This window comes from Strigops habroptila, chromosome 10 (assembly GCF_004027225.2).
Source record: "Strigops habroptila isolate Jane chromosome 10, bStrHab1.2.pri, whole genome shotgun sequence".
Lineage (NCBI taxonomy): Eukaryota > Metazoa > Chordata > Aves > Psittaciformes > Psittacidae > Strigops > Strigops habroptila.
In genome coordinates this window covers 15582888-16086877 of record NC_046359.1, presented here as the reverse complement: position 1 = coordinate 16086877, position 503990 = coordinate 15582888, and the positions used below count along the sequence as shown (strand labels likewise).

The window sequence follows — 503990 nt, the reverse complement described above, 5'->3', positions numbered from 1 at the left end:
ATGCAAGGCTCTTCCTGTTGGAAGCCAGGGTTTGGGAGAGATTCAAGTGGAAGGGCCTGTCTATCTGATACCACTTGCAGGACTCTGGTAAACCCAGATCATTATGTTCTGATTGTGGAGAGATACATGGTGAGAAAGGGAAGGGGAGGCAGTAGCCAGATACTCACTCATGGTGGGTGGGAAGGGGAGAAGAGGGAGTCCCCCTTACTGAAAAAGGGAACCCTCATCTCTGGTTTAGAGATCCACTGTTTAGACAAATGCCTGACAATGAATAGGAGAAACAAGAAAATCAGTAGAGAACTGTTATCTGTGAACTGAATTAAACATGACCATTTTCTGCAGGACAAAATGGTTTCTAAAAACACTTTTCAGCATATTTACTCTGAAATATCAATTTTGAGGATCTTCTCTTTGGAGAAAGAGTTGAGAAACTTCCTTCATACTGAGCAAGAACCTCCCCCCATTCCAGGATTTTTTGATTCACTAAGATTGCAAGCTTCACTATGCATTTTGTGAAAAGAACTCTTGTAGAGAGCAGTGGGGAGCAGTATCACCTGGTTTGCTGCTAACAAACTTCAATACTTTTAAGTTTACTTTTTAGTTTTCTTCATGTCCCCCCCCCCTTTTTTTTTATATTTTTTTTATTCTTGCATATGCTGCTGCTCTAGCATTAAAAAAAAAGAAAAAACTACTTAAAATCTCTGCTTGCCTTGAAAAATATCCACTGGAACGTCAGTTAGGCTTCTAAAGGTACAGACAGTGCTGTTTTCTTTGCTACTAGTTGTAAGTTACAAGCTACTAACAAATGACCTCTGTGTAGAGATTTACTTGCCATTACTGCTCTGGAGTGGGGTCAAAGCCACTGATTTTGCATCTGGATTTCTGTAATAGGCTGTGTTTTTGGTATTCCACAATTTGGGTTGGGTCACTTTTGGAAGAGGATGAAGAGCTAGTGTTCCCGGGAACATAAGAGAGAATCTGGATTTTTAAGATGCAATTGAATAAAGCCCGTATAAGCTTATTGGGTGTAGTTCGTGTAGATTCAAGGAACCAAAATTCATGCTAGCTGTTACAGGTACTGCCTTCGGAGCCTATGGGCCAAATCCAGAAGGACACTACTGGCTGTGGTAGAACATACGAGTTTGCAGATTAAAAAGGAAACATGTTTATATAGTACATGATGAAAATATGTTTTAAAATGGCCCTTTCCACCCTTGTATTTTGTCTTAAAGAATAAAATTGTTAGAAATTAGTGGTGACAACTAATTACTTGAACCATCTAGTATGCACTTACATGTCTAATAACATGTAAATAATTTATCTGGTAAATAGAACCTTTGTAGAATGAGGATGTAATTAAATGTGAATGAAACAGTAGCAGTTTTTGACCAGTTTCTGGAAGTCTAGTTAGGGTAAAGTTATGAAGTCACCTATTTATATTCAGTCACACCTTTGTCCTGCTCCCAAAGGAGCACCCTTTTGGCTCACTCTTTGAAGAGGCTGCCCATGCTCCAATGCACCTTTAAAGAGCAGGGCTCTTCCCTCTTATCTTTTGTATAGAAAAGAAATGTCACTTGGAAATGCTTCTGCTCTATTAAGACAAAGTGTGAAAAAGTGCTGATAGCAGGATGATAAATGTACGCCTTTCCCGAGGGAACAGACACCTTATTGGGGAACAAAACAGATGAGCTTGTGGTGGTACTCCTGCCAATGTGTTAACTATTGGGGCAGACAGTTCTTTCAGTTAAAAACGTTAATTGGCACATTAACTGCTGCTGCCCTTTATGGTTGGCTTTCAAATTTGTAATGGAGAAGTATATAAAAAATAACTATAAAGCTGAATCACTTTATTCTGTCATATTCGCCTTGACAAGGTAAGTCAGAGTGGTCTCTTTTCCACAGTGGTTCTTTTTTTCAGTGGGCTTTTGAGTTTTTTTACTTCATCCTTGCATTGGTCAGTGTGAGGAAGGGACAGGCACTACGGGCTCTTACTCCAACCCACGTTGTACAGGGTTCGACACTGCAGGAATAGGTGCATAACCGATCCCTAGTGAGCTCCTGGATGGACGGAGGAAAGCAGGTTCCGCTGCCCGGGCGCGGGGTGCGGAGCGGGGCCGCGCCTCAACTTCACCTCAGCGCCGGGGCCCGCTTCCCGCCCTGCGCTGCCAACGGCCGCGCCCGCCGCGCGGGGCGGGGCCCACAACAGCGGTGGCAGCCGTTGGTCGCGCCCGCCCCGCCCGTCAACGCGGGCCGCGCCATGTGCCGCCGCGCCGGGCAGCCCGCAGCCGCTGTCGCTGCCTGCTGCCGCCTGCGAACCGTGAGTGCCCCGCGACACCCGGCCGCTGCGCGGGAGGCGGGAGAAGGGCGGTTGAACGGGCGGCGGGGGCGCGCAGGGCGGGTCGGGGCGGCCTCGGCGGGCGGGTAGCGGCGCTTCCGCGAGGGGGTTTCTTCGTCGCTGCGACGGCTGTGGCGTGCTGGGAAACCCGCGGCTGCCTCCGCCCGGCCGGCCGGTCCCGTCGGCTGCCGGTAAACAACGCCGCTCCGGCCCGCCCGCGAGATCAGCTCCGGGCTTTGGGTTTCGTTGTTGTCGTCTTCGGGGTTGAGAGAGATTGTCCTTGCCCAGGCAGCCCGCTTCGACCCCCGGTACCGCTCCCCGCGGGCGCTGAGTAAGCGGGGTCTCTGCCTGGCGGGCTCGCTCCCCTCCCTCCGGCTGTCTGGTGCCACGGCGCCGGCAAGCGGCTGTTTTGCTGCTGGCGGCTTCGCACGCCGGGGGAATAAACCCCGTTCGTGTGCGGGGTGCCAGCGGCTGCACGGCGAGACGAGTGACAGGAAACTCGGAATAGCAGCTCGAAAAGCGGTTCTGTCCTGCAGGTAATAGAGCGCCAAGCTTCTCAGGGGCGCTTTCTCTGCTTTGCGTGTCACAATTCACTTCAAATACATTTTAAACAGGATTTAAGTGGAATAATCAAACTTTCCCGCATATTTCTTTACAAGATCATAGCTATCTTTTGAAGTTAGTCGAAGAGGTAAAATAGCAGGTAGGAATCACTTCTCTGTATCTCTGATGGTTTGCTGGACTGTACATGGCACATAACCTGTATGCTGGTAAGTATATTGCATAAAAAGAATCGTCCTTGTGAAATGTCATATTGGTTCAGCCATTGTTTCCTTAGATTTTTAAATGTTGAGAAATGAGGTGATATTTTTCGATAAAAGATTTGGGCATGGTGGCAAGAGTGTTTGAACTTGACAGTTGGACTGGGTATAGTACCTGTGTTAGGTGAAAATTGAGCTGCTGAAGTTGGGCTGTTTGCAGTTATGTGACCAGTTATTTTTGAAGTCACCATATTTATGGAACAAAAATTATATTCTTTCCTTGTGGTGAACAATAGACAAATAGTCTTGCCTTTAATCTCATCATTTCTGCTTGTACTTCTAAGCTTGTCCTTAGTGGATGGAGCATAAAACTGTAGTAATTCTCTATTACTCTTCATGCAGCCATGGGACAGAGAAAGTAAAAGGGTTCCTTAGGCTCTCTCTCTGTTTACAGAGCTACATCAGGTGCAGTAAATCTTGAAGTAAGAACTGAGATAGCAGGGGCAGTTCTTCCTGTCCCCTTCATGCCCTGCAGATGACAGGGAAATGACCTGTGTCATGTGGACAGTGATGCTAGCACAGGTAGCTACTGATCTTAATGCAGGGGTATTTATTAAGTTTCTCGTATCGAAATAGCAAATGTAGAACTCTTTCCTCATCTCCCCTGGTCTTTTTTCCCCTCTTTTTCTTTTTTCTCCCTTCTCCTGCCTTTCTTCCTCCTCTCTTCCCACCTTTTTTTCCCCCTCTTTTTTTATTTATCTCTTTTTTAATTTCTTTTTTTTATTTTTTTTTTTAAATTTCTCTCTTTTTTTATTTTTTTTCCCCTTTGATATGCCAGTTTGTCACAAAACATCTGTGATGTTCTACATTTTGCTGTTTATATTCCTGGTGTGTTTACAAGTGGATAATGAAATGTGGGGATCTTCCCTCAATTTAGAATGTGATTTGCAGGTCATTATTCAGGGATGGTTCCCACTAACGTCCTTGGGACTTAGTTGGGTGATTGTGTTAACTCTTCTATTGCGCTGCATGGTCCAAGAAGCACAGCGCTTGTGTGGAAGGTGTTCTTCAGCGTCGTGAACCCCAGGTTCTCTACTCTAGTAATTTCAGGTCTATCACTTTAGATTGCTGAAAGAAAATAAAATCAATTGGGATTAGGGTTTTTTTAGATTGAATTCTACAGGTCACTTTTTTGGTATGGTGTTTAGGGTTGTATTTGGAGGGGGGGAAATTGCAGTGCAGCTTTTCATCCCTGTTGCTTGTAGAAATCTGTATTGAAGGGCTTGAAAATGATATTTTGCTTATATGTTACTCAAATTTTCAGACTTTTTCTGCATTTTACTAACAAGTATTTATGAAGTTTGGTAAATGTAGGTTGCACTCCTTACCTCTATGCAAGATCAAGCTATACTTGCAAATACTATGCAACTTCCTGGGTTATAAGATAAATTGGCCTTTGAAGTGCTGTCTGGTACAATCTAACCTGCTCTAAAAACAAACAAAGAAAAGTTGCTTCTCATGAGCATTTTTATAAGCCCTGGAGATTAAGATCTTTGGCACAAATGAGTGAACTACACCCAGAAAAATTATGTGGTTCGTGTGAGTTAAAAAACCCCAAACCCCAGAAAATTCAGGTGGCTGGGAAGCTGTCACTGCGCAGCTTTCAGGAGTGATTCTTTAGGAAACAGCTGGCTAGCGTGGTGTGCCAGTCAGCAGAAACTACCTGGCTGAAAAAGGCCATGTAGCTGTTGGCACTGTGCTTTGTTAGTGTGATCAGCATTCCCCTTAAAGAGTCACAGAGACTAGATTAATGAGCTCAGTGCACTGCATAGAAATATACTGGATAAATGAGTTCCTCTACAATCTAGCTCCACTGGCATACATCAGTAACATGTAGACTGCACGTAGTCTGATCGCTAACGTAGTTACTGTAACTACGGTGATTATTGAGACCTGTGTATGTCTGTATTGATCTAACTTAATAGGGGGCTGCTGGAAAAACAGCCAGGAATGAATATTAGCAAACCCAGCTGAGTGATTTCTGGTTCAAGGCTTTTTAGGTAATTTAAAAGATGGGGAGAAGTTACTCCTTTTGAGCATCAAAAGGAGCATGACCAGCAGGTCAAGAGGGGTGATTCTCCCCTTGTACTCCAGTTTTGTGAGACCCCATCTGGAGTACTGTGTCCAGCTCTGGGGACATCAATGTAAGAAGGATGTGAACCTGTTGGAGTAGGTCCAGAGAAGGGCCACAAAGATGATCACAGGGCTGGAGCATCTCTCCTATGAGGAAAGGCTGGGAGAGTTGGACTTGTTCAGCCTGGAGAAGAGAAGGCTCCTTAAGAAACTTGCAGCAGCCTTCCAGCAGGACCAGCAGGTCCCCTTCCTAAAGGGGACCTACAGGAAATCGGGAGAGGAACTTTTACAAGGCTATGTAGTGACAGGACAAGGGGGAATGGCTTTAAATTGAAAGAGGGAAATTTAGATTAGCTGTTAGGAAGCACCTCTTCATTGTGAGGGTGGTGAGACACTGGCACAGGTTGCCCAGAGAAGCTGTGGCTGCCCCATCCCTGGCAGTGTTCAAGGCCAGGCTGGATGGGGCATGGAGCAACCCGGTCTATTTGAAGATGTCCCTGCTTATTGCAGGGCAGTGTGGAGTAGATGAGCTTGTAAGGTCTCTTCCAACCCCAACTTTTTTATGATTCTGTGATCTTGTAGGCTTCCACCCAGATACAGTACAAAGCTGCTTCTGCCTTCCCAAGGGTCTAAAGGCCTCGAGAACACTTGACTGTTTAAAAAGAGCTGTCTTAGGAGGGAGAGTCAGAGCCAATTGTCAGGCTGCAGCTTCAAAGAAACACACAGAGAGATCCTGTGAGAGGGTGTTTGGAGGAGGAGGCTTTCTCACATTCCAGGGGACGGTCGTTCAGGGAGAGTGTAATAGACTCTTGTTATTAAAATCCCTTTTCTTTCCAGAGCTTTATTTCTAAGTAGCAATATTATTTCACTAACGAATATTAGGCTTAAGGTTAATAAAGAATATCATAGGCCCTAAGGAGAGCAGAACCAAATCTCAGCCGAAGAGATTTCCTCTTTGTCTGGAAAGAGGACCGGTTCATCGCAGCGTGGTTTAAAAATGAGTACAATTCTCATTGTCAACATCACTTCCTATTTAATAGGGTCTTAAGTGATGCTGTGCAATACGTACTGTACTTTCAGAGAGTGAGAGAAGGCAGAGGTATGTGTAGCCTGGTAAGAGAAATGTGAAACAGGAGAAATCCATCTTATGAAGTTCTGGAACCAGAACTGTCAGTACAAAAAAAAGGGATTAGATATTTAAATGGATGCTAAGCACTTCCAGAAATACGGTAGTTAAATATTTAAGTGCATGTAAAGACCAGGGTAAGAGCAGGATTTGAAACAGAGCAAGTGTTTGTGCTTCAGAGGATAAACAAACCTCTTACTCGGGATAAGTGGAAATTTTCTCTAGCGGCTGAAACACCTAGTGCCAGACTTTAAGTTCTTTTTATGAAGCCTCTTATTCTGATTGTTTTCTGATACCATGAAATAGTTTACCAGACAAGCTATGTATTTTCTTTTTTAACTTTTTCCCCATTTGCCATTTCAGAATATAGGTAAGGACATATGTTTGTGGCATTGTTTTCGAAACATGGTTTGGATTTTTTTTAAGGAATTTTTGTGTCTAATAGTCTTTTCAAAATTGCATTATGGTCTTACCTCAATCTCTTATTCAGTAGGGGCTTAAAAACTAGCTGGAAGTACTAGAAACAGTGTTCTCACCAACTTCAGTGCAGCCAGCCACAGTTCAAATTGTCTGGCGCTAATGTTTACCACTTTCATGGTTTGAGTGAAGAAATTGCCAGAAAAGCTTGGGAGGTTGGAATTCTCTGGACTTGTCATGGAGTTTCAGTTGCTTAATTCAGTTTAATTTAAAAGTATTATTCAAAATTAAGTTTCTAAATCGCATCTGATCTTGGGCTGTGGCAAATGTAGAAATCTGTGACTTCATTTAGTTTTGCCTTTTTTGCTCTGTGGTCATTAGTAGTCTAGCCATGGAGATGGTAACAAAATTGAAATTATTCGTACTTGTGGGGGGATCATTTTGTAAATAAAGATAAAATGTGGTTTCCTTATTTTTATGGATAGATTGAGACTTAAATCTGGGGGTTGAGTCAAACAAGAAGTCCAGAGATGAGCTGGAATTCAGAACTTCCTGCTCTTGTGAATGTCTCATATCCTTTCTGCTTGTCCACTGCAAGTCAAAACACATCTGAAAATTGTTTGGAGGCTGTTAGTTGGTTGTGGGTATTTGTACCATACATGGCATGTTATGCAAAGCCAGTTCCTCCACATGTATTTAATCCTGTGCCTTGTGAGGAATATGGGTTAAAAGATTGTAAACAAAGACCAAGTAAAAAAATAAAGCCGCTGTGTTCTAACGTGATTTTAGTTTGTCACAGTGCACACAAAGGGGAAACTTGTGTTCCATTCAATGGTACATGTGTACAGCAAACCTCTTCTTTCTCTTTGCATGTATTAAAGCTCTTGTTTTATTTGGCACAATTAATATATTTTAAAGAAGCGTTTCCCCTGTCTAGACCTATACAAGTGCTGAAGAAGATTGTTTTACTTCTTCAAATTGAGCATGGCTCACTGTCATATTTGTATTCCACTATGCCATTTTACAACACAGGCTACCAATTTTAGAAACAACCATCTTTGCCTTGTCTTTGGACATCTGTGTTTTGCAAAATCAGAGCATTTAAAAAGCTATTTCTCCATTCTGTTTGTGCTCTGGATCGTGTACTTGTGTTGATTCTAACGTGCTTAACACATTGTATACACTCTTTTTTTTTTTTTTTTACCACAAGCATTTCCATTGTCCTTCTTAATTTCCTGTTTGTATCTTAAACCCAGTGACTGTACCAGGTAAGCTGTTGAGGTTCAGGAAGGGAAATTTGTGTAGCTCTTCTTCTTGTCCAGAAATAAGCTGAAAGTACTCATTTTGAAAGGCCCAAGCCTAATACTCTTTTGGCAGCAATACAAAATGCCTCCTTTTGTGTCCTTTCCCCTGCGTCCCATATTCTTCTCACACCCCATGCCCTTCGCATTGTCTCATTCTGTATTGGTTTCTAACACTCAGTGCCAGGCTAATCTTCCTGCAGGTGCCATTTGTGGCATACCATATATACAGGACCATAGGTGAGTGTTTGGGCTGATTGTAAGCTCAACATCTAGTCTTACTAGGTAGTACAACTGGTCCAGTACCTCTCTAGATCATTTGTATCCATCTTTTCTTTCCACGTGGGCTTAGCTCAACTTCCAATGACTTCAAAACAATAACAGTTATTTATGCTGGACTAGTCCTGCATAATGGTGTCAGCAGGAGGTCTCCTAACATGCAGATGACCTAGGGCATGTATGTTACAAGTTTATTGGAGGTTCAAATGTAGCCATCTTGATTAATCTGGTAGCAGTGAGGACTGCATGATAACAAGTTGATTTACCCTTAAGCCCTCAGGGAGTAGCAATGCAAGAAAACCAAACACTGACATACCTTAATTAGATGTCCCTCCCAACAGCTGCAGATCTCTTAAAAAAATAATGTATTCCTATACTGTAGAGTATAATGTACTGGGTTTCAGTCATCTTTAGACTGCACTGGGGATGTATAAGCAGAAAATTGGAAAACACCATTCTTCATCAGTTAATTCATTTCTATACTCCATAAGTCTACAGTCAGAATTTTGACTTGTTCTCTGTCTTAAAATTTCTCTCTGCTGCTCGGTGAGAGCAGCGTGACATTCATTTCCACTCTGCACATTTCTGAACTAGTTTTCAATGTTACTAGGTGTAACTGGGGTATGGAGCCAAACTGCGTAATGGCTGCAATGTCTGTTTGTGAACAGCTGTTCTGCGTTGGCAGTCTGAACCAGGGCAACCATTTCTCAACTGAAATAGTGGCCATGCACTCTGCATCTATATGTTGTTTGCAGTGTTCAGTTTGAATATTGGCGATGGAGGATGTAAATATATAAAGCAATAAGGTGTTATTGAACAAGAGAACAGAAATGAATGGTGTCTGGTTTGTATTTGTGACCTACAGCCTGGCAGTGTCAATGTAGTAGGCGAGGGTTTGTTAGATTTCAGGTAACTCTCCTCTCAATGATCGCTGTATTTGCTGCCTGTACTTTTAAATTGTTTCAACTTTGTTTCTTCTAGGAAAAGCAAAATGAAGGAACTAGTGTCAAACAGTACAACCAGTATATCTCAAGCCAGGAAAGCCGTGGAGCAATTAAAAATGGAGGCATACATGGATAGGATGAAGGTAAACTTAGACTTATTATTGATATTTTGCATTAACTCACTAGTTTGTGGTACAGCTTCTCTTTAATATCGCAGAAAGACTCATCAGCTGAAATTAAAAATCTGTGTTGAACTGTAAAACAAGTGTGAATTAGTTACATACTCCTGCTTGGTTCTCGTGAAGCAATTTCCGGGACCTAGCTTCCAGTCTGCCCCTGTTTGAGTGCTTTTTACATCTGTCAAAAGTGGTATTTCGTGAAATACTTAAAATAAACCAGCAGATGCACACGTGCTCGTCTTTGTCATCTGTAGCTGAATACAAGTGCAGCTCAGGTTTCTTGGTTCTTCTTTAAGAACTGGAATAATTATTTAAGCTATTGCAATAGTTTTGAACAATGATGAGACAAGCTGAATTGCTTTGGTTTGTTTGATTTAGCAAAGATGTCATTGCACAAAAATACGTATGATAGCAATGTTCAATTATGATTCTTCACACTGTTGTATGTGAAGATTTGATTTTATCATGCCTGTAAATGTACGTGGATTAAATATTGTGAGTAAAGGCGTATTAAACAGAGGTTCTCAACATTTTTAACTGGAAAAGCTTGTGGATTATTCTTGCCTGTCATTCTGCCTTCCACTAGGCTAAAATTTTGTGAATAAATCAAGCACCTAAAACCTAATAATGTCATGGAAAGTTTTAAGAAAGCAACACTCATCTCTTGGGCGCGCTCACGCTCTGACTCTGAAAATGGGGAATAAGTATTTGAATGAAAAGCCCTCACAAGTAAGAAGAGTTAGAGATGGAAAGACTATAGAAGAATGAGTGCATTTAAGTAACCAGATTTTCTGCAGATAACTGAGTTGTTAAAAACTGTAGCTGTTTTTAACTGAGGTTACAAATTGAGACAGTTTAGAAATGTTGGACATTAAATTCTTTATGTAGTCTTAACTCCTGTCGATCTGCCTGTGTGCTGAAATTCTGCATGCAGTCAGCATGAGGGCAATAGTACATAATTATTATTTTAAAATAGTATCAGATCATAAACTCACTCATTAGAAATATTGTATTTATAATTCAGAAATATTAGTGCAGTTCACACGAGTAGTCGTCTTGCTTCTATGAAAATAGACATTCTGGTTGCTCCATTTTGTTGCAGTTTTGGCAATGTCTTGTAAGTCCATTGAATTTGCAGATCTATAGTTTCTGTCTTGTATAGTGTCTCGACAAATTGATCATGTAATAGATGCCTGTCCACAGGGACAGGTATTTCTGTTTCCTTCAGTAAGGGAAGGTCTGCCTTATCAGTGTTCAGTGGGGTTAGTCCCTGATTCAGATCACGTTGCAGCTGCACAAACAACAGAACTGACAAGAAGGAACGGGGGTGCACGTGTGGCGGAGGAAAGGTTGGGAAAATATGGCCCAGTTTGTTCATTATACTTAGTAGATTGTCTTAAACTTGCTTTTATCTAATCATGAGTCACTTTCACATAACACATCGTTAGCTCAGTTATGCAGATAGCTTCATTAGTTAGATGTATACTGTTCTTAATTACACATGTAAGAAAGACATGGGTTATTCTTACAGTTAGTTTAATTCAAAGAACACGACTATTAGCAAGTGTGGCAGACCTAGAAAACAGATACCCTGAAAGTACAATTGGTTCACCTTTCGAACCAGCTTGGGTCCAAAAAGGCACCAAAGAAAATCCGATGAGTTTCAGTATTCTGAGGGTTCCTATACTGTCATAAACAAAGTACAATTTGCAAAATGTTTATGTCTTGATTCCTAGAATTTCTTTGAACAAGTATATGAGGGTTTGTAAGAAGGGGTTGGTTGGCTTTTTATTCCCTCAAGATCTGTTTTGCTTTTTGATCTTGAAACAGTTAAGTGTGTGTTTCAGTACAGCCAAATTTTACCAGGAGACTTTCCAGTAGTTTCAAAAGGAGATTTTGAGTTCTTGGATCATAACTGTAAAGGCAGAGAAATGAACATTAATTCCTTTTTTTCTGGTGTTTTGCATCTGCTTAAACTAGTTAGACATTTAACAAAAGATCAGTGTTTTCCAAATAATTTAATTAAACACTGGTTTGCAAGTAGCTGTAGCTGCGTGGCTATTCCCATAATAGACAAGACCACATTGTTAACATTAAAAAGGTGCCTGCATTATCAACTAGGGAAATCAGAAGTTCCAACTTATTTTTCTGCTACAGAGGCACTTTGTTTTCCATGCATGATAGCTGCTGTAACCAGCAAGAATTGGGTCTGCTCAATTAAAATCTTGTAGTTACAAGTATGTTGATAGTTGCCCATTCCCCGCTGTGTTCTGGAGTTTTCAACTGATTTAAAAATGAAGCCCTCTAATAAGTCAGGGCAGGAAGCAGTGCAGTGTTTTGAGGTTCCACAAAGACAGCTTGCTGTTGAGGTGTGAAAGAAACAGGACAATTTAAAAGGAGAAGGTGAAGTTATTGATGTGTTGATCAGTAGTTGGAAGGTGTATTACTGTGGTGAGTTTTTGTAAACCTTAGGAAACTCAGAAGGATCATAAATTGAACCTGCCTTACTTCACTGCAGGAGTGGCTAGGATTGTAATGGAGAGGTAAGTAGAAAGCAGGAGGTGCAGATTCTAAGCTAGGAAATATCAAATGAAATCAAACAGTGGGCTCATGACTAGTAGGATAATGTTAGCAGTGAAGTTGAGAAAGCAAAGATAATATTGGTGCTTTATCAGAGTTGTCCCCAGAGTAAAGCACTATTTGATCTTCTCTTTGCAAGCGGAAAAGCAAGAAAGAGTGCTCTGACATTTAAGAATCTTGGTGTATCAGTTATTATTCCATTTTCTTTTTTCTTAAGAAGGTAGAAAATATTCCTAACTGGTTCTGGATAGTGTTGGGAGATAAGCAGTAGGATTGCCAATAAATTGTGTGTGAATCTCTTTGTTTTAGATGTAAAGGATAAGCAGAGTGGGTGTTGTAGCAAGAATGGTAATTAGTCACAATCCATGACAAGACAGATGACATTGTAATTGCAGCATTTTGCCCTGTCGTGGAAGCTTATAATTATTAGTGCAGCTAACAGGATTATGTTCTAACTTCAGCTGTTTTTATCACCTCTGTTATTCTGAACTATAATGGTAAAATTCCACAGTCCTCCTGAGACTAATTCTTTGAAGCATCAGGCTTGAGTGTTTTATTGTGGGGTAGTTTTTTGTTTTTTTTTCTTTTGGCAATTTGACAACCAGATGTATTTTTCACTACACAGAACAAAAATAATTGTATAACATGTGAGGTCAGTGTGATACCGATATACTCCATCCCCTCCATGTCCTTTAAAAGATTAAAAAAACCCCAAAATGTTAACTTTCTGTTAGAATTCATCAATCAAACTGGAGTCTGACTTTTTCTCTTCAACCACTTCTGCTATATGTATAAATTACTTTGAATCTGCAGACCAAGCTGTATTGCATAGGAGGGCTGAAATGATAAATGTGCTAGCTTCATTGGAATATTCAAAATACATGTGTTTATTTTAATTCATAATAAAAGCTATTCTGAAACTGTGCAGCAGCATTCAGCTACAAATAACCCTAAAGGTGAGTAAAAGCTATGATAGAGTAGCCTTCATGTAACTTCCTCCATGACACAAATAGGATGATCAGCACATCATTTTGTACAGTAACAAGTCACCGTGTTGGCTGTGAGGCAACCTCTGCATGCTGACATATGCTAACGCAGCCGTCTCTGCTGTAGCCCTAATGCGATGCTCAATGCAGAGGTCTTCCGCCACTCTTGTTCTGAATAATAGCACTGAGCAGGAAACTTGCTGGAGGCAGCATTGTATTTTGCTTTTTTTTTTGGCCACAGTTCTGCCTTCGCCAAGTCTGCTCCCAGCCACCGAACCAGTGTTTTCATCGCTCCTGGAATGTGGTCAGCTAACTTAACTCCCCTTAGTGAGTGGTCATTATTCCGCTGTGCAAGCCTGAGCTACTCTGCTTTTAGTGAAGAAATGGCCATAATTTGCATTTATAACTGCTGTAATCTCAATGGGAGGATTTCTCCTCCCCAAACCCCTTATTTTTTCTTAAAGGATGAAAATACATGACCTAGTACAGGTTTAGTTTGTGGCAATGTGCTGAAATGTGATCATGTTCCTCAGTTCCCTGTTGCAGGTTTGTTTTCTACTAAATAATACTGTTTAGTAATACTATTTATCAAAGCAAACTAATTTGTGATTTAAACACTGTGATGTTGAAAAAGCTGCTTGCTCTGCTTCATGGCGTTCCTACCAGCATTAGAGGACAAGTTAGATACAAAAAAAAAATGCTAAGCTTTTGCTAGTGAAAATCCTTTTTATTGTTATATGGTGTCAAAGCACAGTAATCTGTAGAGAAATAGAAAATGATACTACTGGGTTTATCCCATCTAAGAAGGATGATTGAAATTGTACTTCTTTTCCATCGAACGAAAACCAATATGCTCAAGGCTGTTGTTGCTATTATGTACATGGGACAAAAAAGGTAGTTATGGGAAGGTCGGTCTGTTGAAGTCCAGTGTTGGTTCTCTGCTCCTATAGGGTCAGTCTACTTAAAAAGATTGTTGGTTTCGTGAATAAAATAACTATTTATTAGCTTGATAATTGAAGATGAAATGTGCTGGGCTTCTTAATGACCCCTGTCTCTGGACCCAGAGAATTAAACTAGCTTTCCATTAGGTTTTATGGCACTAGTGTTTCTTATGACATAGCACTGAAAATGTCACAGAGCTTTTTTGTGGGCGCCTGTGGCTCTGAGCTCGACTTGCTCTGTTTGAATGGAAGAGTTCAGGACCAGCTAATAAGTTAATTAGAGCATAGAACTACCTTCATTTGAGACATGCAGCTGAGCTTGCAGGACAATAGAAAAGTGAAGATATGTATGCTAAGGAAAATATGAATGTGCAATGGCAGTATGAGTTGGTTGCCGTTACTTGGAAATACTTCTGCAAAAGGTTGTGGTGGTACATTCCTCCTAACATTACTGGAAACATTGCTAACTTCCTCTTCAGTGGATGCATTCTATGCTAGTTTATACTTTGTTGAGGCACAGCAGAAATCATTAGCAAAGAAAAGTACATTTTCTGTCTTTTGATCTTTTGGGGGCTTGATAGGAATTTCATAGTGTACATTGTGCCTTTCTTTGGAGAATCTGCTTTTTTTTAATTCACAAGTAAATTTAAATGAAAATTGGGAATATGATAGGATTCATAAGTTTTCTATTTGTTCATTACAGTTGTACCTCTCTATTTTAGACAATGCCCTCACACCTTAAGCCTCATTCTTTTGTTGCTGCTTAGCAAGTAGCTTTCAGTAGTCTGAAAATAATTACAATCCTTTCTCTGTACTTTGAAGTCCATCATTTTCCACACACTTCTGTTTGACCTGCTTCTCTTCCGAGAAGCACTGGTCCTTCTGAATACCTCTTCTGATTTGCTCAGTCTTCTGCTTTGCATTGGCCCACCAATATGTTGTTCACGTGTAGCCTGAACTCTTTTTTCTTACAGGCCATTCAAAGGCAAACTAATTTTAAGTAACCCAACCACCCTTGCTTCCTCTGCTAGGAGGATAGTTTATACTGGGCTGCCAACCATAGGTATTTTATGGGTTTAAGCATTCTACAAATGTTTATTTGTGTCCATGTTATATTGTTATCCATGTTTCAGTGGATATTTAAAAAATAAAAAGTCAGTTATTTTGTTCCAGAAGTTAATTTAAATTTCATGCAAATCCTGACCCAGCACCCTTGACTTCATATGTCTAATCTTAAGCCTACTATAGGCTGGACTCATGCCAAAGCAAGCAGGGTGTGGGGAAGCCAAAGCTAACACACCTGCGAGAAAAATACCAGAAATCTGATTTGTTTTTCCTTTTCACTATAGTTGTGTGAACTTGCTGACCTTGGGAGAAGCTCTCATGGTGCTCAGAGGAAAGACATTTTTGTAAAGACTTCCCATCTCATTTTCTCAACTTTCATGATCTTGAAAACACAATAATTAAAGCAAAGAGATACAATAGTTGCAAATATTTTTCTGACTGAGCAGAGCAAAAATGTTTCATATATATATTCTAAATTCTTGAAAAATGAGTCACAGTGGCCTCATGTCACCAATATTCTTAGGCCACAAAGCTGCAAAGGTTACAAGGTTTCAGCTACAGCTGAAATGGTTTAATATTTCATTTTTCATTTCATGCAAATTATCTTGTATGCCAACACACTGTTACATTTCTGTGGGACTTTGCAGTAAGCATTAACCAACCTGCTGAATTTGGAGAAGTTAGAAATATAAAAAGATTAAGGTAATGCTCAAGTTTAAATTAATGCTATGATTAAAATAGTACTTATAATAACCTACTAAACAGAAGACATTAGTCTGACTGCATTGAAAAGAGCAATATTTAGCTTAAATGAGAGCTATGACACATGATGGTCAAGTTTTGCTTCTGATTTCTTCTTTCTTTTTAATCCCATGGTTGTGTGCCTAGAGAGCTTGTTTTGTATCCGGAGGAGCAAAGGGTAGAGAGGTTGTTTATGGAGAACCTTACAACCAGTGGCTAGGAATAAGAGCTGAGGTAGGCAACCTCTGCAGAAACACAGCTTGGAGGAGAATCCCTGTTGCTTATGGGCCATTAGCATGGTTTAACACGTTTCAATGAGTGCATGCTTCTGACCTTCCTTCTGAGGGAAAGGAACAGCTGAACACAAAGCATATAAACTGATACCGTCTCATGTCACTATGTTATATAAAATATATATATAAAGATTAGTAAGCCTAGTAAGAGCAAATTCAGAGTTGTGGTCTCTAGTAATTTAAAGGATAAACTGCTCTACTCCTGTTTCATGATATCCGCTGTTAGTGTATGTTATGTGAAGAATATTTATGCAATGCGGATTGGTTCAAAATTGTTACAGTAGTTCTCCCTTCTCTTCCATTAGGTATCCAAGGCTGCAGCAGATTTACTGGCATATTGTGATGCTCATATTGGAGAAGATCCCCTTATTATTCCAGTGCCTGCATCTGAAAATCCCTTTAGGGAGAAGAAACTCTTTTGTACTATCCTTTGAGTGGGTTTTCAATTAAAAATGTCTTCTGCTAAAATTTGGTATCAGTGTTGCATGCTTTTAGTTTTAGCATTTTTTCCTTCAGATGTCAATACTTAGACTATAATTACACTATTTTTAGAAGGTAGTGCATTTTCTGGTAAAAAAAATAAAATTAAAAAAAATCCTAAAAAATTCAATGTAATCCTTAGCTTTCAGACCAATGGGCAACTTTAATTTCAGTTCTTCATAAAGATTCTTTTGGTCTTAATGAAAGCATTGAGTACAGTATCAAATTGTAGATGTCTTTGCCAGTCATAGATTTTTCTGAGACCTAAATGAGTCATACCAGTTCTTGAAGCTATTTTTAACCTTCTTATTTTCTTTGGAAGGTGAATTTAATTCATTTGCCTTTACAAATTTCTATCTAAAAAGAGTAGCGTGACCTTTCCTCAAGTAGCACTATTTAGGAAAAAATCCCAGTGATTTATGATGTTTGGAATGGTCAGTCCTATACAGTAAGTGGTGTTTATAAGTGTTTTCTGAAGACTGTAATAAACTTGACTACAGAAACAATCTTAGTAAAGCAGCATTGTAACTACAAGCAAAATGAAGATGTATAGTTACACACCATCAATAAAACTGTAGAAAAACCTGGCTGCTTGTATTTTGAATTATATTGGTTTAAATTGTTTTAGAAAGTGAACTGAACTGTAATACATCAGCTGTTCCTGCAGGTCTCAGTGGAGGGGGTAAATTTGCCCTGACCAGTACAGGGAGAGAATTACATTTTCTAAGCACTTCTCCCCATGCTTTTGCCCACAAGAGCAAGACTTGGTGGGAATGGAGAGTAATGGTAAATTAATGTTGTTATAGAATGTGCAGCAAGACCACTGTGCCATTGACACATAAGTTTGTATATTTTGTAGCCACAGGTTAGTCATGAGATAAGTTATCAGCAAATAATTTGTGGAGGTTCTGAGAGGGTGTTTTTGGTTTGACTTTGTTTAAAGTGCAGTGAGAGGAAAAGAATGAGGTGTGGAATATGATCTGCCTTCTTCAGTGAGGAGAGTCAAGTCCAATCAAGGCATCTGATGGAAACAACTGTTACATTATAGAAATTTTTTTTTTTTTTTTTTTTTTTTTTTCTCCTTAAAAAAAGAGAAGTGAGAGCTCCTCTCTCGTCAGATCAGGAGAGTTCTGTCACTGCACTACTTCATATGTACAGTGTGTCAGTGTACTGGAAATGTCACTCCTTGGAAAAGCTGGTGAAGACAGCAGGAGACAATTCTGTTGGAGAAGTGCATTGGTCTGGCTGAGTCGAGGCTCTGAACAGCCACCCATAAGAGACTATGCTCCCCACATGCCTGTATTCCATGAGCAGCTTAGATCACCTGCAAGGCAAAGACTGCCTGAGGACTGAGGGCCTTGGAATATGCTTAAATGCTGAATTTAGATGCTAAAAAGGGCAGTTTGGTCTATGAAGCTGTTTGCATTTACCTCAAAGTACACATCCCTGCTCCAGCTTATGTTTAGCTGTTTCCATCAGTGTTGGCTGTACTGGTTTGTGCAGTGGAAATACAAGAAGTCTGCACAGTACTGGTTTTGTTTTCTTTGTCAATCAACATGAATAATGTGCTGCACCCAGCTGCCAGTCCAGTCACACAAGATGGGTGGCCTTGGACTCTTGTTCTGCAGCCGGACAGCTCATCCACCACATGTGCCTAACGTGGAACCTCCATGTTAGTTCTTGTAGTAGTATTGTGGAAAACATCACATTCCTTCTACCAGTAGGCTTGTGGGTTGTCTTTCATTTAAAAGTTTGGGTTTTAATTTGGCAGCTGAAGATATCAGTAGTCTACTAGGCACAGAATTGCTTCACAGTGTTCTGAAAAACATTCAAATGTCTTGGACAGGTCCTGACTTGGTTTAGCCTTAGTTCCTATTTCGAAGTTTTCAGCTTAAGATTCCCATTCCTGACTTCTAACGAGAATATTTCCTAATGTTCAGCTTTTTGCGGGGGCTGGAGAAATAGGCTTTAGCTAACTGAGTAGCTGGTTTATTGACAGTGAAATAAAAATGGCTTTCTGAAAATATTTGTTAAAAAGGAGCAACAAAATGCTTAATAAGATTCTTTAGGGAATCCTTCCTACACTGTGTGTGATTTGGTAAGGGCTCTGATCACCATGGCAACGTTTCCATTTGTCCTTCTGCATGTATGGTTTTAACTGGAACAGCATGGGAGGGGAATATAGGGCATACAGCTTTATTCTCAAAGGCTTTGTAACAACTTGCATTTGTGGCTCATCATTAACATTCCCATCTAAAATAACAAAATTGCCACAGCTTATTACAGTACTGCAAACAGCTTGCTTTCTGTTTCCAGTTAGTGTTAGCATCGAGCTCTTGAGATTGAAACATTTCACGGTAGTTCTGAGCAGTGCTAGCTACAAGAACTGCATTTACAAAATTCCTGTATTATCATTCACAAGAGGGGAATGTCATTGGTTTGGACTTCAGGTTTTCTCCAGAATTGTTCCTCAAGTAGTTGTGAATGTGTTGGACTTCTTATGTTTTCAATATCCAGTTCCCATGTTTGTGGTTTCTTTCATCAGTTCGTAGCTTTGATCAGGCAAAACACTTTGTATCTGTTAAGATGGTTTTGTGCTTCTAATTTTAGAAAAGGAAACACATGGAGTAACATGAATTGCGTATTTATTTTAGCAGATGTCTATAATGTACCTGAAGAGGTTAAGCTATGGAAGCTTAGCTCCTTAGTGGAAGACAGGACAGCTTGCTCTAGTATCACTGGGCCTTATCTACCAGTTCCTTGAATGAAGATCTACTGCTGACAAATTACTAATTTGAAGGCGGGGGGGCACACTTGGGAGATCAGCAGTTCAAAATAATTGTTACAGCTTTGTATCACATAGAACGTGTGGCTTTATTCAGTAACACCGTCAAAATACTGACTCTGAAGAGAATGGCATCATTTGGGGTTTTTTTATGCCAGCCTGATCCACAAAACAACATTTAAATGAATGTCTTTTCCTTCAATTCCCCCAAAGTATAAAATGTCTTTGTCATTATTATATTTTTTGCTGCTTTGACCTTTGAGGTGATTTAGATTAATCTGCTATTGATAGTTGAGTTTCGTGCTCAAACATCTTGCCTCAAACTCTACACAAAGATATCTGAGAATCCTTGGACATTTTTCTGAAGATAAATACATATTATATCATGAAGTATAGCATGATTTAAAAAAACCGTGCCCTCTGAAATGGCTTTGTCTGACAGTCAGGTTTGCTGTAGGCTGAAGCAGTGAGGTTTGATTTTCATCAAATGGTCTGATTTGATTCCCACTGTCTTCAATGAGAACAAGACCAGGCCTGTCACCATCCTGGCGTCATACTCCTTTCTCTCTGTTTTGTTTCATATGCCATTAGGTTTGTCGCTTTGTATTTCAGGCCTGGAAAATAACGCGTTTCCTATTAGCAGTGTGAGTTGGGGCTGTCATCTCCCAGAATGAGAACTTCGAAACAGAAGTTGGATTCCAAGAGTTTTTGGCATATTATTAGCAATACTTTCTTCATGTGCCCTTGCTTGCTGCTCTGATGAAATGAGACTTCCTAGTGATGGATTAATGGTAAATGCTAACGTGTCAGGAGCGCTTGTGGGGCTGGTTGTTTTGCATTCCTCAGATTAATCTCCCTGGTTTACCTTGAATGTAAAATGTCATCATTTCCATATTAAAAACTATTTCCCTCCTCTCTATTATGTACCAAATTCCTCTTCTTTGCTTCCTGAACCACATATTAAATTAGTAGCAGGGTGCTTGGCTGTTGGTGATTGATAGGCAAGGATTTAAAGCTAGTCTTTAAAAAATTATGGTCAAAGGAGGGGAAAAAATGGAGGGAAGTTTAAATTAAGCTATTCTAGGTCGCACTGTAGAGTAAAATAAATACAAACTTCGCTGTCTGTGGCACAAAGGTAAACACAGGAGCTGTCACCAACTGTTTGGGAAGGACATCATAACAAAGCATTTTTGCAGTGACTTACAATAGGATCAGCTCCCGCAGAAGGAAAGAACACTTCAAGAGCAATGGTCTGTAAAGGTGCATATTAAAGCCTGGAGCTTTGATATGGCACTTATTTTTCCAGTTGGACTTCTGGTACCAAAGGAGTAACAAAAGATGTACTTTGGGAGGTACATCTCCCTGTCTAGTTTTGCCTGTCTCATTGTCTTCATTGTATAGGGATAAAAATCTGTATACGTGATTCTCCTAGAAAATACTGTAGTTACAGCTCTCCTTTGGGTCTGCATCAGAATCTGGATTTGTTTCTTCAAGGAGACTGAAGAAAACTTGGGGGAGGAGTGGTTCCTAAGAAACAGACATTTCTTTTACTGAAAGCTAATAATATTTAAAGTCATTAGACTGACTTAAATAGTACTGTGACGTGTGAAAAGTAGTGGGCAAAATTACCAGCGTAAGTGCTATATAAAATGTTACAGGCACCTGCATATTTAATCTTTAGGAGAATATTTGGAATAAATATTGTACATTTGCATCTAATTGAATTCAGCTTTATAGCACTATCAAATTAAGTACAGCCATAAATACCAGAACTGGTATGGGAGCAACTTTTCTGTCTGTAGAGGAAGATGTACGTCTGAGTTTGTCAAGTGCGTTTACACCACTCACGCTTGTGAACAAACAAAACGAGCAGCTTTACCCTAAAATAGGATCTTTTCTTTCCCACATGTCTATTACAAGTAGAAATTGCACAGGATCATCTGTTACTGCCACCTACTGATAAAGTCATAAACAGAAAAAGTACCAACGTCAGCTAGAAACGACCTCAAAGGGGGATGCTCAGCTAATACACATACTCTCTGAAAGAGCGAGCCAGCGCTTCTGTTTCGATGTGTTGTGTAAGGTATCGCCTGTCGCTCTGGTACTGCTGGGATGTGGTTCAACCTCATGCTTCAGCTCCGGATGTCTCGGTTTTCAGGAAGATGAAAGTCAAATACATGATTTGGTTGAACAGGTCAGGTATCTAGCTAAAAAAACACTTTAAAAGTTGTGTAAAGCTTTGGGTGTATCAGTTGCGGTTGCTCTGTACTGCCTTCTTGAATTTCATTTTCCAGTTTGACGTGTAAGTTGGACGCCTGTTCCTCATAGCCAGCATTCTGCCAGTTGTGCCACCATTTACGCTTTTGCCCTTTGCTGCCCTGAGCCAGTGATGTGACTGCAAAGGACAGTAAAGCCTGGCTCTAGGGCCAAGTGGGTCCTCAGCGCAGTGAGCCCCTAATAATCTCTCCTGTTTGTCTTTCTCATTGCAGGACTGTGCAACAGCTTTCATGTGACTGACAGCTGAGTTATTCCTTCACACTCGAACTTTGCTCCTGGCTGCTGGGGGGGGGTTATTTTTTCCTCATATGCCTCAGCATAAGTGTACAGCCAGAACAGACCTTAGGCCTCTGCCTATGCTTAGAATAGCACTTAATGCACCAGGTGTGGCATAAGGACATGTTTCAAAAGACCACCCAATCCATAAAATCCATTTGTTGCATAGCCTCTCACTACTCACTGTACGGTGTCCTGTTGTGCCTTTGAACTTCAGGCTGCATACTTGAGCCCTTCATTCTTTCTACAGCATGCTCTAGAGATGCATTTTTTTTTTTCCGTGAAAGGAAGGGAAGAACCAAACTTTATAGGAAAGAACCACTGTGCCTTTTTCAAAACTTTTCAACTAGCAGTGACTTTAAAGATCTTTACAGTGAGCAGCCTCTCTGGCAAGCGAGGCTCACATGACTTTTGGCTCTAAAATTATCCCTAACTTTCTTGTTGCAAAGACTGTTCACTACCATGGTTCTTGCACTGATTCTTGTCTGAGAGGTTTTCCCCTGGAGGCCACACTGGCTTTTATCCTACCCATCAGAACACAACACACAGATTTCCAATATATATATCTGCAGTGCTGATATGAATACATTAGTCATATCCTTAAAAGATCAAGTGAAAAAACTTCAAATGCTAAGATTCACATGAAAAAAATACCTCAACAGAACCTTTGAGAATATAAAGAATGTTACAGATAATAGCCCCTTCTGAGGGCTTTTCTCCTTTCTCAGACAGCATGTGCATGTTTTGTTCTGAGAGTTTGCTTCAGACTCTGGAAAATAACTATAGAGAGCAAATATGAAATATCTATTCATGAGAAATTAGAAGGCCGAAAGACAGATTGTATTTCTTTACAGTTCTGCTCATACCAGCTAACCTAATACTTGCAACAAGGATGTGAACACATTTGAGGATATTTAAACAGAATCTGAATAAATGAAAAAATACATTAAAAAATCATTAAAGAAACCAAGTTAAGCATGCATTTAAGAAACGTCAGTTAAATTTGCTCATGCATCTTCCATTTGCCTCTCTCATTTGTATGCACTACTATCCCAGATTGCCATTGCAGGAATTCCCACAAGGCACAGTATAGGCAATGCTCAGTTAATGAGCAGTTACTCAATACTATTTTGGTGTCTTTATTCATCGTGTAGCCCCGGGCGTGATTTACTCACAAATTCTGCTTTCAATGTAGAACTATTCCCTGATGAGCTTCTCTGTGGTGCTCATCACAGATTGCTTCACAAAGTATCGCCACAGTATCCTGGAGGAATGCGAGGGTGGAACTATTCCCATCTTACAGTGGGAAGCTGAGGTAGAGCTTCAACAGGACGGGTGAGGTTGTCAGTACCTGCCTCTTCAGAGTAGTTAGCTCTTTCAGCATCTCAAACAATGTTCCCATTTGCTCTAGCTTTAGCTATGAATCCTCAGCTCTACAAACTGGAGTGAATTTTGCAAGTCAAATACTCAGAAACTACGGGAAAAACGCAATGTGAAATGTTTAGTTTCATGATTTTCCTGGTATCACACAGAGGCCATGACAAGGCGCAGTTCTCCCAAGCAGCAATGGCCCTTAGCCTTGTGACACTATTTCACAATCCCACCTCATTCACCTTGCAACAAATGAAGCAGCCATCCAGTGCGTTCTCCAGCGGAGCACATCTGTCCTAAAGCAGGGTAAGCACCACAAGGGGAAAATAGCACCGTCATCTACGTTTTTTTAACTGAGATATAGCCTGAATATTATTTATCAAGCGATTGATAATAGTGAAATGATAAATAATATGTGGCCAATCTGCTTTGAAATCCACCCAACAGCTTAACTCTTTACCAGGCATGTGATTAAAAAGTGTATTTGCTGTCACAGGTGTCAGCAGGACTTCCTATAAACCTTATTTTCTTCTCTACCCGCATCCTGAAATCTTCGTGACATTTGTTAAAAATAGCTGCATATGAGCTGCACAAGAAGAAGCTAACCCCAACAGCTGGCTGTTGCCTGATTATTTGATATTTAGTGTTGTTCCATACCTCTGCAAGACATTCACCTCTCTGTGCTCTGATATGTGCCTGTCAAGATTTAGCTGCTACCATACAGGTGGGTTTGAGCCCATTTCTATTTTTGATTGTCATGAACATGGCAAGAAGCCAGCTAAGACTGAAAGTTATTATTGCTGCATTGGTATGTTTGGATAACAATGGTGTCCTGCAAGCTGATTTTACATGGTGGTTATCAATTCCCATGCAGATTAGGCTGGGTCTGATTAAAAAAATAAAAATCCAGCTAGGAACACCTTCTTTGCAGAATATAGCAAGGATATTCTAATTTACCCCTGTCTAGAATAAGGGATGGTGACTTGGTCGTCCAGCAATATGCTTAAGTGACCACTTTGAGAGAAGACACGAAACTTGAAGCTCCACCTTTCCATAAAGGTGAGTTGAGGAAAGGTGGGTTGGCTTTGTCTGAATACAATGTCAGATCTGGTTTTGTTGCTAATTTCTTGCAATGCCAGTGAAAGGAAGTTGTCAGCCCTGAACTGGCCAGGCAGCTGGACAAGATGACCATTATATGTTCCTTCTAACTGAAATGATTCTGTTCTATCTTTTCAGAAATTATTAAATTATTTTAGCTGGAACTTCCCAAACGTTGCAGTGTGAAACAGGTCATTGTCAATACAGCCCTCAGCCCAGAGAACTAAACTGTGGAATAGCTTCAAGAGTCCATTCTTCAACTGGGAACCACTGGGCAGCCTTAACAACAACAAAAAACCAAAAACAAAACCAAAAAAACCAACCAACCAAAAAAATCAGTGCCACTTATGACACCCCACAGTTCTCTTGGTTCAGAGCTTCTTACAGATCCCAGCTACAGGCTATTTTAAGATCAACTGGTATGAAGGCATTGCAAGATTAAGTTCCATCGCAATCATGCCCTGAAGCACTTGACCACTATGATGGAAAGAGTCAAACCAATGTGGTTTCTGTAAAAGAAATACTGCCTTATTGACCTTTTTAGTTTCTTGAATCTCTTAATAAAGGAGAACATAGAGTAGAATTGGTAGTCGTACCATATCTGGACTTTTTTACAAGCGACTAGTGTCCCTTAAGAGACCATTAAGGAAGATAGCCATGGGCAAAATCTTGTTAGGTTCTTGCCTCCATTCAGCGTACAAATGAGCACAGGCCTCATGCTACACCAGCTGCATGCTGCCTGCTGCCCAAAGCTTTAAATAGGCGTCTCTCCTCATGCCTGTCCATCACAGTCCTTAGCACTGGCTGGTCACATACCATTGACTTCTTTTTGCTGCTGCTAATGATATGAGCTGGCAGGCCCGCCAGCAAAGCAGCCTGTCTTCCAGAGATCAGTTTTCACAGGATTCCTTTGTCTGTCCTCAGGAGACCCCAGCAACACTGACGGCATTAATAGCCCAAGCCGGGGAGTCTGGGAACTCCGCTGCATCTGCTCTTCATCAGATTGGAAAGAGAAACGGGAAGGCAGGGAGACATCTCTTCTGTTTGGGAAAATAAGCAAAAATCTATTTATTCTAAAGAGCCTAAGGAAGGTAGGGAAAGGAATGATATTTCCTCAACACAGACAGTGAACCTCTTTAGGTTATGACACTGGAGAAAAAAAAAAAAGACACACTCGTGGATGCACATTTACAAGCCTTTAATAAAATCCCTTGTACCATGATCTGTAATCTGTTTTAATATTTTTTTCTCTGAATAACTCAAGGCACAACGATTTTGCAAAAGGTAATATCTCAGTATTACTGCAAGGTGTGGAGAAAGTTAATCCCCAAGTCCCTAAAATGGAATCTATCACCAGTCCTTCCTCTGCTTTCAAATGGAGCACACAGAGATCAATAAAACACACAACTCCCTGGGGATGAACTCTGCTAAAACACACGCAGCTCTACCCTGCTTCTTGCTCTTCTCATCTGCTGCTGATGTCCTAAAAACATCCCCGTCACCCACTCGGGGCAATAGCTGAGCAAACAAACATTAAAAAACTGAATGCTGTGAACTGGCTGGCTGTGGTACCTAACTACAGCTTCAGTATCCACCATGTCCCCTCCGTGTCAGACAGGAGAGGCTTATCCAGAGACATTATGTAAATTTAACAGAAGCATCTTGAGTCTGCAAGCAGCCTGGGGACTAAAATTCCTGTCTCTTTTATCTCTGTCTCTTGTGCCCAACATGTTGTGTCTGTACTGTACTTTGTGTGCCAGAGGTACCACCTGAGTCTGTAAAGTCAGAAGAGTAAATCTGCTCAGAAATCTGGTGTACTTTTGAACAAATGTTACCTAGAATTGGCATAACCCAAATAATAATTTATTTTTTTTTCTTCCAGGAAAATAATTTAACATTATCTAGAATTTATATTCCAGATCCATTTGCCTTTATATAGCATATATATTCGTTATTCTTAAATCCCTGGAAAAATCTCAATTTCATATGGGCCAAGACTTTTCAAAAAGTGTGTCTGAAGCTCGGTGCCTCAAATCCATGTTTAGACACTCTGATATCAGTTTGGTTCCCCGAAACACTAGTCCTCATTAAAGTGCTCAAGAATGCAAACTGAAACTGCTCTGCTTTGCTAATGGGAACTTCTGAAAACTGGGTTAATGGTTGGGTCTGATCATCTACAATTTATGCACAGGTGTGTATAAATGACACTTCCAGTGTCATACACTAATGTCATACACTGCTTGCATCTTCTACACATGATGAAGCTGGGAGGCTTAGGTTAAATCTTTGGCTTTAAAAATCTTGCAGAGAATGGGATGGAAAATGGAGTAGGAAAGGCCAGTCTTCTGCAAGTAAACTGTTTTTTTGATCATTTCCTACATGACTAACAAAATGCATAAATATATATATATAATCCTTTTGACCAGGACACCCTGTTTCTGTACTGTGGAGAAACAGGTTTCTACTGTTTTGCACATTATATAGTCCTTTATCCTTGAGCATGGTAGGTAATACCATATAGAAAGCAACATATTAAGGAATTGGTTCCTCCATTGTCTGCAAGGAAGTAATCCCTGCCAGACATGTTTAGAAGATTGATCCCCATCTGTTCACCTGGCCTGTGGTAAGGCTTGGGAAGAGAACGTAACACACTGACTACAAGGAATATAGGCAAATATAGAGTAATATTAGCTGTTGGACCAGTTTTTATTTCTGCAGCTGAACCTGCTGACAGGCAAGAAAATGTAAATAGTGGTTCATAACAATAGCACTTCTTGTGTAAATGCTTTCCCTGGTACTATTATTTGCTAACAAGTACACGCCCAGTTGCATATTAAATATGTGTAAATGTGCAAACTGAAGTTGATGTATTTCAAACATTCTCCTTTTGCTGTTTAAACCCAATATATAAAGGTTAAAGTCATCAGTTGATGAAAAATTAATTAAGCTGTTTGAAAAGACTTTAAGCATTTTCCGAAGACTTTTTATGACTTGGGGATTTAAAAACCCAGATTTTAGTCTTCTTTTCATAAAACCTCAATCCTTTATTTCAATTATACTTCATACATATCAGGTTTGATTACTAAATTATGTGTTCCTGATAGAAGAGCATCAACAAGCATTCGTTTAAACCTTGTGGTTACATGTAAACTTCTAGTTTATGCATTAACTTCTGAGAAGCCTCTGCTTATTTATCCATAGAACTTGTTCAGGTAGATCCACCCTACAGGAGCACAAGGAAACATTTCTCTTTGTTATCTATGTTCAAAGGGACCAGAGACAAGTAACTTCCCAAGGTGCTAACCTTATGCTCTCCTCCACCCAATCCTATTTAAATCTCTTCAGTCAGTACAGTGTTCTGCAGGCTCTAGCTACCCAGCTTCTCAAAGTGGTGGCTGCAGGTATATGTGAAGCCAAGCTTGCATAGCATCTCATAATGTTCTCCTGCAACAACAAGAATGCTACTGTCGATTCTGGGCCGAGATCCAGCCACAGTTAAAGACACTTTGATTGTCTAACACCCCCACCCTCCACCCCCCCCCCGGAATTCCAGTCAAATAACATGTTCCTTGCTGGAGTGCAATACTCCAGAAACAGTTTGCAGTGCCGTTGTGGTTCTTCAACAAAGTGAAGCACCCTCTTCTCTTTATTGGATTAGTAAAGGATTGTTCTGGAAAGCTACTTTGTTACTATACGATGAGTCTTTTAGAAGGGGTATTGATCAGATAATTGTAGTGTTACAGAAACGAAGATTAACGGCGGGAGGGCTGCCCCCCGCTGGCGCTCCGTCCCTCGGCCCTCTGCCCCGGGCGGCAGAGCACCGGGAGCCGCGGGCACGGCCCGTCCGGCGGGAGACGAGGCCGGGGCCCGGGGACAGCCCCGTGGCTCCTCAGCGGGGAACCATCCGTCAGTGGAGCGCACCGCCGCCGTTCCCCGCCACTCTTCCCCTCCCACGACATCGACGCTTCCCCGCCATTGAAACGTGAGGTAAACCCTCGCTTCCCCGCGGGGCAACCAGGGCGCCCCCTCGGCTCCCCCCGCCGTGCGCGGCACACCCGGCCCCGCTCGCCTCGGCCTCCCGGGGCCGTGCCGCTCCGCCCCGCGGCATTGTGGGGGCTGTAGGCGGCCGCCGCCGCCGCCCGCGCAGCCGCTGCCCGCCGGGGCTAGAGCGGGACTGCAGCTCCCGGCGGCCGCGGGGCAGAGGGGCTCGGCCCGGGCGAGCGGCGGCGCGGGGAGGAGCCGCGGGCGGCCGAGTCGGCCCGTCGCCTCGGCGCCGCGGGGAGAGGCCGGCGCGGAGGGGAAGGGGCTGGCTGCGGCTGCGGCCAATGCGAAACTGGCTGGTGCTGTTGTGCCCCTGTGCGGTCGGGGTCGCGGTGCACCTCTGGCTGCTGCTCGGCTGCCCCGGCGGCCCCGGGAGACACCCGGCAGGTAGGGCAGGGGCACCCCGGGCGGGCAGGGCTCCCCCACCACCGAGAGCCTGGTGAGGAGAGGTCAGGGGCCGCGGCGCTGGGGAGCGGGGCGGCGCGGGCGGCGCGGGGCCGGGGCCGTTACCGGGGCCGGCGGCGACCCCGGAGGGTGGCCCGCGCGGGGAAAGGGGCTTGAGGGGCGGCTGCGGCCGTTAAACGGTCGTGGCCGGCCCCCTGCTGCGTAACGCCGCGGCGGTGCCGGCCGCTCCGGCCTGGCTGTGGCTGTGGGCAGCGCTTCTGCCGGCGGGTCTGGCTGCGGCCGCCGGGCGCTTGGGGGCAGCCCGCCGGGGAACGGCGCCCGGAGCGCCCGCATGGGTTCATCGTGAGGTACCGGGTCCTTCCGTCGGCCTGTGGGTGTCCGCGCTGACTCTGCGGCGCACCTCGCAGGCACCGGCCGCGGTGCGGGGTTGTTGAGGGTGCGCTGCAGCGTTGTGTGGGGCTGAGCCCCTTCTGAACGCCCCCTGTGCCATGGGTGCCCATCGATCCCACTTGTGCCGCGCTGTTCCCGGTGCTAGGAACAGCGCTGTGCGCCGTGCCGGGTCTGCCTTGGCGGTCTTCAACACCCCTGTGGTGCAGAAAGCGACTGGCGGGATCGGGTGTGATCCAGCACGGTGAAACCAGACCCCGAAGGGCTGTCGTTGTGCTCCTCATAAAATGAGTTGCAGTTTTGAGGCCGCAGGTGTGCATGCCTCAGAGAAACAGGCATCTGTTGGAACAGAAACTTTTGTCAGCTCCTCATCGGTGCTGCCTGAGAACATTAAGAAATACTCTATCTGGAAAAAATGACAAGGAATAAATGGTGGTTTTGTACTTGAGATCTGCTTAGAAGTCTGTCTGGGGACCCAGTAGTCTGTTCACTAACAAAGCCACACTTTGCTACGGGTGCCTGTTCCCTGTGCAGTGTACACAACCTTGAGGAAACAAGAGCCTGCTGATTGCCAGTGCAACTAATAATGCAGGCATGAAAGGTCGTGTATGTTTGCACAGTCTGAAGGCTGCGGAGCTGTACAGGTGTCTGTGCGTCTGTATTCTGGCCATCGCATGTCAAATGAGCAGTGCTCACACTTGAATTGTAAAAGAACAGGAGTTTTGCTTGTTAGCCAGAAGTGTGTTTGAATTGTGTGGTTGGTTTTGTTCCTCATCTTTCACTGTGCTGCTTTTGTAGCTTCACTGCGTTAATTTGGAGTTGGAAGTGGCGATGTGGAACCTCATTATAACCTTTCCTGCAGAAAGGTGTTTTCCACTAGCAAATATTTTTAAAGAAAATCCAGAAGTTTCTCAGTTGGGGAGGGAGGGAAGAAGCTTTGCTCTTCAGAGATTCACTGTTTCAAGCAGTTGTTGTTGGCATTTGCATTTGTTACTGTGAAACTACGTTGCACCGGGTGAAGTTAGGATAATTAGGATTAAAAAACACCCAGTGCTTTTTTTTTTAATACTGGAAGAGCAAGTGCACATTTTGTTTGTGAAAGGGTTATTTAGTTGTACCCTATTGTGAAATGTATTTACACAAGGAGAGAAACACTGACACCCCTTATAAAAAGGTATCACTTGTCCATCCATGGGAAAATGCTCAGTATGGTGGTCTATTTGTAGGTCTGGTTCTTGCATGATAATTTAAGGAAGAGTCTGCCTCTTAGTCTTCAAAGTACCACCAAATGTACAAGCTGTAGGTGCGGCTGCCTTGGCAGAGGAAAGAAGGATGAGTTAAGGGACTCTTTTGTTTCTGCTGGGATTTTGTATTATATTTTTTTTATTATTCAGAGTGGTTTAGGAACATTCATGCATTCATACACAAGAGTAAAAAATGTCCCTATTTATTAAAAGGCTTCTTGAATCTGAAACTGTTTAGGAGGATCAGGTACTGCCTGAGAAAGCCAGTGTTGTTTCATTTGATTGTTGAGGAATCTTTTTTGTTTACTGCTCCAGCTGATCATTATTACCTTCTAACTGGAATCACTGGTATGAATAAAAATTACATCTGATCATGGAACAGTGTTTTACAATACCTATGACATAAAAATGCACTATTTGTGTATTCTTTGATATTTCTGTGTAGTGTTTGTGTGTCTCGGTAGTTGTGCAGTGTTGAACATTTGCAAAATTAGCTACCAGTGGAGGTCAAAGGCAGGGTGAACAGCAGTTCTCTCTTCTGAGGAGTTTAATTCCCCTCTCAGTAGTCATCATGCACATGTACACAAATGGAAATTTGTTTAAAAGTTGATAACCTCTTTTAATGATTATTTACCTTGACATTGTTGGCTTTCGAACCCAAGACTGGAATAGACATATCTGGCCATCAATTCTGCTTACTACTTCTAATAAACAACTCTTGATCTCTCTCTTAAAATGGCAGCTGAGTAGCCTGTATTTGTTTAGTGAGGGGTTGAGGAAGAGGCTGTTCCAGGATCTTTTTGTCTTGATTAGAAATGTTTTCTCATTTCTGGCCTAAGCTTGCAACTGATTTGTGCCTTTCTGTTCTTAAGCTTTTCAGTTAAAAGGTCTTTCTCCTCCTTCAGGTACACCTCCATCATGTAACCATGGAGATCAAAGGTATCTGTTTTAAACCTTTGTTTTCTTAAGCTCAGCAGTTCATACCTTAGAGCTCACATAGTTCCAGCCCCCCTCTCCTGGACAGGAACACCCTCTACTAGACCAGGTTGCTCCAAGCCCCATCTAGTCTGGCCTTGAACACTGCCAGGGATGGGGCACCCACAGCTTCTCTGGGCACCCTGTGCCAGTGTCTCACCACCCTCACAGAGAAGATTTTTCCTAATATCTAATCTAAATTTACCTTATTCCAGTTTAAAGCAATTCAGGTACTTCTAACATCTACTGGCAAAATAGGCTTTTATTTCAGGAAAGCATTTAATTTTTGCTGTCTGTAGGTCATATGACTTTAAACAATGTTCCAGTCTTCACCCGTTCCATCTACTTCTCTTCATCTACTAAAGGTGATAGTTCCAATAAAACCTCCTTCTTAACTACTCCATGTGAAAGGCCTGTGGTCTGCCTACATGCCTTGGTCCTCAGTTGTGTCTCCCTGTGCAGTATTCTGACTTCCTCTGTGTTCACGATCACTTTCACCTTGGTGTCACAGAAGACACAGAACGCTTTTTGTAGGCAGTACTCTTTAATTGGAAATAAGTAAATAGGATCAGTTCCAAGACCAAAGGCACTGGCCTTTGCTTCAGTGTCCTGACTTTGGTGGCTCCTGCTTTCTTTTTGTTCATCAGTTAATGGGACTGTAATTCACACTTCCACATAAGACTTGTGCAAGAACGTGTTTTTAGGTTTAATTTAAGTCCTTGTCTAACTGGTTACAAACAAGTGCTATCCAAAGGAAGTTTGTGGGTAGGAAGCTTTAGTTAATTTTTCTAAAAATCTTAGATAAATGCTAATTATAAAATGACCTCAGAAACTTGAGAAGGAACAGAGAGACCTGCTTTTAGCACTCCAGGTGGATTCATTGCTAATTGTGTGCTTTAATTGATGGCACAAGTCTTATTGACTCGGAAATTACTCACTGTCGGGCTTCAGTTACAGTGCCTAATCAGAAAGCCCCACACATTCCGTGTAATATGCTGCTACTTTGCTGATGCTGATGCCCTTTAAGACGTTATTCCTGTTACATTTCTGGGGGTGTGTGGCAGCTAAGAATTGGCCCTTTTGGTTTCGTTACAGTCAATCTTTTACTAGTGAATAATTATGCAACGGATTAAACCCCACCATTTTCTAGAAGCTGCTTCTATGCCATCTGTTGTCCTGTGGTTCAGCACGTACTTCTTCAGGCGCTGGCCTAATGGAACCATGCACAGGGTTGGTTAGGCTGGCGTTCAGTGATCTGCCTTGCAGATATTAGGGCTGTCCCCCTCATGGACCAGCCTGTGTACGTGACAGGTGAGGGAGAGTTTAGCATGCTTCTGGCTTTTTAGTACTAAAATAACAAAATGTAGAAACCTACCTTGGAGGTGGTTTCTCTGAGGGTGATGTTGTGCTCTGTAAGGAGAAATTCTACCAAAATGTATACTTTCTTATGAAAAACAAGTTGTCTGAAGTCTGTTAAGCTTGTCTGTCAGGGAGTAATATGCTTGGTCACAAAGTTATTTCATGTTTTTTAGGCATGTAAAGACTAATAGGCTGGTGGTCTTGGAAGTTGAAACCTTCCATCAGTGGGTCAGGTTTGGCATTGGCAGTAGCTGTGCAGTTCTGCCTAAAATGCTGGTTGTTTCCCAGCCTTCATCTATGAGATCTTAATATAGCATTGTTTCCAGGGGTGGGCCATCCCCAACAAAAACAGTCACCTCACCTTTGATGGGCATGAGATAACTGACAATTTACAACAAAAGTGACAGTATTTTCCAACTGAGTTGGGATTTTTTTTAGAGTTTGCAGTTATTCTGTGGACTGATGCCTGACAGAGTGCAAACTACTAAGGAGCAGCACTGGAGCTGCATTTTTGTGTTTTGGCATTGAAGTAAGGGGCAAAGAGTACCAGTTCTGCTACGGTTGGAAAGCAAGGCTTCTGGCTCAAGGAAGGACTTCACCAGTTGTCTTTTAAATTGCCTGATGAGTAGAGCAGCCAGCAGGGAGCAGGTAGTGTTCCCTGGGAGCAGGCTTTTCCATGGGATCAGAGATTAGTAAGTACTTTTCGAAGAATAAAGGTGCTGTGCTCCTCCCCCCCAAAAAAAGGGGAGGGCATCAGTTTCAGTGTTGCAAAAAGGATTTGCTTTATTCCTTTTATGTCTATGCTTCTGATGCTTTGGCCATTGTTCTCAAATTTGTCTAGAAGTGTGCCAGTGCTGTATCACTAATGGTGTTTAGAGCACCATCATCCCACCAATATTACTATTACACTTCATAACTCAGAAGGACCCTGTTGTCCCATTTCTTTAAGGGACTGCTTTTGTAAAACGAAAAACCAAACTCTGCCTGCAGAGGTTTTCCTCTTTCAATCTGTAAAGCTTGTTCAAAAGCTTGTCTGAAGGCTTGTCTCTCTCAAGGAGTACTGTGCACCTGCAGAAACCAGGGGTGCGCATCTTAGTGATTTTTAGCTCTGGTATAAGGTAGGTACTGCAGAGGGGGTCCTGTAGCTCTGCTTGCAGAGAAACCTGTAATGCAGATGAGCTATACCAGATTACTTTAGGTGAAGAAGATTAGAGAGAGGGAAAGACCTGCTTTTGCTCATTGGTTTGTTCTTTTTCTGTGTCAGCATTCTGTGAATGCAGTTAGTTCTGTCCATCATGTTTGTTTAGATCTTTCACAAAGCAGCGCAGAAGAAAAAGGCATTAAAAAACAGGAATATGATTGCAAAGTCTCAATAATAGGCAGAGATAACAATCAGGAGTGTGTGTGTGGGTTTTTTTGGAGGGGTATTGTTCCTTTTTAGTCTTCTCTTATGAAATTGGTTAGTTGAGAATATCCTAAATAACTTTACGAGAAATTATGCTGGAGGAGGCATCAGGGAGAAAACAAAAGGCCCAGACTGTCTCAAGAGTTTTGCAGAGGGAGGAACAGTAGGACATTGTGTCTTGCCCACAAGGTTTGTGGTGTTTGATAGGAAAGAGAAGGCCAGCAAGGACATGTTCTCAGGGGGCAGTTTGTTCGTAAGACAGGCAGGCACATATTTAAAGAACAGAAGATGCTGTCAGTCAAAACCAAGGCTTATGTTCTTGCCTGCTTTGTGAGTCACAGTTTCTTAGCTTTGTCACTTAACTGCAGTGACTTGCTTAGTTCAGGGCAGTAAAGTTTTCCTAGATTGCTAGTGAAGGTTATGGCATGTTGAAAATGTTTCCCTGATTGCAATAGGAATTCTGCTGCTTCTTGTTAGTGTTCCAGGTTCCAGTTCTCTTGCTTTTGAGATGCATTTTAATTATTGCTTCCAACTCAGGCCTGGTAATATGTGCATGTAATAAATCTTTGTCACTTTATATTTCTAGGTCCACTGGCCTTCTTTCCTCAGTGGAAGCTGAAACATTATGATGTTATTGTAGGTGTTTTGTCAGCTCGACACAATCATGAACTGCGCAGTGTTATAAGGAACACTTGGTTCAAGCACCTGAAACAACATTCTGCACTGAGCCAACGGTAATCTCTAGTGTTTTGTAATTGGGGGGTGGGGGGGGAGAGACTATAATGTTTAAATATCTTGATTTAATTTTATATTTTTTTAAGTATTTCCTTTGTTGCTATATTTGTGAGCATCTTGTACTTTGATTTTTTTATTTTATCTTTTTTTAGTCTGCTTAGTATTATATAAGAATACTTCTGGTTCTGGGCTGTAACTTTTTTATGCAAGGAATAAAATGTAATTGTATGACTGTTCACTGTTTGTTTTGTACTTACTTGCCACTGTTCATTAGTGATGTATAAGACTTTCCCTCTTCTGTGTTGCAATGCACGCTTTGTGTGGAATGCAACTTGAAATGCTTAGTAATCCAGGATACTTGAAAGCAGGCAGGATTGCATTTGGTGGGAGAACCACAAAGAAATTACAACAGCCTCAACTGCGAAGTTCAGGTTTATTTCCCACTGAGGCAGGTGCTCCAAACTGCTGCAGTGTGAGTGACCAGCAGAACCCTTCCTGACTGCTTGCATAGACCTGACACTCTACAGACAGTTCTGTTCTTGCTGAGAAAGTTCTGCTGCAGTTCATTCCTGGAAACTGTCATCTTGATAGGCCTCACATCTTGGTACCTGCCTTGCACTGAAAACAATTTACCATTCTCAAATTTGGTGCCAGCACACAGTTTGGAGTGAAGCGTAGCTTCTTCAGTCATAGAAAAATGTCACCTTTCATAGCTTCTCTGGAGTTCTAGGAGGATGCTTAGGTGCTAGGTGAAAGGCTAGGCTAAGGTGGATCCTCTTCGTACTGCTTGTTGTCTCCTCCTGACTGTTACGCAATCATGATTTGGGCTGCAAAGAGCAACCTGTTGCTTTGCTACAACCCAAAATTGAGACATTTCACTGTGACAGATTGTCTGGAGCCCTTGTTCCTCCTTTGGTGCTGTGTCTTTTTTTTTTTTTTTTTTTTTTTTTTTTTTTCCCCCTATTGCTGTTTAAATGCAGAATATTTAAACACTCTTCAATTAAGTAACAAAGCCAGGCAGGGAAGGACAGGTCTTTGGCATCCCTCAGTGTTGCCTTAGGTCCTTTCCTATTTAGTTTGGTGGCTGTCTTGAGTCCCATTCCTAGCTGCCAATCTTCCTGCATTCTCATTATGAAATGTGAAATGCTAATGTGGGTTTGGAATTGAGCCCCTAAGAGGGGATTCGCGTGGTTGCTCTGCATACAGACTATCACCACTGACTTTTAAAGCATTCGAAATCTACATTCTGTGAAAGACAGGCTGTTGTGATGAAATAAGGTTATTGAAGATGGAGGGAGGAGGGAAGAGAACTGGTGTTAATAAAACCGAATTATTTTAGTGTCCTTGTGAAGTTTATAATAGGTGCACATGGTTGTGCTGTGCCAGTGGAGGACCGAGAAGACCCCTACTCCTGCAAACTTCTGAACATCAGTAACCCAGGTATAGCAGTTACCTTTTAAAAATTCTATAATCTGAACTAGAACTAATCATCTTTTCTGAGAGTAGTTTGGGTGCTTAACTGAGACAGCCAGGCTTGAAAATAAATGCCTAGAACTTGCTGTCTTAGCAGTTGCATAATCTTCTTGTAAGTACCATGCGCAGGTGTAAAAGAGAGAGACCTTTGGGGGTGTGAAGGGGGAGGCCATTGACTTCTAATGGATTTGTATTTTCCTTGCATTGGGGAACAGTCTCACCCATATAACATACATTTTTACTTGATCTCTGTGTAAAATGGAGTTGGAGAGAACCAGAATGACCTGGCCTATTGTCATATGTGAAGAAAGTAGCAAGGCACTAGAGTCTCAAGTGTCAGATGGACTTCTCTGGTGACAAAGTGAATTCTAAGCAAGCCTGGCTGATAGGTTTTTCAGATTCTGCTCTACAGAGAGAAAAATTAAGAAAGGTACCATGGGGAAAAATTAAATGCTGACTTACAAAAAATTCCTGATTAAAATTGTAAATTCTTCTTGTCATCTTTTAGTTTCTATTTAATTTTTGCTCTTTAATTGCAAGTTAACTGTTTGGTACTCTAAGCCATGATTCACCATAAAATGAAACTTCTGTTACTTTCTCTTTGAATGACAACATCCACTGCTTAACCAATCTCCTGAGAATAAATGGTACCTCAGGCCTTAGGGAGGAGATCATGCGAAAAAGCAGGCAGCAGAATTAAGTGAAGGTTTATGCCATTTTGATGAAGAATTATTTGAATATGCTAATATACAGATATTCATGCAGGCAGATAGCATTTTTGTCTTCACTGTGGATTTATTGTGTTTTTAATATTTTCTTTGTGGATATGCAGACATTGACTTGCAATTGCTGGTAGCCTGCAGATTGCCGCATCACTCCCAAGTTTCTCCTTGCTGCAGTCTGCAGCCAGTTGTATTTTCTTCTCCTCCAGCATTTGATTATCCTTGTGCATTTGCAAGCCATGCTCATTAACTGGAATGCTTTGCATGTATCCAGTGTGCTTTGTGTATATCCAGTTAAAGAACTATGAAGTCTTCTCACGTTACCTCTGTCCTTTCTCTTTCGTACAGTTTTGAATCAGGAAATTGAAGCATTCAGTCTCCCTGAGGATGTACCTTCTGAGCTATCTGAAGACAGAATTGTCAGTGTGAACTTTCGTGTACTTTACCCCATTGTCATTACCAGTCTTGGGGTATTTTATGAGGCTGATGGGGTGGGATTCCAGAGGAACATCACTGTAAAACTGTACCAGGCAGAACATGAGGTAGAGTATTGTAGTTTTCTTTTGAAAATGGACTAAAGCATGTTGTCACTTTATTGTGGGTTAAATTCTTACAGAAAGCGACATGCTGTAGTGGTGATTAGAAGAGAAGTACTTAACTGACAAGCATATGAATAACATTTTTCTTCTGTTGCATTGCAAATTCTTATTTCACACACACATCCCGGATGAGGAAAAGATGAAATGCTGTGAGTTAATTTAAATGCTCTTTTGAAAGAACACTTACATTTAATGCAAAGACACAGTTTTGATTGTGTTTGAGGTTCTAAAGTATTGATAGGTATTAAGGAATAAAAATTAATCTGTTTAATATATTTACAACACATATGCAGAAAGGCACATTTGGTGCCTTCAAGCAGAGAGATGCAGGACAGCTGTAGTTTTTTCTGGTCTGTCTTCTGACAAGACATTGCGAGGTTTCTAGAAACTGGTATTATTTACAGTTAATAATCAAACTTTGGTGATAATTCCCCCCACTCCCAAGCTGTTATGGGTTTGATAGAATAGCTTAGTGCCAACCTGGAGGAAAAAAAATCATCGAGTATGATTGTTGCTTGAGTATGATTTGGTATATTGCATTTATCTCTACCAGTAACTTAATAGGCCAATTTCAAGATTTCAGGCTATGCTACAGTAGAAAGAATTTTAAATTTAAGTATAGAGAATATACTGAAGTGTGGTTTTTATGATGAACTTCCAAAGAGTTGGGTTTATAATAGGAAAAAGAAGAAAGTATACTTTAATCAGGTTTGCATTTGCTAAATGGTAGAATTCTAAACCTTCAGAGCCTAATAACTTGATCTGTATTACCTTTTTAATTCCAGTGAAGGAAAAAAATTAGTATCATAGGAGTGCTTGGAGACTGTTTTCTGAAGATTGGGAATCTGGCAATGCAGCCCAGTTCAGAATCTTTTCAGCCATTTGGTGGCCTACATAATATAGTAGTAATTAAGTTTTAGGGGTCAGCTAATCCTCCACTGCAATTAATAGTAGTCAGCTGTTTAAACAGAAGGCAGGAAGTCTGTAAACAGAGATGAGTCTGAGTGTTCCAGGTGATGTGTTCTGTTGGTTGGATTCTAGCTGAGCTTGCACTTTTGTTCCATTGTTGATTGCTTCCATCATATCAACCCAACACTTGAATTCTGTGGAGTCTGAGACTGTTGTGAGAATAAAACTTTCACTAAGCTTTATACAATCAATAAGCCTCTTTCCATTGTAACTGAGATGATCAAGATTTGCACAATCTCACAGCACTTCTAATGTGTTTTGCATTTTTTTTCTTTTCTGTGGTTTACAGGAAGCTCTCTTCAGTGCTCGCTTTAGTCCACCAAGCTGTGGAGTGCAAGTGAACAGATTGTGGTACAAGCCAGTGGAGCAGTTCATTTTGCCAGAGGTATGTGCAGAACCGCCTGCAGTCCTTTTAAATCAGCTGGAGAGACTGACTGATGAAACTGGCCTTTGCATGAGGCAGAAAAGGGCAAGTGAAAACCTCTGGAATGTCAGCTGAGGGGATATGCTGAAAACCAGAATTTCTGTTTCACCATCTCATTATCACCAGTAGTTGCAAAGTAAAAGCCTGAAAAATACAAATTGTTTAAAAAATTACATTGACAAATAGTAGCAATTTCAGTAACTTTTTCATTTTCTGAGTAGAAATTGTACTTGCTTCAATTCTGTGGGAGCATTCACCAAAGAATGGGACACTTCTTTCCCCCTCCTGCTTTTTCATACATTAGTACACAAGATAGGGAGGGGAGGATGGCACAGGTTTTTAGAGAACAGCTGGAAAAGAGGTTACTGCTTCTGATAACAGCAAGATGATGTGTGTTATGTTTGGAATGATGGTATTAGTTGAACACTTGTAATTAAAAAGCTCTTACTGAGGGCTACTGAAATTTTGGTTGTTCCTCTTCTGGATGCACTAGCAAGGAATTTTTTATTCATTGAACCATGCAAAGAAACAAGAATTTAGAACTTCAAGATCTTTAGGAGAGTCCATCTGTAATGTACTAGAGGGAGTATGTGGTGCACAGGAGACTGACATTTAGAGTTTCAAAACCCATCAACATCGTATGGCAGAAGTGGGTGGGTTGGTTGGTTGTTTTTAATGGGGGGCCCCTCAGACATTTGGGAGAAAACTGCTTTTTGGTCAGTCATGAGTGTTAATATTCTTGTTCTGAGATACTGTTAGCTAAAGTAACAACGCAGGGTCTTTTTTTTTAAACCTCTTTGGGACTCCGGATGCAATCCAAGAGCAGAGTTTTGGTATAGGGATATAGAACCTACCTGTGCCTGCTTAGGAGGGAAAGTGATTAAACACTGAAGGAACAGAATATAGGTAGGAAAAAACCTGATATTGTTACAGTGAAGGTTTAATGAATACAAGTTGATTTAGAACGAAAATTCTAGTTCAGCAGACCCTCCCAGGTACAAGGATCCCAGTGTACCAGTGATCTCTCACTAGATACGTCAGCTGCCATTTTAGACTGTTTCTCTTCACTTAAATGTTCTCCCGTCTGACTGGATCCTTGCTGCTATTTCTGTAAGTTGTCTTTGGGTCTAGGTTGTTTTCTTATGCCAGAAATCAAGTGTTTTATGAAAGAATGGAGCACAAGAGGAGAGGACATTTGGGGCCAGTTTAATCCCTGCTTTATTTCCCTGGATTATTCTATAAGAATGAATGCATTTGGAAACCTGCTCTTTATAAGATGAATCTGCAGCTGATTAATTGGTTTATCATCTTAACCAGTTTTTCCTGAATACTGTGCATGTTTGTTATGCTGGCAGGGGACCTTTCTGGTGAGCAGACCTCTTGCAGTATTTTGTGCTATATGTTTGACAATCTAATTTTATATCAAAATGATTCAGGGTTTTTTACTTCTTTTAAAAAAGAGTATTGATTACCCAGTAGTTTGGTAGTATAACATGTAAGCCTTTTTCCTGTAAGACTTTGTTCTGATACACTAAAATTCTAGGCAGTTGTAATTTTGCTATAAATGATTGCCATTTTCCTGAGGCAGATGGGAAGTATTTCATTTAGAAAGGGGATATTAGTATTCATATATTTCTTTGTGTGGGCTTCCTTAATCTGATACGTGTCATGCACTGAATGCTTACAGAATAACATGATGTTTCTAATGTAGATTAATAGGGTTTATGCACAGCATGTAGTCTCCTGTGATACTTAGGATGCTGAACCATACAAGATGATTCAGAGGAGATAGAATGCCCACGTGTTCCTATCTACTTGAGAGCAGTAAATCTAGTGAACTGTTTAATTGTCGTAAGATGGTTTCTGAGACATCTATTCTCTGCCTTTCCACCTTCAAGAAATAATGGGTTGTACAGACTGCTGAAGACTGTCATTCATCTTCCAGCTGAAGTGCTGCTCTTTCTGTTGTCTTGGGGAAGGGAAATGCAGCATTAGAATAAGCATCTGGCAAGCCAGATTGTCAAAGACGGAATCGATCATTCAGTTTTGGAACGACTGAAAGCGCAGAAAAGCAGAACCACTAGCAGATAACTAAAACTCACACAGAGGCTCTTACAGCCAAGTCTTAGCAATGCACTTACTCTGTGAAAAAGCCATGGGGTGCTTGCATGAAAATGGGACTTTGTACTGCGCATGCTCTGTATTACTAATGGGGAGTAGTTGGAGAAGCCAAAAGCACAGCACCATTTGACATTAGGAAAGGAGTTTGGCAGGGCTGCATTATGTCAGTACACCTGTTCGGTATTCACTGTAAATGCCACTGCGCTCTGGCGGCAACAAGGCTGGAATTTAAATGGGGAAAACCAGATGATGTAGTCTCAGGTGCGCAACTAATTTTTTTGCTTTAAGCATGTTCAGGCCTCAGCTTTCAGTAAGCAGCTTAGAGTAAGAATAGCTGAAGGCTAAAGTCATTAGAAAATTTGCTTACAAGTCTCTCAACCTGGAAAATAACGATAGTTTGCAGCTTTAGGACGCCTTGCACTGAGGTTCGCTGGTAATAACTGGTTAAGACTCGTGGCACATGTTTGACGTCAATATCAGTAATAGTCAATGGTGAGAATTCTGCTTCTGGTTGTTGAGTGAAAGGACTCTCAGGCTCGCTAAACAACTTGCCAAAGGCTGTGACTGTAAACAGGGCAGGGAAGTGAGATTAGAGCCCAGTCCCTACAGCAAAAAACACTGGAATGGGAGATGACAGCCCCTGCAAATAGAGAAATTGAGCTTGTGGGTTTTACTGTGCAGGGTATTAAGGGATTCTGCAACTAAAAAAAGTCTTAGTAGTGGTCCATTTGTTTTGGTAACTCACAGGTAATTAAAGAAACAAGAGGAAGATACTGAGCATGTAAGTCAGGCTTGAATAAACACTGACCAGCTCTCTCTATTATGCGATTGTAAAGCTGGCATTATAAATAATAGATGGGAGACTTCTGAAATATGCAGCTGTCATTATACACCGAGACTGCTGCAAATGTTAAGACCTACTTCTAGAGGAAAGCAATGAATTGAGCTGAACTCTAAGCTAAACTTAATGGTGTGTCAGTAACTGGAGAGTTTCTGGAGAAGGTTTTTGGAGTACAAGGAAGCTGAAATGGAGAAGAGCTGAGAGGTTAGCACGAGTAAATAGACTTCCTACTGCAACAGAGATGCATCTACAAATAGTTGAAACCAGTTATTTCCCTGTTCCAAGGTCCACACTAGCTGCCAGTGTTTTTCCTATGAAACTAGAGAAACAAATCGGAATGTGTTCATCTAGCAGTCAGGAGTATAACCACCCTACAACTAGTCTGTGCTACCTTGTCATAAGGGTGAAATTGCTTTTAAAAAATTCAGAAATATGATGCCACCAGTACTCTTACCTGTACAACATCCCACTTGTCCCCTTGCATGTTCTCAGGGGTCTTCAGGAAAGTCTTACATAAAATTGGTAACAGCTGGAAACTGTTAGTTTCAAGTTGAGGTGAAATGTTTTAAGTACAAGAACTTATATATATATATACACAATCCATGGAGTGACATAACTTAAATAGATAGTTAAACCCAGAAAGTTTTAAAGATATTCACTTGTGTTTCTTCTTTCCCAAGATGTGAGGTCAGAGTTCTGTGACTCTCCTACTGTAGCTTGTGACAGCTTTGCCAGGATAAAGGTGGCTGTATTTTCCTTTGAGTTTTGCTGATGTCAGGATCGAGTCTCTGATCTCTGGTTTTGGCAGATAACTAAAAAGCAGCACTTATTTCCAAATCAGTTTTAACGTATTCTCTTTGTAATGCTGGATTTTGTAGTTGATTTTTAAGAATTCACTTCAGGTCATCTTTAAATGCCATCTTAGTGATGTTAAAAATCCAAAGGCTTTTACAGTAGGCTTCTGCTGAAAGTTTAATGTTCCCAATACAGAGATTCATGATTAGTCTTAAAGCGTGATTACATGTTACTGAGCTTCACAGATGTATTCCTTTCATGTGTAACTTGCTTTACTTACACTTCAATAAAAATATGTTGTGTGTTCAGGCTATAAGTTTCATGAAGCTGACTATTTTAAAATAAACCCCCCAAACTGTTTGATTTTCATCCTTTGAAGTCTTTGAATACCTGCATAACAGCGTTTCACTCTCTTACCAGAGTTTTGAAGGTACCATTGTGTGGGAAAGCCAGGATCTTCAGGGCCTTGTTTCAAGAAACCTTCATAAAGTGACGGTGAATGATGGAGGGGGTGTTTTCAGAGTCATTACTGTGAGTCACGTCACCTTCCCTTCCACCATGCTTCTATTTTACTTACAAGTCTTGGGTATTTAGCATTTCACTTTCCTGTATGACTGTCTAAATTGTTAATTGATTTGGGCTTCTCCTGTTGTCTTAGAGAGCAAGTTAGCTTTGCCTGGGAGAACGACAAGGGCATGCAAAAAATTAGGCTAGTAAGTGGCATTTGCTTTTAATTTGAAGGGGGTAAAGTTCATCTGTTGTTTTTGTCAGGCGTGAAGCGGTATAAGTGTATCAGAGATGGCAAAATATGGGTCAAAAATCCTGTGCTATAATACCTATCGATGGAATTAAGCCTGTTTTTTTTGCTTTTTGGCAGTGCATCTCTCTTCCTGTCAAAACATTGCTTGCTTAAACATGCTGCGCTGTTGTAACTTAGCATTAACTTTAAATAACTTTACATTTTGATCTCAGCTTCAAAACCAGCTTTCTGAAAGTGGTATCGCTAGTTTTAGGTGAAACTTCAAAAAGTGCCACAAAACTTTACAGTTATAAACGTTAGCCTTAGTCTTTCGTTATGCAGGTACCTAAACTGGAAGAGCTTTAAATTAATTTAATTCTCGGTTGCCAGAAATCTTCACACCTTCAAATTGCAGGGAAAAACAAATGAGTAATGAGAGATGAACTGATTTATTTCTTTCCATTTATCTGTCCCTAGCAGGCAGGGGAAGGGTCACTGCCACATGAGCTCACAGAAGGTGTGGAGGGAATAGCAGGGGGGTTTATCTACACTATTCAAGGTAAGTCTGCAAAATGTGGCATCGCATTTGATGCTAAGATAAAACAGGAACGTTAAATTACATTTCTGAGCTAAAATCTGTGCTATCTCTATGAACTTGATCACCTCAAGTTTTCTTTTAGGAGAAACAATGAATTTCTTTCCATTTCTGGGGGGAAGGGGTGGTGGTGGTGTGCCTAATGTCAGTGTCCTGGTGTGGTTTCTTTACTTCCCCTTTGTTGGCCACTCCAACTGACTTGCAACCCTTTGTCTTTTTGTTAATAGAAATACCACTTTTATCTAGACTCTCTTCTCTGTCCTTCTTTTTGTTACTCAAGCTCAAGTTAAAAAATGTTGTGCAATGAAATCTTTCCTTGATAACATTCACATTTCTTCCAGTCCTGCTACTGCTAGAAGTACTGTGTCATGGTGTTTGATGTTAACTACTGACAGACAGTGACTACCTAGCACAGCCTGCTTTTCCACCTCTGTTGTTGCTATTTTGCGTATTTTTCAGAAGAATGTTCAGAGACTCCATAGAAGCCCTTTCCAGTGCCTGAGATTTCGGCCACATAGCACTAGATTAGGTGTATTCTTATCAGTCCATCATAGCCAACAGAAGGAGTGACCTTCAGAGCGTTATTCCCATGGTTCTGTAGCTAGGCCTGGCAGATGTAACTGGGCAATCCTGTTGTCTTCTCATCTGTGTAGGAGCCTAAACTGAGGTGTGCTGGAGCCCTTCTTCATCCTCTTTGTCAAAAAGTTCTTCAGTTCCACAAACTATCTCCTTACCGAGAAGTTTAGTATTCCTACAATGGTTGGTTGGTTGGGGTTTTTTTCAGCCTTTGCCAGCAGTCAGTTCTGTGATGTGGTTCAGCAGGGGCCACCCATGCTATATCAAAGCAATGCCAATTTGATTATATTTAGCATCAGATTTTTGCTTGTTTACTTGGGAGTTTATTTTTTTACGCTAGATAGATATGCTTAGGAGCCACTGATGTAACAGCAGCCTTTTCACTCTGCCAGTAAGAGTTAATAGTGAAGTCCCAGACAGCTTTTGATATTAAAGACCCTTAAAAAGTTGAATCCTTTCATTACTGAAGAGAATACTTTTTAACTTTAAACTTTCTGTATCGGACCTTACACAAAAAATCTGCAACTTTTAACATTTCACAGAAATTTTTAATTATAGGATTTTCATAACCCTGTTGAGTTGAACACTTCTTCAGATTCATTTTGTCAGTATGTCGTGTATGATCAGAGAGAGACATCTGAAATAGTATGTAGAGATGCATCTATTTTTAATGATGGGTGCTCTTCCTTTCAGAAGGTGATGCTCTTTTGAAAAGCCTCCATACTCGCCCAGAAAGGTTTACGAGTCACATAAAAAATCTTGACAAAGAAGATGCTTTATTGAAGGAAGAAAGCAGCACCTATGATGATATTGTCTTTGTAGATGTTATTGACACTTACAGAAATGTTCCAGCCAAACTACTGAACTTCTACCGATGGTAAGTTGAAAAGAAAGTATTTCCTCTTGGGAATGCTGTTTGTAGGGCAAGGTGATTCAGCATGTTACTCATCTGACAGGTTCATGAAATACATAACTGTATCTCGCAATTTTGGGGGCATGTAGTGAGTTACATAACAGGATCTATATTTCTTGAATGCTGACCCTTGGTGCCTCAGATAAGCATGCGCTGGCAAGACAGGCTTCTGCTCTAGGAGTCCAGGTGGGAAAATATTCATGTTTCCTTGAAATTTCTTTTAATTTGTTTCTGACTGAAAACTAGCAGCTTTAGCCTTTTGAAGGATGGCTTTTGACCAGCTTGTCTGCTTAGTGTTTCAGTTTGTTTGATTCTTGCCCTGTCACTGGGCACCACTGAAAAGAGCCTGGCTCTGTCTCTTTACACCCTCCCTTGAGGTATTTATTGGTGAGCCTCCCTGAGCCTTCTCTTCTCCAGGCTCAACAGTCCCAGCACTCTCAGCAGCTCCTCCTAGGAGAGATGCTCCAGTCCCTTAATCATCTTGGTGGCCCTTTGCTGCACTCTCCATCAGTGTGTCCATGTCTCTTGTACGGGGGTGCCTAAGGCTGCACATTGTACTCCAGATGTGGCATCACTAGTGCTGAGTAGAGGGGAAGGACAGGAAGCTTGTGTACAGGTGGGCCAGAAGGCTGAGAGGAAGAAGTTTCACAGTGTATTACATTGTGTTGAATCTAGTAAGTTATTACCTCAAATTTGTAACTCTTTCCATTACTCTGAGACAACTGTTTCAATTAATTGTTGTTGCTGTGGAGCAAGAAACAGCTAACGGTTTTAGCTGCTTGCAAGATTATGCCCTTATTTAACAAATTAATGGTTGTGAATGTAGCTGAAAAACTAAACCATGCTTTCAGTTCTAAAAAGGGAGTTTAAATGACAAGACTTAGATCCTTGTGATCATTTCTTACAGGTTAGCAAATTTTTCAAGAGTTAGTAATAAAAGGCTTCAGGAAAATGCCTTTCTTAGTAAGAGTTACCCTTATAACCAATGTTTTTTAATCAACCCAGGAATAGTGCCTAGAATCTTAAGCTGCTTCAGTTATTTTACAAGTGGCAGATACTCAACTGTTTCAGACAGGTAAAGGTTACTTTTTTCATATTTGAAGGGTGCTTTACTGATGAAGAATAAGTACCAGGTTGTTTCCACAGATGTTTCTTACAACCTTCTGCAGTTGTATTGCCCTTGAACTGACTGTCTCATACTGAAGAGTAGGCTACTGACATGTAGCCACTGGCTTTTAACAGCTGTGCTGCCATCATCATCAGGGATTCATATCCTTCTGAGGTCAATACTGTTTAAGACAGATTAGTACACCCACCATCTGTCCTGGAGAACAAAACTTCCAAGTTTGTTTTCTTCTGCTCATACATAAATCCATGTTCTAAGATCCTCATAGGATGCAGCTGCATGTCCTTTCTGTAGGACAAGCAGTCAGCCTGAGTCAGTAGGGAAAACATTTAAAAGCCAAGGGTAGGAAAGACGTTCCTTTCCTCTTCCTTCTCCCTCTGCTTCCCTAAAAACCCTTGTGGTGTGTTCTGTTGTGTAACTGTAGTTTGTGGGCTGCAGCTCAGCATCTCATTGCTTTTCTTTTTGGCTACAGGACAGTTGAATCAACGAGCTTTGATTTGTTGCTGAAGACAGATGATGACTGTTACATTGACCTAGAGGCTGTTTTTAACAGGATAATGCAGAAAAAGTTGGACAGGCCAAACATTTGGTGGGGAAAGTGAGTTGTTTTTATTTTAACTTATACTTAAGAGCTACACGTCTTTAGTGAATGGTTTACTGTTTTAAGTCTGTTTTCATGTGGGTTTTCCTTTTCTGTCTATGGAAGCTAGTTATAAAAAGCAGGACTTTCGTATACGTAGAACTTTGAAACTCAGAATACAGAAATCAGTCCTTTACAATAGCTTTCCAGAGTGTGCCTTTACAATGAGATAACTTGCTGAATATCTTACCTAGTTTTAAAATGTGTTGCATGTGTCTTTGCTGTGGTACTTAAGTAAATAAAAGCATTCCAGGAGTGAAGTTAAAAGGCCAGTAGATAATAGACTTGTAAATGTTACTTTTTTTGAAGCCATTGTAATTTTTCTGGTGGGCTTGAGGAAATAGGATAAACAGGAGAAACAAAACTGCCTTTATAGTCTGCACTTTATGTGAAGTCTGTGAAAGACACTCATTGCTACCCATTTTGCTGCTGTCTGAAATGGTAGATCTGATGCATGAATTCGTGAGTGAAGTTCTGCAGCCTGTGTTACACTTGTGAATAACTAGGAGGATCAAAATAGCCTATCTATCTCTTCCTTTCCTTCCAACCATGGAATGCATTGCTACACTGCTCTAACATCCAAGAGAGCAGAAATGCTATGCTGCTACAGCATTCAGTTATAGCACAGTGGCTCAATGTGTTTTCGTGTTGCCATCTGCCTACTGAAGAAAAGCTGGCCTTTGCTGCTGGAGGTGTCTTGCTTCATAAATCTGGTACTGACTGTTGCTTACTCATAAGGTGATTTAATAAGGTGTGTGGAAGTGTGTGTGTGCATGCGGAATAGCTGGCTATCTTGTGATGATCTCGAAGATCTGAGTGGTGAGCACGCATTCTGTAGCCTGCAGAAAAACTGTGCATGCCTGGTGCCTGTTAAATTTTACAAGATAAGGCTGATAGTGAAGGTGAGGTAGGTTCATTCTAGCAATTTAAAAGGTCAGGATCTTGAGGACAAGGTGGAGACCAACTTGCAAAAGTTAAAATAGCACCACGTATAAGCTGTCCGGACTGCTGTCCAGCTGATGTAGGGAAAGCTTTTCTGGACTACGTTCTTGGCTGTTAGAGCTAAGGATGTGACACCAGAGAGATTGCCTCCCTCTCCCTGGTGTCCCTACCCATGCGGTGGTAGGTGTCCCTACCTTTGTGTTGCTGCCTGTTACGGGCATGCTTCTTGGCCAGAGTTTTCTGGTTATGTGTTCTGCTTTGTGTGTAAACACCAAGGGTACAGGAGTCTTCTGAGTGGTTCTTGGGACCCTTACAAGCTCTCCTACCTTTCAACTCAGTGACATGTTGTATATTTAGACTTGAGCATTGGGGAAAAGTGCAAATGAAATGCTTTTAGGTTTCCCCCAGAGCTGATTGATTGAGGTGTGTGGAGACCTTGACTTCCTGAGCAGAAGGTTAATATATCATATATATATATATAACCCTCCCCAGTCTGGAGGGGGTTGTACCCTTCCTGCTGTGATGTGCTAGAGTGAGAGATACTGAGTCTAAAGTGAATTCAGGGATCAGATCTGACTTTTACCTGCTTGGTGCTTTAACATATCAGCTTCAGCTGTGAATATGTAAGGTCTGGTAACAGATCTTCCACTCAGATGCAATTCCTCCCCTACGGGGCTGTTGTCTGAGGTGACAATTCTTAGAAGCTCACTGAAGCTTTTAGCTGCTTGTGCTCATGACTTGAAGCTGTTTGCAGAACGTGCTGCACTGGCATAGTTATGACACTTAGGTCTGAGAGCATAAAGTACTTGTGAGTGCAATGCCACCAGCCTGTTCCTAAACAAGAGAAGCGGAGCATTTCTCACTGCCTGGCACTAACAGAGTCTGTAGTGCTGTGTGGTGCAGCAGGGTGTTAAAGCTGTGCTGCACTGCCTGGGGATGGGAGTCAGTGTGAAGAGACTGTGCAGAGTGTGCATGGTAGGCTTGCTGCAGGCCTCCAGTCGCGAGTACAATCTGCCTTAGAGAAGATAACTGCCAGGAAGGTTTTTTGTAACTCTGGTGGCAGCCTTTGTTGAACACCCACTTTGCTGAGTTTCATCTGGAAAAAACAGCTTAGGGAAGGTATATATAAAACCCAATATTTAGCCTTGCTTCCTATTTCTTAAGCAGCCACTAGTTTTATCAGGAAAATGGGCCGCGTAACATGGTTCTAACTGCACGCCTGCTGGAGGCACCGACTTTGTGCTGTGTTGGTTAACCAAAGGGGGCTGCACGCAGATGTGCCATTACAGAAGACAGGTAAGGCTGCCTCTGCTTACCTGGATCAAAACCCAGCAGTGGATGCAGACATGCTGAAGACCTGACTGTCAGTGCTGTGTTTGTTTCTGTTCTGAGAACTTTCTATCCTTACCCAAGATTGAGACCAAACAATAGTTACGCTTAAAGCTGTTGTGTTTAATTGGATGGGTGCTCTGGAGAACTAAAGCTAGGAATTATAATAACTTTTTACTTCTTCCTGTTACTGTTGTTTATCATCAGTATTACTTTAGTTGTTAGCAGTGGTCATAGGTTTCACAGAGGGCTTTGTCTAAACATCTCACATCTAACATGGTCTTCAGTTTCAGACTGAATTGGGCAGTTGATCGTACTGGGAAATGGCAAGAGCTGGAGTACCCAAGCCCTGCGTATCCAGCCTTTGCTTGTGGGTCTGGCTACGTCATCTCCAAAGACATTGTTCAGTGGCTGGCAAGCAACTCTGAAAGATTAAAGACGTACCAGGTAGTGAAGCATTGGTTCTTATTCTATCATCTTAAACTGATCTGGGGAGCAGCACGTGTACTGTATGAGTTGGAAAGAACACTGCTTAAGTGTTCGTGTTGGGTTGTCCTAGTTGGCTTTTTGCAGTGCTTTTGATTGCTAGGCTTAGTGTCTGTTGTAGGTCAAAGCACAACTGTGTTGGACTGAGAATCTCTGGAGCTGTAATTTTAGGGTTTATACTGTCTTTTTTTAAGAGCAATGTATTTTCGGAGGAAAGCTGGGAGGATTAATTTAACACCTCTAAAATATGCAGACATAGGGTTTTGTGAATTAGAATAAATTGCATCATGTACCAGCAGCAAAAAAATGGTAACTACAAAGTAATGCTCCATGCTTTCCTGGTGCTAACATCTGTATGGTTTATTCTAATGTGTCATCTCAGGGTGAAGATGTGAGTATGGGCATCTGGATGGCAGCTGTAGGACCCAAGCGATATCAAGTAAGTCTGAAGAAATTCCCTGTGGTTTTGGAAAGAAAACATGCCTGTTGCTCCAGGTAGCATGAAATAGGGAAAATGTTGGGGTTTTTTTCCCTTATAAATAAATAAATAAATAAATAAATAAATTAAAAAAAAAAAAAAAAAAGGCAATTGGATTAAAATCCAGAAAATACTTCAGAGATATTTAAAAGGGAAAAAAAAAATAAAATCACAAACCCCTCATGTGCTCCAAATAGGTCCAGCAGATCAGAGAGGGACATATGCCTCTAGTTGGTGACCTCTGTGTGCAAAGTTTGTTGCTAGACACAATGAAAACCTGATTCTTGGAAGTAAAGACTTTTGAAGACTAAATTATTTGTAAGAAAAACAATTGATATGCTTCTCTCTCTAACAAACAGGATAGTCTCTGGTTGTGTGAGAAGACATGTGAGAGCGGCATGCTGTCTTCCCCCCAGTACTCTCCACAGGAACTGAGAGCGCTCTGGAGACTAAAGGAATTGTGTGGAGATCCTTGTAGATGTGAGGAAAGATGATGGACTTGCCTTGGAAAACAGGGTAGCATATAATGATCATGGAAAAGTGTACATTTGGATTCATTCTTGGAACAATAAGGAGTATTAAGGTATCTTTCAATGTTGGGTTTCAACTAAAATATTACAATATTTGCACATCCCTTTTGATAATTACAAGTGGACTGATACCATTAATTTTCTATTGTATAGGTGTTGATCTGACAAAAACCAAAATGTTTAGGAAAAAAAAATTCCTTTTTATATAAAGTCAAAGACCTACTTGTAATTAATAAATGCACATAAGAATGCCAACTAGCCTGTCTTTTATAAATTAAAGTACTACTGATTTAACCAGGCTCCAGTGGAGAGCTGTGCTCAGCACCAGGGCCTCGGGTGAGAATTGCTGCAGCCAGTTCTGTGCTGGCTGAGGGGCTGCCCTCGTCTCGTCTGCGCAGGGGCCGGGACAGCTAGGGGTTAGGATTTATGTTTAGTTGTTTATATTGTTGTCATTTTAGATAAAAACAGTATCAAAGTTTGCTTATACCAAATCTTGAAGTACTGCAAACTTGTCCTGATTAGGAGGGATTGCTGATAGCTCACTGTGGTGTTAGATGTTAATCTGAGGGTACACGAAGGGAAGTAAAGTAAGATTGAAGCACATGGAAGAATGGAAGGTAAACAGCAATGCCTTGCAGTATGCTGAGAACTTATTTATAGTGTGGTATGTTAACAGTGTAGTACTGATAAAGATCTGTCAGATTTTGACCTTAAATAGTCTAAGGCTGTGTAGATACTTCTACGATTATGCTATTTTACTTTTGGTTGCTTTAAGGTAGGTAAAAACAAAAAGAGCAAGTAGCCTCTTTCAGTGCAGCACTAATTTTGTCCTGTTATAAGCCGAGAGATCACAATGAACACGTACTTAGTTCAGAAAAGAAATTGTCACCGCTGCAGTGGGAAGGCACTGTTTGAAATTTTGGCAAAAAGGTTACCTTGAGTTTTATTTCATTGAAGAATTTTAAGCACTATTTGGTATCTCTCAAGTAAGACGATTCAGTCAAAAGCAAATGCTTTCATGGAGACTGACAATCACGTTCGTTTAGGAGGTGACAGTATTCTTGAGTAGCCCCTGGTGCCACGTGCCATGGTCACATTCTCGCATACGTGTGTTCAGGCACAGGCTGTCTGCGGGCAGCCTTTAACTCTTCTGCTGCTCCAGTGCTGGCTGTTCCCGCAGTCTACAACAAGAGTCCCTTCTTACCACCGTACTAGCACACAGTCTCCATTCTCTATTGAGTAGAACTGCAAAGGCTTTAAGTCATTGTCTAGTTCGACTTCCTTTCCTTCCAGCTAGAAATAAGAAAGGAAAAAAACCTGATCAGACTTACACTGAAACCCGCTCATGTAAACCAAATATAGATCAGGCAGTTGCAGTCAGCAAGGATCTGGCATATTACAGGAATGAAATTAGGTCCTAAATTACAGCATGAAGTCTGCCCTCCTTAAGTGCAATCAATGTCATTAGGTAGGATTTTAGAACGTGCTATTGCCCTCCAGCAGCATGCAGTGTTTTATTGTTGAATTACCCATTTTTAACTCACTTTAGAACTTTCATAGGACAGTTTCAGTTCTGAACCAGGAATTTTCAGTAGGCGATACAGCAATCCTTTGACCCTCTGAATAGTCATAGAATCTGCCAAGGCAGAAAGAAAGAAAGAAAAGTTACTAGAAAAATGCTGCTAGCACTGAGCTGTAGCAAAGTACTAGTGTTTCAACTATACTTGCTTATAGCAACAGTGAAAGGCTGTATTGCTGCTTCAGTTCTAACACTGCAATAATGTCTTTTGTACCTGAAATCATAATTGCTAATATAAAACTGCAAATGGTTTAATCTCTGGGGGATAGGACAGGATATGCTACTATGGTTCAAGCGCTCTGATCCCCTGTACCAAACTGAACTGTTACAGCTTCATAATTTACCTGTTTTCAGTTTGTATTTCCTACGTGCTAAACTAAGTGACCTTTGGGACATGCACCAGCCAGGTTCTGACCACTTGCGGCTGGTGACTGTTCCTTGAAGTTTTCATTACCAGGAATTGGCTCTCCCGGCACAAAAACCCAAACGTCCCTGTGGAACTAGCGCCATTCTTAGAAATGGCATTACAGTAAGTAGTCCCAAACCTATTGCCAGCAGAGTTTGTAGAGTGCTTTATATTATGAAGTCAGTTACGCAAAGGGATATTTTTTGTAATGGATCTGGAATGAGTAAATGTAGTTTGTTCCAGAGGTGATACCTGTGTTTGCAATAGATTAGATACACTCAAAATTTTGGTTGAACTTTCACTTCTTTTGAAGCTTTATCTAAAGGCACAGCAATAGTGAGTTATTCCTGTAATACCACACATTGTACTTAGACAAATATTTTTCTATCAAACATTTTTGTAAAAGCTGTATCTATCTGATTTTATGCAACTTGTGATAATAAATGTGATTTTTATTTTAGAATAAAGCTTGAGTAAGTCTTTTCTCTCAGACTCCATTCCACATCTTTCCAAAACACAGTCTGATTTAAAACAAAGTCTATTCTAGTCTCACTACAGGCACTAAAACTTCAAAAGACAAATGCGATACAGGTCAGAATTAGATTTCTAACTTAATGTTTTAGATACCTTAATACCTTGTTATTTTGTTAATACTGTTATGTGATTTCATAGTCGTTAATTAACCTTTGATTGCCTCAAACATATTAATCATGAAACCAGCAGCAGAAGTCATAAGACAAGCATCAACTTTCAATCTTCAAGCTGGACTGAAAGTAAGTATGAAGGTCAGGAAAACAGTGACTTCTTCAAACAATTTCTGCCTTTGGCATTTCTTTCTGTGACAGACTTGTCAGGGGAGAATCTTCAGGAGCCAACAAAGCCAGAGGCAGCTGCCATTCTTTAACACAGTTATTGGCAAAGGAGCTACAAATGACAAGCCAAGACTTCTTACCTGGTAGCTTTTTCTGTACTGGCTTCTGTTCAGGTTTCTCAGGACATTTAATTGTCAAAGCTTAGGGAAAAAAGGTGAGGCATTAGTGAATGAACGTTAAGTCCTGTTCTGTCAGGAGCAGAGTCTTTCTAGTCTGTTTTTATTACAAATTGTTTCTCCTAGCTCAGCCTGATCTGCTAGAAGATTAGGATGTAGCCTGCATCTGAGCAGCTAAGGTAGCATTCAGTCATTCTCTGAAAAATTAAAAGTAATTTTGTTAAAATAATCACATTTTTATTGATCTTTGGTGAAAAGATCAATAGGGAAATATTTTAGGGAAAATATTTTAAAACTGACTCCCTAATACTTGGTTTTTTGGTCCAAAGGAGCATTTACCTAAAAATGCTTAATTTCTAGTTAGCTTTTTAAAATAATCTGCAGTAGAATGGAAACCGCCTACTCAGTTTAAAGCAGGTTTTTGACCCTCAATATCTCCAAAGCACCATACAAGCACATTTTAAGGAAGTTATTAGCCTAATTCTTTTACTGACATTAAAAGACACGTCCTTAAAAAAGGTTTCTATTATGTCTAGCCAACTAGATTCCTTGTTCTATTTAGTCTTCCACCTAAATGCATTAGAATGTAATGCCTTAAAATACTATTTTGCCCATGGAGTAAAGAAAAGGTTCAGTTCTATCAACTGCCAAAGACAAAGCTAAGTGAATTTCTAATTTAAATGCTTAGACAGCCCTAAATACTAAAGCTACCCATAGTTTTCTAAGAAGCTATGAAAAACATTATCAGAAACCAGTGCAGCTATTGAGGTTAAAATCTCAAATGTCTTCTGTACAGAAGCCATTCACACTGTCAAAGCAGAGTATTGATTACCTCTGTTCTCCATTAAGTCTTAATTAAGAAAGTCATTTGGCTTGGGTTGAGGGGGAAATGAAATTCAGTACCCAGAGGCAGGTATCTGGTCAAGCTCCTTGATATACACAGTTCAGAGAAGCAAATTACAAGCTGGAACTCTGTGACGTCTGAAAGGCTTTTGAACCTTTTGTTCTCCACACACACCCAGCAACCACTAAGCTTGTAAAATACTTTAGTCGCAGAAGAAAAATTTTGACCATTTCTGGCCTCTTACTCAGAAGCTGATTTTTCAGAGTCAAGGGCTCTTGTGCCTTCAGTTCTCCTTCTTCAGGCGCACCATATTCTGTGTGAAGGAAAAGTGCCCATATTCATGAATATGAATAAGACTCAAAGACTCAAACTCAGCAGCAGACCTAAGAACACTGTGGTGTTGGATAAGGCACAAGCCTGTTGCCTCAGGTCCCTCAGCAGCTAGGATACCTCATATAGAAGGTGGTAGGCTCCTGCAAGGCGAGGTGCCGCAGGCATGAGCATGGACGGACTGCTGGAGCATTTCGGAGGGTGCACGGGCACGTGGATGGAGCGGAGCAGGTGGCAGGCACGGGGAAGTGCCCACTTTAAAAAAGCCCCATGTGGAGACAGCCGCTCCCTGCAGTGCCCGGCGTTACTGAGCAGCTGCTCACAGCTGTCATCCCTGAGGCAGTAGCGCCCAGACGTGTGCAGTGCTATGCAAAAGCCATGTGCATGCAGGCCTGCCAGCAGGGTGGGCTTTCCTAAGGCAGCACGTGAAAAAGGCAGCAAGGGGCAGGGCAATTGAAGACAGACCAAACCAGTGCTACCACAGTGCCAGAAGTGAGGAAGCGCTAATTTTACTGTACTTGTACTTACTAAGACAAAGTGATGGGTATCTGGGATGAGCAGCAAGAAATTCTTCACTTGGATTGTTTTTCTCTGGGTTCCAATTCCCACCAGCTGCTAACCAGTCATTTCCAAATATTTTGCGATAATCAAGCTCTGCTCCTTTTCTTTCAGCAGGAGGGATCTGTACTGACACAGGAATGGTGCAGAATTTAATTCTACAACTTTCCAGAGAAGAAAATCTAATTAATGACACTGACTCCTTGCTCTTACTTAGGTCATCGGTATGCTTTAGTGCTACCAAGAACCTTACAAACCCTATTGCCAAGTACTGACTGCTCTACATAGTCAGTACATTTTAAACCCAACCTCCATATACTGACTGATTCATAAATGAATGCTATGTAAAGATGTTGCTGTCCACGATGACAGAAGGATGTTTTTTGTAGCTATGGAACAGATGCTGCTTCTGCTCTCTTTTATGATACACATTTGCTGAAAGCTTGATTCAGTTTAGATAATGCTGTTGTCCTACTGCAGAAGGCAAATGCTTGTATCAGTGTCACTGAAGCAGACTCAACTATGCTGCTTTTTCTTTTTTTGCCAGATTATGTTTTTTGTTAAGTACTGCTACTTCAGCATGACTTAGGCACTTGGAAAAAAAACACCTTCCGTCTTGTCCTAGTCCCTGCTGAGTCAGCAGCATTCACAAATAGGGCTGGATCTTGAAGCCCTAAGGAGTGCTCCACTGACTAGGCAACAGAACAGCCAGCACTTTTCCTGCGCCCAAACAGTAACCTTAAAACTAACCGAAAACAAGTCCTGAGGCACTGATTTAATGCTTTTCCCCAGGCTCATGCAAATTGTTGAAATATCACGTACCTCAGACTTGTTCAAAACCTCCAATTGACTTATCTTGGCAATAATGAGCTGTCTCAGGGTCTCTGGGTTCTTCTCTGTGTCCATGAAAGGGTTATTGTGACACTGCAGTGACCGCAGACTTGGCAGTTTATCAAGCTCATTGATAGATGACCACTGAAATGGAAGGGAACAATCTTTTGAGGAAACATAAAACATTCTTCATTCCAGAACAATACACAGTAACACTGACCTTTCCTGTACAATGACCATGACTGAAACTAGTCTTTTGGTCAGCAGAACCAAGTACTTTCAACCTGTTCATTTAGCCAAGGAAAAAACTGCACTTCAATTAACTTAGTGGAAAAATAAGTAAACAAATGAGGAACTGGTCAACATTTTAGACCCTTAGACTTCCGCAAGAGGAATTATGAGACAGCAGAGAGATATGACCAGCTACCATAAATATGTTTTACTGAGACACTAAGAAATGTTTTTAAATTATGCCTCTGTGTGGATCAAAGTACTCCCTAGTTACCTCAGAATCTCATACATACAATCAAAGAAATTTTAAACAAGCAAATTGCAAGTTACTCTCAAAGACATACACATGGACAAACTACAGCAGTCTGACCTACCTGTGATATTTTATTGTCATTTATTGCAAGGTGCTTTAGTGAAGGAAACATTTTAGTCTTGCATCCTAGGAAAAAAAGTACATTTACAAGACAATAGTGAAAACTTTACATAAACTGAATTATAGAGCTGTAAATAAGTTACTTCTTCTACATACCAAATCCAGCATCGGGAAAGTCTATAGAAGCTATTCCGCTGTTCCTAAGTATTAGCTGTTCTAATCTGAAATTTAATAGATACAGTGATTACCGTACATGGCACAAATGAACAGCAGCTTCACAGGCAGTACCCAGACACCAGCGAGTGTCCAGAGAGTGACGTACAATAATTCCAAGCTTTTTGAATGGCTCCTGGATTTAAATAGCTTGTGGCTATTTAAAATCACAGCTGCTATTTTGGTGTGCAGTGCAAGATAATAATTCCACAAATTAGCAAAACTATTGTATAAGTCCCACAGCTTTCCAGTCGCTGTGACCAAAGTGCTTCAGGAATACACACCTCCTTTCCTTGGATACTAAGTCCAAAGCAAGGAATCACAGCTCAAGCTGCAACTACCACAAGGACGCTGCTATGGAGAGTACAGTAAACTGGGAGTATCTGTGTAAAGGCTGTTAGCACATTCTTCTGAGAAAGTGGAAACACATTTACCCAAGGCAGTATGGGGATTATACTGTTGGGTTTGGTTTGGGGTTTTTTTAAGTTTTGAAGCACCTCTCTTTCAAAGTCTTTAAGCTACCCCCAAGAAGCACTGAAACTTGCAAAAGTGAGTCAAGCCACCCACTTATAGCAGTAGGGTAACTTTTCCCATAGTTAATAATCAGGAGCAGGTAAAAACAACAGGGAAGAATTATCATCACACTCTTTTACCTCCATCCAACCCCTCTATGTTTTGCTTTCTTTACAGAGGACAAGTAAGCAGGGGCCACGGGGGTACAGTGCTCACGATGGCAATGCCCATCTTTAGCGTGTCAGCCTCAGGAGCGACACCTTCCAACAAACTGCCCATCCGCTTCTGGCAGGCTCAGTTGACCCAAGGTGGCTGTGCCACTACTGCTGAGCCTGCACTGTGCTGACACGGTCAGAAAACTGTTCTATGAAACGACTTCCATAGCTCCTTTGCTTTGCCACTCCACACAAACTGTACAGTCCTGTCATCTTGGATAAAACCCTGTGCATACTAATATATAAAGAACTTGGTAATGAGATAAATCACTTTAGTTTCATAAGTATATGATGAAAAGCTAGTGACACCACTTAAGAATGTGCTACTACACAACAAAAATAAGATTACATTAAAACAGCTGAATTAAATAATTCAGTTACTCTCCTCAAGAGGGCAAAATGCCTCTATTTCAACATTCCATAAATCTTCCATGCAACATTGATACTATCATGCTCAGTCAACAAAGGCTATGGAGATGAATATCCAGGACAAAAAATTTCCAGCAGATTTGTTTAATAACTACCTGGGGAGATGTGCTATTAGATGCAGCTGATTTCCATCCAGTAACTGGTTGTCTGAAAGGTCTAACAACTTCAGGGTCTGCAGGATGTTACCAGGCCTGCCACAGTTGTTGGGAAAAAAACCACAAACACAGAACATTTAATGCTATTTGTAAATGAAAACACTTGTTTTCTAAGGAACAGCATGCAAATAATTGTGTACATTTATAAATAGTCTGAAGTCTGCATCATTTATTTTACAATTATGGCACAGTAATGTAAACACCAGAGGAACGTATATCTGCTATTTAACTGCAGTACACCAGTCACAAATGACTGACATACATTACTCATCTTACCTTTCCAAAACCATAATATTATTAGAAGTAAGGTACAATTCTTCAAGTCTTGGCCATCCTGGAGCACAAAGAAGAACCTAAGAGCAAAACTTCATTTAATATAACAAAAGTTGGGAAAAATTATTCCAGAAATTATACTTTATGCAGATTTCCTCAGAACATGTTCAGAACCAGACACAGCTTCCAAAACCACAGAAACAAGTGTTACAGACTGCCTGGCCCTCCCTTTTGCCCAGCTGGCTCTTCCCTGTGTCTGGGTACGCCAGCACAGATGACACCAAAGGGGTTCTGCAGTCATAAGCACCTACAGTTCCACGCCTGGGGCCAGCAGCTGCCCTACCTCAGACTGTGTGACCTGGAAACCGAGTTTATTCAAAAGGGTTGGAGCAACCAGGTTTTACCTACGATGAGGAGAGGAAATAGCAGTATATGCTTGACTGCTAATGGTTCTGGAACATCTGCGCATCCCATCAGGTCTGACAGAGACTTTTTGAATGTCTTAATCAGAGCTTGAAGGCTTCTCTGTCATGAGACTGTGCCAGCACATGAAACCAGTAAAACCCAAGAACTGCATTAAGTCAGCACATATCCTGAAGTTTTCAAGTACTCTAAAGAAAACAAATTAGTTGAAAAAGGCCACAAATTGAACAAAGATGCACTTGTTTTAAATCTTCTGTCCTGAAGTTACACTAAACAAAAATATTATTTCATAAAATTTATTTTTTGCAAACATCTACAGCAGGTAACACAACGTTTAAAAATAAACACTTATTACAAAGCAATAGAAATTGCTGGCGTAAAGCCCAGTTTCATATGCAACTGTGACAGTGCCAAAAATGTTGCAGTTTTGGCAATGGAGTTCCATAAGCACTGGAACTGGCTGGTTTTCTACAGATTTGTCCCTGTGAATGGCAAATTAATTTTTTCACTGAGGTTTTTGTGTGTATTCTCCAGAGTCAAATTAAGTGTTAGCTCATCCTGTTACTCCTTCCTTGGTTAGAACTTATAAGGGTCTGTTCTCCTATTTTCTTGGAACTTGTAGGCAATAAATTATTGTTAAGCCCGCACTTCTTTTCACCATGTGTTTGTAATTAGCTAGCAGATTCAAAGGTTCTGAGATGGAAGAACACAGACATGCACAGGCGCAGCATAATCGCCTAAAGCTTGTTTTTACAGGAGGTTACAAAGGTTACAAAGCAGCACAGTTCAGAGATCTGGACAATCAAATTCGTTACCTATATAGCTAACCAATTCTCCTGTAAATGTCCCCTACCCTAGACACCAAAAAGCCTCCTTTTGTCATCTCTCCTTCACTCTTTTACAGCTGCATGAAGTTACGCAGCTGGATGTATGTGTAACTGTCTGATTATATATACAATACAAACTATTAACACTGGGATCTCTTCAAGTGGTGGCATATGATTTGGGGCTCAACTGCTTCACACCCAAAAATATGAAACATCATCCTGCTGCCATATCTGCAACATCTATACACTTAGAAACTCAGGTATAACAAGTTTTCCTGCTCCAGAGCAAGAGCAGGGAACATCAATATTTTCTCTCTCTGATTTGGACAGTGTTTCCCTATTTCAACAAGACAGACCAAAATAGTTTTATCTATTAGTGATGAGGAAGCATGAAGAGAAGCCTGCAGAGTCAAGAGAATTTAGGTGCATATTTGCTACAGAGAAGCTTTGGGGGATCCCCCCCGAAAGCCCTGAATTGTGATGAATGGAATAGAAAAACTGCACAAAACTGAAATGTCAGAAGACTTTGACAGACTGACCAAATGACTAGAAAAGTGCCAAAACCAAATGATTGTTACATCGCATTTCTAAGAAACTCAAAATGCATTAACTCAATTTCCAAGTCAATGGCGTGTAACTGTGAGGTATTTTACAGGACACCATTCCCCCTTGAAGGTCGTATATTATGTTTTGACCAATCAACTGACAATTATACAGTAATAAGCTCTTTTACTGATACGTTAATAGAAACCTCTGATGTATTTAGATATGTGCATAATGAAAGAACTTTTTGGAAAACCAATGCTCAAGGCATGTAAATGTGGAGTTATGCGTAATTGTGGAAGTTAAGCATGCCAATCTACTGCAAAAAATATTTCAAAACAGAGGAACAACTGAAAAAAGCCCACAGGTCTTCTTTTTTTAAACTATCCCCATGCCATATACTCTTACACATGGCAATAAGTTATTTTGAAATGTCATCATTTCACTGTTCACCATTACATTGTTTTCATTTTAATTCAAACATTTCTAGGATTTTCAGACTTTACTTATATTCCCATTGACAAGCACTGTACTTCTTTTTTGCCTGGATCATATTCATTATTATTTTCTGTTTAAAAGTTGACTTTTCAAAGTAACCCCCTATACAGCTTAAGCAGTAATGTTTTCAAGTGGCTTGTTCACAGAGTGTGTCAGGTAGGTCCCTTTATGTTTTCCCTTTTGTTCGACTGCCCGGCGACACCACTTTTAAACACAGGCTTATGTCTCTCCACTTACAAGGGAAAAAAAAGAAACAAATTTCAATTTTATGAGAAAGATTTCTGAACCAAAAATGTCTTTCCTGCATACGAACTGTCAGAGCACAGTTTCACAACCAACTGCAAGTGCTACGTAATTTTAAACTGCTCTGACTAACCCAGGGCTTCTTTCTGAAACGCAGTTACCCCTAGAGAACTCTGACGGGTCTGCAGCCAGGGCTCTGACCAGCCTTTCGGCCACCCTGGCATGGAGGAGAGCGGCTGGCAGCTGCCAATATTTTAAACACCACAATGAAGGCACAGATTTACCCTGATAAGCACTAAATGACATTTAAAGTGTTTGCAGCCACTTCATTCTTCCATTCACTTCACCATTCATATTGCTGCTGTTACAGAAGGATTATCAACTGCCCTAGCATAAGCCCCGCTGCCAATAAGTGCACAGAGAATGGATGCAAAACAAAGATATAGCAGCCCTGCTGCAAGTGAAAGAATGGAGTTTCTTTCTACCTAACTCAAGGCCAGTTTTGGGCAGTGCTCTATGACTGGATAGTGGCCAGCCGCAAAAATATGAAAATTCAGGTAACCTCACAATTCAGTGCACACAAAATCTGCCCCTGAGAAATCCAACTAATGGGCTGGACTTTACGAGCCATTGTAAGTAACATGGCACTACTGATGTGCTTCATAAGCCCCATCTCTGAAAACAGGCCCATTGCTAACATTTAAAAATAGGGCATCACTCTTAGTAAGACATCATATTAGGGGAGAGGAATTTACATGTTTCTCTGAAACAAGCCAGAGCTTTGTTTATTCTGTGCTATATCTGTGCTGCATATAACCAGGCATCTTGTATTTCAAGAATGGTCAGTAGGTGCAAAGATACTAAGCCAATCTCCTGCTCATGCAAAGTGATGCCAAAACAAGTACTTTGTGCCATAACGACATACATTCTTTCCATTGGCATTTGTGCTATTACATGCTTAAAAATACAGATAAACCTTTAATAACTACAAGGAAACAAAAAGTCTTCACACAAACCTTTGGGACATGAAGTCATATTACACTCCAACTGCTTTATCTTGACTAGGTAATTTACAAATGCAGGTGAAGTCAAACGTTTCTTAGTAGACTCCTGTGCCAATATAACTTCCTATGTTGTGTACCAACTATGTTAGTTACTACATAACTAATAGAGTTATGCCACAGCACCTTTTCTCAGGATTATTACATTTCAGGAGAGTAAGATAATGCAGAAATGTTTAGTGTGCTTTCCTTGCCTCAAAAGCCTAGCAACACAAACAAAACCAGGAAAGGTTATTACCTCTGCCCATGTTATTCCAGTTTGATTAAGTGCCAGAACCCTCAATTTTGAAAATACACTGGATACAGAAGTTGATGTAGATGGAAATTTCATTTTGTTTCCACTGTGTAAAAAGAACAATTATTAACATAATGAATAACTGCATTGAATCTATTTAAGTCACTGATATGGAATTATGCATTAAAGACAAAAACAATTTACACAAAATTAAAAAGTCACTGCCAAGGTGTCACATATTTTAAAATATTATAAAATATCCCTCTAGTTATATTGAAACTTTCCTAATTTACTTTCCTACTTCCATTTCTTCTTCTGCGGCCTCCTTTCCACCTTATCCTCCCCTAAGTTTTGAGTATGAAAAGAAGGATTTTCATTAAAATTAAACGAAGAAAGTCAGATTTTGGACTTAAACACCTTAGAGCCTACACGACCATCCAGACCCCAACAAAAGAACGGATGTAAAATCCACTCTCGATAGCAAAATATCTCTACAAAGTACTTAAAAGATTCTCAAATCTGCAATCCTCAAATTAGTTTTCATTACTTGCCCCCAAACAAAAGTTTTTCTTTCTTTCCTAAGGTCCAGTCTACCTGCATATGATGATAAAAACCTCCCAATACAGTTATACTTACATACTTATGGGTTAAATTTCCCCATTTCAACAAGCTCTTAGAAAGCTGGAGGATGGCTAATCACTCTTATTTTCTTCCAACATTGCTTGCACAAAATGCCACTAACAGACTTACCTACCAATGTCTTTCTTGTTTAAAGTAAACAAAGTCAGAATAATAAAAACCAAATTCAAACTATTTCATTTGTAGTAATAAGCATCACATTCCAGCGTCAGTCCCATTTTGCTTTTCAATTTTATCACAATTAACTTCCAAAAACCCTTCAATCTAGACCACACTTTTCAGCAATGAAAACCTGAAAAAATTGTTCTATGTTAATTAAAATAAATTCTCTATTCTCATGCATGCTAATAACAATAAACCAGGACAACATCTGCTCTAGGCAAAGTCAGATTTACAAATAGCACCCAGGTTGCAAACAGCTGTTCAGTGCTAAATGCAGAAGAAAATGGAACACTTACAACTATTTTAAAAATACATTTTTCTCACATTAACTATAAGAATACGAAAACTGGGGTCATTTTTTAATTAAACTTGGTATTTATTTCAGTTTAGCTTACATCACTTTCAACTGTTTCAGCTACATTGTGTGTATTGTACAAGGAAGACTTTGGAAGCTGCTAATCTCAACACCAGTCTCCAAGACCCCAAAAGTCCTATTTTGGGTTTATGCCTTCACTCCTATAGCCCTGCTGCTGTCTTCAATGACTAGTACAACCTCCAAAACAGCTGAACAATTCTGCTCGAAGAGTCAGCAGTCTAGATACTAACCTTGACAACAAAACAAACTTCCTGAAGCTGCAGCTATAACATTCTCAAAAATGAGTGGTTTAGGCTGCTGCCTGTTTACAGACTTCAATCCATCGTGTTAGTTAACAGCGGGAAATTATTCTAGCACATGTCCAATAGTGTGTGGGTTTGTACTAGAAACGTAGGCATCTGAAGAGTCTGACCTGCTGCACTCGCACACAGCAAGCGTGGCCATGTCTGCTGTGAAGCTGGGCTCCACAGTGCAAACCAGACTCGCTGCACGCATGCAACGTGGATGCATACACGTGTTAAGTCAGTTCTGCCCTGTGGCAAACTAAGCTTTTAAATCATGAGAATTAATTGTCTTAGATGTCACAGAAGCGTATAAAGGCATCTTATAAGGCTGTAAAACTAGGTAAAATTCTACAGCACCCTGTAAAAATCTATAATGCATCTTAAACCAGGCTCCCTACCCAACAAGCCACTTAACAGATTTCATAATTTTTATGTAATGTAGAACACATTGACAAATGTCTAAATTCTTGTGAATGTTTAATGGATGAAATCTGTGTTCTATTTTTCAGACAATCAGGATTTTTCTAATTTTACAAAACTCCAATCAACATCCATCTGTCCCAACCACTTTCCCTGAATTTAGTTTTATATAGATGCTAAAATCCTAGGGATCTAGTCTTGAAAAGGAATGTCTGAAAAATATAGCTTAGTTGCTTACGGACAAGATTTTAAAAAACAAGTATTTAAAAACTTATATCCCATTAAAATGAGTATTGAGGCATGTAGATACCTTTAGAAGGCTGACTCTGTGTCTAAAAGAGCTTCTTCTTTTTTGTCTCTACCCCAAAGCAAGAGAAACCCAAATATGAGTATTTATACCTGACATTAAGTGTTTCCAGATTTTGAACTTCAGAAGCAATAGCTGTTACTGTCTCCCAAGATGATATCAGATTTTTTGATAGATTTATATGCCTGATATCTGAAATTTCACATTAAGAAAAAGAAACATCTCAAATCTGAACTTTTCAGATTTTTCAGAAATTAGAATTAGGGTTTGGTTTTGAATCAAATAAACAGAAATAGATTACACTTGTTTGGGCTAAGAAATACTATTATATATTATAATATATATTGTTGCAACAAAGTATATTTTGATTTGCGGTATGGAAATGGCCTATAGATTTATAAAAGAGCTTAACTTTACAAATCCTAAAATGGATTATTTTCTGTATTGGCAGGAACTCCTACCAGTCCTTATAAATGAAGAAATAATACCTGCTTTGTATTTCTGTAACATTGCTACAACATACAGTATGCTGAATACATTATTTATTATATATTGGAAACCTCTGGTACCTAGAAGACATCTCAGTTATATTTCTATGGGGTTATCCATTCTAGAACCAAACTAAAAGAAAAAAAAAAAAAAAAAAAAAATCAAAGAAGACATTGCTGAAGCCTTTATGATATATTTCCATTTCTAGCCACAGTTCGCATTCCCTCTCAAAAATGGTAGGCATCTACTTTTTAACTCTGTAAACATTGCATCAAGCTTCTAAATATAAACTGCAGTTCTGAACATTTTTTTAATAAAAGGATATGGATATCATTCATTGAAGTGAACACTTGGAATGCTAAAAATATGTATTTTATTTGTGCTATCATGCAATGTAGCAAAAAAGGATACTAGCACAGGTTCTGCTGATTTCCTCTTTCTGACCAGCATGGCTCACTGCACACTCACACACTGAGATATCTACCAGTTGGTTCAGCTGGCTAAATGAGAAAGAACATTCTGTTAAGTAATCTTCAAACAGAAATAGGTACATTATATAAATACCTCGTCGTTACAACTAAATAATATCCTTTTCATACACACAGTCTCCTTTAGAATTAGCAATGTGCAGATGGCTACATTGCAATGTCTTTCTTACTTGAAAACACACACGTCTTCTCTATTTTTTGCCTTTACATTGCTACTGCAAAATAGGCCTGGCTGAACCACAACCCCCAACCCCCAAAAACCCAACCAACTCTCATCCAACTGAAAAAGAGAGACTGATAAATCAGACAAAATACAGCTACTCAAATTGGAATTTAATTAGATGCTCCAAGTTAAACAGATTTCTTGCAATACTTTTTGCAAGGCTTTAAGTGATTTGGGCATTCTTTGTATCACTTATCAAAAAAGACAGAAAAAGAGTATTTTCAACTGCTTAGTATGTTCTGGAAGACAAAGGGAGAACAGTTGTGGAGTATCAGCTCAGAATGAGACTGCCACCTACTGAACTGATACCTCTACTGCTAGAGGTCATTAAAACTGCAATCTATTACACTTCATTAAGTTACTTCCTTTCTTACCCTTCCAGATAAATGAACATGACATGAACCGACTGAAAGACTTCTTCATTAACAGTACAGTGACTTTCTGCCTTTCCTCTGTTACAAAGTCATTACTGATATGAGTAAACAAAGGTTAAATACTGTACAATATTAAGAAAATATAAAAATACATCTATTTAAAAAGGACCATGCATGTGTATAATTTATCTCATTCATTCCTCCCCAAATATCATCACCTCCGACTTCGTGAAATCAAAATGAGGATTGTGAGCACTCAAACATGACATAATCCCAGTTTCTCCTCTGTAAAACAGGTAAATTATGAAGCCACAATAGGAAGATTTCTTGTCTCTTCCGTCATAATGCACTTTGGCTTACTTTTAGAGATACGACCATATTATATGCAAGGCAGCCAGCTTCCTTTCCTTACAGCTGAACTACGACTTGACTAATCAAGCACTGTGTCTCTTAAATTTTCATATATTACACTTGCCTTTGTTGTTCTGCAATAGAATCCATGCCAACAAATTCGACAGTCTTCTTTCCAAATACTAATGTATTCTCTGTCCCGTGTTGAGCATCTCGCTCTTCATTCAACCCGTACCGATTCTTTATTGCAGTAAGAAAATCTACTCCAAAATTTGCCTTGTTTGGCCGGATAAACGATCCTCCTCTCGGATGCCTAGAACAGAGCAGCCAGGAAAAGGTGAAATATGAAAAGTTATCAAAAGAATGACTTGTCTCTAAAGTCCTAATTATTGTGGTTTTTTTAAACACTGGGGACCAAAGCAGTCTAAAGGCAATTCTACAGGCTAATTTTAGACATCACTGTCCCCAGTACTGAGACCAGGTAAGACTTGCAAAGTATCTTTGATCATATTTGACCCAACTAGTTCACATTGTGAGATGCCACAAGAACTGCAGCACCAGATCTCCACATGTACTTGCATATCAAAATTACAATGGCATTACCATTATTAGAAATAACTGCTCTGCCATTTCCAAACTCACTATAAAATAAGGTTTTCCAGAAAATTAAGTTTCTACTGATGGGTAGCACAAAGTTACCTAAATCATACAACAAATGCATCTGGAGTCTTAACACAGCCCAAGGCCCATAGGGATACTCAGAACAGTCGTTGCCTCATTATATTTGACTTGAATAATTCACTTGTAATTCTGAAAGAGCGCAGCCTTGTCCTTCCATCCACACAAATGACACAAGATGCAAATTGTACCACCTGGAACTCCTAAACAAACTCAATCTTCTAAAAATTCTGATACTAACTCAGTAACAATTTTGAAACTGAATATTGAACAGGATTATCCAGCTAATGTATGTTCTACGCAGTCCTATGAAGTTTCTTAGTTTTTCTTGAGCGCTGAATAAACTTTATTGCATGACAATTTCTTGCCATGCAATTGCTTCGACAATTTCTATCAAAGTTGGCAAGGAAACACAGTATCCAGGAAGAACTGGCAGAGACAAATTGTGGGAATGGTATCACAGAGCAGATGGAGGATCTGATAGGAGGATCCGCCAGAAAACAGCAGGAAGAAAATTGGTAGTTATGATTACCTGTCTGCCTTTCAGCTGAGAAGAGAACAGACTCTGGTTGGAAAGTACCCAAGAGAAAGAAATCACTTGCGTAAACAAAACTCCTCTTTCCAAAACAGCATGTAAACATCAAGTGCCTAATTAGCAAAACATAATATAAAACACCAATGCTACAGAGATGAAAATTATCTCAGAAAAACAGTAACTAGGGAGCCTGAATCCTACGGACGTATTACAAGCAGATGGAATAGCTTAGGCATCATATTTTAACATTTTTATTAAAAAATTAGTACTGGATATTTCCTGTGCCACTGTCATTCAACATTTCTAATGCCTATTTAAGTACTTTCATATTCTAAAGGATCTGGGTAGAAACCACATATTGTTAACTATAAAAATATTTTCAGTCTAATTTTGTAGTGACTAAGTTGAGAGTGCAACAATTACAAAACAAGCAGAAAGGCATACTCTTAGAGAATGTAAATCCAGTGTGCACTTTCATGTTCAATAAGCATTTTCAATTCCCAACATTTTTCATCCAGAATCTTAAGTTTTTTCTTCCAATCCTTTGAAGTTCTTCATAGCATGCAAACATTTGGCTAGTTTAAATGTTGAACTTCCTCAAATGTAAAAATTATGGGTCTCCTTCTGAGCACCACTTCTTAAAACAGTAAATGATATTTTCACCATCTTAACTACATCTCTTACCTGCAAGGTCTATCACTTTCGCATTTAATTAAGTCAAACAGCTTCATAAATGGCAGATAGTGCAGGATGCTACTTGGGGCTCTGGAAAGAAAACTTGTACTCTTGTCTATCTCTAATTCAGTATGTTTATTCTGACATTTCCTGTCCTTCTTCCTATCACCTGGATTCTCCCCATTTGTCATCGCCATCCCTCTGCACTCAATGGTTCCACTACTTTTCTTTCTCTGCTCTCCCAAAACCCCCCTCACCAGAGCTAACCTAAGACCCCCTTTCTGCCTTTCTCCTGTCTGGCCATTTATCCCTGACGTAGCCAAGCCCTTTGGGTCTCTCCATCACCATGCTCACCAAGCTCATTTCTGTCCTCCCAGGTCACCATTTCTATTGGCACTTCCTTCCTCATTGTCTTTGTGGTAAAAAAAGAAAAACTATCCCTAGGAAAAACTGCAAAGGCAACTAGCTACCTTGTCCCTTTGTCATTTGAAGCTGCAGGGAAAGTATGGTGCATTTGTCTCTGAAGACCTTTCTACTTTTTGTTTTGACCATACAAGGATCACAGGGTTTCTCTCTCTTGTTCCTAGCACTTCCAAGTACTATGCATGCTACCTTACCTAATATACACTGAAGCCCATTGCACAGCTTAAGTTTCTTTTTCAGCTCCATTCTATTACTTTGATCTACTTTTTCAAGAACTGTAACAGAGAAGGACAGAAAAGCAGACTCCAATAGGAATCTATGTCCAGGCAAAATGATTCTGTGCTCAACGAGAGAGGTCACTTACCTGTAACTTGTTTTCCCTAAAATACACTGCCTGTATTAACCTTTGCACTAGGGAATATGAACTGTACAAGCTATATGTATATATCAGACAACTAACATACTGCACCTGGACTAACGAAAAAGCACACTTTTTAGCAATCAGTCACCATAACTGGGGACTAAACAGATAAATCCAAATCCACAGAGTCATTCAGCATGCCTTTCATGAGATGGAAGAACCTGCAGACTACTGATCAACCTGACTTAAACTGAACATTCAGAAGTCTGAGAACAGGGATTTTGTTCCCATGTATGTAAAATGACCTGCAGCCAGGACAATACACTGTGCAGAAACGATGTGGTAGATGATGTGTGCCAAATTCCTTAAGCAGAAAATAGGGAATATACCCAAGTGGGGCTCTGACAACAGCTGGCTCTAGTGAATACTGACACTTCTTACTGACTTTTAAAATAGAGAGGTTGACCCCAATCTTAGAAGTCAGCTTGTAGGACACTTTCTATTCATAATTCAGTAGGCAGAGGTGACACAGCCCATCTGCTAGCATGCCTAGGGTCCTTAGAAGATACTCATTAAAATTTAGATTAGCTATCCACTTCCACTGGTTAACCATTTCCCTGAATAAGAGGAAATTTGGCATCATTCTTTGCTAATGTAAAACAAAATGGTGGCACTGCTCATCATTACAGGTATATGATGGCTCTTTATATGCTAGAGAAATGTCACACACATACACTTCTTGGTACCTGAAGAATAATGCAGTAGTACACAAACTGTGTTCTGCCAACAGTTACACACTTGAGTTGTGTGACTGCAGAAGCAAGCTTCTGAGCCGAGAGATCTCAGCTTTATCAGACTAGGCAGTAAAGGTGGATGGAAGGGCTTCTTTGCCCAGTACCAGCTGTTTGCAATGATTATCTCAAGGCAAACTAATCACAACTGGGGCACACACACTACAAAGTTCACAAGGCATCATAAAAAATAGCCAGTTGAATCCATGCATGTCTTTTCTAGATAGGCTCTTCCTTTTAGGGGAAGGTGCTCAACAGACCAGACTTCTTTTAGAAGAATCTACACACTGCATTAAAGAAAACCCTTCAAATTTTAGAACAGTCCAAGGTATCTGCAGCATCAAACACCACTTGTAAGTGACACTTAACACTAATCTGCTATGGTGTATCAAATTCCTGACTGCACAGCAGAAGCTTTGAAAACATCAGCAAGTACCTGAAGTTCTTTGCAAGTTTACCCTCATCAAATAAGCAAGGAAGCAGAGTCTGAGCTTTTACAAAACAAGGAAAGACAGACATCTGCAGTTCCAGATGCTATCTTAAGGTTCTGCTGGTGCACTGGACAACAGTTTTGTTTCAACACTGTTCAACTGACAGCAAAGAACAGAAGTCTCTGAGGGGTACAGTGACACACAGTGAAACAATCAAAACTTCCTAACCAAGAACTTTTGAGGCATCTTGGGAGCGCATTCTCCCTTTGCTGTATGGCAATCACGTCTTCACAGACACTATTGACATCTTCCTACATTTGAAGAGCTTGTTTGTGCTTTAAGTAGACAGATATTCCTGGAAGTGAATCTGTCATTCTTGAAGGACAGGTAGTCTAATTTAATATAAACAGACTTTCTTTCAGGCAGGAATGCAAATTTCATGCAAACAGTAACATGTGGTAAGTCAAAACTGCCATTTGTAAATTTAAAAACATGTGCATACGCAAATTATAAAACTCAGTGAAGAAGGAAAAACTAAACACAGGTAATACCTTTGCCAGGATAATTTGGCATTTCAGGACTACACAAATACAAAAATTCAAAGTTCCCACCAAAAGAAAATTTAATAACACATAGGGAGGGGAAAAAAAGGCTACAAAGATCTGAGAAGCAATTGCAATTCTGCCAGGCTGAAAATATCACAGAAACAAGCTTTACTGTACTTCCTTCCATTTCTCTGGCTTGCTGTGGAAGTCAAACCTGGGGAAACATATCAGAATTTAATATGGTCAATACTTTTAGTAACGGTATCTGCTGAAACATCAGGATTCCTCCAGAAAGAACAAAACATATTCTTGATTCGGTAGGAACATGTTCTTTTCAATTATGACTCAAAGTACTCTAAATATGTGATTCAGCAGGATGTTACTCCCATCTTGTGAGATAAGCAGAGAAGTATGTCATCTACTGCTGGGGAATCCACACATCTCCTCCAGCAAAATGGCAAGGACAAAAAAAGCTGCTAAAATAGCAATGACAGTGTAAACATTGTGCATGAATTGAATACTGACTGAGAGAAGGGCTAAGAAAGATGACCCTTATGCCAGACTAAATGGGGGAAAATGGACAGACTCTACTTGGTTGGATGCATAAAAGAAACGTGAACATCTGTAACTGTGAGGAGAAAGAAGAGGGTACCAGAGCAGCAGCAAAAACCTAGTTTGGTGCCGTCAAGTCACCCCACCAGCAGCACTGCTTTTCCTAGGCCAGGCAGAGCTGCCTCCTGGTCATCTGGCAAGAGGCCGAGGTGAGCCTGTGCCCAGCAAGGCCAGACACCCTTGGGAGCAACAGATATGTCCCCATCGCAGTGTGCACGTGTGGCCTTGGGGGTGGTTTCTATCAGCATTCATGTTAACAGCCTGCAGGAAGCAGCACAGAGACACAACAGCTGGCGCACCCACGTCTCCCTCCACAGGCTTAAGGCACTCGTATTCCCAGGGGAGGTACGTGCGCTTGTAACTCACATCTCCCACAGGAGCACATGCATATAACTGCGTGAATGGGTCCGTGGGACAAGAACTTATTTGAAAGCATACTCATGTTTCAAAACCTGTATTTAAATTTTAGCACTATTTTAAAGCTTGATTACTCCTCATTTCTCTTGAAGGACTGTAGAAGATAGCTTATTTTAATTATATGATACCCTACTGCAAGTGACAGCTGAAATAATAGCTTCCTCCGTTATTAGGAAACAAGAACTTATTATCGGGGGGGGGAAAATCACAAAAATGCCATTAGAGTATGCATTGCCATTTCTAGCTAACTCAGAGTTGATGAACATGCTCATCATGTCAGCATATTTTGAAGTACTGCTGTTTTGTTCTTTGGTTCTCATATTCTTAGGAAGTTTAATTGGCACCACATTATATGACCCAGATAAACCTACTGCCATGGAACATAAAAGTTTATGTCATATTTCCAAAAAGCTTACTGCAAAGGTCACATAAGTAAGCAGACCTACTGATTTACCCAAATAAGGATTAAGAAGATCCTCTGATAATGAGAATCTCAAATTCAGTTTTATTTTCCTCTTATGATCTCATTTTGAAATGTCACTCAGAAAGATTTATTTTTAAAGGCATTGTTTTCAAAATTACCTTAAAAAGAATCTTAAAATATCCTCTCATTGCATTTGTTTACAGTACAAGCTACTTCATCAGCTGCTTCTGCTTATCAGACTTCAGGGAGTGAGAAAAGTAGGCTTGTAAGTACAGGATACTAATGATAAGGTTTGAGGTGAAAAAAAAATTAAATTATTTTTACATATGTATATACATTATAAAAAGAAACATAATCCCCCTCAACAGTAGTAGTAAAGACATGACATTTTAGGTTGTGGGGTTTAGGTTTGGGTTTTTTTAAGTACCTTTTTGATAAAATAAAGTAACCATTTTTTACTTAAGTTTGCCTACATCTTCACAATCGGTACATGAACAAACTAGTCTGCACACAGGAAGTTATGTCTGTGAGTCATGGTTGACTGCTGGAACTATTATTTGTTCTCTTAGACTCCAGAAGGACTTTCTCTGATTGGAACAAAGCAGAGTACAAAGAACAGGTATTGTAAGAACAACATGTTTAAGGATCACATTTAAATGTTAAGGGTATATGCAGCTTCACTCAAAAAGTTGATTCTTACAACAAGAATTGACATCGCTGAGACCTCATCTCCTGTGAACACACTAATAGCTGCTAGAAAAGCAAGAGTCTCTACACACGTATATAAATACTATGCACACACAAACATAAAGCACTCAGGTTTCATAAAAACATCCACCACACATTCAATTGCTTCTTCTGTCCATAGAGATTTGGAATGGCCAGCCAGTTACTTTTATTATTTCTCCTACAGCAGAATACAACTAACTTCACCTTGAAAACTGCTTCAGTTAAATTCAAATCATTTAAGAAGCAACTTCTGCTAATACATTCATTCAAAAGACATGCTTGCTCTAAGAACACAATTTACCATTTTTCAGCTAAGAAAAATCCAGCAATGTTGAATTTTTCTTGCTTTAAGTGTACTTACTCTCCTTAAGCCTTACTTTATTATTACATATAAAGGAAAAAACATTCAGTCCTCATAGGTGGGTGTTTTTTTTTTTTTTCCTTTATTCTTCTAAAGAACAGATTTTGTTTTATCATTTTCTGATAATGAGATTTCTAGGGATTCCACCTTTCACAAATGCAGAACTTAACAAGATACAGACTAAGAATTCTGATTTGCACTAGTGAACATAATCTACCCTTTCCACGTTTATACCTGTTTGGGAACAGGGAAAAGATAGTATTCCCAGAAAGGATTTCAAAATAGCTCCTTTTAAATTAGTTAATAGATAAATTCTTCTGCTGGATCAGTCTGAGACCAATGGGCTCTACTTGCTGGCTTGAGAACAATTTTGATCTGAACTGATAATGAAGTATATTCTTTAACAAGCCATGCAGAAATAATTTTAATGTCTTTTTTTTCTTCTATGTGACATTTTACAGCAACAGTTCTAAGTCCCTTCCATATTATATTCCTATACTGAGATAGGGGAAAGTGACAAGACTCACCTACTCATAAAAGTGGAAATGATCACCATTTTCACAAGCTGAAAACACAGCTCAAAGATAAGCAAATGCATGTGCTGTGCCTACCTGCTCTTACTTATTATTTTGGAGAAAATTCTCATTAAAAAAAATTGTCCGTTGAATCACCCATTGAGAGCAAAACAAAGTACATGTACAAATACACCACCTCTGGCTCTGGAAAAAGAAATAAATCTTTGAACCATGACAGGCCAGAGCGAATGAGACTCTGGAAAACTGTCACTATATACTCTTCTTGTTCTTCCACACTTCTCCAGCAGTCTGCTATTAGCCAATATCAGAGGCAGGAAACTAATCAAGACATATGTTTGGACTGACCTCATCCAGCCATTCTTATGACTTTGTTTTACATGCAACTTGTGGGGTGAAAAAAAAAAAAAAGGATGATTTGCTCATCCTCTCATCGATGGCTTCAACTTTCTCAAGACAATTAACATGAGGAATTAATTTCAGAGAAAAGTCTTCTTACATTTTTCCAACAAACCAAAGTCAAAAGCAAGACCACACACCACTTTCAATTTATTTTCTGGTTTGTCACTTTCTTTCACATTTTCAAAAGCCTTCTATTGATTCTGAGTGCTCACTGTCACAGGATTTGATTTATATTAGATTTGTTTCACTTGAATGAGCACTTGAACAGTTAGGAACAAACTGTAATCAAACTGCCTTTTACAGTTATTACGAGCCTTGGAAAGTAGGAGGCAGAAAAAGACCTAAAAATCTCTCCATTTCATCTCATTAACTTAAGACTGGCTGTGGCAGTGGTCACAACAAACATCCATGTAACACCACATGCTTCCTCCAAAAGTTGTCAATAGAAAATGGTTGGGAAAAATATGACAACAGAACAAGTATTTTAATGATATAGCCACAGAATATTCTCTCATCCTTCACCAATTCGATGCTCAGGAACTTGCTGAACAAGAAGCCCTTAGTATTTTAGAGCCACTGATAACTTTTCTTCTGTGAATTCATCCACCTATGTTTTTAATGCACAAGCTTTTAGCTGCTGCAGTGTACTCTTTCATGGAAACCAACAGCTTGCTGCTGTTGGCATCAACCCTAGAGTCCTGTATTCCCCAGTTTCAAACACGTGAAGTCCTTGAGTCTTTACATTTAAATGTGATGTACGTATATACTTCAAAACCCCCACACAACTACACTGTGTTTTGCATGTATTAAATGCAAGTGAACTTGGTATTTTGCCTTAACAAGATCCATGCAAGTCATCTTAAGTCCAAACCTAAACTATATTTGAGACAATTAACATGGACTTAAGGAAGGGCATGTAGGACACGCTGATTTTCTTACTAAAGTAGAAGGTCTAAACCTACTAAAGGTAATATTAATAAAGTCCAAAAGTCACATTTTATGACATACCTCTGAAAACAAAACTTGCATTTGCTAAGTATTTACCATATTCTAATTCCTGTAATTGGATTAATAACAATGCAACAGCCTTTATGGCATAGCTAGTCACAGCATTCAGATTTATTATATTATCAGCCAACTGATAACAAAAGGGTTTGCCCTAAAAATTGCAGAAGAGCATCTTCCCATGACCATCTTCTTGTACCAGTACACATGACATACCAACAATCTGAACCAATTTACCTGCACTTGAAATACTGTGTTCCTTCATAGGTACCATCATGCTTTCCTCTCTGAGGATCATCCCATTCCACACCAAGCCAAATTCCTGAAAAATACAGTAGATATGTTTTCAGATTTATGGCATCATAGCCATAAAAATCACAGTTGAAAGGAACCTCTGAAGTTCATCTAGCTTAGCCTTCTCTCTCAAAGCAGGAGATTATCACCAGCACTAAAACAAACCAGCCAGGTAAGTCTTTACCTAGCCAGATCTTGAAAACCTCCAAGGAGAGAAAGATTCCAATCTACTTGGGCAGCCTATTCCACTGCTGCATTACTTCTGTAGAGAAAGAGATTTTCCTGGTGTCCAATTTGAACATTTCTAGCCACAATTTGTGGTGTTGTCCCTGATTACATAATCTAGTACTAGTAATAATAGTTTGGCTTTGTCATGTTTGTAACTGTCCGCCAAACAGCAGCAGGCAGCTATTAGATGCCACTTAATCTTCTTTTCACCACATCAACCAAGCCCAGATTCCTCAACCTCTCCAAAACACACATACGTGGTCTATGTCGTTGACTGCTTTGGCAGCTCTCCACTGGATCCTCTGGAGTTTATCCACATCCCTCTTCAAATGGGATGGTTCAAAACCAGTGCAACCTTACCAAGAATGCCTGCCCCAGAGGGGATAACAGGTCCCTCTGATTTGTTGGCCATATTCATAATTATAACATATACCATCTATATATACACACACACCATATATGGTGTGTGTATATATATAACAACTTACCTAGAAGTTGCCATATTTACACAGGAACAATGAGGAAAACAACCAATTTGTATATTCCCACATCCTATTTGTATATTCCCGCATTCTACTTTTTTCTTTTTTTCCCACCTTCTACTTGTTTTTATTTTAATTAAGAACAACATACTTAGAATTTTGAAAACAACCATTACATGTAAAGGTGATTGACTACTGTAATGCTTACCTGCTGTGGGAGGAACACTGCCAACATAGCGCACAGTTGCATACTCTGTGCCACACAAGACTCTTCGACCTAGTGCCTCAGAAGGCACCCAGTCAGTCATCCTGGGAAAAGGATGTCAGAGCTACTCACAGACCTGCAGAAACAGAATCATAGAATCACAAAATGGTTTGGCTTGGAAGTGACCTTAAAGCTCATCCAGTTCCAACCCCCCTGCCATGGGCAGGGATACCCTCTACTAGACCAGGTTGCTCCAAGCCCCTGTGTCCAACCCGGCCTTGAACACTGCCAGGGATTGGGGCAGCCACAGCTTCTCTGGGCAACCTGTGCCAGCGCCTCAGCACCCTCACAGTAAAGAACTTCTTCCTAATATCTCATCTAAATCTTCCCTCTTTCAGTTCAGGGCCATTCCCCTTTGTCCCATCACTACATGTCCTTGTAAAAAGCCCCTCTCCAGATTTCCTGTCGGCGCCCTTTAGGCGCTGGAAAGCCGCTGTGAGGTCTCCACGGCGCCGAACCATAAGCGATGCCCTTAATACACGGAAGTCGCTGCTTCTGTACCCGCCCTGCCGCGAGTTGCCTTTTCCCCGCCCGGCAGTACGCTGGGCTCCTGCAGGAGGACTCGCCTCCCGGCGCCGCTGCCTGCGGCTCACCCGTGCCCCAGCGCTGCCGCCGCCGCCGGGGTAACCGGTACCTGTAACAGGTACAGCCGTTACGGCAAGTCACCGCCTCCTGGCCAGGGGCGAAGCAGCCAGAAACGCACGGGGCGGGCGGAGCAGCCCTGGTTGGGCCCCACACCACCTCACCCTCTTCTTACCCGCGCCAGGGCACCAGCCGCCGACACCTCAGCTCCCGGCGCACCCGGCCCCTCTTCCGCCCTGCGCGGACCGGCAGCGGTTACCCCGCCCGGCCTATCGGCGCGCTGCCGTTTGCTCCGAGCTCCCAGTGCCGCCCTAGCTCGGCCGCCATTGGCCTACACCCATCTTCGACCCCGCTGAAGTCATCGCCTTCACGAGCACTCGACGTGGGGCGTCGCCGCCGTAGAGCTTCCTGGGTAGCGCAGTTCGTGGAGGCGGCCACGCTGCACGGAGTTGCTGGCCCTGGACTACACCTCCCAACATGCCGTGGGGCGAGGAGAGGGCGCGCTGATTGGGCGAGCGAGACCCGGGGCGGGGCGAGGCTGGAAGGGGCGGTTGTGCTGCCCGGGTACGCTGGGCTGGTCTCTGCGGCCAAACCTCTGGTGTTTGGGTTCTAGTAACCCCCATGAAATCAGAGCTGCTTAGCACATTGAGAAACAAGCGAGCAGTATGCGTTTTTCTGCCTACAAGCAAGCTGCGTGTTGAGCGAAGGCAGTAAGGCCACGTTTAAAGGCTGGGGCACTGACTGAGGAGGTGTCCAATGGGTGCTGATTAACAGTAAAAACTGAAAGACTTGACTGTATTCTTTAAGTAGCAAGTGCTGGGGAACAGATATTTACTAAAGCTCTTCAGTTTCATGGAGACAGGTACAACGAGAGCCCAGAGCTTTCACATAGTTCTGTGGCTGTGAAATCCTAGTTGACATTTTCCACATTTGTTCATTTCTGATGGGCTTCACTCTTCAAAATCTCCTAGCAATTAATTCAAACAATATCATTTGAACTTTTGGGCCACAACGACTAAGACAATCATGATAGTACAGAATCAAGAAGCTATTTCAGTGCTGCGCCTCTGCTTCTAGTACATGAAATAATTCTTTACACTCTTGTGGCAGCCAGTAGGTTAGTACTCTTTGCTCTGATTCTGTGATACTGACTACAGAAATCAAGTACAGCTGCTTTGTAACACTAGTGTATTCCAGTCAAAGTAATCTGGGTAATACGTACCTGTGGGACAGGATTTGGCTACTCTCAGCAGGACTCCCAGTGCTGTTCAGCTGATAGAAGGAGACGTGTTGGAGCATGTCGGTCGTAAACCATGGGAGGAATAAGATAAGGATAAAAGCTTGGCTGAAAAAGAATGGCCCAGTGTTTATTTATCAATCACGGGTTGGAAAGGTTGAGGGAGAAGGGAATAGCCGACCTTGATGGAGAGGAGCTAACTCTTTGTGTAAGAAAAGATGTTGCTGGAGGAAGGTAAATGCTTGATTAATAGTTTGTCTTATGCTAGTTAGCCAATCAGTGTGTGCCTTCTGTAAAAGATAGACCAATCAGTATGAGACACGCTAGGTAGGGACAAGTATAAATGTATATGGATAACTGTAATAAAACGACATCTTGCTTGCATCAAGCTGCGTCCCGTCTCTCAATCGCAGCACGTACCATCTTCAGCATGGTGATGGCTTGCTTGTTCAAGCAATAGGCTCTGAGGGCCAGTTGCTCCCGGCGGGGGGAGCATTCCAGGGAAGGGCTCTCTGCCTTTATCTTGATCTACCTTTGCCCAAGGTAGCGTGTTTTCTTAGGCCAACCAACGTTCTTGGGGAAAAGATAGATACCCTACTCTTTCTTCCACATCTTTGGTGCTGTTACTGCTCATCCCGCTTCCCAAGCCCATTCGTCTCCCACAGAGGGCACCCTTTGAACGATGCTGAAGCTTATCAAATAGTGGTATGACAGCAGAAACAATGGAGTAAGCTCTCTTGCTCTCCCTGACTCATCCACTGTTGCTGAATGAGAGCATGCTCCACATTGTTCGACTACATGTCAGGAAAGTTGTTGAAAACAAAAAAAATGCTTTTCACTATCTTTCTGACCCCAGCAGCATGTTTGACATGTAATTCAGCCATTCTCACACTCTACCTGCATGTTGTTGAATTTATGTATTTAGTACTTCTAAAATGATATTGAGAACAGCATAACTTACTGTTTATTCTGTTTCTTTGCATTTCTTTTTCTTCTGTTTTAGCACTATAATCAACAGCTACAGTTCACCCAATGTACTTGACAAGAAACAGGACCGTTCCAATGCCAATAAAATAAACTAGACCAACATTTACATCTTGTTGCTTAGAGCTGCAACTTCTGAATTTTATAAGCACTTTAGTAAGGATTTAATTTCAGAATTTATTGAACATTCATTTTGGTTGGCGTAAAATATGAGATTAGGTTTATAGTACAGTTTTTACATTTCTGGGAATGACAGTTCTGCCATAGGGTTTTTACTTTGACCTGTACACCTCATCCCACCCCCAAAAAAAAAGAGAATAGGTTCTTCTGTTAAAGCCACAGGAGAACTGTAGGAGCAAATTGTATCCTTCATGTATTAACTCTGCAATTACCTGAAATTCTATTTTTAAAGAACTTTGTGTTTTTTCCTTGCAACATACTTTTATTTTTCCCCTTTTAATTTATTCCTATGGCCTTGGTGTCAGCCCAATTTTAATAACTTAAATGGATGAAAAGTTGTTATGCCTCCCTCAGCTAACAGAAGTTCACTGCAGAACAACACAGTAAATGACAGCAAGAGAACAGGCCCGTTTACGTGTGTTTCAAAACCGCGTGATGAAAAATGTATTTGCCATTTCTCCTTTTTACAGGCTTCAATAATTACTTTACTGAATGATTAAGAAACTTACACCATATGCTTCAGAAATAGCAACCGAAACATCATGAACGGAGTGAAAATAATCAACAGTGATCAAGAAAAGACGCAACTGCTTACTGACAGCATACAATTCACACACCAACAGAGTAGCGAGTGTTTTCATGGAGTTCAACTGCAAAAAAAATTATCTATTATTTTCTGTCACATCAGAACTAGTCTTCCACACAAATTCATGTCAGGTTTTGCTGTGCTCTCCCTGGAAGTGTCACATTAGGCCTTCCTGGGGTATCCCCCATGGTTCTCTACACTACAGGAAAGAGAGATGCTCAGTAAATACCTTTTCAGTGGGTTAAGTGGGAACTTACTTGTTCTGTAGGGCACACAGGTGAGGAGTGCTATCAGGATTCGTGTGGTTTATCCTGCATCTTTACAAGGGTGCCATCTAAATTAATTTAAAAAAATGCTGCAGAAAAGGTGAACACTGGTGCTCAGCTATGATAAAAGTTATTCAGGAAGGATGTTACTGGGAGGTAACAAGTCAAGTAGGCACACAGCAGATTACATATCCCTGGCTTCAAGAATAGAAAAACTGCTAGAGAAATAAAAATACAGTAATGAAACAATGTACTTTGTTTTATCTGTACTTTTAATTGAAACTTTAAGATGATATATGCAAGTTATAAAAATATCAGAATAAATAATATTTCTCTTTAATACCTCCTACATTCTATTTGGAAAGCAAGAAGGGAAGCTCAGAAACTAACCACCCCTTTAACCTTTCCTAATGAAGTAAAGGAGATGCTGTAAAATGATGTGGAATTACATGAGACAGCCTCAGGAGCCTAAAATTGGTTTTCTCATTCTCTCAGATCCTTTCCCCGGCTCTGTTTTTGCCTCTGTCCACCTGCCAGCTCTGACATTCATCAGGCTCTTGCTGAGTGGGATAATTCATTAACCCAGACAAAAGTTAACTCACTAGCCCTGGGGGAGAGAAGTTAAGTTCTTTCACAAAAAAGCTTAATGAGCATTACCACCAAAGCAAAATAGGTGTTGAAAGCAAATGGGTAGGAGAAGGAAAGGAGCTCCAGCTATAGGAGACAAAAATAATTTAAGCAATAAAAAAAATATGTTACAGGCTTTAGCTTCTTGGAAAAAAGTTTCAGGCATTTCAGGACTGCAGAAAATCTTGGATTACCTTGTGAAGGCATATGATGAGCCAAGATTTAACATTTCAAAAGCAAACCCAGACTATTTTGTTTGTCCAGGATCAAAAATGAGGTTGATGGAATTGTGTGTGCTATGGTATTAGTAGCAGAATAGAAATATAGCTGAGAAGAATTACAATGAAAGTACTGAGCAAATAATACAAAGAACATAGTAAATATCAAACCTGAAATGTAAAATGATAAGATTAAGACAGAAAAAAAAGCAGCAACAGATACCTATATTGCTCTTGAACATAAATAAAAGCCTGGCCCAATTCAGTGTTAAAGATGTATCAGAGTTCAAACCAGTTTTAGATAAGAATGTGCAAAAACCAACCAACCAAAACAAAACACAACCAAAAAAACCCATCCAAAAACCCAAACCAAGCACAAATCCTGTCTTTATACACCATGTTGGCATTTTAACAATAACTGAGGAAAGAAGCTATTCATATAGGAAACTTCTGTAGCACATGGAGGCATTTAGATATTTAATAGCTAGCAAAATCCACCATAAAGTTGAAAGCAAAAAGAAATAACCAGCAGCAACTTTCCCACTGCCATTAACATTTTTAGGCGGTTGGTATCAACAGCTGGCTGATACATACAGTGTTGTCCTGAAGCCAGGACAGTGGTACCTGAACAGCCTGAGCTCAAAGGCAGAAGTGGAAGACAAGTTATCTCCCTCCTCAGTAAGGTTCTGAAATGATGCCATTTTCACTATAATTGATGGGGATAACATCAGCCTTTGAAGCAGCAGAGACCCATGTACCATCCAATGGCTGCCCCTCAGGTAACAGCATTCATTTATACACACCATTCCTTCACATCCGAGCAAGCACACAATCACAAAACAGACTGAGGGAAGGGGAAATGCTGGAGACCGATGAGCATTTGCATTTCTCTTTATATGCATTGCAAGAGCTAACCTCCCCAAGAAACGCACTGGTAACCCGATCAAAGTAAATCTTATTGGCAATCTCAGGAAGATAATAAGGGGAACAGTTCTGGCTCAAAGGGACTGACACTGAAACCAACAGCCCTTATTGTCTCCCCACGGCTGTTTCCACTTGCAACTCAGATTTCCATTCCAGAGCAATGCATTTCTTGTGAAGATCAGGAAAAAACCTTACTCTGTGTTATGGGAGGCATAGCAACAGAGAACTGCGCTTACATAACTAAACTAATTCTGCAGCCACAGAACTCTCATGCTGCTTTAAGGAAGTGATTTTTCCTACCATGGCTTAACATCAGGAGCTTGTACCAGAGAATACTGATGAGGATGTACAGTCTCATCTTATGGCACCAAATATAAAATCTACCTTGACTATGGAGCATCATCACTGCCGATGCTTAATGCTTAATGCTTAAAGATGCTCTGCCTGCTTAATAGAGGAAGGGGAAAGATCCCAGCCTTCTTCAACTCTTGAATACATAAAAACCAAACCAAAACCCACAAAACTCAGAGGCCTCAGTTCATCTTAACGAAAGGGAAGACCAACAATACTCTGCTTCTGGGCCCTTTAAGATACACCTTCAGGGTATGCTTTGAATACTGGTATCAAAAGCCTTGAAGGCAGAAGAGTAAGATGGATGGTTTCTTGTTGGTCCAGCTTTCTTTTCCTAGGGTACTTTTCCCTTCTTACTTACTTCTGGTTTAAAGGGCCGGCAGCTGGAAAACTTCCAACATACTTAATCCTAAATTAATGTAGGCATGTTCCACAAGATACGGTATTAGAATAAATACTAGGGTGAGCTGCCAGAATGAACCAAAGTGACCACATAGCAGAAGTCTCAGATGGTGGAGAAGTTTTATACAAAAATAAAAAAAGCTACCTCATTGGGAAAGTTTGATTACACAAAATTGTTTACATCCAGCAACTGAGCAGGCATGAAATGGCACTAAGCACACTTCGCACTGTCAGTTACAACATCCCAACAGGCACAAGGCTATCTTTTACAGTACGACTAGGAGATTCTCTGACAGCAATAGTATTTCCAGTTCTCTCCCCCATTCTCCCCCATTCAACAGTGCTTAGAAACTCCCAAGACATGGCACAACGTAAATGCTGTACTTTGCTGCAGATAGTATTTTCTCATAAAACAGATTTACGGACTCACTATGGAGCACTGCAAGTCATGAAAAAGGAATTACAATTCACTGGCATTAACATTAAAGACACCTTTCATCATCTTTCAGTCATTCAGGCCTGGCAACTAGGGCCATTGAGTGAAAAGGCTATTTATTATTTCGTGCTTAATCACAGAGCAAAGATTCCTCCTCAGCACACAGATAAAAGGGATAGGCTATCATCCATAACTACATAATGTCTCTGACTAAAAGCAGTCATCCTGAATTTTTTCATGCTTGATTACTTTCATAAGCATCTTAAGGCTGCCCAGAGAAGACATTACAGCAATATCCTTCAGTTAGTCTTCTCAGTGGGTTGAGACTTTAACTCTCCCTGCTTTCCCAGAACAGTAAATGAACAACTGTGTAAAACTATCCTTTAGCTGTCAGAAGCCAAGCACCTCTGGCCATTTCTTTTGAGAGTATGCTTGAGCCAACACCATGGCTGACAGCATCAGTCCTACCCTTGATCCAAACCATTACCTCCTGCCACCAAAGCAAAGCTTTATGCGGCTGTGAAGCCTAAGGGAACCGAACCTGATTAAAGCCAGCCCAGCCAAGAAGAAACAAACATCTCTGCTTACATTTTGTTCACCTTTATATGTATGTATTTATATATAATCAGAGGGTTTTATCACTTACCGGCCTTTCCCCCCGAATCTTGCCCTTAGTTCCAGTTCCATTTTGCTGTGTCTGTGTATAAAATTTTAAAGTACTATTTAAGCCATTAACAAAACTGAAGTGGTATTATAGCATGTAGAACAAGATGCTGTACTTTGTTTTAGCAAAAAATTACAGAACTTGTCTTTTTGGAGAGACCTATAACATGCCTCTAAATAGTAATTCAGGACGTGAATGAATTACCTCCTGGAGGATCCCTCCTCAATTATAAACAGAGATTAATGAGACCTATACCTATTACAGTGTTCTGAAGTGACCTGATGTGAATCCCATTCCATTTCTAGTAGCAGCTTATGACGTTGCTATTTACAGTTACGTATATGAGCTCTAATGCATAGATTTGAATTCCTAGCTACAAAATACTTGACAGTTTAGAAATCTAAAACCAGGCAATCAAAATTATTCACTGCAGAGCTGGAATCAGCAGCAAATTTATGCTTTGCTGATGTGATGGAATCTTTTCTTTAAGGTACTTAGAAAACTTTATAAAGCTACATTTTCAGACTAAACATTAGTCTTATTTGCATATAAAATACTATCTTTCATAATTCACACTCCCCTGAAAATATCCCCAGAAGCTAGATAGGCTATTCACTTCATAAGCTGATCCAACTGATCTTCACAAGTCTAACTTAAAAATATCACACAACAGTTTTATGTGCATTGTGGTTGAAAGTATCTTGTTATTTAACATCATATATTTTGTTTTACTAGAGCATTGTTTGAAAATGCACAATACACTCAGGAAAATCTGATTGAACACAATTTCAGACAGAAACCTACAGTAGCCTGGTTAAAGATATGAGAGTTTTAGGCCTGAAATAATGCCGATGATTGTGTAAAGATGATCACATTTAGAGTCAAAACTTGTTTCAGTTCTAGTACACCCTCTTTAAAAAAGCCATCTGCAAGCAGTTACGGTTAAGACCGTATAGATAATAGGGTAAATATTTCAATACTCAATGACAAATTGCTTTTAACAGTAATTTCTGTAATGTGGCTACACAAGGGTTTTAAACAAGACTGATTATCACACCTCTCAGTCTAGTTATTTTTCCTTTTTAAAAAGTTCTGATCCACCCCCAGAAGGATTTTAATTTTCAGATTCTTTGAACATTTTGCTCAGCTGTTCAACTAGCGCTACAAGCTCAGGGTTCCCCCCAAGTGATTCAATTTGTTTATAGGCTTCAGATTCAAGCTCTTTCAATGTATTCCGAGTGTACTCAAAGGAACCCACATTTTCAAGGTAATGCACACAGTATTTTTTTATATCTATGTTTTCTGTCCTCTGACGTAAAATGTTTTGCACCTGAGTACTTTCAGGTCTTGACCAAATGGCATGAATGGTTGGGAATGAGAACTTGCCCTCAGTTAAGTCTTCACAAAAACTCTTGTTTTCACTATATTCTTTGGAGTGCAAGTTGGCATAGTCATCTCTTATTTGGAAGAAGAGGCCAAGTGTGTTAAGAAGCGGCTTTAAGTCTTTTTTATAATTTGAGAACAGCTGCATGAGGCCTACAGCTAATCCAAAGAGACCACCTGTCTTTTGCAGTACCATAGCTTTATATTCCGCTTCCGTAGGACAGGTGTAAGTATCCCTCCAGTAAATATCCAAGCCTTGACCTTTATGGAGTTCCAGAAGTTGACGAGTAAAAACTTTAACAGCATCTGGATGATCAAGGGTTAAAACCTTCTCTAAGCCAAGGAAATACACATAATTAGCACAGTTGATTACAGATGGAATTCCATAGATACTGTGTGCCACCGGAAAGCCCCGTCGCAGCTTTGAGTTATCTTCAATATCATCCACAAGTAGGCTTGCATTGTGCAACATCTCTGTCACTTCAATGATAACCTGTTACAAGAAGAGAAAATTACTAAGTCTCTCACTGTAATTTAACCTGAAGTTTTGCAAAACCTTTTTTAAAATGGATAAGGTTTTAAAGAATGGTATTCTTTATCAGTGAAGTTCCTCTTTAGTTCACTTGCTTCTACTATTAATACAGATTTATGAGCCAGTTTGCTGTAAGTCCTGGATCTTGTGGTCTGTCTTTTGTGTAACATTTTCAGATTCAAAGTGAACTTACTGCCTGAAATGTTTCCACTTGCATGCTCCTCTTCATTGTTGCTACAGTTCTAAAATATGCCATTGTCTAGGAGTCATGCAGTAACTGTTACTGGAAACATGAATAGAGGAAAAGCAACACAATGTTGTGATAAGTTTAGATGCACTAACTTGGGATCTCCAAAGTCAGTTCTTACAAGTGTTGGGTATCATTCATATTTGTCTTGTAAACCTTGTTTTGATAAATGGAGAGAGTTCATCTTTCTTTCCCCCCACTTTGTGCAGTTATCTTCAGCACTGAGTTCTTAAAAGACAGACTATTCTCTCCGAAACATATCATTTGGAAAATTCTTGACAGAAAGACAACAGCTACAACTTTTTGGGAAGCTTCCTAAAGACCTACTGCTTGTTACTAGGTGGACCAATATCATGTATCACCTGAGGTACACAATAAACTGTTCAGAACATCAAGTTTGTAGCTGATTACATTTGACTAAAAGTGAACCTTAATTCCAAAAGAGGACAATTGAACAAGAAATTAAGAGTTTTAACTCTTAATTAACTATATACTGTTATTAACTGCTAATTATTTACTATATACGGTTTTTATTGCACAGCTGCTATGCAGATAACTATATTCAGCATCTGCTTACATGGAAATAAATCTAAGCACATAAAACTGCATGCTGTATAAACTCACTACAAAACACATTAAGATATGGTTTTAAAGCTAATGAACCAATTACACTTGCTAGCTACAAACATTGCCCTCGGTAAATATTAATTGAAAAAACCTGCTTCTAAAAAATACTAAGGCCACCATTAAATAGTGGCAAGTACTGAGTATGGTACTATTTGGTGGGTGCTGTAGGAAGAAGGACTTCACTGCAAGCATCTTGAGCAGCAAGCCACCTAGTATTCAGTGACCACTGTCCCAGAGACTAAAACCCAAACCCCAGCAATCCAATTGTTTGTCTAAGATATAAATCCAAGAACAACCTACTTAAGAAACACTAATGACTCATTTACCAGTTAGAAGTGAGCCCTACTTTGACCTGTGAAGTTATGTTGCTGTCCACTGACTTTAAATCAGAGGATAGAGTACTTACTGAAAGCAACTTTGCATACCTATTTTGTCTGAATATTCTTTTAGCCCATTATGTCATTCTCAGTAACATCAGGGAAGTCTCAAGTCTCCCCGTTTTCTGCAAGTTCCTCAGATAAGCCTATTTCACTAACCTATTTCACAACACTGTCAGTTTGATGAACTTTTGCAGCTTCTAGATATTTAAGGTTTAATTGAAACAGTGCTTCATGACTGAGTGCTCGAATTAAGTGATCTTGTGAACTTAAAAGACAATGTCAAAAATGCTTCAGAGTTGAAAGGATGGACCAAAAAAGTTCAGACAGCAGAAAGAAAAAAAAAAAAAAAAAATAGCTTATTTTAGAAGACATCAGGAAGTAGCCTGAGGAAATGAAAGGACTGCTCTTCATAATGAAAGCTGAAGAACAAGCACAGAGTGTTATGCCTTCTTATAACCTAAGCCTATCCAATCAGTAGCTGCTGCACTATCACTCCGACACACAAGATTTCTATCTTCCTCCTTGCAATAGCTTTTAAGTTTGCTTGGCCCTGTACTAGGCCATTTCAGTGCCTTTTTAGAAGAAAGTTCATCTGACAAACCCAGCGTTCTCTAATTCAGCAAGCTGAAGTGTCTCAGTGCAGCATCAGATGGGTACTAGAGATGCAGTAAATAGGGGAGTGAGGGGAAAGAGACCACCTGCCTGAGAAAAAAGTGAAATGGTGGCAGTCAATAGCAAAATCAACTACCAAGGAACAGTAGCCTCAACTGTATCATCTAAAACTACATGAAGACAAATGACCTAGGGTGTAAAAAAAAAAAAAAAAAAAAAAGAGTCCCATAATGAGTGCCAGAATTCAGATTTTTAATAAAAGAAGTACAAATAGCTGGAAGGGAATCAGGCTGCTAGACACCTGGGACATCTTAAGAAGATTACAAGAGATGTCAAAAAGATGACTAGAAGTGGTCCTTCAGACTTCAACAACCTTAAGTTATTAAAATTGGTACAAGTATGCACAAAAGCAATAATAATTGCAGACTGAAGATGACAGGGCCTTGGTTTTGTCCTCGAATGACCCAAAGAATAAAAATATCAAGTTCCCTCACAAACAGCTTATGTGGTAAAGGAAACATTAAAACATCAGTTATCTTCATAAAGATAACCAGAACAAGTGGTCTAAGTTTTCAGTAATGGTTATATGATTGTCAGTTTAAATGTGACAAGTAGAACTGGTAACTTCTGTTAATACAGAGGCACTGCTGCTTTAGTTTACTATAGCACATGAAAGAAGATGGATCCATAATGTCATGGGTGCTCAGCAAGAGGACAAGAGACAACAGCCAAACTGCAGCATAAGGAATCCCAGTTGGACAGAACGGAAGAGTTTGTTGTCATGGGAAGACAGGCCGTAAAGCTGCAGAATCTACATTCTCACATTTTCAAAACTCAGCAAGGCCCCCAGAAACCTTAAGTAGCTAGGGAGCAAGACCTGCTTTAAGCAAAGGGTTGTCCTAGATAGCTCCCAGAGGCTTCTTCCAGTTTGAATTCTGATCTGCCATAGTCTAAACCTATGCATACAATACATAGATTGCTATATAATATGTTTTATTTGGATATGTAGCTGAGCATAAAGCATAAGATATGTCTAGCTGGAAGCCAGAATAAATCTGTCTAAAAAGTTATAGAGACAGGTTGGAATATAGAAGAGTTACAAGATGATGAATGCAGCATCTTCCTTTGTTTATATCACTTAGAGCATTTTGCTATTTGAGGACTACTAAGTGTCACTCTTAAGCCACATGAAAGAAGACTCCTTCACAAACTCCAAAGGTACTTCTGCCAACAATTAATGAAAGTAACTAGGGACCAGCTTGATACGTGTCAAAACCCATAACTGGTTATTTTAATGCCTTACGTTGTCTTGGACACAATATTTTGCAATCTCTAGATGCAGTTTAGCAAAATTGTCTAACCAAGATAAGTTTTCATTTGACAAGCCACAGTGTGTAAATACACAGCCATACATCTTACATAGCTCTGTCCAACAGAAAAACAAAAGGGAAGAAGAATTCCTAGTTTAAAGCTTCTCATTAGAGTAAGGACTCTAGACTGAATAAGAAGTCCACAGTTTCAGGTCCAGAATAAATAATGCTTTATAAAGTTCATTTCTGTCTTTGATATTTTTGTATCAAAACCATAAGATTTTTTTTTTTAACCATTATATTTGTGTAGTTTACAAGGTAACTGTCTAGCTTCTTCCATAAGTCATTGAAAACTCAGTGTTAACAATTAAGTAGGTAACAATGGTAGCTGCTTATCTACAACTCAAAAGGTTGAGTACACTTGGAACTAAGTAACTATTCTACATCGGATAAGCCATGGAAGTAATGTTTTTAGTGTTACATCAGTCAAAGCTTTGCACTCAAGTTGTTTTCCCGAAAGCTTACTTTAATGTATTCAGAAATTAGTACATTTAAGACTGCTGATCATTTATGCTATGTAAGAGAATCATCTGTTATCAGTAGCCTTGGAAGAAAGATTAATAACCCTTTAAAGTAATTAGCCAGTACCTGTATTTTATCTTCTGGAACATTCAGCCAGTGATTAAAGGCCTGTGACAGTTTGGTTCTCACTTGCTTACCTACAATAAAAATATTACAGGCATTTATAAAAAGCACATAAAGTTCATTATTAGGGACAACAGTTTGTCTTAACAACTATAGCTGATCTGAGACCAGTAAACCGATTGGTGTGATCACCTGACAGCAAAAAACACATCGTAGTGTGTAGCTTGTTTCCTCATTGTATAAACATCAATTATATCAGTTTTAAACATTTCACAGTAATATGAGAAGCACACATTTACAGTTACTATATTTAGTTTTGGCAGTTTGGTTAGTAAGTGATCCTGACTATGTTGTTAACATGTACAGATCAACTTCCTACTTCTGAAAGTAAACGCTAGTTTGCTAGGCATGTTGGTTTTGTGTGTGTAACAGATTAAGAAGTTTCAGTTATGATTCATTATTAGTTGAAGATATGGATATTTGTTGAAAATTTATTCGTCTCCATTTTTAGGTCTTTCTCCTGTAGTACTCTTTACTTGCTACTGACAATTTGTGAAGCACAAAAGTGATATTTGATATACTTAGTAACTAAAAAAAATCTGAACAGAACACTCTGAACAGAACTTTCCAATAATTCATATATTTATCTTACACCCAAGAAGTCTACCTAAAAATAATAGGATTTGTTCTGCTTTGGCTAAACATTGTTTGGTGGAGCCAAGCAGTCACTCCATTCCATAGGAATGAAAGACAAGATCAAAAGTCTAAGTTCAGTGTTAAAATAAGCATTACTGTTCAATCCACATACATTTTACATGAGAGTTAATTTTAATAGAAGTTAACCCATTGATGCCAGCTTTCTTTAATAAATTGTTAGAAGTCATGTACTGATTGATGATCAATATGAAGTAAAGTCACTCCCTACCCACACTGAGACAATGCTGCTCTGAACTTTGGGAAGCTCAGCTATGCATAAGATCTTCAAATAGCTGCAAGACAAACAGCTCTGCATATGTAGTTCACATCAACAAGGCATCTGGAATAAAAGCTTTAAATTTCAAAGCAGTGCAACCTAGACAGTGGGTTCCATATTACTCGTCTCAAGATCTACTGACGCTACTTAAGGATTCTGCAATATTAGTCCTCATGTTGATGATGCCATCTTGCCCATAGCACTGAAGAAATTTCAACAGTTCAATCTCTCCCTAAGGCTTCTCTACAGCTGTGTGACCAGCACATACAGAACAGAATAATAAAAATGGGTAGAGATTCACTTGCAGTGATATACCATAGAGAAATTGGACTGAGGATATTTCCTTTTCTAATTAAGTCACCACCAGGTAAGCAATAGCTTTGTGGTTTGGGCTTTTATTCCCTTGCTCAGAGGGCTTCAATTTTTGTCTCAATTCTCAAACATTTCCACTGTTTCCTGTCACCGCCATCTTCTGGTTTCCGTTAGAAAAGAATAACAAAAAGGTGCTTCTTCTTTCATACAATGGTTTTGGTTTCTGGTCTCAAAAGCCTAAACGCAGAAGCCTCCACTCCTTGCCAGACCTTTCCTCTTCCCAGACTAGACAGGGCAACAATCCAAGGACACTAGGACAAAATTAAAAGGAGTAAAACTTAACGCTGGCAGAATTATCTCATTTCTTTGCTGTCATGTGTCACTGCTCTGTTAATTATTTTAGGCAGGTTATTGCGAAACTGAAGAATATAGAGGTCTAACTTCTAAAATTAGACGCTCTACCTACTGTATAGAACTCTATAATAAGAGACATAACTGCATCAAGCTTTTATTAAAGTTATGCTAAATGCATTTGGTTTAACCTGCTTAAGATCCTAATATTACCTAAATCAAACAGTAACTATAGAAAGCTTTTCTCATTAGAAATGCTGGGTGGAAAAGGTGAGAAAAAAAAAAAAAAATAATCAGAATGTAACTGATTCGCTCTGGTGAAATTCCTTCTACAGATAAGAACATAAAACCCTTATCTTTGAAATAAAAATCAAGTTAAAGATGTTGTACTGAGGATAATCCCTCCCACATCTTCAGATAGATGAGGTGCTTCTATAAAAACGAAAAATCAGCCTTACTCTCTATACACGCAATTGCTCTTGTGACAGGGTACAGATCCAAAACCCACAGACTTCCAGCTCTGGACATGCTTGCGATTAGTATTTCTTCACTCTTGCTGCTCTGAAGCGACCACAAATTATGCCCTCAGGGCAGCACCCCACTTGATAGTGAGGGTACATAAAAGGGCTAGAACAGCATGGGAAAGAGCAGAGGGACCATTAACCTATCCCTCATTAGAGCCTCACCAAGCTAATTCAACTTATTACACCAGCAGAAAACTCTTTTTTGCTAGGTTAGCTTTCTGCCAGCTTTAGGTACTGAGTCAGCTTATGAAGTGGATCTGCTAGACTTAGTACAGGGTAAGCAGCAGATGCTGAGACAGAGGAAGGGGGTACTGCCCTTCTAGAGGAAGCAAACTATTACCTCAGCTGTCTTGTACATTTTCACATTTACCTCTGTCCTCTGATGGATTAACACTAAATGGATAAATTCCCCAAGCAGACCTCCTCACACAGCTACGAAAACTCTACAGCCAGCACAAGTGAACTGCAGGAAGACAAGCAAAGAGAGCAAGCATATACATTTCTAAACCTGGGCAGCCACTTGTGACAGATTTAAGGTCACTGCAGAATTGTCTAGCTTAACTCCCCTATTCAAAAAAGGGTTAAATAGTCCAGGGTCGTGGTCCTGATTTTTTCCTTGTTCCTTCTCCTCAGGATCCTGAACGCCACCATCCCATGGTCACTGCAGCCAAGGTTGCCTCCAGACTCCAAGTCCTAACCAATTTTTTCCTCTTTCTAAGTGTGAGATAGAGCACAAAGCCTTCCTTCATCAGCTCCTTGATCACCTGTGTCAGCAGTGGTCATTGATGCATTCCAGAATCCTCCTGGATTGCCTGTGCCTTGCTGGTTGCTGCTTCTACAAGATACTGAGGCAGCTGAAGTCTCTCATGAGGACCTGCGCCTGTAAATATGAGGACTCTTCCAGTTGTCTGAAGGCCTCATCTACTTCTTCCTCCTCAGGTAATCTGTAGCAAAGACTCACTATAGTGTCACCCTACTGATCTGCCCTCTAATCTTAAACCACAAGCTGTCAACAGGCTTATCACCTGAAGGCAAAGCTCCATGCAGTTCAGTTGCCCTTTCACACAAAAAGCAATTCCCACCTCTGGTTACCCCAGATTGCTTTCCTAGGCAGTCCATATCCATTGCAGCACTCCAGCTCTGCAAGCTATCCCACATCAGATGCCCCAATAAAACTGCAGCCCTGTAACTGCATACAGACCTCTAATTCCTCCTGTTTATTCCCCATGCATTTGTGTATAGACACTTTAGAGAGGCACCCAATCCTGCACATTCCCTGGAAAAAAAGTGAGAGCTTCTCCCATCATGTTGTCCTGTTTATGCTTCCTTGTTTGCGTGCATACACCTAAGATGAGCTGCCTTCAGCTCTGCTCTGTTGATTACAAGGTGTCTCTTTTGTCCCCATCAGCCTACACCCTTTTGTTTGGAAGTTCACCATTTCCTGTGTGTAGTCATTCCCCTATACTGTAATTTTTAGTTTAAGTCCCTTCTTACCAGGTTGCTCAGCCTGTTTGCAGAGACTTTTGCCTCGACTTGGGTAGGTGGATGCTATCTCCTTCCAGTAGTCCTTGACCTACAGAGGGAGTCCCATGGTCATAAAACCCAGCTAACCACTTGTTGATATGCAGGATCTGTTTGTTCCTCTTGATGGTGAGGGAAACAGGGTTTGAGGGTCATGGAGAAAAGCCACCTGGCTCCCTGTGCCCTTGGCCCTCATTCCAAAAGCCACATGGTGATGCCTGATAAGCTCCAGGCATTCTCTTGCTATATCCATTAGTGCTCAAGTGAAAGAGCTGCAGCTAAGTAGTCTGAGGGTGAAACACACCTTGGCAGTTCCTTTATAGCATCCCTGATCAGAGCTATCCAGAAACAGCAAATCTCCCTAAGATAGAAGCTCTGTCCCGTGCAGGAGCCAGCCTCCCCACTACTACCACTTGCTGCTGCCCAGGTGCTGGTCTAATGCTTTGTTGCATATAAAGCTCCCAGCTTTGTGTCTTCTTTCAGTGCACTAAACCTATTTGCCAATTGCACATCTGCTTGAGGAACACGAATCTTCCTCCTGGTGCCAGAAGCCATCAGCTCTGAGTTTTCACCACTGTGGGAGTATCCATTTCTCAATGTGACATGCACAGACTGTTCCTGCCCCTCCTTCAATATACCTAGAATGTTTCAGGCTCTTGAACCTGCAGGGTCTCGCTCTTTTTGTTATTTCTGATGCTGTGCAGCCTGCTGACCCTCTTCCACTGCTCCCTTGCTTTGTGACACATTTTCCATCACTGCACACACCTTTTAGGGGCCGGGACATCACTTTCTTCTGGCCCAGTGGGTGCTCTCAGGCATCTCTGCAGCTCAGATACTGGAGACCTACAGCCTCCCTCAGGAAATTTGCCCAAGTTGAAGCCTCTGATGTGTCAAGTGTAGTTGTGCCAGTGGCAGAAATCATGCCTTCTGGTGCTCAACTCCTTCTCCAAGCTGGTCAAGTTCTACAGACCAGCAGAAAAAGCTAAAAACAAAAGCCAGTCTTTATTGTTTAGCTTACTGAACAAGCCTAGGAAAGACTGCAGCCAAGACCAGAGGGACATGAAAGGGAAGATGTACAGTTATGAATAGGATCAGAGCCTACCCCTTTCAATAGCAAGCTGTTGACCATATCAGTTTTACTGCAACTGAAATTTCATATACTCCTTAATGCTGCAAAAACAGCTACTTGTGTTAACTCAGCCTCTCTGAGATAAAAGATTTATCGCATGTGTGAATCAGGCCATCTTGAGACAAACCACACTGGAATTTGTGAAAATTAATCCTGTTTATTGCACTTTGTTTATGTAAACGACACAATACTAGATTAAGTAGAACACCGCTATAAACTAGTATGGCAATGCTCTACTACAATGACATTTTACAAGAGAAGTTACTGTTACAGAATGTGTGTTCTCCCAAGCAGTAATTTCTGCTAGTGAAGGGATAAACAATAATTACCATACTAGCAGTTAAAATAGCAACATAATAAAAAACAAAAAAACCCAAACAAACAAACACCCCACCACCTTAAGCTTCTCCATCCTAGTGCTGCTGAAGTCAAAGAAACAGAGAAGCTTAGCTTAAGTATCATCCCCAAACTTTTACCATCAGAAGTCCTATTTCATTAATCGTAGAGTAGTTTGGGTTGGAAGTGACCTTCAAAGATCACCTAGTCCAAACCCCCTGCAAGGAGGAGGGACATCTTAATCTAGATCAGGTTGCCCAGCACCACATCCAGCCTGGCCTTGAATGTCTCCAGGAAGAGATATTTAAGCAGAGTAATCAACTTCTTATATTAAGGCATTAATCCTTAACAGTTATTAAAATCTGTGTTCTTACACTACAGATGACATTAGTAGGCACCTTTCCACCCCCCCAACAACCTTAATATTGTTACACAATCCCTTTTGTGTAAACGAAGTTTGATATGCATCTAAATTCATTCAAGTTCTCATAGGTTACTAAATTGTTTGGAGAGTTTGGTTTTTAAACTAGAATTAAAAGATAAGCAACTGGACTACTGTAGGGTCATAAGCGTACATATCTGACACTCTGCAAAAGCCCCTCAGGGCTCAAGCTGATCCAACATAGAAACAGCTCCTTGTCCCCACCCTTGTGCCAGCTCACTAACAAGACAAGAAAAGATTAACCAGGCAAGTTTTTAACAGGTTAGGTGATTGATACTACCTGATCATTTGGTTAGCAAGCTGAGAACTGGCACAAGTTAAGAAGCAGGAGTATACTGCCAGAAGCATAAGGAAGATGGAATGAACTGCCTCTTTCAGCAAGAGCTTGTTAGATTAGCTCGGGCATCTCATTTGGGCTCCACCCTAATTATGAACAGCTAACATATGCCCAGTTTCTCCCCTTCACTAAGCATTGGTGCTCATACTGATTCCAAGGTCCACACAAGTAACTGGTTCCTACTGATCCATACTTGGCATAGCTGACTTTGGGCAAAGCCAGTGTTTCAAAAATAGTAAACATCCAGCTATATGACTGTGAACCCTCTCTGCTTCACCTGTCACTCAGTACAATCTTTCCACAGATATACAGATATTTGTGCATAGACAGAGGTGTATCTTACTCTCACTTTCTCCACAAGGTAAACTAAGAAGAGATCATGTTAAAGCAATCAAATTTATGATACTTTAGCAGGATAGAATATAAAATGCTTGCACTATCAGTAAGTATAACATTATATAAGCCATCAGTTTAAAGCAATCAAGGTTGAACTCGCTCAAAGTATGGGAGTTTAGGCACAGGAGTCAAGGTGGAAAGGTTAAGTGTATATCCTAGATGCATCATTTAAAGTGAAAGCTTACTGAAGAGCTATTGGTCAAGCACTTTTTCCTATGGAAGCTTTTTTTGGAGGGCACTTTTTGGTTGTTGTATATTTCCTACTAGGAAGCTAAGCTTTTTTTGCTGGTACCTATGAAAGCTTAGGAGAATGGTTAGCAACTAAAGATACAGAGGTGTTACAATATACATTGGTTATATGAGATAATCTAACCAAACAAAAAGTACACTTAAAGATGGTGTTGCAGGAAAACAAGTTTCTTTAGGACCAGCTCTTAGAAAGATCTCTAGAACGTTATAGGCTCATTCTCAAGGTATTCTCCAGCAAATTCTCTACCAAAACTAAGTTCAACATATCCAAATGGAATATACTGTGAAGATATGGGAAATGAGCTTTCTGGCATTAAAAAGACATGTTACTGCCAAATTCTTTCCTTTTCTTATTTTTCAACTCATGGAGTGCTAACTACCAAGTCAAATAAAATCACTAACGTAGACAAGACAATCCTGAGTATTTGCAGAGATCAATAATGAAATTATATACAGGTATAATGACTTGGGACGTGCCCTACTGCTATAGAGGTCTTGTTGCAGACGTGCAAAAACCACATAGTACCGTGCTTGTGATTCATTTTGCTACTTGTCCAGACGGAAGGTCTTCTACCGTGGTCAGATAGAATTTTGGTCAGAATTATTTTCCTTAATATTTACCATATTTTGGATCTTCTTTAACTCCACCAGTATGCAATAAAAGCTGGACAGCAGGCAATCATGCAATAGTCCTAATGACATAGTTCCACTGCTATTTTTATAAAGTTACATTGACAGCTTATGCGGTCTTCCTTACACTTTAGGTGCCCAATTAAAAGCCTCGACAAGCAATCTGACTGTTCAAAGAGGCTTCTGACAGGCATATCCACACAGTAGTTCTTTATCAAACTGCATCCTGAATTCTGCTAAAATATGCACCATTCAAGACTGAAAAAATAATCTAAATGTGTTTCTAGTGCCCTGATGCCACACAAGGACTGGTTGATCCTCTGGCAAGTGACACAATCCAGGGACAGTTGAAATTTGCTGAAAGAATACCTGGCTCTACACATGTCAGCAGAACAAACTACACAAAAGAAACACACACTTTAAACAAAAATAAATGCAACCCACTGAGTCCAGTACAGGAAGCTGATAAATTCAGGCTGATGATGTTTTGTTCTTTAAGACTGGGATCAAGTCTTCAGTATTTGCCCTTCCCAGTTGTAAAACGTAGCAAGTCAGCTACTCTGAAGAGAGAACAGAGTAACTGGAAAACTACTTACACTGCAACAGACTCAAGAGCTATTGTAGCAATCTCAAAATGTGTGGTTCTACAAGAGGAAGAAAAGAACAAATACTGAAAAGTGTTACTTTTAATTACTCTTCAATCCACAAATCAAGAATGGATAAACTTCTTGGCTTATACTTGCTATGAAAACACTTTTGACGTTTAAGAACAACACAGTACAAAGAAACTTGCCTGGCAGTTGAAGTAAGTACTGGTATGGCTCTAGGATTCTTTTAGATGTTTCATCCATCCCATCCATTTCTTTATTTCATAAGAGGTAGTTCACTGTTAAAGAAAGTGTTATTTAACACTGTTTAGACCAAGAATTAGAGAAGCAAAAAGTAGATGCATGCAATTAATAAAAAGTCAGCTGACTTCAAGGTTAGGTGCAAATACTCCAACTTGGCACATGACACCTTTAGTTAATAAAATTCATTTAGAAAAGAAACAAGCATATGTACTAAACACGTTTTCTTTATTCATGAATAGTTTAAACCAACTGCTAGACTTGGTGTGCTCTTTTACGTATTGGAGGGCTCGGATGGTATTTAAAACATCAGCATTTGCAGCAATGAAGCTCCACTTTAGAGGAGACAGCACATACAAAACCTCATGACTAACCTGATTAGACCTCCTTAAATACTTTCCCCATACAAAAGTAGAGATGCCTAAGAGCACAAAAAAACCTCACACCAAGGCAACCTAAATAAGTTGTACACTAGCTTCAGCCTTCTGATAGAATTCTTTGGTCCTGTTTTAGAAGTCAGAACAGGAATACAGCATTTTCTTATCCCTGCTTCAGCACACAGACATCTTTACACACTTTCCCATGTACTATATATATATATAACAGACTCTTATGAGCAATCTTTTAGGATCTAACCCCTACATAGCTCAACAATTGTCTATTGATTATGTTTCAGTTCACATAACTTTGGTCATCTATATCTGCATTTTTTCCAGACTGTTTTCTGTAACAGATTTTGTCCTTTCACCTCTAGCCTTCCTTGCTGCACTGCAGATGCGGCAGCTCAAAAACAATTTTTCTAATGTCATTTTAAGACAGGAACTGCAGCAGGAGCATAAAGTCTCATGCTACTTCAGCATAATTTCTCAGCTACTTAGATAGCATCCTGGAAATGATGTGCTTTTTGCCCCTGGAGCATCTGAACAGTTATATAAATTATCCATAAAAATAACTATTTTAAATTGATATTTATAAGCAGGGACTGATGCATTTTTAATGTAGTTACATTAAGGGGAGTGGTTAACATGAATCAGAAAAAACACATTCCACACTTGCTCAAAGTAATCCAGCACCACTCTCCCATCAAAAGCTCAGACGATCAGCATTAAGATCACTGCTTCCTCTTAAGCTACCTGGACAAACTGGAATTCTCCAGCATTCATGACTTCCCTTTTCAGTATAGCTCTATCAGTTCCTGTCTACTCCTATTCCCACCCTCTACACCCATAAGTATTTGCAGCAGTCCAAAGTTGGGGTCTGCACCGATAACCAAACTTAGGTTTGGATCAATTCCTTTATTTGCTTCACTGCCTATGTTAATCAAATATATCAGCACTTCAGGGGCAGGAAAGGCTATTTAAGCAAACACAGTTGCCAACAAAATGCTCACAAGACTGCACCTTTTGGGAAAGCTTTGCATAGTTTCTTAGCAGTAATGCCACAATAAGCAGTACAGCCTTTCCACCTTATCCCATGGTGTGCCAGCACAACTAGTGGTCAGGCCACACAGTAATCTAAATCAGATTTGGCACCCTTGACTCCCTTTTCTTATTGTCAGCTTGCTGGTATAGCTGAAGGGATAGGAATGGCTTTTAAGCCAGCAAGGAGAGTCAGCTGTCAAACTGTACCCTTACATACCAAAGATAAGTCTCAAAGGACTTCAGTGAGGAAGTGAAGTCAAAAAGATTATCACAGTCTAGCCCCAGATGTTAAGTATAAAGAAACTGGTAGAAATAGATATAAAGACACTATCAACTTAAACTCTCCTGTTTGTTTGTCAAAAATTATTTGTCAAAAAGCCACACGGTGGTTTAGAATTGGAAGTGCCTAGCTGGAAAGACATGTTAGGTTGGAACTGCTCCTCTATAAAGTTTCTGCTTAAAAGTAGATATTAGAAGTTCTTTCTCCCCCCTCAGCCCATAAGGAGGTTTCTTGCCTGTCTGTAGGACACTAAGACAATATTCAGATTTCCAAACTAACATGAAATTCTCTAGTCTTACACAGCATCAAACTAAACATTTGCATCTTTTGGCACAAAACTAATAGTGGTCTACCCAAAATGCTTCTTATCAGCAGAAAATTAGTCTGGCACTTCTCCAACAAGTGCCAAGATTTTTATTTTTTAAATAAAAGGGAGGAAAAAAAGCTCTAACAGACAAAGAGCGCACTGTAACTTAGTTTTAATCACTACAGTCAAACTTTTCTAGACTGCTAAGCTACCTTTAAGTGAAGTGATAGGTAACCTCTGCTAAGGAAAAGAGAAATGGTCTGATTATTCAGACAGCTACATGTCTAACATACCCACCAAAACAAGAACAGTGAGCAGAACCTCCCAGAACCTTACACAAAGAAAGGGACACTTGATAACTATGTAAATGAAGTTGCTCATAAAGGCCTGTAAGCATGACTACCATGATATGAACCTTGTAATATTAGTGCTCTTTGCATAAAGTTATCACATTTGACACACTTGGGACATGCTTGATATTAATGGTTTCCTGCCTAGGTGACTAACCAATTTACTATGGAAGTTACAGTGTTGCAGAAAGAAAGTCTTCTCAGTAAAGACATTTAGAGACAAGATCTCAGGCACACTGGGGGGGGGGGGAATAATAAAAATTGCCAGGAGTTAAACCATAAATGAATGGGAATGCAAAGCTTTTTGTTAGTGAAAGCACAAGAATTGATTACATGTGTGCTTACTCAAAGGATTAAAGCAGTTAAGGTCATTTTGCCTTTTAAACCAGTACGCAGACTTGCTGCATTTCAATTCATATGCATGACTAAGTTATTTTTCCAGTTATTTCTCAGTATCCCCGCATAAGCACAGAGAACAGCTGTTATGGGCACAGGCCACACAATCACAACAGAGAGCCCACAGAACTGTCTTTTGGACTGCAACAAACCTCCTCTCTTATGATCACCTTGAAAACACACAAGACACTAAAATAAGCTGGTGACATGGGCTTCCACAAGTTGGAACTACTCTAAAACCATACCTGAAGCTGTGTCCAGGAGTTTCCTAGAGAGGATGCAAGTAACATTAATTCTAGGTTATATCTCAAGAAAAATCTTCATTTCTCACCCCATCTCCTCCAATCCAATCCTGCAGAATATTCTCCTCCTCCCCAAAATTAGGGGAATGTGATCACTGAAATAGTCCAGGTTAAATAGACAGTGTTTTTAAAAAGCATCACCATCTCAGGGGCTCCAATCACAGTACAGTTACACATAAAAATAAAGAGAGCAGAGGCGTAGTTCAAAAGGAACCACCCAGAAAGTTCTTAAATCGGCTCCATCAGAGAATTTAGTGCACTGAGATACTGGCTTCATTGTAACTAGCGTGTGCGTGGAAGCCCCAAACAGGCGAGTGTAGAAGTGAGAAGGTCTGTTTCAGGAATACACGGAAACTGTTGTGAATGTGTATTCTTTCAAAGAGGCTACCAAGGCTCTTAATACAAATATAATTTGGACAGATTCTTGTCACCCTAGTCCACATTCTCATTCTAATTAGTAGAATCCTCTTCACAAGCCCTCCTAGGCTGACACCGAACAAAATCGTGTACTCAACTTAAAGGTAGGCAATTTCCCGTGGGTGGAAGGAGAGTCATTCACTTTGCCCGAAGATACAGCTGGGTAAACAAGCGGCTTTCCACAGCTACCATTTCAATACTAACGCTAGAACAGTAAGAACATACTGCTGCTGGAACTGTGATTCTATTTTAATAGGATTTCCAGATATAATTGAGCATGAACGCTATGGAAGCCGGACAATAACACCTGGGCTGTCCAAGCCCTCGCACTATGGTGTGACAGCACACAGGCGGGAAAGGGTTTTAAGCTGCAGGCTGACCCGAGGGTAGAAAACGAGTCGGCAGAAACCGGGACTACTTCTGAGTCGCTGCAATACGTGATGCAAATTCACATTTCACAACGAAGGCGAAGTTGTTAGCCTGCTCGCAGATGACTAACCCCGCCCAACACATTATAGTCAACACAAAGTGTATAGGGTTCATTTTTCGGAGTTCAACGTAGGATAGATATGTAACCGCGACGGAGGCGGCAGAGCCCCTCCAGCGACTCCCACAACGCCAAGGCAAGCAGTCCGGCCTCACCAGCGCCATTTTAGATAAAGCGAGACCGAGAGCCGCGGGCTCCTCGCTCCCCCTACCCACCGTCCACCCCCATTTTCTGATCTGCGCTGCCAGCAACCGGGCTCGGCCCCCAACAGGGAGGGAAGCGCCGCCCGCCCGGCGCAGCCCCGGCTCCCGCGCGCCCGGTCAGCCCGCCCCGGCGACAGCGCCGCCGCCCGCCGGCGCCGCCCAGCACTAACGGCGGCCGCCGGCCTCCCTTCCCTTCGGCCCCTTCCCGGGCAGCCCGCCAGCCCCTCCTGGGCGGAGCGGCCGCGGGACCCGCTTCCCTTCCCCCCCCACCGCAGCCGGGCTCGCCCTTGCCGCCCGTCCCCGCGGAAAGGAGGCGGGGAGAAAGACCGGCTCCTCTGGGAAGGGCCCCCGCGCCAGGCGGCGACAGCGCCTCCTTCCACCAACGGCCAGATCACGGGCAGGCACGGGTCCCCAGCCCGGGCAGCCGCTGCTCACCTCGCCTCCGCCGCCAGCCGGAGCCGCTCCCCCGAGCAGCCTCCGCTGCACGAGTGGCGGCGGGCGGAGCACCGCCCCCTTCCGCTCCGCCAGGCGCCACCTTCCCCTGTTGGGGGAAAATGCGCCACCAGCGCGGCACGGCGCAGGCGCCAGCCTGGCCCCCTCGGCTCATTAGCATTCGGCCGGGGCCCCGTCCCCTCGCGGCGGCCGCGCGCGGTGCACCCTGGGAGGCGTAGTCCGCCCGCTGAGCTGCGTCCCCCCTCGGTCCGGTGCGAGGCGCCGAGCGGAAACTGCGTCCCCCATGAGCCCCCGTGGCGCCGGGCCTCGGTTTCCATCGCGGTGGAGAAGAATGATGTCAGTATTTCCGACGCGGAGGCCAATGGGGATGAGGGAGGGGCGGGCTCTCCAGGCCGGGGCCCAATGGAGGAGGCGGGGAGAGGGGCGTGCCCCGCCCCGTCCGTCAGTCAGTCGGTGTGGGAGGGGGAGGGGGACCGAGAGGCTCCGAGCCGAGCAGTCACCGCCGCCACCGCCGGGTCCGCGCAGGACGGATCGGCCCCGCCGCGCGGAGCCGCCGCGAGCAGAGCCGTTGCCGGAGCGCTGAGCAGGGGCCGAGGGGGCCCGGAGCTGAGAGGAGGCTTCGCCCCGTCCCCTTCTCTCCCCCCCCCGCCCCGGGTCGGGGGAGTAGCGGGCGGGCGGGCGCCGCGGAACAAAGGTAACGGCGCGGAGCCGGAGAAGGAGCTCCCCCGGCCCCACCGGCGGCGGGCGGGGAGGCAGCGCGGGGCTCCGGGGCGGGGGGACGCGGGGCCAGGCGGCGGCGGCGGGGCGTGCGCGCGGGGGGGAGGGGGACGGTTGTTTTTCTCCTCGTAGCGAGACTGCGGCGGGACTCGCCGATCCTCCTTCTCCCCCCGCAAACACCCAGCGGCGGGGCGGGGGGGAGGGGGATCGGCTGCCGCCTGCGTGCGGGAGGGGCCGGCGGCTTCTCCCGTCCTCTCCGCCGGGAGAGGACGGAGCCCCCTCCTCCACACACACACGCAGACACACACGCTCCGTGTCCCCGCCGAGCAGGTCGGGCCCCTTTCTCCCCGCCCCTCTCCTTCCCCGTCCCCGCTTGCTTCTTTTCTTCCTTTTCTTCCCCTCCGCCGCCTCTCGCACGCCCTCCCCCCGCCCGGACCCGCTGCGCCGAGCCGGGGAGTTGCGGCTGTTGCTGCTGAAACTCCTGCCGCGGAGTCAGCGCTTTCCTTTATTTGGGGGGGGGGGGGAGGAGGAGCCGTCGCGATCCGGAGCCGCAGCCCCTACAAAAGCGTGTGTGTGTGTCGGGGGGGGAGGAGAGGGGGGTGTTACCGACACCCCGCTCCCCCGCCGCGCACCACACAGGCACTCTTCCTCGTACAATGGAGGAAGAGCCTCCCTTCCTTTCTCCGGCTCCCGCGGTAAAGTGGGGAGGGGGGGTCCCCAGGGTTCGGACCCCCGCGGGTCCCCTCCTGCCGCTGGGTGCCTGGGGAGGGGCCGCAGCGCCCCGGGGAGACAGCCGGGGACGCCTCTTGCCACCGCGCCCTCCCCCCGCGGCAGCCGGGGCGGCTGGGGGTGGGTTGTTGTTGTGGCAAGTTTCTCCTCCTCTGACAGAAATGGCGTCAATGGCAGCGAGTGTAGGGGAAGCCGCGGTGTGTGGGAGCTGGAGGGGAAGCAGCGGCCGAGGAACGAGGGGAGGGGGTTAACCGGAGAGAAAGGGGGGATCCGGGGAAGGAAAAGGGGAGTTTCGGGAGGAGCCCAGCGCCCCCACCCCGGTCCCTGCCTCCCCTCCCCCCGCCCGGTGCGAGCGGCTGGTGCGGTGCCTTAGCGCTTTGTTTTAAATTCCAGGTCCAGCCTCGGCCGCTCAGCCCCTGTCGAGGCTTTTACCGCAGCTTGAGCTCATCATGAAGGTAAAACACTCGCTTGTGTGGCTGGGAGGGGAAAGAAGAGAGGGTTGCACGGGCAAATGCTGTCCTATCTGTCAGTCCATCTGTCCCGACCCCGGTGCGAGGCTCGGCGCTGGTGCAGATCCAGACTGCGGGCTGCTTCGCCCCCACTGCTGCGGTTGGTGCCTTAGCTCGTTTGCTGCCGGTGGGGCAGGCTTTGCTTCGCCGCGTTATGCCGGGGGAAACTCTTTAAGTTCGCTGAGCGGGGGTTGTTCTCCTTCAGAAACATTGTTTGTAGGAGAATAAGGACATGGCTGCCGGGGCTGAGCTTGCTTCATGGAGGAGCAGGGGACAGTCACCCTGCTTGAGAAAGTAGCGTTGCGGGCGGGAGGGGGGGGGGGGAAATGCTGACTATACAACCGTGTTTACTTGAATAGAGGCTAAATGGTAGATTTACTTACTTTCTATTCGTTAGCAGGAGTTATGTTGAAAGAATAATCTTGATATGATCAGGGAGGGTGCATGTAAGAGATTCTCTTCAGTGGAATGATTGTGGTAAGGTGTAGAAAGATTTTCAAACAGGTTCCAGTTTTCTTCTTAGTGCTGTGTAGAATTCACAACTGGGTTTGTTAGGGTTTTTTATCATTTTGCTGACATGTCTTGCTTAAACTGCCATTTATGTTACCATGACCCCCATGTAATTCAGCTCCTGACCCTGCTGGCCAGCAGTAAATCTCATTTCAAAAAACTGTAAATCTTATAAAAAGAGAATCATTACAAACCTGTCATACATCATCTTGTTGGTATTTATTAATAAAAAGAGCAGTCTGTATGCAGGGTCTTGCACTATCAGAGTTGTGCCTAATGTCTGTGAATGAGTATTATGTAAAATGTGTACCTAGTATTACATTCAATGCTGGAAATGATACAGACTGTTTCAATTTCTAGATTGATCTGAGTTGCTGAGCAGCAAACTAAGTCTTTTTGTATAGCTGTTAAAGGTCTAGCATGTTTTTGTTTTTTACTCTGGTGACTTAATGACAGTATCTTAAATCAGGTTTTAAATTCCCTTCCCTGTGATCTTTCTTTAACAAGTGTTAAGATCTAAGATACTGCATGTCTTTCTCATTAGAAGTAAACTAGTTACGAATTTTCAACAACAGGTTGTTGAAGTAGTATGATAGAGCTTTCCAAATGTGGCTCATTGCCGGGTGGGGATGCAGGAGATGGAAGCAAAGAGAAATAGGAGGCAGCATAGGGAGCTTTTTTCCCCCAGAAGGAAAAACACTTATTTAAATGACAGCTAAATTTACATACGTTTCTAATATTCTTTTTCCATGTAAACAAATCTTGAAGTTACCATAGAGATTAGGTTCAGATACTGTAGTTATAGAGCCATATAAATATGTAGATAGACAGTTGGGAGGATGAGGATGTTGGATCACAAGTGGGATGCAAAGTGTTCTGTGAAATAGTGATAGAGACCCTCTTCAGGCTGAATCGAATGTATAACAAATGCTTAAATTTAAAGGAGCAAACACAGAAACCTGTTAAGAGAGCCATATTTAGGAAAAAGCTCCCAGCTTGCTTACTCTTTTGTAAGGTTTGTGCTACTGTTGCATTTTTATTTATTTTGGAAATCTGGACTAATTCTGCCAGGGCGTTCAAATGCTAAGTTGAAGTCTGCAATTTTTGCAGTTTGTGTGTGTGTGCGTAGTGTTAAACTTGCATATGCTTGAGATAACTCCCAGTACTTTTATTTGCTGTGCCCTTTAATGCTGAGTGAGGTTAATCTGTAAGTCATTACATCGAAGCTTTAGGTATTACAGTGAAACTTTTAAGAGAATTGTAGCTCAACAGAAATTTCTGAGATTCAATAGCCTAACCAAGACTGATTTTTAAGATTTTAGGAGTAATACTGTGCTCTGCCTGGCTTAAATTTCTAATTTATTTTCTAAGCTTTCAAGGATACAAGTTGGTTCAACAAGAAGTGGTAAGGGAGGGTGCTCAAAAGAATAGCCAGGTTTCTGTTTGTATCACTACAAGGTAACATTAAGTATACTAATCAAGATACTGCTTAACTAAGACCGTACGACTTATGTGCATTTATTTTGTAAGTTATTGAAGGAATATGCCTCAAGGACATTTCGGTGTGTAAAGGATTTAATGCTCTAAGGCCTAATCTTACTTTGAGTCTGCTGACTGCAGACTTGCTACTGGCTGCACGATTGAGGCGTCTATTTTGATTTATGCCTTGGTTGTTCTTTCAGGTGCAGAGGGTTGTGTATTCTGGTGCACAGAGCGCTGGATTCTTTGTCAATATGTTTGTCTCTTTGGGTAAACTTGAATAACTCATTTAGCTTTACTGACTCATTTTTCCCATCTCTGTAGTATGGATAGAATGTTTCTTATTCTCTGTAAAACAGAGTGAGGCATATTTAGGTATACTTGAGCACCAAGTCATATTGATAGAAGGCTGTAATGTAATGCTCTTGCATTTTGGAACCCTCTGAGACAAGAGAGGTGGGCTGCCTGCTAAGAGATTACTACCTCCAAAGCTGTTGGCGTAATTGTTCTCCCTGCAGTAACCCAACTTAATCCAAGTAAATAAAGTCCCTTGTATAAACTAGTAACTTTAGCCTATTAAGTAGTCTTCCCATGGACTGCAAAGACCACTTGAAGGCAGTCTTGAAATATGTCTCACAAGAAGTATTCAAGCCTTGACATAATTGTGCCTGTTATTGTTACGTTCTACTAAACCGCGCTTTTTCCTGTGTCGAATGACCTCTGATAATAGTTAATACAGTTGTATAGATAATGGGTAGGACAGTTTGTGTGTTGTAGTGAAGCTTTTTTTGTTGTTTTTTTAACTTGGGCACTTTCTGCATAAGATCTTTTTGCATTAAGTATGCTTCAGAAACAGGAAGAATCTGTTTCATTATTTAAAAACTAATTGCGTGCCATCAAATTACAACCTGCTAAGTAGGCAGCAATATATATAAAAACATTATTATAGTTTGTTTCTATTTTTTTGCCAAAGTCAGGAAATAAACTACAGGAAAGCAGAGTTGCTGCTTTTAGAGAAAGAAACAAACACAAGCTCAGTTTCACCAGTGATTTGAACTCAGAACTATTGTAAATGCTCCTGAGATTTTTAGTATGTATCGCGACATTTAAATATCACTTGATATTTAAATATGTGAATAAGGGTAATATATCCACTGTAGTTAAAAATTTCACTGCTGACTGGAGATAAAAACAGTGGATGTCCCAGAAGGTAGAGCAATGCACTGTGAAATAAGTGATCTGAAATGATTGTTTAAATGTTTTGATGCTACTTGTATGTTAACGTTCTTAGTCTGTAAAATACGAAATATTTAGTGGTCATAGATAACCTCTATGTGGTAGCCCTAGATGTTCCTGAGTGCTTGCTCAAAGCTGCCGCACTAACAAATGAAGGAAGGTGTGTATAAGGTTTATGATGGATTTTTGTTTTGTTTTTAATTCATCCTGAATTTTGGTTTTATTCGTCTTTCATAGTGACCTCTCTAGCTATCTGCAGAGATCACTGGTGCACATTGATGCTGTAACTGCTTACCCTTAAAGCCAGTCAGTCTGTTGCTCATATTCTCTGCCAGTATGGCAGAGGACAAGAGTGAAATATCTAGTAAACTTTTCAGTCATTAATTTCCAACTTTGAGCACAAGTCAGCTGAAAGTCCTGTTGCTCTTAGGCAGGCTGGAAACCAGTCATGGAATGTAGTGACCTTTCACTTTCTGGTTAACTATTTGAATTACAGCAGAAATGGAGATTTATAAAGGAAGAGTACCATTAGAGTAGTTTTTTGCTGGTAGGAGAACAGGTAAGTCTTAAGAGGTGGTTTTCCCCTGTCATTTGTTTTTGCATTGTGAAAAATTATTTTCTTGAATTCTGTCCTGATGTTCCAGTTTGAACAAGTGATCAGGGGCAGTTACTGACTTCCTCATGCTTGCATAATTATGTAGAAAGCAAACATCACTTGCACCAAGAGATTACAAGTCATGTTGGAATAATCTGTGTTATTTTGAAATTGGTTAGTTGCACTTCTTAAATGCCCATCTTAGTATATTTTACCAAGTGGCTAAGCAACGTGGAAGTCTTGAACTTAAAGCTGCATGTTTAGTAGGTGACTATTCAGTAGTTCAGTGTGTTGATACGGACTTAAAGTTAATTAGACCGTCTAGCGGAAAAAAGGCTGTGTTAGACTGAGAAGATGTAATAAACTGAGCATTAGAAAAGTTAAGTTGCCTGTATTGTTATCTTCAAAGTTGGTGAAGGATTTTTGGATGAACAGTCTCACCACAGCATGACTATTGTGTCAGGACACTGTCTAAGAAAAATGCTAGTAGACAGAATAATGAATATGCATATCTTCACTAGAACACTTTGAGATGGTTGTTCAGTTTGCTTTGTAACCTGAAACGAGTATTGTGTGCGTGTAGTGTAGAAGCATGCTGTGGTACACATTGTGTGCCTGCGTTTGCAAAGAAATTTTGCACTGTAGCTGGGAAGTCTTTCAAAACAAAATGCAATGGTTTTGAGGTATTAAACTTGTCAAATACTTTATCTGAATGCTTCACTGGTCATGTAAACTGGAAAAAAAAAGGGGCTAACTTTGAGAAAGGTAAAAATGATACTGTGAATGATTTGTTGTTACAACTTGGTTTCAAAATTTTGTTTAAATCTTAGAGATACACACATTTTCCTTACAAACTTTTATAATAGGCTGAAGGATAAAAATAAAGGGAATCTGAGATTTCCTCACTTGAAAAAGGTAACAAATTTTGTAGAAAAATCTAGAGCTTAAATATTCTTGGCACCCTAATGTGATACAGAGCCATCCAAATGCTAAATTATTTATCAGTTTGTACTTACTTGAAAGCAGTTAACCTGCCGTGAAATGCAGTAGTACGTTCTCGCAGTTCTGCTTACTCTAAAAGGCACTTCAGCTGTTTTTACAGAAATGTACAAATCTGAATAAACATGGTTCTTGAACAGTTTTTGCCTTAAATATGATTCAGGTCACAGTTGAGAAGTGTTAGTAAGTCAGGGCTTGTATGTATTGCTGCTTGCTTTTTAGCCGACATGCTCCAGTAGCAAATACTTCTTTTTTGCCTTTCTTATGTAGCACTTCCAGCATTGTCCAGTTGTTATGCTTACTACCACTCGATGGATATTTGCTTGTGTGTGCAAGGAATGGATTTTTAAAGAGTTCTGGAAGATTTCAAAAGGCCTCCAGGGAACTAAGGAAAATTGTGTAGCCCTATGCATAATCTAAATGCTAGTGATTTAATAAGTGTTAGAATGATTCTTTTGAAATGTTTTGATGAGAAGTCATAAATGTGGGTGGTTGGGGTTTTTGTCTGTTTTATGGGTTTTTTCTGGGTTTTTTCGTTAGCATGGGGTGAGCAGATGAGAGGATATTTCAGGGAATTCAAGTATGGAAAACACAGCAAGCCACTTTGATATTCTATACTTGACAAGACATCTATTCTCCTTCTGAAGAGTTGTTTGAACCAGGGAGGAAATTCAATAAAGCACTATTGTGCTTTTTTTTTTTGTTTGTTTGTTTGTTTTGGCTTGGAAGGCAGTGTATGAAGCAGTCATGACCTGTTTAGCAAGAAGTGTTTGTAAGCAAGCTCTGGAGCAGCAGCTGTGAGTGTCAGAGCAGGGCGGTGGAGGGTGTTGCTGAGTTACCTGTAGAAAACTAGGACTGAGGTGACCCGCCTGCCTTACGTTTGACCAATGTGTGACAGTGACTTCCTGAGTGATTGTACATTAATTAATTGAATGTGGAGTACTATTTTGGGTTTTGCTGAACCTGTGGGGAGCACTATGAAGAAGATTTTTCTTACGAGCTAAGCAGAACGTTGTAGTACCGAACTATGAGAAGGCATTTTCCTTACTGTGAGCAAAAGCAGTAGTCATCTTTAGTAGTTAACCTGGAGTTACTTGCTCCCCATTCCTGTTGTCTTCGAGCCCATATGTGCTCTGGAGTGAAGAGGGTAGTCAGTATGCCAAAAAAAACACCTTTAAGCATCCAGAATTCCTAAATTACGTAGTCTTCGATGGTGACTTCTGTAGACGCCCTTAAGGAGTATGCTATTTAGAGACAGCCTTCCTCAGCTGTCATTTAAGCTAAGTGTGAATGCAAACTTCTATAGGGCTGTATTGCAGAGCAGATCACCCAGGTTGGATTAACTGGTGAATAACACTGTTCCGGGGCAGAAGAGTGAGTTTTCTGTTCTTCTCATTGTTTAATCTGTTGCTTTGTCCCCCAACAACCTACAGCAAAGGATTTGGTTTCATAAGTAGTTTGTCAAATTAATCTTGTATGATCATGGAAGAATACAGCCTTGTCTTCTTCTTCCACTCATGGCTGTTTATTCTTGCTGTCTTTTGCCAGCAGTACATTTGTGTGGTCCCAGGGTGGACTGAATCAAACTGAAATTAACAACAGATACATATACTCTACAGTTGCACCCAGTCTCTGACCTGGCTGATCCCTGCCGCTGGGGCAGAGGAAGGAAGAAGAGGAAAGCACAAGTGCACAGAACTTATTTAGATTGGTTTAAACTGCTTGTGAACACATGTTCTTCCCCATCCCTCTGCCAAGTTAGTAGTTTGCAGTCATTAGGCTAAACATTCGGTAAGCTTTCTACACGTGAAATTGCCATAGAGGTTTTTCTAGGCTCACTTACTAGCTATAACACTGCACTTCTCTACAGGTTTGAAGTCCATGTTTTTTAGAAGGTGTTGAGTGAACATTAAACGGAATTGATGCAGTTCCTTGAAGGTGATGAATAAAATTTAATTTTTGATGTGATAAACATTGATTTAAAGTTCAAAAGATGGTGAGGTTTTAAATAAGAGATGGCATTGGACGCAAAACCCAAAGTGTTTTAAATGTTTTTTAAGGAGGCCAACATAAGCTTTGCTTCCCTGCCTCCTCCAAGTTCTTATTCAATATTTGGAAAGAATACCTTTAATAATGTCTCTTTCCCCCCAGATGAGAAAAAGTTAGTATTACAGTTTTCTGCAGAAAAAAATATTTATAAATACTAGATTTCTATCCTGTAAAGGTGACAATCTTTATGTAACTAGTGCTTAAATTAATACATTCTGACATCAGGTATTTTTACCAGTAGGTGGAAGAATTAAGCAATTGTGCTTTGTTTATTCCAAATTAAAACAGTTGGAAACAATACTGTTACTTTGATAAGGAATTGGAAGGGAATAGAAGTCAAGCTTTTGATTCTTTGTGTGTTAAGAAGGCCCATCTATTGATAGGTGGATTAGTGGAGACCTGGTGGCAGTCAGGAGTTAATGCCAGTTAAGGTAAATGCCAGTTAATGCCAGAAGGTAAAGTTAAGGTGTATATGACACTTTCTGCTTATTATCTTAATGCAGAAATCTGGATGATGTTTATCTTCCTTTCCAAGAACTGGGGTTCTCATTGAGCTTTTGTGTGGGATCCCTTCCCTCTAAGGTGCCCTTTTTTCTTACTGTTCTTCGTTGTTTACACCATCCTTTTAAAGTCAAGGAAATGGGATTTGACTTCAGCAAAATTCAGAACAAAGTGTTTCTTTTCAGCTGGTAACAAATAATGTAATAGGGAGTAATTTTTGTTTGTTTGTTCACATTGTCTTCTGATCTGGAAAAAAAAATGTTTCAGTTTGTGGCAGGGCAACCTGATCCACTGTGAGTTTTTTTTCCTTCAGATTTTCAGCTATCCTCTCAGCAGCAGGTTGCAAATGCTAAATCTCTTACCTGTACATTTAAGATAGTCCACTTCATGTTTTCTTAAAGATAGATGAGAATACATTCTTTTTAGATCTCAAAGAATGCTTTAAATTAATTTATAATGATGAAAGATAGACTTTCCAATATCCTGTGTGAGTGTTTAAGTGAAAGAGTTTTAGCTTAATCTTTTTGTTAATGCTGTGACACTTAGGTTAATGTAACTTCTTTTTCTGTGAGAAATAACATGGGGTTGAGACATTCTGGAAATGAGTACATGTTATTTATACCAGTATTTCAGAATTCAGGAATTTCTAATGGAATATGTATTTTCACTTTTTAACTTAATTTGCTGCCCTGCTTATTGAAAGATATATGTTGCTGTAATATTAAATGAATGTTACCTCAAATTACATCACTAAACTTAGAAATAAAATATATGTAATTCTTAATCTTTGTGCTTCCATAAATATAAAAGCATTTTTTAACACATAGTAATAACTTCATAAATTTTCACTTTAATTTCTTTAGCAAATTGTCATGCTAGATGTGCATCAAGGGAGATGGTGAAGTACTTTAGCATAATTAAGACTGCACTGTAGTTTAAAAATTAGAGTATGATATGTACCGATACCTTGCTGCCTGGAACAGAGATAAAAATGGAGACAATCATTCAACTTTGTCATTTCCATTTTGTGAATGCAGATTTATTCTGAGGTGCTCTTCCAGAACTTTACAGTGACAATCCACATACTTTACCCATAGAACACAATGTGGGTAACTGTGCAGTGTCTTTGTCGTCTTTGAGAACTTTTGTGCCTATTTTCCTGCATTGTTGGACAATGTAAAAGACATTAAAGCTTGGATTCATTCCTTTTCTTAGAGAGTACTAGTGCAGCTTTTACACTCCTAAAAATCAAGTAGTACAAAAGATGGTTTCATCTGATGATGGACAGTATTGGGTACAAGGGCTGGAACCTGCAAAGAGTCACACTTCAAATATGTTCTACCATTTTTTATCCATTTTGGAATTGGGCTGCTGAGGCTGCTATTTTAACTGTGTTCCCTGGAATAATGTAATATTGAGCTCCAGAAAGTATTAATATGCATATGAGATGTCTGTCTGCAGTAAATCAGTTTTTCTTTGTTGGTAACCTTCTTTGGCTATTAAGCTAATGTTCTGATTTCAGTTTACTTTGCCTGATGCTAGCCAAAATGTGTGGATTGATAAGTTAAACATATTTCACTGTATTAAAATAAATCTCTTACACATTGACTTTTCTTGGATAATACAGAGTATATATTTATATGTACACTTACTAATGTAGAGTGATTCAGGTTTTTAGAGGCAAATAAAGTGAATGAGTTGCTTTTGTTACGTTCTATATTGCAAGAAAAATTCTCTTTTGATGACAACGTAATAATAGTATGTCAGTGATAGAGACAGAGGTATGTCCCGCTGTGACAGACTTTTTCACTGGTAATGTACATGGCATCGGCAGCAGCTGGATAGCAACTCAAGTGCTAACAGGTCAGCTTTAAACAAGGGGAATGTTTTTATTTATATCTCTTCAGTAGCACTGATTTCAGTTCAGGAAAATTATACTTACTCTGTTGCATTAAAATAGAGAACAAACCTACATGTTTCTGACTGGAATAACTTGTTGTGCAACAGCACATAATTGAACATTTGAAATGGTGTAATAAAATCTTAATTATGGTCTGACAATAAATACCAAACATTGCATCTATTATGTGGAATAAAAATGATACTCGAGCTGGCCTGATCAAGTTTCTCTAGTTGTGTATGTTGTAGTTACTTAGTTGGAATCTTGAGGAAGCAAATCAGCTTTTACGATCTTCATGGAAATATATATTTTTAAAACAAAAAGAAAAAAAATGGTAAACTTCAGGTGCTTGATTCTAGACATACCCTGGTACAGTTCCAGAACTTTTCTATCTTATTGCTGTAGCTGTATACCCTTACTACACTTGCTTGGACTGCCCTGTGTTTACAAGAAAATTCCTTAGTCTGAAAGGAACGGCAGCATCTTTTCTTTTGTCTGGCAGTTTCTCTTAATACAGCTTTTGTGCCCACTGAAACAACATTCCAGCCAAGTACTCGAACAAGTACGTGGGCACACATGAATTGCTTAGAAGGGGCAGTGTGAACTCTTCAGCTGGGTATTCTGCTTCCAGCAGTGGTGGTGCACAATGTTTCTGTGAAAGTAAATATTATAATGAGCTGATTAGTCATGCAGTAGTACTGGAAGATTAAGCTGTGCATTTCAGAATTTCTCTTTTAGGCTTAGGGAAAAAAAAAAGTTGGTCATAAAAATATAATTAATTAGAATTTCATTGACATGTGTAGTTGATATTGTAACCTGCTGACTTGACAGAGTCACTGATATTGTATTGATAGGCATTGTCAGAATGCTGTGTTGTCTTGGGCATGGAAGACCTCTTGGGATGCCTCTTGTTGAACTTCTGAGAACAGAACGGGGTTTCAAATGGAAAGTAGCGGTAGAATTGTTGATGTACAGAAAACTACCATGTAAAACTTGGATAGACGTTTTCTCCTTCATTTTGGTAATCCTAAATGTTACTTTTTGAAGAGAGGCTAAAAAAAAGAGAAGGTTTTAGCCTAAGAGGCTTAAAGACTTTTAAGAAAAAAACTTGGGCTTTACAGAATAGCTTCAGCAAACTTGAAAATAGCGAATAGGGTCTTGTATGACATATGCAACTTCAAAAATTTTACTTTATATTCCTGAATATGTTGAAGAGTTTTGTAGAATCAGAGCAAGGATCTTTCCTTAAATAGCCCCTCCCTGGAAATGGCTGCCATTAGTCACAGGCTAAGCCAGCCGAAGATGTTTTGGAAACAGGTGCAGCTGTGAGTAGCCAAAGGAACCGAAGCATTCTGGGTAGTTAAACTGGATAAAAGGTATGAAACAAGCAGTTTAGGTCTTTTAACTTTTGAAAGGTAACCTACTTGAATACTAGCGGCTTTTATATTACTCATATTCTCGAGAGTACTATAGTAGCACTTTTACTTCCTGTGTAGCACACATCTAAAATATGTTAAAACTATTCATAGTTATGCGGCACTTGACAAATCTCCTCTTAAACTTGTCTTCAACAGCTAATTTCTCTTTTTTAAATATCTGTGTTACTTTTGATTCTTGCATTCTTGGTTTGCTGTGGGTATCTTCTGATGGCAAATTCTTGAAAAGGCTTTCAAATAGATCTTAGTTGAACAGGAGTAGCTTTGCGTCTCTGCTTTGGACTTTTGCCATATTGATTATATTTAGCTTTTCTCCCCCCAAACTTCCTTTCACAAACCTAAAGCTTAAATACTGAACTCTTAAGCTTAGCTAGAGAGGAACTCTGGAGGGTGAATGCTGTTGTGGCAAGGGATAAAAAAAAAAAGACATTTCTTGTTATACCCTTGGTACTGACCATGCAGGAATGTTTAGTCAATAGTATTCTCAGAAAATTTATTGAGATGGGAGAAGAGTTTGTATGTGTACTTGTATTTGTGAGATTTCCGCAAGTTAAGAAACTTGTAAAACTAGCTCATGGAATAATATTCTTAAAGGAACAGTGTAGTTTTTATGAGGGGAAAAAAAAGGCAAACATTAAAAATTATGGACTTAAAATTTCAGTCATAACTCCTCCCCCCTCCCCCTCTTGTAAAACTGTGCTGAATTAACTATGTCTTCCTTCAGACATAGTCCTGGCATTTCTTTCTATTAATCTGGGGAAAGGTGGGGTACGCAGATAAGTTGTTGACTTATCACAACTTAGGGAGAAGGGAGGGGGGAGGAGGTACAACTTAACAGTTTGAGGAACTGTTTGTGTAAAAGAGAAGTGCACTCTGAAAAATAATTGTCTATGTTTTTCTGGCAGAAATTATGTTAGTGAAAACAAAGTTTATCAGTAGAATATTCTGCTACAGCAAGGCTCTTTGAATTTGATTTCGCTCATAGTGGCTCAGCCAGGAGTTGATCTGAAGTATGGGTTGCCTTCTGCTATGATTTGGGAAAGCAGCATTGTGCTTTTTGTTGGGATAACTTCAGGTTCGCTTACTTGCTGCTTCTCTTGGGAAGTTTACAGTGCAATCTTGTGCAGAGATACCTGTGCCAGTATGGAAGTAGTCTGCTTGTCAGTATGAGTTATGATTTATGATAATTTTTTCAGATGAATTACTCGCTGTACTAATTTTTGTGCTGTCCTGGCTACCCAGTGTCCAGCTTAGTTAAGGCATCTATATTCTGCAAGGACGTAGATGTATGTCAACAGTGGCCCAGTAGGTGCTGGTAAGAAAACACCAGTAGATTTAGCAGAAAATAATGTCCTTTCTTTTCTAGGTTCAGATAATGGGTTATGTGGATTACATGGATGCAGTCTTAACTGATCTACTGTCTGCTCTTTTTGACTGGGAGCTTTCTGTAGTCTTAACCAACCATTTTATCGTAGTGGCAGATTAAACTTTACTCGAATCTGTTTCAGTACGTAGTGCAAGTATATGAACAGTTATGCTAATACTTCACTTCTTTTTAACCCTGCACATGTCTGACTCCAGAAATCTGTCTTCTGAGTGTCTAATGCAGTGCTGTTGGTTCTGTAGCTTGCTTCTAAGGAGATCTGAGGATATAATTAAGCCAAGCAAGCTTGGTTTTGGTAGGTCTGTTCATTATTCAGAGAACTACAGCTCCACTAGAATTTGGAGGAAAATCAGTACATTGAAAAGCTTCGTCTAATGAAACTGTCCTTTTGTAATTATATTTATTTGCATATATATATTCCCCACTTTCTTTGCACACATAATAGTAGTAGATACCTTAAATTCTTCCCAGCACCCCTTTTTTATTGGGACACGTATCTGAATAATTATTTGACTATGCTGAAAGATTTATTATCTTTTGATAAAGATATTATGCAGATGTATATTGTAGTAGGACTTGCAGTTCAAGGATGGTAAGACTACTTCAGATGTCATAAAAAGATAGCCTCTGCTAGACTAAGCCTAAGGTACTATTGATGTTTTGCATATGTATAGTTACTGTAAGCTATTTTTATCTTAACTAATGTAATATTAAATAAGTGTTAAAATAAGGAAGAAGAAGCCTCTTCATAGGAAGCTTGGAGAGAAAAATCAGTATTTAAGTGTAGAAGGAAAAAACACACAGGACACTGAAAAATATATCTAGAATGTATCATGCCAAATACATTGTAAACAGACCAGTATAGAATATACCTATAATGCATAATACTTCTAATCTCTACTTTACAAAATTTATGCTCCAAAAGTAATAGTGGTCAGGGTGACATTTATTTATATACAGCCCCCAACACATACGTATATATTTAAATATCTAGAAATTACCTACAGTTCTTTAAAAGGCTCAGTTTGTTGGCTAGCTTGCCTTTGAATTTCGTTCCAGTTTTATTCCATTAGCTGTTTCAAATGCATAATTGTGGCATAGGGAATTCCAGGAAAGCCAAATATAAGGGCTAACTATTTTTAAGCCAAGATATTGCAGTCTTAGTGTATTAGTTGTTTTATCCAAATGAGACGTGTTTTGTTAGCTCTTGTGTAATGTTTTCCCCTGGAGACTGAAGAATAGCAGGTTACTGACTAGGAATAAAAGGTTAGTTTAGACCAGGAATGAAGATATGCCAAAATGTTCCAAATAAGGATCTGCTTACACTAAAACCTAGGGAAAAGTCTAGGGATTAGTGTATCTCTAGTTAAATTCAAAGATAGTCCAGAACTCAAAACAAATGAAAAAAATGTTTGAGTTTGGCTGGTTTGCAAAATGTGAATCTTAAAAGTTATTTCTGGCACTGAGCTAGAAAGGAGGAAAGACTGTTGGTCTGTGTATGCTAAATCTGCTGAAGCCAACAGAGAAATTTGAGAACAGTTCTACAGAGCAAGTCCCTGGATAGCGAAGGAGAGCCTGGTTTGACTGTTCTGAAGTGCATCTTCAGGCTGTTACTTGTGTTTGGATCTTAGTGAACCTGACACTACACTTTACCTGAGATGAAAACAGCCTGTTTGGAAAAGCAAAAGGCAGATTGGTGGAGAGACTAGAACTATTTTTCTGTAGGTAGGATACCTTTGTGCTCTATGTTTCAACTTAATATAGTTGAAATGGGGACTTAGATGACTATCTCCACAAAGTCTGAATTTTGCTGAAGAAACTAGATGCTAGAGGTGTCATTGACTGAAATTATCTTTAGCAATATTAAGCCTTCCTTAAGTTGAACTTTTTTAGTAGCAATGTCAGGCTCTGGGAATGGGGAGGGAAGTCTGCATAGTCATATTCCTGTGACTGGAGTGTGTCTTTGAGTGCATGTGCTGTGTCAAATGGTACTAATGGACTCCCCTGATTAAATCCACACGAGAGTATGGGACTATTGAAATAACATGTTTTGTCATATTTTGATCTCTTTGCCATTATGGATGGAACATGAAACTCAGGTTTTCTGGATCCAGTGTGCTTTAGTCTGCCATTGCTGCTAAGCTTAATGGAGTTTATGTTTATCCTTCCCTGTACAAAGCAGTGACTTGTTCTGAGGAATCTTGCTTGTCCACCTGTATGGTCTGGAGAGTTTTCTTGTTCTACTGTAGATTTCTGTTCCTTGAAGGCCTTTTAAAGATTGTCTCAACACTGGGTCATCATCTTGGTACAAGTTCTCTGTAGGCCAGCCATTAAGTGTCACCTTTCTGGAAGGTTAAACCAAACATACTATTTTTGACAGGACTGATCCCATTTATAAATTGAATTAAACCAAGTTTCTCTTTTGTGGGAAATCTAGAAATTATTTAAATTAATTTTGAAATTAATTCTCAGTTTAAGATTGGACTTATTTTACAAAAACAGATGAACAAAAATATTTTTTTTGGTTCTGTTAGACAGTGGTAATGGTGCTTTGTTAGTTTCCTATAAATATCAAAATTCAGTCTGTTCCTGCAGAATGGTCAGCTGAATCACTATTTTTTTAATCTGGAAAAAAAGTGTTTCACTGGAAGAGCTAATACCTGCTTTGTTTGCAGATATTGTGCAGTGGATATAAAACTTAACATAAACTGCTTTTTTGAGTGCTATCCAAGTAGATTAGACTTTGAATACAAACTTGCATTTGACCTTGCATATACTCCAGTACTGAAGTGCTTTTAGCCAGTTTAAAGCCACTTCAGGGATTTAGTGGAGATGTTGCGCTGAAAGCTGTTTGTTCAAACGCCCAGATCTCTGACTCGTGTTCAGGGATGAAACCCAGTTTAAAGGATCATTTGAAGAGGAGATGGTTAGCTTGATTATCTAGTTAATAAAATAAATAAATAAACAGTAGTGTGGTGTAAATGTCATCTTCCTCATCCAGCTAGAGGCTTCGTACATTTAATTTTTAGTATTTGGAAAAAGAGAAGTTAGAAATCTAGTGCAATGAAAAGGTAAATACAGAAAATGCTATGCTGGGAAAGACGACTATTTTCTAGGTTTTGAAATGTCTCTATTTTTTGCAAGAACCTTACAAATTCTAAACAATGATTATGGAGTGCTACTTCATGTTGTAGTTTGAGGCAGACTGCGAGTTTACCAGTTGATTTCTCCTCTTCTACTTTAACTCTGGTGTTTGATCTTACAGTGAAATGATTCAGCTCACTGAAGTGGAGAAGACTATTTTAGCAAAAGTAACAAAACCAAATAGCTGTTTGTTAAATTGAAGAGTTGACTCGCTTTAGCCTTTAATTAGAGGCATACCAGAATTGTTGCAAAAGGGAGGATGGACAGGGAGAGGCATCATTCATGTAGATTAGAGTTTGAAGGGCCAAGGCCTTCCCCTTTTATACCTGAGACTTGTTAATTCAACTCACAAAAGAAACCTGAAAGAACATGCTATCAACTTAACTGTTGTTGGTAATACTGTAGCAGCACATACCTCCCCCTCCTACACACCACCCCCGGTTTCAGAAATTAAGAACTACTGCTGGCAATAGCTGGTGTCTGTCACCATCTTGGATTGTTTAAACCCATTTTATTTGATTTATTTTTGATGGCTGCATTTTTTTATTTTCTGCAGGTAGACAGATATCTTAGAATGTTTATCCTAGCATTCCTGGCTTTATTCATAAAGGGCTGAATGGATCCAACCCGTTTAAGTAGACTGGTTTTCTAGCTTTGCATAATGATCAAAACTGCATCCCGATGATCATTCAAAGTTACTGGGAGAAAACCCAAATGAATGCAACTTTTGTTCAGAACAGTTCTGTTGGATTAGATTTCTAGCATGAAGAAGCCATATAGTTTGTTTTTTTACCAGTTAGGTCTTAAAGCACTTAAGTTTTTAGCAGTTTCCTGTTGGTTCTGTAGCATTCAAGACTGTTGTGATGCTTTGCTTCTTGTTATTTATTTTGTCAACTCATACAGTTTATCAAGACTTTCATATTTTGGTTCTTAGACAGGTGCCTTTGTATTTTAGGTGGTGAATAAAGCAGAAGTTATGTATGTTAGTAATTTCTCACTTAAAATCAGATTTCTTTTTCTTTAAATAGCCCCCATTTTTCTTCTTCCCCTACCATATTTAAGTAAAGGGCCTATTCCATCTGTTCCTTTTAACAGATAAAGCATTATGAATATTGCATTTTCAGAAATCTAATAAGCAACTGTATTAACTACAAGCTATGTTACCAGGGTTTTTTTTGTAAGTACTAAGAAAAATGCATTATGAAATTCTAATTCATTATAATGGGATGCCTTTGAGGCTAAAAAACCCACAGCTGTAATAGCCACAAGATCGCAGGATTTCAGAGCAATGAATGAGGACAAGGCAGCCAGCTTTGGCCTAGATAATTTGTTGAGAGGAAGTGGGGACTGACTGCAACAGTTGAGCTTTTAAAACTAAAGAAGTGAACAGATTGTTGCTGAGTGGAGTTGTGTACAGTGTATTTTTCAAATTAGTATTATGATAAGTTGAGCTCTAACCAGAGATGAAACCATGTGCATACTTCCTGTCTGTCTGAGACATCACGCAAGTGCCTGGGGGTGGAAGAATTGAGTTTTGACACACATCAGCACATATCAGAAGTGGTAAAGCTGGTATTTCTTTTGCTGGAAAACGATGAAGTGGTTTTCTTGATCACTTCAATTGACTATTTCGTATACAGAGTAATTTATAGAATCTTGAAAAGCACGGGCAACTTTTCACAAGTATTTCCTGTTCTGTAGCTGCCTTTGTCACAAGATTATGTTTTAATTGTGGGAGTTCCTTGTTGATTCAGAATATGAGTGTGAATACCTATAGCCAGATTAGGCTTAGTCTGAACTACTTTGAACTTTGCTTGATCATTCCTTTAATGTATATTTAGTAAGACTGTTGATTTAAAGCCTTGAAGAGATGGCTTTATTTCAGATATTTATTTCAACCCTTATGACCTCTTCAAGTACCTAGTTATACAGAACAATAACATCCTTTTTCTAAACCTAAAAGCTCTGTTCATCCTGAAGCCATGGGATTTTTTTAATGCCCTAGACTGCAATATTAAACAACCTTGCAATATTGTGTCTTCTCTGCGCAATGAAAGAGCACTTTAGTCTGACACCATAGGCCAAATCTGGTGAGGGACCGCAGCTAGCTAACCTGAGGGTGTTTGTGATACTTCTCAGTATGAGTGATGGCACTGCATTGTGTTACGAACATGCAGGTATGTGGCACTGGATGCTCTGTCTGCTGGGACTAAGTCAGGTAAGAGCACTTTATGAAGTAGGTTAGAACCTGTTGGATGCTTAGCACAGGACCTGTTGGCAAGCACTTATGACTCATTCAGGCATCCCATTTCCTTTAAGGTGGGTCATGTCACGGATTTGCAGTAGTTCAGATCCTCTGGAGGAGTGAGACAGGTGCTTTATTTAGTAAGCGAAGGTTCCCAGGACATAGATTCAAGAACTTTGCACTAGCTGCCTTTTAATCTAAGGTTTTAGTGTCTGGGATTGAGGACAGCCCACAGGCTAAGCTGGGAAGCCATCAACAGTCAGCACCACTTGCTTGAGTTTCATGGTATGGTATGTGCCACATTAACAGTTCACTGCTGTTGAAAATGGAACATGCTGCATGCTATTTCCTCCTCCCCTGGGGGGCAGTTCTTGGGGAAAAATAGCCAAAAGATAAACGGAACATGAGGCAATATCACAGTCTTGCCAAAAAGGCAACTGATATGCTGGAATGTAGAAGTATTATTTGAAAATTTTGTGAAATACTCTGTTTGCTTCTCTCAAAGACCATTAGGCCATACCTACATCCAGTTTTTGACACCAGCTTGAAGAAATATGTGAGGTAATTAAATCAAACTCCAGTGGCAAGCAGATAGAAATACAGGGTGTCTTAAAAATATAGTCCATAGGTAAAATTTACATAATAACTTGTTTGGTGTGGTTGGTTTTTTTTCTTATAGAAATGAGATTAATCTGAGGAGTAATCTCTTGAAAGCTGCAAAGCAGAAGCACACTTGTCTGTATGTACAGTATTGATAAGAAATAAGAGTAGCAAGGAAAATTTAGATGATATATGGAAAACTCTGTAAGCACTGGAATATGCTGTGTGCAGAGAGTGTGGAATATTCACTCCTGTATTTAAGAATAGACACAACAGACATCTATTACAAATAATAGAGCTAAAATGATCCTACCGAGAGGAATGGCCTTGATAACCTTTTATGTGTAATTAAGTTTTTGTTTGTTTTTCCCAGGGATCTCATCCATCCTAATTGAATCTTCTATAAAGTGGTTAGATTAAATTATTTCAGTGTCTTTGTAGGTATTTTCTAAACTCATTTTCATAGTTCTTTCTGAACGTGTTGTCCCTGCCTGACAGTTTTACACTGAATGAGTAGGCAGCAGTTGAGAGAGCACGGCCTGTAAAATTCCTTGTGTTTCTGTATGGCGTTAGCCATTTTATACTACTGGGCTTTCAGTAGACTCTTGTGTACAGCTGGCTATCTGCTACAGACACATCTTGGTTTTGAACCACAGTGCACATGTTCCTACTTCCTGAATGCTTGGATTTGTGCATAGCTTTGATGTCTAGATCACTTGTGCTTAATTTACTAAATAATTTGTCATTAGGAGGGATTGATTCTTACTAAGAAAAATGCTGTATTTTCACTCTGGTTTATATTTACATTTTTTTGTTTCATATTGGCTTACAGTAGCATGTGGCTTTGACATTTCTTCTGGTACCCTAGTTCTCTAGTGTTCTTCTACTTAACAACAGTGGCAAAAACCAAGTCCAAAAACTGCACAGGATTTTTTTAGCAGAATGTTTTAATGTGCTATTCTGTTATATTTTTAATGTGATATTAAAGTTACAGATCAGCTACAGTCATGATTTCATATAAATATACAAAATAACATTTTAAAATAAGTGCTTAGAATTTCAGATTGTAATTTTATCAATACCTATTTAAACATTATAAGACTTAAAATCATCGCTGTAGTAAGTGAATTGACTTGGGTCAGCGTTCGAGAAATCTCATTCTGGGGGATTTTGAATTAGGATGTCATCCCTTAAGCTTTCCCTTTCAATTCTAATCTAGGAATAAAAATAAATCCTTCTCCCTCTTCCTTCCCAATAATTAGTTTAGAAAGTCTTGTACTAAGTGTGGAGATAAGCGAAGGCAAGAAGTTTTCTTTTGTATTTGCAGAAAAGGCAGTTATGGTTATGGTGTAAGGTTTTTTGGGTTTGGCATTTGGGTTTTTGGGGGTTTTTTGGTTTTTGGTGTGTTTTTTGTTGTTTTTTAAGGTTCAGTTTTTCAGCTTAGTATGAATTTGCTTCTGAAGTTTTACACAACAGAAAATAGGGTTTTTAAATAGGTTATAGTAAAATAAAGCTCAGTGTAGTACAATTCCAGTGAAAAAAGACTTAATCTGATTTTAATTTCTACTCACCATGCCTGTTCTTGCTATCAGCTTTAGTATCTAAAAATACTATCTTTTTCTGCCAACCGTAGATGACAGTATTTTTATCAGTTATCTAGAATAGATTTGCTGTAGAATACAAACAATTCCCTTCACATCTATACTGTAGATTTTGCTGTTCCGAATACTGTTACACTGAATTTTTGTAGAGCTAACTTACTAAACAGAAAACAATCATTAAATTATCTTTGACTGGAACTAGAAGTATTGCCAAAGAATTATCAAATTATTTTTATAACTGTGTTGTATTTGGTTTTGGTGTCCCCCTCGCCCCCCCCTTGAGATTTCATTGATTGTTGATTTTTTTTTCGGCTTCATATAATTCTGTATTAGTCACTTCATTGTTTTGCTCAGGAACAGCCTGGGCTGCCTGGTTTGTTTAAACTATCAAATAATCTTTGTTCCAGTCCATTTGGAACACAAGCATATCATTATCTTATCATTCTTTTCAGTGCTTTGAAACATCCCAAGTTTTTCATAGCATAAGCAGCATCTCTAGACAGAATTGTGGCTCATTTTTAAAACTAAGGCAAGTTATCCAGACCTCATAATTTAAATAATGCTCCTAAAGCATTATCTGAAGCTTTTAGTTGGAAAAAAGAGTGTCTGTCAAGGGAAAGGTTTAATCAAACTTACCTTCAAGTGCAAAACAGGTATCAAGGACATCTTTTTTACTAAACTATTTTACCCTCTAATATAAAACTCATTATTGACTGCTTCCTTTTTTTGACTTCATACATAAATGCATTTTGCTTCCTGTTAAACACGAAATCTAAAAGAAGTCTTTCAAATATCTGTGACTGAGAGGCGGCTTCTTTGTGGAGCTCCTTATTTCAAGTTGTTACTTATTTTATCTGTACCTATGTACAAACTTGATGTTCAGACTTCACTTGGAATCTGCAAAAAGTCTGACCAAAATTAATGAAGTTACACCACTTGTGGTACTAAACTATAATGCTAAGTAGTTTGAATATTTGGTAAAACCTTACAGAAAAATTACAATGTGGTAGCTATGGCAATGATTGACTTAAAAAAATGCAGGGGGATAACTGGCGGGAGCAAGCATTCAAAATATCTTTCCTTCATGTGGTCTTTTGGCAATAGAGGACAAGAGAAGAGACCTATAGAAGGAATTGTAAAGAACTGGCATTGTTTTTGGAGAGCCTGATAAGCAGTTATGGAGTGTCTGATTAAATAAAACATTTTATAGAGTTATATGCTCTACTAATAGAAAGAGTGCAGGTTTCCTTTCTTATGTCTCAAAGTACTAGAGAAACACCACCTTTGAGTAAGATACGCATTAGCCCCATTCTGCAGGTTGGAAAATTTGGTACATGCCTGCTAGGTTGCAGCGTCGTACAGAAAGTCTGTGACCAAATTAGGAACAGAATCAGAATTCAGTGGACTTTATTCAGTGTGGTAGGGAAAAAAATCTAAATACTGTATTTTTTTTTTTTTTCAAGCATAGTCACCCTTCTGGATTTGCTGTTTTGAATAGGAAATGAGGTAATTACTGTTTGAATGTTTGGAAAAGACACTACTCAGTAAATTTCTGGATGGCAAATCAAGTTGCTCTTTGCCAATGATTAGGATAGACTGACTTTTAATTCTTTTTCTTCGAAATCTTGCGCATTTTCTGAGTAGAGTTAAAATATTTCTATAATTTCTACAATTCTATAATTTCTACAATTTTCTATAATAAAAATGGATAATTTCTGTATCCATCAATTTAGAGTAAAACCCAGTAATAATAAGAAAGCAATGTCATCAGTTCTGTACAAATTCAACTTCACACAGGTAAGTAAAAATAATGAAAATCTATTTTGCATTTAAAAACAGATACATTAAATAAAGGAAGTATTACCTGTGATTACTGAATTGAACCTCTTGGTTTGTGGTCACTTGGTCCTTCATGCTCTTAGAACCTGCAAATGCCTTACACATAGTTTATTTTTATTCAGAGTGGAAAATCAGCTTTTGCACCTTTTCAAGTCTTTAAGAACTTTAAGCTAGGCATTACACTGCTCTGACTGGATAATTAGAAACAGAGGTATCTTCTTTGCACCTGTAGAGAACACTAAAGATGGCAGAAGTTGGTTTAGCACTTCCAGACATCTGTTCACTAGGTTCTGGCAACTTCCAACTTGGTATGGGAAGGTGACATTTTTGCCACAATGATTTGTTATATAATGTTTGCTTATAAGACTGGTGAGGTGTTACTTAACTTCCTGTGGATTTTCAACTGAAACTTGAAATAGGTTTCATTACAAGAAACCTCCTCCCCCTTTTAATTTAGATATTTTCAATTTGATCATGATGCTCCTACCATAATTTTGATTTGTGGGCAAAAGTTGATAACATTGAACCATTTTCCTTCAGAAATTTCAAAGTGATTAGTTTTGCCTTTCCCTGAAATGTACAACAGTAACAAAAACATCATGCCAAAGTCTGATTTTTTTTTTTTTTCAGCCCAAAGAAAATTTGCTGAAAGCACACTCTTACTCTTGGGCTTTCCTGTCATAGCCTTTTTGTATGAAAAACTTCACTGTCCTTCATTCTATGTTGTAGTTTAGAAGTTTCAAGAAAAATTCCTTCTGTTTCTTGTTGTGGTGTCCTCCTTTCTGGGAGGTAGATGAGCCAATGTATTTACTTTTTTTGAAAGGAGTTTTTAATCTTATGGGCTTTGGTCTTTGTTTCAGATGTTCCATTTGTCTCTGAGGAGTTATGTGCCTCAGTAACATACGGTTTGTAGAAAGGTTTTGGAAAGTTCTCATCTTCGTCACTCTGAAAATACATGAGGAATGCATTTGAAATCAACTATAAATATACTATCTGCCAAACTGAGTATATTAACTGTGCTCTAGTACTAGGTTGGGGTGTTGTTTTTTTTTCCTGAAGATGTCTGCTATTACTGCAAAGTTGAGTGTCCTAACCACAGCAGGTTGAGCTGTAAGCAAAATCTTGTACTCTTAATTACACTCAGTAATTTTTTTTTATGAAGAGACTGCAGTGTGTGGGCAGATCTCTGCTATTGGGTGGAACTTACTGCAGTTGAAAATATTTAAGTTAATAATCCTTATTTAAATTGAATATCTTAGTAATTGGAAAGTTTTTTAATTGTTTCTTTGTGGGTTTTTTCCACGCATTTTCATGGAAACAGTTCTTCATTGAATCAGAACTTGTGTAGGAGATGCTGGATTTACCCTTGTTTTCAAAAAAAAAAAAAAAAAAGCTGTTTTTGAAAATTGAGTCTTTTCAAGCCTTCGTTGCCCCAGTAGTGTCTTTAACACTGTTGAATGGCTTTGGGGTGGCTGATAATTCTGCAGGGTGGAATGCCAGTTTACATTACCGGTTACGTGAAACTTCTGCCCTTCATTAGAAGATTGAAGGATCTGGCTGGGTTTGAGGTTGAAGAAGTAGGCTGTTATTGATGGGTTTTCCCACTAATTTGTGGGACTGAGGACTGTAATTGGAATTGTCAAGTATGTATGGGATGGTTCTGCTGGCAAACTGGGTGTTTCCATCTGAAATGATGGAAGGTGTGCAAGCCATGAGGAAACACTTCCTTTGGAAATACTTCAGTTTACTATGGATGGCAGAAGAAGGTTTTGCAACTGTTCCTCTTGATGGAAAGGATGAGAAAAAAGTTAGATGTTAAGCCTTATGATATTTCTTTCTTAAACTCAAGAATCTGGATGCCTGGCAGGGGTGGGGGATCTCGAGTCGTAAACAAGCATTTTCTAAACTTTCGTTATTGAAAATAAACAGATGTTAAATTTACATTTAAAAACTAAAATCAGTCTGTCCTTTTCAGTAGTTGTGGGATTGTTGGTTGATTGTTGGGGTTTCTTGTGGGATTTTTGTTTGGGTGATGGGTTTTTTCATGTGGATTTATTTTGCTGCTTGAAAATGTTTCACTAGTTTCTTGAGTCGAGAGTCTTGTAGGATAGATAAACACTGAATTTTGAATGTTTAGTACAAGCTGAAATCTTGGCTTTTCAAACTTTGTAGATATGAAAGACAAAGTGAAAGTGCAGGCCCAGTTTTCTCTTCGCATATGAATCTGAAAGCAGTTCTGCAGGCTTTCCTACTAACTATGTCTACTGTGTTTTTAGATGGAATATTTAATCTTGTTTTCGTGTGGTTTACTTGGAACATCCTGTGTGTGGTGCAGAGGAATACAGATTAGGAGATAGAAATAATAAATTCACACACACAGTATTGCTCATAGGCAAAGGACAATGTAAAGCAGTTTTTATCAGCTGTTGTAGAGCATGACAGACTTTACAAAGGACTTTGAATACAGCAATGCAGCACAGTTGAAAGAGGAGGTGCGAGGATGATTTCATCCCACGTAGATGGAAAATATCTAAATGTCTAGAAAAAATGGAAAACTGCCCTCTTCAGCAGCCATAAAAGGTATGAAAAAGCCTGATGCTACCGGTTTAGATTGCAGTGTTAAAATGTTTATTCCAACGTGTTCTGCAGGGGTCTGTGTGTTTTCTTGCTCACACGTGGGAGACTAGAAATATTAATACTGATGTAAATGTCCAAATGAGAAGATGTGCAGGTTGCTTTATGATGTGGCCTTCCAGCCATTTATTAGTCCTTCCAAGCGTAATCGGCTCGGAGGATAGAGCAGAACCCTTCCAGCAGCCTGCCTTGCCTGCCAAAGAAAATTCAGCCACTGAATTGGTGGAAATTGCTGACTGGTCACCTAGAGACTGCTCCTTATTTCAGGGGGAAAACAGCTTTTCAGCTGCGGCAGCCTCTGCTGCCTATAGAAAATCCTGCCCATCCACAGCAGTTGTGAATTGAGATAGCAAAGAAACTATTCATCCTTATTGCTATTAACAGAATTCAGTAGTAGTGTGGCAGGTGCCCATCAGTTTGGATAACCTAACGGACAGCGCAACACTGGAGAAAACCCTTTTATCCCTTTTTTGCTCACCCGAGAGAACGCCAGGAAGTATTAAAGTTGCTTTTTAAGTGTTGATTTGGGGTATGTAACAGACCACGCATTTAGCGCCGTTCCGGAGGAGCTGCACCCACAGCGGCAGCGCGCCGGAGGTTAGTCCGGCGGCGGCCCCGGCACTGACCGCGCTGCAGGCACCGGCGGCGGGGCCGGTCCGCGCCGCCCGGCGCCCCTCAGCTCGGCGCGGGCTGTGGAGCGGTACCGGGCGGGCCCCGGCTGCGGGAAGCCCTGCGCGCAGCTTTGCCCGGCAATCGCCTTAAGGGGACAGATTTAGTCAGGGCAATCCGCGCTAATCTGCCCGAGCCCTGCGCGCCTTCGGGAGCGCGGGCGGCAGCGCCCGGCGCCGGCTCGGGCAGACAGAAACTTCTGGCAGCTTCCCGGCCCGGGCCCCTCCTCTTAAAGCGGCAGGGCCCGCCGCGAGTGGCCAGTCCGGTCCTGCATTGCTGCCTTGCGCTCGCAGGCGCGACCCGCGGTGGCCTTCCCTAAAGAGCTAAGGGAAATCACTGCGAAGCCAGAGCATCGAACCGGCTGTCCGCAGCTTGTAATGTTCAGCTTTCCGTAGTCAGCACCCCACTTGAGCGAATGCTGGGGAAGGTCTTGCCCCAGTCCCTTTGCACAACAGCCCTTCCGTGCCCCCAGCTAGGCTGCACCCCACAGTCCCGTGGGAGCGAGGCCTCCGGTTTCACCGGTTGCCGTGTGGAGAAGGATGTCCCATCTCCCGTTGTCACCCGGCAGAGCCAGCTCTCCTTCTGGTAGCCTGATCATTAACGAAAACAAGACGGTGATCACCCTTGCAAGCGCCTGGTGGGTGGTTTTGATGAGGATCTTAAATACCAGCCTTCTGCCAATAGTTTAAAAAAATTTGTAAAAACAGACCTAGAGATTACCATCAACTTCACTTTTCCCTTCTTGTGTGAACTGAAGGGTGTTTTGAGAGAGTATAGAGACATAGAAATACTGAGAGAGGAAATCTGGGGTGTATGTTGACGCTGTTCTGAATGAGTGAAGTTCATGATCTCATTATAAATGAATGATGGTGCATGCAGGGCATACTTCTCAGTTTTTCTGTCGAGCAGAAGTTTATTGATGATCTTATGATATGCTACTGAAAAGATGATTCTTCTTTACAAATTATAAAGTGGAGAAGATTGTGTCCAGACACAAAATGTAAATGCAAATTCGGTTTTCCTTGATTTAAAATAAAATGAAGTTTGAGACTACAGCCCAGGGATTTGGAGACAGCAACATATAAGACAGTAGAGTAGTCTCAAAATGAAGCCTTTAATCATTTTAAGAAGCTGAGAACTTTTTATTTTAGGGTTGTCCAACATTGGGTCTCCCCCATCCCCTGAAAGGCCATTGCAGTGCTTCTTGTTAAGATAATTTCAATATGCTTGTAATATTTTTTTGAAGATTATTGAGTTATGTTTTCAGATTTTAGCTGCATTTTAACATAATGTTTTATTTCTGGTATCCTGCGCTGAACAGCAAAGAAAGAATAAAAACAAATCCTGCCAAAGCATGTCAGAATTAAATAGGCAAAGACACATTCACCCTGAGTGTAAGGATGTCTATTAAATGATGTAAGCACAAAGCAGAGAAGGGATAACAGAGAGATAAAAATAGCTGTATACTTATTTTTAATCTCTGTCTAATTTTGGTGGAATTGAGTAAAACCTGCTTGAGAACAGGTGACTCATTTAGAGCTCATGAAAATGACAAAGTTGTGGTGAGGACTATTTGAAATTAATGCCAGACTTTGATCACTACTGTTTACTTTTCTAGTTTCCATTCTCTGTGATGCATCACATCTTTCTAGTTGTTTTAATTTTCCACTTTCCACTGACGCGATCAGTCAGAGGGAAGTATTTTGCTAATCTCAGTCAAGTGATTTGGGGAAAAAAGCCCACATACTTTGTGTTTCAACAGACTAATACAATTTCAAAAAAATCATACCCACTGAAGAGTTTGCATGGTTATTTAAAAATATATAATGAGTCATAGTGGTAATTAAAGAAATGCATTTCATCAGTATAAAATCTCTTCTCAAAAGCCAGTACTGCATTTTTACAGTGGTAAGCAAATGGCCCATATGTTTGCTATTCTTTGAAATTACTCTATTTACAGTGGTACGTATTACCTAATTCCAGGGAAAGGAGTTAGCTGTTGTAAAAGCAACTTCAGGAGGTTTAGGCTAGTGATTGAAAATAACTTCTGTGGTAGTAACAGAAATCAATTCTTACAAACATTCATTCTTCAAATGAATATTCTTTTTTGGAAGAATAAGCCAGAGTAGTGATAAAGTACTCACTAATGTTGGTGTTTATACTCTTAGTAAGAATTAAAAATCCCGGTTTAAAGTTTGACTGTTGACTTGCCTGTACCTCTGCCATAAGCCTCCAAACAGTCAAAGATGTGAGCTTCAGATTGCGAATTGTCTTCATTCCCAGTATTGTTGAGAAGAAAAAGCATACTTTCTTTTCTGTAAGTCTAACTTAACATTATGAATTTGATTTGCTATATAGAGAGGTATAGACTGATACTGACACAACCAGCTCTTGAAGTGTTTGTTTTTAGGAGAATTCTAGCCATGTGTGTCTGTGTGAACCCTTCTGGGATCTGTCTGTCTTCTTAATGTAATCTCAATACTCCATACTCTAAGTTTGGAATATCAAGTGGCATGAAAGACTTACCGGCTGTGCTGAAAGAGTTTCTTCACTAAAGTTAGGGGGAGCAGGAAGGATGCTCCCCTCTTAGACCTTTACTGGCTTTGCAGGAGAATACATCACTGTTTCCCCTGTTCAGATTTATATTGTGTGAAGCAGCCACTACTTAGTACACTTTACTGAGAATACTAACCAAAACCAAGTTTATCACCTAGTCCCTGTTTCAGAATCCTTCCAAGCACAGCAATAGAAAAGCATTGCAGTTTGCCCTGAAGGCAAGTACAATTACACTGTTAGACAAGCAAGGAGGGAATGAGTTTCAGAACGCGAACACTCTTTTAACAGATACCTCATTAATCTTAGTTGAGTTTTACAGTTAAGTCTGGAATAGAATCAGGTATGTGTTCATGGATATATTACTACCAGAGTAGCATATCCTACTACTCTGCATGCAGTCACACACTATGCATGCAGAGAGAGAGGGAGGGATTCATTAGAGCATTTATGTTTCTGATGATCTTAATGAGTGCATACTGATAAGAGTTTTCTAGTACTCTGAAATATATTGTTAACTGAAAATGAGAGGTAGGCTTGAACAGAGTCAAGGTAAAACATTAATACAGAACTAACATTGTAGCATCTCATGACTTTCAAGTTTTGCACAACTTCTAGTTCTGAAAATAATTCATCAAAGCATTCATTTCTCACAGGTACATACTTGCATGCCTTTACTTCTGAGGTATTAGAGCGGGAAACAGCCAGTGGGAATTACCTGATGCTGAATGCAAGCACCTCTGTATCAGATAGTAGCTCTGAGACCTGTGAGGGACTGTATTCTTCCCACAGAGAGCCTGGATGTGCCAGAGTTGCCTCTTGTAAGCTGTGTTTGAATCCATAGGAGTGCAGAAACACGATGTGGTCTTAGACAAGGGCTTAGATCCCTCTTCCCAGCTGTGGTTTTGGGCTGCAGGGAGGCTTGCAGCTCTTTGAAATGTATGTCGCTCCTGTTGCTTGTCACTCTCTGCCTTCTCTCTTTTGGCCCGTGTTCTGTGAAGTGATAGTGAGGTGTTTCAGTTATCTAGACTCTCCTCCCCAGATGGCGCTAGGTGAGGTTGTGTGAGGGAGGAACAGAGCCTTCATGAGCTCACTGCACGCTGATCAGACCCATGTTCTCTTACCCCCGAAAACATTTGTTTCCCTCCTATTTCTTGTTTCCTTGTTTGGGTATCACCTGTTCCTCTGTTGCTTGTTACAGAACATTGTCTTTTGTCTGGGCCTTTCACCTTTGTTGTGTGTTTATCCTACTGCTACTGTCTTACTGTACTCTTACCCTCAGGCTAATCTTATGTTGAGCATCTACCTATATAATTTTCTTTATTCAAAAGTGAAAAAGCAAAGTCTCTTCAGAGTTGTTCTACTTACTAATGAAAATGGACCTTAATTATCTGAGGGAAATCACCACCGTCTTCATGAGACTCACCAGATCTTGAGGCAATTAAAGGAGAAGGTAGAACACTTGTTGGCCTTCATTACTGCAGCAGAACTGGTCATCTTCTGTGCCTTCAGATGGTGCAGAGGTTGGAGGCTTATGTGGTTCTTGTTGCAGACAGCTGGGGTATCAGTTTATTATATCTATGGTAGTCATTGCATGAGCTTAGTGTTGTGTTCTGTGTTTCTCCTGCAGTGATATACATATGCTGTCAAATTAAGTTTTATTTGGCTGTTTTGTAATGCTCTGTCCACAAAAACTAGTGAGACCATGACAGCTATATTGCCAGTGGCTAGTAATTAAAACCCAGTTGTTTTCTTTTCTGTTCCAGGCCATCGATGAGCCTCCCTATCTCACAGTGGGCACCGATGTGAGTGCAAAGTATAGGGGAGCCTTCTGTGAAGCCAAGATCAAGACAGCAAAAAGACTTGTCAAAGTCAAGGTATGTGGTTTTCCTGCAAACACTTTTTTTGGGGGGGAAAAAATGGTCATCAATGTTCAAAATGGCACAACATGAAACTTCTTTACAGTCTCAAGACAGCTGTCCTTCCTTTAGAGGCTGGCAGTGCAGTCTTTGAAATAGCAGTAAGCTTATTTTGTTGGGAGGGGAGGTGCTCTGCTCACCCACATACAATTAAATACATTCTGTTTTTTTCACTGCTTTGTCATCTGCTTGCATCCAGTATTTGTGGCCTTCAGTGCCATAAGCTGACCTTAAAGTAATTGATCAGAATATGACAAATGTAGGCATATGGGAGAATGTTATTGGAAAATAGCTAAGCATCCTCAATGTAGGTTTAATATAGATTCTCTTACTTCAGGAACACTGCCATTTAGCAGTGGCAACTAGATAATGCTTCAGGAATAGGATGAAAACTTGCTATCTTCCAGCAAAGACTTGGAATATTTGAGTCCTGCAGAACAGCAAGCAGGGGATCTCACCTAATCTTTATGATGACTAGTTAATGACTGAGTGAATCAATATAAGCCACATGCAGTACAAAAAAAAAAAATTGGAGAGGGAATGCAAGAGATGGATTTAAACATCGCTTGGAAATTTAAAATATTATTTTTAGAAATAAAGAGAACATTGTTTGGGCTTGTTTTTATTATATAGTAAGTCTACACTGCAAAATGGCCTTATATTTCTGTTTGGATAATGTTGCCCTAAAAGCTTCTAATGTGGGAGCAGGTACTGTTTTTCTGCTCTGTCTCTTAACCTCATACAGAAATGCAACAAGAGCAAGGATCAAAAGCATTTATCAAACATAAATTAGATTGTTGCTCTGCAACAGAGTTGTAGTGGCAGAATATTTTTCTTATCTACTCTAAATAAAAGTGAAAATGTGTGAATTGCGAGTGGTGATAACCTGTTACAGAAGACTCTCCATTATGAACTGTTATGCATTACTTGAATCTGCTGTCAGGCTATGGCCCATTTTTGCCTCTAGTGTATACGAGGGAGAGCGCAGGCTATCTCCAAAAGCCCTAGTTGGAAGCACTATTGTCACTTACTTGATAATAGTGTAAACAAGAAGGTTGGTCTTAAATCTGGAATCTTTAAAAAGTCTTTAGAGCAAATTAGTGATCTTTTATAGCTCTGAACAGCATCAGCTGGTCTGTGCTTTGCAGAACCATTGAGTTTAAGCGACTAAGTATCGGTATGTAAGCTGTTAAATATCAGTATTTAACTGATTTAACAGATACAAGAATTTATGTCGTGCTTAGATCAGTGAAATCTTAACTGCTTTCAGCTCCTTAGAGGGCTTTCATACCACTTCTTAGATGGCCACTTACAGTTATTCATTGATAAATATTTTCTTATGGGTTTATTACTTGCAGTTTGGTTACTGCAGTGTTTGGAGAAAGATCTTGAAATGAAATGGAATAGAATCTTTACTGTAAGTTGTTTGTAGAGGCTGTGCCTAAAGCCCTGTGGATTCAAGTTTGTGTGTGTCTTTGCTGTAACTGTATAGCTTAGGGCAGTTAAGCCCCAGTACTGTTGTTTCTTTGTAGAGTAATATGATTTGTGGTCGAGATTTTTGTGTGTAAGTGCTGTAACAATATCTGTTTACATTGTCTTTCCTCCACCTGGAACATGTATTCCCTAAACTTAACACTGACCCCTTGTTTTTTCTCCAAAAATCTTTTCAGCTCTTTCTGGCACATGCAGACTTCCCACAGTATTAGCTCTAATCAGGATTCTTATTATCAGGTGTACTTTGTTTGGAATTTTAGTAGTTTATCTGCTGCATTTATTTTCCACTTGTTTAACAGTTTCTTCTGGCCCCAATATGTTTTATGCCCTATTCTCCTAGAACTACTAGAGGTAAAGTCAGTTAACTTCACATCAGTTTTAGTTTGAAGATTTCATTTAAGTTTTATGGATAGATGCTCTGTTGAGAAAGGAGGATGTCAATGAAATTTTGTCAATGTGGAGTATGTCATCCTCGGGCAAGTAAAATACACTTAATTACATCTCCTTTTACTTGCCTTTTTCTGATGAAACATTCTTCCTAGAATATTTTGAGGGATACCTTCATAATAACTTTTCCATCACCAGTACAATTTAATAATTTTACTCAATTTAGCGCAAGTGCTATGTGTTTATCATTTCAGTAACAATAGATACTGTAACAATAGATACTGTATTTCACAGTTCAGCAGTCTTTGGCAGGTTCTGTACCTGTTACAGAATTTTACACACTTTGTCATGGAAAGCAATAAAACTTAAGATTTGCCTGGGTTTGTGAGAAGTGTTGAAGGCAGAACAGATTTGACTAATGGGCAAGACTATGGGTGTTAGAAGAGTGGTAGTCCACTTCATAGGATCTGTTACAGTTTTTCTCAGAGAGCTATTTTAGCCAGTTTATTTTGACAGTGTCTCCTAAAACAATTAGCACCGTCATCCGCATCCCACTTGTATTTGGGCACCTTCCACAGAAGTTTCAAAAGAAACTGGTTTTGGTGTATGTCTTTTTTAAACAGAAACTAGTGAAGCGTCTTCTGTGTAGAGCTTACCAGGACTGTTTTCAGGATGGTGAAGAAAAGGGGGATTCCAACTGATTCTAAACAGGTGGATGATGTGCTGAATCATAATCTTTGCCTGAGACAGAAGGGATCCACACTGGCAAATATCTCAAGGAGCAAAAACTGTTGGTATCAAAAATCTCCTCAAAAAGAGTCAAAGCCCCAAGGCATCCTTTAAAAAGAGAAAAACATTCTGGAATATACAATAACAATTTATTTTGTTTAGTTTTCATTGTAGTGCATTGTGGCTGGCTCATGGGTTTGGATAGAGTTTCTTTTTGCCGTGAAATACATTTAAGATAATTACAGAAAGTAAATAAAACCAGATGTCTCTAAATCAGAATTGATATGCTGGATATTTTATATGAACCAGCAGTGACCACAGGTTTCAGATTACTTTGCATCTGAACTGAACTTTTGATCTCTAGATAAGTTCCCGAAAAGAGAGGAGTAAATACCTGTCAGACTGAACTTCAGAAGGGTAGTCTTTGCTCAGTTAATTCCTAGCCTGAATCCTGTGCCTGGCCTTCAGGTGACAAAGTATGATATTGTCCTGTCAGGTGGACAGAAAGTATTTGTCATCAGGAGGTGGGATGATGCAGTTCTAAAAAGAGTATACCTTCACAAGAATCTGCATTGCTGTGGTTCTAGCAAGAGATGGACAAGATGACTATTTCTTTAGGTAGCACCTGGAAGGTAGTCAAGCATTTTAGAGCATTTGTGTTCTAATCAGCCAGTCAAGGTAGGTGCTCCTTAGTCCTGGTTGTAGGTGCTGTTGTCAGCTGTTTGCTCCTTTCAGGGTTTACAAAACTCTTTAAATGCTTCTCTCGAGGATGTGAAGTAGGAGAATTTGCGTTAGAGAATGCTGTTGTGCTGAAGGAAATTTTGCTGTTGCTCTGTGCTTTGAGAGAGAAACTCTCAAATAGTGAATTGGGTACACTTGTGAACCAAGTCCTCAGATTTAATGTAGGATTGTTCTAGGTGAGAGTTACTGTTACACGTCTGAGTCTCATGTTACATTCTTACATATTGTGAACAGTAAATAAACCTCCATATACTTACACCAAGTGAAAGTGTTCTGGTGAACATTAGAACATTATTTGTGTGTGTTGATAAGATGTACGTATGTTCATCAAATGTAATGCCAGAATTTTCTCAGTTTCTTTGAGTGTGGAAATAAAACTTCAGGAGGAATTGATAGGAGGATCCTGTAACTTTCAGGGTGACCAAGTTAATTTTGAGTGAAATGAATGGTGGATATCAGTAGCAGCTAATACAGATAACTTATTCGTAAGTTTGAATTTCCAGACCTTTTTTTTCCTGAAGACAGCGTGTGTAGAATTAAATACGCAGCCAACAACATGGGAAAATACATTGGAAATACTTACAGGATTTACTTATTCCAGTTTTGAAAGAATGAGGAGTTAACTGTCTGTGCATGTACTTCCGGTCAACTAGCAGTGTGTAGACTAGGCTGACATTAGTTTAAAGGCTCTTTGGGTTGTTCATTTTGTTTAATTGACAGCAGTGTCCTGTACTTTTTTTTGTGTGCATTTTTCAATTGTGATTGAGGGAAATGCATCTTATTCAGCAAAAGCAAAAACCCTCATGATATGGGGTTAGATATAGGTGCTAAAACTGTTTGATCTCAAAGCATTGAAATAGAAATGTTTCTTAAAAATTTTTTATGCTCAGAACTTTTCAAACTTTCTCCTTTGTTGATGTGATACTAGAGCAGTACAATTCAAATCATTGAGAACTGCAGAGATCATTTCGGGCCGTTAAACATCGTTGGTAAACTGTCACTTCCTTTTAGACATAATGGTTCTATTCTGAAAGATAAATATTTTAGAAGTTTTGATGATTAAGAAATTGTATCCTCATATTTCTAAAATACATGAATGAAACAGTTTTCAGCAAGTGGAACGATTATGGTGACTAACTGTAGAGTGAGAGTAAGAGAAGGTCTATTGACATCTGTGTGTCCTTATGCTGCTTAATTGTATCAAGTGATTATCAGTTGAATTATATTTTTTAGGTAACTTTTAGACATGATTCTTCAACAGTGGAAGTGCAGGATGACCACATAAAGGGTCCTTTAAAGGTAATAAATTTGTTTTATATTTTGCTAACACTTTAAAAAGCATTCTTTTTCAGTATTTGACATAAATGTGTACATGCAGTATGGGATTAAAGTGGAAGGTTCTGTTTATTACATAGGCTAGATAGTATCATGAAGCATAAAAGGGAATGCTGCAGAGCTAGAGTTAGTATATTCTTCATGTTAACTTTTTCCTTTGTAGCTGAAGGGGATGCCAGCATACAAGCTGATGCAAGTCTCCTCTTCTTGGCCTTCAAGCTAAGAAGTTTGGCTGGCTGTGATTTTTTTTAGTCACTGTTGGTTTGGAAAACTCAGCTGGAGGATTTGATGGGCAAGCTCTTACAGAAGAGAATGACATCACTCAAATTGGTTCTTGTTCCCCACCTGCTGGCAGGAAATAATCGGCTCAGTTAGTTGGCTTATTTTAGAGGAATGAAACAAAGAAGTTTTGAGGGATACAAATATATTAAAGTGAAACTTGAAAAGCATGGTATAGTTAATTTCTAACCTATTTTTCTGTTTGCTAAATACAAAAGTGTTAACTTTATTGCTTGTTTTAGAAGTTCTGAGTGCTAAGTGGCTTTTGTCTTTTAGGTAGGAACTGTTGTGGAAGTGAAGAATCCAGATGGAACATACCAGGAAGCAGTTATCAACAAATTAACAGATGCAAGTTGGTACACTGTAGGTAAGAGAAATGGTTATATATTTGAATAAAACTCGTGACTTAAAAATAAGCTTCTGACCTGGACATATCTTAAGCATGGTGAGAGAGATTTTTTGGAGATGCTTAGGTATTCAAAGTTTGTTCAAAACCCCCCAAAAAATAAGCTTCTTATTTTGGATTTTTATAAGAAACTGTACCCCTCACAGTATGAAATTGGGACCCCAAATAAAGATCTGGTGAATTGCTCTATAATTGGCAACTGCTTCTTAGATATTTAATATGCTATTGTTAAAATATTCTGAAGCAAAATATGCTGTCATAGTTACTTAAAAAAGGAGAATTGCTTTTAAAACACAAGTTGCAATACTTACTTTTCCCTACTCTCAGGCTTAGCCCTGGTAGCAGTGCTGAAAAAAGACAAGTTTTTTAAACATGTTTTTAAAAAAGCTTGTTTTTTAAAAAAAGTCTTTTCCCGTTTGTTTTCCCTATTTTTTTTAATGTGACATTTCAGACTTGAGATGATGCATCCACATGCCCACAAACAAATACAGCTTTGGTATTAAAAAATAAAAAAAATTAAAAAAAATTTTTTTTAAGGCTTTACGTACATGGATTTATGCTTTGATGCTGTGAACCGGTAGATCAGTCTGTCTTGGGGAATACTGCTCAGCTGTAGAATGAAAGTATATATTCCGTCTGTTAGTCTTAAGGGTACTAAGGAGATTTATTGTTTCTTGAGAGACTACATATTGCCTTCCTTGGCAGATAACTGGGACATGGAAAGATGAAGACCAGGTCTTGAAAGAAGCTTAGCAAGACTTCATTGTTTTTGAGATATTAAGGGTTGTTATAGATGAAGTGAAGTTGAACATCTAGGTAAAGACTAACTTTCCCTAGTTGGAGTCCTTTTAGAAAGAAATAGAGCTGTAAGTTTAGAAAAGTCCCTCCAGAGAAGTGTTGCAGAAAATAGTATCTGTTTTCTTGTTGGAGAAGTAGAATTTAAGGGTAAAGGAGAGACCAGGTTAGGATCAGTTGAAACATGAGGTATAAGACAAGAATTAACAATATAGATAGTGGTTTTGTAATTAACATAGAAGTGGATTAGATGTGAGAGCTTTCAAGACCAAAATGGTGTGGTTGGTGTTAGAACTGTTGTGTATCTGTGTTTGTCCTTCTAAGACAGCATGAAGCTTAGCAGTTCAGCAGGAAGAATATGATAGGAGTCTGTGTAGGTAAAATTTTGTAGGTAGGTGTCACAGAGTTGCAGCCTGTAAATCAAAGTAGATGTCAGTCAAAAATCCTGAACTTGAGAAAATAAGAAGAGGAGATGTAAGAGGTGTGGCCAACCCCTGTATTTTATAGATAAAAGTAGGCAAAAGCATATTGACCTTGCAGAATCAGTAGAAGTGGCACATCTGCTGGCTGTGTAATGCACTTTGAGAGAGAAGTGACTCTAGCAGTGGCTAATTAGAATAATCTTTGTCAGGAGAGTAAGTGGCATGAGACTGAAATTATCTTCCAGGCAGTGATGACTTTGCAGATCTGAGTAAAAGTCCTACTTCGGGAGATAGTTGCCATTTACCATGCTTCAGAAGTAGCACACATCTTAACCAGCAGTTACCTAATGTTGTCCTAGCACTTGTTGAGAAGTATCTAATTACTTGCATTGTTAATGATTTTGTGAATAAAATTACTGTGATTTGGTCAAAAACTTTGTGAAGGGACAGATCTGAAATAGGGCATTTCCAGAAGTGCTTACTTAAGACTGCTTATGCCACTGCAGCAGTAGCATGAAGAATTTAAAGGAATAACTATTTAGGATTGCTTGAGAACTCTTTTAACACTAAAGTATGGGTAAGATTGCTTTAAGAGCACCTTTGTCTGTCTTATATTCGTAAGATGTTGTCTGAATAGAAATTGTACATCAGTTTGTCTACATGTCTTTTTTGGTGCTACTTTTCTACCAAAGGAAGGTAGGAACTAAATTAAATTAAAAACAAAGAAACAAAAAAACCCCCAGCCAACTGGTATAGCCTTTTTAAATTAGTATAACACAGTTACGTAAATACGTGAAGTGTCCTTAGTGTATTGCCCGTCCTATAAAGATTCCTCAAAAAGTTCAAGGTATTCCAGTCCTGCTAACCAATTACTGTTTTGTCATTCATATAAACATGTCTTTAGAAAGGTTAAGTGATGCTTTTAACGTTTAACTCTGTTTATTGTGAGGGAAGAAAAAAATCATAGGATTGTTTGCTTTACTAAAAATGCAGAATTGTGCATTTTCGAAGTAGTCTCACCTCCTTCTGGAGTCTTCTGTCATTACATTGCTATTTCTCAGAATTCAAAGTGGTTTTATTTGCATTAAGTTGCCTCTTCCCCCCCCCCTCTTTTATTTTCTTTTTCTTTTTTTTTCCCTTCCCCCCGCCACTTGCAGTTTCAGAATAGGTGTTTTTAAATGCATCACACTCCTGTATGTCTGCTCAGTGGACTGTTTTGAGGGTGTTCCATTAGATTAGAATGTCATTACAGCCGTATGTGCTGTGGTGGCCACACAAGTCTTTCAGGGAGGTGAAGCTTTTCCTTTGAATGTATTCATGTAACAGAACAAGATTAAGAATGCCCCTGGCAGGGAAGAGGCCACAAGCAGATTACCACATAGGATACATAATGTGGCTACCTACCTAGCTCTGAATAGATTTACCTCTGTTGTAGTCAGCTTATCCCTTGAAGTGGATAGATTTATGGTTGTTTTAATCTCCCATTATGTAAGGAGACTGTTACGTTAATTAACACAAACTGAATTAGGTACCTGCTGCCTTCTACTTCACTTACCAAAGAGGGAGGCTTAATTATGTGCTGGCCATTTGAGATGCAGCTCCAAATCTATGTGTTTTCTTGTGCTGTTCTTGCCCTTGATAATTTTCAGTGAATTTTGGAAGTGACAGATGTGCATCCATAATTGATATTTTATCACTAAACAGTACTCAACGATTACTGTAGTATAAAACACAGACTAGGGAATGGCAGTCACAAGGGGGAATTCTGTTCATCAGCAGTACTGAATTTTAGATAGGGATGAAAAACAATCAGAAGTAGGCAAAAGTTACTTTCATATCAAATAAATACTAGTCAAGAATTTTGATGTACCTTGTTGCTTTTTGTGTATTTTTATTTAAATTAATAAATATTGAAAATAGAGTATAGCATCCACTATCTGAAAGCCAGGCAAGGCTGAAAATTAATCTCTCTGGTCTTGCCAGGCATCTTTTGCTGGTTGACATTCAATTCTCCTAACATTGTTATTTTGACTCTTTATTTGTGGAAGTGTTTACATATTTTTAGTTTCCTACCATGTGATTGAATTGTAATCAGACTGAAAGAGTCAGGCTTGGCATTACTTTTGATGGACACAAGAGAAGATTTGAATGAAGGTGAAAGAGACATTAAGAAATTGCTGAAATGTTTTTAATGTAATATATTAATCTAATCTTGGGGTTGGATGTCCAGAAAAGTCTTCAAGGTCACAGCAGTGTGGGAACAAGAATATAATCATCACTGTTGGGGAGAGGAAGTCAGTTCTTGTCTCACTGGACAGTGTAAGCATAGCCTGAGAGTTAAAATTTGTCGTGAAGTTTTGATCCATCAAGTATCTGTAGAAGACTTGACAAAACCTTGCTTTATATATGATCAGTTTACCAGCTTCTGAAGATCCCACCTTGAATGTGAGCAGTGCAATTCAGGATTTGAAAAAATGAAGTATGTAGCTGAGGCCAAATGTATTATGAACTTGTTTCCAGTTGACCTGGGGATAGCAGAGGTAACAGAAAGTCAAGAAACCAGGAGCTCCGCAGTTCTCTCACTACAGCTGCTTTTGATGTTTGCACTTTGACGATTGTTGTCTTCCTTAGGCTCATGTCACTGTTGTTTTGTAGCATAGTTGAGTCAGTAGAGAAAGATGTTGAACTTTCATACAACATTAAACTGTCGCTTTTCCTCACAATATCCATTTATGTTTCTCCAAAGTAAGCAGAGCTTGCATTTGAATATTGTAGGAGTTCTGGTTATGTGATGAAGTTCTGTAAAAATAATGCTCGAACAATAGTTTTTTGATTCTAGCTTGCATTGATTTTTAATTTTTGTCCTGATCAGTGAATTGTCTGCTCAACTGCTGAGTGCTTTAGATTGCATTTAACATATGTGAGCACAGAGTAGCTACGGTGAGACAGCAGCCTGTGTGTGTCGTTGATCTTTACAAGTGCTTTACTGAGTATGCAGCAGTATCTGGGTACAGCTTTGTTTTAAGGACTGGCTACAGGAATATATATCTCATTCTTTCTGACATCTAATCAGTCACTTATTTTTCCTTGCCTCACTTCTTACCTGGTGACAGTGTTTGATGATGGTGATGAGAAGACTCTTAGACGCTCTTCCCTGTGTTTAAAAGGAGAAAGACATTTTGCTGAAAGCGAGGTAATTGAAGAATTTTTATATGACATTTTTTTATTTAGAAAAATTTAAAAGTGATATTTTTAGTACCTCAGTCTTCAGTACGTTATGTACATCCATGCTACTAAAAATGGGGATTATGTAAAATACAGTCTATAGGGTCTGGCTACTTTGCTTTGTACAATAAAATATCTGTAAGTATTCATTGGAAAAAATATGGTACATGAAAAAAATAATGTACATCTTTGGACATAATTAAGTTCTGCTGGATTTTAGGTAGATGATCAAGCCGAATTTGTAACGGCTGATAAACTTTAATAGTTCAATCCTTTTCTTTTAAAAGGCAAATTATAAGTTGCCGTTACCTGTTAATTTGAAGACAGTTATCAGTATTTTGAAGCTGGTTCATTGTCTTAAAGATGACTTGCATACTAAAGTATGCAGACAACTGTAGCAAATTTCAAATAGTTGAGATTTCACAATGAGGGTTATTATGTAAGACAATCTGGACTGATGGGCAGGTTTATGTAATCATGTAAGCTTATTGGAAAGCTGCTGAAGTCTGGGATTTTTTTGCTTTACATAAATATGCTTTAGTATTAGCAGAGCTTGTTGCCTGCCTGTTGGGTTCTTGTGAAGGTTCAAATACCTTCTAGGATCCTAAGTCAGGACTAAACACAGGTAAAGAAGAGGGCCTAAGTAGATGCCTAAATCTGGATTCAGATATAAATGCCATAATTTCAAAGATTTGTGTTGTTCCCTCAATTAGCTCTTTGTCATTAGTGATTAGCACTTCTGAAAACTAGATTGTTTCTGTTCCACAAATACTTTTTTAATATGGTTTCAGGAGTATTACTTGTAGTAAGCAGGTTAAAAATTTTAGTGTCTGTAAATTGCTTTGTGACTCATTTGGCTGAACAAGAGTGATTTCGGATTATTTTGTCAGATTCAAAGAAAGTGTACGTTCAGGTGACTCCCACTCTTTTATTTTGTCATCATTCTTATCGTCTTAACTTTTGATGTCTTGCCAGAAGTCACTGATACGCAATTCACTGTCACCATCTCTCAATGAAACACATTTTGTGCATTTCTAATAGTCACCTCATGATTGCACAGCTACTCAGCAGGGAAAATTGCATCTCAAATTTCTTCTGTAATTAGACCAGTGCCACACGATTGTCTTGTTCTGATGTTGCTTTAGCTTCATCTCTGACTTCCTAAGTGTGTGGGATCTTTTAGTATGTCCACCACCCTCAGAAGGAATCATACATTTACTTTTAGATTTAAAAGCCATTTTTATTGTTTCTGTGTCCAGTTCTGTCTGACACAGAATACTTCTGAGATTCTGTTGATGTTTCATGTTTAAAAATTAATACATGACTCAGAAGTGTAATTTAGAGTCCCCTCTTTACTTTAGAAGGTTTTATGCCTTCTTTCAAAGAAAAAGTGTAAGCGCCTACACAAAAAACCTGTCTGTACGAGGAGCCTTCATATTTGGAATAGTTATCATTTAAACAAATAACAGCAGTCTTAGGGAAAGAAGGTTCTGCATGTCCATGGAGTCCTTCTGTTGATGCTTTAGCATTCTCTCTGAACAGAGAAAGTACTTTCTTTCTCTCCCTCTCTTTTTGTTTTGATGCTAATATAGCATCAGTTAGCACCCTCTCAATTATCAATGTAGCAATTCCTTCAAAATTGTTTTAGAATCATTCTCTCCCATATCAAATTGTGAATTACTAACAAAAATACAATTAATTTGTCATGTTTGTTGCTGCTGAGTTATTTTGCAGTCTCATTACATAGGGGATCTTGTTCATTTATAAGTAGATGATGGGGTTTTTAGTCTGATGATAGGACAGGCAAAGAATTAATCCTGTAGAGATGGAGTATCCCAGGTCAGCAAAGTACCTGATAACCTGACACTTAATTCTGTGTTTGAATGGTTGAAAGGCAAGACTTCTGAGAATAATTGTCTGTGTGTTGGATAAAAGTTATTTATTTGGAGGTGGGGAGAAAATGTTGAAACACCATCCCCCTGCCCCCTCCCAAAAAACCCCCAAAAAATCAACTCCACAGTATTTTTAAAAATTAAAACAGTGCTGTGTCCGCTGTACTTATGTATTTCTTTTTGTCATTCTTTATTGACAACAATTATTTTAACCAAATTATACAAATTTATGGTTTGGAGAATAACTTATGCCAGGCTTTTTATATGTGTATGTATATGTATTATTTCATTTCGACAGACATTAGATCAGCTTCCACTCACAAATCCTGAACACTTTGGGACTCCTGTTATAGGGAAGAAAACAAACAGAGGAAGGAGATCCAATCATATGTAAGTTTAACATCTTTGTCTGTGTGTTTTCAGTTCTGAAGTTTTCAGTGTGTGTAGCTGTATGTTCAGGTTTCTCTTATTCAAAAAACAGGCCCTCTATGAAGAGTGTTGATTAGCACTCAGGCTGAAAGTCAGTTTTGTTTGTATTGTTGCATGCAAGAATTACAAGTCTTCATGTAATCAGGTTTTAAAATAATACCAGGTATAGGCAAGGTGGTTTTTTTTCTTGATTTTGTTATTTAAGTAAAAAAACAAAGTGGGATATTAAGTGAAAATACATTGTTAAGCTACATTCAGAAGCTTCTCTGTAGTAGAATATTAGTATTTTAAATGCTTTGGACTCAAACTAAAACCATTACAATGCAGTTTTTGTCCAGCTGATTTGAAGTCTTTGTAGAAGGTAATACAATCCTCATGTAGACCTTTGGTTTCTCATTACAAGGTTTTTTAGAAATAGGTGAACAATATTATGGTTTGCAGCAAAGCTTATTGATAGAAAAACAGAGTTTAAGAGCAGTGAGCTCTGGTTCTAGGTGCTATAATTCTTGGTAGTTGTGATCTTGGAAAAAAACCCCAGTGGTAAATACTCCACTGACTGTTTTTCTTTGTTGTTTGTGGGTGGGTGGGGGTTGTTTGTTTTTAAAGTTTTGAGGTGGTAGTGGCTGGGGTGAGAAGGGAGTTCTCGTGCTTCCTTTCACACTCTGTCATTTCAATTGTTTGAAATAAATATAGCCCTCTAGATGTAGAGGTGTTAGAAATTTACTCAGTTATTGATTTACTAATTTGTGATGTATGAAAGGATATAAATGGAAAAAAGCTGGCATATACCACAGAGAATGTGACTGCAGCATCCTTGATGTCTGTTACTAGGTTGTCTTCTCTTGTATAGGTCATTATTATGGCAGAAACAACACATTTATGATTAATATTGACTGAATTGAGTAAAAAAGACAAATTGCAGAGATATTGGTGTGAGCTAGGTTGTAGTCTCTCTAAAATAGTCCTGGCTTTCTCTCTAGTCCTTGACTTCTTTTTCTTCCAACAAGAGTTTCTCAAAGCCCAGAAAGCAGCCTGAAGGGCTTCATACAGTATTTTAAATAAATCACTGCTTTAAAAAAGGATGTTGGGGGGGAAGGGGGGCAACCCCAATGCTTTATGAGCACTGTACATGATAACTTAAAATTAAGGTGGGGAAAATGAAACATAACAACTCACCTAAGACTGAAAATCAGTCGTCGTCTTTTACACCAATGCTAATTGTGAGTCTTCTGTTAATACTGAATTTTGTACTCAAAAGTAGTTACCTGAAAAATGGAAAATGGCTTTTAAAATTCTGGTTGTTGTGCTTGTTGAACACACTGTGTATTTCCTGTATTTTCTTCAAAGTGATTAGTAATAAAAGAGAGTGCACACCAGGAGTTCTGGGTGTTGGTGGTTTGGTTGGTTGGTGGTTTGGGGTGGTTTTTTTAATTATTGTTATTTTGGTATTTTTAATCAGTTGCAGGTAATTTTAGTTGGAGTGGGTTTGTACTTTTAGACTCCCCGTATGGTTAAACCCAGGTGCAACTTTGTACTGGAACGGTCAAGACAATGAGCCAGAACCCTTTTTAATCAAAATGTCTTTGCACCTTTGCCTGTCTACTTACATTCCAACACTTCATTCAATGTGAAATTGAAACGGTCATTGAAATGCTTCACTGCACATCTTTAAAGAACTGTTTCAGGATAAACAGACTACTAATTCTCTTTGCTGTTTATCTTCATAGCTGATGTTTCTTCTTCAGAGATTTGTCCTCTCTCAAAATAGCTTTTTATTCTGTATGGCTGTTAGAGTACAAGCATAGAGAGATTAAAAAGAAAACCAAAACAATTTAGCTAATGTTGGTGCAAAACTACAACTGCAGCCGTATTTTTGAACAGTGCTTCACTAAGACAGAATTCTGGTTTTGAATGTCCTGAGAGTGCATTTCTGTTCCTCCATGTGGATGCGCAGTGGTGTTTTGTTTTGTTTTTTGCATGTATTACATGTGGAAGTTCATTTCTGAGTTTGTAATGTTTGAGTTACTATAATATCCTTATAAATACTTCGGTTTTATCCTAAAACACTTAACAGCCAATTCAAGTCACTATTATTTATGCCTGTTTGACAGTTAGCTTTGGGTCTCCAGTAATTACAACAGGCAAGTTTTGAATAGTTGAGTTTTAAGTCTTTTTCTGTTGTTTAGTCCTGAAGAAGAATCTTCATCCTCTTCCAGCGATGAAGATGAAGATGATAGAAAACAAAGTGACGAGTTATTAGGAAAAGTTGTGTGTGTGGACTGCTTCAGTGTGGATAAGAAGAAGGCTCTGTGGTTTCCAGCCTTGGTAAGAGTTTCATCTTTATTTTAGTTTTGTAAAGCTTCATTCGTCTTCTGGGTACCAAAGAAAGGTGGTTTGTTTTGGTTTTGGGCTTTTTTCCCCTTCTTGGTGGATTAGAGCTTATCATAATAATTAAAGAAAATACTATATTTGTAAATATGTTTGTTTACAACAAATGATTGCTAGCATGGCTTTAGTTTATCCAAACAGACAGAGCTTGTTGACCTAATTTCAGCTCAACAATATGTCTAGTACTATTAAACTAAAATTTCAGGGCTTTTTTCCTCAACTATTGCATGTCATTTTTCTGAACTACCAAGTTTTATCAAGGAAGAAAATATAAAGTAGTACAAAAAAGAGGGGAGTGCCAGTGATTACATAGATGCTATTTTTCTAGGTTCAATATAAACACAATTTATAATAAAATCAGATTATTTTTTCTTTGTTGCCATGGTAGGTAGTAGAGAATTGTCACTAAATTTCCTTTAAAATAACACTGTAGTCTTTTTAGTACAAATATTTATCTTCCTTTACTCAGGCTCAAAGACACTTTCAAGTAAACTTCTAGTAAAATATCACTGCTAGTCTAAGAGTTGAATATAGACTGACTTATATCTTTGGAAATTATTTCCATATGTGGTACCTTCTAGTACCACGCCTTTTAAATTTTGTTATTCATTTTAAATATTTGAACAATTTCTTCCTGGCAGTGAAAGCTTAAAATGCTTATCAAATTTCAGGAAGACTTGTGCTCTGCTTTTTGAAAAGATGCTGTACATTTAACACTGTACTGCCATACAGTAACATTTAAGTACTCTTAGTGTTTGCAATATCTCTCAGTTGCTACTTCGTGCGTGTCACCTCCTGTGTCTTGTAATGGAGTCTAGAGGCTTTCCAGCAGGACTTCTTTTGGAGAAGTTGATGGAAGAGAATGAGTCACTGAAGTCTTTTTTACAGGGGAGAGGGCAGAATATACAGCAAGGCGATATCATGTTGTGGACAGATAGCTTTAAGAGAGGTTTGCAGTAATAAGACGAGAAAATCGAGTTGTTTCTTTGCTGAAAGCTGTCATCAAGATTGATGCATTATCGCCTACCTTATAGTTGCGCTCTGAGGAGCGGTCAGTTAGACTGGCTTGAGCTGTTCTGTGTCACACCGACGTGTTAGCCCCTCTGGTCATGCACATGACAGATAGCCGTTTCCATGGTAGCCTCTCTGGTAGGTATTGGGCTTGCATGTAACTAATGTAGGGCTACTCAGGATAGCTGTGGGTCAGACCTGAAAGATTAACTGAATTGTTGCTTATGCTCCCAAGCTATAGTAAAGATACACACTGGTATTTCTTTGGCTTTCATTTGGGGGTTGGAATAGCTTACAGTAGCTTTGTGGAAAGCTTCCTGCAGTGACTGAGAAGCAGTAGGGGGGATAAAGTTCGAGGGTAGAGCTCGTTGACTCTGAAATAGCTTATCCTAGATTAACTGTTATTTTAGTAATCAGGTTTATGGCTCTGTAAATAAACATCATATTGCATTTAACCTGGAGAGTTGTGCCAAAGAATAGATTTTGTGCTCTGAATAGCTGCTGCTTTTTTTGCCCCATTTTCCCCTCCCCTGTTTTTTCTCTTAAATCCCCTCCCCTGTAGCTGTGCCTCTCCGTTCCTTTACCTTTGTAAGCAGGTTACTATATCAACAAAGTAATTTCATCTTATTACTGATAAATTTTGCTTTAACTTTATATCATGCTAATTGTAATTATGTGAATAATGAAATGAAAATGCAGATTTAATATGCTGAAGAATATGTATCCCTGAATTACTTTGTTATTAATGATACTGTGTACAGATAAGCGTTGTGTTTGGGCACAGAGGGCATTGTGCAAGTTTATTATGGGAAAAGAAGTTCAGGGATTAGTCTAAACCTTTACAGCAAATAACAGTTAAAATTAGTAGTGGAAACTGGTTACTTTGGATATCAGTCCTATAACCAGATAGGCTGTTGCTTAAAAAAGTAAAACCGTAGAGGTCTAAATTTGTTAAAAATTATTCTGAGGACTCGGTGAGTGGCTACATTGTTTTCTTCCTGCATGCATGGAGGTTTTTCTTAGGTTTGGGTTTTTTTTTTTTGGCGGGGGGAGGCGGTAAGGGGAGAAAGGGGGTCAAGAGCAATGACTAATTGTAATTGTAAAAAGGCCTGGCAGTTGCTCCTTACGTCAAAGAGTGTGATTTAGTAAACGTTATATCATTGTTAGTTTTAATGTGTAGTTGAAGGCTTTTGGAAGATGCATTGAGGAAACCTGCTTGCGGCACTTTAGAAAATTGAGTTTACATAGGATCATCTCTCTCCTTCTTCTGTGACTCCCGTGGAGTTTGTTTTGCAAGGAAATGGAGAAAACCTGATTCAGGCAAAATTGAGGTGATGTTGCTTGATGTAAAGGTACTAGATGAGGTTGTGGTAAGCTGTTTTCCAATCTCTGGAAGGATTTCTGACTGCTAAGATCTTGATGGTTCTAGAAAACTGATAGCTAAGGCCATAAAGGCCTTTCTCAGTCTTTAAATAGCTAGGAAATTGCACCTGTCTGTTTCAGGTGGGGAATGAGAATCACTGTCTTTTCACCTTGATATTAAAACACTGTTGCAAAGTGTATCTCAAACTGCATTTCAGTTAGTAAGTTGTAGTGTTGTAAAGTAATTTCTTTGGAGACTGTAGAATGCATTGAATTTGGAGACTTAGGCTGTTAAGTTTTATTTTTCTTGAGAAGAATGGTTAGCCTATACTCTGCGATACACAACTGTTGCCAAATCAGTTGGTGCTTTTGACTTTACCTTCTAAAGTGCTCTATGGCTGGTGACCTATGTAAGGAGGGGGGGGGGAAATGTCATGCAGTATTTGTGGTAGAAAAAATAGGACTGAAAGGAGTGGGTGTGAGAGAGAAGTAGTATTTACCAGGGCTAAGTTAGTGCTACTGGTCATTTGCTGCTCCTTGGGGTATCGCAGTGGCCAGATTTTCTTAATTTTAAGGGGACATGTTTTGAGACAAGGAAGAGGATGGAGAGGATTGTTTTTCTGTTCTGTAACTCTGGAATTTTGAGATACATGTATTATTAAATTCCTGAAGATTTTTAATTAAGAACTTGTGTACCGGTTTAACAAAACTTTAATAGCTTTTAAAATTGCAACAAGTAACTAATATGTTGTCTCGGTGCTAGACATGATTAGTCTACTTCTTGAATTAAAGAATCTATCATAATACTTGAAGCACTCTTCTCTCCTAGGTAGATAACTTAGGAATCCTCTGTTATAAAATTGCATTTCATAAATCCTGTATGGCTTTGGTTTTGAAACTGTGATTACATACTTGTAGTTTCTGGAAGTTTTTCAGAAGAGGTCTCTAACTCAGGTGGCAGCACTTGGTGGAATTTCTGTCCTTTTAGGATAAGGAGTCGAGTAAGTTGTAGTGGCATGACAGATACTTAACTTTTGTCAGAATGCTGTTCTTACTTATGTCTTTGGCAGCAGCTGTCAGTTCCCTCCAGGGAGTGAGCATGAACTCATGCATTCTGTAATTAAATGAGATTATCTCTCTGTTTTGAGGGACATCAGTTGCTCTCATCTCAGAGTTGCTAAAGAGAAATGAGTCCAAAAGCTTTTTGACAAGTGTTGGTATATACTATTACTCTCTTGTTTTTCCTTTTTCTCTCTATAAACTTTGCATTTATAATATCTTTGCAGGTGGTTTGTCCAGATTGTAGTGATGATATTACAGTGAAAAAAGACAATATTCTCGTTCGTTCTTTCAAGGATGGCAAATTGTGAGTAGGACTGTAGAGGTTGATAATTGAATGAAATTTATACCAGCCAAATGAATGTAGTATGAGATGTGTTTGGGTAAAGTATTAGTGATATCAGTAAGCTCACTAAGTTTCTGCCAAGATTTTTCTAATGTTTAGAAAACTGCTAGCAGGCTACATTGTGATGAACTTTGTCATTACTAATAATGGGATGCATAAATCTATCCATCTTCATTTTAATTTCATTGTCTCAATGGTGGCAAACAAAGCAGTATTTCGTGAATGTAAGAATGCCCTGAGACTCTTTCCTGCTTTGGTTGGAGTAGAGCACTGCTTTGCAGAGATGTGGCCATAAGCTTATCCAGCTACAGAAAGTGGTGGGTGGGGGTGTGTGCATGCATGCACGTACGCCACACACACACAGAAACTTTCTTTTTTTGAGGTAGTAAAGCATATGTTTTTCTCAGACTAGACTACAACTGCATATTGTCATGTTCTTTGAAAAGAGCTGTTACACTACTCAAAGTAGGAAAGAAAATAGAGAAACCTAGAAAACCCAACTCTATCATATTTGTGATAGAATAAGAAACTTTATGTTCTTAAACTCATGTTGGTCACGGAGGGAGGTTGATGGATGACAACAGAATTATTTATCTTAGCATTTGGGTTTTATTTTTAAAGTTACAGCTATTCCTTGTAGTTAGTTCAATTTAACAATGTTTTTGCAGAAAAGGATATTGAAATATTTAACAGTTTCATTGTGGTTTAATTACTAAGTCTAGGCTGTTGCTTTACAATTTGATAGTTACTCAAGCATCAGTGCACATCACTGGAGAAACACACATAAGCATGTGCACACAGAAGCATGTACCCCCCAGAGCTGCAGTTCAGATTTGTTTCCTTGGATATAGCCACAGTAGAAATTAAAAAGTATTTCATTCTTTCAATTTGGAAGTCTTTCATACTGATAATTTATACTAATACTCATTTTATGTTTTAAGCAAGGTAGGGTCTTAATGTTTGTGGGTGAGTAGTTACTTGCTAAATTATCATAAAGTTTTTGTTAAGTAATATATATTTGAGAGATTCCAGAAACTGCCTGTTAGTAGAAGAAGAATGCTATCTTTAATATGCAGTGAATGTATATGGGTGGTCTAACCACCTGACTAATACTGTACCAGACTAACATTATAGAATTGTCAAAATATACTTCATATGCTGCTTCGGTATGTTTAGTAAATGTGTTAGTGATAGCTCTGTATTATACTGTTAATTTAACTTTAAAATATTTTTACATCTCTTTTTTTAACACTTTCTGAACTATCTAGTGTTTCTGTGCCAAGAAAAGATGTTCGGGAGATCAGTGAAACTTCACCAAAGCCTGACGCATTGTTAAAACAAGGTAAAATTAACTTCCTATGTGAAAACGCATGAGTATGTATTTACTTTGTTATGTAAATTGGACCAAATTTGTGGTAGATTGGTTCATGTCTTAAAAATGCTAAAATGGAGGATCTTTTCCTTCTGTAATGTATTGAAGTAGAACACTTCTGAAAAACTAAAGGAATTTTAAACAACTAACCACAAAAAACCAAAACAACAAAAGACCCCAAACAACCCCCCTACTCTACCACACTTGCTTTAAATGTAGACGTGCCAAACAAAGGATGTAATGACAGGGCACAATGGCTTTATAGGTTATGTAGTATTCAGTCTCTTGCATTAGATCTTCATAGAGTTATTCTCACCATAGTACCCCTAATAGTTCTAAGTAAGTTGCATTTATGCACTCTCGAGAAACTGGAATTGTGGATTCATTTGAAAGCTTCAGTTTGTGTGATCAGACTCTTAAAATTAGCTTTTGCTTATCTCTTCCTCCTCTTCTCTATTCAATATATGTAAACCACAGTGTAATCCTGTTGGAATAGGGATTCTCTCAATGAAATTTTCATACATGCCCTAATACAGAAGATCCTTATCTGTGTCAATAGACACTAACACAGTAATAATCCTAATAATAGCTCTGAATAATTTGATGTGCAGAGACCACTAGGCCAGTTTGGTTGGGTAAGACAAATAAAGATGGACAACATGGGGTGGCTGTTGTGGTTCTCTGAATTTGGTGGTGGAACTGTTAATTAGTAATCTTTCCTCCTTCTTCCCTTTGCCCCACCCCCAGCTACTGTTTTTGATTAAAACATTTGGTCAAACTGTTATTTCCTGCAGTGCTAACAAATGCTGGTCCTTTTACAGCTTTTGACCAAGCCCTTGAATTCCGTAAAAACAGAACCGTTCCTAGTAACTGGAAAACAGAATTGAAAGAAGACAGCTCCAGCAGTGAAGCTGAAGAAGAGGAAGAGGATGAAAAAGAAAAAGAGGATAACAGCAGTGAGGAAGAGGCAAGTGAAGTTAGTAAAGAGCATACATACACAGCTGATAAAAAAATTACCAAGGCTGTAATATTTAAGTAGGGCATTTTAACATTTGGGAACATGTAACATGTTAACACAGGCAACATTGTTAACATATGAAACTATTGTCTCTCAGCTTTCAAAATCTTTATTCAACAAAGATCAGTTAATGTGAAAGTATCAACTTAAAAATTTGACAAATATTTTTGAGTCATTAAGCAAAAACTGTGTGGTCAAATGACTGAGTCATTAGGGACTAATGAAAAATAGAAACTAGAACTCAAAGGAAGATCCTGTTTTAATATCTTTCCCATGCTGATGTTAATGCAGTGGCAGAAGGGGTTGCACTGCCTGCTAGGGTCTGTGCAGGATGAAGAAGGGTAGATTCTGGTGTCTGCTGTCTCATCCATATTGTTTTTTCTACACGAAAAAAGATTCCTTTTATGGCTATTTCTAAATCAGACTTACCTGCTAGCTGTTAAATGGCTGTCTTCTAACTGGGAAGATCTGTGTAGCTAAAAAAAATAGTTGTTTCTGATAAAGGATGTATGGTGCTTAAATTATTTCTGATGACTTTAAAACAAAGATCCTCTCTTCTAGCATTGGGCTAATTTTATGTGTTGCAGAAAGCATGTTGTTGCTTTTCTGGATTTCATTTTCATGTGTATGAGCCACTTTCTTTTACCTTTGTGACATGGACAGATACATTAGAGGCTGCAGAGTGACCTGCTTGCACTACGGTTGTCTAACTTAGAAATAAGCAAAGATGGAGAGTATGATATACCTGCTTCAAACCATTATCTAGGAAACCTTGTCGTCTAACTTACTGGTTGTTTAAGAGTTGCTGTGGATGTTCAGAGATTATTAACAAGTACTATTATCATAGTATAATATGTACAGATTCTGTAGAGATTCTGAAAAAGTGAAAGTGCTTTTCAGAGGCATACCAGGTCTTAAGCTTTCCCCCTTAGTGTACTTTCTTAGAAAGTTGGCTTGATTGCTATTGGGAAAAATAATAAGGAGCATCCACTTACCATTCTGACGTCTCTCTGGATTATCATGTTTGAGACATAAGAGTATTCTTCAGGCATTGGATCTTACGATTGAGAAAGGAGTGGCAGTGTTTTATTCAGTCTCTTCATCATGTTTACTTTAGTTCCCTATATATTTAAAAAGTATACGTTCCTTCTTAAAAGCTTTGTTGGGCTTCTTGAAGGTTTAGTTTAATGTCACTCCCCCACACCCCCCAATGCTCTTGGGGCCATTTTCTTATGTCCAGTATTCTCTTCTTGGTGAGGAACATGAGAAACCCAAGTAAGTGGTCATGAACTCTTTGCCATGATCCAGCATATGCTGGGAAAAGTCCTTTCCGGTTAGCTGCCATGTGCGATTAAAACAAACAAAAACAAACGCCAAAGCTGGATCGATTCCACTCAAGTAATTTGTTTTCTATGACCTGTGAATCGTGAATATTCTTAACCAGCAGTTTATCTGTGCTATATGCAGAGCTGTAGCATCACCTCATACCTGTTGTTGAAGAATTGCTAGGTATGCCTGATTTCTGACGCCCCTGCCCAGTGATGCTATATCTAGTTTACTGGTTGTAGTTCTTTATCCAGACTGTGCTTGCTCATTGAGTAGCCTGCTCAGAGCTCCACCGGTATGCTAGGTATCAGATAGATTCTCATCACCATGTAATGTTGGTTCCTTGTGGAGAATTTCATCTTGCATTGCCTTTGCAAGACTGGAATATTTTCATTGCATTTCCATTGATAATTATACCTAAATAACATCTGTTTCAGCACGTTGTGAATACTGAGCATTGTTCATTTTTTGCTTGTTTGCTCTGATATGTCTTCTAAGTGCATCTAATGGAAGAGGAAGTATAGAATTAAGAGAAAAACCTACTCACTGGTAATAATTATAACCTTCATTGACCTTATTTTCAGGCATCCATCTCTTTATTAAATAGCTTCAGCAGATGTTGGGGGGGGGTTTGTTTTCTGTTAAGTTTAATAATGGTACCCTGTTTCTGTTGATTTCTCAATTGTCTGGCTATAACTTTAAAGGCAGTAAATTTTGTCCCCTTTGTTCAAGGTAGCTGAAGCTTTAATAATTAGTACAAGGAGGAAGTTGAGTGGATAATAAACACGAATGAAAATACACTGAAGAAAAATAATTTATTTTAGATTTTCTGAATAACTTTTGTTACTTATTTTTTGAAACTTTGCACGTAGTATTTAAAAAGTATGCAGGAAATTTGTCAACATGTATTTGGTGTATGGTTTTGAAATAGCGTAGTCATCAGAATTTCTAAGAATTAATATCTTATGCTACTGGCTGTAGCAAGTCACATTTCCTAGTGAAATAATAAAGTGTTACAAAATAAGCCATAGTGCTTTGTTGTGAAATTCCACTGTTCATTAAACTTAGTAAATCTAATAAAAAGGCTTATTAGTGCAATGAACTGAACATCCAAAATATCCATTGTTATTTCAGTTCTGGGATTGATCCTGCTCACCACGCGCTCAGCCGGTACCCCATGGCAGTATGCATGCAGTGCCGTTGGCTGCGGTTTGTCAGTACTGTGGATTATAACTCCTAAGAAAGTGCAAGCACCGTTTTCTCTTTCACTTGTCGCTGAAAGTGACATAGTGTATCCAGGCATCAAGAAGTCGCTTAACTGCAGCAGAAATAGACCTGAGATTTCTGATATAATCTCTTGATCATTAATAGTGGTGTCTCCCAGACTTTCTATGTAAATAGGCAAAATTGAGAATACATCTTGTTTTATGATATCCCCTATGATACTTCAGTGATCAATCAGGAATCCCATTTCAATGTGTCTTTACAGTTATTTTATATATTTTGAAAAACTGTTTGTAGTTTATAAAACTTACTTCAGTGTGGCATAGCACTGTGTAGTATTCTATTGCTGACTAGAGTAAACCGAACTTGAGCATTTGAACCTAAATTGTCACTGCCGTATGTTTCTTAATGAAGGCTTGTAACTCAGAATGTGTGCGTTGCTTTAAACAGGAGGAAATTGAGCCGTTCCCTGAAGAACGAGAGAACTTTCTTCAGCAATTATACAAGTTCATGGAAGACAGAGGTAGGTATTTTAATCTTTGACTGAAGCTGAAGATAGATGTATTGCTTAGCAGTACTTTAAAGAATTGAGTCTGTAAATGAGTAGTGCTTTGCAATTCAGTTTTGGAAACAGTGAGACTGTATTAATCTCTTCTGACTTCCCCACTATTTAGAAGATAAGTCTGTCACTTGACTCTTAGCCTAAAATACAGTCAGTTATTCCTGCTTTCAGAAATAAATGCATAGTACTTCATATATTCTAGAATTACTTCCTACAGTGTACGTATAGTGTGTACAATTGAACATTTAATATCCTCAATCATATTAATGTACGTGGTCAGTTTAATAAGCTTGAAATAAATAAAATTTAACCCTTATTTCTCAAGATCATGGAAAAAGCACACATTTACTTTGCGCTAATTTCTTGCATGAATCCTGATCACTTAAATGCATGAGCATTATCAGTAAGGTAGATTGAAATGTTGTTGAAAGCAAATGCCATTTATTATATTAAATCTTTACCGGGTATTTAGACACTGCACTAAAAGTACAATGTCTGTGGAGGTAGGGGTGAAGGTGTTTGTATTTAAATTAGTATTATGACTAGTAAAATTAGTATTTTTTTAATTACATGTTGAGTTAAGGAACTGTTTGCAAGAGAGGACAATGTGGTAGCTACTGCTAGTACAGTAGCATAGGAACTTTCAGCTCTTTGAAGCATTGTGGGATTTGCTCATGGGGGAGGTATTTTTTTAGTTGTATTGAAAGGGATACGCTGGTACTTTTACATTTAATTGTTCAGTGAGTGAAATATATATATACAGGTAGCAAGAAAAGTTGCATCATTTGTGGATGTTCAGTAATAGATGGAAAAGTGCATTATAGGAATTAAATTACATTACTGAATTACAGAGAAAATGGGTTATTAAGACTCTGGAGTTTGTTTAGTTTCATGAAAAGAAAGTACCAAATGCATGGGGTGGTCAGAGGGAGCCTACAATACTACACTGTATTTAATAGGGTAGTAGTGCCTATAAAAAAAAACACTTCAAAACACTGTAACAATTGTCTTCGTTCACAGGGACTCCTATTAACAAACGGCCTGTATTGGGATATAGAAATCTGAATCTCTTCAAATTATTCAGACTTGTACACAAGCTTGGAGGATTTGATAATGTGAGTATTAGTATAATGAGTATTCCAGAGCCATAAAATCTCAGGATGCTGTTTATTTTTAAGTAGTGATACAGAAGCAATTTACACAGGAGCTTGAGATTATATGAAAATTGAATACTAAGGCTGCGTAAGACACCCTGTAACTGAAAAACATGCTGTAACGGGAACCAGAAGCTAATCATATTCTAAATAAATTACACATCTACTCAGTAAGTTTAATTATTGCTGCATAAAATAAGCCAGCATCTGTGGTTTTGTAATATTTCAAGAAATGTTTATCTGATAAAGTTGTTACCTCAAAGTGAAAAAGAGTCGCTACTGGATAAAATCTCAAAGACAAGTAATCTAGTCTAAGGTCTGATGTTCCTGTCTGTTTTGGGCACTGTGTAGAACAATGTGTTGACTGGGATTAGTGGGATTGGTCTTGGAGCAGTAATTGAAGCATATGGAATTCATGGCCAGGCAGATTCTGTTGCTGCTTTGGACCGGTTCCTATAAACTTAGCCTGTCAGTTGAGAAGATATGTTTGTACAGTGACTCCTTTCTGATATACAAGAGAGGATCTTGTACTTGGGTATTGCAGTACATCTGCTTTACCTTCACAAATGGTTAGAAATTAGTGTATCACACTGTCCAAAAACTTTGACACCAAAGGGCATATTAAGGACATAATGAAAGACCGGTAGCCAGTGTATCTGGTGCAGTAGTGCCAGGCCTGAGTATTGGTAATGCTTTGAATGATTATTTTTTTCTTTCCAATGTAATTAAAATTCTAATTCTGATAGTTAATAATAAGTTCAAATATAAAATAAAAATGATATACTGATTTTTCTGATCTCTGTATTTTCTTTCCTTTGTTTTATTACCACCTGGAGAGGAAATCCTGCTGTGGCTTACTGAAATGCAGAAATGCTAAATTGCTTAAAGTAGTTACATTACAGTGAAATACTGGGGGTGCAAAAACCAGTAATTTTATAGATCCTAGGAAATTACTTGTCGTTATTTTCCAAAGTTGTAGACTTCATCAACTTAATCTTTTTTTGTGTCTGTGAGGTAATTTAAAAAAACATGACTTCATTTTCTTTACCAGATTGAAAGTGGTGCAGTGTGGAAGCAAGTTTATCAAGATCTTGGAATCCCTGTGTTGAATTCAGCTGCAGGATATAATGTTAAATGTGCATACAAAAAGTAAGTAATAAAGCTATGAGTCTGTGCTAAAACAGCACTAGAATGAACAGAGGTGATCCTGTGGTAGTGGTAATATACATAAAGTCCATAACTTTTTGATTATAACACAGTTTTTTGGGCTTTAAATATACTGTTCATGTTTAGCTTCTGCTAGGTAGCATGTTCTTTCTTGAAACAAACTTGCTTATCGCAAGCAATTTTTTTCTTTTAGATATCTCTATGGGTTTGAAGAGTATTGTACATCAGCTAACATTGAATTTCAAATGGCATTGCCAGAGAAAGTGACGAGCAAGCCTTGTAAAGACTGTGAAAAAGAAAAAGAATTGAAGATGCGTGAAGAACAAGAGCAGGATGTAAAAGAAATAAAAGTGGATAAGGAGGAGCGCAAGCAGGAGGAAGTAGCAGTAGTACAACAAGAAGAAAAAAAGTTAGCTGAGAATGATAATGAAAGTAAAGAAAACGATAAGCCCTCTGTTCTGGTAAAATATTTTAATGTTCACATTATATCCTGTTTGTAAGCAAGTCAGGTGGTGTATTGATAACCATGAATTCATGTCAAGATTGAAATCTCTGTAATGGATTTAAAACAAGACAAAAATGTACTGTAAACCTTATTCAGAACAACACATTTGACCCATATTTATCTATAGGTGCCAGTTTTAGGGGATCATGATGTCAAAATGTCTGACTTGTTAGGAAGCAGCTTCAACATTCAATTTGTTTGGTGGCCTCCCAGGTCAAATGGAGACTAATTGGTGTGCAGTTTTAACCTGATCTGGGTGATGCATGCTCACAGCTAACTACAGTGCTGATACTTCTATTTTGTGTTTAGCCATGTTTTTAATCCCTCATAAATCTTACTTTTACTCCTCTGCTCCAGTGAAACCAGTGAAGCTCTACAAAGACCTGGACCATATCATGTATGCAGTGATCTAATGTGGTTCACTGGTCCAGAGAGACAAATAATTATAGCTTTTCAAAATCCAGTGTTGACTCAGTGATTTTAGCAAAGGAAGTCCAGGGCAATAAGCTGATGTGCTGCACTGTGCAGGTGTAGGAGTTTTCTCTGAAGCAGTGTAGCTCCTCAAGGCAGTATGCAACACGAGTGTAATGCTTCTTTGTTTAAGTGGCAGCCAGCCCTGGTCTGTCTGTTAGTACGAACTCTGGGGTAAATACCAGGTGTGCCAGTACTGATTATCTTTGCATTCTAAATGAAAACATACCGTGTGACATGTTTTGTCTTAGGGATTGCTTTGCAGTCCAGGTCTAAGGGCAGCATGCCTAGATCACTGTGATAATACTAGCTAGGATGCTGGCTGCAACTTTGAAGTCTGTTACGTTTTGCTTGATATTTTAAGAAGGAAAAACAGTGGAGGTGCTGTAATTTTAGAAACCCTGTAGACTAGATCTTTTTTCTTTGCTTATATAGCTTCAGCGTGTCTTTTCTGCCTTTTCTCACATCCTTTGTATTTTTATTTCACCTTGTAAGTTAACTAAAGGTTTTATTATCCTAGGGAAACAAAAAAAATTTGCCAGATTCTGTGTACACTCAGCCTGATCAAGAAAAGGACTTAAATGCAATCAAAACTGAAGACGAAACCAAATTAGAAGATAAAGAGGAAGAGAAGATTAAAGAAATGGAAAATCCAACAGTAAATGCGGATGCCGAAGAAAAAGAAAAATCAGGGTAAGTTACACTGTTTAAAATCAACTAAGGCATTGATAAGCGTTCATTAAATTTTACTCTTGTAATGTGAACTTGAAATCAGACATCCCTGTCATGAGTTAGACTCTTATCTTCTGGAGACCTGTGTGTTCGTAACTTTGTCATGGTTAGGGCCATTGAAGTTTGTGGATCTAATTTTAGAAAAAAAAAGAAAAAAGAAAAAAAGGCAGCTTAAGGTTTTACAGGGTCCAGGCCTAAATATTTATAAGTTGAGTGAGAAAAGAACAGATAAACATAGGTGCCTATTTGATTTAAGGCAAAAATATTGCTGCCATTGCCAGTAGTATTTGTCTACTCAATTTTGGTACAAATATATCACAAACTTGTGGTTTCCAGCTTTTGCTGTTGGACAGTGGTGTGTTACATGTAACAGGGGAAAAGATGGAGGTACCTTGCATTGCTCAGTAGCAGCTTTACCATTGAGTAGGCATGATAATGGCGGGAGTCTCTTGTGCACTCCCTCAGGAGTTTTGGAAGTGGGAGGTTGAAGTAATAGGGATGCTGAGAGCCATGTAATCAATGGATGTGTACAGGTGATCTCTGATTTTCGTTATGGAATGGACATGTTCTCCTATTTCAGTGCAAAAAAATCCCACCAGTGTTTCTGAATACAAAGTTTAAAGCAGGATGTAGCCAGTGTGTTTAACAATTTACATTCTGGCAGTTAGGACCCTCTTAAGGTCCTTTCCAACCCTGACTATTCTATGATACATATGTATGATTTCAAGTGACAAGAACACAGAAATGGCCATTACAGGTCACACAGAAGGTCTCTTTTAATACAGTATCTTGTCTTCAACCAAACCCAATAGCAGATGCTTAAGGGAGAAGCTATTACTAGAGGGAAAGCAGATAATCACACCTCCTTATACTTTCACAGCAATCTGTATATCAGGGATGGAATTTTTGTACTTAATACCAGCTGTTGCCTGGCCACTAATTCCCTTGTTCATTTCAGCAATCTTTGCTATTCAGTAAATCAGCTATCATAATCTTCTGTCTTAATATCATTAACTCTTAGTGCTTTTTCTGGTCCATTAAGAGTTGTAGCAAAATGGTATAGTTCAGTATATTGATTTCTGGTTCATTAGTAATGGTTCTTTTTTACTTTATTGAGGGTTTTGATTTCTGTATAACAAATTCTGGAAGTATCCTTCTGCAGAATGTTTTTGTCTTCCTTAATATTTTCAATGAGATTACATTGGCAATTTCTGGAACTTAGAAATGTGGAATACAGAAAAATCAAGTTTACCTGAACTCAGTTAGAAAGCCTTTTCTCTGTGGGTGTGATTTCATTTGTATCCTATGTGAATTTTTCTTTTTTAAAAAGACCAATTGCTTGAATTGATTGTATTTTCCATTTCTAAGGTGAACTAGAAGAGTTGTACTGTGACAGGTTTGCTAGATTTTCAGAACTATTAAAGACTAATATTTACAATGCTCCTTTCGAAATATATATAACTAAATAGATGGAAAACTTTGCACTTAGAGAATAGCAGATTTTAAAGTTACCCAAATTGTACGTTTGAATGCGTATCAGTTCGTGACATTACTTTGTGTTTATTTCTATACTTGGAAAGTACAGTGGTTTAATACTTACCATGCTGTGGTAAATGATACATCAAATTATAAGCTGCTCTTGCTTTTCAGTAATCCTTTCTTGTTTTGGTTGGTTGGGTTTTTTTGTCGTTTTTGTTTCATGTGTTTTGTTTGTTTTATTTTAGCCTGACTCATGTCTGTTTGGGTTATTTAGGACATGAAAAAAATATTGTGAGTTTTCTTTGGGTTTTTTATTTATGAAAATAACAAACAAAAAAATAGAAGATACTATTTCCTCTAAATTTTCCCCAATTCATCTGATTGTAATTGAGTGAGTTCTTTTCCCTCTGTTTCTCTTTACTCATCCAGTAAAAACTCTTCAAAGTAGTATTTTGCTATTGTGATTCATGAAAAATTATAATGAGTTGCTTAGGATAGAAAACGTACCTCTAAAAATAGATGTAGGTGGTGATGTGGTCATTACTGGGGTATGTTTCAAGGAATAATTTGAACTTGCAAAAATGAAACATTTGTAGCAGTTAATTGTCTGTAAGTATGTATAAGCAGCAGGTGCGGTTAGTGCTTTCCGCTTCTTCCCTCAGAGATTGCTAGGAAGTACAAAATGTGCTTGTATCAGCTTTAAAAAGGTTTTAAAAATGTCACTGTTATCTTAAATGCTAAACACTTTTAGCGTTTAGACCATAAAGGCATAAAGGGGTTCCGTGAGCCTGCTATGCTGGTGGGCAGTTTGCACTCCCCTTATCCCCAACTTTATGGGTTAGAAGTGACAAAAGTTATACAGGGGAGAAATGTTGTTGTTTGAGTTCTTAGTTGAACTGAAATGCAAAATGGAAAAAATGATACTTTCGTAGGTGGAAAAATAAGCACACACACACACAAAAAATTACCCAAAATGTAATCCAAATAGATCACTGTGGACTGAATTTTTGTCAGTAAATTTAGAATGTGTTCCTGGAACCTTTTTTTAAGCCATGGGTCATTTGTCTTGCACAGTCCTAACCAAATAGCCAAACAAATGAAATCTAGTACTATATAAGGCAGACTTGTAGAGTTTGATATTTGAATTTGTCTCTAGGACTTTGGGCATCTTCATATAGCTTATTTGTATATAGAAACGAGGAACCATGAGGACAAAAAAAACTTCTGGGTTTTCTCTTGCTGAGTTTCTGTTGAGTGAACTGGATCTAATTCCCAGTTTCTTGATGTCAGGAATTACTATCGGAAGCCAGGTTGTTTATTTTCAGCAGGTTTTGTTTCTCTGTCCAACCCCATGTTTCTCAACCCTTTAAGATTGCTGCCACTTGAATCCTATGGTCCTTTCTGCACAGACTTTAACAATATGATGAAGAGGAGGAAAGGCTGAATGTGGTTCTTTTCCTTTATTCCACCAAGTGCCTGTTTCTTGCCTGCTTGTGTCTGAACAATGAGAATAGAGATTGAAAGGCAGCTTGCCCCTTATTCTATACATGTTTTTCTCAGTTTGGTTTTTGGTTTGTTTATTTTGGTTTTTTCTGTGGCTAGTGGAAAATGCATGTGCTATATACAGTTTTGTGCTACTTCTAGTCATAAAAGCAGTAAAACGAAAGGCCAGGAATGTGTTTTCTCATTGGTCTGTCATTTTTGTAAAGATCTCTGAAAGAATGGGGTTGTAAACTCATCCTTTTCCCTAATATATAGGAAAAGTATTCATAGTTAGTCAGTGAATAAACCAGAAGTTGTAAAATCAAACTTATTTGAAGTTCCTGATAACTTCATGTTGTGAAAGTAATGGTCTTCAAATGCAGCACTGCAGAGTTGGCGCGATTTTCCTTTGTAGCGTCTAACATTAACTGTTGTAAGTATTCAAAGACTTGAGTCAAAGCCAACAAATTGAGAACTGAGTGACTTTTTTACACAATGAGAAATGCAGATGGTTGAATGCGTTCCCAAGAGACTGAAGCCAGGAGCCTAGTGGAGTTTTTAAAAGGTGTGCAGTTTTTTAATTCATGCTAATAAAAGAAAAAGTCATTAAAAATTTCATAGTAGATACAGTTTGTGAACTGAAGGGTAGGTGAATTGCTAGTTAACCAGTATTATTAAGAAAATCTTTTACTTTGCTCTAAAGCACCTGGGACAGGCCACTGCCAAGTATTTTATACTAAGCTGAAAGACTAAGTGTTCAGAATCCTGATAATAATTTTTGCTTTCCAACAAAAATTTGCACCAGACTTGTATATCAGTAGTACTTGGATTTTTGAGGTAACCAGGCAAAATTCTTTGGAGTAATCCCAGTTAAAGTACAGAAAGATTGCAGGAGGCTTTGTTCTTGTCTTTTCCTTCTTTTGGCTGAGGTGCTGCCTTAACCCTGACACCAGGAGAGGCTGCCTTCTGTGGATCCTTACCCTGCCCTTTAGCACCCCACTGTCATTTTCAGTACTCACAAATAGTTCTTACTTGGTCTTATGAAACTTCTTGGGTTTCCTTCTTTTTCCTTTTAGTTTTCAAGGGGAAAAAAAAAAATTGCTTTATTACATCCTCCAAGGAATGCATGAACAAATGTTCTTAAACAGTACTTTAGAAACCTGAACGTTTCTGATTGTCTCATACCGCTAGTTAAGGCCTTCATGGTATGGTTTTCTGGGAATTGGTACTGTCATATTTTGACGTTATCAAAAGGAGAAAATGCTAAGCCTCTTTGGCTAATAATCTTGAATGAAGTGAAAGCATTAATTCACGTGCAAGGGAAGAACCTTAATCTTAGAGCTGTTACACGCATTGTTACATGCAGTAATAGCATGTCCCCTCCTTTAAGCAGTAGGAGGGAAGTAGGGATAATGAAAGCAGCAGTTGAGAACTAGGTTAAGATGGGCATTGTTTTACATGAAGGGTTTTACTAGGGTTTATTACTCTTACAGGGTAGGGTGACTACCTGCTGTGTCTGCTGGTGATGGCTTCTATTTGTACAAGAGTTAAATTTTCTGGAAATACTTGTTGGGGATTTTCTGAAAGCAATTTACAACAGGATTATGTAATAGTCAGAAGCTCCATTTCACATATGGGAGGTAACAGATTGTTAGAGGCAATGTTTTCTTCAGTTCCTTATCTGTTAAAATGACATATCAAAGCTTTCTGGCGGTGAATCTAAAATGGTAGCAGGAAGGTTAAAATGTTTTTGAGTAAAGGAGATTTGTTACAGAAGGCATATTTTCTAGCTTCGGGATTAGTGTTGAGAAATATATCTTGAGATAGCTTTCTCCAGTATGATATAGATTTATATGGACTTGATTAGATTCAGACAAGGGAGAGAAATATATCATATTTGTTGCACATGTGATGTGAACATCTGCTCTGAATCTGAGACTGTTGGTGTGTATGCAAAAAAAAAACCTAAACAAACCTTTTTTTGAGACATATACCTGGGTAGTTTCATTTATAGGAACGTATTTCTATGCTTTTATTTGTGATCTATCTTGTTTTGAAGTATTCCAGCTGCCTTTGTATTGGGGAGGACATTTTGTACAGTCATGTTTTCAGAGTCCAATTGATTTACTTTATTTTTCCTTATATAGAATATACATCATACATATGTATGATACCTACATATACATAAAGATTGCTTTTAATACAGCAATGAACTTCTAATGACTTAACAATAAAGTGTAGAGTGGCGATGTAAAATGTACCAGTCCTATGTGTGCATGACATTGAATGGAAGGGAGGTGTCTTTGATGTGGAAAAAGTGGTTCTGTCATCACATTTTACATAACTTATGGTCACTACGGAGGCTATTAACCATGGTAGCTGTCACTGGGACTTATGTGCCTGAGTGAACCTGAAGCATTCATCAAATACTAGATGTTTTCAAGCTGAGTGTGAACCAGTGCCATAAAAATGGAAAGTGCTGTACTCCCCAGCCAGACTTCTGAACCATCCATTATCCATTTGAGTGTTTCAGAAATACTCAAAACCTTGGCTGAATGATTAGAAGCAATAACATGAGGTCCTTCCATTTGTCTCCTCCGTAGCAGCAGATGAAAACACTTGTTAGAGTTCTGTGCTTGCATGGTTCAAGTGTACTGTACTACTCTCAGATGTGACTCAAATCAAGTTAATGCCTTTCGCCTTCTCTCAGTATGATAGACCATAACTGTGCATTTATTCAGATTTTGTGTGTGTCTAGACAGAAATCCTTGGAGCTTTTATTTTTAGGTTTTCTTTGCAACTTCAGAGGGAAGACAAATGCTGGTGAATTTGGGGTGTTTTGTTACTGTGTTTAATTAAAGATAAGATTCTAGTGTCATGGCATAAGTACAGTTCTTAATGGTATGTCCGCCTTAAAACTTAATGGCATCTTAATACAACTGTGGTTGAGAAAGAGCATGAAGGAGACTCAACATCTTCCAGCTCTGAATTATGTGAAGTAGAGGTTAAATAATGCTTTAGGATGAGAAGAAGGGAAGGAGGAGGAAAACAAAAATAGAAGCTAATTGCTAAACTTGAGTGCCAGTTACACTGGAGTTTATTTCTGCTAGTTCTTCAATTAACTGTAATGACTTAATTGAACCAATAATTGAAATAATCTTGTTCCTCAAGTTTTAGAATAACTCCTGAAAAAATCATCTTGCATTTGCTGTTTCACCTGCTGTGTGTGCCAGTGTGGTGTGTCAGGAGAAGTGTATTGGAGTGGGGTTGGGTTTGCTGCAAGGCAGGGATCCTGGGCAGCAGTTCTAATGCTGCAAATCACACACTGTCTCACAGATTTCACCCAGGCTTTGTGACAATGCTATGTTTTGTGCCAGACATTGTGGGTTGAAAGACGGTTGCATGATGCTGCAGTTCCTTTAGTGGTGTAATAGCATGTGCCATTTCATCTATTAACAATATCTATTTGTTGGGATACTTACCCTTATTATGGGCTTGTTGGTGTTAAATCTTTATATTGACTGAGAATGATCTGCCATATGTGTATTTATAGCCTTTTAATGATTTCACAATGTCCTTTGGAACTAACAATTAAGCAATATTTGTATGATCTAAATGTTTTAATGGTTTTAATTTATTAACAAATATTTTTGCATTTTAATTCATTAATTTCCTGCTTCTGAAGGCTTATGTTCCCACTCCATGGGAGATGGGGTGAGGGTATTCTTTAGTCTGTGGTTATAATTGGTAATGCCTTAGAGTCCTCCTGATAAGCTTTCTGGTGGTACCTTGGTTTCTGGAGCACAGTTCCAGTTGTATTGCTGTCTCTTGTACAGTGTGCACACACATCTGCTGCTGCCTTGTTTTATCAGCTGCTGCTTGGGTTGTTCAAATTGTTGCAGCTTTATGGGAGGTATTGCTTAGTACTGGTTTTGAGTTCATAATTATTGTCTGCTGCCAGGAGTCATGTTTTTGGGGTGTTTTTCCCCTTCCCCTCAAAATGGGCTTTAGACTAAACAGCGTTAAAGGAAAACCAATGTTCTTAGGCATATATACATGGACAAGTGAGGTTATGATTGTGCGTGCTGGATGGCTGCAATCACGATTTTCTCTTACAAACCTCTGTTTCATGACGGTTGTGGCTTCTCCTTCATCTGCACTGCCAGGTTTGAGCTTTTTATGGCCTCATAAAACGAAATCTTCCTTGCAGCCACTGAAATATATTTTGGTTTTACCTTTTTTTTCCAGGAGCCATATGAGTACGCTGGTTTTTCTGCCCCAAAATGATCAATGTTCTTTGCTTTTGTTTGGTTTCCTAAAATCTCCAGATTATGATCACTAACCAAGTTACTCCTTAGAACACTTTTTAATTGTAGCCATCTCTGCTTCCATTTTGCTTTTCATTTCTGACATTCCTTCCACCTACGTACAGTCTACTCTTCACATCTACTTGACCATCCACATACTCAACATCACAATGAGGGTTTCTCATATCTCTCTTCCAGAGAAATTCTGGTATCGTCACGGAGCCTTTGTAGAATATGTCTTGGGACACCAAGAAAGCCATAGGGTGATTAAAGTAAGAGAGACTTCATAATTGCCAGTGTCTGGAAAAATCCTGAATCTCTCTCATAGGCATGCTTTTCTTTGCAGACATCATTCAAGGATTGTGCCACTGGTTTGGGCACTGGCTCTGCTCCTGATGCCAAGCTTTTTTAGGTTTTGTATGATAATAACTGTTAAGATGAAACTACTTGGGAGTTTTGCTTTAGTACAGCAGAGAGTATAATTTAAAGGCATTTAAATTACTGTTTGGTGCTTTCTGTTGTTAGCTGTGGAATTCTGTTCAGGAATTTTTCATCTGAGTCTTTGAAGACTTATTTGTGATTTCTTTGGGAAGTGAATTTTGGCATATGATGTATAGTGGAGATGAAATGAGCTTTCAGAGCTTATTCCTTTATGTTGCATATTTAACTGGTGGTTTTAACTTCACTAGCAAATTAGCCCACTGAAATAAAAATCTTGGTCTTCCAGAACAAAACTGTCTGGTCCATGCCGTGTATACACGAATAGATGTATCTTCTGAATTGGTTTATTTAATACACCAACAGAGGGAATTTTTAGCATTTGTCTCGTGGTGTATGCACATATGTATGGATTTATGCATTTGTGTGTATATGTATAGCAACATTCTGAAGTAATTTCATTAAATCAGTATGGTTACGCTGCAGTTGAATTTAGTGTATTGTTCTGATTTCTTTTGCTGGCTAATTAGATGATAATAGTGCAGTTTTACTTCAAAGAAGCATTTGAAGAATGAAAATGCTATTTGATTCTTTTATTTTTCTTTGAGAGAAAGTAGTTTGTATCTGAGTGTGTTTTGCTGAAGATTTCATGGAAAGATTTAGGTTATTAATACAGACTTTGTGAGGTTAATTTAAATATTGGTGTGAATCAGACTTTGAGCACTGCTTATCTTTTCGTACCCAGTCTATAAGATATACGCACACATATCTCTTCCATGTCACAGGTGTGTGATTATTGTGAGTTTAGTGAATGGCCTGAATATGTTCTGTATTGCAGGGTGTGGGATTAGAATAGTGTGAGGGCCAATAACACTGTTTTGTAAAGCTATGTAAGATTAAAAGATACTTTTTTAGTCTGCCCTAAAATGGTTGGAGATAATTTTCAGAACACTGAGCAGCCCTTAGCTGCCATTGACTGAGACTAGCAAGATTTGTGTGTTCTTAGTGCTGCTGAAAGTGTGTCCAAATATCAAAAAATGTATTCAAAATTAGCGTCTGAAACCTGTGAACACCTGCTTGTGTATTTATATAGTAACTAAATGCAAGTTTGACTTATAGTTAGAAGACTTCTGACATAATTGGCAAGGAGTGACATGGTCATAAATTAGCACAGGTTTCTTGACTTGCTAAATAATCTTGCATAAGGCCTTTTTTTTTTTTTTTCTTGATTGATTTGGTTCCCAGCCCCCATCCCCCCCCTCCCCCCATGTGGCTGTGACTGCGGTCACTTCAAGGTGTTGAGGTAGAGTAATAAAGCAAGCATCTTTTGGGTGAGCAAGTTTCAAGAAGCACTTGTAAAATTTTTAGGTTGAGAGGTAGAATTTAGGGAACATTGATATTGAGAAGCATGATTTTGAACTGAAAAACCCCCAATATTTAAACAAAGGGACTGCATGAACAAATCATAGAAAGATGAGAAGTTTGAACAACTTCTGCTCATACAGATTTTGATGGAAAATTTTTTTTTTTTTTTCTTTTTTTTCCTTTCAATCCAGTCATTTTTGCATCTTACAGTCACTGGATTTGTGTGTATTGCTATATCCTATTTTGCTGATATTACTCAGCCATAGTGCAGTTTCACATATTTGGAGCCTGCTGTTTCCCAGTCTCTATTGCATCCGCAATATTTATCAATATATGTGGTTTGGAACTGAAAAGCTTATGAAGTATCTCATATTAACTCTACAATTTTTTAAACCTTTCAAGAGATGACACGAATAAGGAAGAAGATGAAGATGAAGAAGAAGCAGAGGAGGAGGAAGAAGAGGAGGAGGAGGAGGAAGACCATAATAACAATGAGGAAGAAGAGTTTGAATGCTATCCACCAGGCATGAAAGTCCAAGTGCGGTATGGAAGAGGGAAAAATCAAAAAATGTATGAAGCTAGTATTAAAGATTCTGACATCGAAGGTGGAGAAGTCCTTTACTTGGTGCACTACTGTGGATGGAATGTGAGGTAACTTGAGTTTTAGTTAGTGATTACTTCTTGAATTAGTTCTAAAATACACTTGTGTATTTTAAAACCTAAATGAATAGACATCTGGAGTCCTAAACTCTCAGTATTGGTGTTCTATGAAGGTCACTGTACTGTATGAATCTATTAGCTTTTTAACACTATGTAAATGCAGTACTTCAGTTATTTAGAAAATCATCTTAAAATGACTTGTTCAAAGAAGGCTTCTTTCATTCCCCATCTTTTTTTTATATCTCTCCATAGAACAAGTGAGAGCTTACCCTTTCACAAATTCCTCCTCTGGCTCTCTTAAGCCAATTTTATCTCATATAGTATTTGAACAGTGCACTTAACTGAGTCTGTATACACACTCTTCCCAGCCAAGCAGAGAGTACACTAGCAGTGTGGTATCTAACAAGAGAAGTACGAGATTCTTAGCGGAAAACAAGCGTGCAGCAAATAATTGCATTTCATTCAGATCTGTTTCCACCCTTTCCCACCCCTCCTTCCCCTGTGGCTGCCTCAAGCATCCAAACAAAAATTGTCTTAGCCTAATGGCTTCTTATGCTTTTCTTACTATATGCAGGAGTATGTGCTTTTTATTGTCTTTAATATAGCATTAATAGAAATATTGAATTATTAATACATTTTTGCCATTTCAGATGCTGTTTTCTGCCATTTAAAACTTGAAGCAACTTTGAAAACAGTAGAGACAACTAAAACTTCTGAGTGGCTTTTAAGCCAATTACCAAGCCTCTTGTTATTTTCCTGTTTCAATGTATCTGTATCTGTCCTCAGCTGTCATCTTTAAAACTTTATTACTGTGTTTATAGGTCTTTAAAAAACAAACAAACAAAAACCAAGCCTGAGGCAAGTCTGCTGTACTTTTTGTTTGCTTATTTTTCCTCTTCTGGAAAATCTGAGGCTCTTGTGACCTTCTTCTGTGATCTAGACTTTGATTGCCATTCTACTTGTGACCGAGAGGGCAGGACAAATCTCATTTACTCAGTGCTAGCAAGATCTGCTAGCAAAGGTCACAATTACAGAAGCATGATGCTTCTCTTCTTCCCTTGAATACATCTGTTTGCATCTAGGACCACGTAAGCAACTGCTGAGGAAGAACATCTCAATATTGCTGGTTTTGATATTGATCTTTTGTAGAATTTTGGTCTACACATGTATTATCTACAGGAATATGATCTTTCACATAAACTGTCTTCAGGCAATATTTGTACGCATAGTCGGCTATGAAGTTGAGATACTAGGGGAGATGTAGCCTACTCGAGGTGGGATTTGGAATCCGACTAGTATTTTGGTCATTATTGGGGATGACTTTCTTAGGAGCATAGGTTGCTGAAATTTGCATCCTACTTGCTGAGGATCACTCTGTACCATTCCAAGAGGTTTCTTGCTTTTAAACTCTTGTTTTTGAATTCATGTGTAAACAGAGAAGTTCTTTTCCTTTTTGAGTAAATATTACGCTATTATACATGCTGTGAACTGAGATGATCAGAGTTTTATTTGAACAGTACCACTTTAAATCTGAAGAAATCAGAAGTCAAAAATGAGCCTTCACCTTGGAGATTGCAGCACCCTGGTTCCTAAAGGAGAAATCAAGATTCTGTTTTTTGAAGTCTGCATTTTAAACAAATACATGGATTATTACCGGAGGCATTTTTGTGACTAGGAAATATTTGATGAGAAAAGCATTTTTAGTAAACTTGCGCTTAACTTGAAAGTTGAGGGGACTCATTTGGTCTTTCCGGCAGCAGGTCTTGCATTTATATTCTTACCGGGTGTTTCAAAAGAGCCCTCTGAAAGAGGCTGGGAGAGTAGGATTCTTCACTGAAAAAGATACCAGTGATTGAGATGTAGCTATGGGACTGTCTGTGGATTCTGCTAAATGTGGCTAATTTTTTTAATACAAGTACAATTACTTAGACTTTTTGATTTGACAGTAACAGTAGGTAAGCCTGAGCTTTAGGCAGCATCTAAACACTTTGATATTTTAGTATTGTAAAGCCAAATCTTGTATGATGTTATAACTTGATTTGGCTTTTAGTCAGTCACAACCAGAAAAATAATTGCCTTACTTGGATAGGTAGCAATTCTCTCCTCTCTTTATTCATTGTAGCTTACTGTTAGTGTTTAGCAGGGACAAGTACTGTGACATTAGGTCATGGGATGTGCCGCACTAGGATTTTCTAATCAGCCAGGATATTTTTTAATTGTCATTCTCTTACCCCTCAAAGTTGATGTTCCCATTTCCCCTTTCAGTCAGTATGTCATTTAACTGCCTGTTCTTTAAACCTGTAAGTCTGAGCAGGAATCTTAAATAACTACTGATGTTTCTATCACAAGGTAATTTCAGTATTGGTCTGGGATTCAGCATAAGTGTGTGCGTGTGTGTGTGTGTGTGCATGTGCACACACTTTGGGGTACTTGGAATGGAATTTGGTAGACTTGGTGTTCATCTTCGTTAGTTTTCTTTAAATGCTCTGGAACCAGTGATACTAACTACTGTGGAGCTCTCTTCCCCCTCCCACCCCACCCAAAAAAATATAGTAACTGTAAAATACAGAAATTGAATATAGCTTGAGAGCGTTGTACAGCTGCACTACTTTATGCTAGAGAATCTAGTTAGCTCCTGAGAGGCAGGTGATACTTGTCTCTGATAAAGCTAAAGAACTGTACTGTTCAAGGGGGCCTGACTCGCAGTGAAAGGGAGTGGTAAACATCTCTACCCTTTAAAGAGAACTCTTTACATTGCCACATGTTAACCAGAAAAAGCTTATGAGAGAAACTGTATTTCTTCTAACAGGCCACTCTCATTCTGAATTAGGTATGCTTTATGTGGAACTAAAACTACCCTGGGGCCTACAGTGCCGGTTCTTTCTGTCATAATTTTAATTTTCAGCTGCCAGTGCAAAGAAAGACTCATTGTGTAAGTGTTTGAGGTGATTTTTTTTCTGCAGTATGTTCCCAGTAATTAAAGACGGAGGGTGCATATTCAAAAAGAGTTTCGGTTGTTTTAGCTCTGTGTGTCGTATGGTACAGTATCACAAGACATATTATTCTTGAATGTTTCAAGTGTTTAAAACTAAGGTTTATTATTTTCAACATTTACATTCAGATTTCTGAAGGGAAGAAAGAAAAGTGCTAATTTCTGTCTTGGTTTGTTGAAGCATTAACGATGTACAAATTTTGTACCTAACAGTAAACCACTGAAATTAAAGGAACGTGTAGCCAAATTTCAGGTTCTTGAGAGTAGTGTATACCATGGAGGGGAGAATTAAAGAAAAATAAATATATAATAAAAATATCTGAGTCTTCATCTAATATTCCAGTATTTGGTTATAAGACTAAATCTCCTGGTTTCTTCGATAACAGCGAAAGAAAACATTTGATTTGTCCATGTTAGCAGATGCAGACAGTACTCTCGAACTCTTCAGTGAATTTGCCAAGGCTTGCTAGTTCCTTGAGATTGCTTATCTTCCTGAGAAATTGGTACCTTTGCTGGTATAAATCTAGAGGCTTGACAAGTACACTTTCTTCCTTGTTTCCCCTGTAGTACTTCTGTGGAGGATTGACCGTGCAATCTCTGATACTATGTTGTGGTTTATTTTAGCCTGCAGTCAGAACATGTGGATGTAATAGAATCGGTATATAACTCTTATGCAAAGTGCCAATTATGTTTTCTGCTATATAGCTACTAATTTAATTCTTCCTCTTTTCCTTCTTTCCTTCCTTCCCATTCAAACCCACTTTTCTGGCAGGTATTAATTTTAACCAGTAAGGCAGAAAAGCTTCTGTCCTTACTGGCTCATCTTTGTCTTCATTTTGGTAGACAAAGGGGATGTTTCTTCTGGAAGCATTCCAGGTTTTCACGTGGAACCTTATTTTAAAAATATAAGTAAATAATAGTTTCTTAATAAATCCCTCCTCTTGGTTCTCAAACAAGTCTGTGCAAACTCTTTTAGGAGCACCTCCACATCTTACCTCCTTCCTCTCCATGCCCAGCTGCTCGCTTTAGGCAGCTGATGTAAGCAAGTGTAAAAGACAGCACTGCAGTAAAATGACCAAGGTCTTGTGGAAGCACATACTTCTTGTAATGAGAACTGAAGAAATTAATTCATAATGTTTTTATTTTCTTTTATTTTGTGAACAGGCTGTCTAAAGCAAGAATAGCAATGAAGTAAGTTTTCCTATTTTAATAAGTTCTATGAAGAAAGGCTCTAGTCTTGAGTCATGCACACTGTTTAGATGCAGCTTAGCATCTGGTGCACCGTACAGCTTTCAGGGTGCTTCTCTGTCTTGCAGTAGAGAAGAATGTAATTTAGGGTGAAGTTTCAGCTGTGGCTTGGGATGTAACCCTTTTGCAAGGCCTGTTTCAGCCTAGGGTCCAGTTGTCACAGCTTTTGGCAAACCATATACATCTGATGTGCAAGTAGTCAAAGAAGCTGTGCCATGCAAATGTGTAAAGGGTGGGCATCTGATTCCCGGGAAAAGATTCAAGATTTCTGTGATGCTGAGCCTCCTTGCAGGGTCAGACTGCTGTTCCAAGTGCAGTCAGGAGTAAAGCAGGATATGCTCCAGCCAGGAACTGTGGCTGTCACACAGGTTTTCAATTTTTGTGCTCCTTGAGATGAGGAATTGTGACTACTGCAGAAGCATTTAAGACCGTGTGATATCTACAGCTATTCTCTTAAGATTCTTCACTTCCTCTCTCCTTCACTTCAGCATGTCTCCATGTTTATCAGCTGTCGCCCCTTGAATCATGGACAGTGTGTGCATTGCATAAAGTTTGCACAGGGGGAAGATTGTTTTCTTATTAGAAATGAAAAGAATGAGTTAACACAAATTCTGTATTACAGCACAGCAACATGGTTGAGGCAGAAAGGACACTGTCAGAATAATTGGTTTTCACTGTGTATTTGTCCAGTTCCAGTGCCGTTTTCCTGCATGTGTTTAGACCTCATAAAATACTCCTACATTTATGTAGGTTACAAAGTCCGTCTGGCAGTCTTAGTGGCATTCCTTCTGGAAAGCACGTCTTTGACTTGAAGAAAGGTTACTTCAAATAGGGTTTCCCAGAGTCTCACAGAATGTAGGATTTTTCCATACAGGAAAGTACTCTGCAAAGTTGTATTTCAATTTTGGAAAGAAATCTGAGCCTCTTCACCCATATGTCACCTGGTGACATAGTATGATTACAGCTGTATCTGCAGCAGTATAGGTCGTCTTGATATGTTGTAGTTTGCATAGTCTGCTGCTGGGTTTTGTGACTTTATTTTTCTGTCACAATGGAAGGGGAAGAAGCCCAGGAAACCCTTTTGGAAAGCTGTTTTTTCAGAGACTACCACTACTTTATGTTTCATTATATTATGAGAAAGTTAATAAAATACAGTATTTAGCTTCTGTAATCCCTTGCATAGATCTTAACTTTAGAGTTAAGGGAAGCCAAGTTGGAAACTCGCATATTTTTCTCTAATCCTTTTGAACATATATGTCAATATTGTAGATATAATTGGCATTAATTGCAAAGAAGCTGAATTGGAACTGTATTGTATATATCAAAATAGCAGTCAAGTAAGCCCAGCTGGAAAGCCAGCATGGTCATGAGTGCATTGTGCTTGGCTCTATCTTGTACTAGTCCTCTGGGTATGTGGGGTTTGGGTGTTTTGGTTGGTTTTGTTTGGGATTTTCTTTTTTGGTGAGGGTGGGTTTTCTTTGTTTTTGTGTTTGTTGGGGGTTTTGTTTGTTCTTTGGTTTTGTGTTGGGTTTGGGTTTGGGTTTGGATTGTGGTTTGGATTTTTTTTTTAAAGTTTGTTTCTTCCTGTCTCTTTTCGTGTTTACCTGGGAGGATCAGAATTTGTGTGGCTGTACATTGAGGCAAAAGTTAATACGCACTAATTTTTAACTAACCTATTTCTTAGACGGTTCTTGAATTCACAGTTGAAGTAGGACAGCAGGTTATGCTTACTGGGGGGGGGGGAATAATTGATTCTGAAGGTTTTTCAGAAATACACAATGAAATTCGCAAGTACAGTACTATAGTTACAGTATATTTTTATAAGTATATACAAGTATACAGTATATTCTTGTTAAGAATGTACTTCTCTGGTCTTGGATTTATATTTAACAGGTCCAGTTTTAGATAATAAGACACCTATTGTCAATGTCTTGGTGCTGTTTAGTGTGTTTTTGTCTAGTATCATTCTGATATAAAATGGAATCCTCTGAATGGAATAACTGAAAACAAACTGAAAAGTGTTAGTGTTAAGTTAGTGACTCGAAAGTTAGTGACTCCTGAGTGTTAGTCACTCTAAATACCACTTCACAGACACTTGGGCTTGAAAGAGTTTATTTTTGTTAAGTGGTCCCATTTTATGTAGTTGTAAGAATCTATTTTATTGTTAAGGCTTTTACAGTATGTATATATAAAGTATACCTGTTGGAGATCCATACAGAATTATCATTCTGGTAGTTTGTTTTACCTGTTTACATGGATTTCTTGCTGTTCAGTGCAAACTAGAAAAATACCCATCTTACCTGTTGATGTAAAAACCCCTTCATTCTGTATGTCCCAGCATATGTGAAGAATTGAACCTTAGCTGAAACTTCACATAATGAAAAGTACACAAATGACTTCATTCAAATTCCACTTCAGTTTTTATATGGCTAATAATTTTCCTTCTTCCATTAATTTCTCTTAATGGTGGCATGATTATCTGCTTAAAACCATAAACATGTCCATTTTTGTTTGTTTTTAGGTATGACGAATGGATAAAGGCAGACAAGATAGTGAGACCAGCTGATAAAAACGTACCAAAAATTAAGCATCGAAAGAAAATAAAGGTAGCTTCTCTCCCTTTTTCTCCCTTGTTCCCCCAACTTTGGTTTAATATATTCTTAAGTGCTCCCCCTCCCTCCTACCCTCCATCCCCCGCTTTTGGTTGGCCTGCAAATGCTAGATGGTAAAAGAGACTTCCTAACGTTCTAAAAACTGAAACTTTCTTCTTCAAGGTTTTGGGTTTTTCACTTCAGGGTGGGGAGGGGAAGCTTCTTTTTTCCTTCTTTCTGTATTTTTAAATGAAATTTATGTATGCATTTGTAGAAAACAAATGAGAAGAATCAATCTTACCATCATCAGTGGTGGGAGCCAACTGGAGGGGGTGAAATTTGAAAGCTCCCTCTGCTGGTTCTGGAGAGAATACCTATGAATAGTCTGTGTGTATGTGACTCTTACAATCTTATCTCATAGCATTTCTTTCAAAATTCATTCTTTTAAAACTGATATTTAGGCACAGGTTATGAAATACTCCTTGGACAGTGGCATACAAGGAAGCTTTTCCTTCTGCCACAGCTGTCAGCACTGCCCCCCCCCCCCCCCCAACACCTGGTGCCTCTGGAACCTGAGTTTAGTTCTAGAGCTCCCTGCTCAGCAGGGCGTTACAGCCCTGCCCTGCCACTGCTGAGCCTGGCATCCTGCGGTGTCATTGGTCCTCGAGCAGTGGCTGTATTTGTTTTCCCATTTGTTTTAGTGTTGACAAAGTTCCTGTCTTCGGTATAAGTGTCTTGGCATGGGCCGCAGAAAGGTATTTGTGATCTTTTAAAGAGGAAAGCTTTCCTGTACAGGTTGAATTTTTAAGATAACTGTAAGCATTGCTTAGTTGCAATTTATGTTAAGATGTATGCTTAAATGGGAAGAGTTTTTAATCTTTTCTTTCACATAGAATAAAACTGACAAAGAGAAGGAAGAGAAATATTCTCCTAAAAACTGTAAATTGCGACGTTTGTCAAAACCACCCTTTCACACCAGCACATCGCCGGAGGCTGGGTCCAAACTTGACAGCACCGAAGCCAAAAATACTGAACAAGCACCAGTTAAATCAATAGAAATTACTTCTATCATTAATGGGCTACAAGGTATTGTACTTAAACTTTTCCTAACTTTGTAAATGGCCTTTAAACAGTAGTAAATGACAATGTAGAACAACTGATGCAATGTGCACTTGAGTATGTCTGGCTAATTAGATCATCTTCATTAATAACCCTTGAAGAAAAGCAATATTTGCAGTTTTTGATAACAGGTATTATGGATTAAGTGTATGTTAACAGTCTTAAGAATTACATCCTTTGTTTTGCCATCCTTTTTTTTTTTTTTTCCTTCCCTTGTTTGATGTGCAGCAAAACATTTTTGCTTCCTGTGCTATTTCTAGATTTTTAATTTTTTTATTCACTTTTAGGACCCATGGTGGGGTTTTTTTCCTTGAAAAAATAGAATTAGTAAAGCTAAGTTTCCTGTCAGCACATCTGTTGTTCCTAACGTCGTTTTTCCCTTCCTACACATTTACAGCAGCATTATAACAACTAGTTGCTTCTCTTCATCCTTAGTTCAGTGCATGTCTCCAGAAAAAGAAATCATACATATATATGGTATAGATAGTGTGGGGTAACCACCAATTTTTGTGAAAGTTGTATGAATTTAATAATCTTTCAGACTTAACTCGCACTTGGATGACATTGGCCACTGGGTTCCGAATTTGTAGGTAGAATAACAGTTAATATACTCTATTAAGCTTCATTTCCTTAGGAAATGAGAAACAAAAAAGCAATTAGTGGTGATGATAATGACACTATTATTAGTGCTATAATTAATCTGTAATTAACTTCTGATTACAAAAGCATATTTTGACATACACCCTCTAATATTTTTGAAAGCTAAATGTTTTCCATATTACGTAATTAATTCCCAGAAATGCTTTTAATTGTATGCAATTCTTTTATCATTTAAGTCCACATATATTCATGCTGGGGATTAACCTTCTTTTCCTGTAATTTGTGGGTTTTCAAGTATGAAAGGCTCTCATATTTTACTGTTTCTTTTTCCTCCCATTTTAGAGCTGCTTGCTCAAAACTTTTTACAGTTGCTTTTTTTGTTTCGTTTTGTTTTCCTAAACAGGAATGATTAATTCTATTGTATTCAACTTTCCTTTGAAGGGCACAGCAAAGTAAATAGGTTGAGAGGAAGATTTGATGGACCTGATTTTTGGTTGATTTTTTTAAAATGTGGTGTTCTTGGCTCATATTTCAAATGGCAAATTTTGATACCTTTTATAATAATACTCTAGTGTAGTTTTGATCCTCTAAGTTATGAGAAAGGCAAGTGTCAGAAATTCATTTTAAGTAATAGAGTTCTTGGAACTTTAGGCCAAAATGGCTACCATAAACTTCTAATTAGAGAAAAACAAACAATACTGAAAGGATTGTGTAAAACTTGCTTTCAGAGTGAGTTTTATACTAGAATTTAAGATCCTGCCTATCTTAAAACAAATAAACCAAGAAAGTCACCTAAAGCGACATTTCTCAAGATACTTTGTCCTGTGCACATCTAGAGAAATGTGCTCTTCTCTAAGTTAATCCTATTTCAGTAAACCTTTTTTTAGAAAGTTGATTCAACTTCGATCATTTCAGTGAATTTCATTGACAATACTGCTTTTCTTCTCTGTCATTGGTTACATTATCATCTTTAAAGAGGTGGTAAACTTCAGTGAGGGATTGAGAATGAGAGATGGAGAGAAGAGTTAAACTAGCTATGCCAACAAAAATGGATGAGTTACAAATAAAGAAGTTACCTATATATTTGAGCCAATTCTTACTGTTCCTCCTTGTATCCATATATCTTCCCATTGAATGGGCTTGTTGTTGATTCCTTCTCCATAATATTTTTGTCTTTTTCTCAGTTTCTTTATTCCTGATCCTGAATTTTCTTACTGTTATCCTACACTCTTGTTGTTTGTGTATTTCTCCAAGTGCCTTTCATTATTGCTTTCCTTTTTCCAGGCTGGTCATCAGGTTGGTTTGTTAGAGATTATCCAGTGTTTTTGTTGTTCTGTCCTTTTAGACTGTGGATTCTCCAGGGAAAACACTGTCTGTGCTCCGGGCTTTAGAAAAAGGCCAGATAATGGTAGTACTTGTAACCCATAAGAACTATTTAGAGTTTTTATGTTAAGCACATCTTTCAATTTCTGTTTTGCCTAATTATGCAGAAGTTCCTATGTTATGGTTTGGCGCACTCTGTGCTTTCTGCACCTCTTCCAAAATTCCTGGAGATGTGCTGTATAATACAGAATTTTTCTAGTTCCTAATCTGGCCATTATACATTCTAATAGAGCAGGAAATCTTTGAAGTCTTCAGGAGGTACCATTTAAAATACATACTACTGGAGATCTCTGTAGCATGTGTGCATATCTGTACAGTTTTCTTTAGTGGGTTGTTTTTTTTTTGGTTTTTTTTAAGAATTCTTTGTACCCAGAATCAAGACAAACTTTTCTTGTTTTGTTTTGTTTTTTTGGATTTATTTTTAATTAGCTTCTGAAAGTTCTGATGATAGTGAGCAGGAAGATGACCAAAGTGCCCCGAATGTACGTGCTGATGGCAAAGAGGAATCTCACCATGAAGCTGTAAACCAAGATAAAAATGAACTCTGTCTAAAAGAAGAACAGAGCAGTTCATCCCTCCCAGAAGAAACTAAAGCCCTGACAGATGCAGTAGTGCCCAAATCAGGATCCAAGTCTCCTGAAAGATTGCGAAAAGAGATGGAAGAGTTATCTGAAGATACGGATTCCGATGGAGAAGACGAAGCCGCAAAGAAGAGAAAGGATGTGAAAAAGGAGGTAGTGGATAAAACAGCAAAACCACAGGTAAAACGTGGTAAACGAAGATACTGTGTTGCAGAGGAGTCTTTAAAGACTGTGTCACCTAATAGAAAGGAAGAGAAGTCCAAAAACAAAGACTCCCTTAGCTTAGAAAACAGCAGTAACAGCTCTTCGGATGAAGATGAGGAAGACAAATCTAAACTGAAAATCACTCCAACTAAAAAGTACAATGGACTAGAGGAGAAAAGAAAGTCTTTACGGACAAGTACTTTCTACTCAGGATTTTCTGAAGTGGGAGAGAAAAGAATAAAGCTTTTAAATAATTCTGATGAAAGACTTCAGAACACCAGAGCGAAGGATCGAAAAGATGTCTGGTCAAGTATTCAGGGACAATGGCCGAAGAAGACACTGAAGGAACTGTTCTCGGACTCTGACACTGAAGCTGCTGCCTCCCCTCCACACGCTGCTCCTGAGGATGCTGCAGCAGAGGAACAGCTTCAGACTCTTGCAGAAGAAGACATTTCTTTGCCTAGCTCTGAACTTGAAAAGTCTTTGCCAACTAGTGTGGATGTTAAACCTGTTGAGGAGAAACCGGCTGAAGTGGGTGAAAAGAAAGTTGAATTTCCAAGCAGTGGCAGTAATTCAGTGCTAAATACTCCTCCTACAACTCCTGAATCGCCTTCCTCTGTAACTGTAACGGAGTCCAGTAGACATCAGTCCAGTGTCACTGTCTCTGAGACACTGCCACCAAATCAAGAAGAGATACGAAGCATTAAAAGTGAAACAGATAGCACAATAGAGGTGGACAGTGTTGCAGGGGAGCTGCAAGACCTCCAGTCTGAGGGAAATATTTCTCCAACAGGCTTTGATGCCAGCGTCAGTTCCAGTAGTAGTAATCAACCAGAACCAGAGCATACTGAAAAAGGTAAAGGAAAGAGTAAACAGAGCTGTCTTCAACCTAACCAGCTCTCATTTTAGTATTGTTGATGTATTTTCATTCTGTTATGGTTATACTGCTGGAAAGTTAGTTGTCAGAGAAAGTAGTAGCCTGCTGTCTGCTTTAAAGGTGTGGAAATGGCATAATCGTCTTGTGAATAAAATATAATCTGCCAGGAAGTTTCTTGGCCTTTCGTTAGGAATTGTGATGGTTTCAATGAGGATAAGAATAAAGTTTATACCAGACCTGGCAAGAGACGTGCAGAGCAAACTGTAATATACTGTATAAGGAATATTTATTGTAGCAAGATGGATACATTTTGAGTACCTTGCTTACAAGTAGAAGATTCTGTTTCTTACATAAAATTTTGTTACTCTGTAGGCTGTTTTTTTGGGAGGAGAAAGCGAGTTGTTGCATGCTTAGGCAACCATTTCAAGCTTTCATCCTATGAAATTAATGTTTTAAAAAAATACAAGTCAAGCTGATAGCAAACATTGACCTTATTAGCTATGTTTCACTTTCAGATGTGATTTTGCAGGTTGAAGTTCCTATCCTGAGACCACTAAAGAATAGGGATAAAAAACACTGCCAGCACATGTGCCTGTGATGTCAGTGTACTCCTGCCTGCTTTTTAAATGTTTGCAAGGCTGGATCTAAAAGCTTTTTTGTGAACTGGCTCTTTTACAGTTCATCAAAAATAGAGCTACTTTCACAGGGTTAAAGTGCCTAAAAAATTATTAATACAAAGGAAAACAAATACATGTCTGAATATAATCCTGAGATGACAGAACTGGTTTGTTTGTCTCAACAGATTTCAGTTAATAATTAACTGAATTTTCTCAAAATGCCCTTAAGGCGTGTTACCCTCATCATTCTGTTGAATTGTTCTTTTGAAAGAATGTGACAAAGTGTTTCCTTAAACAAAGGAAAGAGTTTAGAAGAGGTGAATATGTAGCCCTCAGTAAATATGCCTGTATTACTTTGTTAATTATAGATGTGTAGGTTTAGAACTGGTTTGCTGCTTTATATAAAAGGAAGTTATTGCCACATGAAAAAAGTGTTATGCTATTGCACAATATTACTTTTACATGCATTAGACTTTAACTTCCTCTCTGATTCTGTCAGCATGCTGCCTGGTTTAGAAAATTCGGTTTCTTAATTTGAATGGTTTTGTTACAGGAGTAATTTTTAATCTCTAAGTCAGGTGGTTGTGGAACAACGTTTGAACAACTCTGAAAAACTGCTCTTTTAACAGGTGTACTAGAATTCTTCTCTCTCCTACTTTCTCCCCATGTAGTCACAGATACCAGTAGACTTTTTCATTTGTTTTTCTGTTGCCTCATTTTTTTACATTATCAATGATTTTTTTTAATGCTTTCAGTTAATGTAATTACTGGTCACAAGTGATCTTTTCAGGGTTTTCTCATAGCTTCCAAGTGCCACAGGCTTTTTTGAACTTTTTTCTGTACCAGTAGTTCTTGATAATTTTTTCAAATAAATCTATTCCTAATTTACAGTATTAAAAAAATTGTGTGGTTCAAGACAAATTCTGGTGAATTTGTTAGGAGGAAAGTTACTTGCCATCATCTTAAGTGTGCGCTCTAACCAGCAAACTCTGACTGCCTTCCATCCTCTTCCAACTCCTCTTTTCAGTATAAGTAGAAAGCTGAGCTGTATTAAGGATAGGCAGTAACATTCACGTTGTTGTCTACAAACTTAAGCTCTAAAGTGGGGTGTTTTGAGACTGAGGGGAAAAAAAAAACCAAAACCAACACATAAGTGCAAGTATTTATTTAATAATTTTTTTTTTTTTTTTTTTTTTTTTTTTAATTGTAGTCTGTACAGGCCAAAAAAGACTTAAAGATGCTCAGGGGGGAGGCAGCTCCTCAAAAAAGCAGAAAAGAAGCCACAAAACTTCTGTGAACAACAAAAAGAAGAGTAAAACTAGTAAGTACAGCCGCTCAGTGTAAAATGAAATGCATCAAAGTACTGTGTCATTTGTTTAAATGACTGTAGGAGATGAAGCCTGGAAATAAAAAATGCAGTAGGACAAAATGTTCTCATTAGGGAATTCGTAATACTGCTTAAAAGAAGAAACTACTCTTGCTGAATGCCAGAACATTTTTAAATGTCTTGTATTATTTCTGGGTCTATTTCTGAGAGGTCCTTGGTATTGTGTAATTTGGGAAGACAAAGAAGAGCGAGTATTTCACACTTGGTAGAATTGGGACAGGGATCTCTGTGGCATGATAGCTGCATGTTTTAGAGGAGAGACTGGGACCTGGATGAAATTATACTTTGTATTTTTCTATTTTTAGAGGTTAATGTCTTCCAGTAGCAAATATGAGAATAATTCCAGAAGATACAGCTTCTATTTTCTTTCTGTATCAACTGTAACATCGTCAGCAAATAATGCAGCTTTTGCAGTTTTTTTGTCGTCGTAGAAGCTAATTGGAATAGAGACCACAGTACTGGGGAAGGGAATCTTAATGAAAGCAGAGGTGTATTATAGACATATGCACACATGTCCAGGAGACAGCAAGATCAATTACTGCCTCATCTCACTGCTAATAAAAAATACCAGGAAAGAGTCAGCTAGGTAGTGAAGCTGAGAGGATAGCTGTAAAAAAAGCGCAGTGAAAGCAAGGATAAAAAGCATATGCCATATCTTTTTTCTTGTCTCTTCCTCCCCCTTGCCCCCTTTTCTTTCTTTTAACAGCTTTTACTAAAAGCCTGTACTTTCTGGTCTGGTATTTGCTTTTACCCAACTGTCCTTCATGTGCATTGATCTTCTCTTCACATTCTCTTGTCCTTTTTAATTCCATTTCACTAATCTCTTCCTTCCATAATCCTTATTCCTTCCCTCACCCCAGGAATTAAAGTAACAAAACAAACTGAATTTGCAGAACAAATATACCATTTTTAGCTTTGCCATTGTTCCCTTTGATTTTGCGAATTTATCCCTTTTGCTCAACCTATATCTTTGTCAGGATGCAAGCATTTCAAAGCTAAACCAGAGGCTTGTATATATCAAATGCTGTATTAGAAATCAATATATATATATATAAAAAAGGAGATAGAACAAAACCAGTCTTGCTGACTCTTTTAGAAAATGTATAGGCCCATAAGCAGAAATATGTTGATAACTTTTGCAGCTGTACTGACACATTGGACTGCGTCTTTGCCTTATTTTCTAATGTAGGCAGTTAATTTATGGATATGGTTCTAAAGCAAGAAGTGTGATGCTGTCTTGAACCTTTCAGAGTAGAGTGCCCCTTCCCTGTACAGACCTTGAGCAGTTGGATTGTATTCAGGAGCCTCCTTGCAAGAGGTGTGGCCCTGCCCCATTCATTTACATTCCTGCATACACAGTTTCAGCAATATACTTGTCAGTATTCAGGATGGATTGTGGAACCACAGTCTGGTACTTCTGTGCACCCTCTAGCTCTGTAGCATTTTGGTTCCCATAGGTTCACATAATAGCTGCAAGTCTACCTGCACAGCAATTAACTGGACAGTGTTTTCAGTGCAAGGTTTCCCTTTCACAGCATGCCAGAATTAGAGGGGCCTCATGATATACCTGTTTTGTGGTCTTGTATTTAGGCACTAGTGATACAAACAGCTGTGTGCCAAGCTTCTATATCAGGATGGATTACAGCATTTTAGAGTAAAAGGATTTTGGCCAAATAAACTCCCGTTATGTGAAAATAAACACAAGGGTAGCTTCTGATAAACTTTGCTTTGGGTAGGAAGGTTGCTTTGTTTGTAACAATATGTGTTGTTTCTACAGCAAACAGCAGTGACAGTGAAGAACTGTCTGCTGGTGAAAGTGTGTCCAAGTCTCAGTCAGCAAAATCAGTTTCTACCGGCATGAAATCTCACCAAACCAAATCACTCACAAGAACACAATCTCCAGGAAAATGCGGGAAAAATGGAGAGAAGGAGTCTGATCTCAAAGAACAGAATAATCGTTTGCCCAAAGTTTACAAGTGGAGCTTTCAAATGTGTAAGTATTTTCTTCAAAACACTCTTAGTGTGGTCTTGCAGTATAGTGTAAGGCGGCTTTTTGAATTACTGAATTTTGTGTATTTTGGTTGGGGTTTTTTCCCCCTAAATTTATTCTATCCTCAGTTTGCTTAATTTTGTGATAAATCCTGGTTTAAAATAATCATTTTTTTTATTTTATTTTTTTGTTTTTTATTTTTTGCCTTTGCATGCAGCAAACTGCCTGTATTGCAGTCTTCAGTACTGTTCTTAGATACAGCTCCTGCACTGACTGGCTGTTCTTGCCGTCTTGTGCAGACATGTCATTCTGGCATGAATGTTCTCAACTATACACTTCTTGCATTAATATTTTGTTGCTGGTTTTACTCCTCATTCTCTAGTTATCATTCAGACACTTACATGATTGATTTGTAAATTTTTTCCTTTCCATTTTGCCTTCTGTACCTCACAGTAGATTAAATTATTCTTAAATGTCTTTGAATGGAGTGTCTCCAGTGTGGCTTACCTGTGGCTGAAAGGGACTGAACTGAAATAGTTCCTCCTGCCTGTGCCCCCCAGGCTGTGTGCCATGCTGCGGAGAACTCCCAGCTGCAAATAGCCAGAGGGGTAGCTCCTGTGCTGGCTGTGTCCATTGACATCCCCATGTGGGATGCCAGCGAGGAGGCCCTCTATACCCTGTGGCCTGTATGCCATGGACTTGATTAGAACCGCACCACAGTTATTCAGGTTTCTGCTATAACCTGCAAGTTGGGCAAGACTGACCTTCCTGGCCAAACTGAGCTCTAGCACGTACTTAAAACAACAGGCTCAAAGCTAGTTTTAGACCCTCTGTTTTCACCAGTTGTCCTGTTTGCCCCTTCCTATGGGGAGGGGAACGCACGCATTTTCTTCCTCTTCTGCTCCCTTTAAAAAAAAAAAAAAAGTGTTCCTGTCATGGTATCTTTTAAAAATAATAAAAAATGAACAGAGTTTATGATCATAAATAGCAGCTGCTGTTGCAATGGTTTTTGGCTTTGCTGTCTGCTACCTGAAAGCACATCGCACATCTCTAAGATTTGAGTACTGAAATTCGGGAGCTTTCGGAAATGCTGCAATACAGTAGTTAACAAAGATTGTTTAACTTGCAGCTGACTTGGAAAATATGACCAGCGCTGAGCGCATAACAGTTCTCCAAGAAAAACTGCAGGAAATCAGGAAACATTACCTGTCCTTGAAATCTGAGGTGGCTTCCATTGACCGAAGAAGAAAGCGCTTAAAGAAAAAAGAGCGGGAAAGTAAGTGCTGGGAACTAAATTCTACCTTTAGCGGGCTAATTTGAATGTCATGTTATTAAGGTGTTAATGAGAATTGGATAATATTTAGGGAGATGTGTGCCATTAGGAGTATCGTTTTGTTTGGTTTTTTTTGAAAACACTGTATATCGTTATTTTACAACCTTTAGAAGGTACAGTTCAGGCATCCAGTGACTACACAAGGGGAAAAATATTAAAAAGGCATCCAATCTGTTTAATTCTGTTTAGGCAGAACTACTTTATACAGGAAAAAAAAAATACAGAAAGATAAACTTCTCTAAGCAGTGAATGAAGTGTCCAAGTTTGTTAATAACTTAAAACTTTTCTTCAGGTTACACAAGAATTTACTGTAGTGTTGCTGGCATGTCTGTTTAGTGCTTTCCTGTTATGAAGAGTGATTTATATTATGAGTTTAAGGAAGACCATCAATTAAATATCTCGTTTCCCTGAAGCTGCTTCACATGTTGCTGTAGGCAATGTTCTGGTGTGACTGCTTTTAGAGGATCGTTTTCTCCATGTCTTATTTATGTCCGCATTTAAGAGTTCACTGAGTATAGAAGAAAGACTGAAATGCTGCATGTAGTAAGATTTTTTTTTTTTTTTTTAATGGCTGCAACTGTTTTTTGCAGTGGCCGGAGCAGGGTGCATGTGTAGAGTCAGTGCTGTGGCAACCTGTGCTGGTTCCAACAGGAAAGAAAGGGAACAGTTGGCTATGCTTGTGGGTCAGGAATGTGCTCTGCTGTCCTCCGGCTGGGCCCTTGATCTGGGTGGCCAGGGCTGCAAGGGGCAATAACATGCTGCTTTGCACGTGGCTGAAGCTGTGTCTTGGAGCATTTGCCACAGAAATGAGGGAATGGAGGCTTTTTTCTTTTTAATGACTAGGCATTAGTTACTGAAGTCAGTATATACCAATGCTTGTTGCTGAATGGGAAAACATTTTTATTGCTTAATTTGTAAATTTTTGTAACCTGTGTTTTCCTCTTCCTGTGCAGGTGCTGCTACTACATCATCTTCTTCCTCATCACCTTCCTCTAGTTCCATTACAGCTGCAGTTATGTTGACTTTAGCAGAACCATCTATGTCAAGTTCATCACAGAATGGAATGTCAGTTGAGTGCAGGTGACAGCAGGACTTGCCAAAGCACTTTGCACTTAATGGCTGCTGAGGGCCACTCTTTTCTTTTTGTTTTCTTTTTTCTTTTTTCTTTTCTTCTTTTTTTTTTTATACTGCACAATGGCACAAAATTCAGACAAGCACTATTTTGTATTTAAAGTTGTTTCTCGACAAGCTAACTTTGCACTTAAGTGCACTTTTATGAAGAAAAAGTACAACAAACTGGTTTTCCTCAAGCAATAATTGTTTCCAACTTGTCTGGGAATTGTAAGTCTAGTGACTCGAAGGCCTTCCACTGTGGCAAATGGAGGCTGTTCACTGCCTGTAGAGACAGTACAATAAGCATATAGTTGTTGGGTTGATCTAAATAAATGTGGTAGGCTTACTGTATTCCCTGGTATTTTGTTAAAGCTGGAACATTTGATATTTTTCCATTTATTTATGACAAATATTGAACCTATTTTCATTTGTACAAGCTAATTGTTTTTTAACTGCTAAGTCACTTTACAGTGACTTAAATTGTATACGTCAAGCACATGTATTCAGTTCAAAACCTGCAGTTAGTAGGATGTTTGACATCAGTCCTGATAACCAAATATGAGGATTCCTTTAAAAAACAAACAAAAAGACTAATGTTTACAGGTTTGAATTAGGCTTAAATAGGTTTCTCTGGGTTTTAAGAACCCGCTAATTGGAATGAAACTACTGTACTTTGCCATTTTTCTATAAAACAGTATTTTTTTTTTTAATTTTGATAAAATACATTATGAAAAAGAAAGAAAATGGCTAACAAACTGTATTAAATCTTAATGTATAAAGATTGTATTTAGCCAGTTTAAAGTGTATATTTATTCATAATGGATTATAACAGTTATATTTTTGTGTTTTCTTGTAAATGTTTCTTTTCCCTTAAAGCAACAGATATTTCATTTGTAATGCTTATTTTATTACGAGCTTCAAGGAGAGGACCTCAAGACAGAGTAAGGTGTGAGGTTATAATTTGTGGTTGCTGATAAGAACACTGCCACAAAAAGGTAGTTGTTTTTAAAAATAAATAGCTAGCTGAGTGGTAGACATTTAATTTTTTAAATGCCTTGTACAAATTCCAAAACCAACTTCAAACTGTTTTCACTTGTATTGATTTTATGTTGTATGGATCCCAAGCTCTCTCCTGTTAATTATATACCTTTGTAAGACATTTGTATATTGCGGAAGTGTTCATTCAAGCTATTTAATACCTGGCACTGTTAATACACAGTACTTTATTGTACAGATTGTTTTACTGTTTTAATTGTAGTTCTGTGTACTTCTTTTGCCTGGGGAAATAGGGGCTGGCATGTTTTTCTTTGTTTTCTGGCAATACAACATGTAAGAATTCAAAGCATTTTGTTTGTAGATGCTAGAGTGTCAGAATCCTTTACATTTGACTTTTCTAAGAAAAGCATTTTCAGTCTTCGTAGTGTGTGCTTAAGGTTAACTGATTTTATTGAAAATGGTTTCAAAGTATTCAGAATTGTACAGGACTGTAAAAATTTGTTGACAAACATTGAAGGAAAAGCTTATAGAAAAAAGCTATAAAATATATATTAGGTTCTGCAGAAAATGGAGAATTATGTAATATATTGTACAAATGTAAGCAAAGGCCTCTGAAATAAAATGCCATAGTTTGTGAATCCCTGATTTTGTTTCTAACAATTTAATTAAGCAACTGTAGTGTGTTCATTGAAGTGACATCAAGCTGCAGAATCAGTTTAGCGAATGATCTTTGGTATGGTGTAATAGGCGTATAAAGATAAGCTAGAGCAGGTACATTGGCCTCATTTTCCTCTTAGCAATTAATTCAAATTCATCTTTTTCAACAGAAAGGGACAGCCTGGCCCATTGGCAACACTAAGGCAGCGCCGGTTGAAAACAAAGATGAGTTTTGATTCATGTTCATTCAGGTAGTTAGAAAATGTAAAAGCAAGCTCCTGAAGATACTTGCTAACTTCTAATATCGACTGCCTCGAGTTCAGATTCAGTGGAAGCAGAACTGGAATAAAACTTCTCGTGTTGTTCGCTTACATCTTATGTCATGTCTGGCTGTAGTTCAGTTGACCAAAATACTGTTACATTTGCAAAAAGATAGATTAGTGATGAAACTGGTAAATAACAAATGATGATAAGCTTTGGAAACATTGACTGTGTTAATAATTACCAGTGATCTGAGAATGACAGGAGTAATTTTAGTAATTTCAGTAGGGCTTCTCGGGATATTTACATGTTTAAATTTAGCAGAATCAGAGTCGTAATAGTTCGGTTCTGCCGTTCAGTCCCAGTAGGCATAACTGGTATTGATTTAACTGGGAACTGCGTATGGGCAAGCATGAGCAAATTCAGCTCTCCACTTGCTACTAATTCTTGATCAGCTCTCGGTTCTAGTGGCAGCACTTTTGCTTTGGTGTGACAATTGTTGACTCATGTTCTGTGAGAGGATGTGTTTACCTGTTTAAAACAGGGATCATTACTCACCTCCCCACTCCCAAATTGCGGTTTTTTGTATAAACAGGATTTTTCTTTTTCTTAAAACAGATTATTTCTGATTTACTGCTCTTGTAGTTTAATGACTAATCAAAAATCTGTTCTGGATGTTTCATGTTGCCCCTCTTCTATGAAGGGTGTCTGTAAATGGTACTCCCAGGTTCATGTTTCTTGTGTCCCAGTGGTTACAAAGGAAGGTGTTGCTGGCAAATGTTAGCCTGGCCATTTTAGCCCGTGTTGCAGTAAGTAAATCTGAGCCGCTTTTCAGGTTCCGTATCGTAACACAGCTTTAAACGTGGGTGTGCTCCCTGCTGGGCATGCGCACTGTGCTTGCATCAGTTTCTCCACTAGCAGTGATTGCTGGGCTTGTACCTCTGCTCTTGAGTACGTGCTCAGGCCATGACCTGAAGGGCAGAGTGAGGCAAACTGCCCCTCTTTCATCCTTTACACCTTGGCTGAGCGACAGGATCAGTTTTCCATGTCTCATGTTCGATCGTGTTGAGAATGGCTGAGAGTGTAGACTGTCCACATATGCCAGGAGAACGCCTTGCTTGAAGGCTGTCTTGTACTTCTAACTCTGTAGCTTCCATCATGCTGTGAAATTCCTGTGCCACAGGACTGTGGCGCAGTTCCTGGTGGCTGTAATGCCTTTTGCTGAGCTTCAGCACTTGGGAGTCTCTGAAATCAGACTGAACACTTGTAATTTTGATGTATTTTTGATTGTTCAGCCTGTTCTGTCCAATCTCTGTCACCTGCAGAACTGCCGTGTCGTGTGAAGGTAGGTGGGAAAAGACAATACCAGTAGTGCAGCAGCCACCTGCCTGTTGGCAGGGATTGTGTATTGTAGAGCACGTAAGGATTGTGTGTTGTGTATTTTGTTAGGCTGACCCTATCAGTGAGAGTCCCCAGCGTCCCTGACATCCAGGCAGCCAGACACGGGGTGCCTGGTGTGTGTGTCAAGACCAGTGCTTCACTTACGCTCCATAGCTGAATTACGTGTTCTGCTTTCAGTTGGGTGTTAGTGACAACAAAACTGCTAATGCTGACAGTTCAAAAAGTGTGTAAAATGTTACAACAGCAGAGCTTGTTAGTATTTGCTTCAGCCTCTAAGTGCCTTGTAACTTTCTGTGCCTTTCCAGTTACCATCTAGCATTTAAAATTAGATTCTGGACAGGCGGGTCTAAAAAGAGATCCCAATTAGGTGCCTAATTTCAGGGATTTAGTAACAGATCAAAACTTCCTTACGCATCAGCTGCACTGTGTCCCGAGTTGGAAAATGATCAGTTTGAGAGTCAACCGAACAAACAAGGGTCTTTTCCCATTGGATCAGCGATCCAGCCCTATCCATGTAGCTGCAGCAGCAAGACGATGCCTCCAGAGCAAAGCTGTGGGAAGAGGTACGGATGGTTCCTCCTAATGCTGTCCCCGGGCTGCACTCCTCGAAGGCCCCAAGAGGTGCTGGGTGTCGGGGAAAAGAGACAGAACCTCTCACTGCTTTCCATTTAATCCGCGCTCGGGGACAAGACCATCCTGCACAGGCGGTTCGGGGGTTGTGCGGTTAGTTGTGTTGTGTTGTGGGGTTATTTTGGGGGGTTGGTTTGTTTTTTAAACTCTGGATGCGGGCCGGATGGCCACCGTTAAGGTGTGCTCAGACACAGAGCGGTGCCGTAAGGCGCTGCCGCAGCAAGGTGACCCCGCACCCCTCTCGGGCACCCCGCTCCGCCGAGCGCCAGCGCCGCCGGGCCCCTCACGCAGCGCCACCCGGTGGCGCTCCCTCAGCGGGGCCGCCCGCGCGCCGGAAGTGACACGGCCTGAGCGCGCTTCCCTTCAGGCGGCGGGCAGCCATGAAGGGCCGGCGCGGGGTGGCTGCGCCGCCGGTGCGGGCCGGGCCGCAGCACCAGCACCAGCTTCAGTACGTGGTGGGGCAGGTCGCAGACAGCCTCTGGCCGGCGGCGGCCCCCGCCGCGCCGCTCGCGGGCCTCTTCAGCGCCGCCGCCGCCCCGCCGGTGCTGGTGTCCGTGGTGAGTGCCGCGCTGCCCCGCGGTTCCCTCCCTCCTGCCCGCGCCTTCGCAGAATCACAGCATCAACAGGTTGGAAAAGACCTGTAAGATCATCAAGTCCAACCACTACCCCAAGACACGCACGACCACCACTAAACCATGTCAGTAAGGGCCTCATCTACACGGTTTGTGAAGACTTCCAGGGACGGTGTTTCACCACAGCCTGTTCCAATGCCTGAGCACCCTCCCTGTGAAGAAACTGTATCTCATATCCAGGCTAAACCTCCCCTGGTGCAGCTTGGGGCCGCTACCTCTTGTCCCATCACTTGTTGCTTGGGAGAAGAGACTGACCCCCACCTCACTACAACCTCCTTTCAGGTAGTTGTAGAGAGTGATAAGGTCCCCCCTGAGCCTTCACTTCTCCATACTAAACCCCCCCAGTTCCCTCAGCTGTGCCTCATGAGACTTGTGCTCCAGGCCCTTCACGAGCTCTTTTGGCATTTTCTGGATCTGCTCCAGCACCTCAATGTCTGTCTTGTAGTTTGTGCCTGGAGGGGCAGAATAATGGTGGTGGGTGATGGGCAGGAGGGCAGGCGGCTGCCCAAGGGGCACAGACAGCCAAGGCAGCTTCCTCGTAGGAACTGAGGAGCACATGGTTGGAGTGCAAGGCTGGAGGTCGCTTTTCACAACGTGCTGTTCCCCCTCTCGGGGCTGGAAGTGCCGTGGGGTGGGTGCCCCAGTGAGCAGGCGCGTCTGGGTGTCGGGTGCTCTGCTTCTTGCGGTTGTTGGCTTCGGGTAGTGGTGCTCCAAGTAAATTACAGTAGATAAACCAACTGTAGGTGTTTCTGGGATTGTTGTTTTTCAAGTTGGTTTGTTGGGTTTTCTTTAAAGAAAGGAAAGAAAAGGAAGCATGCAGAAGATGTGGAGAAAGCAGAAGAACTGGAGAAAGTGTCAGAAGACCAGAGCTCACCTGTCGTAGAAGAACCTCCTGTAAAAGCAAAGAAAGCCAAAAAGAAGGAACTTTCGAAAGCAGAAAAGAAATTGGCAAACAGGTGGGTAAATGCTACCTCTATAGTAAGATTAAATAAAACCAAACCAGCACCTGGATTATTCATAAGATTGAGCTCAGTGAAGCAATAAAGCTCTATTTTATTATTCATTTTGAACCTTGTGTTTAAGAAGATTGTGAAAATTTTCTGTAGTTTGCCCCAGGAGGTAGCAAATGCAACTTCTTGAAGTTCTAGGTCCGTGAAGTGCAGATCCCTGTTGGAGAGCTAATGGGCCTCGAGGTTGTAGCTTTAGGCCAAAAGTTCTCTCTGGCATGGGGTGAAGCTTTCTGATTGTAGCTGGCTTTATCCAGCATCCGAAGGAACAGAGGCAGTTTCAGCAGGGGCAAGGCATCAGACAGAGTTAGTTGTCCCTATCACTCCTGCCCACTGCTGTGATGCTGAATAACTCTGTTACACCATCTGTTCTCTTAAATATTGGAGTTCAACCAAGACACTGTTGGAAACTGGTCTCTGGACAACACAGTTTGTGTGATTGTGGCTGGAGGCTAACACCTTGTCCTCTCCCTGGTGGTGTGTGCTGTTGCATCTTCCATGCCTGTGAAACTTGTTTGCTGTTTTGGTGTCAGCAGCTTTCCAGAGGCTTCTTCAGATCTGCTTCTTGTTCCTGATGTTATGGCAAGTTTGGATAGATAGAGATGTGTTAGTGCATGGATGGATCCCAAAGGATGGTTTGTTCTGAGTGTCCTGGATACCAGGAAGAATTAAATCTCTCTCTTCAGTTCTAGTGTGCAGAGACGTTGGGGTTTTTTTCCCCTTCAGTTTTAAAGGATATCAAATTATTATGAATTCTTTTTTTGTTACTCCTGTTAAATAGCAAATATAATGTCCCGTGGACAGCAAGTAGTTTTCCATGTTACGGGATGGTCAGATATGTTTGCTTAATATATAACAAGCAAAACAATGATTGATATTTTATGTTGAATATAAATATTTAACTTATAAATTATTATCTTGGAGGCTTCAATTCTTTGACCTCAAAACCTGTGGTTTTTTCCCAACAATTACCATTTACTTGCCTTTTTTTGATAAGGGAGAGCGCATTGGAGCTGGCAGATGAAGAGGAGGAGCAAAAACTGTTACAAAACAAAACCAAGCAAAAAAAAAAAGCTGCTCCTGCCGTCACCAAAAGTGTTGTTAAGTCAGATACAGGCACTACTGCAAAACAACAAAGGGAAAAAAAGGCAGTTGATGAACTGGTAAACAGAAGAACCGTGTTTGTTGGAAACTTGCCTGTCAGCTGTACTGCTCAGGTACGTGAGCGCGTTCTGCTGGCTAAAGGGACGAAAAGAATTACCCCAGCCCTTAGTTAGAGGGGAGGCTTCCAGCTGAGAAGTCACATATATTTGTGCTTAAAATTGCTTTTTAGGAAAGCAGGAAATAATGCTCATTATCAGAAACCACTAGAGGTGATCCCTTTTGTTTAGTGCAGTTAGGCTTTTAACAGTGGGGGATGCAGTTGCTCTTTCTGTAGTAGAATTGTTTAGTTTCTTTTTCAGTAAAAAATTACTTAATAAATGAGAACTATAATTACAAAGTCTGATTCAAATTTTGGTTGCAAATAATACTTCAGATTGTTGCATAAAATATGTTTAAATTTATATTTTCCTCCATAGCAAGGGGTACGAATTCAGTTTTGGCAATGTGTAAAATAAGAAGCTGTCACAAGAAACAAGCTGCCTGTTTTTAGTAGCCCTTTAACGGACTTTGTATAAGTAACATGAAAATTGTGTTAAAAATAATCTTGCTAATAAATATTCAACAACAATAATTCTATGACCAGGATGCAAAAATGTATTGAATATTTGTAATATCTTCTGTTTAGGTGCTGAAGTCTCGTTTTAAAGAGTATGGACAAATAAAATCCATTCGATTCCGCTCTTTGGTACGTTGTTTCCTCTAATGTTGTATAACAGAATTATTTTTTGCTCTTAAAGGGTTGTATTCCTAAGGCTGTATCTCCATTAGTTCAGAAGCGGGTTTGGGGGTGTATTTTTTGCCATTAGAAGAATCCTTTGAGATTACACCACAGAAGCACCACAGATGCATCTTTGGTTTCCTCACATTTTACTCTTCCTATAGCAGCAGTTGATAGAGTCAGAGCGGTCTTCTCTCTGGAGGAAGAATGTCTTTATTATTGCTCGTTTAGCAAAGGTATTACTGACCTGTTTTTAAATCATAGTAGCAGAGACACGGTGATTGCAAATCAGTGTACTGTGTAACACAGTTGAAGATAACGGTCTTGGAACTCTGATGAAGTCAAAACGAGCTATCTAATTCTGAGGTCTTCCTAGATCATCTCTGGGATGAGCCACTTCCATCAGTTGCTCACAGTACTGGCTGCATTGCTTTGGGTGGGAATGGTACCTGTCTGAATTCCTCATTGTCTTATTTGAGATAAATTGACATAGGCCCACTTAACTGAAGCTCTTTTTATCTTAAAGGTTCCAGCAGAAGATACTTTATCCAAAAAGTTAGCAGCAATAAAGTAAGTTCCTCTTGTGAATTTCCTGATTTATTTTTCAAGGCAAATATAATTTTTAAGTGTTGTTTGTTACACCTGTGGCTATGTTAATTTTTTCATTTTGCGTGTCTTTGACTTTTGTAATTATCTTTGTGTGTATGTAAGTTTTCTTGAGAAGTGAAAAAGAATTCTGTGCTTGGTACATCAGTAATTCGTTATCTTAGGTTGCATTCCTTATATTTTAGGAAGGAGGAAGATGCTAATAATCTAATTCCTTTGGATATATTTATGAGCTGAGGAAGCTTGGTCAGGGTGCTCATACAGGCTGTATGTCATGTACAGTGGGACTCCCTCAGGCATTTAAGAGAAAGGGGGTTGTTTCTGTGCACAGAACAAGAGGGGGCATAAATATGTTTAACGAGAAGTGCTTGTGCACTGCTCACCATCAGAATTATTTAAACAATATGTGTCTTTTTCATGTTCCAGGCGTAAGGTGCACCCTAATGCAAAGTTCGTTAATGCTTACATTGTATTTAAGGAAGAATGCGATGCCATTAAGGCTCTGAAGGAGTAAGTCTCAGTTTTGTTCCTCATTCCCTGTTGAAGAGGTTCTGTTTGAATCAGAACAAAATGTTTTTTCAAACTTAAACATTAATTTGCTCTTGGAATAATGCTGTGCAGTGACATTGCAAATGAAGTGACACTCAATTAGTTTTATAAACTTCTTGCTTTTGGCTACAACAGAAATGGAACAGAAATTGCTAGTGGATTTCACATCAGAGTTGACATTGCATCGAAAAGCAGTTCGGTAAGGAAGATGTGTGACTAGAAATCCCTTTTCTGGTTGTTTTTTGTTGCTGTAACAAACAGCTCACTGTCTTGTATCTGTTGTTTTCTCTAGCATGACAATAAGCGATCTGTATTTGTGGGAAATCTCTCATATGGTAAGTCTGAAATGGATTGTTATGCATCATTACTTAACATTTATAGAATACATAGAATTATGTGCTTGCTTGGGAGTGTTTGTTGGTATTTCAGGTAGCATGTTTAGGAAGCTAAATAACTTTTGCTGGAATTAATTTTTTAAATAGCAGTTTTATTTTTCAACTGAAACACCTAAAGGGGCTGTAAGTTGCTGGCAAGTTCTGCGAGTTAATTGTTTTCTTGATGGTAGCTAGAACTGCAAGCACCCTTAGTTCTTGTTGGTGCTTGATGTTTTTAAGATAAGTATGACTAAACTGCATAGGCCGTGGTTTCCTAACTGTTAAATGTGTGCTGGTACCTGTTCGTGAACTACTTCCAAGTGATACACGGTGGTGGCTTCTCATTCTGATGCTGTCTGTGAGCCACAGGGTGAATAACTCTGTCCAGGCAGCTGCTGGCAATCGGTTGTTAGCCGTGTGGAGGGGCTTACTGTATAGGTGAGGTCAGTGCTTGATCAGTGTTCAGCTGCTTCTGAGCAGACTGGGGAGTATATGGGATTGCCATCAAGTGTGATCCACAGGAGTGTATTTATGGAGTCAGGGTGCTTGAAATGAGCATCTTACTTGGGGGGGTGTGGATGTGTAAACAGGGTGAAGGCATGCCGCATGCCTGTGGCCTTATAGAGAACCAATGTCATGTACTGCTGACAGTAATGCTAAAACAAATGGGCTTTAGACTTCAGCCTAAAACTGGACCTGTCTGAAAATGGGGATAGGTGACAAATCTGACTGAGGCGATGCGTTACTCATGCCTGATGTGTAGAGTTTATGTCAGGTCTGCATGTTCCTCTGGACTTCCTGCAGAGAAAACAGCTGGGACATTTGCAGTGCTAGGGAAATGACTTCAGCAGCTTGAACCTTTCTCAGCACTCCATTGCTGTAATTAAACCTGTACTACTAAATTCAGCCCTCCCTGTAGCAGAGACAAGATTACACCTGTGTAAAGGGATTTACCAGAGTATGAAGCCCACCTACACAGAAAAGAGAACAACCTGTGTTTTTGTGTTGGTGTGTCATGCTTGTCTGTTCATATAGGCACAAGACTGAGAAAGCCTCATGCATCTGGCCCTTATCAGAATAGTCATATAGCAACTGTGGTTGGAAACTGTAGATCCCTCCTCCCCCATTCAGCTGAAATTCACAGCTCTGTCAGTGAGTGTTAGACTGCAGGAACTGCCAGCTCGAGCTCATTATCATCAGCTTTCACTCTTAGAGATTCCTGGCATCAGAAGGAGCTGCACCGATCTTAATTTCCAGTATATTCAAACCAGAAGTGAGATTATTTGAAAATATTGTGTCGGTCTTTGCCTTCATTCTTCTTTGTGATTTATGTTGTACTCTTCAAAGCTAGATAATCTGTGACTTTCTAAGTAAATAGCCCTTTGTAAAGTCTGCCTTCTTAACTTGCTGGAATGTTTCTGAGCCACTGATACTTGTGTACCTATACGTATAAATATATAATGTTTGTGTACCTGAACTGGTAAACGTGAAGCACTTGGGTTTGGGCCAGGCTCCTAAGGCTGCGTGCCTGATGGAAGAGGCATCTGTTTCATTGTGCTTGCCTGCAGACATCAGCGACGATGCTGTGCGAGAGCACTTCTCTGTGTGCGGAGGTGTCGTGGCCGTGCGGATCGTGAGGGACAGGAACACCGGCCTGGGGAAGGGCTTCGGCTACGTTCTCTTCGAGGTACGAGCGAACGGGGTGTTCTCCACAACCTGAATTCAGGGGTTGCCTTTACGGCTTTCACTTTTTATTTGTATGTGACTTTAAATGGTGGTGCAGATATTAAAAGCGGCTTGGAAAGCAGTTCTGTGGAAGCAGAGGCAAAACAAACCGGTTTAGGTTGTGTACAAAGAAAAGGTGTAAAACTTTGGGGTGAAGGAAATTAAGGGAAGGATTTAAAGGAGGGACAGATGAGTTCTCTTGGTATAACTGCAGCGTTCTTCCATTTTTTATGTGTCAGAGTATGAGTGGAATTCTTTCCTGAAGCCTTTTTGCTCCCTGGGTCTCTATTTTGGGTCCAGTACAGCTTGCCTTCTCGTGGCAGTCTGCCAGCCTCGCCTTCCTTAGTGTATTTCCTAAAGCTTGATACCTTTTTTCTGCAGTTTCTCCTTCATCTCTCTGCCTTTACCACCTCACATAAGCTGTTCCACAGCCCACTTTCAAGTACCTATGCCTCGATGTGTGGGCTGTGTGGGTAAGCCGGTGTTTCTGAGCAGAGCTGCTGGGTCATTCAATGAACAGAACAGCTTGGGCGCTCCTTATTGTAAAAAAACCTGCTTCCGAAATTAGAGGCAGCCAAGTGTTTATTTGGAAGCAGTCAGCTGGACGTACTGCAGCGTTCACACTGAGCGCCCGTTCTTGCAGGACACGGATGCTGTGCACCTTGCTCTGAGGCTCAACGGGACGGATCTGACGGGAAGGAAGGTGCGGGTGCAGCGCTGCGGAGAGAAGGGCAAAGCGCCGCGGAAGAGTCCAGCCCAGCCTCGCGCCCCGAAGGGCGGCGCCGGCACCACCGCAGGGACCACGCCGCGCCCCGACGATTCGTTTGTCGGGGAGGTGGCCGTGCCGCCCAGGAAGGGCGCCAAGCCCAAGAGACTGCGGACTGCCCCCGCCAGGAAAGCGGGGAAGAACAACAGCAAACGCGCTTTCGATAAACTCTGAACGTATAATAACGTGCGGTATTGTTACAAGGCGTGATGTGTACGCGGGCTGCCATAAACGCTGTTTGTGAACGCGCATGGAGTGGTTCTCGGTGCTGCGGTTCCGCTGGACCGCCCCGTCGGGGCTGCGGGCGGGGCCGCGCCGGGCACCCCGCGCATGCGTGAAAGGGCGACGGGCGGCTTCCCCGCAGGCACTGGGACAGGCGTCCCGTGCGCCGCGGCCTGATGACGTCAGCGGAAGCGCGGCGGGGTCCTTTCTGTGTGCCCGCTCGCCCCAAGGTGCCTGCGGAGCTCGGCGCCGGCCGCGCGGCGGGAGGGCGGGCGGGAGGGAGGGGGCGGCGGGAGCTTCCCCTGTGCGCCGGGCACCATGATGGTGGGCAGGACCAGCGCCATCGCGGCGGGCCTTTGCGGGGCCCTTTTCATCGGCTACTGCATCTACTTCGACCGCAAGAGACGGAGCGACCCCAATTTCAAGAACCGGCTGCGGGAGCGTGAGTGTCCGGGCCTGCCCCTCCCTCCGCGCCGCGCCCCTCATGGCGGCCTCCCGCGCGCGACATGCCTGCAACGGCCGCCGGCCCGCGCGCGGGGCTCGGGCGTGCGGCACGTGGCGCCTCGGCAGCGGCCCCCGGCCTCCCTCCCCCCCCCGCGGGGCAGCGGGCCCTCAGCCCCCGCCGGAGCGGGCCCGGAGGCTGCGGCGGGGCCGGCCCTGGGCGGGGGGCCGGCCCTGGGCGGGGGGCGGGCGAGCCGCCTGCGACCAGGCAGGGCCCGAGCCCCGGCGGGGCTGAGCTGGGCGCCTCCCGGCATCCCCCTAACCGAGCCAGGGGAAGGGTCCTCCTTCCGGGGCGGTTTGGGTAGTTACCGGGTAACTCGGGGTTTCTGCATTGCAGCCCTGGCTTGGAAATAGCTCATATCCCCCCCCCCCCTTTTTTTGTTTTAAATTTTGCCATCCCACACGCTCAGCCGTAGTGTTGTGGGCACCGCGTTTACATGGTGGCGTTTATAAAAGGATGTGATCTCTTACAGTGGAGTTGTTGCTGCGGTAAGGCAAGAGCCAGGAGCAGCCCTCAGGTATTTCATCGGCTGCATTCTTAACCCTCCTGGCAGCTCTGTTATTAGCTGCCAGGATAAGAATGAATGCCAGAGAAAATTGTTGATTAATCCAAAATGTAGAGCGCTTCTCCCGTGGCTCTTCATTATTTCACATCTTCAACATTTACCTAAGTGTTTTAATCATTAGTGAGGGTTTTAAATGCAAGTGCAAGACTGAGTACTCAGGTGCTCTAATTCATCCAAGGTGAATGAATCATGAGAACCAGTGTTGGATTAGATGACCTTTGAAGGTCCCTTCCAACCCAGAATATTCTATGATTTGTGTGCTGGGTTGTTTCTATCATGGGAATATGTATAGTATTCCTTTTGATAACTAATCTGAAGATAAGAAGTTACCATTAAGGTAAACTTTCCCAGCAAGTAACCATAATGTGATCAGTAGTTTTGTGGATGGAACAGTCAGTAACGAGATGGGTTAGGAATTACTATTTACCTCATGATGTTTGAACATAACTTACAGGCTTTCATTCTGTCTTAATGGCTTGAATTTGTTGGGTGACCAGCGTTGACGCTTCACAGAGTATTAATTTGGCTTTCTGTCAGCTCTTCCACAGCAAATTATGTCTTTCAAAGACTTCATCTGAAGGCCCTTGCTCATTTGTGTAGCATGTTAGACACACACTTGTGTGTCTTCCAAGTAATTTTTGCCCTGAAGTGCAAGTCAAGTCATTCACTGTGAATTTTTAAGTATCCTAAACTGGCACGTGCTTGTTTTGCACAAACACAATTTTTGGCAGTATAATGTTTTTTATATGATATTAAATATGTACATGGGGAAATACTGGATTATGTAAGATTTTTGCAGAAGCACTGAAAATGATTTTTGCATCCCATGGTTTTCGTTACCTGACCTTCTATCCAGTAATGTTCTGAATAAACCTTAGACTTGCTCTGATTAAGAACTAACATTTTCTTTAAAATGGAAAATATCCATTGTGGTTTGGTAGGGAGAGGCTGTTGTCGTTAGGAGGACGTCACTGTATGACTTGTGATCCTTGGATGTGATACACTGGGCTGCTTGTCGTTTTCAGGCTTTAGATCATATTAAGGAATTTGGGTTTATTTTTAGCACTGTAACTGATTCTTTAGTATGGATGCTTCTGTGGTGGTGCCAGCTACCTGATTGTTATGGCACTTTTATTGTTGGATAGCAGGGCTGCGGCTGTAAAATATTTGACAAAAAAAGGTCCAAAGCAGCAGGCAGTTGCAGTTCTTTAGCTGAAGAGACACGGTTTCTTGGGCAATAGTAGTTTGATGAAGAAATGTAGAAACCGCCTTTACAGCAGATCTGTTCCACTAACATTCTGAGGATAAGATTGTTTTTCAGTCTGCATGATGCAGTGTCACCAAAATTTGGGGAGCACGCGAGATCCAATATGTCAGGGGATTGCCTGGCATATTTGGTCAAGCACATGCTGACAAATGAAGAACCAGGGTTTGGGTTTTTTTTTGCCATCCCAGTTACATCGTACATCTCTTTGGGCTGTGTTAGGGTCAAAGTTCACGTTGCAAAGGCTCATCATAAAAATGAGGTATTCAGGTTTCAGGGAACAAAAATGAAATTCCTGGGAGACTTGGAGAACTGCTGGACTCCAGTTTTCCAGACGTCTTAATCTTATTAACTTTTTTTGCCTTTTTTAGGTTTTGGTGTTGCTAGTTTGGGGAGGGTGTCCATGTTTAATCTTGGGGCCAGAAAAATAGCAAAGCTATAAACATCTGGAGCTGCTTCCACAGCTGTATTTTAAAACAAGATTTTAGTCGTGTTTACTATTTGCGTTCTGGAATGTATAAACCAGAACTGTTCTGTATGCAAGTGTAAAGACAGCCACAATTTCTGACCATGCAGAACTTTGCTTCAAAGCACCTCCTGCCTGCAGAGCTGAGTGCAGGGAGAGCTGTGGGCAGACTTCACAGGTGGGAGTGGAAGACACAAATGGCTTTCCGGTCATTTCTCTCCTTTGTGGGATGGGCTGTGAAGCTGCTGGGGCATCTCGGGGCTTTTCATAACCTGTGCCAGTGTGACACGTTATCCATTGGTTCATTGGAAACTTGCTCTGCACCTACAAAGAGCTGTGCCTGAAGGCCCTGCAAGTCACGTGCAGTTTGAGAGCTGCAGTTTAGCTTTCTGTTCTGGGTGGATGCACATGCATTTCGGTGTTAACTGGGATTTCTTCAGTGAAAGAATGCTCTTCCCCTTTCCTAAATGTGATAAGGTCCTTAGAAAGGAGGGAAGGTTTTCTTGGAGGTCCTTGAGGGAATAATAAAAAAAAAATATATGGTGGTGTTTTTGTTTGGTTAGGGTTTGTTTTGTGGATTTAGTTTTATCCCTAAAGCCCTTGCTTTTTGCTCATGCAAGTTACATTGGTAGTGCTACCAACCAGTATGGGAAGAATTCCTAAATAGCTGTTAGAGCTATATTTGATTTGGGTTTTTGTGGGGGGTTTTGGGTGGTTTTTTTTGGCAATTGTATTAACTAGTGGACTTTTAGAGAGACCTGTAAAAACATATTAAGAAGAGGAAGAAAAATTGCATAGTAATCAGACTTGAAAGGTTCTGTAGGTCAGTGTTCAGTTTTAAAATGTTGGCAATTCATCACATTACTGTTTTCAGGTTAAAGTGTATGTTATCATATGTGATCAGTGGCCAAAAGCTTTTATTAAGTACTTTCAGTTACCAGCATGTCTTTTTTTCTATATCTCTGAATACTTAAGCTGGTAAGTGATATCTGTTGTGTTATTTTAGGAGATGTCATAGTCTCACCAAGAAAACAGAATTTCCTCCTGAAAACGGTGTCCAAACATTACGCTGTTGCTCTTTGTACTTTTCACTGATGTTTTCATGGAATGTGCCGCAGTTGCAGTGTGGCTTGTTTTGATTGTGGAACGTTTCACATGCTGCTTTTTTTTAAATTTTTTTTACGTTAAGGTTTTGTGTATGAGCACAGCTGGTTTGCCTGGTAGCACAGTTCAAAGTTCTGGGCAAACTAATGCTTCAGAAAACTTGGAGTGAGCTAATTGAAGACACAAACTTTCAAGAAATATATATTCTTTAATATTGAAAACAACCATAGTGGTAAAATTACAGAACGCTGCAGTTCTGTATGACACATTTTCTGTATATGAGTTGAAAAATAACGTACACAGGTCAGTAAGTTGTAGAAATTCGGGTGCAAAGAGTTGCTAAAGTATTGTAGAAGGTAAAAGGGTGATCCATGTAGTTAGAATGTGAACTCTCCTTAGATAAAGAACGCTTGATCTTGTCCGTAGATTTCCCATGATACATTATCATGGGAAATCTATGCTGGAAAATAGTATTCTTGAATGTCTGCATCGTGTAGACAATTGCAGATTTTTAACTCATCGCCGTTAAAACTGCTAAGTCATATTTGGAACTATTCCCAGCTTGTAAAATTGTTGTTTAACCATAGGCTGTATTTTAAAAGTTATATTGGTGTAACTGTTTCAGGTGATGAACGGATGAGTTACAAAAATTATTATTCTCGGTAAATCAGTATTACTGTAATTATTCCTTCTTGTATGAATAGCTGCTACTATAAAATACCTTTCTACCTGCCCAAGTGCATTAAAAGCAAGTCGTATATAATTTTAATTACCCACTTTTGCTGGAGTGGTACAGTTTTATGTTGCAGACCAAATTTATGCCTTCAGGTTGAGCAGTTAAATCTGTGTATGTTTGCTTTCCTCAGATCTCAGAAATGTAGACTTTAGGATTGCTCTTGCTGTGGGATGGTGAGATACTGCCACCTGTTTAGTTCCCAAGGCTTTGCTGTAAAGCAGCTGGGAAGGTACATTTACGTACTGTGACCTGCTATCGAAATTAGATAGCCTTGACTTGTAGGCACTAGGCAGCGTTTCTGTGTTTTATCATTGTTAGAAACCATGTGGAGAAATCCTGTATTACTCTGATTCTCTTCCCGTCTTCATGCCTCTAGTGCATGAGGCCCTGCACGGTTGGTGTTTACCGTAGCCAGCAGGAGGAAAATTACCATTTTGAGTTGCTTTTCTACTGCCAGCCCTCTCATTAGACCTCTAAATGATATTCTGTTGGGGAGAGTGGGTTGCAGCCTTGTGTTCAATCTTCAATATTTGGAATATGTTATCAGTTTCTTATTTTGAAAATAACTTTGATTTGTTCAGTTTCAAACTGTAATCTGAAGGATTTTTTTAATTGCAAATTAAAAATGTAAGATGTTTTTATTCTTGCAGGAAGGAAGAAACAGAAGCTTGCCAAAGAGAGAGCAGGGCTTTCCAAGGTAATACTGTGTTCAATAATGCAGTGCTATTTTGAAACATTTTTAATTTGTAGCATTTGTAGGAATTGTTTAAAAGTCTGTTTTGATGCCAGCATTAGAAACACTTCTGCAAACCCGCAGTCTTTAGTTTCCCTAATGCTCATAAATGGTTGTTCCTTTTTTGTGTCAGGTAGAGGCTAGACACTGCAACATTTACTGTGTGGTTTGGTGGTGTTTTCCTCTTTGTTATGTACAAGGACTTTGCAAACTTAACTATCATTGATGTGATACACCTGTTACTGAACTAGATAGCTTTTTGCTGTAATTATTTGATTTCTCTTTCGTTGTTGCTGATGGATCCTGGAATAAAAGATAGAGTTGTCTTAACCAATTGTAAGAAATATAGTTGTGGTAGGCATGGCACACCTTAGAGTTTATATTTGCTACAAAATTGTGAACTTAATAAACTGAGTAGCAGTATTTCAGGCTCTGTCTCTTTACAGATTTGTGATGTGGTGACATGAGACCTGAGTCTGATTTTCAGAGGCATTCTCCTTAGTGATGACACTTCTAATTTATGGGTTTTTTTCCTAGTTTCAGTGTACAATATGGTTGTGTGTGTGTGTTTTGATTTCAGTTGAGAATGAAAGTTTCTGTTAGCTTGTCCCTTAAACATCAGTTAAAAAGCAACTTCAGCTTTACCATGTGTGTTATAGTTGCCTGATCTGAAAGATGCTGAAGCAGTTCAGAAGTTTTTCCTTGAGGAGATTCAGCTTGGCGAGGAACTACTAGCTCAAGGTAATAGCATTTTTTTTTTCTGAAGGGTAAGTTGTAAAAGAATTTTTCTTTACCTTTGCTAGAAGATGATTTTTATATATTAAGATCTTTTGGGGAGTCAGATTCACTTAGGAAAATCTGTTTACTTTTTTCTAACCTTCTGTGTTCAGAAGATCCAGCAGGAGAGGAGGAAAGAAAAGTGTGGATTGATTCTCAGTAATTTAATCTACTGTTTATGGATGTTTTATGTAAATACAGTGTGGAAGAAGGTTTATTTCAAAACACTATGATTTGTTATACAGGTGAATATGAGAAAGGTGTTGATCACTTGACCAATGCCATTGCTGTGTGTGGGCAGCCGCAGCAGCTATTACAAGTTCTACAGCAGACTTTACCACCTCCAGTGTTTCAAATGCTTCTAACTAAGCTCCCTACAATAAGCCAGGTATGTGAAACGTTCCCTGTTGCTTTGGTTTGAAAATAGTTGACCTACTTCTCTCATCCACTATGTCAGCCTTGGGTATTGTTTTTTGTAATGGTTTTTGTATATGTTCAGTTAGATTAAAAGAAGCTTTTTTTTCACCTGGAATATTAAAAAGTGTATATGAAGTACACCATGTAGCATTAATAGCAAACAGGGTAAAATAGAAATACAAAACTTCTCTCATGAGTGGGGTACACTAAGCTCTCTTCACATAGAGACATCTGACTGCAGCTCTGGTACCGTAAGCGGACTCACTGTTTCCTGCATACAGGTTGGGGGCTCAGAAAAGCAGTAACTTTCTTGCACTGGGTCTTGAGTTTTATTTTTAAAAATTATGTATCTACAAGTGCCTGTAAGTGCTGTAAAAGTCCATTAGAATTAGTCTGTTGCTTTTGCTAGCATGTTGCTTCTGGGCCAGCTATAAATGCAAAACGTTAACTAGCACCAGAACACGACACGTTTGGAAGCTTGGCGGTTTCCCTGTGTATAAAATTCCCTCCCTTTTTAGCTTGAGTACTGTCTAGGAAATGTCAAAGTTGGTGATATGCCAGCAGGTGAGTCTGTTGTAAAATAATGTGTTTTATGTTCTTGGAAACGCAGGGGTACTCCCTAGTGGTGTTACCTCACATAAAGCAGAAACTCAGTGCTGTGCATCAGTCAGCTCGCTTTACGGCTCAGGGCTGGTTACATTTTGGTTTAAGGTCCATATAGTTAGTAAAAACACTGAAAAGCATCAGGTACACGAGATGTAAAGGTCCAGGGAAACAATGATGAAAAATGTTTCCTTAGAGAACAGTGGCAGAAACCACACAGAGGTCATCACTTGAGGCTGATAGGATATTGTTCGACTTCAACTTTGTTAGGCATTGCACAGTACGTAATTTCTGCAGAACTGACTTCAAACACTTATGTCAAGTAGATCACCATTTTTAACATTAATTGGTTTGCTCAGTAATTACACTGCTTAATGTTCAGTGTAAAATTACATTGCTTGATAATCAGTTGCCTACTGTCAATTTTATGTAATTGTGAATGAGTTTTTCTCCTTCTTACAGAGAATTGTAAATGCACAGTGCTTGGCTGAAGATGATGTTGAATGAGGTCACACCACAACAGGGGGAAAAAATGTTTTCTTACCCCAGAAGATGAGCATCACTAGGGGCATAAAGGGGCAAACATAGTAGTTAATGGACTGTGTACCACATCGGGTTCTACCAGAGTTAAAATTAACTTCGTGTAGGTGGGTTTTGCAGGATTTTATTTATTATCCCAGTGAAAAGTGTATTTTGATAAGAATTCATTTTATAAATACACTGTGTTGAGTTATCAAAGTATCACTAACTTCATTATTATTAAAATATGCAGTTGTAATGTTGTACATATAAAGACATAAAACTACGACCTATTAAAAACCCAATGCTCATTTTTGAAAAAACAAGGTTATGGCAATAAAGATTTATCTGCACTTGTGTGTCCCTATAGTACTACTTTAAATTTCAGAACATCTGGGTGTCAGAGCAAATGATCTAAAAATAACATTAAAATTTATTTTTAATGTTAATGCTGGTCTTCCAATGCTTTTAAGTTTAAAACCTTGTGTCATTTCCTGAGCAAATAGACGTGTGATCATTTAAACAGTAACCGATCACCTTAGAAAGAGATGCAAATCAGAATGAGAATAGATGGCTGGCTGCAGAAAGAATGACAAATCCATTTGTCAGGAACAGTAACATCTAAAGTGATGCGAGTCAAAACTTTCTCTGGCAAACACGAAAGCTCTGTTATTGCAGGTGTCTGAAATAAAGCTGTTTGGGATAGAACCTGGGGCAGATTGTAAGAGCACAAAGGCTGGAGTTTTTTGAAAGCTCGAAACCTCTTTGTGAGATAGGCAGTTAGCATTTCAGTCTCTAGTCTTCAAGACCATAGAAAATGGTTGTTAACAGTCTTTGGCATTTGTCTTAAGAAATGAAATTGCACTGATAAGGTAAGATGATGATATCCCCAGGCTAAACGAGCTAAAGCTAATGGATTTAGAAAGATGTTGTAAAATCTTGGTATGGTATGATACCATAAACTTGAACTTAGGTAAGTTTTCCTTTGCCAGTGAAAAGGAGGCAAGTAATATACAGGCTCAAGTGAGTAACAAAAGTATACTTCTGAAAGCAAGTTTTCCATGGATATGGTGTTCTAAATGTCAAACCAGATTGGCTTCTACTGTTTTCTGGTTTTGTGCTATCGCCACTCATTTGGCAGAAGAAGCAATGAAAAATGCTGCTTTGTATTTGTGGTGTGGTGACTTTTTTTAACTTAAGGAGAAAGGGAGAATTCTTTGAGGAGTCTGTCTTTCAGAACGGCTGATAGTTTGTGCTGATGATGCCGATACAAGGTACTAGGTGGCATAGTCCAAGTAGAAGCGAGATACTCAGAGAGCACTTTAGCCAACATTCCCATCTGTCACTGTCTTTTTAGCCTGGTGTAAGTTTCTGTAAAGTCACATTCTTCCAAACCGTAGGTCTCAGTGTTTCAGAAATAGCCTTGCACAGATCTTTCGAGAGGTTAAACGGATAGTTCATGGTCACCTAACAATCAAGTATCCGAGTTTGGGAGTAGAAATCACTCTTACTGAATCAGTCTGCTTAGGCGGTTTGCCATGGGAGAGAGATTTCCCCCTTAATTCCTTGAAAATACAATTTCCTAAGATTTGAGGTGCTGTCGAATCGTCCTGTAACGCAACAAATACTAAAGTTAATGGCTGGTACAAACAAAAATTTCATGAAGAGCTGGCTGTAGTTCAGTCTTTTTGTTGTGTTTGAATTGTTCAGGTAGCATAAGGGAAAACTCAGTAGCCATAATCTTCAGGTGACAATGGCTGGTGTGCTCTTTTCATTTTAATTTGTTTTAGAGGGACAAAGTTATTCTGTACCTAGAAAACATAAGAAAAACACTGTGAAATTGCAGAAGGGTCTACGATTTTTAATGAGTACAGTGAGGCTTTCTGGAGTTCTTCTTTCTAACCCTTACAAGCAAAAAGTAAGAATTCATAGGTTATGCTGGCAGAACTGTTGGCATATTTACCTGCTGTCCTTGCTAGTGGTGGTTGCTTCAGCGTAGTATCTTTTTGGTTCAGCTTTTAATGTTGTCTTAAAGTAAATCGAACTCTTCCACCCTGCCTTGAAAAACAAACCCAAACAGCATAAGACAGAGGTGGCACCCTTCCTTCAAACCTGAACAGTTTTCTACACTCTTTGGTATAATGTCAACAACTTGAAGTCACAGTTTAGTTTACAGAAAGCTCTCCTGAAGAAAATTATGTTTTAGCAAAGCTGGATATCAATTCTGATTCTGATGGAAGACTTGATGATAGTCTGTTTATGTCTACAAATGATCATTGCTTTCATAAACATCATAGACACACATTACTTTAACCCCTTTTAGTTTTCTTGATTCTGAAAAGTCAGATGCAGACAAAATTTTAGATCGCGTAGGTTTAAATGTAGTCTTAAGTATAAATTTGTTCTCATATTTGCTTACCCAGAAGTACCTGGTTAGTATGCTAGAGCAAACTGATACCTGTTTTCAGTGTCTTGGCCAATCAGGTGGGAACGTTGAATCCTTTTAATAAGGCTTAAGGTGGTTTCTTTTTTTCCCCCCACATCTCCTGATGAAGCTAGCAACTTACAAACTGTGAAGACGTGAGGATATTGTCTGGAATGAGAATTGGCTGTTGCTCCAGCAATGGCAGGCTGATGCTGGTGTAGCTAGCATGCAAAGCCCACAGATGTAGGAGGCTGTAATTTAGAACTGGTTTCAGCCATCAGCAAAGTGCAGGTCATTGGAAGTGCAGCGGTAATGATGGATGTATTGCATCAGTTGCAGTAATGCCGTTGTGTTAGCTGTGCATAGTACTGTGTTTTACCTGTGCAAATTAAAAAAAGGAGGAAGTAAGCCATTCCAGTTGTGCATTCGCTGCTGCTGAGCTCTGTAATCTTAGTTTACTGCAGGTAAAACTACTAATCTTTTTCCCAGAAAGTGCAATCTTCCCTTCTGTGGTGCTGCAAGGACAAGGCACTTGATTCCAGCACTAAGAGGATTTCTCATAAAGGAAATTGGAGGTCTGTTTTATGCTGGGAAGTCTCCTAGCATCAGTTATGAGCTTCTTGGGCAGCTTTTATAGAAAAACCTTAGCTAGTTTCATGATCATGCAGGACTACCTTTGATGTCTCACCATTAAGTTTTGTAGATAATGGAATCGAATCCAAAACCAGAGTGATCAGGCACACACTGAATCATCTGGCACTAATTTCCTTACCCTGGGGGATGACGGAATATTATTGTTGCCCTTAACTTGAAAAATGGAGAAGTCCCAGCCCTGCTGTGTAGGAGGCCAGCCAGCCGTCATCAAAGCAAAGCTCCAGCTATTCATGCACCCAGAAGAATCTTTCTTAAGTTTCATTTGTACATCTGTTGATGGTGTGTTTAAAGTCCCTGAGGCTGAACAGTGGCCCTACATGACCGTTGTGTTAAAATTAACATGAGTTAAACTTCAAGGGAATCTTTGAAGTGGTCACTAAGTGCTTTTAGTGAGTGTTTCAAAGGCACGTTGTACTGTACACCCATGCTTCTGCGTTTTTAAATATACGGATATGAAAAGGGCTGATGTGGAAAAAGAATTTCTTCAAGGCTTCTGTTGTACCCAAGTCTTGGTTTGTTTTTTAATGTGTGCTTACACTGACCAGTATAGCTAACGGTCGTCTTTATGCACTGACCAAAGGCCTGTTGCAAAGAGCTGAAACTAGTGTGTAATTCACAAGGACTGGGCTAGCTTTCATCAGAGGCACTCTGGAAACTGAGCTTCTGGTGTGGGTAACAGTGCTTGTTTTCTGCCTTTGTACCAAAACAGAGCCTCTCAAAGAAGATGTGGGTATCTGATGCTATTCGCGGAGGGCAGAATTTGCCACATCCCATGTATGTGTGAGTGAAGCCATAGGAAACAGATGGCCCTTCTGTGCTGTTTCTGTGCCCAACTGTCCAGCATACTGGCACTAGATAATGGGCAGCTTTTTCAAAGTACAGTAGTTTCCACATGTTCTTGAAAAGAAACTCCAGGTTCTCACTTCTTTCCCTGCAGTAGAGGCTTACAAGTGCTAGTTTTACAGAATATTTGCTGGACATTTTTCAGTAAGGTCACTAGCCTGTTTTCCAATTGCTGCTGTAATCTAGTAATCATGAACTCCTAAAGGCTCTGTGCTATAAGCTTTTGACTCCAGACATGAAGTCCCAGTTCCTGTTTTGTAAAGGTCAGGCCTTGATTTAATGGGTTGACATATGTGTGTCTCTCTGCAGTGCTTGCTCACAATTACCATAATTTCCCTTACGCCCTGAGGATGTTCTTGACTCATCTTTGGGGTGAGAGGATGTCTGCTGGTGCTCACCCCCTGTGTGATAGTTGCTGAATGGAGTGTTGTTGCAGCTAGCCCAGTGTTGCTACAGCCTGCAAATTTGCCCAGGTGGTCCATGCTGCAAGACAGTTATGAATGGCTTTCATGTATGAAATTGATACTGTGCATGGAGGCAGAAAGCAGCTGAAATCAGATAGTTCCACTTCTTCGCAACTTGGACCCTTGCAACTGAAAACCGATTTGGTCACGCAATCATTTATTTGAGCAGGTCTTAATCTGAACAGCAGAGGGCAGTTGTGCACACACTTTCTGTGCAAGCTCATCCTGCAAAATCCTGGTTTTTAGAAATCTTCGTGTCTGGTGAGGTGATGCAATGCAGCATTTTGTCCAGACAAATTTGGTACAATGTATAAGACAGGATTGGTGGGGCAGCAGTGGCACGTGTTTCTACTGATACCTAATTTTGGCTTCTAAAATTCTGTTTGGTTTGTAGTGATGGCATGACTGGAAGGATTTTCCTTTTCTTTCTCTCCATCCCTCAACACAAACCAGGTAGATATATAAGCATTGTACAAGTAAAACTCTGCAACAAAATGCAACTGAATCTCATTCCCAGGTATGCAAGAGAGGAGTTTTCTCTTGCCTAGCTGTGATTTTCCTGGATGAGCTTTGCTGGCTAGAGTAAAGGAGAGCACCTGTTAACTGCAGTAGGGGTGGAAGAGACTGCCTGGAGTTGGGCTCTGGCCGTGATGGCCCCTGTGTGGAGGCCTAACCAAAACAAAAGAAAGGGGGGGACACATTAGGATGTTGTAGGTTGGTGACAGGATGCAGTTTCGCTGCTGATTGAATTTCGGCTTAAGGTGACAAAACCTACTCACCCTGTTGCAATCCTGTAGCTGTCATGAAGTGAGCTGCTGAGGTCTCTCTCATGGCTTGAGGCAGCTATTTGTGCTGAAACTAAATCTTAACTGCTCCTGTACCTCAGAAGTGCTTTTTCTTTGCTTCCTGGGCTGTATTTGCAGTGTATGTTTATGCCATACAAATAAATGGAAGTTTTCAGCCCTTGTAGCTGTCGTTCAGCATTTTTCCAAACATTCAACTTGTTAGTAAGAAATTCTTCAAGGTCTGCTTAAAACATGGCAAGAATCTAGAGAGAGTGAGCTGTTTATTAAAATATATTGTCTCTGCAAACTGTGCTTCTCCTTTCTTAGGTCAGTGTGGATATCTTACACCCTGTAAGATAGCCTGGAAGATACAGAAATTTGCTATAACAAACCAATCTTTGCCTGTTTTGGCGTGTATGTAAAAGAGCATTTCCTGGAGCTCTGAAACAACCTGGTTAGCATCTTTTGTTGTGTTTAATATTTAATTAGAAGGAATGTATATTCAGCTTTGATGATTAAAATGACAATGATTATTGCATGAATTTGTTAATTATAATGCAATGACAAATTAAATGGAAAAATGGAGAAAAGGGATTCTTGAGCAAGCATGTTCTTTGAGAAACTCTGGTGTTTTTAATTGATAGTACATGCCTAATCAATTCACAGCAGTATCTCATTATTGATGGGAACAGTCTGGTTTTGATGGAAATTTGCTTTCACCACACATTGACCTGGTATAATGTAATATCTTGATCCTGTAAGTTACTGCAGTGAAGACTGCCAGTTCCTAGAATTAAGGAGGTGGAAGTTTTTGACTATATAAAGAAGAGAAGCCCCATCTGACCCCAGGTTGCAGCCTCCATGTTTATTGAGTTCTAGTTTGGGTGTTTGCTATAATGACACTCAGCTGAATTTGCATAACCATGAGGGGGTTGCTATTTGATTTACATTTAATTTGCTTTTATCTCTCCATCTGAAGTTTTTAGCTTTAACATTAGGCCCCTTGGCTTATGTTAGAAGTTGCCTGACAGAACTAAGGGTCCTTTATTACTTCTCTGTAGGGATGTTATCTACTGGCCATTTGCACTGGCAGAATTCTTAGCATGAAATTATTATTATTACTTCTGTATCAGCAGAGATGTGTGTGGCACTCTGAAGAATCTGTCCAGATGAAGCCTCTGCTTCTGCAAGCTCACAGCCTGCGGTCCTGATCCTGTAATTTACCCTGCATGGTCCTTTCCTCATGGAAACCTAAGCAGTCAAGAGCAGGACATTGGGACAGTGACACAGGAAGGGAGAAGGTAAGGTTTAGGATAGTATGATTGTTTTGGTAGTTACTGGGTGGGTGTTTTGTTTATCTGAATTATGTATGAAGCTCTGAAGCTTGCTTCTTTTCTACATCATACTATTTTTTAGACTGGCTAATCAGTGCTAGTTAGTACTGTCGTCAGGAAAAATTAGACCTCAACCAACCATAGACCTGCTTATGTATCATGAAACCTACCAAAAGATAAAAAAAGTATTAAAGACATTCTCTATAATTGAAAATATTGAAGCACAACACCCCCCAAACTGAAATCAAATCACATGAACTGTTGAGCACTGGGTTAATGATTCTGCTGGCAGTCCTGCAGTTCATAAGTGGCTTCTGCATTGTAAATGTAAGAAGCAATCTTTCAGGAATCCTGCTTGCTGTTTGATAGCAACTTTAGAAGGAACTCTGACTGTTCTGTCAAACCCTAGTAATCTGCCTATACCGTAGTGCCTGAAATTTGGTGACACCATCATGCAGGTAGGAAAGCTGGGACATGGGTATTAAGCAGGCATAAAGAAGGCAAACAGCATATCAATGCAGTGAGTCGGTGTCCACCTAGATGTTGGTGAATACATGTAAACCTGATCAAATGGTTGAAAACTGGAGAGGTACTTCACTGGGAGAAAGTTGTAGCCCAGTTTTGGACAGCTGACCCATCCTTAACAACACAGCCTTCTAAAGCTTGCTTCTGACTCTCGAATGTCCTCGTGGTTGGAGCAGATGTTATCTGTTGACCAGGGTGGCTCTAGCCTCCTTTTTCCGTATTGGAGCCAGTATGTGCAAAGGAGAGGATGAGATACCTGAAGGAGCTGGCTACATGGTAGCTATATACCCAGAAGGTCGGATGTGGTGTGTCCTGCCGCCCTCAAGGACCAACAGACTGGTTCTTAGTGGGAGCTTGAGCTAACCACTGGGGCACCTTGGCTTCTCTGGGCAACCATCGAAGGAAGTGCTGATAAGTTAAATTTGTTTTCTAAAGCGCACAGAGACCCTGGGATAGAATGTATGGATATTGGGGCAGTGGTCTCCCAAAGCTTTTTGTCATAAAATGTGAAGCAGGGAAAACAATTGGCTCCTATGTAGAATCTCTCCCTTCATAGAATCATAGAATAGTTTGGGTTGGAAGGGACCTTCAAAGGTCATCTAGTCCAACCCCCTTGCAATGAGCAGGGATGTTTTCAACTAGATCAGGTTGCCCAGAACCACATCAGCCTGGCATTGAATGATGATATTTTTATAGCATGAATGAAATTTAAAGCTGGAAGACAATTTTCAGTCTGACTGTTTTGAAAAAGCACTCCAAATGACTGAAAATTTCACCTGGGATCCTCCAACGCATGGTCACTTGTGATGTAGCTGCAACTTTTAGTGAGGTGACGTTTGATTTGATCTGGAAATCTCTTTGTTCAGTCACTTTTCAGAATGGTGTTACGAGACTCTGCCAAGGTCAGGAGTTTTTGCTGGGAGGAAGTCTTCGCTGGGTTGCCCTCAAAATTTTTCATCAGGCCTGTTAACATTTGTTGTTAGACTATAGATCTTTTCGCAGGTGGATGTCTCCTACCTTGGGCAGTGCATTTTCAGTAAGAACAGTAATCACACTCTCATTTTAAAGAAAAAATTAAGCAGCAGATTGCGGTCTGACAGAACCAGCAATGGCTCAGACTCAGGATTTTTCATGGCCTTTCCTTTTTTTTTTCATCTTACTGTTCAAATTCTGCCTCCTCAACTCCTGATAATGTTGCAGGTGTTACATGCTTGCTGTTGGGGTTGACAACACAAGCATTGTTGGTTGATGCAGCAGGGATTTTGTAAATTCAAAGTATTTGTAGGTCATCATAGTGTTCGTAGTCACCAAAGTATTTGCAAAGGTCACCACTCTGGGCTTTTGAAGAAATGCTGCTGTAAGACTGATTCACCAGAGCAGCGTAGGTTTATGTTATCTTCATTTTGGGGAACTGAACTGTGTTTTCCTTTCTTCTTGGAAGACCACATTATATTTGCTGATATCAAAGAATATCACCCTTGTTGACATGGTTGTTTAGGACACATGCAGTACAGCTGTGCTTCTGTGAAGCTTCACAGGACTCAGAGCCTAAAGGCACAGAGCTAACAATGAGCTAGACATACTGTCCTTCGCACCAGGGCCAAATGCACTCTTTTGCTAATCACCTTTCATTGCCTGTAAGCTGTGAGGGTGGTCATTTATTTCCAGTGGGAAGTGGAAGAACAGAAAGTACTTTGCCATGAGGCAGAGCTTTGTGGGCAGTCATGGATGCCTGATGCAAGGCTTCTTCCATTGCTTCCCAAAATAATGGTTCTCTTCTGGCAGAGTTCATTTTTTGTTTTCTGGCTAAATAGATGTCTGCTGCAGTCAGGACCTTCCACTTTAATACCTTTCAATGAACATCAGAATTCATATACACCAAAGCTCTTTTTTTCCTTTTAACTCGCTGTGTGAAGGTCATACAAAATAATTCATTCACTGCCCTTTGCTGGGTGTCTTCCAAAGATGGAGTGCCTGCCTTTTGCTGTCTATGGGGCTTAGCATTTTGGCTTTTCTTTTTTTCAGTGTTGAAAGGTTAACATTTGTATTCTTTTCGGAATACAAAGGAAATATTTCAGCACAGAGGCACACAGCGGAGTGAAATTTTCAGGGATGGCACTGCAGATAGCAGCTGGGCACACAGGATTGGGAAGATGACATCAGGTCTAGATTAAGGACTGTTTCCTTGGGACAAGGTAGTGCTTGCTGTTCTTGCCAGCCCATCATTTTGCTGTAGATGTCCATATGACAACTGCAGAACATGCCGAGGCTGTCGTGGCTTTGTGTGCAGCAGCAGTGAAAGACTGGAACCTGCAGGCCTCAGTGCAAACATCAGCTTTGCCCGGCAAAGCCAAGTTTGTCTTAAATATCCTTTTGGGGATTTTTTTCCCTCTTTCCCTTGCATTCCTACACCTGTCTTTTATAGGCAGTTGTCAGGCTCGGTTCTAAAGCACTGAAAGGAGACTGGGTCCCATGTTCAGGCAGCACGCCTGGTGCCCAGAGGCAGGCCCCGGCGAGGGGAAGCATGGAGAGCCTGCATGGAGAGCCTGCAGAGCCCCATGTGCTCGGCTTCCCAGAGCCGGTGCCACTAGATGGCAATGTGGTACTCCTGCAGCCGGGACTCCCCTTTCTTTCCTGTAAATTTTCTTGCCTATTCTGTATTTATCTCTGCCAAACTGATGATTGCACCCACCACCCCGGCAAGAGAACAGAACAAAATCATTTCATAGAACATTACAGCTGTTGTGCCTTTTTCTTTTCTTTCTTTTTTCCTTTTTTTCCCCCCAGTTCTTTGTCCCACAGTACAGTGCGGAGGTTTAAAAACCCTCTTTCTTAATCGCTCTCCTTCTAAAAACAGAGAAAACACAACCTCTTGGGAGCAATTAGCTGTGAGAAAAGCATTTCTCAAACAATTGCCAGGAAATATTGTCTTGACCGATATTCCTGATGTAACACTGTCGTTCTTAGTACTGTTATTCTAAGATACTCGCCTGCAAAAACAGCAGGGTACAGATCTGTAATGTACAATCTGCAGCTTACCACCTACCTTACCTTTTTATATCCATTTACTTTCAGTTTGTGTTCTCCCTGCATTCCCTGTAGCTATTCTATTTAAGAAAGTGAAGAATTATTTGTGACTCTCCTCTTGTGACTAGTGTATCAGGCCAAGGCTGTGACAAGACACGGCTGAAAATTAAGGTTATGCCTCTGCTGTCTGGAATCCTGGTTGAAATTCAGTGGCAGTGTGCTGCAGAGGAGGTCAGGCTGCATGCTTACAGCGACCCCTCCTAGCCTGAAAGCCTGGCAGCATGAGAGTACGTGAGGTGGGTGAAGCCTGAATTTCAGTGGGAGCAGCTGGAGAGCAGGTACATGTGAAGCAGGCAGCAGAGGTACACTGAGGCCGGGGTCTTGACCCAGAAAGCCCTCTCCCCACTGATGTGCTCATGAAAGATGGACCAGGTTGTAGGGTGGGGAGAGGTTGGAGGAATGGTGGTGAACTTCAAGTGCTAAAAGCCAGCGTTAGCAGCGGCTAGGAGCTGCTGCTAGCTAGATGTACATGGATGCATGCCCATTCACATGCACATTCACATGTTTGTATTGTGCCATTCAAATTTTGTCCCTCTTTACATAAATTCATGGAGATTTGAGAAATGAGCCTCGCTTTGTAGGACAGGGTGTGAACTGAAGCACCTTCTGGAAGACAGACAGCAGTGTAATCCTTTCATTCAACCCTGTCTGCAGCTGCTTTTTATAAACTTGGCATAAATACGTACTCAGTGAGGCCAGGCCTGTGTAGCTGGAAAATATTTTCCACCATCCAAAAAACCAGAAGATTGGAAAAAGAGCCCAGAAATTGTGCATAACATGGAATGGCCTCGCTTGTGGTTTTTTTCCATGACTTCCTCAGCTCATTTTTCTGCTGCCAATTTTAGAAGCCCATAAGTCATACTTGTTAAACTTTCTCAGTTAAAATGTAACTCTAAGAACAAAGTCATATGATATGTTGCAGCCAAATAATCCCTCCAGAGTGTCTGACTGGAGGAAAGCTACCCTGATCTGGCCAGCTTGCAGACCTGCATGGGCTCGTGTCCCATGGGCCGATGGGCAGGTTTGCAGCGTGACGCCCAGCTCCATCGCCCTCCCGGGTGCAGGCTTCCCCATGGACTTCAGCAGGCATTTATCCCTGCTTTTGCTGGGGTAGTCAGGCCCCTGGTGGGGTATGGTGCAGGGCGGTCGTTGCACAGATTTCAGCTCCTCCTTTAGAAGGACTTTAAACAGGAGGCGAAGCAGAGGAGGGAACGAGGGGAGGCAGCACAGAGGCTGACGGGGTCTGGCAGTGGAGGGCTGAAACGCTGCTGTAGGAGGGTTCTGCTGCTGTCAGAGTGAAGGAGCTGAAGAGTGAGGAGGCAGCAGGTTGCCAAGAGTGAAAGTGAATTGGTGGAGGGTTTGAAGAAAGGGCATCCTCACTTCAGTGCGTTTTTAAGTGTTGAATCAGTGTAGAAGTACTCGCATGCCAGGAGCAATGTTTTTGTTTGCCAGTTTTGCTCTCTTTTTTAAGGTGATTGTGCTTACACCAGGCCCCAGATGGTTATCTTGAAATGCCAGCCCTTGTCCAGGGTCTGCTCTGCCCCTTTGCACAGAACAAATCCTTGGTCACTGTTGCAGGGGAATCGCTCTGAATTTACACTGGGGCAGTGGCTGAGAACAGGATTTGGCAGCAGTGCTCCAGCACACACCCCTGGGGCTGGCAATCCCTGGGCCACTGCACCCTGGTGCCTTGGGAAAGCAGAGTGTTGGTGTCCCAGCAGGGCTGCCCTGGGAGCCTCTGTGCCAAGGGTGTGCGAGTCCGGCGGGGCATGAGGGGCTGGAGCAAGCAGGGGAGAGGAGGGAGATGGGGGAATTGCGCTGCTGCAGAGCGGCTGCCAGGAGCGGCGGGCCCCAGAGACCGCCTTTCTGCGGCAGGGCGGAACGCCCTCGCGAAGCCTGTGTGGTCTTCACGGGAAGGGAGGAACTGAGCAAACCCACTGGAAACCGGCAAGGGTGTTGTAATGTGTTTTGGACAGCCGGTTTCAAAAACCAGAGACTGCCTCTCTCTTTCTCTGTCTCTCTTTCTCCCCCCTGGCAGCCACTTCCCATGCCATGGCACTGAGGGAGGTGGTGGTGACTGATGTAACCGCGGCCAGGGAGAGTCACTTGCCCAACGTGCGGAGGCTGGCCAGCAGCCAGAGAAATTTGCTAAGGCCGGGTTTTCACACAACGGGCTCCCTGTCCCTGTGCGCATACCTGTAACCGGGCCAGGTGCCTGGCACGGCCGCCTCCCCAGCCCAGTACACGAGGCGGCGGAGATACCAGAGCCTGTATGGGTGGAGGAGAGGATGAGGAAAAGGAAGAAAATCTTGGTTTTGTCCCACGTGAATGTGGACCCAATAACGTCCTAAAGCACACGTCGTTTGTATCACCGTATTGTAGCGAATAACGATGCCCGTTCGCTGAAGCCAGCTGTCCTTTGTGCTAATGGAGCAAGGCATGGGGGAGAGGCCTAGTAGTGTTTTTGCTGGATCACCACCTTTAAGTCATTGTGACAGACCTTTAAAAGGATCTCTTTGTATGAACTGGAATATAATGCTCAGCTGGGCTCTTAAATTCTGGCTCTGTTGAGAAGAGAGATCCTTTCATATCGATTGTCATTTCGTATGCAGTTCAGGCACTGGCTTGTAGAAAATCTGGGCCAGGAGAGATATCATTAGGTATTTATGGGGGTTTGGTTGGCTCAGCAGTCAGTTTTTCCATTGTCATGCCGTGACAGTAGTGCATTACATACACCCTCAGGAGACATCCTTCTGCTTCTACAACAATAAAGGACTTTTTGCTTTTTCTGACTCATCTTCAGCTTGAAAAAAACCCCCAACCACCACCAGTAAATATAATTAGCAACAGGCAGATATACTATATGTAGCTTTCAGAGCCCATTGGGATAGTGCCTGTTAAAATGTATGCTCGTGGTTGCTTACCCCATGCTTAGACCTCCAGCTGCATTCCTGATTATACTTAGATGTTTTAACATAGCTTGGTAATGTTGTAGGCTGAGGAGCCATTTCTATTTCGCATAAAGAGGAGGAATATATTTAACACTGGGATTGTCTTTCATGCACACGCAGGAGCTTTGGCCAGACTCACAGCTTATGAGGCAGGGGAGTACAAATGGCTGCGTTGCACCGGATGCAAGATCCACTTAGCTCTTTATCCTGCCTTTGACAAAGGCCAGCAGCAGGTGCTGTGGGAAGGAGGACAAGGAATAGAGCAGGTCTAGGCTGATCCTGCCCCAGTGTACCCTCTTGGCTCCTAGCACAGCTATTCTTGCTCACCAAAGGACAGGGAAGAGGCAACTACTGCCTTAGTCTTGTTCCCCAGCTTCCTCAGACCCATACTGCGCAGTGGCCCCTGCTTGCTTCCCAGGTGTGTCTCTGTGTGGGATGGAAAGCAGACCCAGGTCTGCTGTGCTTTGCTTTGGATCCACGTGGTCACGTGAGGATGGCTGGGTTAAATGTGTCCTGGGCCCTCAGTATTTCCCTGATGTAAGTGTAGTGGAGCCGGGAGCAGGTGGCGTGCAGCTGGGCCCTGCTGTCTGCCAGGCGAGTGTTCCCTTACACCGCAAGCCGAGGTCCACACCACCCCAGTTAGGGGCTGCTGCCCGTCCCGTGTGTGCCATTGGAGCACTGAGAAGCTGGGACCCAGCCATTGGGTCCATATTTCACCTCGGTGTGAAGGCTGACGCCAGTCACATGGCTGTGAGCAGGCCAACTGGGAGATTAGTGTGGCTTTGTTTATTTATTTATTTTAACCTGTGACTAAGATGGGGGAGTATTTGGATGGGAGCCGCTCCTCCCAGAAAAGTGCTGTTTATGTTTCAGTCTCCTGAGCAGAGTCAGTCGGATCTGAAGTGCTCATAACCCAGCAGTGGTATGCGGGCTCTGCTGGCATGTCCTCACGTAACCTGGCGTTCACGCTGCCGGACAGAGCGTGGGCTGGTTGTTTCCTCATCCCGAGTGCAAATGGCCAGAAATTTTCCTCTGTATTCCTGATTGCTGAGCTCAGAGGGGTGGAGGAGAGGAAGAGCAAGCTTTCATCTGAAGGTGGCCAGGCATTGAGTAGGACTGTACCTGGGGTTACGCCAAGAAAAAACGTGACGGTGTGGGTGCAGTGATGGCTCTATAGCCACAGACAGTATTGCAGGGCTCACCTGTGCAGCATGTGTTTAGCACAGTCACTAGTAACACTGCTGTATGTGTAAGCAAGTCAGTACCTGCTGCCATGTGATCCAAAGGAGAGATGCTTTTAGAAACATACGAGGGTGGCATGAAAAAACAAGTCAGCTGAAGTATCTTTAGCTTGTAGGGCACCTGTGGGCTAGTAGACACAAGTGAAACAGTGCACAGAAACTCCTCAGATATCGAGATGGTGTTTATTTCCATTATCTCTACCAAATTCCACCTGTGTAAGCTACTTATTTCTTTGCGATCTGGTCAGTTCAAGACCCTGGCTGTTGACATACCTAATCTCTGCGGGAAGGGCAGAGCCAGCTCAGCCAGCCTTGATGGAAAATTATTTCCCAAAGCAAGGGTCTTGTTCCCCATGGCAGGGCAGCAGGCATTGCAGAGAACTAGCCAAGAAGCATTTAAAGCATAGGGCTTTAAATAGCACCTGACTAGGTAGGTGGCTAGTGAACTGATGATATATAGGGAAACAGGATTTTGTATTCTTGAGCTAAAGGAAGTTTGGAGAATCCTGTCCCCGTATGTCATCGGTTGCTAAAACAAATCTCCTGGAAATGTAAAAGGTCTGTCTGTCTCCACTCCTTGCCCTATAGCAATATAAGTAGCACAACTTCATCTCAGTTTTGTGATAAATAAATGAGTAATCCTGCCTCCAAGGCTGTCTGGGACTTCTGCACCACATCCTTGCTCCAGCTTGTACCACAGACCAGCATTTTACCATGTCTGGGATGGGAGGAGATTTCTTCTGTGTAGCATGCTGTGGTATATTCACTGGTCACACAGTGTTGTCTGTGGGATGAGACATGGGACAAGAGTCCTCTCAAGCCATCGGTCTTGGGCATTTTCTGATTTAGCCCTCTCTAATTCTTCAGTGAATTGCCTGGACAGCTCATGACTGGGGTCAGCCCTGTTGGCCTTTGACGAGCAAAGTAAAACCTGGGTTCTTTTCTGAGCTGAGTTTGTAAACAAGGCATAGGCCAAAACTTCTTTTAAGCTGTCTTGGCAAGGGCTAGAAAAATAGGAAGAAACCAATGCCAGCTCAAGTGCAGTGTATGCTGAGAGCTGTGCCCTCATTTACAGCAGGGAGGACTTGGACATCCTAAACCAGCAGCTCATCCATAGCAGTGTGTCAGAAAGCCTCCAGAGAAAGGGGACTGTGGAAACTTTGCCTTGTGTTGGTGGTACCTCATGCTCAGGGCCCAGCAACTGTGTGACTCCATGGTGCTTGCTAAGGTGTTTAGTGAAGGGTTTGGAGGCTCCAAGCTGCCTGTGCCCTCCTGTTCCTGAGCTTAAACTGTATCTTCAATGGTAAGAAAACCTATGAAATATGGGGTATTTCCCAAGGAGGCAACTGTGTAGATGGGTCCAGGTCCATGGGGTTCTGTTCTCCAAATGTGAATTTTATATTGAGGTCCTTGGGAAGTGAAGGTGTGTTAGTCTTTGGGTAGTTTTTTTGCCGCTGCTTGAGCACAGTGGGAAACCTTGGGGAAGCCTTCCTGAAGGAGTTGACTACCTGCACCTGTCTGATTTATGTCCCTCTGGCTTGTGCTGACGCACAGCCTGACATCAGCAAGCTTGCTTGGTGTCTAGATCACTGCTTCCATTTGGTTAAAACATGCAAAGAGCCTTTCAGAGAGAAGGAATGGGGTTAGGAAGAGGAAGCTGTGTGAGGCTTAGTTTGCATTACTGAATCATGCCAGCCTTGGTTTGGTAATTCCCTTTCTCTAGGCCCAGTGTTTCAGTGGTTTCAGGTTTCAGCCCAGTACAGCATCAGTAAGTACATTCTTCCAGGAAGGTCAGACTTACTTTCACTCCATCCCTCCCCTTCTCCCTGGGAGAGGAGAGTAAGGCTGTTCAATGGCAGCGAGGGTTCAGTCTGAGCAGGAGGAAGCACCTTTGCTGTTCCTTGTCCTCCTGCAAGCAGGCAGGGACAGCTGTCTCCTTTCCCCACACAACCACTGCCCCTCAAGGGTTCAGCTGCCTGTACCTCCAACAGAGGCCAAGGCAGTTGCAAGTGCTCGGGACCTCCCAGTACTGGCCCTCTGCTGTTTTCGCTCTGGCCCCACCAGCTCAGGAGGAGCCCTGTGCAGTTGCTGTAGGTTTGGAGGACATGCCGTTGCTGACAGTGCCTAAGGAAAATTTGAGATGTCTGATGACAGCGTATTTGTGTCTTAAAGCTGCTCTGTGGTATTGAAGGACAATGATTGAAATGAATAAGTAAACAGAACAAATAAAATTCAGGAAAGAAAACAGCTTGATGGGAAAGTTATGAATGCAGCCATCAGCCTGGTTTTGTTCATTTTGAGCTGGGTGGCAGTTGCAGGCACAGAAGTCAGTGACATTCAAACCTCTCTCTACAGGTGAAGGGACATAAAATGGGATCTAATTTGTTCTTCATGGGGCATCACTTTCTGGCATGCCTTTTTTTTTTTTTTTTTTTGGCAAGAAACTACAGGTAATTTATGTCAATGTCATCAAAGACACATTCTTGTTACTCTCACAACTGTGACCTTGTGTCCAGCTAAAAGAGTTATAGCGGGAAACCGGTGAGATGCTCAGCTTACATCCACAGGGCAGATTTTCCAAGCAGGAGCTATGCTGGCAGGGCTACCTGCCATGCTGTCCAGCCACCTTGGTGCCAAGTGGTTCTGGGAAAATGTGGGCAGTGACGCCACAGGCTGGTAACAGCGGAGGTGAATTCCTGGAAGACGCCTACCGAGAGCCCCAGCCCATGGTGCGGTATTACCGTGGGATGCACTACTGAAGGGACAACTGAAACGTGGGAAGAGGGGTCAGACCAGTCACACCGGCACATTGCAATGTCCTGCCTGCACAGCAGGCAGCAACCTCACTGAACCAGTCATGGAAAATGGGCTGCCTTGGCCAGGAGGAAACAGCTTAGCTGTCACAGCTTTCACTCAGAATTAGCTATGAGCTGGCTAGGCATAAATTGCTTTTAGACCTACTTCCGCCAGCTGCATTACCAACAAAGCAAAAATTGTCTGAGGAACAAGGCTTGGGTTCTCACACTGAAACGCTACCTGTCATAAGGTTGCTAAACTTTTCCCTAGGGCTGGTACTACAATGTATACTGTATTGGTATGCTCTGTTCAATTGCTGTGTGATCATATTATAACACGTCCTGTTGACAAGGACTAAAATCAGATCTAACTACGTAAAGAGGTAACTGTGGCCTTGATCTCTCCATGGTGAAACCAGAGTAAAGTACCAGATGCCAAATGAGTTATTCCCTATTTATTTCAGATTAAGCAAGCTTAAATCTGGCCTTCAGATCATGATGTTTCTCTAATTCAGTTGGATCATATTTATAAATTCATGTAGTGGTCAAAATGATCCAATAAACACCAACACACAATCCCCAGCAGCTGCAAAACATCTAATGTATATATTGGCACATTTCCTATTTGCTGACTGCAGGACAAATAGGTTTCGTATTGGGACATCAAAGTCTGCTTCAGCAACTGGATGCATGACAAAGCCATGTTATAATCTGGGTCCTGATTACGGCATTGAAACATGTTGGCTCAGCATGTGGTAGATTTGGATGCGTAGATAGATCAACTTTTTAGTGGCCTATGGCTTGATTTCAGCATGGAGAAGGTTGTCAGCATATTTGTGCTAATTAAGGAAACGGCATGGGAAACTCCTTCCCACTGCACATACAGCCAGAGCTCAGGAAATGTCACTGCTCCTCAACGTTTTTTGTAACAGCCAGTTTGCCTTGAAGTAGAGAAGCAGCTTTGTGTCTTAACTGTGTTTCTAAACTGTGCTGGAGCTTGTTTGGGTCTTCTGTCCTGTGTTTTTACCTGTTTCGGGAGGGTGGATTGAGCGGTTAGGTCACAAACATGTTAGAAGAGTGTTTTAGCTGTATTTGGGGCTGGCGGGGCAGAGCTAGATTCTCTGCCTTGGTTGGGTTTATTTATAATGTTGGCAGAAACTGAACACCAAGAACTAAACAGAAGTTTGTGCTCATGCTTTGCTAGAACTTCCTTGCTGCTGAAAATAACGCATTTGCCCAACAGTAACTTTTTTTTTGGTTTCATTCAGGCAGTGTTTTGGACATGTTATGTTACTCTTAACATATTCCCACGTTCAAGTTCCTGAGAAGGCAGGCTGAAATGTTGCCAATTCTATTAAGTCCTTTCTGTTACACTGAGTCAGCTATTGTGATTTTACCTTTGCTCTTGGTCAAACTATTACATTCTATTACCTTTTTGTTATTTTTTTTTTTACATAAGAAATTGCAGTACAAGTGTTTGTTCCGTATGCCTGTGTTTCCTCCTGCTTCAATGACAAAAGCAGCACATGACTTGTATTATTAATAAGACAGGTATACCTAGAAGCCCTTGATGTTTTCCCAGGGGATTCACAGCCCAAACATAAAGGACAGACAAAAATGGGATAAATTATGTGCCTTTATTTGCATTTATGAAGAGGGAACTGAGGTAACCACAATTAAAGGGGCACTTAATTCCTTCTTATGGAAAGGCTAAACAAAGAAGCCTTCAGTGAAGCTAAAAACAGGCCCAGGACCAGCAGCTTTGTGTTCCGCAGGCAGCTCTGAACACGGTTCTGCCCACCAGCCCTGGCAGTGCCTCGTCCAACACAGCCATAGGTCTCCATGGCCCTCTGCCTGAGCTCATGCCAGCAGCCCAGGTCTGTGCCAGCACCTTCACTAGGTCAGCATGGTTCTCCTGTTCCTGGTGCAAGGTGCTCCCAGAGCTGCTGGCCTTCTGCCCCCTTCGCTTTAATAAGAGTTCTTGCTGAATCGACATCTGCTGTGAGGGCTTGTGTTGGCTGCTTGTATTGACCATTCAAGGCCTCCAGAATGGCAGCTGCTAACAGCTGCCATGCATGGGAGGTCATGGCAGACCTTCCCCAAGTGCCAGTCCATGGGAAGAGTTTTGCAGCTCTTACAAGCTGAAGGTGGAGTCAGCTATAACCTGACTTACCTTCCTTGGCATCTTGGAGCCTGGTGAAACATGATGCATAATGACACTTATTCTGCCTTTGCAAGTAGGGGACTGTCTTTATGGCGAGGTGTCTCATCGGTGAACCTCACCTCAATGCAGAGTGCTTATTCAGATGCAACCATGAAAATGAGGGCTGGCTAAATAATGCCTCCGACTGAAAGGATCCGCTGAAGCTCGTTATAATGATCTTAATGACTTCCAATTCAGCTGTGTCTGTGATACCAGAGTGCAAAGGTAATTATGGAAGTGCTAAATACTATTATTATTTGATATTAGTGACAGGGTGGGGGTGAGAGCTGGTGAGTCCTTCCCCCATCTGGCCTAGAGAGGAATGAGGGTTGCCCCCTTCCCTCCACCCTCTCGAGGCCTGGGAACGAAGGACTGTGCAGGTAGGGTGGAGCCAGGACTCTGCTCCCTCTTCCAGCTGTGGCAACCTTGACTCTTATTTTGCCTCTGTGGTGTCAGGAGGTGGCTCCTTTGCACATGCAGCAAACTGGGAGAAAGGAGAAATGGCTCCACACCCCCCTTCCTGCCTCCATCTTGGCAGCAGAGGAAGCAAGCATGCCATCTCTCAAACCCACTGGTTTTGCTGGTCTTTCCCTGAATGTTACTCTGTCTCTCCTGTGGCCCTCTGGCATTACCTGATGTTGCTTGATTTTTCCTGCATGCTCCCTCCTTACCTTTTTGATCTTAGATGGGCCCCACCAGCACAAGTGTTCCTTGGCTTGCACAGAATTTCTGTTTCCTCTGTGTTGGCGGCACAGCTCAGGATGAGGAGGGGGGCAGTCAACCTGGCTTTTTAGGGGTCTTGAACCAGATGACGTCTGAGGTCTCTTCCAGCCTCAATTATTCTGTGATTTGGAGGCCCTGACTTGCTACCAACATTGTTCTAGCCCGGGAAAGTGCTAACCCTTTGACCCATGAGGAGTTTTTGAGGAAACAGTGATAACTTACATGGTTGACAATTTGCTGCTTGACTTTTGTGTAGGGCCCAACAGGCTACGTGATCTGTGGGAGCCCTCATACAGGATCTGTACAGCAAAGCTGAAAGCACCAGCCTTGCAGGCCTTCCCAGACCATGGTGAAACGGTGAGAGCACATTCAATTAGCTCTGCTCACTGACCATGCCAGCCTGCGCTAGGAGAAACCTGTGTGGCGATGATTCAGACTCGAATGATTACTTGACCCAAAGGAAGGCTTGATGATACACTGAGGCTGGGACACACCAGCAGTGATTATAAGGTGATTCACTGCCTGTGCTCTGCCATTCAAAACATCCTCTGTATTGCACAGGCACGGCCATCCATGGAGGCTGCAATAAGGAAGTGATATTTGCACCTGTAGCTGCTACCTTCTCACTGAACCTTTCAGCCAGTGCCTCAGGCGTGGTACCTGCCTCCCTCTGGTCATGCTGACACTGGAGAGGTTTGCTGGCAGGGGCAGCTCCCCGGCGCTGCCATGTGACTACAGCCAGGCACCTCCTGATATTGTCCATCCTCGCCATAAGAGGGTTTGGGCACAAGTGTGGTGCAGCCAGGCATCCATCCCCGTGTCCCCGCAGCACCATCCTGCGCAGTGTGGAAACACACCACTGGACTTTAATGCTAATCCGAGGGGCAGGTGGAAACTCACAAAGTCCTTTAATTCTCTGTGCTCCAGCCTGTAATTTGCACATCATTCTTTGAAACTCTCATAAGTTCTTTGCGCTGCTGTTCCCACTTCCATTTTTCCTGCTGTCAGAAATGTGGAGCTCACACAACCCAGTCTGCTTCTGTTTTTCTTTTACAGAGGGGCACATAGCCTGCTTTTAATTTCTCATGCTGCTGTCTATACTTTCCCTCTTCCTGTTCCACCCACCTTTTGTCCTTCACTCCTCCTCTCCTCCAGATTTTCTTCTGCCAGATACATGCACTCATATGGTCTGAATACACTGACTACATCCATCTTGTCCTGTTAAATGCTTCCCAAAGTGCTGATATTACTGCATGTAGAGCAGGGAAGTCCTCAGCACCTGGGAAGTACCATTTTTCCTGACCTAGGAACTGATACTGCTTGTGGCAGTTTGCTGGAGGCACTGGTGAGATCTGAGGCACACAAAGTTTACTCGTGTTGGCTGGGACTCACAAACGTGTTTGGGCTAATAACGCACATGGCTTGTATTGTGCTTTCCCTGAAGCTAAGTTGAGCAATGTGTTAGTTAACAAGTTAGGCATTACTCAGAGCTCCTAAACTTCGTGTTTTGCCAGTGACAAAGCTACAAAGTTATAGTTCAGCGCTCCTGATGTTTTCTGTGTAGTGTAATGGCCAAGCTCCAGCAGAGTTGTGCTCCATCCTCTTCATCTTACAGTTCTGCCTGGACCCTTTTCAAATTTAAGTCCTCAGCTGTCACACACTCTTGCCAGCTCTCCTATATGTCTAAATAGCTAGGTGAGCTATTTCTGGAAAACAACCTACCTGATGAATTTAGCCCTTTCTTCCTGTGAATGAACTGTTTTCAAACTCTCTTTCGAATGTATTTTACATGCAGTAAAGTATTTGTGCTTTGTCTAAACCTATGCTAGCTATGGATTCTCTCTGTGCTCTTGGATATAACTGTGGTTTTAAGTACCCACTGCTGGTTATTCATAGCGCACATTTAGTCATTCAACAAACATGGTATTAGTTCTGCTCTCTAAGTGGATGACTAATACTCTTATAAATAGGAGGAATGTGATCTGAAAGGTCACGTGAATGTTCCCAGTGTGAACATATCCCCAAACTACGAGACTTCTCATTCCAGGAGCATGATTGCAAAACAAGAAAATGCTCATTATTAGGAAGTGGAAAAAAGGTTCAAAACCCATTCAAGCAATTTCTCTGCTTTAACTCAAACAATTTGCAATTGTTTATTGAGCTGTGCATTGCAAAAGGGTTTTGCAATGTTTGCTTTTCCCTGCAATCTCTCCTGACCTGCTTGGGAACATAGGAATTGCCCTGTTGGAGCAGTCGTGATCTCTCTCCTGTGCCAGTGCTCTCCCTTGGAACATAATAGGACCTGAATGTTTCAAAAGTAGATATAAGAAACATCCCTTAACTTTCTTCCTAAGCTCTTTCACATCCCATTGGAAGGCAAGACAATGCCTAACACTGGATTCCAAAGGAAGTGAGAAGAGTGCATAGTACAGGTTTCTGCGCTGCCTGTAAACTGACAGCTTTCCTCAGCTCAGTACCGTGGAGAGAAGATGCTGTGCTGACCAGGCTTTGGAGGAGCAATGGGGGGTGCTGCCTTGGAGGTGTAATGATTGCTAATGCGGCCTCCTGAGAGGTCAGGTTTCTCTGTTGGAGAACACAGAAGGTAAAATGCAGGAGATCAGCTATGCAGGCACCCTCGTTTTTTCATTTTTATCAAATGAAAACAAAATAACTGAATGCTGCTGCTCTCCTGCCATTGCAGGGTTTGGTTTATATTCACAGAAATACAAGGCTAAGGAAGGGAGGACTGGTGGCCTCAGGGCATCCAGCTTCATTTCATGGCTGTGCCACAGGCTCACTGAGGGTTTGTCTGTAGCGTATGCTTAGCCTGGGTTTAGCTCAGTCTATCTTCATGCACTGCCTGTTTGGGCAATTAAAGCCCTTGGCTGGCCCGCAGCAGCCCCTTGGTCAAATCTGAGGTCCTCCTTGTGAGGGGAGGGCCAGCGTGCTGGGGCTGGGGCAGCAGGGTCCTGTGGAGGCCATGTGCTAGGGGCTGGGCTGCTGCTACTGCCACTGTGATGCCAGCCCAGTGAGGCCCCTCCCCTGCTTGCTGTGGTGTGAAGTCAAAAGGAAGCCCTTCCAGTGGAGAAACGCCATCTGCCCCCTCTCTACGACTCAGGTACGAGCAGGTGCTCACTTGGTGGGCTTTGGGCTGGTGGAGCAAAGCAGGGTGAGATGGTGCTGGGGGCAGATTCAACTCCCAGCTGGGAGGTGGTGCTGGCTGCATCAACACTTCTCTGCTCAGCCTCTTGAGTGTCAGATGTGATGTTTAAGCCACCTGTAGCTGAAGTTAGTTTGACTTTGCGCTGGAACAAAGTGGAAGAGAGGACTTGCGCGGCTGGCTGAGATGTGTCCTGACCAAAACAGAGGCAGGTAGTACCTACCTCTGTTTTGGTAGGTAGTACAGACTACCTATTTGGAACAGTCCTAGCCCATGCTAACTCCTGGACTGTGCTTGGGAGCAGTTTGGGAGAGCGCTGGTTGGCCCAGGACCAGACTAAGAGCTGGAGGGATGAATGGTTGAACTCCACCACCTGTGCCCTGGCAGCATCTAGAGCTTGATCTTCAGCTCTAGATGCTACCAGTCTGGCTAGTGTCAGGCAAGTTACCTAATGTGTGATATAAGAAAGAGAAGACTTCCAGTTTCATTTCTAGCCTTTCTCCCTTTGTGCCCTTTCTCACATTGGGGTAAGAATGTATCCTTACCTTCAGAGTAGTGAGACTGCCAGAATTGGATACTGCCACTGTGATGCCAGCCCAGTGAGGCCCCTCCCCTGCTTGCTGTGGTGTGAAGTCAAAAGGAAGCCCTTCCAGTGGAGAAACGCCATCTGCCCGCTCTGGGGAAGTGGGGTGTGGCGAAAGTGCAGTTCACTGCAGTGGTTTATAGAAATTTGATTCAGTGAAAAGTGGGTATGGTATACACATGCCATAAAGATGGTATTCCAGTTCACAAAGCTATTGTAATTGTGTCCATGCTTATTATACAGTTACGGAAATGCATTAACATTGAAATATGTGGGATAAAAGCAGTCAGTTATGTCCTATATTCTCCTCCTGCCAGCCTTTCTCTTGACTAGGTTGCCTATTGAAAAGGACAGTTGAGGATCCCGGTCCCCCCAAGCAGCTTGTATGCAGACAAGAAGTCCCAGAGATTTGATAGACTATACATGGTATTTCTTTCTGAGCACACAAACATGTTTCCTAACTCGAGCAGTCTCAGACATTTGATTTCAGTGGAAGATAGTATATATATAAATGATACTTGATTGAGAAGTGCATGTGCAGGGCTTATGAAACAGCATGCGTGTCTGCAGGGGCGGGTGTTAAAATAACAGGGCAAAGGCGCCTGCAAAATATTATTTACCTGCTGGCTGAGATTTATCTGCCTGCCTTAGGGACTCCTGGTGCTTGTCTCTCAGATTTTGTTCCTAGAGAAAAATTTGGTGTAAAGAACAGTTTGAGAGTGCTCTCCTATGGCTAGCACTGGGGGGCTGAGTGGTACACTTAAACTGAAATCAAATATTCCACCCAGGTTATTCTGGGTCTGCCAACATTTGCTTGCTTGTGGGTGCATCTGGATTTCTCCTCTCCCTTGGTCAGTAGCAGAAGCATTTCTCCTATTGATGGCAAATAGTTGGTAGTGGTAGGGGCAGGTCTGGCTTGTGGCTGCTGCCCAGCTATCAAAGGACAGTGATAAAAACAGAGAAAAAGATAGGAAGAAAGGAATGGATAGTGTAATTACACCTGATAAGGATCAGCATGACACTATATGTGCGATGTACATGTTTGAAACCTACACACACAAACACAGAAAACATTCAAGACGTGGAATCAGGTTCTTCCACACAGCAGCCGAAATTACGTGAGGAAATGAAAAAGGGCTTTTTTTTGTACTGTGGTACTGTCAGTCAGAGCCTCCCCTCTGACTGCACCTGGGAGAAGAGTGTGTTAGGTGTGAGCAGAATAAATGATCGGTTCGTAACCAGCATGGCAGACACCCGTGTAGCTCCTCACTGCAGCACCTTCCTATGCTGGCTGCGTGTCAGGGGCAGGCATCACGACTAGTCAGAAGCAAACCTAATCATATACATCTTGGGCAAGATCCTCAGAGGTGACTGTTGGAAAAATGCATCTGCATGTTCCAGATAGATCTTTTTCAGTGCTGTTCAAATCTCGCTCTCTACACCTGAATAAATGCAGACTTGGTTTTGGATGTTGAAGGGCAGTTGCACTTCTGAACAGAAGCCATTTTGCAAAGGAGGAAGGAACAGCAACTACCCTACTCCCCAGCTGCCATCTCTCTCCTGGAGTTCAATGAAACCAGAAAGCAAGCCCCCAGAGTCTTCTCCTTTTCCATGATGACACAACAGAACAAAACAGGATTTCCTTCAGAGCAGTAACAGGACAGGCTTTGCAGCATTCTTACAAGGGTGAATTTAGATACCAGAGAACGGAATTTCCAAGTGCATTTCCCTTCCTACACCTTTTCTTTTTCATCTCCATAAATCTGTGTCAGTTTTTAAAGTACCTATTTTGGGGGGAGAGAAAGGGAACAGAACAAGTGATGAGCTATTCAGAGCTAAAAGAAGAGATTCATGCTGCCAGAGGTAAGACTGTAGAAAAATGTGTCAGCATAGCAGATGATCATTCTCCTCTCTTAATGCCTCTCCTGAAGCATCAAGGTGTACGTGTTTCTCAAAGGGGCTGTACATCTCAGAGGTAGTCTATGAACTGCATGTTAAAATGGTTGCCATGGCAGTGACTGAGTATAAGTTAGAAAGCGTGATTAGCCAGAGTTGGCCTAAATAGCTGAAGGGAAGGAAAAAAGAAAGGGGGGGAAGAAAAGGCCAAGGACTTTCTGTTATTTTTAATACGGATCTGTCTGTGTTAGGCTGTGCCAGGAAGAGGAAGTGCTGCTGATAGAGAGGAGCTTGCAGGAGTGTGCTCCGCACCCCAGCCCCAGCTGGAGTACCACCAGCAGACACACTGTGAGGGGACCTTCGCTCCCTTACAACACGCCTGTGCACCAGAGAGGGGCCCTAAGTACAGACCAGTCCTGTTAGCATCGAAATGGCCCTTCTCCAGAGCCAGAGGCGAGGCCAGGACATTGCTCAGTGACCCAGGGAGCACGGTCACAGCGCTCTCCTGGCTGAATGCGGGGCATAGCCCCACTAGAAAGAGGGTGGCTGCCCTGCAGAGAGGTTACAAGGCTTGCCCCACACAACACAGAGAGCTGCTGCCTATGTGGGGTCTTAACTGATGAACTCATGTCCCTAGAGCCGTTCAATTCTGCTAAGCCCATGAACCTGCCTTCTTGGTGTGTGCCTCTGAAAGGTACTTGGAGCCTGGGAACTGGAGAACGCAGCAGCCCTTCTTGTTTATTCATTGCAGTAGTTAATCATGCTTGCTCGTTAAAAAAAATATCACACCTTATATCTAATTTAAATGTGTATGGAATTAGCCTTCAGCCTCTGGTGCATGCTATGTTCTTCACTGCTATATTTAAGTTAAAAATACCACAACTTCTTGAGATCCTGTGGGTTTTTGCTGTGAAGGTTTCTTATGCACTAGAGTCACTTTCAAGCTTGTTTTTGAAGAAGTGAAGAAGCAGAATTCTTTCTCTCAAAGGGTTTTCTTTTAGCTCTTCTCAGGGAAAAGTGGAAGACGGGGAGACTAAGGTGAAGACATCTCAATACCAGGTCTGGATGGAAAAATGTCCTTCCTAGGAGCTGTGGAGTCCCACATTAGGGGGCCAGATGCCCAGTGTAAAATCAGCAGAAGAGATTCATGCAGGTAGCTGTTTGCAGGAGCAGAACATGTTAGCCTGATTCTCTTCTCTCATAGCTTCCTTAAACAGAGAATTTTAATTTACATTAGCCTGGAGTGCTTCTACTTCTTAGTCCTTTGAGTGACATAAGAATCTACTCAGGCCAACCCATAATATTTGACCACTTATCAAGGATACTTTTCGCCCCACCTGTCCTAAGGGATCTGTAGGTTCCTCTTTTTAGAGGAGTACAATGCAGCAGTACTTACTGTGGTTAATGGGTGTCTATTTTGGCTGGCAGAGCTGGGGTGAGAGAGATTGTATGGCCTGCACTTTAGAGGAAGAAAAGAAAAACCCACAAGACACCTCTGCCCTGCAATCAGGTTGGCTTTTGCTGTTATTTGCAGGAGTCTCTTCCACTTCTTGTGTCTCCTAAATCCTTGTCATCCAGGTTTGAGAGCTGGGAATATCCTCTCTGGCACCAAGTCAACGATCCGTTTTTTAGCACCAGCAGCCATTCATATTTTACATGGTGTTCATCTCTGTTCCTTTCAAGCAATAATTGTAAATATCAGCTTTCATTCCTAGAGTGCCTTTCATCCCAGGGGCTCCCAAAGCACTTTCCAAGCTTAACAAGCTTATTGTAGAGTACTCCTTTAGAAAGGATGAAACTTGCTTCCCATTAAAGCCTGATTTTGGGAAGGAAACTCACAAATTATAATGTTTTCAGTACACAAGGGAGCCGTTGCAGCTGTTATTTACTGTACATGTTCCCTTACCAAAAAAGACTGCTTCTTGCTCCTCCACCTCCCCATCTCCCCCAGCTTAATCCAGCAGTGCTCAGTTACCTGGGGGAGAAGAATGCAAGTAATGAGAGAGGATTGTCCCCTGTGATCTGAGGAAGTGCTTTTTTTTTTTCCTGGAATCCTGTTGCTGCCCTCAGCAGTTTATTCTGGCAACTCCACTTCCATCCAGTCTATCTTCTCTTTGTCAGGGCAGATGTCCTAGGGCGGAGTTGCATGTCCTGTGGCTTTAGCCTGAGAGGTCACCATCCATGGTTGTGCTATGCTAAGGATCATGTGAGAAACTGTGGTCCTCTTCAGAAGAAAGTCAGCCGGCCTAATTTAAGTCACATTCCCCAGCAATCAAAGCAAAGCTGGTTGCTTTGTGCTGAAATGAATCAGGACCTTTCAAATGGTCCTTTATTTGGCTCATCTATGGGAGCAGTAAGCCCAGAAGAGAAGATGGTTGCTGGTAATTTCTGAACTGAATAATTTGTTTCCTCATGAATCTTACGATTAATTTTAGGGCAGCTTGAATCTGACCAGTGTCATTTTTTTTTCATTGGTTTCAGGAGGAATCAGTGTGGTGGGACCTATCTCATGATGCACAGAGCTTTCTTCCATGCTGGCTGTGTGGGAAGAGGTCTCTCCTCTGCTTGGCACACATGAGGCACATGAACTCCAATTGCTTCTCCAAGGACACACCGAGAGCCTGTGGTAGAAGGAGAAACAAAAGCCCTATCTCTGGTTCAGTGCTTCAACCGCACAAACATCATTTATCAATATAGATAGCTCTGGATGAAAGATACATCAAAGCATGTTTTTGGCTGCTGCCTTCAGAGGTAGTACTAAATCTCCTGGGGGAATGCAAGCAGTGAGATAGGATTCAAGTTCCAAAATCCCCATCTTCGCACTGCCTCTCCTCCTCTTTCACGCTGGTTGGGTTCAAAGGGAAGCCCTTTCTTGGGGTTGTTATGTCATCTATTCCCATCAGCAGATTTTGGTTCAGAAATGCATTTTCATTCTTTTACAACAAAACGCTGGTTTTTCCAACACTAACTCTGAAGAGCTGTAAATTGGCAAAGGATACAAAAAGAACAATGAACAGCAACTACTGTTTACATTGGCCACCTTGTGTGAGTGCCGATATTAGCATTTCTGAAAGGGTTCATTCATCACTGAAAAAAGATTTGTACCTGTGAATAAGAGCTTGCTTGGGAGGGCCTGTGTGCCTCCTTTCCTCTATCAAAGCTTACAAACATCGAGAGATGGTTTTGCGATAGATGTTAATGCATGCCTGTTTTTTCAGGGTGAGAATAAGTCACTGAAAGTATTCCATGCCTATTTCCGATGGTGTAATGAAAGCAGCAGTAAATTTAAAGAAAAATCTCATTTATTTTCATGTGTCTTATTTGTTTATTTAGTTATTTAGAGACCTGAATATATATATTGAAAGTGGCCCTCTTGGGCTTTTTTAAAGAATGAAATCCTGTGATTCAACCTCAAGCCCAGGGATTAGTTCTCATGTCACGGAAAATCACATAGACCTGCACCAGGAAGAACAATGTCTGTTGAAAACGTTGTGCCCTTTCCAGACTATGATCTCTTCTGGGGATGTCAGCAAAATAAACATACTTTTATGAAGTGCCCTTAAGCCTTTCTTACCTCTTGCTGTTTGTCACACTTGTTGCAGTTTGCCTTGAATTACTTGCCTTCACACTGAGGTACGTTGTTTTGCTTAAAAAAAGAGTTCTGTGTGCTCTGCACTGGCCCAGCTGGTGTGCCGTGAGCCATGGCTCAAGGGTGGAACAGGTCCTCTGCACGGCCAGCAGCCAATGTTTGTTACATCCTCATACTGCAGGGTCTCCCAGCAATGAAGGACATGTAACAACAGCGTTTGCGTGGGAGCCAAAAATGTTCAGTCTCTGTGGGATACCTACTTTTTTACTAGGATTCCTTGGGATTCTGTAGGATGAAGATCAAACTCTTTTTCAGGCACGTTATTATGTTATGACCTCTAATATACCATTTTTCTTTTAACCTTTTGATTGCTTCTCTTTTAGGCTGGACGAAGCTGAGGGCTGGGACTCTTCCTGGGCACTCACACGGCTCCTTGCATGGTGCAGCTTCACTTCTGGCAGGAGACTCAGGCCATTGCTGCAATCCGGTTAAAACCAAAATGAAATGTCTGGAAGTTAACCTGCTTGCAGGTGCCCCTTTCATGCAAAAAATGATGCTTTGTGAGCACTTGATTATAAAGCAGAGGAAGAAAGCAAATGTGAATGAAATGGGAGATCAAGGACCAGCCCACTGCCTTCTGTGGGAAGTCCTCTTGGGGGGGTGCGGGTGTCTAAGACTTACCTGGTGGAGTTTCTTGTCAACCCTTTAAATTGTCAGGCAGAGGAAGCTGGCTTGATGGCTGACGAGGAGCCGTGAGGGTCATCCCCAACCCAGAGGGGTTTCACTCTCTGCCTTTTGGGGACTGTGATTTCAGCACGGAGCTCAGTTGCATGGAGGGAGCAGAAATAATGCTAGGAATCTCTAAAGGGATGAGTGGGCACATAAATGGCCAGTGGTGCAGTAAGCAGTTGGAGGAGAGATGCCTGCTCTGCAACAGGCAAACACTTCTGCACAGAACCAGGATAATTTCCCTTCAATCCAGGGCGGATTGCCAGCAGTCTCAAATGTAATCCTCACAGTATTACTTGTAAGGATGAAATAAGGGTATTATGGGCACTGCCACTGAGGCAGGTAATCTTTAAATATAGCTGCAAATTGCCTGGTTTAATGCTAACAAACCCAAATGGTGAGGAAGGCAAGACAGGTAGCAGCAATGATACAGCGTAATATAATGTGATGGCTGATGTAAATGTGACTCATTCTAGCCAGAGGCTTTGGTATAGGAAGTTGGATAAAAGATATAAAAACAAATATGAATTTTTTTCCTTCCTGGTGAAGGTCGCTGCCAGGAATAGCATGGGAAATAATTAATGGAGGAAGAAATGTTCCCCTTCAAATTAGAAGTATTGTCTTGCTTCACAGATTTGTTCTCCTCTTTGAGCGCCCGTAACAAACGCTGGCAAACATGCGGGGCCGTTCTCCCTGAAGCCGCTGATGGATATCGCACCCGGCGGGTGGAGAACGCGGGGGACTGGCTGTGCAAGGCTCACGGTGGCTGTTAATGGGTGTCTGCCTCGCTGGCAGTCCACCCACCAGCAGTGTGCTGAATGGGCCTGGGAGGCTGAATGGACTCTGTGCAACGGCGGCCAATTTCCTGGTCAACAGGGAGGTGCAGTGCCAAGGCTGTGTGTGAGAGCCCGTGCAGCCTGCTGCTGAGGGGGTCACCCCTTCCCCTCTGCTCCTGAGCCCTGGCAACGTGGGTCTTCTTTCCAGCCCCAGCACAGGTCCTGCTCCCCCAGCCCCTACGCTTCATGTGGAGGACATAGATGACCAGTGACCACTGCAGTTGCAGCGGAACAAGCTGTTCTCTGCTCATCCTGTGGAGACCTGGGTGGCTCTGGGCTGCTTTTTTGCTCCCTGTGACCAGCACCGCGCATACATGTGTGCAAGGGAAGGGGAAGCCACGCAGCTGTGCCTGTGGTGCAGCGCGCGTGCAATGCTACCCTGGGCAGGAGCGGCCCACAGTGCAGCCCATCTGCTGTGTAGGAATGTGATGCTGCAATTTAATTCCATTTCCTCAAAGTGCTCTTGGAGTGAGGATGGGTGAGGAGAGGAGAGAGTGCCTCTGCTTCATGTCACCACCCTGCAGCCTGGGAACTGGGCAGCTGCAGGGGGCCGAGGGGCTGCTGCTCCCTGGGGCGCTGGTTGGTTTGCTTCCAGGCAGCCACAGGAGGGAGGGTTACTGGTGGGAAGCTCTGAGCTTCGCATTCCCGACTAAAATCTCCTGCACGTGACTCCGTCCCTTCTGCCACAAAGGACTGGTCATGTTTTCCATTCTTGACTCCACATGGCTGCTCTGAACATCCCAGGTTACCTGTGCACAAACCAGCTGCCTTTCCCACTGCTCTAATCTTGACAGCTCACCTGCCCTTCATTGCTGCTCAGCACCTGCATGCCGGGGTCATTAAGGCCGTTAGCACAGTGTTAAGATACATACATTTTCGGAGGGCTTTTCTTTAGGGAGCCCAGGAGGTGAGAGTTCAGCTCCTCCCTCAGCAGGCTCCTAACCCTGCAGTGGACTTTCAGAGGTAGGAGCACTGCAGAAGTACTGAGTGGTCCAGAGCTCCCATATGGCACAGGAAAAACCTACTATGGGAAAGCCGCTAATGGCAGAGGTAAGCTCTTACCCGCATTTTCCACTGGTGTTACAGGCTCTGGAGAATCAGCTTGTTTCGGCCAGGTTCCCAAACTGCTTTTTGGTGTTCGTCCAAAACAAGCCTGTGCGTTGAGGTTTCCTTCCCCAAAATTGTCTAACCAAATGAAAGGAATTACTTCAGTTGTACAGATACACCTCCATCTGGTCCTACAACTAGAGTGGGACCAGAACACAGCCCCAGCTCGACTTCCCTCTTCTCCCTGAAAAGGAGCCATTTGAGAAATCTGGAGTTTCATCCAGGTATGACTTTCACAGCTGACCCCTGTCTGTGTAGTGAGTAAAATCCTAATGCAGAAAGCTTGAAGGCAGTTCAAAAACATGTCTGTGCATAAATGTTGGGCATTTTACTGGTAATGCTCATAATGCTGTTCAGTCTGGAGTAGCTGGGGAACAAGGATCAATCCCACAATGACAATCTGTCACTTGCATGTCTTCATGTTGACTTGAAGTTTGGCCCTTTCATTCTGCTTGCTTTCTCACTTCTCAAGGCATGTGTGTTGCTCTTCTAGCTTTATGGTTATGAGATTTGGGGTCACACATTCTCTTATCTGGGGTTTTCACAGCTGCTGCTCCTTGAAATGGTTGCAAGAGGTGCCGAGTTGGGTGGCATGACCTGTTGCTCTCAGGTTTGTTTCTTTATAGCATCTCTATCAAGAAAGACTGTAAGACATATAATTCAAATGCTTCTAGATCACCACAGTCTTGTCAAACTCAAATGTTATGACTCCTTGTGAATGTGGGGTTTGTGAGCTGTTTTACCACAGTTTTTATTCTTTTTATTTTTTTTTATTTTTTGTGAAAAAAGATGTATTTAAAGCTTTTCCATCTTACTGCTCTTTTTTGCACTCAAATTTACTATGTTTGCAGATACACTGTGCCTATGTTAGCAACTGGTGCGATGCAATAGGAGCAGATCCATAGATGTAGATGTTCAGTGCTGAGGACTTGATATGTCAGGGGATTTACACCAGACTGCCTCTGTTCTGGTTCCCAGGGATGCTCATCAGGGGTTGGAGCACAGGCAGGAGGTGCTCTCCTGGAGTCCATCTCCTGGTTTCCTTTCACTCAAAGGGAATCCAGTTAAAAAACACGCTTCCTGGCATAAATCCAAACAGGCAAGTGGGGAAACAAAAACAGGCACATGGAAAGACCTGTCAAGAGACCAAGGTCAAGAGACTGAGCCCAGAGACACTGCTTTACCCTGAGGTCCCACATGCGCAAATGGGTCAGTTATTTGGCTAGTGAAACAGCTGTTTAGCTTGGCTGAGCAGCTCTCTTATTCTCCTAATCTTTTCTTCCCTCTTCATACAGTTCCCCAACCTTCCCCTTTTCCAAACCCTCACACAGCACATAAATATATATATATATATATATATATAAAAAATGCATGTGTGTGCGTAGGCAGTTGTGTCTGCTGCCGGGATTTCCTCCCAAACAATACCTGTTGTGCTGGCCACAGCGGTTCTCTCGGTTCCCATGCTCAGAGCAGTTTGAGTTTCCTGCTGGCTCAGCAGCAAGACTTTCAGGGCTTTTTATACTTATTCTTCTTTGGGAGCCAAGCGGAGGAGCACAGTTTGCCTGTGAATAGCGAGCTGGCTGGGCAGGCGGCAGGAAGCTTGCATACTAAACCGTGTGAACTTCGAGGAGGGCAGGAAGGGGGTGGGGGGCTGCTGACTGGGCTTTGTGAGGTGTTTGCTGCAGCCCTCTGCCTTATATATTTGTCATCTCAGCACAGGGATGCTCCCTGGCAAAGTATCTGTAAAATGGCAGTGGAAAGAAGCAAGAGAGCTGAAAATGGAATTATGGAAGAAACATGGGGAGAGCTTGGAGAGCAGAGGAGAGTGAGGAGGCTTGGGGTTTAATTACTCACGTGAAAACCTGAGCATGGGTTCCCTGCACAGTGCTGCACTGCTGGGCTTGCAGGCCCGCTTGCTCACCCCCACCTCACTGCCCTGGCAGTGGCTGCACTGTCCTCTCTGGGTAGGGGCAGCTTTTCTGTATTGCCCAAGCAAAATCAAAACCACAGCAATGAAAACACATTTCTCTCTTGCTTCCTGGACTCTCCCCTCTACTACTTTCTGTTGCTGTCAGCAAAAATTGATAAATAAGTGGGTTCCCATTCACAAGGACCAGGCATCTTTGTGTTCCTATGAAAGAGGGGCTTGATGAGCAGCACTGTGTAATGCTGGTGCTTGTTTGTTGGTTATAGACGAAGTCGTCCCTGCAGCAGGGAGAGAGGTGTTTCGGCAGGTGCTGTGGCTCTGCCGGGAGCATCTTGGAAAAAGGTGGGAGGTGAGGGGAAGGAAGGAAGGAAGGAAGGACAGGCTGAGCCCACCTGCCTGCAGACCAGCTACCTGCCTCCTCCTTATGTCTGCACAGAGGCTTTGCCTGTGCTTTGGAAATGAGGTGGCAGAGGATTGCACATACTGCGCAGATGCTTCCTGAGCAAGAGTATCCCGATGTGGGCATAGTGCCTTGGCAGGTGTTGGCACGATGTCCTGGTGCAGGGAGAGCTGCCACACTGGCCTGGCAGGTACTGCCAGAGGGGTGGCAGGAGATGCAGGGCAGGGAACACCGTGTGTGTGTGTAGGGTCTATTTTTAGGGTGATGGCAGGATGGAGAGAACCAGCAGGTGGTGGAAATGCTCAGCAGTGTGACAGACCAGAGGTGGGGTGAGGCTCAGCTAAGTTAGTCGTGTTGTAGCATCATTGCAGTGATGAGACCTTCCAGGCCTGATCTGTAACAAAAACAACCCCCGGCTTCCCCTGTGTTTGGCAACACCCTTCTCTGAGGATGCCTATTACTCCAGGCTCTAAATAATCCACAAATACACAGTAAATTGGAGAAGCTGGGCCCTTGCCCCCCTGCCCAGCTTGGTGGCACTCTGTGTCTAGCTCCCAGCGGAGCGCCAAGTAAGATGACGTGTCTGCTGGGCACCTGCATCCCGTTGGTGTCCTCCCAGGATGAGTAACCTTGTCTGGAGGTCCCTGAGTGCTGGGGACATGGGGAGATACTGCTCTGGGTCCCAGAGTGGGCTTGTGGGGAACCAGTGGAGGTCCTGGGGAGAGTCACCCACTGAGCTCGTCTAGATCCCAAACAGCCTCTGCCTAGGCAGCTTGTGGCAGAGCACAGGCACCTCCAAAAGTAACCAGCGCCTTCACCATGGTCTTCTGTGAAAGTACAAGAGCAGCCCCAAATTCGGGGAATTTACCACCAAACTTGTGTACTTTCTGTTCATCTCTGCTCCTGGCTCAGCAGAAGCTCAGTTTAAATTACATGTAATTGATGACTTTGGTGCTCTGTTTTTAAGGCTAGCCAACGTTTTGTGTAAGACCAAATGTTTAGTTGCCTGTAAACCCGTGAAGAGTTTAACCATTTACCACTCAGCTGATTTTTTTCTGTGCTGGGTGTCTGTCCCAGGGTGAATGCATCTGGGAAGCTTCAGCAAAAAGTGTTTTTGCTTGCTTACAAGAAAGAGGCAAGAGAAACAATTTTTTTCTTTATATTCAAACATGTTCTTGAAGTGATCTGTTGAGAAGCTCTACCACGTTCTTTGGAGGTGAGGCTTGAAATTTGGAAGATACCAGGAATGTGCCTTTGGTTGTTCATGGGGGAAAAAAAAGGTTGAACTAAGAAACCTCAGGTAAAAAAAGCTTCAGATCTCAGACACTCAACAGAAACTTCTTAGGAGTTAGAAGCTGAATCTTCTGAAGGCACTTGCTCAGTGGAAACTTGCTCAAGTCTTGTGGGTAAATCACAGACGACAGTGCGGCAGGTACACTGCAGCCTCCTGCTGCAGGTGCAGAGCAGCAGCTCTTTGAAGTTGTTTTCTGTGCTGACAGGGTCGCTGCGGTGCTGGGGACCAGACCCGGAGATGCTCTCGGATGTGCTCCTTTGTTGATCTTAGGTGAACACGTGGGAAGGCTAGTGTTAGCTAGGGCTAGGACCTGGCCAGGAGAGGGAGGTAGCCCTCCTCACACTGCAGCCTCTTGCAGTGCAAAGGCCGAGGACCCGCTGCCTGGAGAGAGGGACTAATAACAGATGTGGAGCTGGACGTGGGAGGAGGACCAAGGCAGAAGACAGGCTGGAAGGACCAGGAGGAGCAGGAGTCATCAGGTTTGGGAGTACCTCTCCCAATCAGATCACATCTCCTGCAGAACCTGGGATACAGCAGACCCAGGGATTTCGGCTGCACAGTAGTTGTCTGTTGTCAGCAAATATTTGGGGAAGCCATTGGCACAGGCTGTTGACTCATTCCTGCCTGCTCCTTCAGCAGAGGTTGATGGGCTATCAGTATTCCCAGTTATTCTGCTTTTCAAGCATGATGAGCATCTGAGAGTAAGAGCCAGTCCTGCCGGTGAGTCATGTGGTGGCCAGTGTGATGCTGCAGGATTCCCGCATTCTTGTTTCAGTTTGTCATTTGCAAATCAAGGAAATGACACAAACCCAATGTATTTTGAAAGCATGGGAAGTTTGCAGGGTCAAGCACTCGGTGTTTAGAAATGCTTGATTTAACACTGCCCTTGCCATCTGAGCACAGCTCCCATCTGCACTGGCATTGTCATAGTGTTGCTTTTAGCTGCAGGATCAGATGCATATGTACGTGGTTTTTTCTCCCACAACAACTCTACCTCTTTTAATGCTCAGAGTGGATGGTTCTCAGCAGGTGAGTGGAGACTGTGTGGGTAAGGGTCCTCATCCTGCCTCGTTGCAGCTGTGCAGGACAAGAGGATCCCCATTCTGCCTCCGTGCCACAGCAGATTCCAGCCCTCAGCAATGGTGTCAGCAGGCAGTGTCTGTATCCCTGGTCTGCAGCAAGACCAAAACAGATGGAGTCCTCAGATAAATTGTCTGCCAAATTCAAACAAGCCATGTGCAGAGTGAAGTTTTGTATAATTTGTAACTTGACCACAGGTGGGAAAACTTAGGACCTTTGCAAAGGCACATTCGCCTTCCTTGGCTGTGTATCTGTGCCAGCCTCTGAAGACACAGGCAGTTAATCTCTCGATTTGAACAGAGCAAGCTACCATATATCTTGCTAATCTTATTCTAGGAGACAGTTGAATTATTTTAGCTGAAAATTACCAAAAGAGTCTGCCCAAGGCAGACATCCAGCATAGAGTGTTTGAGCTCGAGCAGCTGAGCTTTGGCAAAGCTGTGTGTAGCGGAAAGCAGTCATTAATGGGAAGTGTTAAGCAAGTTTAATTCCAGACAGCGCTTACAGGAGGAAATGAGAAACTTTGGCTCTGTGGATGGCCCCGCCAGAAGATATGTACATGTATGGGTGAAATTCTGCTGCTACGCAGTTGGTTAGCTGATTGCTACAGTGGAATACTGACCTGCGCTTGTAATACGGCATTTGTAGGCTGCAGGGGTGGACTTGCTGTTTTGCAGACTTACCAGTTACTTTGTGGTTTGCTGTTGAATCAAATGCTGAGGGCAAACAGTAATTTAGTGATGGTAAAGAGTGAAGAGAAACACGTTGGATTTCTTTCCCCGTGGGAGGAGGAGGCGCAGGGAGATGAGATGCTGGCCCCGACCCTGCCAATGCATGGCACACACGGTGTGTGTGGCAGGTTGCTTTGCAGGAAGGTGCCATCATCGTGGCTGTGAGTGGTCCTGGGGACTCGTCCCTGCTTGCCTGACAACCTCTGCACCGACAGAAGTTTCGGTAGGGGTTAGAGGGCAGTGAAGGTTGGTGGCAGGGGGCTAGCAGCTCTTGCTGCTGGTTTGCACTTTCCTTTTCTGCAGGAAGAGGTATTTTCCTTTCTTGTTATGCTTCATCTAGAGCTGTGTAAACAAGTACTCTCTCCTTGATGTTGACGCCTTCAAATGATTTTATCTCCCTCTTGGGGATTTATTTACCCAAACTTACTATTTAGTTATTTAATCTTCCCTTTAGTTATTTGATTGTTGTTCATTACTGAATTCTTTTCAATATGCCAACATTTCTTTGGCACATGAGTGCCTGCAGTTGCTTTCTCTGCTTAGTGGATGGCTCAGTCCCAGCAGCATGCTGCAGAGAGAAGCCATCTTCCTTCTGCTCTATCATGCAATGCTCTTTACCTCTCTGCAGGTCAAAATCAGGCCTTCTTATTTTATAAACCTGTATCTAGTTTGCTGCTCACTCCTATCCGTATGTTAGGCTCTTTTCAGCAGCTGCTACAGATTATTTTTCCAGATAGGTTTCCTTGCAGTGCCCATGACCCAGGCAGGAGCTGCTAGATGCTCTTTTCTTTCCCACTCCCCCATCTTGGAAACATTTTTGTGAGCTTGAAATCATAACGAGAAACCAAAGCTCATGCACTCTTCCTCATTACTAAATCCAGAATGATCCTTTCAAAACAGAAATGCTTTACAGGTTTGTAATTCTCCAGCCTGGGAAATAATTCCTTCCCATTCACAGGCACACTGTGCACTCCCTGAGGACTGGGCAGGCTGACAGGGCAGTTTGGTTACACAGGAAGGAAGGGCATTAAAATAGTGAGCAAGGCTCTTCTGGTGAAGGATGGGCCAGAACTGTCTCAGTCCAACCTGTGGTTACTAATGTGGCCCTAATGCATTCTGCTGAAACTCAGGCAGATGTTTTAAGAGCTGATTGTTTGGACAGGTAAAAGCTTTGGAATGATATATGCCCTTTGTATGTGCACGTGACACTTCATTTTTATATTCAAAGTGCATTAGTTCATGAGAGGAGCCAATTTCAACCCAGTCTGCAAATGACACCTAAGCCCAGCCTGTGAAACAGGTGCTAGCTGAAGAGCATTTACTAGGATGTCTATGTAGATTTCATTTTTCTTAAGAAACCGTTTTGACTATTTCTTCCCTGCAGGCATTAGACATGGAAACAGGATAGGTTTTGTGCCTAACCTCACAATCAGGGAAAGGAGAGAGGCAGAAGGCTTTGTCTGCGTAGCTCCCCAGTGCCGCTGCCTTAAACTGGTGGTGAACTGGAAGCTTCTGCAAGGCTGTGGGAGCCAAACGTCCCACCCTGTTTGCCTGTGGCAGCTGGGTTAATTTTTTTCTTGAGGTCTGAACCCTTCAAAGCTTTGTTTTGTATGGGTAAACAAAACCTAGTTGCAGCCTATGGAGAGACCTGGAAACCATTTGGTGCAGAAAGATCACAGGGCTCTGAGAATGAATGCAGGCTTCTTTTTAGCTGGAAATAATGTATACATTTAAGAAGCAGAACATGCAAATACATTCATAAAGGCCATTATCAAGAGCTGCTGGCAGTTTCTCTGAGCAGAAAAGTCCTTGTCTTGGAGATTTCTGCTACCCCTCAGGCTTCTGTCCATTTCTGTGTCGTTACTTGCAGTGTTTAAGCCCCATTAAGTTTAAGTGCATAGATTTTCTTTGGCTATTCAACCCCAGCCACTTTTGGGAAGGAATTGGCCAGAATCCCTGAATCTAAAATAATCAAATGTCTGTCTTTTGCTTAAAAAGGCTGCCATTTATCTGACAAGCAGTGCAAAATGGAATAGGTAGCTCAGTACAAGCATCCTCCAAGAAACCTGTTCTTGCAAAACCAGGCAAGTGGCTTTCACATAAGCAGATAAGGTACCTTTACCAATGCCCAGGTTGTGCATGGCATGTCAGTATATTTGGTTTCATAACAAGTGTCACTTTTATTATCAGCCTCTTGGTTTCTACCACTCTCTTTAGAAATATTCCAGCCACAACCTGTAACCTTTACAGGCTCATCCAAGGAGCATGGCCTTTCAGACACTCCTTTCGTGAGTATTTGTTGTGCTCTGGGGGAGGATGTCTTTGTTTCAGGATTGTTCTGGGCATGAGAAATAAAAATCAAAATGGAAATAGTGGCCAGCACAAAGAACCAAACAGAGTAGTTTTAATGAATTTCTTTCCATACCTGCCAATCCACCCTCCCCTGCAGGAAAAACAACCCTCCAACGAATAAAGCATATGGCACAGAAAACGGAGTGCCGACGCCAAGTTTTCTTTGCCTTAGCAGAACTTGCTGCAAAATGCTGAATATGCAGATCTTCTCCCGAACGTGCTCTTTGAGAGAAAGGGTAAGGCATATTCCCACCGCCTTTTTAGCCGGCTGTGCGCTCTCACTGTTTAAATCCTCAGTGGTAGGACATTATTGTGGCTGCAGTGCTGGGCAGGCACACAGTACTACGTTCAAACTAGCTATTGTGGATAGCAGTGCATGTGGCAGCAGCAAAGTTAACTCATCAGTAAGGCGGGCTGAATATTTGAGAAGGATCTGAAGCTCACACTAACCCACCTTCTCCATACATGTGGGCTAACCAGCTGGGGCAATTGCTGTTTCAGCAAGCAGGCATGCCTGCTGCCAGGCAGTTAGACACTGGGTTCCTGGCCATCGTCTGTTATCCTTTTGGTGTTTATGTTGCTGAGAATATTTGAGGACACAATCTTATTTGAACTGTCCAGAAGAGAGGTGTTCTGTGTTAAGTCCCTCCATCATGACTTGTAGACAGCGAGCAGAGACACAGCAACCCCCACAGATTATTTATCCTAAAATAGGTATGGAGTGCTGTGAAAGGATGCCTCTCTCTCCACAAGCTCAGGGAAAACCCTCAATGCCAGCTCAGTCTGTGGCCAGCCATGACAGGTCTGTCTGCTCCCAGCTCAGCCCCATCAAGTGAGGCTCTGTGAGGACACATTGCTTGTGGTAAATAGGACCTCACCACCAACCTGCTCAGTTCTTTCCTGAAGGGATGTAGGATGCCGGAGGAACTTTAAGTGCCTCTCAGCAGTATGCCTCTCCATGCTTGGGTGACAGCTGAAGAGGAGGTTTGAGTGTCTAAATTAAGAAGTTAGGCATCTAAGGCCTTTATTGGACTGTATCTCTGTGGAGACTGAAGCTGAGCAGAGTTATGTAAAAGGAAAAAATCCCCTGCTGAGTTTCTTTCATCTTCCAGACAGCTATGGAAATGTTTGTGTTGTGTACCTTTACAGATGTGTTTCTTCTACAGGCACTCTCAAGCCTGAGAGATGAGACCATTGTTTTATCTGGACATGTGCCATGGGGATATGCCATGGGTTGGGCAAGGGTTACTGCTCTCCCCAGACCTCTTGCAGCACTTTGGCTTGGAGATGTTTCATAAGGTGGGAGGCGAAGTCCCCACCTTTGGGCCCATGTGTCAGGAAAGCCTCCCACTGTGGGTAAGCAGCGCCTCTCTTTCCAGAAAGTAGAAGATACCCAACAGGGTGATGAAATTAATGGGCCGGGGAGCATCTTTGTTTAAATGAATGCTAGGAGAGGCAGAGGGAGGCTTGATTTTTCACATGGTTAATGTTCCCAATCCTCTTTTTAGTCCTCTCATGGCAACCTGTGTACTTTGCAGTTCAAAGTCACATGAATCTCTGCTCAGCTGAAATGTAAACGTTTGGATAAAACTGTTCTTAACAAGTTTGATCCGTTTAATCAGCTTGATTAACTGCAGAACTTTATGGTCTTTAATTGGGAAGGACTTACTATAAACTACCACTTTTCATAGTTTTGTGAAGAATGCGACAGTGCACAAGATCTTGCTGCCTTGGTGGCAGCATGAGAGGTACCTGTCCCTGGCACCCAGCAGTAACCCTGCAGCTTGAGCCCTGGAGACCTTTGGGTGCTGAGCCTGCCCACGAGGCCAGGCAGGCACTGGGCGAGGGGCAGGGTGGACATGCAGCTGAAAGCATCTCAGTGGACCCTACTTCTTTTCTCTTGAGTTTGTATCTCCTAGATGATTAATCTCACTTCCAGTAAAAATGCAGCATGCCTCTTCTTCTGACACGTCACACAAGAAAGGAAGCATGGCCATCCACAACAGCCTTCTCCTTATTTTGGTTCATAACCTGCCTCAGCCTGCACTGTGTTTTCAAAGGCTGGCTGAACAAAATCCCTGGGTTTACCAGTAGGAAGAAAAAATAAGGTTGATCAGAAAATCTCAGCTTGGGTACGCGTCACAACTGGTCTTTCCTCCATTTGACGTGGCGGACTGACGGGCTGTAAAATACATTCAGCTGGAAAGAAGATCACTGTGTTTTACTCTGCTCAGTCTCATTTTTTAGAGTTGAATGTCCAGTCATTTACCTGTGTGAAACCTGAGGCCCTTCAGGCTTAATGCAGCAATATTTATTTTTTTTTAATAGGCAGTTTATTGTCCACATTACATTTTTCTATGCCTCCTGGTCAATACTGACCAGAGAAGCCACAGAGAGACTGAAAATGAATGAGCTCTCCCCTTAAATTGAGTCTGCCCAAGGCACTGGAGCAACCAGGGCATCGACACAGTGTCTGCACCACTGAGTTTGCTCTTTGCTTGTCACATCGCTGTGCTGCAGAACTGTTGCTCCGCGGGTCTCGGGGGTCTTGTCATCAAGGTGCATGGGCTGAGCAACGTGGGTTTGCAGCTCTCTTCAGACAGCTTTGCACTTTTACTCCCACCTGGCTCTGAAGTGGAACAGCCCCTGAGAAAACAGTGTTTCATAAGAAAGAAATGGTTTTCATTCTCTCCTAGCACTTCCATGGTCCTTCTGCGTGTATGGCCCTCAGACCAGGATGGTGCAGGAGGAGGCGTTTCTAACAGCCTGGTTCCTCTTTCACCTGTGACATTTCTATACAATATGAAAAGCTCTCAGCTGTTCACCAGAAGTTAGTATTTGACATGTTTTTGTCTTTTTTCTTTTTTTTTCTTCACAGACTAAACATGCACATGTCCTTATCCTGTAAGAGCAGCTGTTTTAATGGATGTGCTGCCAACAAAGACACTTGGGTTTAAGTGGCTGATCCTTTGCGACTGTAATGGCTTTTAATGAAAGGTTTTTTCTTCACAAGGCCAAGATGTTCTTTATTCAGCTTTGGCTTTTGAAAGAAAGACCTCAAATGTTCTTGGATTGGATGTGAAATATTGTGTAAATTCTGTTATACCAAGGTGAAAAATCTGTCCTTTCCTTATTGATAGACTGTATATCACAACATGGAGGGTTAAAGCCTAAATGGTTCTATATACTATGAAGTCATCCCCAGGGAGATATTCCATATTTAAAAACAGAAGAAATGTGTAAAACCAATTAAATATGAAACTAAAGAAATATTTGTGTGTTGTTGGGGGTTTTTGGTTTGGTTTTGTTGGTGTGAGTTTTTTTTTAAACTAGATTTAATTTTTCTTTTTAACTTCTCTGAAGTTACTTGCACTTTGGGACTGCGCATCCTGACCCTCGGAGGGCTCTGGCAGGAGCAAGCAGGGACATGGGAGCCCCAAATGACTTCCCAAAGGCAGAGATTGAGAGCTGTCCTTCAGACTGATTTCGGTTCATGCTGCAGCTGCTGTGGCATGTGTTTGAAGCTGAGGAGGCCACAGATTGTTGGTGCAGTCAGAGGAAATGGTGAAAAGCTCCATCAGTGTTCAGGATGCAGCATTGTTCAGGCTGCTAGGATAAGAAGTTCTTATCACCGGTTACTGGATCCAAGGAGAAGGCAGCTACGTGTTGCTAATTACCACCTGGGAGAAGCAGCAGGTGACTGACAACTTTTAAATTGCTCTTTCATTGTGCTGTGTGAACTGCACACGGGGACCGGAGCTGCGCCGGCAGCTGTTGCATCACTGGCCATGCTCTCAGCAGAGCTTTGCAGAAAAAAATGAAAGTAAACGGTGTTATTTTCAGCCTGAACAGTGAGCAAGTTCTCGGTATCTAAATGAGAGCCCTTGAAGTAAGCTCCAGATGTTGCAGGAAGTGGTGGAGGTGACTCAGTAAATGTCACACTTCCCTCCAAGTCAGTTCTGAAGTGGTATCCAAAAATAACATTTCATGGGCATCTGGCTGTTTGAGATGGCCCTGCTTTTTCATGAAACTCAAAACTAATGCTACCTGGCACCTTCCTGATTTTACACCACCTTTCTTGCCACAAGTGTTTGCCTTTGTCTTCCTGTCTTTGTTCTTCCCTGTAAAGCCAAAGTTATGACAAGTTAAGTCCTGTAGATCTCTAAAACCAAGCATTTACCCCTTTCTTCCTCATTACATTGCTTTGATACTTTTCCTTAAATTCCTTATTGACTGACCGATATTTCCTCCACTGTTTCAGTCCAACATATTTTTCTTTGCAACTGCCTTATCCAAGCGTTGGTGGGGGACACTAAACAGCTGCTGGTTCAAGCAGGCAAGTGGTGCAATAGAAAAGAAAAACCTTTCTTGTCTAACAGTGCAGGTTTCACATGCCAGTGTGTGTTATATGCAGGCAGTGGGAGAGGGCAACCGAACCCACAGCCTCCCAGATGGGGTTGAGGAAGCCTGCTCACCCCAGCCCACCTCCTCAGCAGTAAACAAGCAGTTGGTTACAGTCATGCCAGGCTCTGGTCTTTACGGCTCTCCATGTGCAGGAAAGGGGAAATATCTTTACCCCACAGCAGAGGGGGTCAGCAGGGGTAGGAAAGTCCTGCTCCTTACTAGTTAACACTGGAGACTAAGAAGTCCCAGGAAGAAAGGGAAAGGGAGGCTGGAGTACAAAGAATTCCTAAAGGTTGTGTTAGGGTAGAAGAAAAAGTGTGTCCACATCATCCCAAATCCTCTCTCCCTGAATGCAGACCTAGGAAACTAGGTAACAGAAGGACAGGGCTGCAGCCAGAGAAGCATCAGCTATTTGTGCATGGACATTGCAGGCTGCGGGTGCCAGGCAGGCAAAGGCATCTTTGCTTTTCTTCATAGACAAGTCTGATAAACTTCTGTAACTGCTGTCTAGTTTAGATTTTACAAACTAGCACTTCTGTTTTTATCCGAGCCTCATCTGAGAATGACTTTAAGGTAGTCGTCTAACCACAGGGTATCGGCTCCTGCAGTTACAACAGCGCTTCAGACCAGGTAGTGATACCTCCTTAAAGTTAACCTTAATGCACTAGTACAAGGAGGGATCTCAATCCCAATCCACCCCAACCTCAAAGAAGTTGTCTTGCAGTGGTGGGTTAGGTGCAGAGTCCTGGCCATGCTGTTAGCTACCCTGGCTGGTTGAACATCAACACTGCTGGAGGCTTGCTGGGGCTGCTGTGCCAGGGGGAGAGCTCTGCAGAGGTGCAGTAGGGTGGGCACGCTGCCTGCCTACACCACAGCCCTCCCGGGTGGCAGGCAGCAAGCTGCATCTCATGCCAGCAGTGAAATCACCCCAGCATCCCTTGCCTTGGCATGAACCGTCACCTCCTGCTTTCACAGTGACAAGGTTTCATATCCTTCTTACAGCAGCTCCTTTCTGGAGCAGCCCAGGCTGCAGGCCAGCCCAACCGCCGCCGGCTCTTGGAGAAGGCTGGGGCTGAGCTGGATGCCGCTGCCACACCACCTCCAGCCCCATGGCCAGGCCTTCACACTGCTGTGGGGTGAGCGGTCAGGGCTGAGGAGAACCTCCCTCCTCTGTCACCACAGCTTGCAGGAGCACAGTGTGGGCTGGGAATAGAGATGGGGATGGGAGGGCAAGGAAAACCCTACCCTGTCCTGTCCTGTCCTGCCCTGCGGGATCCCATTGTGCACAGGCAGGGACCATCGCTCTGTGTCCATTGTCCTCTGCAGCTCTGGCAAGCACTTTGTCCTAAACAGATGTTCCCTCCCCTTCCCCTTCTCAGCCAGTGCCCTCTGTGCTTGTCCCTCCCATCAGGGTGTCTGAACACACCTGAGCTGCTCGTATGAGCCAGTATCTGGTGAGCAGTGGTGCTGGGGCTCTTCTGCTCTGTGCCCAGGGTAGATGGATGACCTGGAAGTGCCTGTGTTACCAGCTCAGTTCAGGCCGGGGATGCCCTCTGGAGCGAACCTCCTGGTTGTCCCACACACTCGTATTCTGCTCACCTTGTGAGGTGGCCTTACAGTGCATAGGCGGGGTTCCTTGTGGAGGAGACTAAACTTGCAGAGGAGATGCTCTGCAGGAGCATCATTTCCCAAATCAGTCCTCAGGGCCAGACTGCAACTAGTCTGATATAACACCCCCCCACCAAATGTGGTCCCCAGACGGGATGCAGAGGTGTGGGAAGGCAAAAAGCAGAGACCCCAAGGGATAGATTTTGTTTCTGAACACTCATACATCTGAACACTCCACAGGTGTGGAGTTTTTGTCTGTGGGTCATTTTAATCCCGTAAGTACAGAAAACGAGGGCTGTTTTGCTTTTCACTTATACTAAGGGGATTGTGTGTATGTGTGTGTCCATTATGCATTGCATTTCCTGGCACACAGAGCAAGTTTCAAGGGCTTCTGTTGTTCTGCTTCAAAAATTCCTACCTTTTTGTTGACTTAGATGAAGGAACCTTTTGGAGAATGATGTCACCTGTCCTCAGATACTCAGAAGTTTTTGATCATGAGTTTTGGATGGCTTCAGGGTCAGGCTCACTGATTTACAAAGCACATACACCTGCTCTTCAAAACTTGTAAAATATGGAAGCAATTTGTGTATGGCTGGGAGAGGTGCTCACATGCTTGAAGTTTTGGGGGTTTTTTGCTGTGTCTTTACAATTTCTGAGTCCCTGGGGCTTTTTAATATTTCTTTTAATGTTTCTTTCAAGCAGACCCAAACGGCTTATGAAGAGCAGAAGGCTTTGGCCCTCTGAGTGCAGGAGGAGGTAGCTGCAAGCAGCAGTCAGCCCTAAAAGCAGCTTCTTGTGCAGACCCTTCTCAGTTTTCCCTGGGAAGGAGCCAGCACAGAGCACCCTGCCTGTTCCTGTGAGCCCATCCGAGACCACAGCCTCACCATCTCCGAACTGCTGTACCAACAGGAGCGCGTCAGTACCCTTTCCAAGCAGCGATGGCACCTGTTGTCACGGGAAGACAACAGCCAAGTCTGCAGGTCCAGCAGCCCCCTGCGCAGCGGGGGCCGGCTGTGCCTCTCTGACCTTTACTGAGGGCTCAGCCCTGATGAGCCAGTCAGCCCAGCTCCCTCATGCTGAGGCTGTGAGGGGAGTAGAGCTGAGACGTGCAGGCAGATCGCTCTGAAAAGGTCAAAGTGGTACAGCCCGGTGCTGGCAAGGGAATGGCGGAGGGGCATCTGGGGCTCATTCCTGGGACAGCAGCTGTGGGGTGAGAGCTCACCCTGGTCCCTGGCCCTGGCTGTAGGGGGACCCCAGCTGATGCTTGCCCCAGCAGTGGCATCTGTGGGTCCGGAGGGGCATCCCAGCACGCTGTGTGGCTCGCCTGGGACCTGGCAGCCATGGTTTCCCACTGGGGAAGTTGCAGGGGATGATTCGGAGCCGGTCAGCAGGTGCAGGCAGGTGGGAGCAGGGCTGGCATGGCAACTGGAAAGGTGCTGTGGGAAGTGATGTGGGGCTGGTTCTCCTTGTGCAGGCTTGGGGTTTGCATCAATCCCCTCAACGTCCATGTAGCCCTTGGAAGTGGTGGCTCTATCAGGTGGTTGTGGACCATCCGCAAGCATTTCTGCTGGGTGCAAAGAAGAGCTGTAGGCTGTGGGCAATATGGCTGCGCTTGCTGCCCTCCCTGCAGATATGATGCTACTTAGCGGGACTTTGTGTAATTTCTGGAAGGGAAGGATTTGGCAAGATGGAGAAGAGGAAATGCAATTTTTTCCCTTTATTTTCATTCTTTTGCTAGTGAAGCCACAGCCTTATGAAGTCACCATTCATTTTAACAGCCGAGGCAGCTGCAGGCAGCAGATTTGGTGACCGGACACTGCGGTCCGGTTGTGTGTGTAGCTGATGCAAAGCTTGGAAAATAATAAACACAAGCTTCCCCAAGCGGGGCACGTCCGTTATTGCGTGCACACTGTAATTCAGGAACTAGCAGATGTCTGAGCTTTGTGCCCAGCCTGACAGAGACATGAGAAGGGAACTGGTTTGGGGTTTGTGCACAGCTGCGCTGGTCAGATGACTCTGTCAGCTGAACCTATCCCCAGACTAGACCTGATTTATCATAGCAGGAACTCTGACCTTTGTTTGGTCACAAAAATACCATCTTGGAAAGCTCTCTGAAGGCTTTATAAAGAAGGAAGGTGGCAGTAATAATAGTTCAGGGGCGTTTCTTCAAAGGACCCTTTGCCTGCCAGCGGAGATGCTATGCCTTGTCCTTCGCTTGCCTCTCCCCAGGGCTGGTCAGGGGCAATCAAACTCGACATTTTCAAGGGGCCCAGCTCATGGGATGGTTGACATTTCTGCTTGCATTTGCCTGAGGATGACAGGGCATTGCTCTGGCTGGTGGTCTTGTTCCCTCCTTCAGGCACAGCCTCGCCTGCAGCGTGAGTGGCTCAGACCCACAACCAGCCCAAGGCTGTTTGGTGGCCAGGGCAACATGAGTTGGCAGCTGCCATGGGATCCTGTGCCATGACCTCAGCCCAAGCTGAGTAAGCCGGGCTATGTCTGTCACTGTCAGGGCCTCCTTGCTTGGAACTTAAAACCTGGGCTCAAGCTCTGCTCTCAGGTGGTGGGGTGGCCAAAGGCTGCCTGAAGATTGCTCTGCAGCTTGGTGTGGCCAGGACTCGACCGCATCTCCAAACATAGCTGAAAAAGAGAACTGGAGAGGCCTGTGGCTTTCCTTTCAACCTCATCTGCCGCGGCTGGGCACATCGTGCTGCAGACCGTTGTGGCCACAGCTGAGCAGTTAAAATGCTCAGTCGCAGAGCCTGAAGCCATTTAGGCAGGCAGGGCTCTGGGGTGCCCTTCCTCCACTGTGGTGAGATCGTGGAACAAAGCAGGCTGCGACCGGGGCTGCGCCTGTTGGCTGTGAACATGTGAGAGTGTTTTCTTCTAACAGAAAGTGCTGCGTAGCAGGGTTACATATTCACCAGAGCCCCTTTTCTCTCAAAGTCCAGAGCATAATTGTTTTTGCCCACTGTGTAAAGCGATAGTGACTTTCCATTTGCAGGAGGAAGGGAGCACAGGTTGGTGGCTAAAACTCAGGAGTGGCAACTTGCAGATATGAGCTCCATTAACCTGCAGGCACCGCCATGCTGAGTCATAGTTATGGGTAGCTCTTAATTCCTTCCTTTTTCTTTCTCCAAAAACCACTGATGAAGGTGGCGAATGAATCCTGAAAGACATTGTTGTCAACGGGACCTCAGCAGCAGCTCTGCAGAGAAGGCTAACCTTGTGCAACACTCACCTGTAAAACTCTGTTCCACGAAGGCGGGCACACAAGGAGGCGGGTGTTTGCAGCTGTGGCCCCGAGGGAATCGTAGCCACTCCTGCCCAATACGACTTGATTCAAGACCTTTTCGGCAACCTTTACATGTTAAGTTTCATAGTTAAGCAGCATGTTAAGTTTCACTGCTTAACTGTAAGCAAGCAACACAAAACACTCCTTGGAACAGCAGGCAGAATGTGGCTGAGTTGCATGGGTGACTATAAGGAAATCAGGAGATCAGGGTATGGAAGGACAAGAAGAATGTGCCAAAGTCAGCGATCACATAATTTGTTTGCAGTGAGTTATGGTCTTCCACTTTCACACATTCCCCTCAGCCTCCTGCACAACGACGTACTGTCTATGTCTCTGTGGTGTTTTGTTGAACAACCTTGTCTCCCTCCTGGCTTTCCTGGACAGTCCTCTTTTCGCTTGCCTGCCCTGGTGATCCTGCAACTCGACAACGCCTGCATTTTCGTTTCATTAACACACCTGATTTTTAATGCTTCAGTGATATTTATGTAAGTCTTGTGGCCACACTGAGGAAAATATTGCTCCTTTTACAAAGAGGAGCCTGATGGAAAAGGTGTTTCATCAAAGGAACAAAAGTTTGGGAAAAGGGGAAAAGTCAAATGAGTGCAAACACCGATCAAAGCTGCTCTCTTGCTCAAAACGAATACTAAGAAAACTTGCTCAGTGGGTCATGATGAGCTCATTCAGTCTACTCGGTTACTGGAAAAATCTTCCACTTTGAGAACTATGTATGTGTCTGTGTTGAGTCAGAACCTGGCACAGCAGCTTCAGTACACATTTTTGTTATAAAAAAAAAAAAGTCCCTTTTGTCTTTTGCAACCCCAAAAAAATTCTGGCCTGAACACTTTCTGTGTTTCATGGTTTTTTACATAGAAAATGTGGGTACTGTAGTGTTACATTTCACCCGGAAGGTAATATTTTTTGGGCCTACGGTGGGTCCATTTTCCTACCTGCAACACTTGAGCGCTATACACCCTTTTGTTTGCCATCCAACTGCCTTTTATTTATATATATACAAATAACGGTGTATGCAAAGGTTGCAAGCCCATACCTGCACATGCTTGTGTGCAGAAATCCCACTTTGAAAAGTTTGCTGAAAGCACAGCAAAATTTTTCTGCTGAACTTCTTGGCGTATTTTCAATGCAAAGCTGGCAGCTACTGTGTGATGCCTTCAGCCTCCAGCATGGAAGCCTCAGAGAAAATGATGTGTTCAGTGAGACTAAGAAAACACAGTCACAGAGACTACAGAGCTGTGCTGGGATGGGCACAGCAGTTGTGGGGAGGGGTCATGGTCAAATATGCTATTTTAAGCAAAATCTGAGATGAGGATGTGTTCTTATCCACAGGAAGAGCGTTGTCTTAGTCAGAACAGTTAATCATGCAACATGAAGAGAAATGCATACTGTAATCCTCATGTTTTCTGTTTCCAACAGCTTTTTTTCCTCCTCTGAAATGACTTTCATATATTTTGGTGCTGCTCATTCACAATATGGTAGCATCTGCACTCTGGCTTTGTTGATGGAAAGCTGGAGGTTCTCTGGGTGGTATGAGCCATGCTTCTGTCACCGAGTTAACCTCCATGTGCCTCTTTTCGGGAGTCAGGCAGACAGAGAGAAAGGGGGGGGGAAATGTCCTGCTGACGTCAATGAAGACCACACTGTGCTGGATAATATTACTGTGTACCTCAACCACCCACTCCCTTTAATTTACTAGAAACTAGGCAAGCTGTTTTGAAACCCATCGCTTCCAGCATGTTTGCAATGTTCTCCCTTGACCAAAGGCTATTAATTGTCAGGAGCTTGAAAGCTACCTGATTCCTTGTTCAAAGCACTGAAACAGAGGGGATTTCCATGAGTAATAATTTCAGTCTGTGCCTGTGCAGTGCACCGTAGGCTAGAGTAAATTGATCCAGCTGCTTGCAAGACTAGATGGAAAAGTGCCCCGGGGGGGCTGGGAGCACATCACCAGATGGAGTTGGATGCTGTTGTCATCACATGGGGCTCCCCAGCTGCTGGGCATGCTCGAGCTCGACTTCCACCATGAGCAGGGAGCGCTCAGCCTTCCTGTCTGCGCTGACTTGCAGAGTGAGGCGAATTTGCCAGCACATGTTGCAACGTCTTCCCTTCTAATAAAGAGGATAATTTTAGATTAGCCAGAACTGTCGCTTCTCCCCACTACCTCCCTTTGCCTCCCTGCTCACTGTCCCTACCACACTGACCCCAGTATTTTGCTCAGCAGCAATCTTCCCTGTGGCAGAGAATATAAAAGCTTCTGAGAAGCCACCGACCTCTACAAATACTAAAAATTGGCAGGATTAACCTGTAACCCGAGGCGACGAAAACACAGATTCCACTAGCCAGATGGCAGAGTTCAAAGATCCACTCACTTCCTGGCGGAGGTTGCACAAGTTAATTTTTATCCTTGTTAAAAAGAAATAAGAAGTGAAAACATAGCAATAAAATGTGTGCTGCTTGCTATCTCTGGTTCTAATCACATTTATTTTATTCCTTTGTGTTTTGTTATTAGAGATGTTAGGAAAATACATTCCTTCTCTCTTCTGGAGATGTTTAAATCATGCTTGGGTTTGTTGGGTTTTTTTGTTATTTTGCCGTGGTGTTTGTATGATCAATTCCAATTGAGTCTATTGGAAGAAGAGCACTACGTAAGAGGAATGAATTAACAGAGCAGGAATGCAATTCACTGATTTTTTAAAGTTAACAATTCGATTAGGGTTGCAGGGGAAAGAGATGGCACCCGGATTCTGTCACTGCTTCCCTCGGGAGAGCCTGGGGCTGGCAGTGCGACAGTGGCTGCCCGGTGCAAGATGGGCAAGAGGGTCTGGGGATTACCTGAGCCTGAGCTCTCTGGCAGGCTCATGGAGGGAGAGATCCCCACCACAAACGAGGTGCAAAGCCATTAATAGGGTTGCCAGAGCACAGACCACACAGTGGTGGGGCAGGTGTTGTGGGGAAAGGCATCTCCCAAGTGCTGGCCCTGTGTGCTGAGGAGAAGAAGTGGGGCACAGAGGCTTTCCCGCCCAGCTGCAGAGCAGCTTGCTTGGCAGGAGAAAGTCATTTTACAGGATGTGGTTTATCCAGGGAATGGCAGGAACGGGACAAGTGCAGAGATGTCCTGCTTCGTGCCCCATGGCAGGGCTGGCCTGCCAGCACTTTTCACAAACAACAAATCCAACCCATCTCTTTACCTGTTCTATTAGTCCCCTCTGACAGAACAAGCATGGGGACCTTAGTGCACCCCTACCGAATCAGCAGTAGTAAATTTACTGGAGAGAGAGGATCAGGGTATATTAATCTGAGAGCAGCTCTCAGTTCTTTCTGTGTGCTTGACCACACAACTTTCTTCACAAGCTGAGTGTTAACTGTAAGCAGAAAGGGCTGCAAAGTGTGAGGTTTAGATAAGTGCTTTTGTGCATAGCTATCATGCGGCCGTCATGAAGTGTACACAAAGGTAAACGGCTCAGCCAGCAGATTGCAGAAGCCGGGGTGGAAGAATAAAGTTCATGGGTTGTTTTTGTGACGGTTTGTCCTCCCTTGCTGGCTGGGCCATTAATGAAAACAGAAGTTGAGCTGCTGGCAGGGTTTTGGAGCAGGTACCCTTCAGGAGAGCAGCACTGGGAGTTCCAGGCAGGGAGCTCATGATTAATTTTGCAGGCATTTATTGTGCAATGCGAGATGGCCACCGGCCAGCTCAGAAGTTAAGCCAGAGGATGACTGTCAAATGAAACTGTTATGTTTGGCAGATCTTTCCAAAGCTGCTGTGCAAAACAGGCATCCTGAAGCTGATTTCTGAATTTTCAAAACCTTCTGTACGGCATATTCTTGTACGGCAGTCTCCTCTGGTTACCCCTTTTCTGCAGTAGAATCAGATTTGACTTGCAGGCTGCATGGATTTCAGGTCACAATTTGTAGTACAGGCAGCCCTCTCCATGCCTTATTATTTACCAGCAAACCTCTCCTTCTTGTAATTCCTCCTTTAATGGTCTTACAAGGAACCAGCTCTCCTTCACTTTGCTTTCTGAAAACAAAACCGGGTTTTCTTTGAGAAGCCTTTTCAGCCCAGGTGAAGGTGAGCAGGATATGAAAAGGCTGGTAGTGCGAAACAAGCCCTGCCCATGCAAGCAGATTGCGATAGAAATTTCCCTCTTGTCTGGCTTACCCCAAGCTAAGGTCAGTCAGTTAACTCTGTTTGGACACCGTCTGGCATGAATACTTGAACGATAAAGCTTAATGTGTAACCAAGGGCTTTTTTTTCTTCTGTGTCAGCAGTTGGCAAGACGATACTGTAAATAAGGCTTCCTATGAGTAAATAGATATGTGTGGAGAGGGGAGGGGAACACTGCAGTAAGCAGTTTTGAAATTCATGCCAGCGTTGCTTCAAGTGATAAGGTTATTTGAGTAACCTGCAAACCATACGGATGCACAGGTTTCAAAAACAGGAAAGCATCTTGTTTAAAAACCTTCTGAGGCAACCCGAGGGCTTAGAGAAGAAACTGGCTTTGCGGTTAAGTGATTGTACTTCCTTATTGATATCAGGATTGGGGCGGTGCAAGGCCTGTCGGGATGGTGGTGCTGTGGGGCAGCTGCGATGACCATGTTTGCACCCGGCCAAGGGGCTTTCTGGAGGGATGAGAAATCTCAAAGTTTCCCTTTTCGTTTCCTCTTTGGGTGAGCCGGGAGGGTTTTTTCTCACTCTCTTTTTCGGTAATGTAGTAAGAAATACGTAAATAATCCAAGCTGATATCCTCAGAGCACACATCCCTGGCTCCTGTTGGATGTGGCCGTGCCATGGGCTATGCCAGGCTTGCTGGTGCCGTGCTGGAAGCCTGGCTCCTGGTGCTGCCAGCCCAGCAGCCACATAGGGGTGCCTTTGGGAGAGCAGGGCGCAATGCTTTCCTGAGGGGTTTAACTGTGAACATGCAGAATTTGCTGATGTTTTTGGAAAGCCTGATGGCTACATTTCTCCATAGATAAACCAAAGCCACATACTCTCTGTTTGACCTTTGTTTCGGATTAAGAAAATCAGCCCATGAGATCTGAAGTGAAGTTTCCACAGGAGAGAGAAGTGCATGTGCCTGGGTGCACGTGACTATCAATGCACACATGCCTTGCTGAACACAGTGTGACCTCCTGCTTGCACAGGCAGCACGCTCCTCGGGGATTTACAGAGTTGGTACCTGGAAAACAGAAGTCTGTCTTACCTGAAATGACATAGCTGACACAGTTCCAACTGTGTTCCAGTTCTGATATTATTTATTAAACAGAGTCAAAGCACAAAGTTGGAATACAGGCGTTATCTTTCCCAGCGTATGTGGTTTCCAGCGGAGGTCGTGCTTGTTCCCATTGGTTTTGGGTATGTCCTTTGAGTGTTACTTGAGCACCTCGGGTTGAGCAGGGACCTGAGTGGGTCCCTTCCCAGAGGGATGGCTCTTCTCCTTGTGGAAGTGAGGGGATATTTCAGTCCCACCCTGGCTTCTCCTCCCTACCCATTTTACCTTCCAGGATGTCCATCTCAGCTGGTTTCCTTACCAGTGGCAGCTGTGGTGCCAGCCACAGTGGAGTTAGAGCAGACATGGCTTTTGCCTGTCAGGTCCTGTATTTTGATTGCTCTTCAACTGAAATGTCAATGGCTTCTCTGTCAGCTTACAGCAAAGAAAATGTTTGAAAATCTTCAGGAAATTAATGTAACTAGACTTGGAGCAAAGTTTTTTGGCTAGAAATTCAGGCTCCAACCAACACAGCAGTCTTTTGCCAACTCATTGCCTTGGCCCTAGAAGCCAGCAATGAAAAGAGAGAAAAAAAGAAAAAAAAAAAAAAAATCCCCTCCATTGCCCATAGATTTAATTGTGTTTTTTTGTAAGCCTCATAAATCCTGCCCAAATCACGTCATCAAGCCACAGGGAAACTGAAACCTTGCCCAAGGCAGGAGCCAGCAGGGCTGTTCAAGCCAGAAGGGTTATATTCAGGGACAAGTTCAGTGCACTGAGATCTTGTTTTGAACCGGAATGTGCTTCTCTGAGTGAGAGAGGCACCTGGGTGCAAGAGATGGTCCTGCCTTTTTCCTCTTTGGATGTCAGAAAAGCTGCAAGAGGAAGTGCAGCTTGAGTGGAGGCAAAGCAGATATCCTCAGTGCACCCCCTGAGTGCCTTTCAAGTGCTTTTTTTTCTTGTGCTGCAGTGAGGGGGAGCAGGAAGGGAGGGACGGGGACTCACACTGAATGGCCTGTCCAAGCACTCTATTTTTTCCTTTGGGCACCAGACAGACAGAGGGAGGAGGACTAAAAAATAAAGAGTCTAAACAGAACTCCTGAGGGTTTTCTTCCCCTCCTGTCTTCTGGTGCTTTGTTAAACATGTTTTGCATGAAACTCCCAGCCAGGAAAGGAAAAAGTTTCAGATTGTAGGCAGAGCCTCCTTGCTGCCTCTGGTGCGGTCCCTCAGGCACAGCTTTCCCAGATGCGGGGTGGGTGATGCCCAGCTGGGCGATCCATGGCATCTCCCTGGGGGAAGCCATGGCCTCCCCAGCCCTGGCCTGGCCAGCCAAAACATCACCTTCAGTATTTCACGGGAGGGGTGTGTGTGACAGGGTCTGCAAGATTTCAGCAAGCGCATTTGAAACGAGGGTGCATGTCACACCCCGCTGTGCATCTCCCTTCACCCTGAAGGGCTTCCACAGCCGCTTGTCACTCCGGAAAGGATAAAGCTAACAGCAGCAGGCTTTGATGGGGGCTGAGCTATCGACAGCAGTCTTTAGTCACCCATCTACAGACTGAAGCAGAAGCTGAAAATGTTGGCTTATTTTTATTTGGCTTTCCTCCCTCTCCCCCCACATAAAAGCACCAGGGGATAAGGCTCCCTCCTGCCAAGCGTGGAGTCAAGCCCCCTCATCTCTGCAGAGTCCCTGCACCCTGACCTTTGCCTTCAGCTGGGCTTTTTTCAGACTCATCACTATTTTGACTGCGTTTGTGCTGCGGAGGAATGCAGGTGTTTCCTCTGTTACCACCAGCTTGTCCATGCTCTGCTTTCTGACAGGCCGGGGAGGCTGCTCATGCGTGTCCTGTCATGCTCAAGAAGGCATTTGAGGAAAATGTGGATGCAGTTCAGGCATACGACCAGGGAAATGATGCATTTGCATGCACTTGCATGTAAGCGTAATTTAGTCAGGCAACGTGCCGAGCTTGCTTGAAAATCTGGCCCGTGTTTTTCCATTTGTGGGTTGTTTTTTTTTTAAGTTAAGAAAAGGCAAACAACTTGTTCCTCCATTTGATCTGTAATAACCTGAGCTGATTCCCTTGGAAAGCTTATTTATTCTCCTTGGCTGCTGAAGTGGATGCCGAATTTTGAGCATCCTGTGAGGAGACGGTGTGCATATGGGGTTCTTTGTTGCCGAAGCTTTTGTTGGACGATTATGAGACTCATTTATATAGCTGTTTATGTATTAAAATTGTTGGGTTGCCTGGAGCTACGGATAAGCACTCCTTGTTTGACATATCTCTAAATAAATATAGAGGCATATTATTAATGGATACAGCTTTAAAAGCAAACACCCAGAGATGCACTTACAATAAGGGGAGGAAAAACCAAGGTTACATCATGTTGTTAGAAGCCAATTGCTTTGTTTTCTAAAATGTTTCTCTGTAGGACACTGATGATTTTTTGACTCATTCAGCTTTTGAGCATCCAAAGAGTCTCATGGTTGTTCCAAAATTCTTTCAACAGCATCCCAAATGGCATTAACAGACGGTTACAGTGTTTTACTGTCCAGCATATCCTCTTTCCCCAATGGATTCATGTTTGATCGGGAGGTTTTGGAAGGAATACTTTTGTATTTCTGGAAAACTCTGTCCCTGCTGAGGGAGGAATCAGCATTCTGGGGCTTTTCAAACCACATCGTTTTGCGGTCTCAAGATGAGCGGCTGTCCTTGGTCTTGTCCACATGTGTGAGTGCAAGTGCACTTACAGGTGAGCGCCATGGGTCACCAGAAGATGGAAGCCTATTGCTCCCACTGTCATGCTGCTAATCCTTTAGATGCCTCGGTATGGCTGGCACAGGGAAACATCTACTTGCATAGCTGGTTCCCTGGCTGGCAATTACCAACTGGCTTGTGCATTCTCTGCTGCACCCCTTCTCTGGAGAGCCGTGTTCCCATCACTGTGCTGCCTCCTTCTCCCCCTCCCCAGCCAGCTCAGGCTTGGAGCCAGAAACTCCCACCTGGCTCTTGCTCATCTCATGGCCCTGCAGTTTACTTCTCAGCCTCACCAGGAACTTCTTGTTATTTGTTTTGGACCCGAAGGGCATAGATTCTAGCAGGGTTGTGACCGAGGACAGGTTGTCCTGCCTCCGTATGGGGAGCTGAACCAGGGTTTCAGGACTGCAGATCCGGTCGACAGCTGACAGCTGACAGACCTCTGCTCCCACTGCAGAAAAGTGATGCTTCTGCTACCTTTCGCACCCTGAGCCAACAACCTGCTGTTGTGGATAGAGGAACCACTGCCAGGCACCTCTTCCAGGGCCAGACACCTCCCTGCTCAGACCACCCAAACCCATGAGATGACATCCGGAACATGGGAGTGAAAAGTGAGTGCCCATCTTCCTGCGGAGCTGCAGCAATGCTCACAGGGCTGTGAGTGTATCCTTCCTTGGCAAGTTCAATGGCTGTATCTCTGCATACACCTCAGTGATGCTGTTGTGCCAGCAAAAGCCTGCAGTACAAACCTGGCTGTAGGCTGTAGTTTTTGTAGGCACAGATTAGTCTTCCATGAACACCTGCTGTGCCCCAGGGGCAGGCTGGGACCCTGAGCACTCCCATGGCACCTGGGGCTGGAGCACAGCTGGGTACAGGGGTGCTAATGCTGGCCCAATGGGGACATATGGCCGGATGAGAGCCCTCCTGCTCCTCACCAGCTCTGGTCTCAGTCATTACTGATCACCCAGTTAAAAAATAAGTACACTGTGCTTGGAAAACCACTGAAGGAGCAGCTTGCCTGGGTGAAGCAGCAGGACCCCTCAGCATGGGTGCGCAGGAGGTATGCTAGCTACTTAAGCCCTCAGGGAGTGGTGAGGCTCCTTGCGGCTCCTCTGGCTCCTTCCTGGGATATGCAAGCCCCTAGGCTGAGGGCTGGCAGCTCTCCAGAGGGTGTAAGTGGGGCAGGTCTTGTTATTCTCTGCTTAACTGGCCCCTTCAAGTGGCTAGCCTCTTTCCAATGTGGTTATTTTTACAGAGATCTCATCTGTAGGTGGGCGAATTGTTCTCTTCCTTGCCTGGCACTGCTCCTGCAGGCTAGGAGGGTTTTGGCTGGGGTGCTCCTGTTTGCTTTAGGGAAGTGGTGTGCATTCACCCACTGTGGGGCGGGTGCAGGCATGGCAGCTGGCATGCCTCTGACCCCTGCAGCAGCCACTTTGGGAGCCTGGTGTTCACAAGAGCTCCTCAGATCCCTGCTGTCTTCTGGAAATGTGTTCCTCACATTGCCCAGGCTGCTGCCACAAGCAGGGATGGTTCTTCAGCCTGAGTCTCTGCTCTGCAAATAGCATCCCTGAGAGGTGCAGGCTTGCAGCTGCAAGAGAGCCACTGACCCAGCCGAACACGGGCATCCTCCTGAGAGCATCTCTGGTTGTGGCACCTCTGTTTTACTGGGTAAAAGTCGCCAACCCTGCTCCCACCACCCTTGAAGCAGTGACATGGTGTCCAAGCAGTGGTCTCTCCCTTGGGGTCAGGAGTCTGGTGAGCTGGGGACCATGCAGAGGTGCAACACACAGCAGAATCATAGAATCAAAGAATAGTTAGGGTTGGAAAGGACCTTAAGATCATCTAATTCCAACCCCCCTGCCATCGAAGGGAAAGGAGGGAAGAGTGAGAGAAGACGAAAGGTTTAACAACAAGCTCATCCAAGTTATGGTGCTGGATGTGCCACCACTGACCCAAATCTTAACCCTGTTTCACTTGCCTGTGTTGCCGGGATGTGGTGAGGTGGCAAAGGGGGCTGGCCTAGGCACTCATGAGCTGGATGGGAGGTGTGTGTGAATCGGCCCTCTGCTCAGCTACCGCTCGGATTCAAACAAACTGAGCCTGGCAGGAGGGCACGACACCTCCGGCAGCAAAATCATATGGTATCAAGCTGAATCTATTTAACTTTTGGTTAACTTGCAGGCTTCCACTACATGGAGGAGCTTTGGGAAGTGATGAAGGAGACAGAAGTGTTGGAAAATATGGGGAGAGAGAGTAAAAGGGCAGGCTGGGGTGATCAAACTCCAGGCAAAAAAGTTTCCAAAGCAGCAAACCAGAAATGGATAAAGAACTGCCAGTGAGTCAGGGGGAAGGAATGGCAGCATTGTCTCTTGTCAAAGCAAAGAATCTGTAATGGAAGAAGATGAAGTGCCAGGGAACTAATATCCCTCTGCAGCAATTGTTTGATCCCTCCCTTCCCCTCCAAAAAAGCAAGTTGCTGCTGGCTAGCTAACAAGTAAAAGAACCCAGTCCAAAACCTAATCTAGTCTCCTGTGCCAATAAGTGCATCTGTCGGTGTGTCAGTGTTGATCCTCCTTCAGTACATGCCACATGCTCGTTTCTTTACACAAGATGGGCTGGAAGGGCCATTAACTAGATTAGAAATTCTAAAGCACAATTAAAAAACATGCTGCTTCTTTGCTTTAATCTTCTCTCTTTTAGCTTCCAGGCTTGTTTTCTCCCTGGCCTGGCAGACTCTACGTTGTTTGGTGGTGGTAGGGTATCATTACACAACTGGGGCTGGTTTCTGAACTGTGTAACGTCATGCATTACCTTGGCAGCAACACGCAGGTCCATGAGGCTCTCCAAAAAAGGAGTAACCCCACCAACTGGCAAAACAATAGCTGCATTTACCACCTGTGGGGAGAAGATTTGAGCATTGAAACTGTGCAGCCAAGGCGCGAGATGGTGACTCACGAAATCCCTTTTTGTTCAGTTTACTGTCCAGAGTTACCCAGACAAAAAAGAATAAAATGAAAGGAAACATTTGATCTATTTGTTCATAATGCAGCTATATGGCTGTAGACCTATGGCAGCTGGAGGTGCATGGGAAGGAAGGGGATTGAAAGGTTACTGACTGTCAGTAGCGCTCAGCAAGGCAGGATTCATGCCCTAGCAGCCTAGATGAGGATGGCTGCATCTCTCCCATTCACACGCAAACCATTTCTCCAGGGAAAGTAGCGATGCTGCAGATGTTGCTGCTATGAGGAGTCATGCTTTTGCTCCTCCTGCTCTCCTCTGGCAGCTGGGGCAGGGATGTGGACTCTCCCCATCGTGATTCAAGCAAAGGATGTTCAGGCAGTCCCTGCCCTGCAGCTGCAAAGCAGAAAGGGTGGCTCTCACCTGCCTGGCTGGTACCTGCACCCCAAGGGCAAGGTGAGGAGCAGGACCATTTTGAGCATGCCTGATGTCCTAAGCAACATCTGATAACACAGGGTGGATAGCAGCCTGTTTTCTGACATGGGGAATTGCTGCTTAATTGCTACTGTGTTTTACAAATGCAGTGAGAATTTTATAGAGGACATAACATATTCTAAAATGAGGTTTTTTTGTTCCTTGGGTAAGTGTTTTCCTCATGCAGAACTGCATTTATTACTCTTATTAATGGCCTCACGGGTCCCTGTGCTAGTTCCGAATCTTTATAGTTACTATCATTATACAATTTTGAAGGTACAGACCAGATCCCGGCCTACCCACACTAAAAACAGTAGAGTTTAGGGATTCGATTTTTCACAGGTTTGGGCATCAGGATATTTTTGCATTCTCTCCTGTGCTTATTGTGCTGAAAGCTCTCATCATCACTGCCTATAGAACATAGCAGGAAAACACTTCCCTGTTGTAGAAAATTAGACTTGTTAATCCCTATGGGATTTTAGAAATGAATGCTAAAGTGTCCTACTATTTCTATAGGATTCTATTTGATTATCCTTTTTAAATGTTGCAAGATTTTTCCATATGGCTATGTTTAGGATGCATTATGGAGGCCTTTCATCTTCCTCTGAAGCACAGGATGAAATATGGGTCACTGCTAGAATAAAGCAGTAAGGCTTTGTGATCCTGTAGTCTGCTGCATCTGATATGACAAGCCCTGTGCTGCTAGGAAAGCCATCAACCTTTTGGGAACTAAATGGCTTGGTGGGGTTGCTTTAAAATTGAAGCTACACCTATTTGATACTTTTTTGGATGAAAGAACAAGATCTTTCATTCTCCTTATTGTGGAGTGCCAGCCAGGTTTAAAATTAATATCAACCAGTGTTGAAGAGGGAAGGAAATGAAAGAAACATTTCTTCCCCAGAAACAGCCCTGCTTTCCTGCCTTTTCCTTAAGTGCATAGATGTCTGTCAATTTTGGCACCAGAAAACATTAAAAATAAGAAGTTTTTTAAATACCAGGAATTCTTCTGCACCTTTAAATGTCGCCCAACAGGAATTCAGAGGCTGTAAAATGGACAAAAGAGAATTGAGCCAGTCAAACAGTTAACGTGCTTCTGCAGAGAGCACTTATTGCTGCTTAACAAAACATCTGAAATATCCCGGGTGTTCTTGGAGAAGGCTAGAACAAGGTGAAAGGCAATGCCTCCTGAGTCCAGGAGTCTGCAAATTGAGGAGAAGCCGGGAGCTGAGGAACAGGGCTTGAGTTTCCTGCTGTCCTAAATTCACTCCAGCTCCCCAGCAGATTCCAGGAGTCTGGGATAGCTGATGCGAGATGCCTGTGGTCTTTTTTGCTAGAAATACTGAGTACCTATCCTAGTTACTGATCTGGAGCACAATAAACTGTGGTAAATCAGGCTCTTGGCACTCAGAATGCAGACGTTTGAAATGAGCAGAGGGTCTCACAAGAGGTATTTTTCCTAGCTATAAAGAGGGGAAATAGATATGTTACAAGAGGGAAGATTAAATCATGGAGGTTTTTCGTAAACTGCTTTGAAGCTTTGGAGAGGAACCATTATAGGAGTACAATTTGCTCTTTATTTTTTATTTTATTTATTGCCTCATTTTCAAATAATGAAATTCTGAGTGTATCTCCTCACTAGCTGCTGAAAAATAAGGGAATGCAGGAGGATTCTTAATGACACTAATAAACCCAGCTGAACACTTTGCCAACAAATTCTTTTTATTGCAAAAATACCATTTTATTAATACAAATGGTCTTTATAGGATTGAATTGATTGCCACACAGTTTTGTTTAGAAAAATATACAGACCAAATTATATTTGTTTGAAATGTTCTTTTTTTATATGGTTGGAACAGAGCACTTCAGTCCAGAATCTCATTTTGTAATGACTTTATGGTTTGGACAGTCTAATTTATATCCCATAATCAAAATACAAAGAATTAAAGTGACATGATTTTATTGAAAGTGCAATGTATTAATGTAGGATATGGTTTTATGTGAGTGGAAACTTCAATTAGAGGAAAAAATGCAAATATACTGGTGGTCCACTCTGCAGCCTTGCTGTCCTTCTCTACTAGAGAATCATAGAGTCATAGAATAGTTAGAGTTGGAAAGGACCTTAAGATCATCTAGTTCCAATCCCCCTTCCACTGAAGAGATGGAAAGCTTCCTGGACTGTCCAGTACAGCCCTCTTTGCTTCTTCTATTCAATCCTTCTTGTTCTTAACACCTTTCTTGTCTAAAAGATAGCATGATTTCAACCTCAGGTTATTTTCTTCAGGCTGCAGTACGCAGATTTTTCCCTCATCTCGCCTGTGTGGAGATCATGGCCGTGTGTGACACAGGGATCATTCAGTGGTGTAGGGGTGGAAATCCATCTCTTTTGCTCCTCCCTGGCACCAGCCTCCCTCTGCCCTGCTGTGCTGAGCTTGATGGTGCTCTGCATTTTGATCTCCACACACTGTTCAGCCTGGTGGGCGCTGCGGGTGCCCGCTGGTCATTTTCTTCCTGCTGTCCTCTTTGGCAGTATGATAGTGGCCAGACAAATTAATTGCTATGCTTCTTAGGGGGGGTTGCCTGCTGATGTGATGTTGCCATTGAGGTTTGACTGGTCTCTGTCCTGTTGATGAAAGATGCTAATCGTGATGTGCGGTGAGTCCCATGAAGCACAAGGAACACTCCTGCCTTATTCTGGGGAAGAGGGATGTGGAAACATCTGCCCTTGGCAGCCACCAGGAACAGATCAGGAAAAGGGATGGGAAAGGTGGATCCTAAATTCTGTTAATTGACAAGCGTTGGAGGTGATGTGATGCTCTGAGTGGTCAGAGCCCAGGCAGAGCTCTGTGCAGCGTACACAATACGTGGTGTACTCACCGCTAAAACCACTGCTGCTCTGTGCTTTTCCAGGAAAAGTGGAACATGTGAGTCTCTGCAAAATGTGCATTTTGTTAGGCATTGTCTGGAGTGGCTTTTTGGGGAGCTTGGGAGCTCTCTGTGCATTAGCTGGAACAACTCCTCTGCTGAATGTACGCTCGGCTCCCTCGCTCCTCCGGACCACTCCCTCCCATTTGGCTCTTAGCATTTCCAGCCTTCAAAATGTTCAAATAACTCAGTTTATCCTCATAGGACCTCTAAGGGAGGGATGGAGGGATGGCTAAACCCTTAGTTTGCCAGTTGGGAAGCTGAAAAATAATCCCTCATCCCTAATTTGCAGTGAGACTTCAGCGTGCCATGCTGCAAGCACGTGTCTGTGCATAGAGGAGCAAATGCATGCTTCTGGACATCTATATACTGATATATCTGTATATTTATGACTTGGTCAAGCTCTGTGAACACTGCAAGTCCAACCATACTTTGCTTTTGGATTCCCTCATATAATGCTCACCTGGTAAAACAGAGTCTGGTGTAAGCTGTTTGTAGATTTACTTCCCTCTTGGGAAGCAGGAGAAGGGATGTATGACATGCATTGATGTCTATAGCAGTTTTCATGGACACAGGCAGATGAAACCCACCCATGGTACTCACCAGAGGCACCGACACATGTGGTAACCACTTGCACACACTGCAGGGTGCAAAGAGCCAGTGGCACCAGTATCTCAGGACGCTCCTAGGTGCATCCGCTTCAGCCGAGCTGCTGATTTGCTTTTCCTGGAATCGAACTAGAACCCCCAAAGGATGTTGCATGAAACTTGTAAACCAAAGTCAGGCCTCTCCGTCTTGTGGTGCTTGTTTTAATTTTACTGTGGGCTGTCAGGAAAATAATTTGTGATTAAAACTGAAAGCTGCCTTGAAGCAGCTGCCAGGCTGGGGGGTGTTGGTGGGGGCTCCAAGGGGGTTAGTTAACTCCAGCTCCTTGGTGCATTGTTTTTCCCTGCACAGATCCATGTGGAGGATCTATTCCCACATCTAATCAGGATCTGGGCTTGCAAAGGGGTGAATGCTAGAGCTGTGGTTGGAGTCTGGGAGGAGAAGGCAGCCCTCGTGACTTACCTCCACACTGCTGCGAGGTGCTGAAACCCTTTGTAAGAAAGGGGTGAGTCTGATTTAACGAATTTACCAAAGCTCACAGGTTTGCGGTGAAAAGTCAGTACAACAGGTCTTTATGAGCTCTGGATTTACGACATGTAAATAAGTCAGTGTGCTAATTGTGGCCAGTGTACAGGTAGCAGGCTGTTAAAAAAAAGCCTCACAGGGTGATTTATGTGGGTTATTTTGCGCACACTTGTGTGAATACATTTACAGATCCTCTGCCTCCCTTCCCTGCAGCTGCAGGGGTAGGAGCAAAGAGCAGTGCTCAGTGTAGGCTGGTCCACACTTCCTCCCCAGGGTGCCAAGCTGCAGCAAGCAGGAATCATTAGACTGGGGGAGGCAAAATGGCTTTTGGCTGTGCCCAAGCCCTCCCATCAGTGTTGCCCTGCAATCTCTGCTGAATGGAAACTATTTCCTCTCCCTCAACTCTAAGCTTACAGACAGGGTTACCTGCCTTCCTGTTAGTGCCTCCACCTACCCAGACAGCTCTGGCACTTTCAGACTTACTGATTAGCTATTTTCTACCACAGCTCTTTTAGCAAAGGTTTTACACAGCAGCATAGCAGCTGACTAAGCAGCAAGCCTGCGAGTGAGAGAAGTGAATGTAGGGCTTTTTTTATTTGGCAACCTGACAAGTCTCCATCTCAAAATGTTGAGGCATTTCTCCATGGGAGCAGCCTGCTCAGTGGATGGGCTGGCGTTCAGCCGTGCTAGGGGAGCTGGGAGACAAGCTGTGCCGAGGCCCCTGACGAGGTCAACAGGCAGGGAGATGTTTCAAATGCAGTACCTAGAAGAGAGGAGCACGGGCAATTTGCATAGTGAAACGACTACAGGAAGATGTGCTGAACATGTGACTCAGCTTTGAAAACGGTTATCGTATGCAAAAGCATTTAAGACATAGGAGAAATGTTATAGAGAGAGACTCTGTGGACCAGAAAGTACAAAGAGCCTGTCATTTCAGATATCCCAGAATGGGGCATTTTGGAGCACCACACTGAGCTGGAACCAGACAGCCTGGTCTGAACTGAATGTTTAATTTTGTTTTTATTTTTACATATACATATATATAATTTTCTTTTTCCCACTCACTTGTGCTCAATTCCCTCCATAGCCAGGGTAGTGCAGCCATTTGGAGCACATTTCCATGGTGCTTTCAGTTTTCATCCTCACTTTTGCAAATTGCTTCCAATATATCTCAAGAAACAAACGAACTCTGTCTTCGGTTAGTGATGGATGTACCTTAAAACATTCAAGGCACTTGAAAAGTTCTGATATCTTTGGTCTGATCCTTAGCCAAGCCATGTCTAGCCTTGTTGGAGTCTCTGCTGTATTCAGGCTGTAGTGGCAAAAACATCTGTAGACTTCCATTTTAGCACTGTTAATCTACTGTCATTGATCCTAAATGGGTCTTCAATCTTACCATGCTGGTCAGGTAGGGAAAAAACCTGGGGCATACTCTTCTGCAGATTGTAGGAACTGGGAAAAATTATGTTCCTGGTTTCTGCGATGGGAACTGGTTTCCACTGTGAGGATGTCTTATGGTATTGGCATGGTATTGGCAGGACCTTAGCACTTGCCCACTGATGAGGCACGCTGTTGGACAGGGGCTGCTAATGCTGGGAGGGCACGTTCCCTCCTCCTGCCTGAAGAAAACTGAGAAAGAGGAGAGGAATGGACAGTTATTAACAAGGCAAACCCGCAAAGGTGCTAAAATAATTCATAGGGACTCGAGAAGGAAAATGGAGGAGATAGATAGATATTCAGGGAAGTACTGGTGACGAGAGGAGATGAAGTGGCTGGGATTTGTGGAGGGTGAAGGCTGGTTCGATGGCAGGATGGAGTAAGGTTAGAAAGAAAGTGCAGGGCTGGTCTGTGTGCCTGAAGATGAAAGCACCTGGAGGGAAAGGTGACTTCATCAGAGGGTGCTCATGCAGGGTCTGGTCATTTCTTGTGCTTTGCCTTTTAAGAACAGCAGTGCCACATTTCTACTTGTATCTGCTCCTGTTTCCATGCTTGCCAGTACCCTGTTGGTGCTGAACGGCTAGCCTGCAGAGAAAAAAGTTTGAAATATCCCTTAATATTGGGAAGAGGTGGCATTGCTGTCATTCAGGAGGGACCTCAGGGGCGAATTTTTGGCCTATGAAAAGTGTTGGAAAGACAGCTCTGCAAAAATGAAACCTTTATTCTTTACGCTCACACACACGTCTGGGGGAGGTTTGCCTTCAGAGCATGGGGAACTGAGAAAGATGCTAGTACCAGAGTTTCAACTGAATGGGTCAATAAGCCCATCATGTGATGGTGCCTTTCATGGCATGCCTGGAAACCACTGCCGAATGTAATGCAGCATTGACACTTCAGTGAATCGATTTCTCTGAATGCCGTGCCAAGCAGATGAGAAGCCTTTGTCAGCCAGTTTGGGTCAAGTCCATCATCCAATCCCCGACCTATAGCTTGTGGGAGTGGAGTATGAAGGATGAACTCATCAGAAAAGTGCAAAGGTCTTGTGTCCTTGGTGGAGAGAAGTGGATGTGCAAGAGGATTAATGTATTCAAAAGAAGTCAATAAATCAAAGATGCCAGCCCTGCGCAGATGTGTTTCTGTGCTGATTCTAGTGCCCATGCAGCAGCACAGCAGAGGAAGGTTTGGCTGGGTGCCTGGGGGGGCTTTCACACTGTAGGTTTGAAATGTACAGTTACTGCTGAAGCATCAGAGAAGAATTAGCATGCAGTGCTGCATGCTCCCTTGACCTGGAGGACAAAAGCCTGCAGAGTGAGAAGGATTTTTCAAAGTGCTGTGGCAAGCAAGCAGGAAAAAAGGAAGGGAATTGTGGTGTCACAGCTATTCGTTGTATATAAATGTCTCTTTTTGCTGTGTTCAGATTCCATTTTCCCCAGGCCTTCCTCTGATTTCTTCATCTCAGCAGATATGGGTCAGGCTCATCAGGATGTTCAAGAGGGAGATATCAACTGCTGCATCTGGGTAAGATGCCTTCAGTCAAATGTCACAGCCTGCCCACTCCAGTAAGGGGCATCACTGCTTCTACAAGCCTGAGAAGGTCCCAGATCCTAATGCCAGCATTACTGGGCAGCATGGAGACTTGTCAGCTTTTCCCTTTCCCTCTCTGTATCTCCACGTCTATCCCAGGATTTGTGAGACGTCGGAGAGGCTGGATGTTCTTGTCTCTGCGGTTTGGACAAGAGCAGGAACAGGACTCATTTGGCTCAGAAACTCAGGATATTAATTACATGTTGGTAGGCTCTCCAGCGGGGCGTGCTGACCACTGCATCTACCAAAACAACCTTGGTTGCTTTTTCTGGCATGGCGTTTCGGTTCCATGCCTTAACACGTTCGCATGGTAAGTGAGACAGGGGCAGCACTTAGAAAAGTGAGAACTCAGAGGTACACGGTTAGTGGGAGCGTTCGCCTGAAGAGCTGGAAAATTAAACGAAGAGAGTCTGAGAAGAGTGATTTAGGAGTGTAGGGGCAGCAAGACGCCAAGGCTATGGATAGATAAATGGAGCATCAATTTGGAGTAAATTGCAGTGTAACAGCTCTGTGCACACACATATTATGGGATTTTAAAAGCCAGGCAAATTTAACCCTTATACCTCACGGCTAGACGTGTCACTGTTGTGGCTGGACTAGGTAGCTCTCACAGGGTAAAGTGCGTTTGTAGCTTTTTAAAGATGGGATGGTTTTAGATCTTGACACAGGTTGATCCTTGTGTGGGCACAGAAGAGATTAAGTGAGGAGCCAAGAAGAGTCTGGAGAGTGAAAGCCCAGAGTTGGGTGAGCGGGAGCAGGATGTGGGAAGTGTCCTTGGGTCTCCATGGTGATAGAGAACAGTTCATGACAGTAGGAGAGAAGCCACAAGGCTGTGACAAGATGACATTGTCAAATTGATGAGCCCACATCCAGGCCAGGAATAGAAAAGCCATGATGCCTCTTCTGATGCAGCCCAGTATACAGTTGGTTTCTGGGCTGCAAGCGCACATTGCCGGCTCATGTCCAGCTTTTCATCCACCAGTACCGCCAAGTCCTTCTCCTCAGGGCTGCTCTCAATCCCTTCAATCCTCCAGACTGTACTGATACCGGGGGTTGCCCTGACCCATGTGCAGGACCTTGCATTTGGCCTTGTTGAACCGCATGAGGTTCACATAGGCTCACTTCTTGAGCTCGTTCAGGTCCCTTTGGATGGCATCCTGTCCCTCAGGTGTCAACTGCACCACTCAGCTTGGTGTTGTCTGCAAACTTGCTGAGGGTGCACTTGATCCCACTGTCTGTGTTGTTGATGAAGATATTAAACGGTACTGGTCCCAGTACAGACCCCTGAGGGACGCCAGTTGTCACTGATCTCTGTCTGGACATTGAGCCCTCTGGATGTGACCACCCAACCAATTCCTCATTCACCGAACAGTCCATCCAGCAAATCCATATCTCTTCAGTTTAGAGAGAAGGATGTTGTGGGGGACTGTGTCAAAGACCTTACAGAAGTCCAGATAGATGACATCTGTAGCTCTTTCTTTGTCCACTGATGTAGTAGTCTCTCCATCACAGAAGGCTACTAGGTTGGCCAGGCAGGACTCGCTCTTCGTGAAGCTGTGCTGGCTGTTGCGAATTGTCTAGGTGCCTCCCTGTCTTTTATGTGCCTTCTAGTGCCTTAGGGAACTGCTGCTCTCTGATGTGGTCCTCTACGGCCTCCAGCAGCCTGGGGGTTCATCACCTCTCCAGTCATGCCCTATGGCCCAGCTTACCTCTGGAGAGGTTGCCCGAGGCGTTGGCTGGGGAGGGAGCTTCTCAGTTTAATTTGAAGTTTCAGTTGTCAGGAGCACTGCGGGAGCGCAGGAGTTGTAATGGGATGAGCCGTTGTTGTTCCTTGCTGTTAATACCAGTGACAATGTAATTTTTGTGGCTGTAAAGATGCCTGGAGCAGAGGGCGGGACCCCTTGGAATTAGAACCAATTTATTTATTTATTTTCATACTGAAAGGAACCAATGGTCTTTCCAGCAAGAAACCCTTGCTCCTGTTGCCATGGTCTGCCCTCCTCCCAGGAAAGCACTCTCTTTGGAAGGGCTTGCAGTCCTGCTGAGTGCGAAGGGCTGCTCACAGAAAAGACACACACACAGAGAATTAAAAAGAGAAGTAAAAAGCAGCTGCTGGAAGTAAGAGTTAGGCTAATGTGGAGATGAAAGCACTTCTGCAGAGCAGAGGTGGGGAATATTGGCTCTGCGGAGTGGGTGGAAGGGTCCTCATGAATGAGCAGCGCGGTGCGGGGCTGCCTTGAATAACAAAGAGGGAAAGAGGGCGTTGGGATCTGATAGTACAGACTTTGGAAAAAATTAGACGAGGAGGAAATCGTGGCTAATTTAGAACTGCCTTGGAGAAGGAGGTTGGGAGGGAGACCTTGAACGTTTGCTACACTGTGACTTGAAAGTAAGGAAATGGAAAAACAAGGGTTGGAAGGCAGAGCAAGGGAGGGCTCATCTCCTGCTCGCTCTTTAAAATGAACAATACTGACTCTTATAGAGAACATCAGGGATTTTCTGGGAAAACGTAAAGCTCCCGGAGTGAACTGTTGTAAGGGAAGGGCTGAGGGAAGAGGATGCAGCCAGTGGCTCCCAGAAAAATGATGATGATGTGATGAGTCAGAGACACCTTCAGCTGCACTGAAATATTTACTCTTTGTCTGCCTGTATCCTCAAAGCCCACATCAAGGAACGAGAGCAACCCTTCTTTGACAGGTTAGAGTTATGCTATCAGGTGGTGTGCTAAGGGGATAAGTAACAGCAGCCAGGGGAGCTTTATCAGCTCTTCCTGCTGTTACTTGCTTTGGATCAAACTCTTACTGACTCGGTTGGGTGTGTGCTGGGGTGGCAGAGCGTGGAGCCTGGACACCTCTCCCCAGTGTGCCTGCATTTCCTTTTTTTGCATGCTTAACTTGACAGAGGTGACAACTCCATTATGCAAGGCGCATGTGACAGTGGCACGGTGCCCCTCTTGAAAAGTTGCCCAAGTCTGTATCTCACATTTTACATAAAGAGAGTGAGGGCCATCCAGAAAAAACAGATGTGAGCAGCCAATACAATCAGCTTCAATATATTCTCCTCTTCTCAAAAAACCCCGAACATCTCTCCAAAATAATCAGAGCTGTTAAATAACACTTATTCTATGCAGAGGAAGTACGGCGCAATGGAACTGCCGGCCCATGCCAATGAAAACACTTGGACTTGCTTGGCCTGTAACAATGGACCAAACCAAAGGAAACTGGAGGCTGTGGTGTCTATGGGCTGTGCTGGAGGAAGCGGGGGGAAGCGGGACCTGGTGGCAGTCCCAGGGCAGGATGGGCGTGCAGCGGTTGTGCCATGTATTCGGAACACTTGCTGGTTTGCTCTACCCCAGACAATGTCTCCCAGCAGTGAAGCACAGCACAGGCCATGCAAGCAGAGCACCGTCACCATGCAGCAGGTTTGTGGTGATCAGTCAAATCACAGGGATTTCACTGAAGGAAGAATTCAGATTTTATTTGCAAGAGTAAATACATTTCCTTTTCTTTTCATTCCCCTCTGCTATACCAAATGTTACCTGCTCGTATTTGACAAATAGCTGGTATTTCTGAAACACTGTTCACGATCCCAGCTCCAGCACTGAATAAATATGTAGCGCTCTGTATGTAAAGGCTTTAAAGCTCAGAGTACAAGGATGAACTGAAGAAATCCTTGAAGCACTGTGTCTGATCAATCCCATATTCTGCCTTCACCTTTCCCATGCAGTATTAACCTTGTTTCTAACCAGACTGTCTCTGTTCCACTCGGCCACATCGCACTCTCAGAGGTATGTAGATCTTCAGACATCAATCCTCAGATGTCTGCTCAACAATATTAGTATTTAGCAGCCCAGACTAGATGCCAACTTGGCTCAGGGCGGGAAGGCGTGGAGGCGAGCAGCCTGTTTACCATGGGCTGCTGGATGGAGAGTGATGATCACCTAGGGCCAAATTATATTCTGTGCTGCAACAATGCAGCATCGTGGCACTCACGCAGAGACAGATCATAAATATATCGTGTGTCATGCAAAGCGCCATCACATGAGAAATATACCACTTGCATGCACAAGTATCAGTTTAAAAAAGAGGAGTATTTGGTCTATGCACTTTGTATTAGCTGTGCATGCCTTGTGATGGGAGGGGAGGGCTTCAGCTATGTCAGAGATTTTATATGTGAAAAGAGATTTAATGAATCTCTCTAAGCTCCCAGTCATTTTCTTGTACTTTTTGTGGAGCCCGAGGTGAAAAGTGTAGATTTGATTAGCGTTGCTGGATCTGGTTTGATAAAAGACATTTTTGCCATATCTTCCCATACTCATGCTAGGAGACATTTTAGCTCCTGTGTTTCTTTTCTCTACCTCTGCACATGAAACATATCTTTTCCTCCTATAGATCTTTCTGTAAATGTATTTTTCCTTGATCTTCAAGTGCCCTCAGTCATCCCTAGCCTCCAGAGCTGCTATTCCTGTCTATGGCTGTGCTTAGGGCAGCCCCACTCTTCACAGCCAGCCCCTCAAGCAGTGCGGGGCAGCTGTAGCAGGGCTCCCTGCTGGGATCCTGCATCCCACCAGCTGCTCTCCTGGACTGCGTGAGATCCCCATGTGGTGGCCTCCATGCAAGCTTTGAGCTTAGTTGGAAAGGGCGACACTTATAGGAACTGATATAGGAATGAAGCGGTCTCCCCCCTGGGAGGGGAGACCTCCTCCCTTGCAGGGAGCAGGGTGAGGATGCAGCACTGGGAGGACCAGCATCATGCCAGGGCAGGGCTTCTTGTGTCCTAGGCCTGCTAAACAGGGTGAGTCCCTAATGCTCTGGAGTCAGGAGCAGGATGGGAGGAATGGCTGAAACACTAACTGCTGACAGCCTTGTTTTGGTCAATGTCCCACTGAAGTCAATGCTCCAGGAAAAACTGGATAAGGATCTGGGGTTTGGCAGTGGAAGAGGTTCTGTCTTCTTGCTGTTTATTCTCCAAGTGGAGCCCTAACCCGCTGTTTGTGACTTCATGATCATTTCCAGAGCCTGCACTAATGATGTCATACCCAGGGGATTCTGGCTTCAGGTGGGAAATCAACAGCAGGAGCAGATGAACTCTTTAATAAACAAAGTTCCTGTTTTCATGCAAATGTCTTCAGAAATGAGGAACGAGGGGAGTGAGAAATACAGAAATTTATGGTATAGAAGCGACGCTGTTTGGAAACAGAGTTTTTATGAGTTTTCCAAGAGGCGCCAGCTGCTCTTTAATGTTTTCATTTAAGATTTTTATGTATGAAAGCTCTAGCTTGTATAAACAGCAAGGCTGAGAAAGTCGCAGGGATTGTTGTTAATGGTGAACCTAACAGGCTGGGGATTTGGCTTGGAAAAGACAGTGAATGTTGATGTTTATCCAGAGCAGAGGTTTTTAATGTGGCCGGATGATGTCTCTGACGTCCCTGTTGTCCTCTGGGCCCTCCTGCCTGTGTCCCCAGCTCCCAAAACCACCTCCAAAGCCTTCCACGTCCCTCCTTCCTCCCGAGCCCTGGGAGAAGGTGGCACAAATGCATGGGCAGCCCCTTCTCCGCTGTGCTGCAGCTTGTCATCTGCTGGGGAGGCTGGACCTCTTACTTTCCTGAGGAGCAAAGCCCTGGTTAGGAAGTGGCCATGTTGCTCCACCGCCCCATCCCTGGCTGTGGAGGCCGGGCTGGGCAGGGTGCTCCTGTGGCGGCGTGGCAGAAACCCATTGCCCTTTCCACCATGTGCCCTGGTTCTCCCTGATCTCACCAACAGCTATCACTGATCCACATCTATTAATCTGCTATTTTGGGAAATGCCTATTGTGCACTCCAATTAATGTAATTGCTTTATTTTGCTGGAGAGAGTGCCAGAGCCCCTGCCATAAATACCTTCGTGCATGTTCTTCTGGTGGGCTCCCTTTGTTTGGCAATTAGCTCTCTAAGGGTGAAATGGCACCATGTTAGAAAAAGTAAATGAAGTCCCTTCAGCAAGGCAGCTGCACACCCAGGACTTCTCAAGGAGGACCTGAGCAGTGATCCTTGGTGCTCGCTGCTCTCCATCTTGCTCTCGTGTTTTTCTGCAGCAGCTTTCTGTTTGCTCATCTACAGGAATACTTTGCATCTAGCCTGCCTGTTTTTGAAAAGGTGACTGCTGATGACAGCTAAGATAACAAGAGGGTGTTTTTTTTGTCTTCATGAGAACGCCTCCAGTTCTATTAATAAAATCTTGAATCTGACTTGTCCTTCTGAGAACTCCCGGCCCCTCTTCACCCATTCAAATCTGTATTTTTAAGCTGCTGTAGGTGGATAGTCGACAATGGTTGTTATGCAAACTCCGAGTGCTGGCTTCAGGAGCTTCTTGGAAACCTGCAATGAGTAATCTTTATGTTTCTGACAGGTCTGCGGGGAGAGAGGGTGCAGTTTTGCTGAAGATAGGTTGACAAAATAAGTGTCAATTCATGACAAACTAACTGCCAAAAATACTCACATCAAACACTGGAAACAATTAGCAAACGGTATGACACAACATCTCGGAGGCTGGAGAGCACATCGAGGATGGAGCCCCACACCAGTAAACTGATATTGTCACTGTTTTTTTATTATCTGAGTCAGGAGAAATGATCAGGTCCTTTGTTCTCTGGTGTTGCTTGTGGGGGGGGTTTAATTTTAACTCATAGGCAGTGCTGTACTTGAAAGATGAGATAGGTATGTTTATTTCTCCAGCTTGCTGTGTGAAGCAAGCGTTGATCACATGAGACCTGATTAATACCATGAGGTCACAGAGGTGTGAGATGGCCACCAAAATTTGAGGAACTCCGGTCAGTGCTAACCTGGACTGCAGAGGCTTCTGACCTGGAAGCTGAAGCAGCAGACCTGTGCTCCAGTGGTCTGTCAGCAGGCTGATACTTTTGGAAAAGATTTCTCCAAAGAAAAATTATCCTGCATAGAGAATTGTCTGTTGATATAGCTCCTTTTGTACATGGCCCACATCGGAAGTCCAATGTGCCTTCAAGATGCCGAGCTGAGCAAAACAGAGAGAAGAAGACTTCTAAGGCAAGGGGACTTGCAGCAACACAAGTAGCCTCCCCTGGTTGTAGTGCATTTGGGTGGATTGCCATGTGGTGCAGTTTGCCTTTTGACCCAAAGCTGTCACATCCTATGCTGGCTGGAATTAGGAAGTTTGGCTTTGCAGTATACCTGTTTCCTGACTACAACGAGCAGCTCCTGCGGCTGCAGAGCACACCAACAGCAGATGGGTAGAGGAGCCAGCACAGCCCCATGATGGCGCTCAGGCTTGGGGCTGCTCCTTCTTCTGACACCCAGGGCAAGTCACCTAGAAGTTTGTAACAGCATCAACTGAAGCCGCACAGGCTCATCTCAGCTGACTTTCCAAGGTGCCAAGCTCCTTTTAATGAGCTCACATCACTATCACACTCCCTGCCCTCCCCAAAGCAGACGTGTTTGGCAGAGGCCCTGAGGTGTCCGTCTGTAGCATAGCTGCATGGATGTGACCCTGGGCCTCTGAAGCACACGGTGCCTGGTGCCATATACTATCTTATATTGCTGTTCTCTGTAAAGCACTCTGTGTTATTGTCAGCTGTCACACCCAAGTACCCATAACAAACCACATCTTTGCATCAAGCTGGTAGTCACAAGGAGGCAATACCCAGGAGTCCACCAGCTGGAAAGCCCCATCTCTCTGCCCAAGCATTGCTTATTACTACACTGTAGCTCACAGACCTTCAGAAAGTGATCCACTTTGTGAATCAGTGTTTTCTAATGCTGAGAGTCCCCATGCTACCGCCAGTCTGCTAGTTCCATCGCTCCACTCTCAAGTGAGTCAACAGCCATCTGTGCATGCTGAAAATCAAATAACTTTTGCTTTAAGAGGGGCTTTTTGTCATTTATAATGAATCCCTCTGCATTACCCTATGCGGTACCTACTGATGTCCAAGATGAAATCAGGAGGAAAGAGCATGATCTGAAGCCACCCACAGCAGCCTGGTATCACCTTTCCATCTCAGCTGCACTTCAGCAAGCCAGCTCAAACGAGGCAGTTTTCTCTGTGCTCAATGCCAAACACTATTCTCACTGAAGCAGAGGGAAGTTTTGTTTTTCCCTAAATAGGAATAATTTGGCCTTTGGTGGTGCTCAACTGGAAAGAATCCAGCACTTCTCTGATCTTGTCAGAGTGGCTGAGATGGTCATAAATCAGAACTGCTGCTCCAGAAATATTTTCCCTGGGTTTGATTCTCTATCCCACCATGCTGGTATAATGAAAAGAAAAATTGGGCCCACCACTGGTTTAATTTTACAGATAACTGCTCTCTTTCCAGGCAATCTTTGTGACTCATTTTTCTCACAGTCTGTTGTTTTCTGGGGGAAAGGTTGTTTCATAGGGCCATTCAGGTTTTTTTTACCTTCCTCTCCCCCCTTCCATAGGGGGAAGAATAAAGTGAAGAAACATTTTCAGAGAAGAAAGACTTGGAAAGAGTTGCTGTTTTCTGGGAGTCTGCTACAGCTGTTAATTTGTGGAAAACCTCAGTGGAAAGTAAGCAATATGGCAGCATCGCTTTACATGAGAATTCAGCAATGGCCTCCTTCCAAGCCGTGGCTGATTTAGGTTCTTGGCTTGTATAGCCAAAGCTTCATGTAGTGTCATGCTTTTTTTTATAGATAATGTTGATGCAGCTGTGGAAGGCTCTGATGTTCATTTTTTTTTTAACATGGAATTGTCGTCATTCAATCAAGCTTAAGCATTGTGGAGCTTTGTGTGATGTTGTTTGTCTTCGCTTGTTAGATGTTGGCGGGTAAGCCTGAGAAGGGCTGAGATGTTGTTTGGGAAAGAAGAAAAGGCTCCCTCCCGTCTTCCTAGCCTCCTTCATAGAAGTGCACACAGACCCAAACTCTCATCCAAAAAGGCAGTAACGCTGAGAAAACTTGGAGCTGAGCTTGAACATTGTGGGATGGGCCCCTTCTGCCTCTCCAGAGCACACATGCTCTTCTCTTCCTGTAGACTTTGCTCCTCTCCAGCATTTGTCATGCATAGTTGGTGGCATATCAACATTTTGAGTACTGTACTGGTGCAGTAACCTCTTTTTATTGGATGGACATTTTGTTTGTGGAGAATACAGCATGGTGCTCAGTTGTCTGGACAGAAACGAACATTGAGGAAAGTCTCAGTTATGTGACGTCTATTAGATCAGAGATTAGTTTTCCAGTAGAAATGTCCAATTATTCCAACCTCTCTAGTAGATGAAAGAGCTTTTGACAATCTGTTTTGCTGAAAAACCCTGCAATTCATTTGGCATGGATTAGATGACCTATTAGAGATTAGAAGAGGGGAAAAGGGTTTCTTATTAATGTCAGCCCAGCTGTTAACTCGGGGAGTATCATATCAGTGAGTGGCAGCACAAGCTGGGTCCTTCACATATTTCTATAGTTACGATTCACGTGTACATTGCAACCTGGACTTCCAGCCTTCTGCATAGGGGGTTGCACAAGTTTGCTGTTCCCAGGTAAAGCATTAGTGTGCACTGGACCAGCTGCTGCTTCTTGGCTCTGTCTCCTTTTCCAAGGCAGGCTTTTATGAATGGGTAAGTCCCACTTTTTTTCCCAGTGGTACCTTGTCACATAATGACTGATTCACTCACCTCCTTATCTCTGGGCCATATGAGTTACTTTGCGTCTTCCTCTCCAACTTGGCTATGTATCTTGTTTCTTTCCCTGAGGGTGAATTAGGGCAGAATCCTTGAATCCTTAGAGCTTCCCACAGCATCTGGAAAGAAGAATAAAATCAGAAATGGGCCAGAAAGAGGCAGGCAGAGAAAGATGAAAGAATTTGGAGGCGGGAAGTATTCGCTCTTGGAATGAAGCTTCCTCCTGGCTGGCCTAAGGCAGAGCAATTTACTCTTTTCTGCAACATGCGGAATGGCCCAGCCCCTGCTCTTAGGAGTAAACATTTCACAGATGCCCGAGGGGCCCCCTATTTATATTTTTATAATCTGCTTGGTCTCCTTTGACTCTCAGGCTATATCCCCATTGCCAATATTGGAGCCAGCTAGAAGTAAGGTAGCATCTTAAGGAGATACCTGAGCGAGGCTGAAGAAGTTTAGCTGCTACAAGTAGTTTAACCACAGCAGTCCATTTGTCAGAAAATTATACCTGCCTGCTGCCATGCCTTGTCCTGTACCAAATCATGTTTAAAGCTGTCTCTAGCTCACACTTGGGACGGTCTGTGCAGCAAAGGCATTCACTGCAATCCTGTCTTTTCTGCAGCCACCCATTGAGGCCCAAGGACCTAAATGCCAGGGTAGAGGATGGGGTTTGGGAGCTGGAGTCATGTCGGTCTTTTGAAAACTTTTTGTAAGGCTGAACCCACGTTCACTATTGGCACTGTTAAATGCTTTCCTGTTTTTCTCTGTCCCCTTGAACTCACACTGCAGCCCTAACCGACTATCGTGTTTTGTTTTTAATGACAGAGCAAAGGTGCCAAAATATTTCAGTAGCTCCCCTAGGAACATCTGCAACTTCTTTAGCCAGTATTTTCACAGCTGGCCATAACTTCTTTTTCTCTTCATCTTTTTTTTTTTTTTTTTTTTTTTTGGAATGCTAAGAGTAGTGAATCTGGGATCCTGAAGGAGAACAATGGCTAATTTCCCTTGTATCAGGATCTAGAAGTTACAAAATGCTACTCTAGTGTATTTGAATAAATGCACAGGAACAGAGCTAAGGGGGAGTTTGTTATTTGAAAGACAGAGCTGCTGAGCTCCAGACAGAGCTTAGACCAGCCTTCAGACTTACGATAAAGTTTTTGTTTGGAGTCACCAGAATCAAAACATATAGACAACTCAAATGCCAGAGCTGCTGCTGCTGAGGTTCATGCTGCCGTGCGGCAGGAGAGCTATCCGATCACTGCCTCCATTGCAGTTTCTGTCATCTTTGATGAAAACTGGAAAAGTAAAATCTCACACCTCTAATGTGATACCAAGGTCTAGGAACAGGAATTAGGTCTGGGAATTTGAACTTCCACCCAGCCAAAATGTTGCAGACCTTCAATTGCAGCCCAGATTTATTACCTGCTAGCTATGTTTAGTTGGTCTAACAATGAAAAAAGCCAAAGGCATTTAATCATTGTATCAAACTATCATTCATAATCTTTGTGTTGCACCTCTTCCCTCCCCATACTGAGCAAGCAAATTATGAAAGATCGAAAAGCATGCTGAAAAGCTTCCAGTTTTATTTAACCACTAACAAATCTATTAAAACCAAAGAAGTTTTAGACTGAGCTCTTTACCCAAATGTTTTTTTCTCCTACAGTGGCGTAGTATTCAACTCCTGCTGGCATGGAGTCCATAGATTACCTCACCTCAAACTCAGAGGTGCAGCATCAGGTACCACTTCTGAAGGTGGCTCCCACCTACCTGTGACAACAGCACCTTGACCCAGGCCGCAGCTAACAGGCTGCACCCTGGTTCTCCAGGGCAAAATGCTAGGGGAGGCAGGTCTGCAGCCATGGGTTGAACAAATGTACAAGTGGCACTTGCAGGCTGAGAAGCCCACATGTTTCCTCGGGATGTGCCATCTCGTCAGTGGTATCTTCTGCTGTGACACAGGCAGGCTGCAAAGCAGCAGTAGCTGTATCTGCTCTTGGAGAAGTCCTTGATGGTCTGTGCACCTTTTGGGGGAGCCGGAGTTGCCAGGTGAAGGATACGGGTAGTGGAGGATGGTGTGACGTGTCGCTTCCTGAGGGCGGAAGACACAAGTTTCCCAAAGACATTGCTTCCCGAATGCCGTATCTGTAGGTGGACTCATGCCAGCATGCTCAAGCACCGATTAGATCTGACTGTGAGATTTCCCACCGCTCAGGGGAAACAGTGAGGTGGGGTAGGATTCAGGGTTCCTGTTGGGGCTCATTCCCAACAGGGGCAGGTGTCTCTGGGGGCAGAAGGCCCAATACCCCTCTTGCTTGCACCAGGACCACAAGGTCATACTTTCTTCAGATACAGCAGGGTTTCTTTTGATGCATCTCTAAGTGGGAGGGCAATATGGCTTGTCACTTTTTTCACATTCCCATGGACCTGCACTGTCAAACTCAGCAGGAGCTTTGCCGTTAATTGCACCTCAAGCAGACACATTGCTGAGTGTGATAAAATCCAACAGAAATCTTTAAAACTCCCCAGATTACTTCCATTGCTGCAGTTAATTTTTTGTCCATGACTGCTCTACAAAACCAGATACAACTAAAACATGCAATTCAAGAAGGCTTAGTGCCTTGACCTAAGTGCTAAGGTACTGCATGATCTGCCTGCCAGATACCACAGCCCCTGCTGTTACAGACAGGTAATTAGGTCACCACTTATGAACTTTTGACACACACAGGCTTATGGCCTGATAGCATAGATGCCCTCAAGGAAGTAAAGGCAATTCACCTATCATCATGAATCTATTGAACGCTGAAATCCAAACAGTCATTTAGAATAAGATGGCTTTGGCCCTTTGTACTTTAATCCTACCTGAAGGCACAGAGCTTGTCTATGTGGGTGTCTTGCTGGAAATGCCCAAAGGAGCTGACGGAGCTGCTGTGTTGGTGCAGTACCGGTCGGGTGCTGTGCGGATGTGTGTGCCGTTCCAGCTTTGGGACCCTCCACAGGGGTGAATGGTATGCTTTAGCACTTTAACACCATGGCAGGTGGTGTGTGTTCTCTGTGCCACAGCAAGCCCTCAGCAGCCATGCTGGACTGTGATCGAGGAGCATAGCTAAGGACTGAGCCTGGTAGTGCTGTGGGTCTGGGTGTGTGGGAGATGAGAGGCGTCCTAAGCACGTTTCCTATTGTCTTTCTTGGGTGGAAATTGCAGGGGCTGGTCAACACGCCTCCCTCTCTCCTTGCTGTATCTGTGTATTCTGCATATTTTTTCCTTATGCTCCATCTCAAGACACCTTCCCATAGGCTCATGCTGTTATGTCACTCTCCAGTGGGTAAACTCGGTATGACCAGGAAACACCGAAGGAAAATGAGATGCAGATGTGGTAACTGCATTAATATTCCCCTTCAATGCAGTTGCTGTTGGAGACCTCGGACTGCTACTTTGACTTTGCTCCTCTGCAGAGCACACTTACATCAAAGTGCTAATCTATCTTGTCTGCCTTTTGGTCCCTATAGAAAAGCTTGTTCAATGCACGTCCATCCTCTTTGGTCAGCCTCCATAGGTACAGCATATCTGGTGGGGGCCACAGGGGACAGTGGAGCCTAAGAGGGGCTTGGGTGTTCCTTTTAATTATGTCATGTCTGAGTGGTGCTTGTTTGTGTATTTTCAGAAAACCCAGATGAAAGAGTATGAGAAAACGAGTAAAAAAGGTTTTTCTCCATGAATTAATAGTGACCTCAAAACTCCTATGTTGGAAAAACTGCTGTGTGATGCAATGCCAGTAAAATAGAATCAACTGTAACTTCACAGAAAAAGCAGTGATATACTGATTAATTGCTGTGTTTTCTGAGGTTTCAGTAAAAATGGCTGACGATTATTTCTGAAACTTATGATGACTGTCTTAGTGCATAACCCCTTCTTAACATCAATTTGGCAAACAGAAAAGGAAATATATCATACAATATTCCGCTTGTAGGGCCAAGTTCTGTCATCTATCTGCTTGCAAAGCCTCTGTTGACTGCCTTGGGATTTCTCCTTGCAGAATGATGGCAGGACATGATCCAGACCCAATATAAATGTAACATATGAACCAGTATATCTTCAGATGGAGAAAACGTGTGTGGAATTTCCCTGTGCTATCATGTGCATACTTTATAGACAACTGCATTCACAGTTATTGAAAAGAAGCACAGACGTCTGTGGTTAGACATCAATGACTATTGTGGGAGGGAAAAGAGGAAAACTGGAAGGCTTAGAATTTGTGCTTGATTGGTTTACTGAGAAATACAAGGCGAGAGAAATGAAAACAGTTTAGGATAGAACCGTAAGGAGGGAAAATTGGCATTGCTGGCAACACTGATGAAATATAATGTCCTTGCCAGAAGAGTATAAATAATGGGTTTCCTGATAGAAAATGTTGATGAGGCCAGCAGGGGGGAGAGTCTGAGGAAAATGTATGCATGTGGAAACTGAGTTTTATTTTGGTGGTGACTGAAAATAACCATGAAGCCTGGACCTTGTAAACCTGGGAATCCTGAAATTAATAATCTTCAGAGTTAGCTGTTGGAGAGTGACAGCCCCAGGAGGACCATCTGCTTTTCGGGTCTTGCATATCCTTCCCTATTTTAGATCCTCAGACTCACTGCTGGACGTATAACATCTTGTGAAGCAGTAGTTCGCTGAGATAGCAGCCTTCATTTAAACAGCAGTCATGGAGGCTGCAGGAAGTGCTAGTGGCAATGGGATGTTTGGTTACTGGCTCTACTTTGGGTAGGTTTTACATTGCACACATCTCTGTACTACCAGATTGATGCCTTCCTTTCGTGTGTTACATTCCACTACTACATGTGCTGTGCTATTTTTTTCTCCACAGAGAGGAATGTGTACCATATAGTACTTTGTTTCAGTAGAGTTTCTTGCTAAAGTCTACACTAAGGGACATGCTTTGGAGGCCTCTTGTCCAAACCCCTGCTCAGAGCAAGGCTAGCTTCACAGAGAGATCAGGTTTTGCAGGGCCTTGCTCAGGCACATCTTGCATATCTCCAAGGACAGAGATTTCGCAACTTCCCTGGGCTGTAGGCCTGCTTCATCAAGTAGGATGATCCTTCCTTATAACTTTAAATGATTGGTGCTGATCCAGGTTTTAGGCCTTTACAATACAGGATGCTATTGATCGCTTTGGGACAGGTTTGGGCTGCATGAGTAGAAGCAGATGAAGGAAGATTTTCTTGGCCTGACAGCAAACCTCAATGTCAGCCCCAAGAAACTCGATCTAAAGAGGCTTCCACAAAGGCAAGCCTTAGGCTACCTAGCAGAGAGAAAGAGATTCCTGTGGGGAATAGTTCAGAGCAACTCTGAAGCTTCTCTTGAAATGCCCTCAACAAGTGCTGGTCTATCTTCACTGGTAACGGCAGGCATGTAGGAAGATTAGCTTCCCCTCTGCTTCTTATGTGCATCCTGTGTGTATAAGCCTTTCTACCATTAAGCCTGAAATCTGCACCCTTTTTCTTTCATCTGGACAGAAAACTAAGGAGATCTGGAAAGGCAATGGGAACAAAGGTGCCAATGAAGGGCAGTGGTTCAACAGCTTGGATTGGTGTACAATGATGATAATGCTGATGATTCACTAGCCCTTCAGCTCCTTGTCCTGTGCATAGGTTGTGACTGTCCTTCAAGAGACTTGGGAATTTGTTGAGATAGAGCACTACTTGTGATCAACCACTGTTTTTCACCACCAACTGTAAAGTCTTGGTCTTATACAGGATCTCCCAGCAAAAATCCCAAACCAAAACTGCTGCCTTTACACTCGGTAGCTCTCTCTACAAATGTGAATGTATTGGTGGTTAAGATCTCAAAAGAGTCCATCAAATGCATGCACATATGTCAAAGGCAAAGTAGTTAAAAAGGCTTGCCATATCATGCCTCTGATTCCCACATAGACAGTCCTTGATGGGAGGCAGAGGTGAAGTGTTCTAGGTGGGAAGGCTCCTAAAACCCCTTCCTCAGCACCAGGAGCTGTAGTCTGAACAGTCAAGCAGCAATGACAGTAGATAGGGAAGACAAAAAATTAGTGAATGTCCAGACCAAGCGTGACTCCATCACTTCTTCACCACACCATGAAAAAATACCAGAAACTTCCCTAGCATTTTCCCTTCACATGCAGGCATGATGCTTTGCCTGGGGATTGTTATCTGTGGCTGAGGAGCTGTGTGGTGCAGTGATCCGGAGATGTGCTGCACAGCTGTGGTTCAGGCCCCTCCACCTGAACAAGCTCCTGGCTGGGAGGATGTTGCAGAGATGTTTGCTACATCCTCTTTGAACTTCATCTGTGCTTACTTTTGCTGGCAGGTAGAGCTGGATCTCCTAACTATTCATTCTGGAGGAAAGAAATAATTTGCATGCAATAGCGAGACACTGCCACAGGACATTTCATTTTACATGTGACTCTTGCTTTGGTCCTTTGCTCCATGTTGGGATTCGATGTTGTAATGAAAAGTCACAAGGTATGGCCACTTTATTGGAAAGCATTGCAGGTCACACTAAACTAGTGGAGTACAGATCACTCCTAAAAATCCACACATGCCTACACTTGCAGGGTGGCTGGTGAGCCCCTCTCAGACAGCACAGCAGCATTTCCCTTGGTTTAGTGCTTCCCTTCTGCTGCACTTGTAGCCTGGCATCTCAAGACAGCAAGACTTGTGGGGTCTTGCTTCACATGTGTATGAAAGAAAGTCCCTGAGAAACATCTTTCAACATTTGGCAGATCTCAATCAAATTTGTTAGTAGGGTGGAGATCTCAGCAACTTTATGTTCCTACAAGTTTTGTGAAAATAAACAGCCAGGTAAAGAGGAGACAAGTCCCCATTGATATTCCTACTGTGGGAAAGGCTAAAGCAGGAGGTTGTATCTCATTACAGCATCTGGATGGGAGACACGAAGCTCCAGGGTTTTCCCTGGCTATGGAGCTGCTTGTTTATTTCCCCATCCAAAGTCAAGGCAATGCACTGTGTAGGGAAAGGTGGAGCTGGGGCTGGCTTCCCATCTGCAGTAAAGATGGCAGTTCTGTAAGCACTTAGAGCTCAGTCAAGAGGCAGCCTCTTTCCAGGCCCTTCTGGATCTTTTCTCTGTCCACTGTGGCGAAGGCTGGTTTGTGAAGTGTGTGCATGTCTCCCTTCTGACTGCTGGCAAACAAGGACTTTCTGTTTCAAAATGGAGCACAAATGCTTATCCAGAGTCAACTGTCTCTGGCCTCCTGTCTGCAGAATCTCTTTTATGAAGTAAATGTTTATGCTTTCAGACTCCCTCTAGGCCTGTATAATCATTCAGCACATGGCTGCAGGATAAATCTGTTCTTGCAGTTAGCAAAGGAGTAAATGCATTCTCCAAAATCTTCAACGAAACCACAAGAATTGGAGGGACACCAAACCAAAACATTCTTCTCATTTGGGCTGTTAGAGCTGCTGGGAAACTGGATATTTTGCAAAGGAACTGGCCCCACCCCCCCCCCCGCACTGCTTTATTTTTTTTTTCCTTGAAGTCTGCAGCAATGGAATGAGTGAATTATTTCCTGGGGCAGCTGCTGTGTAACATCCAATACTTTATTCTTTGAGCTCATAAAAATAAGTGCATCAAGACGAAGAAAGTGGCAAGTTGCGCAGCGTTCCAGAGGATCGGGCGGCTCCAGAGATTTCATGTTTGTTTTCTTGGCATGTGCTAGATATGTCCATCTTTCCTCTTTCAGCTTCTGCAGGCACCACCTGCCCCTTGTTCTTCTTCAAAAATAGATGAAGTAAATCTGAGACACAGGGCCTCAAGGGAGTGCCTGTGGAAGGAGTGGAATAGAAAACAGTAGGAAGAGAGAGAGACTTGTATCTCTCTTCAGGGGATGGAGATGATAGGTTTTAAAAAGCTTAAAATGTCTGAACAGTTGGTGAAAATTGTCAGCCATTGCACCTCACTTGTGACACGTACCTCTACAGGCAGATTTCCATCCACAAGTTAAAGCACCATATGAATTTATGGCCTCAGTCCCTCATACAGCCCATTCCCCTCTGAGCTGTGCAAGGCATTGTGGTCTTGCAACAATGGCAAAAGCTTAGGGCAACCAACTGGCTGTGCAAAAAAAAAAGGCTCTGCCCCTCTTACACGATCCCCAATGCAAGCTGTTGGGGTGGAAAATGCAGCAGGCACTAGCTGAGGGTCTTTGCAGTGTGAGCTGAAACATCCAGGCTCACCATGAAGGGGAAATCTCACGCTCACTTCTTCCAGCAGGGCAGGCTGAAGGGAAGGGGAAGGTGTAATCAGCTGGGGATATCAGTTAAGATGCACAGAAGAGGAAACCAAGGGCTGTGTGAATTGTGCCTCCCCAGCTCTGCAGCACATCAAAGTCAGCATGGCATAAAGTAGAGCTTCCTTTTGTCTGAGGCATGATTCACCACAGGTTTCCTATTGTAAACAGTGTTGCAGCTTGCCCATACTAGCAAATAGCAGAGGAAAGAGCAAAATGGCACTTTGGGTTTGAGGGCCAGTTTTAAGGGGCTTACAGCTAAGAGGTTCCCCCCCAGAGGTGGCTGCCTGGAAACCAGCACCACCAGGGTCCCCACTCCATGGTGCTGCTGGGAAGCACCATGGGCAGGGGACTGGCATGCAGTGCTCACCCAGAGCAGCATCCTTCACCTCCTCTCTTTCCTCTTTGCAAGGAGCACCAGCATCGGCTGAGGCAAAGCTGTGCAGCCTGTGAAAGTCCACATGGCTATGCTGGTTCACACTTCCCAAGGATGTGGCCTGTCCTCCCTGCCTTCAGCTGGTCTCCAGATCAGTGTTATCTTAGGGACTTTGGACACCAGTGTGCAGGAAGCAGCTACGTGCTGCAGCTGATTGCACTTCAGAGGAGCACTTGCAGTACATATTCCTCTGTTCTTGAAATACTGGAGTGGTCTCCAGTATTTCATACACTTGATGCAAAAAAATTGTTCCCTCCTGCTACATTTTAGATGTATGTGTGGCAGAGCACATGCTTGGGACCTTCTTTTGGCAGTTGAGGAGGGAACAAAACACCCATGGATCCCTTTCATCCATTCCTGTGCTGCTTTAAAGGCCCCTGATACACCCTGATATCACTGGGACCTTCTTGGGTATAGAGAAAGATGAGTGTGAGACCCCATCAGTGTGTGGGGCAGCAGCAGGCTGTGCATTACACTGCAATCCCTGCAGTGTATGGTTTGTGACACCTCCCACTCCTCCTCTTAATCTATCTGCTTCTCATCTTTCCATCTGTGAAATGAGGCATCTCTTTGCCTTTGGAGAAGGCTCTGAAGTATGTGGAGGAGCAGTGCTTTGTTCATTGGAAAGTATTATTTCTGTTACTGGCTGACTTCTGGGTTTACTGGTGTCAAATGGTATTTGACAATATGACTAGTATTGTCGTAGGTATCTGTGGAGGTTGGGAAGAGTGAGAAGAATATTATCTGAGGTGAAAGAAATTCTGTTTATGGCTTTCTAAGGTCATGTCTCAGGGCACATTAAGAAAAGGTACAGACAGAAACTTCCTGGACAATATATTTGCTTCCTTATAACAATATATGTGAAGTGTTTTGAAGAAGGAAAATACAGAAATGACAAAAGTGATTAAATCAATAAATTAGAATCATATTAATAAAAAATCACTTCATCTGCAGAATGAAGGTTTAGACAAACATTAAATGGGAGAGAAAGTTACCCAGGAGGAAACCAGTGCTGGCATTAATTGCAACCAGATAAAAAGTACCATTATCTTTCTGAAAAATGTGCATTTATCTCCAGTAATAGTCCAAAGTACTGCCACTTACTGTAATGCTAGCACAATTGTTGGGGATTCTGCTTTGGCAAGCTATAGGCTTTTTTCAGTTATAAAAGGGCAAATTCTTATATTATGGGAGGGGCTGCAATGACATACACATTTGTTAAATTAAGAAAGTCCTTTCTTCTCCTCATGTGGGAGGAACTCAAAAAGACAAATATGGAGACTTTCTGTTTCTGTGCAAAGTCCTGGCAAGCTGTGTAGAGGAATCCAAAATGTGCCAGTGCCTCTACCACTGCTTTACTGCTCGACCTTGGACAAGTCACTGTCCCTATCCTTTTATTTCCTCCGCAAAAGGGATGAACTACTCTGAAGCAGGTGTTAGATAGTATGTTAACAGCAGGATCCAGAATTGACTACAACCAGGAAAGTACCATATTATTACAAGCAGGTGGCCTCCTCCAAGAACAAAGCATTACAATGAAGGTCCTATGTAATGAAGAGGAGGTGAAATAATAAAAAGAGCCTTACCAAGAACATTGTCAGGGAATTGTCATGGGCAGCTGTCAGTGGAGGCTGGTTTGGGATAAAGTTCACGGGTTCAGCATCCTGGTGGGCTTCCTAACCATAGTTTGAGGCTTCCTGTGCTATTCAGTCATCTTCCACGAGTAGTCCCATGGACACGGCTAGTGCTCCTGGAGCACAGCACCACTCCAGATGTGCTGGGTAGCAAGAGTCTCATCCTAAATCAATCTCAAAACAGGGAGAATATGCCAGAGACCTTTAGTGCTTTCACTAAAAGTAATAGTTTTCAAATGCTTCCATAAATTGGCACAGCTGGAGTTTGAAAAGGCATTTTATGGCTTTGTGCCTTGCTTTATAAGTGAAGAGCAGAAAGGAATACATGATATGTATGGCTGTGTTTATAAGAGCGGGGAGATCTGGGTGTGTAGATTGAAATCCTGTGTGGAAGTGTGTGAAGCAAACCAAGAATGTCCTTGGGAATTCAAATAAAAATAACCCATGACCTTTCCCTAATGAGCTGTGTGAGAGGTTGGTAGTGATGGCCAGTAGACTGCACTTGTCATAACAGCATCTCATATGCTGTTTCACAGCAGGATTCACAGCAAGAGCTCACTAGTCCTGATTTCTCCATCCGTTTCCAGCACATTCTGTGCTGAGTCCTTCAACCACACCCATCCTTGCAGCTACAAATTGCTTTATGAGATGTCTGGGTGCCCATGGTATCCCCAGGCCCATTTTCTTTCAGTGTGTAGTGTATCCCAGCTGGTTTCCTTCCCCTCTCCCTGCATTTCACATGGATACCTTGAGATTTACAGTCCCAGGGCCATGCGCAGAGGTGCGTGTGCCATCACAAGCCTTCTATACATGCAGCAATTCACTCTGCACTTCCAGAGGGGCTGGGGGCTGGAGCCTTAGGAAATGTTGTGTCCACTAGCTCTCAACAGCAAGGGAACATTGCAAAGCCTCTTCTTGTGCTACTAGGTTAGAGATGAGTATTTGACACACTTCCACATGTCAAGCAAATTACCTCCAATATTTCAGGCAAGTGTAAGTGAAGGAAATCTATGCTGTCCTTGTGAGTCTAATATGTTGGTACAGCATCATTAATAACAGACTTTTTACCTGAACTGCCAATGTGTACTTGATTTTCATTCTTAGTAATCATCTCTTTCCTCTCCACACTATTTCATAACTTCAAGAATGGTAATAACTGTGGGGCCTCTGGCTTTAAAGTAAATGCTTTCCTCAGTGGGAAAATGCCCTCTGGTTCCATGAAGAACACGCGTACTACACTGAAAAGCAAAACAAACACTCATCAGAGCTTCCTGTGGAAATTTTGGAACTTGGGTTCTCTTTTTTGCCCCTTTTTTGCCTCTTTTGTGTTTCTTTTTAAAGACTGGTGAGGTTTAGTACAGAGGAAAATGGCCAGTGCAAGGGGTTTTTGCTCTTGGCTCAGCATGTCTGCAGGAGGGTGTGAGAAGAGAAAGGAAGAGCCGTCACCAAGCATGATCTTGACTATCACCGTTGGAGGTGGTTTGTATGCTGTGGTGGGAGGAAAGCAGGATGGCCATGCTGGTGCCACCAGTTATAGTAGCAGCTCTGCTGTAATCAGCTGGCTTTAAATGAGCTGAGCAAAGCAGTATGTCAGAGGAAAGGCATCTCTTTTGCCACATAAGGGGCTGTGGTCCATCCTTGTGCCTCTTTGTTGTGCTTCTGAACACTTATGAAGCATCTTTGCACTGGTGGCACCTAAAAATCCCCAATTCAGAGGGTAGTTTCACTTTCTGCCAGGCTCTGTCAGGTGAGGCAGAGGCATTGTGCTGCCCTGCACAAGCTGTACATTCACCGCAGGGCTGTGGCACTTTCCCAGCTTTGCCTAATACCCAAATCTGGAATGTCTTGTTCCTCCTGGGGTCCTGGGGCTGTGTGCTGGCCCCTGCTGGGGCTGGCTCCTGTTGGCCTCCTCGGATGCTCAAGGCCACCTTTCCTCTGTGCTGGTTGAGACCACAGTTTGGTCTGGCAAACATGAGAAGATCCCTAATCAAGCAAAGCTTATTGGAGAATTGAAGCAAATCCATACAGAAAATGTAGCTTGCCCGAAGTTGTCTGAATCCAGCTTTTGATGTGGGAGTCTCATTGGTGCCCTCGGAAGTGTCTTGGGCCTTGGGTTTTCTACCTGGTGTCCACTATTTGGTCCTTGGTGCCACCAAGGTCCTTTGTGGCTGTGCATCTCCCTTGCTGTCCTCTTTGAGCTCGCTTTGTGAAGTAGCCATGTTTAGCCAACATGACCCAGTTGTTCCTGCTCACCCAAACCATAGGATTTCAGTGCTTGAGCAGAGGCTGTGTCTAGACAGTCAATTACTCTATGCTCTCCTGTCTCTTAAGAAACTTCAGTGCAAATGTCTTCTTTGACCTTGCATGTATAATTATTTGTCTTCCTTATAAATAATGGATTTATTTGTTGCTGGTTGGTGCTGATTCATTAATATTTTGTTACCTCCTTGAGTTTCAAACACACTTAGCATCTTTCCATTCTACTCTTGCTCCAAGTCCTTGTTCCTTTGCATGGTTCCTAGCTCTTATCTCAGCAGATATTTCCAATTTTTCCAAAATCCCATTCACTTTAACTGTAGATCCTCTGCTGACAATACCTGTGCTATCACATCATCCCAGCCTAGCTTTTGTTCATGAAGTATGGGGTGATATGCGGAGTTACCCCCTGCTCATGTATTCAAACTCTGAGAATCTCCTCTTCATGTTTATCACCTTCATATCAGACCCAGGAATCCAGTTAAGGGAAAGGAAAAACACTGCAGAGTTGCAAAGTAGAACCAGCCCTTGGGGATGTGCAGTTCACATAATGCAGAATATTTTCCCAAGGTGTTTAGTAGCAAAACCTCGTGGAGGGCAAACCCAAAATGAATCTGATGAGCTTGTGGAGGGTAGATTCCTAGAAGGGTTGTAGTAACACTGGCTCTCCTTCCCAGCTGATAGCTGCTGATCATGGTTCTTCTATTTTCCTCTTTGAAAACCAACGCCTGTCAGGCTAGCACTGCAGGTCTCAGCTAACCCCTTGCAGCACATGTGTGTTTCTGGGGGCAGGAGCAGCATTGCATGAAGCCTGGAACAACAGAAATCCAGCTTTGGTTAAGGCCCCCTTGGGCACTCCTCTAATTGAGATGCTTAGTACGGGTAATTAGTAAGAATGCTAATTGTCCGTTTTTAAGATCTCATCTTTCTCACACTGCAAATTGGCTGGTAGAGAGAAGAACAGGCACAGGAACTGACAGTACCTCTCTGCAGACAGCATGCTGCACTTAACGAAATAGTCTTTGAGAAGTGCAGTAAATTTACTGTAATCTGCCCAAAGGCACTATGGCATGTTGTGAAAATGATAGCAACCAGCACCCTTTTCTCAGGCAGGACAGGAATTTATAGTGTTCTTGTCAAGAGGAACTACAAACCTGGCAAGGGCTATACCTCTCAGATGGGATCAGAAGGGCATGGGAAGGGCTGCCCAGAAACAGGAAGGGCAAGCAGGGCACTGTGCTCTCAGATCCCTGGACTTAGAGCCCCACACCTGTAATGTTACAGTGCACCTCACTAGTGCAGGGCGGGAGGTCTTAGCCCCGCATTTGCTTTGAGCTGACCTGCTCTACCCCTCTTCCTGCATCTGGAAGAGCTAGGTGACCCCTTGGGAGGCACCTGGTGCTCGGGCTGCCTTTCGAGGATGAAGGAAGCAAGTGTGGTACACTCCAAGAGCCTCAATCTGTGTGCCCAGCAGACATCATTTGGGACGATGGCCCAGGGTCCCCATCCTCTCTGTCTCAGGTGCCTCACTCTTGGAGATGGGCAATCCATCCCTGCCTACCCTGAGGGCACAGGGGCAGCACAGTGGCACTGGGCAAAGAAGACAGAATTGGGTTAAAGTGGTTGATACAGAGATTCCACTACCCCTGCACACCACGTACCTGTTTACCACAGTGTGTGTAATGCACCCCAATGCCTGTAGCAGCTCACACCTGCTCACACCCTCCTCACACTCAAGAACAAGGAAATTGGCTCTTTGTGGCTGTTTGAAGAGTTGCCAGGGTGTTTCTCCCATTGATGGAGTATTACAAAAGCACACAGCACTCTGCTGCACCCTTGGGAGTTAAAAGAAACTGATTTTTTTTCTCGGCTTCACTGGGATCAGCAGGAGACCAACACACGGAGCATCAGGGGTGCCTACCCTATGATGCCAGTGAGTTCTGGCAGATCTTGAGCTGTTCCTCCTGGCAGGTTTGCCAGCAGCAAGCAGCCTTCCCAGCTTCACCCTACCTGCAACCTCATCCAGGACAGACCCTGCCTCTGCTGTCCCAGCAGCTCATGCCTTGACTGGGGAACAGGGCATGGTGAATGACTACTCAAGTCTACTGAGTCCTTAACCATAATAGCTCAAACAAAAATGATTTTCAAACATTTAAAATAATTTGAATGCTGCTATACTTTTAACGTCTCATTTGACCACCCACTGCATACATCCTAAAGTCCAGCCTCTTGCAAGCCCTGCCTATCTTTTTTATATCAGTAGTAAGATGTCTGCAGCCTTTCCCTCCTTTGTACCCCAGTATTTCTTTGCAGTGAAAGACAGGGCAGACGTGGAGTGCAGACACAGAACCTGTACTGTGCTGCCAGGGCTGACCTGGAGAGAGCTGTGCAACACTCTCAGGTTGACATGAGCTATGTGAGAGTGGAACTCTACGTGTAGCTCACTGCCAGAGGAGTAGCTTGGTGTGTTGGAAAAGTCTTCATTCGGTGTCCACAGCTGGCTGGCTGGTCTGAAACACTGATGTTTGCATTGCTTAGAGAAGGCCCCAGCTACAGATTTCAATTTCCCCAGATTTAGGGTATTTTGGATCTGTGGCTTTGGTTTGGCTTCTTGTTTGGAGGTGGGGACAAGTTGTTTTAAGTGGAGAGCTGAGTTCACATGATAAATCCGCTTCCCACAGTATGGGGCAGTAGCTGGATTCATCTGGTGTGTTTGTGTACAAAACAACTAAATTTCAAAAACCACTGGTTCCATGATCCAGGGAATTTAAAAAGCCCAGTTTCTTTCAGATTTGTGTCCTTTATCTTCTGCAACCCTACTGAAACAATCCCAGATCTTCCACCATAACTCATATGGCTTTCTCCACCACTTAGTATCTTCAGCTCTTTTCCAAGTCCCTGCCTCCCATTAACTTTTAATTGTCTTCCACCTTATTACTGCTGTAACCTCAGCTCTTCTCCGTGCTCCCCTCTCCTTGATCCTAACATTCCTTGGCACCTTCTGTGACATGTTCCCTTGGGAAACCTGGCTGAAATGTAAAATCAAGACTAAGCACTTTAACTGGATCAAAATTGTATTTTTACAATTTCTGCAAATGCAGCAGGGTGTATTTTTTGCTGGAAACTAAGCACACTTCAGAATTGTGCTTTGCAAGGCCCAGATCTGATCTGCCCAGATCTGATCTGCCCAAATCTGCTGCTGCACCACTGCAGCAGGGGCAGAGCATCCTCTGTCATGTCCAGACCTCAGGCTGCAGTGTCAGGCTGCCATCAAGCTCACATAAAACCATGCTGCCATCACCAGAGTGTTGTTTTCCTGCATTTTCCCTGGTTCACGTGCCCCGGAGTGCTGTGTGAGCTGTCCTGTGGCCATACCATGTGTTGGAGCCGTTCGCTGGTCCACATGGAAATGAATGACTTAGTGGGGCATGGCTCAGTCTCTGGGGGGGTTGATGGACATAGGCAGTTCACCCCACAGCTCCATGAGCCCTCGGGCTGACACCCCGCAGGTGGCAGGAAGGTATGAGCAGAGATGAGAGGCAGGACAGGACCATAGCTTTCAGCAATAATGCCGTCTTAGGTCAGTGTCAGGCTGACCGTGATGCTGTGTCACAACGTACCCTTCATCCCAGAAAATATGGGAATGACAAGCACCAGGCACAGTAGGCTAACATGAGCTTCATGCCTGAGCGGAGGAGGAGGACCAGTACGGAGGTGATTTTCAGACAGCATAAACTCCCTCCACAGAGCAGGGGAGGCCACTGCACTGTAAATAAGCTACTGAATCCTATCAGACCCATGCAGTACCAGGAGACATCAGCCCTTCTCTGTTAATACTTTAAAATCTAAGGCAGATTTCATCAGTATTGCTGGATGCCTCTTTCTTCTTTCAACAGAGGACACCCAAGTTAACCCAAACCCCCACGACTTCCATTAAGCAATGCTATCATATTAAAAGAGTTGTGTGCACAGGGGCTGCGGAGCAATTTGGTGTGCAAGCCAGGGCTGTCAAAGTGGGAGGCAACGGTGTCAAAACTATTGGTGAAGGGAGCTGTGCTGACACAAGGGAGCAAACCCTTCCTGGTGCAAGTCCAGGTGCCTCAGAAATGTTCTCAGCCTGTATCTCTTTCCCTCAACTTTGGACCAACTTGTTTTTTCCTGCTTTCGGCTTCTACAGACCATGGCAGGCTTGTCCAAAAACCTGTCATCCTTCTGAACAAAAGGGTGAAATAAACATCCCAGCATCATCCTCGGCAACCTGCCATGGAGAAAATGCTGCAAGATATGACAAGACGAGTACTGCCTGTAAATGCGATACAGAGAGGAAATGAGTGACGCCCACTTGGAAGAAGCAGCATTGGGCCCTGCAGAGCTGATCTGCTGATGGCAGGACAGGGTGGCAGCATGGCAGTAGTAAAGGGAGGGCTTGGGGGGTCACCTCCCTGGCACAGCCATGGCAGCTCTGCCTGGGACACAGCATATCAGCATGTGCTCCTTGTGACCTAAAAGCTCTGTTGGTCACACTGAGGGCCCTGTCTTGGCTGTCCCTATCAAACCAGGATGAATTTCTGCTGGCCTGGGCAGATAGCACCAGTGGGGCTCTCCCAGATGGTGTGGAGACAGCATCAGGACAGCTGCGTCTTGTTTTGTTAACTTGTCTATAAAAAGGGAAATGCCCAAGGCAAACTGGTTAGTTTGAGGGGAGAGGAAGAGGTTAACCTGAAGCTTGCTGAGGAAAACTGGTAAGAGAAAAGAGGGCCTGGGCGCAATAAATGCACTAGTAGGGGATGAGAAGAAAACATGGTGTGCAAGGCTGCTGGTCTGGAGGCCTCTGAGCCTCCTGAGGTGCCGAATGCCCAGCTGCTTGGCCTGCAGGATTTTGGTGCAGAGCTGTATCCAGGCATTAGCAGTGGGTGACTCTGGCTCCCCAGGATGTGGTTTAGGGGGTGGTCTGACTGCGGAGCTCTCCTCTTCCGTATTACCCTGCTTGAGTCTACTCTGTGCTGTGCAGCTCCTTCTAAGGCAATGGCACAGCATGTGAAATGCACTGAAATGTTGCCATTTAAAGGTGATCTATGGTTTGTCCTTCTAGTTCTCTGCTTTTAAAGCTTCTCACTGCCAGGGAGCTACCATAAAACACAAAAATGTGGCATGCTCTTCTTGGAGAGACTCAGTGTCTCTAATCTCAAAAACACATCATAGAAGTGTATAAAGGATGCATTCTTTGCCCCAGAGATGTGATCTAAACATAGATAAAACTAAAAAGATGACATAACAGGAGACTAGAGGGAAGGGCACTGAGGTGTTACATTCATGGGGTACTGCAGCCTTTGCTAAATCTATGAAGATTAGCAATGGTGATTCTGTGTGTCTATGCATGTATGCACATGTGCATATGTGTATATACAGCCATTACTTCAAAAATTCATCCCATACATAATCTGAAGTGAAAAAGTCTTTAGTGGTGCTTGCTGATCAAAGGGGATGAAGAGGAAAATAGGATGGAAGAGTAGGATTTTTCCAGGAGCACCTAGTTTCCTCTCTGAGCCCTCCAAATCCTGCTCAGCATTTTGTACTAAAATGGCATCTCACACCTACTCTTACATGTTTTCTGTGAGCTTGAGACCCTGTCTCTTCTAGTTTGTTAGAGGGCATTAGCTGCACTGATGGTAAAAATGCTGCCTGGGACGTGTTAATCTGGTTTTCACAGTACCTGTGCTCAGGTTCGCTGGCTCACAGCAAACCTTGGGTAGCTCTTATAACCATGACTTGTTACAAAAATATTCTTGTTGTCTGGAGAATGGGGATAATGCTTGGTTATCTTTCTGACAGGAGTTCTGATAATTATTTAATCATTATAGAGCACAGTTATTTGGATACCTCTTGATAGAATCACATATACCTTCAGCTGTCAAACCACAATAGCACCTTTTCAGCCCTACTGGCGATGCAGCGAGAGATAGTAAAACATCCCTACTGCCTGAACACACTGAGTGAGTGGCTCTACCTTTATCAAAGTAAACCACAACAGGTTTCACTACTTGAATGAAATAAAACCTGAAAGGAGATATGAACAAGAGACAGGGAGGAGATTAATGCTAGGCTTGAAGGAAGACTTCCTGGCTGGCTGCTCTTGCCCAGAAAGTCCCTTAGAAAAGAGAATTAGTGGGTTTTATGCACACGTTGGCAGCATTTCTTCATGTGGTGCTGTCCATGTTCTGTGTGCTCTCTTCCTAGCCGAGGGGTTTGAACACTTTGTGTTCATGGTTATGTACCCTGGATCATCACCTGTGTGGATGGGCTCATCTGCAGTGTACTGCAGAGGTACAGCAAAGTGGGCAAAGCAGACAATACTAAAATGTCACTGCCTGTCTGGGTGAGTGTATGGCCATGGGAAGGCTTATAGCCTGGATGTTAATCTGCAGTGCTCGGAAATCCAATGCAGTGGCACCAAGGGCCATTCCCATGGATGTGTTCCCTGGCAGCCTGTTTCAGACAGGAGGTCAGGCCGGGTGCTAAAGCAAACAACCTGAGTCACTTGCTCAATAATCTCTAGTCCCTGTTAGCAAATGGTAATGACGCAGTGCTCCTTGTTCCTGGCCATAAGCCACAGCAGTACAGTGCCACCAAAGGAGACCTCCACTTTGTACTGCCACGTGGTACTTGGAGCAAGGCAGGGTGTTTTCTCTCTTAGAACAGGCACAAAATGGCGGATGAGTATTTTGGAGCAAAGTTGGGTTTCAGTGCGAGTCAGACTTTAAGTTCAGCAGACCTGAGTTTGCTTTAGTATGTTAAATTCAGGGATGGATCTGTTCTGGACCTTATAATAATTTCTGTTCCCTGTTTACTCTTTGGATGGATTGGATAAACTGAGATCATCCTGATTTTACCATTACGAAGAGGCAGAAAATCTGAAGCTTTTCATTCAGACCATGCAGAACAGGCAGTGATGTCTTCAGATACATTGAAACCCAGCTTTAATCTGTTTCTGGTTTTGCAGAATTATAGGCCAACTGAGCTTGCACAAACCCAATACCCAAATTCTTCATCTCATCTTGGTTTCCACTACCTATCTTAAAAAAAGGAATTTTTTTTTTTTTTTTAAGTCACATTAAAGTACAGCTTCAATTACATCCTGTTAATAACCAATCATTTAATTATGACTTGGTGCAAGATCCCACCCCACCAAAGATTGGCATTCAAAGGATTATGCCTGCAGGGGTGAGGACAGTTTGGTTTCAGAGCTGTATCTCCTTGGTGTGACTGTTCCTGACGGATTGTGAACAAAATTGTATTGTGAAATACATGTCCTTATTGGAATTGCTGTTAACTTCATAATTGCTCTGTAATTACTAAAGAGAGAGTATCTTACACTTCTGACAGCCAGGTGCATGTATTGCTCAATCTTAATTGACTTGGCTCAGTTCCTGAGGGTGCTTTCCTATTCTCTTTCAGTTGTGCAATACCAAAACTGACTAAATGGTGCATCTGCTGTTTGTTCCTGCTTTGGAGCTAACAACAGGAGCAAACAGAGGTGAACTCTGGAGAAGCTAGAGGCTGGTTGGCCCGAGCTGGGAGCTTGGCGCGCCACTCCTGCCATTGAGCTCCTTCCCTGGCTGGAGGCTGTGCTGCCTTGCCCCATGGCAGGGTCCATGCAGGGCGCTGGGGAACAGAGACTGGCTCTGACCCATCCCTCCTCCTGCCTTGTAAGCAGGAAACAATACTGCAACATCTCAACAGGCAGCATCTCCAGGAGCTGAGAAGGCTACCAGAAGAGAGGCCAAGGGTCTTTCTTCTGGACATATTCAGGCTGGAATTTGGGTTAAAAAAAGTTACATCTCCAACTGTTATTAGGAGTGGGACTGCAGTGAGATAAACAGTGAGTTGTCAGCAGCTTCAAAAGTGATTCCTGCCCTGGGGGAAGTGCCATTCATCTGTTTTTCTCTATACTAGGTCAGAGATTACACTAAAATATCGCAGATTGTCAGCTTTGTCTGTGGCTTTGGGAATATTTCAGTGGCCCTTGCTGCATGCATTGGCATTCTAATAGAGCTTTATGAAAGGGCTTTTTCGGTGTAATCTGTCAACAGATAAGCCTGGGGAGAAAGGGGAGGAGAATCCAGCACCTCTCCCAAGAGAGGCAGCAATGAAGATGCATGCATTAAACATCCTCCTCTGCCTTCGGTACACCCAGCATAGCAAGGCCTTTAAGGATCTTGTCAAGCACAGTGCTAGCTGAACGGGTGTCCTGCTAGACAAAAGCTTTTCTTAGTAATGTTTTCCCTTACATGTAGAGAATAAAGTTCTTATCCCTTTCTTCATCTTTTTCTCCAGAGGAATAAATGTTTCTGGAATATGTGACCAAGGAACAACAATCTCATGGGGGTGTTGTCAATTTTTATTGACTTCCCAGCAGAGCAGAAATCAGTGAGGCAGGTTACTACGGATATAACCTGCTTGTTACGCACGTGACAGCCATGCAGAGCTCTGACCAGGCAATAATTTCTCCCAGGACTGATGTTACGCCTCCAAGGCCACAAGGAGTGTTCAGTCTCCAGACAGCAGGAGTGCATGGCTGGCTGCAGAGTATCCTGGTCTGTCTACAGCTCTCCCCCTTCTCTTCCAGAACCAGCCCACATGGCTGCGGGGCTCGGAGGGTGCTTTTATTAGCATCCAGCTCCCAGCAGCTGCCGCTCAGGGACTGCGTGTGCCCAACGCCTTTGCTCCTTGCAGCCCGGGCTGCCTGTGGCCTATTTTCTGGGCTCGTTACTGGAAACTCTTGCATCTCTGGCTCTGTGCTCTGGTCTGCCAGGGAGATGGAGTCCCCCTTGGGCTGAGGAGGCAAAAATCACCTCTTTCTGGAGACATTTCAGTGTCATGTTTCAGTTCAGTCACCATTTCAAGGTCGGATGGTGTCAGAGTTGCTCCCTCGTCCTCATGGACTGAAAGCACATGAAGCATCTGGCTTCCCCTGCGTTTTCCTCAGTTGTCTGCTTATCTACTTGGGTAGATGTTGTCTCTCCACGAGCAAAAAGCGTACTTTGTATTATAACAGGTGAACTCATCAGCTGCTGCAGCTCCCCTTTTCCCATTTCCTCCCTTGTTAGTACCCATATTCTAGTGGGGAATGTTTTAGACATGAGAGACACAGCAAAATACCAATGTGTTTTGGGAGGAGGTGCTGCGAGACACCAGAAGGGGGATTTTTAATTTCAGGTAACAGTTGTGTCCCCAAGGCCTCGCAGTCGGTGCGGTTCTAGGAAACGCTTTGAACTGGAGAAGGATATGAGATTTTTTCTGAGTGACTCATGTTTTTTATAGATCACCAGTTTCACAGCCTTGAAGGCTGATAAGTCTGCCCACAAAGCAGGTGCAGCAAGCGCCCTGTGGAAGTCTGACTGTGCACACAGGTAGTTTGCTTCAGCATTGCTGCAGGGAGACATGCCTTTGACCTCTCAACCTTGCTGTTGTGCTAGCTGTAAGGGCTCCCAGGGCTTTAGGCTGGACATCCATCTATATGGGCACAGGGGAGACTGGAGAGGATGGTGGCGTGCCTCTTGATGTAAAATTGCATGCTTTAGAGGGAGTGGGGAAGAGAAAGCTGGTGTGGGGAGGCTGTAGGAGAGACCTGTGCAGAAGCAGCTGTGTGCCGTGGCACGGGAAAATTAATTCCATATGCCCACAGATACATTGTGATGGGCACCTGAGGTGTGGGGCACTGAGCTCTGCCTCTCAGCACGCCAGGGTCTGAAGGAAAGCCTGAACAGTCTTTGCATACAGACCACTTTGCGCACAGTGTGGTGTTCTTGCTGCTATATCTTCCTTTCCAGCGAATTTACAGCTTCTTGTGAGACTCTTGCCAGTAAATGGAAGTGGAAGGAGTGGGAAGTCATGGGAAGATGCAAATGCAGCACAACTGTGCTTTATTAGATACAGTTACTAGATAGTTATTGATTCAGCCTGGGGTTAATGTCTGAATCTAAGTGTGACTTTGCAGTAATTCACAACACACTAGTTTTTGGAGCTGCAATACTCTTGTTTTCTCTTCCTCTGTTTGTGGCATGCTCCTAAATATCTTCCCTTTGAATACCATGTCCAGGTGCTTTCTACACATATGCAAAGCAAAATTGAGACCTGTTTTTTCTCAAGAAAATCATCTTGGACCTTTGGTTCTGTCATCAGCCAGATCACCTGGCTCCTCTATGCCTGCTCCTGTTCCCAGTCTCCTCTGGAGTGCATCTTCTCCCAGATGTGTAGTTCTCACTGGAAAAAAATTTCACATAGGAGCATTTCTTAATAGGATCCTGCTAAAATTTGGTCCCACATCTGGGCTAAATTGTGGACTAGGCCTCATTTTCCCTGGGTGGCTCTGTGGGGCATTGCTAGCTCAGCATCACCCAGCAGTGATGCACCTTCTGGTTTCGGGATGCACCTTGGCCTGGGAAAATATAAAAGGCCTCATCCTGCAGACCTTCGTAGGCAACTCTTTCTTTACAACTTTATGCTGTATGGAGGCAGGGGCTTGTGTGGAGACAGGAGGATGGCACCCATTTCCCACTGCTTCTCGACTACCTTGAGGCAAGTTAGCCAGGTTGTAGATTAACTGTGCACTAAAGCCCAGCAATTACAGAGCCATTATAGATATGTCATTGTGTATATCCTTATGTTTATTACTTCATTCTTTCTTAACCCCATTTCTCAAAGAAAAACACACTGAACGTGCAGTGTCACAGCCCGGACTGGCGCAGGATTTTGGTGACCTGCCTTCCTCCTGAATGGGATATGCCCTCCTGCCTGCCCTGCCCACTATCTGCCCATCCACCCTGGGTCTTGGGAGGATGCCTTGGGACTGAAAGACCATGAGGAGATGCCTGTTGGTGCTGCTGGGTATGAGCTGTGGCAGCAGAGGGCCTCTCATGCTGCCTGCAAGCACACTTCTGCCCTCCCCACAAGGTCAGCTGGGAGCTGCCTGCCATGCTGTGATCACCAGGGCTTGCCAAAACCAACGCAGGGCTTGGTGCTGGGAAGGAGGACATGAGAGCGGAGTCTTGCAGCTGCTGAGCGCTGATGGTGGCGGAAGAGGGGAGTAAAGACCCCCTGTGCAGAGGGAGAGCAGGGTGGAGGCTGGATCCTTGCATCTGCCCCACTGAGGCTTCCTGCACAAGAGCAGGCAGGCAGAACATGGTGCCAGGATCAGCAGGCATGCCGGGGAGGTGTTTAGTTTCCTCTTTGTCTGCAAGCCGGCAGTCTGTGTGCATGTGATACGACACAGGTCGATAGGGGGAATAGGCACCTCTTCCCCCTGCTCTTGGGAACAGGGACAAACCCCAGCCTTGCAAGGGGGCTGGGGGTATGCTGGTGCATGGGGTCACGCTGCTTGGCTGTCAGGGGAACCAGTGTCAGCCTGCAGAGATGCTTACAGTGTTTTCTCATCAGCTGGCCAATTTCTCTCTTAATGAACCCATTATATTGGCATGGCTGTCGAATGAATGCAGAAAGCATTGGGAAATGCATGTTAACTTACAGACAGCTGGAGATTTAGCATGGTTCATGGAAACACCCGTAGCTGAGAAAGTATTCATAAAAACAACCAGCTATTTGCACTAGCTTAACACTTCCACTTCTGGCTGGGACAAGGAAGTGCTGGCTTCTCAGGAAAACAAGTGGGCAGGCTCATTCAGGTGTATCTGAATTTTAGGAGGAATTTGCCTTCAAAAAAGTTCTGGTTCAGCCTGAGGAACCTGTTCCCTCAGCCCTTGTGCTGGCTCTGAGTGGCTCAGGTCAAAACCCCAATGACACCAGGCAAGACACTCTTGACAGGCTTGGGAAAGTGGGAAGGAGAAAAGAGGAAAGATAAATCCAGCCCCAGATATTACAATGCTTTGCAAATCCCCCATCAAAACCCAGAGCCAAGCACCGCTGAGCTAGGAGATACTGTGAGTACAAAGTTTGCCTCTCAGGCTTGTCTGCCATCCTTCTTTTTCTCCAAAGGTTTGCCACTGAGTTTGCAAAGAGAAGATAAACTCTATGGTATGGACCTCAGCAAGTCTCTGTGCACGTGACAATGGCTCTGTGTGTGTCAGCAGGACTGCAGAGCTCAGGAACAGCAGTTGTGGCACAGGCAGAGGCTGAGAGGCACTGGCGAGTCCTGGGCAGGGGAGCTGCACTGGCTGTATTTAGTGCCAAGCTCAAACTATGACTGCGGCTGGAGAGATGGCTAGGGCAAGGTAAGGGGGCTTCAGAGAGGCATAGCTCTTTGGGAGTCCTCCATCCTTATCCCTACAGCTATGCACTGCAGTGGGTACAGGCTAGCAAATATTTCACTGATGGTAGCCTTCTTCCATGGTTTCAAATTGCCAAGTTCCACCCTTCTTTCTGCATTCTCCCCTTCATGACTAAAAATAACCCATCTACTCCCTAATGTTTAGAGATTTTTGGGAGGTGCAGAGTTAACAATGTGGATTTCAAAACAGAATGTTGTTTGAGCTTGAAAAAAGCAGAAAATACAGGGAACAACACTGAGTGGAGCCTTCCTGTGGCACATCCTCACCTGCATCAGGGCACCTCACTGCCAGAAGGAAACATTCCCGCCCAAAGCATACACTGACACCCTCTCCCTTTGCAAGCAGAATTAATCATACTTATGTGCCATATTCCATTTTAATTTTTACTGCACAGTCCAAGATTAAAGGTTAATGTAGTACGTCTCCCCATCTCCACTCCCATTACAATGGAGTGCTTTGAATAACTATTAACTTCGCGGTTAACCGAAAGAAAATTGTTAATCATCGACAAGCTTATGTTGCATAAAAATCATTCTCTGTAACCTTCTCCTGACTGTGGGAGAGCCTTTTCCTCAAGGCTGACCTTCAACGACACCTGGTACCTGCAGCCTGCAAAACACCGAAGATCATACTGTGCAGGCTTATCTGCTAGCCAAGGTCATAAACTACGTGAACCACTGGAGCGCAACTTATGTTTCTTGGTGTTGATGTTGATCCAAAATTTGGTTCTGCTGCCAACAAAGATACGGTTCTCTGGGCCCTCAGAAAGCACCTAATGAGAGGCTTTGTTTTGTTTTTCTTTTAATTTAGCAAGTTAAGGTTAACCTGTGGAGGGCTGGGCGCTGCTGGGGCACATGCTGTGGCAGTACAGATTGTCCTTTCCCCTGCACAAGACGTGCATGGACTGGCACGTGTGTGCATGCTGCGGTTCAGTGGCAGCATTAGGGCTGCCTGCCCTGGGGACCAGCTCTCGTCCCATCATCAGAGATGCGGGGCAGGGGGGAAGCCTGTCGTGAATTGGGCATCTCCCTGTGCTGAAGAGCCTGCTAGCATTGCAGGTGCAGGGTGGTGGCTTCTGCTGCTTTCTGCCTCCCTGTGCAGCTGCTGCAAGCGGCCAAGCTTGGCTGCAGAGGTGCAGCCTCCCTGTTGAGCGATTACATACAGGAGGCTTGCATCCAGCCATTCAGGAAATAAATCACCCACTGTTTGTGAAGTAGGAGGGAAGCACTTGGGATGGTGAAAGATTAGACTGTAAGCCTCACAAAACTCCCCTTCTGGCTGTAAAGATGGGCTGCGGATGTTGTGTTTTTTAGCTCTTTAAATGATTATTTCTGTGCCAGACTTATTAGGCAAGGTATTGTTGGGATCTTGGCAAGGAGATAAATACGGCTGCAGGCTTTGCCGTCGTTCCTCTCCGCATCTGGTCACTGTCAGGCCTTCAGCTAATAGGCTGAGGACTGTGTGCTACTGTAAACAGCCTCTGCAGCTGCTAGGGGCTAAATGTAACTATATATTGCTCCAAATACAAACATTTCCACATTAGGCATTGCGTATCCTCCCCCAGCGCAGAGCTGCAGCCATTGACCTCGGGAGCCTGCACTGCATCAGCTCGCCCTGGCTTCTCCTTGGCCAGCAAATCCTGTCTCTTTTTATGGCTGTGGCTCTCGAAAGTGAGAGCAACAACCCCTACTCGGGTCAAGTTGAACGTGGCCAAGCATTGTGCAACCTCCTGCAGATGCTCTCAGTGCTGAATGGCCAGTAGTCATGGAGTGGCAGAGGCTGGAGTCTGGCACAGAGGGACTTGCTGGGTGCAGGGGCTCATAAGCAAGGTGGGGAGAAATGGGTGGTCCCAGGCAGCAGGTTGCTGCAGAGAGAAGGGTTTTGGATAAAGGCACAGATAGCTCCACGATATCCTAGGACTTTATAATAGACATCTCTGGCTGGGACAACCTGAGCCCTGCAGAGAGGCAAAGGCTGGGACCTGCTCTTGGCTCTTGCTTGGGCTTCAGGCAAGTTGTTTTGCATGCAAACATGAAGCCCCATGCAGGTGTCCAAGTACAGTGCCCAGCTCCCCCAAGCAGTGTGCTTCCTCCCTTCTTCTTCCTCCCCTGCTTTGTGCTTCTGTCTGCTGGGAGCAATTCGGTCAAGACTGCTTTCAACAAGGTGTTTTCTAAACTCGTCTCATGAGAAAGACCATTGTATCTCATTAGCTGGAGCCCTTGGCCACCTCTATGATAAAATTAGCTTCCATCCAGTATGTGCAGGAGTGCTGCCTCATGCCTGAGCAGAGTCCATGAGTGGAGGGGGTTTGTTGTAGCTGTTTTCTGGTCTGGCCTGTTCCTAAATCACTGCAGAGGTCTGTCCTTCAGTGCCTGCTCAGGTTAACTGGTTGGAGGAAGGGGCTCAGAGGGGCTTTGCCCCAGTCCAGCAGCTGGGAATCTAAATGCAATCTCTGCAGAAGGAGAGACCCAGCATCCGACTCAGCAGGTGTGTCCCAGGCACCACCAGCCCCTGGTTTGGAAATTAAGCGTGCCGTGCTGACCAGGCCCTGCTTAAATACATTCTGATTAATGAAGTGTTAGCCTGTTTACATCAGCAATCCAGCCTGCTTGTCCACTGTGCGGCACCACTCAGTGTTGCAGGAAAGAAAGACGCCTTTTGCTGTTTGGCTAACTCCAGGCTGGATCAGCTGGCCAGGTGCACAGCCAATTTCCATTGCTGCTTTGAAGCTGGGAAGTATTTTGAAAAGAATAGAGCCTTTAGCTTGGTAAGTAAGAGCCATTTATCTTAGGATGAAAAAGTGCTGGCATGGAAAAATTCCAATGCTATGAAAGTCTCTTTTCCTGAATGTCTTGGATATTTGCTGGATTAGGTTCACTGGTAAGGAGCTCGAAGTTATGAATGTCTCTTTTACAGAAAAGAGCTGCAGAAGGAAAAGGCAAGCACTGGCATGCTTGTACGTGGGACAGAGTAAGATTCCCCATGGACTAGACATTTCTGAGATTGCTTTTAGAGGTACGGTCAGTACTGCTGCAGTGAGCTGAAGTGGTAGTAAATACCCTACATAACCATAGCTGTTACCATTTCCCAAGGGTATAGTATCAGCAGAATACCTTATATAAACAAATGCGAAGCACTATTGGCTTTGCTCTGCACGGTTGTTTAATAATGCTTTGTGCTCCATAGAGCGTCAGAGTGTTTTATAGACACTAATGAAATTAGCCTCACGATGCTCTTCTCATGTGAGGAGGTGTTATCAGCCCTTTTGCTGGGCTGAGTGCGTGTGTGCTCCCAGATGCATGGGGTGTGCGTGCCTGTGCCTCCCAGCAGGAGAAACCCTGGTGGGACAGGACCTTTTGCAGCTCCCGGTCTGCTCCACAACCGCCTCCCTGACTGGTTTCTGCTGCCTGGCACCCAGTGTGGGTACAGGAGGAGGTGTTTGGACCACGCTGCTGTGTCACCCCCCTGCAAGGCACAGGCTTTCTCCTGGGTCAGAGCAATCTTCTACTGCCCCAGGTCTGATGAGCAGAGGCAGAAAAACCAGATCCTCAGGTCACTCAGGGTGTCTCTGCTGCCCTTCAGGACCCTATGTCAGCTCGCAGTGCTTCAGCTGCAGGACTTTTTCCTACACAGCCAGTGAATCGAAATAGCAGCCTGGATAGTGGGGATGACGAAGCAGAGCTCGCTTGCTTGCACCGTGCATGGTTATGGCCTCTTTGGGTTAAAGGTGGGATGTTTGCTGCAGTTTTGCAATGATCCTGCCCTCCTCATGAACAGAAGCCCCAGTTTTGTCACAAACATCAGTGCTGGCCCCAGGGTTATTACTGGAGCTACCACTGATGCTTTGCTTTAAATAGATCCTAAGCAAACCTCTCTCTCTGTTTTTCTTGACATGGTACTGACTGGTGCTTTCCAAGAAACAAGGAAAAAAAATACTGGATTCACAGTGGTGACTTTGACTCCATCTGGCAAAGGCAAACAGATCTCCTAAATGAGAAAGGCACAGCCATGAAGAGGAAAAATAAATGGGTCACTGAGAGAACCAGCCTGTTCCTTCTGACCGAGTAGCTGCAAGTGACAAAATCTCACTGGTACTTGTTCAGAAGATCCTTCCATTTTAGGATTTGCTCTGTCACAAGAATACCAAAGGGCTTTCCATGTACATGAGATCTGCATATGGAGTTTCATAATGGATTTCATAAAGTTTGCTGCACTTTACCCCACTTTGCTCAGTAAATATTTTGCTTCTAAATCATCATTTGCCTTTCTGGGTCATGTGGCCTGTGAAGCTGGTAGGCTCGTGCCTGTTGCAGGGGTGAATTCCTGATAGTGGACTGGGAGCAGGGGTGCTGGAGAACAGAAGAAGATGTGCCAGGTGCCTCCCTTCAACTGCCTCCAGAGTGGGCTTCATTTCCCCTGTGGAGCCTGCAGGTTCATAGGGGCCTGGGAGCTCAGAGGAAGGGCTGAGACCTTCCTACAAGTTGGGCACTGGCAAGGGCACTTGTTTTGGAGCTCTCTGGTATGAGGTCTGGATTAGGAGCAGCTCAGAGTGGTACCATGGAGGTCTGACCTCAGACTGGACAGGGGAGCCATCGTGCATCCTGGGGGAAGAAACTCCTGGGAGCCCCTCAGAGCCTTTCCAATCCTCTGCTTTGCTGTGTTACTGTCTTCTGGCTGGCGGTTCAGCCAGCAGCAGCTGAGAAACCATCCTGCCTGTGTGGTACTAACACATGGGTCATTGAAGATGGTCACAGTGATTTAGGGTGGAGAGAAAATGCCACACTCAGGCTTGAGCCTTCATTATGAAACGAAGGGATGAAAATAGCACTTTTTAGCATTGTCTCCATAATCTGACTTCTCTGCTTCCTCATAAAGGCTTGTTGGCTGGCATCTGCCTGCAGCACTGCCTGTGCTCTGTGGGTCCACAGGGCTCTCTATCTGGGTGCCCTTGGCCAGTGTTTGGCTGTTAGGGTACAGCTGCCAGAGGAAGAGGCAAATCCCAGTGCTCGGGGCTTCAGCCCCAGTGAGTCACCAGAGTTTGGCCAGCAGTGAGCTCAAGCTGCAGCATTTGAGTAGACCTTTCTGAGCCTTTCCCTCCGACCGGTCATGAATGCTTCAAGATGTGGCCTGGTTCATCCAGGTAGAAAAGCCCAGCATGTTCAAACTGGGCTTTTCTACCAGCAGGAAGCTGACTGGAAAGGCCTCATGTGAACAGCTGTGATCTACTCAGGTTTAAATCTGAGGTGGGAGAATCCTGGCGGGCTTTACCACTGCTGATTGCAGCCAAGCTGGGAGAGGCAACAGCACACAAAGATGCAGTGAGGGCTCCAGGTGGTACTTCCCTCAGCCAGAGATCTGAACTGGCTCTCTATCCCTTTGTTAAGTGGCCACTGACTCTTCCACATATAAATTCATGAACTTTGCTTAAGGAAGAGGGGGAAATCTAGTCTTGGGGAGAATGTTGTGCTTTGGAGGTAATTATTTTAATGATGGGCAGAGCCAAACTCCATATTGCAACACAGGCTGAAACTTGTACTTGAAGATGTACTTGAAGGCTTCATCAGGTCTGGGTCCAAATTTTATGACTGGTTCTGTCTTAATGACTGGCTGGACCATGTGCTCCTGAAATTCAAACTGTGCATCTCCTAAAGCTCCACTTCTGGAGAGAAGTTGCCAACAGCATTCCCTGTAACACAGTGCACTGGTTGGGATTCTCACTGTATGTGTGTGGGGGTGATGATGCAAAATACAGTTTAGTTTTATTTTAGGGCTATGTTCACACATCTCATTAGGCATACAAGAATTGCCAGGGAGAGCTCAGGCCAGGTTTTGTTGTCTATGCCAGGCAGTGATTGTGAGCCCCCCAGTCAAGCTCTGTCATACTGGCCCTCCCTGCTGCTAATTAGAACTTGGCTTATGCTGTGAAACTTGAGTTTGAGGATCACTTTTACAAACTCTCTGTTATCATGACATATAACATTGGCAACAATAGGCAGTCTTGATGTGTAGATAGAAATCCCATCCTTGTCTGAGCTGACCACTGGCCATTTTTAACACTGCTTAGAGTTTGGTCTTTCTATCCTCTGAACGATAAGGCTCTGGTACTTCCTGCTTGGGTTTGTTCTCCTGTCTGTAGTGCCCGGAATATGTGTTAGCAGTCTATTGATGGAAATGATAATTAGGGGATTTGTTATGAGAAATGTGCATGAACTTTTCAAGCTGTCATTCAAAAAAAGATTTTTTACAGTCAGTTCTTGATTATCTGTGGGCTGCAGATTAGATGTTCAAAATGCCATGCTGAAAAAAACCAGAACTCTTTCAGAGCCCTTATAAACTATAATGCTCAATGTTTTTTTCTTTTTATTTATAACCTCATACTGCATCTTAAATTCATTTTTTCAAAGGTAAAGGTATTAAAGCACTGCATTCCTGGGGCCTTGTTTACATGTATTTTGTATTATTTGTTTTGCTTTTCCTTCTTTGCCCTCATTACCCCGGATACTGAGAGCTGAGCATATCAGATTATAGCATCTGTGGAGGAGGGCATGTGACACGGTAAGCTTTCCCCAGCTGTTTTCTTTTCTTCTGGTGCTGCATAAGAGTTTCTGCAGTGTGATGCTGCACAGCCAGATGGGCTGCAGAGGGAGTGCTCTGCTGTGGGGGAAAAAATCTATACCTGAAAGAGCATGAGTGAGTGACAAACAGCTGAAAGAGAAGGGATGTCTTAGAAACCATTTGTCAGGCTGGAGAAGTGGCAGCTTGTTAAAAACGTGCCTGTTCAGTTAAAAGGATGAATTGACAGACGAAGGCTCACTGCAAATTCAGCTGCCATCACTTCAAAAGCCCTTACAGCTGAATCAGCAAATTTCTGTTTCCGTACATAATGGATGCAGCCAGCGTGCCATTACGATGCCCACAACAAGACTTGCGTTAAGCTCCTTAAATTAGCTGTTTATGATAGTCGCACTCTATAGCTGTAGCTTGTGTTTTTCCTGAGCCTCCCTCTCTTCTCACGCCTTTTGTTTTTGGAGCCCTGGGAACAGCTGCCTAAGCAAGGAACTGGGGCGGGAGTGGTACTGACTCAGTGCTACCCGTGCAGAGATTTCCAGCTATGCCTTTCACACTCTTTGTGGCCTTTGCATCGCCCATAAGTCCTGCCGACCTGTGCTGGTGCTGCCTGTCCCCACTGTTAGCCAGGGCATGGGGTCTGGCAGTGCTGGAGACCAACACGCACAACGCCAGCATGCAGCAGCGCAGAGACGGGGCATTGGGTGCTTTCTCCCCATGCTTCTCCACGCTCCTTCCTTCCACCTCCTCAGCCTCTGCTGCCAGAAACACCTTTCCTCTGCCACCACCTCCTCTGAATGGTCCCCATGTTTCCGCAGCCCAGAGCTGCTGCCTTGCTCTCCTCCTGGCGTGCTGTGGCTTGGGGCATGTACTCCTCCTGCCTGGCTTAGCTCTGGCCATATAACTGTTGAGTACAGCTAGTGCTGGAGAAGGACCCAAATCAACACCCCAGACTTTGGCAACATTTGGGTCCAGATCCCTGTTCTCGCTAAGAAGTGACACCTGGTTTATATTTTTAGTGTTGCTTGAAGAGTTTGAAAGCAGCTCAGGATTTTCACAAAAACAAGTCATGCTGAGTAAAGTATTATTGAATGGTTGTCAACATTAATCCAAAACCTACTGCCCTATAATAGTTTTATTTTCTTCTTTTTTGAGCTGAAGGAATGGAGAAGGAATAAGAAACAGTAAAAAACCAAAATCAAAACAAAACAAACCCCCAGCCCCCTAAACCAAAACAAAACCCAAAACAAAAACCAACTTTTTCTGTGAAAATAGAAAAAAATTATAAAGTTGGCACCTTCTTATTCCAACCAGAAGGTTTTCTGAAAGCAACTTTTGGCTGAATTTTTAAAAAGTGTTGGCTGAGAAATGTCAACCAGCTCTAATATCTTATGAAAGACGTTGCACTTAATAAAACTGCAGGCAGGCAGAAACAATATACCTATTCATCTCTGCCTAGCCCCTTGCTCCCTTTCCCTGCTGCCCAGCTCGCTCCCAGAGGTGTAAGCCCTATCTGGTGATGTGAGCCCTTCCACTGGCTTGGGTAGGATTTCTGAGCCAAAAAGTCATTCTGTGAGCCTTAGCAGCAAGGAGAAGCACACATCCCTGCTCATGGGGGACACACGGCATCTCTGCCACGGGGCTGTGGGAGCTGTGACATGTTGGGCTATCTCTATGTGGAGGCCAGTAAAACACAGCAGAGCAAGCAGCGGTGCTGGCTAATCCCTGTTTCCTCAAAAAGGCTTTTTTCCCTCCCTGCCTCCCGCCCTTTCTCCCTCCCTCTCTTGACCCTGGGGATACATAAAATCTGGCTGTGCTGTGGGTGAAACACAGCCCCAGAGTGCTGGAGGAAGAAGGAAGGAGCAGCCAGAGCTTTGCTGGGGTACAGCACCTTTTGCAGGGGTGGCAGTGAGGCAGAGCTGCTCCCGGGGGCTTCCCTTGCTGCCCTGCTCCAGAAGTGGGACCCGGAGGCACAAGTAGCATTTCTGTTTGCTGTGCTATTTCGGGAAGTTTTTGTAAGGTAAACAAGGGGCCCCTCTTGATTCATCGAGGTCATAAGTAAACCGTAGGATGGTATTTACATTGCTAAGGTATTCGCACCAGCTCTATCCCAGACGGCAAGTTCAGTGGGGAGGAGGTGACCTTCAGCATTCCTTGTTTTGCCTTGTATCTGGCACGTGGGGGGCCTGCCTGTTTGACTGGAGTGCCTGGGTACTGTAATCAAAATAAATCATCCTTATCGTCGCCGGTGGTGATACTGCAATGGAAACAGAAACAGGCGCCTGCTTTGCACTTTGAAAAAGTGACATCATTGCGAGGAGTAGGATGGGAGGTCAGAGGATAAACTTGAGGCGGCTGCTGCTGCCCTCCCCGAGCAGGGCTCTCCTGCCTGGGGCCAGCCTCCCAGCTCCACAGGGCACGAACGAGCCACTGCGCATGGCTGGAGAGCTGGTCTGCTGTCCAGATGAAAGCAAATAACAACAAGGAAGTGTTTCTAATGAGTGAAAAGGAGAGAGCGTGGCGAGGTTCTGTTTCAGCCTATCGTATTTTTTGAGGCAAAATTGGCAAAGGACTCCCCCCCCCCAGCTCTTCCATCTCTCCCCTCCCTGGGCAAACCACAAAATATAACTTTTCATTTTGGTTGCCTGTTTTGGAGGAAAAAAGATCTATTTAAGACTGCTTTTTTTCCTGTGGATTTATATGGTTCTCATGGTACTGAAGGCTGACTTTGACTGAATTCTCATAATACTGAAGAAAATGAGCACTCAGAGAATCTACTCAGACTAGCACTGCTATGGATACCATAATCATAGGAAAAAACTTTACAGTTCGCATGTATTAAACCCCAGCAATTCCATATAAGAGCAGGCCACGGGCTGAAGGCTGAATTCTCTGGTGCCCAATAAGGTATAATAATTCTATCCCTTCGAAGGAGGATTTGTAGAGACCTTGTCCAGCTGCATATTTTCATAAAGCCTGTAGCAACAACTTCCTATCTCAGAGGCTGAAATGTTTCAAAGAGGATTTTCCATTTAGTGTCAAGGAAAACAGATGTGGGAAAGGTGGGGAGATGTGCATGGAGGAAAGAGGTTATGCATGAGGCAGAGCCAGGTGAAGCAGGTCCTGCCTCCAACTGTGAGCAAGGCACACACTGCCCATGTCTCCACTGCCTGGCAATACGGGCCATAAGGCAGGGGTGAGCACAGGCGATGTTTGCACTCAGGCCGTTGAGCACTTTGGTCTCGTTGGGTAGGAGACATCACTCCCTTGCCATAGGCCCTTCAAACCGCAGGCCAAGGTTCTGGCTCTGCTACTGTCTTCCTTGGTCCCATCCCTTTCCTCCCTGGGAAAGGGTAGTCATGGGCATCCCAGCTGCAGGGTCAGCCAGGGAAGGATCCCACCTTGGTGAGCTACCCCATGCACCCTGGTGATGCTCTGCACCCTGGCAGGACTAGGCAAAGGGCTTTAAGATGAGTTGCTTTAACGCTTCCACACTCTTCTTTTTCTTCCCTCCTCAAAGAGACAAACCTTAGCTTTGAAGCCTTTGAAATGACATCAAAGGATGAGATTTTCAGAAGAGCTTAAGGGACTTGGGTGCGCTCGTCGCATTGATGGTCAACAGGGCATGGGTGCTTAATCTCTGGAGGTGCTTTGAAAATCTTGTCCTTCGTGTACGTCCTTGCTGGGGAGGAAGTGAGAAGCAGTTGGCAGCTCCTTGGCTTTGTAAAAGGCAGATTCTGCTTTTTATCTGAAGATAAAACATGATGGATTTGAAGATGATGTCCAAATCTCAGGTTTGCTGTGAAAACCGCCAACTGCTTTTTAAAGGAGAAGCACTTAAAAGCAGCCTGTGATTTTGCCCCATCCAAAAGATGGTAACTCATCTGATGATAACTCAGGAGCTGCCACTTGCTCTCCCCTCGATGTCACTGTGGGCGCAGTGTAACCTTGCTGGAAACCTGAAAGCCTCTCAACTTGGAGGCTGCTACTTGTGGAGGTAGCACTACATTTCTGCTTCCTTTTGTGTCATTTTTTGGCAGTACTTTCGTATAGCCTCTGTTACTTTTTGACAGGAGTATCAGCACATGTTTGCTTCTGCTGGTGAATATTAAACCCAGTTGGTTTAACTCGTAACAGCCTGGAGGGGGGACTGCAGGGGCAGCATGGACCATCGGGATCTTCTCACTGCCTACAGCACTGATGCTGGCCAGCTTCTACCAGCTGTCTCGGGACTCTGAGGTGCAGATAGGATTTGCCTGGAGCTGTAAGTGCAAGTTGTTGGTGGAAGGGGGCTGTGGCTTGCAGGCAGCCCAGCAGGGGCTGCGACTGAGGGCTGGTGTCAAGGGGCTCCCGCAGAAAGGCAGAGGAGACTTGGCTTCTGCCTTGCTGTTGTGCTATTTTTGTTCAAGGTAATAACAGGAATTACACTGTAAATAAAAATAGACAAGTGAAGAATTTCCCGAGTCTGCCTCTGCTCATTTCTTTCCTGGTGAGGAATTATTCCACTCCAGAAAAGTAAATCCTTCTTGTCTGCTCCTTGGAAACTGGGACAATAACACTGGAAGGGAAAGAAGAGATTACAGAGTTGTCACGAGGGTGACAGCAACATATTGTACACCGGGTGCCAAAAATGCATCCTCTAAAGCAAACAATAGCTGTGCTCTGTGGGGCTCATCCTGACAACATGAGGGTGGGCAGAGCCAGTCTCTTCTTGCCACCCATCCTGCTGAGGCTGTGCTGGGTGAGGGTCCTTATCTCTCATCTGCCCGATGGGGCCCTATTGGTGGCTCTTGGGTTGGCTTGGCCACATCCCTCCCCTCCTGCCTGTCACCCACACTTCACCAGCACCTCACATTCAGCAGCACAGAGCATTCTTGCCTCAGCCGATAACCAAACAAGGTGTGTGTGGGGTGAGCTTCTTTCCCTGATGTTATCTAGCACCATTTCACAAAGGATGTCCTTTTGCTGCAAAGTCTGAATTTATGGGGATAATTTTTAATTCCCATATGAGCTGGGGAGCTGAGACTCTCCTGCCCTTACCCACTGAGTGTGTCTTTTGGTTAATAACTACTGCTGTAATCAGAAAAGTGCATTAAACCATACTATTCTCGCAGAGCCACGGGACTTTGCCAAGCACTGGATTAACCGATCTCAACATCTTTTCACAGCCTGCCTGCTCCTACTTGATACTAAAGAGTGCTTGATTGCTCCATTTCAAGTGTCCTTAGTGTGTGAGGAAATCCCAAGTCACCAGGAAATGCAAAGACGTATTTCCAGGAGCCCCAACAGATGCTTTGAGGAAGCTGCAGATGTGCTGCAGACTGCACTGAGGATGGGATGTGGCAGAGTCAGAGGCATTGTCACACAAACCCAGGTGAAAACTTCTCCCTGACAGAGGGCTTTGTGTACAACGCATGCTCATTCTTCCTGCTCTGGCTGGGGGTTTGCAGGGAGAGTTAGTGACTCACCAAGGGTGGGAGTCTTGTTAAAGCTGTCATATGGAGCTAGCATCAAAAGCTCACCCAGTTTCAGATGTTGATTTTTCCATTCTCAGCTATTCATGGCTGCAATAACGAGATGGCTCACCCCACTATTACTGTCTGTGCAGAAAGTGAAGGACAAGTGACGTCTACTCTCAGAAGCAAATATAGGAATGTTAGGGGTTTTTTTTCCCAAATTGTAAGCAGTAAGATAGTATTTCCAAACCCCTTCTTTTGAGAAATTTAATTTTGCTTTAACTAAAACCAAAATGTCAAAACATAGAAAGTATTTTCTCTGAAAGTGTGTTATCCATTTTTTATAAAAACCAGTCATTGATATTGTGGGATAGATGCTTTGAAGAAAGAAGAGAGGGCAGGTTCTTGTTTCTGTCCCCAAATCCCTGCCACGCTGTGATCAAACTGCTGATCAAAGTTTACAAAGTTTGAAACTGCAGAGTAAAGAGAAACACAAAGCAGCTTGAGAATGGAGAGGTGTGAAACAGAGGGTGTGAAACAGTAGATCGGATCTGCCAGGTCAGCTTTATCTACTGAGATGTAACCTGCAAAAGATCAGGAAACTGCCATACAGCCTTTGGACTTGCGAAGATTTTTAAAAGGCCTGTATGAATGTAGTCACTGGCACTATGAAGGATGGATACCCAGGAAGGAGGGATTTGTGTGCATAGGAAACCTTGCTAGCAGAGATAACTAGCTCTGAGAAGCTGAATAAGGCCTGAGAAGTCCATGTTCTGCACTTACTTATGAATACAACTTTTGTTGATGGCTGTGGATGTCTGAAGGATAAAGTGCACGGATGGTCTCACTCCCTTTCCGCCTCCTGCTATCTGCATAACTGACAGGGCTCTGTCAGTTAAAGTCGTCTAAGCAAACATCCAGCTCCTCCATGCCTCTTACCCAGGTTGTCTTACTGAGGAGCAGAAGACAATTGAGGCTGACAGTAAATGCTGCAGGAGAAAAAGTGGGTGGGTGGCGGTTCTAATTTAGGGATGCTCTCCAATTTTACCCATGCTCTCTAATTTTACCTGTTTTCACTCTAGTGCACACTGTTGGCTAAAGTTTAATACAGACAATGCAGAAAGGTGCTATATGTATCCACTGTCTTGCTGAAGCCTGGATTTTCATAGCAGCCTGTTGCTACCACTGCTCAGGAACAGGATCTTTACTGGGTATATTACTTTTATGCTTGTCAAGCATTTCCAGAAGAAATTCTTTGTATTTAAAGTTTTGTTTCTGAAACTCATGGTCAAAAATACTCTCAGTTCAAGGCTTAGCCTTCTGATGTACTAGGTTTGTTTTGTTTTTTATCGCAGCATCAGTCTAACCAAGCACTTATATCCATGCTTAAGTTTAAGTGCATGCCTAATAGAGTTAAAAACAGCTTCAGGAATGTCCCTTGCTGCCCTATTGAACAGGCACAGGCAATGTGTAAATGTAGTTGTCTTGCTGAATCAGAGCTAAGTGATAATACTCTCCCACTAGCTGAGACTGAGCAGTGAACTGCATGTGTTAACAAGGTGAGATTTCAGAGTGGAGGTGACATTAGAGGACAGGGAAACTAGTTTTTAATAGCACTCGCTGCACCTTAACATAGCTGCAAGGTGAGTTTGAACTGAAATGGCAGGATTTTGAGGCATAACTTGGAAGTGGCCTGGGCCTTTTGCATCTCTGTTGGCTTTCTGTGCAGACATATGGTGGAGAGGGTTTCTTCTGTTCTTTTGTGTACATTCACACACCTTACTTTCTCATGGTAGGACAAATAGGCCACCCAGAATAGAAAGTAGGACATTTGGCTTCTCTCCTTTATGGGGGGTGCAGTGCAGATTGGCTTCTCAGAACTAGGACAGTACTTCCAAAAGTGGAACAGCTGGTCACCCCGATTGTGTGTGTGTTGCCTTACAAATGTATCCTCCAAAGCTCAAGATTTAAAAGACATTTTTTGGCCTACTTAAGGAAATGTTTTCTGAAAACAGGGACAGATATGCTGGAACAGACCAAAGCCTCTGCTTTCCTTCTGGAGCACTGGGCAGAGATAGCAATTGGAGGAGCCGTGTCCTGGCCAAATAAACCCATCAGGTGCTCTGCATCATTTCTTGCATATCAAATGATACCACAATGACGAATCTGCCCTCCTCAGCCAGGAGAAGTTTGCTTTTCAGCAGCAGAACATGGATGGAAGATACTGCACTGCACTGTGAGTTTATGCTTCACTGCAACAGAGAACTGTTACCAAATCAAACTTGGAGGGGGAGGGCTATGTACATTTATATAACAACATATATGTGACTGGAAACAAAAATATTACTTTCATTCAAGTAAAGTACATAGAAAACATCCACAGAGGGTTTCATTGCCTTGGATTAAGATCCTTCTCTAAGTGTAATTAGGTCCATAATGTCTACAATCCGATTTAAGTGCTAATGATGCCAGTGGGACGGTAGCGGGGTGAATAGAACGTGACTGGGGACCATGCAGCAGCCTGTGTGGGTAAACAGGAGCACAGAGTACAAACCAGGTCAGCTAGCAGGGTTCTTGGAAAGACGCCGCTGTCCTCACTGGTCCAGGAAAACCCCTCTGCGGCTCCCTAACTAAGGCCATTAATATTTCCACCTGGTTGCAGCTTGGACTAATCCCACGTGGGCTTCTCACCTTGAGCCAGAGGTTACTCAGAGTGGCTGTGCTGCTCTGAAGTCTGGGTTCACTAATAGGCTAATAGAAAGGGAAGCCTTCCAATTTTTTTTTATCCAGTAAGTGTGCTATGGTAATGAATTTGGAGCCTAGTAGCTCCAGTTGTAGTGGGAAGCTCACTGCCTTGAGAACAGGTCTTTAATCCACATGAAGAGGTGTTTCATAAGCCATATGCAATGGCCTGCTTTGAATATTAATACCCGGAGCACTTATTCAGCTCACAGCCATTTCATGGCAATGCTGTGCCTCTCTGAGGCCAGACTGAGCCCTTGGGTGCTCCGATTTTTTTTTTTTTCAGAGACAGTTTCAGATTGTTCTGTACTCTTAATTCAAAATTCTTATTCAGCTTCGAGTCTCTGACGCCGCTGCATTTATATTAGATAATATTAACTGATTTTAGATTTAATGAAAATGTGAAGGAGACTTTAGGACAGCAGGCTCGGTCTACTTAGCCAAGTGACCTGTTATATACTTCATGAAGTTACTTAATCTTCTAGAGGGCAGCCCCTTTCAAAATAAAATAACAGAAGGAGGCAGCGACTGTTCTGGTGAGCACTCAGGTTTTTGAAAGTCTTCAGGAAAAGCTGGGGAATGAATATTCAGTGTGAACTGAGATGCATTCTATCTGTGTCAGCCATGCAGCTTTTGTTTTTCACATTTATATCTGTGGGCAGAGCTGGGGAAATTACAGTGACAGAGCCTCTGCTGTGGTACTTGCTCCCACCGAGTGCTGTTCATCGAGAGATCAGGGCTCTGCATCTATGTCAGTACAGGCCCACAGTAAGGTGGAGGTCTTGGAAGTGGACGTGGGCAACCCTGATTATTTTTAGTATTAGAGTATGCCTCTGATAATGCGTGGGGTGATGGTCTGGGCTGCTAGTGCATTGCCTTGGTCATACTCCAACCCAAGCAATCACAGGCTACCTTGTGAGGGATCCTTCCAACAAAGCCAGACATAGTGAGCAATGAGTGGATTGTCACTTCTGTGTGGCAGTTGTTGCAACTGTTTTGCTCTCCCAGTGCTGGGAAGGGATGGAGCAGGAATTGCTTTTCTCTCTGGGGGATTACTACTTTTGCATGTGCTCCCCATTAAAAAGTAGCATTGTCATTTGCTAGTTACAGCTGTGAAGCACTCTTGGTCTCTGGTGACCAGCAGGACACAGCATGTACTTGCAATGCAAGGATCCTGCTCTGAGGCAGGGCAGAGGCAAGGCAGGGTCTGATGTGCCTCTGTTGGGGTAGCTAATTTGTGTCACACATGGGCGCCTCATGTTTGCATTATAAGGACTTGTCTCTGTGTTTGTTTCTACAGTTCTCACTGTCTCAAGGGAGTTGTTTGGAAGAGACAGTTACTCTGGATCTGAGCCTCTGGTGGGACATAAATCCCTGTCTGGTACGAAATTTAGCAGATGGCTCAATCCAGTGATGCTTTCTTGAAATGAGTGTCTCTGTGAGGCACAAGAAGTAGAAAGCCAAAGCTAAGAAAGGTGCATTAATACCTTTGAGACATGTCTCTGTGTTCTCCAGTGTGATAAAGCAGGCAGGCAGTGAGTTGAAACCGTTGCCTGTTATGCAGCAAGTTTCTGCTTTATTGTTTTGTTCTGCCACTTTCCACCCTTGTCTGCTCAGTCCTATGTTGCACCTTACCCTTAAACTCGGACTGGAACTCCTCTTCAGGGAAGGTTTTATCCTGCTCATACAGGCCTGCCCCAGTGAGGACCTCAGGATAGGGTTACACTTACAAACATCTGAAGGTGTTTTGGCCTCTTACTCCCAGTGAAGTCAACGGAAATTGGGTACTTATGGATCACAATTTAAACTTCTTGGACTGTGTGTTCAGACGTATGCTTCAATGTCCTGGTTGAATAGGTTTCTCCCTCCTGGCTCCCTCAGCTGGGAAACTGGCTGGAGCACAGCAGCTCCCTTCTGGCCAGCAAAGTAGGAAGTCCCACCATTGGACCTGAGCATGCCCCTGGCTTGCATGAACTAATCCTAGCCTTTGGATTGAATAAGAAAACAATAAGAAGTAGTTATGAAACAAAACATTTGTACGCAAAGCTCAAGCACATGGACCTTGCAAACTGTGCTTGCCAGCAAACCCATCCTCTTTACTGCATTTATTCCTGCATGAGGCAAGAGGCTCACTTAATTCTTCTGAACTTCAGTTGTGCAGCCTATGATAGAAGCGGTGTCGGCAGGATCAAACAGACCAGGTGCCTTCCAGTGACTCTTCTGTGTGTCCGAGGAGGGCACAGCCACACCACCAGCCTGAGGGACTTCAATCTGGGTGGGTAAGAATTGTTTGCAGAGACAGGAGCCTGGAGCTCCCGTGTGAGTGACCACAGCATTACTCTGCTGAATCTGATAAGAAGAGGCCCCACCTGGGCCAAGGACAGCAACATAAATGTGATAATGAGAGACAGGCAAGTAGCCTCCAGGTATTTCTGGGTACACAACATGGTGAGGAGCTGTGCTGGGCTGTTCATGTCTCCTAAGTAAGATGAACATGTGATATGCAAAGGCCTCTGTGGGGTGAGAAAGCAGTAAACAAATAATGAAAATGTCTATCAAATCCATAACTGTCTGCTGTCAAGGAGCATCAACAGCCATCCTGAATTTTCATAGCATGTCAAATCACCCAGCCTGAATTCCAACAGGAAATCAACTCACAGCAAAGAGGAATAAAGACGTCAGGTGTGGTGCAGGGTTTCAATGCCCCCCTGCTAGAGAGGCAGGTGGGAAAGTGTAGCGGGTATTGTGTGTCTTTAGCCTTTGAAAGACCCTCTGCCCTAGCTGCTGCTGCTGCCGCATTGAGCATAGGCATGTCCCTCTGCTCCGGTGAGCTCTTTCTCCTTGCCTTGTGAGTGCATTTTGGTTTTGGTGCTCGGGAGAGCAGCGGTCTTCTCAGGAGGTGGGGAGGCTGTGCGGAGGCAAGAGGCAACAGGGGTGCGAGGGAGAGGGGATGGTGGTCAGAGAGCTGAAAGGCTGCCCGACCCTGAGAGGCAGGGCTCTGACCTCCCAGGGCTGAGGACTGCTGGAAGCCAGAACAGCTGTGTCCTTTCTCCTTCTTTCAGTACTATCAGCTTGAGAAAATAGCCAGGATTGTTTGTCTTACGAGTGTCCTTCATCTGGGTGTGCAGGGGGAGCTGTATCCGGTGGAACAGAGACGCTGCCTCCGAGATAACTCTCCCTACCCGCAGTGGGGCTGGTGCCCTTGTGGTTCTGCAGCACCACATGGCAGCCAGAAGCTGAGCCTGGGTTGGCTGTGTTGTGAGCAGCGTGGCCTTCCTTCTCTGTTACACTAGACATGCAAAATCTGTTCCCCTTCCAGATCTGGGGGGTATCTGTCTAAGCTTTTTCTGGGCTTCAGAGGGTTTGCTCAGTTCTGGGCATGCAGGTACTAGAAAGAGATGGCTGGAGAGGCTGCTCCTGGTGGAGCAGAAGAGAGCGTAAGGTGCTGAAGGGACCAGTGAGCACAGAGCTCAAGCTGGGTGTTACAAACAGGTCTAGTATGGGGGAAGCATCCCCTCAGGAAAAGCAGAATTTGTGGCTTGGGAGCTTGTTTAGAGGTTGAGGGGCTCGGATATGATGGGAGCAATCCCGGCCCTGAGACTGGAGAGGAGAGTCTTTCTCCCTTTGCTGCTCCTTTGGGGTGTGTGCCATGCATAGGGTAGGACTGGCAGTGGGAGCACTGGGCAGGGGAGAGCATGGCTTTTTTGGTGACTTGCCTCTGCTTTTATGAATGCAGTAATGGGGCTTCCAGGAAAGCAGAGGCTGTGTTCACGGTGGCTTGCTGGTGAACCGGGAAGTGGCAGGAGCTCATGGGAAGCAACACATCTGAGGAGAGGCATTAGTTTTTCAGCTCCAAAGTAGGCACAGAAAGTTGCAGGGAGGTAATTTACATATTTAAGCAGGGTTCTGGTGTTTGTGCCCAGCCTTGTGGTTCATTTCCTCATTCACTCAAATGCATAAATAGTGAACAAATGTTTGGTAAACAGGAACCTAAGGTTCCAGCGATGAAAAGCTTTAACTTGCCCACAGAGCTGCTTGCAGCGTTGGCTTGGGAGTGTTTTTCAGAAGATGATGATTTGCCTCCTCCCCAGTCTCATGCCTGGGGTAGCTCCAGCTGTCCCTGCTCCCTTGCATCACCTTCCTGAGCCCCCACCACGCTGCCAAGGGTTTGAATGAGCAAAGAAAGCATGCAGCGAGGTGGAGCCTTCGAGTTGGCCTCCACTGGCACTGGTGAGGGCCAAGCTGGGAAACTTCACAGCTGCTGCCTGGGCTCGATTTGGTCTGTGAATAACTGGAGAGCTTTCCATCACCAGGGCTGTCGGTCCAGGTATTTGCAAGCACTTTATTCGGTGGTTTCTTTTTAGTGTGGTTGCTGGACAGGGAGGACAGGATAGAGAGAGGAACTTTTCATGCTTCAGCCTACTGCAGCATCCGGCGTTTTCATGAAACCACAAAGGACGTTAAAGAAAAAAGAACAAGCACTCTGTTTATAGGGATTTAGACCATCAAAACAAAGAGGGGGCTGTGTTGTTCAGTGATCGCTTGGAGTCAAGGAGCCCAAAGACATAGGTTCACAAGAGATGGGCTTCCAGGCTGGAGCCCTCCCTGCCTTCCCACCCTCCCTGGACCACAGTTTGCTGCCCCTCACTTATGCTGCTACAAGGGTTGGCAGAGCTGGTTGGCACTCTGCATCCAGTGTGTTGCCCAGCATTGCTGTGCATATTAAAAAGTCTCTCAGGAAGATGATTCCAGCCTTCTTCAGCTGCCTGGGAATTTTTCTTGTGCAGGGCTTTCCAATCAGAGACCCTTGCAGGACACGTTGGATGCAAAGGAGAAGCATGCAGCACCCCAAATGAGAACTGCATGGGGAAGGGGGTCGGCTGTCTATAGTCCACACACCATCATCTGCTGCTGCACCAGTTGACAGCAAATGTTCCTGTGTTCAAGTGCAGGCTTTGTGCAAGCACAATAGTGGGAGGTAGCACAGAAGCAGGTCTGATGGCAATAGCAGAAAGGCGGCTGCTCCCAAAGGTAGTCCTGATGCTTTTTTTAGGAGCGTTGCACCAGAACAATGGCAGTGGGAGGAAAAGGGTGATGACAGCCTGTGACTCTCAATCACTCTTGCTCATCTCTCCTCAGTGTCCAAGCTGACTGAAAGGTGAAATGAAAGCAATTGTGCAGCATAAATCAGATTCTGGCAGTCCGTTTCATGATCTAAAACCAGTGTCCCCAACCACAGCTCCCGCCTCTGCGCTGAGGGGGACAGCAGGGTGTGAAGCTGCCCCAGCTCACCACTCACCCACCACACCTCATCCCTCAGGGGAACAAGCTGAAGAACAAGCAGCAGCCTGTAAACATCCTGAGCCACCCAGTGCTCCTTGGTAGGTGTTTGTGCAGGAAGGCATTTCGGAGGGGTGCAATACGAATGGCTGCAGTGCCAAAGGTCTATCCAGCTGGTGCTGGGCTATGGTGGTGGCTGCTGCTCCCACACCCTGGCTGCTGGTGTGATTTCCAGAAAGGCAGGGTAACACAGGGGGAGGCACAGCTCCATGTGGCTGTGGGTGCCCTGCACAGAGGAGCAAGTAACCCCAAAAGACCCATGCTCTGCCTCCAGCTCAGCTCATCGAAACTTCTCCAGCTGATTAAAAGCTGCTGTTTTTCCTAGATAAAGCTGCTCCCAGCCACTGCCAAAATTACTGGTTTCACCTTGTTCCTGGAGTGCTGGTATCTTTCACGAGGAAGAACTGGAGGAGGCAGAATAAATAAATAAGTACTCACTTGTATTTTTTAGTCACCTAGTGGTCATTGGACACCTCATTTAAGTATATTATTAGCAACCCAAACATTCCAAACATAAACAGCAAGCAAGACTGTATGTGTGTGCTGCCTTCAGGCACGCTGCATGGGCTCCATGCATCCCGACAGTGGCTCTCCCAAGCTCACCATCGCTGACAGGCAGGAATGGCCGTGAGGGTGCCAGGCAAGAGTCCTCCTTTACTTTGCAGGGAGGGCAAGCAACCTCTTCTGGACTTCCCCATGGCTCAGCCCCCTTCCAGGGTTCAGGCCCCGCGAGTTAAAAGGGATGTTGATGTGCAGTGCTCTGTCTGAACTGAACTATGTCCAAATCATCTCCTATTAACCTGTGAGGAAAATATTTGGCTAAGAATATTTTGGAAGCCTTTGGAAGGGCAAGAACTGAATCAAGTGCTAATGTTTTATTATCCAACTTTCCTTAACAAGCTCTGCATTCATGGAGCGCCAGTAAAATTTTGAAGTCATATTTTGGGTGTGGAAGAGACCTTGTAAATTCTAATACTTATGGAATCTGAAAATTATTTTCTCTTTGGGTTTACATAAAAACATTCCCAGAGACAAGAATTTGGGGATTTTCTAGGGAAAAATAGTTTAAATAATCTCAACAGTTTCCATCAACCTGGTGGAGAAAAAGTTGCATGTTTTACAGGGATTTTTTTTTTTTTTTAAAAGGCTTAATTAAGGGTCTCCACATTATGTAAGTGACTTAAAGCTTAAAATTCAAGCTGATTAAGCACATTTTTGCTGTGCCACGCTGTCTGTGCCAATGTCTATATATTTTGTGGCTCACGTGTAGAGACAGGTATTCTTGCCAGGTGATTTTAGCCAATTACATGTGAATTGTCTTCAGCATTGGTTTTGTGGAAAGTTTAAATTTGCTCCTGGAGGTTTCTGTGCCTCTTGGGGACAGTACTGCACACCGGTCTGCAGTACTGCTGCAGAAGTAACAGCGTTGTGTGCGAGTGAGTTCGCTGTGTGTACCCTACACAACTGTATCGCCCAAGTGTGTGACCTGGAAAACACAAATGCAGAATCCTTACTTGAGGTTCCCTTCTAGTTAAATTCCTGCAGCAAATGGCACCTGCCAAAGGAATTCCTACAGTGCCGTGGGATTGACCATGAGGTGGACAGATGGTCAGTGTGATCTCCTGGGATAACAGCAGCCTGGGAGGGGTAACTCCAGCTTCAGCAGCATCATCCCAGATTTACATGCTGGTGAGTCCCATCAAGCTAGTCAATACTTCCCGTGTCCTTGTCCAGTATGCGGTGAGCTTTGTGTGGGCTTTGGGACTGACCATTTTAGAACTCCTGTCTGTCTGAAAGCCCTGGTCAGAAAGTAGATTATTTTTCCAGACCTTCCAGTCAATATTTTGATAGCTAAGTTTCTGTGGATCACATCTTTAATGTTATCTTGAAATATATTCTGGTGTCATGTAAGTGTGTTATCACTCGGAGACAACACAAAGTGCTTCAGACACTAGGCAGAGAGCCAAAACCTGTCCTTGGATGAATATTTGCAGTTCCTCTTGTCTCCCTGGTATCTGAAGGTCAAGTCGGACTCAGAGTCAACTGCAAAGCTGAAACGTTAAGTGTGCCAAAGAAATTTTAGGAGGGCAGAAGTAGTTATCAGCAGTTTTCAGTTGCTTTGTTGTGTTGATAGGGAGGTAAAATGTGTGTAAGAGGAGGCAAAAAGAACATACTAAATGCATCTTGTACGATTGTATGGTCCCTTGGTTTCTAGCTATTTAAGTGCAAGGTGTTTTGCTATCTTACCTTATAAATCACTCAGAGCTCTTCCATAGCCTCTTTTGCGAACACTGAGCCCAACTGTGTCTTTGACTGCGTGCGTATTTTGTGCTGCTTCTACTGCCTTTGTCCGTTGGGTCCATCTCGTGATCTGGCATTTCTGTGCAAGGATAGGGGTGCTTGCAAGAGGCATTCAGCTGGGTCCACCTCCTCTCTCCCAGTTTCAGGAAGATGTCTCCAAATGTAGTCCTGTGTGCAGACATCAGTGAGTCAGCGGTACTAAATACTGTCTGCTAAACACTGATGCTGTGCTTGGCCAACACCTTATGAAACACAATTCTGTGCGTGGCGATCACAAACTAGAGAGCTATGCCAAGCCTTTTGAGCATACTACCAAGGATAGGCAAAGGACTGGGCTGTCAGAAAACATTGAAGCTTTTTGGGGTTGGGTATGTGCAGTAACGTGACAGCGTGCTTCAGCACTGCTTTTCCTGCATACAGAAAGACAAGGGAATTCCCAGGCATTTACTGTCAGAAAGAACCAAGCACACCTGACTGAGCATCAGGCTCCACAAGAAAGCAGATTTTCCCCCACCCTGTTTCTGTCCAAGAACTTTCATTGTGAATCCCTTTGCAAACCTATTCGTGCTATTAAGAGCATTGAATTTACCCAACCTTCTGTAGCTGGGCTCCCGTGAAACCTCCCACAAACTGGAAACGAGTCTGGTATTCACCTCTCTGTTGTTGTGCCTTTATAATCTCTAGCCTGAAGGTGTGGAAGGGCTCTGCAGTCCTCATGGTGAGGTCAGAGCAGGCTGTCAGGCAGGAGGGGCAGGCAGTGAACATGCACAGGAGGTGAGCAGCCCTCCCCGTATTGTTGTTCCTGCTCTATCAGGGTCACCAGCTCTAACAGGACACAGTCACCCTTTTTCTCTAAATAAAAAAAGGAGAATTCACACATTTATCTGTGGATCCCCCCCCTCCAAACTGCTGTCCTGCCTTAGCAACAGCCTGAGCTCAGTGCAACCTGCAGCACCAGGGTGGAAAGGTGCAGCCTGAAGCAAGAGGCACCATCCAGCCAAAGACTGGAGATTAGTTTGGTTTTAGACTGAAATGTGGAGTTAAGTGGTGTGCCCTGAAATGGGGCAGACCTGCAGGCCAGTCCTGAGGGAAGCTTCCCTGAGATTTCAACAGCAACAGGGCCAACAGCACTCAAAAGAAATTACTAGAAAGCCTACACATTTAATAAGAACGAGATCCTTTTTTTGTAGGACTTTTGGGCTAGAAATCATTTCCTATTAAATTCGATGGAGTGTTGTAAAATCCCTGTAGGAGAGGTTATTCTCTGTTGAACTTCAGGAGGCTTCGCCACAAGGACAGAGGCTGAAGTTGTTCCAGGAGTATCACAGAGCTACCAACCGTCTGGGGCTGCCCATGGTGCGAGCCCCAGTAATGTGCCTCTGCCTGGTGCTGTAGCGAGAAAGCACCCCCTGCTTCTGTCCCCACTTGTGGTAGGGCTGGCTCCCATGACATGCTGGCTGTGGAAGGCTTTTCTCTCTATGAAAATACCTCCCCACAAGCTGCTGGCCTAGGGCCACCGGCTTGTTCTACACCATCCTTGAAGCCGCCTCCAAATGGCAATGACTCCTCTGAAGTCTCCGCTAAATGAATTTGCTCTTTACAGGCGACTGGTTCCTTTTGGGTGCCAGAGTATCGCCTTGTGGTTGCTAATAACCTGGTCCAGAACTGAGCTGGTGATTTACAGGGGAAAGGCTTTGCATCTACCTCCTTAAGTGCCTGCCTTGCTGCTTTGCCTCTCTCCCTGATCTCTCTTCCGACGCCCTCGCTGCACACATTCTGAGTATTTTCAGCTACCTCTGAACAAGGTATTAATGTAGATAAATATTACTGCAAGGAAGTAATGGCCAAATACTCTCTGCATCATCTATATGCATTGGTTGGGAGCGATTTTTCATTTCATACATCATTTGCTATTTCAGCATGTGGCAATTCTGCAAAATAAGGAAGGAGAATTAGAGAGTTGAAGGGCCCACCCCTTGTTCCTGCCATTACCGGCACTCGTGGGCACAGGCACAGGGTGATTGCTGTGCAGTTACTAGCCTGAGACACATTTGGATGAGCTCACATGAATCTCATTCTGACCCTGTATTAGCCACTCCGCACAGCATTTTTCTTCCCATCTTTTTGGCTCTCTGTCTTCTTTGCTTGGTTTTAACACACCCATGTAGGCTTAATCTCCTCTCACCCTTTCCCAAGCCTCCACATTGCTGTATTCTGCATTTTTCAGTGTAATTGGTCCCTGCATACAACACACAACTTTAAGCCCTTTCCCCTAGCTCCAATAAGAGCTCAAACCCCAGTGAAGTAATCTTTCCCACCTGGGCTGCTCCTGTGGTTTCATATCGCTTAATCCTCCCCTGTGAGCTGAGAACAAGTTTAAGGTAACATATGCTCAGCTTTATGTTGATTGTGTTCATACTGGGGGTCCCACAGCTCCCATTGTCAAGCAAGCAAGAGGAATGGCTTTGCCAGAGCCCCACATTTTCTGGGAGATAACTGACTGCTGACTCACTCTGCTATTAGAGGCCACATTAAAATTAAGGATGTAGGTTCAGTACACTTATTCTTCCAGACCCCTGTGCTCATTCTGCCTGCCTGTTTTCCCCTCGAGTTTCTTCGTGTATTCATTTCCCCTCTGCTCCTGCCCTGTCACTGGTGGCACTGGGCTGCGAGGCAGGAGCTGAGCTGCCATTCCTTTGGCAAGCCAAAGGCTCAGGTAGTCCTGCACCCTACTGTGGTCCCGCAGACAGTGCTGGCATGTAAGCTGCGCTGCTGAGCCTCATCTGAAGGCTTCTGCTGGAAGGAGCTACCAAATTCACTTTGTGGTGATGGCTCCTCAAAGGCGAGGTGCATCCACACACAGCACCCTGCCAGCAATGCCCACGCTCCCTGCAAAAGCTCTGGGCAACAGTGATCCCTTGCAAAGCATTTCAGGTGCCTGCTGATCCCTGGGACGTTATCTGAAGGTCATCTCCTCTGTCATACTGCAAGTGTGGGGGGAACTGAGAGGTGTCTTTCTGAAGATCTCTCCTCCTCATGGTCTCACATGCGATGCAGAGCTCATTCATCTCTGCAGTGTGCTGCTGCACTCCTTGAAATGAGCCATCATTTCATTTTCAGTGACTTCCTAATGTGTGTGTTCCTTTTTTTTTCTTCCCCAAGCAACAGCACAGGCATTGCCGCATTTGGTGAAAGAACAAAGCCTTATTGTTCAAAGCCTGCGCGCTCCAGTATCAGCTGGGACAAACACACCATTTCACTCCTAGACCTCAATCTCAAAAGCCAGCTGGACAAAGAGTGAAAAGGCTCAAAATCACAAGTTAGAAAAAACCTTTACCTTTATCTTGTCTCTAAAGGACTCTGTCAAGTACAGTTTTATATCCATGCTTTCTTTCTGTCAGTAATACCTCTTCAGAAACCTGAAATAGCATCTCTTTCTCTATTGATTTGTCCCTGAGAAGCACTGATTTCTACCCCTCCGATCGACATGGCTCATCGTGTCGATTTGCTTATGCAACTCCATTATCAATGAATGTCATCATGGCTCTGGGCACACAGTTGCTACCCATATCTTTGCAACTGTGTGACAGCAACAGCACTCCCCAGGAGTCCCCTTGCAGGTTGAACCCCCTAGGCAGGTGCTAGGGCAATGCCTCAGCTCTCACACAACTCTGTCTTAGTGTGGACCCCAGCATCTAGCAATGGACGAGGCCCAGGAGGCTAGGATATCGGTTTGAAACTGCTTTGTAGCCATCTGAAACATCAATGCTAGTTCAAAATATCTTATGCTAATACAGTGCCCAATTTTTCTGTCATAGTTATGCCTGGAAAAAAGGGCACCTTTTCTGACGTGCTTATCTTCACTTCAGAAGTGTTGCTTTGCTACAGAGTACCTATATATTTCTTTCCCTATAAACCAGTCTTCTCAGCTTGCAATTGTTTTTGCTGGTTCCCCCTGCTCCTCCTCCAGCCTGGCGGCCATGCTGCTCAGGAGGCATCCAGAAAGAAAGATTGCACAACAGCAATCAGTTGCTTATCTCTGTGCCCTGGGATATGTCATGCAGCCCAAAACCATCCTGAGACCTTTTCTGTTGACGTGACGCATTGTAAACTCCTGTCCAATTTCCTGTATGCTAACTCTGCAAAGTCTTTCACTGCATTTGGGTCTCCTCCTCCCATAGGGTGTCTTAATTTTGGACTATTTCCTCCCTAGGCATATTAGTCTGTGTGTCCTTTGAGCTAGGTCATTTTCTCCCCATGTCCCATATCTTTCTTTGCCCTTTTGTGTTAGATTTCACTCCTGGCTGGTGATTACGTCTCCTCCCCAATGTAGTATCAATTGCAGTTTTAATAAACACACTGTCTAATGCTTTTTCTAGATCATTAATGAAGATGGTAAATAAAACTGGAGCTAACACCAGTTTCTAGTAATAACCCTACTGGATGCCTCCCCGCAAGCTGACAGTTTTGTTGTTGATCACTATTCATCACCAAGCCTGAGCATCTGTGTCCCCGGGTGAGGTAATTTATATTCATTTTAAACCATTCATCACAGAATCAGAGAAAACCACAGCTAGAAAGGACCTCAAGAGGCTGATTTCAGAAATATTCCTGAAGTTTCCAGCCCACTCTTAAATGGGATAGAGGTTTCACATCCTTGCCAGGCAGATGGGTTTAGTGCTTGTTAGACTTCCCCTTTGCCAAGCATCTATCTTTAACCTCTCTTGCTGCAATTCAGGCCCATTGTTTCTTGCCACACTTGGATATAAAGAGCTATCTGGAAAACAGCTTATTCCCTCCTTCTCTGGAAACATCTTTCACGTACTTGAAAGTCATGGTGTCTCCCCTACTCTCCTTCTTGCTGGAGTAAACAACCCCCATTGAATAAGCATTTCTTTTCAAGTCCTGTTTTCTAGACCTTTCATCCCACTTCCTTCTAGACTCTCCTGAGCTAGATAAAGATCATAGCAGCACTGGGTAACGCAGAAGGATCAGCCATGTGTTTTACAGGGTATGGTGGCTGCGTTGTGTGTGACAGAATGGCACTTTTTATTCATGTCAGGTTCCTGAGTTGCTGCACTGTTCCACATCTGCCTAATCGTCTGTCTCTCATTTTGTCCCTGTGCAGCTGATTATACCTACCTTTGCGCACAACTTTGCTTCTCTCCTTATTGAATTACATCCTGGATTTCAGACCTTTTCTCTAACATCTCAGGATGATTTTTGATTCTAATTCTCTTCTCTCATGTCTTTGCAACTCATCTCAGCTTGGTGTCATCTACATATCTGATAAGGATGCTCACTATTCGATCATCCAGTGGCTGGACCTCCGTTGAACCCTACCCAACCCTTCCTTGTATTTTGCCAAAGACACCTTCTTTCTGAGCTCAGTCTTTCACCTGGTTTTGCACCCCTTTCTTAAGGTAATTTTTCTAGGGTTTGTGTCCTCAGTTTGGAACACGAAGTGAGAGAATACCAAAGGCCCTTCCGAGTGAAGACACAAGACATTTCCTGCTTGTTTCTATCCACAAGCTCTGTCGCAGGATGAAATTAGGTCAATTTGACATGATTTGCCCCCGGCAAATCAGCGCTGGCTGTTCCTTTTCTCTTGGTTGTTTCCTAGGTGCCGATGATTAGTTTGTTTAATTATTTGTTCCACTGCATTTCCAGGAACTGAAATTGAGCTGAGTGGCCATAGCTGCCTCACTCCTCTTGTTTCCCCTTTACACAGCCAAGCTGGGTGCCACTCTGCCAGGAGCCACACCCCCCATGCTGCTCCCAAGATTTCCCAGAGGGTCCCAGCCTGGGCCAGCCCCTGCATGGGGCACCACTGTGGTGCTGACAGACTGATGCTTTCCTCAGCCTTCTTCTGACACCAGTCTGTAGCCAGAATACTTCCCTGCTCACCTTCTTCTCCCCTGTTAGTTGTGTTTCCTTTACGTGTTATTTCTTGATTGCATCCACTGTAATATGTGCCGACCTTTGATGCCAACCCTTAGCCATTTGCATGCATCTCAATTTTCTGTTTGTTTCCTCCTTCCCTGAGGCCCTTGGAGACTGACTTAGCCAGTTGATCTTTCCTTATGTTTCTTAGCCTTCATTTTTGCATTGGCATGACTTACGTTTGTGCTGTTGCAATTGTTTCCGTAGACAACACTGACACCCCAGTAAGTCTTTGTCCTTGGACTTGTGTCCCTGAGCGCATGCTTACCAGCCTTCTGGGTTCTCTGTGAATATCTGTGGGGTTCAGCAAAGCCTGTCAGTGGGGAAATGCAGAAACTTGGCATTTCAATGAAACTGTGGACTTCACCCACTTCCAACTGGACTTTCCCATCCTGCACAAGACTTCTTGTTTTCGGCAATCTCTTTGTCTCTTAGCAAAAGCAAGCACACTGAGCCAAATTCTGACCTCATTTACACCAGTAAAATCTAGATTGCTGCCAGGAAACTGCTGAAGTTGTTTTGGGCTTACGGTGATGAGAATGAGAGCGGCATCTGCCTCATTAATTCCCCCAGTCCACAGAAAGTAAATGATTCCAAGAGGAAATAGCTCCGCAGAAGGGAGCCCTGGAAAGAATTAGAGACTGACTTAATGGGATTAAGAGGAAAAAATGCTTTAGCAAATCTAAATCAATCCTCTCTTCAAAACATTCAAGGTGCCAAAATAAATACAAACACTGTTTTGGGAAGGAAAAGGTTAAAAAGCTATGAAAACAAAATATCTTGGCCTCTTCTAATGATGTCTTGTAGCAGAATGAGCACAAACCGGCAAGTGTTGCTGAGTCAGCAATACTGTACCTGCCACTTGGTGTTTATCCATGGGTCTCTAAGGATGAAAACTCAAGTTTCCCACTTTACTCATGGGTCTCATTCTGCATTCTCAGGTTTGATAAAAGACCTGTGGAAACCAGCATTACAAATAGGGGTGGGTAAACAGGTCTGGCAAATGGAAACCTTTCTCTCAGATGCTTGGCGAACCTGATGTCCAGGCCTTAGAGCCATTCCCCCAGTCATTGCTGTGGCTTTTTGTTCTGCAGTTAATTATCATCTTTGCTTGTTTCTTCACCCACTCCACACTGTGGATGGCTCTAGGATCAGATGTGCCCAAACCAAATAAACATGTGAAAAAGGCCTGCTTCTGAGGTGTTGCTGGATATATTAAGAACTGCATGCAGACGGCCTGCTTTTGTGCAGTCAAGTGGAAGAGGAAAATATTTTGAGCAACTGGTAAGATCTAGCACCTTTCCAGCAGGCAAGTGGACCCGTGTAAGCTTGACTAATAAAAGCATTCAGAAGGGAACTGCGAGAATGTATAAGAGCAACAAAGCACTCCCTGTGATGGGACGCTACAGGGGACTGATCTATTTCACATAATTTAGAAATCATAAGGCAGCTTGATAACAACATAGAAGTGCTGCAGTAGGAAAGAGATTTCTGACTGGGGACTTCCATTTACAAAAACCTCACCATTGTGCAATCCAGTGTCTAGAAGCAGAGGCAAGCCAGATGCAGAGGAGAAAAAAAGGGTGCACTTGTTATATGAGGGTAACTAACCAAAGAAAAAGCTTTCCTAACATCCTGGTAGACTCTCCAGACCTTGCAGTCTTTAAGCTGAGACTAGGTGACTTTCGAACAGATGTATGGCAGCTCAAAAAGAAGTTTGGGCCAGCATCAGAAATGACTGGGGGAGGTACCCTGGATCGCTTATGCAATAGGTTACACTTGATGATCATAATGGTCTCTTCTGACCTGAAACAATGAATCTCTGACATTCAGCTGTGCTCAAGTGTGACACTTCTTTGTACAGCAGTTTTGGATCAAAAATAGCTGTTATCAGTGAATTAAACAGGAAAATTAACAATGTGGTTGCTCCAGTACCCCTTGTGCTCCTTAATTTGATATGTCTTTATTTCAGTTGTCCTTAAATTTTCAGTGTGCTGCAGAACTGTGTAGTTCAGAAGCACATTATAGGGGTAATTAGGAGGCAGCTGGAGGGTTTTGGCAGCTGGGCAGGGGACAACGAGCACTCTTGGCTCTTTGAGAGGCAGTGTGGATTTGTGGGAGAGGGACATTAGCTGAATGTTAAGATTGTCAGCAGAGAGAGTCAAAGGGCTTACAATAGTATTTGCATCATCTTGAAGTTAACCACTTCCAGAAGAGAACAACAGCGTGCAGCAAAATAGGCGGTATTGTTCAGCCTGCAGACTGGTAATCTCTTGAATCTTGCAGCAAAGGGGTTTTTTTTCAATGCAGCTTGACTGGTTTAAACCCAAAGTATAGCTCCTATTTGTACTGTTGTTTACAGAGGTTTAAGGCCAAATGCTTGAGGAAAGCCCTGCTGTCACAAGACACAGCTCTTGGTGCTCTATGTGCTGTAGGAGTTCACACTGGTCCAGAACCAAGGTCCACATCCACAGAAGTGCACGGCTGAGGTAGGCTTTGCTTCACTTGCTTCACTTTGCCACAATAAGTCTGGCTTGGGGTGTTTGCTCTCCTCTGCAAACTGCAGAAACTGCTACTCTGCTCCCTTGTTGCCCATGAAGGTTTAAACCTTGCAGCCAGAGTAGGGTGGTCCATGTAGGAACCCGGTTTCAGCAGGGATAGAAGTGGAGCTGCGACTGGGGAGGCAGGACCCGGACACATAAGGTGCTTCTCAGTGGCATTTTAATTTTGATTAAAGAAACAGATTCTCCTGGTTGTGCCACATAATTGCGTTTTGATGGCTCACACCGTGGAAGAGGATTGAGGCAAGCAAGCTGGGCTCCCCTTCGGTGATGCTGAATTGGGTCAGGAGATGCAGGTGTGCACCTGAGTTGCTTCAACCCATGACTCTTCAGGATGCAGCTCCAGACTGGAGCCAGTCACAAGTAAAACCAACTGACAGCACACCAGCACTGCTCTTGTGCTGCTCTACTTGCTAAGGCAGACATAGCCTTTACCCTCTGTGACTGTGGCAGTCAAAACACTCTAATGTCTCTTGTTTTCCAAGATCAGAAGTGAGCAAGTTAATTTATGTTTCAGAAGGACCCATCAAAGGAACTGTCTTGGTCATGATGTGATTATCAGGAAGGCCAGAGTGTTTAGTCTCTGTCCTGTGACTTACTGAGGATGTGAAGTTGCCTTTCTGATGAGAACCAACCCATTCTTGATCTCTCAAGTTTTCCCTCTTAATATCCCTGCTCTGAGTCAAGGCTATGCTAATTTCTTGTTAATGTCTGAGGATTAATGTAAGGAAAATATAAAGCAGCAAGGTTACACAACAATCCTGGGCTTGGTTGTCAGAAGCCACCATAACCCTTCACTCTCTTTGGTCAGCATCGCCACAGATGTGATTTCCAAGGTAAGCCATGAACTTCCAGGAAATCTGGAACCTCCAAAGTAATCAAAAAGATCTGCAGTTCCTATGTATTGTGCTGCAAATCCTGTTATTACCTTATTTAGATCAGTTTTGTTGAACTGTACTTTGGTTCCTCCTCAGTTTTGATTATCTTTTCCAGCTTCCCTTGCCTCTTTCTTGTAAGTGGAACTCACAGAGGGTTTCCAGCCAGGAGGGCCAAGGTCTTACTGTCATTGTCCTCATCTCCTCTGCCTCACCTGGCATGTCCTTGGTGGCAGCCATGCTGCAGGTCACTTTAGATGTCACATGGTGGGGTGGGTGGTCCAGCCTGGGTGAGCATGCTGATCCCCTAGGGGAGTACTGATGCTCTCTGCCACCAGAGTTACTTTCCTTACAGGTACATGTGCAGGGATATCCTAGCTATCCAGTGCTATTTAAGATCCTAAGGCACTTTTCACATTATTAGGACCATTAGCTCCACTTATTTTAGCAAAACCCTCTCCAAGATGATCATACATTTCCTTCCCCAAACTTAAGATTTCTCTTTGATTTTATATGGATAAACTGTTGTTTGAGTTTCTGAATATTGTTAGAGACTGATCCTGCCAATCCACACCAATGATGTGGATTGAATCCTATCTTATATGTAATTTCTCAATCAGAGAACAAAGTGCTTTGGCAACCTGGATCAAAGGCACTATCAAAGGTCATGATTATTATTGTTGTTATAGTGAAATGAGCTCCTGGAAAAATCATGTTGGCTTCTCCTTTGTAGGTTGCCTGCACTGTGGAGCCTTTGACATCTGATGGCCTGGCACCGTATCTTGTGTAGGTACAGCCTCTAAACAGAAATTTATAATGAATAATTAAGTTATTATTTATTACTTTTAGGACCTTGGAACACAATCCTATATACATGATACAATGCATATACAGAGCCAAAAGCTGTTAGAAAGAGACAAATAGGTGGGGCCTGTTGGTTGGTCCAGCGTGGACATTTTTTACGTACTCCATCCATCTCCATTTTAGATGGACATTCAGTCAACAAGATGAGCTGTTAGTTCTGACAGTACATCTTCAAATGCTATGTTGTTGGTAAATCAAAGTGAACAAAAAGGATATTCTGGGTGAACTCCACAAAAGGTCTAGGGATGATGGGGGAGGAAGAGTCAAGGCTCCTTGAAATTTAGCTAGCTCTCGACAGTATTCTTCCAGGCCAGAGGAAATCTCATGTGTGCTATGAAATTCCCTTACTGATATTCCTGAATCCTCCTCCATCTCTAAAAGACTTGGGGAAAAAAAACCACCACAATTTAAAAATGGGTTGCCATTTGCAGTCACTCCTCTGTGCAAGGTCCCCACAACAGTGCTTCTGCCCCACAGAGCTGAGCAGCCAGCTCTGGTTTGGAGGCCATGGTGATCCGCCTCCAAAAGCCACACTGTGGCTGGCTGGCTGGCTGTGGCTCCTAGAGGGGCAGAACCAAAAACCTCCAAAACCTGCTTCACCTCCTGGGTTAGCCAGGCTTCCTGCCTTGTGACCGTTGCAACGTGTCATGTCCCTGTGTTTCTCTGTATTGTTTCCCTCAACCTCTGTGCTCCCCAGACTGCTCTGACAGGGATGAGCATATTCCCATGGCAACCAAAACACAGAAGCTGGGCAGGTTTTTTCCCTCTGACTGTCTCCAGCCTGTGTCTATGGGAGCATCTCTAGCATCAGCACAGGTAGTGGCTTGGGGAGGGGTCTCTTCTGGGGCTTTTGTTTCTTAGCAGGAAGCAGAATGCCCAGTCCTAACGAGGTATCTCTCATTAACTCTCTGTCTTCTCCAGGCTGTAAAATAGATGGGAAGATGGGGGGAAAACTTCTGTGTCTCCTCCTGTCCATAGGCCAGGATGGCACAGGGTGGGATGCAGAGGCTGAGGCCAGCCTCAGGTTTGCCAGCAATGCTGGAGCACCAGAAAACACAACACAAAGGAGAAAGCCAGCACCATGGGGTGCCATGTGCCCGTGCAGGCCAAGTTCCTTAGCCTGGGGTGCTGGAGTAGGTCGGATCTCACATCTCATTTGTTTGCTTGCAACATCAGGGGCCGTGAGAATCCTCCAGTGCTCCCAGAAGCTGCTGAAGACCCTCCATCACCAAGGATTTGCCAGGAGGTTGATATGCTCCCAAGGGACTAAAATCCAGGTTTGGGGTATGGCTGGATCATCCCTGACCTTCCCCGCTCCAGGATCACGGTGTGGATGCCCATCAGGATCGGGGAAGTTAGCAGGGAAATATCAGGAAACTTCTGAAGGTGCTAATTAAACAACTTTAAGTTATAAACATTTTTAATTGGGCTCATTTTTGGTGTCACATACTATCTCTTGATGAGATGAGTCCTAAAATTAAAGCTGTTTTAATCTCTTTCTCTGCTCCTCCTTTCTACCCTGTTTGTCTTTCTGGTTACAAAGTAGAAAAGAAATCACTGAGGCTTCTTGGGCTTTGCCGAACACTGCTATTTTTAAGGTGTTATATTTGATTTACTTTAAATCTGACCAAAAACTCCACCCTGGGACCAGACCTTCTTTATCAATGTTGAAGTTAACTTTCTGCTTTTATATGTAGATTTTTAAGGAGGAAAGACAAAAATTGGGTTTGTAAGAGATGCTAGCTCACCACCTTAACAGTGGTAGCACCATCCTTTAATGTAACCTTTGCCCAGGGATATTGCAGCATATCACTGTCTCCTTGTGATAAATGCTACATCATCATCTCTTTTTCTTTTTTTTTTTAATATTAAATGTTTCTTAAATGACAGAAATAGTTTTGTATTGAATTATGAGATCCAAACACCATCAGGTTTTCCTGTGTGCTCCTTTGTCACTGTCATGGGCCAACCAAAACTCTCCAGGCTTTAAGGGAATGGAGACTGTGGTCCAGGCTGTGCAGGTCATGCCCTGTTCTGCCCTGGGAACAGCTAAAGATGTCAGTTTTCAGCCTTCCTCTTATGAGCCAATTACTACTTCATGTGTGCCTGCCTTCGTATCTATTGTGCAAGACCAATTTTAAACCCAAGGCCTCAAAATTAATGACTGTCTGATGGCACAGCACTATGAGAGCCTTTCTTCAGGGGCTGAGAAGGGGGACAACAAGATATGGAAAGCTGAAGATTTTGCTCCCAGTCACACCTTTCCTTCCCTTGTCCTGCAAGTGCTCCTCAAGCTGGAACTCTGCCTGATGGCAGCACTATTTTGGCCAATGTGCGTGAGTGCAATGTCTGTGCATCTCGTAAGGAGCCACCAGCCATGGATGCACAAGTTCCAGTGGACTTGTGCTGGAAGGGTGCTTGAATGTGCCCACCGGCAGCAGCCAGTTCTGGTTGAGTGCTGCTTTCTCCACTGGGCAGGCCCCTCTTCTTGGGAGAGGTGGAAGGAAGGGATGGAGCTGCCATAACACTGCCCTGTGCTCAGGCTTCAGCCCTGCAGCGCTGGAAGGAGGCAGCTGTCTGGCTGGGGTTTGCTCCTCTTACCTCCCCACTGCTGGGGTCTGCATGTTAAAGTTGAGGGGATTTATAACCTGCCCTGCCAAGAAGAGCCAGCTACTTTTGGAAGAAGCCAGACATGGTCCTGGCAGCTTCCTTAATTCAGCACTAAGGCTGGGTATTTCACAGCTTGCATAACCCTAATTTGCTTCGGGACTTTTGCTGAGGGAGGATGATGCCAAGGGCTGCACTGTAGAGGTTTTATTTCACTTCCAGGAGGCTGCTTGCCATTTTTATATTATCTCACATGGTCATGGAGCACTGAAGGTAATAGAAACCTTTAGTTTTCATTGATTATTCATGGCACAGTTTGCTTTGCTAGGCATCCTTACAGGCCACAGAGCCTGCAGCCTTCCAACGCGCATAAGGGGACACATTTCGTCACTACAGACAATTTGGCTCAAAAATTTCCTTGAGGCATTCCAGCTCTGCAGGTAATGAACACTTGGGTGGCTCTGGCTTGGATTCACTCCTCACCAACTCCCTATGCTACTTCTGGGCCCCTGGATGCCCCCACCTCAGCTGCTGCCCTTGTGCGGGTTGGGTAACCCCTTTTTGCCAGGATGCTGCTCCAAGATCCCTCCCGTCCTTACATCCAGCCGTAAACTCCATATGCTAACCCTGATCTCTGCCCTGTGGGCAATTGCCTTGGGCCCCTGCCAGCATGAGCTGGGACCCAGCAAGGACTGCAGGGAAATGTTGACACCCAGACAGCTCCATTTCACTTTAAATTTGGGGGGAAATCCTGAAAAGCTCTTTATGGAGATTGTATTTTTACAGCAGCCTGTTTCCTCTTTCCATCTTCTTTTTTCCTTTCTCCACCTCTTTGTCTGCTAAATACAACAACCTACATTTCTGACCTGAATTACTTTATGTGTCCCTGAAGGCATGTGCAGCTCCTAGAACTGTAGGAGGGTTTTCTTCTTTGGTGCAGTTAGATACCATCATTAGAGATGACAGTCAAGCTGGATCCCCCAGTCTGCATGCTATATTTGTATTTTGCCAGACAAACAATAACCCATGCATTTCTGTAGCGCTGGCCATCAGGGAGAAGCTTCCTTTTACAAACAGGAAGGTATCAATCCTGTGGGCAAAATTCGTCCCCATTTCTGCAGGTAAGATGCAGGCAAATTAAATAATTCTCAGCATCACTCAGCAAGGACCTGAATCTGCCTACATCTGTATTTCACCAAAATCATCAATAACTGCAGTGCTGTTAGCAAAGACAATCAGGCTCAATCAGCCCCCAGGCTCTCTGGAGGGCATCCAAGGACCACATACCCTTAGAGCAGCAGCAGCAGGATAGGGTGGGATGTCCTCTGCTCTGCCCTCTTCCCTCCAGAGAAGCTGTGTATCAGGCCTTAGCAAATCCCCACTCAAATCACACGTTCCAAGTGGTGGGTTTTTTGAAAGGACAATGAAATTGCTCATTCTGGCCCATTTTAACACTCTCTCCTATAACATGCATGGCAGACCTGGCTGAATTAAACCAGCCATACTAATTTCCCTTGTTATAGCAGCAATGTGTAACACACAAAATGCTTGGCTTTGGAGGATGATATTATAAAGAAGGACACTGTAATTTAGTGGCTCATTTAATGTGAACCAAGAGAAATATGAGGCATGCCAATGCTGCACTGGGGCTCTATTTATATCCTTTTTGGTGTACAGTATGATTTATAATAAAGGATCATTTTTATATAGTATTAGCATGGTAATGGAGCTTACTGGGTTCCCATGTCTGAAGTTAGGAAATATCGTATTAGAAGAAGCTCAGTGAATGCCATGTAAGAATAGCTGTTTCATCAATATTAAATCATGATTTCAAGCTTCCTAAAATAAATACTAATGTCGTCTATTTACCTAGGAATCTGGGCTTTTATTAGCAGCAGGACAATCTCCACCTCTGAGCTCAGAAGCTGTTATATGCAGCCTCAAAGGGTTCATTCTGTGGCTCCCAGCTCTTGCTGCTCAGCATCCTCTGGCACTGGGAGCATCCTCCTCTGCTGGGAGCCTGGGAGGTGGGTGAAAGGCAGAGAAAGCAAAAGAGTTATGTTTTGTTGGGAGCACGGTATCACAGTTTATAGGAAGCATTTCCATCCTTGGTCCCCCAGTGCATGAAGCCCTGTGGTCCTCACACCTCTAACCTGCCCTAGCGGAGGAGAAAGGCTCTGGATTTACCCCCTCAGAGTTTTTCTGAAGGCCACACAGCAAGTAGGTAGTGGAGCCAGGATGAGAGCAAAGCTGCTTCTGGCACCTCGCCTTCTGCATGATTCAGAGCTTGTTTCTGAAGCGAGAGGACTGGGTAAAGTTTCGTTTGTCTATCTAGAAAGCAGTGCATTCTGCTTCCCATTTAAAGCTTGGGAGCTTCATGATGATTCAGAGCACATGCAGGAATGCGCCTGTACACTGCTTTTTAGTGCCAGGCAGCATTATGCCTGCCAATGATTAGTTCTGCCATGCAGGTGGGTAAAGGAATTAAATTCAGCTAAGAAACAAGGTGGGGAATAATCAGCTGGAGGATGCCACGGAGAAGGAGAAAAACACCTTTGCAAATGTCGCTAACATTCAAGCTGAAGTGTGAGGTGGCAAGATGCAGAGGGTTTTCTTTAAAGCATGTGGCTGCACAGGGCACTGCAAGTTTGCTGCAGGGAGCCTTGAGGAAAGATGCTCTGTCCTTCTCTTCATCCCCACAGGGCAGGGAGGAGCTGCGGGAGGCCACAGTACCCCCACTGCCATGCCCCAGTGCCAGAACGCCTACGACAGACTTCCCTTGGCTTTTGGGGCACAAAGTTTATGCTTTTCAATGCTGATGGAGCTGATGGCTACCCCAGCTACCCTGGACCAACCTGCAGGAATGGCAGCTGTGAGGAGACCACCTTTGGTGCCATCCATAGCATCACGTGCAGCTGGCAGCCTGCACAAGCATGTGCCCCCAGCCCAAGCTCCCTCCTGATCCATGCTGAAACGGGTGTCAACCAGCATGTGCTGGTTGCTGGAGGGGAGTTCTCCTGCCATGTGGGGACACAGCCACTGTCGCCAGCCAGGAAGGTGACATGCAGGAGCGGACAAAGCCGGAGCTGACTCTGCTTCCTGCTGAGCCAACCTCTGGGAAATTACCCAGCCACTTTGAATAAAAATGAATTAAGTAGCCTGGCAGTAACTCAGACCATATTTTATTAACTTGGCCAGAACCAAGTAACGCTAATCCACCTCCCTGAAATTTCTCTTTTTACAGCCAGGCTCTAATACATGAAAATGTGCTGGCAAAGTTTTCAGTAGGTACAACCCTCCAGTTACTAGCAACCATGCAGGAGAGGGTTATCATCTGGATGGGGCTGAGCCATAAGCATGGAGACCCCGCACAGCCCACCCCAGCACTGAGGCAGTGGGCGACGGGTTCCCCACCGCTTGCTGTGTCACCCTAGGAAAATCCCCAGCGGCTCATCACTTCTGGGGTGAGGGATCCCAGGTGCCTGAGAGGCCTCACACTCACTGGGCAAGGGTAGGAATCACTCTGCAGAGGTGCCTCTCTCCCACCCTACCCCCCCAGGTAGGAGAACAGCTTTTCTTGGCTCAGCAAACGCTGTGTCTCAGTTTCTCTACAAAACTTGGGGAAGGCATTTGCTCAGACTGGTAGGTATGATGCCTTGATGTCTGCCCTTGCTTTAGACATTGAGGTGCACCCCAGGGAGGAGTCTGGCTCTGAAAGAAAGGCCAAAATCCCCTTCTGCACAGGTTCCCTGCTTTGGGCCACTCACTATACGTGGTGGAGGCCAGGAAGGTGCTGCAGAGCAGGATTCTGCTCGCTTGTGGCCCAGAGCTCCCGCTGATAGTCCTGTGGGGGCTGCTGTGGGCCCACCAGGACCCCTGGATGCTTCTCCCTGTGTTTCATAGATGCTGCCTTTGAGCTTAACGCCGGTAAGGGGGGTCACCTTTGAGAGCCCTCGAAGAGGCTGTGAGACAAATCAGCATCTTCCCCACCCTCTGCATTCTCGTGCCCCACGTAAGCTCTAGCAAGAAATAAAATTGTTCTGTCTTCCTTGTTTATTAGCAAAAATAATCCTAATAATACTTCACATATCAGTAAGAGCTTCCATCTGAGGAAATGAAAGCACTTTACAGACATTAATGATTTAAGACGCTTAGCCCATCTCTGAGATACGTAAGAAAAACCATTCCTCTTTTTTAAAAATGGGAAGCTGAAGCAAACCATAGGTAAGTGACCTATGGCCATGTAGGAAGGCAGAAGCGAGGCAGGACAAAAGTCCAGTCTCCTTCAATATGGCCTGCAACGCTGGCTCTTCTTGGCTGTTTTTCAGCCAACTTCTCTGAGCCCAAGACGCTGCAGTGGAGCCATCCGAGTTGCTGCTTCAGGCTTCCAGGGGCCAGACCCAACTTGCTCACAGCACTGTTAGGGTCTGTTTGCCTTCCCAGCACCTGCTTCTTCGAGGTGGGCTGGTCCTTGGGTGACTTCAGCTGCTCACTACTGCTCGTGGGGTGCAGGACAAGGTTTGCTCCAGCAGCTCCCATGCTTTGGGGGTGCCCTGAGGGCGCAGTGATGCCCTGTGCTCCGTGAATGACCCTGCTCCTCAGGGCAGATGGGGGAGCCTGCCAGGGGTTTGAAAAGGAGGGTGCCCCGGGGATGGGTTGGGTGTTGCATCCCAACCCAAGCAGCCTTATCTGTCTTTTTGCTGCAGCCTCGTCTGCAAACACAGTGGCTGTATTGGCTGCCGGGCTGGCTGCGAACGCAGTCGCCATCACCCAGTGACTGTCCCGTTGCCTGCAGAGTGGGCGTGCAGAGAAGCAGCCCGATTATAAATAGTGGGATGAACTCCAGCTCACTGGGCAGTGAACTTTTTGTATATAGCTGCTTTGTAAAATGAAACTAGCTTGTGCCTCTTGGGCGGAAAAAGAAAGCGAGCAGGGACCACACCTCTTCTATTATGTGCGTAGATTTGTCCATCAGGGTCTGGCAGCACTTGCCTAGTTAAAAGAAATACTCATTATAAGCAGGGGACTACTGAGTGTTTGGTTGTTAACTCTTTAGGGCACAACTTGAAATAACATGATTTGGCCTGGACTGGGGGCCAAAACGGGATTTTCCACCTTAAGACACAAGCAGATGTGGGTTGCCTGCTTCCCTCTGCTATGCAGAGCTTATAAATAACCCCCTTCTCATCCTCAGAGCAGCTTCTTTACTTTTTAAGATGAGAAGGAAAAAAAAAAAGAATCCATGCAGGCAATAGTGAAAGTGCCACCATGTTGTTCTATTTTAAATCCCACTTGCCTGCAATTTCGCATGCAGGCAGGCGAGGAGAGCAGTGGGTTAGCCCACCGCCGCCTGCCCAGCCGCTGCGGTGTGCGTGTGCCTGTGTGCACTTATTGTTTTATCCTCATGTCACCTTTCAGCCTGTGCTGCTCGCCCTCCCTCCGTCCCCAAAGTCTTTGATTAATAGGTTCGCTTGCTTTTTATATGCACACATGTGGCGCATCTGGAGCAAGGCGTGCCTCCGCTTTCTTGTTGTTGTTGTTTTATCTGCCTCGCTGTGTGAGCGTTTTGGATTTTTTTATTATTTATTTTTTCCCCCTTTACTTGTGACTGCCATGGCAACTGTTACATGTTTGGCAAAAAGCTCACGGAGAAGAAAAGGGGCTCAGCGCTCAGCTGGCAGATGTCCAGTGTAATCATGCCGCAGCGCCGAAATGAGGCCTTTGGCCGGCTGCCGAGCTAGGGAGAACAAAGATGTCAGTTCCCCGTGTTGGCGGCGGCTCTTGTTTGGCACCCTTATATGGTTTCCCAGAACTCCTCGCCTTGGCGGCTTTCCATTCCCTTTAGGGCAGCAAACAGGATTAGCACACACAGACTTGTTTTTCTCTTTTCTCCTCCAACTGTTCCAATGACATCATCCCTGCTGCATTCAGCTGCCAGCAGGGTGACTTTGGGGGTGGGTATTTTTTTTTCCCCTCTTAAAAAAGCCACCACTGCGCACACACCAGAAAGCACGATGGTTTGGGTAATGCTCACACACCTTTCTTGTTAGATTAAAGCCCCTGAAGTGCAGCGAGCTCAGGCGAACTGAGCCAGACATGCTGCATCTTCCCTTTTTATTTTTTTTTTTTTTTGCTTCTCATAATTGAATTCCTGCAAGATAAAAATCTCCTTTTCCTCAGCAGGCTGTAATCAGTGCTCGCAGAGCTGTGGTTTCCAACTGCCCTCGTCATGTGCTTCCTCATGAAACTCCACCGAGAAATCGCCTCGGTGCGGGTGCCAATTTAAAGGGCCCAGGAGTGGGGAGCAGCTCTCACTGGACCTCAAAAATGGTGGGGCTGGGAGCACCCAGCCTGGGGTGTGAGGGTGTGTGTGGGCCGATGGGGCTGCTGCAGGGTGGTGTGGGAGGGAAGTCCCCTATATTAAGGAAGCATTTAGTTTAGGAGAGGTTTTTTTGTGGCTGGCTGAGGAGGGTGGGGAGAAACCACTGAATTTTCTGCCTTTCCTCTCAAAGCCATGACTAGTTTTCTGTTTCTGGATATGTTCTCCCCTGGGCATTTTCCTCTCTCCACCTGGTCTCTTTGCCAGCCAGATAACAGTCATGACCCTTTCCCAAGGGAGCCCTGAGGGGTACCACCAGCCAAGCATTGTCCCCAGCCAGGAGGGGCAGCCGTTGGCTGGGAGGCCGGGGCCAGCCAGGCTTCCCACTCCCCACGCCTGCTTCCCTTGCGGCACTGCTCCTGTTTTCCTTGGCGTGGGCCACAGGATGTGATGCTCACTTCCTTCTGTCGCTGCAGATCTGGGGAAGGGGCCCGAAGGGGATGGTGGGCTTTGCATGAAGCATTGCTCAGTGATGGAAAAGCTTCCCAGCTTGGGCTGGCCGCAGACCACTGGATGTTTGTCAGCATGGGAAGAGCTGGCTGGTCCAGCTCCTCATTGGGTCACTCACTTTTTCCACCACCCAGGCGGGCAGATGGATGGATGGATGGATGGACAGATGTAGACGACAAAGCTGGGTTGCTAGGAAAGCTTTATGTAAGTGGCACTCGGCCGGCAGCTACAGTGCAGCAAGTGTTCAGCTCCCAGAGCTCCACATCAAACCTGGCAGCACATCAAAACCTCTGTTTCATAACCCACTAGAAATAGGATTTTCTAACAGCGCTAAGAGGACTCGCCTTGTTGTGCAGGGGCCTGGGATTTTACCAGTTAACGGTTAACTAGGCAGTGGCCTAAAAACTTGGTAGTGCCCTTCCCCATGACAAGGTACGTGGTGTTACCAGGCACCATGCCTGGCGGCAGCCGTGCCACCCTGGTCCACCTCCTAATAACATAACTCAGGAATTAATTAGTCATTAACAGCAACCAAATAATTACAGAATCAGCTGTCAGGAGAGAGGCTGTGATGTTGTGAGTGGCTTTCCCAGTATGAGGGCTGCCCTCCGCCGGGAAGGGGCTGTGTGAGCATGGCTGGGGAGGGAGCAGCGATGGAGGGGGGGCTTCTCCAGGGAAACACAGATTTCCAGAGGCAAGGTGATTGCAATATGATTTCATGGGAAGAAGAGTGCACCAAGAAATGAAGTTGGTACATGCCAACCCTGATGGCTTCACCCGCTGCCGCAGCAACACTCACCTGCTGATGTGCCACCAGGTACAATGCATGTAAGGCACAGTGCAGGGAGTGCTTTGCAGAGCAGAGCTGCAGCTCTGGTCAAGTCTACCTGTGGGTGAGGGGTTTGCTGCAGTGCTGAAGGGCAGGGAAACCAGGGTGCTGCTCCCACACCCTGCCTGCTTTCAGGGCTGCCCCTCCTCAAGGAGGAGGCAAGAACCACTCACCTCCTCTGCTCCAGGGCACCCTGGAGGGTGGGATGGCAGTGTGCTCCCACCAGGGCCTCTGCCCATCCCGGCTCCATGCTGAGATGTGCTGATGGCACAGGAAAGACAATTACCTTTTTTTTCAAATGTTGACAAAAGAGTGAGTGCATTGGATAGATTCATAGAGATGGAAAAGGCCCAGGTATTCATCTTATTCATCACTCTCTCAGTGCTGCTGAAGAGTTATCCCCTCTTGGACATGATCCAGTATTTTGTCCATCCTCATTTCCAACTATTTAAGTGATGGGGCTTCCTTTGGGAAACTCTGTCACTATCTAATGCACTTTGCTGTTAGAAAGTGCACCTCACCCTGCATTTGGCTTAAACAGTTCATCTGTAGGCTCTAGGCTTGCTTCAATGTGCCAGCTGCCTGTGGGCTCCTGCCTCCTCCAGGTGAACTAGATGTCTTGAGCTCTTTTCACTTTCTCCATTGGTCAGTCTTAATCCTTTAATCATTTACTGCTTTCCTCTGCTGCCATCTGCCCCATACGGCCCGGGTGTGCCAGACATGGCCAAAGTATCTCTAGGTGGAGTGAGCCTCCCCAGTGCAGCGCTAAGGTTCTGTGGGCTGCAGCAGTGGTGGCTCCCTGGCAGGTCTGTGCTGCTCCAGCTCTGGGCCAGTGAGCATGAGCTCAGCGGCTGGCACGGGAAGCACAGATGGAGAGATGCTGTATTTTGCACCGACTACTAACAGCCTGGAGGGGCTCTTCTGGCCAAGTAGGACTGCTGAGGCATAAAAACACCCTGGCCTCACAGAGCCTTTCCCTTGGCCATGCTCCCTGCAGAGGAGCAGGCAAGGGGTTTGGGTGGAGAAACTTCCCTGTGCAACTCCAAAAAGGCAAACTGCCAGGCCAGTGTGAGCAGGGAGGTCTTGGGCCCGTCCCTTTGAGGAGCAACATCAGTGCAGTTGCAGGGTGCCTTTTACCCGGGTGCCTGAGCTGGATGGAGAAAATGCTTCCTGCGCAGTCAAGATAACTAGATTGGCCCAAGTTACATTCCTGAGGGTACCTTATGTAGAGCATTCTTCATTCCCTCCATCACCTTCTCAAAAATGGTGTGAGTACCCCTTGTCCTGCATGGAAGTTTCAGTCTGCAGCTGATTCTCATGCATGTGTCCTCTTCTGTTTGGAGGTGCAGGGACACCCTTGTTCCTCAGCCACCAGCTTGAGTCATCCACAGAAGAATATATTTCTGTGGCCATATTCCAAGTCCCTTCTTGTCCCCTCACCCCATTTCTATTCTTCTGTGTCCCTGTGCTTGCAGCTCATTGCTACAGAGCTGATGTGGCCATGAGTACCTCTGCCCAATGCTCTCACCCATGTCAGGGTGGGGGATGTCCTAGCCTTGGTCACCGACCAGCTCATATCCTCACACACCATGTCCCCTCTGCCTCTGGGCATTCACCACAGCAGCCAGCACTGTTCAGCCTGGATCAGATGTCTGTGCTCCACTTTGCCCTGGGACCAGCACTCTCCCTCTCTGTTCCTTTTCGTTTATGGTACTCGATCGAGCTTTCAGGCCATGCGCAAATGCTCTGCTCCCGGCCAACTTGAATTTGTTTCAAGGAAGATTGCACAACAGTGGAGGGCTGGTGCTCGGAGCCAGGCCTGCTGGGCTGGCTGTTTTGTTCTCTCGGGCCCTGGTCCGGCCGGAGGACCTGCTGGCAGGAACCCCTGCCAAAGCGGAGTCAGCAGGATGCTGCACGGGCTGCGCGGCCGGGAGGCGCTGGAGCAGCCAAGTCCAGCAAAGGTCAGGGACAGGCTCTGCACATTATTTGGTTTAAAAAAAGAGGAAAACCAGAGAAAGCAATAGAAGTTTGTCAGAGATGCTTTGCTCTCTGTGAAAGCCATGCAGACTGATGGCAACCCCAGCTACCTCCACGTATAAATAGCTTTTTTTCCCAGTCTCACACTAGGCCTGCTGCTTCTGGCCATGGTAGAAGAGCCAGGCTCCAAGTGGTGAGGGAGGGGCTGGCAAGCCAAAATAGCTACCCCAGAGTCAAAGGGGAAGGGGCGAAAGGGTCCTGATGGCTTACATGTGTGCAGATGTGCCGGGAGCCTGAACCACTCTCCCTTGGTGGAAGGGCTGAGACACTCTGCAGAAGCAGCTCACCGGGTTGCTGTTTGCAGTCTGCTTGGCCTTTGGAGATAGAAAGCACTTACTAACCCTTGTCTCTCAAGCACAGCTTGTATTTCAAGTGACATGAAAACCTTGCTGCCCATCCATGGGTTTAAAAATACTGCAAGCGAGTAATAAAAAAAACCCAATATATGGATTTTTTTATATGTATTGTGTTCCTATCTTTTTTTCTTAGGCAGGTTTGTTATGTTTGGTTGGGTGGTCTCTCTTTTCAGTGACCTTGTCAACAAAGATACCAGCGAACAGCTGATAGGGCAATACTTGGAAAAATCAAACGCAGGAGCAGGCAGCAGGGTGGAGCCTGGGAGTGTTAGCTGACCTGCTGAGCTTCTGTCCATTGTGTTTGAAAAATCACAGGGAACACGAAGCTTCAGCGTGCAGGAGGCTCCTCAGCAGCTTGTGGCTGAGATGTTAAGTACCTCGTGACACCCATTGCCATCACAACTGAGAAATTGTGTTTACTTTCCTGACACAGGAGCCTCCTTGCTTTGAAGGAATTCGAAGTGATTTAAAATCCCTTGGGAAAGTTCTGTCTTCCTCAGAGGTAGGATTCATCTCAGCTGGCCATACAAGTTTGAAAGTCACGCAATGATCCAAGCTAACCATCCTGGCTCTTCTCATAGAGAGGAACAGGCATCTCACAAAGCATGACTTGTTTATATGTTCAGTGGGACAACTCTCTTGATGGAAGCATCCACCTCTTCCACAGAGCATAGTGGGAGCCTGGGAAGTTTGGTTAGCCATAGCTGCCTATCTTAGAAATGGTATGACCCACCCTGGAGAACGGACTCACTCATGGTCCTTTGGAGCCACAGAGGAGGTGCCCAATGACCCATGGTGGATATGCAACGACATCCATATTATTCCTGTCTCTCGGGTTCTAGTGCAGCTTCTTGGATGTTGGCAAGCTCATTAGATATACCAATGAATGCAATGATGAGGCCCCTGGATTATTCTCACTTCCACCAATTTAATTGGAGTACATGGTAATATTCTCCCCATACTTTCCAGTTTAACATAATGCTGATAAATGATATGACAACAATAAATTTTCATTTTATTTAAAGCTGTTTATCATCCATATCTATTATGCAAAGTCATCAATTATGCAAAAAGCGTGAATGCTTAAAAAGCCTCTAAAGTGTCTCTATTTATGGATTGTATATTGTGCCTTCTTTACTCCTTGCTTGTGCACACACTGGAGAGGCTCCTCCATTAAGTATCATTTTTGCGCAAGGAGCCTGAAAAATGGATCTTGACAGGGGAACTTAGACAAGCTGGAGGCTTGTCGCAAAATATGGTGAAGCCATAAAAATTTCACTTTGTGGGAGAATCCCTCAACCCTTGAAGCTGAGTCTACATCAGAGGATCAGTAAATGAGATGGATGCAGTATGCCAGGGGTCAAAGAGCCCACGCTGTACCGATTGCCTGAAGCCACCTTCCATAGCTTAGCAAGGGCCTCTCAGTGAAGGGGAAGTAAATGGGTCCTTCACGTGCTCTCATTAGCTCTCACTGCTCACAGACCGGTGATTAGGGACCATAGATCTGCAGTCTATGGTCCCTCGTAAAAGCCACAGGAGCTGCCTCCCAATTGAGACGGGTGTGGACCATGCTGCAGAGACTCATGGCTTGCAGAGGGCTAGTCCTGCTTTGGAGTGAGGGAACAAGATGCTTGAAATAGCTGAGATGTTGTAAGGCAGACAGCTATTGCTCATCTCTGAACTAGCACAGCAACCTCTTTGATATGGGGGGACAGATTCTGCTCGCAGGGCAGTGTCTTTGGAGCCACCTTGGATTAACACCAGTGTAATTGGCAGCTTGTTTTGGCATGTGCATTAAATCACAGTAATGGGGAGCTTTTACAGCAAGGAATGCGGGTCAGGGAGCAAACACCAAACAGAGACCCTTTAAAGGAGCTGGAGACATTGGCATCTTGGATCACTTCTTTCTTTCCTTTCACAATGTTGGGGGAGGGCAAAAAGAGTTAAAGTAAGGGAATTAGATCACAAAAAGTAAATGAACTAAACAGCCCTGTTCTGGCGTGATGCTCGTACATGGTGTGCCAGTAAAGCCTGAGTAGCCTGGCGCACATCTGGGTGTTTCTGGGGCAGCTCTGTCTATTCAGGCCCGCTGGGGTGTTGGAGGGGGCCCGCAGCTGCCAGGGCTCTCCGGCAGCGTGCGACAGGAAAGGGAGCGCTTTCTCACACGTCCGACACAAGAGGTCGATTGTGGGGATTGCTGACGGATGACCTCCCTGTGGCACCGGTGCTGGCTCCTCTGGCACAGGCGCCCACCGGAGACCTCCTGCACTTGCATTGCAATGCTCATGGCATCTGTAATGTCCTGTAGGTGCTGAAGACTTAGGTACTTAAACATCTCTCTGAAGTAATTAGTTGTGTTTTTAAATTACTTACAATGTATGCAATGCTGTAGGGGATGTGTCGGGTTGTGACAGAGAAGGGAGCATGGAGCCTGCGGAGTGGGAAGCACAGCAGCATCTGCTATTTTTAAACATGCCACACAAGGTCACCTCCATGCTCTCCCTGCACCCAGCGCCAGTGTCTCCCACCCACCTGCCCTTCATGGCGCTTGGTGGTCTTTCTTTGCCATGAAATCTTTCATTTTCTTTCATTCATCCTGTCCCCCTGTAGCCATCAGGAAATGTCCTTGACAGTGCCATGTACCTTTAAGCCAAGTAAGCAATAACACAAGAGAGGATTTGCAAGCATCATGCCTTTTATTGAGTGCATTAAAGGCCTGGGATCAAAGGCTGGCTACTTCCAGCACTAGAAGAGTTGCAGTAGCACGTTAGTAGGATTTTTTTTGTCCCCTATCAGCTCAAACAGCTATGCAAATTTTCCATTCAGCTTCTATTTTTTCCCTAGGCTCAGAGGATGAGGAAGAATGTCCTCTGAATCCTGGCTTCTCCCATGGCAGACACTGCCCTCACTGCTCTTGTCCTGATCCAACCTGGCTGTCATGAAGCTTGCTGATGATCTTAGTACCCAGAGCTCTGTTGGGCTGGTCCAGAACATCACTCCTCTGCTGGAGTGAAACCTTTTGCTTTACAACCTTGAGCAAATCCAGTTTCTCTCATACTATACAGAGACATGTAGCTCTTTCCTGTACACAGTGATGGAGGGAGAGGGGCCCCTTTGGGAGACTCCCATGGCCCTCAACATCCTGGTACCTATCTGTGCATGTCAGCATCTCAGCATTTCACTTCCTCTGCTAGACATACTTTCCAGTGCATCTTGGTATTGCACTTGTCTTTCCATAACTGTATCCCGTTGGTGCTCAAAATCATTAACTACCAGTATGCCCTTTTCCCCTTCAGCCAGTTCCAGACAAGTTCCCAGTTCACAGCAGCAGTTCTTGCTGTTAATCCATAAACTATAACCTTTACATTGGGTACTGTTCAACATAATTAGATTTCTATTACATGATGTTCTTTCGCTGCGGTTAAACAAGACTTGCTTTACTTAAACAGCCAGCCCCAGGTGAGGTTTAATTGTAACCTTGGTGTTAAAGCTCTGTGCTTGCACGCCGTTCTCTCAAAGCCTCTGGTCCACCACACCGTCGCCTGTGCTTACCTTGACATGACATGTTAGCAATTATCCATAGTTCTCTGGCAGCAAGACCCAGCTTTGTCCTGCAGGACATCAGCTCCCTCCCAAGGACCCACTCTTTCCACGAAGAGAAGAATAAAACCAGGATGGCTCCAAGTCAGGTCACCCTGACTGCAGTGTAAACACCCTACCTGCTCTGGTGCAAGCTGGAGTGGAAAACAAAGGCACAATAGACCAAACAAGGTCATTAGATACAATTTGATCTAATTATACATCTAAGACCAGGGCTCTTTGTGCAATGATTTTTATTTTGTGCTGAGAGGGAGGGAAAGCAGCCTTATACATAATGGAGCAGCGCTGGGTACTGAAACACATCCCCTCTCACATAAAGCAGCATAAATAGTGCTCCTAAATCCACCTGTACCTTTTCTGTGTGGTCATTTACCCCTACTCTTGCCGCTGCCATTCCTTGCAGTTAAAAAATGTTGGTATGCAGGAAAAGTTTCCTCTGGCTGCAGCCACCCCCCTCCCTGAGCCCAGTGGCTGCTTTGATGCCACAAGAGCATGACAGTAGGAGAAGTGCCTGGGGAAGTGAATCAATAGGGCAGGCCAGCCAGCTGCAGGGTGAGGACGGGGTAAATCGCTGGAAGAAACTTTCCCAGCCACCGGAGGAGTTGGAAGAACAATGCGGAGAAGAGGATGTGAGGCACTTCCCACCGCTGGCCAGCCCTGCGCCAAGGAGCACCACAGCCTCCCGTGCTATCTTTGTACCCCTGTCATTGTCTGGAGGTGGCTTTTGCTGTTTGCTGTGGGTTTCTATACTCGTCCTTTCTTTCAGCTGTCTCTCAGAGATCTAATTGTTGCTGCAAAAAAAAAGGGGAACTGTTTCCCCCAGCCTTTCTTGCTGTCATGTACCCAGCCTGTCTGAGGCAGGTCTCTGGGCCAGACCAGGAGTATGCTGGTTCTTCCCTAACATCTGCCTGGTAGAGCAGCGCTGATGCTTTTCTTTTTCCCTTTTCCCATTCCTCTTTCCCTCCTCCTATCCCTGAGAGATGGAGATAGTGGACTTCTTGTTTGTTCAGCTCTCCCATAACCTCTGTCTGTTACCAGCCACTCGGATCTCTCTGTCTAGATCTTGCAGAGCTGCTTCTCTCTGTAATACTCAAGTGCCTTTTGCAAGTGAAAAAAAAAACCCAACCAAACAACCCAGCCCTGTGATTTTCCTTCCTGCTATCAGGAAACAGGTTTGTTTGTTTTTTAATGAATGCAAAAGAATGCAGATAGCGGTGAGGAAAAGCTTGGGCAATGAGTTCGGCACTTCTTTATTTAGGCTTCTCCACATATATCAGCTGAGCCCAGCAGGCAGCAAAGCAAGAGCTGGATGTTATTTCAGGAAAAGCCTGGTCTTTCATGCTTGAGACAGAGTACTGTCCCTGGAGGGGAACTCTTGGTTCCTGTTGTGCATGGGCGATTTGGGCAGGAAAAGGACAAGGAATTCCAGCAATGTTGCTTTTCTTCTCTGTCTTCCAGGCTTTGCATAGCAGGTGTCCCCAGGGCTGCCCACTGCCACCAAGACAGGTCAGAGGGGGCTCACGCCTGCAGCTCTGCCTGGCCTGGTATTTCCCATTGCTCTGGTGTCGGCGCTTATGGCTGTACAGGGCTTCGGACACAACAGGCACATCTGCAGCATGATGTGGGAGATGAACAGTGCATGGCAGTGCTGGGGACTTTGCCACTTACAGTATATGAGCAAGGCAGCCGTGGTAGGTGGCATAGGCTGAACACTAATAACAGGTTCATTCCAGCTGCCTGCTTGCTGGAAACAACGGACTGAAATCACAGTCACATTGATGTCAGCACCAAAAAGTTAAAAAAGCCAACAATGTGGCACATTAGGCACAATGTTTCTCTTGACTTACTGCTTGGCACTCCATGCTAGTTTTAGGTGCTTCTACCTCACTGAAAGCCGAATTTTAGTCTTGAAGTATCACTGCGGCATGAAAAGTAGAAGCGCATGACACAGAGAAAGCTGCTTAGACTCACAATTTTATTCAAACAACATATATATTTTGGCCATGGCTCTTTGCTGAATTCAGCACAGATTCAGGCTTGGTCAGCCTGAAACTGCATTTTTCAGTGCATAAAATATTCACTGCACTTTCTTACCTGGGTCTAGCCATGATATTGTGTGAACCACATCTTCGCAATACCTCGGTAGTTAAAGGCACATCTGTTCTTTGGGATCTAAGCAACTCTGAGATAGGTCACCTCTAGTGCCAAATCCAATATTCATTTGCCTGTGGTGAGCGTATTTCTTTCTTAGTCACACAGGATTTTGGCTGCTTTCAAGGTATGTCTTTTGTAGCAGATTTTTATGCAGATTTTTATGCAAGAACTTATTACTAGGTTGTTTTCTATTGATGCAGAGAAATCTTTCATGCAATTTGCATCCCATTAACAGCTTCATAAGAGACGATCCTGATTCTAATGGCTCTGCACAATAAGCCAATAAAGCCAAATATGGAAGGGATTATAGAGTGTGTTGCTGTTATATCCACAAAATGGCTCGTATGTTCAAAGGGGAGGCATCGACTTCTCTGACACCTAAGGTTAGTCCTAAGAGTTACTACTACTGGTATTTTTCAGCAGTGCTTTAACTGTCTTTTATCTCCTGTTGGTTGTCCTCTCTATTTTCTTCCATTTTCAAAACCAAAGAGGAGCCCCAGCCTTCAGGGACCACTGCCTCACATTTGGGCATCCTACACAGCCTGTCGGGTGGAAAATGCTGCCGGATTCCAGCACCGCAACAAAACTGGTGCTGTTACGTCATTTCTGTAGCACTGGAATAACAACAGAGGCTGCCCTGGGGCAGGTATAGGCACTAGCCAGTGTCCCTGCCACCGGCACCTTCCCGTAGGCATATTTACACCCTGTGCTTTCCGTGTAGGAAAGGCCAGGTGCCTGCGCTGCACCTGTCAGATCTGCTGCCCATCTTTGATGGTGCTGGCGCGACGTAGGTTGGTGGGCAGGCTTACCAGCTGTGGAGGATGAATAACTCCTCCGGTGTCAGAGTTTCAATCCTTAGCCTTGGGGTTGTTTTTATTGAGTTTCGTAAACATGGGATTGGAAGTGAAGGGCACACGGTAGAAGCTGGCCTCCTGCTGCTGCCAGAGACCCTACAGCTCTGCAAAGGGATGAGAGGGGATGCCTGCACTTGGAAACAGCACTGAGCAGTGGGGAGGTCTCTGCTCCCATCCCTCAGGGAGCACATTTTGTTTCCTACCAGGGTTAGAAAACTACTGCTGTGATGGGTGAGGTCATGGAGGAAAGAGGCTAGTGGGAAGCTGGCTTGGAGAAGGAGCATGGTGGGACCTGCCTACAGCTGACTTTTCCCTCCTTCCACCAGCTCCTTCCTTGTCTACTCCTGCTTCAACTGGGAACAGCAGTCATGGGTCAGCTCAGCCATCTGGCTCCCTTGTGTCCCTCTCTTTTCCTGCAGGACGCAGCCTGAAGTTCTCATACAAATCCAAGTAATTGTCCAGGCTCCTGGGAAATACATGAAAGGGCACTGTCTTGAACTGTGGCAATGCCCAGACCACATTCCCTCCCAGTGGACATGTAATGCTCTGTGTGCTGTTAACTAGCTCAAGGTTTTCACATGCTCGGTTGCCTAACAGAGACAGTTTCTTCCGTCTGCAACAAACAGCACTCAAAAGAGTTTTTACCTTCTTTGGTCACGTTTGTACACGCTCTTCTGTTTCAATTGCTTGGCCATTACGGCGCTTCAGCATATTTTGTTTGCACATCGTGGCCCGCATTTTCAGCTTCATGGTTATCAATGTTGTCTTTATGCTTCCATTTGATTTAGAGGTGGCTCATAAATGCAACACACTGGTGGAGCCAACCATGCAAACAGCTGCTGAGCACGCAGTGGGAGGCATTCAGAAACAGCAATGACGAGCTGCACATAGTCCCCAGTGAGCTTGGTGTAACCTTCCCCATTGCAGGGGTCCCCTGTCCACTGCCCCCCAGCCAGCTTGTGATGCTGCCCTGAGGTGCCAGCCACCCTCTGCCCCTTGGTGTGGCAGCTAGGGGTGCTCGGGTGCCTGTGTGTGGTGGGCTCATCCTCTTGAGTTGCTGTGGATGGAGCAAATCTGGTGTTGGCAGGACATGGCACCGCAAGGCTCATGGGGTGCAGAGGGTTCAGTGTGGGGAGGCTGGAAATGACTTGTGGGGGGCTCACACAGACCCACATGGTATGAGTGTCCTTCCTGATCTTCCGCATGATTGTGCTGCATGGGAGGTTGGACACCTCTGGTAGTGGGAGGTCAGCAAGCAGCATTTAAAACTTCCTCTGTACATACCCATGTGTGCTCACACACCTGTGAAAAGGCTTTTTTTTGCAGTCAAAGTTCAGTATTGACACCATCTTTTTTTGTGGCAACGTTTTCAGAGCTGCAGCATATCTGCACAAGGTCTGTTTTCCTTTAACATCATTAAGTGTCCATTGTAGCTGCTACCAGACTTTGAGGCAGCAGCACCATGAGCAGATGAGCTGAGGATTTTTCCATGGGTTGCAAAGCGCTGAACAGGGATCTTTCTCCTTCCTGAAACCCATAGGGCTGGATCCCAGCTTGGGATCTGCATTAGAGGCTGAGTCGGCCCAGCTGTGATGCCTTCTGATTCACAGTCTGACGTATTCTGGCCTCGTGTCTCCACATGGCATGGCTTTGAGCTGAACACACACCCATCTTGGGTGCACAGCTGGCTGCCTTGGGGCAGGCCTGGGCTCAGGAGGGTGCTTGGCTGTGGATCAGCCTGAGGAGCTGGTCTCAGTCACCTTCCAGGGAACAGGATGTCTGGGAATCACATCTGCTCCTCTCAAAATGCAGTTTTCATTGCCACAGGATTTTGCACTAACCCAAGCATTTGTGCTTCTAAAATTTCCAGCATCTGTAGGGTGTAACTTTATCAAACACTAAAAAAGACAGTTCAGCCAGCTTCAATATGTCCCTCCCTTGTTTTCTTTTCCCTTTCTCTTAGAATTAGATTTTTTATTTCCTCTGGACTGTATATCTATCTGTTTTACCCTTTACCTTTTTCTTCTACGACTCTATTATGGTGATGCCCCATGAAGACCAGGACCCTATTAGGCACAGCCAACAAAAATGGTCTCCAAAGAGCCTGACTATAATGTTCCCCCCCCCCTTTTTTTTTTTAAGTTTCTGCTTTCAGTTACTTCTTTCACCACTTTTTCCTCCATCCTTTTTCTGGATATCTTTTCCCTTCCTTCCTTTCTTCCCCTGTCTTCTTTTATTCCTGTCTTTTCTCCTCTTCTCTGAAACTTTTTGCTCCATTTCTTTCCCACCTCCCTCATTCATGCCTTCCATTTCCTTAATTTCCCACTTTCTACCTCCCCAGTAGCCTCTAAAACCATCTCTTACCTACTGTCTTCTGTGTCAGACATTTGCACCCCCTTGCTGGCACTGCTGGCATCTTGATGCCCAAGCAGCATGCAGAAAGTAGGGTGAAGCATAGTGGTCCCTTTTCTTTCAGTCTCATGGCAGAGGTAAGGCACATTTTCCTTTCCTCCCCACAGGCAAAGGTACAGAAGCCCGTTGGGGTCTCCTGCCTCTACACACCAGAGCAGATGCCTGCAGGAATTGCTCCCAACTTCCCTCACAGGCTGGTGAGCAACATGTCAAGGTTTCCTCCATTCCAAGATCATGGGACTAAGGAGCTGGGAGGAACAGACTCACTGAAACCTTTCTTTTTTTCCACTTCTTTAGCAGCCATGGAGGAATACAAAAGCCTGTCCTTGGAAAGATTTTGGTTGGAGCAGCCAGTGAGTTGAAGGGCTGGCTGATCTTGCTCTCCAATGGAAGACACAGATGCCCAAGACAAGCTGCAATGCAGTAAGCGACTCATATGTGGGGCATTACATTTCTCACAGCTCAAGACCTCATCCAGCGAATCTGGCCTGGCTGTGGCCCCTGCAAGGTCAGTGTGGGGAGGAGAGCAGGCACCCACATGGCTGTGGAGTGGCCCCACTTTTCTCAGCAGGGTTAGTGGGCACAGAGCCAGCACTCATCCTCAGAAGCTCTTCCAGCGCTGGGCCGGCATCCATGGATTTTGCCTTAATCAACACATGCCTTTGAGGGTTGCCCTTGGTAAAGAATACTTCAGCAAAATGATTATTTTCATTACAGTTAGAATGCAGTTTTCCAAACACTCGGTACTGTTAGGCTTTATGCTTCAGACCACAACACTTCCAAGTCAAATGTTGTGCTCCTCGGTGTAACTTCCTTTAGCTATGATTTCATTTCTTTGGGGGCTTCTGCTGCTCTTCTTTGATACTTCCACCATGGCATTGCAATGCCTGAGCTGGCATTGAGGGCTTTTATATTTGCTGGCTGCAGTAAGGGCTGACCTGCACACATAGACAGGGCCGGAGCCTTTGGGGTGGCTTTTTGGGGGGTTTTCAGGCAGGTTATGCAGCTTCTATCATTCAGGACATTGTGTGCAGATGCCTTCAGACTTTGGGGAGCAGAGAGCTGCGGGACTGCTCTTGGTTAAAAGATGAGCTGATGGGCTCAAGCATATAGCTGTGGCTTCTACAGGTCACGTTTCTGTTTGCAGTGTCACTTCCTATCAAGCTTGCAACGGAGGTAACTGTTTGCACTGTCATAACATTTCTTCTGCAGGAACTTCCTGACTGTAGATGCTGCAGCAGTTACTGCAGGGCACATCGCCCTGCTCCCCAGGCGCTTGTTAGAGGCTGATCGGCAGATACTCCCCTTCCTTTTCCAGGCCCCAGCTCCACATGTGCAATGCCATTGGTGGAGGCTGTGAGCCTGTTGTGCCCTTGTAGATGGGTCCCTGTTGCCTGCCCTGGCTTTCCTGCCCAAGGTCTTCACCGTGCATGGTGTGGTGCCCAAGGGACTGCCAGCTCCAAGGTGGCCATCACCACAGACCTTCCCACAATCGCCTGGGATGGGCCAATGAACAGGTCCCTTTAGCACAGGTCCAAACCCAGCTCTTTCTTTGAAGCCCTGAAAATGTAGGAGTGCTAATAGGAACAACAGTTGTCAATGAAATGACAAGCCATGCCTTATTTTCTACTTCAAATTAAGCTGTGGGGAATGAGTACAGAGATCTGGCTGGGTGGTGCCCCTGAAGATAGTGAAAATTTTGTCCCTTCCTGCAGGAAGAGCAAAGGTCTTTTATGCTGTTGAGCCGCATGTTGCTCTCCAATATATTGCCCAAAATTCACAAAGGGAATCATTGATACTACTGATCTCTTTTATTAATACTGCAAAGAAAAATTGAGTATTTCCTGTGTACAATATATAACATTCTGCTCACCTGTGTGATCTATAGCTAGTGTCCATCTGCGTCATCTCTGCAGCTGTTTCCCTGCTTTGTCAATTCCATCATCACACTTAACAGAATTTGGTGTTGTGTTTTGCTTGCAACATCATCTCAGGCCGGTCTGGTTTGAAATACTTGTCCTGTGGTCTCACATTTGCCTGTGAGATTTCCCCAGACATGAGAGTTTCTAGTGGCTGCTCTTCTTGGAGTTTTAAGTCCTTTTTGGGAGAGGAAGTGGGCGAGCTAAAAGGAAAGGTGAAGGGTCCTTTGTGTGTGGTTAGAGACAAGCACCACTCACACCACACAATGACAGATCAACAGATCTTTGCATGCAACTGCTCTGAGCTGCAACTCCCACCCGCCTCTGTCTCCATGAACACAGAGATGCAGAGGGGATTCCTTTTGCCACATAATAAATTGGGTCCTAATTTCCTTCTGGGGACTGGCCTGAAGAGAGGTCCCTTGCCCATTCATGCACATGCTTCTCATCCATGTCCTTGCATACCTGCTGGTCCATCTACCCACCTGCCCACTGTAAACCTGGTCCTCCACTGACACAGGCACAGGGGAGGGCTAACATCAATTGGAAGGCAACAGAGCTGCATTTCTAGGCACTTAAGGGACGGCAGGGAACTGGGGGTATTTGGGGTATTAGAGCCAAAAGAGGCATTTGAGGCATGGAGTTCTACTAAAGGCAGCAAACAGGCAGCATTTGCCACACCAGGACAGTCCTTGCAAGAGGCTAGAGAGAAGGTTACCATCAGGTAAAAGAGAAGAAATAATGAGTGTGAGGCTATTTATTCAGAGCCACGGTGTTGCTCAGCTGCAAGAGGAAACGTGTAGCAGCAGATTCCCAAAGGCTTGCAACGAGATGCCACTTCTGTCAGTGGGACAACACCAAGTAGGCTGCAAGCAGCTTAATACAATCACCCCATTGTATTAAGCTGACTCAATTCATGCTGGTTTTATGTCTTCCTGTTGCCTTCTTTTTTCTAACCAACGCTATTTCATCAGCTAAAGGTACAATTACCCTGCTCAGTTCAGTTGTCCTCACTGAGAAATGGCCTCCAGTGTCTGAGATATTCAAATGCAGGCTGTGAGTTGAAGCTCAAATGAAGGCTGTGAGTTGAAGCTTGTCCAGTTCTGGAAATTGTTGGAAGTGGGGCTGGCAGGGTCACTGGCTGGCTTGGCTGCTCCTTCCCAAGACCGAGCTGGGATCAACTGACTAATGCCTTTTGCATTAGTGCTCGAAACCCTCTAACACTGGGTATTCTTCTACTCTCTGGGCAACCTCCTCTGAGGCTTACCTGTCCTTGCTCTTGGAAGGGTTTATAGCATAGCTCCTTTACACTAACGTAAGACCGTTACTCTAGTATCCCAAATGGCCTTAGAAATAAGATTATTGCCTTCCTCATTTATATATTAGAGGACCACTACGATGTCTTCATCACCTCCACACTTTGGTACAGATGATCTTATCAATATGTTTCTTCAGTTTTAGATTGTTCACCCTTTCCCACTTGACATCTTTTCTGGACCGTTGCCACCACCCTCCTTTGCACTTTCTGCAATTAGGTCAGTCTCCTTGAACTGCAGTGGCCAAAACTGCACAGATGACACTTCAAATGAAGCCCTGACAGCATAGACGACAGGGGAAGAACGGTTTCCTGTCTGTCACAGACTGTGCTTCTGTTTGTACACCTCATTAGAGCACTTTCATTTTTTACTGCAGCATGACCATGCTCATTCATGTTGAGCTGTCAACCCTCGATCTTCTTCTGCAGAACTGCTGCTGTGCTGGTTGTTCCCCAGTTGGTCTTGTCGTCCTCAATGACGCCTACAAAAATGCAGAGCTCCGCTTTGTCCCTTGTGAATGGTGCTTCTCTTCCCGTCCCTCTCCCCCATTTGTCAAGATGGTTATGCATTCTCCTCCTGTTCTCCAAAGTGCTTGTTCTTCATGGTGTCCTGTGCTAATTTAATAAGTGTTCCCTACTGTTGGGTTGGTTTTTTGTTGTTTTTTTTTCCCAAAGATATTAATGAAAATACTGTATGCTGCCAGACATAAAACAGATGGCTTCAGACTTCATTTGATACGTACTGCCAGTTTGACAGTGAAGCATTTATAGCTGTTCTTAGTCTGGTTTTCCAACCAGCTGTACACTCCTCTATTAGCAGCTTCTTCTAAGCTGTGTTTCTTTACTTGGTTTATGAAAGTGTCAGGTGAAACGATGGCAAAAGCCTTATTAAAATCAAGATCTAAGACCTACTGTAGAAGGAAATTAGATTCACTTGATGTGATTTGTTCTTGTCAAATCAGTGCTTGCTGTTCCTCATCTGCTTGTTATGTTCTAGGTGCTGGAAGACAGTTCATCCAGTTACCACTTCCAGTATTTTTCCAGGAATTGAATCTAATCTGCCTGGTATCTTGATTCTTGGCTCCTTCTGTGTGTGTCCCCTTCATGGTAGGTGCTAGGTTTGCCTTTCCCAGTGTACAGAAACACATCCCCTCAACCCCTGATTTCAGTGCCGATTGTGGCAAGCAGTCTTCAGCTGCTTTCCCCATTAGGGCAGAAGGCTTTTAGGGCCTTCTGCCCTTTAGTTGGAATATAGCTGACTTAATTAGACACTGTCTGACCTCCTCATTCTTTCTTGCAGCTGGTGTTCTTACCCTCAGTCTGTTTATGTTGGTTGTGTTACATTAGGCACCTTTGAGCAAAGACTGAAAGAAACAAGTATAAAACACTTTTGCACTTTTGGCATCATCACTCGGTATCTTCTCCTTGTGGAACCCAGCTCTTCCTTTGGCCCTCCGGTTCCTACTAGTGCATTCACTTCACGCCCACTGCTTGTTGCATCACTTACATCTTTTTAACATTGTTCCTCCACGCTGGTCTCTTATACTTAGTAACACGACCTAGTTCCACTTTCCACGTGCTTCCTCTGCACTTCTGAAACTAATGAACAGCTCATTATTTAGCCAGTTGATACCTTACTACCTTACCTTAGTACTTGTGCTAAGTTGCCCCAGTACTGAGTAGCTCACAAGTAGTTCTGTACTGTATCTATTGTGACTGTGCCTTTCATACAACTTCCTTAGAGCACTGCCAGCTCCAAACGTTCTTTCTGCCCTCGATTTGTTCCTCTGGGCTTGTGTATACTAACACTGTGAGTTAGCTAAAGTCTGCCTCCTCAAAGTCCACTGTTCTGCCTTTGTTTTGTTTTGGTTTTTTTCTGCATCCTTTCCTAGAAGTCATGACTGCTACCATTTCAAGGTCACTGTCACCACAGCTGCTTTTCACCTTCATCTGCAAAACCAGTTTCCCTGTATTAGTTAGAACAGCATTTTGCAGAGTAGCTAGCAAGGAAGAAGCTAGAGAGATGGCAGCTGCAGTCAGTTCAGAGAAGGGCACAGACAGAGTCCCAGAACAGAGCTAGACAGAGAAGCCCCTGCATATTCAGCACTTAGTTGTGTCAGGAAAAATTAGTATTACCTTTCACAATTATCTGCCGCTGCCTGTGAACTTGTCAGTAGTTTCCAGGAGATGTGGCTAATATCGGTGGAAATATTTGTGTTATTTGTGTCAAACATGAACTGTACAAGCTGTTATTAAAACACTTGTCAGTTCCTTTTGTCTCTTTTAGGACATTTTTATGGTCTTTTTACAACGAGAGAGCTTAGAACATACAAACATTTCAAACTTCCACGTGTAGTAAGCTTACTGACATTAAAGTGTGTTTTTAAACATAGATACTCAGGCCAAGCAGAGCTGTTTTGTCATTGCAGCATCAAGGAACCCTTGTGATGAGCCAGAGTCTCTAGCTTCTGAACAGCCAACCAAGACACATCTGGCCTTCAAGACCAGATTAATCTTTTCTAGACAGTTTTTTTTCCAGTGCACGCTGTGCACTAGTTCTCCTAACATCTCATTCTAGCTGCATTAGTACCGGAAGAGCTTTCTTGTGCAGAATTCCAATCCAAGAACTTGCTTTTAGGAGCTGCTTGTCCTCTCTTCTTGCTGCCATCCCACCTGAGCTGACCTTCTTCCAGCCTGGGGCTGTCCCTGAGTGCCTGCCCCTGTGCTGTTCTGGAAAAGCTCATCTGAGTGGGCTGAAGGGGGCCTATAAGGATGCTGGAGAGGGACTCTTCGTTAGGGACTGTAGTGGTCCTTAAACAGGGGAAGTTTGGATTAGATATAAGGAAGAAGTTCTTTACTATGAGGGTGGTGAGGCACTGGAATGGGTTGCCCAAGGAAGTTGTGAATGCTCCATCCCTGGCAGTGTTCAAGGCCAGGTTGGACAGAGCCTTGGGCGACACGGTTTAGTGGAAGGTGTCCCTGCCCATGGCAGGGGGGTTGGAACTAGATGATCTTAAGGTCCTTTCCAACCCAAACTATTCTATGATTCTATGAAAGCAAGTTGGCTTTTGGCTGTCATCTGCGGCGCTGGCATTTAGTACTGAGATATTTGCCTGTGAGTACTGTTGGCAGCGTAGCTGGTAACTCTGCTCTAAGTTATTTTAATAACATTATCGACTTCTTTACTTCACTGTAGTTTTGCTTCACTATGTCAAGTCTTGGTGTTAGGGTGAACTGGCAGCTAACTAATTCAGCATAAATGACGTTTCTTCATGGGGTACCCAGAACCAAAGAGAGGTCCCGAAGATCTCATGGATGTCTGCCCAGAAGCTGGGGTGGTTTCTAAAGGAGCTGTTGACTTTATTTTAACACTCATAAACCCCATATGATTACAACTTTATAACTGACTCATTCTTGATACAATTGTATAAAAAGAAAAGACTCTTGCTGTCATAGAAGAGCAATGCTGATCGATCAATAGCTGGTATCCTTGAAGACATGTGATTTCTGTTCTTTATCTAGCAGTTGTTGATCTGATGCATACTCCAATGGTTGTTTTTTGAGCCATAGGAAGCTCCTTGGGAAAGTGCGGAGACAGTCAGACCTCAAGGAGAATAAATTAATCACAAGTGGTTGCCTGGGTGAGCCATGGCATGAAGTACTGCATTACTGCATATTATCAGATGCATCTCAGAAAGCCAATTTCTCATTTAAAAGAAAAAACAAATTTAAAAAGTGCTGTCAGAGTCCATCCTTCTTTCATGGTCTAGTTCAGAATCGATTGTCATCAGTTGGAGAACACTCCTGGTCGTGCTCTTGGATTTTGGATCAAACTTCACAATGCTTCAAAAGAGCTGTGAAAAAAAGGTGGGAAGATTTGAAAGGCTTCGCCATAGAGACACAGATGGGTAACGTATTTATTTTCTAAATGCATACCTAGAGGCTTAGACAACTGGCATATTTACATTAGCCAACTGGTATTCTGGTTAAAAGAAATCACACTTCTGGCAAGCAGAGAACCCCCTGAACATATAGCTCATCTTCCCTGAAGTAAAATCAAAAGTGTCATTGTTTCAAGCTTCCTAAAACAAAAACATCTATTAAAAGTAACTCACCTCAGGCAAAAGCATGTTGTAACAGGCAGGTTTTCCACCACTCCTCTGAGAATACCCGGTTGCCCAAACCCCTGCACCTCACCCCCACTGCTCAGCTCTCCCAGACTTTGCTGGGAGAGGACTGAAAGCCACACGTGGGTCCCAGGACTGAGCATGCTATTAGCACTTTTGCAGAAGCAGCTGGAAGGACAATTTACCTCGACTCTTCCCTGCTGATATTTTATTCCAATAATTCAGTTCTTGTCCATGCTGAAGAATTAGCTCACCAAAGAACTGACCTTGTAGGAAACTGAAGGATGCTAGAGAGAAAATGATCCCTAGTTAATAAACATATAAACAAACCAACAGTTCCTCCTCCTCAGTAATGTGTGACACAAGTTCAAATTTTCATTTAAGACCTTTCAAAACTAAACCATGAAGGTTTGCTATCGCTGTTTAGAGTGAGAAGTTGGCATGGAAAAACCTAACTGAAAATGTATTTGAAAATGCTTTCTTACAAATAAGAATCATAAAAAGCAAACTGGAATATAAACCACATTTTGCAGCAGTACTTTGCAAATTGTCTTGATTTTGGAAGGATGCAGAGTGCGTGCTAAGATCAGCTGCCTGCATAAAGTATTTTGTAATAAATGGCATTGCATTTTTCATCCCCAGCACAATCTCCAGCCATACAGTACTTTTATTTATTACCAGAGTGCTCAGCAGCAATGAGAGCTGAAGTGAGGAAGGAAACAGCTTCAAGAACATGGCAGGAATCCCGTAAAGTTACAGGAGCAGAATGGGGAAAGGTACTTTAAAAGTACAGGTGGTTTGTGTAAATTATTGAACATTTAAAATGTTTTCCCTTGGTAATTTTAATCACGTTGTGAAATAAGTCACTCATGCTTCTGTGAAACACTTGATTTATTGCAAGCTTTATGCTATTAGCTGCAGCTCAGGAGCCAGCCCAGCACTCAACGCTGTGGGCAGGGCATGCCGGCTTCAGCAGCTCACCGAGACTGGCTTAGAGCCACTTCTGCTGAACACCCATCACCGTAAAATCAGCAGCAATCATAAAAAATGGGACACTGATGCCCAAAAGTGTTGAATTTGACCCATGAATCCTATGTGGACACCAGAGACCATCCTCAAAGCCACCCCTGCCTGGTCACCTGCAGCCATGCTAGGCTGAAGGCTGTGGGTTGGTGGTTGGGTCTCCTTTGCTTTGCGCAGGAAACGAGCTGAGCACATCCCAGCACAAAGTGTGTCTGACTCTTTTCAGAGATACCTGCTGGTGGCTAGCCACCTCCTGGATGTGCTGCTCCAGGGCCAGGGACATGGAGGTACTCCCCCAGCCTCCAAGGGCACCTGGACCACAGGGACGTGGCCTGGGAATTAAGCTGGTTTTGAAGTATCCCACAGAAATTGTGCCTACAGAGAGCTGGAAGGGCATCTCACAGCGGTTTGTGCATGATGAGTACTGTCAGACACGTAACAGTGCTTCACAGATTTGGTGACATTTCCCTCCACACTGATTCCACCTCTTGCTGTTCTTGAAGCACTGAGTTATTTTTCCACCAAATTTGGAGATCTCTCTTGTCTTCGTTATCTAAGAATAACTCATTTATTTTGGTTGATGCCTTTTCTTACCAAAAGAAGAGTTGTTAGCTCAACTCTTATATAGTTAGCAAATGCTATCAAATCTCACTCATAGGATATCACAGTGAATGAGAAGGTGATTTAGAGAAACAAGGATTAGCACAAGTAGGTGATATTTCAGTGTATTTAATGCATGAACATAACTAATGCTCATCAGATGGCTGGACCTCATTTCTGATAAGCAAGCTTTTAATAAAACAAGTTTTGGCTGCAGTGATGTTATGCAAAGGTCTTTGTGAGGACTTTGGGCAGACTGACACCGTCTCTGTGGCTGTACAGTACTATGTACAATGGGGTGTTGGATGTGGTATCATGTCTGCCTAAAAGCAAGGGAGGTGCTGGATCTCTGTTCTACCTGGGCACCCTTGCTGCTGCCAGCTGCCATAGCTGACAGTAGAATTTTCCTCATCCATTTCCTTTCTTTTTTCTTTCTGCTTCCTCCCACCCCTTAATTGACTTATCCGGACTTCCAGAAACTAAGGGTCAGATCTCTTGCTGTGAGTTTTGTCTTTGGCATTGATGAAGTAGGATCTGGTCTTTAATGTTCAGTATTTGAGCCACTCAGGCTGCCTGACTCCTAATTCAGCTATTAACATGGGTTATAAGCACAGCAAACTTGTTGGGGCAGCTTTTTGCCTTTTCCCTGGAACAATTTGGTAGATCCATAGACCGAAGGATTTCCCCTTTTCCCTGCCATCATCCTCTGTACAGGGAAATCCTTTCCTTCCCTTGGACTGCCCAGCGAGGTCTGTGCTCTCCTTTCAATTCCCCAAGGGACAGGGATGACAACACAAGGTGATGAAGAAGGCAGAATGACTGGGCACACGTCTCACCCAATCTACTTCCTCCCCACACACCAAATTCCCCTTGTTGACAGTTAGTGCAATTTACCAGAACACAACGTCTGTCCCAAACACCATTAAAAATGCAGGTGAGCAGAGGAGAGGGGAATGAGCAGTTCCTTTGCAGCCCACTTCTTCCTGGCCTCAGCACGTGTTGTGCAGATGATGCTCTGCTGCACCACGTTTGTGAGCTCTCAAAGTTGCATCCATTTTTCTTTAGTCTTAGCAAGGTAGCTGCAGACTTAAAACATAACAGACATTTAGAAACTGTATGACTTTCCCTAACTGTCTGCAACAGTTTCGAGATAAGTCATTTTAAAAAAGAATTGCTTTAAATGGAGACTGCTTTAAACCAGACCTTTGTACTTCTTGTTTTTGCTTTTATCTTGGCACAGATGCTTACCCTCTCTCTAGCTCCTTTGTAGAGTTCATTATGCAAAGGAAAAGAAGCTCCACTAATGTTGTAGTTTTGTTTGGCAAGGTGAGCCACAAAACATATGCTGTGTCATGCCTTTTTATTACTGTGCAAGAATTGCCAAAGCAGCCTAAAGGAGGAATCAAGGACATGATCGTTGCAAGGAAAAGAGGAAACGGTCCAGTTTTACAACACTCAGGCTTGTAACCACTTGCGGTAGATAGTTTCAGAACTGGTTTAATTTTAAATTATTTTCTTACCAACTGAGAGAAGCTTCGAAGTGACTTGTGCTTAATACCACCGCTTTCTGATCCACATTGAGCCCTTCTTCAGTGACCTGGCAATCAAAGGCCTACCTATGCAGCGGGCACTGCACAGGCATGGACTGCCCCATCCTCTCCCTATGAAGGCTGATGGCAAAGGTAAAGTCAGCCAGAGCCAAAAGAGAAAGCCTCCTTAAACAGGCACTGACATCCCTTTTCCACTACGTGGAGGGTGGCGTGTCGCACCTTATTCTGCTCATGGTCCAAGAGGAAAACCTGCACTTCTCAGTCTAGACAACCTGTAATCAGGCGAGGGAAGAGCAGGCGAAGGGGACAATTAATGGGTGTGATCTCAGCTTCCTGCAGGCTGCCCTAAAAACCTGCGAGGACTGGCTTTCTGTGTGGGCATCCACGGGAGCAGAGACCTTCTCCATGATGTGGGTGCCATGCTCCTGCCCCCTCCCCACACTGTGCTTTCATTAGAAGAGGTAGATTTAGATTAGACATTAGGAAGAAGTTCTTCGCTATGAGGGTGGTGAGACACTGGAACAGCTTGCCCAGAGAAGTGTTCAAGGCCAGGTTGGACAGGGCTTTGAGCAACCTGGTCTAGTGGGAGATGTCCCTGCCCGTGGCAGGGGAATTGGAACTAGATGATCTTTAAGGACCCTTCCAACCCAAACGATTCTATGATTCTATAATTCTATGAAAGAAATGATTTGCCTTAAAAATAACCCAAAAGATAAAGAATTTTTAACTTGGTCCCAGATGTAAGCTGCCACGTCAACCCCACAAGCCCATGAGTGAGAGGTTTGAGAAGGGCAGCAGAAAGGCGGTTTTTGCTATATAACAAAATGCCCTGTTGCAACATCTCCTGGGTGCTTCGGTTGCAACGCCTCCGAGCCTGCCTGAAACTTCGGCAACGGCTTGTGAGAAGCGGCTGTGTGGAATGAGGCCGGTATCCACAGGGGAAGCAAATCCCAGGCATAGCCAGTGGCTGCCCACCCCAGGACCAAGGTGTAGTGGGAAAGAAGAGTGGGCTACAGGGCGGCAGCACAGGGAACAGCTCCCTTTACTGCTTGTTCCCAGACTTGGCGAACCTTTCTAGTGGGGAGGGAGAAGAGGAAGGACATTCATCTTATGTCATAAAAAAGAGGTAACGAAAGTGTGGAGATGCCAGTTGCTTGCTGCATGCTGCGGAAGCACAGGGGCAGCATCACCCTCTTCATTAAAGCCAGGATGTTTGTGGTGGTGTGCAGAGTGGTGACCACCACAGAAGGAGATGTGATGGGGGACATTTTTGGGGGGTGGTATTGATCTGTCACCACAGGCTGTCTCAGGCACAAAGAGGCACTTCTATGAGCTGGGAAAACACCCAAAAGGAGAACTGGAAATGTTTCCCTCTCCAGTCAGTTTGCTCTCCATTAGCATTTTCATACCTTCCCTGAAAGTAAACGCATTTTCTTTAGGTCAGACTTCAAAGAAGCGATAACCAGCTTGGGGTAAACGCCTGCAGGAAAGGGCTGGTTGACAATAATGAGGCCTGTAAAGCACAGAGATGCAGGGAGCAATGGACAGGTTTGAGAGGGCGAGCACGGCAACATCAGTGTGCTGGGAAGGAGAGGCAGGTTTCCTCAGAGACACAAACTAAATCTCGCTGTCCTGCTTTCAACCCCACCTATGACAGGTTATCTGAAGCAAGGCAGTGACACTTTACATGGCCTCTCAAAGGACAAAAAGCAAAAGAAACTTTCCAACTACCTCCTTTTCATAATGCAAAGGGCCAGAAAGGCAGCAACCATGGTCCCCATGGATTTTGGAAAAAAGAGACCACTGAGGAAATCTGTCACTTAAATTTAATATCCTGTTGTCTGTAATGATGCAGCTCTTTTGGGAAACTCAGTCCTGGCAGTTAAAAATAAAGCAGCAGTGTGGAAACAGTGAGACAAAAGCTCTGCCCTGTGCCTCCAAGCTGGCACGCCTAGAGTCCGGTCACCTCAAAGTCCAGTCGCACTCAGCCCAGATCAACTCCATTCCTCACAGGAAAACTGTGCTGGAACCACCTGCAAGAGCAGAACAGTATCATCCACAGCGTTTGCCTGTGGTTGATGTGGAGTTACAGTGACATGAGGCTTTCCCATGGCTGCACCAGGCTATTTTAAAATTGAGGCAGGCATAAGACATGAGACACCACATGCTGTTCATGTAGGGAAACTCCTTTATTAATATTCAACCCTTGGGACTGGCCTGAGGTAGAGAGTTTTCTGGAGCATGCAACACATTTAAAATGCAGACTTGCCATTAACTACTGAAAACGTTGATGCACCAAGAATCGTTGCTGCACCTAAAATCAGGCCTTCACAGGAACCCTACTTCCTCTGAGCAGCAACCGACTTACCTTGTATGGGCGGAAGTATTCTTGATTTCCAGTCATCAAAGGCTAATCTCTCTCAGGGAGAAAACAAAAGCAAAACCTCAGAAGCTGCAGCATGTGTGGGGCTTAATTTTACTATCTAACCAGTTATTTGAACCAACCCAGTGATATAAAAAAGGCGTATTTCCATACTTCTTTTCCCCTGGACATAAAGTGTAGAGGATTTGGAAGACACATAGATCTCCAGGCCACACTGTAATTCATACGGGGTTGGACACTGAAGTGACAACATGCCCCCATGGTCTGCATTGCTCCTGGAGCTCTGGTTGAGGCTGGAGGGCTGAGGTGCCCCAGCCTGCAGCAGCCTGCTCTCCTGCGAGCACAGCCGGACACCAGCCCATTCCAAGGCTGGTGTCAAAGCAGCACGGTGCGGAAGCCATGCACGGGCTGTGCAGCTCGTGTCCCGGTGGTGCGGGCAGGGCAGGCAGCTGGGCAGGGGCTCCATCCGCCTCTATGCCATGTTGTCTCTGCCGGTGACTCACAGCCTGACTCATGAGCCGGTGCAGATTAAGCTGTAATTTGAAGATGTAGCCGCCTACATCTGTCCGCTCTGCTCCTCTCCTGGAGGTGGCAGAAGCGAACACATCCTCCTGAGTGCGCAGGCGAGCACACACCTTGCAGTAATAAACCCGGCGGAGGAGGTTTCCACACCGGCTCAGCGGATGAAAGATGCCTGACCCGGCTCCTGACACCATGGCTCTCCCAAAATCTCCTGCACAAACCCCTCACCTGCCGCAGCACCCCAGGGAAGGTCTTTCTGCTCACACCACAGGGCTTTTCTGGCACCTAGGAACAGGGCACGTGTCTGCCAAACGAATGCGTCAGTGCCCTAAGGCTCATGAGCACCATTTCTCTTGGCATTTGCATTGCCCTGGAAAATTATATTGGGGATAAAGGGCTAGAAACATTTGCACTGACATATATTTAACTGAAATAGCCAATTAAACTAAATAGCTTTGATTTAAGTGAAAATCAGGCAAGTGGCAGTGACTAGGGTAAGATTGATCAGGGTTATTTGTGAACTCCCAGTCACATTCCTGTTGGAAGAGCCAAAATTATATACCATGTGCTTATGATGGTTCTCGGGGGTTTTTTCTTGCTGGCATTAAACCACCTGTTGGAAGACAGACTGTGCCTTATCCAGCTTAAAGGCAGCCAGTACAGCGTTAACTCGTTAACAATCTCTGAACAAATGGAAGCATGCATTTGTACGGGATCAGCACTTTGCACCAGGAAGCCACCATGTTTGTGATACTTCACTGGAAGCCATAAACCCAGATTTTTTTCCTTCTATCAGCATCCCACGTGTGCAAAGCTTTAACTAAAATGGTTTAACCTCGGCCCTTTGATTACAGCAGCACAACCCCTTCGCAAAGGCCAGGCCTCAGCTTTGGGTTAGTCATTGCTTTTGGTTTACACTTCACAATTTTATTTGATGCGGGAGCAGATAAGCGATGCATCTGCTCTGTCATATTTCCCCTGCGTCTCTCCCTTTGTTCTTTTTGCCTTTTATCTGCTGAGCTCTTTCTGCAGAGATCCCTGCCCTCGCCTGGCCCCTTTCCCCGTCTTTTCTAAGCCTGCCTCTGCCCACCTCTGCTTCTGCAGGAGAAGCAACCAGTCGCTTTTAGCAGTGCCCTTACCATACACTGATGTTAGTTCCCTCACTCAGAATTAATTTCCCCTTTGTCCGCCTGCACTAGAAGGGTCTGTGAAATTTGCAACGGTTTCTCCCAAAAGGAGAAAAGGGAAGAAAGAAACCCCGCAGCCATGCATGTGGCAGCCCTGGCATTCCCACCCCGCTCCCCTCCCTGCTTGCAGCTCTCCCGCGTTCAGGTTTGGGGTGTGCATGCTGAGTCACTGCCTGGGGTTAACACGCTCCAGCCTTGCAACAGCAAACACCCATTAGTGGAACAAAAGCGATGTTGACAGTTAGCAGTGCATAGCTAACTCTGATTAAAGGCCAGCTTGTGTCTTTGGGGAAGAGGGATGGAGCAGGGAAACAAGGGCGGGTGCCCAGGGGAGCCTCAGCACTCTTCTGGCTGACTCAGCCAGAATTGGCCCTGTAGGTGCTGTGGGGCAGCCCCTGCCCTGCCCCACACGGCCTGGGGGCCAGCCCCTCCTGTGGATGCACGGCAGCTGCCCTGGCCCCTGCAGCGTTCCTGTGGCATGTAGGTCTGGTGCCTCCAGAGGCAGCCCCAGGCTGGCTCTGAGCTGGGCAGGATGGGGCAGGCAGATCAAGAGATGCTCCTGCCCATGCCGCGCAGAGCGAGTCTGCCAGCTGGGACACACATTCACTCACTGGGGTAGTGCGCTTGCAAAAGGAGCTGCTATAGGCATGAATATTTACATGTCCTGCCAATAGATATCAAGCTAAATTTCACATCTTGGTTCCAGGGTGAATCAGGATGGTCAGACACACTGGTTCAGAGAACAGAAATGTAGAGGTAAGGCCAGATGCTAATGCCTTCCTCCAGAGGGGATGGAGTGCCTGGCTGGCTTTCTAGCAATCAATTCAGCAGAAAGAGAGGGAGGAATCGCAGCCCTGCGGGCTGCTGGGGCCTTTTAAATCTTTGCTTGGAGGGCTCACCTGGCAAAGCTGTTCCCTGAGTTCAGCAAGTGCCTGGTGAACAGACACCCTGTGACTCTTCTGCAAAACTCCTCTGCTGGGGGAATGTGACTTGTCTCTGTGAAATACTGCTCTTCCCCTGGGAATACATGCTCTGAGCATGGGGCAGGAACGAAAGAGGCAACCAGACCATCCCACCTTCTGGCATTTGCTTATAAAAGAGCAGGGAGGTGTGTTTACATTCCCTTCTCTTTTTCTCTTGGTTGGCTAGACTTGTCCTGAGCCCTATCTGGATGGCACTAGCCAGCCTGTATGGCTGGGTAGTATGTCCCTGGATAAAGGTCACTGCATTCCAGTGTGGGCCTCTAGCATGGCCCAGTACCTCCATCCTGACTACTGGTCTGCTGCATCTGGCCTGTCAAGGTACTTCAACACCAGTGCTGGCTTTCCAGATGAACCTGCCCACACTGCAGTTTGCTCTGGTTTGCCCAAGCTGGGCAGCCCCTGCGGCAGGCAGCAGAAACGTGAAATGCAGCCAGGCTGCAGCAAGCCATCCCCGACACCTGATCCAACGCCTGGAGAAACATGTCCTAACCCTGCCAAGTTTGCTCCTTACTGGCACCCATGTGAGCTAATCCTTCCTGGTGTATTCCCAACTCTCCCTTTTCCTTCCCTGGGAAAGACATCAGCCTTCTTACCCCACAGCATTGTCACCAAGTGGCTGAGCTGGCACCCACGGGGAAACTGGGACAGTCACACTGCCCTGAGTTGGGCTGTTGGGCTGCATAGGCAGGCCAGCATCAGGGGCTGCCCTGTCTCACACCTCAGCGACTTCCTCTGCCACCTAGCAGATGCTCACAGCAAAGAAACAGAAAGCAAAGCAGAAAAAGGAGGTGGCTGCAGGAAGGCATGCTGGTGAACTACTGCTGGGTACTGCCGGCTCTGCTGGGGCTCCCTTTCATGTCAGGATTTACCTCTACTGCTCTTTGCAGCCTCCTCAGGCTGTCTCTCCAGCAAGAAAGCAAGCAGTGATTGCTGGAGATATTACTGCACGATGGGAAAAGCAGCTAAAATAGTGGCTGGGCGTGATGCTGAAGAAGTCATCTTCTTACAGTGTCCTTAATACAAATACTCTTACAGAAAATGATTCATCTCTCCTTGGGCTTTTTTCCTGAGGCCCCTCTGACTAATTCTGCCCAAAACAGGCAGGCTGACCCTGCGCAATGGTGTGACAGTGGCAGACAGGACTTGCTCACGTTTGGGTGGAGGCAGGGAAAAACTGTTTTGCAGGCCTGCCCAAAAAAATCCTCAGGCTGCCTCTGCCAAAAACCACACCAAACATATGGCAAATGAAATTGCTGGCAGGAAGCTGGCTTGGAAGGCAGGAGTGTTTCAGCACTGTGGACTGCTCGTTAGCCGGCCTGAATTGTATTTACACTTCGTTAAGCATCTCCATATTTAAGGAAGAGAAGGCAAAGAGGAGGGCAGTGACAATTTTTTGCGTGTGCTTTTGATGCTTCTCCATGCATGCTATTTTTATGACGATGTTAGCATAGTCCCAGCGCTTGTCCCATCCCACAGTTAAGAGCAGCAACAGCATTGCAGAAGATATCATCTCCTCGTATGGCAACAGACTCCCGTGGAAAAGCAGACAGAAGGGTTTTCTCTCTCAGAACAGGAGCTCTGCCGATTTCACCATACGAATGTCCTGTACATTTTGTGGAGCTGATGAAATCATGTACAGATGGGATCCATCTTAACAAAGGCTTTTATTCACAGAGCAGGTTTCTCTGCCATACATGTTGGGCCACATTCCAGCTTGCATAGCCATATCAACCAAATGCGTCCATAGAGCCAGACAAATTTTCAAGCAGATTCCAGACTCAGAGATGCTCTGCCCCTGCTGGTGTGAGCAGCGTGACTTCCTTGTGCAGCACCGTGGTCCCTCATGAAATCTGAGGCTCAGAGACATGGCAATAAACACGTCTTTCCTCACACAGCATCCTTCACAAGGATTCAAGTACCCCATACCCTCTCCAGGGCACTGCCAGGTGTTGTGGAGACAGCACGGCAGAGCAGCAAGAGCCTAAAAGCAAGCATCCAGAGGTGCTGGATGTCTTCAATGATTTGGGAGGCAGCCATAGCAATAGCTGTGGTGGCTACAGCCACAGAAAGAGGATGAAAATAGAGCAGCCAAACAGCAGTGCCTTTTCTTGAGTTTGGGGTGTTATTTTTCCTCCTGGAAGTGGAGTAGTGGAGTACCGGGGGGGAGCTCACCTCCACATCCATGAGCAGCTTTCTACCACCTTTTGTGTGCTGCTCAACCCTTCTCAAGCCCTATCCCCTCTCCTAACTTCTACCAGTCATCTGTAGGTCATGGCATCCTGATCCTATATTGCACTGGCGAGGGGCTTTTGTAAGAGAAGGCAGGGAGGCAGATACCTCAAAGCTCCTGCTCTGCTCTTGCTACAGCCTCTGACTCCATGCACACACCTTCCCAGGGCTGAGCGGTCGCATAAGCCGATGGGATGACCAAACCCCAGATAATCTGTTTGTTTAACAACCTGATCTGGACATGAAAAATGGAAGGCTGATCAAAGTTGCAGAGCAAACTTTTGGGCACAATCCAGCAACATGCATCAATGAACTCTTCCCCCTGCTTTTCTTTTTTGCCATACGTTCAGCACTCAGTCAGTAGCGCCTTAAAACATCTTGCTAGCTGCCCACGCTCAAAATAAGAGCAGCAACAACAACAAAGGGAAATATATAGAGGGATGACTTAAGCGAGTTTGGAAATCGCTTCTCATATGAAACACTCCTTTAGTCACAGGCACAAAAAAGCATCAAAATTCCCTGCCTCTGATGTAAACAGCAGAAAGAAAAAGTCATCTGGAAGGACAGGATGATTCACGCTGAGGACTTGACTCGTAATATTCATCAGTGTTGAAATTGCTTCTGCAAGATGACTACATGTGAAAGCAGCACAAGCAAAATCCCGGCTTCTGCCACGAGAAGTATCATTAATGGCAAAGCGGTGTGGTGAGACTCCAGTGCCACAACCCTTGCTCGGGTGAGTAATCGTAAGTCATCTAACCAGTCCCAGCTAAAACAGCAGTGTCATTCAGGTAAGACTGCTTTACGTAAGGGCAGCAGCAGCAGACTGGAGTGCACTCAGGCTTTGCAGCCCTCTTCTATAGCAAAACAGAAGGTTTCTTCTCAGTCTTGCAAAACCCCCTTCCTTACAAAGATGCTGCTTGAGTTGAGCGCTTGAAGAAGACTGGAAAATTTGGCCAGTCTCCCTTTATGTTAATCACCCTAATCCAAATGGTAACAGGGCAGAAAAGGCCATGCTGACTTTATGCATTGTTAGGAGATACTTTCCCCTGCATATCTGAATCTGTTTACTTAATCTTCCAGGTCTTTACCCATGAATATTAAATTCCTTGATCACTATGCATTAGGAGTCATCTTTGCACCATCTGTTTGTATTTGTCATCTAACCCTTGTAAATAATAAAATGTACTTTGTTCTCAAGTTCATGGATCCTAGCAGGAGAGCAATTACCATGGAGGAAAAGTACTGTGTGAAACTATTGGCAGCAGCAGGACTTTGTTTTAGCTCCCCATCTTGCCACTTTACAGTAATGAAGCGAAAGCCAGAGCCTACCCCAAAGAGTGATGCTTAGCCTCCATGGCTCCCCTGAAGGCCCACAAGAGATGATAGTGAGAGTCTACACCCCTGAAAGTGATGTGGGCGCCCTAGCATATGCTTCTAAAATAAAGGAACGGCAGAAGAGAAGGCAAGCTGCACTTGGTGAACAGCCTTTCTGGAAGCTGGGCATGCCAATAGGAGTGAGCTGCCCTGCTTCAGCAAAGGTATATCCGAGCTTGACTGGAATGGCTGTGCCTGTTTAATAGGGTGGTCTGGGCAGGCAGCCTGGGCAAACTCTCTAAGAGGTATTGGCAGGGAAGAAACTGAGGAAAAAATGGGTAAAAGAGCAGGTATACAAAGTTGCTCTCACACCTGGGAGCGCCATTAAAGAAGTAAAATAGTCACCTGTCAGCTGAGAGGTAAAGTTCAGGGAAAGGTAGGCAAATATCAAGGGAAACATTGATAAAGTGAAGTTGTTATGATATAAAATTAACCCTCAGAGGGAGTTCTGCCTGAAAATTTTATTAGATCATGCAACGAGGGCAGCCCTGCCACGTATTACTGAGGTTCACTTTCAACTTTATCAATGCAGATAAACGTGTACTTTCTGTAGGAGAGCGGTGCTGTGAGTAAGAAGAAACATGGTCCACAGCTGATGACCTTTGTGGACAGCAAAAGCTGGCCGGCAAGCACACCTCTCAGGCACAGTGCCTTGCTGGAGCCAGTCAGGGACATACTTTGCGGCAGACACATGATGATTTACTTTGCCTGAGGATTTGCCTCTCTGTTGTCTTATGAATTAACCTATATGCCAAGCAACCATCAATAAGCACTCGAATTGTTGCCATCTAGTTAAAACCTAATGTAGTTTGTAAAGAAGGAACCATTTAGAAGATTAAATGGAATCATATTATTTCTATCCAATGTGTTGGTAGCAACAAATTTAGGCAAGAAAAAGGTTGCCAAATATTTGTTTTACTGGAAGAGTTATCTGGGCTTGGACAAGATACCACTTGCCACTCTGCTTGGCCTTGCAAACATCCCACACTAGGAGGTTACCTATTAAGTGATAGACAATATATCTTGTTAATTGTTAGAGCATGATGACCTTAGACTTTGCCCAGGTATTTAATAACACCATCTGCCGTCTAGGTCTGCAATACTATTATTTTTACATGAGGATTACTCTTCTTGCTTCACAAACAAGGCTGTAATAACAGTGCTAAAGGAGAGCAGAGCAGCATGGTATTTAAACCGGACTGTCCAAGTAAAACACGCAGGTGGTGCGGCTCACCCAAAAAATCCCAGACGCATTGCCTTGAATCTAGAAATCCCGATGTGCTGAAGGCTGAGGGGCTGTGATCCAGCCTTGCGGACTGCTCTTGGGAAAAACTCCTGTGTCTTGGCTGAGAAAGGGCCAGGAGTGAAATCCGCCCTTGTGCGAGCTGCCAGCTGCTTCGCTCTTTCTGTCACTGTTGCTGTTTTCTTCCCCAAGACAGCAGCAATGGTCCAAAGGCCACCATTTAGGAATCCCTGTGCCTTCAGATCTTTTTCTCATTGATAACGTGCATTTAGCAACAAATAATCACATTTATCTGGTTTCATACCTGTATCTATTCTGTTCTTGCTGACAGTGATGTGATTTTTGGCTTTGGCTTCTTAAGAGAATTTAGGGGAGGGAAGAAAACAGTGAATTTCTCCATGCAGCTGGTGTCTTCTGACTGATGTTTCCACTGCCTCGTGCAGCCCGGGGCTTCATGTGAAGCCATTCCCAGTGCGCCGGGAACCTGAGCCTACTGGATTCAGTGACAAAAGTCCTAACAACTGAGATGAGTCAGTTTCTCACTCTGGAATGATGCAATTTTTGTGCAAATACTCTTTTCTTCCTAATAAAGAAAAGCTGAAGCCTGGTAGCTGGTGAGCTGCCAGATAATGGAGGAAGCATTAGAGGTGTGAACACCAAAGTGCTCCAAAACACAAGGCAAAAAGAAAGACCCTAGATCGTACTTTTAATTAAAAGTGCACATTTGCACTGAGGATTTTTAAAATGTTTTTGTTTGGTTGCACTGCTTATTGGTGCATGTCACTCCAGTGTGTGTATGAGGGATACAATGATCGTGAACCCCCTAACTCTCCAGCTTAATTCCTGTATCAGACTTGGGAGGAGGAGTGCTTTACTTGGCACTCTGTTGCAACAGAGAGGTCAAATATGAAACCAAACATATGAATGTAATTAGGAGGGTATGTAAAATATGGGGGCTGGATGTCTTGACAGTGTCCGAAGCAGGCATGTCTTGACATGCTGTTGGTTAAAGAGGATTTTAAGTATTCCAGTCTGTCAGACGATGTATCTGGTTACATCTGAAAAGAGTTTCTTAGTCTTTTGCTCATATGATTTTTCTCATCTTTCAGGTGTAGAAGCTTGATTCTGAAAGCCTAGCATGCAGAAGCATTCAACTCTTTTTGAAGTACATGAAACAGTATCTTTTTGTTACAAATGCTAGGTTTGGAAGAAGATGTGAAGAAGTCCAGATTCTTCCCATACTTGCCCTCTACCCATTCTGAGCCAAAGAGAGCTTTATGGATTTTTATATATGCATATAGCAGCTTGAGATTTCTTTTTTTTTTTTTTTTTTTTTTACCATTTGTAAACAGAGAAACTGGCGTAGAGTTGAGCGGGGATTCTTTCTGTTATTTCACAAATGACAAGGGAATGGCCAAAATCTGTGCCAAAAGTATTTACAAAAACCTGTCTCTGCCCTTTGCTTACAATTTGCATTTTCTTTTAAACCTTTCCAAGTGAAGCAGTAGGCAAAACCCCCGGCAACTAAAAGCATGTGCAAGGATGCAGAAAGCTTTAGAATACATTTCCACACCCTGCTGACCTATTCATCAAAAAGTCTGCCAAAACACATAACTCTCGGTATAAAACAAATTCAGAAGAACCTCGCTTGCATTAGCCTACTTCTTTCCAGGTTGCGTGCCACTGCAGGCTGTCCCAGTGGAAAAGGAGCTGATCCCATGATGTGACTTTTCTGCCATCCCTCATTTTCCCAGCTCCTTGGTGGAGGGGTGCGCTGGCAGGAGCAACCCTCCTTCCGCACCAGCGGTGGGTTAGGCTGGGACTCTGAGCCAAGCTGAGCAGACATGCTGGTCCTCTGGATGAGGTGGTGATGACCTGCAGCTGCACAGCCTCCTGACCTCACATTAACCAGTGCTGCGCTTGATCACCCTGGGATGGATGCCATCCCAGTGCCAATTCAGTGACTTAGTGGAGCTGCTCCCAGTGGGAATGGTGCCCACTGTGCTCATTGGTTTCCTATGGCCAGGGGTGGTGAGCGATACTAGGCTTAGATGTGCCTGGATCCTTCTTTTCCCAGCTCCCTCTGTTTGAAACACCATCCTGGTTCAGGAGCATGGTGCAAACTCAGACTGAAGCTCCCACAATCCCAGAGAGTGTTTGTGGAGCCATAAATTTGACAGCAATGGCTTCAGAAAAAACGTAGTCCCCCAAACTGAAGTAGACATGGGAGCATTTTTCTCACCTCACACCTGCATCCCACCTGCTAGTTTTCCAGATTTTAATACAAATTCCCATTTTATATTCTGTTGGCACACACATAAATGCTCTCTCACACACAGAGCATGTTTTGTACCAGTTAGAGGCTATACCTGATAAGAATAAAGAAAAAATCATGCTGCCAGTTAAATACTTGTATAGCACAACTGAGCCATAAGGACATCTCTCTACAGAGACAAGGAGGAGCTCTGTGCAGAGGTTTCCCTATGTGTTGGTGATGGAGGCAGGGTTGCCATCTCTCTCTGCAGGAGATGGAGCCCAGCTGTCAACCTCCTCAGGCCCTGGGAGGGTACGGGTGCAGCACAAGGGGCTCCTGCAGCAGCTGCAAATCAACGCCACTGCTGAGGTCCCTCCACAGCCACCCATCCTGACCTGCTCCCTTTTGCCCCAGAGGCACCCCAGAGCAGTGGGATGGGTACTGGGGCAGGTTTAGCTATGCTGCAGCTACTGGTGCTGCTGGGTGTGCTCCAGCAGCTGCACTGGCATGATGCAGAGGGCAGCGCCAGGCAGAATTGAGCAGCCAGGGTGGGGAAGAGTGGGACCACTTCTGGTGCCAGCACCAGTTCTATGTACCCACCAAGGCAGAGCCACAGCTGTACTGCACGCTCTGTACTGGTAGCTCACCCATGTCCAAGGCCATCTGGATCAAAGGCAGGATGAAATGGTGCCCAGGAGACCAGGGCCAAGCTCCTCTCTTCAGTGTGGTGCTCTGGGGCGGTGATTTGGCCTGCTATTACGTAAGATTTAACAAAAGCCCTATAACAAAACTATTTTAAGTAAGAATGTTAATTGAAGGCTGAGTCAGGCTGCAGCTAGCAGAGAGATGTTTTTGAGAGGCTCATACCCTTTTTCATTTGGTCTGTATTTTTTCTACTTAATTACAATGTGTGTGGAACAGCAGTTAGCAGTAATAGTAACTGGCAAAGGGAAAATGGATGATGAAGGTGATCATCCTCTTCCCTCTGGATCAGCTATTGAAACCCATCCCGGATCTGCGATATCCAGAAGTTATTCACCTCTGAAGCTGCAAAGGGAAGTGAAGCAGAGAACTTTCATCTGACTCTCGGGCCACATCTCCACCACGGCTAGGGAGACAACTGGAGGGGCCTCAGCCAGCACTAGCTGACCATGGAGCAAAGAGGCAGCTGCTTGGTGCTCCTGACCATGATGGACTGCATGTTGAAACTGTGGTGAGACGTGTTAGTTGAGAGACACGTGTTTGGCATCTTCCAGGCGCACTGAATCAGCAGCAAGTGGCGGCTGTGCAAGCAGCCTCTGCAGCTGACCCAGCGAGCTCACCAGCACAGCCATTCCTCGGGCATGATGCAAGGACCTCAGCAGGCCTCATTATGAAGATGACTGGTCCTCAGTCCCTCATCCAGTCCCATTTGGGAGACTAAGTGATACACAAGTCCCAGCCTTTGGCAAGCTCCTTTAATGATTGAAATTTGGAGGAGGAGACCGAGTTTAATTGCCCGTTCCAGCACAGGTCTACTGGTTATTAATAGTGCTGCTGTTCTTTTTATCAAGCATAACTCAACTGTACTTCCTAACAGGCACCTTTTCCTGGAGCTCACATGAGCAGGAGGCATGTAGGTGCCTGGAAAAGGGATGCGTGTGGTTTTTTTGCCTGGAAGTACAAATGGACACGATGAGGTAATGCAATACAGCTCTGCTGCTTAAGTTTACAAATGCATCATTAGTGCCCAAACTTGTAAGTATTGCTCCTCAGCATTGCCACACACTAGTATACTACACATATGATAGAATGTACAAGAAGATAACAATACCCTCTTTTACTTGTTTTTACTTAGCATATTAGACAGCAGTGAGCAAAAAGGTACGGCTAGGGGCTAGAGAAGAACATTTGCCTCTGCTTTGACTGCCCAGACTGGTCCCTTAGGGGGTTCCCACAGAGGAGGGGTTGCTGCCTGGGCATCTGGAGGAGAGAAAGGGAGAGGAATGAGAGGCAGCGAGTGTCAGTGGGGCCAGAAACAAACTTCATTTGCATTTTGTGTTATCTCAGATTTGGGCACACTTTTTTTAACTCCCGTTACATTGCAAAATTGAAATAATATAGCAGAAATGTGGGCACCCCAACCACATCTCAGTGTGCTTGGAACAAACCAAGGCTACAGCCTAATGCACCAGCTTGCAGCCTTTGTACGCCAGTGCCCGAAATATCTCCTGAAGGAAGAGTGTCTGTTCAAGAGACTCTCCTGTAGCAGCTGCACATCGTTCCATATGTTCTCGTGCTTCCCCTAAAGAGCGGCCCCATGAGGAGGGGGGGATAAAGGAGAATGGGCAGGAAGGGTACCAGCGTGGTGCATCTTGCTACCCAGATAGGCAAGCACCAGCTTTTGGTAACTATAAAACCCTAGCAATTGCTAGGTGATCAGAGAGGGAATCCATCTCCCCTTTTTTCTCGCCCTACAAGACTCTTTGAACTAGCCAATGTGCATGGAGGCCAAACCTATCGGCGTCTGCCCCCAGCCCCTCCAGGCGCCCATGCCGCAGGGGGAGAACAGGCAACCGCCGGGCGAGCAGAAAAGTGGGATTGCAAAACCACCAGCGCTGGCTGGAAACCTGGAGGTCACCAGCAGCAAAGACTACCTTCATCTGGGCTGCCTCCCCACCAGCGGTGGTCCTGTCCTGCCCCAAACTGTGGGGCTGGGAGCCACAGGGAGCCCTTTAGGCAGGGCAGCTCTTCTGGCAGGCTGGGAGGTGACTTGCTAGCTGGAGCTGTCAGCGAGACACAGTTTGCTGCTCTGGGAGGACGTTTTGGTAATGCAGGAACTCCCACGCTGGAAACAGCTTTAACAGCTCTGGCCCAAGCTTTGAGAAGGCCTGGGCCTTGGTTTTGACTTTTATTTTTTGTGAGGACCTCGCTGCCAGCTCCCCCAAACAGGGAAAAAATGTTTCCCAACTGACTTCCCCAGCCCAATGAAGAAAACCCATGGCGCACGCTCCCTGGGGCAACTCTTCTTGCTTTGCTCAGGCACACCAGCCCTTCAGTGCATTCAGAAAGGGAGGTTCTGCCTCTTTAGTGCAGCTAGTCAGTGCTTTGCATGCTGCATCAACGTGGGCTCAGGGGGATGAATATGACTGCCTGGGGGCTTAAACAGAAGGAGTTTTAAAGCCCTATGTAAGTTTTTCAACAGACGATCTGTTTCTGCTCTTATTTTGTAATGTTTCCTGTGAAGTCCTTGCCCCTGTCCAATTTTTGGAGGGTACTTGGAAGACTGTCGACTCCCGCGCTGGAGGCAGGGAGCAGAGCCGGCGCAGTGTCACGGAGGGGTCACGGCTTCCCAGGCTTCCTGTTTATTTTGGGAAGGGGTCACCCGGCCAGCTGGCCGCTCTGCCTGCACCCCAGGAAGCCCCTGGCCACTGCATTCCTGTCCCCCTCACCCCTGGCCACAGACAATTGCCGACTGTAGCTCGCAATGCAGAGCGCCAAGGCGGGGTGTAAATGGGATAACCCGACATGCCTATTTACCCAGCCTAGGGACAAGGGGCGGAAGCTTTTCTACATCAATTGCCCTTTCTTCTGGCATCTGGAAGTATCCCTCTGAAGTTTTTATTTCTCTTTGGAGGGTAGTAACCTCTGAATTTCTCAACTATTTCCATGATGTTTTCCTCCCTGCTTTTTTTCTACTGCTATTTGAAAAGAGGGCGTAAAGTCAACTGCTCAGTTAAAAACAGAATAGTTTCCTTTTTTAAAGAAAGCGTGCAGTTTTTGCTCCAAACCGCCTAGGGTAGAGCCCACCAACGGAGCAGAAGCTACAGCACCCAATCTCTTGCTCGCACTGCAACCCCCTGGTAACTAGCTCTGCCCAAGCTTTCCAGAGCAAAAAATCATAGCAGAATAGCAGCACACATAGCACCTCCATATTTTGGGAGACATGTGTGAACTAATGGCACACCAGTGTCCTGCTGCTGTTTCCTTTTCTGGGCAGGCTCTGCTTAGGTGCCCGAGAGCTCTTCAGAAATCTACACTAAACACCACCGCTCAAAACGGCTGTCTTCAAGGAGTTAATAAAAGGCCCCAATGTACAGCAAAAGGCAGACCCTGAGTAGCTGCTCGGGTCCTTCTCAATCCTCCGGCACGTCCTGCCTTGCAGGGAGCAAGTTTGGTGACCTCCCTCCGGCCCCAGTGGAGTATTTTCTGCCAGTGCCTCTGTCAGCTCCTGCCATCAGCAGCCAGCTGCAGCCTGCAGAGCAGGGCAGCCGTCAGCACACCGCTGAAGAGCGGCTCTCGGGGAAATGCGCTGTCGTCCTGCGAGCACATAAGTGCACGTGGCTTTACATTCATAGTGATGCTCCTGTGAATAAAGTTATAAGTGGTTGTAAACATCTGCAGGATCAGTGGCTTACCATGAGCCTGTCCAAAGCCTATTTATGTCAACAGGCTACGCCTGATGATACTCTAGTTTGCATCAGTATCTTCTTTTTTTCCTCTGTCATACTAAACAAAACACTGTTGGATGGGTATTGCTATTTTTCTGCAAGATTTTTCTCTTTCAATGTGCCGTGAGTCTGGCTTTGGGACCAGCATCAATGCAAGAACAGGACGGAACCTGAATTGCTGTCCATCTCAAAACTCATACCTAAAATGTGTGCAGGGGGGATTCACTTTCAAAATGATGATAATTTTAAATTAAAATAAATAGTTTCAGTGTTTCTAAAATGGCTACCAGTAACTCACTCTTACAGGCAAAAATGAGCAGCTGTCTACAAGCAAGATCCAGCAGTTGCTTTAGGGGCTTTTGAACTGTTGTCAAAAATCACCCAATCCTCACCTAGGCAAGAAGCCCACTGAAACCCGGGTTCATTCAGCTTTCTGGAAAATCCTCTGGAGCAACCTGCCATCTCCCACAGGAATGAAAACAGCGGAGACACCACAAAATCAGGAGGTGCCTCAGAGCATAGGCAAGGCCCTTCTGCTCCCACCTGAACCCTCCTCTCAGCAGAGACTCCACAAACATTACACCACATATGTATACATGGTACCGAACTCCCAGCTGTGCGCTGGCAAAGGCTACAATCTGCTGTCAGGTTTCTGCAAGTTGAGCTGGCAGGTCTTGCTTTCAGCCACAATGACATTGCTTTGGTGGGCTTACTGGCCCAGAATCACCTGCATCTGACCAAATCCAAACCTCCAAGGACAGTTCCCAGCCTCTCCTCTCTCAGTTCTGGGAGAGCAGCCTCCACAATTTTTTACAGATCAAAGGAGAGATGGTAGCACCCTCCAGCATAATCACCTTTCCCATCTTAGCTTTGGCCATTTTGCTACTACCCTGCAGGACTTCTGCCCCAACAGAAGGATGCAAATAAGACCCAAGGAGGAAGCAGCGTGTATCTGCAGGAGGATGTGGGCCAGCTGTAAGTCCGGAGGGAAAGAGAGCAGGGAGCAGGTGAGCAGCACTGGTTTGGGCACAGAAGTAAGGCCCCACAAAGGAAGGCTACGTGGGTGAAGTGCAGGCTGGGGGCACAGCTCTGGGACAAGGGGCTGTGTGTGTGCCCCTTGTGTGGCTGCACCAGTGCGGAGGAAAGGTGGGAAGGGAAACAGGACCCTCAAGGGAGGGAGGAGCAGAGAAACACAGCAAGCTCTCAGTGTGGTTCACTGAAAAGAGCCATAAAACACGGGTGAGAAGGATTTCACCATGGCATTGATGGTCCGACTTGTACAGCTGCCCTGCTCCAACCTCTCCTCTCCCTTTCCTCAACCATGACACTAGGCACAACCAAGGACAAGGCAAAGGCCTCCCACACTGTGCTGGGCCCCCATCCGTGCCACCATGGTGCTCCTTGTCACCCAGACCTGCAGACCTGCACTGCCCCCATGCCCCATTGGGTGCCCTCCACCGCTTGCTGCTCCTATCTGTAGCATTGGCATGCCATAGCAAGGGGCGTTCTGTAGAGACTGGGCAAAAAGGGATGGTTTCTGTTTCAAATAAAAAAAAAGGAACAAGAAACAAATGCATTATCTATTCAATTCCTGTGCAGTTACTGCTGTAACAGCCAGCAGCTTTGAGTGCTTTTTTTGGTGATTTGATACATAAACCACATTTGCTATGTACCACTGCCACTATTTTTTTAATCAGCTTTTTGACACAGATCTCAGTAAAACGCATGGGTTTTTTTGCCTTTTCCACCAGAACGAATTCAAAGGTAGCAAATGCGACAAAGCCAGAAGACAGCTCAGCTCGACTTTTCCAAGCAGCTAGTTTTCATTAGAAATAAACGAAAATAAATACAGATCACATTTTCTGTCCTGCAGTTAAAAGCCTGCCACAGCTGAAAGCTTTGCTTTCTTCTTCCCCTGCAGCCTCCCTCAGCTAGCACTCCAGCTCAGCTCATGATCTGAAATGTGCAAACACAGAGTTTCTTGGCTTTCCACCAGTATATATAAATATATGTAATTTTTTCCTTCGGAGAACCTGGAGGCTAAAGCAAGAGGCCAAAGGAGTACGTGACTAAAACATCCAAACTTCCTCTTTCATAAGCCATCACATGATGAAGTGCAATTACAATTCCTGCCTTGTCCCTGCCAACTGCAGGCGCATTGCCTCACCCGAGAAACCCGGCTTCTTCCCCGTGTATGTGTGTGTGTGAGCGTGTGTGTGTGCAGGCAGCAATCGCTGCAGCCGGCTTGGCGAGGCTCCAGCTCCGGGCTGGAGAAACAGGGCAGTGGGTGGAAGACGAAAACAAAGATCTGTTTACTTAGCATGCATGGATAAAGCGTCTTTCCATCCGCGGAGGGGAGGAGGGAAGAGAAACAGCTTTAAAGGACTTTGATGCAATGTGAAAGGAGGGCTGCTCGGGAAAAGCGAGCCGAGCTTAACCCTTGGCTCTCCGGGGACACTTCGGGGCCCCGCCAAGGCCGAGCTGTCCCCCTTCCCCTTCCTCCGGCCCCGGCCGGCTGCTGCAGACCCGTGAGGTGTTCGGGTACCGGAGCCGCTGCTCCGACGTGCGTGGCTGGGCCGGGGGTCGGGCCGAGCTTTTGTTTGGCTTGTCAAGAGCCCGGCGCCTCGAGGGCGCCCAGCCGGGCGTGCGGTTGCAAAGTCACCCTGCCTGGCACAGGGGCCGGTGCTGGGAGCCACTGCCAGGACGGGGAGGACACCGGGGCGGGGCGGGGCTAGCCAAAGCCTTCCCCGCCGGGGCGCACCGGCGGCCGCACCACCCAGCTCCCGGCCCGGCGGGCGGCGGCGGGAGCGCGGAGCCGTGGGGGGCACCTCAGCCCCACGCCGGGCCGCGGACAGCAGCGGGGAGGCGGCACTTCCGGCGGGGCCGGGCGCCGCAGCGCCCCGTCCGCCCCGTCGGGCGGCTGCCAGCCGCGGGAAGCCACCTCCCGACGGCGGCTGCGGACGTCAGAGCTTCCCCGGCCCCGGCCGGCCCCCGCCTCCTGCCCGCCCACCCTCCCTCCCGCCGTAACCTACATAACGCCGTGGGAAGGGCGGCCCGAGCACGGCCGTCGGGAGGAGCAGCCTCCGCCGTGTTTACCCTGGCCGGGCGGAGGCGTGCAGCCGGCTGTATGTGTCGGGATGCGCCCGGTGAGCGGTTGCTTCACCTCCCGAGGCAAGCGGGAAGAGCAAACACCTTCTTGTCCTCCCTGCCTTCCCTCCGCCATGCGTTTTCGTGGGGATGTAGGCGGCAGATGAGCGACTGGTAGCGTGGAAGGGGGACGGGGAAAACATGTCTGCAGATTTTTCTTTTTCGGGGAGGAGCCGGCGTGTGCTTACTCTCTGTGAAATTTGCTAATCTGCATTAGCCGCTGTTTTGTGGTTGAAAACGACAGGAAATCTAGAACGTACTATTTCCTGTGCACAATGACAACAGTTAAAAAAAAAAAAAAAAGGGTAATCGTTGTATTTATTTATAATGGTGCCTCCTGCCCCGGCGGGGAGAACAAAGCCGGGCAGCGGCGCGGCGGGCGCCGGCCCCTGCCCGGAGGTGGCCCGGCCCGGCCCCACGGGACACATGGGGTATCCCCCAGCTGCGGCGCTCGTCCGGGGCGCCGTGCCGTGCCCAAGGTCACCAGCCGCGCGGGGCGGGGGGACACGCATGCACCGAGCCCCGCAGCGCGGGAGGCGCCCCGCGCGTCTCCGGGTTCGCGGGTGGCCGGTTTCGGCAAAGCCCCTCGGCGGTGCAGGAAGCAGTCATAAAAACAATAATAAAAATAATGGCAGAAAAGGGGGGAGCCGCAGCACACCCCTCGCCTTGGCCCTCTCCGCTCCCACAGCCCTCCCCAGGCCAAGACGGGGCGGGGGCGCAGCGGCCCCCCGGCGGCGGGAGGAACCCCCGGTGGCAGTGCCGGGGGGCGCGGGCAGGGGCCGGGGCCGGGATCGCGGCGGCGGCGGGGCGGGGGCGCCCACCGCGCAGGCGCGGCCGGCACTGTCGAAGAATCGAGGCGGCGGCGCGCAGAGGCGGCGGTGGCGGCTGGAGCCCGGCACGGCGCCGCCGCCAGCCCCGGCCCCGGCCCCCGCGGCAGTCCCCGCCCCGCCCGCCCCGCCGCGCCGCGCCGGCCCCCGCCGCCCCGTAGTAGCCAGCGAGCGGGGGAGCCGTGCGGGCGGCAGCGGCCGCAGCCCTGCGCCAACCGCGCCGCGGAGATGCGCGTCCCCGCCGCCCTGTGAGCGCCGCCGGCGGAGACGGCGAGGGGAGCGGCGTCCCCCGCAGCAGCTCTGCCTGCCGGGGCGCCCGCCGCGCCCCGCTCCAGCGCACGGAAGAGGAAGGCGAGGGGGAGGGGGCCCGGCGGACGGTCCCGCGGCGGCAGCGGCGGCCGAGCCTCCTCGTCGGGACTCCGGTGGCGAGGGGCGGAGGAGGCGGCGGCCGGAGCCGGAGCGGGGGGCGCTCGCCGCTGCCCCGGGGCCGGGACATGTCGTCGGCGGCGGTGGCGGCTGCTTCCCGCAGGCAGTCGTGCTACCTGTGCGACCTGCCCCGCATGCCCTGGGCCATGATCTGGGACTTCACCGAGCCCGTCTGCCGGGGCTGCGTTAACTACGAGGGCGCCGACCGCGTGGAGTTCGTCATCGACACGGCGCGGCAGCTGAAGCGAGCGCACGGCTGCTTCTCCGAGGGCCGGGCCCCGCCGCCGCCCCACGCCAAGCAGCCGCCGCTCTCCGCCAAGGAGCTCCTGGCGCAGCAGCAGCAGCTCGGCCACCCCGCGGCGGCGGAGGCGGCGGCGCGGCCCCCGCCGCAGCCCCTGGAGCGCTACTCGCTGGCGGCCGAGCGGCCGCCGCCCCGCCTGGGCGCCGAGTACGGCGGCCGGCAGGTGAACGGCATCCTGGTGCCCAACGGCTTCCCCAAGCCCGAAGAGCCGCCCGAGCTCAACCGGCAGAGCCCCAACCCGCGGCGGACGCACGCCGTGCCGCCCACCCTGGTGCCGTTGGTGAACGGCGCCGGGCTCCCCGCCGCCATCAGCGGCCTGGGCAGCCGCGCCGCCGCCGCTGCCGCCGCCTCGCTGGCCGCCATCTCCGCCGCGCCCGCCCCGATGGCCGTGCCCGTCCCCCAGCAGCCGGCGGCGGCGGCGCAGGCGGCGGGGCAGGCGGCAGGGCAGCCCGGCGAGCTGGGGCACAAGCGCCCCGGCTCCGTCTCCTCTTCCTCTTCCTCGTCGGGCGGCGGCGGCAGCGCGGCGGGGGAGCACGACAGCGGCGCCAAGGAGAAGCGGGGCTCGGCCGAGAGCCTGCCGGCGGCGGCGGAGCTGGCCGCCGAGGGCAAGGGCCGAGCGGGCGGCGAGGAGTGGCTGGCCAAGCCCAAGACGGTGCGGGACACGTTGCTGGCCCTGCACCAGCACGGCGGCCACGCAGTGCCTCCCTTCGACAGCAAGTTCAAGAAGGAGCCAGGCATGGCGGGCAGCAGGCTGCTGGGCTACGAGACCAACGGCGCCGTGGCCAAGCCAGGTGAGGCGGCGGGGACCAGGGGGCGGCGGGCAAGGCTGGAGAGGGTAGGACAAGGCTGGGGGTGGGGGGGTCCGGCGTGCGGGGCGGAGGATGCCGGGCAGCTTCGGCCCGACAACCTGGGTGGCCGGGGGATGGCCGGGGAGCAGCCGCGGCTCCGCGTTTGTGCGGCTGCACGGCGGTAACCCCCGTGCTCGGCGGTGCGTTGCGACTGCGCTGCCTCCTCACCCTCCTCCTCCTTTTTCTCCCAATATCACTGCAGGGGCCCGAGCCGCCCGGAAGAGGAAGCCTTCCCCCGAGCCGGAGGGCGAGGCGGGACCCCCGAAGATCAACGGGGAGGTGCAGCCCTGGCTGCCCACCTCGTCGGAAGGGATGAAGCTGCCGCTGACGGCCACCCCCTTCATGTCGCCCCCGCCGCCCACCGCCTCGCCCCACTCCAACCGGACCACGCCGCCCGAGGCGGCCCAGAACGGCCAGTCCCCCATGGCCGCCCTCATTTTGGTGGCGGACAATGCCGGGGGCAACCACGCCTCCAAAGACGCCAACCAGGTCCACTCCACCACGCGGAGGAACAGCAGCAGCCCCCCCTCGCCCTCCGCCATGAACCAAAGAAGGCTGGGCCCCGGCAGGGAGGTGCCGGGCCAGGGGGCCAACGCGGCGGGCGGGCTGGAGCCCGTCCACCCCGCCAGCCTGCCGGACTCGTCCCTCGCCGCCAGCGTCCCGTTGTGTTGTACCCTCTGCCACGAGCGCCTGGAGGACACCCACTTCGTGCAGTGCCCCTCCGTCCCCTCCCACAAGTTCTGCTTCCCCTGCTCCCGGCAGAGCATCAAGCAGCAGGGCGCCAGCGGGGAGGTGTATTGTCCCAGCGGGGAGAAGTGCCCCCTGGTCGGCTCCAACGTCCCCTGGGCCTTCATGCAGGGGGAGATCGCCACCATCCTGGCCGGAGATGTGAAAGTGAAAAAAGAGAGGGACTCGTGACTTGCCTGCTCTCGCCGCCCGACGTCACCTTGAACTCGAACTGCTCGAATTCTGTATATATCTATAAATATATATATAAATATATATATATCTCCAAGACAAGGGAAATGTAGACTTCATAAACATGGCTGTATAATTTTGATTTTTTTGAATACATTGTGTTTCTATATTTTTTGAAGATAAAAGGTATGTACTTATTATAAAGGCATTTCTTCTAATTCTCTTTTTTTTTTTTTTTTTGTTTTGGGTTTTTTTTCCCCCCCCTTTTTTTTTTCTTTTTCCCTTTTGTTATAGCAACTATTTGTTGTGCTTCCTTGGTGACAGTTACTGTTCAATGTAGGCTGTGACTTGCGCTGCTTTTTTTAGAGAGCACTTGGCAAACAAGAAATGCTTTTAGCTGTATTTGTATGCACTTGTTTCTTTTTTTCCTCCTTTTTTTTTTTTCATTTTTCCTTTTTTTTTTTTTTTTAAATGCCAAATACACTTTCTGACATTGTAAAGATTGCCTTACTGTCTGTGATTCCTTATTCCTGGCCCCTGTCCTGTAGAGCTGGTCGCATGCAGCTTGGTCTGAGGCGGTTGGGGAGAAGAGTGGCTAGCTGAGGCAGGGATGCCCTTTGCCACCCCGCCGGCCAGGCAAGCTTAGGGAGCAGGAGGGCTTTCTCCCAGAACTGCGCCGCAGCGGCTCCGGTTGTGATGGCAGAGCTGCCACATCCAGTCCCAAATTCCTCTGTGTTTCTCAAGGGAAGTTGCCTCCAGAGTAGGGTGTGGAGAGGTGTCTGAGCAGCACTGTTGAGTTAGGGATTTCTGGGTTGGTTTGTTTTTGGTTTGGTGGTGTGGTTTTGTTTCTTTCTTTTGTTTTGTTTTGTTTTGTTTTTTTCTAAAGGCAAAGTTGACCGCAGTTCACGTGATCAGTTGTAAGAGTACAAAACTGCCTTTATTCTCCAATTGCATACCGTAACGTGGAGGTTTGATAACAAACTTCAGTTACACAATTGGCGAAGGCGCCAACGTAAGCACTGCCATTTCTGAAGGTCTTGAGCATCACTTCTGGGGCTTTTGTGTCTTTGGATGAAGCTGGGGAGGTGGGGGAGGGACTGATTTTTTTTTTTTTTTTTTTTTTTTTTTTAACTTTTTTATTTTACTTTGATTTTCAGATAGTGCAGGTGGACTTTGAGTTTGCTTATCAGTCACCTCGAGTGCTGTTGCTATTGTTACTATCGCTGACCCGGTATTTCCAAGTAGTGGCAAGGTACGGTGTGGTACAGTGACAGCGGTGACTGAGGCTCTGCCAGATTGCCCGCGGACATATCAGTGACAGCCCAAATGTGGGTGGAGGAAACCTGTAATTTCCTTATTACGTGTGCTTGAAACAAACCTACTGCTATTCTTTGAAAATGAAAATATAAACTGGTTGAAATGAAAGCAATTAGGGCTGCACATAATGGCCCTGGCCCTGCCTTTTAAGCTACTTTGGAGAACTCTTTTGTAAAGCCACTTCTTTTGATCACGCTTCTGCATCACCAAGCAGACTTCTAAAATCAATAAATCATTGGTTACTAGAAATAGTTCGAGTCTTATAGTGATGTTTTTGTGCTGTTTATAGTTTGTTGGCAATGCTGCAGCTGTACGAGCGCTTCTGTTGAGGTGTTTATAACTCGCTTTTAAGTGGTTGTTCCTGAGCAAGAGGGTGGCGAGGTCATCCCTTCCCGGGGATGGACTAATAAACACTTTCAGCATCGGGAGAGGAGGAGGAGGAGGAGGAAAAATCTGTTCAGCCGACTATAATTTGAAGAATTTTGGGTGCTTTTTAGTCAACTGTTCTTATTGTGATGATGTTCAGACTACAATTGAATGCAGAGTAGATCTTTTTTGGAAGACTACTTTTTTTTTTTTTGAAGAAATGGTCATTATTAGTATTTGAAGATCAGAACTGCACATGCACAGTGATTTTTTATGAAGTGTTTAATGAGCACACCCACTACATTGTGTTCCATATTACAGGTCAATGTAATATTAGATAAGACTTGCATGATAAACAAATTCATTGAGTCAATATTACGCTTTAAAACTTATACCTATAGTCAAGATTGGTGTCTTATGTAAACACATTTAGCCAATTTGAAGAAAACGCACATTATATATATATACCTATATATATACCTATATATAAAAAAAAAAACAACTGTAAAGGATTCTTTGGAACCACTATGATCTGTGTAAATGTGTATTTAGGCACTTTATTAAAAAAAAAAAAAGGATTTTGAGCTGATAGATGGTAACAAGTTCTTCAAAGTTGCTTGGCATAATACCTCCCATGGGATGAAGCTCATGTTTTTGGTTAAAGTGGTATCCCTACTCTTAAAAAAAGAAGCAAAACCAAAACCCTAAAGCCTCCCTAAAAAGCCCGCCCCTCAATTTTGTGTTATCAGGTGGCCCAGCTCTGAGTCTGCCGAGGGTGAGACCTGCTCCTGACAAAGCAGATCCTTGTTTTGGGGCTGAAAACACATTGGTGTGACTGGGCGGAGAGGCCCATAAGGAAGTGGACCTTCCTCCTCCTCCCCCCTGGCCACCCTGCTCCTGCTTCTGCAGCTCTGTGACTCCTGGAGAGGATGGAAACTTCCTGGCTGGGGATGCCAGGCAGTGGCCTGGGAGCAAAGTAGCTGGAAAAGAAATGGCTTGTGGTGGCTACACTCGGTCGGCTGATGTTCAGCCCCCAGACCCTGGCCAAGTCTAATATGCGCCGTAAAGCTTGTGAAGTGGAAAAGGAAATCAAAACCAAAAAAAAAGGAAAAAAATGAAAACTGAGGGTGTTCATACATAGCTCATTTTTCTCACATTCAGTGTTGCTTTTTTCCTTTTGGTTGCTTTACTCAATTACAATAATGCTCCAGTGGATTCTCCCTTTATACCAGTTTACTAATTCCTGGGATACAAGCTTTTTTCTGTTTTGTTTTTTTCTTATCATTATTATTTTGAAGTGCTTTAGCTGCAACAGTGCTACTGTTAATACTCCTTTTTAAACTTTTTAAAAGGTGATACTGTAATTTGTGTAGTATTAAAAGTGTTTTAATGAAGAATGTGTGATTACTATTTTTTTTTTCCAAAGCTATTTTTTCCTGGCAGATCACCTGCATCATGCTTTTGTTGATAGCTGTGAATTATCCTCTTGCCATTTTTACATAATTTTTTTCCTTCTGGCACTGAGTGTAAGGAAACTAGGAGATTTAAATACTTCTTGCACTTTTTTTTGTATGAAAAAAAGAAAACTCGAAAAAGCTATAGTTGCCAAAGTGCAGTATTTTTTTTCCCCCACATTTTTTAATACTGTTTCTGACACTTACTTACTTATAAACAGGTAACAGTGAGGGGCAAAATGGGGGGTGTGTGCTGCCCTGTGCCTGGGTCCCAGGGGATGGGAAAGGCGCTGCACAAGGGAGGCTTTGACCGCCTTTGTGGTGGCCTGAGAAAACCTGGTATGTTTGGGAGCTCTCTTTTTAGATGTGCTGTAAACCAGGCCATGGCAACCGCGTGTTTTTATGAACTAGCACTTAGGCAAAGGGTATAAATACATTTGAGAGTGCTCTCTAGTGGCTTGTTATGTCAACAGAGCCCCTGGATCCTTTCCTTCTGTGCCTGGGCCAAGCCCTACTCATCCGTCCTGTTGGCAGGACAGCTGCTCTAGGTGGGGTGGGATGGGATGCTGATCTGGGGGCACTCAGCCACCCGCTCGCCCTCCCGGGGTGATGGCTAGCCATCAGTGTGGCACGTACTCTGCCATTTGCACCCACTCTCCTTGTCTAATTCGCCTCCAAAGTGGCATAGGACATCCCGTGTGGTGTGCAGGGTGTTACGGCACAGCAGCAGGCCACAGCCTCTCCTCACGCAGGAGGAGAAGACATTAGACCATGTGGAAATTGATGGCATCAGGAGCAGCTGAGCTTGTTGTGAATTGAGGCGTTGGTAGCCCTGGCTCCTACCACTTCAGCACATGCTTCACCACAGCAGGGCTACACGCAGAAGGTGTCTAATAATTAGGCTTGAAAAGGCTCAGCCCTCAGCATTTCATGTTTCTCCTCCTCACGCATTTTCATTTAGGTGGCTCCAGCTACGGCTTTTGAAAAATAATTAAAAAAAATACCTCAAGCACCTTTCCCCAAGTGGACTCTTGTTTGTCATCCACCACAGTCCAGCCCAGTGCAAACTACACCTTCAAGTCTATGTCCCAGAGATAATGAAACAAGTAAAACAGCAAAAAACACCAAGAAAGCTTTTTTCCCCCTGTTAAAACAGAAGGTAGGCCTGGGCAGTGTACAGATTTACTTTCAGCTGCAGGTGCGTCGCAGTGGACATGGGACGGCCCGGCCGCCCTCCCCGGGATCCCATGTAGGCCAGCAGGACTCCTGAGTCACCCTCCTTCCCTTGCCCTTTGTTCCCAGAAGCCGGGCCGCCTTTCCTCTGACATGGCCCGAGGTCAGGCAGTGCTCCCAGCACATGAATGGAGTGCCTGCTTATCCACTTCATCACCGGGGCTGCCGCTCCGGAGGTAACTCTTTCACTGCCTTGGGGCAGTCTCTGGAGCAGGACATGGACTTCGAGCGCTAAGTGCAGGGTTCAAATTTGAATCACAAAGCTCCTTGAAAGGCTGAACCCTCCTGAAGCCTCCCTTCCGAGAAAGAATCACAGAATGGTTTGGGTTGGAAGGAACCTTAAAGCTCATCCAGTTCCAACCCCACCACCATGGGTAGGGACACCTTCCACTAGACCAGGTTGCTCGAAGCCCCATCCAACCTGGGCTTGAACACTGCCAGGGATGGGGCAGCCACAGCTTCTCCGGGCAACCTGTGCCAGTGCCTCTCCACCCTCACAGTAAAGAATTTTTTCCTAATATCTAATCTAAATCTACCCTCTTTCAGTTTAAAGCCATTCCCCCCATCCTATCACTATGTGTCCTTGTAAAAAGTCCCTCTACAGCTCTCTCATAGGCCCCTTTAGGTACAGAAAGGCTGCTGCAAGGTCTCCCTGGAGCCTTCTCTTCTTCAGGCTGAACAAGCCCAACTCTCTCAGCCTGTCTTCATAGAGGAGGTGCACACATCTCCCATAGAAACCTCCTAAGCGCATGTTGCTGTCGACACAGCTGTCTTACTTGGTTGACATAGGTGCACTGATGACAACATCTCTGCAGTTATTTTTATGCACCACCTAACTTCTCTTTTCTTTCTGTGACTCAAGAGCCAGTTTTGTAGAGAATGATATAGTGTGCTAAGACCCCAAACGCATGCTAAACCCCCAAATGCATGCTAAAACCCTAAATGTTGCACCTAGTGGAAGTCCCCTATAAAATAAACTCACAGAGAAGCCAGGAAAGTTCACCAAAGCTTCCTGCTGTAGTCGGTGTTTCTTCCTCCCATCACCTTTGACTTGGCAAACATTGCAAGAGGCATTCCTGCTCATTAGCTCCAACCTCCACACAGCGCCCGGCCATGCCCCTGCCTTGGGATCCCCTTTAACTTGCCACCACTTGTCCCGGTGGTCCCCAGCCCCGGGGTGCCCAATCCCAGCCTGGGGCACCCTGCCCAGGGGCTTGCGGCTAGGCAGCAGGGTGCTGTCCTCTGTGGAGGGCTGTGGCTTCCCTGAGAAACCCTGGGGAGCCCCTGATGTTCAGGGAGACTTCAGCTGTTGCCTCTGGGAAGAAGGACATTCACTCTTCTGTGCAAAAATGCCAAGTGTGCATTTTGTTCTACCCTTTTCTGCTACAAAACACTTATTACCCCTCCCCGCCATCCCAGAGATGCCTCATGCTTTTTTTTTTTTCCCTTTTTTTTTTCCTTTCTTTAATTTTTTTTTTTTTTTTTCCTCTGGCAACCATTTGAAAACAAACAGAAGATGAGTAAACAGACATGAAAGGGGTTATTGGTTCACCAGGTCACTTCCTTGCAGCGGGAGACAACTCCTCCCATTCCCACAGCACCGGGCTGGAGCTGCTGGGAAGCGGGCAGGCAGTGGGCTGTGGATGGGGGCCTCACGCTGCCACCCACTTGGCCTGGGGCACAAGAAAGCAAGCACAAGAAAGCAAGCTGAGCTTTCTCCTTCTCCCTTCTGTGTTTTTTGTTGGGTTTTTTTTCTTCTTTTTGCATCTTTATGAGGTGAAGGAGGCCTGATTTTTTTTCCACATAGATTCCCTTATTTTTATTTTCCACCAGAAATCCAGGTTTTCTCCAACCGTTTTTTATATGAGTGTCATATTCTCCAACTGTCCAGTTGTAAGAGGACTTACAGATATTAGGCAAAAACTGCATAACGGAATAAGGCATTTCATTTTGTCCAGACTATTCATAAGTCTTTTTTTTTTTTTCCTTACTTAATTCAGCTGCTGCTAAGCACTAGGAACAAATTTCTCCTTTAAGATGCATCACCCCTCAACTGATAGAAAGCTCAACAATTACGGTACTGTATGAAAGACATCAATGGGAACAGGGGAAGGCGATGCTGAACATCACCTTTCTTTCACTTAACGAAAATCGGGAAAAAAATCAGCTATGGCACGCCGACTCATGCCTTTGTAGATCCTACTTCATGCATTGCAATGAAGCCAAACCAGTATAAGCAGCACTTTTTTCCATCACGCTTTCAGACCTATTCATATTTTCATATTGTAATAATTAAAAAAACCTCCAACCACTAAGTTCCCTGTGATTTGATGGTGGTGATTGAATAGAGCTCAACCCATTTTCCCTATGAGAACACAGTCAGGGCAACCTCCCCTTCAGAATTTACAGAAGGAAGGCGTTTTGTTCCCTGCAGAAAGTTCTATGCTATCTTTATTAGCTCTGGGCAACAAAACACTTCATGCAGTAGTGACGCTGGGTGTTGGTTTCCCTGTACCTGGGAAGAAAGGGGCTGGATGGGCCCCGCTGGGACTTCAACTTGTCATTCCGGGGACCCTAATTAGTTCAAAATTTCTGGTTAGACGTCTAAGCTGCGACTTCTGGCATTCCTGGAGGAAACAAATGATGATAAATAGCATGAAGCAAAGATTTCTAGCTATGCTCTTAAAAGGCTATTTTGATGATTACTTTCATATTGTAAGAGCCCTTCTATTTGTGTAAGCCCTCTGCTTTTCTTCAGAGAGGAAAATAACCTGTGCCTGTAACTGAACTGGCTACCTCATATCCCCTATTAATGTTTTTATAATCCAGAGGCTTATTTCACCTCACTGGTTCTTCTTCTTAGGGTTACTGTGGCTTTTTGCCCAGACTTCTTTATCTGACCATGTTAAAAAAAAAAAACTTGCAAAGGTGGAGGTCTGACTTGTGCTCCTCTCCTCCACAATTCGGTTATTTCCTGAAGTCTGCCTCTTAACAGCGAGGCTTTCCAGCCAGTGAGACTTCCTGGGAATGGCAGTGTGTGCTGGGTAGTTAGTTATTTGACCTCCAGCCACCCCTTGGGGTGGAGATGCAGCAAGGGCTCTGCAGGATTTGTGTGGTCCTGGTGCTGGTCAAAGGTGCAGACCAGGAGCCTGGCCCGGTTATGTTCCAAGCAGGAACATTCCGAACTGCAACAGCAGCATGTGTTTCTTCATCCTGTGTCACAAAAGTTTCCTGACATTTAGTGTTTTGGGGTGGATCCCTTCCTTTTCTGCGAAGAGTGCCAATTTCAGTGCTGCTTTTGATGGATAACAGTCCACGAAGCACTGGAGCGACACCAATAAATCTGTTTTGCGTAGGCAAGCTTCCGGGCTCCCTTTTTAGCTGCTCCCTGGCTGCAGAGAGACAGGGCTACCTGCCCTTCTGGCCTCTCCTCATCAAACTGAATCGCCCTTTTCCTTGCGGAAGGACCTTCAGAGGTGCCTGCAGGGAAAGGGGCTGTCTGAGAGGTTGGGTTTTGGCCATACGCACTGTTCTCACTGGATGAGACCTCAAGGCTCATTTAAGTTCTTCCTGAGCAGCTTCGAAGTGGTGCTGTGGCACTGCCTGTTTATGGGCTACGTTTGGCCTATCAAAGGCGGTGCATGTGGCTATTTTTGTTGGCAGAGGGCTTTCTCCTCCTTTACTGAGCCTGATGTTATTACAGGTTTTCAGATCCTGCATGAGAACACACAAACCCCTCCAAAAGCCAAAGCAGTGCTTCATTTGTAGGAAGAGGTACCAGTGCCGCTCCACCATAGGCTTCTTTTGGATGAGAAAGACAAAAGGCAATGAGGAGTACTGGCTGCACTTGAGGTTTATTGCAGATGGATCCAGCTTGAGACTCTGAGTTGTATGTTTTCCAGCTTGCCTGGAGTTCCTCTTCCAAGCACCCCTGACTTAGGCCAGTGAAAGCAGGACTGCAAGATCTGTTCATATTTCACTTTGTCCCTTTCCAAGAAGGTGACAGTAATGAAGTATCCTTTCTGTTTACTGCTTACAGCCAAACCCCGGTATTGCTTCTGTGAAGCAGTTTGCACCTGACTAGAGTTAAAAACCAGCTTGATTTCAAAGCAGAGATAAAAGACTGCAGTGAGACTATCTACTTAAAAATGAAAAAAAGATAAATTAGGTGCCATCTATCCCTGTTTCTGCCTGTTGACTGCTGGAGCTGGAAGCTAGCTGGTCTCATTTCTCATCACTCCCTTGAGCTAAGGCCCCAACTAGCACCAGGGACAGGCTGGTGACAGCAGTCTGCGTTTAATCCCTCTTGCTCAGATGGTACATGGCACACTCCTTCAGGTGCCCTCCTCCCATCACATCACAGTAACCAAACTTTGGGTTTTGTCGTGGCACCCACAGATGTATCAGGGTCTGCACTGGCAGAAGCTGTTGTACAGAGTCAGGCAAGAGTGGTTTAGGCAAATGGTAAGCAATACTTGTGAAACAGAGTTAGTGCCATCTGGGTTTCATTTGCTTTTAAAATGAGGCTTAGAAAGGCAAAATAAGGTGAATTTACTCTCCAGGCAAAAAGCAAAGCTCATCTTTTAAGGACTGAATTGCTAACCCTTTGTTTAAAACAAAAACAAACCCCCCAAACCCCAGAAAAAAACAACTTTTTCCTTTGCAATATGTTCCCCTTCTAATCCTAAACTAGATCCCATCCTGCCAACAGCTCTGTCATTGACTTAACTGGCTCCACGGGAGTGTACCTGTGGGTAAAGTTAGTGGAGGAAAAATCAGAACCTAAATGTAAATGATGAGTTCCAACACACAGTTTTGCTCTATTTATAAGAAATCATTTCATTATAAATAGGTTTTTCAGTTAAATGTATTGCTAGCATTACCTTATTACTTGTTCATAATTAATTAAATCATAGCAGATTTTTATGTTATTATCATTTCCATATACTATAAATAATTCAGCAGAAATGTTGGTTCTTTCAGGGTACTTTGTATGTGCCGATAAGGCAAAGGAGCAATTCGTGCCTGAGCAGAGTAAAGTTGCTCTACCCTCAACTTTTTCACTAGCACGTCTTTAGAAAAACTGGTATGGAAAGGGGCAGAGGGTGGCCGATGAGTAAAATCACATGCTGGTTCCTGTCATCAGCATTGCAGGGCTCCTGGCTCTACGCAGGGCATCTTCTGGCTGCTTTTCAGAATAACTAGAAGGAAGTGCAGAGCTGTAGGGGTGAAAGACTTGAAGCTGTTACTCATCCACCAGCCTGCCTTTTCTCCACAGTATTTGCTTCTCTTGAAGTAAAAGGAAGCATTTTTTGTTGTCAATGCAAACTTGATTGGCAAATTCACAATTTAAACTAACTTTAGAAATGTGTTTCAAGTTAATTTACCTTGGAAATACAATCCTTATTCCTGAATAACAAGAGAAAAACATTATGTTTCCAAACAGAATCTCACATATATTTTAAGGCTTGCTTATTGGTACTGGCATCTCACTGGTTTATAATAAATAGGAAGGGCTGGGAGAGTTTCTTGAAGCCATTTATTACTGCTGCTCTCTCTTTAGCAGTGTCCTAATGGGAAAGAGCTTTGTGAGTCCTGGCATGCAAGCAGTGTTAGGATGGTGGGGGGTGGCTGGGCTCTGGCAGTGGGGTGCACTCTGTCACCCCCAAGCCCACTGAGGAGCTGGCAGAGGTGGTAATCAGGGCCAGTGTAACTGGGTCAGGCACATGGAAGGTGTAATAGAGTCAGGAATTGCTTCCAAGTTGAGGAAACCAAAAGGGTAAGCCTGAGAACTAAGCTGAAGCAGTGAGATTCATTCAAATTACTGGATATGCTCCCTAAGTGATGTCTGTGCTGCATGTGTGTCTTTGTACCTCATTCAGGAAATGTTAACATACGTTGACCATGAGGAAATCACTTGGGAATAAGGCTGGCCACCAAGACGTGACTGGCTGGAGTCTGAGCTGTGCAGAATGAAGGAACCTTGTGGCTGGTTTCATCTCTTTTCCCCATGGTGGAGAGGTGGGGAAGCACCTAACAGCTGTGCAGGGCTGAGGAAGAGCGTTTCAGCATGCACCATGCTGGGGAAGGGCATGATGCTGCTTCCATCAGGAGAGCAGTAGAAGGCACCTTGTTGTCCCTGGAAAAGGCCTTGTCAGAGAGAGGAGGGCTGAAAAACATCTTGCCAGCAGGGAGGCAAGTGTCAGCCCTTGGATGCACAGGCCCTTGCCTGCGCTTCCTTCCTCCCTCCCTCAATGTTGATGGAGGAAAAAAAGATGGAGGTGATGCCAACAGAGAAAAGAGCGCATGGATTAGAGCCCTTAATGCAACCCACGTTGCAGGGAATGAGTTATGGTGCCTCTGCATTGGTTTGGCCACAGAATATGTGCTGTTATATGCCATATATCTGGCATGCAGCTGTCTGACTTTCCTTTGGCTATAGTCACCTGGCAGTGGGTAGGTTTCTTATAGATACACATCTCACAGAGTTACCCTCAGTTATTGCCAACAGATGGAGGTTTGTTGGATGCGACCCTCTGCAGAAGGCTGTTGGGTGCTGGAGGCAGCTCCGCTTCTGACCCCTTCCTGATGCTTAGCCGGGGCCACGTTTGCTCCCCACCCCTGGAGCACAATTGAGCATAGTCTTCCCATGGGACAGCTGGTCCCTTCTTGGCTCCTGTGGGATGAGCAACAGCTTGCCGGGCCCAACCCCAGCCTTCCTTCCCCCATGTAAACCCAGGCTGTGCTGGAATCACTGTACATTTACTGCAGCACGGCACAGATGAGAACCTGGCCTCTGCAAGCTTGGAAGAGGTCTGCTCAGTAGCTCAGGAGGAAGCAGAGGCCCTCCTGACGAAAGAGCATGGTTCGGTTTCCCCGTCTGGCAGACGGCACTGAAGCTGTGTTGTTCTCGTTCTGGAGAGTTCCCCAGCCATGCTAGAGTAGCACAGGGGAAGGAGCTGCAACATGATGCCTCTCAAATCAAGTACAGCCGGGAGAGTAAAGCCTATAGTAGCAGCTGGGGCCATTAACTGTCTAATCTTCCCCTTTTCATTACATTGGAGTTTCTGAGCTTTGTGTTACACTCTTCTGTGTCAGTTTCCTGAAGGGATGAGACTGCTGAGATAAAAAAATTAAAAAGGAAATTATGTGTTTGAAAATTAGTGGATTGGACATGCAGAATTTTGTGTGGAGGCATGTCACTGCCTGTTGTGATGGGCATGAAGACCAGCTGTGAAGCAGGGCAGGGGATTTGACCTTCTGCTGTGCCCCAGCTTGCGGGGCAGCTGGTGGGTAACCAGAGCTGCAGTCAGCTCTGGTCCTTCGCTCCTTTTTTTTTGTCAAAAGAAAGGATGCTCTTCATCTAGCAGGTGAGGTCCCTGCTGGGGTGCGAGGCCCCTTCTCCCACACCTCCCCTTCTCAACTCAAAAGGGCTTAGTCACACTGTCAGCATCCCAGCCCTGCAAGCACCTCATGCACGGCCCATGAGCTGGACACAGCCATCCAAGGCTGATCCATCCCAGCCAGCAGGGCAGAGGCAATCCAGTCTGGTAGAGAACTGTGTGCATGCCTGTGTTCATGAGCAGTGGCACAAGAGAAGTGCTGGCAAAGTGAGCTCGAGAGAGGGAAAGACTGCCTGTCTAAGCAGCAGTGGGATGTAGGGCTGGCTTCAGCTCACTGCAAACCTTCCCGTGTTTCTCCGCCCACCACTGTTCCACCATTCCAGAGAATCACAGAATCATAGAATGGTTTGGGTTGGAAAGGACCTTAAGATCATTGAGTTCCAACTCCCCTGCCATGGGCAGGGACACCTCACACTAGACCGTGTTGCCCAAAGCTCTGTCCAACCTGGTGCAGAGTTGTGGAGTCAGCGTGCCGCTCACCCTCCAGAGCTCATCTGGGCTCCCCAGCAGAGCTGGCTTGCTTTCCCTTCACCATCCTTCTGTGTGAGCTTCCATCTCACCTCATATTTTTTCCTTTTAAAACAGATGGGAAAAATTGGGCCTAAAGGTCAATAACCCAGCTGTGTCCATACAGAGGCTGGTCAGTGAGGGGGGTGGAAGTGGTCTCTCCTCCCAGCCCCAGGGAGCCCTGGCTCCCCCCCCGGGCATGGCGTTGCAGGCAGGAGTAAGCAAACAAGAAGAAATTGCCCTGACTTAGCAAGAGGTCATGCAGAAAGATCCATGCTGGCAGGCGAGACAGTGTGCTAAAGATAACTGTTTGACGAACTATATTTACTCTCCCTTTCTGGGAGGACTTACAGGGGATTTAGAGCATTGTGTTAATATAAGCCATCCAGTGCCTGCGGTGGAGGAAGCGCCTACTCCAGGCTTCTTTGCACTAGTGTCTTTACAAGCCATGAGAGGGGACACTGCTGAAAATAGCCTTGTCCCCTAATTGTATTCTTGGGAATGCTAATCTGCAGGCTTGCTCTTCCCACCAGCGGCAATCAGGCAGCAATGCTGCGTGATCAAATTCAGCTGCTTCCCTCCCCACCACCACCATTTCTCTCACCAGCAGCACTAGTTGTCCCTGCCCATGTCCCTCCTTAACATGCAGGGGAGGTGACCCATTCTGGGAGCTCTCAGAGCCAGGGGAAAGCCCATCGTCCATGTTTTCTGTGCGTTCTGGGAAACCTCTGTGCTGGAGCTGGCTTTCAGCCTCCCAGAGATCCCCACCTAAACAAAAGCAATGGGTGGTAGCACCAGACAAAGGTGCAAAAGAGAGAATCCTCCCAAACAGTTCTGATTTTTCAGCTGACACACAGTAAGCTTTCCGCCATACAGGAAAAGAGGCACTTGAGATTTTGAGTATGCAGTAACCATGGCAAATACAGAAGTACAAAAACAGCTCTAGGCAGCTAGAAAGAACAATACCGAACAAACAAATGAGCCATCTGTACCATCTCTATCTCCTAAAAGTAAACATAAACACACTGAAAAGGACTGTACTCATAATAAATCAATTAGCTCCACCAGCCTTTGGAAGCAGCAGGGGGTGAGAGGCAGGGACCAGAGGAGCAGACTTCTCCCTGCTTCCCTTTAGGTTGTTTCTGTGGGCTCCCAAAAAGGTCTCCTGCGGGCAGGGGAATGAGGATCAGCTCACCAGAGTGCTATCCCTGAGAGTGAGAGCAGGACTGACACCATGGAAAATCTCGACCCTGGGGGGTGATGTCCAGCATTCACATTTCAGAGACTTCCTTTCCCAAGCCCTGGCCAGTGAGGGTCTTGTGATCCTTCCTCTCTCCTCTGCTTCGGGCACAGCAGGGTGTTGGGAAGGTTATAAATACAGGCAACTGTTTGCTCTAATCCGTCTCTGTCCATGGAGATCACCAGTGCATGAGGCTCCTCTTTCCCCAGTCCCAATTTATCCCTGACTGACTTGCCCATCCCATGGCCACCATTCATAACCTTCAGCTTGCTGTGCTTCTTAGTGATGTCTCCTTATATGACAAACACCCACAGAGAGCAGCCTTAAAAAAAATCATCCTCTTGAGATGGAGAGACACCGGCGTGGTGGTGGGGGGTAGCAGGGCAGCCCTTTCAGGAGCTTCATTCCCCTCTATTCTGCATGGTGAGTGTCTCACTCCAGAGAAGAGCAACGGGGAATGGCCAGATTTGGTAATGTACTACCTCTGTGCTATGGGAGCCTGAACCCCTCCACAGTGAGTGGAGACCCAGACATTTGCCCTGTAAAGGATCTCTGCTGTGTACCTAGGGAAGGGAGCCAGAGGTTAGTGCATGATGCTGTGTCCCACCAGCTGGGAAAGGACAGTGATGGGACACATCTCCACAGGCACATCTCAGGGGCTGACTGACCAGCCTCCACTTCTGAGTCCCCCAGGCTGCCCCCAGCCTCCTGTGATGGGCACAAGGGCTGTGTGTGAACTGCGCTGCTCACCTCAGGGTCACCTTTGCAAGACCAGAGGCTATGCAGGGCACACTTGAAAAGTCACATTGCCATGTCATTGCTGTGAAGCCTGCAGGCAGGAAGGAATCGGCTGTTACTGTAAAGATCTGCACTCGCTGTGCCTAATTGCATCCTTTTGGGGAGGGCACAAGTGGGTGAAATTTGAGTTGGGGTTAAGGATTAGGAGAGCAATGCAGGCTGGAGGAGAAAACAAACACATCCATGAAAGAGGGGCATGCTAAGCCTAAAATCTGTCACTGTCAGAGAAAGAGCAACAGCAGCATCTGCCTAACAGCACATACCGATGGGGTAGGAACTCTTTACTAGTGCATGACCTTCAAGTCATTGCCAGGAATAGATTTTGGCTCCAATTTCAACCCTAAGTAAAGCACCTTCTCCTGTCATGATTTGGAAGCTGAGGTATTTCAGTTTCCAGAAACAAACAGCTTGCAGGAGGCAGCCTGATGGCCCTGGCTGCTGCAGAGCTCTGCATGGCAGCAGCTCCGGAAATGGCCGGGCTCTGCGCTTTGGGAATGACACAGGGCAAATGGGCTTCTTGCCCCCTTGCCATCATACAGCGGCTCCTGTGCGCTGTCTAGCCCTAGCTGATAATGCAGCTGCATCTTTCCTTCTAGCCTCTAAGAAACAATTAATTTTTTCAGTTTGTTCAAAGGACTAAGTACTTTTAACAGTAGAACTCAGTTGTTGCTCCAGGCTCCTGCTGCTGGTTTCCATACCAGAGCTCTACCCCTTTCCAAAGATCCTGAAGCCCAACAGCTGAAGAGAAGCAGTGTTTCCGAATGAGGACGGCTGCTTTCCCTTCAAGTTAGTGGAGACACAAGGTGGGACCCAGGAGGGTCTATTTTCCACGGCAGCTGTTACCTTCAAACCAAATTAATCAAGCTTCCCATTTTGATATTCTCTCCCCAGCTTATTTTATGAAGGTGGCTGAGAAACACAGAGCACTCTGGCCCCAGCGGAAAGCGGCAGCCCAGTGAATACCAGGTGGCATTGGGGGGCCAGGGGGCACAAACCCCCTTCCAGGTACCACTGCCCTGCCAGCCCCGGCACAACTGCCAGCCCCCCATGGAGGAGCCAAGCACTGCTCCTCTCCTGCTTCCGGAGAAGGTGGTGTTGGAAGGAAACGAAGCACAGTTCTGGCAGCAGAGAGGGCACCCACCCTTGTCGGGGAGTTCGAGAGCACTTAGAAATGGGGTCCCAGCTCCCCTGCCTCTGCAAACTGAGGTCATGAATGTGTATGCGTGCGTGAGTTTCAGAGAGGGAAGGGGTGAAAACAGCACATGAAGGCCCATGCACACTCTGCCTATCCTCTCACAGCCCAAAAGTTCCTGAACCACCCTCAGGAGCAAAATATTTTGCTAAACATCACCTGAAATGAGAGATTTCAGTTCAGTGGAAAGCCATGTCTGATACATTTCTGGAGCCTGGGAAATCAAAATGAAAATCAGGACGAGTTCTTGAGAGCAAGCACTGGCGGTGCAGGCAGCTGCTTTTACCTCTGGTGCTTAAATCTCTATACCTTCAGGAACATTTTCTCTTCTTGTTTGAAATGTCACTTCAGAAGCCAAGGAGGAGCATACAAGCCTTTTGTGCTGGCTGTGTCTGCTTGCTCTGCCTAGCAAACTCAGAGTTGCAGGGGATGTTACCCACCACAGCCGTAGGACGGCTGTCTGGCAGCGTTTCAGAAACAGAGAAGCAGGCTTGAAGCACAGAATATTTACAAGGACTGTTTAACTTGCTAAAGTCTGGCACCATTAGTTGGCTTCACACAGGTGAGGAGCGTACTGCTGCCTTACATACTCACCATTGCAGCCGTTTGCCTCATCCAGTCAGGCACAGCAAGGCAAGACGGATAGGAAGCCATCAGGACAGACAAGGGGAGGTTTCATACTCACTTTGCACTAGTTTAAATGAGCATGAGATGTGTGGCAGAAGTCTACCAAATCTCCTGAAAGCCCAGGAGGAAAATCAGATCCCAGGCTTTGCTAAACATCCTGATAACAGCTGGAGATATGGGGCTGCAGATGACAACACCCATCCCCACTGCCACTTCCACTGCTCCAGCATAATTGGAGCTGAGAAGATGCTTTGTGCACAGAGGCTGTGGCCAGTAGGGGATACAGTGGCATTTAAAGTCTGTAAGGATGTTGTCAAAGTTGACAGAGCACCAAGCCAGTGTAGCAAAAGGAAAGTATGGCCTTTATTGGGTACCTGGTTTAGGACAAACATCCTACACACAGAGTAATGACTGTGGCAGTTTTGATCCATCTGAAAATGTTGCATGGGATTGCTTGATTCACAGTGGGTTAGCAGAGAGCAGGGGAAGTGCTCAGGATGCGGTTTTTATCCTTTTTGGTTTTGTTGATAGAAGACACAACACTTCTGTGTAGTACTGTGAAAAAAAACCACCTGAAGCACTTGGAATTGCTTGAGCTACTGAAGCAGAAAACCTAACGCTGCCCCGGTGCTGCAGGGGAGCCTGCTCCTCCCGGGCATCTTCAGAGCCTGAACCCACAGCAGTAGGTGCTGGTTGCAGCCACCCGCTGTAGTGGCCACAAGGAGCTTTTCTGTACAGGGTAATTGTCAAACATATGGGGTTTAGTTTATTAGCACATCCAACGGGCATGAAAGATGCCTTACAGACCCATGAGATAACTCCCCAATTCCTGCCCAGCCGTGGTCCAGATCTGTATATATGTGTGGACGGGAACTGTGTTGTCAGGAGTTTCAAAGTTTGCAACTCCTGCATTCATGCCTTTTAGGATATCTGCTCTTCCAGGCACACAGATAGGGTAGGTTTGTCCCTCCCTCAGGTTTGCCTTCTTCGGGATAAAAGAGTTGGGAACGGGAGGACAGAGAAGGTTCATGCAGCCTGGCAAGGAAAATTCTCCGGTTTACAGATCGTTACAAAGCTCCTGAAAATTAAACTATTTTTCATATGTAATGGACTGTGCATGTCCTGTACAGCACTAAAAATATCTAAAGTAGTACTAACAACTAATGTGGGCCATAAATACTGACTCGTATTCATAATATTTTTGTAGGGCCATTATAAGTAAACTATAAATGGGCTTTTTATTTTAAACATTTAATATTAATCAAATGGTTATGAAAGTACATAACAAACAACTGTGACATACTCACAGCCTAAATAATAAAAATGAAATGGGTGATGAATTCCTGTGAAAATTTAATTTGCAAAAGAAAGAACATTGCATTAATAAGGCATAATTATATCATCAAATATTTACCATTATTTGCTGGAATCCATTTTATTTTTATTTTACATAATAAAACAGTGGGCACATAAAGCAGCAGGCTGCACCCCATCCAAACTCTTTGTGCCCCCAGGTTGTGCAGGCACTACACTTGTAAATCAGGGTTTTCCTCTTTGTTTCACTGTTTTCCTTTAAAGGTTCCAATGCTTCATTTAAAATTCTGACATGCCCTCTTTTTTGATACTCAGTACACACCAGGACAGTTATTTCAATCCACGTCTCTATGGAGAGTAAAGTGGCCCAACACCCTTCACAGACCTAGGTCAGTGGATGAACATCCTATCACGCAGCAGCCACCTTCACTTCTCCAAGGGGCACTCCAAGGCGTTTTTGCCACGACAGAAGCAGTGAGAAGACAAAACCACGCTGAAGCTGTCAAGCTGTTATTACCTTTCATTCAGTAGCCAGACTGAGGCTGCCGGTGGGGGTACATTTAGCAGAGGGTGACAGCAATTGATGTGGTGACACCACCCTCCGTGTTTTATTCCTAGTCATGTGCTGAGATTTATTTATTTCTGGCAGGTCTGCCAGCCAAAGGGACTGGGACCTTTACTGAGGTGCTGAGCAGGATCCTAGTGGGATTTCCATACAAACAAGGGCTTGGAGGCATTGCCTGAGCATCTGGGCAGGGTCAGCAGGAAAAGACCACCCTGAGATGGGGGGCCTGTCATCATCTTGAATCGAAACCCTCCCTTCCAGGATCATTGTTGTTCCATTGGCTTTCACAAAGCACAGTTGCTGCCACCCAGTTTTGTGTTGCATGTGGTTTAGACAGCCTTTGCTCAGCTCAGCCTACACTGAGAGACTCAATGGGTTCTTGGAGGGGTTTTTTTTAGGTTAATTTGGAAAACTTCCCTGATTATACATCTGCCAGTGTAATTTACACCTCTGAGGATTGGACTGATTAGAGAATCAGTGAGAATGATTAATTTTATTCATTGAAGGCAGGGCTATGAGTGTGCTGCAACCTGCAACTGAATGGATATTTCCTTTAATTGTTCAGCTTGGTCCCTGGCAAGCCTGGGGTGAAGCTGTGCAAACTCGCTCAGTAAATGTTTCTGGTAGCCCAAGCTTCAGTGGTCCTGCCAAGCCGAACCTAGCCTCACTTGTCTTCTGGCTGCAGGCTTGAAGTTCAACACCCCCATGTACGCATGCACAGATAGGAGCAGCTTTTTAACTTTGGATGGAGCCGCCCCTGCATTAGACATGAGGCTCTAATGCCTGATGCTGGCAGCAGCAAGGTGCTGAGTATGTAACAACGTGCTTTACCCCCTATCTTCATAGGGCTGCCATCACCTGTGGCAAACTCACGTTCCACCTGTGTCTCATAGGCAAGGGTGCTCACTGCCCCAGTACTGGGAGAGGTTGGAGGGAGAGCAGCAAGCAAGCAGACAGTGCTGGCTTGTGCTGCTGTTATTTATATCATTAATGAGTAATGGGATAGAAACCATGCTTAAAATCTGTGGGAAGACAGCGGGGCATGGCGGTAGCCTGGGAGATGTTGAAAGAAAGTTTGAAAGGACTAGTTTGTCCAGGCTGGAAGAGTGGAGGATGAGGGCAGACGTGGCAATGTTTCAAATATGTAAGTACTGTCATTAGACCAACCGGTCTTCATGTAGGCAGAAAAGGTGAGCTGTTTCTTGGTGAGAGTGAGCTGGGTTATAGCTAGAGGAAAAACATGCTGTCACCAGCAGGAGAGGTGAGTCCTAGTGGAGGCTGTTCCTGTCACCAAAGATATTTTAAAAAGGTTAAACAAATATCAGTCAAGGATATCAGACAGGAAGAGCAGGAAGGGGAGGGGAAGAGCGGCTGGGTGATCTCTGGAGGTCCCTCAAGCCGTACATGTCCACAACTGTGATTCAGGCTGGGGCAGTGCCCAAAATGTGTCTGGTGAATTCCACACATGTTCAAAGTGACTCCTCGTCCCAAGTTGTATGCTGTCCTAAAATGGTCCTTGGTTTTTGCAGAGAGGTCACGCCTCTTATAAAATGGAATATTTAGGGCATCAACAGCACCTATATCACCAAAAGCATGGGCCAGATTTTTAATATTTGAAATTATTTTTTGCAACCCTTCTTCAAGCCTGGCTGAGTTTTACACTCATTCAGATCAAAGTTCCTTTACTGGCATGGCTACAGTGCCTGTACTGCCAAAGCTAACACATAATACAAATTAAATGATAAGTTGTATGAAATATTGTTTCATCTATATCCAACACTAATATTGTAAGATGTAGAACCCTAACCTCCTTCCTCAAAAATAAAATAAAATGAGAGGTGCCAAAAAAGAGCTGCCAGGAAGAAAGCAGAAGTATTGTGCTGGGCATTAACTTAACGAGGAAAGGGGGGTGAGGTTAAGCTGAATGAAGCTGATGCACAGGATAGGTCAAAGTAGACAATGATATCACTAAAAAGGCTGCTGTTTCAGGCATGGGCTAGTTAAGTCAGGAGATTTAAGTACAAGAGACTCAGGGATGTTGGAGCTAGAAGGCTGCATTCAGACTAGGAAAGAAAATGTCTTCAGGTGGTGTTTTTTCAGGCTCAGCTAAATTCACTCACCTTTTCTAGTCCTGCTCCGTAGATGTGCCTTAGGGGGACCCTTGGCAGTCTGAGCTATGCTGTGTAGGGTAATGTTCATCTTCGCGCCCCGAAGATGCATCAGAAGTAGCATACATACACCAGCATGTTTCACTCTTTATTATATATTTAGAGAGTCAGATCTTCTGTGAGGAAGGAGAGCTTAAGCAGTGAGAAGAGTTGCACATCATGATTGCACAGTGAAAAAAATAAATGTAAGGTTTTGCTACCTGCTGCCCTTGCTTTAAGCACCCTCTGCCTACAGCCAGGCGGTAACTCCCTGGATGGCTTGTGTTTCTGCTCATCCACCATCATCTGTGTGCTATTTCTTGCTCTGTTTTTCCCCCGTTGGCCAGGCTGTGCACCAATACCTTTTGTGGCAGGTCCGGGGAGGACGGAACTGGGGCTGCTCACCTCAGCCCACCCGCTCCCGTCCCAGTCCTTGGAAAGGGTGGCAGAGCGGTGGGGAGCAGGGAAGGGCGGGAGGGCACGGGCGGGTATATTTACCTTACCAAGGAGGAGCGCTATGGCATGACATCAGCCTAGCTCCCTCCTCGCAGCCGGGCTGTGCTCCGCTGCTGCCGTGTGCCCGCTGCCCTGGCACCGCTCCGGTTACCCACCTCCCGTCCTCGCCTGCTGACGCAGGGGTTAGTCCTAAGTGCGAAAACAAGTGGCTGAGGACCCACGTGCTCCGCTCTGCACAGGGCAAATGCTAGGGCAAGCCCTGTCGCTCACCAGGTGGTATTTTGGCAGTGCTGGTGGGTATCAGCATGGCTTGGGAATTTCAGTCCCTGCCCATCTCCAGTGACAGGCCCCAGTGGCTGAGGACACGCTCTGGCTGAGCGCAGCATTTACCGATGGTTATTTCAGGGCAGAGAGCAGGCTCAGAGTTTTGCACTCACAAGAAACACATTCCTCTGGGTTTATCCTTCCAACTTCACCACCAGCAGCGTGACAGGAATAGCAATTCCAGCCTCTCCAGTGCAGCAGGCTCTGGGCACCCGCATCCCAGTGCAAGGCAGACGAGACCCAGTTTGTTTCACCTCTCCAGGCTGGAGGCTTTCCCCTCTGTTTGTCAGCCAGGAACAGTGTCTGACAGTCAGAATTTCCCCTCCCTGCCCCCCTGAATCAGGGCTGCATTTAGCAGATGCCACTGGTATCTGCAGGGTCCTTAACTGTAAAAGGGGTCTGGCCCTGCCTAAGGAGCTGAACAGAGGCAGCGAAACATACACTTTGTATTTTCAAGATTAATGAGGCTTCTTTCACATGTGACACAGATGGCTGGGTTTTTGGCAGTGCTGAGCACCTACCACCACTACCACGTTCACTCGGAGCATGTTGGCATGCAGCACTCTGGAAAATTAGGCCATGTTTCTCCAGTGCAAAAGGCTTGTTGATCTGTGGGATATCAAATGTGTAAAATTATTTGCACTCTGCTTCTTAATAACAATAAAAGGACGACTCATAATTACTTTCTGAGAATATTAAAATCCTAGACACAATGCTTCTTGTGCCATACAGTGGATCTGTACAGCACAGTGTATTAAATGCTCTCCTTTATTACAGAATAGTGATGCCTAATAACTCCCGAGCTCAAGTTTCACCGCAGTATTTGTAATTCACATCCATAATAACGTTTTCCCATTTAACAGCCTGGGGCAGACGCCACAATGTGTTATACAGCATGGGTGCAAATAATGAGATAGGGGGATGTCATTGTGTAGCGTTCCTCCTAAGCGATCTAAAAATACCCTCTCCCACTTTCCCACCTTTCATCATCGCCTGCTCCTTCCTGCCTGATGCTTTTGCACCCGTTCCCATGGTAACAGCTTCTATTGTAGCCCAGACCCTCATGCAGATGTTGTCATTGATCCAACACCTTGCGGCAGCTTTGATGGCGCATTGTCTTCTTGTTTCCCGCTTTCCTGTATCTGTTCTCCACCAGTAAGGGTGGGTTGGGACGCTGCTTCCTCCTGCTCAGTGCCTTTGATCTGAAGGAGGAGAAGAGGGGAAATATTGATTGGGTTTTATTATCAACCCTGATCATCCTTGGGGTGCTTTTTAAAAGCTAAAATAATATGCCATGGAGCCAGCTACAGGTTTGCTTGTGTGGCTGTTAAAATGGGTGCCTTACTACCAGTAGAGAAATCAAGAGTGATTAGCATTGGGAGACCCTAATTAAAACCTGTCTCTGACAGAGCATGGAAAACTTCTGTTTCACAGGGGGATGCTGCTGCTTTACTGCTTTCACAGTCACCCTCTTTATTTTTCCTTTTTCTTTCTTCTGTTGTTTTTTTTTTTCCCCTGCTAAGCGCCTAGGGAAGTTTCCACATTTTGGCCGTGTTCATTGTTCAGGTTCTCCCCACCCAGGCTTTTCTCTCCAGCTTGGCTTGAAGGGAAAGGGAGGGAGGTGGCAGAGCTGAGCTGGAAAAGCTGCACCATGGATTACTGCCGAAATGAAATGTAGCTGTAAGAAAGAAGCAGAGAACAAGGAAATTCTGCTTAATCACCTATTGTTTGCAGTTGTTTTGCATTCTTCACCTGTCACTCCTTGCCAGAGTCGGACGTTGTTCTCCTGATGATGAGAACCTGACAGACAGATGGTAATGAATGTGTAACTGAAGATCCGTGCTTTTGCATCTGCATTATTTATTCACCTAAAGCAGGAGCTGCTCTATATTTAGTGCGTGATGTCAGTGGCTTGTTTGCATCCTTAGAAATTGGCAGGGAGCCACATCTCACATGATATATGAAATCACTGATAAATGCTTCTTTTCACTGAAAGAAAAACAGCTTAATAAATGCGGCTCTTTTCTGCTTTCATCTCTTCCCTCCCCACCACACTCCCTTCCCCTTCTGGGATTTGTCTCTCGGTGGCAGAGCTCAGCAGCATCTGTGAAGTGGAAATGAGCAGGCAGTGCCACAGATCCAAATGAGGCCGTGGGTATGCTCGGGAAGTTGCTGCCCTCCCAACCCTCCCTCCGCTCCCCCCTACAAAGTCCTGGGGCTCTGCCAAAGACCTAGCCAAGCAGGGCGGAAGGGAAAAAAGGGAGTGAGGGAGAGCCTCCTCCTCCAAGCAGCACAAGCTTTGTGGGAACGCTGGTATTCCTGGTATGTAATGAGTTTCAGTTGGGTTTTAGCAGGCAGGGAGCAGAGGGGACAGGCAGGGCTCCCACGTGCTTTGCTTGGTGCAGAAATGGCACCGTGACAGATATTAGCAGTTGTCTGTCTTGAATGTGTCTTTGGTGCAAGTGTCCAGCAGCAAAATCTTACATCCACGCTTTCATGGGAGAAATGCAGCCGGGCGCTTTTCTGGCATTGCTGCGACACCAAAGGCTGTGCAAAAATAGCAAGTTTTATGTATAAAAAATAGATTCAGGCGCCAGATCTTCAGCTGCTGTTACCTGGCAGGGCTCCACCGAATTTTCAGGCACCCGTTCATGCCAGCTGAGGGTCTGATCCTTAACTCAAATGTGAGGCGAGTCAGGGGGGTACAGAGGCCCAGTGCAGTTCCCAGCTTGCAGGTGCATTCCCAGCCTCACAGCTTAGGGATAGTTTTCCGAAGCCAGCAGGTGCCATGCTTTCACAGCCTGTCTTGATTCTTCATGGCAGCAATGATAAGACCTGTAGGGAGCTGCAGATGTATCACCAACAGATCCCAAGGCTACAGTTTGGGGCCTGAGTGGGTTGCTGCTTTGGCCGTCACTCACTCAGATAAAGAACACAGCCTGCCACGGGGCCAGTGTCCTCAGCAGTGCCAAGTGAGATATAAATTTAAGATAGATGATTGACCCATGGAAACAATCAGACCATTTGCTTCAGCAATGATTTCTTGAGGGGGGGGGAGAGTCAAAAGCAGTTAGCATGAAGCCAAAGATTTACCCTCCCTTGCATTTCCCTGCCAGGGTTTAACATAACTGCTGCTGATGCAGACCCAGTCAGAAGCAGGAGGGGGAAGACATAGCCTTGCTGCAGAGCTGCTATGCTGCAGATGAATGACTTCGCCTGTTTATTAAACAAGGCCATTCAAGCTTCCGCTCCACAGCCATTTGCTTGATGGGTTTGAACAATAACGAACTAGGATTAAAAAAACCCTGCCCCTGAGAAATTCAGGCTGCTCCAGCAAATGGGATCAAATAAAGTTGGTAGTATTCTGCTAATATTCAGAAATGACAGCCATGTATCCTGAGCTTATTCAAACCAGCATTTTGCTTTGTTTTTGGTGAATAGGGCGACCTGCAGGTTAAGCATCAGAGGGACATTTGGGAGGAATTAAACAGAGAAAGGTGGGGATGGAGCAGGAAAGGAAATTCTTTCAAGAGCTTTAGCATAAAACATCCTTCTATAAAGGAATATGTGAGACAAGGTTTTAGATGAGACAGTTGTCCTCCCAGGAAAAACATCATGAAGTGGTTACACAGAAACTCGTTAAAGAAAGAAGTCAGCCAATGCCACAAGATGATATCTCAGTAGTCCCAGATGTTCACTGCCCTGGGAAAAAGGAGGAAATATTACTCTCAGCTTAAGGAAACTTGGAGTAAGTTTGTGAAATAAATAAAGATGCTGCTTATTGGAGAAATATAGGCAGCAGCCATAAATAGTGAGCTGCCATTTCAAAATGCTGAATGGATCCTGATGGCCTGTACTGGGCAGGAACCAGTACCATGGCTGCTGTTGGACTGGGAATTAGGAAACCTGGGTTCATTCCTGATCATGTAATGCATTTTCTGTGTGATACTGGGAGATCCCAATAGCTGTCTGCCTCTGTTCCTCTCAGTAATATTGGAAAATCACTTCTTCCTTTTCCCCAGGGTCATGATCCTTTGCACGCTAAACACTGAGGGCAGGGGTGGTCTCTCGTCGTGCCTCCACCAGCTTGCTTGATGGCAGCTGCTCTGCTCTCCATTTGGGCTTCAGCTGCAAGAAGCTTGCCTTGCTGGTGTCTGGACACCATTTTTTGCAGCAGTGTTATAGCCGAGAGACCATGGAACAGATGTGGTGAAGGGAGAGGGAGCCTCACTGATGGAATGGAAGGATGAGGCTCCCGAGCCTCCCAGTAGGATGTTGGAAGTACCTCGAGGACTTGTGCCCATTGTCACCCCGGCAGTAGCAGCCATCCCGGGGAGCTGCAGCCAGCGCAGTCCTAGCTGCAGGCAGGGCAGATGGCAGGGGGAGCAGAGCCAGCCATGGCAACCCCTGGGTGAGCATGTGAAGCAGCTTTTCAATGCATCAACCCCCAAATCAACCCTCAACCATTATAAGTGTCGGGTGGCATATGCGGCTGAGACACAGACCCGGGCAGCAAAAGCAATGGCTGTGGCCTCTCCCAGCCTGCTCCTGTTGTCTTAAAGGTTGTGCATCCAAGGGAAAAGACTCTAGCACGTGGGCAGGGGTGCAGTGCTTTAACCAGCACCTGAAATGGTGGGGGTTGTCATGGGGGGGTCTGGACCTGATATGGCTTTGCTTGCAGCAGCAAATTTCCTACCACCAGCTGCAGGCCAAGATCACAGCTATGTAACACACAGACGCAGCATTCAAACACCTAACCCAGTTTTACTTCACACCTTTCATTATTTCGTGAGGTGTTTCCATGAAGGTTCTTGTTTCACTGCAGCTGAAGCCCTGACCGTGACTTCAGCATCATTTAACAGCCGAGGAAATGAAGCGAGAGCAGGCTGACTTGACAGCAGGCTGGGCTGGCAGGGACGTTGGCAGGTGGCCCTAAGCAGCCAAAAGTCTACCAAGGAGTGGACTGAATCTGGAAAGCTGTGAGTACTTTCCCCCTCTCTCCTGAAAACCTGGGAGATAACCTGCAAAGCTTTGCTAGTGAACAGAGTTGATGGAGAGGGTGTCCAGAGGCTGCAGCCTTTGTATATTCCTAGCGGTTTCCTGGAGCATGAAACTGCTCTCTCCAGGCTGAAGCTGTCAGGAGCGGCATCTTATGCTTGCTGGTTTTGACTGGAGGATTTAAGGGCCATCCAGCAGAGTATCTAACTCTAAAACCACAAACAATCAATTAGTTTTGGTGGTCTCAAATTGCTGTACTAAAGCAAGAGAGATAGATAAAGCAATAGGATGTCAACAACAGAGCTGGGAGGTTAAGCCAGATGTGCTGAGTCTCTCTCCAGGGCATAACCACAGCACATACCTTCCTCTTTGGCCCACAGCAGTTGCATCTTAAGGCCTCTTAATCTCGATCAATGACAGAGCTATTCTCTTCTAGAAGGTCAAAAGTGCTTTTCACATATTTTCACATATTTTCTTAACGCAGCAATAACCTGGGTGTTTATTACTCAAGCAAAAGGCAAGTTGCTCTGGTTATTTATCTTCATCTACTATTTTGCTTCATGTGAAGCTGCAAATGAAAAAAATGCTTACATATCCTCAAAGTTCCTAAACCTAGAGCATTTAATAAGAAATAAGCCATTAGTGACCCACTATTCCTTCACATCCAGAACAATATCCAGCTGAAACCCTGACAACGATAGAGTAATTCAAAGCTCACAGATGTTTCATGAAGATTTTCTCAGATGATCTAGTCAGATGGATTTCGCAAGTGGGCTCTGTTTGCTATCAGACAAATATGATATATACTAGATTCACCTTTACCCATAAACCACTTGAATGAGGCTTCATCAAAGAAAGTATGCTTTTCATCATGCTTTTTACTGGCAACAGAGCTGTGCCCAGAAGCACTTTGTGCTAAGCCTTTTCCTTGTAAATACTTACAGGCTTATTGCTCATCCCCCTCCCTCATTCAGGACATGGTGGGGACTCAGGAAGGGGGAATGACACTTCCTCATGGTTGTTGGCCTGGATAATGGGGAGCCTTTCATATGTTGGGCTGAGGAAGAGAAATTTGCTTCCCCCATACTGCTGGAGTTCAGTCGTAATTGCAGATGTGATGTCCTTCAGTGTAATCAGCTATTCTCTTGTTCTGAGCTATCCTAAGTGCCTGACTGACCTTCACTGTCCCTCTAGCTCTTTGTCCCTCCTGGCAACAGATAAGATAAAACCTGTCAATGTGTTGGAGAGCTCTAACAGATTTTTCCTGTGTGCATTAGGTTGCAGTTGTTCCCTGACATTGTGTTGCCCGCTTGTCCAACTTTGGCCCTGATGGATGGAAGCTAGGAGAAGTTGTTTGAACAGATACTGCAGTCCCATGACATGGGAAAAGACAGGGTCAGGTTAGGCTCACCAGTGTAAGAAATGAAGTGATGAAGCAGTCACCCCCTGTATCTTTACTGCACACGTGATGAACCATTTTGTGCCCCTTTCCATATCTCTTGGCTGCTGGGAAACAGAAGACGGCATAGTGGGACCTGTGAGAGTTGTCTCCCCTACCACATTCTCCTTCCTCTCAGCCTCATCTCATCTGCCCTCCCTGCTCTTTCCTGCCCTTGCCCTTGTGCCTCTCCCTTAGCTCTTTCCTAATAAAGGCCTTAAACCCCATCTCTTTTCACACTGATCATGGCACTGTGGTGTTATTTGCAAACTCATGTTATGTCCCCTATGCTTCCTAGTTCAATACCTTTTATTGCCTTTTCTCTCTTGAGATAGATAGCTCTTCAGGCCAAGGACTCTCTTGTGGTTCAGACCTTTACGATGCCTTGCCAAGTGCAGATCCAGTTCTGCCTGGCCCCTGCACTTGGGCAGAGCAGAACAGAGAAACCCTATGTGCATCCTGATCCACCGTAAAGCTCAAAAGCAGCAAGCTCTGCATTAAATTTGCCTTTCTGCCAAGTAGGCTGGGCTTGTCCCATGGGCCAGCCACACTGGCCTCATGCAACCTTCTGTGCCAGGAGTGACATGACTGGACAAGAAGCGTAGCAAAGAAGAGGTCACAGCAGCAGTCAGAATGTCAACAATATAGGTTAGAAAGACTTGCCTTTCAGAAAAGAGAGGCTATAAATCCAAGAAATAAGTCCTTCATCAAAATCTTGAGCAGTAAGGTTTGGTCTTTTATAAGTCTGTCCAATGGGAACCAGAGCCAGGGGAAACATCCTCACTTTGTGGGCTGAAGTCTCCTAATGGCAATGGACTTTGTTCCCTGGCAGGGAGGTGAAGCAAGCTGTTTGTGGCATGCCTTGTGACTGCTTGGCAGGAGCCTCTCCTTCCTGCTGCCAACTGGGGATGAGGTTAGGTGTTCATTTTCAGGACCATCTGATGGGTTCCCCTTCACAACACAACAAATAAACCAAACTCCAAAGGGTAGTACAGTCGCTGCACTCCTGGAAGCAGCTGTAGGAAAGCATCTTTTTGTTGCTTCACCTATAAACTGAAGTGAATGGCCTGTGCAGTGCAGCGAGGAAGGGGCAGATCTGGGGGGGGTTGTTTCTAGGCATCTGGATCCTTGCAGCCTTGCCTGAGCATCCCCTCAGCCTCTCGGGAGGAGGCCACGAGGAAGGCAGCTGACTGGGGGTGCCTGGCAGGATGCGGTGGGTATTGGCAGGGTGGGAGTCCTGGGCAGCGCTGAGCGGAAGCAGAGAGTGCCTTTATGCAGCTGATTAGCTCTTCCCTTCTGCTGTTTCCTGACTCTTTTAGAAGGTCCTTAAAGCCTGAAGTGGAAACAGTGATGCAGTGTCGGGCAGCCACTACCTAATTTTCTCTTGGCTCTCTTGCACGCTGCCCATAGCTGGTAGGGTGAGGCTTCCACTGATACCACATCTTCTGGCTGACAGGGAGTGGGAACACCACGGGAGTGGGCTGCTGGCTGCTTCTCTGCTGTCCCAGGTTTTTAGTTTGGGGAAGCTAGTCACTCAGTGCCTGTGCTGTGGGTGGAGGAGGCTTCTTGTCTCCTGCTCTGTCTGCCAGGCCACACACTGCTCCCTCAGCCCTCCCAGGACATTATGGTGCAAACAAAAGGTGCCAGCAACGAGATTGGTACACATTGGAGAATGTTTAGAACCTCCTTGGGGCTTCTTAGCAGCACAGGCAAAACTGAGTCTTGTCAGCCAAAGGTTGAGCAGCCAGGGCCACTTCAGCCATGGCACAAGGATAGAACTGGAGGTGGGAGATGTGGGGCAGGACTCAAGTGACCTAGAGCTTCCCCCCCCCAACAGGACTAACCACATCCTTCCTCAGCCCAACCTCTATGCGGTGGCAGCAGCAAGCCTGGCTCTCCAGGACTGCAGTGCAGGCAGAATGGGTGGTGTGGACACAGCTGTTTCATGGTGCCCTGAGTCATCTGCTGCCCTAAGCCTGTGGCTAGGGGCCAGCCAGGCAATACTTACATCAGGCAAAAGCTGCTCCATCGCTCCCGTTGTGCAGCTGGCTCCTGTGCCGGCAGTGCAGGATTGCACCATCTGTTTGGCCTGGGGGCAACACAGGCAGCAGCAGTGCTGCTTGCTGACACTTTGCACAGCCTTTAAGACAAGTGCTGCTTAATCTGTGGGGTGAAATGGAGTCTGGGCCCGTCCTTGCATGGCGTGTGCAATGAGCAGGGACAAGCAGGGAGGGTCTTGCAGCATCAAGACCATCACAATTCCCTGGTTTGTGGGCTGTTCTCTTCTTGCAGCCAGCCTTTGGAAAACACAGGGGTTCAGTCACATTGGGAGCCATGTGAGCTCTGCACTGTAGCCGCCTTTCTGCTCCTGGGCTGAGGCAGGCTGACACCCGCTGTGACCTCCTCACCCGGTGCCCTTGGCACGGCTCCTGGCATCAGATATCTCAGCTTTGCATAGTTGCAACTCCCACTGAGGTGGGTCAGAGTTTTGCTTGAGGGACTAGAGCAATGGCACTGCTCTGGGCTGTTGCGTGATCAGGGTGACTCACTGCTCCCCGCCTCCACATACACAACCAGCAAGGCCTGGGCTTGTCCCTGCTCCCATCCCCTTGCCTTGGTTTCCACCAAGCCTGAGCAAGCAGATCTGCAAGGGATGGCCATCCTTGGGAGGACGCTGTTAGCACGTGTTTACCAGGCTGCTCTTCCATCTGGGTAGCAGTTGACACTACAATAAAGACAAACCCTCTTTTTAAGTCGTTTAACTCCACTGCTCTGTGTCAACCATAGAAACAGCTGTGGGAGAAATCAGCTTTTTCACCCATGTCTTGTTTCGGGGAGGGTTGCCCTCTTAGACCCGGGTGGGTCACAGGGCTCTGGGCTGAGCTGCACTGTGCCTTCCACTCTGAGGGGCACACAGGGGCTATGAATGTCGCAGTGCATATGTCTCCCTCCTTCTCACAACAGCCCATAGCATCAGAATTCACTTGCCATTGCTGTGACTTAGCTATTTCCCTCAAGGGTCTGGTCAGCATCAGATATGCACATGTGCAACATCCATTTAAATCCATAATAAATGTGCGCACACATTTTGTGCGGTGACTGGCCCCCTGACTCACACAAAAACGTGTATTAAATGGGCTTGGAGGATTTGGGCCATCATTAAATTTCAAGGAACAAGGCCCACTCCCTCTTCCCCGTGCATCAGGGACTTGAGGATGTGCGTGTCATGAAGGACCAAACTCACGCCACCCTCACTGCATCCCCCCTCCGTGGCCACCAACCCGGGATGAAAAAACAGGATTCCAGCACTTTCTCAGTGGCGTAGACTTCCTGCTGCAATCCTGCCTTCCCTCCCCAGCGCAGGGGAAATCTGCTTAGCCTTTACTTTCTCACACATGTTTCAGATGTGCAGGGGTGTGATTGTAAACAATGTCATCGGCCGTGCCAGAGCTGTCTGCTCCTGCCGTGCTCCCTTCCCAGCACCCCAGGGGTTCCCGTAACAGGGCGTAAAGCAAACAAAGCAAAACAGTAATCTGCTGTTCCAATGGCTGGGGTTGTTTTTTTTTGTTTTTAGAAAATGTTAATGATAGGTTATGTGATTACCCTAGGTTTGGCTCCACTTACTCTTTATTAAGCACATCTGGTATTTAGTAACAGTGTAAGTAGCAGGAGTTTTTCTGGCGCGCAAATGAGATTATCCAATGTTGCCATGCAGGATGGAAACTCCTCAGGGAAGCCAGTGAACTGCATGGAGATACAAGACTTTCTTGTCGGCCGGGCATCCGGCCAGAATAGCTAAAAAATGTGGATTGGCACAGAGCTGTTGCCACGCAAACACTTCTGGAAATTTCTGTGTTCGGGCCTGCCAAATCCCTCATATGTAACATGAGTTTCTGTCTTCCTCAGCAGCCTGTCTGAAGCCTGAGCTCTCCTGAACGCTTTAAAAAGGAAAAATAATAAAAAAGCCCTAAGGCAATCTTTCAGCCCTGTTTCCAGCGCACCACTGCCAAGCTAACAATTTCACCGAATTAGGGGGAATTTCCTAAAACATTTGTTTGAGCTACATTGAGTGCAACATGTGGGAGACAACTGTGTTTCCTGGAGAATAAAGCAGAGCTGTCTCACTTGGTGGAGACTGCCTAACGTCTAGCTGGAAAAAAAAACCAGCCATGACAAGAAAATGTTTTTTAAAACTTGGCTCAAGAAGTGGGTTTTATTTACTTTGAATGCCTTTTCCAGTCTGGTCAATGTAGTGTATGAAGAGAGGGATGGTGGAGGGAAGCCGGTGTTTTTGTTAGGGCCCAGGGCTTGGAGTCAGGAGGTCTGAGCTCTATTTCTGGCTCTGCCGTAGCCTTCCTGTGGGACTTGGGTGAAGCTCTTGGAGGTGAGTTGTTCCAGTCTCTGAGCTTCTTCATGTGTTTAATAGGGGTATTATTTGCTGGTTTCACGCACATTTGCGTGAACTCAGGCTCTGCGTCCAAAATTATTAATCCTCTATGTTTCTTAAGTAAAGGACTGGGAAGGTTATGAAGCAGGAAATTAAATGTTCATATGTTGCTTGACCGTGCTTGGCTCCGGCTGTTGCAAGGCGCTGGCCTTTGGAGCTTTAAACTGGGTTGCTCTGTGTCTAGGAATCTTAGTGGGTGTTCCTGACAAACCCCTGTCAGTTCTGGCTCTCCCACCCCTAACAATGGGATACATGCATTTGTACTGCAGCTTTGTTGACTTAGCGATGGTGCCCATGAGAAGGAGTCAGTCCAGGCAGTTTCTAGACTTTTTCACTGAGCATTGAGCATTTGGTGTGGAGGCTGGCTGCGAGCAGAGGTGATTCATCACAGCACTTTCAAAGCACAATGTGCATAGTTTCTATATGGCCAGTGACCAGCTTTGGCACTCGGGTGGTGTGTGTCTGTCCTTGCTGTGGATCAGCTCACAGTACAGCAGGGAATTACCTGGATAAAGCCAATGAAAGCAGTGCAGATGCACCCTGCCAGGCACTGGCTGGCTGCTGCCTGGCGGCTCAGCTGTCCTCTGCGGTGAACTTCTGATGCAACTTCCAGCCACAGGAAAGAGCATCTCATCCAAAGAGCTGACTCGGCTCCAAGCTGCATACCAGCATAAGTGGAAGAGGGGATCTGGCTCTGCTGCTGCGTGCCTTTGACCACAGCAACCATCCCCACCTCCAAGAGGGGCAAGGGAAGGGGCACCCAGCAGCCCTTCATCCGTACAGCGCTGACAATGCTCTTTGGGAAAGCAGGAGAGGATTAGTAACAGTGACAAAACAGGCATAGCTGTCCAAACGAGAAACAGATAGGTTTGGGATTTTCCTGTCTGCTGACCCACCCTTTGATAAGCCCAACTAATAACCTCCCCATGAGTTGTGCACAATCAGAGCTACTTCTCAGCCCAGTCTTGTCTTTGTAAACATCATTCCCATGACTGTGGCTCCTGTAGCTCTAGTGACATCCACAGCTTGTGAAAGACATTTTGCCAGGCAGCTAATGAGTAACAATACAGTAAGTTTGCAGGGCAGTGACGTGCAAGGGAATGAAAAGAACCCACAGTGTAAGGAAGGAAAGGACTGCAAGGATGGGGAACGCATAAGACTTGGGGTGAGAGTACTTCATTTTCTCGGGGAGGCAAATATTAAAGAAGAGAAAACATCGGACAGGGAGAACTGGAGTGGAAAGAAGAGCAAGGGAGAACTGACGAGCCAGAGCAAAGAAACTGAGGATGGTGGCCAGGAGTGAATGGGAATGACTAGGGAAAAATGAGAGAAGTAGGTAAAACCACTGTGAAAGGGAGTGACATAATGAGCAAGAGAAGTATTTTTAGAAGAGCAAACACAAACCGAGACAGGAGAGAATGATGTGGAGAATATAGAAAAAATCAGAGGTGGAAGGAGGAAGAATAAGATAGAGACATGGGAGAAAGCAGGTTAAACAAAGAGGCTCATACTGTTGTTAAGTTAATGAAGTTTCTTCTAACTAGTTTGGTATTGTGTTGCAATATCCCAAGAGGTCTGTGTCTCTTTTGACCACTTATGGCTGATCATCCTGGGTTCCATGACTAACTAATTAGAAGAAAAGGAGGAGAAAACAGCCTAAAAGTCACACGGATGTGTCACAAGGCTTTGTCTGAAGGACTGCACCCTTCAGAGAGAATTGTTTCTAGAAAATAGCTGAGGTGCCGACAATCCTAGTGTACATGTGGCTGGCCTCTATGTCACCTGGGCAAGCTGTTGAGGCTCAAAGATTTCTGAACTCTCCCCACCCACTTTGCTGCAAATGGCTCTGTTCTGCTTGGGAGGGATGATGAAGAAGGGAGGATCCCAGCAGAATTCTCTTGCCAGCACGCCTCAAAATCCCAAAGCTGGCTCTGATCCTGCAGGATTTGACTAATATTTTTTGAAAGTGGAGCAACTCAGAGTACAGGGTGGCTTGGTTCTACACCCCATTCAATGGGAAGTTAGGAAAGCAGAAGTGAATAGTAGATTTGTCTTCTGATCTGACATGCCTTTTCTTTCCATGCTTTGCTCATGTTAACTTGGTGCTTTTTATTTACTTATTGAAGTGAGATGTAAACATTTTACGTTCAGGAGGCAGATGGACCTGGCAATTACTACATCACTAGGAAACCTGAAGCCCTGGAGTAAACATCAAAGGAGATCCTTTTCTCTGGAATTATATAATCCCTGTTACGCATATGGGAATTAAACAACACTTTATATAGATGGGCAGGGCAGAATAGCTAATATAAGCAAGGCATGTAACTGCACTGTACGTCTTAAACAACGGTTCTATGGGATAGAAAATCTGGCATAAGAAGTGCCCTGTGGTGGACCTGTTCATCATGCCCATGCACTACCAAGCACTGAACAAGCACAAACTTACTGTGCTGGTTCAGATATGTTTGACAGATTCTGGCAGACACCGAATCAGGTAACGTCTGTCCTCCAGTCAGCATAAAACTGGCATAAACACCACATCGTGTGCTCTGACTAGTTCAACAGAAACATAATTGTGTGCTTACACCAGATCCGGATCCAGTATGCACAAGGAGGTGCTCCTGCAGTGCCAAAATCTCATACTAATGAAGTTGGAAGCAGAGCCATGTGCATTAGCTGCATGCTCTGAATTCTTAGGAGTGGCACCAGTTCATAGCAGGGGGCTTTTTCAGAACAATCATAAAAGGCCATTTTTTTTTTTCCTGGGGTGACAAAATTATTTCCTTTGTTTCCAATAATCTTAGCATTTGCAAATACCAAATTGGTCCTTTTGTTTGCTGCACTGGTTTATTGCCAATAGCAGTCTCAGTGCAGCTCATGTTAGGATGACCAGTTCCCCGGCTCTCCATCACTGTCATATTGTCAAATGCAGTTATGCTGGTCTGCTTAAAGATGTTGACCAAGCATAATGTTGACTGCATTGCCATGAAAGTAGTTTGCCATACCGGAACTGTCTCTTAAAATCAAACATTTAACTCATTTGAGATTGAAGGAAATAATTTGGTCAATCAAAGCATTCCCCTTGGTTTATCTTAATGTACATGTCCCAGCGATGTGCCAGAACAGCCCTCAGTATTTTCTTGTTAAAGTTTCATAACCAAATTGAAGAAAAGATTGGAATGATTTCTCTACCTCTGGGGGAAATCACAGACTCTCAACATTATGCCTAACCATCTCTGCTAGAGATGATTTATTCCTGGAGCTCATAAAGCATTCTTGAAAGAGTAAAATTTTTACCTTGTGACTGTGGTATATTGTACCAAGTGTTGGGCACTTTCAAAACAATTTCCTGAGAGGATGTGAAAGGTAGATTGGGATCCAAGGGACACATTTTTCTCTTTTTCTCTCATACTCCCAAGGCTCCTTCACACTTCTGTAGGAAACGCAGTGCAGAACACTAATCTTGGTCGACTAAAAGGGATACTTCTCATTTCAAAGAGCAAAGCAAGTCCAAAAATTGAAGCTAAACCTGGGTAACTGTAATAACGCTTGGCACTTACATGCAGGTTTTCATCTTCTAGCCACTTTACATTAAGTAATGAATCCTCAGGACTCCCCTGTGGAGTAGGTGGCTGAGTATTATTAGCCCCCTTCTGCAAATGGAAAAACCGAGGCAGAGACGTTAAGTACCTTGCCTAAAGCCACCAAGGGATTCTGTTGTAGAGACAAGATCAGAGGTTAGAAGTTTTTGTGCTTTCAATTCCCATTTCTATTGTGTCACTTAAGTACGGAGCCATAATTGAATATTGTAATGACCCAGGGTTGGAGCGATTTTAGCTACTCACATCCGAGCACAGCTCCTCTGATGGTCAGAGACTCAACGGTGCAGTTGCACACAGCTGGATAGAGCACGAACGCCTAACAGGTAGGATAAAGAAGTGTCATTCTCTTTGGCCTCCTCAAACACACCACTGGGCAATGTTCACCAGGCCGGGTCTCAGCTCAGCTCTCCATCAAGCTGTATCTTCATTTTGAGGCATAAGGTTGAATACTTGCCTTGATGGGTGCTTTCACAGTAAGAGATACACCTTCAGAGGCAGATGCTGCTGATAAGACCAAGGTCAGTGTTCCTCTACTTTTGCGTGAAGCTTGTTGTAACAGAACAGGCAAGTACCTCTCTCACTAATTCATGCTTGTGCAGGAGTGTGAAAAGAAACCAAGACCTCGGTGCTCTGGGCTAAAGAAGATTCTTCACTAGCTTTAGGAATAGGACTTCTGTGGTCCTCACATTACACATGTGGAGGAGCCTGGCTGTCTGTTCAGCAGAACATGTGGGGATTGATACAGCTCTACTCTGAAAGATATGGGCTGAAGGAGTGGGCAGCCTGCATGGGCCATGATCACATCACCTCAGTGGGAGCACAGCTCCTGCTTTGCATAGGGCTACTAGGAAGATTCACAGATCTCAGCCTTGACCCTTGGCCAATGTGTGTCTGGGACAAGGAACCACATATCAAAAAGAGAGTATAACATGAAATCTGTGATGAAAACTGTCATCAATTGCTACACAGTTGCTATCACAAATAAAAGGAAATGCATTCCCCTGAATTCAGGAAAGAATGCTCCCATTTCAGCATTCCTCAGGCAAAGAAATGCTTCTTTTTCTTTGCTAAATGACTATTTCCATCAGCAGCATTTCCTGCATGTTGTAGAACTATGTTGTTGTCACATCAAGATGCCATCAGGCATTAAAGCATAAGAACAGGCTTGTATTTCTCACAAACTGCCAATGTATATTTGTGTGGTGTAGGATGATACATCGTAAAGGGAAGGTCTGTAAAATGCTCATGATCTCTAATGATTTCTTTCTGACCCTTCCATTAATATGGAACCAGCACGAACCCATCCATCTACCCACTGGCTCTGGCTCTGCACGTAGCACACATAGTATTCCAGTTGGGAAGTGAGTCTATTTTGCACCTGACAGGGCCTTCATTTTGGAAAGGAATCAGAGAGTTTGGAACTGGAGACTGATCCACACCCCAGGTTTATTATTCTGTTTATGCGCAGGAAAAATGTGGAAATCCCCAGCTGCTGCATGAAGTGGCTGGGTAAGGATGATTCTTGCACTGAAAATACAGGGCCATATTTGCTCTGAGAATGAAAAGCTGCCATTTTCTCATTCCTGTGAATTTTATCTAAGGATTTTGCCCTGAAAACCATCTAGTTCTACTAATCAGTCACTAGAGATTATGAACATCAGCCTTGCATGAACATTTTAAAACAAAATACTACGATGATCTTTTTGGAGTTCTCTGACTAATTCTAGGAGTACTGCAATGGAGTAGGGTGATTAGAGTAAGAAAGATTGTGTGATAATGCCTGACAACATCAGTTGGATTGTCAGAGATTACTGGACCACACCATAAGTGTGAAAGAGGCTGAGAAGGCAATGAACCTTGCATTGGCAAGGCAATTCAAGGCACTGATGCTAACTGATATGTATCTTGTATTTTAAAATACAAGAATACAAACTCCACCTAGACCAGAGTATTAACTTGTCTGGAGTCTTCTCCCTCAGGTTTGTGTCCTCTGGAGAGGAAAGCCCTCCACTTAGCAGTGCTGGACCCTGAGGTCCCACCCTGCTGAGCTGCATGCAGATGCAGAACAGATCCCTTTGGCCAGGCCTTTCATACATGACCCCTGGTGATCATCTCCCATGTTCAGAGTGCAGACCATTTGCTGCAAAGTTGGTTCTCCACATTGCATTTGATGGCAGTGGGATTTTTGCTAAACATGAATGTTTCCAACTGTGAAAAATGTTTATAAAGCGCACAACACATGTCTGACTGAGTAGAATATGTTTTTAATATAATGTAGTATGAGCATGTGGAAAAAATAATGGATACTTTTCTCCATTCAGAATTCAAGCACAACAAACTGTAATTACATCAACATTTTTAGAACATGTTTTTCTTAAGCATTTCATTAAATATTAAGGAAATATAAACACATATGTTAAAAATTGTGCAAACGAACTATAGATTGCATAGGAAGGACTTGGATTTTCCTTTCACATTGGGATTGCCTCAATTCCATGAGGTCATTTCTGACTGCTGGCGGGAAAGACTGGACTTATAGTTCCCTCCCTGTTACATGTGTATGTGCTGCAAAGGGAGGGCATGTCTGGAGCACTGACATGTATATGGTGTGCTAAAATTTATCTTTGCTTAAGCTATTTGCCTCTTCCTTACTTATTTTGAATGGGAAATATTCTCTCTTCTCTATTACTTTCATGCGAGCAAACCCAGTTAAATCCTTTGTTGGAGAAGGGAGGCTCTTTGGTCATCAAACATTTTACGTCTTCACAAATCAAAGAGTGGGTAATGTAACTACATTAGTGTTCTTGACTGGTCTGTTTCACGAGGCTGCTGTAACAAGACCATCCATTCACTTAAAGTGTATTCTTTTTTGAAGAGGAGCTGATGTTGTGCCAGGCAGCAGTGCACACCTGAGCGGGGTGGGTAGAAACAAGGGTGCCGTAGCTTCTGGGGACCTAAGATGTAGAAATCAAGGAAGAAGTTATGAGGCTGAATGCTTTTCTCTCCCTGCTTTAATCTCTCCACACCTGCCTGCCCTTGTTGGTACCTCCTGCCCTGCTCTTGCCTTCCCTCTCTTGCTCCTTGAGCCTTTCTGCCCGACAGAGTGACCCGGAACACCCTCCCCGCAGACCACAGTCCCCCCATCACTCCCACAGGCAGCCCTGCCTGCAGCTACTGCTGCTCTGGCCAGGACCCAGCTGGCAGGGAATGAAGAGCAGAGAAGGGAAGGGCAGCCAGAAACAGCATTGTGCCATGGCAGCTCCTGCAAAAAGGGAGGCAGAAACATGAGGAAACGCCTGATGGATGTGTGAGGTTGCAGCAGGGTGCTGCATGTCAGGGGAGCTTTATGCCAACGCGACTGCTTGAGTAGGTATGGGCTAATGTGGATGGACATGGGTTTCCTTCATTTTTTGTGCCAGTGAAGGGTAGGGGCAGTTACTCAGTCCAATCATCACCAGATGCTTTGGAAAGGTTGCCTTGAGCATGGCCTGGGAAAAGACGTGGCTGAGAGTGTTGCTTTTTTAATCTCCACAGGCCATGTAACTGGATTTTCCCAAAATACCAACCCAGCTCTCAGGCTGTTCTGTGAAGCTGACACCCTCTGGAAACCCCAAATGATGTGATTAATATTCTTTTCACATCTGCCAGGAGTTAACCCGAGGACTAGTATTACTGGAATATATTTTAAAGTACTGTTTTCCTAAAATTCCCCTTAAATTTTATCTGATGAAGAGGAATAGAAGGAAACAATGTATGGGCCTGCATATATCCTCATCATAGTAGGTGTTGGATACAGGCTGGAATTCATCTACTTTGTTACCCACAAAGTTAATCACAAAATTTTATCTGGGGCAGGAGCACACTTAAAAACTTTCTCAGTTATGACACCAGTATCCTGTGAAATAAACTGGTGGGGGTTTATTGCTTACAGGAGGTAGTGTGATGATCCAGGAAGCTGCACGATCAGGTAAGCAGCAAACCAGTGCTCTAGAGTCTGTTTAGGGTGCAGTTAAGCACTGGAAGGGCTTTCCGTGGCAGAAGGTGTAGAGCCAGGACTATATTCTCTGGAGGTTACACAGGATTTCAAAGTTCTTGTCTTATGAGCAAGCCAAATTACTACTCAGATAATTACACGGTAATTCAGGATCCCTGGATTCCTCTCCTGCTTCTTTCTTGTCTTGAGGTACTGGTGTCCGCTATGAAGGAATTGACACACTGGCTGTGGGGCTGACAGGTTTTGACTGCTGGTGACTTGCTGTGAGTCCTTCGCTCTGCCTTGGTGCTGTCTACCCTGCAGAGCTGTTGGGAGGCTTCGTTAATCCCCACAGAGCCCTCTGCTACTCATAGAAGTACAAAATGTCCTCATTATTACATAAGAACCCCTTTTATTCCATGCCATAACTGATAGCCCATTTTATTTTCCAGTCCCATTTTGCTTGTTTTCTTCTGCTGGTACATCACTTAATAAAGGAATTGGAAGGCTCTTCTTGTACGTGATGAACAGCCAGCCCTTTCTCAATGTGCGGCCCTCGCCTGGACTTGCCATTATTTGAGGTGTAGATGGGTTTGTGTACAAGCCTGCGCACACACGTGCACGCTTGCAAAAGCACACGCTGGGTGAGCTCCAGGCTAGCCATTAGATTTCCCCTGCTATTACTCTACTGTACATATTCCTGGTAGATTAGAGCAGGATTTTTTTTATACGCTCTTCTATAAAAAGTGTGCTATATTGATTGCAACAGAGTGAGCTGCTGTGGTTGATATCCGAGCACTAACCCAGATAGGGATTAGCATTACATCAGCCATCAGGCGAGGGAACCTGGCGAGCGGCCAGCCTGTAAAAATGGAAGGCATTTGCGTCACTGTTCCCTTGGTAATGCTTCTTGGAGCCGTGTCAGCTGTCCCCCGAGGTTGTTTCCTTAATATGTCAACAGACATTCCTGAATCTTTAATGCTGAATAGCTCTTTTTCCTCTTCCAAAAACACTTAGGTGACAGAGTAGCTAGTGTCTCCTGCTGCCTATGTATTAAAAAATTATATACCTATGTAGATCAGGCTTAATACCTTTTGGGGGAGGGCCACAGCAGTTACAGTCAGATCTGGGTGAACTAAAAGCCCATCTGCAGCATGATTGCTGTCTGTATGTACTGAGGAAGCAGCAGCCTTGTTCAAAACCACTCCTCCTTTGCCTCCGAAGCACCCCACTGGAGAGAATGGAAGCGTCTGTGTTAGATTAGTTGTTGGAATTTGCTAACATTTGGGATAAACTATCTGACCTTGCATTAGGAATTCCAGTTACATACAATAACCTTCAGGTTAATGCCTGAAAGCTGTAGGACTGTGTGCGCAGTGACCTCTAGCTTCCGGAAACCATTTGTTAGTGCCAGTTGTGAGAAATAGTCGGAGGTTTTATCCAATGACATTTTCACCTCTCTGATTCTCCATGCAGCCAGCTGCTATTTTCAACTTGAAGAATTAAAATGCAAGTAAGGTACACTTGACCAAATTTGAGCATGTGCCCTTTCAGCTGAGAGTAAACATCCCCTATCTAAAAGACCTTTTGTTCTTAGGTGACAGTTTTAAGTTTGCTGTGCAGTTGCTGTAGTAATTAATCACAGACATGTAATTTTATAGTTTGGGAAGAGCAAGCAAAGAAGTTGTTCTAAGAAATCACTTTGTGAGTAACTTAATTTTGGTCAAGGAGTGTTACTAAGCATTCACAATAATTTATCACTGTCGTACGCATTTCACACAATCCACTGACTGAGACCACCAGAGCAGAAAGCAGCTCTGCTGGTTAAAACTCAGTTCTGCCAGGGGGACTGTGAGCTCTGTTATTCTGCAGTCTTCATCCAGTACTGAAGGACTTCCAGATTCCTTGCCTGAGCAATTTGACCCCAGCAGTGGAATTTGCCTCCCGCATAGCACCCCATGGAGAGCTGTTTCCTTAAGCTGCAGAAGGTATCCGTATGCCTGGAATGGGCAGGCAGGCAGCATGGGGGAAAAAGGTGCTCATTAGGGTCCAAGCAGAGGCAGGAGGTCCCTTTCTGCAGCTAGGCCAGTGCTGCAGGGCAGAAGAGGGATTCCTGAGAACCCTGATCTAGCAACCTGCATTAGCAGTAGGGAAACTACCCAGCCTTTCAGATCCAGCTTTGCATACGCCCATGTATGCACGCTTGCGAGGGGGACCGACACTCCTGCCTAAGCCCTGTGCCTGTTTGTCCTTACAGTTGCCACCAGGCTGGTCTCCAACTGGAACGGCCAGCTTTACCCTCAACAGACAGGCAAGCTGTGACTCAGTTCAGTGGGAGAACATGGGGCACCCACTACAGGGCTGAGGCCCAAGGCAGGCAGCCCTAGAGAGGAATAAATAACCTTGCCCTCTGCCATCTTGGGGTGCTGAGAGATCTAGCTTTCCCCTGAGCCCCGTGATACCTGAATCCCACATAGAGATAACCATTGCTCAGCGGCTTGGTCTGCACCCCAGCTTCCCCAGACCCTGGTGCTCATGAGGGTCAGAGCCAGACAGTGATGGGTGTTTGTTCTGCCCTTGTCCCTAGGCTGCCACTCCACTGGGTAGGCTGGAAGAGGGAGGTGGGAAAAACGTGACTCATGAGGGTAATCTAAAACTGGGGCAGGGTCATGTGCTGGAGGCAGGTGGAGAGTATTGACTTCTAAATCAAGGGGTGTTTGGCTGTAGGTTACCACCCTGGCAAGAGAGAGGAGCAAGGCCCCGGCTGAGCAGCTGGGCTTGACACAGATGCCTGAAGCAGGATGGACCCCAGCTGTAGCTGCTTCTGCCTCTTGGCTGCCGCAGAGGCCAGCACAGGGCTGTGGTTGCCTTCGTGAGGGAGACTGCCTCTGAGCTGTAGGTCTCCCTCACAGCAGGGCCAGTGGTATAGGGAGGGCAAGAAGAAGTGAAAAGGTTCTTCCTCTGAGACAGAGCTTGTAGCTCATCCCTACCAGGATCACCTTTATCCCTCCATTCACCTGCTATAGACCCCAGATTTCTCGCCAAGTGAGATGAGACCCAAATCTTCCTTCAAAGCCCCGACCCTTCCTTTTTGTCAGCCCTGTGGCTCCTCTCTGTCTATTGCTATCTTGCATTTCTATATATAACACAAGACTCCTGTCTGCTGCAAAGGGCGTTTTCTGAGGTAAAGTTAAATACGTGGCAAAACCTTCTGAAAAAGAGCCTTGAAAACACAATTGCTCTATCCCGACCGCTTGCGTCATTATTCAAATAGATAGTCAAATGAAGGTCAGCTCTTGAATAGGTTTGACTTTTTATGGTACTGTGAATGAACTGTCTCCTAGTCCCAGAAAGCTGCAAGTTGAGGTCTTTTGTACCACTGAGAGCTAGGCTTTGAAAATCTGATATTGGAATCCCTGAAACTTCTGTTGCACAAGAGTACCGCTTATAGTCACCGAGTAGCTGCAGCTGTAAGAGGTGGGTGCCAGCTTGCCCTTGAGCTCTGCACATCCTATCAGCTTTCCAGGCGTGCTTCCTCCCTGTCTCTGGGTGTAGTTCAACACTCCCTGCTCAAGCACCCAGAGACACAGCGGGAACCTCGCCACTGACCTCAGTGGACATAGAAGTACACTCACAACATGGACAGTCACCTACAAAGCCCATATAATTTGTGCTTGTAATGTCCTCTTTCCATGTGTGATGCCAAGATGAAAGGCTTCAGGGACTATGCTGACCAGCTTTTAAATCTGACTCTCTGAAGCAAGCTATCCTCAGAGGTTGGCACAGATTTTTCACATCACGTTCTTTCACCTGGTATAAGCATGCCAGTTTAACCGGAGTAGTTTTGATCCAGCATGTTCTGAAACAGCTCACTGAAACTGGTCACTGGAGGACTAAGCAATATCCCCGCTTCTATTTGTGTCACAGCAATACTCCATTAAATTAGCCCTCGATGCAATTCTGGTAAGCTAATGTACATCCGTACCAATTTGCTAGGCTGTCTACAGGTACTCCTCTGGGGACTGGATTCCATGGTGACTTACTATTAGTCATTGTTTTCCCATGACTTTGTACTTTTTAAGCCAAATGCTCAATATTCTGGGCAGGTGTCATTTGGTGCAACTTCCTGCTGTGGTAAGCAGAGAAAGTCAGTGGCAGCCCAAGCAAATACTGAGTGAGGAAGGTGTGGCTTTCTGATGGTTACCACAGGTCCTCAGGTTGCAATCCGACAGACATCGTTGCCTTAGCTTGTCTGCCTCTGTCATGGATGACAAGGTGATATCACTGGCAGTAACTAGCACATCTAGAGACCCAGAACTGAGCATACTGCCTTTTGTTTTCAGAGTATAGTTTGAAATGAATGAGTCATCTACAGGTGAGTCAACTCATAAGTTGCACAGCGTGGAAGACAGGCGCTATGGTAGCGTAGAAGGAACTACGCTAGGCCCATGAAGAAGGGTATCCTACATCTTATTGTAATGCCAAAGTATTTAGAAACTCCAGCCTGGGTTTTGGGATGGCTGCTCAGCCAAATGCTCCTGTTAAAAAATGGCTTGTCAGCTAACTGTATTTGTCCACACAAAGCAGTTGTTCTGTATCCAGCTGTTTCTCCTAATGCAGGAAAGAAGCCTGGTTCACCTCAGCCGGTCAGCTCTGCTCAGGGCAAAGTACAGAGGAAATTCCATGAATATCAGGGAACTTGGGTTAAATCAGGGTGTACAGAGACTTATTTGAGATTCCAGATGTTTCAAATTGTCTTTGTAAAAATAAAATGATACTTCATCAATGTTACAAAAATCTTTTTTGTTTGTTTTTAACCAAAACTCATGTTTGTCCTGGACATTTTATAGGTCTGTGCTAATGGATATCAACAGTGCTATGACTCTGTCTGTCAGTTACAGAAACCCAGCTTGTCCTCCTGTGCCCTGACTTAGGAAATCTCTTGCTGGAGATTTGGGCCAGGAAAAGTAGCAAATGAATGTTCCCTTGCGTAGCTGGAGAATGTGGGCCTAGTGAGTGCTTGGAAGACCAAAGGGGTAGATAGCCATGCTGAATGGAAACACTAGTTATTTCTGGCTAGTACGTGCCTCATGTGAGAAGTTATGCTGTATTTTTGGACACCTCTGTGGCAAGTGAGCGCTCTTGAGGGTATGGATAGGAACAGGAGGCAGCAAGATTTCTGAACCTTAAGGACATCCACAAAGAATGTCTATGTAAACACCCTGATGGGTCAAGGAAATGGCGCTGTGGGTAATGAATGTATCCCAAGCAAGGTAATATTTCTAACTGATTTCACTGAAAAGCCACAGCATGTGCTGGGTGTCATGTTCATGAGATGAGCTGGTCCTCAGTGAAATCTTCAACCAGCTTGCCTGCAATAAATATAAACAGCACATGTCTAATGATATGAACAAAAGCAGGTAAATAAGAATACTATACAAATGCTGTATGATCTGTGACTGCTGCTTCCCTGCACTCCGTGCACATCAGGTCTCCAGTGTTGGGAATGTACTAGGAATCAGCCTTACCAATACCTGCCTTTGCAGAGCCCTGTGGGGATGAATGCAGGAGTCCTCTGAATGGATACTTCCTTTTTTCTTGGGTTTTGTAAAAAATTCAAAAGCCACTGATAGTTGATAACTCTTCTTTTTTCATCGTCACTGGCATTAACAATTGACAGTGGAAATGAGGATGCCCCCCAGACCTCAGCCTGAACTGAGTGTTTTTAGTGGGATCCTGTCTTCTATGCTGATAAGGATAATTCCTTCTGTGCATGTTGCTCCGATTCTACCCTTCCATTCTAGTGTTTCCTTCAATATAATGATACATTTCCCATTTATTCCCCACATTAATTTCCATAGATTATTCTAGAAAAGACTGGTGTTCAGATCCAGTGCTGGCTTTGGGCATGCAGTACACTTTGGGTGGGACCATGGGTGAACAACTGCCCTGGTTTTAGGCTATGACACAAGTGAGTGATAGACAGAGAGAGGGTAGTGATCGCCTGTATGGAGGATGTTACATGAAGCTGTTTCCCAGCAGGTGTGGGGTAAGAGTCATCTGACCAAATGTAGATGTCTGTATGTAAGTATTCATCTTGATTCTCTTTATAGTCAATGGAGAAAAATAAGCACTCTCATGTGTGATTCATCTTAGTCTAAAGGAGAAGTCTAAAGTAAATCAGATGATTCACACCCCAGACATGCCTATTTCTCTTCATTGAATATGAAAGGTGACTGGCTTTAAAGCAGGGTGAGACAAATCCCACTCAAAGCATCATGTCTGAAATGGCAACTCAGGAAAATATGCAGAACTAATGTCCTCCCAGCTAGGCAGTGTGCAGAGAGCTCCTCATCCACCTTTTCTACTGCTTTTTTGTATACCTGCCATTATGAGAATCATGTGCATTGTGACAGACATACCACAAGTTTTTTTATTTGTTGACTTCTTGAGCAGGGAGATTAGGAGATTTCTGTGGGTCTGTAATGTGGAGGGGAGCAGAGAAGGTCTGTGGGTCTAACTCACTCAGGAAGCATGGTGCAAAGGTGGCAAGCATGGTCAGCAATTCAAGATTCAAGACTGTGGGAAAGCAGCATGTTGAAGCTTGATGTTGCCATGGTGTATGTCTCTTGCATTTCACAGAGTGGGACAGGGAATATTAAGCACCAGTCAGGCTGAAACAGCCTCCAGTATTTGCCCAGAATGATGGAAAGGCTGTAGCTGGGAAAAGTAGTTTAAATTCACCTGATGCTGCATTGTATTTTGTAGAAGAGTTTCTCCCTGCAGCCATTTCAGGCTGAATGCTGGTGGCACTATCCTCCATGAAGACTTCTGTCTATCCATCCTCATGGAGTTTTTAAGCTCCGACCACGCTAAGGCAGTTGGTGCTTGGCCTCCCTGAAGAATCCTCCTGTTGACAGCGGTAAGATATTGCAGTGACCACAATAGGAATAACGAGGCCTGAAGTCAAATTAGTGTGGAGGCAGGCTTTAGAGACATAAACAGATTCCTCTTCTTGGTTTTGCCTGGTAATGTCCTATGGAAATGTGCGTTTTGGAGAGTTTTCCCAAGTGGGAATTTCCATCCGGATGCAGTATTTTCAAGAGGGCTATCAAGCCAGAGCCCTGCTGGTGTTGGATGGGGAAACATGATGGCTCATCAGTTTCCTCCGCTGGACAGGTGCCACCATGGCTGCTCACCAGCCACTGGATGGAGGCGACATCCTCTCAAGGTGATCCCTAAGCAGGAAAGGGCACGCAGAAAGTAGGCATGGCCAGACCAAATGTGCAGTGACACAGTTTGTGATAGAAGTGGGACAGTAATGTTGTAACCACGTGAACTTTAAAGGGACCATGATCTCTGTGACACAGTTGCTCTTGTTCCAAGGGCAGGTGGGTGCTTCCTGCAGCTAGAAACATCAGATAATTAAAGGAGAAAAAAAGTGGTGCATGGAAGCAAGACATTCTGAGATGCATTTTTATAAGTCTTTGTGATATTACACTTCCAAGGCTGCCAGGCATCAGTGGCGAATCCCTCATTTGCTTCCAAATACACTGACTGTCAGAGTGCGATGTCAGGCTTTGTGTTGGCTCAGGCTGGAAAGGATGATTTTAGAGGTCTTGTTCAATTTAACTCTGCAGTGAGACAACTTGTCTGCAGGCCTTTGCTGGTGTATTTTATTGATAAATATTATATGAGGCCAGAGATGTTATGATGGGACCTTTGTAAACATCTGAAAAGAAAATGTTTGCATTTCACTTTGAGGTCTGACGCTTAATAGCCAAGGACCATAGTGCAGAGCTCCAAGGTGAGAGGCTGCAGAGGTTAGCAGGGTGCCAGGGCACGAGGACAGCAGCCTGGTTACGCAAAGGATCAGAGCAGTGGCTCTTGCCTCAGCACCAAGTCCCCAAGAGACGAGCTGGAACACTGGAAAAACTGGAATGTTCCCTTCTCTTTCCCAATCAATCCTGTGTAGCAATCAAAGTGAAAGATTGGCATGTGACTTTTAACTGCTGGCCTAAGCTCCTGCACTGGTGTCCTGGGAAGGGGCTTCCAGTGTTGCAAGGCCTGTACCTCTCCCCCAGAGAGCCAACAGCCCTGTTGGTTCACACTGCCTATGGGACACGGAAGGAAAGCCAAAATTTTGGTGAACATCTTCCATTGTGTGCCAGTTGTGATATCAGACTTTGCACTCCTCCTGTTCAACTCCGACGGTTTTTAAGGAAAATGGGCCCATGACCTTTTAGAGTTTAGATGCTGCAGATCTCCATAAAGAGCTTCTGCTGCTTTGTAGAGCAGGTTCACTTTTAATCTGTCCTCCATTGACAAGGTATGCCAGGTTAGGCTGCGAATAATGTCACAGCGACTGGAGTTATGCAAATAGTAAATATATGGCATTGACGTGATGGCGTATGAGGGAACCCTCAAAGGTTTCCATTAGTCCAGATTAGGAAGTTCCTTCTCAGCCCCCCTCTCAGAACAAAATAAGAAAAAAACTCCCACATGCAACCTGAAGTATAAAAAGCAAATCAGGTTTACAAAGTTCAAGTCAATCCTTGGGGAAAAATAATAATAAAGAAGAGAAATAATATAGACTTATACTGTGAGTATATTTTTAATACAGTTGTTTTGGTTTTCACGAAAAGAACAAACAAAAAAGAGAATACAGTTGAGGTAATCTGGGATGTACATCAATGCCAGGGGATTTCAACACTTTAAACACATGCTTTTTAAACCTTTCCTTCCGTCTCCAGCATTTTCTTGGGCCTTTTCTTTTTGACAGCAGAACCATTGCACTTCCTGCTGCATTTTCTGTGGTAGAGGCATATGGATCTGAGAGCAATCAGCAGGCAGTGAAAGTAATGCAGGTAAATGAAATTGCTCCTGAAGCCTCGGAGGAGCATGTGGGGGGGAGAGTATTGCATTACGCAAAATCTGCGCTGGTGGAATGTGGCTTCTTTCCCCAGAAACGATTACTTCATGTGATCAAGGCGTGTGCAAATGGGGGTTGGCTGTATGTTTACTCAACTAAATGAACACTGAGATTACACTTTGGAACATCTTTCTAACCCCTTGAGTAATTTGACTTGTTCCCATTCCCTACCCTTTGGCTATTACCTGCTGTTTAGTGTCTCTTGTTTAATCTAACTGGCTAATGGGTCATCTGGTGTTACCTGACTCAGTAATGTGGTTAAAAGCCTACAGAATATGTCGATACAAGCAGGACAGAAATGAGTGGCCAAGCAGGATTGAGCAGGATGGACTGGTCACAGAGACAGTCAAGTTCATCAGATAGCAAACTGCCCAATTGCCTTCTAGCCCTCTTGTAAGGGGTGGTTTATTTGTTTATTTTGATTAATTTTTAAGCTGCACCCATAAAATCCCATTGCTTTTGTCAGACGGTGTTCGGTTAAAACTGCTGCTGGATCAGATACATGTTATTCATATGACTTTGGGTCCGTGACTAAGAATTTTTAGAAGTACAGACTGGTTGGCGGCACCTCCATTTCTGAATGTTGTGCTTAAGACACTTTGAAAACATGTCAGAAAACTTTCCCAAAACTGGTTCCCATAGTATTCAGTAAGAGGAGCAGCCACTTTGTTCTTCGTGATTGCATTGAAACCTGGTCTCACTGTCTCCTGACTTGTTCAATCTGTAATGGTATATTTGCCCCCTTCTGATGGAAGTCAAGAAGGTTTATTTGGTAATGCTTACAGTACTAGGGAACCCAAACAAGAAAGTAGCACTAAACTGAAAAGCATTGGGTGTCTTCAAATACCACTATATTTTTTTTTGCCAGTGAACAGCTTTAGAAAAGCCTCTCTGAATTTCAGCTGGAAATAAAACTCCATATGCACTATATTAAGTGGCTAATTATGTCATTCATTTTACAGCCTTCTTCTGAATGACTTGATTGAAGTGAATGGATTTTAATCTCAGGGGGGAGGAAGGAAAAAATGCTTAAAGGTTTGTTCTGTTTCAGCACTTGCATTTTGGAACATAAGTTGGATGTTAAAAAAATGGAATGTCTTTCCTGGAATTAAAAACTGGCCACTTTTGCAGATTATCAAATCCCTGCTGGGGTACGGTAATTGTATGTGTGATTGATGGGTAGTTTAAAGGGGAAATTCTCTGGTTCAAGGAAGCAAAGGAAGGCAGCAAGGCTGTAGGAGGAGAAGAAAATGTGAAGGAAAGTGTGCTAACTTATGATCTTATTAGTTTGGCCATTAAAATGCATTCACTCATTCATTAAAGCTTATTCATAAAATTCATTATTCATTAAAGCACTTTGGGGAGTGTGGGGGGGGAGATGAACAGCAACAGTCATTATTTACACTAGCAATTTCATCACGGAATTAGATCATGGGGTCAGATTTGCCTCTGCATTTTGGCAGTTCCGTTTCACTGGCATCATGGAAAAACTACCAATTTAGACTAATCTGTGGCAGAACAGAACCCAGCGCATACTGCTTCTTTAAGAGGATGCCTTGGGCAATTTCTTTGCTGTTTTATTGCTGGCTAGGTTTTGGGATGCTTTACAAATGAATAAAAAATTAAAGAAGTATGACAAATGGATCCTCTCACTGCACGATGTTCAAATGAATCATTCCATTGAGATAGTTAGTAGGAGATGGATGTGAAAAGCATTCACATTAATAATTAGTAGTTCATTTTTAAGAGTTTTTTCCCCCTGCTGTCCTGACAATTTTAAAACAAACAGTTTAGGTTTGCAGTCCTCACTTAAAAGGTTGAGGATGACAGCAAGGGACAGGAAGGGATCACACCTAAGCTCTTATTTTGTTAATATGATATACAGCATACAGCATCACAGTAGTCAGTAATGGGAAAGAATTAATAAATCATTGTATTCACACCTTTGCAAGGAGAGGTGTGTTAGGTAATGATCATTCTTCATAGCAGCACTGAAATTCTTCTTCCTAAATGTGATTTTTAGCTGTATCTCACTGATGGACATCCAGCCACATGAGGCTGAATGGGTGACTTAACACCTATTAATTGATGCACAGAACTGTCTGCAGGCTCTCTGCCTAGAGGCAAATGTCATACTTTGGGAATTTCAGGCAGAATTTCTAGAACTCATTTCCATTGGCATTGCTCATCCTAGAAATCCTGCATGTTGCTTTATGATTTGGGTTCTCACTGTAAGGCTGAAATAAAAGATATTCCTTTCTGTATTAATGCACAGAAGGTCAGGAGACAGCAGTAAGGGAAACTAATGCTTTGAGGCAACTCTTTATCTCTACCCTGATCCTGTGAACGTTGCATCTGGCTATCTGGTTCTACTGGCTAGAAGCAAAGCCATAGCACAGCTGCTAGGTGGGTCCTTGGCTTCCCCCATTTCTGGTGCGAGTTGAAGGACTCAGCACTGAGATCAGGCACCAATCACATGGCACCTGAGGATGTGGGAAGATATCGATCCACAAGTCCACTAAAACAGGTGGTGTTATGGAGACACAACATGAACTTGAGCTTTTTGGGGGTCTCTTGCTTTGCTTCCTTAAAAATCCTCCTACACCAGAACCTTGGACTCTCCTTGTTGTGCAGGGCAATGATACAAGTCCCAAGCAAACAGCCATATGGAAAATCTGCAGCTCATGGTCATGGGGCCAGGTTCTTTGATGACAGAGACTGGAGCAGTTCCCCTGGAGTCAGTGGACTTATTCTAGCTGGCAATCTGACCTATTGAATTTCCAGTTCCTTTTGTGGGAAAAACTCAGTGCATGATTTGATCTGAATTTCTGGGGCAGGGCAAGCCAGGAAGATTTCTGACTTCTAATTGGCATTAGAATGTCTTTAGAAATTCAGCCTTTGTCATTTTATCTTCTGATCATCTTTCAGGCTGCACGGCTGTCTCTTGCTTTGACTCCTGTACAAAATCCACAGTCTCCATTACAGCAGTCCTTCCATGGTTGACTGTTTAGAGCCTGCCCTAGCACCACAAAGGAAGAGCTGGCAATTTTCTTTTGAGATTGGGGAGGTAGCTCTGCTTGAAAGCAGGGGAGCTCCTTACTGCTGTAACACTCCCAGAGGAAGAGGGAAAGGGGAGAAGATAGGGGCCAATAACCAGCACTGGCTCACCGGTTCTCTGTGTCAGGTTCATATCCGGTGCCACTGGATATGGCGGCAAAAGAGGTTAGGTGGACATGTGTCATAGGCATCTATGAAGACTGGAAAAAAAGAGACAATCCTACACTTCCCCAAAACACAGATGTACGGAGAAGACATCATGGGTTCGTGTCAGGTTCCTGTTCCAAAGCTGCAGAAAATGAAAGAGGAAGTATCAGCAGTAACTCTGCTAGCCATTCGTTAGAGCCACATGGGAAATGTAACCCATTGCCATGGGGCTGGGTAAAAAGGAAGCCAAAATAAGCCCATTCATGCTGCTAGCTGCGCTGGGTGATGGCTCCCACGTGTTTCTGCAGCATCTGGATGCATACCAAGTGCAGTCTGGAAGAACCCCATGCAAAATCCTAGAAATGTCTCAGAAGCATTTTCAGTCCTCAGAAAAATGACACATAGAGAAGGTATCTGCCCCACGGTTGTGTAATCAAGAAGCTGGAGAAACAATAGATTGGTATGCTGCCAAACTGTGCAGAAAATGGCTGACTCATGCGAGTATGCAATCTTAAAACCTGAAGTAATTAGTGGTAGATTCATGAGTGGGAAAAAAGTGCAATGAGACTGCTGAAAGAAAAGCTGTCCTCACTGCTTGTAAACTACAGGAATGTCTAAAGCTGCTACAAAAGCACCCAGCCAAAAGCAGAGCATTGTGGGCTGGATGCAGTTAGCTCATAAGGTAGAACTGAGGAGCCTAAAATAATATCCAAAGCAAAAGCATAAATATGAAGCAGAGAACATCAGGGAAGACCTTTTGTGCTGTGAGAAAAACGTGCACAGGACAGGAAAGTTTGCACAGCGATGACGTTAATATGGTGCAAAAGGGCAAAAATAAAACTCTGAGCTATGTACCAAGAGACAGCAGCAGCACTTACTTTGGAGAATGCATGCTAGGGAGACAGAAGGACATTACTAAATGTGTTAGGTTGCAAAGGCTTCCTTAGAGCTATGCCAAGGAGGGAAAGGAATTATAACCATGCAAAGCTGAATTAAAGCAATGCAATGACCACATGCTATTAGGCAGAGTAAATTGCAAGTCAAATCAGTGATGCCGGCAACACCAAACCCTCTGCTCTCAGCTGCACTCAGTGAGTTCATCACCACGCAGGGACCCTAAGTTTGAAGCAAACAACTCATGCAGGCAATGTAAGCAGAACAAATTAAAAAAACACGGAAAGTGCTGAGCTAGCAATATTCGCTAGCATCCTTGCAATGAAGCTGTTAGGAGACATATCAAGAAGTGTTTGAAGGCGAGACTGTCTTCTAGGCATACAATTGCCTTCATCTATTTCTATCTTTACAACTTGTACCTCCAGGAGTGACTACAGCGTAAAAGGAAAAAATAATTGGAGAGGTAGAGGGAACGGAAAAGGGAGACATCTTTAACTAGTGTCAGGGGCTATCACAAGTCACATAAGCAACATGGATGCTGAGAAGCCAGCCATCCTACCCCTTCCTGAAGACTGAAGTAACTTCAACAAGCACTAAGCGAGTGTTCAACTGAATGGCTACAATCAAGGAAATACCCATCTTGGTGAGAACAAACATATTCATGGTATATGGGGTATTGACAAGGACTGTTGGATGAGGAAGCAAACCACCTCACTGTGTCCAGGAAAAGAGCAGATGCAAATGGTTGCGAGCACCATTGGGATCAGATGTGAGGGGGGAGAGCATCAGTGCTGTCAGCAAGATGTATTAAAAGGACTCTGCGGGATCAGTGTAATGGCTGCTGATGTTCTGGGGATGAAGGCAGAGATTGTGTGGCAGAAGCTGTGATACATCACGATCCCATCTTCACCTGTCAGTTAGAAAGAGTCAGGGAATAGATCTAGAGCTGAATAAAACCATAATGGTGTGGGGATTGTTTGCAGTACCCTCTATAAGACATCTGTTGATCTCCCACGGGCCAGGACCAACCTCAGTCATCTAAAGCGATACAGCAGCTTCCTACTCTCAGATGCACAGACTCCATCCAGAGTCTGCTGGGATTTGTAACCCATCTGACAACTTTTCTTCCACAGTTTTCGCAAATGTGCAAGTCATTGATACAGCTCCAGAATAAAGATGCAATGTGGACAACTGGTATCAGCACAGGATGCAACTATCACACGTGTGAATGAGCAGACAATTATCCCACCTTTAATAAAGCAGCAGATATACAACAAATTGATAATGAGGAGTTTTTGAGAGATACATCCAAACAAAACCTAGATCTTTCAACAATATCTACAAGTGAAAGGTTGTGTTAGCGTAACCATGAACAGGAAACCACTTGAGCAGAGAGTGATCATAAACTATTGTCGAGCATTTTAGATTGCTGCTGGCAGCCCCACATCACCTTCAGCACATGCCTCTGAAGGTTTCATGCTAAGTTTTAGATATCCGAAAAGAAGAAAAATGCTGATATGGTTATAGCTGCCACTGTACACAGCCCAAAAATACAGAGGTTGAATGTGAATCTGACAGATACAATGTAAAGACACAGAAAGCCTCACCCAAGCCAAGTTCACCACTTAAAGGATTTGGAAGAAATCCAAGATGAAATCATGTGGTGACCTCCATTTATTCTACTAGAAAGGCCAAAAAGCAGGGGAAAATATCCCCATTTTCAAGACCACTGGATCTACTGAGGATGGTTGAATGTACAGGAAATCACAATACCCAGATTGTGGGGAATGGACATTTTCTTTGGGAATTGTCCAGCTCTTCTCTGGAGCTGCAGTCTGTGCAGAGGAAGCCAATATACTCTGTCTTGGCCAAATACGACAGAGGCTAACCAGCATCTGATGGTCTGTTGTGGCATGTATAGGGCAAGCAGCAAAGAAGAAGTGGAAACACACTGCTTTTCCCACCGTCCATGGGGAGAACAGGAATGTGCCTCCTCACCCCAAATCTGGCTATTTGGGCTGCCACTCAGACTTCTGGTCAGTGGATGAGTTTAAAGCAATGAAGTACTCCAGCAGGCATAATATCCCATGCAGTGGGAACACAGATCAGTTTGCTTGCAATCCATCCTCAAAGTTACTCCCTTCAATCACCACCCCACCATCGCCACCAAATGGCAAAGCCAAATTAGCACTTCAGTTGCCTGAAATTTTATTAATGCCAAGGAACATGAAGAGAATACATAGTGTCTCTATTCTTGAATGGAGAAACAATGTCACAGGAAGCCCGGCTCAATCTGCTTCCATCTTCTGATGCCCTGAGCAGTGGCATCATTACTGTGTCTAGCAGCGATGAAAGGAATCATAGACAAATGGAAGAAACATGTGAAAGCCAAAGCCTCCCGTGAGTGATGAAGACCTCCCAAAACTACCAGCAGGAGAAGGTATTCCTCTCAGACTATTTCCTCTGGCCATACCGGGTTCTGGGATGCAAACTCTTTTCATGAGCAGATAAGTTCCTGCTCATGTAATACAGCATTTGTAAACACATATTTCCCTGAAACCTCAAGTACTTTAATCTGCTGTGCACAGAAGACACAGAGATAGCAGTGAATTACGTACTCTGCAGACCTGATTGACAGGGCACAGATTGAAGCAGAAGAAAAAGAGCAGTGAATGTGAGAATAGATGCAATACCCCAGAAAACACATTGCTGAAGAACTCAAGCAGAATGCAGTCATCTGTGACCACAATACACCAACTCCAACATCAAGCCAACTTCCAGGTGTAGTACTGCCAACATGAGGCAGTACAGTACCCTGGCATGAAAGAACAGCCCCTTCAGACACAGAGGAAAATAGTCTTTCTCCCAAAAGAAGGGAACAGAAAAAAAGAAAATTAAAAATTGGTACGTTATATATAAAATGAGACAGATGTTAAGCATGTACAGCAGTACATTAAAGGTTCACGCACATTGTGCTATTCATGTTTAATGTTGTGGTCTCAAATGTGACCAAAGCTACAATACTGAAGCACCCAGCTGGGACTTGTCATGGACTTGGATACCCAGGCAGAGGACAATGTCACCTCAGCAAGTATTGTATGAGAAGTACAGGAGACACAGAGAAAGAGATAAATCCGCAGCACTGTAACACTGAGCTGCAGGCAGCAGGCAGTCAGGGTGGGAGGCAGGGAGGAGGCTGGGAGCAGCAGGGCCCTAGTCCATCAGGGAGCGCAGCCATGGCTGGTCAGGCTTCCCTGCCTGCTGCAAAGAGCAGGAGGAGCGATGTACATGGTGGCCCTGGGAGACCTTGGAAGCTGACCTTACAAATACATCCTTTGAGGGAACTGCACTGAGGGCAGGAATAAGCCACCACTGTTCATCTCTGATGACTGTAAAAGATGGTTTGCCAATGGCAAGCTTTTCAGTCTTGGACAGTGGGCACCCACCGCTGCAGCCACCAAGTCTGCCAGAGGTACCAACCAAAATAAGCCCACTTAGAGCCATTCAGCAGGAGATACATGCCCCAAACTGAAAAACGACAGGAAACCCACTAATCAAAAAAGGGCCTAAGCTCCCATCAGTTTGATTTTCGGCCTGCTGTAATAAAATAAGCCTAGTTGTTTGAAAACTATTTGGAGAATGTATTTTCATGGGCCTTCTGCTAAGGCCAAGGAGTACTTGGGATGCTTGTGGGACAGCAGCTTTAGGTGCCAAAACGATGAGTAGGAAGAGGTGTGTCATACTGACACTCAGACCTACCTCCTGTCATCCAGGGCTTCTGCAGAGCACTGCAAAGAGGGGGTTCCCCATTGCCAGCTTTTCTGTCCTGGTGTTTCTAAAGCCTGTTCTAATTACTGAAAGTGACAGCAAAATTGCAGTAACACTAATACTGTTTTTTATACAATAGTTGATCCTTTACAGAGAAAAACTGTGGCTTTGATCTGGATCATCTCTCAGGTGCTTAATATGTATCTTGATATGGCATACGCCAGACAGAAGTTAGAGAGAGAGAATATTTAAAGAATGAACCAGATAAAACAAGATGTCAGCCCCCAGTTGCAACATTTCTTAGGATTACAGCAGACATATTGCTGTATTCCAGGTCTTCGCTAGCACTCATGACAGGAAGCTGCTGCACACAGGGAGCTCTGCAGGGTCTTGTCACTCACAGAGCAAATATGGTCTGAGAAGTGTAATGTCTTTTTCTTCTTGTTACATTTTCGGGTAATACAGATATAATCTTCAGCTACCAGCTGAACAATAAATCAAAATGCTTGCAAAACAAAAGCACCTCCCTGCAAAAAAGGCAAATAAAATACACTCCCTCCCCAAGAACAATTAGACACAGAATAAAAACAGCCATCAGCATTTTTATGAGTTCAGTATTTTTTTATTGCCACTGATGTCAATTGGCTTTAAAACAAAGCCTCAGCTCCGCAGTTAAAAAGAATACATTTGCCATGTTAGTCAAAATCAGCCTTACATGATCTCACCTAAATTTTTAGACACAAAATGTATAGTCGAAACAATTCGGATCATATTTCTGTTTTAAGCACTTCCACTGCGTTATGAATAATAAGACAATAACTTCCTTCAACGGTCAGTGTCCATAACTGAAACAAAATGACAAGAGCACTCCTTCAGCACTGTGGTCTCCTTCTACCATCTGCTGGGTTTCCTTTGTTACTGCAGGAGTTAAAAGTCAGGTTCTTAAGAACACGATTACTTATTTTAATCTTCTCCCCTTTCCTCATCTCTCAGGTATATTTTGTCACTTATGAAGTCCTGAATGAAGAAGTATTGCTAATCCTTACTGAAATGTTGTATCTTACCAAATTTATTGCTAGATATGGGGTATTTTTTAAGAGAAAGGAAAGGTTTAATTTGTTTCGTGAGTATAAAAAAATTTCATTTTTGATTATTTTTCTTTCTAAAGCAAAATAACATTTTACTGGCAAGAGTAGATCGTTTCTTATCCCCAACTGACTCTTTATTAACTCTGTATTACTCCATACAGGTACCAACAGGATTTTGGCTTGGACTTCGTATCGTAAGCCATGACTAACCAAGAATCTCTTGCAACATTTTATTAACAGTGATCCACAAATCAGAAGTTCCATGAACGTTTCTTTTTTTAAGAGTCCAGGATGAACCTGCCTCAATGCTGCTCAGGTGGGAAAATTATTTATATAATATGAGTATATATGCATAAAATTATTGAGACATGAAAAGTGTTGAATTCCCCTTCTACACACAAAGTCAAACATGCACACGCTTCAATGCTACTTTAGACTTGTTTTTCTTAGTAGAAGCACATTTTAGGATGCCTTACAGTCCAAAATATGGAACTAGTTAGCATTTATGCATTTAGCGTCAAAAACTATGTGTCAACATGGACCTTTAGGACCTTTCTGGTATGTGAGAGGATCTCATCAGAAAGATAAAAAAAGAACATGCATTTTGGCCTGGTAATGATGCTGCATCTAGAACAGGCTTTTACGATAGTTTGTATGAGAACTTCCTTGCAGAAGTTGGGAGTTTTCTCTCTGGCTTTTGTTTTCTAAGTGTTTTTGTGAGGAAAAATCTGCACCATGATCTGTAAACATCATTTTTTTAAGCACAGACGGTCAGAGATCTCTACAGTGGGCTTACAAATGTAACTCTAGTATGAGCATGTATTATAAAACTGGTTTCCCATGAAAAAGATTGCAAGATCTCCAAAGAAACAGCCTTGCTCAGCATTCATATACACATGATTTCATATACACATGATTTCATATACACATATACGTATGATTTCAACGGAAACCAGAAGGGGTCTAGGCTGCAGTCCTATGCTTCTGGAAAATGCCATCTCTTTTTTTTGAAGAAAGAACTTCTTTTACAATAGTGTTATGTCTACAGTGGCAAGTTTCAAGAATTATGCAACACTGAATAAAAAAAGAGAGCTAATTAGATGCAGTGACAGGAGGTGGAGGTTGAAGAAAATATCTTAATGTCAAGATTCTCAAAGATGGAGAGTTATTTCAGATGCCTCCCTTTTTTGGCAGCTACTAGAGGAGAGCCATACTTTCAGAAAATGATTCAGCTTCTGAATGCTGGGTTTCATTAAAGGGTTTCTATTGCCCAAAACCTGATGACTAGTTATCGTGGTCTTCAGGTTTTGTGAGTATTGTGGTACCTTTCCCTGAGTGTAAAAATGTGGTAATAAATACCTCAGCAGTGTGCTTTGAGGTTTCATATGTTATTGTCTATAAAATGCTTTGAATGGACTTTAATGGCAGACCTAATAAATGTGTAAAAGACCACTATTATCATTTTCTACAAGACTGAGATTTAAGGAGCGAAGTGAAAAAGAAATGTGACAATATGATAAATGCCTCTTTTTTACTATTCCTATATGGACAGCAGGAAAAGAACCCAAGGCAGACCTGCAAGGCCAAGGTAAATTAACTAATTAATTAATTAATATTTTAAAAAACCCACCCGCTGTCTTTAGAATGAAATTGTAAAAGTGAGGTATTTCTAAATATGATGATCTGGAGGTTTCTCCTTTGATCCCACTATCTTTAAAGTACACTACAAAACCTGAAGAGATTGTAACCTCTTGGAAAACCTTTTACGGCGTCAAACAAGAGCCCTCCTCTGACTTTGAAGATATCCTGCAATCAATTAAGAAGGCCCTAAATGATGTAGGAATGAGTCAGGAGTTTTGCAGAATAACTGGCAGGCTTCCACTTGGAGAGAATCACTAGGAATATGAGAAAACAGGGAAGATTAGCCAACCCCATTAAAGACAACAGCATTAGGAGCTGTTTTCAAAACACTAGAGCTGCTTCTTGCCTAATGCTTTCAAAGCTGCTGTTCTCAGCTAAACTGATGAGTTGTTCTGTGTCTTTATTTTTAGTATGGGAAATCCAAAATAAACTTGGAAGTTCTTTGAAGTCAAATGCTCAAGTCAAAATGTGAAAATTACATCTTGACACAACTGACTTCTGCTGTTTTCCTTGTGAGGTTAGTTAAACCAGCATAACCTACAGTACTATGGAAGATGAAAGAGAATATTTAAACCTGTTTTCCCTTGCTTTATGTTGATGTAAAAGACTGTGAGAGACAGAAGGTAGCAGTGGTCTGGGCCTTTCACATCCTGAGTTCCCACCACTGAGGAAATAACCTTGCTCTCAACCAGTGCCTAACCAATTCCTCCAGCGATCTGAAAACTAAAGATAACTTCTCTGTACTTAGTAGGCTATCTTTATGCTCCCAGAAGGGACAGCAGATTAACTTTAGCTCATTCCTGAGAAGCTACTCACCTATGCTGTGTTTTCTGAAGCTGAGGTGCTATGAAGTTCTTCATACCCTGCATTCTGAAAAGACAGAGTTGCAAACCTTTACATTTGCAAAGAAAAATACCTTTTTTCTTTTTACTTAGGAGTTGGAAATAAAGTGAAAGCTTCCTCCCTAATTTCTGCCCCCTCTTCCTTCTTTCCTCCCTTCCCAAAAAAAGTGGCATTTTGCTCTATTCCCATGGAAGTTAGTGAGAATTTGACTGGTCCTTGTGGTTTGCTTTGGTTACATTCAGGAATTTTTTTTATCCACCTTCCTGTAGTATTACTTCCAGTAAGAACACTAGGACTTTTAAAAGACTAAAGGCTCCCAGGGTTGCAGCTGGTAAATTTTCATGCAGAAGCTACAGGGTATTTTCCCCACTACAGTAGATCCTCTTATCTGGTTCATTATCAGTAAACTCCCCTGTACACTAAAATCCAGAGGCAGCAAAATACTCAGGCACGTGCTTAGGGATAAGCTCATGTTTACATGATTTGCTAGATGAAGACCTATAGATAAAAGCTGTTATGGAGAAACCGTACTACCATATGGACATTCTCTCAATTGTCACATTTCTTCCAGATCTACATATGCTTTTCAGGCTGAACACTGGAGAAGCACGGATTATGTACATTTCAACAGCCCCTTTGCTTCCTGCAGAGCCAATGATACAATCTATTTAAGCTTTACCACCAGGCTCTGAGTCCTAGCAAGGGGGAGAGGTCAAAAATGAATGGTACAGGCTTACGGCTGTATGAAAAGTCCTAAATTTTTTAAAAAAGGAAAGCAAACAGGGTCAACAAACGGGAAAGCATTTTAATTCCAGACTGTACAGCAAATGCTTTTCAGCTACATGAAGCAGATAAAAAATGACTGCAGATTTCAGCAGTGTCCTGTCAAGTAGGTTAACAAAATAAAGACAGATGGCAAAGGATTATATCTAATTCTTTTTCCTAATTTATCTTTTCCTGACCATTCCACTGCACTCAGTCTAACTAGAGATTTACCAGCTTAACTTCTCCTCTATAGCTCACAGTGACAAACTGCATAGTATAGATCTGCAACTTCCCATCATTAGGAATGTTTAATTGGACACAACTGCTTTTTGTCAGCTGCCTTTAAATGCTGCTTCTGAACGAGGGATGTTTACACTGTTACAACAGTAGAACTCTACCTTAATTTATAAAGCAAACATCCTAAAAAGCCCAGGAGTATCACAGTGTTTCTGGTGAATGTAGCTGTCCTGCTCAGACAAAGAAGAATTTCAGGCTGGAATCTCTTATGTAGATGTGGGTAATCTCACAGCACAATATTAACAGTACTGTCCTAAAGATACACTACTGTTTCTTTCCTGTGCTCCTTTTTCCTGTGCAGATAGAGAAAGGAAGCCTGTAGCACAGCCTTGATAATGCTGAAAGCATGCAGTCCATGACTGAGCGTGAGAGGTCCCGTTCTGCAGTCACAGTTTCTCACTGCCCGGCTGACTCTGTTCTTCCTCCTTCCTCACTTAATTATTTACAGTTTTGGGATGTTTCTTTGAAAATTCCCACTGATTTTTGATGTCTCTGTTTGCAAATGCCTGGCTTGAGACATACTGAGCCTGATCTTCCCAAATGTTGACGACAATCAGTAACAGCTCCTTACAGAGTCAAAGGGGAACTGACATTATTCAGCACCTTCTTAAGCCTAGTTCGTAGTACCTTCAGGGAAATGGGAAGAGTACATCCAGCATACGGTCTGTGCTGCATCTCTGCTTCTCCTAATTGCTTTTACACCTCCCTCTGTATTAACACCTCTTAGAAACTCCAGATCTGGTCTCTCATTTACATAGTCCTTTTGGTTTTCTGTGCATTCATAATACTTTTTAAGATTCTAAATTTATCCAGTTAAAAAATACAGGAAATGGCAGTTACCTTTCTTCCAATACCTTTCCTTTTACTTTCCTATCCTTTCTTTTTCTCCACTATCACTTGCTTTTTTTTAATCAGAAAAACATTGGAAGGCACATGTCAGTGACAACAGCACCATCTTCTGTTCTGCAGAGATTATGAAGGCTTCACTCTCTACGAGACGGCTCTGGTTTGAAAATTTGGAGTTAGAGCTGGATCTGAACTAACTCTTCATGAGTTTCAATGTCTGAACAAGTCTGAATGTATGTGGGGAAGTATGGGTGTATGCAAGGCTACAAAAACATCAGCTCTCATAGCACTTATCTCTGTGAGCCACCTTTACATTTATCTTTGATTCTCCTCCTCATAAAAGCTCAGTGGCAAAACTGTGGCACTTTTGCTTTCCCCCACTGTGGCTTGACACATTGCCAGTTTCTGGTCTTGTTTATTTGCTTATTTATCACAATTAGCATTATCCTTATTCTCTACCAATATTAGCGCACTGATTGTCACCGGGGGCAAATATGCAGCCCAAATAGATGGCAAGATATGCATGGACAAGGGATCAGCTTATCATTCCACACAGAAGGCCATAGACCACAGAAGGTCATAGACCACGTGCTGCCTAAAATGTGCGTCAGTGTGACAACAAAGGCACGTTTGGGGTATAAAAGAGGAAAATGAGGTGGGAGCACAAGAAAAAGCATGAAGAATGAGGTCTTACTTGAAAGTCTAATGTATGGACAATTAAGACTGGCAGCATGGGTAGGCTGGTGTGGAAGCCAGTGTCTTGGTATTAGATAAGAGGATGGGGATGGATAGACTAATGGGTCTGCAAAGGGAAATGGAAAAGAAGCAGCATGTGTTTGATGTAGTATAGAAGAGGGAGCCAGCAGAGGGACATAAAGGGAGAGGTGGCAAGGTCAAAACAGCAGGCTAAGAAACAGATCTAATTAGGGTAAGATTGCTTTTGTTAAGCCAGGGAAGGGGATGTGGTACAGTGACAGCCCAGACAATAATTGTAAGTATGTGGGTAGATAGGAATGGGCCTGTTTTGGTGAAAATTCTGCAGATAGAATTTGCAAGATACAGGGTTTGCTCATCTTTTGCAATGGAGTTTATACACTGAGCAGGATGTTCCATGGTATGGAATACGCCTTTGGCTAGTTTGAGTCAGGTGTCCTTGCTGTGCTCCCTCCCAGCTCCTTGTGCACCTCCGCATGGGCAGGGCATGGGAAACTGAGAAGCTCTTGACTTAGAGTAAGCGCTACTTAACAACAACTAAAACATTGGTGTGTTAGCAACATTATTCTCAGACTAAATCCAAAACACAGCATTGTACCCACTACTCAGAAGAAAATTAACTCTATCCCAGCTGAAACCAGGACAACCTAGAAGATACATGTATCTCTATAGTTGGGTATGAACATTTACCATAGTATCCAGTCTCCTTTTCTCATCTATGCTTCTCACTGCAGGTGCTGTTTTGGAGTGAGAATCACGTACAAGCTATGTGCACTGCTGGTTTTTTGCACAACAGCACTGAGAAAATCTAGGAGAGAATGTGAATATACCTAACTCTCAGTAAGGTTTATTGTATGGAGCGCATCTGTGCTTTTCATTTCATTCTCCCATTTTATTGTGGGATGGGGATGTGATGGGAAGTTTTCCCCACTACTCTTCAGAAATCTCCCATCTACTTCCACACACAGTGGGAGAGGAGAGAAAAGGCTGTGTTATGTATCTAGTGTCTCTAGAGATCTTCATGATGCAGATGTGTTCCCGTGGACTCCAGCAAGGAAAGAAAATCATGCTCCTTATTAACTGTGCAGAATTACCTGTAAATATGCAGGTAGTAATATGGCACTGTAAGAGTTTTAATGAGAAGGTATTTTGTGCAATCCAAAACTACCATCAACACAAAACTTTTTAAAGACATACACTTGGCCTGGCCTCTTAATAATCTAATGTGGTGCCCCAGCACCTCAGCAGTGGCTTTATGACAACAGCATGACACACGCTTCCAACACCTTAAGTGGGGATTTACAAGCCTTGTAACTCACTGTCTGTCGTTTATACTGTAGTTTTGCCCATGATCCTTTTCCAATACAACCAACCACTAGAATGATCATCCATGGGTTTCTCCTAGTACAGAATTGACAGTTTGTGTGATCACGGGGGGAAACATTTACACCAGAACAAGTGTATGTTTGCCTAAAAGGGTATGCAATTAGCTAAGGCACTGATTTTTTAACTGGGGGTGTGAGGAAGGAACCTCAGTCTTCTTGTATTGCTAAATTGGTGTAGCATTATGGGTCCTGATGAAAACCAATTATCATTAAATATCTGAGTGGTACAAATAGCCCCAAGTTGGTCAGCTAGTTATGTGCTGACCAACAGCATCAGCAAAGATGCTGTTATAAAGTTCAGATAAAAATCAACAATAATAAGTGTTTCTCATCTCTGTCCTGCCTCTCATAGGCCCAATAATGGTATTAAATGGCACAGGGAGACTGTAAAGAAAACAGAATGGGACATGGTCTTTGGTGAGGTAGGGGTGTGTGTTGGAAGTGTAGATAGAGCTGGAAAGCACTAATTTAGGGTCCTAGCAGTAGGACACTTAACGAGTATGGTGCGAGGGTGGGAATGCTGTGGCTCTTGCCATTTGAAAATTACAAAATGCTGCTCCTTGCTCCTTTTCTCTTACTTCCATACCCACCTTTTGAGATTTTGTTTGTTTGTTTGTTTATCTTTCTGCACCACAATCCATGCAGAAGCTCCTCAGCCTGATCTCCCACTGGCTTAATTTCTCACCTTCTTCTTTTTGTCTGACAAGACGATCTGCAGTGAAACAGTTAGAATTTAAATGCTGGTGTTTAACTTGATGTAATAAGACTTTAGACTTGGCATCCCACTGTGATAAAAATAAAGGCAAGGCAGAATCCAGGCAATAATGGAGAAGCAGCACAGCACCTAGTATTTTATTCCAATTTGATTACTGCTTGTTGTGCAGACCTTTAACGCTTCATTTAGTTAAGTCTTACGGGTGCCTGGAAGGGAGAGTAATATTGTAATGAAGAAGGGATACCCTGCTTGGCACTTTTTCAAACCTGATGAAAGAAACACCCACAATTCATCAGACTGCATTCTGTAAGTAAGAAGTGGAATAATTACTAAAGACACCAGAGCAAATGGAAAAGCAAACAAAATGTATTATGGCATGAGATTTCAACTGTAAGCATCCTAATTACTAACATACATTATACTCATTCCTCATCTGAAAAATGTTTTTGTGTGTGTTAAACAAAGTACTAGGGTTTACTTCACATTTAAATAAATGTATCACTTTGAACTGTTTTCTTGAGCTTTTTCTAGATTCTGTGTTTTATATGTAACTGAACACATGCAGAGTGGTAAGGAAACTGTGTTAGCTACTGGGTTTATAGCCGCACTATAGGTCCAGTTCCAATGAGAAGCTTCAGCTATTTTGCAATCAGGAGACTCCCAAAGATAACAAATTCCAAAAAAAGCTTGGGGAAAACGGATAGCCAGGAGAAGAAGAGACTCTACTCATGTGATTCGGAAAGTGATCAAGTGGGAGCTTACACCAAAAACTTTCAGTAAGTCTTTCTTCTTCATTAGACGCCTAATTAGCTATAGCTTCATCAAGGTAAGTCCCATACCCACTGGAAACCATGTCGTACTCGTGCTGCTGCACAAGGAATTTGCTGTCCGTTGCTTTCACAACGAAGGAACAGAAGGTTCCAGGTCTGCCTTTTCCTATGCCTATATCTTAGAATCATAGAATCATAGAATTGTTTGGGTTGCAAGGGACCTTCAAAGGTCATCTGGCCCTACTCCCCTGCAATAAGCAGGGACAACTTCAATTACATCAGGTTGCCCAGAACCACATCCAGCCTGCCCTTGAATGTCTCCAGGGGTGCTCATCCACCACCTCTCCGGGCAACCCGCTCCAGTATTTTACCACCCTCATTGTAAACAAGCTCTTCCTCACGTCCAGCCTGAATCTCCCCTCTTTAAAACCATCACCCCTTGTCCTATTGCAACAGATTCTGCTAAAAAGTCTCTCTCTATCTTTTTTATAGGCCCCTTTTAAGTACTGAAAGGCTGCAATAAGGTTTTCTTGGAGTCTTCTCTTCTCCAGGCTGAACAACCTCAGCTCTCTCAGCCTGTCTTCATAGGAGAGGTGCTCCTGCCCTCGGACCATTTCTGTGGCCTTCCTCTGGACCCTCTCCAACAGGTCCACATCTTTTCTTCTCAGAGTAGTTTGCCAGCATTTTTCATGCACTGATCTCTAAATAGTTTTCATGGGAACTCTAATCTTGTATAGTGAATTTACATGTACTGGAAATCAGTTTGCCTTTCCTAGTTACATTTTGGCTGCACTAAGGCATTAAACTGCTTGGGACTTGTTCTCTGTTCCCAGTGCCAGTGGCCTGGGCCCTCGTAACAAGCCAGCAGCATGGAGCCAGCATTCAGGAACACCTCCCATCTTTTCCTGAGGCAGACACATGACATTCAAGTAGACTTCTGGTGTGCTGTGATGACAATATTAGATGGGTTTCAACTTATATTGGCATTAAATGGCCATAACAAGCATAACAGACGGAAAAGCAGAGCATTTTGTGTGCTACTGCTGCTTGATTTTGTGTTACGATGTGCATGAAGTGTAGAGAGTTTCTAAGGCACACAATGAAGGAACTTTACCCCCTCAAACACGGTGTCAGCACCTGGGCTGTCTTTGTAAAGCCTTCCCGTGCTTGGCCCATGAGAGCACAAGGAGGTCAGGCTTTGCTTAGCTTCCAAGATGACTGGACACATCCACACAGATACACCCGGCCGTGCACGGGTCAGCCGGAAGGGATGCACAGCACCACACAACCCCAGAACACAGCAAATCCAGGCGCTCCCTTCCCTGCGCTCATACAACACCCACAAACCTCACGCAACTTCTCCTACAGCGTGAGGCCAGCCCCGCACACCCGAGCGGAAGGCGGAACCACGCGTCAGGTACCCGCCACGCCTCCTGCCGCCGCTCAGGGGGCCAGGTCCCGCCCGCCCCGCGCAGGCGCGGCGCCGCTCTCCCGCTCCCCCCGCAGGATGGAGGTGGTGCTGGCCGACGCGCTGCTGGCGCGCTGCGGGGACCCCTGCGCGCTGTTGCGGGCTGTCTGCGCGCCGCTCTGCGCTGAGCGCGCCGAGGCGCTGCGTCTCCTGCTCCAGCGCCTGGCCGCGGTCGCGCCGCCGCCGGGGGAGGCCGAGGCGCTGCGCCGGGCCGCCTGGGAGGTGGCGCTGGAGCGGTGCCGGCCGCTGCTGCGCGGCGGGGAGGCGGCGGCGGCAGGGTGCGGGGAGCGGCTGCGGGTGGCGCGGGCGGCGCGGGGCGCGCTGCGGCACTGCGTGCAGCTGTGCGGGGCGCCGCTGGCGGCGCGGCTGGCCTGCGACGCCCTGGCGGAGCTGGCGGCGGGCGGCGGGGCGGGCGCGGAGGCGGCGGTGGAGGCGCTGGTGGCGGCGGCGCCGCGGCTGGAGGAGCCGGCGCTGGTGGCGCGGTGCGTGGCGGCGGCGCTGGCGCTGGTGCGGGAGGAGGGTGAAGGCGAAGCGGTCGCGGCGCTGGTGGCCGGGCGGCTGCTGCCGGCGCTGGGCGGCAACGGCACGGCCCTGCGTTATGTCTGGGATGGGCTGCTGGGCGCCGGCGGCACCCCGCGGGCCGGGCGGGCGCTGCTGGCCCTGAGCGCCTTGGCCGACGCGCTGCTGCCGCGGGGCGCGCCGGGGCCGGGGCTGGACGCGCGGCTGTGCCCGCGGTTCTGGCGGGTGGTACAGCAGGGTCTGACCGAGCGGGACGGGCTGTGCCGGAAGCGGGCCCGGTACCTGCTGAAGCGGGCCCTGGACCTCAGCGGCGGGCAGCGCGCCCAGCTGCGCTGCCCCACGGACGGCGGAGACGGTACGGCCGAGCGGGGAGGGGGGAAAGGGAGTGCGGATAGACCCGGGCTGCGTGGCAGGAGTAACCTTGTTCTTTCTTTGTTTTCTTTCTCTTGTTAGAATCAAGTCTGTTCTGGTGGTCTGCTGAGGAGAATGAGAAGCTCCTACAGTTTTGGGAAACTTATATCTTGATAATGGAAACTTTGGAAGGAAACCAGGTAGGAGTGCGGTAAAATCCAGGCTCAGCCTGGTTGTATGTGATGCCTTCTGCAACGATGGCTGTAAATGTTCTATTGCGCAAAGCACTTCCACTTTGGGTGACTGAGGGTATCTGAATAAGCATTAACAGGAATATTCTTATTTCGAATTTTAAATATTTAAAACACAGAACGTGTAATTCGTTTGGAACAAACTCAGAACTCTCTTCTATCTTTGAATTGAACTAAGAAAGAAAAACCTGCATCACAGCTTATTGCAAGACCGTGGGTAACCTGTTTCCTAGTGAAATCAGGCTCTTGCACTTCATGACCTCTTTTCAGTAGGGGGGACTACATCTGTATGGTAAAGCACTTGTGGCCCTGGGTGAAAGTGATTCTGAGTTTGAGTGTCCAGGGTACTTGGTAGAAAGATTCCTGTTGACTTGAGACTTCCATGATTGTATCATATTGTGGTGCTAACTATTGGTTGTGTGGCTACCTCTTTGTACTTATTTTATTTTATTTGTACATAATTGTCCTGTAACTGAAAGAAATAGTATTTACCAAAATGTTTAATTTTGGAGATTTCTGCTGCTTTATTATAATTTTGATGAATAGAATGATCGGTTATTAGCAAGTATTGTTCTTATGGTAGAGTAGCATGGAAGTACCAGTTTTTCTTCAGCGCTAAACTGTGATTGTTACATACTGAGTGCCAGGATCAGTTGCACAGGCACTGTAGGTTTATTTAAATGCAGTTACATTGTCAGTTACTATATTGATACTGATGATTAGTGGTGATAGTAAATTCTAGCCCATGAGTAAGTGCCAGTTCCGAAGTTTGAGATATAAACTGACTACTTATATTACATCTGATTTGCATTTCAGATCCATGTCATAAAGCCGGTATTACCAAAACTAAACAGTTTGTTTGAGCATGCTATATCAGGGGAAGGAGGTAAGATGCAATGTTTTCTGAACCATCTCCTAAATATTAAGCAGTTAAGTCACACTTCTGTATTTATTTTTTTTTTTTATTCTGCTGTTTTAAATCCCACTTTTTTGTTTTCTCAAATTAACTGGTGGCTATTCCAGTTTTTGTGGGCCTGCTACATGCACAAGTTGCTTGGCAAACGTGCACGGGCAGTACCACTCCGAGTGCTACTGCTCCAAGCAGAAGTCCCAGCATATGCGTATTGCTTACTATATTATCTTGAAATATCTTTTTCGATCAGCAGTCCCAACTCAGTAGTCCTTTTCGACTATGTTTTGCTTAGAATGTTAATGTGTCAGTGTCATTTCTGTATCAGTTTAGAAAAATTTGTTTTTGTAACAGGTTATTGGTTGTTTCACCCATCATGGCACATGTGCATTTATAAACGAATGTTTGAGAGTGAGAATAAAACATTGACAAAGGAGGGCATTCTTCATTTTCTGGAGCTTTATGAAACAAAGCATCTTCCCAATTCACTTGGTTTTTCAGAGGTAAGGCTGTTACTGTTACTTGCCAGAGCAAACAGAGGTTCTAATCTGTGATATATCTTAACACTAATTGCCTCCGTAGTGTTGGAGTTAGACACTTTCTGTAAAAATACCCTCTTATTTAGCTGTGCAAGTGATAGCAATATTTGTAAGTGGTGTCAAATATGTCCAGGCTAGAGGGAGTGTGGTTTTGAGTGCAGTCATTCATTTCCGTATTTCAAACTAATGCTAATTAAAGTTGGCTCCCAATTCATTGCGATTTTTTTTTACCAGAAGTGAAATTAAGGGGTGATTGATGCTTCAAATTTTCAGAGCCCCTGGATGTCTCAAAAATTATTAATGTTACTTGATTGAACAAAGTCTTCGGTAAACATGGTCAATAGACTTCAAGTCTGTATATATTGCCTCCTATTCAGGGATGGATTTTGAAAATCCATTGCTAGGTAACCCTCTGAAGAGGTGAATGTATAATCAGTAATATACTGATGAATATATTGCTGTATCCCATTAAAAACCACACTTTAAAATATTCTGTATGTGGCAAGAAATACTCTGAATTTAAAGTTCTAAATTTTTTTTTTTTAATTAATAAGCCTACACCTTAGTAAGGAATGATCTCTACTATATTATTACTACTTCTTTTTCTCCTTCATAGAAGGAGTGTTACCCTCAGAGGCTGACATTTCTGATTTATACAAATAAAGTCAGCCTCTTCATGACTAACTTGAAATCTAGTCAACCTTAAATCACACCCTGAATCCTTCTACTTGTGTATGCCCTTGTCTTTCACTTATTTAATGCTTAAATATCTTTTCTGCATCTGTTTCCCAAAAGTTTTTCTTACTCATCTGCACCTTTCACAATCCTCTGCGCAATGTACCTAGTGGAAAAATTGCTTTGCTTATTTATTCACCACTAGACACCTGGTCTAGTGGAAAGTGGCCGTGCCCATAGCAGGGGGTTGGAACTAGGTGATCCCTTAAGTCCTGTCCAACTCAAACCATTCTGTGATCCTCCTGCTACCCTTTCTCTTTAGTTTCCTCTTCTTTTTGCTGCTGCTATTACCAGCAAGAGAATTCTCCATTTTCATTAAAAGACCTGTGTCCTTTTAAAATCTGGTGAAATAAGTCTAGTTATCCTCTGTATAATGGTGCCTTGCAAGTGTGCATTTAGCCATTGTTCTTATTTCCTCTTACCAGTTCGTTATTGGACCATTAATGGATGCCCTCTCTGAAAGTTCCCTCTATAGCAGGTAAGACACTGATTTTCATTTAGGGTTTTTTTTTTTTATTAATGTATTGATTATTGGAAATGTATTCTAATGATACTGTTTTAAGTATGTGCATCAAATCTGGGTAAAGGAAGACATTAATAAACAAATGGTGTTGCTGCACTTACTGACAGGTAAAGAGTTTTTCAGGAAGGGTGGGTGGCTGTAAGTAAGGTGAAGTAGGTTCAATTTAATCCTTTTGATAGCAACATGGGGATCCCTTAAGGACCTATTTTACACCTTGTGTGAAGATACTAATTAGGAAATGAAGTGAGATAGGATAAGTGAATAACTTAGTGAAGTATTTTTTGATCTTCTGTTTTTCTTGCCACAGTGGAAGAAGGGGCTGCTCTAATTGTTGCCAATTCATAACTGATTGAAGTGGTTTTCTGTCAGGGCCTGATTATCTTTTGGGAAATTAATACTTTTTTACAGGAGACTCTTTGCAGTTGGCAGATGACAAGTGGCCTCCCTTGGTGTAAATACATAAAGAACAGATAAAAGTTTGAGGAGTTGCAAGTTGTACATTCAGAGTACTGATATCATTCAGTCCTTTGTGCTAACTGCATGGAGAGTACTGTGAATGGGGAATTAAGTGCTGACTGCACTTCACACTAAGCATTATGCCAGATGCCATGGCTTGGGTGGTTCAGCTAGCAATCTGAAACTCAGTTCAGAATGGTGTTGGAGGGGCCTTGACTGGCTGACCTTGTTAGGCAGCTAGAAAAGTGGATACTGTCTCTTTATGCACTGTTAGAGCTGTGCTGGATCAGTGCTTCATAGTCTTCTCTCTTAGCTTCTGTATTTCTGGTGACACAAGTTCGCATATGTAGAGGAGGGTGCATGTTTGAGTATACTAAGAATAGACAAAGTTGTTATGGTTAATGTCAAAATGTATGAGAGAAAACTGTAAAATCTTGTGACTGATGCTAATCATTGATAGCCCGAGACTTCTCATGAGACGCAGGTTGTCTCTGTTGGTCTCACAGAGTGTTTCTTGCATGTTAAAACCTTCTGTGCTGGTTGGTAGTTTTCTATGTACTGACTTTGTAATCTAGCTCCCTAGCACACTTGTGTAGGTAATTTGTCTTAGCTGTTCTCGAAATCAAACTGGTCACATTCTTGCTGCATGCCACTGATGTCCTGTGGGCCTTGGCAGCCTGCTTCATGGAGGCTCTTGTCATTCTTGGGTGCAGGCACAGGGTTGAACTGACAGTGCCATCTCATACCGTGGGCTCAATGCAAGATGCTCTGAGTCTTGAGTAACCTAACCTGACTTGAGCCTGCACTGGAGTGCTGCAGTGTGTTACCACCATGTCCTTGTAGGTGGCCAGGGAGAGTCATGGTGTTGTGACCATCCCCATCCTCTATGTGTTTGCTGGGTGCTGTTGGAGTATGGGGATGAGTGGAAGATGCAAGCTGATGCACTCCCATCTCTTTGGCCTGTTGGAGCAGTCTCCAGCCATGAACTGCACTTTGTTTTTGTGTAGGGGCAATCCTGCTTGTAGCTGTTAACATGACAGTCGTGTATTTGATGTTCCAAATCCAACAGGACACCAGGTCAGTTAATGGGAGCCTGTCCTCCTTTGGGAATGAGGCTACAGAAGTTTTTGGCTACTTACATCATGCTTCTTCCAGGGGAAGAAAAAGGTATATTTCAGTTTTGCCTTTATTTTTAAATAAAGAAACCAAATAAAACCCCATTTTCCATATCTCATGTAAACATTTACCACTGTTTTTCTACATTACTTAAGAGAAAAAAAGAAGTAGTTCTTGTGTCACTGGAGTTTCCAGAGACAAGAGGAGTCTTCAGAGGCTTTGAGGGATGCCACAGGTGCAAACTGAAGCAGACTTGCTTTTTTAAAAATAAACAAACTCCTAAGTTCTGAAGGTGAACAGTATTTGAAGATTCTTTTTTGTGAGTTTGTCAGTGAATATAATACTGTGTTGAGCAAGATCTTTAGAACTGTTCTTTTTTTTAGGTTTTTTTTTTAGGTCTTGGTGTGTTGGGTCGTTTTTTTGCTTGAGCTTGTTGTGGAGGCTTGCTTTGGTCATACTGGTTGAATCGTTGTGTACTTTGGTCTGCCGTCACACGGACTGCTACTCAGTCTACTAGGCGTTGTCTGGTACTCAAAATTCTGGTACTGAACATGGTGATCAGTGCAGATCACGAAAGCCAAAATTAGAGTTAAGGTTATCTCCTTACCACACTACTATATTGACAGACATCTTTGGAATATGCTTTTTTAATTGAAATGATTAGGATACTATTCTATTGGTTTGCATTTAGTTTTCAGTAATGACCATAACACTCTTCTGCTGGGGCTCATGTTATTTAAATGCATTGGAGAACAAGGAATCACTCCAGATTGTTTTGTTTTCTTTTAAGGTAGCTTCCTGTTGAAATTTATTCAGAAGATGACAAGTAGGCATTGGTGTGCTGTTCCCGTTTTGTTTCTTTCTATGGCTCTGGCATATATCCCTGAGTGTAAAGTACTGGGTACTGAAGGACTTCATGCTTTGAGGTAAAAATGTACAGGTGGAAATGCAAACATTACATTCAATGTGAAGTGATCATGTGGATTGTTCCTTTAATTTTGGCTTTAGTCCCATCTGTCCCCCTCCCACCCATGTTTTAAATTTGTCAGGTATATGCTTATCCAAGTTCTAGTATGGGTTCTTTAAAGTACATATGTCAATAGACTCTTGGTTCTGGATTGTATACTGTTTGATCAGGCAATGTTTGTGTCATATGTTGTAGAATATGTTTTTTAAATACAATCTAATATATTGAAAATAATAATTATCATATACATGAAAATGTTTAAACATCCCAAGTACGTGTTTTCTACAGTGCACATTTTTCTTTTTTCCAGAGATGTCCTCCAGTGCACTATGATTACACATCAGATTTTGTTGCGTGGAGCTGCACAGTGCTGTCTTCTTCAAACGGCTATGCATTTGACAGATGTGGTGAGTTTTGTTTTGGTTTTGTTTGGTTGTTTTTTTCTTCTGGTGTAATAGAAATACACTGACACTTTTACAAGGTAAACAGTATTTAAAAAATGGCTAAATACAACATGAAACAACTGATTTGGTTGGATTTGTAATTTTTTTTTATTAGTGACTACTTGAAAATTGTGCTGTATGAGTTAAGATAATTTTTTTTTTTCATTACCTTTTATTAGTTGATGTTTCCTTGTAAGGTTTTCATGTAGTAGTTATGGAATAGTATTCTATTATGGTATCCACTGTATAAACTCAGGTTTTAACAGGTAGAAACGAAACTGACTTTCCTGAAATACCTAAGAAAATAGAAGTATTTGTAATACTGGAATTGGTATTATACCATTAATGTTGAAATAGCAAGACCTTAGTTATGGAGTAGTCAAAGTATTCATATTTTGGTTGTTTTAGAACATGCTTGCTTTTTAGATGAGTGGACAGTCTTACATGTAGTGTATTATGGTTATAAACTTGGCTGAACTGAGAATTTCCTTTTGGAAATACATAAATAGCACTTATCAGTGACTCTTATTTATGTACATTCATTTAAAAGGTTTCTTCAGTGAATAGCACTGTTCTTCTAGTCATTCATTAACTTTGAGATAGATATTAATACTTGGGAATATTAAATGGTGTTTCTTGGTAAAGATAAGTTCGTACCAAAGAGGAAGAAATGAGTCTGTGTCATGGAAAGGAAAAAGTAAGTTTCTTTTCCTGAAACTGTTGCCAGATGACAGTAAGCTGCTTGAGTTGTTACATAATTGTTGTATATTATGTTGGCAACTGATATATCTTGATTAATTTCTTCAGGAGAAAGTGTCCCTCCCTGAAGTTTCAAGCTTTCTTCTGTCCCTTAGACCAGAGGAGTCCCTAAGGAGAGATACTATGTTATGGATGGAGGTGAGAACTGAAGCTGGTTTTATGTTCATCAAACATTTTTTAATACCTATACAAATGCATGTTTTATTATTGCTAATTTCATATTTAAATAGCTGCTTTTTGCATTGTGGCATTTCTGGATGTGGAATCCTGATGGATTTATGTTTTACTTGAAAGCTGTGGGGTTTTTTTGCTTCGTTTTTTTTTGTTTTTTTTTTTTGATACATATATGTCTTTTTTTAAATGCCATAGAGGTGTTAATGTTAACCCTAAACAAATTATTAAGCAGATTCAAAGCAGAAGAATTCTAAGGTGGTTGAAGGTAAGGTTAGGTGAGGTTAGGGTGAGGAGAAAAATAGGAATTTTTCTTTTTTCATGCAAAAGTTCTCAATTCTGCAGAAGAAAATGTTCTTTCTTGAGGCAGAGTTGGTTTTTTGTAACTTTCAGAGTTTATATGCCCCAGTTCATTGTGTTTCGTAGAGTTCATCTCAGTATTGCAGCTGTTGGGTGCAGTATTTCTCTGATTATTTCACAGTATTAGCCATGATTTCAGTAGGCATCCTTAACTTGCTTTAGTTTTACCATAATTAGTAGCAAGGAGGTTACGCTTTAGCATATTGAAGTGCAAAACAGAATCGAATTTTACTCAGCTGAGTTTTGTCTTATAGTGGTACCAGTGATCTCTTTTGGGGCATTCTGAATTACTCTCTGGAAGAACCTTTTTCCATGTTAATTAGAAGGGAATAGTCTTCTAAACCTCAAGGTAGCTCCATTAAACACCTCTCACAGTGTGGATTTGTTGTTGTACCAACTCATGTTTGGTAGTGCTTTTGTGTGCTGCTGTTATGTTAGTAATTTCAGTATACAGCTGGCAGACATGGCGAAGTAGTAATGTACTGGTTTTAATTCAGCTTTGCAGTTGGTTGCAAGTGAATGAAAGATGCTTCAGAAAGCCTGTAACCTCTGATTTTGAGCCTCAAGAGACACCGTCATTATGCCAATATGTATGCAATCTTGTGGGAGAGTACCTTAAGACTCCGGTGTCTGAAAGTAAGTTAAATGTTTATTAATATTAAACCAAAAATTACAACAGTCCTTTGAATTTTAGAATGGTTGCTCATGTATTTATATTGTAGCTTTGGTATTATATATTATTATATTATACCCATTGAGTAATGGTTTTAAACTGAAGGAGGGGAGATTCAGGCTGGATATGAGGAAAAAATTCTTCACAACGAGGGTGGTAAAATACTGGAACAGATTACCCAGAGAGCTGGTAGATGCCCTGTCCGTGCAGACATTCGAGGCCAGGCTCGATGTGGTTCTGGGCAACCTACAACCTGCTTATTGCAGGGGGTTTGGCCTAGATGACTTTCAAACTGTTCTATGATTCTAAATCTATTCAAATTCTACCTTACTTGTGGTATTCATGATACCTAAGTTTGAAATTAATTTTCTAATTCCAGTTTTCCTTTGTAAAAAATATAATCCTGCAGCAAATAATTGAAAGTTAAGCCTTAATATTCAATTCTAATGCTGCACTGATTTCCTGTTAGACTTCTTACATTTTTGGAGGTGCCTGAAAATGCTGGAGTCTTTTTTGTTTCTTAATTTCTTTTTGTTTCTGTTTTTTAATTTCTTTTGGGCAAAATAGTTCTTCATATGCCTGTTAGCTGGTCAAAATCACAGCTGATGTTTCTGATGAAGCATAGTGGAATTATGTTCTGGGTTAACTTCATTTGAATATGCTAATATATTTTTAAAAGCAATAGAAAAGTCGTTTGGGAACCACTACATAATATATGTTACTACATAATATAACACATAGCCTAAAATTGCTTTCAGCCTAGAGGCCAATGATATCAGCCTCTTTGAGGTGTAGAAGAAAAGCAGTTATGTTTGTGTTTAGTTTATATCTAGATAAAAGATTACAAAATATTACTAATATTCTTGCTAGAATTAATTGTTGTGCTACTAATTTATTTTAATAAGCTATAAAAAGGAAAGTTTTAAAAATCAATATGAAGGTATTTTTTAAATACTGTGGAAACCTTAAAATATCTTTAATCAGGAGAAAATTGCTTTATGCCTGACTGGTTTGAAGCTAAGCTTGTCGCAACAATGATTCTGTTGGCTGCAGAGGTGGAGCAGATGAGGAATAAGCACAGGTAAGTATGAAATATCTTATTTTACATTTTTCTCTTTTGGAACCCCTTCACTCCTGAAGGATCTGTTAGAAGCCTGATTGAGTCAGGAAGCTGTCCATTTTTCTCTGCAGACTTTCAGTCAGCTTGGTTATTTTTTAGCCTTGTCCAACTGTTGCTGTAAGCATACTGGGTAACATTTCTAAAGATACTTAAGTGACTTGGAAACGTGTGTCCTATTTATGTCCATAAGTGACTTCAGCACTTAAGGCAGATACTCAGAAGAAGACTTTCTTTTTAATTTTTGTTTTTGTATAGTGGAAAAAGCAACATAGAATGGATTGAACTAGAGGCTTTCTTGAACCCTCTTCTGGATGTCTTGATGAAACTTGGCAGTAATGCTTACATACCAACACTGAAAACAGATAAAAGCCTACAGCTTCTCTTGAAGTTATTGCAGACCCGTTCGTTAAAATGTTCCAATACGCAAGATGGTTAGTGATATCTTCAGTATACTGTGTCTTTTATTAATTATAGTCTAACTAAAACTAAGGTACTTACTGTTTTAAGGCTATATTGTCAAATTAATACTAGCCTAGAAGTGTTAAATGTAAAAGTTGACCATATGGCATATCTGTTATGAAATAGAGCTGTGGGTCCAATCCTACAGGAGCTTTTCTGAAGGTGTTCCAAGGACTGGGAATTGAGAATGTGGAAGCCTTCCAAGAAAGCAGTTGTTATCCATTAGGATTAGATTTACAGTGTCTAACTGACTTGCTTTAGTTTTACCATGGTTAGACGCAAAGAGGTAAAGCTTTAAGAGAAGCCTGCCGATATGAATGTCTGAGTTTTGTCCCCCCTCCCCTCCCTGTTCAGATTGAGTGTTTTAACTTGTAGACCTTTCAGAAGATTCTGAACAAAAACCATGGAGTCCTTTAGCACTCCTCTTGTGAGAACTTGGTCAGTTTGTAATCAGAATAGACCTTTTGGTTTTTTTCTGAGAGAAAATGAGGATTTGCAGCATTATTTTCATTAATTAGGATGCCGAACTGGAACAAGAGGGATCTTAGTGTTTGCTTTCTGCTTCCCCAGATTATTTGGGGATTTTTTTTAGCGTTTTTATAACATAGAATATAAAAGTAGTTTTGGAGTGGGGGCCACAGATCTGAGTTCTAACATGGGGAAAGAAATATTTCAGGTTCTGCATCCAGGTTTCATAAAGATGTCTCAGTGCAGCCCCTAAGTAAATCCTTACCCTCGTTTTAAACAGTGCTTTATACATTCACTCCCCTCGTGAATTTCAGCTGTTTGACTGAAGTATTGAGCATTAATTGTGCAGGCTGTTAAAGTTTATAATGTGGGATGGCCTCTGACTGCTGAAGTGGATTCCTTCAAATGAAACTAAATAGGAAGATGTGCCCCAGCCACCAGTGTGCGTCCAGTCTACAGCACAAGGCTAGAACAAGCTTAAAGCAGAACCCTACAAAACACATTCAAGTGCATATTAGGTTATTGGTATTAAGAATTGAACTCTGTAAATAATTTCCTTGTGTGCCTTACTTCCTTCTGAGCTTGCTAATGTAGATGTAATGGATTGCCCCTGCTTTGGGAATTTTGACACCTGGCTTAGAATGTTAAGTTCTGCTAACAAAGTTCTTAAGGTCTGGAAGGCTGAGCATTGCAGTGTCTCTATCCCTCTGAATGTCCGTATAGGTACTCCAGTACAGCTCTTTGCCAGTAGAGTCTTTCAAGAGGTTTTCAGAATTGCACTTTAATATTATGTCTTTTTCTGTTAAGTTAAACAAGGGTTACTTTTCTTTTCTTATAGTATTTCCTACAATGTTTTTGTGATTCTTCCTCCTGCACAGGAGAGCCAATTAATAAATCTTGTTTCTGCAGCTGTGAATTCACTATGGTGAGGGGTGGAAAGAGTAATGCTGTAAATTACAGAAGTTTTGCTTCTGTGTTGATTAAACAGGAGGTGAAAAGTCCTGTCTGTCAGATGGAAAATGATATGGGAGGGAAGAAGAAAAGAATTTAAGCTTGTAAAACAAATAAAACAATTGGGATTGTTTTATTTAAGAATAATGGGGGTAGGCATGTCTGAAATGCATGCTGAATCAGCAGCATTTTTCTACAGGTCTTGCTACTGTACTGTTGTTACACTTCACTGTTCTAAACAGTAAGGGTTTGCTGAAATTTTGTTTATAGTGTTACAGAGCCACTGGTAGTGAAATTGATTTTATGCCCAACATGTTTATCTGAAGAATTTCTGAATTTTAATTGCAGAAGATGTTTTAGCTATTTGAGACTTAGGATGAAACGTGATAATAATCTGACATAGTTAAAACTGTTTGTTCTAAACAAATTATACATTAGAAATGCAGTCCAATGATCCATTTTAATAGAGAACATTGAGAGTAAGTACAGTACAGATTTGGAACTTATGGAAATAGTGTCCCTTTATATTTCAGCCTTCTGAAGGTCTTCCATTTCATAATAATTTTGCTATATGAAGTGTAACTCATGGTCAGCTCCAGAGAAAACCAGCAGATATAACCTCTGGGTAACTCTCTTAAATACTGAAACTAATGATTGATATTTTTAGAATGACCTGATCATGCAGAGTATTTTAACTCCATTTTCATATTGATACATTATTTCTTTGACTTTCAGCTAGCCCTTACCCTAGAGGCACAGATCGAAGGGTGTTCATGGCTAAATATGTTTTACCAGAGTGACCTACCTCCGTTGTATAATAAACTTGTGTCTTTCAGTTTGTGAAATAAATATACATATGTGGCATACTTTGTAGTCTAGCTTTTTCTTAGAGAAAGTATCACATTTTGTGTTAGAACCGTATGGTTTTGTTTACAGTATTAAGCAAGGAAGCTACTTGACTGAAATTTTTTAAGATTATTCTATATCCAAAGCTGAATTATTGCTAAACGGCAAAAAAACCCAACCAACAACCACAACACAGTTTTCACATCTGGGTATGTGAAAATTGGAAATTTTCATATTGGAATTTCATATTTCATATTTACATATTGGAAATACATAACTATAATTTTTCTTACATAAAATTAATTGCTGGATATGGAAACTTCTGTTCTTTATTAACGAGTAAGTTCATGAATAAGCTGTTTGCACAGAAGATTTGGAATAGGATGAATGTGCATCAGAAGTTGGAAAATTATGCTTTGGTCTTCTGCTTTTGTGTGGTTTCTGGCTCACTAATACATGATAAATCTCAGGAAAGACTACAGTCTGGTTTGATTGTTTCAGCCCTGTGTTTTTTATTGCTAAAGAGTACAGAGCTGTTTCAAGGTATTCTTAGATATTTGGGTATGTATTACTGTATAACTTTAACTAAATCTGCATGATACAATAAATTTCTTAAGCAAATTGTATTTCTGTATGTTAATACATTATTGGTTTTTTCTCTCTTCACACAGACGGTGTATTGTTTTTTATCTGGAAATCTCTCATGACACCTGTGGAGAGTATTCTTGAATTTGCTCTCCGACGGCTTACTACAAATGAGTTAAGCACTGTAAGTAATTATTGTGAGACACAATTTGGTGTGGTTTTTGCTTGTTAATTTGATTAACCAATGTTCCTGATTTTCATATCAAATAAATCTGCTAGTGGACAGTCCCCAAAACGTGGGTGCCATGGAAGATTGATGTGAAAAGCAGTTCTGTGTCAAAGCGAAAGTTAGAGTTGAAGCAGGAGAACAGTGTCTGAAAGCCAGTGGCAATTCAAAGGTGTATTTTCTCTCAAAACTACAGAAGGAATAGTTCTTTCTTCATGTGGTTCCTTGAGCGCATGGCTTTATAGATGTTTTTTATATGTGAAGAAGAGTTGCAAATACAAGAGCAGAATAAAAAGCCATAAAAAAGCAAGATACAGCCAAGAGAAAAAATGTAGTGGGCAAGAAGTGCAAGGCACACTGTTGTGTATTTACAGGGTGTAGAGCTGTGCTGTGATCTGATAAGCGAGTTGCCTTTGAATACCACTGATACTCAGGCCAGCTCTGGTGTTTTTACATGGCATTACTTTGGGCCCAGGAAGCAAAGCTAAGTGAAGTTACCAGTTAAGTGGAGATTTCTTTCAGAATTTCACACTGTCTCTTCTAAGGCATGCTCCAGAGCCCTAAAACTAAAAGAACCTGTAAGTTGAAAAGATTTAAAAATAATAATAATAAAACCCAAACAAAACCCAAAACAACAAATAAAACCCTAACAATGACAAACCCCCCCCCAAATTAGGGAAAGGTTGTTCAGCTGCAATGACTGCTGTTGTTTTCCTGCTGCTGTCATTATTACTATTGGGTTTCTTTTATTTCAGCTTAAGTTTCCTGCTCTTAATGCTTTAGTTTACCTTTATTTCCTCTTTCAGATTGGTGATTTGGATCGTTGTGATCTATACTTAGCTTTAATTCCAGAGATGGTGAATCTGTGCTTGCAAGTCAGCTGGAAGAAAGTACCATATATCAAGAATTTCATTTTGTCCCTGACAAATGCATCTATTCGTAATCTTCAAGAGAGAAATTGTGAAGAGGTAATTTAATATTATTTGCAACAGTAAATATTAATATAAAATAAACCAGTAAATATTAATTAAATATTTCTGTAATGGTTACAGGATATTTCTATTATATGAGCTAATTGCATAGCCATATGATAAATATAACAATCTACAAATATTAATATTTATTATAAATATATATGATATGAAATAATAACAAATTTGTGTGAATATATATGTGTGTATGTATATTCCCGAACACATATGTGTCTTTAGTTGGCATTGTACTGTTAACGTAAAATATTTGTAGCTAAGTTTTGTAGCACTTTTGTTTCGTTACCTTAAGTTTTTAGAAGTCTGTATAGCTAAAGTAAAACTTTACTTGTAATAATGGACTACCTGTATGCAGAAGCTTTTTCCTTAAATACAAAGTAATCTTCCCAAGGAAGTTACTGTTAAATGAAAATAATTCTGTTGAATTTCCAAGCTGGAACATACAGAGAAAAAGAAATTCCAGAACCCAGAATTACTTTGTCTTTTTCATATTACGCTCATTGTTCTGTAGTTGTATGTATTAGGCTAGTATGTGTGAAATAGATATATATTCAAAAGTTAAAGAAACATTAACTTTTATAAAAGGAGGAGATTTAAATTAAAATTTGTTGGGTATAATCTTTGGTATTTTCTGCATTGAATTATTGATCAAGAACAGTTAATAACACAGTAAGATTGTCAGTATTTGATTTGCTAAGTTTACTTTTCTAAGGAAACAAAGAGCAAGACTTAATTTTTTTTCTTTGTATGAATTATATTCTAATTCTAGTAGTTTCAAATAATATTGAGCTTTTAATACCATTAGGGTACTAGATGCTTATTGGCTTTTTTTTATTGAGACTTTCTATTTCATGCTTGAATATATCTATCACACAAAATATCCACAATGAGCGTTGTGACCTTGTAGCTTCTTGGACCAGTTAGCATCTGGTAATCTGAATTTCAGCTGTATTATTGCATTGTGTTTCCAATTATGTGGACCCGCATCTTTTTTCTAGTTGCTATCCAGCAATATATATAAACTGCTACCTGGCAAGGTACAAGTGTTCCATCATGGTCAAGCTACACACCTGCACTTAATGAATAAGTGACTGTAATTTGCAAGATTTATACTTTTTTTCAATGCTGGCAACTTGTGATTGATTGCACTGACCCAGCCAAGCAAAGCTGTTATGCTTAGGGAAAGAAAATAAGGAAGTAGAAGGATGGAGAATTGCTACCTTATAATGTTTGCAGTGGTACAAGTAGGAGGATTATCAAATGTAGCAGTAGGTTGTTTGTATCATATTAGAAGAAATTGGTGCATGTTTGTTCATCTATGATATGGTTTTAATTAGGAGCCAAAGCTTCAAGAACAAATTAAAAAAGTAGCTAGCATGGCTTCACTTACAGCAGTTTGTGAGTTAATGGATCGGAAACCTGAAGCACACCTTGACTCTCTGCCTTCTGTGGATGCTCTGAAGAGATTCATTTCCTTTTCTCAATTCAATGATGTGTTAAAGAAGCCATCTTATATTGGAGAAGAAAGTAGGTACGTCTGTGCTATAACTTCAGTAATTCTCCAGAACAAATTTGGTTAATGTGGAGCATTGATTAAGATGATGGTTTTTCCTGTTGTTTTCTTTGATAACTTTTTGCCGAGATAAAAGTGAGGAATTCTGAACGCAAACTATTCATTCAGTTGCTCTTTCGTCTTAACATTCAGGTGTTAAAACATTAAAGCGTCCATAATTGATCAGGCCAAAGGTTCTTTTGCTTAGTCCTCTAGTGGTATGAAGCCAGAGCTAGCTTTGAACATTGCTTATCCTTATGTATATGAAATATTTATACACTGCACAAAGCTATAGCGTGTATGCAAGCAAGTTGAAATGGAAATTACTTACTGTTGGGCAAGGGAAGCCCAGAGCAAGCCTGAGGGCCAAAATGTAAGTACTTAGCTAAGAGAGATGGCCAGCATATAGTGATGTTTCCATTGAATACTCTCCCAGATGTTTATGACTACTGATAAGACTGTCTGAGCCTGAAGTGCTTTTTCTCTGTTTAAAAGAACTTTGTAGATTTCTCTTCCATGAACTTGTTCAGTCTCCCCTTGAACCTGTGTCAATTTTAGTGTCTTGAAGTATTATGAGTTTGCACAGTTAAGCTGTTCCTGGTGGATTAGGAATGTGCAGGATAAATGAATACAATATGTATTTAAGAATAATATTCTTATATTCTTCTTACAGCTTATGTGAAGAAACAACATCCCAAGGATGGGGGAAAATTGTTGCACGCTATGTTCGTGACCAGTGGATTTGCCTTCGTTTTGTTTTAAATTCATTTCCTACACTGGGTCAGGAGCATAAAGAAACTTCAGAAATGTCGTTATCTACAGTTGAAAGGTCAAGAAAAGTTCTACAGTCTGCATTAGAAGCCCTGACTATTCTTCCTTCAGACCAAGTTTTACCTGTGTTTGACTGCATGAAAGTCCTTGTTCCCAAGGTAGAAGATAAAACTACTACAAAACATAGAACTACTACTGTATAATAGTTTTGGGAGTGGTTTTTGTCAAGTGTAACACTTTGTTCTTCTCTTTATTTTCAGCTTCTGGACTCCTCGGAGCCTCTCTGCATAGAAGCATTTGATTTGGCTTGGAAAATTATATCTTCTTTGAGCAACACACAGCTGATATTTTGGTCCAATCTAAAAGCTTTTGTTCAGTTCATCTTTGATACTGAGGTTCTAGCTGTTGCTGCAAGTGCAAAGGGTCAAGCATATGCCAAAATAAAAGAGGTCAGTTTTAAGAATACTTTTTTGGGAAGGGAACATGAATTTTATCTGGATCTAAAAATGTATTTTACCTTCTATTTTTCCTTCAGCTATTGTTGTGAATTTGTCAGTTCAAAAAAGGTATTAGTTTGAGAGTGTTAAGAAAAAAGATCCGAGAGTTAAATTGAAGATAAACAAATCTATTGTTTGTTTTTGTAACACAGAAAATTAAAAGTACCATTTCATTGATTTTTAGACTGTTCAGTATCTTCTGCATTGAGAAAATAATTTTTTCAGTCCTGTTATTTTATTTTTACACTATATACTTCCTCTTGAATGTTTTGTTCAGGATTTGCCACCTGAACTATCACAAACTATTAATATTCTAGAAAAAATATGCCTTTTTCTAATAGTTTAGTCTTTATGAAAATACTTTCTTAAATGGAGTTAGAAACTGTCATAGATGCTGTTGAATAAGATAACTTTAACTGGGTCTTTAAAAGCTTTTTTATCCTCTGAGGATCCAGGTGTAGAACATGGTAGCGCTGCCTCCATAGTCAAGAGAAAAAAAAAAAGAATCTTTACACCTTTGTAAGATGTATGCAACTTCCTGTACTCCAAAAGTTCTTGTGTATATCAGGGTGTTCTTTTTTCATTTTAAGTTACTAAAACTGTATTCAGTATCAAGATGTTGGTTTACCTTGGCTTTATATACTAGAAAGTTGTTTGCTATTTCTTTTCTAAATAATCTTCCTTGGGTGGTTTTGGGGTTGGTTTTTTTTTGCCTTTTTCCTCTCTGAGCATCAGCTAAGTGTTTGTGCAGAACAGTCCACAATGACTGCAAGTATTTCACCAAAGCAGTAATACATTATATATTAGTTACTAGTATATATGTACACTTAGACTTAGGTCCCATGCACTGCTTTGTACTTGGCATGGAAATCATACTAAAAGGGGTTGCAGTTTTGCTTTGAAGTCACCATAAGTAGCTCTGTCCTGGTGTCACACTTGTAACTGTAAAAACTAGCAAATGTCCCAGCTTTATTTTCAGCACGTGCTGAAATGCAAAGCGATTTTAAATAGGTAGTGTCCGTTTTTAATAAAATACAGAAAAATGGACACTATTTAAAATTGCTGTGATATTTCAGTATCAGACTTCAGTATCTTAAAATGTAGTCCTGTTTATTTTCTTTGTTCTTTTTGAAAACTTGCTTCAAACAACTGTTACAGTTATGTATTTTAGCAGTAGATAAGACTTTGTAGTCTTCATATGGACACAAGCCAAGATACATATGCAAAGATGGTAAAACACTTTGTCAGTTCTAGGAATCGGTTAGCTTTTTCTTGAATAATGGATAATTGTATGCTCAGTATTGTTGTAACTGATGAACTTGCTTTTCTTTGATCTTAACATTTGTTTAAATTCTTAGTATTACTGTTTTAACATCAGTGTTAGTATTTCAAGCATTATGTAAGATGTATTTTGCCAGTGTTGAGCGTCTTGAGTCTGTGTGACAGCTATCCCATTGTCTGCAGTGGGACATACCATGACAGCAGGCAACAAGGAGCTAAGGAAGGTCTCCTGTACTCAACAAAGGGCATCTGGTTGAGCCACCTTCTGCCCCTTCATAAGAAAATGAAGATAAAGTTCCCAAGCAAGTGCCTGCTTATGTATATTCTTATCCCAATCCTCGGCAGTCTCTGTTGCCATTGACCCCTTGTGCAATGGCTGTATAGTTTGAACTAAACAGAAAGAAAAAATGAAACTCCTTGATACTGATTTGTCACAGAAGAATAATTTTAAGTTCATCTTCCACAGTGCACTCTTGTCTTTTTAATCTTTAGAAAGGGTGGAACAGAGGGGTATTGTTGAGCTAAAAAAGGGAATTACTATTACTATGGTAAAATCTAGAAGGACTTTGACAGAGGTGCCCAGAGCACTGTGTTCTTAGGCTTTATTTCTTCTGCTGCACTTTTCCTTTGTGCTTATTTGAATGTTAATTGTGCTAGAACTTAAATTTCTTTTGTGTGTGCTGGACTTTTACTGTGTTAATGAAACAATTGAAAAATGTACCAGGATTGAGAAATGTGTATAAATGTCATTCTGCTTCCCTCCACATGAAATGCAATAGTTAAATTTTGGAAGTATTAGGAAAGTTACAATGTGTGTCTTTGCACTAAAAGAAAAGTTTGAGTTCTTTTAAAAGACCAAATGTTTCTAGGATTTATTTATTTATTCTCCCAGAAAGTGTCTCTTCAGAGTGCATTCCAGTATTTCAATTTAAGCTTTTCTTGAGCTTCTTGGTACCTTAATCCTCAGCAACACGGAACAACTTTCTCTATGAAAACTGAGTTACTGTCAAAGAACTGTCACATTATCAAAAGTATCATTTCGGAGTGGGGAGGAAAAGCAGCTTTGTCTTGAAAGAGCTGTCACACCTTCTGGAAAACTATTCTCGTGGACAGCTCTAACTGATGTTGTCTATAAAGGAGTTTATAAAAAACCCCACCTGTTCATTCTGAATCTCCCTGTCCTCTCCCAAATGCTTGCAATTTCTTAGAAAAAATTTACTGTGTAACTGAAGTTTACTCTTGCACTTAGCCCAGTGATGGGAGTAGGAAAGGAGAATTTGGGGGACATTTTCCTTGCTTTGTTTGATTTTTTTTTTTTTTCCTCTTTTTGGAGAAGTTCTAGGCAGCAGTTTTGTATATCTTAAATATGCCCTACTCAAAAATAAAAAATAAATGACACAAACACATTTTTCCACTTGAACTCAAATACAAACTTTTAACTTCAACGTGAATGTAACGCTCATTAAAGAATGGAATTAGTGATATGGCTACCTCTGGAAGAAATTTTGTTTAAAGTTTATTTTCTTTCTCAGTTGGTAAGGATTGATTGAAAACACCAGGTTTGTACTCATGAAGTAAGCCCAGGTAGCATTTGTTACAGTTACTGTGAGATTTGTGTTTAAGCATCTGTTTAAGCAAAGAACAATTCTATCTTTTGTTAACTTAATCATATAACTGGGCCAGTTGTTGCCCATTCACCTGGCCTTATAATCAGGGAGTTGTAGATAGATTCAAGACAGCATTAACCTGAGCAGAGATAGGATGCAGGGATGATCAGACCTGTTAAAATAGATATCACTGTAGTAGTATTCTAATAATTCTAGTACTTCTGAAAATTAGATTTTTAAATCTTTTCTTTCTTCTTTTCAGATAATTTTCAAGCTGATAGATATGTCCACTACAAAGACTGGAGTCTTCAATGTAGTCCTTAGTCATTGTTGTCGATCTTGGATATTTCCCACTGTTGATGAGAGAAGTGCTTTGACAAATGCTTTCTTAAATGCTGGAAATTATTGTGAACTTATCACTGAGGCTTGTGTTTTTGGAACTGTATTTAGGAAAGATCAGAGGTATAAAAAACATATTTGTGATTATGCTTGTTACAATTTTGTGCACTTTTTAACTTTGAGATAACTATTGAAAACAGTTTTTGTATGGTATTCTGCTAATTTTGTTGCTTTGTCTTCTTTCATCTGTGAAGGCTTATTCAGGATGTGCATGCCTTCATAGAAAGTCTTGGAGAAAAATGTGCAGCAAATGTTGTTACAGAAAGGTAATGATTTAGAGGATATATCTTACAATATTTGGTGTGAATTGTGTCTTTTGTTACGATTGATGCTACAATACGATAGATGCTGGTTTTGAAGTCAGCTTCTTATCATAGTATCTCTCAAATTGGACGGAACCCATAAGGAGTATATTCATAACTTTATAAAATATTGGTAAAAGGGATATACATTATTGTCCTGGATTCAGCTGTAAGAGTTATTTTTCTCCTTCTTAGTAACTAGTGCAGTGGTGTGTTTTCAACTTTAGTCTGAGTTACCGGCTGGGCTTAAACCACAACAGTTCTATTCATAATTCAGATATTGGCTACTGGATTATTGAATTGTTTTTTGCTGTTTCACTCCCACCTTTCCTCAGTGAAAGAAGGTCAGAGAAACAGTTCTAACATAGTGTTTTGAGAAGCGTTAGTAGTTGATAAAACCTGAGCTTTTAAAAAATCTGCTGCCAAAGTTCACTACTCCATTTTCTACCAAGAGCTTCTTGGTTTCCAGATGTCTGGCTGTTACAGTCTGCAGCTGTGTGGTGCTTTGTTATCTGTAATGTCATTAATTCTACTCCTGGCATTAATTATTCTGGATGTCCTTGAGTAATTAGTAGGAACCAAGTGTTGTTTTGGACCAGAATATTTGACCAAAACTGTAAGCATAAATTAAGTGTTTTAAGATTACAGTTTATAGGTGCAGAACTTTGAAAACTTATTATGATGCAGCTATTTCTGTAGAAATTAATTTTAAATGCTTAGATGCTATTGAAGACTTGTAGATAGAAGCAGGGGCAGGTTATCTGGAACTCACTAGTTTTCTTCACCAGCAGTGACGAACAGACTTTAAAATTCTGTTTCTGGGTATTTGCATATTGTCTCACTACAGGAAACTTGATGGCTGTATGTTCAAAATGATATTTGGTGCTTTTTTATAATTTAGGAATTACCAATCTCTAAAAAAATTAGTTTGATAATTTTTTCATTTATATTTTACAGTACAAATCGAGATGATCACTATGTTCGGGTTTGTGCTATTAAATTTCTGTGCTTGCTGGATGGATCAAATACCTTGCATAAGACATTTGTGGAAGACATTTTCATCAAACTACTTGATAAAGTAAACTTCTTTTCTCTTGCTATACAAATGTAATGTTAGTATAGTTACTAAAATGCAAAGTATTTACAGTTGACAGGATTATTTACAGTTGTTTGTGTAGCCTGTCAAGGTTTGTCCAATAACACACTTTTGGTTGGTTTGGTTTTTTTTGTTTTGTTTTTGGGTTTTTTTGGGGGGTATGTGGTTTTTTTAGTTGTAAGATAGAGTTACTTCAGGCAAACAAAAATGGTGAAAATTTTCAGATTTATTTCTTTCTTTTTAGTGGATTTTCAGACTTCATGAAACATTATCTGAAGTGTAACCATTTTTCCATTACGAATCTTTTTTTAGGCTGCATTTTCAAACACTGCATTTCACTTTAGCAATTGCAGAGTACAGACTAACTTTTGAATCAAGAGAGCTATTGTCTCCTTAGAAGACCTTTATAATAGAATTAATGGAGAAGGTTTGGGTCTCATTTTCATTTATATCATATCTGCTTATATATTGGCAAGAGTCAGTGGTAAATTACTGCAGCTACTATTAGAACATCACCCATGCATTCTGGTACTATAGAATTCCGCTTTTGTTTGAAGAACAAGAAATGGGTGGTCCTTCATTCCTGACAATTAACTACTGGAGAAAAAAGGATAATATTTGTGTTGTAAGTTTGATAAATTGGGAAAAATGAGCTTTAAAAGTGAGCTTACTTGCTTAAATATGAAGCTTACACACGTAAAGATAAAGTGTATTTGCATTTTAGTATAAATATACGGCTTGGATCAAATTATTTTCCTTTTTAAAAGTTAAAATAGTTTTGGGTGTCATGTATTTTGAAGTCCATAGAGAAGGAATCTAAGCTATCTGAGAACATGAATTTAAAATCTTTTTAAAACTTTATTTATCTAATCTCTTTTCTGTCATATGAAACATCTTTATTGCAGAATATCAATTTCTGTCTCAAAGCTAGAGCTGTAGTTTCAAGCTGATCTGATTGATAACATGACTAAACCCCCTTTTTTTTTAATGTAGGCACTAAAGTAGAAATGTTTTCATTTATACACTTATCTCTTCAGTTAGGATCTTTAGTACTTACATAGCTAAATGGCAGATTGAGTGCTCATGCTCCATTTTATGTAGTACTATTTTAATTGTTCGTGTACAGTAGGTCTGTAAATTCTTAAGCTTCTGCTGTTTGAAGAGTCTTAATACTTTTTTTTTGTGCTCCTAACTAAAAGTACTAGTGGAATTGTATGAGGTTTTTTTAACTTTCTGAACTTCTCATAGACAAGCTTCAAGATTTATTTCTGAACAAATGAAATTAGTACATTTTTCCTAACTTTTGTATTTAGTGCTGATACTAGCTACGCAGTAGGTGCTGCTTTCCCAGTACAGTATATTTCCATATATTCAATTTTAAAGGAAGAATATGTAATAAACCTTTTAATTTGCTTTTAGGATGAACAAGTATCCAGATCTAGAACACGCTATTATGCAAACTCTTTACAGCATAGAATTAAAAACCGGGTATGGCAGACACTCTTGATTCTTCTTCCAAAGCTTGACCAGGTATTGCTCTTTACTATGAATTCTTAAATAAATATTTACTTTCAAGGATAATTCGGTGTCATTCAAACTGCATATGTTAAATTACAGCAGAGTATAAAAGGCATGCAATTTCTGTGGCTGATGTAGAAGTTTTGTGTAGTTTTGTTCTTTCAGTCTGAATTCATGGATTTATGATGCATTTTTAGAGTTCACTTGAAAACTGGTTCTTGGACCTGTGAAATATAGGAGATTAGATCCTTCCTGTTAAAGCTAGCTAGAACTGTGCTGAATGTCCGATTTAAAGGTTTTCATGTAGTAAAATGCTGCTACTGTATGAACACTGAGAATATTGAGAAATCTTAGTTTCAACTTATGCTTCTTCATAATAAAATAATTGAAAGGTATAATAAAGAAATTAGATGGTTCTAAAATGTTTTCATTTGAGTATTAAAATATTTCTAATATTATGATAAAGCTGAGAATGTTCTTTTATTGAGTTTTTTTTTATTTCCCTTAATGGAAGTAACTAACAAGATACCAAATGATTCTGTGATTTATTTTTTTTTTTTCCCCTCAGAATTTTTTGTGTGGAATCCTCGACAAAGTCTTTCAGGCTGGATTTGGTAACAATCAGGCATCTGTGAAATACTTCATAGAATGGATTGTTATCATGAGTCTACATAGATACCCCCAATTCCTTAATAAATTCTGGGATTGCTTTTGCTATGTAAGTAAGAATTTTGGCATTCACTTGAAGAGTAATTCAAACAAAGAGGGTACAGTTCGTCACCCCCTATCTCATTTTCTATGTATTCCCATTTTCCTTTGTAAGCAGTGGGTTATTGAGCAAGTCAAATTAACTTGGAAGTGAGTCTGAACTATAGTCTGAGGTATTTAGAAATTTATGATACAGAAGTAGCTGAGGACAAGTGGAATTTTTCCAGTTGAGATTTCTTGAGTACGTTATGTACTCCTCTGGGCAGAGTAAAGCTGGCATAGTGATTCAGAGTATTCTTCGCAATTGCAATGTAAGAGCCATCAGGAACACATTGATGCCCTAGATTCTGAGTTTGGGAAGATGCTGCGAAGTCACTTGTGGTTTCCACACCCAGCTTTTGTCTTCTGCATCTCGTTTGTCAGTGGGAACATTACTTGCATAATACGTATTCAATCTGTGGCTTGTAATACGCACTTCTCTAACAGTGGAGTTCTGTAATGTGGTTCCAAAAGCTGGAGGCAGGGTTTGAATTATGGTACCCAAAAGTTGTAAAAGGGTTGACTGAGGAGAACTGACTTACTACAATTTCATTTTTATGTCTTGGATGATTAAGTAATCATCTGTAAGAGTTAACCTGTGGAAATACTAATTGTCTACATTGATATTCTCGAATTTGTTAGGATTGTGTAATTTGGGCTGAGTAGAAAATGTATCTACTCGCATCTCCTCCAGTGTATAGGAAGACATTACTTGCAGTTGTGCCTCTGCTGAAGCTCACCACTCATAATAGTTAAATGTAGATGTCTTCTTGTTTATCAAATAGCCTAGTTGCTACTGTAGTTTTTAAAAAAGCCAAACAGTAGAACAAGAATTAAAGTTACATTAAAAAACCTCAAACCAGGGAGGTTTTTAATACTTTGCTTGCTAGTGGTGCTTGCTGTGGTTTTGTTCTGATTTGTCTATTTTATCTTGCCCCCTGCACAGGTGAAAAAAATTCGTTCAGTTTACAATTTATACTTTTGCATATATATACATATACAACTGCACAAAGATGCCTTGTCATGCCTATCTGAACTAATAAAATGTTGTAAGGAATGTAGCCTTTTCCTATTATAGAGTTCCCTTCAAGAGCTCCTATAGTTGGAATTACTGTCATTTTAGTAGATGATAATCTGTTGGATCAAAGAAATCTCATGCTGATAGCAAATGCATTGAATCACGGTGGACCCATTCAAACAAACAGCCAGCAGAAAAGATGTAGATTTATGAAAAAGGAGTACAGGTTGTATTTTCAGAGGCTGTCCTGGAAAACAGTGACTCTGAAAAGGTTTTTTTTATGTCATTTTTTTATGTCACTTTTTAGTGACATACTAAAAAGTAAGCTGAACTTGAGCACCCAGTGCAACGCTGCAGCAGAATGGATGAATAGGAAATATATCTGTAAAGAGAAGGGTTGAATAGAAGTGTGGAAACACATTTCTTCCCATACGGAATGTGGGTGAGGCAGCTGCTAGGCTGTTCTACATTCAATACCCACGTTTGTGATGACATGGAAAAGTGCAAGCACTAAAAAGAATTCCCGAGGGTTTTATTGGGTTTGGGGTTTTCAGAGTAGGGAATACAGTGAATTTGGGTTGAATTTTAGCTCATTTACACTGCTGTATACATTGTTCTGAATAGTGTGTTAGAAAAAAGCAAATAACATGTTAGTAAAAATGAAATCTGAACTTCGTGTTTTAGTAAATTTTGCTGTGGAAACACATGGGTTTTGTTAATAGTGTGGTATTATTGCATGTGCAGAACATGCTTTGAAAACTTTTAGGACGTAATATGCATATTGTTACATTCTCTTTTGCTTTAGGATGAAGAAAAGCTTAAAACAAGCATCTGCACGTTTTTATCAGTGTTATCACACTTTGACATCATTCTTCAAAATACCTCTGAGAAGGTAAGTTTGACTAAAAGTGTTCATCCTTTCCCAGTTGCACTGTGTATGGATTTCTGAAATAAAATCCATTCCTACAGTCTATTTTCAAAACCTTTTTAATACCTACTTCCTACTAAGGTATGCTTTGATATGGCAAACACTGAACTTTACAATAGATGATGAGGTACAGTCAGATGTTACATTAGATCAACTACTCCACATCTGTAGCAATCCAGGCATTTCTATTTTTTTTTTTAAATGTTTGTATACATTTGCAAGATCAGAGCTAGAAAATCAGAAGTAAACAGAGGTTTCTGTGTATGCAGAAAAACAATTTTTAAAGCAAATTAGTGTTTTGAAAATGAACTATTAGGGCTGTGTGTCTGTGTTCTAGTGAGAAGGAAGGAAGAAGGAAAATAAGGACCATGTTCTGAAGCCTGGTTTTGCGTATCTATGTACTGTTAAAGCTTCTGACTTTCTGAAAGGCTCTTTTTTGAGGAAGCCACTGTTTCTTGGGCCACTCTTTCTCTTCTACTTCTGAATGGTACATTTAGACTTAACATTAATGAAAGAATCATTGGGGGTTTTTTTTGGGTTTTTTTGTTTTTTTAGAAGCCAGCTTTGAAGAAAGCCCTCATAGTTGTTCTACAGTGGTGTTTCAACCATAATTTCAGTGTTCGACTTTATGCGTTAGTTGCCCTTAAAAAAATCTGGGGCATGTGCAGAATGTTGCATGTGGAAGAATTTGAAGCTCTGACGCCAGTTATTGAATCTAGCCTTCAACAAGTGGAAAACATGCATGGTACAGGGTTAGTAACATTCATCTTGATTACAGCCTAACATTATTCTTTTGAGCTATTTGCAGCCAGTCTAATTTTCTTAAGTAGCACTTGATAATTTCTGTGGGAGTTTATGGGGATTTTTAACTCTGTTAAAATTAATTATCAGCAAAGTAAATGAAGTCATAATTCAGTGTAGCATCACAGTCTGAAAGCACAAGAGGAAAAACTCAAGGCATGTTTGGACAGTGCTAATAGTTTAGAAATGGGGTAAAAAAAAATAAAATCAGGAGTGCTTAATTTTCTTATATGGTGGGTTTTGAAGCAATAAAATTCATTCTCCCAAACTTCCTGATACCAGTAAATTCTTAAATATAAAAATCCAAAATGTTTTTGGTGTTAATATTTGAGGGGGAAAAAAAAAAAAAACAAACCAAAAAACTTCTGTGGAAGAAAGAAAGAAAAATAGATGGGGAAGTTAATTTTGGATGATGATTAAATAGGCTCTGCAGAAATGCTTGTCTGCCTACTGATTTGGAAATAGAGCAGTGAATTTAATTTTGTACTCTGTGTGTATATCCTTATTTTTTTTTAGCCCAGTTTTTAGAAGTTAGTGAAAATTATTCAGGATTTCTGACAGTGTTGTTGTCAGCCAACATAAACTCTGCATTTTTTCTCAGCTATAAGTTGTAACTAAACTCTAGGCTAGTATTCAGTTTCCTCCAGAGGCCTGCCTAGATGGGATACTCTTTCTTGTGAAACTTGCTGCTTTTGATAATAGAATTTGGAAACATGTTATGGGCCTTCCTTGAAACATAAATAAAACTTATTTCCTGAATGTTAGGGGTTTTGTTGTTTGTAAATGGGTCCTTACTTAGAGTATTTTATTTCCCATACAGTACATAATAAATACGATCAGGTTGCCTTATTCCGATTTGCTAATTAAAAAAAAAAAAATCCATTACATTGCCCTTTTGTGCATCTTGCATTACTTTCTGCAATTGCAGGAATGCTAGAAGGAACTGGCAGCGAATCCAAGATCATTTCTTCTTTGCAACATTTCATCCACTTAAGGATTACAGTCTAGAGGCAAGTCTGAAATTATTGCTGGTCTTAGTATTTGTGTAGTTTTACAACTATGTTTTTATCCTTCTGTGTATGTTCTAATGTAGGATGAATAATGATCAACTATTATTCATTTAAAACTCTGAAAAATTATGTCACCTAAATTGTGATGGATTTTAGATTTAAGACTGCAGCTTAATTCTCTAATATTGTGTTAAAAACCTAGGTCAGTTAAGAAGAGGCATATGTGATGAATGTGCCCATATGTGGGAGTTAATCAGGTTTTATATTTGTGACTAGAAAAAGTACTTCTAATAAATGAAGAGCATCTACTTAATCACGTAGTTTGTTAGGATTTTTAAGACTTCCGTTCTTAGAAGTAACTTTTGAGGATGCTTAAAATTGATGTGAGTGGGATACAAATCTATAACTTCTAGAGCACCTTTATCATCTGTCCTTTTTGCTATAGCTTAAATAACTGACGAATAAACACTTAAGGAAAGGAGGGCAGGCAAAAATACAGGTGCAGGGCAAAATAAGACATAGAGGAACTAAGCTGAAAAGACAAGATAAACATGAATGCGAAAAGGGGTACGTGTGTTTTGGCACAAACAGTGCCATCTTCCAGAGAATTAATTTTTTTCTGTAACTGTTCTATGAAACATTTTTGTGAACACTTAAATATGCTAGATATGACTTTGCAAAATTCAGAATGAAAATCCTGATTAAAAAACAACAACAACAACAACAAAAAAAAAAACCCAAGGATAATACTTGTTAAATATTTAAATTTATTCAGCGTGCATCTTCATCTTGAGGGTGCATTGGAGTAGACAAAATGTCTGGGTTTTAAACTGTTCATCTTAGCCTTTCCCTTGGGGTGTGTGTGTTTGTTACTCCTTGATAAATTGTGGTTAGCTCTATTGATAGTGCTGGGTTGGATTTCACTGCTAGGTTTTAATGCTTTTGGCTGTATTCCTTTTGACATTAAACCAAGACGTGTTCTTTACTAGAAGCTCATTAGAGCAACTGAATACTCATTAGTGTTACAGGTAAAACAGTTTCACAAGACCTCTGTGCTGAGAAGCATAGCGTTAATTCTTTGGTATTCTAGAATTCCAGAACAGTCATCAATGGACATCCTTAAAAAATGTCTAATTGGAGATTGGAGGAGACTAGATTTATGAAGATGTGGGATAGCACTATATGTAAAGTGGTCAATGAGAGATATATTAGTAAGTTATATCAAGTACAAAGAAAACTAAGTATAAGATCATAGAATGCTAGATCAGATACGTGTGATAAAATTACCAGACATTAATTTATTACCTGTTTTGCTTGCTTTAGTGGTGCTCTGCTAATAACACTGTGTTACACTGCAGACAATATTTTACATTCTTCCCCGCCTTTCGGAGCTTGCTGAAGATGAATGGATCTCGCTCTCTAAATTCGACAGATTCACTGACATTCCTTTGCCACCAGCATTTCAGTGGTATCATTGTCGAACGGAACTTCGTGATCTGAAACCAAGTGACTGGTCTCAGCAAGACATGGGTAAAATACAGCTAATCTATATTAAATGTAATTATTTGTATGTACTAGCCCTATACATCTGTATTCAGTCTCATCTCTGTTTCTTAGCTGAAGTAGACTTCTATAGAATGATAGAATAGTTAGGGTTGGAAAGGACCTTAAGATCATCTAGTTCCAATGTATGTGAGCAGAGTATATGCCATAAAATAATAGTAAATGACTAATGGTGTCTACAGTATTACCATCTAGATAATCTTTACTGAAGCAGTAGTTTTGCTACCACTTGCATTATCTGTATAACTACTAATTGTTTTTATAGGTTCAAGTTCAGCTGAAACAGATAGCCAGACAGAATGGACTGATGTTCAGAAAAAGATTATACCCTGGAAAAACAGTACTCCTAGTTTAGACCTGGAAATGGTATTTCAGGACCGTGCTGCTAAACTTGGTAAATCAAACAGCAGACTGATTGTGGTGGCTTCACTTATTGATAAACCTACCAATTTAGGAGGTAAGGTTGATGGCACATCTTATCTTAGACATTAGAGCCCAGTTGGATAATAGGAATGAATTTCATCTTATGTTGATAATTAGAAAACTATTTAAGTACTGCTCAGAGAAATGGATTACTATCTTGGGGAGGGAGTAACCAAATGAAATACCTGCTTCAGAAGAATGGGTCTTCTATAGTTTCATTTTAAGGGGTGGGAGGAATTACACCTAGCATGCATTAATTAAATAGAACTTTGCTGTAAGTCATGCTCAGTTTCTTACTGCTTTTATATTCTTTGTTACAGTTGAGGTTTTCAACAGTGTATGTAGTTAAAGGAAATAATTTGCTTTTACATTTTTTTTTCTGTAACAGCTAAGCCAGATCTTGTAGACCTACTAGTTTCTCGTGATGTGGACAGGAAGCTGCCTGTTCCTGATTAAGTGCTCTTCACAATGTCATGCAAGCTGTGATATAATAAATCCTGCAAATACTTTATTACATTGTGCTTGCTGTTGTCAGCAGTTTAAATAACTGCAGTGAGACTGTTAATGAAAAATAAGCCCACAAGCTGGTGCTGTCTGTATTGTAAAGCTGTAATGTGTCATTCTTTCAATATAATGTGTCATTTAACAGGTTTGGGATTTATAGCTTAACGCACGTGTGTGTGTGTTTGTGTGTCTGTCTGTGTCCATCCATCCCTGTTGAGGCTTGTATGCTGACCCATTACTTTGTAGAAGCACATTGTCAGATATAATGCTTTTCTAATTTTTATCTTTCTGCTAAGTTACAAAACTTTTTTTCCACCCTGGTAAATTATCTGGAACAAGGTGTGGCTTGAAAAACTGATGTAAAACTGATTAAAAATAGAGGACTAGAGTAACCATTTCTCTTGGATTCTTTTCCTTTTTCATTTGATAAAATATTCTAGCTTTGTGTTTATTTGCTACACAAAAATCACTTTAATTCTCTGTTTGCAGGTTTGTGTCGTACAAGTGAAATATTTGGGGCATCTGCACTAGTTGTGGGCAATCTTCATTATGTACAAGATAAGCAGTTTCAGCATCTTAGCGTTTCTGCAGAGCAGTGGCTCCCCCTTGTTGAGGTGAATGGAAATATTTTAGTAGCTCAAAAGTGTACTGTACATCTTCAGTTCATCAAATGTATAGTTCAGAGTCTTTATCTGGTAAAAATGAACTTTTTACTTAACAGAAGCTCCCACTGTTACCTCTGAGACTGAGTCTTCAGTATTTTGGTATAAAATTTGGCTCAACCTCATAAAAAATAGTTTATCACAGCAATAAGAAATTAAAATTATTTTTAAACTGATTGCATGAGCTGTTATTGCTATATCTTACTCTATTTTTTATAGTGGTGAGTTGGAATTTAATGTTTATTTATAAATGTTGAACAATGCTTCATTTATCTTGCTTGGTCCATTGCTTTTGGTAACTTCATGGGCATGATCTCTGAGCTTGTCTGAAGCTAATTTGTGCCAAGCTTTTAGAACCTGTTATCTAGCTTATAAAAATGAGGGGTTTGATCTCTATGTTTAGTATTTGGTAGAAAATGTTTGTGATATTTTATAATAATCAGTTTTTCAAGATCAGTTTTAAGTCATTTGAATAATTGAGTTCAAATTTTTCACCACCTCCTCTCAGTGTTTATGTTCAGCCTTTTCAGATTTTTCTTGATAGCTATAGTGTGTATTGCCTAAAACAGAATGCTGATGGACACGTGTTGTCATGCCTAGTCTCTGTACAGAAGAGTACTGATGATGAAGCTTCTGTTGCATGAAGAAATAGGCATTTAATATGAATAAGCAATTTAGAGGGTAGAGTGAAGGCAATTCTTCACTGCAAGCTATCATAAGTTGTAATGCAGATATGTAAGGCAACTCAGCCACAGTACTAGCTGTTGCATTGAGAAGGAATTCCAGGTTAAATAACTATGCACCTTGTCCCTGTGATTATTGTACATTCAGATGTAAGGCTTGTAGCTGTCAGAATCATATGAAAGCCTTTTTGTTCATTGTATTCGTGGAGTACATTTTTTGTGGCCTTACTTAACCTTGTGTGCTATTGCTGAAGAGCTGTCAAAATGTTAAGCTATGCATATGGACAGATCCTTTGGAGATAAAAGTCATTCATCTTAAAAACAGTCCAAATTGATTTTTACAGTAACTTCAGAAGTTTACAAATGGTGATATTTAAATATTTGTGTATTTTTCTCTGCTTCTGATGCACAGGTGAAACCATGTCAGCTTGTTGATTATTTACAGCAGAAAAAAACGGAAGGCTACACTATTATTGGTGTGGAGCAGACAGCTAAAAGTTTTGATCTTACAGAATATTGTTTCCCAGAGAAGTCACTGTTACTGCTGGGGTAAGAACACACACTTTTTTGTAAATCTACCTCTTGCAGTCCATCCCTTCTACTAGTCAGTTTGGTCATGTGAAAACCAAGTGGCAGTGGTGAAGGTGGATTTAGAATGGGAAGTGATTATGGAGACAAAACAGCTTGGCTTTGTGTGCTAAGGAGTAGGTGGTGTTGATATCTACTCCTGAATGATCCTTTTTCTCCGACTTAATATGCTATCCATGCACTGTAACTACTTTTTTTTTTTTTAATGAGTGGAATTAGCAACAGCATGGATTATAGTTTTCCTAGTGTGACAGAGGTGTACCATCAATTCACTTCAGTTATTTCGGGCCCTGTGCTCAGCAAGAAGGGAGCTGCCTGCTTGCCCTGCTTAGCATGGTGAGGACTGGAGCTGAGTGGAAGCATGCATAGCTGGGAGATGCTTTAAAAATGAAGGATATGAGGCACAGGACAAAGTAGAAAGTTTCTGCAGTACAAGCAGAAGCTGGGACAGCTGATAAAAGCAATAATCAGTTCCTGTAGGCAAGCAAGCAAGCCTTAGATGTGACAAAGGGAAGGCTACTTGAAGAAATCTAAAGGAAAGTGCCTGCAAGTCAGAAAGCTGCTGGAATTGCAGGGTTACTGAGTGACACAAGGAAGAGCGGCAGAAATACCAGGTTTTCAAACCTTTTTATATGTCGCTTGTCTTCAGAATGTAGTTTCCATAATCACTTTGTTCTCTTCTAATTAAAACCACAATTTTAATTACTGATAACCTTTGGTAACTTCTGGTGCGCTCACTCTGAAGAGGTGAAACATCTCCAGTTCAAGGCTCCAATCAGTGTCAACATTCTCTCATACCAAGACCTCACTGAATGTAAAGTGGGCAGTTAGAGCTTCCCTGTTGTGCCAACAGCTTCATGCCCAGGTTGTTTCCTATAGAGCTGTTCATTAGTTTCAAAATAAAGGCAGAGAGGGAGTCTTTAATGTTGGGTGTTTGGCTGTTGCTGGACCAGTGAACTGAATTCTTTTCTGACATCAAAGCTTAGTCAGGTCTCCCCTGTTTTCTTTCTTATTTATTAGAAATGAACATGAAGGAATCCCAGCAAACCTGATTCACCACCTGGATGTCTGTGTGGAAATTCCTCAGCAGGGTATCATTCGATCCCTCAATGTGCATGTAAGTGGAGCTCTGCTGATTTGGGAGTACACAAGGCAACAAGTCATCAAGCAAAAACAGTAAAAATAACTGCCAAGAGTTCTGTGCCTTATAGTACAGATGGGTGACTTCCTATGGTGCTACAACATGAAATTCTGAATAGAGGAGATACAAACTCAGGGTGAATGAGGATTCTTCAGTTTTGCATGTTTTGTTCTCTGTAATGTTCAGACTGACTTTTAAATGCCTTAATACTATACCTCCTTAAATAAAACTGTTGCATTGGAAATAAATACTATTTATATTGCATGTGGTGTGTGGGATTTTTTTCTACTATTAGAACATCAGTATAGTATGTAAAGAATCCCAGACTCAAAACATAACATTTTTTACTGCAGTTACTTCAATTGTGATGACCGTGCTTGAAATGAAAGTGGTGCCTTCCTGTAACCTCAATCAAAACTTACTGTAGCCAAAGCATTTTATGCCTCCAGCATGTTTTTCAAGGTAAATTCACTTACATTAAATGCCACCCCATGCATTAGGTCTTCTAATAGCTGCTGTTTTATAAACTGATGTCTGACTTTACCATGTATATCAAAGTATTTTAAAATACAGTTTAATGACAAATAGAAATTATATTATACCACCACCTCCTTTTGACGAGTTTTGACAAGCTGGAACAGACTTTTTATCTTAAGGAAAAGCTGGTTAACTTACTGAAAAACAATTTTATTGTTCTCTTCAGAATTATGTATATTACACTACCAAAAAATCATTTATTCCCATGGAACAATTTGACTAATTACACATTCAAAACCTTAATTTTTGAACAGCCCTGCACCATATTTCTTTGCCTTATTCTCATGAAAAAGCTGTCCATGACCATCTTTTTCCAGCAGACACCTGAGACCTTGCAACAGGAGCAGCAGCGTGCATTTCAGGAAGACAGTTGGGTTACCAGTTCTTGAGCTGAAGCAGCTTCTGTCACTTTCTCGTGCCTTTTCCTTCCAGTTATTCTCACTAGATTAATCTTGAAAGCAGAGTAGCTAGGACTTCCCAGCAGCTTCTGGAGGATGATACCCTTCTGTTTCAAGCTGCTTTTTGTATTTTAAAAAGTCTCTTCTTTTGTCAAAATATTTAACCTGTTTAAAAAGAGAAAAGATATTTGGAAGAAGCTGGCAGAGAAGGGGGCTTTGTGCATCACAAAAAGAATAAGGAATAAACAGGCTTTCATTGCCAAACTTGAGGAGGATTTTAACTCAATACATTAGCTAGGAGCTTCTTGGTCTGTTGAAGAAATGAGAGTGAAGTATTTGGTTTGTGTATTTTTTTTTTACCATTTTGAAAGTGAACTTCAGTTTCCTGCCATAACCACCCCACTACTTCTATAAGCACCCAATAAAACCAGTCACTGCTGTGAATAAAGATTACTTGTAATGCAAAGGTAAGTCCAGCAGCTTTTCTATATGGTATCACATACTATGTAACCTCTCAATTCCTTGCCTGGAGCCACTGATGTGCATGGTGCAAAGCACTGCATGTAAAACCATCATCACTAGAGATGACATACAGCACAACTGCAGCGTTCGAAGTGTAAGTCAGTACAGCAACTGTGTACTTTGGTTTTTGTAACTGACTTCTGTCTGTTCAGCCCCTCAGACACTGCTGTCAGTAAAGAGCATTTAAAAAAGAACTACAGCTTGAGCTTAAGGAAACTAAAAAGCACAACATGAATGGGTTACACAGAAGCCAATAGTTTACTGTGAAGTTATGCTGCAGGAAGAAGGGTACTTCTATGCACAAGTTATCAGATGCCAGTCTTAAGATGCCATTTGAGTGCAAGCCCTGTGTGTCTCCTCCCTTCTGTATTAGCCTTTCCTCTTTAGTAACTTCTGTGCACTCCCACAAGCTTCTGAGTATCTTTCTGAACTTTTTTAACTAACCCATAAGCCTGTACGCTTGCCTAGTTGTGTATTTATCTGAAAGTCTGAGACAGTGTTTTCCCTTCCCTTTATACCATGTGCTTTAATCTACTTTTCACAGCTCCCAGGCTAGGCAGTGGTCCGCTCAGGAGCTGTAATTTCCCTGCAGGACCAAAACTGTGCAAACCAAGTTATGTTTTGAAGGGTGCAGGGCTGTCTATGAGAAAGCGTTAAGACTGCCCAAGTTCCGCAATCCGAGAAGCCAGAGTTGCCATCATTAACGCGATAAGCGGAATTACTCGCCCATGCTGTTCACTAACGTGCAAGGAAAGCTCGGTTGGCGCTGAGCGAGCTCGCAGCGGCCGAGCGGAAGGGGACCCGAGCGGAGCCCGAGGCCGCGCCCGGAGCGGCGGCTGCTCACCCACTGCTGCGGGCACAGAGACTCGAAGGACAGCCGCAGCTTCTCGCACTTGGAAGCATCATCCCCGTGGTTGTCCATGCACTGCCAGAACTCGTCCCGGGCGCCCCAGCAGGCCTTCCTCTCCTCCATCGTTGGCGCCGCCATCTTCGCTGCCGACCTGAACGCAAACGCCGGTGTGTCCGAGCGCGCCCCGGCCGGCTGCGACCCGGCCCCAAAGCACCGGGGCGGCGGGGCTGCTGCACCGGCACCGCCGGGGGGAAGGCCGCAGACCGCGCCGCGCCGCCTCACCCGCCCGGCGAAGGTCACGGCCCGGAAGCGAGGCGGTGCTTTGCCTGGCGCGCAGGCGCAGTCCCGGGCGAGGCTGGCGGCGGCTCGCGGTCGCCATGGGGACGGAGATGCGGGATCCCGCAGCGGTGCGGTTCCTCCCGCCGGGCGCTTCAGGGGTCCCGCTTAGCGGGAGGAGAGCCCCGGCTGTGTGAAGGGCGTGTTTCCCAGCCCAGAGGCACCCGAGCCGGGCGCCGGGTGAGCTCCCCGGGGAAGAGCCCTGCAGTGCTGCTGGAGAACACCCAGGAGCGCGCTGTGTTCGTTGTTTCATTTGGGAATCGGTGGTGATTCCCTGTGGCACTCGCTGCGGCTGAGGAACTGCACCAGCATTCGCCTGGCAATGCGGGGCGGTGTTGCAGTTTGGAAAGCTATCTCCCGTGTTGCCGTAGTCACCCGCTGCACCCGTGGCAAGGGTGGCATTTTGTTAGCTAGGAAGAGCCCGGCTCTGCCGGGTGCAGAGCCGCTGCCGGCTCCCGTGCTGATAGCTGGTGCTCATTGGGGTGCATGAGGCCGCTCGGCAGCCGGGCCAGGGAGCGGGTGTAGCTGCCGACCTGCCTTGAGCTGGTTTTCCTCCTCAGCGTGCAGTCATAATTCCCATTGCTGGTGGTGGGCACGCTTGTGTGGTTCTCCTTGCAGGTGGCTCACTTAGCTCTATACGTGGAAAGGTATTTTCAGAGAAGACCGAGGGCTTGTGCTTCTTCCACAGCCAGATATATTCTTCCCTATGATCAGCCAGATCCGGAGGGGATTTCGTTGGTTGAAATACCTAACCAACTCCTTGAAAGGGAACCTTTGTGGAGCAAAGTAAATGTGACTGCTGCTGTACACTATATAGTATATAATGGCCCGTGTTCTCATCCCTGCCTATTTGCTTAACCGCCTTCTGTTTCTTAGACTGTGATAGGTAAAAGATAGAAATGCAGTAATTTAATGTCGAACAGAACAGGGCTTTTAAGGTGAGTGGAAGCCACTATGAAAATAGAATTTCAGTTATGTTTTTTTCTGTTGAAAAGAATTAATATAGAAGTAAATTTATATTACTGCTTACTTGGAACCCTTTTGCACTCAAGCTTTTGCAAAGCAAGCTTTTACAAGCATGCATATTGAAAAGAAAATTAATATTAAGTCTCAGGACCGAAACACAATACTAGGGAATGTCAGTTGTGTTTTAGATTTCAAAATTTATGGTGCATATAATGTTTAGTTACTGCATTCAAGAAACAGAGTGGGTAATATGGTTATGTATAATTAATCGCAAAGCCTGAATAGCACACCTGGGATTTGTGATAAATAGTTTATTCTTTAATGATCTGTAGCCCAAGAAATACTCAGTGGACACAATTGTAAATAACTGTGTAATGGGTATTATGGAAATTTAGTGATCTGGTTTTAAGAAAGTGCATGAATAGGAAAAAAAGGTTTCTCTAATACATTTTTAATGGCAATATTTCCATTTGGTTAAACTGCTATCTTAAGGAGGTGGATTTTTTTGTTATTTGTTAGCGAATTCTATCTTTAGTCTTTTACTTTTGGGAAATGTGCCCAGTAAGTAATAAATGGGATATTTATAATAGCTGGGCAGAGGCAAATGTTCTAGAAAGATGGGAGGCTGAAAAAATTCCAGATTTGTTAGGTGCACTGCTGGCCACAGTTGAAGCCTTTGAATTACATTTCCATTTAGCGGCTAGTGAGATAGATGTTGTTAAAGAAATGGATACCTGTCATAAAGACTTCATGTTGAGTTTTGTGAGTATCCTTTTAACAA

The 503990-nt window shown here is 43.4% G+C and overlaps 10 protein-coding genes, 4 long non-coding RNA genes and 1 other non-coding gene across 36 annotated transcripts; 11 read left to right on the top strand and 4 right to left on the bottom strand.

Moving 5' to 3' along the window:
- Window positions 1-2182: 2182 nt before the first annotated feature.
- Window positions 2183-17148, top strand: GNG4 (G protein subunit gamma 4). Of its 2 annotated transcripts, none has more exons than XM_030499791.1 (3): window positions 2183-2317; window positions 9334-9439; window positions 16387-17148. In XM_030499791.1, exons 2-3 carry the CDS (start codon window positions 9344-9346, stop codon window positions 16513-16515), a joined length of 225 nt encoding a protein of 74 aa, XP_030355651.1. In that variant the 5' UTR covers window positions 2183-2317; window positions 9334-9343; the 3' UTR covers window positions 16516-17148. The 2 variants fall into 2 exon arrangements, with proteins under 2 accessions (XP_030355651.1, XP_030355652.1); XM_030499792.1 differs by lacking the exon at window positions 2183-2317 and adding an exon at window positions 2492-2871.
- Window positions 17149-28579: 11431 nt separating this feature from the next.
- On the top strand, window positions 28580-51675 carry B3GALNT2 (beta-1,3-N-acetylgalactosaminyltransferase 2). Its single transcript, XM_030499157.1, has 12 exons — window positions 28580-28796; window positions 34771-34918; window positions 36259-36359; window positions 37463-37656; window positions 38972-39067; window positions 43284-43394; window positions 44083-44161; window positions 45467-45650; window positions 47285-47410; window positions 50011-50170; window positions 50592-50648; window positions 51047-51675. The coding sequence occupies exons 1-12, from the start codon at window positions 28694-28696 to the stop codon at window positions 51179-51181; spliced, it is 1494 nt and encodes a 497-aa protein (XP_030355017.1). The 5' UTR covers window positions 28580-28693; the 3' UTR covers window positions 51182-51675.
- Window positions 51676-52023: 348 nt separating this feature from the next.
- TBCE (tubulin folding cofactor E) lies at window positions 52024-78380 on the bottom strand. 4 transcript variants are annotated; one of them, XM_030499155.1, is made up of 17 exons: window positions 78237-78380; window positions 77233-77333; window positions 76258-76342; window positions 67223-67411; window positions 66074-66162; window positions 65266-65365; window positions 62989-63091; window positions 59159-59235; window positions 58823-58918; window positions 57514-57578; window positions 57359-57423; window positions 56745-56897; window positions 55893-56046; window positions 55279-55347; window positions 54155-54214; window positions 52762-52853; window positions 52024-52510 (listed from the first exon to the last, which is right to left on the bottom strand). In XM_030499155.1, exons 2-17 carry the CDS (start codon window positions 77330-77332, stop codon window positions 52418-52420), a joined length of 1590 nt encoding a protein of 529 aa, XP_030355015.1. In that variant the 5' UTR covers window position 77333; window positions 78237-78380; the 3' UTR covers window positions 52024-52417. The 4 variants fall into 4 exon arrangements, with proteins under 4 accessions (XP_030355015.1, XP_030355012.1, XP_030355014.1 ...); XM_030499152.1 differs by lacking the exon at window positions 78237-78380 and adding an exon at window positions 78047-78211 and having other exon boundaries at window positions 77233-77365; XM_030499154.1 differs by lacking the exon at window positions 78237-78380 and adding an exon at window positions 77653-77701 and having other exon boundaries at window positions 77233-77337.
- A 2995-nt stretch (window positions 78381-81375) lies between these two features.
- On the bottom strand, window positions 81376-103322 carry GGPS1 (geranylgeranyl diphosphate synthase 1). 5 transcript variants are annotated; one of them, XM_030499159.1, is made up of 4 exons: window positions 103129-103298; window positions 98476-98568; window positions 90486-90556; window positions 81376-86622 (listed from the first exon to the last, which is right to left on the bottom strand). In XM_030499159.1, the coding sequence occupies exons 2-4, from the start codon at window positions 98540-98542 to the stop codon at window positions 85861-85863; spliced, it is 900 nt and encodes a 299-aa protein (XP_030355019.1). In that variant the 5' UTR covers window positions 98543-98568; window positions 103129-103298; the 3' UTR covers window positions 81376-85860. The 5 variants fall into 5 exon arrangements, with proteins under 5 accessions (XP_030355019.1, XP_030355018.1, XP_030355020.1 ...); XM_030499158.1 differs by lacking the exon at window positions 98476-98568 and having other exon boundaries at window positions 103129-103322; XM_030499160.1 differs by lacking the exons at window positions 98476-98568; window positions 103129-103298 and adding an exon at window positions 98279-98328.
- Window positions 103323-103381: 59 nt separating this feature from the next.
- ARID4B (AT-rich interaction domain 4B) lies at window positions 103382-191632 on the top strand. 4 transcript variants are annotated; one of them, XM_030499151.1, is made up of 24 exons: window positions 103382-103482; window positions 104986-105047; window positions 134242-134352; window positions 138979-139044; window positions 139636-139726; window positions 144096-144175; window positions 146398-146489; window positions 148715-148853; window positions 152576-152655; window positions 153963-154036; window positions 154888-155033; window positions 158085-158157; window positions 159217-159311; window positions 160402-160499; window positions 160711-160978; window positions 162014-162186; window positions 171699-171947; window positions 178718-178802; window positions 179681-179873; window positions 182319-183530; window positions 185379-185489; window positions 187333-187548; window positions 188675-188821; window positions 189832-191632. In XM_030499151.1, the coding sequence occupies exons 2-24, from the start codon at window positions 105042-105044 to the stop codon at window positions 189960-189962; spliced, it is 3936 nt and encodes a 1311-aa protein (XP_030355011.1). In that variant the 5' UTR covers window positions 103382-103482; window positions 104986-105041; the 3' UTR covers window positions 189963-191632. The 4 variants fall into 4 exon arrangements, with proteins under 4 accessions (XP_030355011.1, XP_030355009.1, XP_030355008.1 ...); XM_030499149.1 differs by lacking the exon at window positions 103382-103482 and adding an exon at window positions 103533-103840 and having other exon boundaries at window positions 148745-148853; XM_030499148.1 differs by lacking the exon at window positions 103382-103482 and adding an exon at window positions 103533-103840.
- Window positions 173338-176535, top strand: LOC115613556. The gene is made up of 3 exons (XR_003993439.1): window positions 173338-173347; window positions 173909-173911; window positions 176454-176535. It is a non-coding gene; the product is annotated as an uncharacterized LOC115613556 (long non-coding RNA).
- Window positions 191633-194254: 2622 nt separating the features above from the next.
- RBM34 (RNA binding motif protein 34) lies at window positions 194255-201728 on the top strand. Its single transcript, XM_030499147.2, has 10 exons — window positions 194255-194493; window positions 195364-195524; window positions 196573-196792; window positions 197365-197424; window positions 197984-198027; window positions 198490-198573; window positions 198748-198811; window positions 198905-198947; window positions 200555-200673; window positions 201355-201728. The coding sequence occupies exons 1-10, from the start codon at window positions 194317-194319 to the stop codon at window positions 201649-201651; spliced, it is 1269 nt and encodes a 422-aa protein (XP_030355007.1). The 5' UTR covers window positions 194255-194316; the 3' UTR covers window positions 201652-201728.
- A 141-nt stretch (window positions 201729-201869) lies between these two features.
- On the top strand, window positions 201870-315648 carry TOMM20 (translocase of outer mitochondrial membrane 20). Of its 10 annotated transcripts, none has more exons than XR_003993430.1 (7): window positions 201890-202141; window positions 206987-207033; window positions 207729-207810; window positions 208092-208234; window positions 215693-215857; window positions 236066-236207; window positions 239027-242119. XR_003993430.1 is itself a non-coding variant. In XM_030499146.1 (5 exons), exons 1-5 carry the CDS (start codon window positions 202018-202020, stop codon window positions 209371-209373), a joined length of 441 nt encoding a protein of 146 aa, XP_030355006.1. In that variant the 5' UTR covers window positions 201881-202017; the 3' UTR covers window positions 209374-215179. The 10 variants fall into 10 exon arrangements, 1 of the variants encoding a protein (XP_030355006.1); XR_003993433.1 differs by lacking the exon at window positions 236066-236207 and adding an exon at window positions 229672-229772; XR_003993432.1 differs by lacking the exons at window positions 236066-236207; window positions 239027-242119 and adding an exon at window positions 237536-238611 and having other exon boundaries at window positions 201870-202141.
- Window positions 202731-202865, top strand: LOC115614036. Its single transcript, XR_003993605.1, has one exon. It is a non-coding gene; the product is annotated as a small nucleolar RNA SNORA14 (small nucleolar RNA).
- A 6278-nt stretch (window positions 315649-321926) lies between the features above and the next one.
- Window positions 321927-325826, top strand: LOC115613735. Its single transcript, XR_003993491.1, has 3 exons — window positions 321927-322256; window positions 323161-323366; window positions 325464-325826. It is a non-coding gene; the product is annotated as an uncharacterized LOC115613735 (long non-coding RNA).
- Window positions 325827-342134: 16308 nt separating this feature from the next.
- LOC115613753 lies at window positions 342135-345493 on the top strand. The gene is made up of 3 exons (XR_003993503.1): window positions 342135-342263; window positions 343944-343996; window positions 345251-345493. It is a non-coding gene; the product is annotated as an uncharacterized LOC115613753 (long non-coding RNA).
- A 51404-nt stretch (window positions 345494-396897) lies between these two features.
- Window positions 396898-402438, top strand: IRF2BP2 (interferon regulatory factor 2 binding protein 2). Of its 2 annotated transcripts, XM_030499566.1 has the most exons (3): window positions 397037-398386; window positions 398646-399547; window positions 400519-402438. In XM_030499566.1, exons 1-2 carry the CDS (start codon window positions 397363-397365, stop codon window positions 399359-399361), a joined length of 1740 nt encoding a protein of 579 aa, XP_030355426.1. In that variant the 5' UTR covers window positions 397037-397362; the 3' UTR covers window positions 399362-399547; window positions 400519-402438. The 2 variants fall into 2 exon arrangements, with proteins under 2 accessions (XP_030355425.1, XP_030355426.1); XM_030499565.1 differs by having other exon boundaries at window positions 396898-398386; window positions 398646-402438.
- An 18585-nt stretch (window positions 402439-421023) lies between these two features.
- Window positions 421024-428936, bottom strand: LOC115613701. Its single transcript, XR_003993472.1, has 2 exons — window positions 428749-428936; window positions 421024-421506 (listed from the first exon to the last, which is right to left on the bottom strand). It is a non-coding gene; the product is annotated as an uncharacterized LOC115613701 (long non-coding RNA).
- Window positions 428937-466131: 37195 nt separating this feature from the next.
- On the top strand, window positions 466132-499864 carry TARBP1 (TAR (HIV-1) RNA binding protein 1). The gene is made up of 30 exons (XM_030499632.1): window positions 466132-466966; window positions 467065-467162; window positions 468030-468099; window positions 468478-468626; window positions 469823-469875; window positions 471446-471543; window positions 472283-472418; window positions 472770-472866; window positions 473710-473799; window positions 474690-474828; window positions 475850-475946; window positions 476241-476416; window positions 479381-479478; window positions 480327-480488; window positions 481847-482040; window positions 482735-482990; window positions 483093-483281; window positions 486480-486679; window positions 486811-486882; window positions 487876-487996; window positions 489434-489544; window positions 490101-490250; window positions 492103-492189; window positions 492781-492977; window positions 493955-494036; window positions 495395-495566; window positions 495865-496056; window positions 497016-497140; window positions 498284-498420; window positions 499480-499864. The coding sequence occupies exons 1-30, from the start codon at window positions 466132-466134 to the stop codon at window positions 499637-499639; spliced, it is 4743 nt and encodes a 1580-aa protein (XP_030355492.1). The 3' UTR covers window positions 499640-499864.
- Window positions 499865-500158: 294 nt separating this feature from the next.
- On the bottom strand, window positions 500159-502229 carry LOC115613740 (cytochrome c oxidase assembly factor 6 homolog). Its single transcript, XM_030499633.1, has 2 exons — window positions 501902-502229; window positions 500159-500700 (listed from the first exon to the last, which is right to left on the bottom strand). The coding sequence occupies exons 1-2, from the start codon at window positions 502043-502045 to the stop codon at window positions 500605-500607; spliced, it is 240 nt and encodes a 79-aa protein (XP_030355493.1). The 5' UTR covers window positions 502046-502229; the 3' UTR covers window positions 500159-500604.
- Between the last annotated feature and the right edge of the window lie 1761 nt (window positions 502230-503990).

What these genes read in the sequence shown, in the direction of transcription:
- GNG4 (XM_030499791.1), top strand. Translation starts at nt 9,344, where the DNA reads ATGAAGGAACTAGTGTCAAACAGTACAACCAGTATATCTCAAGCCAGG. An exon ending in CATACATGGATAGGATGAAG is followed by an intron (nt 9,440 to 16,386) that starts GTAAACTTAGAC and finishes CTCTTCCATTAG; the next exon opens with GTATCCAAGGCTGCAGCAGA.
- B3GALNT2 (XM_030499157.1), top strand. Translation starts at nt 28,694, where the DNA reads ATGCGAAACTGGCTGGTGCTGTTGTGCCCCTGTGCGGTCGGGGTCGCG. An exon ending in AGCAGTTCATTTTGCCAGAG is followed by an intron (nt 39,068 to 43,283) that starts GTATGTGCAGAA and finishes CTCTCTTACCAG; the next exon opens with AGTTTTGAAGGTACCATTGT. An exon ending in GTGTTTTCAGAGTCATTACT is followed by an intron (nt 43,395 to 44,082) that starts GTGAGTCACGTC and finishes TGTCCCTAGCAG; the next exon opens with GCAGGGGAAGGGTCACTGCC.
- TBCE (XM_030499155.1), bottom strand. Translation starts at nt 77,332, where the DNA reads ATGACTGACTGGGTGCCTTCTGAGGCACTAGGTCGAAGAGTCTTGTGT. An exon ending in CTGGAATAACATGGGCAGAG is followed by an intron (nt 59,236 to 62,988) that starts GTAATAACCTTT and finishes TTTTGCTCTTAG; the next exon opens with GTTCTTCTTTGTGCTCCAGG. An exon ending in ATGACAATAAAATATCACAG is followed by an intron (nt 56,898 to 57,358) that starts GTAGGTCAGACT and finishes CTTCCATTTCAG; the next exon opens with TGGTCATCTATCAATGAGCT.
- GGPS1 (XM_030499158.1), bottom strand. Translation starts at nt 103,306, where the DNA reads ATGCTAATGAGCCGAGGGGGCCAGGCTGGCGCCTGCGCCGTGCCGCGC. An exon ending in CGGCTGGCGGCGGAGGCGAG is followed by an intron (nt 90,557 to 103,128) that starts GTGAGCAGCGGC and finishes TTTTTATTGTAG; the next exon opens with GTAAGCAAGTGAGAACCAAA. An exon ending in TTCCAGAAGATAAAATACAG is followed by an intron (nt 86,623 to 90,485) that starts GTACTGGCTAAT and finishes TTCTTGTAACAG; the next exon opens with GTTATCATTGAAGTGACAGA.
- ARID4B (XM_030499148.1), top strand. Translation starts at nt 103,549, where the DNA reads ATGGAGGAGGCGGGGAGAGGGGCGTGCCCCGCCCCGTCCGTCAGTCAG. An exon ending in TACTGTGGATGGAATGTGAG is followed by an intron (nt 171,948 to 178,717) that starts GTAACTTGAGTT and finishes GTTTGTTTTTAG; the next exon opens with GTATGACGAATGGATAAAGG. An exon ending in CAAAAAGAAGAGTAAAACTA is followed by an intron (nt 185,490 to 187,332) that starts GTAAGTACAGCC and finishes TTGTTTCTACAG; the next exon opens with CAAACAGCAGTGACAGTGAA.
- RBM34 (XM_030499147.2), top strand. Translation starts at nt 194,317, where the DNA reads ATGAAGGGCCGGCGCGGGGTGGCTGCGCCGCCGGTGCGGGCCGGGCCG. An exon ending in CCATTCGATTCCGCTCTTTG is followed by an intron (nt 197,425 to 197,983) that starts GTACGTTGTTTC and finishes TTTATCTTAAAG; the next exon opens with GTTCCAGCAGAAGATACTTT. An exon ending in GCCATTAAGGCTCTGAAGGA is followed by an intron (nt 198,574 to 198,747) that starts GTAAGTCTCAGT and finishes TGGCTACAACAG; the next exon opens with AAATGGAACAGAAATTGCTA.
- TOMM20 (XM_030499146.1), top strand. Translation starts at nt 202,018, where the DNA reads ATGATGGTGGGCAGGACCAGCGCCATCGCGGCGGGCCTTTGCGGGGCC. An exon ending in AGAGAGCAGGGCTTTCCAAG is followed by an intron (nt 207,034 to 207,728) that starts GTAATACTGTGT and finishes TGTGTGTTATAG; the next exon opens with TTGCCTGATCTGAAAGATGC. An exon ending in AGCTCCCTACAATAAGCCAG is followed by an intron (nt 208,235 to 209,328) that starts GTATGTGAAACG and finishes TCCTTCTTACAG; the next exon opens with AGAATTGTAAATGCACAGTG.
- IRF2BP2 (XM_030499565.1), top strand. Translation starts at nt 397,363, where the DNA reads ATGTCGTCGGCGGCGGTGGCGGCTGCTTCCCGCAGGCAGTCGTGCTAC. An exon ending in CGGCGCCGTGGCCAAGCCAG is followed by an intron (nt 398,387 to 398,645) that starts GTGAGGCGGCGG and finishes ATATCACTGCAG; the next exon opens with GGGCCCGAGCCGCCCGGAAG.
- TARBP1 (XM_030499632.1), top strand. Translation starts at nt 466,132, where the DNA reads ATGGAGGTGGTGCTGGCCGACGCGCTGCTGGCGCGCTGCGGGGACCCC. An exon ending in TAAGACTCCGGTGTCTGAAA is followed by an intron (nt 474,829 to 475,849) that starts GTAAGTTAAATG and finishes ATCTTTAATCAG; the next exon opens with GAGAAAATTGCTTTATGCCT. An exon ending in CAGATGAGGAATAAGCACAG is followed by an intron (nt 475,947 to 476,240) that starts GTAAGTATGAAA and finishes GTTTTTGTATAG; the next exon opens with TGGAAAAAGCAACATAGAAT.
- LOC115613740 (XM_030499633.1), bottom strand. Translation starts at nt 502,045, where the DNA reads ATGGCGGCGCCAACGATGGAGGAGAGGAAGGCCTGCTGGGGCGCCCGG. An exon ending in CTCTGTGCCCGCAGCAGTGG is followed by an intron (nt 500,701 to 501,901) that starts GTGAGCAGCCGC and finishes CTTTTTAAACAG; the next exon opens with GTTAAATATTTTGACAAAAG.